Source organism: Oncorhynchus clarkii, chromosome 3, assembly GCF_045791955.1.
Source record: "Oncorhynchus clarkii lewisi isolate Uvic-CL-2024 chromosome 3, UVic_Ocla_1.0, whole genome shotgun sequence".
Lineage (NCBI taxonomy): Eukaryota > Metazoa > Chordata > Actinopteri > Salmoniformes > Salmonidae > Oncorhynchus > Oncorhynchus clarkii.
The window spans coordinates 42,563,109-43,116,660 of NC_092149.1; the positions used below are offsets into that span (position 1 = coordinate 42,563,109).

Consider the following 553,552-nt stretch of genomic DNA (forward strand, 5'->3'; position numbering starts at 1 on the left):
GCAGGGAAGATTGGAAACAACAGCAGACAGCCACAAGCCCGGGACAATCCGCGGTCCCAGCCTCAATGGCTAACTGCGTTGCGGGCCCCGTTCAAGCCTCAAGAAAACCCTACTGGTTTGATAGGCAGCTAGCTAGCAGCAGGGTTAACTAGCAGCTGGGCTAGCTAGCTGCTACGCCAAACAGCTCCTCAGACCCGGCCTTGGTTGGCAGGATCACTGGACAGATACAGTAGTAGCGGTCCCAGCAGCTGATGCCAACTATGTCATAGAATCCAAACAACAAACCGGGCTATCCCTTGTTTCGCATTCAACAGGAAGTGACATGTTTTGGACTTAAGAATGGTAATGTGAATTTGGTTGATTCTGCCAAAAAGTTACATATTGCAGCTTTAATATTATTTTTAATCTTGAATAAATGATTTATCCAAAAAATATTTAGTCCTTATTTTAGAGCACACTATAAGAAGTATGACACCAAGATGTTGTCTGCATCATGTATGGTTCACAGTTCATAGGGTCTTACAGGAGGCATGTATACAGTTGGTCTAAAAAGAGCCTAATGGCCACTTCCATCATGATTTTCTAGAAAACTGTTTCTGATACAAATGTAAAAAGCATGTCAAACATCCTTCCTCACTATTAAGTATCTATGTGAGATACCAAAAATATTTTGCATCCCCGCTCAAATGGAATCCCCCTATACTTTCCCTGGCACTGATGTAACAAATCCGTATTTGGCTCCCACAGTTTATTTGAACCCTGCTGTTTCTGTATGTATTGTACTATTGCACAACTGTTGTAGTAGCAACTTATCCTGGTGTACCATTTACAGTAACCTTGTGAGAATGCAAAAATGAAATGCAAAGCTGCCTAAATTACATCATGAACAGGTCCTAAACTAAGAAATAATGTCAAACACGCCAGTGCAGCTCCTTAGACCCAGATGTATCTCTTAGTAGTATTTGTTGTCTCTCAGTGTGATTATTGTGGCATCAGTAGCGTCTGAAACACTAGACACCTGTCCACTCATCTGAGATCACACTGGTCTCCTACACAAGTATATATTCGGTAGCCATTCATGCAAGTACAGTACATGACTTGAAATACGTTTTCTCTCCTGTCTTCTCTAATATGTAGTGATTATGTAGACACAATACATTGAGAAACAAACATTCTGAGCCAGAGCTACATGTCGTGTTGTAAATTGATAAAAGTAATCTTTGGGCTTAAAGGGTTGAATATCTGAGACATAGGGCCACATTCATGCGTTGATAGACAAGGAAGATACATTGTTTTTCTTCCAAATAACGCAGATATGAAAAAATAAATACTCCAGGAGTAACTTTGATATTCACTCTTCACATCAAAATAACAAAAATGTTTATCTTTTAAAAAATGCTTGGTTTATGAGGTCAAACTTCTGCCATTGACAATCATTCATTTTATGTTAAAGAAGTAACTCGATGGGCACAGACGTCAATTCAACGTCTATTCCAAGTTAGTTCAACATAATTTAATTGAACCAGTGGGAAGATAGGAGATTATCTCTTCAAGTTAATCCAAAAAGTTGATCCTTTCAAAAATATATGTTTTGATAGTAAAATACTCACATTTGGATAGATCAAGTTGATCAATTGAGCTATTTCAGACAAAATATGACTATATTTCAGACAGATTTTCCATCACATCAATGATTTTTATAGAATTTTATAGTTTTCTTAACACAATATTTTCCTGCCATAACATTTTCATAATCAGAGGCCTATTTGAAGTATTTCTGAAGGGTAATACATTGTTTTCCATCACTTGGATCTATGCCTGGGTATGATACGGTTGCCTAGTCGGGGGCATCCTCAATGTGAGAATCAGAGATTACGCTCAATACAAAATGTCTGAGTGAATGGAGACGCATAGAGAGAAACTGCTGAATCGTGACTCACTTTGTAGATCCTGTAGGGAGGTGGGGGGCACACCTAACAACCTGTACCACGGTAGAGGCATTATAATACTCACATGCACCCGCTAAACTTCTTTGAGCTTTTCTCTTAGTTTAATATAATTTTGCATTTGATGTTCAGAGTGGCAGAGATTGTGACCAAAATAAATGTTCTCTGGGAAATACTTTTTCCAAGTAAACACATTAATGCACCCTACCTAAACCTGAAATAAATAAATAAATGTGGATTTAAATATCACTTTTACCACCTGGTATAGATACTTCCTGTTATCAGAAGATATTATATGACTGTCAGCATTGTAAGAAGGCCCTGGTTTCACTGAATGCCAGTGTATGGATGGACACACTATTGAAATTGAAAAAAATACAGCATAAGACCAATGAAGTGAATACCATAAGTAGACTATGCTATAAAACACATGCTAAGGTTGATTTAAATTATTTTTTAAATAGTCACCCACAAAAAGACTTGTCAGTCAGTGATTTCAGTCTAAATTTGATTCATTTGAGTTCAGTTCTTGGCATTGTTTTATCTTTATATTGGCAGTTGAGGGAGAGGTGCGGCCAAATCAAAAATTATTTGTCAACATCACACACATTTTGACATTTACGCAATGAACCACACGTTTTCTACTTTTCCCCAATCTCTTCATCATCTCCACCTTTCTTTACCTCATGTAGGCACTCTGCTAGCTGTCAGTCAACCCCAGAGACGAGACCCAACACAGGATACACAACCTCAGATCTTATCAGCTATTCATTTAACCTTTCTTTTATGAAATTCCCTGGTATAGGTATAGACAGGGGTTAGAGACGGGGGCCAGTAACCGAACGGTTACTGTTTCAAATCCCAGGGCTGATGGGGAAACCTGGCAGGAGTGAGATGGCAACCAAAGGGTTGCTGGTATCAGAATCTCAGGTGCCACCTACCTCCATTGTGCCCTTCAGCAAGGCACTTAAAGCCTGGTCCAGCTTTAAAATTTTTTGTTTTATTAGGTTAAGGTAGTTTTGAGTATGATCAATGAGTATACTTGACACTTTCATATGCACGTCAATAATATGTTTTGATGTCTCGTAAATGGAAAGTTGTGTTGTGTTATTTTTTACCCCATCTGGCTTTCAAATTTGAAAATTTTTTTTTGAGCTGCAGAATACCGCAATGGCTTGTGGTTATTGTCAAAAAGACAATCTTCTCACAGGACTATATAAAACATGGTACCTTGATGCCCTAGATTTATGTGTTTTGCAGAGAAAACACTGGCCATGTTGTGATCATCATTATACACCTCAAATTGATTTCTAGATGTAATCTTTATCTAATTGATCAGATCATCTGCATTGATAGATCATGGTCTTAGATAAACTGGAAGAACACACATCGTTGAAGTGTTCAACTTAATACCAGGCACTTCTGCATTGAAAATGGCATTTGACTGGTTGTGACCAAAACTGTAACTTTGCACTACCTCTTCTGAAGAAAGTGGGGGTGGGATTTGCGACACAGTCATTCTCTTCAAAAGTGTTTACAAACAGTTCTCCAAGTCACTTTACTTTCAAACACCAGAGTTAACAGACTGTCTTGGATAGCAGGTGAAACGCTGAAGTCTTTTTGCATATTTGTCATTATAGATATGCAATCCTTTATATTCAAAGCTAAATGGTCTATTCATTCAGTATTGATTAACTATAGTTGTAGAAGTTAATATATGTATTGTTAATATATGTGTTAGCTCAGTATTTATTTATTTGTGTCCCTTTTGGACAAATCCGTTTTTTGAATGTAATTAGCTGTCACAGTTTAAACTCCAGCACACTAGATTATTGTGTTCTCCATGAAGTATTCAATGGATCTCAACCAACTTTTTGGGTTATTCATCAGGGTTCATCCACAACTTTTTTTCTCAAACTGATTTTTTTCTCAACAGGAGAAATGTCTACCAACATCTCTGTGGACCCGGTGGATTTAAACACCTCTGACACCAACCAGATGTGTGATGTCTTTGTCTACCAGAGAGCTGCCCTGATCATCTTCCCAATCTTCTACTCTCTGGTGTTCCTCATCAGTGTCTGTGGCAACTGCCTTGTCCTGTATGTGACCTGTCAGAAGAAGCAGAAGTTCAACTCCACGTCTCTTTACCTGGTCAACCTGGCTGTGTCTGATGCATTGTTCACATTGGCACTGCCAGGGAGAGTCACTTACTACATCAGACAGTTTGACTGGCCCTTTGGGGATTTGCTCTGCAGGCTGGCTACTATGTTGTTCTTTTCAAACACATACTCAGGTAAGGTGTGTGTGTGTGTTGTATGGGGAAAACTGTGTAAGAGCTGCAGCATTCCGCAGTAGGTTGTTGTTATAGTAAAAACGAACTTTTTCTCACAGGTTTATATAAAACATTTACATTTATGCCCTAGTTTTTGCATGTGTGTGTATGTGTGTCAGTCTGTCAATTTTTTTCTCTGTCTGCTTGCCTGTCTGCTGGTTAGTGTCTTCTGTTTATTCATCCACCCATTCAATATCCCGTCTCCCTCTCTTCCACCAGGAATTGCCTTCATGACATGTATCAGTCTAGATCGGTACCTGGCCATGGTCCACCCCCACCGGCTACAGTACCTGCGGAGTGTCAAAGTGGTGCGAGGGGTCTGCTGCCTCGTCTGGCTACTGGTGTGTCTGGAAACTGCCCCCCTGCTCTTCCGTACCATGCTCCATGACCACAGAGGCCGACGAACCTGCATGGAGTACTTCACCTTTGAGGGTACTCGCTCCACCCCTTATCTTCTCTTCCTGGCCTGTACGGTTTCCTTCTGTCTCCCCCTACTGGTCATCATTGTGTGTTACACTCGGATCAATCTCAAACTGAGTCGCACAGCCAAACAGAACCCACTGACTGGCCGCTTGGGTCGTAGCCGCAGAGCCAACAATATCATCCTCCTCATCCTCCTCACCTTCGTCCTGTGCTTCAGCCCCTACCACCTCAACATCATGCAGTTCATGCTGAGGAAGATGCTGGGCCAGCCCAAGTGTGACGAGATGCGGGCATTCAAGGCTTCCCTACAGGTAGGACCTGCTAAAGTGAATGTCTGTATGTCAGTTGTTGGTCTGTTCGTTGGTCTGTTTGTTTGTCTGTCTGTCGGTTGGGGAGACTGTTGGTGTGTCTGTCTTTCTATAAAACATGGTAGATTTACATTTATGCCCGAGATGCATCCTGCTGTGTGTGTGTGTGTGTGTGTGTGTGTTTGTGTGTCTGTCTGGCTGTCAGTCAGTATATCTGACTGTTTAGGGAACTGTGAGTTTTCTTTTTTTTGTGATACATTGAAATCCTCAACAACATTTTTTTAATTAAAAGGGCATTGTGTCCCTGCAGGTGACTGTCTCCATGATGAACCTTAACTGTTGTCTGGACCCTGTCATCTACTTCTTTGCCATTAAGACGTACAAGCAGAGGGTGATGAGTCTGTTCAAGGGCTACCTTTCTACCCCTGCTCCTTTCTCCAAAACCGCCACCGACAACAGCAGCAGCAACACCTAAACATCAACATCAGTAGGAAGAGATTGTGGTAGTTCTTTATTAAACCAGAAAGAAGTTGAGGAAGCTATTGAAGGGGATTGCACCTAGTTGATTTCTGCATCTAGGGTTTGATTTGAGGTGTTTGCGATAGTGAGCAAAGAATTATCAGGCTGTAACCATTGTTTGGGTGCTAGACCGTCTAAAGCTTTGTTCACACTGCAGGCCTTAACACTCAAATCCATTTAGTTTTTCAAATCCATTTTGGAATACTGACTGTACAAACAGCAAGTTACAAGTGACCAAATCGGATTTGTGTGTGTTCAGACTGTAGTCAATTGCTTACATTGTTACTCAAGTTGTCATTGTAATTGCGGGTGTGTGTCCAGTTGTTGTGTACTGGTATTAAGTTAAGGTGACTGACAACAATGCCTGCCATGGAAGTCTCCCAGTTGCTTTGAATGTTCAAAATCATAGCGTAAGAACACTTTTAAAGCCTCAAAGGATAAGGTGATCCGACTTTCAGAACTAGTCATTTTTGGCTAGCCAAAGCAGTCAACAAGCTTGCTAGGTAGCTGTTTAGCTTGCTAGCACAAATCACTAATGTGTTTGTAAACAATTAACAAGCTAGATAGCTACCACATGTTGTTGTCAAACTGTCAACTGAGAAGCCTGCAAACCACACGATACGCCAAATAACAGTAAAAAAATACTAGAAGGCAAATAAATCAGAGTTGACTGTTCAGACGCAAGTCTCATCATTTACAAATATGGTCCAAATTGGGTCTTGAAATATCCAATTCGATGTGCTTTTTGTCTGTTCAGACTGCAGAAAAAATAATATATTAAAATCAGATATGCATTTTTTTTGTCACTTCAAACCAGTGTGAACAAGGCTTAATAAGATGCAATTAATATAGAGCAGCCTGATTTTGAGCTCAGCTTGAACTATCAAAACTGCAAACTGAGCCTAAAGGCAAAGGTCACTTATCGCTTATATTTAAGGCAGGAGAGCATATTGACATGGGGTCCATATCAAATTTACCAATTCATTAATTTCAAATCACTCCATATGTGTTTCTTTATTTACGTAATGCCTATACAGTTGTTGTAAATGGTTTACACTGTACATATCCCATTATATGTTTTATATTGCTATGCCCTGTCTAAGCTGGGAGGGGGGCTACTTACTAAGCAATATGGAATTGCTTTAAGCAGGTCATACCATGGAACATTTTGTTAGTTATTTTTTTTATATAAAAATGATTTGATGAAGAAGAAAGCATTAGCCTTACTGCTATAAGCCCATACAAACACATTGATTCACTACATGGAACAACAGATAGTCCCCCACCAAAGAAATATAAAGGAAGTTTGTTCTTAAGTGTCTGTCCTATACCTTTAACATATAAGAAACATCTGGAAACATTTGTACATGTATTTAACCCTATATTTTTGGCACTAAACATACTCCATATATACTGCACTTCCATGCATGTTTTCGACTGGTACAGGACCTTCAGACAAGTCTTGTGAGGCCTGTGGAAATCCTACAAAAACAACCCATATGTATGTGTTTGTGAGAGTCTCACCTTTACACAGATGGGTCAAACTGTTCGAAAGCTACAGACGGAGGTTGGCAGATTGGCTGTATCAACTTCTGATGCTTGTGGGGGTCGTAGAGCAAAACAGAGAACACCATAGTGTTCATGAGAGACCCATCTTTCCATAGAGAGATTATAGTTTGTAGCCCAAACCATTCAGATGCTACAGACAATTTTGTGAGATGTGTCATGGTCTGACAAACACCGCTCTAGCTCTGTCACCTTTGACCGCAGATGCGGAAGTGTAACATAGGCGGATGCGGTGGATTGAGATGCATCTAAAGCAAAAACAGATCTCTAGCTTAAACTGACAGAATTTTATGGGGAGTTTGTATTTATGCTAATTAGATTCCCACGTTACGTGGTTTAATATGACTCAAATGTGTATATATAATTCAGTTATTTTTGTACAAAGAAATGTTACAATATTTTGTTGAAAACTGAATGAGTAAATATTTAATGCAAATGACGTAAGGTGACAAGTTCTTGATTTACAACATGTATAATTGTAATCTGTAAATGTCTGGCTAGAGATATAGGCTGGAGTTGGGGACATTTTCTGTATCATTTTACTGTACTGAATAATATAATCTGCAGCTGAATAAACATATTAGTCATCTCTCTGATGTATAACATTTGTTGCGGGTGGCCATTAACAGAAGGTACGATAATGAATGGGTTCATTTTCATTGTGTGGAGAAAAAATAAATGTGTGGACCTAGCCATGTAGAAACAATCTGAATGTATCAAAGCGTATAATTGAATTTCATCCGATTATATTTGGACACTCGGTATATTTCCATTCCATATTTAGTTACACAACACAGCCAGATCACGGGAAAAACACCAGAGCATTAAAGTCAAACATAATGTTTTCAAAATTAACAGATTTGAGATGTAAAAGTAAATACACCTTAATAGAGAATTACTCAAGTAAAGGTAAAAGTCACCCAGTAAAATACTACTTGAGTAAAAGTCTAAAAGTATTTTGACAATGTAATTGCTCAAATATTTTTTTTATTTTTATTTCACCTTTATTTAACCAGGTAGGTTGCAACTGCAACCTGGCCAAGATAAAGCAAAGCAGTTCGACACATACAACAACACAGAGTTACACATGGAATAAACATACATACAATCAATAATACAGTAGAAAAATCTATATACAGCATGTGCAAATGAGGTAGGATAAGAGAGGTAAGGCAATAAATAGGCTATGGTAGCAAGTTAATTACAATATAGCAATTAAACACGGGAATGGTAGGATGCGCAGAAGATCAATGTGTAAGTTGAGATACTGGGGTGCAAAGGAGCAAGATAAATAAATAAATACAGTATGGGGATAATGTAGATTGGATGGGCTATTTACAGATGAGCTATGTACAGGTGCAGTGATCTGTGAGCTGCTCTGACAGCTGGTGCTTAAAGCTAGTGAGGGAGGTAAGAGTCTCCAGCTTCGGTGTTTTTTTCAGTTCGTTCCAGTAATTGGCAGCAGAGAACTGGAAGGATAGGCAGGCAAAGGAAGAATTGGCTATGGGGGTGACCAGTGAGATATACCTGCTGGAGCGCTTACTTCGGGTGGGTGCTGCTATGGTGACCAGTGAGCTGAGATTAGGCGGGGCTTTACCTAGCAGAGACTTGTAGATGACCTGGAGCCAGTGGGTTTGGCAACGAGTATGAAGCGAGGGCCAGCCAACGAGAGCATACAGGTTGCAGTGGTGGGTAGTATATGGAGCATTGGTGACAAAAACGGATGGCACTGTGATAGACTGCATCCAATTTGTTGAGTAGAGTGTTGGAGGCTATTTTGTAAATGACATCGCCGAAGTGAAAGATCGGTAGGATGGTCAGTTTTACAAGGGTATGTTTGGCAGCATGAGTGAAGGATGCTATTTTGCTAAATAGGAAGCTGATTCTAGATTTAATTTTGGATTGGAGATGTTTAAAGTGAATCTGGAAGGAGAGTTTACAGTCCAACAAGGCACTTAGGTATTTTTTGTTGTCCACATATTCTAAGTCAGAACGGTCCAGAGTAGTGATGCTGGACGGGCAGATAGGTGCGGGCAGCGATTGGTTGAAAAGCATGCATTTAGTTTTACTTGCATTTAAGAGCAGTTGGAGGCCACGGAAGGAGTGTTGTATAGCATTGAAGCTTGTCTGGAGGTTAGTTAACGCCGTGTCCAACGAAGGGCCAGAGGTATAGAGAATGGTGTCGTCTGCTTAGAGGTGGATCAAAGAATCACCAGCAGCGAGAGCGACATCATTGATGTACAGTGCCTTGCGAAAGTATTCGGCCCCCTTGAACTTTGCGACCTTTTGCCACATTTCAGGCTTCAAACATAAAGATATAAAACTGTATTTTTTTGTGAAAAATCAACAACAAGTGGGACACAATCATGAAGTGGAACAACATTTATTGGATATTTCAAACTTTTTTAACAAATCAAAAACTGAAAAATTGGGCGTGCAAAATTATTCAGCCCCTTTACTTTCAGTGCAGTAAACTCTCTCCAGAAGTTCAGTGAGGATCTCTGAATGATCCAATGTTGACCTAAATGACTAATGATGATAAATACAATCCACCTGTGTGTAATCAAGTCGCCGTATAAATGCACCTGCACTGTGATAGTCTCAGAGGTCCGTTAAAAGCGCAGAGAGCATCATGAAGAACAAGGAACACACCAGGCAGGTCCGAGATACTGTTGTGAAGAAGTTTAAAGCCGGATTTGGATACAAAAAGATTTCCCAAGCTTTAAACATCCCAAGGAGCACTGTGCAAGCGATAATATTGAAATGGAAGGAGTATCAGACCACTGCAAATCTACCAAGACCTGGCCGTCCCTCTAAACTTTCAGCTCATACAAGGAGAAGACTGATCAGAGATGCAGCCAAGAGGCCATTGATCACTCTAGATGAACTGCAGAGATCTACAGCTGAGGTGGGAGACTCTGTCCATAGGACAACAATCAGTCGTATATTGCACAAATCTGGCCTTTATGGAAGAGTGGCAAGAAGACAGCCATTTCTTAAAGATATCCATAAAAAGTGTTGTTTAAAGTTTGCCACAAGCCACCTGGGAGACACACCAAACATGTGGAAGAAGGTGCTCTGGTCAGATGAAACCAAAATTGAACTTTTTGGTAACAATGCAAAACGTTATGTTTGGCGTAAAAGCAACACAGCTCATCACCCTGAACACACCATCCCCACTGTCAAACATGGTGGTGGCAGCATCATGGTTTGGGCCTGCTTTTCTTCAGCAGGGACAGGGAAGATGGTTAAAATTGATGGGAAGATGGATGGAGCCAAATACAGGACCATTCTGGAAGAAAACCTGATGGAGTCTGCAAAAGACCTGAGACTGGGACGGAGATTTGTCTTCCAACAAGACAATGATCCAAAACATAAAGCAAAATCTACAATGGAATGGTTCAAAAATAAACATATCCAGGTGTTAGAATGGCCAAGTCAAAAGTCCAGACCTGAATCCAATCGAGAATCTGTGGAAAGAACTGAAAACTGCTGTTCACAAATGCTCTCCATCCAACCTCACTGAGCTCGAGCTGTTTTGCAAGGAGGAATGGGAAAAATTTCAGTCTCTTGATGTGCAAAACTGATAGAGACATACCCCAAGCGACATACAGCTGTAATCGCAGCAAAAGGTGGCGCTACAAAGTATTAACTTAAGGGGGCTAAATAATTTTGCACGCCCAATTTTTCAGTTTTTGATTTGTTAAAAAAGTTTGAAATATCCAATAAATTTCGTTCCACTTCATGATTGTGTCCCACTTGTTGTTGATTCTTCACAAAAAAATACAGTTTTATATCTTTATGTTTGAAGCCTGAAATGTGGCAAAAGGTCGCAAAGTTCAAGGGGGCCGAATACTTTTGCAAGGCACTGTATACAGAGAAGAGAATTGAACCCTGTGGCACCCCTATAGAGACTGCCAGAGGTCCGGACAACAGGCCCTCAGATTTGACATACTGAACTATATCGGAGAAGTAGTTGGTGAACCAAGAGAGGCAATCATTTGAGAAACCAAGTCGAAAGCCTTAGCCAGATCGATGAATACGGCTACACAGTAATGTCTCTTATCGATGGCGGTTATGATATCGTTTAGGACTTTGAGCGTGGCTGAGGTGCACCCATGACCAGCTCTGAAACCAGATTACATAGCGAAGAAGGTACGGTGAGATTCGAAATGGTCGGTAATCTGTTTGTTAACTTGGCTTTCAAAGACCTTAGAAAGGCAGGGTAGTATAGATATACTGTAGGTCTGTAGCAGTTTGGGTCTAGAGTGTCTCCCCCTTTGAAGAGGGGGATGACCGCGGCAGCTTTCTAATCTATGGGAATCTCAGACGATACGAAAGAGAGGTTGAACAGGCTAGTAATAGAGGTTGCAATCATTTCGGCAGATAATTTTAGAAACAGAGGGTCCAGTTTGTCTAGATTTGGGTGAAGGAGAAGTGGGGGAGGTTAAGGCGAGTTACTGTGGGGAGCGCAGGGCAGTTGCCCGGGGTAGGGGTAGCCAGGTGGAGAGCATGGCCAGCTGTAGAAAAATTCTTATTGAAATTCTCAATTATTGTGGATTTATTGGTAGTGACAGTGTTTCCTAGCCTCAGTGCAGTGAGCAGCTGGTAGGAGGTGCTCTTATTATCCATGGACTTTACAGTGTCCCAGAACTTTTTTGAGTTTGTACTACAAGATGCACATTTTTGTTTGAAAAAGCTAGCCTTAGCTTTCCTAACTGCCTGTGTATATTGGTTCCTAACTTCCCTGGGAAGTAGCATACCACGGGGGTTATTCGATTCTAATGCAGAATGCCACATGATGTTTTTGTGTTGGTCAAGGGCAGACAGGTCTGGAATGAACCAAGGGCTATATCTACTTCTAGTTCTAATTTTTTTTGAATGGAGCATCCTTATTTAAGATGGTGAGGAAGGCACTTTTAAAGAATAGCCAGACATCCTCTACTGACGGGATGAGGTCAATGTCATTCCAGGATACCCTGGCCAGGTCAATTAGAAACGCCTGTTCGCAGAAGTGTTTTAGGGAGCGTTTGACAGTGATAAGGGGTGGTCGTTTGACCGCAGACCCATTACGGACGCAGGCAATGAGGCAGTGATCACTGAGATCTTGGTTGAAAACAGCAGAGGTGTATTTGGAGGGTGAGTTAGTTAGGATGATATCTAGGAGGGTGCCCGTGTTCACAGATTTGGGGTTGTACCTGGTAGGTTCAGTGATAATTTGTGTGAGATTGGGGGCATCAAGTTTAGATTGTAGGATGGCCAGGGTGTTGAGCATGTCCCAGTTTAGGTCACCTAGCAGCACGAGCTCAGAAGATAGATGGGGGGGCAATCAATTCACATATGGTGTCCAGGGCACAGCTGGGGGCAGAAGGTGGTCTACGGTGAGAGTCTTGTTTCTGGAAAGGTTCATTTTTAGAAGTAGAAGCTCGAATTGTTTTGGTACAGACCTGGATAGTAAGACAGAACTCTGCAGGCTATCTCTACAGTAGATTGCGACACCGCCCTCTTTGGCAGTTCTTGGCGGAAAATGTTATAGTTAGGGATGGAAATTTCAGGGTTTTTGGTGGTTTTCCTAAGCCAGGATTCAGACACGGCAAAGACATCCGGGTTGGCAGAATGTGCGAAAGCAATGAATAAAGCAAACTTATGGAGTAGGCTTGCATGAAACCAAGGCTTTTACGGTTACAGAAGTCAACAAATGAGAGCACCTGAGGAGTAGGAGTGGATCTAGGCACTGCAGGTCCTGGATTAACCTCTACATCACCAGATAAACAGAGGAGAAGTAGGATAAGGGTACGTCTAAATGCTAGAAGAACTGGCCGTCTAGCACATTCAGAACAGAGAGTAAAAGGAGCAGGTTTCTGGGCATGATAGCATAGATTCAATGTACGGACAAAGGTATGGTAGGAAGAGTACACTGGAGGTAAACCTAGGCATTGAGTAATGATGAGAGAGATTTAGTCTCTAAAGATGTTTAAACCAGGTGATGTCATCGCATATGTGGGAGGTGGAACAACATGGTTGGTTAAGGCATATTGAGCAGGGCTAGAGGCTCTACAGTGAAATAAGACAGTAATCACTAACCAGAACAGTAATGGACAAGGCATATTGATATTAGGGAGAGGCATGCGTAGCCAAGTGATCGTATGGGTCCAGTGAGTGGTTGGGCTGGCTGTGGACATGGCGATTCAGACAGTTAGCAGTCCGGGGCTAGCAAGCTAGCAGTTAGCAGGCCGAGGCTAGCAAGCTAGCATAAGGGCCTTAGAGGGATGTCGCTTTGGGGGAAAGTCTGCTTTTGCCTCCTCGTGCGGCGACGTCGAGGAGTATCAAAAATATCAAAAGTAATAGTATAAATCATCTCAAAGTCCTTATATTTAGCAACCAGACGGCATCATTTTCTTGTTTTTTTAATTTATGGATAGCCAGTGCCATACTCCAACACTCAGACATAATTTACAAACGAAGCATGTGTTTAGTGAGTCTGCCAGATCAGGGGCAGTAGGGATGACCAAGGATGTTCTCTTTATTAGTGTGTGAATTAGGACATTTTCCTGTTCTGCTTAGCATTCATAAGTATTTTGGGTGTCAGAGAAAATATATGGAGTAAAAAGTAAACAATTTTCTTTAGGAATGTAGTGAAGTAAAAGTTAAAGTAATCAAAAATGTAAATAGGAAAGTAAAGACACACCAAAAAACAACTTACAGTAAGAAGTACTTTCAAGTATTTTACACCACTGCATATGGCATCATGACTTATGTTCAGTGAGCATTTCAGAATGTTAAGCGCTAACGAATCAATTTCCTGCAACACTTCAGTTTTTATTATGTATTATGTAACAAAGAACAGAGTTATGTAACAAAGAACAGAGTGAATCGTATAAGATATACACATTGAAACCCTTTGATAATACTGATCTTAATCATAGTTTTTCTTAGAAGGTCATACTTTCCAGAGAAATGCTTACCATACTGCTAAACACATTTATATGCAGGCAACCTGTAAACACACAAAGACATGAAAAGGAGATATAAATATGATACTGAATGAAATGCATCTCCTTTTCTCCCTCACCGCACATACACCAACAACATGCACACACGTATGCACCAGCGGCAGCCCACCCATTGAGGCGTTAGGGACACCATCCCACTTGTGATAAAAATAAATAAAGAAACGTTTGATTGGTCAACCAAAAATGTTTTAAAATATTTGCAGTGAAAAAGTATACAGTGTATATATATATATATATATATATATATACTATATACACTACCATTCAAAAGTTTGGGGTAACTTAGAAATGTCCTTGTTAATGAAAGAAAAGCAAATGTTTTGTCTATCATCAAATTGATCTGAAATACATTGTAGACATTGTTAATGTTGTAAATGACTATTGTTGCTGGAAACTGCTAATTTTTTTAATGGAATATCTACATAGGCGTAGAGAGGCACATTATCAGCAACCATCACTCCTGTGTTCCGATGGCACGTTGTGTTAGCTAATCCAAGTTTATCATTTTAAAAGGCTAAATGATCATTGGAAACCCCTTTTGTAATTATGTTAACACAGCTGAAAACTGTTGTGCTGATTAAAGAAACAATACAACTGGCATCCTTTAGACGAGTATCTGGAGCATCAGCATTTGTGGGTTCGATTACAGGCTCAAACTTGTCGGTCCATTCTTGTTCTGAGAAGGCTATTCCATATGAGAAATTGCCAAGAAACTGAAGTTCTGTTACAACGCTGTGTGCTACTCCCTTCACAGAACAGCGCAAACTGGCTCTAACCAGAATAGAAAGAGGAGTGGGAGCTATAGGAGGATGGGCTCATTGTAATGGCTGGCATGGAATATTTGGAATGGAGTCAAACATGTGGTTTACATACTCTGTTTGATGTGTTTGATACCGTTCCATTCACTCCATTCCAGGCATTATATTGAGCCTGTCCTCCTATAGCTTCTCTCACCAGCCTCATCTGGCACGCACGCACCCACCCCCACACACAAACACAGTCTTGGACAGCTAACCTTGTCGGGACACACAATTCAGTCCCATTCAAAATCCTAACCCAAAAACCTAACCCTAAACCTAACCCAAGCTCCTAAACCTAAACTAACCCAAGCTTCTAATCCTAACCCTTAATGTAATTCCAAAACGAATTCTAACCATAACCCTAAACCCCTAGAAACAGCATTTGACCTCATGGGGACTAACAAAATGTCCACAGTTGGTCAACTCTTTGTTTGTTTTCTCTTCTTGTGGAGACTTCTGGTCCTCACAAGAATAGTTAAAAACATCCACATACAGTGCACACACACACACACACACACACACACATACACACACACACACACACACACACAGACACACAGACACACGGAGCGTGTGTATGTGGGTGGTATGCAGATACACATATCTCGCTCTACATCCTCACCCACCTGCCATACTTCCCCTCACACACACACATTCCTGCTTACCTTGAGGTGGTGTTACATTTCTCTATCTCCAGGAAGTGGTCTGTTTATAGTGCACTGTAACTATCATATAGCTCCATCTCTATATTTAGATGTAGAACATTGCCAGAGTGTGCAGAAACAGTGTTCCATTACTTTTCAGAGAAAATCAGGGTAAGGCACACAGGCAGCAGTACTGCAAATGCAGGCTGATATTTATTGTTGTGCCCTGGAGGCAGCACTGAGCGATTTCTGCTAGATGGGACAGCTGCAAAGTCAAAATTGCCTATATTGTAAAAACAAATTAAAACAAAAATGTGCTTTTAGGTATTAATTTACAGTTAGGGTTAGGCATTATGGATAGCAGTGTGTTTAAGGTTGGGGTTAAGGTCAGGGTTAGGCTTTACAGATTTTATGACTTTGTGACTGCACCAGGTCGTGAGAGCCTCCAGAACAAGATTCATGATGACGCTAACCCGCAATGCAAACTGTGCCATAAAGGCACTGTGTGGTTATTGTGGAAGACATTGGTTACGTTCCAAATGGCACCCATTTCTCCATATTGTGTACTACTTTTGCTTTTGACCAGGGGGCTATGGACAAAAGCTATATACAAAAGCATTACACTTTTAGGGAATAGTTTGCAATTTAGGATATATTCATTATTAAGGTTGTTACTGTGCGGGGAGATGGCTCGATGCCTCAGCTGGCTGTATAGGCTCCCATGCCTCAGCGGGCTCGATAGGCTCCCATGCCTCAACTGGGTGAACAGGTTCCCGTGCCTCGACTGAGGCAACCGGGGAGGTCTCAGCCGGGTTGTTAGACTCTCACGCCTTAGCCGGTTCTTCAGGTTTCTGTGCCTCAGCGGAGGCGACCGGCCCGCTCCTGATCCCCGGGATCGTCCCTGTGGTTGGCATCCAGCCTTGTGCCAGGGAGTGGGTACTGTCACGTAAGCTCTATCTTAAAATACTTTAAGAGGTCAACATTGCCAGATTCCTTCACTCAATACAAACACCTAAAAAATACAGTTCAAAGGATGATTGACAAAGAGAAAGAGTCCTCTATAAGAGCAAGATCCAGCACAATAAAAATGAACCCAGAGAGCTCTGGAATACTCTCTAGAACGTATCTACTCGCAACAAGCTGTCAATACAAAAGCTATTGTATACAATAATCATGTGCCTATGAACCAGAGTTATACTGTTAGCATGAGGCAGTGTGCCCTAGTAGGAAGTCCACTGTGTGCAGCTCACCCTGCGCTATCAGCTCAAACATAAATAACATTGTCATGTCTACTTCTGAAAAGGTTCCCAGTAAAAGCAATAAATAATACAATACTTAAATAATACATTTGATGATACAGTGGTAGCAATGCATGGTTATAAATCTACAGAAAAGACAGAAATGCCAATGGAGGTGGTGTTGCGGTCTATATTCAGAGCCACATTAATGTAAAGCTTAGAGAGGGTCTCATGTTAAATACTGTTGAAGTAATATGGATACAGGTTTACCTGCCTCACCTAAATCAAATGAAATCAAATCAAATCAAATTTTATTTGTCACATACACATGGTTAGCAGATGTTAATGCGAGTGTAGCGAAATGCTTGTGCTTCTAGTTCCGACAATGCAGTAATATCCAACAAGTAATCTAACTAACAATTCCAAAACTACTGTCTTGTACACAGTGTAAGGGGATAAAGAATATGTACATAATGATATATGAATGAGTGATGGTACAGAGCAGCATAGGCAAGATACAGTAGATGGTATCGAGTACAGTATATACATATGAGATGAGTATGTAAACAAAGTGGCATAGTTAAAGTGGCTAGTGATACATGTATTACATAAGGATACAGTCGATGATATAGAGTACAGTATATACGTATGCATATGAGATGAATAATGTAGGGTAAGTAACATTATATAAGGTAGCATTGTTTAAAGTGGCTAGTGATATATTTACATCATTTACCATCAATTCCCATTATTAAAGTGGCTGGAGTTGAGTCAGTGTCAGTGTGTTGGCAGCAGCCACTCAATGTTAGTGGTGGCTGTTTAACAGTCTGATGGCCTTGAGATAGAAGCTGTTTTTCAGTCTCTCGGTCCCAGCTTTGATGCACCTGTACTGACCTCGCCTTCTGGATGATAGCGGGGTGAACAGGCAGTGGCTCGGGTGGTTGATGTCCTTGATGATCTTTATGGCCTTCCTGTGACATCGGGTGGTGTAGGTGTCCTGGAGGGCAGGTAGTTTGCCCCCGGTGATGCGTTGTACAGACCTCACTACCCTCTGGAGAGCCTTACGGTTGAGGGCGGAGCAGTTGCCGTACAGCCCGCCAGGATGCTCTCGATTATGCATCTGTAGAAGTTAGTGAGTGCTTTTGGTGACAAGCCGAATTTCTTCAGCCTCCTGAGGTTGAAGAGGCGCTGCTGCGCCTTCTTCACAATGCTGTCTGTGTGAGTGGACCAATTCAGTTTGTCTGTGATGTGTATGCCGAGGAACTTAAAACTTGCTACCCTCTCCACTACTGTTCCATCGATGTGGATAGGGGGGTGTTCCCTCTGCTGTTTCCTAAAGTCCACAATCATCTCCTTAGTTTTGTTGACGTTGAGTGTGAGGTTATTTTCCTGACACCACACTCCGAGGGCCCTCACCTCCTCCCTGTAGGCCGTCTCGTCGTTGTTGGTAATCAAACCTACCACTGTTCGTCCGCAAACTTGATGATTGAGTTGGAGGCGTGCGTGGCCACGCAGTCGTGGGTGAACAGGGAGTACAGGAGAGGGCTCAGAACGCACCCTTGTGGGGCCCCAGTGTTGAGGATCAGCGGGGAGGAGATGTTGTTGCCTACCCTCACCACCTGGGGGCGGCCCGTCAGGAAGTCCAGTACCCAGTTGCACAGGGCGGGGTCGAGACCCAGGGTCTCGAGCTTGATGACGAGCTTGGAGGGTACTATGGTGTTGAATGCCGAGCTGTAGTCAATGAACAGCATTCTCACATAGGTATTCCTCTTGTCCAGATGGGTTAGGGCAGTGTGCAGTGTGGTTGAGATTGCATTGTCTGTGGACCTATTTGGGCGGTAAGCAAATTGGAGTGGGTCTAGGGTGTCAGTTAGGGTGGAGGTGATATGGTCCTTGACTAGTCTCTCAAAGCACTTCATGATGACGGAAGTGAGTGCTACGGGGCGGTAGTCGTTTAGCTCAGTTACCTTAGCTTTCTTGGGAACAGGAACAATGGTGGCCCTCTTGAAGCATGTGGGAACAGCAGACTGGTATAGGGATTGATTGAATATGTCCGTAAACACACCGGCCAGCTGGTCTGCGCATGCTCTGAGGGCGCGGCTGGGGATGCCGTCTGGGCCTGCAGCCTTGCGAGGGTTAACACGTTTAAATGTCTTACTCACCTCGGCTGCAGTGAAGGAGAGACCGCATGTTTTCGTTGCAGGCCGTGTCAGTGGCACTGTATTGTCCTCAAAGCGGGCAAAAAAGTTATTTAGTCTGCCTGGGAGCAGGACATCCTGGTCCGTGACTGGGCTGGATTTCTTCCTGTAGTCCGTGATTGACTGTAGACCCTGCCACATGCCTCTTGTGTCTGAGCCGTTGAATTGAGATTCTACTTTGTCTCTGTACTGACGCTTAGCTTGTTTGATAGCCTTGCGGAGGGAATAGCTGCACTGTTTGTATTCGGTCATGTTACCAGACACCTTGCCCTGATTAAAAGCAGTGGTTCGCGCTTTAAGTTTCACGCGAATGCTGCCATCAATCCACGGTTTCTGGTTAGGGAATGTTTTAATCGTTGCTATGGGAACGACATCTTCAACGCACGTTCTAATGAACTCGCACACCGAATCAGCGTATTCGTCAATGTTGTTGTCTGACGCAATACGAAACATGTCCCAGTCCACGTGATGGAAGCAGTCTTGGAGTGTGGAGTCAGCTTGGTCGGACCAGCGTTGGACAGACCTCAGCGTGGGGGCCTCTTGTTTTAGTTTCTGTCTGTAGGCAGGGATCAACAAAATGGAGTCGTGGTCAGCTTTTCCGAAAGGGGGGCGGGGCAGGGCCTTATATGCGTCGCGGAAGTTAGAGTAACAATGATCCAAGGTCTTTCCACCCCTGGTTGCGCAATCGATATGCTGATAAAATTTAGGGAGTCTTGTTTTCAGATTAGCCTTGTTAAAATCCCCAGCTACAATGAATGCAGCCTCCGGATAAATGGTTTCCAGTTTGCAAAGAGTCAAATAAAGTTAATTCAGAGCCATCGATGTGTCTGCTTGGGGGGGGATATATACGGCTGTGATTATAATCGAACAGAATTCTCTTGGTAGATAATGCGGTCTACATTTGATTGTGAGGAATTCTAAATCAGGTGAACAGAAGGATTTGAGTTCCTGTATGTTTCTTTCATCACACCATGTCACATTAGTCATAAGGCATACGCCCCCGCCCCTCTTCTTACCAGAAAGATGTTTGTTTCTGTCTGCGCGATGCGTGGAGAAACCCGTTGGCTGCACCGCCTCGGATAGCGTCTCTCCAGTGAGCCACGTTTCCGTGAAGCAAAGAACGTTACAGTCTCTGATGTCCCTCTGGAATGCTACCCTTGCTCGGATTTCATCAACCTTGTTGTCAAGAGACTGGACATTGGCAAGAAGAATGCTAGGGAGTGGTGCACGATGTGCCCGTCTCCGGAGTCTGACCAGAAGACCGCCTCGTTTCCCTCTTTTTCGGAGTCGTTTTTTTGGGTCGCTGCATGGGATCCACTCCGTTGTCCTAAAGACCATTATTGTGGGTAGCTGCTATAGACCACCAAGTGCTAAAAGTCAGTGTCTGGATAATGTGTGTGAAATGCTTGATAATGTATGTGATCAACAGAGAGGTATATTTTCTGGGGGACCTAAATATTGACTGGCTGTACACAATTTCTGGAACCTGAAAATGTCCCAGTTCTTCCATGGCCTGCATACTCACCAGACATGTCACCCATTGAGCATGTTTGGGATGCTGTGGATCAATGTGTACAACAGTGTGTTCCGGTTCCCGCAAATATCCAGCAACTTCGCACAGTCTTGTGGGACAACATTCCACTGGCCATAATCAACAGCCTGCTCAACTCAACTTGGTTTTCTGATCCACGCCCCTACTTTTTATTTTAATAAGGTAACTGTGATCAAAATATGCATATCTGTATTCCCAGTCCTGTGAAATCCATAGGTTAGGGCCTAATTCCTTTATTTTGATTGACTGATTTCCTTTTATGAACTGTAGCTCTGTCAAATCTTTCAAATTATTTTTGTTCAGTGTTTTATTCAGCCAAGGGATTTTCCGAAGGAAAGTATACATTTTCCCACGTTTCAACTTCAGATGTTACAAAGTTGCTTTAGGATCTTGACAAATAGAAAGCCACATGAATGGATAACATCGCAGCTAGACTCCTGAGGGATGCTGCTGATGATCTTATGTAACACACATCATTACATTTCAGTCATTTAGCAGATACAGAGTAATTTACAGGAGCAATTAGGGCTAGGTGCTTTTCACCTAGTCGGCTCAGGTGTATGACCCAGCGACCTTTCGGTTACTTGCCCAATGCTCTTAACTGCTAGGCTACCTGTCACGTTCTGACCTTAGTTCTTTTGTTATGTCTTTGTTTTAGTATGGTCAGGGCGTGAGTTGAGTGGGTTGTCTATGTTCGTTTTTCTATGATTTGGGATTGCTGTGTTCGGCCTGGTATGGTTCTCAATCAGAGGCAGCTGTCAATCGTTGTTCCTGATTGAGAATCATACTTAGGTAGCCTGGTTTCACTTTTGAGTTGTGGGTGTTTGTTTTCCGTGTCAGTGTTTGGTCCACACGGTACTGTTTCGGTTTAGTTATTTCACGTTGTCGTTTATTGTTTTTGTTTCAGTGTTCACGTTTCTTATTAAAAATCAAGATAAACACTTACCACTCTGCGCTTTGGTCCTTTCCTTCATACGACGACCGTTACAGAAACACCCACCAAGGACCAAGCAGCGTGGTGACGAGAGACAGCGATACTTGGAGAACTGAACTTGGGAGGAGATTCTGGATGGCAAAGGACCCTGGGCACAGGCTGGAGAATATCGCCGCCCCAAGGCTGAGCTGGAGGCAGCGAAAGCGGAGAGGCGGCGGTATGAGGAGGCAGCACGGCAGCGGGGCTTGAAGCCCGAGAGGCAGCCCCCAAAAATTATTGGGGGGGGCCACACGGGGAGTGTGGCGAAGTCAGGTAGGAGACCTGCGCCAACTCCCCGTGCTTACCGTGGAGAGAGAGGGACCGGGCAGGCACCATGTTATGCCGCGAGGGGCACAGTGTCCCCGGTGCGTGTGCATATTTCAGTGCGGTACATTGCAGCGCCTCGTATCGGCCGGGCTAGAGTGGGCATCGAGCCAGGTGCCATGAAGTCGGCTCAGCGCATCTGGTCTCCAGTGCGTCTCCTCGGGCCGGTGTACATGGCACCAGCCCTACGCATGGTGTCCCCGGCACCACAGCACAGCCCACTGCGGGCTATTCCACCTCGCCGCACTGGCCTGGCTACGGGGAGCATTCAGCCAGGTAGGGTTGGACAGGCTCGGTGCTCGAGACCTCCTGTGCGCCTTCACGGTCTGGTCTATCCGGTGCCACATCCACGCACCAGCCCTCCGGTGGCAGCCCTCCGCACCATGCTGTCTCTCTGTCTCCTTCCTACAGGTGCTCCTGCCTGTCCAGCCTCCCGTCTGTCCTGAGCTGCCAGAGTCTCCCGTCTGTCCTGAGCTGCCAGAGTCTCCCGTCTGTCCTGAGCTGCCAGAGTCTCCCGTCTGTCCTGAGCTGCCAGAGTTACCCGTCTGTCCTGAGCTGCCAGAGTCTCCCGTCTATCCTGAGCTGCCAGAGTCTCCCGTCTGTCCTGAGCTGCCAGATTCTTCCGTCTGTCCTGAGCTGTCAGAGCCGCCAGTCTGTCCTGAGCTGCCAGAGCCGTCAGTCTGCCAGGAGCTGCCAGAGCCATCAGTCAGCCAGGAGCTGCAAGAGCCGCCAGTCAGCGTGGAGCTGCCAGAGCCGTCAGTCAGCCAGGAGCTGCCAGAGCCATCAGTCAGCCAGGAGCTGCCAGAGCCGTCAGTCAGCCAGGAGCTGTCAGAATCGCCCTTCACTCCGGAGCTGCCGGAGTCTCCCGCCTGTCCGGTGCTGCCGGAATCTCCCGTCCATTCGGGACCCGTGGCTAGGGTCCCCAGTCCGAGGTCAGCGGCGAGGGTCGCCACTCTAAAGAGGCCACGGAGGCGGGCTAAGAGGCGGACAAGGACTATGGTGGAGTGGGGTCCACGTCCCGCGCCAGAGCCGCCACGGCGGACAGACACCCACCCAGACCCTCCCCTATAGGTTCAGGTTTTGCGCTCGAACTACAGACCAGTGTCAATCTTGAGTTTCTTGTCAAAGGTTTCAAAAAGAGCACTCCATGAACAGATCCTGAAGTATATGCATGACCATACCATTTTATATGACTTTGATTCTGGTTTGAGATAATCCCACTCTACTGACAGTTGTTTACTGTACTTGACAGATTTTATCAAGAAAGAAATTGACAAGGACAACTTCTGTGGAATGGTCATGCTTGACCTAGAAAAAGCATTTGATGCTGTGATCCATTATATTTTGTTCTACAAACTGAAAATAATTGGTCATACCTAAATAATAGGGTCCAAAGATGAATGTGGGCACGACACTGTCTGATGCTAAGGAGATATACTGTGGTGTCCCCCAAGGGAGCATTTTGGGGCCTTTACTTTTTTGCTTGGACATGGACTGCCTGTTCATTCCCTCTGTTCCTGTATGTGGCTGAGTTTGCCCACTTGGTTTCACAGAATAAGAAGGAGCCCATTGAAAATACCCTAAGCAGCGAACTGACTAAAGTGAGTAAGTAGTTATCCAACAACAAACTGTCTTTGCATTTAGGCAAGACAGACTGCATCCAATTGACATTGACACTTTTGTCATTAAGCAGGTGCTCTAATCCAGAGCAATTAAGGTTAAGTGCCTTGCTCAAGGGCACATTGACAGATATTTCAACAAATAAGCCCTGAGATTTTAACCAGCAACCTATCGGTTACTAGTCCATTGCTCTTAATCACTGCCTGTTTGGTTCCAAACACAATGTGAGAAACTTCCAACTTCTCAGTCTAGTTTAATCATGTAATGGTGAAGGAACAATGCTCTGTTATTTCCAGTACTTGGGATGTGAACTGGACCAACCCATGACAGGTAAACTCATGGCTCTGAAGGTAACTGGGAAGCTTCACTCCAGGACAAAGTTCATGGCAAGGGTAGCCAAGTTTCTGGATACAGAGACTATGAGGACCCTCTCAACATCTCTGATAGTGTCACTATGACTACAGTTCAGTGGCATAGCAATACATCTGAAGGACAAACTTCAAACGGCCCAAAACAAACTAATGATAACTATACTCAAGCTCAATCCAAAGACGCACATTGGTCCTAATAATTTCAGGGAAATTAACTGGCTTTCAGTTGATCTCCAGGTGGTACAGATCAAACTGTTGATGGTTTTTAAAGTTATACATTACTTTGTCCCCAGTTACCTGTCTGGTTATTTTCATTTCATTAGAGTAGGGGTCTCCAACCTTTTCTAGTATGAGAGCAACTTTAAAAAAAAATGAAACATGTTGTGAGCTCTTCTCTTCTCTTCTCCTCTTCCCTGCAACTCTTTCCCACAACTCTTCCCCAGGTAGTTAGTGCACAAGAGAAAGTAATGCACTGTGTTTCCTGACAATATACTGTACCTGGTAAATTAATGGTTAATAAATCTGTCCCCCCCACACAAATTATGTTTTATATTTCCCCAAATTATGTTTTCTCAGTTACATTTTTCCTAGTTGTGGATTTGTTTTAGTTTTTCACTCTTAAAATTACAATTATTAATATCGAAACAACTAAATTGGATGTTCTGAGTCCATGTCAATGCTTAAATCACATCCGAATACCATTTTCTCCACTGGAAGAAAATTAAGCAATGTAGATTTGTTGGTGCAATTTCCCTTTATTTGATCATCTGGCCATTTAATTGTGCATCTAGCGAGTGAAGAATGCACAATCTAATGTGCGGTCGAGCTATGATTCTGCACTGCTGCTGCTAATTTCATGGCAAATTTTGCAAATAACAAATAATAGATAGAAATTATATACTTACTCATGATATACTTCTGCCAGCTAAGCCTACTTTGCAGTTAACATTTAATTGAGAAGGTTTTGGGGAAAGTATCTGTCAACCCATAAGACGGTTATCATATCACCTGGCTACGCACAGTGTGATAGACATGGGCAACATTGCTGGAAATGAATCGGCATAAATTGTGTTAGGTTTGACAAGCCAATAGTGGCTAACCAGGAGTGGGATAATGTCAATGTTGCGTTGATTAGGTATTAGCTGGGAGCATGCAGTGTCTGATACTTGTGACCGTTTGTGATGGAACATATGAAAATTGCTTTCACAATTGCTTGGCGAGTTTCTCATACATAACATTGCTGCAGAGGAATGAAATGGTGTACAAACCATATATAATCCATAAACCTTAAGAAATCATTTATGGGCAAAATGCTTTAAAACTGCACAGGCTTAAAGAAAGTATAATTGTTTCAATGAACGCTACTTGGTAATCTATTTAATTCCTTTTAAGGTTTCCTCCCCATTGATGATGTATCTGAGATGTATTTTCTTTTTCTGTTATAATCTTGTGTATATTTTGTTTTCATATAAACCTTTTTGTGTCATCCTCTATAGTTTTAATGGCATTGTACTGCATCCACATGTGTGGTTGTACTGTGTTTAAAGGTCAACTGCCCCTTAGAACAAACTTCTCTGGTTTTAAATGGCCTATGTGACTTTGATATGAGTCAGGAACATGAATACAAATGTCAAAATTGACTACAAAGTGTAAATAGGAGAATTTTGGCAGAATCACGACTTACTGGATGGAGGGTTGGGTTTGGATTACTTACATTCCCACTTCTGCTTTATCTTTATCTTGGCCAGATCGCAGTTGTAAATGAGAACTTGTTCTCAACCGGCCTACCTGGTTAAATAAAGCTGAAATAAAAATGTAATAAAATATTTTTTTTGCCTGTAATCGAACCCACAAATGTTGATGCTCCAGATACTCAAGTAGTCCAAAGAAGGCCAGTTTTATTGTTTCTTTAATTAGGACAACAGTTTTCAGCTGTGCTAACGTAATTGCAAAAGGGGTTTCTAATGATCAATTAGCCTTTTCAAATGATAAACTTTGATTAGCTAACACAACGTGCTATTGGAAGACAGGAGTGATGGTTGCTTATAACGGGCTTCTGTACGCCTATGTAGATATTCCATAAAACATTTGCAGTTTCCAGCTACAATAGTCATTTACAACATTAACCATGTCTATAATGTATTTCTGATGAAATTGATGTTATTTTAATGGGGGAAAAATGAGCTTTTCTTTCATAAACAAGGACATTTCTAAGTGACCCCAAACTTTTGAATGGTAGTGTATGTCATACCATCTAACGCATAACACAATAGTCACCACTATAGTTATAACCATACTAAAACATTCTCATATCAATTAGTCAATATACACCAAGACTGGGTGAAATAACCGTCCATTCGTTCCGTTCTATGCCCATGTGATGCTAGTCTCCATGCATGTCTCCTTCATTTTTATCCATGGGTATTAACGCAAGACACAGACTATTAGCCTTGTAGGTAATGAATTTTACCGTATCATCCAGCAATCCATATGTATTGATGCGATTTAACATTGCAATTCTGACGACATGGTAAAACAAAAACCCCTTCATGGTTGACTCAAGCTATCATCTAGTGTTCTCTAATAACCTCCCTCTCGGAGGACACTTAAAGATAAGGCTTCTGGAGAGAAAAACCCTCCCGAGATCCAATCAATTCTAGCAATGCCCACAACCCTCACAGTTTGAGAGTAGCTCCCTCTCACTGTGTCCGAATCATAATTAAAACCTTTTATAATTGTCCTATCCAAATTTAGAATAACAGTCTTTATCAAATGAAATGTTATTTGTCACATACACATGGTTAGCAGATGTTAAAGTGAGTGTAGCAAAATGCTTGTGCTTCTAGTTTTGACAGTGCAGTAATATCTAACAAGTAATCTAACAATTAACCAACAACTACCTATAACCCACAAATCTAAAGGGGTGAATGAGAATATGTACAATTAAGTATTGTATATGAACGAATGAAGGCCGAACGGCATAGGCAAGGTGCAATAGATGGTATAAAATACGATATATACCTTTTGATATGAGTAATGTAAGATATGTAAAAAATATTAAAGTGACATTATTTAGCGTGGCATTGTATAAAGTGACTAGTGATCCATTCATTAATATGGCCTGTGATTGGTTCTCATTGTAGGCAGCAGCATCTCTGAGTCTAGTGCAGTCTGATGGCCTTGAGATGGAAGTTATTTTTCAGTCCCAGCTTTGATGCCCCTGTACTGACCTCGCCGTCTGGATGGTAGCGGTGTGAACAGGCAGTGGCTCGGGTGGTTGATATCCTTGATGATCTTTTTGGCCTTCCTATGACATCGGGTGCTGTAGGGGTCATGGAGAGCAGGTAGTTTGCCCCCGGTGATGCATTGTGCAGGCATTGTGCACCACCCTCTGGAGAGCCTTGCGGTTGAGGATGGTGCAGTTGCCGTACCAGGCTGTGATACATCCCAACAGGATGCTCTTGACTGTGCATCTGTAAAAGTTTGTCAGGGTTTTGGGTGACAGGCTAAATTTCTTCAGTCTCCTGAGGTTGAAGAGGCGCTGTTGCGCCTTCTTCACCAAACTGTCTGTTTTGTCTGTGACGTGTACACCAAGGAACTTAAAACTTTTCACCTTCTCCACTGCTGTCCCTTCGATGTGGATAGGGGGGTCCTCCCTCTGCTGTTTCCTGAAGTCCACGATCATCTCCTTAGTTTTGTTTACGTTGAGTGAGAGGTTGTTTTCCAGACACCACGCTCCGAGTGCCTTCACCTCTTCCCTTTAGGCTGTCTCGTCGTTGTTGGTAATCAAGCTCACTACTGTTGTGTCATCTGCAAACTTGATGATTGAGTTGGAGGCGTGCATGGCCATGCAGTCGTGGGTGAACAGGGAATATAGGAGGAGGCTGAGCATGCACCATTGTGGGGCCCAAGTCTTGAGGATCAGCGAAGTGGAAATGTTGTTTCCTACTTTCACCACCTGGGCACGGCCCGTCAGAAAGTCCAGGACCCAATTGCACAGGGCGGGGTTGAGACCCAGGGTCTCCAGCTTCATGATGAGCTTGGAGGGTACTATGGTGTTGAATGCTTAGCTGTAGTCAATGAACAGCATTCCGCAGTTTTGGGTCGACTACTGGAATTAGATCCATTGTCCTGGGTGGTGGTTCGAACGGAGGCTCCGCTTCGGAAAAGTCGTATACCTAGTCGTAATGTTAGTAAGTTGACGTTGCTCTTATATCCAATAGTTCTTCCCTGCTGTATTCCTTTTGTCCAGATGGGATAAGGCAGTGTGCAGTGTGATGGTGATTGCGTCGTCTGTGGACTTGTTGGGCCGGTATGCAAAATTAAGTGCGTCTTGGGTGGCCGGTAAGGCGGAGGTGATATGATCCTTGACTAGTCTCTCAAAGCAGTCCATGGTGACAGAAGTGAGTGCTATAGTCATTTAGTTCAGTTATATTTTCCTTTTTGGGTACAGGAACAATGGTAGCCATCTTGAAGCATGACTGAAGCATGACTGGGAGAAGGATCAATTTAATATTTCCGTAAACAAACCAGCCAGCAGGTCTGCACATGCTCTGAGCACGTGGCTTGGGATTCCGTCTGGGCCAGCAGCCTTGCGAGGGTTGACACGTTTAAATGTTTTACTCACGTCTGCCACGGAGACAGAGAAGGCGCAGTCCTTGTTAGCGGGCCGCGATGGTGGCACTGTATTATCCTCAAAGCGGGCAAAGTAAGTGTTTAGCTTGTCTGGAAGTGTGACGTTGGTATCCGTGACGTGGCTGGTTTTCTTTTTGTAGTCCGTGATGTCCTATAGACCCTGCCACATACGTCTCGTGTCTGAGCCGATGAATTGCAACTCCCCCTTGTCCATGTACTAGGATCTCACTTGTTTGATTGCCTTGCAGAGGGAATAACTAAACTGTTTATATGCAGCCATATTCCCAGACCTCTTTCCATGGTTAAATGCGGTGGATCGCGCATTCAGTTTTGCGCGAATGCCGCCATCCATCCACGGTATCTGGTCAATAGTCACAGTGGGCACAACATCTACAATGCATTTCTTTATAAACGCACGCACAGAGTCAGCATATAGGTCGACGTTGTTCTCTGAGGCTGACCGGAACATATTCCAGTCCGCGTGATCAAAACAATCTTGAAGCGTGGCTTCTGATTTGTCGGACCAGCATTGAATGGTTCTTGTCACTGGTACGTCCGCTTTGACTTTCTGCCTATTAGATGGTAGGAGCAAGATGGCGTCGTGGTCCTATTTGCAAAAGGGAAGTCGGGGGAGGGCTTTGTGTGCATCGTGGAAGTTAGAGTAGCAGTGTTCGATGGTAATGCCCATGCGCATAGCGCAATCAATATGCTGGTAGAATTTAGGTGGCCTTGTTCTCAAATTTGCTTTGTTAAAATCCACAGCTCCAATAAATGCAGCCTCAGGATATATGGTTTCCAGTTTGCAGTTTGATGGCCATCTTGGTGTCTGCTTGAGAGGGAATGTACACAGCTGTGACTATAACTGAAGAATTCTCTTGGTAGGTAAAATGGCTCTCATTTGATTGTAAGGAATTCTAGGTCAGGGGTGAGCAGAAGGACTTGAGTTCCTGTATGTTGTTATGATTACACCATGAGTCATTAATCATGAAGCATACACCCCCGCCCTTCCTATTCCCAGAGAGGTGTTTATCTCTGTCGGCTCAATACATGGAGAAGCCAGGTGGCTGAACCGATTCCGACAGCATATCCCGAGAGAGCCATGTTTCCATGAAACAGAGAATGTTACAATCTCTGATGTCTCTCTGGAAGACTAGTTGTTTACTCGGGAGCAGTGGGCGATGTGTACGTCTACAGAGCCTGACCAGGTGGCCACTTCGTCTGCCCCTTCTGCAGCGCTGCAGTTTTGGATCGACTACTGGAATTAGATCCATTGTCCTGGGTGGTGGTTCGAACAGAGGATCCGCTTCGGAAAAGTCGTATTCCTAGTCGTAATGTTAGTAAGTTGACATTGCTCTTATATCCAATAGTTCTTCCCTGCTGTATGTAATAAGACTTAAGATTTCCTGGAAGAACAATGTAAGGAATAATACATAAAATAATACAGCATAATTTCCTTGAAAAGTCTTATTGAAACACATTCGCCGGTATTTAATTACCTTCAAATAACCTATACCTTCTGTCCTGAGAACATTAATTATACCTCCCAAGAAAACCACCTAAAATGTATGTTCCCAGAACAGGCAACATATTCACTTCCTTTCCCGGAAAAAAAAAAATCAGTTTTACCTCAGGAACCTGAGGGCGTCGTTCCCGGAACCAATGGCAAACCAAAAACATACATTCTCACAGCTAGATAGGATAGCCAGCTGAAGATATCACCAAGCTATGCTAGCTAGCTGCTGTCAGCTTGGCTAAATGCAAAGTTAGCGAAGGCTTTAGCCTACATATAGAGCTGAATTAGCTGACCATCTTCAGATGGAGAGTCAGTCAGGAGGGTAGAAGTGTATTTGGAAAGTATTCAGACCCTTTTTCCACATATTGTTATGTTACAGCCTTCATCAATCTACACACAATAACCCATAATGACAAAGCGATAACATGCGATGTTTAGAAATATATCCAAATGTAACAAATATAAAAAGAGAAATAATCAGTCCCAATTTTTCAGTTTTTGATTTGTTAAAAAAGTTTGAAATATCCAATAAATGTCGTTCCACTTCATGATTGTGTCCCACTTGTTGTTGATTCTTCACAAAAAAATACAGTTTTATATCTTTATGTTTGAAGCCTGAAATGTGGCAAAAGGTCGCAAAGTTCAAGGGGGCCGAATACTTTCGCAAGGCACTGTATTGGCCAGAGCGTCCAGTATGCGCTCTGACTTTACTAACGGACAATCTGACTAGGATGAGTAATGTTCAGTGAGTTGTTCTCTCTCTCTTAGATGTCTGGAAGTAGCTGGCAAGTTAGTACAGAACGGTTGGATAACCCCTTAAAGAGATGGGTGGGGATAAGGCTTAAGAGGATGTGAACAATGCTGAATGGGTGTTGACAAAGAAGGCCTATTCAATAGTAGTACCAAAACATTGAAAGACGGTTTCTCAAAAGTGAGTTTACAAGTTGATCAACTTTCAAAGCATAATTATTTTCCCATTGTTTCCTCAAATTCCATCTATGATATGCCATTTTGTAGCTCTGAGTCTCTACTTTTATCCAATGTAAAAAAACATAAATTAAAATGTTGCTACATGAGCCCGAATCCAGGTGGAGTCACATATGTCTGTCTTCACTTGTAGCCTGTGAGAAGGACCTGATCACATGACGGAGAACCATGTGAGTGAGAGGTGCTTCGGAGCACACAGCATGCAGGGAGAAGGGAATTCTAAATATTATAATCACCCCAAGGGCACAATGGCCACTGGCCACAACAGGCATGGATCGTTTAGGGGGTATTACGGTCACACAAAGGGAAATTTGAGGCATTATCAAGTGCTTGTCAAATTGTGAATGAGAGAATAGTGAAGTGTGTACAGCCTGTGCAAAATATTACATGTTTCTAATTTTCACAGAAAGTGGTTTCATTTCAAGTGTAATGTTAGCTAGCTAACGTTAGCTGGCTCTGATTATGTGCTAGCTAACATCGCTAGTTAAGATTATGTGTGTTATCTTATTCTTCATATCTCAGACACATTTGCCTGACTAGTTATAGCCATAGAACCTGGTCATGAGTTGTGATTTTGGTCCATTGTTTAGCTATCTACATGTCTTAACAGAAGACTCCACTCTAATTTTGACAAAGTATTTTCATTTCAAGTTAAAGTGTACTGTTATCTAGCTAACGTTAGCTGGCTGGCTCGCTAACTCAAGTTAAGTCATGCGTTGGGATTCATTGTTTACCTAGCTAGCTATCTAGCTACATTTCTTGACAAAAGACTCTCATCTTAGTGTGCCAGAGCGCAGAATAACTGATTAATTTTTTAACACTCAACACCCATTGAATATGTCCGGTGTCAGAGTGTGCTATTCTGTTCTTCTGAAATAGACTACATTTTCTTCATATCAAGTTTATTTTGACCTGTCTAAAATAAATAATGGATTTATTGTGAAGGTGTAGGCTATATTATATGAATTTATTCGACTTTTTAAAATAATTTTACTTTTATGTTAGTGTATATTGTTGTGTATTGTTAGATACACTATATGACCAAAAGTATGTGGACACCTGCTTGTCGAACGTCTCATTCCAAAATCATGGGCATTAATATGGAGTTGGTATCCCTTTTGCTGCTCTAACAGCCCCCACTCTTCTGGGAAGGCTTTCCACTAGATGTTGGAACATTGCTGCGGGGACTTGCTTCTATTCAGCCACAAGAGCAGTAGTGGGGTAAGGCACTGATGTTGGGCAATTAGGCCTGGCTCGCAGTTGGAATTCCAATTCATCCCAAAGGTGTTGGATGGAGTTGAGGTCAGGGCTCTGTGCAGGCCAGTCAAGTTCTTCCACACCTTCTCAACAAAATACTTCTGTGTGGACCTCGTTTTGTGTACTGGGGCATTGTATAGCTTTTCAAATGTAATTAATTTGTTTTAAAAAAATGGGGAAAAACATAATTCCACTTTGACATTAGGGGGTATTGTGTCTAGGCCAGAGTCACATTTATTTTCTTTTCTTTTTTTATTTTATTTTATTTTTCATCCATTTTAAATTCAGGCTGTCACACAACAAAATGTGGAAAAAGTAAAGGGGTGTGAATACTTCCTGAAGGCACTGTACATGTCGCTTACTTGGAAACCGGGTCCCCATAATTTCCCACTCTCCCTTGCCAAAAAGCTTGAAGCCACAGGGCTCTTCTCGCAGGATCTATTTCTGTAAATGGGAGCATTGCGACCCGTAAGTTGCAATGTTTGACCTGGTTTCATGTACCTTGAACAACACAGTAGCTTTCAAGGGGTATAATGTATTATGTGGTTATGTTGTAGTACTACTGTCTACCAGCAGAGGGAGACATTGACTGAACAGATTAAGATGTAGACAGTCTATATTGGAATCCCAAATGTGGTCCTGAGGGAATATGTGACATTATTTTATCACGTTGTCATCATGGCTGACCAAGGGTTTGTTAATGAGAACCATTATAATGAATATTTGGTTTTAGACATGTCATTTAAGCATGGCTTCCCCATAAAATAGGTTTTAAAGTCAATCACCAGTTATACCTAAGATTATCTAGGTATAACTTTATTTATTAAATGATTTAATGTCAATCACCAGTTATACCTAAGATGATCTATTATATTGACAAGATGATAGAGTGACCGCCCTAAAAAGGGAAATACATGTCTTCAAAGCAGGCAGGAGGAGGCGAGATCAGGTGGAAACATTCTAGCCAAGGAGGGCAGCTACGCGTGTGAATAACAGGCATAAAGTTCAAAGAAATTCTCCACTTATATCAGTACATTTGTAACAACCTAACCATTACAAAACTTATGTTCCATCAAATAAGCCGTACATAGGAAATTAGCAATACCATTTTTTTATGACCAAATTCGACACTCTCAATCACCTCCATACAAAAATTCCTCACTTTGTGGTCTATTTTTGTGGACAGATTTTGGGCAGAGTAAACACTTGTTTCACCTCTACCTTTCTGTTACAGTTTTTTACAATCCCTTTGGCACTAATTTCAGAACCTTGTGGTCATTGTTCAAAACTCGAAGACACAAAACTCAAAACGGTCATCACTTGTAACACAGGCTGTCCAATGTTCAAAACATTGCATTGTGCATTCATATCTTTAAAGTAACATTGCACTTGCAGAATCATTGGTTCAAATAACTAATTTATCATGAAATATCAAAGGAACATTCATTTAGATCACCCAAACACAAGAGGTTCACTGTGTAGTTGTTTGTTCATTCATTAAATAATGTAGTACAAAATATGTGATACATGTTTCATTATGGTACTACACGTAAATACATCACTGTAAAAGGACCAGTAAAGAGAATACTACAGACACAGTGGAATCATTGAACAAAATGTGACATTTATTGATGAAATACAATAAAATCACTGATTCAAAGGTTTCTTTGAATCAAAGCCTAAAAATAATTAGCTACAAAAAAAGAAAAAAACTACAGTAAAACATAAACTGCAGTGTTCCTCACTTGGCTTACTGTAAAAAGCAAAACAAAGGATTGATTGCTGTACTTCTATATTTCCATCAACCCTGTCTTGTGGATTTGGCCAAAGGTTCTCATCCACATCACAAAGGATGTTTTCATTAGCCAAACATCTTAGGAAGAATCTTCAGGCATGGCGAATCCAGGCCTGACACTAGTCTGCCGCAATGTCATTGCATGCGTCCTCCATGGCCTGGAGAAGGGTGGCTTGTTCGTGAGAGCGCCTACAATATACCTTCCACCTCCATGTGGAGAAAAATCCCTCAATCGGGTTTTAGGAAAGGAGAGTATGGTGGTAAGTACAGGGTGGTAAATTGTGGATGGGCCTGAAACCATGCTTTGCACCATTGGAGCATGGTGGAACCTGACATTATCCCACACAATGACATAGGTCATGCCATCAGCTCTACATACCTTATTTAGCCCATCAAAGAAGGTTACATTAGAACAGCGAATCATGTGGCTGCCTGCAACTCAATATATAGAGTGTATAGAGTAGAGAGCTTTAGTTGTTGTTCGACCAAACATTAGAACGGGCAAGATGCATAATCTAAGATACTTTGACTGTGGTATGATTGTTGATGCCACACATGGTGATTCCAGCATTTCAGAAACAGCTGCCTTCCTGTGATTTTTACGCACTACAGTCTCTAGAGTTTACAGAGAGCGGTGCGATAAACAAAACACATTCAGTGAGCAGCAGTTCTGTGGGCAAAAACACCTTGTTAATGAGAGAGGTCAGAGGACAATGTCCAGACTCATTCAAGCTAACGGAAAGGCCACACATGCTCAAATAACAGCTGTTTTAAACAGTGGTGTGCAGAAGGGCATCTCTTAACGTACAACACTGAATAATTCAGGCTGTTGTAGAGGCAAAAGGGGGTCCTACCCAGTACCAGATAGGTGTACCTAATAAAGTGGCCGGTGAGTGTACAGTAATGTAAAATCTGAAAACATGGTCTGGAAAAGTGGGACCATAGAAACAGTATCTGATAAAGAATGATGATGAAATATTACATCCATAGATAATGTAGTCCAATTAGTTGGTTCCACGGTAATTGGTGTCAATGGATCTCATTATCCTGAAACTTTCATGATCGAAACATGGAATATTGTTTGTCAGTTTCCATAAAACTATGCATTAAGAGTAATGCAACAGTTACTTATCATTTTGAAGAGTTGTATCAATTGATAGTTAGATCATTGTAATGAAATGAATAGACAGTCATCTCAGATGTAATGTGTGAATTGCATTTTGAAATGGTAATACTTTGATGTTAAGTTGTCATTTTAAACAGGTGATTTTAGTTCAATGAACAAATGATCTTAGTTTTATTTGTATTGTATCCAAGAGTTTTGAAAAATTTGCATTTTGATCATTGGTTATGAGTTTTGTGTCTAGAGTTTTGAAAAATGACACCAAGGTTCTGAAATTAGTGCCAAAGTGATTGTAAAAAACTGTAATACATAAAATGGTGGATATTTGACTGGTTAATAGAAAAAGGAAAATGCAACATGTGTTTGACAGTTTGACGTCGTAATATGTTACTTAACGGTGTTGACTTTGAAGAAGTCAGCAAGAACAACCACAAAAGAGACGTTTCCTGTGCAAGTGTTGCAACCTTATCTTTGCCGCCTGTGCCTTCACCAAACTCTGTCAAAACTGTTTTCATGCCTGCCAAAAACATAAATATGAAGACATGCCAAATTCATACTACATACCGAGTTGCCTACTTTCATTCCAATAGATGTTAAAGGCAGAAAATCAATTATTTGTTTTACTGTGGGTAGTTTTAAAGTTTATAATAAGGTGCTCACTGGTTAAAGGCATTAAAACAATGGGATACAACATTTGTTTACTGTACTCAACGTACTTTTGCTAATTCAGAAAAGGAATGCATTCTTGCCAGAATGATATGTTAGGCTCTAACTTAGTCAACACTGATAAAACAACCACACTGCAGGCTAACTCAGAATGTTTGCAAGGTATTTTAAGGACAGGTGTGGTTTCTCATCAATATCCAATGTGTGTGACAGGAACTGCTTGCAGGAGGTGTTGGTTTTATATGAGCAGTCATCTCAATTCAATTCTGGTCTACAAATTATAATCACACACTTGACTTACTTGTTTTTCACAGTGGTTCACCTGCAAACAGTTTTTTTTAATACGTACAAGCAGCTGCAACAGATTTCAACAGATACTGCACAAGAGGATATCCTCCACGAACACAGTCCTTCATAACTTCCTATCCACAGGTTCTGCAGATCACTGATCACGTACTTATCGCTAAAGGTCAGCCGAGGTGATCAGCCGTGACTGAGCAGCATTCAGTTCTCTTCCTGTCAGGCCTAGAAGAGATTGCTATGGCCACCAAATATGAAAATAGATACATTTTGATCAACTAACGTTCAAATCAGTTTGACCAACTCCTTACTAAAAGCCCTACAATTGTCTTGTAATTGATATTTTCTAACTGAGCCTTCCTTCAGACTCAGCCAATGTGTATAAATAGCCATTTGTCTCTTGCCTGGTGTGTGTGTGTGTGTGTGTGTGTGTGTGTGTGTGTGTGTGTGTGTGTGTGTGTGTGTGTGTGTGTGTGTGTGTGTGTGTGTGTGTGTGTGTGTATGTGTGTGTGTGTGTGTGTGTGTGTGTGTGTGTGTGTGTGTGTGTGTGTGTGTGTGTGTGTGTGTGTGTGTGAGTGCTTGGGTGTGATTGCTGGGTGTCTGTCAGCGCGGGGAGTGACCTGTGCATCTTAGCACCAGTGAGTCAGACACTCAAGGCCAGGGCAAGAGGAAGTTACCCACTTCCCCTGCAACAAAGACACTGCCCCCCACTATTCACAAGGTCAATTAAAGTTGGTTAGCCTGTGTGTGAAAAGGAGAAATTGACAAAAAGAGAAAATAGTGTTGAGAACATTTGGTTTTGTAATTGTGAGATTATTGTTCTTTCATACTGTAAGCTCCACTCTCATACACATTTCTTTATATGTGTAACTGAATGAACAAATAAACAAATGAATGAACAGTGTTTAAGATTTAGGGTCAGGGATGATCCTATTGGATTTGACCACACCTGACCTTTCTGCCAAATAATATATGCAACAGTCTTTTCTATTGGCATGCACGTTGAGAATGTCCAGACCTGGTTTCTAAAAGTATTTGTTTTCTTCCAAATACCTTGAGCGTTTAACTGAACCTGTCTGAGGTGCAGAGTGCATATTTTGTATTTATTTTATTGACCTTTATTTAACTAGGCAAGTCAATTAAGAACAAATTATTTTTTACAATGACGGCGTACCGAAAGGCAAAAGGCCTCCTACTGGGACTGGATAAAAAATAATAGCAATAATATAGGACAAAACGCACATCACAACAAGAGAGACAACAAAACACTACATAAAGAGAGACCTAAGACAACAATACAACATGGCAGCAACACATAACACAGCATGGTAGCAACATAACATGACAACAACATGGTAGCAACACAACATGGTAGCAGCACAAAACATGGTACAAACATTATTGGGCACAGACAACAGCAAAAAAGGGGAAGAAAGTAGAAACAACAATACTTCACACAAAGCAGCCACAACTGTCAGTAAGAGTGTCCATGATTGAGTCTTTGAATGAAGAGATTGAGATAAAACTGTCCAGTTTGAGTGTTTGTTGCAGCTCGTTCCAGACGCTAGCTGTAGCGAACTGAAAAGACGAGTAAACCAGGGATGTGTGTGGTTTGGGGACATTTGAAAGAATGTGATTGTCAGAACGGGTATTCTCAGATAGGGGGGAGTGAGGCCTAAGAAGGTTTTATAAATAATCAGCAACCAGTGGGTCTTGCGACCGTTATACAGAGATTACCAGTTTACAGAGTAGTATAGAATGCAGTGATGTGTCCTATAAGGAGTATTGGTGGAAAATCTGATGGCCGAATGGTAAAGAACATCTAGCCACTCGAGAGCACCGTTACCTGCCGATCTATAAATTATTGATAAGAGCTTGGGGCCTAGGGTCGAGCCTAGGGGTACACCCTTGGTTACAGGCAGTGGCTGAGACAGCAGATGTTCTGACTTTATACACTGCACTCTTTGAGAGAGGTAGTTAGCAAACCAGGCCAAAGATCTCTCAGACACCAATACTCCTTAGCCAGCCCACAAGAATGGAATGGTCAATCGTATCAAAAGGTTTGGCCAAGTCACTAAAAATAGCAGCACAACATTGCTTAGAACAAGGGCAATGGTGACATCATTGAGGACGTTTAAGGTTGCAGTGACACATTCATAACCTGAGGGGAAACCAGGTTAAAAGGCAAGATAGGGGCAGCAACCTTAAAGAAGGAAGAGTCTTAACCATCTGACCCAGATGTTTTTTGGGGGTCAAGTTTAAGGAGCTCCTTTAGCACCTCGGACTCAGTGACCGCCTGAAGGGAGAAACTTTGTTGCGGGGCAGGGGGAAAAGAGGGAGGAGCACCGTTGCTAGTCACATTAGAAGGGGCGGGAGATGAGGAAATGTTGGACGGGCAAGGAGGCATTGCTGAGTCATATAGGAATCCTGACTTAATGAAGTGGTGATTAAAGAGCTCAGCCATGTGCTTCTTGCCAGTAACAACCACATCATCAACATCAGGGGACATGGGCAGCTGTGAGGAGGAGGGTTTATTCTCCAGGTCTTTAACAATTTTCCAGAACTTCTTGGGGTTAGACCCACAGAGAGAGAACTGCTCCTTAAAGTAATTTACTTTGGCCTTTCGGATAGCCTGAGTGCACTTATTTCTCATTTACCTGAAAGAGAGCCAGTCAGCCCGAGTATGCATGCGTGTGCCGTTCCTTTCGCCAAATGCACTTCTTGAGGTGGAGTAACTCTGCAAGATCATGGTCGAACCAGGCGCTGAACCTGTTTTGAATTCTTATTTTCTTAATGGGGGCGTGTTGGTTAACAACTCCACTGAAAATTTCAAAAAAGAAGGTCCAAGCGTCTTCAACAGTGGTGATCAAGCTGATTTTATCCCAATTTACAGAGGCCAGGTCATGAAGGAACGTTTGCTCATTTAAGTTTTTAGCAAGTGTCTATGACAAAGTGTTTTAAGTATTTGAAAGAGTATAAAAAGTATATGAAGTATTTGAAAGAAAAATCAAATACAGATATTAGTATTTGAAAAGAAAACAAATACTATTTGAACCCAAGTCTGATGTTTATATTGTTTTCCGATAACAGTGATGACACTACATTCATTGTTGCATGATGATGACTGATGATGTAACAGGAAATATGTCGGTAGGTGTTTCGCACAACAAATTGTTATCGCTAAGTGATCCACACAGGACCATGTGCCAGAGCATTAGTGGTTATAAATGTTATAGATAATGACGGTGGAAATGAAAACACTGATCTTAAGTATTTTTTTGTATGTTGAAGACAATGTTCACAAGTTGTTTAATGGTGTGAAATCGGCATGAGTCATCCAAAGGTGCGAAAACCTTTGAAGAGATCCTGGTAATGGAAAACACCAGTCACACTTTTATGTTGATTAACTTTTAGAATTGAATGATCACAATAGATCGCATACTGTAGATATCGCTTTGTCGTTGGTCTTAAAGAGTTGGTATATTTGGTCTTGATATTTTCCTTTTGTATTTTATATGCTTTTATTGATAGGACAGAGGACAAGAAAGACAGGAGGAGAGTGGGTCAAACAGGCCATGGGCGGGCACAACTCTACACGGACGCTGCATTAGCATTTACATTAGACCACCCAGGCCACATTGTCTTGCTATTCTATAGCATTAAGCTACTCGACTTGGTGAAAATTGACCTGATAAGCTGTGTATTTGACTTGAAGACATGAATGATATAAGCACGGTGTAATTCAGTGGCCATATAGTGGAAAGTACCGAGAATGGGCATCCCCTTGAAAGCCACAGATGACTTCAGCGAAATTTGAAGAGCAAAACAATCTTACCATTTTTCCCTTCAAAAGAAACGTTGATATTTGAAGTGTAAGTGAAGCCTTTACAAGTGGCTTCTTCTCTGGTCGTCACTCACAGATCAAAACATCAGGTGGTGGAGAAAAACTGAAATAGGGCAAAGTGGAACCGTGTCAGCTCTAGACTCTTTGGTGAGGCCAGATGGTATCCACGAATGCAGAATGTTCTGAAGATATCAGATATTAGGTCTATTTGACAAAAAGTGTAAAATTAATTGTACTGCATTAGAAAGGTGACAGCTAGAGTGGTGTTTGTTTGACCTTGAGTTTGTTAGACTGAAAATCAGCCTTCTCACAAAATCGTCTGTACCATCTGAACGATAAGATGAGACTCTCACAAACACGATGGTGTTCTCTGTTTTGGTCTACGACCCCCACAAGTGTCTTGGGACTCGTCTGAATTCGGTACAGCTGATCAGCCAACTTCTGTCTGTAGCATCCAAACAATTTACTACTAATACCATGACTGTTAATTGCTCACTTGAAAATATGCAGTTTAAGGAACAAAATTCATGAAATATGCTGTCTAGTGTAGTCAAACAATATTCATGTATTGGCAATATCAGAGACTTACTTGGACTATTTTTTGAGGATGCTGAGATCTCTATACATGGATAGAATTTGTTCAGGGGGGACAGAAATAGATTTGGGGGTGGAGTTGCAGTTTACATCCAGAATCATATTCCAGCAAAACAACGTCAGGACTTAATGTTGAACGGATTAGAGGCGCTGTGGGTACAGGTGGATTGACCACATTTGAAACCTATACTAGTTGGTTGCTGATATAGGCCACCTAGTGCTGATGTGAAATATCTTGATGTAATTTGCGAAATGTTGGATAAGGTATCAGATGAAAATAGGGAAATATAATTTTTGGGAGATATTAATATCGATGTATTTTGAGTACGAGCTGTCAAAATCGAAAGAAAGTTATTTCTGTTGCCAATGTATGTAACCTAACCCAAGTTATGACATTACTTACCAGAACGTTCACTAATAGGTCTGGTATTACATCATCAACTTGTATCGATCACATTTTTACTAACATGGCTGAACATTGTTCTAAAGCTGTATCAGTGGCACTAGGTTACAGTGAAAATAACTTGGTTGCACTCACTAGGAAAACTAAAATACCAAAGGCTGGCCCTAAAATAATCTACCGCAGGATTCATTTGTGGATGAGATTAAGAATGTGCAATGGTTAGAAGTGTGTAGTAAGGATGATCCTGAAAAGTTTGTTTATGAAATTATTTTTGAGTATAGCTGATAAGCATGCCCCTTCAAGAAAATGCACTGTGAGGTCAAATGGTGCCCTGTGGATTGATGATGATCTAAGACATTTAATGATTCAACATTATGATGCCAAACAAGTAGCAGATAAATCTGGTACTTTGTTTGATAAGCAAAGTTATTGTAAATTAAGAAATCTTGTGACCAAGCTAAACAAAGGAAAGAAGGAGGGATTCTATCAGCACAATATTGATGAAGTAAAGGGTGATGGGAAAAGCTGATGAGAACGTTGAACACTATGATGGGTAGGAATTCAAACATGTCCCCCTCTTTTGTAGAATCAGAGGGTATATTTATTACAAAACCACATGACATCGCAAACTACTTTAAAACTTCTTATGGCATATGACAACAGCCAGTGAAAGCGCAGGGCTCCAAATTCAAAACAACAGAAATCTCATAATTAAAATTCCTCAAACATACATGTATCTTATACCGTTGTAAAGGTTAATCCCACCACAGTGTCCAATTTCAAATAGGCTTTACAGCAAAAGCACCACAAACGATTATGTTAGGTCACCACCAAGCCACAGAAAAACACAGCCATTTTTCCAGCCAAAGAGAGGAGTCACAAAAAGCACAAATAGAGATAAAATGAATCACTAACCTTTGATGATCTTCATCAGATGACACTCATAGGACTTCATGTTACACAATACACGTATGTTTTGTTTGATAAAGTTAATATCTATATAAAAAAATCAGAGTTTACATCGGCGTTTTACGTTCACTAGTTCCAAAAACATCCGGTGATTTTGCATAGCCACATCGATTCAACAGAAATACTCATCATAAATGTAGATGATAATACAAGTTATACACATGGAATTATAGATATATCTCTACAACCGCTGTGTCAGATTTAAAAAAAAACTTTACGGAAAAAGAAAACCATGCAAAAATCTGAGACGGCGCTCAGAAAATAAATAAAATTATCCGCCATGTTGGAGTCAACAGAAACCAGAAATCACATTATAAATATTCCCTTACCTTTGATGATCTTCATCAGAATGCACTCCCAGAAATCCTAGTTCCACAATAAATGATTGATTTGTTCGATAATGTCCATTATTTATGTCCAAGTAGCTACTTTTGTTAGGGCTTTAGGTACACATATCCAAACTCTTGTGCAGGTCCAGCATAACTTCAAACAAAAACTTCAAAAAGTTATATTACAGGTCAAAGAAACATTTCTAACTAAGTATAGAATCAATCTTTCGCATGTTTTTATCACAAATCTTCAATAACGTTCCAACCGGAGAATTCCTTTGTGTCTAGAGAAGCCATGGAACGCAGGTCGATATCATGTGAAATGCGCGTGACCAGGAAATGGCTCTCTGCCAGTAACCTGACTCATTCAGTTCTTATTCAGCCCCACAACATAGTAGAAGCCTCATTCAAGTTTCTAAAGATGGTTGACATCTAGTGGAAGCCCTAGGAGGTGCAACGTCATCCATATCCCACTGTGATTTCAATAGGGCCTGGGTTGAAAATCGACCAACCTCAGATTTCTCACTTCCTCTTTGGATTTCTTCTCAGGTTTTTGCCTGCCATATGAGTTCTGTTATACTCACAGACATCATTCAAACAGTTTTAGGAACTTCAGAGTGTTTTCTATCCTATACTAATAGTAATATGCATATATTAGCAAATGGGACTGAGAAGCAGGCCGTTGACTCTGGGCACCTCTGGGCACCTTTCATCCAAGCTACTCAATACTGCCCCTGCAGCCATAAGAAGTTAATTAATATTTTACAGGCAAAGTGGACAAGTTGAGGAATGCTATGATTCCAACTGTTGGCTCCATGTCACATACCCTTATAAAATATTGTATGATGAATAGAGGCAATGCAGGTTTAAATGTCATCAAGTAGAAAGGGAAGAGGTACAAAGGATGCTGTTGTCTCTTTTAAATGACAAGTCGCCTGGTACAAATAATCTTGACACCAAATTGCTTAGAGTAACAGCTAACCAAATATCTACCCCAATCTCTAATATTTTTAATAAGTGCTTGATGGATTGTGCCCAGAAGTCTGTATAGAGCCAAAGGTTATTCCACTACATAAGGATAAAACATCTGCATTATTGGTCCTAATAGTCATCCTTTAAACTTGCTGCCTGTGTTAAGTAAATTATTGAAAAAAATGATATCTGTACAAATCAATGATTATTTCTCATGTAATGGTCTGATAAAGGGTTTCTAGCATGCATACAAAGACCATTCAACGAGTACGGCCTTAGCACAAATGACAGATGATTGGTTAAAGAGTATGGATGATAGCAAGTTAGTTGGTGCAGTGTTGCTGGATTTCAGTGCTGCTTTTGATGTAACTGATCATGAACTGTTACTAGGAAAACTCAAACATTATTGTTTTAAGGAAGCACTCTTTAATGGTAGCTTTTCAAATAGTAAAGACATACACTGTGGTGTTCCTCAAGGAAGCTGCCTAGGCCCACTGCTCTACTCTATCTTTACTAATGATTTACCTTCAGTAATGAACAAAGCAAGAGTGGTCATGTTCGCTGATGACTCTACAATGCATAGTGCAGCATCAAAATGTAATGAGCTAACGGATGTACTGAGCAGTGAACTAAGAATGGTGTCTGAGTGGGTTGACATGAACAAATTGGTGTTGAACATTTCTAAAACTAAATGTATTGTATTTGGTTCAAGATATATGCTTGCTGATGATCCCCAATTGAATATGTCGATGAACAGAATACATGAAGAGCATGTGAAAAAAAAAACTAATGTTGGACGCAGCTTTATCATGGTCAGAACACATAGTTAATATTATTATTAAGATGGGTAAGGGAATTGCTGTTACAAGAAAATGTTCAGAGCATGTAACATCTAGCACTCTGAAATAGGTGGTTCAATCCCTGGTCCTATCACACTTAGAGTACTGCCCGGTTATATGAGCATCGGCAGCAAAGAAAGATAGAAAAAAGCTCAAAACAGGGCTGCCAGATTATCTCTTCATTGCTCTCACCGAATGAATATTATTAAAATGTATCAGAATCTCTCATGGCTTCACGATAAAAACAAATGACTATCTAGTCTTCTGATTTTCTTTAGGAATGTTATATTTTTCAAAAAACAAACATTATTTTTCAGTCCAATTAGTACATACTTGCAACACGCATAACCACCAAACCAGACAGGCAAATTCGGGGCAGCTAAAACAACTCAAGACAAGGACAAATCACCTTAAATCTACAGTTTTATATAGAGCTATAGTTGAATGGAACTTTTTACCAATCCATACTTCTCAGGCAAAAAGTAAATCCACGTTCAAGTAAAAAATAAAATAACGTCTAATGTGATAGAACATGACTGGACACCAAATAGAAAGTAGCAACTGAATGTTAAATGTGTTTCCTGTCAGGTATTTTAATTATCTGTATTGTCTACTTCTTGAATGTTTGTGAAGTCTTGATCATGGTTGTTTGTAATGTCTTGTTAATTGGTTTTGAACCGCAGGAATAGCTAGCGTTATGGCATTAGCTAATGGGGATCCTAATAAAAATTACAAAATTACAAAATTACCCCTCTGTGGAAAGGTGAGACTCACAAGCGACGATTTTGCTCTAGACCTCACGAGCCTTATCTGAAGGTCCCTCAGTACCAGTTGAAACAATTTATGGAAGTAAATATGGAGACTGTTTAGTACAAAAAAAATATGTGTTTAATAGATGTAAAAAATTTAAATGTTTCCTGATCTCAAGGGGTCAAACAGCAAAATTATCCTTGATATGACCTTCTTAAAACAATTCCATATACATTTGAAGTCGGAAGTTCAGAAACACCTTAGCCAAATATTTTTAAACAAAGTTTTTCACAAATCCTGACATTTAATCCTTGTAAAAATTCCCTGTCTCAGGCCAGTTAGGATCACCACTTTATTTTAAGAATGTGAAATGTCAGAATAATAGTAGAGAGAAGGATTTATTTCAGCTTTTCTTTCTTTCATCACATTCCCAGTGGGTCAGAAGTTTACATACACTCAATTAGTATATGGTAGCATTGCCTTTAAATTGTTTAACTTGGGTCAAACTATGGCCTTCCACAAGCTTCCCACAATAACTTGGATGAATTTTGTCCCGTTCCTCCTGACAGAGGTGTAACTGAGTCAGATTTGTAGGCCTCCTTGCTCGCACACGCCTTTTCTGTTTTGCCCACGCATTTTCTATAGGATTGAGGTCAGGGCTTTTTTAATGGCCACTCCAATACCTTGACTTTGTTGTCCTTAAGCCATTTTGCCACAACTTTGGAAGTACGCTTGGGGTCATTGTTCACTTGGAAGACCCATCTGCGACCAAGCTTTAACTTCCTTTAACTGATGTCTTGAGATGTTGCTTCAATATATCCACATAATTTTCCTCCTCGTGATGCTATCTATTTTGTAAAGTGCACCAGTCCCTCCTGCAGCAAAGCACCCCCACAACATGATGCTGCCACTCCCGTGCTTCACGGTTGGGATGGTGTTCTTCGGCTTGCAAGCCTCCCCCTTTTTCCTCCAAACATAACGATGGTCATTATAGCCAAACAGGTCTATTTTTGTTTCATCAGACCAGAGGACATTTCTCCAAAAAGTACAATCTTCACCCCCATGTGCAGTTGCAAACCGTAGTCTGGCTTTTTGATGGCGGTTTTGGAGCAGTGGCTTCTTCCTTGCTGAGCGGCCTTTCAGGTTACGTCAATATAGGTCTCACTTTACTATGGATATAGATACTTTTGTACCTGTTTCCTCCAGCATCTTCACAAGGTCCTTGCTGTCTTTCTGGGAATGAGTTGCACCTTTCGCACCAAAGTACGTGAACGTAGTACCTTCAGGCATTTGGAAATTGCTCCCAAGGATGAACAAAACTTGTGGAGGTCTGGAATTTCTTTTGATATTCCCATGTTGTCAAGCAAAGAGGCACTGAGTTTGAAGGTAGGCCTTGAAATACATCCACAGTTACACCTCTAATTGACTCAAATTATGTCAATTAGCCTATCAGAAGCTTCTAAAGCCATGACATAATTTTCTGGAATTTTCCAAGCTTTAAAGGCACAGTCAACTTAGTGTATGTCAACTTCTGACCCAGTGGAATTGTGATACATTGAATTAGAAGTAAACAATTGTAAACAATTGTTGGAAAATTACTTGTGTCATACACAAAGTAGATGTCCTAACCGACTTGCCAAAACTATAGTTTGTTAACAAGAAATTTGTGAAGTGATTGAAAAACAAGTTTTAATGACTCCAACTTAAGTGTATGTAAACTTTCGACTTCAACTGCATTTTTAGCAGTAATGCCAAATAAAACATTTCAGGAAATAATTATTTGATATAAAGTGCATTTGGAAAGTATTCAGCTCCCTTCCCTTTTTCAACATTTTGTTACATTTTAATAATAATAATAATGTACCCCTCTCAAACTCATTGACAGCTACGAATAAAAAATGACAATGTTGTCCACATTCAGAGGCTAAACAGTATTTGTTTCAAATGACATTATTGTCTACAGAAGAACAAGCATATAAATCACATCAAATGTATTTATATAGCCCTTTGTACATCAGCTTATATCTCAAAGTGCTGTACAGAAAACCAGCCTAAAACCCCAAACAGCAAGCAATGCAGGTGTAGAAGCACGGTGGCTAGGAAAAACTCCCTAGAAAGGCCAAAACCTAGGAAGAACCTAGAGAGGAACCAGGCTATGTGGGGTGGCCAGTCCTCTTCTGGCTGTGCCGGGTGGAGATTATAACAGAACATGGCCAAGATGTTCAAATGTTCATAAATGACCATCATGGTCAAATAATAATAATCATAGGCAGAACAGTTGAAACTGGAGCAGCAGCACGGCCAGGTGGACTGGGGACAGCAAAGAGTCATCATGTCAGGTAGTCCTGGGGCATGGTCCTAGGGCTCAGGTCCTCCGAGAGAGAGAAAGAAAGAGAGAAAGAGAGAATTAGAGAGAGCATACTTAAATTCACACAGGACACCGGATAGGACAGGAGAAGTACTCCAGATATAAAAAACTGACCCTAGCCCCCCGACACATAAACTACTGCAGCATAAATACTGGAGGCTGAGACAGGAGGTGTCAGGAGGGGGGGCGCCAACCCAGACAGGAAGATCACATCAGTGACTCAACCCACTCAAGTGACGCACCCCTCCTAGGGACGGTATGAAAGAGCACTAGTAAGCCAGTGACTCAGCCCCTGTAATAGGGTTAATAGGCAGAGAATCCCAGTGGAAAGAGGGAACCGGCCAGGCAGAGACACCAAGGGCGGTTCGTTGCTCCAGAGCCTTTCCGTTCACCTTCACACTCCTGGGCAAGACTACACTCAATCATATGGCCCACTGAAGAGATGAGTCTTCAGTAAAGACGTAAAGGTTGAGACCGAGTTTGCGTCTCTCACATGGGTAGGCAGACCATTCCATAAGAATGGAGCTCTATAGGAGAAAGCCCTGCCTCCAGCTCTTTGCTTCGAAATTCTAGGGATAATTAGGAGGCCTGCGTCTTGTGACCGTAGCGTACGTGCAGGTATGTACGGCAGGACCAAATCAGAGAGATAGGTAGGAGCAAGCCCATGTAATGCTTTGTAGGTTAGCAGTAAAACCTTGAAATCAGCCCTTGCCTTGACAGGAAGCCAGTGTAGGGAGGCTAGCACTGGAGTAATATGATAAAAAATGTTTGGTTCTAGTCAGGATTCTAGCAGCCGTATTTAGCACTAACTGAAGTTTATTTAGTGCTTTATCCGGGTAGCCAGAAAGTAGAGCATTGCAGTAGTCTAACCTAGAAGTGACAAAAGCCAGGATAAATTTTTCTGCATCCTTTTTGGACAGAAAGTTTAGGATTTTTGCAATGTTACGTAGATGGAAAAAAGCTGTCCTTGAAACAGTCTTGATATGTTCTTCAAAAGAGAGATCAGGGTCCAGAGTAACGCCGAGGTCATTCACAGTTTTATTTGAGACTACTGTACAACCATTAAGATTGATTGTCAGATTCAACAGAAGATCTCTTTGTTTCTTGGGACCTAGAACAAGCATCTCTGTTTTGTCCGAGTTTAAAAGTATAAAGTTTGCAGCCATCCACTTCCTTATGTCTGACACACATGCTACTAGTGAGGGCAATTTTGGGGCTTCACCATGTTTCATTGAAATGTACAGTGTATATAGAGCTTTCGGAAAGTATTCACACCGCTTGACTTTTTCCACATTTTGATACGTAACAGCATTATTCTAAATTTGAAATAAATTATTTTTTCCCCCTCAGCAATCTACACACAATACCCCATAATGGCAAAGAAAAAGAGATTAAAAACAGCTAAAACTTTTCGGATTATTTACTCAGTACTTTGTTGAATCTCCTTTGGCAGCGATTACCGCCTGAAGTCTTCTTGGGTTTGACACTACAAGCTTGGCACACCTGTATTTGGTGAGTTTCTCCCATTCTTCTCTGCAAATCCTTTCAATCTCGGTCAGGTTGGATGGGGAGAGTCGCTACACAGTTATTTTCAGGTCTATCCAGAGATGTTCGATCTCTGGCTGGGCCACTCACTGCATTGTCTTGGCTGTGCCCGTAGGGTTGTTGTCCTATTAGAAAGTGAACCATCACCCCAGTCTGAGGTCCTGAGCGCTCTGGAGAAGGTTTTCATTAAAGATCTCTCTGTACTTTGCTCCGTTCATCTTTCCCTCGATCCTGATCAGTCTCCCAGTCCCTGCTGCTGAAAAACATCCCCACAGCATGATGCTGCCACCACCATGCTTCACCATAGGGATGGTGCCAGGTTTCCTCAAGAAGTGAGGCTTGGCATTCAGGCAAAGGAGTTCATTCTTGTTTCATCAGATCAGAGAATCTTGTTTCTCATGGTCTGAGAGTCCTTTAGGTGCCTTTTGGCAATCTCCAAGCAGGTTGTCGTGTTCCTTTTTACTGAGGAGTGGCTTTCTTCTGGCCACTCTACCATTAAGGCCTGATTGGTGGAGTGCTGCAGAGGTGCTTGTCCTTCTGGAAGGTTCCCCCATCTCCACAGAATAACTCTGGAGCTCTGTCAGAGTGACCACCGGGTTCTTGGTCACCTCTCTGACCATGGCCAATCTCCCCCGATTGCTCAGTTTGCCGGGCGGCCAGCTATAGGAAAAGTCTTGGTTGTTCCCAACGTCTTCCATTAAAGAATGATGGAGGCCACTGTGTTCTTGGGGACCTTCAATGCTTCAGAAATGTTTTGGTACCCCTCCTCAGATCTGTGCCTTGACATAATCCTGTCTCGGAGCTCTATGGACAATTCCTTCGACCTCATGGCTTGGTTTTTGCTCTGACATGCACTTTAAACTGTGGAACCTTATATATACAGGTGTGTTCCTTTCCAAATCATGTCCAATCAATTTATTTTACCACAGGTGGACTCCAATAAAATTGTAGAAACATCTCAATGATGAACAATGGAAACAGGATGCACCTGAGCTCAATTTTGGGTCTCATAGTGAAAGGTCTGAATACTTAAGTAAATCATTTATCTCTGATTTTATTTTTAATACGTTTGCAAAACTTTCATGGGGTACTTTTGTGTAGATTGATGCACAAGTCCTACCACCAAACATTATTACTATGCACTACAACTATTTGAAATGACATAAAACAACATGGCTGTCAATGGCAGCCTAAAGTGGTTGGTTTTCAAAATGCTACAGCTCTTTAACAGTTTAAGCTACTGCTACTACACCAACTGTAAAAAAGTCTTACAGATTTTCTGAATATTGCGTCGGGCCATACACAGCCTTTTTTCTGTTTATTTGTTTATTTGGATCCCCAAATCCCCTTTTACAGAAGCAGCAGCTACTCTTCCCAAGGTCCACAAAAAAACACAAAACATGACAAGTAAGAAAACACTGATACACTGATAGACTTAGACAGTCACACAAATTTAAAATGCAACCAAATACAATGAATACAACAACAACAAAAATACACCAGCCGCAAGCTGCCAGTTGGGGAACACTGATACACTGTCAAGTTAGTTCAGACAGTATGACCGGGAGAGGTAGGTGAGGCTAAATGTAAAATTCAAGCCATTATGTGGCAGAAGAGGTAGGACAGCGAGCCTAACATGCTGACCACACCGCTCGCATTGCAAACTACATTTACACATACATCTTATTCAATCATTGCACCCACAGTGCTTCCGACGTCAACAAGCGTCTGCGTGGCCAGGTGCTAAAATAGAACTTGATTCTATTAGTGACACTTGATGCGCTGCAAGTGCCGCCTCTCCCATCTCCTTGGTTTTTTAGGACCATACACCCACGTGCCATCTCCTCATTGGTTTTTAGGAGCATATACCCATGTTGGTAATTGAAAGATGAACTGAGGTCCACACTCCAGTCCAGCTGGTAGCGGTAATGCACCTTAACGTTGGTTGCCAACCACCATATAAAAGTCCAAAGAAGAAGAAGCCTGAAGGAGGAAAGATTACTAGAAATGATTTACTAGAAACAGTTGACCCTTTTATCTGTAGATTAGTTGTCGGAGAAGAGGACCTTGTGCATTTCAGTTAAAACAACAACCCAATGTTTATATCCCAGGACAAATTATACATGTTTAATGCTTTTCGACCTGTCCCTTAATATAGTTGGTTCAGAGTATGTTTTGATATTTGAGCCTGCGTGTCCTTATCACGTCTGGTGTGGTTGGATAAAATCAACATGCGAGGGATGGCGCATGCAAACATCTGGTCAGTATGTAAGGGCCGGCATTTATATGCCCTCCAAAGATAGGTTGGTGGACCAAGATTCAAAAGTTGGATTAGGAGGGAAGAGGTGGGATTTGCTCGGTTGCGCCTATGACATTGTACATTGAACTAATCATTACATCTGGTTTTCAAGCATGTGAATGGTTTGTGTACGGAGTGCATTATTGATGAAACAGTGAAGCATGTGTTGATGTATTGTTGTAAGTAGCAGTATGTGGAAGACAGGGAACGATTGATGTGTAGTGTTATGGAATATGGACGGGGTTGGTTTGTTAGAAGTTAGTAGGGTTCTTTTTTAATTGTCTTAGTAGTACACGATTAGAAAGGAGGGTTTAGTGGTTCTTAATGTTTGTTTCTTTATCCATTTAGTATGGAAACTCTGATTGACTACACACTCCAGTACAGTAGGTGGCAGCATTCACCTCTGTCTGTTTGTTGCTGCCATAATACCATAGAAGAAGAAGACCAGAAGTGGTTTTGCCATAGAAATAAGAATAAATAGAACACGCTTGGAAGCTCTAACCATGGCAATTAACTGGCCAACTCATGAGTCATAGGTACACTTCCAATGGCTGCCTGGTATTTTGATGCAATCATTTACATGGTGTTTTGGAATGTTCTATAAACTGATGCTGGATTGCCTTGGTAATGTGGAATGTTCATTCAAATGATGCTAACTGATGTGGTTCATGCAATGGAATCTGTAAGGAATAATCACCAAGGGAATATGTGTTCTTTAAGCGATAATGCAAGAGAAGCCAGTGTTTGGAGGATATATTTCCACGGGTATTGTTAGCCCTGAGACAAAGTCAAGGGCCGGCAAACCATGCCAATATATCCTCCAAACACTGGCTTCTCTTGCATTATCACGTGAAAGTGCCGAAATTGTCATGTTAAAGTGCCAAAAAGTATGGCCATGTCTCAAGTGTCTCAACGGAATCAACATGTAGTTGAAGAATCTGATGACGTACTGTATGGTGTAGAAATTGTGGTGGAAATCCCTTTGCCGAATTCCTGGAGTGCCCTGAGTTTGAAGTTGCAAGGATCCGTGATGTGGAGCTGAGGAAGCAAAACAGTGGATGACCCTCAACAGGTTCAGAAAAGCACTCAATAGTTCAGGGAGACTGTTACATTGATTGAAACAAAAGTGGATTTTGTGGAGTTTATTGCGCAGGTGATTAATTGTCCTAACCAAATAAACAAAAAGTCTAAGAAATTGGACAGAGTTGTAGGTGCGGCTGAAAGGTTTTTGGGTCTGCAGGAATTAGCCCTTTCCTGCAGTCAATGACCCTCTTTGGCCTCATGGGTTGGAATGATATTAATATTTTTCATCATTTCATTATTAATAAAGATACTTTTTCTTAAACTGAGAAAAGTCTGGTGTTTCTAAGTAAATTAGTTTTGTTATATTTCAGTATTCTGTGATGTACAGTACCAGTCAAAAGTTTGGGCACACCTACTCATTCAAGGGCTTTTCAATATATTTGCCATTTTCAACATTGTAGAATAATAGTGAAGACATCGGAACTATGGAATTACACATATTTATTTATTTACATTTTTACTTCACCTTTATTTAACAAGTTCTCATTGACAACGGTGACCTGGCCAAGATAAAGCAAAGCAGTGCGACCAAAACAACAACACAGAGTTACACATAAACAAACGTACAGTCAATAACACAATAGAAAAATCTATGCACAGTGTGTGCAAATGTACAAGAGTAGGGAGGTCGGCAATATATAAGCCATAGAGGCGAAATAATTACAGTTTAGCATTAATACAGGAGTGATAGATGTGCAGATGAGGATGTGCAAGTAGAGATACTGGGGTGCAAAAGAGCAAGAGGGTAAGCAATAATATGGGGATGAGGTAGTTGGGTGTGCTATTTACAGATTGGCTGTGTATAGGTACAGTGATCTGTAAGCTGCTCTGACAGCTGATGCTTAACGTTAGCGAGGAAGCTATAAGACTCAAGCTTCAGTGATTTTTGCAATTCGTTCCAGTCATTTAGCAGCAGCGAACTGGAAGGAAAGGCGGCCAAAGGAAGTGTTGGGGGATGACCAGTGCAACATACCTGCTGGATCGCGTGCTACGGGTGGTTGTTGCTATGGTGACCAGTGAGCTGAGATAGGGCGGTGCTTTACCTAGCAAAGACTTGACCTGGATGACCTGGAGCCAGTGGGTTTGGCGACGGATATGTAGTGATGGCCAGCCAACGAGAGCATACAGGTCACAGTGGTGGGTAGTATATGGGGCTTTGGTGACAAAATGAATGGCACTGTGAGTGACTACATCCAGTTTGCTGAGTAGAGTGTTGGGGCTATTTTGTAAATGACATTGCCAAAGTCAAGAACGGTAGGATAGTCAGTTTTGTGAGGGTATGTTTGGCACCTAGGTATTTGTAGTTGTCCACATATTCTAGGTCAGAACTGTCCAGAGTAGTGATGTTAGTCAGGCAGGAGGGTTTGTGCAGCAATCAGTTGAAGAGCATGCACATAGTTTTGCTAGCATTTAAAAGCAGTTGGAGGCCACGGAAGGAGTGTTGTATGGCGTTGAAGCTTGTTTGGTGGTTTGTTAGCACAGTGTCCAAAGAAGGGTTAGATGTATACAGAATGGTGTCATCTGCGTAGAGGTGGATCCGAGAATCACCAACACCAAGAGCAACATTATTGATATATACAGAGAAAAGAGTCAGCCCGAGAATTGAACTCTGTGTCACCCCCATAGAGACTGCCAGAGGTCCAGACAACAGACCCTCCGATTTGACACACTGAACTCTATCTGAGAAGTAGATAGTGAACCAGGCAAGGCAGTCATTAGAGAAGCCAAGGCTGTTGAGTCTGCCGATAAGAATGTGGTGATTGACAGAGTCGGCAGTCTTGGCCAGGTCAATGAAGACTGCTGCACAGTACTGTCTTTTATCGATGGCAGTTATGATATCGTTTAGGACCTTGAGCATGGCTGAGGTGCACCAATGACCAGGTCAGAAACCAGATTGCATAGTGGAGAAGGTACGGTGGGATTCAAAATGGTCAGTGATCTGTTTGTTAACTTGGCTTTCGAAGATTTTAGAAAGGCAGGGCAGGATTGATATAGGTTTATAACAGTTTGGGTCTTAGAGTGTCACCCCCTTTGAAGAGGGCGATGACCGCGGCAGTTTTCCAATCTTTGGGGATTTCAGACGAAACGAAAGAGAGGTTGAATAGGCTAGCAAATAGGAGTTGCAACAATTTCGGCGGACAATTTTAGAAAGAGATGGTCCAGATTGTCTAGCCTAGCTAATTTGTAGGGATCCAGATTTTGCAGCTCTTTCAGAACATCAGCTGTCTGGATTTGGGTGAAGGAGAAGCTGGGGGATCTTGGGCAAGTTGCTGCAGGGGGTGCTGAGATGTTGGCCGGGGTAGGGGTAGACAGGTGGAAAGCATGGCCAGCCGTAGAAAAATACTTATTGAAATTATCGATTATTGTAGATTTATTGGTGGTGACCGTGTTTCCTATCCTCAGTACAGTGGGAGGAGGTGCTCTTATTCTCCATGGACTTTACAGTGTCCCCAAACTTTTTGGAATTAGTGCTACAGGAAGCAAATTTCTGTTTGAAAAAGCTAGCCTTAGCTTTCCTAACTGACTGAGTATATTGGTTCCTGACTTCCCTGAAAAGTTGCATATCGCAGGGGCTATTTGATGCTAATGCAGAATGCCACAGGAATCATGTAGTAACCAAAAACGTGTTAAACATGTATATCCAAATATATTTTATGTTTGAGATTCTTCAAATTAGCCACCCTTTACCTTGATGACACTCTTGGCATTCTTTCAACCAGCTTCATGAGATAGTCAACTGGAATGCATTTCAATTAACAGGTGTCCAAAATACATTTGTGGAATTTCTTTCCTTCTTAATGTGTTTGAGCCAATCAGTTGTGTTGCGACAAGTTAGGGGTGGTATACAGAAGATAGCCCTATTTGGTAAAATACCAAGTCCATATTATGGTAAGAACAGCAAATAAGCAAAGAGAAACAATAGTCCTTTGTTACTTTCAAGAACTTCTTCAATTGCAGTTGCAAAAACCATCAAGCAGTATGATGAAACTGGCTCTCATGAGGCAGGAAAGGAAGACCCAGAGTTACCTCTGCTGAAGAGGATAAGTTCATTGGAGTTACCAGCCTCAGAATTTGCAGCCCAAATAAATGCTTCACAGAGTTCAACTAAAGACACATCTCAGCATCAACTGTTCAGAGGAGCCTGCGTGAATAAGGCCTTCATGGTCAAGTTGCTGCAAATAAACCACTACTAAAAGAAACCAATAATAAGAAGAGACTTGCTTGGGCCAAGAAACATCAGCAATGGACATGAGTCCAAATTTGAGATTTTTGGTTCCAACCGCCATGTCTTTGTGAGTAGGTGAACAGATGATCTCTACATGTGTGGTGCTTTGCTGGTGACACTGTCTGTGATGTTGTTGTTTTTTATTCAAGGCACACTAAACCAGCATGGCTAGCACAGCATTATGCAGCGATACAACATCCCTTCTTGTTTGCTCTTATTGAGAATATAATTTGTTTTTCAACAGGACAATGACCCAACACACCTCCAGGCTGTGTAAGGGCTATTTGACCAAGAAGGAGAGTGTTGGAGTGTTGCATCAGATGACCTGGCATACACAATCACCCGACCTCAACCCAATTTGAGATGTTTTGGGATGAGTTGGACCGCAGAGTGAAGGAATAGCATCCACCAAGTGCTTAGCGTATGTGGTAACTGTCTGCAAGAGTCTGCAAAGCTGTCATCAAGGCAAAGGTTGGGTACTTTAAAAATCTAAAATATATTTAGATTTTTTGAACACTTTTTTTGGTTACTACATGATTCCATGTGTTTTTTCATAGTTTTGATGTCTTCACTATTATTCTACAATGTAAAAACAGTAAAAAATTAAGAAAAACCCTTGAATGAGTAGGTGTGTCCAAACGTTTGACTGGTACTATATATAAAGTGTAATTTTGGGATGCAAACTCAAAATGTATCACTTTCAACTCAATATCTGACATGGTCCAGGTGTCATCTTTTTTTATGCCCATAACAAGTTGTGTGAGGTGTATACTTTAGTTTCAAAGTAGATTTGTTAAAGACTATCAAGAATTTCTCTGTGTGATTCTGATTTAGTCCACAGCAGTAAAATAGAGGTTTTCATTGGTGCAGTGAAATGTGCTGTTTTAGCAGGCAAACCATTGCAGGAAATACTGAATTAAGATGTTCCCCCTGCCCAGGCCCCTGAACCTGTGTAGGGATTTTATTTGAACTTTGACCAAAGGAGTGGGATGGTTTTTTGATTTATCTGTTGTTTTTTGTACAAAAAATGACATTCCGCAATGGACATTTATTTTTAATACTGTTTACTACCCTACAGTTGGTGGTGGAAGGGACATTAGATGTGTGTGAACTCCATTATACCAGAGAAGAAGAAGAAGTAACATTAATTATTGGAGTGGTTGATACACGTTGTTTAACATGAATGATTGAAGGAGGAAAGACTATTGGTTTAGCTTTTGTTTGATTAAGTTTTTCTACCGACTCATTCAACATTTGGGTATGTGAGATATGCAGTGAGACCGTATGAACAAAAGTCATTTCAGTGTTGTAGTTGTAAAATGTTTTGGACATGTGGTAAGTGTCTGCAGAAGAAACAAATATTTTGATGTTGAAAAGTCTGAGGAAGCACGGTGCTTTAATTGTAATGGGAGTCATGCTTCCGAGTTCCAGGAGTGTCCTGTTAGGATAAAAGAGGTTGCAGTAGCTAGGATCTGGGCTTTCCAACAGGTCTCCTATGTGGAGGCAGTGCAAATAGTGGAAGGAGCAAGTGGAAATGCACCACAGCCTGCAGTGGATGTCGTTCATTAGAGGGATTTTAACATACTAACAGTGTATGTTAGAAGGTAGACTTTGTTAAGTGATACATTGCACTAGACAAACGAATATATATATATTTTTTTAAACTACAAATCATTGTGAAGCCAGCTAAGTATGTTTTTAGATGCTTTTTTGCCTTTCCACGCTAAACACAAAATCAAGATGTTTTCTGTCTTTTTGTGACTGATACTAACTTCAGAACGAATGTGACAGTAGATATGTTTCTATTATCTTGTCCTGTGATTTTTTTTGGTCTGCATTTAGAATTTGGTATTGAAAACAGATGTGATATTTGCCTGCTAGCATGCATGCGTTGCCATTTAACTATCTTGTGTCGATTAAAACAGCCGGACATTGTAACGTCACACCTAAAAAATATAAAAATTGTGCAAAAGCCTACAGTGTCGAATTAAAAAGTTGTGGTTGAAGTGTTTCCATTACCCATTTAGACAAATTGCGCTTTAATAAAATGTCGACATCCTGTATGCCCTCCCACGTATCTGTTTAATGTCTTAAGTAGCCAGCGAAAGCCAGCACGGATAGAATGCAATAATTTACTAGTATTTGCCTTATTCTAATAATTCTCATGTGCCAACGTATCGCCATGGATCTAGCACAAATGTGCATACACTACCGGCTGCTTAGGCGATAGTGAAACGTGCACCCTTGTAGATCAGAAATAATTGGATGGTGAAATATGCCAGCCAACAAGCAAGCCGAAGCAATTCAGGAATTCTTGAAAGTCAGGACAATCCTTGTCCTATAGTTGAACAAATTAGATTTTGCAAGCAGTAAGCATTTAGAATTAAATATAGAGCTTATAGTTACATCATTTTTTATTTATTTTAAATTTATTTAACCTTTATTTAACTAGGTAAGTCAGTTAGGAACAAATTCTTATTTAAAATGATGACCTACAGTCCTCATGAGGGGACATGGGGACATGGGCTGGGATTAAAAATAAAAATATAGGACAAAACACACATCACGACAAGAGAGACACATTTTTTGTTTACAAATATTGTAGTAAACAAGCTTATATTTTGGCTTCTGATGGGGTACGACAGTTGAACTAAGTTCATAAGGCATTTATAAATCAAATTCTTTAAGAATCAACATAGAGTGGTTCTTCGTTTAAACGTTTTGAGCTTATGCCTCGACCGTTTATAGTAGATGGTGACAGATTCTGGTAAATTGCGTCATTCTGGCAATTCTGCATTCTGTGGCACCCCGCAAACGAAGAACCACTTGTATCATTGATTTATATGTCAAAAAATTAAGGTAGCAACTGCTGATTGATACTAAGGTAAGAGGGACAACGCTGATCCGAGAGCAGTGCTTCCTTTCTTCCTTTCTTGGTAATTATGTAAGGGAGAAGGAGAGGCAAGAAGGATCGGAGGACCAATATGCGGCGTGGTAAGTGTCCATGGTTCTTTTAATGAGAAATACTACACATGAACACGACTGAAATAAAAAAACAATAAATGTGGAACAAACAAAACCCAAAACAGTACCGTGTGGTGAAAAAGACAGACACGGAAACAAACACCCACAAACAAACAGTGAAACCCAGGCTACCTAAGAATGATTCTCAATCAGAGACAACTAATGACACCTGCCTCTGATTGAGAACCACACTAGGCCGAAACATAGAAATCCCCAAATCATAGAAAAACAAACATAGACTGCCCACCCCAACTCACGCCCTGACCATACTAAATAATGACAAAAACAAAGGAAATAAAGGTCAGAACGTGACAAATTCGAGTTCCACAGTTGACAATTTAGTAGATTTTCTTAAATGTCTTCTTAGAGAATACCTATGGGAGAATGCTACATTTCTATACATCCTTCAAGAAAGAAAACTAGTTAGCGGATCGCGGTGCCATCTGCTGTCCATTAAATGGTAGGGAATGAAGTTCTCAAATGGTTTCTATCTGTATTATGGAGTATTGACAGAGAAATTAATATGGGAAAAATTCACTTAACATGCATTGCTGGCTCAAAAGCTAATATAGACGTCTATGAACGAGTGGTTACATTTCTCCACCCTCATCCCTAAGCTTTTTAGCTAAAACACTATTATTTCAATTAAGGCTTCTAGTTTTAAATCCCAAACCATGTCATTACAATTCTACTCATCACTGGGTTTCCCAAACTCGTTCTTCGAGACCCCAAGGGTTGCAAATTAAGGTTTTTGCCCAAGCACGACTCAGCTGATTCAAATGATCAACTAAGCATCAAGCTTTGAATCAGCTGTGTTGTATTAGGGCAAAAACCAAAATGTGCATGGTTGCATGGCTGCAAAGGCGAGGGACGCAAATGCCCCATGTGTGTGCGTGAATGTGCGTGCGGGCTTACACAAATGTTTCTATGTGTGTAGGTAGATGTTCGTGAAAGAGAACTCATACCAGACCACAAAACTTTACTTTGAAAGAAAAAAGTAGGAACATATGAAAATGTCAATGATTAATGTCAAGATATAAGGCCATGAGTTTGAAACCACATCCTCTCATGGGTACACATACTGTACACATGGCACAGCACGTTGCCCAGATAACTTTTTCCTAACAGACTTTTACTTTTACTTTACTATGAACAAAATAAACACCTAATGATGTTAGGGGGGGTGGAGCTGATAGCAAAATGTATCAATTATTGTTTGGTTATCTTTGCTACCTAAGTTGACATTCATTATTTATAAAATTATTATCAACAAATGAGCAATATGTTTATAACTATAAAAGAGATGGCTACCACAAGTAGTAAGTAACAAAACTACATCTGAGATTTAGTTCCATGTTTATATTCTTTACAGTATTCAAAATAAAAATATTTAAAGTGTAGATATATGTGACAGCTTGGTTTTTGTGGGCATCAGCAGGTGCCAATTTCACCTAACCAAAAAACAGAGACAGTAGGGGAGAGAGAGCGTGAGCGAGTGAGAGAGAGACACAGAGAGAGGGATAAAGAAAGAGCAGAGAGATCCACAAACTCAAGAGCATAAACAGTAACACAGGATATTTTGATGTCACTATGGTTACGAAAGCCAGCCCGCCACTCAATCTTAGTTCTCTATTTGTCACTATGTGTCACTCTGCTCTAAAAGCCTGGGGCAACGTGGTCTTTGCTGAACTCTGAGAGAACAATCATAGTCTCATGCCAAGGAGGAACTATCCTGCTTAACTCTCATACTTTGGAAGAATACAGAAATACAGTTGATTTTGGTAAGTCCACGTTTGTGGTTTGGTTTAATCAATTGTTGATTTTGTATGCATTCTCATTTATTCAACTTGATATTGACTTCAACTTGACAGCTAGAAGTGGGAAAGTATTGGGAAGCGAAATTCAAAATCAAACAATTGCTGCAAAACAAAAGTTGCAGTATTGAGAACTGTAAACTATGGTGGACAATATGTTCTTCTCATGTTCAATGTACAATCAATGAATCATTAGGTTCACATTATCAAACAACTTACGCAGCTCATACCAAAATAACGCTGTTGAATGACTGAGACCTGGCTGTTAAACCAGGCCAATTTATAACTTAATAATATAGACTTAGAAATGTACAACACCATTCCAAAGTCAACAACAGCCAATCAGCAGGTGGCTAACTTATTATGAAGCTGTATGATGACATGATTCACAATATAGCTCAAAAATCTAGAGGTTAAGATGCTTAAATTACTCATTCTAACGCCTGACTCTAATGCTGTGGCCACCGCACAATTATATATAGAACAACAAATTATAGGACCTCTACAGGGGCCACACTGTTTTTAACATGTTTTTACTTTAGACAAAAAGCTGTAGCATTTGTACAAAGGAAAAAATGAAAAAGTCTATTTAAAAAAAGACAAAAGACTTTTGACCTTGTGTGAAAGTTGTAACTGCAGTTCACAAAGAAATACCCAGAGCCCTTGGGTTTGGCTTTGTGTTAATGGGTCAGGAAACATATTTATTTTCCAGCCTGAGTCTGCTCTGTCAGATAGCAGTCTCATGTCTGGGCTGTGACCAGGGTCACGCATTTTGACTTTCCTAAAAAAGCATATGGTCTGGCTGGGTGCCTAGGGATGTAGACTTCCTAGTGTATGACTGACCTATAGGGATGTAGACTTCCTAGTGTGCAAGTGTCTTACAACACCAATATTTTTCTGTGACGTGACCACCGCAGCTGTGTGCTGTGAAAACCCCTTGTATTGTTTGTAGACTTCAATCATGTTGACTCTGGCTGTACCCAAGTCAACTGCATGTGCTTTGTATAGATATTAATGGTAGATGGGTGAAATAAATATGCTAGCCTGCAATGGGAGTGAATGCATGTGTCAAATTTCTTCAAAGTAAGGTGTTACAAAACAATCATTGAAATGGGTCATTTAGCATGTTAAAAATATTGAACACATGCAAATGGATGAATGCATTTAGTGAAACTGGTCCAAATGTGCCTCTACACTGGAGTCTTCCCACTGTACATATGTTACAGCTAGGTGGCAATAGAGTTGATATTTTCATGTGATTACTTGTTATATTTCACATGTGACAATACTGATTCCTATGCCTTATGAGCAGACGCAATGACCTGATATATTTTGGGAAATAAGAATAGGTCAATTGGTTTTAAGTGTTAAGCAGAATATCAAAATACCATTTTAATCCAAATTATAGTAACACTTCTTAAAAACTATCAGAAATATGCATTAATACATGATTTATAAACTGCCAACAAATATATTTGTAAACATTTATAAATATGTATATACAATCCTTCCATTCTATGAGCAACATTTACAATAATGTATAAAGCATTACATAAACATTTATTAAAGCCACTTTGATGTAAAGTCCCCAGTACCGGTTCCGATCGACATTAATATAAATTTCTTATAAATCGATCTGTGGACATGTAGATCAAAATGGCTTGCATCGAGCGGTAGCCTTGATTCTCACGGACATAGGAGTATGTCTCGTTTGCCTGTGTGAAGCAGGATGTGAAATCTGACACCACTTGAAGCTGGCATGTCCCTCCTACCATTTCATTCTCTCTTCCGGCTATCCATCATTTCCTAGCTGAACCCTACATCACAGCCGTAGGAGAGTTGCTGTAGCATATTCAGAGCTCGATTTATAGGCAGTAATTAAAAATAATTCATCGATTTTAAACAAAAATCACTTTCTGTTTGTCATAGACGGACAACATTAATATGAGATGAAAGATGAGTTCCTAACGAGTTCAAGAAGCCAAGTTGGAGATCTGTGAGACGTCCACAGCGATGGGGGCAGACGTTTTAATTAAGAGAGACCTTTAGAAAATATGCACATTTTCTTTAATACTAAGTATAAGAATATACATTTATAAGGAAAGTGAAATCTTATAGTTAGTCGTTTTATAAATTAATTATTCCATATTTAGAAAAAATATAAGTCGTTTCAAGCCTTATTCATACATCATTTAAAATACTTCATATTTTCATTATATTTGTACTGTTTATTTGAATTTGTGTCCTCAACAGTGAATATACCTCACCAATTTATAAAAAATTTTACCAGAAAGGTGAGATTTAAACCTTTCTCTGAGTATGCAGGATTACTAGTTATTGTTTATGGCCCTCTCATGATAAATAATTACTTTTGGGGATTACGTAGATTACATTTCTGATTACATTTAGTTACATTTAAGAGGTTTTTAAAGCTTATTCAATAAAGTTACTATCAAGTGTTACCGATATGACTTATGTAGAAAGCAGCTATCTCCTTCAGACCTTTGAGGTCAGTATCCAAACACATTGAGAAAGAATAGTTTTACTTCCTTACTGAAAGCAGAATTTCCCATTATAGATACCCATCTGATCCGTTCATGCAAAATCATACTTAGAGTAACAAGTTCCATAGCTGTGACTTCAAATCATGCTCTAGATAGGGGACAGGCCACAAGAAGTGCCAAGCAGTAGGATGTCATTTTCACATTACTACAAGCCAAATCCTTCTCACTAGCTAAGTTTCCAACCAATTGGTGACACATTTTTATGCAAATATTCAAAAATCTGTATTAAGAAAATATGCAAATGTTCCCACCAGTGGTGTTTCCACCAAACAGACTTGACATAGTGCACACAAAATGTATGTTTTCATTTACTGAATAAAAAACAAACAGTTTTGTCACAAAAACTGTTGTAAAAAAGCAAATGTGCCTAATCTGGTCTTGGCATGTGCGCTCTAGACAACAGCTTGAAGATACAGTGTGGGTAAACTGTGTGGTTAGGCTAGTCTACATGATTATGGATAAGAGCCAGAATCATTTTATTTGTCAAACGGCAGTCAAGCATCGATCATCATTTCACCAGAAGAAGACCCTCTATTTATTGGATATATATTTAAGGAGCGTCAAGATCACTGTGCACCAATGGAGGCTGCTGAGGGGACGGCTCATAATAATGCCTGGAACGGCACGAATGGAATATCATCGAACACATGGAAGCCATGTGTTTGATGTTGTTGATACCTTTCTACCAATTCCGCTCGAGCCATTACCATTTGCCTGTCCTCCCCAATTAAGGTGCCACCAAAGTCCTATGCTATGCACTTTCACCACCCTGTGAAGTTCATCATAACTTATTTCATCTGTAGCCTAATTAACTGTGTGTTCCTCCGTATCATCGTGTGACTCCAAGTTAACTTCGAAATTATGGTTATTATATCAATAATTGCATTCTTTCTGGCATAATTCATTTTACTGACACAAAAAGATCCCACCATGTCAAACGAACAAATTATCTGCCTGCATTTATATAATTGTACCGAAACAAACTTCCTGTTTTCATCTCAGCTTTTGTGATTTTTACTCATATAAAAACTGTGGATGGATACATGCTTATTATAGACATGAATTTATACAGGATATAATTATGTGTACCTATACATCTATATCCATCAGAGGAGGATGGTGGGAGAAGCTATAGGAAGACAGGCTCATTGTAATGGCTGGAATTAAATAAATTGAACGGTATCAACCAAATCAATCATATGTAAATCACATGTTTAACTATGTTCCATTCATTTTGTTCCAGCCATTACAATGAGCCTGTCCTTCTATAGCTCCTCCCACAAGCCTCCTCTGATATTCATTCAGTCAATAGTCATGTGTAAATCTAAATGAAAACAATGTTTCTTCTTTTTACTTCTATAGCTAGCTTCACAATAGCCACTAGCCCAATGATGGAGGTGATGAGGACCTCCAGCCATGCAAACCCAACCCCTACCCCCACCCTCAATGACTCAAACACCTGCACAACACTGTATGACCACCTGGAGTACGCCCGAGTCCTCATGCCCCTCTTCTACAGCATCGTCTTCTCCGTGGGGTTGCTGGGCAACGCCCTGGCGCTGCATGTCATCCGGCCCAACCTAAAGAAGATGAACTCCACCACGCTCTACTCCGCCAACCTGGTCATCTCTGACATCCTGTTCACACTGTCACTACCATTACGGATAATCTACTACGCCCTGGGCTTCCACTGGCCTCTGGGGGAGTCCCTGTGTAAGATCACAGGGCTGATCTTCTACATCAACACGTATGCCGGGGTCAACTTTATGACCTGCCTCAGTGTGGACCGATTCATTGCTGTGGTCTTGCCGCTCCGGTTCGCACGCTTCCGGAAGGTCTCCAATGTCCGGTTCATCTGCGTTGGGGTGTGGTTGCTGGTCTTAATGCAAACTTTGCCTCTCCTCTCCATGCCCATGACTAATGTGGAGTCTGATGGCTTCATCACTTGTATGGAGTATCCTAACTTTGAACAGGTGCCCAACATCGCCTACATGCTGATCGGCGCCGTGTTCCTAGGCTATGGAGTCCCCGTGGTGACTATCTTATTGTGCTACTCCATACTGTGCTGTAAACTCCGCCTCTCTGCAAAGACCAATCACTTAACGGACAAGTCGGGGCGCAGCCGCAAAGCCGTTGGGGTGATCTGCTGCGTCTCCCTGGTGTTTGTGGTGTGTTTCAGCCCCTACCACATCAACCTCCTCCAATACATGATCCGAAAGCTGATCTATGAAACGAACTGTGCTGAACTCACTGCCTTCCAGATCTCCTTACACTTCACTGTTTGTCTGATGAACCTTAACTCCTGCCTGGATCCATTTATCTACTTCTTTGCCTGTAAGGGTTACAAGAGGAAGGTGCTGAAGATCCTGAAGAGGCAGGTGAGCGTGTCCTTCTCCAGCGCAGTACGGACATCGCCCGAGGGTTCATCCAGAGATGTCGTAGATGGTAAGAAGATCCACCTCAACAGCACTAGATACGAACAGTGTGTCCAACAGAATGGCCAAAGGTGAGTGACAACCAATCAACAGACCGGTGAGTCAAAGACCAACCAACAGATTGGAGAGCCATCAACCAGAAAACAGACCAGCCAACAGACCGGTGAGCCCACGACCAGCCAACAAACCTTTGAGCCAACGACCAGCTGACAGACTGGTTAGTCAATGACCAGGAAACAGACTGGTATGCAAACAACCAGTAAACTATTTGAATAACATACTATATGTTATGATTTTGAAAAACACATGATATGTTATGATTTCTAGCTAGGTGTCTAATGTTAGCTAGGTGGCTAATGTTAGCTACTGTAGGCTAAGGGTTAAGGTTAGGGGTTAAGGTTAGGGTTACATTTAGGAGTTAGGTTAAAGGGTTCAGGTTAGGGGAAGGGTTAGCTACCATGCTAAGTAGTTTCAAAGTAGCTAAAAAGTAGTAAGTAGTTGAAAGTTGCTAATTAGCTAAAATGCTTATCCGTTGTCCATGATGAGATTTGAACTCGCAACCTTTTGATTGTTAGACATTTACGTCAGTAAATTGCAAGAGGATGTCTGGGGAAATAGACTGAACTATAACTGTATAACTGATTAACAGTTTAAAGAGGTATCTCACGCCCTCTGGAAATAGAGCCACTTAGGACAGCCAAGGTAACAAACTGTTTCTGCCTCTTGCCAATACAGTAGTGCTGAGTGATTCACCGTAAAAAAAAATATCCCTTGTTATTAAACAACTAATTTACCAACATCCTTTCAATTATTTGAATTCCATATAGTTCTGCTTTTTTTGTGAGCTCAACGTGCTGTTTCTCTAGAGAGAAATTAAATCATTAATGAGAGAAACGTAGTCAATGGGCGCATTTGAGCGGATCACTTTTGTCAAGTCGATGACCATCGTTGCGCCTACGTGTCGACTGCATATACTTTACAAACTACCATGACTTCAGTCTGCAGCCATCACCTGCATTGTGGGAGGATCTATTGTCATTGACTCACACAAACGTGACCAAAGACATGATTGAAATAGAAACAAATTTTGATACGATTCATGTATACAGTTGAGTAATTCAAATGAATTTGATATTTGAGGCTGTTTCTCACTGATTGCAGTTTATAATTGTTGAAATAAACATGGCTCCAATCCACAGAACACACACTCACAAAGAAAAACTTTTATTAACAATGGCAGCAATGCCATGTTGATCTGAGCCTTGCTGTTGGAAAACCACATGGTTGTCACAGATGCACCTCCTCCGACCACTCCTCAACTTTCGTCAACAGTCGGTTGCTTTCGCTTTACCCCTTAAACACACCTAATAACTATGTGGGACACCAGGCAAATATTCAACCTAGTTCAGCACAGAACTGTGGTAATTAACTACAATTACCATAATCCATTGCGCATGTTCTTCCCAGTCCCGGACAGAGGAGGATACACATAGACCAGAAGGATAGAGACAGTTCGTGAGGTAGCTCTACCCAATTGATAGTTGTAGTAGTTGGTAATAAGCAGTCTTGAAAGTATGCCTTATCTACTTTCAACAACTAATACAATTATTTTGTCAGCCAGCTAGTTACTCACCTAGCTAAAAAGGATGACTTGTTCAATGGGATGCACAGAGATAACTTTAGATGGATGTCTGGCTGACAGGCTGGCTGGCTGCTACTGCCTGAGCAGAGATGAGATGATGACTTTAAGGAATGAAAAATAATAAAGTCATTAAATAAAAACGAAGTAATATACACAACTGAAATATTTTATTAAAATAAAGTTATGGTTAATAATGATGGCAGTAATGGGCTACCAAATTACCATCATGGTAGTTATCTATATTATTAACAATTTTTTTCTGTGTTGTTACAGCATTCAACCCACTGTCAGTGTCAGGAAAAAAAGGCAGGCGATGGCATCAAAAACATTTTAATGTCATTATTTATAAATGCATTTAATGTTTAATAAAAGTGATTGGTTAAAAAAATTATCTCAAATAACACTTATCGCTCTGCACTACAATACAGTGACACATTTTTTGCCTCTTGCAAATATAGTGACAACTTGATCAAAAGCAGAAACACAATGAGCATATAAGGACAAAATTAGACAGCATGGACACAGGCATGAAAATATGTCCCAAAATGGACAGCTGAATATTACTTCATAGTTTCAGAGACTCTGACTATAGAATAGAAAGCTTTGGAACATCACAATGCTGAGGAATGAAAAATAAGACAATGTTGATTATACTTTTTGTGTATACACTTCCTGCATTATTCTTCAATTTACCTTTTGATTGTTGATAAATGTAAAATATGTCAACACCATGTACTAAATGTAACTATGTCCCTCAATTAATTTTATCAGAGTCAATGACATCCATATTTTTTTTACCAAGTGGATCACATTTTTTTATTCCTTTGTTCACAATAAGGGTCCCCCTCTGTTTTTGATTAATGTGATGACTGTGTGTTGATATCAAACCATTTAATTTTGAATAAAAAATAAATGGAAATAAATAATATCTTGTCTGCTTTTGAGGTGTTCAAGATCATGTGGTATTCCTCAGAAAGATACAATGAATGTCCATCCATATCAGTAATGTTGATCAGACTCCACTGTAGGCCAACACTGCTTGCCAGACACAACCGCAGTAACTTATCTGAGCCTCAAGAGGGCAGTGTTATATAGAAAGAGAAAGATAATACAGTAGAACATTTACAGTTGAAGTCGGAATTTTACATACACCTTAGACTCAGTGTTTCACAATTCCTGACATTTAATCAAAGTTAAAATTCCCTGTCTTAGGTTAGTTAGGATCACCATTTTATTTTAAAAATGTGAAACGTCAGAATAATAGTAGAGAGAATGATTTATTTCAGCTTTTATTTCTTTCATCACATTCCCAGTGGGTCAGAAGTTTGCATACATTCAATTAGTATTTGGTAGCATTGCCTTTAAATTGTTTAACTTAGGGCTAACGTTTTGGGTAGCCTTCCACAAGCTTCCCACAATAAGTTGGGTGAATTATGGCCCATTCCTCCTGACAGAGATGGTGTAACTGAGTCAGGTTTGTAGGCCTCCTTGCTTCTTCAGTTCTGCCCACACATTTTCTATAGGATTGAGGTAAGGGCTTTATGATTGCCACTCCAATACCTTGACTTTGTTGTCCTTAAGCCATTTTGCCACAACTTTGGCAGTATGCTTGGGGTCATTGTCTTTTTGGAAGACCCATTTGCGACGAAGCTTTAACTTATTTAACTGACAGTTATTTAACTGTCTTGAGATGTTGCTTCAATACATCCGCATAATTTTCCTTCTCTATTTTGTGAAGTGCACCAGTCCCTCCTGCAGCAAAGCAACGACACAAAATGATGCTGCCACCCCTGTGCTTCACAGTTGCAAACCTTAGTCTGGCTTTTTTATGGATGGTCTTGGAGCAGTGGCTTCTTCCTTGCTGAGCGGCTTTTCATGTTATGTATAGGACTTGTTTTACTGTGGATATAGATACTTTTGTACCTGTTTCCTCCAGCATCTTCACAAGGTCCTTTGCTGTTGTTGTGGGATTGATTTGCACCAAAGTATGTTCATCTCTAGGAGTCAGAACATGTCTTCTTCCTGAGCGGTATGACGGCTGTGTGGTCCCATGGTGTTTATACTTGAGCGCTATTGTTTGTACAGATGGACGTGGTACCTTCAGGCGTTTGGAAATTGCTCCCAAAGATGAACCAGACTATTGGAGGTCTACAATTAGTTTTCTGAGGTCTTGGCTGGTTTCTTTTGATTTTCCCATAATGTCAAACAAAGAGGCACTTGGTTTGAAGGTAGGCCTTGAAATACATCCACAGGTACACCTCCAATTGACTCATATTATGTAAATTAGCCTATCAGAAGGTTCTAAAGCCATGACATCATTTTCTGGAATTTTCCAAGCTATTTAAAGGCACAGTCAACTTAGTGTATATAAACTTCTGACCCAGTGGAATTGTGATACAGTGAATTTTAAGTGAAATAATCTGTCTGTCAACAACTGTTGGAAACATTTCTTGTGTCATGCACAAAGTAGATGTCCTAACCGACTTTCCAAAACTGTAGTTTGTTAACAAGAAATTTGTGAAGTGATTGAAAAACAGTTTTAATGACTCCAACCTAAGTGTATGTAAACTTCCGACTTCAATTGTACTTGTGAAGTAGATTGGTTGCTTTATAACATGAATGTGTCCTTTATTCACTGGATGCTTGTTTGTAAAGTAGTTTGTAAAATAGCAGGGGCACATGCCTAAAAAAGTTGAGGGTATGTTTTATTAGTTTGGGACAACCAAACCTAACCCAGCCCACATAGGCCTACATATGCCTGTCCACCAATACATTTACACTAGGTAAATTAGCCTATATAGTTGTTTTCTCAGGGTGCTGTATGGAATGATATTAATGCCACCACAAATTGAATCTGGATTTAATAATTTTGAATTTGTATGACTGAATTGAATTCTCTAATACACATAGCGCTGGACTCCATAGGAGTATGCTCATAGCAGGTATATATTATATATTATATTATAGACCAGAACAATTTCTGGTGAACATTTAACAGCCTGACTCCAAGCTAAACAAAGCAGTGACGGAAACACAGACATGATGCCAACCACATGATGGCTGTCACAGGAAGAGACACAGACTGTTGTCAACAACATATCGGTAAGAACACAACACACCATCTGGTATAGACAGACTGAAGAAAAGAGTGATTTGCAACTTTATTTCTGAAGATTTACCTCAGAAGCAAAGCATCTCTAACAAATTAATGAATACTATTTAAGTGACTAATTTATATAGTTTATATGACTGTATTCACTATTTCTAGACATTCTAATCCACACTCAATGCATAAGGGGTATCATATTGGCCCTACTCTGGATTGAGACGACACCCTTGACATTATCAATATCAGTACCTCACTCTAACCAGATTACAAGCTAACCGACTAATCATAACAAATTATGCAACAAATTTAACCTTTGAAGGCAGCAGCCACATGGTGCATTGTAGTCTTCTATTGAGTAGAGGAAATTATCAGATAGTGTGGGAAATTCTTATAGATGTTTATCCCCATTGTGTCTCAAATCCTCAGTGATGAACGTGGTGATCTGTGATGATAATGGAAAAGAAAAGTCCGCAAGGAGAGAAGAATGATTTTCTGTTTACATAAAATAAAGTTAGCTTTCATGACCCTCAAGGGTTCTGATTTACAGTGTACACTTTGTAATCCGCGTAAGCTTGATCTGAAAAATATGAAATGTGCCTTCTTTTCACACACACACGCACACACAATTCCATGCTATGCATTCATGCCCCAGTCCATCATTGACCTTGAGGCATCTCACTCACAGTTTGCATCCATTAAAAAGCTGTGGCTGTGTAAAAATCATCTCCCACCGTCAGTGTGAAATGTCTATTACCACCCAATCTTATTTCCTGTTTATATGGCAACTACCTCAACATACTGTTTTTAATTACTTCTCTCCGGCAGCAGATGTTTCTGGCAGCAACCTGCTGTGGATTACTCCCACAAGAGCTAATGCGCTATGACGGACCCCACTTTTCCAATCAATAACTTGCCCTAAAACTGCCATCTTCACTGCCAAATACAATACCCAATTCTAATCACACATACGTTTCTTTAAGGGAGTTTAATTGCAGATTGTAGCTGTAGACCTTTCTGGTGTTCTCTGATAAAGAAATAAGAGACCTGCACACGTAGCAATAATATGCGGGTATCATCTCTTTAAACTTTTTGTTATTTAAAGTTTGGGTGGTGTGTATCGCTTTCTTGTGTCTCTTCCATAGTTAACTACGATATCAACAATGAAAACGATACAACACAGGAAGTGAGGGCCGCTTTACACTATCTCACTGTGGTCAACCAAGAAAACGGTCCTTCTGAAATAACACTGTGTATTCACTTCGTATTGTGTGTATTGATCTCGACGCTCAGAGAGAGAGAATGAAAGAGTAACATGGCTACAAGTCACATTGCATCGCAAGTCCCTTGAAGTGTTTGTGAGGTCTCTGGTAGAATGCTGAGATTGAGAGCAAGGACATGATAAAAATAAATGAGACAAGTAGGTGCCCTTTTACTGAGCTGCCAGTGCTAAGTCGATCTAGATAATCTCTTCTGAAGAAATGCACTACCATAGATTTCTTTTTTTGGGGGAGGGGGGTGTATGTTTTAAATAGATAAAGAGAACAAACTCAGCAAAAAAAGAAACGTCCCTTTTTTAGGACCATGCCTGTCAAAGATAATTTGCAAAAATCCAAATAACTTCACAGATCTTCATTGTAAAGGGTTTAAATACTTGTTCAATGAACCATAAACAATTCATGAACATGCACCTGTGGAACGGTCGTTAAGACACTAACAGTTTACAGACGGTAGGCAATTAAAGTCACAGTTATGAAAACTTAGGACACTAAAGAGGCCTTTCTACTGACTCTGAAAAACACACAAAAAAACATCAACTGCCGAGTTACACCAGGAACGCACAATCCTTCCATCAGTGCTCAGACTGTCCGGATTAGACTGAGAGAGGCTGGACTGAGGGCTTGTAGGCTTGTTGTAGTAAGGCAGGTCCTCACCAGACATCACCAGGCAGCAATGTCACCTATGGGCACAAACCCACCGTCACTGGACCAGACAGAACTAGCAAAAAGTGCTCTTCACTGACGATTTCTGGTTTTGTCTCACGCGGGATGGTTGGATTCGCGTTTATCATCAAAGGAATGAACGTTACACTAAGGCATGTACTCTGGAGCGGAATCGATTTGGAGGTGGAGGGTCCGTCATGGTCTGGGGCGGTGTGTCACAGCATCATCGGACTGAGCTTGTTGTCATTGCAGGAAATCTCAACGCTGTGCGTTACAGGGAAGACAACCTCCTCCCTCATGTGGTACCCTTCCTGCAGGCTCATCCTGACATGACCCTCCAGCATGACAATGCCACCAGCCATACTGCTTGTTCTGTGCGTGATTTCCTGCAAGACAGAAATGTCAGTGTTCTGCCATGGCCAGCGAAGAGCCCGGATCTCAATACCTTTGAGCACGTCTGGAACCTGTTGAATCGGAGGGTGAGGGCTAGGACCATTCCCCCCAGAAATGTCAGAGAACTTGCAGGTCCCTTGGTGGAAGTGTGGGGTAACATCTCACAGCAAGAACTGGCAAATCTGGTGCAGTCCATGAGGAGGAAATGCACTGCAGTACTTAATGCATCTGTTGGCCACACCAAATACTGACTGTTACTTTTGATTTTGACCCTCCCTTTGTTCAGGGACACATTATTCAATTTCTGTTAGTCACATGTCTGTGGAACTTGTTCAGTTATGTCTCAGTTGTTGAATCTTGTTATGTTCATACAAATATCTACACATGTTAAGTTTGCTGAAAATATACGCAGTTGACAGTGAGTGGACATTTATTTTTTTGCTGAATTTATTGGTTGATCAAACAAATCTTATTTGAAGAAGCATCTATTTTGTCTGAGTTGTCTCAGGTTAGAACACACTGAGCTAGATCTTGATACACACAGTGCATTCGGAAAGTATTCAGATCCCTTCACTTTTTCCACATTTTGTTACATAATGCCTTATTCTGAAGTTTATTAAATTAATATTTTCACTTAACAATCTACACATAATACCCCATAATGACAAAATAACTCAGACCCTTTACTATGAGACTCAAAATTGAGTTCAGGTGCATCCTGTTTCCATTGATCATCCTTGAGATGATTCGACAACTTGATTGGAGTCCACCTGTGGGAAATTCAATTGATTGGACGTCATTTGCAAAGGCACACACCTGTCTATTTAAGGTCCCACAGTTCACAGTGCATGTCAGAGCAATGACCAAGCCCTGATGTCGAAGGAATTGTCCATAGTGCTTCGAGACAAGATTGTGATGAGGCACAGATCTGAGGAAGGATACCAAAAAATGTCTGCAGCATTGAAGGTCCCCATGAACGGAGTAGCCTCCTTCATTCTTAAATGGAAGAAGTTTGTAATCACCAAGACTCGTCCTATAGCTGGCCGCCCGGTAAACTGAGCAATCGGGGGAGAAGGGCCTTGGCCAGGGAGGTGACCAAGAACCCAATGGTCACTCTGACAGAGCTCCAGAGTTCCACTGTGGAGATGGGAGAAAGTTCCAGAAGGGTAACCATCTCTACAGCAGTCCACCAATCGGGCCTTTCTGGTAGATTGGCCAGACGGAAGCTCTCCTCAATAAAAGGCACATGACAGCCACTTGGAGTTTACCAAAACTGTGGGAGTGTTTTTCAGCGGCAGGGACTGGGGGGGACTAGACATTAGAGAAATATGAACGGAGCAAAGTACAGAGAAATCCTTGATGAAAACCTGCTCAAGAGCGCTCAGGACCTCAGACTGGGGCTAAGGTTCACCTTCTAACAGGACAATGACCTAAGAATACAGCCAAGACATTAGTGGCTTTGGGAAAAGTCTCTGAATGTCCTTGAGTGGCCCAGCCAGAGCCCAGACTTTAACCCAATCAAACATCTCTGGGTAGACCTGAAAATAGCTGTAAAGGGATGCTCCCCATCCAACCTGACAGAGCTTGAAAGGATCTCCAGAGAAGAATGGGAGAAACTCCACAAATACAGGTGTGCCAAGCTTGTAGTGTCATACTCGAGGACTCGAGGCTGTAATGACTGCCAAAGGAGCTTCAACAAAGTAAAGGGTCTGAATACTTATGAAACTGTGATATTTCAGTTTTGTGTTTTTAATAAATTTGCTAAACAAAATAACCTGTTTTTGCTATGTCATTATGGGGTATTGTGTGTAGATTGATGAGGGGGGAAAACATATTTTATCAGTTTTCGAATAAGGCTGTAACATAACAAAATGTGGAAAAAGTGAAGGGGTCTGAATCTGTTATAATTATAGTCATAATAATCAGACTTTTGGACCTGTATAACAGTTATACTAATCTTTTCACACTCCACACCACCTCAATTTACAGATCTATCCAACAGGTTTACAGTGAATAGTCACCAAAGGTTTTCCAGTCAAGATAATCAAAAGACTGTTTCTCTTGTAAGCTTCTCACTAGCCATGATTGGCTGAGATAATGAGTGTGCTGGACATGCCGAGAGAGGAGTTCGGATTGGTCTGCCATATTGAAGGCTTCTGTCTATTTGAGCTCATCACTCTGTGTTGGTAATCTTCAAACTAAGGGCAACCATGGCATGGCATTCCTGACAGGGAGACGCATCCATCATGCATGATTATGTATACAGGTAAGATGGTGTAGCGTTAGCTAGCTACATTTTCAGATAACACGTTTCTAATTTTGACAGAAAGTGGATTCATTTCAAGCTAAAATGTACTGTTAGCTAGCTAGCTAATGTTAGCTGGCTGGCTCCCTAGCTGATGTTATTATTTGTTTCCCAGAGCTGTTTGCTTTTCTAGTAAGTGCCTAATGATAGCTAGCTAACATTGAACCTGGTTGGTTAGCTCCCAGCATGTTCATGCAGTGTAGTAACGACATGATTTGGCACTATGTTCATTGTTGTTTAACTAGCTAACTTTAGCTGTCTGGCTCGTTAGCTAACGTTACGTGACGTATGTGATCTTAAATGCTGTTTACCTTGCTAGGTTCATTGTTTACCCAGCTAGCCAGCTATATGTCTTAAGCTAAAGTGTACTGTTAACTAGCTAACAAACGTTAGCTTGCTTGCTCCCTAGCGAACGTTATTATTAGTTTCCCAGAGCTGTTTGCTTTTCTAGTTAGAACCTAATGTTAAGTATTGTTGTGTAATGGTATAAAGGGGTGCTTTGCTGGTGACACTGTCAGTGATTTATTTAGAATTCATGGCACACTTAGCCAGCATGGCTACAACAGCATTCTGCAGCACTACACCATCCCATCTGGTTTGCGTCTATTTGGACGATCATTTGTTTTTCAACAGGACAATGACCCAGCACACCTCCAGGCTGTGAAGGGGTATTTGACCAAGAAGGAGAGTGATGGAGTGCTGCACCAGATGACCTGGCATCTTCAATCACCCGACCTCAACCCAATTGAGATGGTTTTGGATGAGTTGGACCGCAGAGTGAAGGAAAAGCAGCCAACAAGCGCTCAGCATATGTGGGAACTCCTTCAAGAATGTTGGAAAAGCATTCCAGGTGAAACTGGTTCAGAGAATGCCAAGAATGTGCAAAGCTGTCATCAAGGGAAAGGGTGGCTTCTTTGAAGAATCTCAAATATAAAGTATATTTTCATTTGTTTAACAATTATTTGATTACTAACTGATTCCATATGTGTTATTTCATAGTTTTTTTCTACTATGTAGAAAATAGTACAAAATTAAGAAAAACCCTTGAGTTGGTGTGTACAAACTTTTCCCTGGTACTTTATATGTGAGAAACACAGGAATTGCATAAGAATCAAGATTGTTTAGTATATTTTTTCTTATAAGAAATAGGCCATAATCATATAAGATTAACATAACATTTGTTTAACTTCTTGGTGACTGGGGGGCAGTATTGAGTAGCTTGAATGAATAAGGTGCCCAGAGTAAACTGCCTGCTACTGGGATTCCTGGGATGCATTCTGATGAAGATCATCAAAGGTAAGTGAACATTTATAATGCTATTTCTGACTAATGATATCTCTTTGGCTGTTTTGGTTTCTGAGCGCCGTACTCAGATTATTGCATGGTGTGCTTTTTCCGTAAAGTGTTTTTGAAATCTGACACAGCGGTTGGCGTTAAGGAGAAGTTTGTCTAAAGTTCCATATGTAATAGTTGTATCTTTTATCAATTTTTATGAGTATTTCTGTAAATTGATGTGGTTCTCTGCAAAATCACCACATGTTTTGGAACTACTGAACATAACACGCCAATGTAAAATTAGATTTTTTGATATAAATATGCATTTTATCGAACAAAACATACATGTATTGTGTAACATGAAGTCCTATGAGTGTCATCTGATGAAGATCATCAAAGGTTAGTGATTAATTTTATCTATATTTCTGCTTTTTCTGACTCCTCTCTTTGGCTGTAGAAATGGCTGTGTTTTTCTGTGACTTGGTGGTGACCTAACATAATCGTTTGTGGTGCTTTCGCTGTAAAGCCTTTTTGAAATCAGATATGGTGGCTGGATTAACGAGAATTGTATCTTTAAAATGGTGTAAAATACTTGTATGCTTGAGGAATTTTAATTATGAGATTTTTGTTGTTTTGAATTTAGCGCCCTGCACTTTCACTGGCTGTTGGCGGGGTGGGACGCTACCGTCCCGAATATCCCAGAGAGGTTAAGTAATTTACATGTGTGTGTGTGCTCACTCTTGGCTTCATGCTTTAATGTTAAAGTTAAACTGATTCTAATTCACACTCTCACTGTACAGGGGCACTGTTTTACCATAAACATCTGGCCATAGTCAGTACTAATTGAATTACCCCTGAGACTACTATACAACAAATGCACACATCACATGAGACAGGGAGATGATGCTGTCAATCTGGTTCTCCTAACAATCTCCATTTTAGATCTAACATTTGCAGAACTACTGTATTTGATCACTACAAAAGTACAGTAAAAGTATGTGTGTATTATTGCTTCTTTGGGCTTGACAGGAAATTCATCATGAATCGCCTGTCATCTCTGAACGGTGTATCTCAAAAAGGAAACAGTGGTGGAAGTCAGTAAAAGGTTAGCGGGTCTGTGTTCTTAGGTTTTCGGTTGTGGTTTTGTATCATGGCTACAGTATATGGTTTAAAGCATATTTTGTTACCACGAAAAGTCATTTTCGTGTCCTCAAAGTATCTATTTACAAATGCAAATCAACGTGATCCATGTCATGTGATAATAACCATGAATGTTTATTTCCTAGTCTATAAATACCTATGCTTTACCCACAGTTGTTTATTTTATTATTGTATGGATGCAACTGGCGATTTATCATGACAGAAGGGATATCAAGACACCTATCAAGGAGAGTCGCTATCATACAGGAAATACAAGTGTTCTCTTCCTCCAAGCTGCTGTTTCATAGCATGGCCAGATAGTGGCAGTGTAAGTGTACCACAGAAAACTACGCTAGAGCCACCTGTCCAGCAGAAGGAATATTTAAGGAATTTCAATAGAAGTGGTTTGTTTGGATGACAATGGAAGACTCTTTTTAAAGTCAAAATAATCTACTGTACACAATACTTCAATAAAAAAATGTTTTTATTTCAACACACATGCTCAATTCGTGTGAGGAGTAGTGAGAGCATGGAATTCAAGAAGCTTTGAGCACGAAGTAGGCACAATTAGTTGAACATACTGTATGTCTGTTTGTGATGTCATGGTCAGGTTATAAACTGATTGCAAAATAATGTTTTTCCACACATCTTTCAATAACCAGACAAATTTTTAAAATTAATTTTAGATACAATATAGTTGAAGTTAACCAAGATAATACATATTTTTCAGGCATCTTGATGTAGTCAAGGAAAATACATTTGGTTGTACAGTAATTTGGTTTTCTGATGTAACTTCAAACAGAAAACCAGCATTAAATCAGAAATGACATCATTATGACATCTATTGTGGAAAATTACATGATTAGTTATGCTATCTCGTCTTTTACTGTTTAAAGATTTGTCTCTTGTTATATGTTTTTTTTTAACCTGATACAAACTTGTCTTTGTGGGACATGGTCAAAAGACTGGGATTATAGCTAAGGTCCTCTTGGGTGCGACCGCAGCATGTGACATCCCGTGGGTTTACCATCTACAGAAATTCACGTATGGAAACTTGGAGTAACGCATTATAGTGTTTTGCTGTTGTGAATGCAGTCAACCTTGTGCTATCTTAAATCTGCACAGACAACTAATTACCTTTTACACACTAATTGCTGACTGCCACGTATACAAAAAGGATGTGCTTCTCTATAAAAGCTTTGTATAGTTGAAAAGCTCACTGTTCGTTGAGCTTTTCAACTATACACTGTTGAGTGGATAGTTGATTCTCAATTTTTGCTAATCTTATAATAACGTGTTGTTTGAAAGAATCTGCATTCACTCTTCCCTTTGATTAGATATTCCACAACAAATTGGTGACAGAGGTGGGATGCAAACTCTGCTTGCTGATTGCTCCCGGGAGACCGAGGTTAAACTGCAAGCAGGGGCTCCGTTAGATGTGGCTCAGGGTAACACACACTAAAATGGAGCAGAGAGGAACCCGCCTCTGACCTGCCGGGAGTGTCAGTGAGTGGATACATATTTTCTGGACAGATAAGATAAATTCAGGTTGAGAAAATAGAAAATCCTGTTCTAAGAACAGTTTGAGCACATTATGTCTTTGTTGTAGCAAAGACACCCCTAGTTAGAAACGTTGTTGTAGCTATTTCTGAATAGAAGTTCTAGGAGAAATTTTAGGGCAACCATCCTGATGAAGCAGGGTGACCCTGTAGGAGCAGGGGACATCTCCGATTGGGATATTTTTCTTGAAGCAGAAGTAACCTGGTTAGAGACAGGGGTTGTGTTTCTCTATTGAAGCAGATAAGCAGCCATGGTATGATATGACACAGTTACGAGTTATGTGATTCCAGAGCACAATCCTGAGATAGAAAAAAATGTATATTCCTTCAGGTAAAAAAATATGAATACAAATGTTAAAAAAATATTTTAAAAATTACATTGTAAAAGAAAATGTATTAATCAGTGTACTATGATTGGGAAACCAGCTATAAATGTATACCCTACATGGATATGTGCATAGGAGTAACTAGCATGTGGGTAAGATTACATAGAGTAAAACATATTTTGATGGAGACGAAATTACTCTTTCACATGATAAGAAAGCAAGACGTTCCTAACCAAATACTGTTGTTTGTATGTTTGTGTCTGAGTGTGTGCGTGTATATACGGAGAATGATAAAAAAATAAGGAAAAAAAGGGATGATGATGATAATGACTGTCTAACTTTGATTGTTACAACTGTGGAAAATAGGTACATTTAGCTAGAAATTGTCCAAAACCAAGTAAACCGGACCTCCACCGAAAAAAACCCCTTTACAACCCACATATGGACTGATGCGAGGCAGAGACAGTTGACACCCTTGGACAGCATTTAAAGATTTTTTTTAAACCCCCGTGAGGAGCCGATGGTTTGTCTCTTTGTCAATGGTGAGTCAATAGCTTTTCTAGTAGATACTGGTGGTGATATATCTGTCATAAATTCACATCCATGTCCAAACCTCACATGTCAAATGAATCAGCAATGTCAGCAATGTGGAGTGACTATGTTAGCTAGCTACCTAACGTTAGTTGGCTACTAATATGTCGAACTTGTCAGTGTATTAACTATGCTATCCAACGTTTACTGACTTGATTATTCACATCATTCTTAGCTTAGCTAAATGGTATAGTCATTGTGCGTTCTCAAAGGACATTGTTAAATGGGGTGATTTGTAAATTCGCTCTGGCTATTTGTTCAGATTACAGAGCACTCTCGTCTGAATGTACCAGAGTGCAGATTAACTGATACATTTACGAATGGTCAATACCCATTGAATATGGCCGATGTCAGTAATCATCAGGGAAAGAACGTAAATAAAATGTTGGATAACATGAAAAAAGACTAACCAGCTCTACTAGGGTGAGTGAATGGTCAAAGTGAGGATGTGTTCCCTTATTTGTGTCTGGAAGTAGCAAGCAAGCTAGCCTTGGTGAGGTCAGAGAGCTTGGATCAACCCTGCTCCTTGGCCAGAGCAGGCAGTGTGCATTCTGAACAGTCTGACTTTCCAAAACACTCAAATTTGTAAAATGTCTAACTAGTCATTTGTTATGCTAACAAGCTAGCAAGAGGCTGCATAGCAACAGCAAAAAAAAATATATATATCCCTGTCTCCCGCGTGTGCTGTACAATGTGACGGTCGACAGTACAGTACTGGGCTATTTAGCTAAAGAATTCCTGTGTCATGCGGGCAGCACAAGCGGGAGACAGGGAGGAAGGTGTAGGCTGTCCTTGTAAATAAGAATTTGTTCTTAACTGACTTGCCTAGTTAACTTCTTGGTGACAGGGGGCAGTATTTTCATGTCCGGATGAAATGCATGCCCAAATTCCACTGCCTGCTACTCATCCCCAGAAGATAAGATATGCATAGTATTAGAATATATGGATAGAAAACACTCTGAAGTTTCTAAAACTGTTTGAATCATGTCTGTGAGTATAACATAACTTATTTAGCAGGCGAAACCCAGAGGACAAACCATTCAGATATTTTTTTTGAGGTCACTCTCTTTTCAATGCGTTATCATTGGGAATCCGCTTCCACTGTATGTCAACAGTCTTTAGAAATTGGTGGAGGTTTTTCCTTTGTGTAATGAAGAAGAAACACTGTTCAGAAGAGTGAAGAGTGAAGCTCTAGCAAATTAAACCTACCCTTGTTGTGAATCCAGCCAACATGTCAGATTTCAAAAAGGCTTGTGGTGAAAGCATAAGAAGCTATTATCTGATGATAGCACAGCAGTAAACAAAGAGAGAATAGCATATTTCAACCCTGCAGGCACCACACAAAACGCAGAAATAAAATATAAATCATGCCTTACCTTTGACGAGCTTCTTTTGTTGGCACTCCAATATGTCCCATAAACATCACAAATGGTCCTTTTGTTCGATTCATTCCATCGATATATATCCAAAATATCAATTTATTTGGCGCGTTTGATCCAGAAAAAACAGCTTCCAATTTGCACAACGTCACTACAAAATATCTCAGAAGTTACCTGTAAACTTTGCCAAAACATTTCAAACTACTTTTGTAATACAACTTTGGGTATTTTTAAACGTTAATAATCGATCAAATTGAAGACGGGTCTATCTGTTTTCAATACAGGATGATCACAAACTAACGCTACTTTTCAAGTCTTGCGCAACTCTCAAACAGTACACATAACGTTACGCTGTTCCAAGCTCCCGGATACGGGATTGCTCGACGCAAGAAGGTAATACAACCTCTGTGTCAGATTTCAAAAAGGCTTTACGGTGAAAGCACACCTTGCGAATATGTTGGGTTAGCACCTAGCCACAGAAAAACATACAGCCATTTTCCAAAGAAGGAGAGGTGTCAGAAAAGTCAGAAATAGCGTTATTCACTTATCTTTGATGATCTTGATTGGAATTCCCTCCCAGGAATCCCAGTTTCACAATAAATGTTAGTTTTGTTCAATAATGTCCATAATTTATATCCAAATACCTCCTTTTTGTTTGCGCGTTTAGCCCAGTAATCCAAATGCTCAATGCGCGATTGCTTAGTTCCGACGAAAAGTTAAAAAGGTTATATTACAGTTTGTAGAAACATGTCAAACGATGTATAGAATCAATCTTTAGGATGTTTTATCATAAATCTTCAATAATGTTTCAACCGGACAATTCCTTTGTCTTCAGAAATGAAAAGGAACGCAGCTACCTCTCAAGGCCGTGCGCATGATTTATCTCATGGCATTCTGCCAGACACCTGACTCAAACAGCTCTCATTCGCTCCCCCTTCACAGTAGTAGCCTGAAACAAGGTTCTAAAGACTGTTGACATCTAGTGGAAGCCGTAGGAAGTGCAATATGACCCCATAGACACTCTATATTGGATTGGCAAAGCCTTGAAAACCTACAAACCTCAGATGTCCCACTTCCTGGTTGGATTTTTCTCAGGTTTTTGCCTGCCATATGAGTTCTGTTATACTCACAGCAATCATTCAAACAGTTTTAGAAACTTCAGAGTGTTTTCTATCGAAAAATAATAATAATATGCATATATTAGCATCTGGGACAGAGTAGGAGGCTCACTCTGAGCACGCTATTCATCCAAAAGTGAAAATGCTGCCCCCTATCCCAAAAAGGTTAACTGAAGTTTATTTAGTGCTTTATCCAGTAGCCGGAGTAGAGCATTGCAGTAATCTAATCTAGAAGTGCCTCATTTTTTGGACAGAAAGCTTCTGGTTACGAAGATGGAAAAAAGCTGTCCTTGAAATTTTCTTGATATGTTCGTCAAAAGAGAGATCAGGGTCCAGAGTAATGCCAACGTCCTTCACAGATTTATTTGAGATGACTGTACAACCATCAAGATTAATTGTGAGATCCAACAGAAGATCTCTTTGTTTCTTGGGACCTAGAACTAGCATCTCTCTTTTGTCCGAGTTTTTTATATTTTCTGGTTCAAGGTTTGCTTTTTCAAGAGAGGCTTTATCACTGCCACTTTTGATGAGTTTGGAACACATCCGGTGGATGGGGAGCTGGATATTATATTCAACATAGGAGGGCCAAGCACAGGAAGCAGCCCCTTCAGTACTTTAGTTGGAGTAGGGTCCAGTATGCACCTTGAAGGTTTAGAGGCCAAGACTTTTTGTATCAATGTGTCAAGAGATATAGTATTAAACAACTTGAGTGTCTCCCTTGATCCTAGGTCCTGGCAGTGTTGTGCAGACTCAGGACAACTGAGCTTTGGAGAAATACGCAGATTTAAAGAGAAGTCCGTCATTTGCTTTCAGATGATCATGATATTTTCATCAAATAAATTAATTAATTTATCACTGCTGAAGTGAAAGCCATCCTCTCTTGGGGAATGCTACTTTTTAGTTAGCTTTGCGACAATATAAAAAAAGGGATTATTCTTATTCTCCTCAATTAAGTTGGAAAAATATGATGATCGCAGCAGTGAGGGCTCATCGATACTGCACGGTACTGTCTTTCCAAGCTAGTCGGAAGACTTCCAGTTTGGTGTAGCGCCATTTCTGTTCCAATGTTCTGGAAGCTTGCTTCAGGGCTCGGGTATTTTTTGTATACCAGGGAGATAGTTTCTTCTGACAAATATTTTTGTTTTTAGGAGTGTGACTGCATCTAGGGTATTACACAATGTTAGATGTAGTTCCTCAGTTAGGTGGTTAACTGATTTTTGTACTCTGACGTCCTTGGATAGGTGGAGGGAGTCTGGAAGGGCATCTAGGAATCTTTAGGTTGTCCGAGAATTTTATGATATTTGGTTTAGGTCTGGGCAGATTATTTTTTGCGAATGCAAATGTAATAAAATGGTGGTCCTATAGTCCAGGATTATGAGGAAAAACATTAAGATGCACAATATTTAAACCAAGGGACAAAACTAGGTCCAGAGTACGACTGTGGCAGTGAGTAGGTCCGGAGACATGTTGGATAAAACCCACTGAGTCGATGATGGCTTTTGGAGTGGCTCTGTGGAGTTTTCCATGTGAATATTAAAGTCACCAAAAATGTGAATATTACCTGCAATGACTAGAAGGTCCGATAGAAATTCAAGGAACTCAGTGAGGAACGCTGTATACGGCCCAGGAGGCCTATAAACAGCAGCTATAAAAAGTGATTGAGTAGGCTGTATAGATTTCATTACTAGAAGCTCAAAAGAGGAAAACGCAGTCTTTTTTTTGGGAAATTGAAATTTGCTATCGTAAATGTTAGCAACACCTCTGCCTTTGCAGGATGCTCGGGCGATATGGTCACTAGTGTAACCAGGAGGAGAGGCCTCATTTAACACAGTAAATTCATCAGGCTTCAGCCATGTTCCAGTCAGGCCAATCACATCAAGATTATGATCAGTGATTAGATCATTGATCATAACTGCCTTGGAAGTGAGGGATCTAACATTAAGTAGCCCTATTTTGAAATGTGAGATATCATAATCTCTTTCAATAATGACAGGAATGGAGGAGGTCTTTATCCTAGTGAGATTGCTAAGGCGAGCAAAGCCATGTTTAGTTTTTCCTAACCTAGATCGAGGCACAGACACGGTCTCAATGGAATAGCTGAGCTGACTACACTGACAATGCTAGTGGCAGACTCCACTAAGCTGGCAGTCTTGATACAACATTTTGAACAGAGATGTAATGGTTCATTGGATCAGTCTAAGGCTTTGAACATACAATGCTTCCATCTAGTGGCCAAAATCTAAATTGTGCCTGGGCTGGAATAATACAATATGGCATTTCTCTTGCATTTCAAAGATGATTATCTTTAACCAGATCTAATGTGTTATATTCTCCAACATTCATTTCACATTTCCACAATCGTCAAAGTATTTTTTTTCAAATGGTATCAAGAATATGCATATCCTTACTTCAGGTCCTGAGCTACAGGCAGTTAGATTTGGATATGTCATTTTAGGCAAAATCCTTTAGGCTAATCCTTAAGAGGTTTTAATGGAAATGCTTGTAAGTAATAGTATTTTCTTTGTGGGATCTTCTGCACAGACAACTAATTACCTTTTACACACTATCTGCTGACTGCCACATATACAAAAAGTGCTTCTCTATAAAAGCTTTCAACTGGCACTATTCATCTTGCTTTTCAACTATACACTGTTGAGTGGATAGTTGATTCTCAATTTTTGCAAATCATATAATAAAGAGTTGAATGAAAGAATCTGCAGTCTCTCTTCCCTATGATTGGATATTCCACAACACACCCCATGCCTAATTTGGCCCACTGGGAAATAGAACCAAAAATAGACCATGACAAAATACAAGGTAACATACAGTGATTAAAGCGTAAAATAGCGTTTTGTACAATAGACATTGGAATCTGGAATTAGACTAGCAGGTGTCCACATACTTTTGGTCTTGTAGTGTATACTGCACTGCTTTCAGGGATGAGGGAATGGCTTTCCATTTGGGTTTGCTATACCCTCCCCAAATCCTAGCTTGAATTTTGCAGTAAACATGAATCTTTCCATATTGATGTAAGCTCCGCAAGAAAAGAAATGTCCCTTTTCCATGACCCTGTCTTTCAAAGATACAGTGCCTTGCGAAAGTATTCGGCCCCCTTGAACTTTGCGACCTTTTGCCACATTTCAGGCTTCAAACATAAAGATATAAAACTGTATTTTTTTGTGAAGAATCAACAACAAGTGGGACACAATCATGAAGTGGAACGACATTTATTGGATATTTCAAACTTTTTTAACAAATCAAAAACTGAAAAATTGGGCGTGCAAAATTATTCAGCCCCTTTACTTTCAGTGCAGCAAACTCTCTCCAGAAGTTCAGTGAGGATCTCTGAATGATCCAATGTTGACCTAAATGACTAATGATGATAAATACAATCCACCTGTGTGGATCAAGTCTCCGTATAAATGCACCTGCACTGTGATAGTCTCAGAGGTCCGTTAAAAGCGCAGAGAGCATCATGAAGAACAAGGAACACACCAGGCAGGTCCGAGATACTGTTGTGAAGAAGTTTAAAGCCGGATTTGGAAACAAAAAGATTTCCCCAGCTTTAAACATCCCAAGGAGCACTGTGCAAGCGATAATATTGAAATGGAAGGAGTATCAGACCACTGCAAATCTACCAAGACCTGGCCGTCCCTCTAAACTTTCAGCTCATACAAGGAGAAGACTGATCAGAGATGCAGCCAAGAGGCCCATGATCACTCTGGATGAACTGCAGGGATCTACAGCTGAGGTGGGAGACTCTGTCCATAGGACAACAATCAGTCGTATATTGCACAAATCTGGCCTTTATGGAAGAGTGGCAAGAAGAAAGCCATTTCTTAAAGATATCCATAAAAAGTGTTGTTTAAAGTTTGCCACAAGCCACCCGGGAGACACACCAAACATGTGGAAGAAGGTGCTCTGGTCAGATGAAACCAAAATTGAACTTTTTGGCAACAATGCAAAACGTTATGTTTGGCGTAAAAGCAACACAGCTGATAACACCATCCCAACTGTCAAACATGGTGGTGGCAGCATCATGGTTTGGGCCTGCTTTTCTTCAGCAGGGACAGGGAAGATGATTAAAATTGATGGGAAGATGGATGGAGCCAAATACAGGACCATTCTGGAAGAAAACCTGATGGAGTCTGCAAAAGACCTGAGACTGGGACGGAGATTTGTCTTCCAACAAGACAATGATCCAAAACATAAAGCAAAATCTACCATGGAATGGTTCAAAAATAAACATATCCAGGTGTTAGACTGGCCAAGTCAAAGTCCAGACCTGAATCCAATCGAGAATCTGTGGAAAGAACTGAAAACTGCTGTTCACAAATGCTCTCCATCCAACCTCACTGAGCTCGAGCTGTTTTGCAAGGAGGAATGGGAAAAAATTTCAGTCTCTCGATGTGCAAAACTGATAGAGACATACCCCAAGCGACTTACAGCTGTAATCGCAGCAAAAGGTGGCGCTACAAAGTATTAACTTAAGGGGGCTGAATAATTTTGCACGCCCAATTTTCCAGTTTTTGATTTGTTAAAAAAGTTTTAAATATCCAATAAATGTCGTTCCACTTCATGATTGTGTCCCACTTGTTGTCGATTCTTCACCAAAAAATACAGTTTTATATCTTTATGTTTGAAGCCTGAAATGTGGCAAAAGGTCGCAAAGTTCAAGGGGGCCGAATACTTTCGCAAGGCACTGTAATTCATAAAAATCCAAATAACTTCACAGATCTTCATTGTAAAGGGTTTAAACACTGTTTCCCATGCTTGTTCAATGACCCATAAACAATTAATGAACAGACATTAAAACACTAACAGCTTACAGACGTTAGGCAATTAAGGTCAGGACACTAAAGCGGCCTTTCTACTGACTCTGAAAAACACCAAAGGAAAGATGCCCAGGGTCTCTGCTCATCTGCGTGAATGTGCCTTAGGCATGCTGCAAGGAGGCATGAGGACTGCAGATGTGGCCATGGCAATAAATTGCAATGTCCGTACTGTGAGACGCCTAAGACAGCGCTACAGGGAGACAGGACGGACAGCTGATCGTCCTCGCAGTGGCAGACCATGTGTAACAACACCTGCACAGGATCGGTACATCCGAACATCACACCTGCGGGACAGGTACAGGATGACAACAACAACTGCCCGAGTTACACCAATCCCTCCATCAGTGCTCAGACTGTCCGCAATAGACTGAGAGAGGCTGGACTGAGGGCTTGTAGACTTGATGTAGTAAGGCAGGTCCTCACCAGACGTCACCAGACAGCAACAACGTCGCCTGGACTGGCAGACAGGACTGGCAAAAAGTGCTCTTCACTGACGATTTGCGATTTTGTCTCACGAGTTGTGATGGTCGGATTCGCGTTTATCATCAAAGGAATGAACGTTACACCGAGGCCTGTACTATGGAGCGGGATCGATTTGGAGGTGGAGGGTCTGTCATGGTCTGGGGCGGTGTGTCACTGCATAATCAGACTGAGCTTGTTGTCATTGCAGGAAATCGCCACGCTGTGCATTACATGGAAGACAACCTCCAACTTTTTCTTTTAAATTTGACCCCCCTTTCTTCAGGGACACATTATTCCATTTCTGTTAGTCACATGTATGTGGAACTTGTTCAGTTCATGTCTCAGTTGTTGAATCTTGTTATGTTCATACAAATATTTACACAAATAAAATAAACGCAGTTGACAGTGAGAGGACGTTTCTTTTTTTGCTGAGTTTAGTACCACATTTTTTTTGTGATAATAAGCAAGTCATCTACTGACACTGAGAGTCAGTGGCCAATGGCTTACAAGTAGTATTAACATTGTTGTGATAAAATCAATGGTTGAAACGACCTCAGTCGGTAACTTTAGTGTTAACAGCTCATGTCAAGAATCTAATGTTAGCCATAGTTGGTTGACTTTATGAGTCAATATTATGACTGCTGAATCAACATTTAAACCAAATAAGGATGTAGGATTTTAATTTGATCACTCTTTTGTTGCTGAGAATTTTCCTGCACCACAACAAATGCTAAATTGTAGTGTATTCAAGGTTTAAAAAGGCTTCTAAAGTTTGTGATTTCCACTTTAAAACGTCAGTCTTGATTTGCCCAAAAATATATCAACCACTACAAACAAATGTCCATTCATTATAATCCACATAGTCATTCACATTTCCTATTGCTGCAGGAGTCTTTTCCTGCTGTAGCAAACTGGCTCAAATTATGATCCTACATCTGTATATTACACAAATAATTACTGTTACTGTTAGGTTTATAGACACTAGGATAGGTTTATAGGCCAGACTGACACAGCCTTTGGTGGTATTCTAGGCTGATTACATTGCAGATGTTGCATTCCATCCACCAATGGTTGTGTGCCATATCATCTACTGTGCCATTGTGAGATTGATAAAGTAAGAAAATAGCTGCATTCAATCTGTCTCTGTCATAATAGATTCACTTTTCACCATCAAACTGTCGGACTGACAGACTTGGTTTTAAATAGTAGTTTTATAACACTTTAAGTGACATGTAATGTAACAGGTTTTTAGCGTAGGGCCCAGGTTGTGCTGCACGTGTAAAATTGAGGCCTTTATCTATGGTTGATTGAACTTGCCCGGCGCAATGGAACCAATGGAGTCACGGTGAGAAAAAGCTGGTTGAATGTGGCCTGTGTCATCCAGAGGTTACAGCCGCTGACCACAGCACACGTATGCCAGAGTCGGCATGGGTTCAAATCCAGCCCACTGCCCTTCCACTCACCGTCCCCCAATTTCCCCCGTCTGTCTAACACTTACTATTTGACTAAATAATATTTGAACCTAGGTTGAGATCAGTATCTTATTTGAGATCAGATATGGCAGAAGTACTGAATAGATGATTTCGTTTTGAAATCCAAGACTAAAGGTGATAAAGATTTACTATAAGAGAAAGGTCAGATGAAGTACCAGAGGGTCTTCCATATATCCCACCTGTTCCACATCAAAGATAAACTTCCCACTGCCTCTCCACTCCAAACTGCCAAAAGAGATTTAAAACAATTACACTTCCTTTTTGAGTTTCATGTGATGAATTATGCAGAAGCTTATCTCTCTGTAACTCTGAATCTTGACAACAAGTGCTTTTGTTTTGTCTTTCATTTCGAGCTGATCTAACAGCACGACAGCCAGCTGCTCAGCTCAGGGAGTAGAAAAACAGTGCATTAAAATAAGCTCAGTGAAAAGACAATTTTTTCCCCGTTGCTCGTGTGGAAAACAAATCAGGCGCCGAGCGCAATGGCCATCTGTTTTCTTATTTGATATGTGTGAATACATGTTGTAATGACTTTGTTTGCGAATCGCGCAGTGCGGCGGAACACACAAGAGCACTCGAAGTGCTGGAGTGTTCAAAGCTAATCATATAATTGGACACAATTGTCGATGACAAATGGAGACGCGCTGAGCCAGCCAGCTGGGGAAGTGAATATGTAACCATTGTAAAATAATATCATTCTGCACATTTGAAAACAGCTTAATAGAGTTTGCTCACTATTCAGTGATGATCAGAAGCGCCGTCGCAGTATGTGTTTTCCAAATATTTCTTTGTTGGATTATCCAATTAGGGCAGATTCAGTGTTTGCCTCAAGATTTTAAGTCATTACTCATTTATTGTCACACTCTGACCATGATTTGCGTTGTTTGTTTCTATGTTTTGTTTGGTCAGGGTGTGATGTGACTGGGCATTCTATGTTGTATGTCTAGTTTGTCTATTTCTATGTGTTTGGCCTGATATGGTTCGATAGCGGTCACGTTAGTTTTGTTATTTTGTTTTTGTTTAGTGTACTTCGTGTTTTTTCATCATTCATAAAAAATAAGTATTCACATCACGCTGCGCTTTGGTCTCCTCACTACGACGATTGTGACATTTATGTAGAATTTGACTTTACTACTGAGAGAGCTGTAGCTTTCTTTCCATTAGTTAGTCAATATAGTTAAATGCTACTGCGAATCAGTTAGTCTTCAACATACTGTATGTGGGAATGACTAACAAGAAGATAAATAATAGGGCACTAGTGTGATGGCCATTGTTGCAGACACCAAGTTACATAAACGTTTAGAAAGTACACTCTACATTTGTGTTGGATAGGGAGGTTCTCCCTTACAGTATAAAGCGTTGTGCCCATCTGGATAAGCTCATAGAAATCAAGTAAATTTGTATTAATTATTACACAAACGTCAATTAGGAGCAGTTTAATGCACAGAGCCTCTCTGCTGGTTCAGTTTACAATAGCATGTTGAAGGATACTTTTGGGCTACCATAGGAAATGAGAGACACAAGTGTGGATATAGTGGTGTACTGTACACACATAACGCTGTGCCCCAAACTGAGTAGATGTTAAGGAGCTTGGCAATACGAATGGTAATGGGTTCCTTTTGTCTCAGACTACACCATGGCTGTATAGTACATAAGGTATTTTTCTTTATCTTTTGTTGTTGCATATAGTTGTTGACACATCAACCAGGATCAAGGGGAAGGGCAATTTGTGACTTGTTTTGGTAATCAGTGGCTGTATTGGAGGGGGAGGGGTTTCACCTCTTCTAGGCAATCAGCAATTAGTACAGAGGTGTGCTCTCCACCTCTGCTAGGCAATTAGAAATTAGTGTTAGTTCTTCAGTTTCCCCTGGTTTCTCAGCGACAGCTGTGTCAGTGTCAGGCTCCACAACACTCTCTCACTTGAGTATCTTACCTAGTTATTTACAGGTCATCTCATTTAGCTCTTTTGTAGTAGCTTTGTCAATTGTGTGTGTTTTTTTTATACCTATTCACACCTCTCCCTGTAGGTTTTACAGATGCTCAACATCCTTTGGAACATACCTTCTAATTTAGTGTATGCTGCACGCACAACCCATGTAATTCCTGGTCTCTGGCAGCGTTTGGAACCATCAATCTGCGGTCAAGAATGAGGAGTTAATCTCAGCCTATGCTGCCTTTCAGTCTCTTGACTTTTTGGCCCTGATGGAGACATTGATAACCCCAGCGAACACTGATACTCCAGATTCTCTTTCTTCATCTGACTATGTTTTCTCTCATAGTCCGAGAGCATTTGGTCGTCTCGATGGTGGCACAGGTCTACTCATTAACCTTCATTAACAGCAGAGCAAAAATAGAGGAAAACTAAACTACTGGAGATCCTATCCTCTTTTCACTCCCTCCTCTCTAACTTCCATTACTCTGTATCCGCTGCTAAAGCCCTTTTCTACCACTCTAAATTTCAAGCTTCTGCCTCTAACCCTAGGAAACAATTTTCCACCTTCTCCTCCCTGGTTAGGGTAATGGTAATGGGTTCCTTAATTTGCAAATAAATTCATTAAAAATCCTACAATGTGATTTTCTGGATTTTTCTTCCTCATTTTGTCTGTCATAGTTGAAGTGTACCTATGATGAAAATTACAGGCCTCTCTCATATTTTTAAGTGGGAGAACTTTCACAATTGGTGGCTGACTAAATACTTTTTTGCCCCACTGTATATGATGGTGAAGAAGAGGATGGCTGACGTTTTACATGCCCGTAACCAATTGTGCTATTTTGTTAGTTTTTTTTGCGTTGTTTCTAACTTGTTTTTTTTAAATGATTTTGTACATAATGTTGCTGCTACCGTCTCTTATGACTGAAAATAACTTCTGGATATCAGAACTGGGATTACTCACCACAAACTGGAAGAAGCTTTTTCCTTTAACCCGGAGATCCCGATCAAATTCGACAACATCAGGTGAAATTCAAAATGCAAAATCGTAATATTAAACATTCATGAAAATACAAGTTTCATACATGACTCTTCAGCTTAGAATCTTGGTAATCGAACTGCGTTGTCATATTTCAAAAAGGCTGTACGGCAAAAGCATAGCATTTGATTGTCTGAGGACAGTGATTCACAATTAGCATATTTTCCAAACAAAATAACAAATAACGATAAAATAAATCATTTACTTTTGAAGTATTCCTCTGTTTGCAATCCCAAGGGTCCAAGCTACACAATGAATGATCATTTTGTTTCGATAAGGTCCTTTTTATCCCAAGAACTCTGTTTAGTTGGCACCATTGAATTCAATAATACAGTCCTTTAACATGCATACAAAGGATTCCAAAAAGTTACCAGCAAAGTTCGTCCAAAAGAGTCAAACAATGTTTTTTATTAATCCTCAGGTTGTCTAATATCTAAATAAACGATAATATTTCGTTTTTGCCCTGGTGCTCAACTTGGAAAGACTACAAATACTTCATAATTTTAAAAAGCCATGCCTAAAACCTTGTATAAAGACAGTTGACATCTACTGGAAGCCATAGGAACTGCAATCTGGGAGGTGGAAATTCGATCTTTCAATGGCATTGCATTGGAATTCATTCAGAGCTCCCCCAAAACATTTCTGGATAAATTTTCCTCAGGTTTTCACCTGCTTTCACCTCATTTGGATTACTGGGCTAATTTCGCGGGAAAAAATGAGGTATTTGGACATAAATGATGGACATTATTCGAACAAATCAAACATTTATTGTGGAATGGGATTCCTGGGAGTGCATTCTGATGAAGATCATCAAAGGTAAGTGAATATTTATAATGCTATTTCTGACTTCTGTTGACTACACAACATGGCGGATATCTGTTTGGGTTGTTTTGGTCTCGGAGCGCTGTACTCAGATTATAGCATGGTGGGCTTTTTCGGTAAAGCTTTTTTTAAATCTGACACAGCGGTTGCATTAAGGAAAAGTGTATCTATAATTCTGTGCATAATAGATGTATCTTTTATCAATGTTTATTATGAGTATTTCTGTAAATTAATGTGGCTCTCTGCAAAATCACCGGATGTTTTGGAACTACTGAACGTAACTCGCCAATGTATACTGAGATTTCTTAATATAAATATGAACTTTATGTGAACTCTGTGTTTTTCTGTGACTTGGCTCTGACCTAACATAATCGTTTGGTGTGCTTTCTCCGTAAAGCCTTTTTGAAATCGGACACTGTGGCTGGATTTACAACTATTTTATCTTTAAAATGGTGTGAAATACTTGTATGTTTGTGGAATTTTAATTATGGGATTTCTGTTGTTTTGAATTTGGCACCCTGCACTTTCACTGTCTGTTGGCGAGGTGGGAGGCTACTTTCCCACATATCCCAGAGAGGTTTTCTTAACTCTTCTTGAACTGCACTGTTGTTAATGGCTTTTATGTAAGTACAAAATAAACTTGTAAATACAAACTTGTTGTATTTGGCACGTGGCAAATAAATAAAGTTTGATTTGATTTAATCCTCCACCCATTCCTCTTCCTCCTCCCTCTCTGGGGATCGACTTTGTCAACCACTTTGATGAAAAGGTTGATGACATCCGCTACTCATTCACTCAGCCTATTGAGCACTGGTCTCACTCACACAGAACAACTCTACGCCTTGACCTCTTTTTCCCTTCTCTGGCCACCCTCTCTTCTCCAGACCATCTCTTGAGACCTTCTCCAATTCCTTCCTTCCCTCATCAACTCATCCCTGACCACTGGCTGCATCCTTTCCTCAAGAGACCAACATTCGGCTCATCTGATGTCAAAAACTATAGACCTGCATCTCTTCTTTCTTTTTTTCCCAAAACACTTGAGCATGCTGTCTCTGATCAACTTTTTTGATGATATTCTGCTATTCTCTGTGTCACAGAGGCTATGCTAAAACCTTACACCCCAAGCCAAGCACTCCGTTCTGCCACCTTAAGTCTCTAGGCCCTCCCACCCCTACAGGAGGGCAGCTCCCGCTCAACCCAAGTCCAAGCTCTTCTCTGTCCTGGCACCCCAATGGTGGAACCACCTTCCCCCAGAAACTAGGACAGCAGTCCCTGCCCATCTTCCCAAAACATCTCCCTGCCCATCTTCCTTCAAACAGTATCTTCAATAACCCTCCTCCTCACCTGGACACTTTCTATGTGATATGTGGTTGTCCCTCCTAGATATCTTCAGATAAATTCACTAACTGAAATTCACTCTGGTTATGAGAGTCTGCTAAATAACTAAAATGTCAAAGTAAATCTGTAATTCAATAGCAATGTTAAGGCCGTGTCTTTACTCACAAACTGCTGTCTGTATGTGCATACATGCACACATACACGTAAACAGAAATACGCGCACATGTGCACGCACCCATACGCACGTATACACACATTCTGATTACTGTCCTGAAAACTGGAAACATCTACCTGTAAAGAGAATCTACATGTTGGTAGCGATAGGTTTTTACACCATGTGGGAAAAATAGCTAAAGTGAGATAGAGGCTTAACACTTATACAGAAGGTATAGTTCTCATTTGTGATTTCTGTTCATTCAGCCTGTCAAAGCTCACTCAGTACAAACTCGTTGATGTAAGTTACAGTACAAAGGCATTTACCTTCAGTCACTTACACACCAAGATCTTATCTGTTCCTTTGGTAAATTAAACCAAAACACTCATTGTCTTTCATTTCCATTAAAAAAGGATAATCTGTCGTAAGGAGTTCTCCGCGCTAGAAAACTGACTCCAATTGACCTAGCCGTTAGCAATCGGAGACAGAGAGAAATATGGAGAGAGAGGAAATGTATGGCTTTGATTACAGCTGTGTGTCTATTTTAGCGGAGTGTGGTGAAGAAAGCTGATTCACACACACACATACACAGTGAATCGCGGCACCATTAGTGCATATAAATAATGTAAGGGGTCTTCTTTTTTCCGTCTCTACTCAGCTAAGTGCCTGGAAACCTTGGAGCTTCGCTCTTGTCAGGCCCTCTGTAGATTAGAACAAGATTTATTTTAAGTCGCTATAAAGCGGAATGTTCCTGACAGTGTTCAGAGGGGATTGGGTGTTCTGGTGCATATGGGAGTGTTTTTAATTGTATCATGTGAAGTGGGATAGAGGGGATTGGGGTTGGTGATGGGGAGTTACAACGGGACTTTGTCAGGTTGTGTTAATATTAAATCGCGTCTCACTTCTCTTTTCTCATGATCTGTGGTATTGCGCCGGCGAAATGAGAGGGCTACATTACAAGATGGCTAAAGAGACATGGGTAGAGATGTTGTAATTCCTAAACACGGCCTCAACCGGGATGTTGTTCTGAGAGAGGAAGACATGAGTAGGAATGTTGTAAAACAGCATTGTGCAAATGACTGGGCAGAGAGAGCTGAGTGCAGAGAACGACTGTGACACAACACTCTGCCTGTTACCCTGCTGAGGCAATGGTATACCAATTAAATCCAATTTGATATTCATCTTCATGTTTGTGTCAGAGTTTGTTAGCGATGAAATCTCTTACCACTAACACTTTCAATTGAACACATTTGCACTCATGAGAGTTTGGGGCCCGGCGTGTTAGCAGCATGCCTTTCAGTACAACAGCACAAGGTGATGGTTGCATGCAGGAATGCATGTATATACGTTTGTGCAAATCTATGCATTGATGTAGGATTTTACACCTATATGAACATGTGTATGTATAAATGTGTGTGTGTGTGTGGGGGTGGGGGGGGGGGGGGGTGTATGCCGGTCCGAAGCGTCCCTCTGTGTGCACGTCACGTCCTGTCGCACAGATATCTTCACTGAGTGCGAGTGAGAGAGCGAGAGAGAGAGGGAAGGAGAGAGAGGGAAGGAGAGAGAGCGAGAGAGAGAGAGACACCGCACAGGGTTGTTAACAAGAACAAAGAGGATGCATGTACATTTTATAAAGATTGTGTGATCAGGAAAATGACACGCACACCTTGTCATAGAAATGAAATGTCTTAAAATGAACTATCTTGTCTGTTCATGAAACAAATCAATAGTGCAAAACAAAAAATGTGAAATGGAACTCAATCAAACTGATCACAGTCTGTGAACACAGGTCTGTGTAGCTGTGTTTTTATTCTGCTTCATTGCAACTGTAACACAAGCAGAGATCACACTCCACAACAACAATAACTAAGTCTCATTTTCATTTTGTTACGATTTCCTCTCACCAAATGCCAACACTTCGCCACAATAACATACAGTGGGGCAAAAAAGTATTGTGCAAGTTCTCCCACTTAAAAAGATGAGAGGCCTGTAATTTTCATCAAAATTAGAAAAGAAAATCCAGAAAATCACATTGTAGCATTTTTTATGAATTTATTTGCAAATTATGATGGAAAATAAGTATTTGGTCAATAACAAAAGTTTATCTCAATACTTTGTTATATACCCTTTGTTTGCAATGACAGAGGTCAAACGTTTTCTGTAAGTCTTCACAAGGTTTTCACACACTGTTGCTGGTATTTTGGCCCATTCCTCCATGCAGATCTCCTCTAGAGAATTGATGTTTTGGGGCTGTTGCTGGGCAACACGGACTTTCTACTCCCTCCAAAGATTTTCTATGGGGTTGAGATCTGGAGACTGGCTAGGCCACTCCAAGATCTTGAAATGCTTCTTACGAAGCCACTCCTTCGTTGCCCGGGCGGTGTGTTTGGGATCATTGTCATGCTGAAAGACCCAGCCACGTTTCATCTTCAATGCCCTTGCTGATGGTAGGCTTTGTAATTTGGTCCCAGCTCTCTGCAGGTCATTCACTAGGTCCCCCCGTGTGGTTCTGGGATTTTTGCTCACCGTTCTTGTGATCATTTTGACCCCACGAGGTGAGATCTTGCGTGGAGCCCCAGATCGAGGGAGATTATCAGTGGTCTTGTATGTCTTCCATTTCCTAATAATTGCTCCCACAGTTGATTTCTTCAAACCAAGCTGTTTACCTATTTCAGATTCAGTCTTCCCAGCCTGGTGCAGGTCTACAATTTTGTTTCTGGTGTCCTTTGACAGCTCTTTGGTCTTGGCCATAGTGGAGTTTGGAGTGTGACTGTTTGAGGTTGTGGACAGGTGTCTTTTATACTGATAACAAGTTCAAACAGGTGTCATTAATACAGGTAACGAGTGGAGGACAGAGGAGCCTCTTAAAGAAGAAGTTACAGGTCTGTGAGAGCCAGAAATCTTGCTTGTTTGCCTACAACGTAAAACTTTTCCCTGGAAATTTATAGCATTATACTAGGACCAGAATTGTCATCTTAAATTGTGTTTAGGAGTATTTTTTTTACTCTCTCCATGGTTAAAGTAGGAAGAAATAGATGTCATTGTTGTAATCATCATATACTATCATCATGTATGTAAAAAAAAATATAGAATTACTTTGACATAATTTTGACATATAATTATGGTAGATTACACTAATTTCCCTTTGGTAGGCAGAACACATCACAAACTAAAGTTTTCACCACAAATGAATTACAGGAAAACATTTTTTTTTGATACCTCAGATTGGTGATGTTGCTATTAAAGTTGATTGCTTAAAACAGATCAATATCTTTGGATTAGTACAGGTGTTTTTGCCATATTTGACCGTCCGTAGTGAGACTTCGAACGTGGCTGTTATTTTCAGATTACATTGGCTCAAAAAAAATTGGGCGCTCCTCCCATAAAAGTCTCTGGCCTTACATGAATTCATGGTGTTGATGGTTAAGATATCATTCAAATAAAAGCCATGTGAGGTGGTGATTCATTGAAATTATCCAGTGAAAAAAGTGTTTCCTTTTCCGTGTTGGCCATCGACCGAAAACAATTTCTCACAGAGATATAAATTGATAAATGGTTATGAGATTATTGGCTACGAGGCTACGATAAATGGCTACAAGGCTACGAGGTTATTGTCTATCAACAGATACAGGTAGTACGCCCAAGTTCATTGAGGTTTGTCTGTTAGAAGAGCGCAAATAGTACATTACTCCATGGTTACTGTCCCAGTTCCATTGATTTCCATACAATATTGATGTGAGTGATTAATTTGCGCTCGCTATTGATTCTTTTTTTTCAAATTGTATTTAACCTTTATTTAACTAGGCAAGTCAGTCAACAACTCATTCTTATCATGGGTACAGGGGCTGAGATAAAAAATAAATCAAATATGAATATAGGACAAAACACACATCACAACAAGAGAAACAACACAACATAAAGAGAGACCTAAGACAACAACATAGCAAGGGCAAGAAGGTAGAGACAAAGGGCAAGAATGTAGAGACAACAATGTATCACACAAAGCAGCCACAACTGTAAGTGTCCATGATTGAGTCTTTGAATGAAGATTGAGATAAAACTGTCCAGTTTGAGTGTTTGTTGGAGCTCGTTCTAGTCGCTAGCTGCAGCGAACTGAAAAGAGGAGCGACCCAGGGCTGTGTGTGCTTTGGGGACCTTGAACAGAATGTGACTAGCAGAACGGGTGTTGTATGTGGATGATGAGGGCTGCAGTAGATATCTTAGATAGGGGAGAGTGTGGCCTAAGAGGGTTTTATAAATAAGTATCAACCAGTGGGTCTTGTGACGGGTATACAGAGATGACCAGTTTACATAGTATAGACTGCAGTGATGTGTCCTATAAGGAGCATTGGTGGAAAATCTGATGGACGAATGGTAAAGAAAATCTAGCCACTCGAGAGCAACGTTACCTGCCGATCTATAAACTACGTCTACTGATTACAGTAGAACAAGCTAATGAATTTCAGTCTTGAGTGACCACTTTGTAAATATTGGTGCTTGTGCAGTTTACAAGGTACGAATTTAGCAAAATACAAGTAAGCTGAACAGAATAGTCTTCAAAATATCACAACTTATTTCAGCATATTGATTGTGAATTTGGCCATAAATCAAAAAGCAAGAAGCAGTATCATTTTCAATGTTTGTTTAAGGAATATAAATAGTACTTTTATGAGTGCCATAGGGAATAAACTGAGCACAGATTAGTGACTGTTATTTTTTCACCATTACTACAGCGAAAAGAGCTTGTTTCTAGCAGTTCAAAAGATTTGACCCATGTTACCAGTGCAATTCTGTTTTTGCGGATTGTCGGTGCACATTTCACATATAAACCACGCTGTGGGCCAGGGATGCTGCATGCTTTACAGTAAAGAAAATAGCACTGTAAAATATATTACAGCAGCTCTGTTGAAAAGCAAAATTACAGTTTTAAACCCTCTTGAGTCAATTCCCGTGGAAATCTAATTAGCATACAAAAAACCCCCCATCAAAATCTGTCTGTTTAAACTAGAGATATTTTTGCATGGGCTCTGTCTCAATCCACCGCATTGTTCTTCTCACAAAAACATCTACAGCGTCCAAACGGTTTTACCCCTCAGAGGTGTCACAGGATTCATCTGAAGTTCATCTGCCAACTTCTGTTTGTAGTTTACGAAACGGTTCAGCCTACAAAACTAACATTACTCACAAACACATAAATGTTGGTTGTTTTACTCTAGGATGCCCACAAGCCTCACAAGACTCGTCGAAAGGCAGTTTAAATCTGTAAAACAGATTTGTGGTATTTTACGATACATTCTACATTGTTTTACTGTTGAAATACGGAAAAGTCTTACAGTGGGGTTTAAGGGTTTAGCAGCATGTAATAGACTAAATAGAGAGATGTGTCTGTGTATTTGTATGCGGGGCTGAAAGATCTATGCTGCTCAGGGTTTGTTTCTTCGTTGAGAGAGCTGTAAAGGCAAACGGAACAGATGGCGGCTGGCGCGCTCTGTCCTGCATCCTCTCACAACTGCCACACTTCCTCTGTGTCCATTAATCTTCTCCGCACTTCTTCTGCAGCAGCACAACTTTATTAAACCAATTCAGGAGAGAGCGAACAACAAGCATCCCAATGCAACTGTCAGAAGTTAAAGACAGAGTCATCCGTCCATGATAGACTAGACTCCTGTTTTCACAATGTATCTGTAGAACAATAGAGATCATTTTTTATTTGAATCCAGCCATATGAAAGGGGTATCTGTCATAGGGACACAATAAGTGAAGGTTGATGTTTATTGGGATGAGTCTTGTCCTTGAGGCAGAACTGAGCAATTAGGCCACTTGCAAAGTCAAAATTGGCTACATTGTATGAAAACAAAAATGGTCTTAATTTAAAGTGACGGATAGGCATTAGGGTTAGAAGTGTGGTTAAGGTTAGGTTAGGGTTAAAAATGTTCTGACTTTGTAGCTGTGCCAGCTTGTGACCACTCTGCAGAGCTGCCTCCAGAACAAGATCCATGTTGAAGGCTTCATAGCCATAGACAAAGTAGTGGATTTTTAAGAACCCTAACCATAACCCTTATCCTAACACACTCAAAAATCTGCTGGTGGAATATCCAACTTCTTGAGAAAAGTCACATATCTGATTTTGATTCCCAGATGTGACTTCTGGGTCCTTCTGTCCTGTTCAGTTACAAATTAAATGTTTAGAAATGAAGCTTATGTAATACCTTCTTGGCTAAAACAAGCTTTGGACATAAAGCTGTCAAAGATAATAGGAGTGAAAAAGAACAATCATTTTCACAGAGAAAGTCACAACACAATAACATTAGATTAGACCCACATGGAGTGGTCTGACTACGATGGCCAAAGCTACATTGCACCTTGGGCTGCTGCAAACCCATCACCACACAAGGCTCAAAATCAGTTGTCACAGACATCCTTGTCAGAGGAAGAAACACATTACTGTGTGTGAATTTACAAAACGGCTCGCTTGCCATGACAAATATTTCAGGATCGCAACTCTATTTGTCCCTCTGCTGTGTGTCTGTAGCAGTCAATGGCTTAATTGAAAAATCTATTCCAATTTAAATGATTGGAATAAAGGACTCCAGGAGCCACAGATAAAAAGGCTTTCTACTCCTAGATCTGCTTTAATTGGAAAGCTATTTCTTCAGGGTATTATAATGGTTCTGAGGGAAGATTGCAAAATAAAGTTGATGAGCTGGGGAAGGTTAATAGCCTGTGTGTGTGTGTGTGTGTGTGTGTGTGTTTGTGTGTGTGTGTGTGTGTGTGTGTGTGTGTGTGTGTGTGTGTGTGTGTGTGTGTGTGTGTGTGTGTGTGTGTGTGTGTGTGTGTGTGTGTGTGTGTGTGTCTGTGTGTGTGTGTGTTTTCTACAATGTAATCGTCCTTATGACAGAAGAATTAAGAATCCTTATGACAAAGGAAGAATTCTATTTGTTTGTCTTCCCTGTTATAATAAAGGTTACATGTTAATCTTCTGGGTTCACCGACCTACTCAGTCCTGTGGACACCAGACTAACCAATCTGTCCCTCTGGAAAAGAGGCGGGGGCTCCTTGTTCTATACAGTTTGGGAACAAATCAACAACTCTACCACTAAATTCCACCTTTAATCTATGACACCAATGTTGTAGATAAAGCTACATTATACTCAGTTCAATTTTATATAGTGAGCAGTGTTAGGGATCGTTAACTTTTAAAAGTAACTAGTTAGGTTACAACGTTACTGCCATTAAAAGTAACTTGTAACATTACAAATTACAAGTACTTACTGTAGTCGTTACATTACTTTTGTGTTACTCTGAAAATGCCATGCACATGTTGGTCATTGTTATGCCCAGTAGACTATGAGTAGTACTCGCTGGATTTTCAAAGTGGAGCATTCCTCTAAGCACCTAAAGAGACGTCAATGCACCACACTGTCAGCAGCACTGATGTCATCGGACATCATGGGATAACTCAATACCGAGATCTTTGTCAGATGTCCTAATAGTTGTTTCAGTTGTTTTAGTAAATTGAACTGTGAATTTTGCAATCAAAAATATCTTATTTTTTATCACATTATTTGGCCTTTGTAGTTCAGCAGCCTATATTGAAATGTAACTGCCCCACAAAAAATGTGAGAAGAAGGAGAAGTGTATACACATTATGATAATAATTAATAAATGAGTTTATGTCCAAGTATTCTAACGAAATTCCTTATTAAACTATCAAAACGAAATTCTATCTTGATAATTTACTTTTTATTTATTTTTTATTTTACCTTTATTTAACTAGGTAAGTCAGTTAAGAACAAATTCTTATTTTCAATGATGGCCCAGGAACTGCCTTGTTCAGGGGCAGAACGACAGATTTGTACCTTGTCAGCTCGGGGATTTGATCTTGCAACTTTTCGAGTACTAGTCCTACGCTCTAACCACTAGGCTACCTGCCAATAAACCCAACGAATCAAAAGAACATTGTCCATAAATAAAAAACTAAGTACACATATTAAAGCCACTAAATACAGGCTATTAAGTCACGACAAGTTTTGGAGCAGAAGCACCGTCATCAACGGCAATCGGCTGGCGTGGATCTTTCTCCACCAGTCTTGTGGAGCTGCGCATGGCCTGAAGGTGTTTTTTTATATTTAAAGTTGAGTTCTTCTCAGTTGACAGGCGCTTATCCCCGAGGAAAGTTTACATTTTATTATTATGTTTATCTCCTTTTCTTCTATTAATTCAAAATTATGTGAATACTTCCACGGTGTAAAGGCTGTTGTCTCTGCCATCTTGCTAGCTAGCTAGCTTCCCGCCACAACGTTCTTGAAGAAATAGGAATAGCGTGAATTTAGGGAAAGAGTTTAAAAAAATAATTATTGGCCACCCATTAAATTTAAATTATATTTTAATGTAATGATTTGCTTATTTGTAAAGGTAACTAAGTAACTGATTACTTAAATTGAAAAGCTAACACGTTAAGTTACTCATTACCACAAAAAAGTAATTTGAGTACTTTGACGGGTTACTTTGTAACGCATTAAGTTACTTACTGAAAGAAAACAGGCAAACATTTGTAAATTTGCAGTAAGCTCATATTTTCACATGCAAATTAGTTTTGTGGTAAACTTTTGGGGCAAATTTGTGGCGACTTGTGAAATTTTGGCAAATAATTCTGAGAAACTCGTGGTGAACATTGTACTGTTTTCCTCAAATGTGCTGCACAATCATTAGGAAATGCTAATTAGATAAGGTTTTTGGAATGGAATGTCTTATCTACAAGAACCAAAGCACATATAACTTTAAATAAATGTTTGTAATTCCTAATATGGCAATTCATATAATATATCCAAAATGAATTGTTGTTGTTGTGTTACCGCCTGAATTTAATATGGATTAAATGTAGATTTTTCTGTCATTGGCCAGCACACAATACCACATTATGTCAAAGTGGAATTATGTTTTTAGAAATATTTACAAGTGAATAAAAATGGCCCTCAGTCGAGCAGTGAATTTCAAACCCATATTCAACCTCAAAGACCAGGGAGATTTTACAATGCCTCGCAAAGAAGGGCACATATTGGTAGATTGAAATACAAAAGTAGACATTGAATATCCCTTTGAGCATGGTGATGTTATTAATTACTCTTTGGATGCTGTATCAATACACCATGTCACTACAAAGATACAGGCATCCTGCCTAACTCAGTTGCTGGAGAGGAAGGAAACAGCTCAGGGATTTCACCATGAGGACAAAGTTGACTTTAAAACAGTTCCAGAGTTAAATGACTGTGACAGGAGAAAACTGAGGCTGGATCAACAACATTGTAATTACTCCATAATACTAAAAGTAGGAAGACTGTACAGAATACGAATATTCCAAAACATGCATCCTCTTTGCAACAAGGCACTAAAGTAATACTGCAAAAAATGGGGCAAATAAATATACTTTTTGTCCTGAATACAATGTTTTACTGTATGTTTAGGGCAAATCCAATACAACACATTATTGAGTACCACTCTCCGTATTTTCAAGCATAATGGTGACTGCATCTTGTTACGGGTATGCTTGTAATTGTTAAGGACCAGGATATTTTTCAGGATAAAAAATAAATGGAATGGCGCTAAGAACAGGCAAAATTCTAGAGGAAAACCTGGTTCAGTCTGCTTTCCACCAGACACTGGGAGATGAGAGACCTTTCACACAAGGCCAAATCTACACTGGAGTTGCTTACCAAGAAGACAGTGAATGTTCCTGAGTTACAGGTTTGAATTAAATCTACTCGAAAATCTATAGCAAGACCTGACAATTGGACAGAGCTTGAAGACATTTTGAAAAGAAAAATTGGCAAATGTTGTACAATCCAGGTGTGGAAAGCTCTTAAAGCCACACAGCTGTAATCGCTGCCAAAGGTGCTTCTACAAAGTATTGACTCAGGGGTGTGAATACTTATTCATGTAAATTCGATATTTCTGTATTTATTTTTCAATAAATTTGCAAAAATTTCTAAAAACACATTTTCACTGTCATTATGGGGTATTGTGTGTGTGTAGATGGGTGAGATTTTTTATTTATTTAATACATTTTGAATTCAGGATGCAATACAGAAAAATGTGGAATGAAGGCACTGTACATATCAAGGCAAGAAGTCTTGACCTGTCCATGCATATTTCTCTGTCCTCAGTTTGATTGAAGCGCTCAATCTGTCTTTTTGCCTGGTAACTGATTGCAATTTAAAGCAATGAAATACATAATTGTTACAAATAGTTAATATATTGCCTACATTTAAGAGAATACCAGCATTCACTTACTTTATCAAGCTTGAAGATGATACACTAATTTATCTAACAAAAAAGTGTTAACAAACATCTTTCCATAAACATCTTTCCAGGCTGTTGACGCATCCTGTTCTCAATGCAGCCTCTTCCAACACCACGGGTAGGGAAAAAGCATATCCATCTGCAAAAAGTGATTGTACTGTTGCTACCTTAGCTGTTGTGCTTAATAACATGCTACTGAACGGTGACACTATGGATATTGGAGACAGCAATGTGATCACCAAAAAATTTGTTTAAAATCATTAGTTGGCCAGCTAGCTATTACCTTAATTGTGCAAAAAATATGATAGCTAACGTTAGCTAGCTAGCTAAGCGCTAGCCACTAGCTAGCCAGTCAGTGTCACTGACAGGTTGAAACTAATAACGCAACAAAATGTATTTCACTCTATCCCATAAAGCTTGACATTGCTAACCAGGCATCAATTAGCTAACACAATGTATAATATATTAGGAAGTTGTCAAAGGTTTGCTGTAAATTCATCACTTGTGGCAAACTTTTCTGGCACACTATTTAGTTGTATCAAATTTGTCACAAACCTGCGGGAAGTTCACAGCAACAAATACATTTTTGTGAGGGTTCAGATGTGATCCTGAGGAAAGTCCACCTCAATATATACAGTACAGTATGCCTGTCTCAAACACGTCAATGTCATGGGATTACAGGAATTTTATAAGAATCAGATCATCTCCATCATCCATACACTGAGTGTACAAAACATTAGGAACACCTTCCTAATATTGAGTTGCACCCCCTTTTGCCCTCAAAAGAGCCTCAATTTGTAAGGGCATGGACTCTATAAGGTGTCGAAAGCATTCCACAGGGATGCTGGCTCATGTTGGCTCCAGTGCTTCCCACAGTCATGTCAAGTTGGCTGGATGTCCTTTGGGTGGTGGAGTGTTTTTGATACAGACAGGAAATTATTTAGCATTAAAAACCAAGCAGCTTTGCTGTTCTTGACACACTCCAAACTGCTGTGCCTGGCACCTGCTACCATACCCCGTTTAAAGGCACTTCAATCTTTTGTCTTGCCCATTCACCCTCTGAATAGACTACCACAGTATGAGACATAATACCCATGAAACTTAGAGGCCAAACAAGGCAATGGTTCCAATCATTTTTCCACCATTCATTTTTCCCATATGGGATTTTAGAAACACTTAATAAGGGCTGTGTTTCGTGAAGGCTTATTCTGGCATGACATTTTGATAACCGTGTAAATCTCCCTAGGACAAGTTTACTTTTATCAATATATTCACCTGTAAAAAATTGTCAACATTTCTTTAACTTGACAATTCTGTGATCTGTCTTTTGCTAGTTTTCAATTGACACAATACCTGTTTGCAAATGTGTCAGCTGGAGATGACGTGCAGGAGCATGGAGGGATTTGTAGTCTTGCATGATGTCTACGTTGATGCTAATTCGAGTTTTCGGATCTGAGAGTAAATAGAGCCGAATATATTGATAAAAGTCACTTAGTCCGAGAGAGATTTACATGGTTATCAAAACATCACGCCAATGTAGGCCTACACAAAACAAAGACATTATTTTAAATGTTTCTAAAAATCTCCATCGGAAAAATTTATGGTGGAAAATCTATTTGAACCATTTCTCTGTTTGACTGCTAGGTTTTATGGGTATTATGACACCTCCACTGTGGGGCTCTATCGCACATTGAAGTGGTTTCAACAGGTGACATCAATAAGGGATCATAGCTTTCACCTAGATTCACCTGGTGTCATGAAATGAGCAGGTGTTCCTAATGTTTTGTACACTCAGTGTTGAAAGTCTTCAGGATATGTTTAATGTTTGTATGATGCACTTTCTTTTGATGCACACATATATTGTAATACTGTATGATACAGACAGAAGAGTATCGAGAGTGTGACAGAATGGCAGTGGGACTGGGGGTACACAGGTGCATACACAACATCACCAAAAGTATGTGGACACCTGCTCGTCGAACATCTCATTCCAGAATTATGGGCATTAATATGGAGTTGGTCCCCCCTTTGCTGCTATAACAACCTTCACTCTTCAGGGAAGGCATTCCACTTCATGTTGGAACATTGCTGCGGGGACTTTCTTCCATTCAGCCACAAGAGCATTAGTGAGGTCGGGCACTGATGTTGGGCTATTAGGTCTGACTCGCAGTCAGCGTTCCAATTCGTCTGTTGTACTGCCAGATGGTAAAGCATGATTCATCACTCCAGAGAACTAATTTCCACTGCTCCAGAGTCCCATGGCGGCAAGCTTTACACCACTCCAGCCAATGCTTGGCATTGCACATGGTGATCTTAGGCTTGTGTGTGGCTGCTCGGCCATAGAAACAAATTTCATGACGCTCCTGTCGAACAGTTATTGTGCTGACAGAATTAGTTTTTTTCAGCCCTCGGCGGCCCTGTTCTGTGAGCTTGTGTGGCTTACCACTTACCACTTAGCACTTACAGTTGACCGGGCAGCTCTAGCAGGTCAGAAATTTGATGAACTGACTCGTTTGAAAGGTGGCATCCTATGACGGTGCCACGTTGAAAGTCATTGAGCTCTTCAGTAAGGCTATTCTACTGCCAATGTTTGTCTATAGAGATTGCATGGCTGTGTGCTCGATTTTATACATATGATCATAGCTTTCATCTCGATTCACCTGGTCAGTCCATGTCATGGAAAGAGAAGGTGTTTCTAATCGTTTGTACACTCAGTGTACAGTGCCTTTGGAAAGTATTCAGACCTCTTGACTTTTTCCACATTTTGTTACGTTACAGCCTTATTCTCCATTTTCTCATCAGGCAAAACACAGTAACTACAGTGTAGTATCTGTTTTTATCTTGTGACAAAGTGTCCTGGTTCAATTATGTTCCGGCTGAAATTTGCAGTAACTATAAAATCCAAGTAAAACCAAGGCATATAGCAGTAATTGAAGTTAATGCACTTTAGCCTTGTTCTACCGTGTTCTGACTGCAGTTAACTGCTCTGCCATACAAAGGCAAAGAGTATTAACTACCCAAGCATTGAAACTGAGAAAAATGGCTTTAAAGGGGATTTTCTGTCCAGCCAAATATGTTGTAGGTGGATAAGTAATAATGCACTGATGTATTATCTTATTATGAAGTATGTTTTTTTGCAAGTCAAATAAATGACCATACAAAGTCAAACAAAAAAAAACACAAAACATTTGGATAAACACATTTAGATTGTAGATACTGCGCATTTTAAGTGTAAACATTCTATGCAATGAAAACCTTTGTCTTTACCTTATGGTGAACAAATGCTTGAGGGTTACTACAATACAACATTCAAAACATGAAAACATAACTAAATAAAACCATTAAATACAGTTGTAATGTTTCTATCAAATAGAAAAACAACAAGAAAGTTGGATAAACACATTTAAATTGTAAATACTGCACTTTGCCTTTGCATTACCCATATACAGTGGTTGTCTACAAACGCAGAGTGCAGTATCTTCATTTTAGTGGTCCTTACCTTATGATGCACATCGTCGAACAGAATTCAATGGTCATGGTTGATATGGATAGAAAGAGAGAAAGTGAGCGGGAAAGAAATAGAACGAGAGAGAATGATAAACCCCTAAAATGCATTTCTCCGGAGAAAGAACCCAGCACATGGCTCCATTTCCGCTGGTGAAGCGGCGAGTTAAAAGGTGGCCCCAGTGCAATGAAACTCAATTTCACGCCACATTATCCCTCCCTGTTCTCTTTCCTGGCCTTCATTTTCATTAAGACCAGATACAATCATAAATTAATAATTACTGTTGAATGTCTAAGCGCAGACTGTCGTCCCGTAGTCTTCGTCTCCTTGGCCCTTCATGTTCATGCTTGCAAAATGTTAATTTAGGTAATGTGGCCTGGCCTTTGTCAGATCATTCTCTTTTGTAGTTTCCCTAATACATAATGGTCTATTTGATTAGATGACATTAGGGAGTGTTTTCTGGTCCGATCAAGCTGTACCACCTTCATTCTTCTTCGGAGACTTACACAAGTCAACACAAATATTCAGTTACTCTCTGGTATGATGATCCGCAGCAGGCTAAATTTCACATGGGATGATACAGTATCTGTTGTCCTGGTTCAAGTGACGTAAGATAACCACATTAGAACTAGGCTCAGATTCAATTCGATCACGCTTTGTTGGCAATGCATGTTTTAAATGCAATGTTTCTGGATTCGAGGAGACCACATTCACGGTAAGGGCTACATAGGTCGGCTCATTCGGAAATTACCTTAAAATGGAAAATTGTTCAAATCCGTGATCAAATGAAATCCTGGCCTAGTTGAAGACCACTTTTTCAGGATGACATCAACACATCTGAAATTATTATTTTGGTTGGTACCTATCTGAAGCTACAACAAATAAACAGATTATAACCAGACAAACAATTTAAAAATTCTGGTTGTTAAAATTACATCTACAAAACATCCTTTTACAATCAGTACACATATTGACCATGACCTCACAAAATACATCTGTCTGACATCATTGCCATCAATCTTTCCCACAAGGTTCTGATTATATTTAGGATATTGGTTGAATTCTGATGTTTGAGGTGGGTTCAAACAAGCATGTGCCAGAACTGCACTTTAACCCGCCAAATCGTAGGCATTGTCTCGGGGTCACCAAAATATAGAAGCATTGGAAAACAAGTAAGACACTACTATCATCTGTTCTCAACAACTCCTAGAGCTGGTTTGTCTAATGACATGTACATAGACCATTAGAATACGTCAGGTGTCGTCGCAAAAACCACATTTAATTTATATCTATCGTTTTCCTTGTCGCAGAGACATACAATATTTGACCCTGTTGCTGTGTCCATTGTCATGGTTACCTGACCGTGATAGCAACAAGACAGTGCAGAAGTAAAAAAATAATAATAATATCTGGTAGAATGCTAGGCTTTATTTCGTCACACACAACTGTAAGCTATGTTCTGTAAATCGCTTGCAATTACCTTTACCTGTCTTGTAATGAGTTTATTTCCCTGTAATAATTAATACAAGTCAAAACGTTAATATAAAATACAGAGTAGCTTTAAGTTACCTGTGGCTCATTATTTTAATTACAGAGCCTAAATATGTTTTACATTGATTGGTTTATCGGTGTTGAAAGGCATTCTATTTGAACCGTCATGCTGCTGATGCCATGCAGACTGTCACATTGTGTTCATACTTTTGCTAATAATGACCAAGTTTGAAGTCCGACGACAACAGACAGTTTATGATGTGGCTGAGATGAGTGTCTACAGACAAGTACTGTAAACCAACCTTTTGTTAAAAGCATTATACGACAACTAATGCTCAGCTGCCATACATTAACATGGGCTTTGAACTAGTTCCACCAAATATTCATCCTCAAACCCTGTGAGTTTTCAATATCTACAGGCAAGCGCAAAACAACATCAAATTGAGCAATGTTAACTTAGGCAAAAGAACAGACAGACAGTGACAGGGTCATGCAGAATAATTGTCTCTGGACGATGTCTGTATGGACATGTCTCTATGGCAAGCCAAGCAAATACACCACACAGCTCGTATTGTAACACAGCCGCTGCATTGAATATGCAGCCAGGGTGCATAATGAACCTACTTGATGCAACTACAGCAGGACAGTACAACAGAACAAATACACGTTTGATATTTAAAGTCTTTGTGCCTTATGGTCATATTTGTACGGAATTGAATTCATTACAAAATGTGCACTGATATGAAACATCTAGCTTCGGGGGCACTTTGCTCAGTTGCCAGTGCAGAACAAGGCGTCAAATCGAGAAATAAACAGCATTTCTGACTAATAGATGAGAACAATCTCACTAAGTCAGCGAAAATGAGTGGGGTGTATGGCTACATCTTAAATGACACACTATTTACCATAAGGTGCACTACTTAGTGCCCTATATATGGAATAAACTGCAATTTGAGACACACTCATTCCTTTACTGTAGGCATTTCAAAGGCTGGATATATATGACAAGTGTTGGTAAGGGAAAGAATGAATGGGATCATTGGATGGACACAGTGCATGTAATCTCATTGCATAACTTGTTATAACTTCGATTGAAGTTCTCAAGTGACAGCAGACACCTTAATGTTCACTAAAAGGCTGAACTCGACAATAAGACTTTTCGGCGACAGGATTGCTTGACTCTTTGTGTGTCGCATTGCTCCCTCTGAAACTTAAACTTTTTTTAAAAAGAAGAGAAAAGCTTGCAATGTTTCAGACCTTGAATTTTTTACAATACCGTGTTGAATTATGCAGCGATCAGTCAACTATTAATCTCTGTGGCTGTGTTACAGCCATGCTTTAAAAAAAATGGGACCAGGCCAAGCAATGCTGTGTCAACACATTCCTCTAAGAATTGCTTACAAGAGAAATGTGTCTCTCAATGTCGATTCAATTTTTCTCCTTACAAGTTTAGAGTGGTGTACCTGTTACCGATCAACGGTCACAGTTAATGATTCTAATCAAATAAAAAATGGAAAGTTACAGTAATTAACAAAGGCAACTTAGCATGATACTACCAGGGGTGTGTACTCATTAGTGCACACCGTAGCAAAAGTTTTGCAACAAAAACAAGAGTTTTTTTATGTACAATCCCTCTCCGTTTCTGTTTGCTTCCATTTAGTTCCTAGTACACCCCAGTCACACTATAATATAATTTGCTACCTGACAATGATTGGTCCATGTTATGTTGTCATGTATCCCTGGATGTTTTTGGAGTTCTGTTCTTCTGCTTGGAGGTACCTCCCATTACTCAAAGGAAACAGCATGAGCTGTGGGCCTACTCAGTGTAGATACGCATCTGGTGGGGTTGTGTGCAACCCCCAATCAGAGTGTGGCAATGTGTACCTATCAGGTACTGTATAAAGAGCCATAGTGTGGGCTGCTGTCACGTCCTGACCTTAGTTCCTTTTTATGTCTCATGGATAGGTGCCTTTTGGCAAACTCCAAGCAGGCCTTCATGTGCCTTTTTACTGAGGAGTGGCTTCCGTCTGGTCAATATACCATAAATGCCTGATTGGTGGAGTGCTGCAGAGACGGTTGTCCTTCTGGTAGGTTCTCCCATCTCAACAGAGAAACTCTTGAGCTCTGTTAGAGTGACCATCGGGTTCTTGGTCACCTCCCTGACTAAGGCCCTTCTCCCCCGATTGCTCTTGAGGTATTTTCTGAACAGCTTCTCACTTCTTTGTTTCTCAAGTTGTCATTTCGACCACATGTTACACACTAATTTGTCGCAAAAATGACAGTTGGAACTCAAAAACAGAAAATATGTAATTCGTGTTGCTAAGCTAACAGTTAGAGTGTTTTTTACGGTTTGCACGCGCCTTCATCCAAAGGGAATAAAAAAAATATACAAAAATATATTGTCTGAAAGAGTTATATGGATTTAATATTTGTCAAATTATTGAGCATGTCCTCAAAAGTCAAATAAGCATCAGAAATGTTATTTATATACAATATGAAAATGCATATCAAGATCCTGATATGGGCCTCAGCCAAAAAATATGCTACTCATTCATGTATTTGTATGTACATATTCTTATTCAATCCTATACACTTGTGTGTATAAGGTAGTTGTTATGATATTGTTAGATTACTTGTTAGATATTACTTCATGGTTGGAACTAGAAGCACAAGCATTTCGCTACTCTCGCATTAACATCTGCTAACCATGTATATGTGACAAATTCAATTAAATTTGGATTTGATTTAGGCCTACTGTCAGTATTTGTCAACATATACAGAAAATAAAATGTCCACATAGGCCAATCTCAGAATATTTAATGAGCCCATATCTGGCCATACCATTTATGATATCCCGAGGGAATTCAAAAATGATGTGTGCATTAAATATTTGTCAAATTATTGAGCACATGCTGAAAACTCAGTAATCATACTTGTCAGGATCCGTATATGGACCTCAGCCAAGAGATGCATATCTGGACTCAATATAGTTCTATCTTGAATGTACTGAGAAAACACAGATATGCTACGTATGCAGTCAGTATTTGTCAAAAAATAGTATGTCATATCTCAATATATCAAATGAGTCCATGTCCAGCCATAGGAAATGTCCATGTGTGATATTCGGAGTAATCCCATATCATGTCTAAAAAGCACATCTGGAATCAGAATTTGTCAGGATATGTTGCGTATTCACAAAACTCCAAATATGTTTTTGGAAATGGTCTGCATTCTCTAGATGATCAAAAACGTGCCACGTAAAGATATCCCGTGATATGGACCCTTTCGCCCAGTGTGTGGCCAAACACATGGGCAACCTGCAGTTTAGAGTCTGGGAGAAGATTAATGAGATTGGGACCTACACGCCCTTGATTCCGGACCCCAACACTTCCCAACACCATCTCATCCTGTCTGAGGATCTGACCAGTGTGAGACAGTGACGAAGACAGTAATGATGAGATTGATAAAACAGTGTCAGAAAGTTTTGATACCATTAAAATGGTCCTGGGCCCTGAGGGCTTTGACCGGGACACACAGCCGGGACATTGAGGTTGGGGACAATACTCAATGGTCATTGGGTGTGATGACAGAGTCTGTCCAGAGGACGGGAGACGTAGAGAGTGGGTACTGGCAATTACGATTCATTGGTGAATACGATACACATTCCACAGTAGAGTCAGCCACTCAGCTTACAGTGTGACAGAAACCCCAAAGGATCAGAGCGCAGCTGGGCTGGGACTAGCCAACTAAACTCAATTCCACAATTTGCGATGGAGTTGAGCGGCGACTGGTGTGGGCGGACTTGAGCACAGACGTCACATAAAATGTACTTTTTTATCAAAAACGACTGATTTCAGCACCCAAAGAATAGCCTGCAATTACAATTATGGGCATACCCAAAGAATAGCAGCAAATTACAATTGCGGGTTATTCTTTGGGTGCTGAAATCAGTAGTTGTTTATAAAATGTTGTCGGATCTCAACGTAAATCTTGGAGTTTAATCAGCTACACTGGGACAGAAGTATGCTGTCATTGTATGACGCTGATTATGAAATACATCGACACACGTTCATACACAAGTCTGAGAGAGTCTTTCCTTTTTTCTTAATGGGTGTAAACTCCACCCACTTGAGGATATTACCAGTGAAGACCTCTGTAGACAAAGAAGATTATGTAAAAATGAATTAATATGATTCTGAAGACAATGAAGAATATTAGAGACAGCGACAGTGACTGTTCAATATTCGATCATGAAGCTGAGTATAATAGATTCCCTGAAGAACGAGATGATGAAACCTACTGATATACCATTGAAGAGGATTGATTATACAGGTATATCAATGTAGAATCATATCGTTCTGCCAGTGGAACTACACAGTTAAAGTTAATATTGTTTCTTTCTATTTTTGTAAAGACTTACTCTAAGGGCTCTATGTACTCTAATGCCGGATGTGGAAAGTGTTTTGGTGGCTTTTAGGAAGAAACTGCAATGATGGCAGTTATATAATAAAGAGTAACACATTTTACAACCCCACTGTAACATTAAGCTGTATGCATCCCAGTTGTAAGGAATATGGTGGGTATTATGTTCAGCTTCATGATTCCATGTATAATTTGCTGAAAGGGAAGTACAAAGGCAGGTGTTCATTTTACGGCTGAAATTTTGAATTAGTGTAATGCACTTTAACACATTAAATAATTGATTTACATTTTAAAGTAGGCTGGTCTGATCCTCATTTACACATATTCTATTATATTCTATTCTATTATAGGGTAACACTATGATTATAAAACACACAAGTGCCTAAATTGGAACTCAGTGGATGTACAGTAACATGCTATACATGACATCAGAGCTCCGGTTTTCCGCTTCACAGTGCTGTATGGGTTTTGACTGACAGCCATTATAAACTTCAGCACAGCGCGTCAAGAAGCCCCCATCCTTCCCTCTAATTGGGCTACTTTTCCACTTTTGTACTTTTGATGTTGTCTGAGTGAGGAAAAGGCTGTAAATGGAGAGAAGTCAATGTGTTCTGAAAGATGAGACGCTGAGGATTATAATAAATACATATTTGGGACGGGGCCATAGTGTCTCCTGACCCCTCCTGTCTCAGCCTCCAGTATTTATGCTGCAGTAGTTTATGTGTCGGGGGGCTAGGGTCAGTCTGTTATATCTGGAGTACTTCTCCTGTCTTATCCGGTGTCCTGTGTGAATTTAAGTATGCCCTCTCTAATTCTCTCTTTCTTTCTCTCTCTCGGAGGACCAGAGCCCTAGGACCATGCCTCAGGACTACCTGGCATGATGGCTCCTTGCTGTCCCCAGTCCACCTGGCCTTGCTGCTGCTCCAGTTTCAACTGTTCTGCCTCCGGCTATGAAACCCTGACCTGTTCACCGGACGTGCTACCTGTCCCAGACCTGCTGTTTTCAACTCTCTAGAGAGATACTCTCAATGATCGGCTATGAAAAGCCAACTGACATTTACTCCTGAGGTGCTGACTCGACAACTACTGTGATTATTATTATTTGACCATGCTGGTCATTTATGAACATTTGAACATCTTGGCCATGTTCTGTTATAATCTCCACCCGGCACAGCCAAAAGAGGACTGGCCACCCCTCATAGCCTGGTTCCTCTCTAGATTTCTTCCTAGCTTTTGGCCTTTCTCACCTGCATTGCTTGCTGTTTGGTATTTGTACAGCACTTTGATATATCAGCTGATGTAAGAAGGGCTATATAAATACATGTGATTTGAAACAAGCAAACCACACATCCGTGTCCAAATTTGCATTTCATATTTCCATGTTTGAAATCTCATGCTATTTACAATATCAACGTTTATCGCTGTGTTCGATCCACAGTTACAAGGATGACATGCGTTGTACCCTGAGTTGTCCTGAAGAGAATGATCCTTCGTTTCTCATATTGTGAAGAAAATATGCTGCTCCACACGCACTTGAATGCACTGAATGACTCCATTCTATGCGGACCAAAATAACAATCTGTTTGTCTGAAGTGCCTTTTGAAAGCCTAACACTGTAGTATCTTATTTTACAACTTAGCTAGCCATGTTGGCAATAAAATAAGCTTTCAAATGATGCCCACCTGACCCAGATTGCGATTAATAATGGAACATTTTTGGATTGCGTAAACAAAACCAGTAATTGTGTGATGAGGGGGACGCAGGCTGTGTTCCAAACAAAAATCTGTGCTTGCTTTAGTTGCTCAATGGAAAAGCTAGATGAGCTCAAAAAAGCAAGCGCCTTATAGTTGAAGACTCTTTCCTTGACAGTTTCTTGTCTTTGTACCTGGAGTGTATATCTTAGACCCACTTTTACAAAACTTTAAATATAATGGTCATCAATGAATACAAAATTTACTGGAAAGTGTTTTGTTCACAGAACATCAACACGTTGTTTTCATCAGAAGACAAGTTGCAAATGTTTCTGGCAATCAGTAAATACTATTGCACAAAATTGTAAATGGATTATCAGTAGTCAATCATGTAAAATATAAGGAACGTTCTAGGGCTCTATTCAATCCGCACCCGGGACAGGCACATTTCAATTATTTATTTCCAACATTGTGGACATGCAGAGATGCAGAGAATAGAATTTGGTTACTTCTACTTCTAACGAAATTTGGGTTACTCCTAAGTCATCATCTCCAACATTGTAACCTTCCATTGCAGAGCTTTGCTTTGGTGTGGGTTTTGGCCTATGTGTTCATATCATTTGCGTTCCTCCACTGTATTTACCTTTCCTTATTTCTATTGGCAATTATGTTACTGCTTGCCGATGAAAAGGCTATACAAACCTATGAGCAGACTAGTCTTTTAATTGAATACATTGAATTGGATTGTGATGATACTGATTAAAGAATCTGGCACACTTTGCTTATTTTCTATTTTGGTTTTGATTAGGGATTCTATTTGATTTGTTGTATATTAAATTGTTTGGTGAAATATGCTTAAAAGTAGAGAAATTTCCCATAATTCTGCACCTTTTGAAAGGTACATCATTTTGTAGCTAGTCGAACCCGGGTCCAGTGATTGTCAAGCTGATACCTTAACCATTGCGCCGAGAGTTCCAGACCTGTGTGAAGTTGCTAGGTGTTGGGTTAAGGTTGCTACATTACGACCTTCCTTTGGGAGAGAGTGTCCCCAAACTTCTCTATACCATGTCCCTCATGGTTACACACCTCTCCAATGGCCTCACGGGCACCATTTCACTTGTGACACCAATGTAGAAAATTTAGGTGGACGGTAGCCCCGACTGGATCTTAAACCCGGGTTCAGTGACTGCCAATACAATACCTTAACCATTATGCCAAGAGGTCCGCTAGGTGTTGGGTTAAGGTCACTACAATATTAATAGTCCATGCAGAGAAATATTGTGACGCTATCAACAAATCTACTTCTTCTGCCTTGGTGCAGGTTCTGCCTGTATTTTGGTTTCGTACAAATGAAAAGTAAAATGGTGTGGTATCTACTGTGCAGGTTAAATTGAATCAGGCCCAGCCTTTGGGCAACAAAATTAATTAAATTAACTCACATTGGTTATCATCAACATTTGAAGTTTATTTAAAGTTGAAGTACAATGAAGTGTGCTATGCGTAGCTATATGTAAGTTATTAGCGACAGGTCAACAATAAACATCGCAACAAACTTTCAAAGTAAAATAAAGTGTGAACATGGGACAGACACTCTTTTCCCAACATTTTTTCAAACACATAGCTTGTTCCTGTTACAGTACATGACAGAAATCAGCTCTTGTCTCTGGAATTAACTTTTGCATACTGCATAACAGTTGACTCACCTGATGTGCAAAACTATTCAACCTTCAGCTTGAATACAAATGAAGCACATCTCTCCATAAAGTAAAATGTCTTATTTTTGCTGCATCATGATTGCATTAAAATACTGTACATCACTGATTTTGTGAGGGAACTTTGCTTGAGTTTTCATACCAATATTCTACAACGGAGAGGGTCGGTTAATTGTTTCCGATAGTCATTCTAGCTGGTCCATTGTCTGTACACAAGTAGGATCTTAATTTGATCGCCCTGTTGTTGCAGGAAATGTCCTGCACGGCATGAAATAGTTTAAAACTTAAAAATGTTGGACTTGATTTGCACAAACAAAAAATGGATCAACCCCATACAAAAATGTCAATTCATTATAATCCACATAATAATTCACATTTCCTTTATCAGCAGGATTATTGTCCTGCTGTGGGAAACTGGTCAAATTAAGATCCTATATCTATCTGTATGTGACATCTGAATAAATTGTCTTGAAAGAGGAGATTCGTTACCAAGTGATAATATGTGATTACCAACAGTCCATGTGACATGTTAGTAGCCACACATTAGGAACAAAGGTGTCTGGGAAACTATCTTTAAAAAAGTGTTCAAATAAAAAACAGTATTACCTGTTGCAAAGGGTTACTATTGACAGCAAAAGTTGTTATTGGAAAGCAAAATGTTTAAGGTGTACATTTTCGAAATCAGTTGGGCTAAAGTGAATCAACCCTACGTATTTGTTCAGCACAATATAGGATTTAAATATCATAATTCCAGGACAAACATTTACATGCCTGCATGCTTTCTCACCAAAATGGCAGGTATTTTAAAGAATGATGGCTCAGAAATTAAACAAAAACAAACTATAAATTCATATAAATGTCAGTATTGTCTTCCTAATAGATCTACTGCATACCCAAAACCACCTCTTAACTTTACACATATACCATATTGATAGAGTGAGTTATCCTATCATTATCATCAGTTCTGGTATATACAACAATAATAAAAAGGAAACTCGATTGTATTTTCTTATATTTAGAAAACATTCAAATCAAATCTCAGTCGCCTCCTTTGATCAACATATGGATAAATTAGAATTGTTTTCACAGGTTCTTTCCAAGCTTTATATTTTTGGAATTAAACTTGAAATACAAAACAAAACCTCTGAGTCTGACCATGTTCAAAGCTTTCTCGCTGGTGGAAATACAGTATAAAAAATGTTCAGTGCTGAGAATTTATCTGAGATATTACCAACAGTGTACCCCTTGGTAATTATTTACTGTGCTAAAAATGTGTTTATACTTAGAAAACAACCCACCTCAATGCATCAAAACCTGCTTTAGCTACTATATTATGTTGATATCTGTAAGAAAAAGTGTTCTAATTCTACATTCAGACACAACCCTTCTTCAGCGTTTGGCCAAACACCATTGAACTGCTACAGTAAACGCAGCGAGACTTGTTTCTGCTACTAAATCTGCCTGGATAAGGGCTCGTGAGTATCTTCATGGGATTGTTTTCCCCTTCAGCTCTCCTCATCATCTTCTTATCAGTACATCACTGTGGTTTTCAAGAACAGTCTTCCATCTGAAAAAAAATACAAAGGAGACAAGGATTAGCAATAGCGTACTGGCCATGCTGACTCAACTTGGAAATATGGTGTTTAGCTCTATCCTTATAGTCCACAAAAACACACACTGGTTGCTAGCTTGTGTGAGGTTTCCCCACAATAAGCTAACTCCATAGTTTCTGAAACAAAGACCTAGGAGCAAGAGTACTAGGCCTGGGAAGGATGTCAGATTCTCTTGGACATTTCGAAAGCGTAACCAAAAAATGTTTTGTGGATACGGAGGTGATGTCACCACATCCCATTTTCAAATCTGTCCCAGCTGATGCTGGGAACTTCTACAGACATTTAAGCTGGAGCATTGGTACATTATGGGAGGCAACCTGTCTGTCTAAAGAGACTACTAACTTAATAATAATGATACATTCATTGTTTGACAAAATCTGGAAAAACATCAGAAAATACGATCTGAAATCTTCCAACACACATGGGACTACTTGTAAGAATATTTTAAGATAATACACAACGCAGAGGACTAGCGGTCAATAGAGAATTAACGATCAATTGAAGTAGTGTTTTTTCAGTTCAACATCTGGTTAGAATATGTGTAGGGGTTTCAGTCCTGGACTCATACCTACATGTGGCAAGATCTCATTGGTCTGAATTGTTTACACATTGAGCCTGAAACAGGATACTTGTTATTTGGCCATTGGCCTAATTTTACTGCAAGAAACTCTAATTGGTCAACCACAGGCTAGGGTTGTTGGTTATAAAATTACATCATTTCACTTTGTTCTGTGGAGAATCATTGAGGACAGAGAAGAATGAACATCGACCATCTACTTCCCAGCATAACAACTATTATTGATTATTTTTGAATAAACCTATTTTTCTCCCCCTGATTTGCTTTGGGGTCTGTGTTATTGAGGAATAACATCAACTGCTAACATACTCTTATCCAATACTCTTCCAATGTCCCTATTTTCTGGACAATTTAAGTTACTCGAGCATATCAACACTCACAATTGTAGATTTAACAACAGACATGAATTGTTGCTTAAATGATTTGCATGATCTGTTGGAACAAACTGCAGAATCGAGCAGTAACAGTTGAAGAGACTCCTTATGCCAGTGTTTCTCTGTCTCATGAATTAAAATAGGGAAGTAAAACCAGGCCAATACAACCATCTACATATTTAATCATTGACAAAGGCAAATTGTATGAGGAACCGCGATATTCAACACTGCCTGCCTGCACGATTGCACGTCACATGTGCTTAAGACATCTCAACTGACATGCTTGTTTGAACATAATATTGCACTTATGATGTAAAGCGCTTTACGAATGTCACTTCCTGTACAGAAGGAGTGTTCATTTAAAAAGGCAGAGTCATTCTTCTCCAATGCTATCTCCAGACACCTGCAACCTAACGAGCTTTGTCCATTTTCAAGGAACACTCATATCTTAGTGGTATGCCCAAACGAGCAGCGCTGCCTCCGATGCAGGGCTGGTAAAAGCATCTGTTAAGCACAGCTCAGGAGCATGGCGTTTTATTACCCTGGTATTACTGTGCTTTAAGCAGCCCTTTCCCCTCTCTTGCAGTGGACCTAAATAATTCAATTTAATAGGGAAAAGCACACCAAAAGACTAAGCGGCGACAGCTTGAGGAGAGTGATATGTTGCTGCTTGACACAATGTCAGACCCGAGACAGAGAGACATCGGGGTAGAAACGGTACGTTTGTTAGCGGCTTTCAAGAGATTGACAGAGTTCTCGTGACATACTGTGCCCATAGCTGGTTACTATCACAAACACTTCATTCACATTTATTGATATTCTGTAATCTCACTATTAAACCATTTAACATTGGCCTCTTAAGTTAAGGCCAATGGCTCACTGGCAATATTTTAAGCCATATATGAATCATAAAAGCCTCTGTTTCTATCCAAAAAATACAATACAATACAATGACAACCTTCCCCTATTAGCATTTTTGATTAGTACACATTCTCGCCTATGGTAGGACAGCAACCATCACTGCACCATGTACCTAACCACCCAGGCTTCTGTCGTCAATGCATCAGTGTGCTGTATGTTTATAAAAAGCTGGATGGAAAAATAGCAAAGGCTTGTTGGGAATGTGGGAGGGGGAGACAAACACATGGGCTAATTATCCGGCACTGCCGTGGGTCTCTGAGGCATTGCACTCTGGCTGCCTCTATTCAAGCAATATTGCAGAGTTATGTGTAAAAGTAACTACAGTGTGAATGCAAAGGGCTGAAAATAAAAGGGATAGAGGAAGGTGGTGGTGGTTGGAAGGGGTGGATGGGGATGAAATCATTCACCTCCATGAGATGCCATGTATATCACCTTTCTCTGTCAGTCTCTCTCTGCCTGTCTGTATGTCTGCCTGCCTGCCTGCCTGTCTGTCTGATCGGCTTTACCTTCACGGCTGTTCATAGGGACGATAGTAAGGGGAGGCGAAAGTGTGGCTGATGATCACCTTTGATAAGTTGTGAAGTAACATATCAGGTATTTTAGTGTTCAAACCATCACAATGCTCAACATTTGAATGTTCAGGAAAGGATTAAGAAATACATTTTTGACACAAGGTTCTCTCTGAAATTGTTGAGACACCATTTTTAATTTGGGCAAATAAATTGGTGGAACTTCTTCTATGTTTGTTCTGTTTTGATTAACTTCCACTGCCTCCAGTTTGCAATATTACTTCAAATCTTGATTTACATTTTTGAGTGAGAAAAATCTGTGACATCTTGACACATTGTTTTATGAAAGAAAGCCTCATATTTATTTTTTTTGTATTCAAATCAAGATGAAAAGTTAATTAAAAGAGGATAAATATTTTATGAGATGCCAAATAAAACAGATATGTTTTTTGCTTCTCTCAGCATAAAATTCTGTTGAAAAATTAATGAATACATGTAAATTATGCTAAATATGCCCATGCAAATATTTTATGAAGACAATTAAGGGATCCATTAATTACGGTATTTTTTGCTTCACTGACATTCATTCATTTAATTTGAATTTTACTTTAACTGTTTGGATGTTTAATCTCGCAACAAATAACTTTATGTCTCTTTATGGGTCATGTAAACTTGCCGAACACATCGAAGGGCAAGCAGGCGGGAACCAGAGAGGAGATACTGGGGAAGATATTTACGTGCACTCCGTCACCATGGCGTTAGAGCCAGGAGAGAGCTACAGTCCCAGTAGCATGGCTGCCTGCTAGCTGCTACAAAAGCCAGAGCTCCCTCTTGGAACCGATTAAAAAACACTGCAAAAGCAATTAATGAACACAGATTGTGTTAATATCTCAGAATTAGAGAAGTGTGACAAAAGACAAATATAAATAATTAGTTCTCTAAAATTATGCTCTTGTAATTTTTGGTCTCTCTTTCTCACCCTAGCCTGAGTTGTGAGATGAAAACACAACATACATTTCTTTTGGATTTATCCGTGTGATATGGTTGGGTGTTTTATCCGTGTCTTCTTTGCTTGTGTAATTTATCAACATAATTGTTTTGCCTTTGAGAGTAATTACTGTATACTAGGCTGGGAGCAGAGGAGAACAGAGGAGACATGGGAGGCAGACAAATGGCGATCCAACTTCACAAAAGCACACATTGTTCCGTGTTAACTCAACCTCCTCTTGATTCTATTCTTCAAGGCCATTATCACTGACATTATGAGCCCTAGAAATTACACACTTCATAGCTACACCATAGCATATTATATATTATTATATTATATTATCATTATCATATAATTATAGATTATTCAACTGTGAGAAGGGCATCTGCTATATGTCCAAATTGTGTCTGAACAGGAGAGAAAATACGTATCTTTAGTGTCTATGACAATATACCATGGTAATGGTTGCTACGTTGCAATGAATAAGCTATGTTTCTGATCACATACAAATAAAATGGTAATGCAATATAAAAAGGAAGTGAGAAAAGTTAAGCCTCCAGTTAATACAGTATAACAATTAAATTATAAAGTGCTGTTTAATGTAAATCAAAAATGTTCCAATTTCAAATTAAGGATACTTGATATACTAATTTAGTATGAAATGGGGGACTATAACTGTTCTCTATCCAGAAGTTTAAACAATTGTGAAATGTTGACATATGGTTTACCTTTATTGGACAGCAACCCTTTTCACATCTCTCCACTGACTGAATGACATTTAATTATGAAAGAATCCACCCTCCTTATGGTACAAAACTATGATGAATATCTTTCAAATTTCACAGCGTTTTACTGTGTAATCTTTGTATTTTCCAGGGGAAATTGAGACTTCTCTCAGAGATAAAGCGGTGATGATAGGGAGGAGTTGGAAAGGAAGGGAGGGGGAGATGCTGTTGGGGATTATTAGAGGAAGACGTTATGATACTAATGAAGAAGAGAGAGGTGACGTGTTCTTGGGTGAACAGACTTCCTCACGTGGAGGAAGGAGGGGGTGGTGATCATTTCTGAAGACTCACTACCGTCTGGGGCTGCATCTCAAATGGTACCCAATTCCCTACATAGTGCACTACTTTTGACGAGGGCCCTATGCGCCATGGTCAAAAGTAGTGCACTACATAGGGAATACAGTGCCATTTGTGATGCAGCCCCAGACGTTGGATAGTCTTCAGAAGTTATCACCACCCCCTCCTTCCTCCATGAAACCCCACAAGGCAAACAAACAAGCCATTCAAATGCACATATTGTTACAGGACTTTTACATAAAATAAAGTGGATCTTAAGAGGTAAACAAACAAGTCAAATACACTATGCACGTACAGTACCCACATGGGTGCATGTACACAGACACGCATACCTACCTGTCACTGAAATTGACTTATGCGTGCTGATAGTTTCAATGTAGTATTATATATCCTCTGATTGCACTTTAAACCTAGTTTACTGTAACATTCATTCAGATCCAGGCAGAGAAGCCTGTTCATAAAATTGATACTGTTAGTTAAGAAATTAAGAATTCAAATTGGCTTCTTCTATAGGAACAGGTCCTGTCTTTCGTTAATTAGTAAAAAATAAACAAATAAAGATTCTTTCAAAAGTCATTCCGCTAATTGACTATGGCGATATCGTCTATATCAGGTAGTCCCAAACTGGGGTACGGGTACCCCCAGGGGTAAGTGCAATTCCGTCGGGGGTACGTCATATAAAAATGTGATACACATGTAAAAAAATATATATATACATATATACATACACACACTACCATTCAAAGGTTTGGGGTCACTTAAAATTGTCCTTGTTTTTAAAAGAAAAACATTGCTTTGTCCATTAAAATAACATAAAATGATCAGAAATACAGTGTAGACATTGTTAATGTTGTAAATGACTATTGTAGCTGGAAACGACAGATTTTTTATGAAATATCTACATAGTTGTACAGAGTCCCATTATCAGCAACCATCACTCCGGTGTTCCAATGGCACGTTGTGTTAGCTAATCCAAGTTTAAAAGGCTAATTGATCATCAGAAAACCCTTTGCAAATTATGTTAGCACAGCTGAAAACTGTTGTGCTGATTTTTTGAATGGTAGTGTATATAGATTTTTTAGTTAAAAAATTCTTCACATTTTCAAACAGTACATTTATATTTTCCAACGGGGCTATACATTTGGGTGACTAGCCTCGTTTCACTGCCTAAAAAAAAATTCAACCATCTAGTGTTCAGCGAAATAACAACACAATGTCAAATACAGGTAGCCGAGTCAAATAATTAACATCCAATCACATTAACCATTACTCTCTCACGGTAAACCTTCACTCTTGCGTGGACATTTAGAAATGAAACATGACAATTTGAAAAATAAGCCACAGGGGTTTTTAGAGCGAGAATAAAGACGACTTTTGAGTAGTAAGACATGAATAAAAGCAAAAGGTTCCATTAATAAGAAATGGCTAGAAGCATCTTATATGGTGAGCTACCGAGTGGCTAGGACAGGCAAGCCCCATACTATTGTGGAGGATTTAATTATTGGGTACACTGCAGCATCCACCGAGAGGCCCTTGCTGCCAAGGGAATGCCTGACAGATTGAAAGACATTTTGGACACGACATGTTAAAGCAAGGCCCCTGAACTCGTGTGTATTTTCTGCATTATAAATTGATATGGGCAGTGACCATGTAACGGTTTTACAACATACCAACATACATGCTGGTTATCAATGGGCAAAGTATAGTTTTTTTAATTGAGAGACGAGCGAACATTTTTCTTTACTCTACTTGCCATAATTTGTACTTGTCTGACCGCTTGCATGATGATGAGTTTCTCACATGACTGGTCTATCTGGGTGATGTTTTTTCTCGCCTGAATGATCTGAATCAAGGATTACAGGGACTCTCCGCAACTATATTCAATGTGCGGGACAAAATTGAGGATATGATTAAGAAGTTGGAGCTCTTTTCTGTCTGCATTAACAAGGACAACACACAGGTCTTTCCATCCTTGTATGATTTTTTGTGTGCAAATGAACTCAAGCTTACGGACAATGTCAAATGTGATATAGCGAAGCACCTGAGTGAGCTGGGTGCGCAATTACGCAGGTACTTTCCCAAAACAGACAACACAAACAACTGGATTCGTTATCCCTTTCATGCCCTGTCTACTTACCGATATCTGAACAAGAGAGCGTCATCGAAATTGCAACAAGCAGTTCTGTGAAAATGTAATTTAATCAGAAGCCACTGCCCGATTTCTGGATAAGGCTGCGTTCTGAGTTTCTTGCCTTGGCAAATCACGCTGTTAAGACTGATGCCCTTTGCAACCAAGTACAGTGGGGCAAAAAAGTATTTAGTCAGCCACCAATTGTGCAAGTTCTCCCACTTAAAAAGATGAGAGAGGGCTGTAATTTTCATCATAGGTACACTTCAACTATGACAGACAGAGAAAAAAAATCCAGAAAATCTCATTGTAGGATTTTTAATGAATTTATTTGCAAATTATAGTGGAAAATAAGTATTTGGTCACCTACAAACAAGCAAGATTTCTGGCTCTCACAGACCTGTAACTTCTTATTTAAGAGGCTCCTCTGTCCTCCACTCGTTACCTGTATTAATGGCACCTGTTTGAACTTGTTATCAGTATAAAAGACACCTGTCCACAACCTCAAACAGTCACACTCCAAACTCCACTATGGCCAAGACCAAAGAGCTGTCGAAAAACACCAGAAACAAAATTGTAGACCTGCACCAGGCTGGGAAGACTGAATCTGCAATAGGTAAGCAGCTTGGTTTGAAGAAATCAACTGTGGGAGCAATTATTAGGAAATGGAAGACATACAAGACCACTGAAAGTCTCCCTCGATCTGGGGCTCCACGCAAGATCTCACCCCATGGAGTCAAAATGATCACAAGAACGGTGAGCAAAAATCCCAGAACCACACGGGGGGACCTAGTGAATGACCTGCAGAGATCTGGGACCAAAGTAACAAAGCCTACCATCTGTAACACACTACGCCGCCAGGGACTCAAATCCTGCAGTGCCAGACGTGTCCCCCTGCTTAAGCCAGTACATGTCCAGGACAGTCTGAAGTTTGCTAGAGAGCATTTGGATGATCCAGAAGAAGATTGGGAGAATGTCATATGGTCAGATGAAACCAAAATATAACTTTTTGGTAAAAACTCAACTCGTTGTGTTTGGAGGACAAAGAATGCTGAGTTGCATCCAAAGAACACCATACCTGTGAAGCATGGGGGGTGGAAACATCATGCTTTGGGGCTGTTTTTCTGCAAATAGACCAGGACGACTGATCCGTGTAAAGGAAAGAATGAATGGGGCCATGTGTCGTGAGATTTTGAGTGAAAACCTCCTTCCATCAGCAAGGGCATTGAAGATGAAACGTGGCTGTGTTTTTCAGCATGACAATGATCCCAAACACACCGTCCGGGCAACGAAGGAGTGGCTTCGTAAGAAGCATTTCAAGGTCCTGGAGTGGCCTAGCCAGTCTCCAGATGTCAACCCCATAGAAAATCTTTGGAGGGAGTTGAAAGTCCGTGTTGCCCAGCAATAGCTCCAAAACATCACTGCTCTGGAGGAGATCTGCATGGAGGAATGGGCCAAAATACCAGCAACAGAGTGCGAAAACCTTGTGAAGACTTACAGAAAACGTTTGACCTCTGTCATTGCCAACAAAGGGTATATAACAAAGTATTGAGATAAACTTTTGTTATTGACCAAATACTTATTTTCCACCATAATTTGCAAATAAATTCATAAAAAATCCTACAATGTGATTTTCTGGATTTCTTTTCTCTCATTTTGTCTGTCATAGTTGAAGTGTTCCTATGATGCAAATTACAGGCCTCTCTCATCTTTTTTAAGTGGGAGAACTTGCACAATTGGTGGCTGACTAAATACTTTTTTGCCCCACTGTACCTATGTGAGAGTGGATTCTTGGCCCTCACTAGCATGAAAACTAAATACAGGCACAGACTGTGTGTGGAAAATGATTTAAGACTGAGATTCTCTCCAATACAACTCAACATTGCAGAGTTATGTGCATCATTTCAAGCACACCCTTCTCATTAACCTGTGGTGAGTTATTCACAATAACAAATAAGGTTTTATATGTAAGATGGCTAAATTAAGAGCAACATTTTTGATTATTATTATTATTATTTGTTCCCTGGAGCTATAGGAACTCTTTGTCACGTCCCACGAGCCGGGTTGTGACAGAAACTCCCACTAATTCTTATGTTTAAAAAAATGTATCATATAGTGTGTGAGTGTGGCAGGTACAATGAAGGCAAAAAACAATAATTGAGAGTGCGCTGACCCTGGTGCTAGAGGGGGTACGCAGCTGGAGGTTGAATGTTTGAAGGGGTACGGGACTATAAAACGTTTGGGAACCACTGGTCTATATGAATGCAGCTGCCACTGTATTGAAGGCATTGGACACAGTTTATCATAGCACATTGAGCTTTATTACGGGTGATAGGTTCATTACACATTTTGTATCAGAAAGTAGGCTTGCCCTCCTTGAAGTCTCGTAGATATATGTATTTTTTGTCTTTGCTTTTCATGTATTGTGTAAATTGGGTGTATGTAGATATGTATTTATTATTATTTAGGTATTCATGCAGGGCTCATCTGCGAAAGAGACCGTGGGGTCAGCACGACTCCCTGCTTAAACAAAGGTAAAGACACACACACACACACACACACACACACACACACACACACACACACACACACACACACACACACACACACACACACACACACACACACACACACACACACACGTATCATTACCAGTATTAAAAGGTGCAGTCATATACAATCTAAAACCATATCTCTCCTTTAACATCACTTATGACTTGTTATTTTTCTCCGGGTTACACAAAAACCTTGCTGCTTGTTAAAATCTAAACAGTCAATCCAAACTGTTCATGCCATATGTGAGTGCCATACTTCACTCCCTGTAATAAAATACTGCTATTATGTCTGTTGAAGGCCAATGCAATCTTGACCCAGTGCTGTGCCCCAGTTGGCAAGCTGTTAGTTACACTAATGCTCAAATAGAGAAGGTGTGAGGGGGGGGGGGGGGGGGGTACAGACAGACTAATAGATTGACAGAAAGAAGAAGAATGATAAATAGAGAGATGAAGTGAGATAATGGCGAGAGAGGGTGAAAGTGAGAGAGAGAGTGAAAGAGAGGGAGTGAAACAGGGAGAGAGAGTGAGCAAGAGAGAGATTTATCTTCTCCTCAGGTTCATGTACCTTGTATTGTCCTCTCAGCATCTGTTCTTCCAGCACTGCGGTCACTCTCCATCTCTGGGGTCAGTGAGTCTGGGAGAGCAGAGAGATAGAACAGAACTGCTGTTAAACATCCTTCAAATGGAGCAGCCACACTAAAAGTTTTAATTGAAAAACTCAATTGGCTATAAGTGAAAAACAACTGATACAATAAGACGTTAGATGATTCCACAGTCAGATGCCCTACATTAACTTATTTTGTTTGTTTTATTCTAGACACTATTTTTACTTTATTGTTGCTGTCTGTTTATTTTATCTCCTCCATTCTTTTTTGTTTCACTGTAAAGTGTGTTGCGATTTTAAATGCACTTTAAATAAAGATTGATACATTTTTAAGTAGAGTGTAACATAAACATTTAATTAAAAACACAACTAACCATTGAGTGAGCGCAGGCCTTCTGAGGGTGAGGGCTGTTTAAGGAACTGCTCAGCCTGCTCCCTCCTCTTGGACTCGTACTCCAGAGCCTCCTGAAGTTTCCTCTTTGCCTTCTTCTCCTTCTTCAAGCGCTTCTGGATTATTGCTGCGGGGAAAAGAAAGAAAAGGACAACTATATCAACTTACTTTTATTTAAACCTTTTCTATCCAAGCAAGTCAATTAGGAATAAATTGATATTTACAAAGACTTGGCAAGTGGCCATTGTGGTAAAAGACAAGCGAAACTTGACCAAACTACAGGGCAGAAACATGTGGCAAACAACAGAGTTGAAACTGAGTTTGAGGTAACATTCAAGCCAAAATTTTAACATGGAAAGTTCACTCAAAATCATTAATTGATGTCAAAGGGAGATTGAGGACACTTAGGCTGGCTCGTGCTGGAAATTAGACTTGCCTGAATTCTTAGCAAACTATATTGAATTCAAAGCAGCAAACTGCTAGAGGGACTTAGAAAATAGTTTTATGTAATTGGCTCATTAAATAATAGAGTATTTTATTAAACCTGTGCAGCGCTTTAAATAACACAAGTGTGTTAACTTAAGTGTTATTTGTGTCACTTTTGTTTAGAATGATGATGAATCATTCATTTTGATAATTCAATATGTATCCATAATTAGCTGATCTCTCGCGGTGGTGGGGGACAATACTAAGTGGTTCATTGGAAGCGGTTGCACAGAAACACACTGTAGTTTTCTTATGTATGTTTGACCGTTTTCATTATTTAGATGTGTGTGTTAAAGTGTTTTAATGAGCTTTGAAGCATGCATACCTCTGTCAAACCAGACACACACACAGACACACACGCACTCTCTCTCAGTCCGTACCTCTGTTCTTCTGTTCGATAGCGAGCTGTTTCTCCAGGGTCTCCCGGAGCTCTCTTTCCCTGAACAGCTCCATCTTTAGCTCCGTCTTCTCCAGCTGCACCTGCTTCTCTTGGGCCCGTGCATTGTCAATCGCAACCTTCAGCAGGCCCTGCACACATACACACACACACACACCAGTTAGTACAAACACACACACACACACACACACACACACACACACACACACACACACACACACACACACACACATACACACACAAAGACATGTATGAGTACAAATACACGCATGCAAACATGGACACACACAACCACACACACAATTTGAAATAGTGAAACCCTAAAAAAAGTTATCCTTTTAAAATAAAACTATACTAAATATATTCACGTCACCAAAAAACTGATTAAAACACACTGTTTAGCAATGGTTTACATTAGCCTCAACAACACCCTCTAAGGTAGCAAAGCTGTTTTCTGTCCTCCTCTGGGTACATTGACAATTCAAAACCTAGGAGGTACATGGTTCTCACCCCCTCAATAAACTTACACAGTAATTATGATGACTTCTGGATGACTTTTTCCAACCTATCAGAGCTCTTGCTGTATGAACTAACATGTTGTCCACCCAATCAAAGGATCAGAGAATTAATCTATTACTGAAAGCATAAGGTACAGCTAGCTAGCACTGCAGTGCACCTCGGGTGTTGTGAGTAGTTGACTCAATGAGAAAGGCAATAGGTTAAACAGTTTTGAACAAATACATATCTTCAAAAATTAAGGAGAAGCGAGAGAGAGAGAGAGAGAGAGCTAGTTTAATCTTCGTTAAATGTTTTGCCTCTTCTTAGTTTAACTTTCACTTACTTAGCTAATGCAGCAAATTTAGCCTAACGTTAGTCAACAACCTGACTCAAAACAGAGAAGAATGCTATTCATGTTAGCTAGCTGGCTAAGGCTATCCAACTCTGCAACTCTTCCAAGTCAAGACAAGCCTGCCAGTGTAACTGTTAAACAGCTTGTTGTACACTGTACTGCGTAATTGTACACATGGATTGTGGGTTTACTAACGCATTAGTTCTAGTTGTTGACTATAACGTTGATATGGTGACAACGATGGTGGCTGTTAGCGGTTATGGTATTAAGGTTTGGCTAGGAGATGTTTTTGTCCCTGGTCACAGACAGCTATTGTGTTGTGCACTAAAGTCCTCAAGCGAAGGAAAAAAAGTGAGAGCAGGAAAGCACGTAGATGCGATAATAAATAATAGAACGAGTCCAGAGATGATGCTGAATGTGGCTGCTATTAAAGTGAACTGTGTGTGGGGCTAACCAGGGGTGTATTCATTCTGCCGATTCTATTGCAAAACGTTTCTTAAACAGAAGCAAACGTAACGGGGAAGGACCTGCCTGGATTTGTCAAATAGAAACTCAAATTTTCGTTGCAAAACGGATCTGTTTAGACTAATGATTACATTATTGAATGTGTCAGTTTGATTACTCCTATGTGTCTCTCGACCTGTGTTATAAACTTTAACTTGTAGGCTAGGTTGTAGCTATCTCATGATGGGTATAGGGAAAATGTGAGTATCTAGTAGCCTAAACCTATCAATGTTACATTGAGCTGTGTGAATGGGATATGAATGACAGTCATACAATATGCTGTAATAGAAATAAGGCCATGCTCATAAAAAAAACAATTGTTCTCCCTAATCTTAAACAGCACCGACTGCCACTGATACACTACACACCTCACTATACACATCAATATCCACATCAATACACAATCATAGAAAACAATCACGTTTTTCAGTAAAAAGGTCCTCAATCAGCCTTTTGAATTGCCCTAAAGGCACCAATTCATCCAACTTTAGAGAGCCTTGGAGACCATTCCACAAGCAAGGTGCAAAAAAAAAGAAAACCAGGGATCTCCAGAGTTAGCCACCCCTAAGACCATGTGTGGTATTTAAAACGTCTATAAGTTAACAATGAAGTATGGTAAGGTGGCAGTTTATGCAGGAGGGCTTTATTAACAAAAAGAGTGCAATGCATCAATCTGACTTTGCTGAAAGCTACTTTATTGAGGAAAAATGTACTTACTATGACTGTGATATGTGGTTTTGCCACCAAGCTATCTTAAGATGAATCCACTAACTGTAAGTCACTCCGGATAAGAGCGTCCTCTAAATGACTGAAATGCCAAATGTAAACCTAAATCTACGAGACTTCAGAGAGGGCCAGCCTACTTTCGGATAGAGAATGCAGGGATTGCCCATACCTACCGCCCGTAATAAAGCATAGTGTGTTTTGAGTAGAGTAGAGAGTAGAGTATTACTTTATTAATCCCAATTTGAGAAATTGTTTTATCACAGCATACATCATCAATGACTTACAGGAACAGGACACGCAACAATGACCAACATGATAAGCAACAACAAATACATTGTTATACATTGTTAAATAGGAAGACCTCATAAAAAACGTTGATCAATTACACTCGTTAAAAAGCCTCATGGCTGTGGGTAAAAATGACGGTCTAAACCTCTCTGTGGAACTTCTGGGCAGTATGAACCTGCTACTGAAGCTGCTCCTGTGTTGCATTAGAGTGCTGTGGAGTGGGTGGGTGTCATTGTCCATGTGTGTTTTTCCTTGCAGACTTTTATGAGAAAGTCCTGCATTGATTCCAGGCTGCAGCCAATTGTAGCACTGGCTTTCTTGATAATTTAGTCAAGCTTGTTTAAGTTCTCCCTAGTTGAATTCCCTTTCCAGCACACAATAGCATAGGTCACTACACTCACCAGGACACTGCTATAGAACATGCAAAGCCTTTGTAACATACATAAAAATATCTAAGCTTTCTTTAAAAGTAGTCTGGATTTGTATTTTTTGTAAACACTGTGAGAGTTCTTCTTCCAGTTAAGTTTGTTGTCTACTATTATCAGTGGAGCGAGGTTGGACAATGGCATTTACTTGTTTTTGTTAACCTGAGATTATGCTTTACTAATAATAGCCTACTTGTTACTAAGATGTCTAACCTTTACATGTGAGCTAGCTTATGTGTACACTTGATTCTTTGAAGTGAAGTGTTTAAACTTGTTTTAATTGTTCACTTAAAACTACTATTCAGGATTGACTAGTGTCAATGTTGATTAATCACAGCTCACAATCCTGCAATAAAGAGGGGAAGGGAATCTTTCTAATTTGTCTGTGTTGTATTCTCAAATGAATATTACGTACCTGTTTGTTCAGTTTTATAATGGACGTTTATGTGCTCAATTGTACCATCTTAATTTTGCAGCGGATAGTACTTTAAACATGAATATGCTTTTAGGCCCAAGAAAACGATACATCTACAGACACACAAAGCACACAAAATAATAGGAGAATCGCATATTCATGTACAAACATTTGTTTGTGCTGAAACGTTTATTTTTCCACTGAGATTTAAGATTCTGGATAAGTTTAAGCTCTATTTGATTGTCACTTTTTTCAGGATATCAGCCATGTGAACCCATTTTGCAAATGATAATGGTATGCAAAGCCAATAAAAATAGGCCTACCACAGTATGATGGCATTAGCCTTATGGGCATTTGCAATGCACCCCTGGACATTGTGCATCTGAAGGATAAAATAGCTTAACTAACACATTGTTTACATATTGTCGCCTTTATGTTTCAATTTAAAAACGATACCAGTAGTCAATGTATATGAGGCTAATCATTTACTCAATGTTGTACATGCCGTGTGCTGACATTAAACTGTTTGGAGCAAATACAACCCTTGTAATCTAGGCGGTGAAATGTCTGGAAGCAGGAGATGATGGGATGCTTAGTTTAAAACATACACAAAACTATTACTACTACTACCAAGTTAAATGCCAGATACTTTCTCCCATAAGGTCTGAGTGGCACTTGGAGGTGACACTGTGATAATGAAGATGGCTTGCCTAAGACTACCACAACAATTGCACTGTCTATGCTAAGAAGGTGTCGTACGTCAAGGTGTCGTACGTCAACTGTAAGCCCTCTATAGCAGAGTCATGAGAGAATTTCTTTAAATGGCTCAGTTCATTGTTGTGTGTGAAGTCATGATAAACTATGATAAATTGCATCTAATGGCTTCAATATATAGGCAGTACCATTCTTACTGTATATACCAGGGGTATTCAACTCTTACTCTCTTACTCTGCTGGTTTTCTGTTCTACCTGATAATTACCTCCACACACCTGGTGTCCCAGGTATAAATCAGTCCTTATTAGAGGGGAACAATGAAAAAATCCAGTGGAACAGGCTTCGAGGTCCAGAGTTGAGTTTGAGAGATATTTACAATAAAGCCATAGTCTATAACCGGTATGACCGGTATGAATGTCGACTCAATGATTTGTCTTCTGCTATTTAATGAAAGGCATGACCTAATCTTATAAAATAAACCAATTTGAATTCATAATTTCTTAAACTCATCAACATGCTTTTTGAAAAATTACTTTTGTCAATTCAGATACCCAGATATTTATAAGCAGGGACACGGTCAATGAGGACACCATCCAATGCACATATGCATAAATTATTAGTTACATTTTTATGTGATTTTGGAGAGTAACATATACTGTACCTGCTTTTACCTGCGTTAAGTTCCCATTTCAGTTCAACAAAGGCTTTGCCTTTGAAGGCAGATTGAAACTTCGAAAGAGCCTGGTCAACCGTGGGGGCAAAAGCATAAAGATATATGTTCTCATTTCAAATCAAATCCAATTGGTCACATACATGTATTTAGCAGATGTTATTACGGGTGTAGCGAAATGCTTGTAAACCAAATTATTGCCTAGGGGCTAGAAGCACAGCTGCCCTACCTATCGGCGCCATTTTCAATGTTTTGCAGATAGAGCAACATTGTTAGACAGTAAAACGTACAGGACCTAAACTCGATCCCTGTGGAACACCATTTGTAGTATCAAGGAAATCTGAATCAACACCATCAGAAAAAACACATTGTGTCCTGTCTGTCAAGTAATTTCCAAATCAATTACACCTGATGCTGATTGCAGAATCAGGAATCAATAATGAGTGGTCAACAGTATCGAAAGCCTTCGATAAGTCAATAGCAGCAGCACAGTAGTTCATCCTATCCATACCCCTTACCACATAATTTAACACCAAAGTTTTGTTTGTTTGTTTTACCTTTATTTAACTAGGCAGGTCAGTTAAGAACAAATTCTTATTTTCAATGGCGGCCTAGGAACAGTGGGTTAACTGCCTGTTCAGGGGCAGAACGACAGATTTGTACCTTGTCAGCTCGGGGGTTTGAACTTGCAACCTTTCGATTACTAGTCCAACGCTCTAACCACTAGGCCACCCTGCCAAAGTTGCAGCAGAGATGCTGCTACGACCCGGCCTGAAACCAGACGGGTGAACATTTAGAATACATTTCATAGCTAGGAAGGATCTAAGTTGACTGTTGATTAGTGATTCTACAATTTTTGCTAGGCAATACAATTTTGATATAGGGGATCATTATTTTGGTCGGAGGGGTCACCACCTTTCTGGAGAGGGGCCTTCTAATCCCTGGGGATAGCACCCGAAATAGGAGGCTGGGAGAGGGAAGAGCAGTCATCAGTCAACTGCTCTTCCCTCTCCCAGAGTCAATTAAACCACCATTGCTTTCAAATAAAAAGCCTGCCAATACTGATTAAAACCATCACTTATCTCATTCTTCTCAGTAATGATGACAGAGTCTGACTTGCTTAGGCAGGTCAGGAGAGGAATTTCCACACTTCCGTGCATTAACTGTTTTACAAAATGTTGACGGATCCCCAGCAGAGTCTGTGATAAAACGTAGAATGTAGATTGATTTAGCTTTCTTAATTGAGGAAAATCTACTGTATTTGTCAATTGCCTGAAATGCTGCCAATCAGCTATCAAGGCAGTTTTTCTAACTTTGGTCCAGGCCTGATTTCTAATCATAATGAGATCTGAAAGTTCTATAGAGAACCATGGATTTGTTCTATTTTACCTCTGAGGCATTTAAAGGGCTCGTGTATGGCTGCCAGAGATATAAAAATAGATGAGAAAAGTTCTAGAGATAATTCAGGGTCAGGCATGCAGCTTATAGAGGAAACATGAGAACAATATTTATCATGAAAAATGGCTGGGGAAAATTTGAAAATGTATCTTCATAATTATACGAGGATCAATTTTGTTTCTGTTTTGTATCTCTAATACCTGCAATAGACCGGGTTCGTTGTTTAGCAACAAAACTGACCGGTGCGCAACTATGGAGCAAAATAGACTGTTCGACTTGTAAACAGCATGTAAACTATATTTTGTCTCCAAATGTTCATTGAAAACATAATAACATTTTCACAATAGCATATGTTGTTTCTCAACTACATCTTTAGAGTTGTTGGTTAGCTAGCTAGTGAATTTTAGCCATATTAGCACAGACATGTCATCAGTCAAAACACCTGAAAACAAGACATGGTATCAATAACAACATACAACAAACTGAAATGAGCAACCTACGATTCCCCACATGGCAGCTTCTTGTCTAGCTAGCTGACTGTTCAGAATCATAACAACGCATGCCTTCCGGCAACATCGATGCGCGCGCATCATTTTTGTTGTCAGCCAACCTGCCTATATAACAGTGATCACTGAAGTCGTTAGCAAAGACTACACTTAATAATTACTTGTGGGGGCTATTTGTAAAAAATAAGGTCAATCAGCAAGGACTTTCTTAGCAAGGAGTTTCTTACATTCACCTGTGTAGGTTTGGAGATTAGTTGAGTCAGGTGAATGTCAAGAGAAATATTATTCAAAAGATCAGAGGCCAGAGTTAACCAATCCAGGTTAAAATCTATTAAAATCACTAATTCAGATGGGGGAGGGTAAATCCCTGCTACAAACAAATACACTACATGACCAAATGTTGAACATCTCATACCAAAATCATGGGCAATAATATGGAGTTGGTTCCCCCCCTTTGCTGCTATAACAGCCTCCACTCTTCTAGGAAGGCTTTAAACTAGATGTTGGAACATTGCTGCGGGGACTTGCTTCCAATAGGCCACAAGAGCATTAGTGAGGTCAGGTACTCACGTTGTGCCTGGGGGATTTGTCATGCTGTAACAGGATGGCTTTCCCCAAGTTGTTGCCACAAAGTTGGAAACACAGAATTGTCTAGAATGTCATTGAATGCTCTAACGTTAAGATTTCCCTTCACTGGAACTAAGGGGCCTAGCACGAACCATGAAAAACAGCACCAGACCATTATTCGTCCTCCACCAAACAGTTGGCACTATGCATTGGGACAGATAGCGTCTCCTGGCATACGCCAAACTCAGATTTGTCTATTGGACTGCCAGATGGTGAAGTGTGATTAATCACTCCAGAGAACAGGTCCGATGGCGGCGAGATTTAAACCACTCCAGCCAACGCTTGGCATTGCGCATGATGATCTTAGGCTTGTGTGCGGCTGCTCGGCAATGGAAGCCCATTTCAACAAGCTCCCGATGAACAGTTATTGTGCTGATGTTGCTTCCAGAGGCAGTTTGGAATTCAGAAGTGAGTGTTGCAACCGAGGACAGACAAGTTTTATGCGCTACGTGCTTCAGCACTTGGTCCCGTTCTGTGAGCTTGTGTGGTCTACCACTTCGCGGCTGAGCCATTGTTGCTCCTAGACGTTTCCACTTCATAATAACAGCACTTACAGTTGCCCGGGGAAACGCTAGCATGACAGACATTTGACGAACTGTCTTGCTGGAAAGGATGCATCCTATGACCGTGCCACGTTGAAAGTCACTGAGATCTTCAGTGAGGCCATTCTACTGCCAATGTTTGTCTATGGAGATTGCGTGGATTTGTGCTTGATTTAATACACCTGTCAGCAACGGGTGTAGCTGAAAGGGTGTCCACATACAGTGCAATTGGGAAAGTACTCAGACCCTTCCCATTTTCCACATTTTACTACGTTACAGCCTTACTCGAAAATGTATTTATTTTAGAATTATCTCATCAATCTGCACACAATACCCCAGAATGACAAAGTGAATACTGATTTTTAGACATTTTTGCAAATGCATTAATCATAAAAAAAATAAAAACCTTTTTTAAATTGAGATCGAAATTGAGCTCAGGTGCAAATTGATCATCCTTGAGAGGTTTCTACAAATTGATTGGAGTCCACCTGTGGTAAATTCAATTGATTGGACATGAGTTGGAAAGGCACGCACCTGTCTATATAAGGTCCCACAGTTGACAGTGCATGTCAGAGCAAAAACCATGAGGTCGAAGAATTGTCCGTAGAGCTCCGAGACAGGATTGTGTCGAGGCACAGATCTGGGGAAGGGTACCAAAAAAATTCTGCAGCATTGAAGGTCCCTAAGAACATAAGACTCTTCCTAAAGCTGGCCACCTGGCCTAACTGAGCAATCAGGGGAGAAGGTCTTTGGTCAGGGAGGTGACCAAGAACCCGATGGTCACTCTGACAGAGCTCCAGACTTCCTCTGTGGAGATGGGAGAACCTTCAAGAAGGACAACCATCTCGGCAGCACTACACCAATGAGACCTTTATGGTAGAGTGGCCAGACGGAAGCCACTCCTCAGTAAAATGCACATGACAGCCCTCTTGGAGTTTGCCTAAAGGCACTTAAAGGACTCTCAGACCATGAGAAACAAGGTTCTCTACTCTGATGAAACCAAGATTGAACTCTTTGGCCTGAATGCCAATTGTCACGCCTGGAGGAAAAATTCCCCCCCCCTATGGTGAAGCATTGTGGTGGCAACATCATGCTGTGGGGACGTTTTTCAGAGGCAGGAACTGGGAGACTAGTTAGGATCGAGGGAAAGCCCCTCAGACTGGGGCGGAGGTTCACTTTCCAACATGATAACGACCCTAAGCACACACAGTCAAGACAACACAGGAGTGGCTTTGGGACAAGTCTCTGAATGTCCTTGAGAGGCCCAGCCAGAGCCCGGACTTGAACCTGATTGAACATCTCTGGAGAGATCTGAAAACTGACAGAGTTTGAGAGGATCTGCAGAGAAGAATGGAAGAAGCTCCACAAATACAGGTGGGCCAAGCTTGTAGCATCATACCCAAGAAGACTTAAGGCTGTAATCGATGCCAAAGGTACTTCAACAAAGTACTGAGTAAGGTACATTTGTCAATGTGATATAAATGTGCTATTTCTTTTTTGAATTTGCTAAAAATTCAAAAAGTATTTTTACTTTGTCATTATGTGGTATTGTGTGTAGATTGAAGAGGGGAAAACATATTTAATTCATTTTTGAATAATGCTGTAACATAACAACATTTGTAAAAAGTGAAGGATTCTGAATACTTTCCAAACGCACCGTATAGTGTACATATTTTGGCCTAAGGCCACATCTATAACCAAACACTCATACATTTTGGCGATAGTGACACTTAGAGTCGATAATGCCACAAGAGTCGATTTCACATACTGTATAGCGTCACCCATCAACCCTTTTTCAGTCTATCACATCTGAATATGTTGTAATCAGCAATTTCAATGTCCTTATACATAATCAAAACCTTTAGACAGGTCTCCGTGAGAACCAGAATATCAGGGCTCGTATAATGCACCCAGACATCAAGCAGGTGCAACTTTGAAATCAAACTTTGCATGTTTACGTGCAACAGCCCAAGTCCTCTATGTGATTTAAAAACCGACGGTTTCGCCATATTTGTGGAAAATTAGAGTAACTGACCAAAACTGTGGGCAGGAGGGAGTTGATATCTCAGACACCTGTGCATGGGTGACAGTGGCCCTTAGCCGGTCCGCAGACTGTAGACAGACACAAATCTCTCACCATCGTGCTGCCCACAATGATGGTGGTTGTGATGGAATTCAATGGAGAAGGAAGCGGGGGGATGGGACTGCCTCGGGCAGGGATGGTGGGAGCAGTGGATGGCATTGGGAGGCACTGCAGGCCGGTGGTAGGGACAGCGGTTGTTGCCACTGGCCGGCTGCCGGCTGAAAATTCCCAGGATCAGAGCTGACTCCCGGGTATGCCTCCATCGGGGCAAAACTGTTTGATAGCTGGATCGGATATTCCAGGATAGATAAAGGACGGCCAGACAGCCTCCCTTCCTCCTATGCCTGGGGAGGCTGGTGACTCTTGCTTCTGCCGCAGCTGAGCTACACAACAGGACAACCTCGCTTGATGGTGATGCATTTAGGGCAGATGAACCACCGTCGCATCAGTTTCACCCTTTCTCTCTTCTCTTGAGTGGAAATCATCTCGCACTTATCGCATTTTGGCCCAGCCATGTGTAAAAACACCAGTACGCTAGCACTGATAGCCTGCTAGCTAGTAGCCAAGTAAGATCCAAGCTCGGGTCAGGTTGGAGTGGTCCCAGCCAGAGGGGCTAATCGTGACACGAGCTTGTAAGACAGTATGGATAAAGAAACGGCAATCCAAATGTTGACCCAAACGATACAAATAAATAAAATGACCATAGACTAGGCTAAAAACAGACGAAAACAAGCTAAGAATTCACAAGCCAAACAAATCACAAACACCGGTAACACACCAACTGGCCGTGACATCAATTTGAGGATGTGCGGCAAGTGTGGTTGGACCGGACCATAAGGCGAAGTAGTAAACAGGATAGCTGTTTGTTCACCCGAACCCACAATTACTAATAACCCATCCGCAACCGCCTATGTATGATGAAGTGAAAATCTGAGGCACACAGCCGACCCTAACCCTCTAAAATAGAAAATGCGCTTTAGGCTACAGTCTGAGAAAGTGGAACGATTTTTTGACAGAGGATGCAGGATTTTTTTTGCCTGATATATTTAGATATATTTCTTCTTATAATTTCCAACATTTTGGTAGGCAATTTTTGGGTCAAATTGTTTACAATTAGATACATGCAGCTTCTCTTCTGTCATTATATATTGCTGTCAAAACTAAATAAAACCTTGCTCACCAGAATAATATAATAAATCGATGGAATGAATGCTTCAATTTAGTTGAAATCTGTAAAGTTCTCTGTGATCTCTACTTGTTTTGTGGAGCAAAGGCTTTTAGGGACCAGGGAGAAAATGCAATTAACTCTAAAAAAACAGGAAATATTTTCAGTGCAAAATTTCCAAATGACATCAGCTTGACCAGTTGAAAGGAAATAGAAAGCTTTGAAAATGACCCAACATGTTTCTGATAAGATTTCAAATCATTCCCATGGTGAACACCTAGGCCTGCTACCCTAGGAAACCACACACTATTGAGAGACTTTGATATTACCGGCCACAATTGATATGGTGAAAACAATGTGTGGGGAGGCAGAGGCACAAAAACTCACATCAATACCTTTGTCAGATAAACAAAGAATGTATGCTATTGCTAGCAATAAAGATGAAACTCTGACTGAACAACTCAAAAACTCCCTATTTATGCTCTCCAAATGGACGTTAGCTGTGAGGGCCGAGATACCCATGCATTGACTTTTGTTCGCTATATATGTCATGGGATGCTATTCACAAGGACATATTGTTCTGTCTCACAATTCCTGAGCATGAAATGACACAGTGTGCTGCGTGGCTTTATTGACAAAAAACAGATTCCATGAGATTGAATGGTGGGCTTTTGCTCCATCTATGGCGGAATGGCGGGCAGGCTTCTGCACTCTAGTTATGAATGTGTTTCCCTCTGCCATATGGACACATTGTATCCGAGAGCAACTGGTGGCAAAAGAGCTGAGATATACTGCAGCAGGTAACTTTGATTATAAACTGCATCATACCACATCCACTGCGCACACTCCTGTTTGCAAATGTGTGGAGATATGGGATCAGAGGAAGACAATGTTCTATCTCACACTGAGGCTTGGTGGTTATCTAGGGGGAGTGTTGGAAAGATTTATTCGCATTGAGAGAGTAACTGTTGTCATTCACAATGGAAGTAAAAAAAGACCTAGTTTATTTTCTGTGTAATGAAAAGGAAATGTGTCTCCTTGCCTATGTAACAGACATATTTGGGAAACTGAATGAACTGAACTCAAGCATGCAGGAGAAATACAAAAACATACTATAGATGAGTGACCAAAGCAGTGAATTCAGAGGAAATAATTCTTATTGGAGAGAGTCTTTCAAAAGCAAACCATAAGTGTCACGAGTGACGATTGCTCACCTCCAACGCTTGGAAGAGCACATTGGAACCTACTTCCCAATCCGTTTGACCTTGATCCTGGTTCAGTTGACAAGCCGGTCAGTGAAATCGAACAGCCGATCGAGCTATCATGTGACTGAATGATGCAGACAATATCTTCACTGGTTTTGGTTCCTGACTCAAAGGGAATACATCGCCATCTCCCTCTGAGCATAAATGCCGCATTCAAAACAATTGGGAACTCAGAACTGGGAACACGGAAATCTCAGACTTCAGTGCTTACAAGACAACTGCGAACTATGAAAAAAAGGAGCTCTGACTGGGATTCTTATGTTTATTTTTTTCATCCAACTCAGAAGCATTGGAATACCGTGGGAAGCATTGAAGTCAACATGGGCCAGCATCCCTGTGCTTTTGACACCTTGTAGACCATGCCTCGAATAATTAAGGCTGTTCTGAGGGCAAAAGGGGGCAATATTAGGAATGTATATTTGGAAAGCACTCAATATTAGGAATGCAATTCCTAGTTTTTTACACACAGTGTATAGTTTTCTTCTAAAGTGTGTTAGATACTACTGCACTGTTGGAGCTAGAAACACAAGCATTTCGCTACACCTGCAATAACATCTGCTAAATATATGTATGTGACCAATACAATTTGATTTGAAGGAGTGACAGATTTATCTGACACCTCTTGATCATAGTGGTGAAATACAGGTGTACAGGGGAGAATGGGGGAGGATCATGTTGAGGCCTTTTCTATCATCTTCCAATCTATACTCCTTTTGCCTCTTTGGCCCTCCTATAAGGATTTATCCAACCTCTGACACTAAACTGAAGAAGATTATGATAGGAAAGATACACAGTAAAATATCAATACAGCTAGGCTCCCAAGACAGACAGGTTCCCTCACACATGAACAATGTTCCAGCATACATGTCTAATGTCCAGTTGGTAGTTGGAAATGGACTCACAGGAAATCCGCCCAGAGCCTTATCCTTTTGTGCCCTGGTTTAACGTTCCCACCGGATACAAAATTGGTAGCTAGCTAGATAGAGAGCTCTGAGGATATTTTCAATGAGTGTATTTTGCACGTGAGCAGTTTGCATGCACCATGATTGCTAAAGTTAGCATTCCACCACTGACTGGCTATGGCTATAATTAGTCTAGCTATCTGCGTATGCATGTCAGCGCCTCTGACATGTTTCCGAGGTGATTCTTTTTCAAGAGCACTATTCCTGCCCACATTTTAAGCCCCACCTACTCAAACTCGTGATTTGTTGGGAGAGATGAAGAGAAAACTCCCCATCTTTCTCAGACCTATTGCTGTTGCTCTAGGTCTGGGTTTTCCGAGACTAATTATCTCTGAATGATCACCACTGATAAACAAGCATCTTTACTCCTACTGTACAAGGACAACTCATTATTATAGTCTCCATTCTGTGCAGCGTCCGTTTTTTACAATAATTACTCTCCAAATGCAGTGGGCTATAGCTTACTAATTGTTGGTTCCCGTGACCCCAATTTAGACTAAGTTGCTTTATCTCAATTTTCTGCTCAGTTTCATTTTGTTGATTTGTATATTACTATTAAACGCCAAGATCGTTATCAGAGATGACTTACTCGAGTATTGGAGCTGTGTGTGTGTGTGTCTGTGTGTGTGGTTTTCTAATTAACGCGTAGATCAAAGGGATAACCTTGGAGGACACTGTGCTCTGATGTCCACGTATTGGAGTATTGGAGCAGCGAGCAGGGCAGTGCTGTATCCACATCATTACACTCTGATATAGAACGCCAAGGCATTTATCTCTCTGACTGCTAGTGCTGAGCGATTCAACGAAATGTCGGTTTTTAAACCACTAATTGACCGACGTTGTTTTTTTCCGTGAGCTCGATGCGCAGTTTCTCTAGAGATCAGATCTGTGCGACATAGTAGAAAGTTGTAGTTTCCAAAATGCCAATATTCTACATACAGTACCAGTCAAAAGTTTGGACACACCAACTCATTCAAGGGTTTTTCTTTATTTTTACTATTTTCTACGTAGCAGAATAATAGTGAAGACATGAAAACTATGAAAAAACACATATGGAATAATGTAGTGACAAATTTTTTTTTAAACAAATCAAAATATATTTTGAAGTAGCCACCCGTTGCCTTGATGACAGCTTTGCACACTCTTGGCATTCTCTCGAACAGCTTTACCTGGAATGCTTTTCAAACAGTTTTGAAGGGGTTCCCACATATGCTGGGCACTTGTTGGCTGCTTTTCTTTCACTCTGCGGTCCAACTCATCCCAAACCATATCAATTGGGTTGAGGTCGGGTGATTGTGGAGGCCAGGTCATCTTATGCAGCACTCCATCACTCTTCTTATTGGTCAAATAGCCCTTACACAGCCTGGAGGTGTGTTGGGTCATTGTCCTGTTGAAAAACAAATTATAGTCCCACTAAGCGCAAACCAAATGTGATGACGTATCGCTGTAGAATGCTGCGGTAGCCATGCTGCTTAACTGTGCCTTGAAAAAAATCACAGACAGCGTCACCAGCAAAGCACCCCCACACCATCACATCTCCTCCTCCATGCTTCACGGTGGGAACCACACATCATCCGTTCACCTACTCTGATTCTCACAAACCAAAAATCGCACATTTGACCTCATCAGACCAAATGACAGATATCCACCGGTCTAATGTCCATTACTCGTGTTTATTGGCCCAAGCAAGTCCATTCTTCTTATTGGTGTCCTTTAGTAGTGGTTTCTTAGCAGAAATTTGACCATGAAGGCCTGATTCACGCAGTCTCTTCTGAACAGTTGATGTTGAGATGTGTCTGTTACTTGAACTTACGTGAAGCATTTATTTGGCTGCAATTTCTGAGGCTGGTAACTCTAATGAACTTACCCTATGCAGCAGAGGTAACTCTGGGTCTTTCTTTCCTGTGGCAGTTCTTATGAGAGCGAGTTTCATCGTAGCGCTTGATGGTTTTTGCGACTGCACTTGAAGAAACGTTCAAAGTTCTGGACATTTTCCACATTGACTGACTGTCATTTCTTAAAGAAATTATGGACTGTCTTTTCTCTTTGCTTATTTGAGCTGTTCTTGCCATAATATGGACTTGATCTTTTACCAAATAGGGCTATCTTCTGTATAACACCCCTGCCTTGTCACAACACAACTGATTGGCTCAAACGCATTAAGAAGGAAAGAAATTCCACAAATGAACTTTTAACAAGGCACACCTGCTAATTGAAATGCATTCCAGTTGACTACCTCATGAAGCTGGTTGTGCCCTTGTAATTCCATATGTTTTATTTTATAGTTTTGATATCTTCACTATTTTTCTACAATGTAGAAAATAGTATGAAATAAAGAAAACACTTGAATGAGTAGGTTTGTCCAGCCTTTTGACTGGTACTGTAGTTTAGCGCAGAAAACCTGATAATTAACTACAATGACCATAATCCATAACACGCCAGCCTACTTGTCCGGTCTGTGTGGAATAGCCACGGACACAGAGAGTAAAGAACACGCGATCGAGAGGGATAGAAAGCAGTTGCTTCGCGAAGTAGCTTTACCTTAAAATACATGATCTAAGTGATTGATAGTTTGTAGTCAGCAGTCATAAAAATATGCCTTATTTATTTTTGAACTACTTAAATAGGGATTTTGTCAGATAGCTGCAGCTCTATAGAGATGAGATGATGACTTGGAATTAAATAATGAAGTCATCATAATAAATATAAGAATGGAATCCGAAATAGAAAAAAAAGTATTTTTATTATTTTTTAAATAATTGAACTGAAACAGAACCATCCTCAAAAAGCACTATTGGCTCACCACTATTGACTGCAGGGTCCCTATTCATAAAGTGTCACAGAGCATGGCTATACTAACTGATGTTTTCTTTACTCTATTGCGTATTAGCTAGGATATTTTCTATTGATTCTCTGTAGACTATTGCTGAGGCCTACCTGTATAGTATAGCTAAGGCCTGCCTGTAGAGTATTGGTAAGTTGAACCTGCATAGTATTGCTAAGACCTACCTCTATTGAGCATTTGTAAGACATACTTGTATTGTGAGGAGTATATTACTAAGGTGAATGTGAGGCCACTGTACCTGTGTGTTGTTAGTGAGAACAGTCTATATTGGTCTGACCTACATGCACTGTATATACCCTGTCAATGAATAAGGCCTATAGCATACCTGTATGTTAGTGAGAAGAGTCTCTCTTAGTCAGACCAACTCTACCTGTATGTTAGTGAGAGTCTCTAATGGTCAGACCTAAGTGTATGTTAGTGAGGAGCACCTCCATTGGTCAGGCCCACTGTACCTGTATGTTAGTGAGAAGAGTCTCTATTGATGACAGGCCGTCTGGGAACAGGAATGGCGAAGGGAAGCCAGGTGGTAGACCCTGTCCAGTCAATGACAGCCTCTCGTAGCTGTCTCTCGCAGTCGGGGTGCACATTGGATTGTCGTCTAGAATTAGACCCAAAACAAGAATACAGAACAAGTCAGGACAAGTAGCCTGCTGTGTATTTAAACAGAAGATTGACTCTTATTCGTTCACAACAGTGTTTATATAGGTAGTAAACTCTAAGATTCAGGCAATCAGAGCTCTCAGGTCCACTCTGATAGACAATCCAGTCCAGGCGTGAATCTCAAAAGTATTTCTTTAAATATGCGCCTCCTTCTTAAATCGCAGGAGAAGATCCAAGGTTGACTGCCCTACACTGTCTCTCTCAGGCTCTAAGCCAACATCCATCCAGGACATAAATTCAGCTTTTCCCAGTGAATGGATGTAATCATGTGCATCCCAAATAAGAAGAAGCACGGCTACAGAGCTCAATTACCTCAGGTGGTTCAGCTTCCTTTGTGTACGCACGCACGGGTGCCTGTCACACCTATAGGATGGCATCATGTACACATTATCGAGAGAGAAAGTAATATATATATCAATAGAGAGAGAGAGAGAGATAGAGAGAGAGAGAGAGAGAGAGAGAGAGAGACCAGCCATGTTTCTGACATTATCTCTATACTCTGTCAGGAAGAGGTGCCACATTATGTTTATGTCTGGAAAGCCTTTAGTCAACCACTAACAATACAAACACACCACACAAAAAACACACACGCGTACATGCACACACACACACACCTCAAAATTATATATTATGTGCCATCAATTCCTTGTTAACTCAATTTTTATCAAATCCACTTTGATTCTTTTAACACTGCACTCTGGCTGTGTTCTGTGCAGGTTCTCTCTCTTCCCTCTCATCCACTATTCATACATGTTTATGTGTCAGAGTGATCCTGCACAAACACAGGCAAGCTCTCTCTCTCTCCTCCTCCTCTCTCTTTCCCTCCTCACAGTCTCTCCTATCTCTCTCGCCCTTTTCTCTCTCCCTCCTCAGTCTCTCTCTCCTGTCGCTCTCTCTCTCTCTCTCTCTCCTCCTCCTCCTCTCTCTTTCCCTCCTCACAGTCTCTCCTATCTCTCTCGCGCTTTCTCTCTCCATCCTCAGTCTCTCTCCCTCCACCCTCCCTCTCCCTCCTCAGTCTCTCTCCTCTCTCTTTCTCCCTCTCTCCATCTCTTTCTCTCTCTCCATCCTCACAGTCTCTCTCCCTCCACACTCCCTCTCCCTCCTCACAGTCCCTCTCCCTCCTCACAGTCGCTCTCCTCTCTCTCGCTCTCCCTCCTCCCTCTCTCCCTCCACATAGAGAAAGAGATAGAGACTTTCTCCTCCTAACAATATTCAGCCAAGTGGTAGGAACAGCTGGTCGGCCATTAATTAGTTTAAAGTATTTATTTCACCCATCCTCAGAGCAGATAGAGCCAAAACATTGGAGATTATTTTGAACATCTGCAAATGCCCTGGAAATATGGACTCACTGGCAGGCAGTGGATCCACAGTTTTTTTTTTTTTTGGAGACGGAAAAAGTGAAGTATGCAATGTTGGTCCGTGGGGGATGTCAACAACATTTCTCTTCTTTTTTTTACTCCTCTCTTTTTGTATCTTTTCATTCCTGTTGATTAATTTGAATGCATGGATGTAGACTTTGGGATGACAACTGACTGAAGCAGACTTGAGGAGAGAGTTCCCGAGTTTAAAATAGTTTTTATGACTAAATACACCATTAAATAACCATTTTACTGCATATTGCAGATTTACTAAGTTAAAATGTCTGGGAAAAATAAAGTGAAGGGGGAACCAGGAAGTTTAGCAAACAACTCCCTCTCAGCCAATGATGGCGGCAACGACTACCACCAGCGAAGACAACTTGACCATCTCCTCCCTGGTGGCCGAATTGGAGAAGAACCGTGCTGCCCTCTTAGCTGAGATGGAAACCTCGCTAACAATGTCCCTCTCGCCCATACAATCATCGCTGGACGTGATTCGTCTGACAGTGGAATCATATGGCCTTCGTCTGACTGACATAAAGAAGGCTCTTTCTGACCACAGTGACAGGCTGACACCCTCGAAGCCACGGTGGTTGTGCGCCATCATAAAAGACAAAATGGACGACCTCGAAAATCGCTCTCAATAACTTGTGAGTGGTAGGACTCTGAGGACTGTGAGGGAGCTGAGGGCTGTGAGGGAGCGCTTTGCAAGAGATTTCATATCAAAGTTCATTTTGGAAATATTGGGCGATGATACGTTCGTAACTCCGCCAGAGCTGGTCAGAGTGCACCACTCATTGAGAGATGGCAAAGCAAAGGGTGGCAAAGGGTGAGTGACCACATCCAATGCTAATGATATTCCTTCACTACCAGGAGAAGGAACAGGTGCTGGAGTTAGCAAGGAACTTTTCTATCAGGGGAATAAAATGTTCCTATTCCAGGACCTGAGCACTCAACTCACCAAGAAACGTGCCACTTTCAATGAAATGAAAGTTGTAACAGGGGGGCATCAAGTTTACACTCCGCCTTTCTACACTCCGCCATCTGGCAGAGCTGCATTTTTACTACCAGGACATGAAGCGCAAGTTCAACACAGCAGCAGAGGCTGAGTCCTTTTACAACCAGCATCGGTTCAGCTGAGTTATATGTGAACTATCCCACTATGCGCACCCCGAAGTGAAATATCAGACAATATGTGCAGTACACTGGATCATTTTGTACAAACCCTTATTACTTTTTTTTTACCCCCTTTTTCTCCCCAATATCATGATATCCAATTGCGATCTTGTCTCATCTCGGCAACTCCGAAACAGACTCGGGAGAGGAGAAGGTGGAGTCATGCGTCCTCCGAAACATGACCCGCCTAACCAGGCTCCTTAACACCCGCCCGCTTGACCTGGAAGCTGCACCAATGTGTCGGGGGACACACAGTTCAACTGGCAACCGGGGTTAGCTCGCAGGCACCCGGCCCGCCTCAAGGAGTTGCTAAGGTCGCGATGAGCCAAATAAAGCCCCACTGGCCAAACCCTCCCCTAACCCGGGTGATGCTGGTCCAATTGTGCACCGCTCTATGGGACCCCTGGTCACGGCCGGATCGAACCCGGGTCTGTAGTGACGTCTCAAGCACTGCGATGCAGTGCCTTAGACCGCTGTGCCACTCGTGATGCCTTCCTACTGACTTTTTAAATAGACAACTGGCTGGACACATGAAACTCTAGTTATGTTGTGGTTAAACAGGTGACACTTGTTTACTTATTTTCTACGGTAGTATAACTGTGTTCCTCACGCATATAGAGTTGGAATTTTAACGTCACGTGAGCCTTACAGTGGGATCATATCGACTCATTAAAGACCATATCGGCAATGTACATAACTTTTCATTCCTGTTTCATTTGGCACCAACTTGATGGATTGCCAAGGACTGAGAAAAGATGTCATCTCTTTTCTCATCATTTCTGTCTGATCATTCCACTCACTCAAGAAAGGATCGCTTGCGTGAATTCACAGCTAAAGTTAAGTGTAGCCAACATTTATGTTACAACCATTAATATGTTTACTTATACTATGGGAACATTTTCCTTTACCTGTTTTGGTGTCGCTTGGTTGGCTAATGTATGTAACTATCCTAACCGTTTAACCATTCACCTTTGAGTTCTACTGCGTCTTCAGTTTTTTCTTTTGGGGGAAGTGTAAATAACCTGTGACTCTATTCTCTGCACTGACACATGAGCTAAATAGTATGGCCCAAACACAAACATAAGCAGGTCGCTTTCCCGCATGGTGTTCTGATTTGATTTTCATTCACAGCCACTGGCAGGCCAATGCCCAGGAACCTATCCCCGCCTCTTCTTCGTTGAAGAGTCTGAAAGCAGATATTATATTTTTTCAACACATGTACATAATACTTACCAGCATAGACTTTCTAGGGCATGGCTTGTGCACATTTTTAAAAATCTAAATTTAACATTAGTGTAACGGCTTTCCTCTTCCTCTTCTAAGGAGGAGTAGCAAGGATCGGACCAATACGCAGCGTGGTAAGTGTCCATGATACTTTAATAATAACTGAACACGACTCGATACAAAAATAACAAAGTGAATGGAAACGAAAACCGAAACAGTCCTGAATGGTGACACAAACAACAAAACAGGAAACAATCACCCACACCACACAGATGGGAAAAGGCTACCTAAGTATGATTCTCAATCAGAGACAACTAACGACACCTGCCTCTGATTGAGAACCATACCAGGCCAAACACAAAACACAACATAGAAAAACGAACATAGACAACCCACCCCAACTCACGCCCTGACCAACCTAAAACAAAGACATAACAAAAAAACTAAGGCCAGAACGTGACAATTAGAATGAGAGGTGCAGCAATACTTGTAAGGAAAAAGATACAGTTCACATCAACATAGGTCCCCTATTATACCAATGGCCGCTACGTAATAGTGACTGGCACAGTTTGGCGAATCTCAGTTGTTCTTGTAAGTGTGTACTCCTCAAAATGGGATTAAATCAAAGTCATGAAGAAACTCTTCTCCTCACTCTCCAATCTAAACACACAGTATTTTATATTTGGGGGTGACATAAACTGTGTCCCCAGGGTCAGATGGCTACCCAAATAATTTTTAAAGAATTTTTCTGAACAACTAACCCCTCTGCTATTAGATATTTTTGAAGACTCACTCCAGCAAGGTACACTACCTCAGACTCTTACTCAGGCTTCCATCTCTTTAACATTGAAGAAAAACAAAGATCCAACCAACTGCTTTTCATTTCAACCGATCTCTCTCCTTAACATGGATGTAAAAAGTCTGGCAAAGATGCTTGTTTGTAGATTAGATATGGTCCTACACACTGTGATATCAGAGGACCAAACTGGGTTTATAAGGACCGTTATACCTTCTGAAAGACTTCTTAGGATCATTCACTCTCCAGCTTCTCCAAACAAATCTGAAGTGGTAGATTCTCTTGATGCGAGAATGCCTTTGATAGAGTAGAATGGTAATTTTTGTTCTTTACAATTAAAATGGCTTTGGGGATACATTTACATCCTGGATATGGCTACTCCACACCTCTCCCCATTTCACCCCTCCTCTTTGCTCTTGCTATTGAACCTTTGTCAATTGCATTAAAGAACAGTCTGCTTTTTTCAGGTATTAGGAGAGGGGATTAGGACCACCAGTGTCACTTTACGCCGATGATTTCCTCCTCTTTGTTTCGGACCCTATACTTTGTATCTTATCTATTTTAAAAGATTTTGGAACTTTAAACTGAATTTAGGGAAAAGTTAATGTTTTTTTTTTTTTTGAATTTTACCCCTTTTTCTCCCCAATTTCGTGGTATCCAATTGTTGTAGTAGCTACTATCCTGTCTCATCGCTACAACTCCCGCACGGACTCGGGAGAGACGAAGGTTGAAAGTCATGCGTCCTCCGATACACAACCCAACCAGCCGCACTGCTTCTTAACACAGCGCGCATCCAACCCGGAAGCCAGCCGCACCAATGTGTCGGAGGATACACCGTGCACCTGGCAACCTTGGTTAGCGTGCACTGCGCCCGGCCCGCCACAGGAGTCGCTGGTGCGCGATGAGACAAGGACATTCCTACCGACCAAGCCCTCACTAACCCGGTCACGGAACAGAGCCTGGGCGCTGCAGTACAGCGCCCTTAACCACTGTGCCACCCGGGAGGCCGAAAAGTTAATGCTTAACTATTAATCAATTGGCTATGGGTATAACACAATCTCTGCTGCCCTTCGACTTATCTAAAGCAGGGTTTATGTTCCAGGGAATATAATACCACCTGATCCCTTCATTCACTGTTAGAGCAGGACTTCTCTACTCTTACAGCAAAACTGAAATATTAACCAACTTATTTATATTTTTTGGTTGTTTTTTTGTGTACTTTTTACCCCTTTTTCTCCCTAATTGGTAGTTACAGGTCTTGTCACATCGATGCAAATCCCATGCGGACTTGGGAAAGGTCGAGAGCCAAATCCTCCAAATCACGACTCAGCCAAGCCGCACTCCTTCTTGACACACTGCTCGCTTAACCCGGGAGCCATCCTCACCAATGTGTCGAAACACCATACAACCGAAGCCAGTGGGCATGCACCCGGCAGCCACAAGTAGTCACTAGAGAGCGCATTGGGACAAGGACATCCCAGCCGGCCAAACCCTACCCTAACTTGGACAACACTGGGTCAATTGTGCACCACCTCATGGGGATCTCGGTCACGACCGGCTGCAACACAGCCCAGTATCGAACCCGGATCTGTAGTGCCGCCTCTAGCCTTAGACCGTTGTGCCACATGGGAGGCCCACACCTGCCAAACTTGACTCAGGGTTAATATCCTGGAATAGGAAAGGTCTGACATTTTTGAAAGATTTGAACGTTAATGGTAACTTTGCCAGTTTTAATGAGCTATATACCACTTTCAACCTGCAGCAATTGTATTTATTTAGACATTTTTAAGTCACTTTGTTCAATCCCACTCTTCTACATTACCAAGACTTCTGCTGGCTTATGGTATTGACTGTTTTGCCTGATGTGGCCAAAGGGACACGTATAATTTCTTAATGACTTTTCTTATTGCCAGGAAATAGTCCAGCTTTGCGCAAAATTAAGACTGTTTGGGAAGCAGAACTCGGGGTTTCATTTTCTAATCAGCGGTGGACAAAAGCACTGGAGAAAGTAAATTCTTCCTCCTCCTGTGCAAGGCCTGATTTAATGTAATGTCCACCATAGGATACATTTTACCAAGACCAAACTAGCCAAGATTATCCCAGAAGTGGTAGACTCTCGCGATAGATGCTCGCAATCATCATCTAACTTGACCCATATGTTAGGGTCATGACCCATGTTGGCGGAATCCTGGAAATTGTTCTTTGGTACAATCTCTGAGGTATTGGAGATGACTATAGTTCCATCTCCTCAGATCTCTATACTTGGGATTGCTGAGGAAGTTGTGAATCTCACATATAAACAGACTGGTGTCATCTCCTTTGGCTCCTTGATTGCTCGTAGTAAAATACTCCTGCTTTGGAAAGCCCACTCACTCCCATCAGCCATGTCTTGGATACGGGATGTGATGCTTAGAAAAAAAATATATATTTATTAGCGGTGTCTGTAGAGAATGTTTTTACACATTTGCAACCAGGATATCATTGATCTTCTGTTCTCCTTCCTCTCCTATTATGGAATCCTTTTAATTTTTATTCCACATATGCACGTGTTATTATCCTACTGGTATTGTATTTCAACTGCTAAGTACGTGTAATATGGAGTCTGCAAACTGTAAAATATTTGTAATAAGGTGTTTCTAAAAGTCATGCACAATTTAGGAACATTGTATTACTATTTATATTATTTTATATTATATTATTATTTTATTATTATTATAATAATATTTTATTTTACTATTTTGATTTATATTATCTGTTACTCTGTCATTTTAAGGGTGAGGGTGAGTTGGAGGCATTGGGATGGGAGGGGGGGGGGGGGGCAGGGAGGTTTGGGGGATCAATAGGGAATGTTCTGAAAGTGTAATATATCATTTCTTCAATAAAATATTGATAAAAAAAATAATGGATGGATGAATTGAAATTTGTTTTGTAAATTAACTTCATAAAACAATTATGAATCGCCTACTTTTAAGAAGTCACTTCTGTGGTAATTTGTTGTTGTTTGTGTTTTTACTGGTTTACTGTGGAATAAGTGAGCATATGAAAAAATGATATCCTATATAACAAGACCTACACCAAATGTTTTTTTTTCTTCTTTTTACTTCTTTACTGAACCGTTATACTGAAATGTTACAAAAAACTACAATATCATTTAAAATACTTGGCAGAGCACATCATTGGAATAGCAACCAATGCCTTAAAGCGGCACCAACAATAACATAACCACCGAACTCCAATGACCTGTGATGTTGTTCATATACATGTACAACATCTACCATTTGCATTTATTACATTACACGTTAACATAGCCTCCCCCTCTGCCAAACGCAGCAAATATCCCGTCCAATAAAATCAACATAACTGCAGCCGAAGCTAGTAGACCTCAGGGAGAGAAGGCCTGTTGTTGTAGCTTTGTAATTGATTTGTACTGTGGGCACTTTGTCCCTTATTTAGTGTTGGCATTCATCATAAATCATTGCTTTAACAAACTCCGGCTTTGCACTCAGCAGGCCTACCCTCCTGCAATACGAAGGCAGATCACAGAGAATATTTGATCGCTTTGTTGCAGAGGAAACAACCTGTCACACAGCAAGGGAAAAGGTAACAGCTTTGTGTTTTGTTCGAAATAGACTCACAACTACAGAGCTGAACAGCGACGCTTGTCAGAGTAAATTTCATTTTCACCAAGATAGGTGTGTAGGCAAATACAGGAAGGTGGAAGAAAATGAACGGCTGATTCAGTTTATATTCAGTCATCTTTTTCTTGTTTTGCTTGAGCTGTCTTTTACTGGTAGCAAATACACTGATAATTCAATCAATATAAAGTAATCACTATTTGTTCACTATATTTATCAGAACTCCAGATCTTTTTTTTCTTAGTCAGGCTTTCACCAGACCTTTTCCTCCCTTCTCCTCATTTTCTCCCATCCCCATACCTCTCCCCTTCTCTCCTCTACTCTGGCTCTCCTAGCCTGCTGGCATGTGTTTGCATGTTTATTCCTCACCATCACTCCGGCATCATTGACTTCAACTCAATTACGGCGAGAGACGCTGGAGTGATGGAGCCGATTGGAATGGAGTGCCGAATTTCCAGGTGATACTTCTCCGCTAGTGAGCGCTGCCAGCAGCAGCTGTGACAGTCTCTTGTGCTGTATGTAGGCTACTCTACATAGGGCCTCTGCTGTGAAATACTTATGGAACAAACCCCCCTCTCTCAGGTCAACCATGTCACAAATAACATTGTTTCAGCTGGATAATAACATTTTGGGACAAAGTAAATACAATGCATTCCGAATAAAATGCCATCATTTAAACCCCCCCCCCCCCTCTTCTCCTTGCATCCAGCCCTCAATAGTAGCAGTGGGAGTGCTTGACAGTGGGATAGCAATGATGAATCACCTATCCAGTTTATTTTCTTACTCCTCCATGTGTTGTGGTGCCTCTAAAACAGGGGGCCAAGGAATTGACTTGGCAAACTACAGATGCAAAAAAAATATATAACTTTGAGGAATCTGGGCTTATCTCCAATTTACATGTTATTAGATTTGTGTTGTGCGAGGAGTGGCACTCTGACCAAGCGATGTCAAGGAGGGAGAAAAATATATGCCGTATGTTTACCAGAGATTTAAAAAAATCCACTTGAAAACCTTTGAAATGTTTGATGGTCGCGGGGAAGGGAAAGCTAGAGGGGAGTGCAACAGACATGCGTTGGCAATCTGTGGTAAATCTAGAGGAAACTTTGGGAAATGTAGTCACAATCTTTGGATAAATAATAGCTATAATTGACCTTGGGAGTTTGAAAATGTGCCATATGCTTTCTGGTTCCTGTGTTTGAATCCGGAGCTCCCTCGGGAGCTTTCGGCTGAATCCTCACACGGAGGGAGGGAGGGAGGGAGGAGGAGGGGGGGAGGGAGAGAGAGAGAGAGAGAGAGAGAGAGAGAGAGAGAGAGAGAGAGAGAGAGTAGATAAAATGATAGATTTGGGGAAGGTAGACAGATACGAGTATGAAAGAGGAGAGAGGGCGAGAGAAAGAGAGATAAAATATAGAGAAAGAGACACTGAGCGAAAGAGAGAGAGAGCAAATCAAGGGAGAGAGAAACAGTCTCTCTCTGCAGCCTGTGCATTTGGCTGGGGCCAGAGCAGTCAGTGTGATATATTGACAGGTTAAGCCTGTGTCCTTGCAAACGGTGTGTTCCTCCCAGCAGGATAATGGAGCGCTAAAACCTGGAGGTTGTCAGCGGCACATACACAAAGCAGGGCGGTGTGCTTTCAGCCAGGCACAATTACATTTTATTTGACCTGCCAGCAGTGGCTGAGGAGGGAGGAAGTTGTCCTCCTTCAAATGGAGTGGCTGTGACCTCTTTGCCCGCTAATAGAAGACAACGCTACTGCAGACTGTAGCGGTAGTGATTAGATTGTTTTTTTCCTTCACCTTGTCAAAGAAAACCTAGCTCCGAAACAAATGTACATGAACCTTGCTTCAATCGATAAAGTGGATTTCATCTTTAGATATGTTATGTTTTTGTAGAATATCGAAGGAAATAAAGATTCATTAGAATATGCACAAACATAGTCTTTCACCATGTAGTCTTTCACCACTCCAAACACATGTGCACACAAACACAAATGAAGCCATGCAAGGACCAAGCATGCACACATGCAGATACAAAGTCAAACGTACACACACATTTAAAGGCCCAGAGCAGTCAATAATGTGATTTCCCTGTGTTTTATATATATTTCCACACTATGAGGTTGGAATAATACTGTCAAATTGTGAAAATTATGATAATGACCTCTTAGTCTAAGAGCTGTTTGGAAATCCGTTTTTAAATGTCAGCCTGTTGTGGTGGGATGGAGTTTTGGCCTGCCTGGTAACAGTTAATAGACCAATAAGAAAGAGAGTTCTAAATTGCTAGTTTTTAATTTTCCCCACCCTACTCAGAACACTTCCAGAGAGAAATTGCTCTTTGCTAAGAAACTATTTTGGATTACTTTTGACAATTTCAATTGAAAACAATCGCAGTAAGGTACTTAATTGTTACCCAGAAATGATTTGATATTAGAATACAAACGGCTGCATTGGACCTTTGAACTAATTTCCTTTTCAAGACAGAGAAGAGGAGTAGGAGGAGGCAGAGGATGAGGAAAACGAGAGTGTGCACCATCCCTGCTGGGGGACAAAGTCAAGAGCCCCAGATGCTTTGGCACAGGTTACACAGGTAACATTTGGCTACCACCCTCTTATCACAGCGGGAAAATCAAGCTCTGTGTTCTCCCTTCTTTCTCTCTCCTCCCCCTCCTTTCTACCTCTATCCCTAATGTTCCTTTAACTTAGAGATGAAATCGCTTGCTGCACAAACCCATGTATGTGGAGAGAGCGAGAGAGATAGAAAGAGCACGAGAGAGAGATAATCCGTGTGGCCAGTGGGCCTTGTTTCCTAAATGCTCTCCTCCAAACATTACTCTCCACAGGCATTTAATTCTCTCTCTCTCTCCCTCTCTCTCTCCCCCCATTTCCATGATCAGGAGTCCAATAGGGCGGCGCACAATTGGCCCAGCATCGTCCAGGTTGGGGTAGGCCGTCATTGTAAATAAGAATTTGTTCTTAACTGACTTGACTAGTTAAATAAAGGTTAAATAAATAAAACAAATAAATAAATCCCCATTCGCTCTCTCTCGATATCGCTTTACCTATCTTTATCCCCTTCTCCCTCTCCCCCCTCTTTTGATTTGACTTAATAGATTGAAACGTATTCTCAAGGCCACGGGTAGAGTCACACAGATGGAAAGTCTGCATGGAGGAAATATTCATAAATCCTTAAGCGTCTGAGGGGCTGTCAGGGGAGACAAGGGAGCAGCATTCATTCTGCTCAGAACAGATATGATACACTGATCCTGAGATCTCTCTTCAGAAACACACACATCCACCGCCTAACCGGAATTAATAATGACCTATATGATATTGTCTATATGCATGTTAATATAATGACATACAGTACCAGTCAAAAGTTTGGACACACCTACCCATTCAAGGGTTTTTCCTTTATTTCTACTATTTTTTACATTGTAGAATAATAGTGAAGACATCAAAACTATGAAATAACACAAGTAACCAAGTAAGTGTTAAACAAATCAAAATATATTTTACATTTGAAATTCTTCAAAGTAGCCACCCTTTGCCTTGATGAAATATTTGCACACTCTTGGCACAACCAGCTTCATTAGGTGCGCCATGTTAAAATTAACAGGTGCGCCTTGTTAAAAGTTCAGTTGTGGAATTTCTTTCCTTCTTAATGTGTTTGAGCTGATCAGTTGTGTTGTGACAAGGCAGGGGTGTTATACAGAAGATAGCCCTATTTGGTAAAAGACCAAGTCCATATTATGGCAAGAACAGCTCAAATAAGCAAAGAGAAACGACAGTCCATCATTACTATAAGAAACGAAGGTCAGTCAATGTGGAACATTTCCAGAACTTTGAACGTTTCTTCAAGTGCAGTCGCAAACCATCAAGCGCTATGATGAAACTGGCTCTCATGAGGACCACCACAGAAAAGGAAGACCCAGAGTTACCTCTGCTGCAGATGACAAGTTCATTAGAGTTAGCAGCCTCAGATTGCAGCCCAAATAAGTAACAGACACATCTCAACATCAGCTGTTCAGAGGAGACTGCGTGAATCAGGTCTTCATGGTCGAATTGCTGCAAAGAAATCACTAGTAAAGGACACCAAAAATAATAGACTTGCTTGGGCCAAGAAACACGAGCAATGTCCTTTGGTCTGATGAGTCCAAATTGTAGATTTTTGGTTCCAACTGCCGTGTCTTTGTGTGACGCAGAGTAGGTGAAAGGATGATCTCCGCATGTGTGGTTCCCACTGTGAAGCATGGAGGAGGAGGTGTGATGGTGCTTTGCTGGTGACACTGTATGTGATTTATTTAGAATTGAAGGCACACTTTAACCAGCATGGCTACCACAGCATTCTGCAGCAATATGAAATTCCATCTGGCTTGCGCTTAGGGGGACTATCATTTGTTTACCAACAGGACAATGGCCCAACACACCTCCAGGCTGTGTAAGGTCCCCAAGAACACAGTGGCCTCCATCATTCTTAAATGGAATGATGCCAGGCCAAACTGAGCAATCGGGGGATAGGGGCCTTGGTCAGGGAGGTGACCAAGAACCCGACATTCTGTCAGAGCTCCAGAGCTCCTTTGTGGTGGTGGGTGAACCTTCCAGAAGGACAACCATCTCTACAGCACTCCACTAATCAGGCCATCATGGTAGAGTGGCCAGATGAAAGTCACTCCACAGTAAAAGGCACATGAAAGCCAGCTTGGAGTTTGCCAAAAGACACCTAAAGACTCAGACCTTGAGAAACAAGATTCTCTGGTCTGATGAAACCAAGATTTAACTTTCTGGCCTGAATGCCAAGCGTCACGTCTGAAGGAAACCTGGCACCATCCCTACAGTGAAGCATGGTGGTGGAAGCATCATGCTGTGGGTATGTTTTTTCAGCGGCAGGGACTGAGAGACTAGTCAGGATCGAGGAAAAGATGAACGAAGCAAAGTACAGGGGGATCCTTGATGAAAACTTGCTCCAGAGCAGTCAGGACCTCAGACTGGGGCGAAGGTTCAGTGACCTTAAGCACACAGATTGGCCATGTAGTGCATCTTTCCAATTCCGTGCACTTTATTGTCATATTATTTCATAGTTACATAGACAAATGTAATTCATATTTAACTATGGTTTTCCTTGTGTGTCAATCGGCCGGAAGTTGGAAGACAAACAAATTTGAAATGGTTCTGGGTAAAGTGGGCAAGGCTACATAAGGTGAAAAGCACCATTTCTTCTGGCAGTATAAAAACACTAAGTATTCAAACATTTGCCTCCAATAAATTTAGATGACAGTTTGAGCTATGTAAGACACTACCTACTAAAGTCAGCGCCTTGCCCTAAATGTCCTGATATATCCTGTTCACAGACCTGTTCTGGCGGCAGTCGTACTTTACCTACAGTATGACTGATGGAATGCAGCATAGGCACTATCACTTAGATAATTCAACAGCTGATCAAACATGAGATGATGTCAGGGGAAGCTGAAATACAGTACAGAACACCAAATCCTGAAGAACATAAAAGCGGAACGAAACAAAAGTTAGTTTTTTTCCTAAGTGTATTTGAGTGGTTATGAGTAGTAGTGCAGTGGTATGTTGCCTAATACCAAATGGTATGAAGTAAGGTGGTTTCAATAGGACTCAAATGCTCTAACTAGTGTTTAATAAAAGGTACGGTTGTTTTTATATGCCTCATACTACTTTTCTTTGTTTCTTGAGGTTGGTACAGAAATGCAACTGTAACAGTATAACTTTAGTCCGTCCCTCTCCTCGCCCCAACCTGGGCTCAAACCAGGGACCCTCTGCACACATCAACAGTCACCCTCAAAGCATCATTACCCATCGCTCCACAAAAGCCACAGCCCTTGCAGAGCAAGGGGAACCACAACTTCAAGGTCTCAAAGCGTGTGAGGTCACCGATTGAAATGCTATTAGCGCGCACCACCGCTAACTAGCTAGCCATTTCACATCCGTTACACAACCTCGACAATTTCGACCTAAACACTTTACAGACATGGATGGGTTTTCAATTCACATAGAGTATCATTACAGCTCAGCTATCTCCCCTGTAAGTGACTTCTCTTCATCTCCCTATTTTCCTTACTTTAGCCCAATCCACTGAGTTGCTCTGCATTAGTCTTCTTTTTATAACCTAGTGACCTTGGTGTTGTGCGGGGGGAGGGGGGGGGGGGGGGGGGGGGGGGGCTTCAAAGATGCTCACTACCTATCTACCTATCATTAGCCATCACAAGCCCCGGAATGTGACTTGGCAGACAATAATGCTTTGTGATCAAATAACTTGTCAGTGCATATGCCCAAGCAAAATCATTATTTGATAGAGGATCAATCAAATTTCCCCCGGCCCCCTGTGTGAGGGAAGAAAGACAGGGAGTGCTGATTGTGCAGAGAGGGGACTATCGCTTCAGGTCAGGGGGTGTGGGGTAGATGGGAGTGGGGAGGGCAGTTCATTTGGATATTTGTTCCACCCCCCCTACCTTTCTCATGAATGTTCCATTACGTGACACCCTCTTCCATCCGCTAATCACATTTCATAGAAGAAAAAGAGGAGCAGGGTGATGCTTTTAAGGAACGTTAAAAAAAAGAGGCAGAGAGTTTCTTTTTAATCTTTAAAATGCCTCAAAAGTGACAGAATACGCTCTGGCTGCCAAGATGCGCGCCAACGTGAGGCTCAGATGGGGAGATAAATATGCTGTGGTCAGCTCCTAGTGTATCTAGGAGAGCGGCGGAGGCAAATTTAATAATGCATTATCATTCACTGGCCAAGGTGAAATCTGCCTGTCCATCAGGAACACACAGTAGCAGGCCTCTGTTTCATGTTACCTTTTGCTGGGGGAATGAACAAGTGCCTTATTGAGGTGTGAGAGGGATGCACTGTAAGGCACAAGGAGTAAGGCATTGTTGCTTTAATATGCTTGCTATTCTACTCCAGACTGTCAGAAAAGATAGAGAAAAAAGCACTTTGAGACAACTGCCGATGTAAAAAATGGCTTTATATATACATTGGATTGAATATGAGTAATTGAATATCAAAGCACTCATCGTTTTGGATTAGGCTGAAGCACATTAGCCATACAGTGGTTAGAGTTATTTTCAGAATGATAAAAAAAGTATAACCAGGCACTTGGTCCCCCCTCACACTTTACATATCAGAGCATCTGCTATTATGCATATTACAATATAGCCAGCCCATATTGTACCTGCGTGCCCTTGGACAGAAGCAGAAAACAATTAGTAGGATTATGTCCAATTCTGGAAATTTGCGATTCAAAATAACAACACATACCGCTTCTACAGCTGTTACAGTCAGATAAGGTTGACCCTGAATATAAATTACTGTATTTTTCCTCACCTTTTCTAAATAGCCATTATGTGAGGTTGTTTGTCTCATTTCATGTTTACATGTAAATAGTAATTAGACGATGCTACATTACCAACATGCCAAGCACCACATACTCAGCCAAGGTAAACACCAGCATTTGTGTCCCAAATGGCACCATAATCCCTTTATAGTACACTACTTTTGATCAGGACCCATAGGACTATTCTCTAAAGTAGTGCATTATAGAGAAAAGGGTGCCATTTGGAATACATTCTAGCTTTCAGCAGCCTTAGTAGTTGTTAGCGACTTCACTAACAGTTCATCATGTTTACAGACTAGCCACGAAACAAATGCTATTTGTGTGCTTTTCCTTGGTAAAGCCTATAAAACATGGAAACAGCCTCTTGGAGGCAGGAGTTATTCAGAACAGTGCCTCTTATCACACTGCAGTCTGGTAGCTAGCTGACTTGAGGACATTGCGAGTCAAACCTTCACATTTTCACTCTACGGATATTACAGTGTTATACATGGCTTTTATAACCTTTCACTGGGAAACTAAATCATTCATAATAAAGAGAGAGACAGAGAGAATAGGGGGTGGAGGGACACTTCTTGACGACTAATTCTCTCTCTTTCTTCTCCCTCTCTTTTCTACTGGTGTTTTTGAAAGGCGTATTCCAGTCACCTTGACTTTGCCGTGCGGCCGTCTCTTACAGAGTCTGTTGCTTATCCCGCCTGACCCTGGCCTGTCAATTAGATGTTTAAAAATTAATCTCTTTAACTGGAAATACCACGCCACGGCTTTCTTCCGTCTGCAAATTAAGTGTTATTAATTCGAGCAGCGGCGGCGGCAAAGCCCAATAAGCCCAATATGTTATCAAAACAGATTTCCACACGTTTAACACGTCCCGCCCTTAAGTCCTTTTATAACTGTGAAACCAGGACCCGCTAATGGATTTGTATTCATTTTCCGAGCCCCCTTTTAGGCTTGTAGCAATTGCAGAGAGAGTCGGAGCTCTTCTCTCTCTAACCCTCTAACTCTCTAAGCTGGGCCTTTTAAGAGTTTACTAAACATTTGGCTTCCCTATTTCCGCTTAGTTCTTTTGTCTTCCTTTGAGATCGACTCAGTATATTCAGTCTGGATTAGCGCCAGCTAATGTCGTTAGTCGGCAGAACACAACACAGAAGAGAACAGCATTGGATACTCCCTGGAGTATTGCAATGCCATGCAATGACACCAATATGTCTGCCCGACTGTCTTACTGGACACAAACACTATACTGTAGCTCTGATTTAGCACAGCAAACTACTTGGCTAATGCTTGTTTCAAAGATGCCAATTATGTGTGATTTAGGTTATGTTTAAATGTTAAATTACAGTAATTGGTGTGTGTGTGTGTTTGTGTGTGTATGTGTGTGTATGTGCGTATGTGAGTGTGCATGCAAGCATGCATGTATGTATTCCTGTTTGTGTTTTAGTTTTATGAACTTCTCTGCCTGGATCTGAATGAAGATTCAACAAAGTTGTGTTACAGTAAATTAGGGTTAAAGGGGTAATGAGAGGCGAGATATAATGCTGCATTAAAACTATCAATTTCAGTGACAAGTAGGCTACAGTTTCTTTTATTACTTTTTGGTACCATGTAGAAAATGTGTGGAAAATATGATTGTTTCTACAAAATTATACTTATTCCCCCATTTTATCAAATGAAATCAGGATGCACTTTACATGTCTCTGTGTGATCAGATACACCAGGATGATCCATTTATCCAAGGTGGGACATTATCAGTCCATCTCACAGTGTGTCAACAAGGATACATAACATTTACACAGGAAGTGAGAATATATCCCATTACAGTCAAACCTTTCCCTTTTTAGAATATGGTTAACAGAATCATTTTACAGATTGGTTGCTTTCCAAGTCTCCTTGTGTCATACGAGACCTGTCAGTCATTCTAGCCGCTAGAGTTGTGTGACGTCATGACAAGACTATATTTCCAGACCCGGGTGGAAATTGTATTTGTTCTCTTTCAGATGCGTCAAGGGTTAGATTGGTGTTTGGCGTGACAGATGGGCAGGTTTACTACTTTTGAGAGTATTCCATTGGTTCCATTGCACCACATTTCCAGATCCAACAAAACATAACCACTGTAAGTGAATAGAAACATCTAGTGCATTTTCACACAACATTTTTACTGGTGAAATTAAATGTCTGGTGCCCTAGATTTCGTTGTTCTATGTTTGGCTAATCAATATATCTGTTTGTGCTTTTCATCTCCCATATGGTTTCTACAGCAACACCGGAGTGTTGCGCATATTGCTTGTGTTTAAAAAGGCTTCTCCCCCAGTAAATCAAATCATGTTCAATGTTTGATATCTAAAATGAGTATACAACCAAAGGCTTCCGTGTCTTTTATTCTGCCTTGTTTGTCAACTACCTGCTGTTTCACGAGACGCGGGCTTGTCGAAAGTGATCACCACAGACTTCCCTTTGTGAAGCGATTCAATTAGCTTGATGTGAGAAACATAGCTGGCCTTTGTACTTTTGCCGTTTCAATTTTATTATGGAACATCATCATATCATCAAGTCCTATTTGCAACCGATCGTTACTTGCCAACAATAATTGTGTTAAAAAAGTTGAAAAGACACCCGAAAGCTATACCATCTGGTTGTGAGCTAGAATGAGGATGGACTAGACTTGAAGTAATAAAGAGATTTCAACTACAACAAATGGTCTTTGTCCTTTGTCATCAAAGAGGATGTGGAAAAGAGGGGAGAGATAGTTTCTGTCAGTGCAGTATCTGTGTAGTTTGACTGTCTTCGATAGCAGACACTTACTGATGAGAGATCTTCACGGCGACAAATGATCGGTTGCATTACCGCGTCAGTAACGGTGTACTTTGTCTTCGATAGCTGATACGAGCAGATATTATTAACCCTCATATATGGAGGCAGAGGCAGGACACGGCATCCTACAGCCCCCTCCTCTGTTCTCTCTGTGTGAGTATAATGCACAAGATTAATTAAATTCTCGACCAAGACCATAAAGATCAAACAAGTGGAGAAATATCGTTAAACCATTGGAATGTTATCTCATTTGTCTAAACAAACTGATCCGATGAACAATCCTAATTAAAAAGCTTGCCATAAACAAAGTAGCAAATCGCAGACCCCCTCCTCTCCATCCTTTCCTCCCTCCCTCCAATTCCCTCGCTCTTTAACAATGGAACACATTTATATTACTCATCTAATGCATCATGTATCATATCATTACAGTTCAATATATCTATCATTCATTTTATTTCCTTCACTTAAAGCTTTTATTGGGATTACTTTGGTTATTAGTTGGGTTCTAATGTATTGGTTACCAGCGCTGGGTCTGCCGACCGACTACAATCTCTCTTATCTCACCGCATAAAGCTGTGTGTGTTATTCAAATTGCCTCATTTATTATGATAGCTTCCTCATGTAAATTGTGCTGACTGCTCGCCCTTGCACACTCCTCATTAGACTAATGAAAACCTTCAAACGAAAAAGCTAAACAACCTGCCAAATAAAGGTCCGGGGTTATTATGAAAATTACAACTGTGGGAGCCGCGAGAAGCTCTCTTCATTAATTCATGCTCAGCAAATTGGTAACTAATTTAGTTGCACTCCTCTGCATTAATGGGTTATTTTATAAAAATGTTTTTCTGCAGAACCGAGACCTCTGGTACAACCGCGCTGGAGAGCCCGGAATCCTAATCAACACTGGTGACATATTAGGAATTTACAATCTCAATAATAATGTGGTCGTGTTTGTTTGTGTGTGTGTTACATAAATGGATTGTCTGGTTTTCACCCCCCCCCCCCTTCTCTCTCTCTCTATCACATATCATAGGACATCACAGGTCTGAATTGTCAACAAAACTGTAATGTGTGTATGGTAGAACAGCATGGTGTTAATAGGCTGAGGTTTAGGTGTTATGTCTCTGTTTATGCAAAGACTGGTTGAGGTGAGCACTGAGCAGAGTAGTACAGAGAATGCAGATGGGGGTAGAAGAAGATCATGCTTGTTTATATTCAATGGTTATTACACTATGTCCCCCGATGGTTGCAGCTCTGCACACTGTAACACACACATGTAGACACACACATGCACTCAATCACGCATGCACGTACACACACACACACACACACACACACACACACACAGTTGTGGAGTTTGACCTATGAATTCAGAGCATGATCACACTAATTATTACTATTTACTACTTCATATTGTGAGTGGAAGGACGAGAGCTGATCTCCACTTTGGGCTAATTGTTAGCCGCTAACCAAAAGGGAACACACAGCCCAATGATTTCCACTGTGGTTTTGTTATCATTATCCACCTCCACCCCACCCCACCCAACACCACACAAACCCAACCCCAGCACAACTCTAAACCATCATAGAAAATATATTATTTGCATCATTTTATGTTTAACTCACAGCATTATACATTTGTATCTGCTCCTTGTTTGAGTAAAATTGTTTTATAAATGTTTCTAAATCTTGCTCAATAGAGGGGAATGGTAGTGGAATTCATCTACAGTATAGAGACATATCTAAGCATTTAGTAGACTACTTATCATAAATAAAGGTACATTTTCACCTAGTATTTACTAAGATTACTTACCTATCTGGTATTTGCTACAAGTAAACCATAAGTGAACAAGTAGTAATCCTTTTTTTAAAATCAGTTAAAATAATTTACAATTTTATTGACATATCTAAACATAAACGTTTTTCAATATTCAATACATGGTTGCATTGAGGTTGTCATAACCAAACTAAACGACGTATGGAACATACATACACGTATGGAATGTAAATACGATACATTGCAAGGTATAGCAAAAGCTCAGGTTGCCCTGCCCGGCGGTGATATAATCTTCGGCACAATCATTCGCAAGGAGATTCCTGCAAAAATATTATTTGAAGAAAGTATTCACACCCCTTGACTTTTTCCACATGTTGTTGTGTTACACCCTGAATTAAAAAATATGATTAAATTCAGATTTTGTTTGTCACTGGCCTACAGACAATATCACATAATGTCAAAGTGGAATTATGTTTTTCAACAAATTATTAAAAATTAAAAGCTGAAATGTTTTTGCCCGAGAGGAAAGAAACAGCTCAGGGATTTCACAATGAAGCCAATGGAGACTTTAAAACAGTTACAGCGTTTAATGGCTGTGATAGGGGAAAACCGAAGATGCATCAACAACATTGTAGTTACTCCGCAATACTAACCTAATTGACAGAGGTAATACTTGCAAAGAATGTGACCAAGCTATTAACTTTTTGTCCTGAATAGAAAGTGTTATGTTTGGGGCAAATACAATACAACACATTACTGAGTACCATTCTCCATATTTATAGTGGTGGCTGTATCATGTTATGGGTATGCTTGTAATAATTAAGGACTGGAGAGTTAATTAGGATTTTTTTTAAAATCAGAATGGAGCTTAGCACAGGAAACATCTGAGAGGACAACCTGGCTCAAACTGCTTTCCCCCAGACACTTGGAGATTAATTCACCTTTCAACAGGACAATAACCTAAAACACAAGGCCAAATCTATACTGGAGTTGCTTACCAAGAAGACAGTGAATGTTCCTAAGTGGCAAATCTGCATGCACATCTATGGCAAGACTTTAAAATGGTTGTCTAGCAATGATCAACAACTAATTTGACAAAGCTTGAAAAATGTTGAAAAGAGTAATGGGAAAATATTGTACAGTCCAGGTGTGCAAAGCTCTTATAGACTTACCCAGAAATACTCACAGCTGAAATCGCTGCCATAGGTGATTCTAACACTTATTAACGCATGGGTGTGAATAATTATGTAAATGAGATATTTCTGTATTTCATTTTAAATACAGTACATTTGCTAAAATGTCTAAAAACATGTTTTTAATTTGTCATTATGGGGTATTGCATGTAGACAGGTGATATATATTTAATCCATTTTGAATACAAGCTGTAACACAGCAAAATGTGGAATAAGTCAAGGGGTATGAATACTTTCTGAAGGCACTGTATATGTATGAAAATAGGACACATATCTTACCTTTGTCAACGTGAATATAGGTTTTTCAATAGGACACGTCTTACCTTTGTGAATGTGCATCCTCTTTGCTTCGTGACTCATGTCGTGGGCCAGGTCTCCTTCTTTAGGCCCAGGCAGAATGCTAGGGGAGAGGCCCAGCAGAGCTTGGTTCATTTGGTTCATAGAAAGACCATTCTGATGTATGGCTGGAGAGGAGAGAGAGTAGTACAGGTGAGCTAGAAGATGTCTTTGTCTCGAATTGACCTGTATATGCCCTGTTTTTGGAAATGAACTTCTAACTATCAAATTTTGAACACGTGGATGATTCAGAATACGTGTTTTTCAATTCTGGTACTAAGGAACCCCTAATGTACAAGGATTTGTTCCATCCCAGCACTATTATACCTGATTAAACTGATCAAGTGTACTAATCATCTAGCACTTGATTTGTTGAATCAGGTGTGTTACTGCTGTTGGGCTGAAAGAAAAACCTACACAGCCAGTGAGTAACTAGGACTAGGATTGAAGAGCACTACAAATCCCAAATCAATCAATTTATCGGTTCAGTACAACAAAAACAACAATATCAAAATTGGGTTAGTTGGTTAGCGGGGTGGGTTTGTTTACTTGCGGAACTGAACACGCAGTTAGCCAGTCTGACTCGTTGCATGGGGAGGGAATAGGGGGACGTACGTATCCTGTCTGAGGAGCTCTCTGTGTGGGCCGGTGAGCTGGAGACACTGCTGCTGCGGTGGGACGACGGGTGGCTGCCGGGCCTCCTGCCGTCCTCTAAGGAAGGGGTGGGGGAGGGACTGTCTGGGACACGCTCCTGTCAATGACAGAGGGACATCAGTGACAAGGTCATCAGTGACAACTAAGGCCCATGAAAGTAGATGCTATGTAATCAATGTACATTTCCATAGTGCTTTCCACTCTGTCATCGCAGTCAAAAGTTCAGGATAAGTAACTTTAAATGTGCAGAGCTGTATGTTAGTTATACACAGTGTGTGTCCATTCTGCCAGTTTATCTCAATGACTGTGGCGACTATTCTTCAGGGCATGCTCTGTTTGTTGCTGTATCATGGCAGCCATGTTGTAATGTGTTTACTATACAGTTTAGTAAATTAAGTCCATTCTAGTGGTTTACCTTGATTACTGAGGTGACCATTCTGCAGGGCAGGCTCTGCTGCTGTGCCACATCGGCCATGTTGGAATATAACAGTGTTTCCCAATCCTGGTCCTGGGGACCCAAATGGGTACATATTTTATTTTTGCCCTAACAGTAACAAAGTTATGGGTCCTAAGGATAAGGATTGGGAAACACTGTCATATAATATAATACTTTCTAGTTTAGTATTATGTTTATTATACACAGCTTACCTTGATAACTGAGGTGACCATTCTGCAGGGCAGGCTCTGTTGCTGTGCGACGGCGGCCATGTTGGCGATGGTGCTGAGGTGGTTCATCTGGCTCATTGCCATGGTGACAGAAGCAGGGGGCAAGCTGCACGGGATCAGGGGGTGGGGCATCATCATGAAGGGCAGTTCCAAACCTACAACAGGTGAGAAAGGTGATTGGTTAACGGAAACCATGGTTGATTGGTTCATCTGGATTGGAGGAAATTGATAGTTTAATTGGTTAATTTGACATAAAGGTAACCATTAAGGGCTGGTTTCAGTAATAACCTTCTACAATGTTAAGATTTTTGTTAGACCATAAGAAAAACTTTATCTAAATGTAACTGTAAAACCCTATTCACATGTGACTAGTATTACTAGAGAACGTTATGTAATTATTAGCCCAGAATGTCCCTTATTCCAGAGTTGTTGTTTTTCTTCAAAGCTGATACCTGTAAATCGCATTTTTTTCAATAAATAGACAGTTATGACGGAAGCCTGGAGGTTTTTTTCTAGGTGTGAAGATATTTAAACAAGTCCCGGTGATAACAGGGCAACACTGATAACTCCAGCTTGGTTCCCAAGTTTAGAAACCATACCAAACCATCTTTGGTATATTGTCGGCATACCATTTGAATTTAGGAAGCATGGTCATAATCACTATTTTATGTTGGGATATTTTATTAGAAGACATCCTACAGTAAATGCCCCCCAGCCTTCAGATGTGATGCGTTTTTAGGCTATGGATGACAAAGTGAATTGATACTTTTCCTATACTTTCCTAATGTTTAGCTCAGTTGTATGCTGCTGCTTTGGGTTGCATTAAATAGGAGCAATATTTTTTACTGATGCAAGTTGGCGATGTTCAATTAATTCACACAAACTTATAAACAAAAGCATTTACTGTGAAAGTTGACACATGTAGGCCCTTCATATATAGGCTATGAACAACTATTTATCGAATCAGTTATTGCTTTCTTGCTGAAAATGCGAGCAACACCTTTCAAACTCAGACATTTCTCTCAAAACACAGGGATGTCAATTAGCACAGGACTAGTATTATCAGCAGTAGCTTATTCTGTCTGGAATTGTTACTCTCCTGCCATGTAAAAATAACTGACATGGCAGATTCGGACGGGGCTAAAATGACAGATGTGGTGTTTTGTGCTCGTGCACATAATTACATTACCCGACCTCCCCCAGTAAGACTAATCCTGTTCGAATAGGGCTTAAAACTGCAAATAGCGCATTGTAAATTTGATTGAATTAAGATTTACTGAAATATTCTTTCTCTCATACCGAGGTGGGTGGCCATGCTGGTATAACCTACAGATCACTGATACTGACATGCCATGCAATGACAAAATAACAGCATAAAATTATTATTATCAAACAACACTACACTACTTTACTCTAATAAATTTAGCTGGATGAGTTAAACCCGGTCCTTCGCTACAGTATATTTTGAGGTGTAAATGTTTAACAACAGATGTTAATAATAGATACCATAATTGTAATGAAAATGGTAATGATGATAACAGTAGTTGAAAGCCAAACGTTTACACAGCCATAAAAGGCACATCAATTATTCTGTGGCTGAAAAAAAGGTCCACGTTATGGAAATAGGGCTGACTACTTACACATAAGGCATAATCTCAGTCTGCATCCTAAATGGTACCCTTTTCTTTATACAAATAGGGTGCCATTTGGGACAAACAAAATAAGGCAATCATTGGAAGCCATTACCCAAATGACTTGTTAAAACACGCTAATAGCAAAACAAGTATCTTCAGAACTACTGTGTGACAAATGTCTACAGGCTACTGTATAGTGTATAGGGCTAGTGTGGACTTAGGATACTAGGATACTCTTACAACAACAGGGAACTTTCAATTCATTTCGGCTCTGTTCTGTGATCTGCATTGGCCACTGTACCCCATTACAAGATCAGATATCTAACAAATGTTTCAAATTACTACATTTTGGCTCTGCAATTAGTGATCTAATTGGTCAAAGTGGAGAGATTACTTGGCCAGAAATGTAAGGAGTGCTCTGCTGTGCCTTTAGGTGGGACAGTATAATGAAAATGGTCTAACTTTCAAAGAACATGAACACAGCTAGGTGTGTGTTCTGGAAACCACACATTTGTCTGCATCATTTCCAATCCCCCATATCTCTCTCTCTATATATATACAGTACCAGTCAAAAGTTTGGACACACAAACTCATTCCAGGGTTTTTCTTTGGTTTTACTACTTTCTACATTGTAGAATAACAGTGAAGACATCAAAACTATGAAATAACACACATGTAATCATGTAGTATCCAAACATGTGTTAAACAAATCTAAATATATACACTGCTCAAAAAAATAAAGGGAACACTTAAACAACACAATGTAACTCCAAGTCAATCACACTTCTGTGAAATCAAACTGTCCACTTAGGAAGCAACACTGATTGACAATATATTTCACATGCTGTTGTGCAAAATGGAATAGACAACAGGTGGAAATTATAGGCAATTAGCAAGACACCCCCATTAAAGGAGTATTTCTGCAGGTGGTGACCACAGACCACTTCTCAGTTCCTATGCTTCCTGGCTGATGTTTTGGTCACTTTTGAATGCTGGCGGTGCTTTCACTCTAGTGGTAGCATGAGACGGAGTCTACAACCCACACAAGTGGCTCAGGTAGTGCAGCTCATCCAGGATGGCACATCAATGCGAGCTGTGGCAAGAAGGTTTCCTGTGTCTGTCAGCGTAGTGTCCAGAGCATGGAGGCGCTACCAGGAGATAGGCCAGTACATCAGCAGACGTGGAGGAGGCCGTAGGAGGGCAACAACCCAGCAGCAGGACCGCTACCTCCGCCTTTGTGCAAGGAGGAGCAGGAGGAACACTGCCAGAGCCTTGCAAAATGACCTCCAGCAGGCCACAAATGTGCATGTGTCTGCTCAAACAGTCAGAAACAGACTCCATGAGGGTGGTATGAGGGCCCGACGTCCACAGGTGGGGGTTGTGCTTACAGCCCAACACCGTGCAGGACGTTTGGCATTTGCCAGAGAACACCAAGATTGGCAAATTCGCCACTGGCATTTCTTTGGGGGGCCGCACAGCCCTCCATGTGCTCGCCAGAGGTAGCCTGACTGCCATTAGGTACCGAGATGAGATCCTCAGACCCCTTGTGAGACCATATGCTGGTGCGGTTGGCCCTGGGTTCCTCCTAATGCAAGACAATGCTAGACCTCATGTGGCTGGAGTGTCAGCAGTTCCTGCAAGAGGAAGGCATTGATGCTATGGACTGGCCCGCCCTTTCCCCAGACCTGAATCCAATTGAGCACATCTGGGACATCATGTCTCGCTCCATCCACCAACGCCACGTTGCACCACAGACTGTCCAGGAGTTGGCGCATGCTTTAGTCCAGGTCTGGGAGGAGATCCCTCAGGAGACCATCCGCCACCTCATCAGTAGCATGCCCAGGCGTTGTAGGGAGGCCATACATGCACGTGGAGGCCACACACACAACTGAGCCTCATTTTGACTTGTTTTAAGGACATTACATCAAAGTTGGATCAGCCTGTAGTGTGGTTTTCCACTTTAATTTTGAGTGTGACTCCAAATCCAGACCTCCATGGGTTGATACATTTGATTTCCATTGATAATTTTTGTATGATTTTGTTGTCAGCACATTCAACTATGTAAAGAAAAAGTATTTAATAAGAATATTTCATTCATTCAGATCTAGGATGTGTTATTTTAGTGTTCCCTTAATTTTTTTGAGCAGTGTATTATATTTGAGATTCTTCAGCTAGGGGTCATGATAAGGGCTGTACCAAAATGTTTGATGTATTAGAATAATTGATTAGGCTTATGTTGTATTAATAGAAGGGGAGGGGTTATAAGACCCCTCCCTCCTTACATTTATAGGGTCCTAGACTACAGATTAAGAATATGCAGTATATATTCATTATAGAGGTTTAGTATTGCTCCACAGTTGTTTTCTAGTTTTCTCTCTCTTTCTCTTATAAAGAGACCCCTCTGAGAAATGTGTGACTGAGACAGAACTCTGCAGGGGTGTGTAGGACATAAGACTTGTCAAACATTCCACAATAAATCAACTTTGGGGAGTGGACATTTACTGCTAAATTTTTAGATAACACTAAAAGCCATTGTTTATAAATCTTTGTAGGCACGGTAAAAAGGTAATGACGTAGGAAGTGGCATCAACAGGGCTGGACTTCGGGTTTAACAAAACAACTTGAGACCCTTTGTTTGATGCAGAACTTACTCAGAAACATGCATTATGTTCCTGTTGTGAACTTCTGTCTGCAATTGCATTAATACAGGTTTTTGAATTATTTAATTAAAGAAATTGTTATAACGCTAATTTCACCAATGAGCCAATGATTGACAAGGACGAAAGGAACGAACCCTAACAACAGCTTTGCACAAAATAGAATATAGTAAAAATTGTTGTGACGTGACTATCATTAATGTGATGACGGTTATTTTATCAAATCAATTACAGTGGCTTGCGAAAGTATTCACCCCCCTTGGCATAGTTTTGATGTCTCCGCTATTATTCTGCAATGTAGAAAATAGTACAAATAAAGAAAAACCTTTGAATGAGTAGGTGTGTCCAAACTTTTGACTGGTACTGCTTATATATTTGTATATATTTTCCTTTACTATTTTCCCCTAACCCTACCACCCCTCCCTAATTGGAGAAAAATAATGGACCACAATAATTATGCTTCTACTGCCAGCTTATACATACTTTATACATTTTACGAACACAGTATATTTTACATTAGTTATCTTTTATTTGTTTTTAGTCCCATGATTCAGCTACCCTCAACCCCTCCATCTATCTCTGAAGACCCTTCCACCACTTCTTTGGGGGACATTGAACTTGGCGGGATGAAAAGTGACTGGGAACATTTTGGTCTTGCTCTTTTGCCACTCAGATGTTTCCCCCCGAAGTAGTTTAAAGCCAAAATCTAAAAACCAGTTTGGCTCTATAGAAAAGAAGAGAAAAAACACAGCTAGACCCACCACACAAAGCTAATCCACAAAACAACTGCTTTTGCGAGAAAACATCAGTTGCCAACAAGGGGTAAGGCGATCTACACCGCAAAGAAAACCTCAAAAGACAAGGGCTGTGGAATGAAAGACACAGAGGTAGTCCTTCTCTCCGTTGTTCCCTCCCATTCCTCCTGAATCATGTTGATTTCCATAAGAAAGATGGCATGCAGAATCCAAGTGGCAAGCATTCCCAAACATGAAGAAGGCGAGGGAGAAAAAAGCCAAGGCGTGCACCTTCGGTCCCACCAACTTTGCCGTTGGATCTTCATTTCTGAATCAATTAACTCTCAGCATCCTGGGCTCAATTAAAACAGTGCCACAGAGGGCCTGATGTCAGGGGTACTTACAGTGAGACATTATGGAGAGGCCCACTGTATGTATGTGTGTATCTACATTTCCAATGCACTCAAGGGCGAAGGGGGAGCACTATTCTGCCTTTGAGGGATACACACGGCGAAGTGCACAAGCACACATGCAGCGCAGGCATGTGCAAGAACACAGACCGAAACACACACACACACACTGCGTCTGACTTACATCGTCAAGAAATCAACATACAAATAAGAGGAGAGAGATTTAAAAAAATGTATAATAATCATTGCCTGAGACTGATATGACTTTGCTTTTGTCATTCAAATACTGTTTTATCAATCATAGTCCTGAGTGATGTCTCTTGTGTTAACCACTGTATTGTACTTCTATGGTATGTCTCAGTCTGAAAGGTACGCACGCACACACACACACACACACACACACACACACACACACACACACACACACACACACACACACACACACACACACACACACACACACACACACACGTGATCTCTCTCAACCATTTTCAAATTATGTTTCCTCCATAAAGGACCATTCAGTTGACTGTAGGGGAACCTGCTGTAGGCCAAGATGAGTTCATACAGTCCTTTTATGGGGGATTGAAAGGCACTGGGCACACAGAGATTGGTTTGGATTGGTTGGATTCAATGTAAAAGATGAGGTGTTGTTGGAACATATCTGAGTGTTTTATTTGTTTATTTGAGTGGGTGTTTTTTTTCAGACATATTGTTGCTGGCTTTGTTTTGGAAGGGATTCAATTACTTTTCCCAGGTACTTACAGTACATGATGAATTTATACTGAATGGGTTAGAATTAGATTGACCAACTATTGTCATTTTAAATAATATGGACATTGGTATATGTGCGTGTGTGACTGCATTATTTGTGAACAATCTGAAAAGGACCTAACTTGATCAACATTACAGTAAGTGAGGTTTTAATTTAACCACATCGCTAGATGCATTCGTTTGTCAGTTACTGTTATTCGCCTATACAGTGGTTCAACTTCAGCGAGTTTAATTCCCATGTGTTGCTTTCCTAGTGAAAGGCATAAACAACAGCATTTTGAGTAATTTACCTGGAGTAAGCCCTAGGGACTTCTAAAGGTAAACTCCTACTTAGCTACCATCATTAAAACAAAATGAATTAATACGCAGGCAAACAGCTCAAGCTATGGGTAATACAGTACTTTGGAAGTGCACGCATGAATAAGCAACAATCCAAATCATGGAGGATAAATGGAATGAATTCAAACACCCTTCGGAAAGATCACATGATTAAAAAGGTGTTGTCTGACAGAAACATATGGAGTAGGTCTGGAAAACGACAAGCAGGTTCAAGTATTAATACAAAATCAGTTGATGAAGGGTTTAACATGATTAAAAAGAGGGCAATAATTGCTACCTCTTTCATGGACTAAAATTACTGAGTCATTAACTTAAAGTGGTACAATATCCTCTATTGTTAATCCTTCTGGTGTTCTAGCGGTGTGTGTGTGTGTGTGTGTGTGTGTGTGTGTGTGTGTGTGTGTGTGTGTGTGTGTGTGTGTGTGTGTGTGTGTGTTAGAGGTCGACCGATTATGATTTTTCAACCCCAAAACCGATTATTGGAGGACCAAAAAAGCCGATACCGATTAATCGGGCAATTTATTTATAATAATGACAATTACAACAATACTGAATGAACACTTACTTTAACTTAATATAATACATCAATACAATCAATTTAGCCTCAAGTAAATAATGAAACATGTTCAATTTGGTTTAAAAAAATGCAAAAACAAAGTGTTGGAGAGGAAAGTAAAAGTGCAATATGTGCTATGTAAGAAAGCTAACGTTTCAGTTCCTTGAGAACATATGAAAGCTGGTGGTTCCTTTTAACATGAGTCTTCAATATTCCCAGGTAAGAAGTTTTAGGTTGTAGTTATTATAGGAATTATAGGACTATTTCCCTCTATACCATTTGAATTTCATTAACCTTTGACTATTGGATGTTCTTATAGGCACTTTAGTATTGCCAGTGTAACAGTATAGCTTCCGTCCCTCTCCTCGCTCCTCCCTGGGCTCGAACCAGCAACACAACGACAACAGCCACCATCAATGCAGCGTTACCCATGTAGAGCAAGGGGAACAACTACCAGAAGGCTCTGAGCGAGTGACGTTTGAAAAGCTATTAGTGCGCGCTAACTAGCTAGCCATTTCACTTCGGTTACACCAGCCTCATCTCGGGAGTTGATATGCTTGAAGTCATAAACAGCGCAATGCTTGACGCACAGCCAAGAGCTGCTGGAAAAATGCCCGAAAGTGCTGTTTGAATGAATGTTTACGCGCCTGCTTCTGCCTACCACCGCTCAGTAGATACTTGTATGCTTGTATGTTCAGTCAGATTATATGCAACGCAGGATACGCTAGATAATATCTAGTAATATCATCAACCATGTGTAGTTAACTAGTGATTATGATTATGGTTTTTTATAACTTAAATTTAATGCTAGCTAGCAACTTACCTTGGCTTACTGCATTCGCGTAACAGGCAGTCTCCTTGTGGAGTGCAACGAGAGAGAGGCGGGTCGTTATTGCGTTGGACTAGTTAACTGCAAGATTGGATCCCCCGAGCTGACAAGGTGAAAATCTGTCGTTCTGCCCCTGAACAAGGCAGTTAACCCACCGTTCCTAGAACGCCATTGAAAATAAGAATATGTTCTTAAAGGACTTGCCTAGTTAAATAAAGATTAAATAAAGGTGTAAAAAAATTAAAAATTCATGTAAAAAAATTGGGCAAATCGGCGCCCCAAAATACCGATTTCCGATTGTTATGAACTTGAAATCGGCCCTAATTAATCGGCCATTCCGAGTAATCGGTCGACCTCTAGTGTGTGTGCGAGCGTGCCTGTGTGTGTGTGTTAACAGTACTCCTGATGGAGACAGCTATTCTACCCACCTTTTCCTACAATAAGGAATCCTCCAGGGTGGGAATAATGGAAAATGAATCCAAAGGTGTCCGACTGAAAACCTAGCCTTCCGAATACCACACAGATCTCTGTCTCGCTGCCAATCGTCAGGTTTAGCTCTGGAGTAGCTAGATTTCCATTGACAAAAATTCAACCAGCTCCTACTTGGCACATTATTATCTCTTCAACTGAATGATTTGTTGTTTGAGGAGCAAAACAGAAACAAAAGAGAGAGAGATGACATTTTCAGCCACAGCTCAGGTTCAGATCTCTTTTTTTCTCTAACTCCCACTGTCCAGGAAAAGTGTCATGACAAACAATAAAACAAACAATAGTTGATCGGAGGTCGGCGCCAGGGCCTTGAGTAAAAGCTCCAGTATTTAAGCGACCACCGGTGCAAGCCAGGGCAGAGTGGTCTCCGCAGATGCTAGAGCTAATGAAGCTGTCTGTCTGTTATTTACCTTCTTTTAACTGGAAAAGGGGGATGAGATGTACAGTAAGAGATAGCAAGGACTGGAGAGGATCTGTCCAGGCCTCTCTCTCTCTCTCTGTCTCACTCGCTGATTAAGTAGGACCGTGAGGACGACGGGGGAATGCAAAATTGGTTGACAACACAACCAAAGCTGAATAATCCTTATGTTTGCTAATATATGGCTTGTGTCAAGCCTATCTGTCAAACTAAAACACATTTGAATGTGGTCAGAGCCTTTGATTTGGATTGGGAAAGACACAGGGTTGATTTGTACTGTGTTGCTAAAAGCCTCCTTTTGCTTTCATGGTACAGAGATGTGTTTTTCTTCTGATATGTCAAAAAACTATAAATGGCAGTTTTAATCAAATAGAATACTCTAGAATTACTTCTTGTACATTCACATACTCCAAAACAATCTTGGCTTTTTTACTAAATGCCCTTGTAAAATGCCCCTGAGTTGCTGCTGCATTGCTCAGACAAAGGTGAGAGCATGGTCTATAGGTGTGGAACTTTTTTGTGGTCGTGTTGGGGGATTTGTTGGGTTTTGCACCCAAATCCCATAAATAAACGATTGGCTGGTGAAAAGAAAATGGTTGCGTCCCAAACAGCACCCCATTTCCTGTATAGCGGGTACCATATGGGACACAAGCCAATGGCTCTGAGCTGTGGGCCATTTTAGTGGTCTCACAGTACCACTAATCAACCAGATATCTTTATTGTAAGTACACATTTCTCCAGAAGGCAACAGTACAGCCTTATGAGGTGGGTGGGCCATTAAACTCCATCAGATAGAAGCGCAAGCTACAGGAAATATACAACAAAAAACCCAGAAACTTAAAGTCGTATTGTGGCAGTTCATGGGCTGTTTTCATCTACACATGTACAGGCACACAAACATAGACATACAAACACATACCCAGAAACGCACACACATCCCCTACACACACACACATATGAGCACACGCATTCCCACACACACAAACACAGACATAAAGACACATATACGCAGACACCACAGGGGGTTGGTGGCACCTTAATTGGGGAGAACAGGCTCATGGTAATGACTGGAGAGGAGTAACTGGAATAGTATCAAATACACCAAACACAGTGTTTCCAGGTGTTTGATGCCATTCCATGAGCTAGCTCCCTTCCGGCCATTATAATGAACCTTCAGCAGCCTCCTGTGACAGACACGCACACACTTCCCCTGCACGCACACACAATCACACACACCCATCCACACAGAGACTACACACAACACACATGACCACAATATAGACGACCTTCCTATAGCAGCAGCATGAAAGAGATACACATACTTTCCAATGATTCAGGTGGGAAGGAACACTTGCAAACTTATGTCATGTAATGTACTGTAAATGAATGTTAGAGAAAGTAATGATAACAAAACATCTTTGGTTTGATGAGGTAGCATAATGACTTGCCTCCCCCTGAACCGCTATGCGCACATTTACTCTAGTGTTGCACGGTATACTTAAACTTTGGTATTTTTTCAATACTAGAACATTAAAAACTATTCGGTGCTAGAATTGTTGTTACATTCGGTACATCTGTCAAATGTGTCTCACGGATCAAGCCTGTATATCAGCGCAGCCGACCCCTTATTATAGCGCGCTGCGTGCCTGCTCCACTTTCTCATTGCTAGCCTGCACTGAGAGTCTGGGCCGCATTATGTTCGCTCCCCACTCATGCTGCACAGAAGTTAACATACTTGAACAATGCGACACATCATGAAGAAATGTTGAAACTGTTCATTACTGTTCGCAAAACAATGTCCAAACAGGCTAGAACACTTTACAATGCAAGAAGATACTGGTACCTTCCAGCTTTGTAGGCAAACTTTCCTTGTTAGCTTTCCTAAATCTAACATAAATTCACTACCCAAGTACTTTGTTTGTAATACCATAATGGAAAATATGCTGATTTCAAAGCTGATTGCCATCAAAAAAATATTGCAGAGGAGTCAGGCGCAGGACAGCAGAGATGAGTCAATAAAAGTAACTTTACTCAAAGTCATCAAAATACAAGAGAATTACCAAGCCCACAATACGGACCACAATACGACAAACAATCACTCACAACCAAACATGGGGAAACAGAGGGTTTAATAATAAACAGGTAATTGGGGAATTGAAACCAAAGACAAAACAAATGGACAATGAAAAGTGGATCGGCGATGGCTAGAAGGCCGGTGACGTCGACCGCCGAACACTGCCCGAACAAGGAGAGGGACCGACTTCGGCGGAAGTCGTGACAATAGCAGTTTTCCGGGGAAATCGCTTTCAGAAGTGTGTTTTAAATAAAGTGTCAACTCCTTCCATCTGGGATATCTTCCATCCAGGATATTCTGGTGATTGACTGAATCAATTCACATCACTACTAAGAAAATAGAATGAATGGTTACAAGAGGTTGAAAAGATCATTCTGTTTAGATAATTCTGCCATGGAGTCACAACGTAGTATCTATGTAGCTGTGATCTGATGATCATTACATATGTCATAAATAAAAACATGATGATATGTCTTTCATGATGTCTCAACCTTCTCACAAAATAATTCCAAAATTCCACATTTTCCAAATGAACAATGTGCTTGAAAATAACAATCCACACTAAATGTTGACCCGAAACGAACCAATTACCGCATTTATGTAATGCGCTAAACAACTTGTGGGAGGGACAGAGATGTTACAGACCAGGGTCGTTTTCATTTGGCACCAAATTATAGAAAACAGACGGATGGCGGGAGGGACAACCGGAACTTGTCCACTAAGAAGCATTTATTCATATTTTCTGTTGAAAAAAGGTTGCTACGGTGTGACCCAAAATATACAACCCAGATTAACCTAATAATCCACATGGCTAGGGATGCCCAGGATGTCCAAGCCTCCAGGAGACATTGATATTAAGCCATGACCATACTGTTCACATTTCTAGTGTGGGTCTGGGCCCATCTAACTTGACATTTGTCACAGGTCACTCACAATAAACTGATAAACACACACATAAACACACGCACAATCACACACACACACACACACACACACACACACACACACACACACACACACACACACACACACACACACACACACACACACACACACACACACACACACACACACACACACACACACACACACACACACACACACACACACACACACACACACACACACAGAGGGAGAGAGAGAACCCATTACTAGCAGCTATTACTACTGACGGTGTAATATATCCCCTGCCGAATCAATAGAGTTCTTGTGTCAGTGACACGCCAAGCAGATAGAGGAATTATTTCCATGTGATACGCAGTAAAAGGCCTCCCCCCTCTTAAAAAGATTGCTTTCAGTCAACGGGCGAGTCGTTGTCATTTGATTCACGCCGCTCTCCGCCGTCATATGGGTGCCGTTTGGGGATCGGTTTACATGTGCTGGTCATCAGACCATCTGTTTTAATTACAAAATTAGCATTACTCGCTCTGGCCTGTTCTCTTCATCTATAACCATTGGTCCTTGAGAGAAAATCAGTAAGATCGCTCAAAACTCAAAAAATGTAAATGAAAAGCATAGTCAAACTCTCATTTGCAATGACGGTCTACCCCGGCCAAACCCTAACCTGGGCGACGCAGGGCCAATTGTGCGCCTCCATATGGGACTCCCAATCCCAGCCGGTTGTGATACAGCCTGGAATTGAACCAGGGTCTGTACTGACACCTCCAGCACTGAGATGCGGTGCCTTAGACCCCTGCGCCACTCGGAAGCCAAATTATGTGATTATCGCAAACGCAAATAGGTGAAACAGGGAAGGAAGACCCAGAGTTACCTCTGCTGCAGTTCTTTATAGTTACCAACCTTCTTATTTTTTGGGGGATCCGGCGCCGACAGAGATGGCCGCCTCGCTTCGCGTTCTCAGGAAACAACGCAGTATTTTGTTTTTTGTGTATTATTTCTGACACTGTTACCCCAGGAAATCTTAATTTTAATTACATACAGCCGGGAGGAACTATTAGATATAAGAGCAACATCAACTTACCAACATTACGACCAGGAATACGACTTTCCCGAAGCGGATCCTCTGTTTGGTCTGTTTGGTCCACCACCCAGGACAATGGATCGGATCCCATCCGGCGACCCAAAACAACAGTGCCGCAGGAAGGGCAGAAGAAGCGGTCTTCTGGTCAGGCTCCGTAGACGGGCACATCGCGTACCGCTACCGAGTTTACTACTCGCCAACGTCCAGTCTCTTGACAACAAGGTAGACGAAATCCGAGCAAAGGTTGCCTTCCAGAGAGACATCAGAGATTGTAACGTTCTTTGTTTCACGGAAACGTGGCTCACTCGAGACACACTGTCGGAGTCGGTACAGCCACCTGGTTTCTTCATGCATCGCGCTGACAGAAACAAACATCTCTCTGGTAAGAAGAAGGACAGGGGGGTATGCCTTATGTTTAACGAGAAGTGGTGTGATCATAACAACATACAGGAACTCAAGTCCTTTTACACCTGACCTAGAATTCCTTACAATCAAATGTCGACCGCATTATCTACCAAGAGAATTCTCTTCGATTATAATCACAGCAGTATATATCCCCCCCAAGCAGACACATCGATGGCCCTGAATGAACTTCATTGGACTCTATATAAACTAGAAACCACATATCCTGAGGCTTTATTCATTGTAGCTGGGGATTTTAACAAGGCTAATCTGAAAACAAGATTCCCTAAATTTTATCAGCATACCGAATGCGCTACCCGGACGGAAAAAATCCTGGACCACTGTTACTCTAACTTCCGCGAAGCATACAAAGCCCTGCCCCGCCCTCCTTTTGGAAAATCTGACCACGACTCCATTTTGTTGCTCCCAGCCTATAGACAGAGACTAAAACAGGAAACGCTCGTGCTCAGGTCTGTTCAACGCTGGTCTGACCAATCTGATTCCATGCTTCAAGATTGCTTCAATCACGTGGACTGGGATATGTTCCACATAGCTTTGGATAATAACATTGATGAATATGCTGATTCCGTGAGCGAGTTTATTAGCAAGTGCATCGGTGATGTTGTACCCACAGCAACTATTAAAACCTTCCCCAACCAGAAACCGTGGATTGATGGCAGCATTCGTGCCAAACTGAAAGCGAGAACCACTGCTTTTAATCAGGGCAAGGCGACCGGAAACATGACCGAATACAAACAGTGCAGCTATTCCCTCCGCAAGGCAATCAAACAAGCTAAGCATCAGTATAGAGACAAAGTAGAGTCGCAATTCAATGGCTCAGACACGAGAGGTATGTGGCAGGGTCTACAGTCAATCACGGACTACAGAAAGAAAACCAGTCCCGTCGTGGACCACAATGTCCTGCTCCCAGAGAAATGAAACAACTTCATTGCTCGCTTTGAGGACACTACAGTGCCAAAGACACGGCCCGCTACCAAAACCTGCGGGCTCTCCTTCACCGCAGCCAACGTGAGTAAAGCATTTAAACGTGTTAACCCTCGCAGGGCTACCGGCCTAGACGGCATCCCTAGCCGCGTCCAAAGAGCATGCGCAGACCAGCTGGCTGGTGTTTACGGACATATTCAATCAATCCTTATCCCAGGCTGCTGTTCCCACATGCTTCAAGAGGGCCACCATTGTTCCAGTTCCCAAGAAAGCTAAATGTAACTGAGCTAAATGACTATCGCCCCGTAGCACTCACCTCCGTCATCATGAAGTGCTTTGAGAGACTAGTCAAGGAACATATCACCTCCACCCTACCTGACACCCTAGACCCACTCCAATTTGCTTACCGCCCCAATAGGTCCACAGACAACGCAATCACACTGCACACTGCCCTAACTCATCTGGACAAGAGGAATAACTATGTAAGAATGCTGTTCATCGACTACAGCTCATCATTTAACACCATAGTACCCTCCAAACTCATCACCTGGGTCCTGGACTTCCTGAAGGGCCGCCCCCAGGTGGTGGGGGTAGGAAACAACATCTCCACCCCGCTGATCCTCAACACTGGGGCCCCATGTGACAGATCATGTGACACTTAGATTACACATAGGTGGACTTTATTTAACTAATTATGTGACTTCTGAAGGTAATTGGTTGCACCAGATCTTATTTAGTGGATTCATAGCATAATTTTTAAAAATTTTATAAACAAGTCATTTTTTTAAAATTTCACTTCAACAATTTGGACTATTTTGTGTATATGTCCATTACATGAAATCCTAATAAAAATCTATTTAAATTACTGGTTGTAATGCAACAAAATAGGAAAAATGCCAAGGGGGGTGAATACTTTTGCAAGTCACTGTAAGTATGTTTAATTATTACGTGATTAAATTAATCATTAACTCATTAGCAATATTGGGGCACCATGGACAAAGTTTGTTTAATGAGTTACCATTACCCGAATTAACTCAATAATACATCCAAATATATCATTATCATACCAGTCATCCATTAATCTTTTTTTTAACCTCATATCAGTCTCATTCTGAATGTCGTTGACTTCAACTCTGCATGAACCCTAGTCTAAATGATGATTCAGTGATACAAAAAATTGGCTTAATTATTTAATTAATTAATTTTATTATTTTAATATTATTTAATTTATTTAACTAACTAAATAATCACACATAAATACATAAACACGCACACTGTCACGTTCTGACCTCTATTTCCGTTGTTTTGTATTTATTTAGTATGGTCAGGGCGTGAGTTGGGTGGGCAGTCTATGTTTGTTTTTCTAGGTTTTGGGGCATTTCTATGTTTTCGGCCTAGTATGGTTCTCAATCAGAGGCAGGTGTCATTAGTTGTCTCTGATTGAGAATCATACTTAGGTAGCCTGGGTTGCACTGTTTGTTTGTGGGTGATTGGCTATGTTGATGGCTTGTTTCAGCACAGTCCATATGATTAGCTTCACGGTTGTTATTTTGTTTACTGGTTTTGTATAGTGTTCAGTGTTCACTACTTTCTTTATTAAAGATTGACCATGGACACTTACCACGCCGCGTATTGGTCCTCAGATCCATCTCGCCTCTCCTCTTCAGATGAAGAGGAGGACGGCCGTGACAGAATCACCCACCAACCAAGGACCAAGCGGCGTGGTAGAAAACAGCGACGACAGCAGCAGCAGCAGCAGCAGCAGCAACAACAGCGGCCGGTATCACAGGACTCCTGGACATGGGAGGAGATACTGAACGGAGAGGGACCCTGGGCACAGGCTGGGGAATATCGCTGCCCCAAAGCAGAGCTGGAGGCAGCGAAAGCTGAGCGGCGGCGATATGAGGAGGCAGCACGGCAGTGCGACAGGTACGAGAGACAGCCCCAAACATTTTTTTGGGGGGGGCACACGAGGGGTGGAGCTAAGCCAGGTAGCAGACCTGCGCTCACTCCTCGTGCTTATTTAAGCAGCGCGATACTGGGCAGGCACCGTGTTATGCGGTTAAGCGCACGGTGTCGCCAGTACGTGTCCATAGCCCGGTGCGCTATAGGACAGCCCCCCGAGAGTGTCATGCGAGTGCGGGCATCGAGCCAGGGCGTATGGTGCCTGCTCAGCGGGTCTGGTCGCCGGTACGCAGTTTTGGTCCAGGGTATCCTGCGCCGGCTCTGCGTGCTGTGTCTCCGGGGCGCTGGGAGGGTGCAGTGCGTCCTCTGCCTGCGCTCCGCTCGTGCCGGGCGAATGTGGGAATGGAGCCTAAGGGAGAGGTGCGTGTAGTAAGCACTAGATCTCCCGTGCTTACCCACAGCCCGGTTCAACCTGTGCCTGCACTCTGGAGGGTCCGGGCTAGAGTGGTTATCCAGCCTGGGGAAGTGGTGCCAAGGTTGCGCACCAGAGCTCCAGTGCTCCCCCACAGCCCGGTCCTTCAGGTGCCTCCTCCTAACCCCAAGCCTCCTGAAGGTCTCCCCAGCCTGGTGGTTCCTGTGGCAGCCCCACGCACCAGGCTGTCTCTCTGTCTCCTCCCTGCAGGTGGTCCTGTCTGTCCGGCGCCGCTGCCGGAGTCTCCCGCCTGTCCGGCGCCGCTGCCGGAGTCTCCCGCCTGTCCGGCGCCGCTGCCGGAGTCTCCCGCCTGTCCGGCGCCGCTGCCGGAGTCTCCCGCCTGTCCGGCGCCTCTGCCGGAGTCTCCCGCCTGTCCGGCGCCTCTGCCGGAGTCTCCCGCCTGTCCGGCGCCGCTGCCGGAGTCTCCCGCCTGTCCGGCGCCGCTGCCGGAGTCTCCCGCCTGTCCGGCGCCTCTGCCGGAGTCTCCCGCCTGTCCGGCGCCTCTGCCGGAGTCTCCCGCCTGTCCGGCGCCTCTGCCGGAGTCTCCCGCCTGTCCGGCGCCTCTGCCGGAGTCTCCCGCCTGTCCGGCGCCTCTGCCGGAGTCTCCCGCCTGTCCGGCGCCTCTGCCGGAGTCTCCCGCCTGTCCGGCGCCTCTGTAACTGTAACTCTACGAATGTATACAGTGCCTTGCGAAAGTATTCGGCCCCCTTGAACTGTGCGACCTTTTGCCACATTTCAGGCTTCAAACATAAAGATATAAAACTGTATTTTTTTGTGAAGAATCAACAACAAGTGGGACACAATCATGAAGTGGAACGACATTTATTGGATATTTCAAACTTTTTTAACAAATCAAAAACTGAAAAATTGGGCGTGCAAAATTATTCAGCCCCCTTAAGTTAATACTTTGTAGCGCCACCTTTTGCTGCGATTACAGCTGTAAGTCGCTTGGGGTATGTCTCTATCAGAATTTTTTTCCCATTCCTCCTTTCAAAACAGCTTGAGCTCAGTGAGGTTGGATGGAGAGCATTTGTGAACAGCAGTTTTCAGTTCTTTCCACAGATTCTCGATTGGATTCAGGTCTGGACTTTGACTTGGCCATTCTAACACCTGGATATGTTTATTTTTGAACCATTCCATTGTAGATTTTGCTTTATGTTTTGGATCATTGTCTTGTTGGAAGACAAATCTCCGTCCCAGTCTCAGGTCTTTTGCAGACTCCATCAGGTCCATCAGGCCTGTCCGGCGCCGCTGCCGGAGCCTCCCGCCTGTCCGGCGCCGCTGCCGGAGCCTCCCGCCTGTCCGGCGCCGCTGCCGGAGCCTCCCGCCTGTCCGGCGCCGCTGCCGGAGCCCCTCTGCCCAGAGCTGCTGCCGCACCTCTGTCCCGAGCAGCTGTCCCTCTGTCCCGAGCAGCTGCCCCACCTCTGTCCCGAGCTGTCCCTCTGTCCCGAGCAGCTGCCCCACCTCTGTCCCGAGCTGCCCCTCTGTCCCAAGCAGCCCCTCTGTCCAGTGGGGTCATTGAGTAGGGTGGCCATGGTGAGAAAGCCACGGAGGCGGACAATAAGGCGGACTAAGACAATGATGAAGTGGAGTCCGCGTCCCGCGCCAGAGCCGCCACCGCGGACAGACGCCCACCCAGACCCTCCCCTATAGGTCAAGGTTTTGCGGCCGGAGTCCGCACCTTTGGGGGGGGGGGGGGGGGGGGTACTGTCACGTTCTGACCTCTATTTCCGTTGTTTTGTATTTATTTAGTATGGTCAGGGCGTGAGTTGGGTGGGCAGTCTATGTTTGTTTTTCTATGTTTTGGGGCATTTCTATGTTTTCGGCCTAGTATGGTTCTCAATCAGAGGCAGGTGTCATTAGTTGTCTCTGATTGAGAATCATACTTAGGTAGCCTGGGTTGCACTGTTTGTTTGTGGGTGATTGGCTATGTTGATGGCTTGTTTCAGCACAGTCCATATGATTAGCTTCACGGTTGTTATTTTGTTTACTGGTTTTGTATAGTGTTCAGTGTTCACTACTTTCTTTATTAAAGATTGACCATGGACACTTACCACGCCGCGTATTGGTCCTCAGATCCATCTCGCCTCTCCTTTTCAGATGAAGAGGAGGACGGCCGTGACACACACATGGTATATATTTAATTGATTACTAACATAATGCAATGAAAAGTCCCTAGTGGACTAACTCGATATGACGGCTTGTTACACAATCAAAGGGGTGGGGAAAGAAAGAGCGAAAGAAGAGAGACAAAGGAATTCAACTATCATACATACAGTTGAATACAGTGCCTTGCAAAAGTATTTGGCCCCCTTGAGCTTTGTGACCTTTTGCCACATTTCAGGCTTCCAACATAAAGATATAAAACTGTATTTTTTTGTGAAGAATCAACAACAAGTGGGACACAATCATGAAGTGGAACAACATTTAACAACTTTTTTAACAAATCAAAAACTGAAAAATTGGGCGTGCAAAATTATTCAGCCCCTTTACTTTCAGTGCAGCAAACTCTCTCCAGAAGTTCAGTGAGGATCTCTGAATGATCCAATGTTGACCTAAATGACTAATGATGATAAATACAATCCACCTGTGTGTAATCAAGTCTCCGTATAAATGCACCTGCACTGTGATAGTCTCAGAGGTCCGTTAAAAGCGCAGAGAGCATCATGAAGAACAAGGAACACACCAGGCAGGTCCGAGATACTGTTGTGAAGAAGTTTAAAGCCAGATTTGGATACAAAAAGATTTCCCAAGCTTAAAACATCCCAAGGAGCACTGTGCAAGCAATAATATTGAAATGGAAGGAGTATCAGACCACTGCAAATCTACCAAGACCTGGCCGTCCCTCTAAACTTTCAGCTCATACAAGGAGAAGACTGATCAGAGATGCAGCCAAGAGGCCCATGATCACTCTGGATGAACTGCAGAGATCTACAGCTGAGGTGGGAGACTCTGTCCATAGGACAACAATCAGTCGTATATTGCACAAATCTGGCCTTTATGGAAGAGTGGCAAGAAGAAAGCCATTTCTTAAAGATATCCATAAAAAGTGTTGTTTAAAGTTTGCCACAAGCCACCTGGGAGACACACCAAACATGTGGAAGAAGGTGCTCTGGTCACATGAAACCAAAATTGAACTTTTTGGCAACAATGCAAAACGTTATGTTTGGCGTAAAAGCAACACAGCTGAACACACCATCCCCACTGTCAAACATGGTGGTGGCAGCATCATGGTTTGGGCCTGCTTTTCTTCAGCAGGGACAGGGAAGATGGTTAAAATTGATGGGAAGATGGATGGAGCCAAATACAGGACCATTCTGGAAGAAAACCTGATGGAGTCTGCAAAAGACCTGAGACTGGGACGGAGATTTGTCTTCCAACAAGACAATGATCCAAAACATAAAGCAAAATCTACAATGGAATGGTTCAAAAATAAACATATCCAGGTGTTAGAATGGCCAAGTCAAAGTCCAGACCTGAATCCAATCGAGAATCTGTGGAAAGAACTGAAAACTGCTGTTCACAAATGCTCTCCATCCAACCTCACTGAGCTCGAGCTGTTTTGAAAGGAGGAATGGGAAAAAAATTCTGATAGAGACATACCCCAAGCGACTTACAGCTGTAATCGCAGCAAAAGGTGGCGCTACAAAGTATTAACTTAAGGGGGCTGAATAATTTTGCACGCCCAATTTTTCAGTTTTTGATTTGTTAAAAAAGTTTGAAATATCCAATAAATGTCGTTCCACTTCATGATTGTGTCCCACTTGTTGTTGATTCTTCACAAAAAAATACAGTTTTATATCTTTATGTTTGAAGCCTGAAATGTGGCAAAAGGTCGCACAGTTCAAGGGGGCCGAATACTTTCGCAAGGCACTGTATACATTCGTAGAGTTACAGTTATTTAGTTATACCGTCCTTAATGATATCACAAAACAATACACTTTTGACAGGATTTATTATTTTGATCCCCACCAACCATTTTCCACATTCTTTATGTTGGAAATATTGTTTCATTATCCACTTTTGGATGTTGGAGTTTTGGTGTCAGATTCTCTCTCTACACAAATTATTTTTGACTTCTCCATACTGCAGATCCAGAGAGAGAAAGTTTACGACCGGTCGTTAAAGTCATAGAATCGGCCCCACTCCCCCCTTCCTCTCTGGTGGGAGAGAGGGGGGGGGGGGGAGTGGCTTTCTTTGATCCTCACCCAGGAGGGAAAGTCATGACAAAATATAGAAAAACCCTGGAATGACTAGGTGTGTCCAAACTTTTGACTGGTACTGTATATACTATTTTTACACGACACAAGTACTTAGTCTCCTCCATCTTTGTTTGTGTTTGTTGTGAAATGACTCTATCAACATCATTAACATTCAAACGCGTTCACAGCCAAATGCATGCATATTTCAATACCACTTTCACGCCCTGATCTGTTTCACCTGTCCTTGTGATTGTCTCCATCCCTTCCAGGTGTCGCTTATTTTCCCTGGTGTATTCATCCCTGTGTTTCTTGTGTCTCTGTGACAGTTCGTCTTGTATGTTCAAGTCAACCAGCGTGTTTTCCCCGTGCTCCTGCTTTTCTATTCTGTTTTACTAGTCCTCCTGTTTTGACCTTTGCCTGTTTTTCTGGACTCCATTCCCACCTGCCTGACCATTCTGCCTGCCCTGACCTCGAGCCTGCCTGCTATTCTGTACCTCTGGAACTGAACTGGTTTTGACCTTTTGCCTGTCCATGACCATTCTCTTGCATACCCCTTTTGGATTGTTAATAAACATCTTGGACTCTAACCATCTGCCTCCTGTGTCTGTATCTGGGTCTCGCCGTGTGCCCTTATAACCACTTTATTTCACATCACTCAAAAAACCTGCGAAAGCCCGTCATCAGTGAAAGGTTGGAATGTCATCTATTACACAGTATCACATTGAACCCAAGTGACACTGTCTTTTCAAATTGTCTTGATCTCTTCACTCCCTAAAGGTCAGCCCCTATCCCTGCTAAATGCAACCTGACAGTGGATGCTACAAAGGGGACAGCCCCGACGCATGCATCACCCGCTGCATCAAAGCCCTTCATATTAATCACTCCAATTAATGAAGAAGGAAGCCCTAATGTTGATGAGGGCTGACAAGTCGACTGGTCAGTTGTTTTTATTTAACCGTGCCCCTGTCGTGGTGAGGTAACCGCAAGAGACAGTTGTACAAATATTTGCATGACATGTGGTTTGTGTAGCGTGCCACACTTTTTTACTCTGTCTTCCTCTCTCCCTCTAATTCTGTGATGATCCTCTCTACCTCTCCCTTTCTCTCTTCTTTTGTCTCTCTCTCTCCCTCTTGATCTCTCTCTCACAGCTCTAATAAGACCGCCACACCACCACTGCCACTCAAAGATAATAGAACTTGATATTGATCATTACAGGAATAATGTTTAATCAATTCTCCTTGATATTCTAATCAATATCTGCATTTGTGTGCCTCCACACAATTCCCCCATAATGCATATTCAAATTTTAAAGCGGATGCTTAACAGCCGAATGCAAGCGAAATTAGAACAAGGACATTTTACTTCATTAACATACATTTAAGATTATCGAGTTTATCTTTTGAAATAACAAATGTGTGTGACGCTCTCTGCTTTATCTGTCACCTGACTCCCCTGGGCCTGAGTCACTAGTAGAGAGGTTGGGAGGACCAAAGTCCAGGAGGAAGAGAGGGAGAGAGAAGAAAGGGAGAGGGAGAGAGAGAGAGAGAGAGAGAGAGAGAGAGAGAGAGAGAGAGAGAAGTCCTCTGTACAGTTTTGTTCAGTCTATATAGTCTGTCTGTCTGTCTGAAGGAGGGCAGGCAGTCAGACAGTCAATGCCCTAGGCCACCAGTTCAGTGCTAAGTTAATGTCCTAGACCTAGGCCACCAGCACTAACCAAGCTAGAGTCCTAAGGCTACCCAATGCTAACCAGGCTAACATCCTAGGCAACCAGTGCTAATCAGGCTAACATCCTAGACCACCAGTGCTAATTAAATTCAGTTTGATAAAACTTTATTTATCTCCTCAGGCACAATTAAGAAAGTCATTTTACAAGTATTAACCAAGCTAACATCCTAGGCCACCAGTGCTAAGGAGGCTAACATGGCTAACAAAGCCAGGCACTAGCTAGTGGCTAGATGTGTCCTTCCACCCTGAGAGCTTTATTATTAGAAAGGACATCAACTGACTAATTAAATTGCAGCAGTGAAGCTTGTTTGACAGCTGGTGCAGAGCTTGTGACCAAAAAATATCCCTTTCAAAGAGTAGGAGGCACTGCACACTGCATGAAGATGGACTTATTTTATTTACAGTATTTATTAGTCTACATTTATTTATCCAGGTTTGCTTTTGATATCATATCTAGGATTATTTTCCAGGATTATTACGTGTGATTTAATGCATAGTAATTTCTACATCCTGTAATGTATTTATTGTAATAACAATGGTTTAATTGTTGTTCCTCTACTAAACCATAACATACAGACACAGTCACAGACATAAAAAGAAAGACATTCTACAGAATACAACAATTAACATATATTCTAACCCAGTTTGCAATACAATCAATGCCATATGGCATCTTAGTGTTTACCCCATATATAGAGAAACCTAGTTAAACATTGATCTCAGATAATAAGGGCTAACTGTGTTGATGTACCGTCTGGAGGAACAATGTGTCCTGGTTCAGTTCTCTGCTGCTATGGGGGAAAAAACACACACACACACCAAAACTTAACATGGGGCATTTGGAGCTTGCCAAAATGAATACACCCTGAATAATTGATGAAGACCTTTTAAAAGAATTGTTATCTGTCTGCTGACGACCGCAAACATGAAACCCACTGATGAGGAGAAAATATGGTTTTAACAAGTCAATAATGGCAAGAGCAACCGGAGCAAGCTTAATCAATGAGGCCGCTGCGTTTGCAAACAAGGACCTGAGTTATAATGCCGATAACTGATTCTCTCCCCCTGTCCTTTCCTCCATCTCTCTCTCTCTTTATCTGTGTCTTTCTCTCTCTTTTATCCCTCTCTTTGTTCTTCTCTTCACGTGATGTCATTGTTTATTGATTCCTTCCTCCGGGGGGGGGGGGGGGGGGGTGATGGGAAGTTTCCCGAGTTTGTTTATCGCTGTGACTTCTGCTCCCCTTCTCCCTTCTCCCTCCTCCCTCTCTCCTTCCCCATTTTAAATTTTGCAAGCTGCCACAAGCAGCTTAACCAAAAAGGATTAAGTCCCATAGCCAACTGAGAACACAGATAATGCTCAGTAATTGGTAAAAAATGAAGATGAATGGGACAGCCAGATAAGGGCCAATTAGTTGCTCGCTGTGTACAGCTGTGGTCTTCTCCTCACGGAGCCCTCTCAGGGGCCCCAGCCAGCTCGGCAACACACACACACACACACACACACACACACACACACACACACACACACACACACATACACACACACACATATATATAAGAATGAAGAAGTGGATAGTGGATAGTTTCTTATTATTATTAGATACATTCACAAAATATAGATTACTATGTATAGCTTTGTAATACTATAAATGACCAACCGCCTAGTTTTGGAGTATTTAGAAGGTCTATTGTCCTGCTTATGTGAGGAGCTGGCTACTGTACCGGGAGACTTCCAGCAATTGGGCTAAACTAACAATATGCTAACTTCAATCATCTCCAAACTGCACGCCGAGACATTCAAATGTTTTCCATGAGTTCGTCTGACTAAGTAGATAAACAACCTAATTTTGAAATCTCGTGGTATCCCTTTAAGATGTACATGACAGCATTGTCTGGTTGATGACGGATGGAATTCCCACACCTAATTACAGACCAAATGTAAGGTCCATTACTGTCACCGCGGTGAGGTGGAGTCAGGTGCATGGCCAGAGAATGGGGGCTAGAGATGAAGAGAAAGAGGTGGAGCTCTACAACATAGAGAGCATAAACAGCGATACATGATACGATCTTACTAATTACGGTTCCCAGAGAAGGGGGGGGGGGGGGGGGGGGGCTTGAAAAGAGAAAACAGTAAAGAGAGGGGTGTTTTCTTCTCTTCTCTGTTCTACTGGCTCATGGTCTTAAACACTTATTTTCTTTTCTCACTCCTGAAAAAAAAATTGGCAGGTTTTTGGTAGTGGGCAGCAGCTGACAATGTTTTCTGTCCCGGTAATGAAGGTTGTGGTTGGGGTCAGGGCATTGGGATTGAATGGCTGGCTGGCTGTTTATCACACTGCAAGGCCTAGTGCCACATGCGCTCTAACCTGGTTTTGTGATCTGTAATTGTGGCATTTCCTGACAGCCACAGGAACAATCCACATTGTACACATTGTGAGGGCCTCTGAGCCCCCTTTGAAAGCAACATGGATGCTCACTCACACACACACACACACACACACACACACACACACACACACACACACACACACACACAAACACACACACCACCTCCTTCACAAGACTGTCAGGGAGAATCAAAGAGAGCGAGAGACAAACGTTTTGTCTAGTCAGAGAACAAGTTCTCTCTCACACACACACACACACTCTCCTACCTCCCTTCCTCCCCTTTGACAGGATGTGTGGTCACTTGGCTGGGTTGAGTTGAGCTAGCTGCATGTTTTTCCTGATAAATAATAACGTTGATGCAAACAGGAAGGTCTATTTGTGATTCAGTGTTTCCCCTAAGCTTTTTTTTCAGCAGCTTTGGCAAGGTTATTGTGGGTTGGAGACAGAGTGGACAAGGCCAATGGTGCCGTCTCGAACTCAACATTTTAACGGCCCTTCTCTTAGCCACAGAGACAAAATGTTGCAATGTAATTTCCTCCAATTCTACACATTTCGACATTGGGTGGAGAGAACATTTTACAGTTTTAAAGCTAGTTTCCTGCAATTCTACACATTTTGCCATGGCTCATGCCATGACATTTTTATGAATTTTAGATACTCCTTGACAATCTAGTTTTTAGTTTGGTGATTGTTAGTGTTCAAAGATGATCTTATTAAACAATACATAGCTCCAATAGCTCCAGTACATACTTTATATCTGGCTTTAGTCATTTAAGTGTACACTGAAAATATTTTAACAACCCTGAAAATTAGTGGCGACAACGAATATCAATATAGGGGAAACAATGTGATTAATATTTCATATGTGGGAGAGAAACATTAGCGTGTTCCATTGACACCAACACAATGGCGGCAGACACACAGCAATCCAACTCCACCAGCAGAATAGGGTGTCCTTCACAGTCTCTACCTCTGTCTTTCTCTGCCTCTGTCCCTTTCTCTGTTTCTGCATCTGTCTCTGCCTTTGTCCCTGCCTTTATTTCTGTCCCTGCCTCTAACATTACCTCTGTATTTGTCTTTAATTTCTCTGTCTCTGCTTTTGTGTCTGCCTTGTTTCTATACCTCTGTCTATGCCTGCATTTACCTCTCTGTCTCTGCCTCTGTCTCTTCCTTTATCTAGAACAAGTAGTAGTAGTATTATACAATTCTTACACTATCATCCTCACCTTCAACCTTTCTGAATTACTATTTTATTTTGTATTCACACTCTCTCTCTCTTTCTCTTTAAAACAGAGCATTTATTCACTTCCTCATCAGAACTGCCCTGCATTGAGTCCAGACCAACAGAGCCCAACAAGGCAGTGGCCAAATCAAGTTCCCCTCTTGCACAGTCATACAGCTATATCTGTCAAGTGATTTAGAGGCCTGGATTCCACAGGCATAATGGACTATAGACCAGGACATATTAGGCATGCAGGAATCCAAGCTAGACATGGGACTAAGTACTGCAGGGAAGTATAGGCATTAGCCTAAGCAATATCCTAAGCAAGGCCCTGAGTGCTGAGAGTGAAGCAGATTATATTGCAAACATGAGCAAAACATTTATGCTCTTCATGGTATGTGTCAAAGGATCTGTTTTTGTTTTTGTTTTAACGCAATAAATGTTCCCTAGCAATGAAAGAGATCCCTTTGCAACTATGGCCATTTCATTTAACCAGATAAGTAATTGAGAAGAAATTAAACTTTACAATAGCTGACCCTCCCTGGTCTATTTTAACGAACCTTTAGGTGCAACTAGCAATTGAAACATTGACATAACGTTGCTTTTTCTATTTTAAATGTGGAAGAAGTGTTGGCTTTCCCTTTTTAAACATTGCTTAAATGTTGCTCTCTTTACATTGTCCATCTGATAAGACTATACTATACTAATTTTGTTCCCAGACACTTCTTCCCAAAAGAGAAAGAGTCTGGTGTGGCCTTCTTTAGCCAATACAGAAAGACCGGGAGAAACTCCCGGCGCATAGGCATTGGCACCAACCAATCATCTCCCACATCTTCCCTATAACCCTCCCCCGTGCGTGTGCCTTACATGTCTTGTGCACCTCTTTTTAAGGAGCCACTCCTCGCAGTTGTGTGATTCGCTAAAACTAAATAATGACACATACTTTTACCCAGTAAATGTTCCTTTCTATCTCTGTTCCTTTCTTCCATCTGAAGAGACTATACTGTATCTCCTGTGGATTATCTAGATGACTTCTGCTGGCCACCCCTGTCACATGAGAGTGGCTGATATAAACAAGAGATTGCTGCGACACCCAGTAATCAATATAAGGATGGCTTCAGTACCAAACATAATTTGTCTCAGCAAGCCATTCCTTTGACCAAACGAAGCTTTCATTCAAATCATAAATCTGAGGCCAATTTAAATCCAGGGAGAGTGAGTGAGAGGGGAGAGAAGGAGAGAGAATTTGAGACAGGCGAGATAGAAAGAGAGAAGGGGGAGAGAGAAAGAGAGATGGGGCCTCTGTCTGCCTGCCTAGCCCCTAATGATTTATTTTCTACATTTCTGCGAGAGAGATTTGTCCATACGCAGTGACAGGTCACCTTCAAACACCAGTGGCAGACTGTTCATCACCATGCACACGAGCAACTCATCGCTGCAAGTAAATATTAAAGGAAAATAATCCAATTGATTGTGGATGGGGCTGAGAGGCGTCCCCGCCATATATTTCATTCAGAGAGCTAATGTCGTGACCGACGCACCCGCGCACACAAACACACACCCATCCACACACATGCACGCGCACACACACACACACGCCTATCAAGAGAAATAAACACAGATATGCATACAGACGCACGCGCACACACACACACACACACACACACACACACACACAGACAAACACACTCTAACACACACACACACACGCAATGGCACTCACACACCGCTGCTCCCTTCAACAGAATTATGATTCTTCAGGGAGTGCTTTCTTATGTGTTGCTGGCTGGCTGGCCGTGTGCTCAAGGTTACAATTTAAATTGTAAAAAGATAAAACAGTTTCTTATTAGCTCCATTGCCGTAGCCTTGCTGTTCTTATTCCCATTTATCTTGATTTCGGTGACCTCGTAGCCTCGTTTTCTCATTGGTCGTAGACCCGTTTTCATTTTTTGGGGATTGATGACCTCAGAGCTCATGAATTGTGCTTTGTTCAATCTGCTTAGTGACAGCATCCTGTTTTTACCCAAATATACAGCGTCAAGTACTTCTGTCGAGACACTTAATAAGAGTAAGTGAATCGAAAACACTATTTAGTGTATCAAAGCTTTAGGGATTACATGGAGCCTATAATTTGTAATGGGCTCATAATAATTCAACACTATATTATCATTTTCCACAATACGCTAAGTGGCTCGGTGGCGATATGAGCAAAATCCGTCTGCATTTGTGGGCTAATAATTAATTGAAATGGCACATATTGAAAAAGCAATGCTCTTGCTGTGATTAAATAAAATAAATTAGAGACTGAGTTTATGGCTAATAGCTTTGGGACAGTGTTCATGGATTAAACTTTGTATTAACAATGTCTGTGTTGTTTTTAGATTGGATACGAAGGCGGGGGATTTTACAGCGCAGTATAGAAAAATACTTTACAGATAGAATGTACCATTGCATTACAAAGACGTGGACAAATGCAAATAATGATACAATTGTTTTATAGACATCCAACTTAATATACTAGCCAAGTTAGAACTGCAGTGAACATATAAGGATATTTTGTAGATGTTTCAACTGAACCTGTATTCTCTGAACTGTCTACACTCTGCTCCACACTGGCAAGAATAGGTATGTTTGGAATCCAGTACCTTAGCTTGAGAGTATCTTTGAGCTGTTATTAATTCTATGTTTTATTTTTTATTTAACCTTTAACTAGGCAAGTCAGTTAAGAGCAAATTCTTATTTACAATGATGGCCTACACTGGCCAAAACCGGACGATGCTGGGCCAATTGTGCGCCGCCCTATGGGACTCCCAATCATGGCCGGTTGTGATACATCCTGGATACAAGCTTGTAGTGGCTTGTAGTGGAATTCAGCTATACAAATGTACAGCTTTGGTTCAACACAAGCTGTATGTAGATGAGATCTGCAAACTCTGATACTCGCCTTGCTTATTTATGTGTCTGTACCGTTGTGTGCGTCTGCATATGTATTCATACCTGCATTGCTATCTGCATGCATGTCTTTGTGTGAGTGTGAAGACCAGTATGCACCTGTACGCTTGCGTGTGTGTGTGTGTGTGTGTGTGAAGGGCACAATGACTGACTCACCCACACTGGAGCTGACGTCTCCGTTCTCACCGTCTGCCCCATGCTGGTTGGCGTTGCCGTGGTAGCCGCTCATAACCTCCAGCTTGATCTTCTTCACCTTCATGGCTTCGGCAATGGCCGCGTTGGCAGCTGCCGCCGCTGCCGCTGTCAGCCCTTAACACACCACACCGGAGAGGACAGTTAGATACACACTTAGAATGCAACTCTTAGTTGGTCTAGAGCAGTGGTTGGATGTTTTTTTGAAGGATTTATTTAAATGTTTATATTAAACATCTTATGAATGGTTTTATGAATCATTAATACATAATGAATAACTAAAATGTGTATAGTGAATGGTACACCACTCAAAGGACATCCAGGCAACTTGACACAACTATAGGAAGCATTGGAGTCAACATGGGCAAGCATCACTGTGGAACGACTTCGACACCTTGTAGAGTCCATACCCTGGCAAATTGAGGCTGTTCTGAAAGCAAAAGGGGGTGCAACTCAATATTAGGAAGTTATTCCTAATATGTTGTACACTCAGTGGACAAGCTAGTGTGTCTTAGGGCCAAAAAAAGAAGAGAGCAATTCATGAATACATACAGTGTATCACATACTGAATATCAAGAACATTGAATAAAACATTGATTGATTGATACATTTTATTTAGGGTAAAATAAATGGAAAAAGTGTCATTCAGCTATACAAATGTACAGCTTTGGTTCAATGTAGATGAGATCTTCAAACTCTGATACTCACCTTGCTTAAGTATGTGTCTGTGTGCTTGTGCTTGTGTGTGTGTGCTTGTGTGTGTGTGTCTGTCTTTGCTGGTGTGCATCTGCATATGTATTCATACCTGTATTGGTATCTGCATGCATGTCTTTGTGTGAGTGTGGACCTGTGTACAAATTCACGTGCACATGCGCTGTTCTGAGGGCAAAAGGGGGTGCAACTCAATATTAGGAAGGTGTTGCTAATGTTTTGTACTATCAGTGTATATGGCTTTTCTGAAGGCCAAAAAAAGAAGGGAGCCACCTGTTGGTCGGTGGGCTCCGAAATAGGTTAGTATAGGTACAACTGTCCCAGAGTCCCGATAAAATGACTGATAATGACTAGCAGGAGACAAGGATACAATTCACACTTTACTCCACACCCAAGGAAGGCACACATGCACAACTTTACAGAGGAGGGAATTAGTGGTCGTGGTTTCTACAAGAGAGAGAAATACAGAGAATGTAGAATTGTGGTAATAACAGGCTAGTGACTGTATAATGACAATAGAGAATGTACATGATAGCAATAGCATACCAGATAACTATGCAGTCACAATGTGCTATGGCAATAGGCAATGTTACATCAAGGCATCATACAGCAACTTGTATCATAGGCTAATAAACGAGCATAGCACCCAAAGGGAACAATTTATACAAAGCAATGAGCTAGCACGCTAGCTAGTCCATGGGCTGGCGGGTGTTATACACTGCACAGCATGTAGGAGCACAACTGACATTCTAACATTAGCAAATATGGCAAACATAGCACACAGTAATATGTACAACAGCAGCTGGCACGCTAGGCTACAGAGCACAGTTAAATATGCAGTATACAATTAGCGGCTGGGCATAGCTTTAGCATGCTAGGTGACTACGTTCATGTGTGAACAGTAGGCCTCTCGAACAGGGGTATTCAAACGAGGATCTGCATTTTTTTCAGCTTCCAGGAATTGTGTACAGGTCCTTGCGACATCAGGCCATGCATTATCATGCTGAAACATGGCCAGCGGATGAATGGCACGACAGTGGGCCTGAGGATCTCATCACGGTATCTCTGTGCATTCAACCATAGATAAATGTAATTTTGTTCGCTGTCTGTAAATTATGCCTGCCCATATCATAATCCCACCACCACCATGTTCACAATGTTGACATCAGCAAACCGCTCGCCCACACAATGCCATACACGCTGTCTGCCATCTGCCCGGTACAGTTGAAACCGGGATACATATGTGAAGAGCACACTTCTCCAGCGTGGCGGTGGCCATCGAAAGTGAGCATTTACCCACTGAAGCCATTACGACGCCAAACTTTATTCTCGCTGAGACGGTTTCTGACAGTTTGTGCAGAAATTATTCTGTTGTACAAACCCACAGTGTCATCAGCTGTGGGTATGTACAACCCACCGATGAAGAAGTTGGACGTACTGCCAAATTCTCTAAAACGACTTTGGAGGCAGCTTATGGTAGAGAAACAAACATTCAATTCTCTGGCTACAACTCAGGTGGACATTACAGCAGTCAGCATACCAATTGCACACTCCCTGAAACTTCAGACATCGATGGTATTGTGTTGTGAGTCAAACCTGCACATTTTAGAGTGGCCTTTTACTGTCCCAGCACAAGGTGCACCTGTTCAATCAGCTTGTTGATATGCCACACCTGTCAAGTGGATGGATTATCTTGGAAAATGAGAAATTCTCACTAACAGAGAGGTAAACAAATTAGTCCAGAAATAACAGAAATAATAATTTTGTGAGTTTCAACAAAAAAAATCAGGGATGTTTAATTTCTGTTCATGAAACACTTTACATGTTGCGTTTATATTTTTGTTCAGTGTATATTGTGGGGAGGTCATTAGAATGAACATCTATCTACCAAATCTATTCATTTTATAATGTTGATTATTTGTCATTGCCATTATCATTCACCAAATCAGTATCACAGATTATTGTGGAATAGACACAAATTGCTTATTGGAAATTTGTGACATGCACACGAAATAGTACATTTTTTCTTGTGCAGTACACAATTTTGTATACAGTGCATTTCAATCACAGATAAAGACAGTACGTTACTTAATACATAAACAATAAGTGGGAGGTTGGTCAGGGAGGATGGGTGGGTGGATGTGAACGTCTAGCAACCCAAAGGTTGTGTGAAACTCATTATGGATAACTTTTTCACTAATTAGCTGCCTTGCAACTCTTTACTACTTTTGAGCTACTTTGCAACTACTTAGCATGTCAGCTAACCCTTTCCCTGACCCTAACCCTTTAACCTAACTCCTAAACCTAACCCTTTATCTACTTAGCTAGCATGTTAACTAACTCTAACCTTAACCCCTAAACCTAACCACTAACCTTAACCCTTAGCCTAGCTAATGTTAGCCACCAAGCTAGACTATGCGTTATGAAGAAAGAAAATTGTGAAATACACACAAAATGCCTTGGGGTTGAAAATTGTGTAATACACACAAATAGTGGACTTTTTGTGTGCCTGTGTGCCTAATTTGTGTCTATTTCACAATAAGCTGTAAAAGTGTGTTGCATTCACCAGATCCAAAACATGTTTTGTAAACATATGATGGGGTCCCTCAGTCGCCGGATTGCCTGGCCAGAGGTCCAAGGGCAAGAAAAGGTTGAAGACCCCTGCTCTACAATATGACCATCGGGGCAGCCATCTTGGGTTGTGCATCAACAAAATGACAGCCATCTTAAGGCATATAGTGACTAATAGGGAAAGTCTCTACTGCTGGCCTGAACACTTAAAGTGATGCTCACTTCTAACAAGTCAAAACGGGTCCTTGTTTTTTGTGTATTATGTCAAAAATACAGTTGAAGTCAGAAGTTTACATACACTTAGGTTGGAGTCATAAAAACTGGTTTTTCAACCACTCCTCAAATTTCTTGTTAACAAACTATAGTTTTGGCAAGTCGGTTAGGTCTACTTTGTCTACTTTGTGCATGACACAAGTACTTTTTCCAACGATTGTTTACAGACAGATTATTTCACTTATAATTCACTGTATCACAATTCCAGTGGATCAGAAGTTTACATACACTAAGTTGACTGTGCCTTTAAACAGCTTGGAAAAGTCCAGAAAATGATGTCATGGCTTTAGAAGCTTCTGATAGGCTAATTGACATAATTTGAGTCAATTGGTGGTGTACCTGCGTATGTATTTCAAGGCCTACCTTTAAACTCAGTGCCTCTTTGCGTAACATCTTGGGAAAATCAAGTCTGGTTCATTCTCGGGAGCAATTTCCAAACGCCTTAAGGTACCACATTAATCTGTACAAACAATAGTACGCAAGTATAAACACCATGGGATCACGCAACTGTCATACCGCTCAGGAAGGAGATGTGTTCTGTCTCCTGGAGATGAATGTACTTTGGTGCGAAAAATGCAAATCAATCCCAGAGCAACAGCAAAGGACCTTGTGAAGATGCTGTAAAAAACAGGTACAAAAGTATCTATATCCACAGTAAAACGAGTCCTATATTGACATAACCTGAAAGGCCGCTCAGCAAGGAAGAAGACACTGCTCCAAAACCGCCATAAAAAAGCCAAACTATGGTTTGCAACTGCACATGGGGACAAAGATCATACTTTTTGGAGAAATGTCCTCTGGTCTAATGAAACAAAAACAGAACTGTTTGGTCATAATGACCATCGTTATGTTAGGAGGAAACAGGGGGATGCTTGCAAGCGGAAGAACACCATCCCAACCGTGAAGCATGGGGGTGGCAACATCATGTGGGGGTGCATTGCTGCCGGAAAGACTGGTGCACTTCACAAAATAGATGGCATCATGAGGTGGGAAATTATGTGTACAGTGGGGCAAAAAAGTATTTAGTCAGCCACCAATTGTGCAAGTTCTCCCACTTAAAAAGATGAGAAAGGCCTGTAATTTTCATCATAGGTACACTTCAACTATGACAGTCAAAATGAGAAAAGAAAATCCAGAAAATCACATTGTAGGACTTTTAATTTATTTATTTGCAAATTATGGTGGAAAATAAGTATTTGGTCACCTACAAACAAGCAAGATTAGCTGGGAAGACTGAATCTGCAATAGGTAAGCAGCTTGGTTTGAAGAAATCAACTGTGGGAGCAATTATTAGGAAATGGAAGACATATAAGACCACTGATAATCTCCCTCGATCTGGGGCTCCACGCAAGATCTCACCCGTGGGGTCAAAATGATCACAAGAACGGTGAGCAAAAATCCCAGAACCACACGGGGGGACCTAGTGAATGACCTGCAGAGAGCTGGGACCAAAGTAACAAAGCCTACCATCAGTAACACACTACGCCGCCAGGGACTCAAATCCTGCAGTGCCAGACGTGTCCCCCTGTTTAAACCAGTACATGTCCAGGCCCATCGGAAGTTTGCCAGAGAGCATTTGGATGATCCAGAAGAAGATTGGGAGAATGTCATATGGTCAGATGAAACCAAAATATAACTTTTTGGTAAAAACTCAACTCGTCGTGTTTGGAGGACAAAGAATGCTGAGGTGCATTAAAAATTCTACAATGTGATTTTCTCGATTTTTTGTCTCATTTTGTCTGTCATAGTTGAAGTGTACCTATGATGAAAATTACAGGCCTCTCTCATCATTTTAAGTGGGAGAACTTGCACAATTGGTGACTGACTAAATACTTTTTTGCCCCACTGTATATATTGAAGCAACATCCCAAGACATCAGTCAGGAAGTTAAAGCTTAGTCTCAAATGGGTCTTCCAAATGGACAATGACCCCAAGCATACTTCCAAAGTTGTGGCAAAATGGCTTAAGGACAACAAAGTCAAGGTATTGGATCAGCCATCACAAAGCACTGACCTCAATCCAAAAGAAAACGTGTGGGCAGAACTGAAAAAGCATGTGCGAGCAAGGAGGTCTACAAACCTGACTCAGTTACACCAGCTCTGTCAGGACGAATGGGCCAAAATTCACCCAACTTATTGTGGGAAGCTTGTGGAAGGCTACGCGAAACGTTTGACCCAAGTTAAACAATTTAAAGGCAATGCTACCAAATACTAATTGAGTGTATGTAAACTTCTGACCCACTGGGAATGTGATGAAAGAAATAAAAGCTTAAATAAATCCTTCTCTCTACTATTATTCTTACATTTCACATTCTTAAAATAAAGTGGTGATCCTAACGGACTTAAAACAAGGATTTACAAGGATTAAATGTCAGGAATTGCGAATAACTGAGTTTAAATGTATTTGGCTAAGGTGTATGTAAACTTACGACTTCAACTGTATATAATTTGCAATTTATATTAAATGCTACGAATCCAATTCGTACAGCATGTTATGAATTTGTTGTGCTTAAGATCCCAGACTGCATCTTTAAAAGTACACATAACAGCATATCAGACAGTACACCTTGACCAATAAATTATATTTACTGGAGGAGAGAAGGGTCCACTGGTGAGTGGTCCAGCTGTGTGAAGTGCAGGGCAGAGGTTTATGAGAGATCTCCTCACTTTACCACTGCTTGCTGGATACTGAGCAAGATCTTATCCACATGTCTACTGGACAGATGCCCTGAGGAGATGCAGATGGGCAGGGCCAAAAGTGGTGATGGGCGGTCAAGTGTCCCAATCAGAGGTCACTGGGAGTGTTCCAGAAAGACCCTAGCAATAGTGACCAGGTCCAGAAGTGGGAATGACCAGTGGATGGTAGCCTCTGCTGGGGCTGGAGAGTCGTAAAGCTTGTCTCGTACCAGGGCCAGAGAGAGGGATTTAGACAGGATTTTATACAGCCGCCACAAAATGTATGAGGCATATTTTCACCTCAAATTCTCACACTCGTGGATGTGTGTCCTCTGTAGTTGCCCCGTAAAGTCCAATGGCGTTTGTAAGGCACCAAGACTGTGGAAATCCTGCCTCATTATGTCACCACCCCTTCAGTGGCATGTGTGGAGTGGGCAGTGGGGGAAGAGGTGCCTTGGATTTAAGTCTGTCCATAGTGTCTTTGATTTAAGTCTGTGCAGCAGGAGTCAGAGCGGTCTGTGCCTGTGCCGCTGTAGGTGTCCAGGTTGTTGGAGGAGGCCGTCACACGGAATTTCGCCAGGCATCCCTGGTTGGAAAGGGGAGAGAGCGCTTCTCAGGTGGAGGCTCTCCTACAGGGGCTGGATAGGCATAGAGGTCCGGGCAGTGGACCCAGGACTGATGCTGGGTCAGCTGATGAGCCGAGGATAGGGACAGGCACCGGACCCGTGGCTGGAGCTAGGTTGGGCGACGGCATTAGTCTGTCTTTATGGGCCGATGAGGGCCGTGGACCCAGCTCTGGACCCAGCTCTTCAGCCGATGGTGTTGGGCCTGTGTCAGGACTGGAGCTGAGTTGGCTAGTGGGTCCAGGATAGGGCCGGACTGGTCCTCTAGGACGGCAGTGCACATCAGGACCACTACAACATAGAAAATAGTACAACTAAAGAAAAACCATGGAATGAGTAGGTGTGTCCACCTTTTTGACAGATACTGTATATAAATAAAGATATCCCCTGATGTTGACTCTTTTCGCCCAGTGTCTGGTGACATCTCGGCTCGCTGGAGCTCTGTTGGTCACAGGGCAGAATGCAATACTGGCAAAGGCTTGTCTGGTTCAGGTGATGCTTGTAGTGGCACCGGCTGGGGTGCAGGATGGTGCTTGGCTGGCTGTTGGGACGACTTGGGCCTGGGCAGCCATTGTGGAGCAGGCTCGGGCACTTGCTGGTCTGGCTGCACTTATGTCATTGGGTTGGCTGACTGAAGCACATTAGACGGAACTGGGTGCGGCTCGTTGGAAGGACTGGCGGCAGGAGACGTGGAGGCAGGATTAGTTCCAGCACTGACCTGGTAGTGTGAAGGGATGTCCGTCGTGGCATCGGTTTTGGTGGCAGGCTAATAACAATGTAGCATGTAACATATGCTATGAGTAATAGCACTGCTATGTAACAATAATAGCTGTAATGTACACAATGTAATGACTAGGGATTAGCATGTAGTGGCTAATAGCACTGGACTAGTGAGCATGACATAGGACACAATATATACATAAACACACTATGTACATTAGCAGTGAGCTAGAATAGTATACAATATACACATTAGCAGTACCTTGTAGTAGCTTAACACAGTAAGCTATACAGTAAGAACAGTGTGTGCTAAAAGGCCAAAGCATTAGGAAATAGCATAAAATAGTAAGCATAGGCAATAAATGTAGGCTAGCACACTAGGCTAGGGTACAGGCTAGTATGCCTCAGGCTATAGGCCGTTATAACAAACTATACAGGGTATCAGAAGTTAGCGGCTTGAGGTAGCATGCTATGGGCTAACAATGCTAATAAGTAAACAGACAGCCATCTTCGTAGAGGTTAGGACTGTATGAGGAAGTGACCGGGTGTGATGACATCACCGATCGGCCATGCTGGATGCGTAACAGTGACCACCCGGTAGCCATCTTGGGTTACACTTTCAAACAATGGAAGGACTACTCTTCATGGCCTAGAAAATGTACTGTGCCCAGAACTATGCCAAGAGGCTAAATAAACAGGATATTCAGTTTGGCTAGTACCTATGTATGAATTACTTGCATATAAAGACTGGATAAGGCATGTATAAGCATACAGTTACATAGTTGTAAGGGCTTATAACATACGGAACAATTCATATATACAAACTGAACCCTAACCTGTTATGAGTCCATAGTGACACAGTAACACAGTTAGGAGGTCCAGGTGGAGGATTGTCCAGGAAGAAAAGTACAGCTGATTAGTTGGTGTGTAGCCAGGGGTATACAGAGGCTGTGCTCAACACAGGCTCCAAAATGTAACTGAAGAGTTTGGAGATTGTGTGGGAGGATCTCCTGCCTCTTGCTAGGCCAATGATTGGCTGACAGGTCAGGGGAGAGTTGCCCCTAGCAATGGAGTTTTCCAGAAGCAGGGGTGTGAAACTTGGGGGATGAGTGTCTATAAACAATGGAAAACCCATTCCCCAGTACCTCCGCTCTCTGCAGAGTGAAGAGGTTTCCCAGAGTTTGTGAGTTAGAAAGGGCTGAGAGAAAATGTCCAAGAGCACTGTAAGGGTTTTCTACACAAGTTGTACAGTTAAAAACAGTATTTAAGAGGACAAGAAACCCAGAGGATGACATATAAAAAGGGTTAAAACACTCATTTCCAATGTGGTCCTAAATACTGTGGTCTAAATACCTTGCAATTGTTGACTGGCTCTTGTATTGTGGCTATGCTGGACCATGTATCAAATCAAATCAAATTGTAGTAGTCAAATGCGCCGAATACAAACAGGTGTAGACCATACAGTGAAATGCTGAATACAATAGGTGTAGACCATACAGTGACATGCTGAATACAACAGGTGTAGACCATACAGTGAAATGCTGAATACAACAGGTGTAGACCATACAGTGAAATGCTGAATACAACAGGTGTAGACCATACAGTGAAATGCTGAATACAACAGGGGTAGACCATACAGTGAAATGCTGAATACAACAGGTGTAGACCACACAGTGAAATGCTGAATACAACAGGTGTAGACCATACAGTGAAATGCTTACTTATGAGCCCCTAACCAACAATGCAGTTAAAAAAAATACTAATAAGAATAAGAAATAAAAAGTAACAAGTAATTAAAGAGCAGCAGTAAAATAACAATAGCGAGACTATATACAGGGGGGGTACCGGTACAGAGTCAATGTGCGGGGGCACCGGTTAGTCGAGGTAGTTGAGGTAATATGTACATGTAGGTAGAGTTATTAAAGTGAATTTGCATAGACGATAACAACAGATAGTAGCAGCGGTGTAAAAGAGGGGAGGCAATGCAAATAGTCTGGGTAGCCATTTGATTAGATATTCAGGAGTCTTATGGCTTGGGGGTAAAAGCTGTTTAGAGGCCTCTTGGATCTAGACTTGGCACTCCGGTACCACTTGCCATGTGGTAGCAGAGAGAACAGTCTATGACTAGGGTGGCTGGAGTCTTTGACCATTTTTAGGGCCTTCTTCTGACACCACCTGGTATAGAGGTCCTGGATGGCAGAAAGCTTGGCCCCAGTGATGTGCTGGGCCGTACGCACTACCCTCTGTAGCACCTTACTGTCAGATGCTGAGCAGTTGCCATACCAGGCAGTGATGCAACCAGGATGCTCTTGATGGTGCAGCTGTAGAAACTTTTGACGATCTGAGGACCCATGCCAAATCTTTTCAGTCTCTTGAGGGGGACTAGGTTTTGTCATGCCCTCTTCACGACTGTCTTGGTGTGCTTGGAACATGTTAGTTTGTTGGTTTTTGTGAACACCAAGTAACTTGAAGCTCTCAACCTGTAAAGATTTGTGTTCAAGTACCCAGGGACAGTACGTTGTATGATGTTGTGCAACTGTTAAGTTTCAGCTGTGCTACTTGTTCTACTGGAAACATTCCAGGTTTTTTTAACCTTTATTTAACTAGACAAGTCAGTTAAGAACAAATTCTTATTTACAATGCTGAACCCGGACGATGCTGGGCCAATTGTGCGGCAATTGTACGCCACCCTATGCTGCGCACAATTCAGCTGCCCTGAACTCACTAGCTAAAATGTATTCAATTGTGATTTTATGTCATTTTATGTCATCATATGTCACACATAACACCCCATAACGTCAAAGTGGAATTATGTTTTTTTGACATTTTTACAAATTAATTTAAAATGAAAAGCTGAAATGTCTTGAGTCAATAAATATTTAACCCCTAATAAATATTTAGCCTAAACAAGTTCAGGAGTATACGTGTGTCACAAGTCGCATAGTAAGTTGTGTGGACTTTGTGTGAACATGATTTTGAATGACGACCTCATCTCTGTACCCCACACATACAATTATCTGTAAGATCCCTCAGTCAAGCTATGAATTTCAAACACAGATTCAACCACAAAGACCAGGGAGGTTTTCCAATGCCTCACAAAGAAGGGCACCTATTGATAGATGGGTAAAAAAAAAGGCAGACACTAAATATCCCTTTGACCATGGTGAAGTTATTAATCACACTTTGGATGGTGTATCAATTCACCCAGTCACTACAAAGATACAGGAGTCCTTCCTAACTCAGTTGCCGGAGAGGAAGTAGACTGCTCAGAGATTTCACCATGAGGTCAATAGTGACTTTAAAACAGTTAAAGTTGAATGGCTGTAATAGGAGAAAACGGAGGATGGATTGTAGTGGAAAAATGAGAGAAGGTGATACTCGCAACTGGTAGTCAATGAGGTCACTGAGGCCCAGCGTGATGACTCAATCATGATTTATGACATTGTTTGGGTGGGATTAAACACACCTTTATCTGTGGTTTTCTACAAGGAGGTATGTTCCCACAGAACCCTCAGAGGGAAAGGGGAGATATCTAGTCAGTTGTATAACTGTATGCCTTCAACTGAAATGTGTCTTCCGCATTTAACCCAACCCCTTTGAATCAGAGAGGTGCAGGAGGCTGCCTTTAACCAACATCTATGACTTCGGCGCCCGGGGAACAGTGGGTTAACGACCTGGCTCAGAGGCAGAACAACAGATTTTTACCTTGTCAGCTCAGGGATTCAATACAGCAACCTTTCGGTTACTGGCCCAACGCTCTAACCACTAGGCTACCTGCCGCCCAGAGCATGGACAACTTCATGTGAAGACAGATTAAACTTGTTCATGTTTTAGAATTCATAATAAGCTATAAATGTTCATATGTTTTATTGTACTGTAAGTGCTATGGATTTATTGTTACAGGGAAACTCTGTTATTTTGTTTGTTGGATGGTGGATAGATCAAAGAGGAGTGACACCGGGGTGCCCTCCTATCATTAAAATTGAGTTGATTAGATTACAATCTGGGTGTGTTACCCTGTCTATTGTTTTTACTAGCAAAGTGCAAATACTGTAAATGCTAATTCAGGTTGGGCGTGAGTTTCTGATTTAATTTAGTTAAAAGGACAGTGAATTTGTTTATATTTAGATAAGTTGTTATTAAGCGCTTCTCTCAACTTTTTCTCTTTGCGAATATTCTGAACTGAAAACATGTGTATCCACATGAAGTCTTAGCCTATTGGTGATCATTTACCAGTCAATCATTTAGTCATTTACTCTGAGTAGTCTGTAATGTGTCATGTATTTCATGTACACTTTAATAGTTTGAGTGTTAACTCTTCCTTGATTCGTTGAATTGAGTATGCATTCCTTGTTTTACAGAGTAATTATTTGATTGACTATACGTTTATAATTTAGTAGGTCTATTTGAACACTATACACATAGCATGTGTTTAGCTTCTAACTGTGCAACTCTGAGCTAAGGTGAACACAATCATTTAATGCTAGGACATTGATTGCAAGATATTAGCTCCTTGTCCCTTAGCCTCTTATTAATTGCATAACGGTAAACCTAGACACGTGCAACTTATAGAATTCCGAGTGGTTTCGCAAGGCTCCCTACTTTGGCTATAGCCACTGGATACGATTATGGGGCTATGGCATTCACATGATAATGGTGTCAGATGGATAAATGTAGCTTATTATTATATTCAACATCATTTCTACATAATGCTTGTATAATTTCCACCAAACTACAGGATCAACAACATTGTAGTTACTCCAAAATACTAACTTAATTGACAGAGTGAAGAGAAGGAAGCCTGTACAGAATAAAAATATTCCAAAACATGCATCCTGTTTGCAAAACGGCACTAAAGTAATACTGCAAAGAATGTGGCAAAGCAATTAACTTTTTTTCCTGAATACACAATGTTCTGTTCGGGGGGGGGGGGACAAATCCAATGCAACACATTACGGAATATAACTCTCTATTTCAAGCATAGTGGTTGCTACTGTCATGGTTCCACCTGTCACCAGAGGGCAGCAGAGACCATCCTAGAGAGAATTATGACACTCAGGTGTGTTCTATTACTCATAATGAGTTCCCCTTTAAAATAGTTGTGTTTTCTGTTTATCTTTGCAGAAGCTTGAATTGGTTACTGAGTGAGTGAGTGAGTGAGTGAGTGAGTGAGTGAGTGAGTGAGTGAGTGAGTGAGTGAGTGAGTGAGTGAGTGAGTCTTAGTGTGTGTTGTTTTTTCAAGTGTACTGTGATCCTGTGGCTACCGTTTCTTAGTAAAGTATTACGTTTATCCTTAACCACTGTTTCCTCATCTGGTCTGTTCTCTGCACCTGGGTCCAACCTCACCACGTCACAGCTGCATCATGTTAGGGGTATGCTTGTAATTGTTAAGGACGGGAGTTTTCAGAATAAAAAATAAATAGAATGGAGCTAAGAACAGGCAAAATCCTAGAGGAAACCTGGTTCAGTCTGCTTTCCACCAGACACTGGGAGATGAATTCACCTTTCATCAGGACAATAACCTAAAACACACTTAGACTCACCCAAAAAGACTCACAGCTGGAATTGCTGCCAAAGGTGATTTTAATGTATTGTCTCAGGGGGTTGAATACATATCTAATCAAAATATTAGTGTTTTATTTTTTTCCACTTCGACAGAGTATTTTGTAGATCGTTGACACGCAAAATGTGGAGAAGGTCAAGGGGTGTGAATAGTTTCTGAAGGCACTGTATCTGAGTATGTTGTTCTCTACCACCTGCGTCATTTTCTTCATGAAGAGGCGTAATCAAAGTGGCACTCTATTAATGTTGTCACCAGCAATTTCTTGATCCTGGTGTCAAACTACTTAATTTTGCACTATAAAAACTTGAGCTTGTTGTCACTTTTGGTGAGGACTCTTGCTGCAGTAGCTTGACCTGAGAGCGAGTGATCCAGAGTCACTACCAGGTAAGTGACACTTTCGACACAATGCGATCTCCTGCACAAGTTTGTTAATTCTGTTTTGATCCAAATATTACGGCTTTGGTTTTGTGTATATAACCAGGATCCCTTCCTGATACTAGAAGACAAATATCACAAACCCAGAATAACAGCACCATATCCTATGAGAGTAGCTTTTTCCTGCTGCTAATAATGGTATGTTAGAATGTAACTCCACGCAGCCCATCTCCACTGGCTGGTAAATAACATATTTTGACATTAAATAGCTTTGCAGCAGTTTATCATGCAAAATATATGTTGTGTTATACGTGTGATTGTTTTGAATGTAAGTACAATCAAATACAATTTTATTTGTCACATTTTTCATAAACTAACAGTGTAGACAAAGAGTGAAATGCCTACTTATGGGTCCTTTTCCAACAATACAGAAACAGGTGTTTATATAGAAATAGTGACTAGGAATAAATACACAGTAAATAACATGGCCATATACAAGGAGTACCAGTACTGAGTTTATGTGCAGGGGTTTGAGGTAGCTATGTACATATAGATAGGGGTAAAATGACTAGGCAACAGGATAGATAATAGACTGATTTGTAGCAGCAGCGTGTGTGTGTGGCATCAGTATGCATGTGCACATGTTATGCGTGTGTGTGTTGGGGTGTGGGTAGAGTCCAGTATGTGCAGACAAATCATATTTGATTTTATGTGTTGGTCACACACACATATTTGCAGATGTTAAAGTTGGTGTAGTGAAATGCTTGTGTTTCTAGCTCCAACATTGCAGTAGTATCTAACAAGTAATGTAAGACTTAGTTATGAAAAGGGTCAACGCAGGTAGTCCGGGTAGCCATTTGATTAGCAATCTTATGGCTTGGGGGTTTGCTGTGGAGCAGCAGAGCAGGGGGTCGAAGCTGTTCCTGTTGGTTCCAGACTTGGTGCAATGGTACCGCTTGCTGTGGAGCAGCAGAGCAGGGGGTCGAAGCTGTTCCTGTTGGTTCCAAACTTGGTGCACTGGTACCGCTTGCTGTGGAGCAGCAGAGAGAAGTCTATGGCTTTTGTGGCTGAAGTCTTTGATAATTTTTTAGGACCTTCCTCTGACACCGTCTGATATGGAGGTCCTGGATGGCAGGGAGCTCGGCTCCAGTGATGTATTGGGCCGTACTCGCCGCCGTCTCATGCCCACTTCACAACAGTGTGTGTGGACCATGTTAATTCCTTAGTGATGGGGACACTGAGGAACTTGAATCTCTCGACTTGCTCCACTACAGCCCCATTGATGTGTATGGGTGCATGCTCACCCTTCCGTTTCCTGTAGTCCACTATCAGCTCCTTTGTCTTGCTGACACCGAGGGACAGGTTGTTGTCCTGGCACCACGCTGCCAGCTCTCTGACCTCCCTATCTCTGTCTCATCGTCGGTGATCAGGTCTACCACCGCTGTGTAGTCAGCAAACTTGATGGTTTTGGAGTCATGTGTGGCCACGCAGTCGTGGGTGAACAGGGAGTATAGAAAGGGACTAAGCACACACCCCTGAGGGGCCCCCGTGTTGATGGTCAGTATGACGGAGGTGATGTTGCCTACCCTCACCGCCTGGGGGGCAGCCCGTCAGGAAGTCCAGTATCCAGTTGCAGAGGGAGATGTTCAGTCCCAGGGTCCTGAGCTTGGTGATGAGTTTGGAGAGGATTATAGTGTTGAATGCTGGGCTGTAGTCAAATAGCAGCATTCTTACATAGGTCTTCCTTTTGTCCAGGTGGGTGAGGGCAGTGTAGAGTGCAATCGAGATTGCATCATCTGCAGATCTGTTTGGACGGTATGCGAATCGGAGTGGGTGTGTCGCCACCCCCACAAACACTGTATTGAACATATGGAGCCAGGATAACACATATGTAATGACATGACATGATGCCATTATTTGTGTGTGTGTGTGTGTGTGTGTGTGTGTGTGTGTGTGTGTGTGTGTGTGTGTGTGTGTGTGTGTGTGTGTGTGTGTGTGTGTGTGTGTGTGTGTAAAGGACGACTAATACAGAAAAACGTACAGACATTTTGAGCCTCTGGCAATTTCAATGATAGCATCTAATGTATTCACCAGATTTAACCCCACTGTCACAGAAACTGAATAATGACCGACATTGCTATTCAAATTCTTTATGGGCTACACAGTCGCTCATAACAGTCTTCCTCTGGCTTTCATTGGCTTGCAAGGACAGTCGTGGGGCAAAACAGGCAAATTCTAGAAGAACTTAAGCTTCAATGTAATTTTCATTTTACTGCTGAATGACTCTGAACAAGGGCAGTGTGGAGTGCAATCGAGATTGCGTCATCTGCAGAAGTGGTTTTCAGGTGAGTGAAATGCAATTAGTGAAAATGTTTATTAATCATATAATTAAACCAGGGATTTCTGATCAATGCCATCTGTTTTTAAGAGAAATACTTTAATAAGAGAATTAAGATTTTTGCAAGTGTTCTACAGAAAGAACAGGCACTTCAACGAAAGTCAGGTTGACACAAATACATAAGAGCATAATTGTCCAAAATACCCAGTTTTCTCCCAATCAAAATAAAATACATGAGAAGTTCATTCCAACTTGGCTACAGTTGACAGCATGACCTGAGTACAGTATTATGCACCAAATGACGCATATACTGTACCACTGAATAACATTTCCTTGAAGATTAGTCTAGGACCATGGGAGGAAAAGGGTGCAAGCAAACAGTTGTATAAAGGAAACAGTTGGAAACACACTAGACCCTCTCCAATTCGCCTACTGCCCCGTCCCAACAGATCCAGAGAAGACACAATAGCCATTGCACTGCACACCACCCTCACCAACTTGGACAAAAGGAATGCATATGTGAGGATACTATTCATTGACTATAGCTCGGCCTTCAATACCATAGTGCCATAGGCTCACCACAAAGAATTGAATTCCTTCCGATGCAACTGGGTCCTGGACTTTCTGATGGGCCGTCCCCATGTGGTGAAGGTAGGTAACATTACCACCTCCACACTGATCCTCAACACGGGGTCCCCAGAAGGGTGCATCCTCAGTCCCCTCCTGTACTCCCTGTAAACCCACAACTGCGTGTCCTCACAAAGTTCCAACTCCAAGCTCGCTGACGACACAACAGTAGTAGACCTGTTTACCAACAGCGACGAGACGGTCTACAGAGAGGAGGTAGGCACTCGGACGGCGTGGTGGCAGGTAAAAAATATCTCCCTCAACATCAGCAAAACAAAGTAGCTGATTATGGACTTCAGGAGGAACCAGGCTGGGCATACCCCCATTCAGATAGGTCCCCGAGGGCCCTCACCACCTTCTACAGGAGCACCATTGAGAGCATACCGTTGGGCTGCATCACTGCCTGATACTGCAACTCTACCGCCACAGACCGCAAGGCTCTACAGAGGGTGGTACAATCAGCCGAACACATCATTGGGTGCACACTGTTTACCCTCCAGGACACCTACAACACCAGGTGTCGCAGGAAGGCCAAGAAGATCATCCAGGTCCTCAGCCACCCGAGCCACGGCCTGTTGTCGACGCTTCCATCACTCAGACGCGGGCAGTATAGGAGCGTCATGGCAAAAACTGTATGACTGTCCAATCGCTTCAACCCCCCTAGGGAGCACAAGATATCGGTAAGCATTTAGGAATCGGCTGATATTAGCTAAAAATGCCTAATGTCTAGTTTAACTCCGATGTGCAAAACCGATGTCAAAGCTGCCATGCATACCTATATAACATACTGTAGGTAGACAACATAATAACACCACGAAAAATACAGTGCTACACAGAACAAAAGCAGAAAAATACTAAGTGTACACTTCCAACAACTAAACAAGTTCGAGTCCAGCAGTCCTTTGAAAGAGTAAGAACATTTTATCGAGACAACTCAAAGGCAAAATCCAAGCCAAGCTACTTGCTTAACGCCAAGCTACTTGCTATGGGCGTCACTACTATTAGCTTCATGACTGACATTTGGACCAGCAATGTCAGCCCCATGAGCATGCTGAGTCTGACAGCACAGTGGGTCTACGAGGATTTCGTACTGAGGAAAGACGTATTGCATGCTCAAGAATGTGCTCGTTCTCATACCGCTGCTGCCATTTCAATGGCATTTGAGAACATGTTTGAAACTTAGAAACATGAACACACTCCTAGCTCCATTCGAACAACTGACTGGAGAAATAAGCTCATCAACTGTCTCTGCAGCAGAAGTGATACCCTCTGTCATGACATTGAAACTCCTGCTGAACAAAACTGCCGACACAGATCATGGGGTTAAAACTTGAAAGAGTACTCTACAAGAGGCTGTGAACAAGTGATCCGGTGGAATTCTCTCTTTACTGTGTCGCCACCATGCTCGATGCTAGGTACAAGAACCCCTACTTCGATGCAGACAAGAAATAGGGTTTATGTGAAATGTTGGACACAGCTGGACAAGATAGAAACGGACACAGTGCGCACCAAAGAAGAGAGGCCACGGACAGACAGAGCTGAAACTTCAGTGCTTGACATGTATCATGAAATCCTGGTTGAGACTGAACAAATGAACAATGAAACAGCACAGCAAGTAAGTGAATTTAATAGGTTATGATCATGTTTTATTGGTAATGGGGACATACAGTGCCTTGCGAAAGTATTCGGCCCCCTTGAACTTTGCGACCTTTTGCCACATTTCAGGCTTCAAACATAAAGATATAAAACTGTATTTTTTTGTGAAGAATCAACAACAAGTGGGACACAATCATGAAGTGGAACGACATTTATTGGATATTTCAAACTTTTTTAACAAATCAAAAACTGAAAAATTGGGCGTGCAAAATTATTCAGCCCCTTTACTTTCAGTGCAGCAAACTCTCTCCAGAAGTTCAGTGAGGATCTCTGAATGATCCAATGTTGACCTAAATGACTAATGATGATAAATACAATCCACCTGTGTGTAATCAAGTCTCCGTATAAATGCACCTGCACTGTGATAGTCTCAGAGGTCCGTTAAAAAGCGCAGAGAGCATCATGAAGAACAAGGAACACACCAGGCAGGTCCGAGATACTGTTGTGAAGAAGTTTAAAGCCGGATTTGGATACAAAAAGATTTCCCAAGCTTTAAACATCCCAAGGAGCACTGTGCAAGCGATAATATTGAAATGGAAGGAGTATCAGACCACTGCAAATCTACCAAGACCTGGCCGTCCCTCTAAACTTTCAGCTCATACAAGGAGAAGACTGATCAGAGATGCAGCCAAGAGGCCAATGATCACTCTGGATGAACTGCAGAGATCTACAGCTGAGGTGGGAGACTCTGTCCATAGGACAACAATCAGTCGTATATTGCACAAATCTGGCCTTTATGGAAGAGTGACAAGAAGTAAGCCATTTCTTAAAGATATCCATAAAAAGTGTCGTTTAAAGTTTGCCACAAGCCACCTGGGAGACACACCTAACATGTGGAAGAAGGTGCTCTGGTCAGATGAAACCAAAATTGAACTTTTTGGCAACAATGCAAAACGTTATGTTTGGCGTAAAAGCAACACAGCTCATCACCCTGAACACACCATCCCCACTGTCAAACATGGTGGTGGCAGCATCATGGTTTGGGCCTGCTTTTCTTCAGCAGGGACAGGGAAGATGGTTAAAATTGATGGGAAGATGGATGGAGCCAAATACAGGACCATTCTGGAAGGAAACCTGATGGAGTCTGCAACAGACCTGAGACTGGGACGGAGATTTGTCTTCCAACAAGACAATGATCCAAAACATAAAGCAAAATCTACAATGGAATGGTTCAAAAATAAACATATCCAGGTGTTAGAATGGCCAAGTCAAAGTCCAGACCTGAATCCAATCGAGAATCTGTGGAAAGAACTGAAAACTGCTGTTCACAAATGCTCTCCATCCAACCTCACTGAGCTCGAGCTGTTTTGCAAGGAGGAATGGGAAAAAATGTCAGTCTCTCGATGTGCAAAACTGATAGAGACATACCCCAAGCGACTTACAGCTGTAATCGCAGCAAAAGGTGGCGCTACAAAGTATTAACTTAAGGGGGCTGAATAATTTTGCACGCCCAATTTTTCAGTTTTTGATTTGATAAAATTTTTTAAAATATCCAATAAATGTCGTTCCACTTCATGATTGTGTCCCACTTGTTGTTGATTCTTCACAAAAAAATACCGTTTTATATCTTTATGTTTGAAGCCTGAAATGTGGCAAAAGGTCGTAAAGTTCAAGGGGGCCGAATACTTTCGCAAGGCACTGTATGTAAATGCCAACAAAGTAACTTTTTGGTGTATGTGTTTGTGTGTTTGTGTGTGTGTGTTTAAACTATTTAACTGTACTAGAATGCTTAAAAGGCTGCTAAAATTTTAAATATCGGGTGTCGGCATCAGGTTTTTTTTTTGGCAAGGAAAATATTGGATATTGGTATCGGGCAAAAATGTAGTATCGGTGCATCCCTCATTGTTACAGTTGTCAATATGTTTATTATTATTTTTGTTTTTTCCTGCCCTTTTTGATCGGCACTGTTGGAGCTTAAGAATTTCACTGTGCCCTGTGCATGTGACTAATAAACTCTAATCTAATCCCCAATGCACACACACAAGCACACACTCCTCTCTCCAGCAGCTGATATGCAGATGGTGAGACCAACTGAGCCACTGACAGGGAGGTGCATATCATTTAAAGCCTCGTTTGCATCTTAAAATACATTGGGACCATATTGACGAACAGTATACATCATGTCACCAAGGCCCGCTCGTTTGCAATGGCACCTCTCTGCTGTTCCATATGCATGAGAACGACACATACACAAATGCACATACACACACACACACGCACACACGAGGCTTGGTAATGAATGTGGCCTCTGCCCAGCCTGAAGGTCAGCTTTCATTTCTGTCTAATGGCCAAGAGTCAACTGTTTTCCAAATGAGATGTATGCAGAGTAGACTGCAGAGTAAATATTGAAATCACCTCCGGGGTTGTTACTAAGATTAATTCCGCCACAAATCAGGTGCGGCATAAAGGACTTTTAGAGTACAGAAGATGGCATTCACTGATTCATTGTGATGTATGCATGTACAATTTTTATTTCACCTACTGTGTAGGTTTGATGTACACTGAGTTTACAAAACATTAGGAACACCTGCTTTTTACATGACATGTGAAAGCTATGAGCCCATATTGATGTCAGTGTAGTTGAAGGGGTTAAAGAATGATTTTTAAGCCTTGATACAATTAAGACATGGATTGTGTATGTGTGCCATTCAGAGAGTGAATGGGTAAGACAAAATATTTAAGTGTCTTTGAATGGGGTATGGTAGTAGGTGCCAGGTGCACTGGTTTGAGAGGGTCAAGAAGTGCAACGCTGTTGGGTTTTTCACACTCAACAGATTTCCATGTGCATCATGAATGGTCCACCACTTAAAGGACATCCAGCAAACTTGACATAACTGTTGGAAGCATTTGCGTCGACATGGGCCGGCATTCCTGTGGAACGCTTTCGACACCTTGTAGAGTCCATGACCCGATAAATTGAGTCTGTTCTGAGGGCAAAAGGGGGTGCAACTCAATTAGGAAGGTGTTCCTAATGTTTTGTACACTTAGTGCATATTGTGATTACAAATTATTGACCAAATGTGCTCAAATCATCAGAGACATTGATCTAATCTAGAAGCCATTGTGATGTTCAGAGATATTATTGAAAGGTATCTCTGCCAAGAAAGGACGTTTAGCAGAAAAAGAAAAAGAAACACCCAATAAAAAACTAACAGATTCATCCAGATCTACTTATCTATGATAAAGGGACTCGGTGAGACTGACCCCCACCTTCCGAACCCCATCTTTATATAATATAAGTGTAAATTGAAACCTTTGTTCATATAATTATTTCATTTCAGCCAATCTAGTGTCAAAAGCTCATAACACGCACCCACCTTACACTCAATCTAACAAGGAGGCGTCAAGATCTCCAAACAGTGCAACAAGTCTATTAAAACGACTAGACGTGTAAATGTCAAAAGGCCCATCCCACACCCTCCGCCTAATCTGCATTCAGTACTATGCAAACAAAATACCGACATCATGGATTCTTTTAAATTCACCCTAAAAGATTCAGACAGACAGGTTTTTTCGTCTGGTCATCTCATATACACACACAGAGAATCCTCCTTGGCCACAAACAAACACCAACACAACAGGGTCATGTTCATAACAGAAAACATTTTAAAACATTTTGCAACGGGAAACAAAAATGAGTGTTTCTCATTGGAAAAGTCCAAGCAGTCCATTTTCTTTCATTTGGTGCCTAATGGACATGACCCAGTGTTGCATGGTATGGACACAGCCACACCACACAAGTTGGAAAGCAAACACCCTTCCCAACGCCCCAATTTCGACAAATGGAAAACTGCATGGCAGAGGAGGAGAGTCAGAGTCAGAAAACAGCAAATAATGGAGACGAGGTCTGATGGTTGCCCTCGGAGCAGCTGTCATATTAAATAATAATGAAGCTTCTATTAATATGCAAAGGAAGTGGCAGCCTCGACTGGCTTAACGCTGTCATGCCTCTGCATATTGTCAGGATCTTCATCATTAATTAACACGCAAAGCTACCCCATACCTGCGACCAATGTCAGAACATTTCTCTCTTACGACAAACACCCACCCTGATGCCACAGCCCTTCTCAACACCAACCGATGGGAGCAATTCAATTAAAATTAGATTAACTCCACATCGGTACACAAAAGAAAGACAGACTTTTACGTCTCTTTTTCCCTTCTCTCTTGATAGAGAGGCAGTGATAAAGAATGACCTGTGTTTTATCTGTTGTGTTGCTTTCTCTTTATATCTCTCTCTCTCTTTATGGTCTATCCCTCCCTCTCTCTCTCTTTGCTTGCGCCTTCTCTCTATCTCTCTCTCTCTGTAATGCTACTGTATGGTCCCCCCGGTCTCTCGCTCTCTACTCTTACGTGGAGTGCTGAAACAGTAACTAAAACTGTTTCTGAGATGCAGAGGTTAAGCTAAGTAGCAGAGAGGAGAGACAGTCCATGTCAATGAGCATGGATTTGGGGAAGCTTCCTTTTATGCATGGGCTGGCTGTGACGACGGTAGTGGCAGTGACAAACTGGGGTTTTGGAGTTCTGCGAGTCCTCGGGTACACCGCATCCGCGGCACTTGAACTCAGCGCTATTCACATGACAAATTGTGTATCAATTACAGATACGCACAAACCTTGTGACCAGCGGCGAACTGGAAGCTGGAATGGGAAGTTGTGTGTGTGTGCAGAGCTAGGATATAGTGGTGAAGATGGGTGCCTAGGTAGTGGCCAGAGTGTGAGTCTCTGAATGCAGGCTGTTCAGAAAGCCTCTCTACAGTAAAGGAGATGTCATCTATGTGTGCTGTCAGTCCACGGCATCCCATTTAGTGGGCCAATCTGCCTGTAATGCATCAGCAACTGGAAAGACTCCAGAGCAACCCCAATCCCTGGGGCGCACCCACATGCACATGAACACACACACACACACACACGCACACACACACACACGCAGATTCATGCACACACACACGCAGATTCATGCACACACACACACACACACACACACACACACGCACACACGCAAGAACATGTCTCAGTCTGAAAGGTACGCACGCACACACACACACACACACACACACACACACACACACACACACACACACACACAAGAACATGAACACACACAAGAACATGTCTCAGTCTGAAAGGTACGCACGCACACACACACACACACACACACACACACACACACACACACACACACACACACACACACACACACACACACACACACACACACACACACACACGCACACACGCAGATTCATGCACTCACACACACACAAAAGCACACACATAGATGCATGCACACACACACACAAGCACATCCAAGCACACACATAAACTTGCACAAAAGCACACAAATGCATACATACACACACGTGCACACACACGAGCAAAGGATGTTTCCTTAAATTGAAACCATGGTAAATTAAGACACCCTTCCCTGAATTGAACTGGTGTCAAGGGCAAAACATACACATGTCAACAATGTCTCTCACATAAATAGGCTTTCTCAAAATATAAGTCATTGACTCATTGTGTGGAAAGCACACTTTCATAATGCACTGTATCTCAACTTTGGCACTACAAAACTAAAAAAAAAGTCCACATTTTCAAAGAACCTTCATTGGTTGAACAATATCTGTGACTCTCTCTCAGTGAAGTTTCCATGCAGGTGGCCATCGGAGAAGATTGGGTTATTGGGTGATTTGCCGGATTTGGTGCAATGCATCATGGGGGACAGATTTTTGTTAAATGGAGTCACCTGCTCTGCAGAGACAGGGTACAGGACTGAGTAGTATTCCATTGCTAGTAAGCAAACTACTATGTATGGTCACTTTGCATCATTTTGAAGAATCATTTGTCATAACTTTGTTACTAACTTTGTACCATAATCAAACCACAGAAGCCAGTTAGGGAGAAAGTTCAGCCACCTTGGCTTTTGCGGCCACACATAGAAAGGAAGTTACGAGGGGACCAAAAAAACTAAATTACTTTATCTTGCTTTCCTGAATAACTTGACTAAATGTCAAGGTCATCGACTCCATCAGGGCTTAAAGGGGAGGGATATCAAAAGGCTTTTCTGTTGCTTTATGTTCCACTAAATAAAACCATGGCTTTCTCATCTTTGTCCTGCTTTGCTGTACCGAATGGCCTTTTGAGTCATTCCAAACAAGACACAGATACTATGTGACCTCACCACACTCCCAGAGTTCAAAGCTGGGCATTGATCTGTGAGCCTCCATTGTTAAGAATGTGGCCAATCTGTGTCTGCTATTGAATTTAAAACATTTCTCAGGTGAATATTATTATTATATAATAATAAATAACTCACTCCCACGCTGTTTTTTCTCGATGAGAAAATGCGAGTGTAAGGTAGGAAGATTTTCAGAAATACTTAAGCATAGCAAAATCTTGGAGGCAAACTTGTAAGATTACAAAGAAAACAAAACAAATTATATGCAGTTTAGTTGTTTCTTGCAAGATGGCTAAATACAGCAAAACTAAGAGTTAAGAGAAACCTAAAGACAGAAAAATATTATTAAATATGGAAAAATCTAAATAAATGAGGGGGAAAAACGAAATATGCAAATCAGAGCATTTACACCCAGCGACATCAAAGACGTCACAATGCAACGAGCCACAAATAGAACAAAAGCATTAGCTGCATTAAGACTCGCCCGGGGGCACGTTAGGTCACAAACGGTTGTTGTTGATTCTTGTGGTGATAAAGCTTGCTTTAGCATCAACCATGCCTATGTACATACACCAGTGGAGTGGATTTAATCGCACTAATTAGAATGCTCTCAAGGCGAAACGCAGCATCTACTAAAATAATCTGAGAGAAAAGGACGTCACTCCAATTTATTCTCCCTTTCTGTCTCTTTCCTTCTTTTTCTCTCTCTCTCCGTTTCCGGGGGATGAGTTAAAAAAAATATATTTTGTGAACTAGTTCAAACGAGCAGCTTGTTGTCTGGTGGTTGTCTGATGGTTGTCTGGTGGTTGTGTGTGCATGCGTCACTTCGCTCTGCTTGCAGTTTAGAGGACAAGGAGAGGGAAGCATGGCGTGCTTTGGGGGTGCTGATGGTATGGAGGATTGTTTCAGTGTGTGTGTGTGTGTGTGTGTGTGTTTGTGTCCGTACATGTGTGTGTATGGTTAGCGTGTGCATGTAGGTGCACAAATATGTGTGTGTATGTATACATTGACTATGTGCAAATACTGTATGTGTGTGTTTTTGCGTGCGTGCATGTGTGTGTTTGTGTTTGTGTGTGCCTCATGTGTGTGTATGTTAGTGTGCACTTGCGTGTATGCATGCGTCTTTGTTTGTGTGTAACTACAATACATACCTGAGGATGGGAAGGTTCCAGGGGACATGAGGCCAGGGACAGAGTGAGGCATGATGTGTGGGTTCTCTGATGATGTCACACTCTGGGTCCTCTTGGGAGGTCTGCCTGGTCTGGAGCTGGGAGAGACAGAAGAAAGAGGACGTGAACTTTTGATGCTCTCTCTATAGAGACATCTTCCCTTACCTAAAAACAATCCTCAATACCTCCCCCCCCCCCCCCCCCCACATCACCGTAATAAGTCAAACAGAATGGAGGGAAAAATGTAATAGGGTAAGGTAAGCAGATGTCGGCCAGGGAGCAGAGCGAGAGAAGGGGGGGATGAGTGAAGGAGAGAGGGGAGGGGGAAGGGGAAAAGAGGGAGAGAAAGAGAGATGTTACAGAGTAAGACACATATGAGGAAGAGGTAGAAGGATAGAAATATTGAAATACATGTTGAAATAAAGACAGACAAAGAGAGGGAGGAGAGAGTGAGAGGGGGAAAAAGAGATGGGGGAGAGGAAGGTGTTAACATTTTGGACCACTGCAGAATGCAATTCCATTCCAGAGAGCCAACAAAACACGGTACTGTAAATAAATTCCCTTTTCAAGGACAGTTGCTTTCCGCCGCTCCAACATAATAGACTTCCCGTAACTAATTAGATTACACGCTGAATTTATTTCCTTTATTGAAGATCAACCACTTTTTGATGCATAATTCATCGGCCGTACCTCGTTACCTGCTCCCGCGTATTAATATCCCAGCACACTATTTGAATTGCCTCACTTGCATATGATAAAACCTAGCCGAGGCCGGCAGCGCTCTAGCAGCCCTCTCGGCCTGGAAATTACATGTTAACTTGCTATAATTATTGCAGTCAGGCCCCACTATTGATTTATAGGACTTTGAAAAAACCCAAATATGTGTAGTTCTGGTAATGAATGATATGTTAAGGTTCTTCAGGAAATTAAAAACCACTGGGTGCCTTAGGAAATGTTCCGCTTGTTTGATTTAATGTGACGCCGTAGCTGGGAGGTGGAGGAGAGACGAGGTGATTCGGTGATTCAGACTTGTTGGATCTTTTTGATGGGCCCCCGTTTATTACTGCAAATGAGAAGGAGCCCAGATTTGGACTTGATAAATGACTCCTCTGGCTTACTTTCAGAGCTGAGCTGATGTACCCTGTGTATGTATTCCCCCATATCTTAATCAGTTACTTATTAATAAGCTTTGTATCGCAATCGATATAAACTTTAGCTGGCGTAGTTATAGTTTGAAAAAGCCTATGGGATTTATTGTCAATATGATCACATATTCAAGACACAGGGATTTTATTAGGCACATTCCATTATGGGACATAGACTGAAGAGGTATCTTTGGTGGAGAAAATTAATAGCCAAGTCATGATACTGGTTGCATGCATTATCAGTGATAATAGTCCATTTTAAGCAACACTATTTCACTTCTATAGAAGACCACAGTTAGCAGGTATACTATAGTTCTTTATCACATCATCCTCAATATTTTGCATGGAATCATCTCAGATCTTCCAAAAGTGAATCTTCTAAACTATCAACAGCCTTATTGAAATATAAAATAGTTTATTTGTCACGACTTCCGCCAAAGTCTGTTCCTCTTCTTGTTCGGGCGGTGTTCGGCGGTCGATGTAAACGGTCTTCTAGCCATCGCCAATCCACCTTTCATTTTCCATTTGTTTTGTCCTGTTTTCCCACACACCTGGTTTCAATTCCCTCATTAATTGTCGTTTATTTAACCCTCTGTTCCCCCCATGTCTGTGTGTGAAATTGTTTGTTGTTGTAACGGCTGTTGGAAGGAGTGGAGGACCATGGTGCAGCGTGATACATGTTCATCTTTATTATTTGAACTGAACACTAATTAACAAAAAAACTACGAAGAGAACGAACAAAACCAAAACAGTTCGGTCTGGTGCAGAAAGACACAAAACAGAAAACAACTACCCACACAACACAGGTGGTAAAAGGCTACCTAAGAATGATTCTCAATCAGAGACAACGATAGAGAGCTTGCCTCTGTTTGAGAACCACACCCGGCCAAACACACAGAAATAGAAAATATAGAACCCACAACATAGAATGCCCATCCCAACTCACGCCCTGACCAAACCAAAATAGAGACATAAAAGGATCTCTAAGGTCAGGGCGTGACAGTTGTAAGTGCTTGTGTACTATGACTGGTGCGCAACGGGTTATTTTGTACCCACATTTTGTTCTGGATGCTGTTGGTTTTGCTAATAAAACTGCTCCGGTTATTACCCAGTTCTGCTCTCCTGCACCTGACTTCCCTGCCGCCAGCAACGCACCCCTTACATTATTGAAATTTAAGAAGAGGTTTCATGCTCAAACAACAGGAGTAGAAGTTGAACTCAATTGACATTTCCCACAATGATAAACGGTTCAACACAGTGGTGTGTCAGTTCAGCCAGTCTCAGAAGTTTAATCTATTCAGTCCTTTTTCTTTGTGATGTGTATTTACCTATATGCAGCCTAAGTACTCTCTCCCTCACACATTATCTGACTCACACACAAATGAGAGAGAGAGATAAGATAGCGAGAGAAAGAAGAGCGAAAAAATTGTGAACAAAAGGGAGGTAAAAAGATAGCAAGATAGAGAGATAGAAAGAAGAAAGAAAAAGAGAGAGAGAACAAATAAGTGTCCGTTCAACCTGGGGACATCTGGAAATGTAATTCCCATTTCTACAGAGCCACCACCTCTTTGATCTTATGAGAGGGAGAGATCTCAGACAGTTTTACTGTCATCACTTTCACTTATTCTCCGTCTGAATTATTTACTAAAGACCTCAATAGAGGGCATATGATGGGTGAATGGCTTTTTTCAAACAAAACTAAAAGCAGAAAAACTCCAGTGGACAATACATGTCACATCGACTTGGAGCTGATGGCCAGAGGGGACCAGACGATGTGTGTGCCGGTAGAAAGGAACAGTTTAGTAGAAGTCATGTTTAGATAGGCTAGAAGAAGATATGTCTGTGTATTTAGAGGGGTAGCATTTCAACTTTGTATGCAGTGGACTACAAAGCACTGGTGGTGAAAGCTGTACCATAACAGAATAGGGGGTGTCATCTGAAACAGATGTCATTGGGCCACTGCATGTTGTGGTCATGAAGTACAGTATGTCTGGGACATAATTAATAACCATGCATTGTAATACCCATGCACCCCAATAATGTATATTAGCATGGGCTAGATTTTTTGCTATTGCCTTTGAAGGTTGTTGTTGGGGTGTGACAACATGAAGACAGCAGTGTCGATGCAAATGAAGCTGGCCGTCATAAAGCTCAGAAATGAAAATCAATCAGGAACATTGCAAAAACCCTGGGCATGCCCAAGTTAACAGTTCGGTTCATCATTAACAAGAAGAAAAAAAACGGCGAACTCAATTATGTCAAAAGACCAGGTAGACTGAGGAAGACCAGGTAGACTGAGGAGAATACTCTCTATGGTGAAACCCCCCTGACAACAGTCCAACAGATCAAAAACACTCTCCTGGATGCAGGTGTAGATGTGTCAAAGTCTACCATACATAGAAGACTACACCAGCAGGACTATAGAGGATACACTACAAGATGCAAACCACTGATACGCCTGAAGAACAGAAAGGCCAGATTACAGTTTGCTAAAAAGCACCTAAAAGAGCCCCAAGAGTTCTGGAAAAAAAGTATTGTGGACAGATGAGACCAAGATGGAAAGAGGAAAGTGTGGAGAGAAAAAAAGACATGCCCATGATCCAAAGCATACCACCTCATCCGTGAAACATGGTGGAGGGGGTGTTATGGCTTGGGCCTGTTGCTGCCAGTGGAACAGGCTCAGTTGTCTGCATCGATGATCTGACTGCAGACAGAAGTAGAACAATGAATTCTGAAGTCTACAGAAGTATTTTATCTCCTCAGATAAAACCAAATGCCTCCAAACTCATTGGACGGCACTTCATCATGCAACAAGACAATAAACCTAAACATACTGCTGAAGCAACGAAGGGGTTAGTGATGGCCCAATAGTGGAAAATCCTTGACTGGCCGAGTCAATCACTGGATCTGAATCCAATTGAATATGCATTTTACATGCTGAAGAGGATACTGAAGGCAATAAGTCCCTGAAACAAGCAGGAACTGAAGATGGCTGCAGTACAGGCCTGGCAGAGCATCACCAGGGAAGATACCCAGCATCTGGTGACTTCAAGCAGTCATTGCATGCAAAGGATATGCGACCAAATATTAACAATGATTACTTTATTCTACATTATGTTAAACTGTCCAATGATTTTTGATGCCTGAAAATGGGGGGGACCATGTACAAAAGTTTCTATAATTTCTAAACGCTTCATCCGATATGTATGAAAATACCCTCAAATCTGACAGTCTGCACTTCACCCTCATTATCATTGTATCCTTTCAAAGTGCTAGAGTACAGAACCAAAATAACAAAAAAATTGTCACTGTCCAATGAATTATGGTGCTCACTGTATACACGGACGTTACAAAACACCTGCTTTTTCCGTGACATACAGTAGACTGACCAGGTGAATCTAAGTGACAGCTCTGATCCCTTATTGATGTCACTTGTTAAATCCACTTCAATCAGTGTAGATGAAGGGGAGGAGAAAGGTTAAAGAAGGATTGTTAAGCCTTGTGACAATTGAGACATGGATTGAATGGGTGAATGGGCAAGAACAAATATTTAAGTGCCTTTGAACAGGGTATGGTAGCAGGTGCCAGGCGCACCGGTTTGTGTCAACGCTGCTGGGTTTTTCACACTCAACAGTTTCCTGTGTGTATCAAGAATGGTCTACCACCAAAAGGACATACAATGTTTGGTATACTCAGTGTCTATACCAGAAGCAATGTATGGTTGAATATATTTGATATATTCAATTCATTTCAGTTTAATGTTAAATTATGTTAGCCATTGGGTGCATGACCCATACTTTTCATCATATCATACAGGTCCTGAGAGGATTGCATTAGGGAGACACTGAGGGCATTTTAACTTATTAACACTCATCAGGGATCATTACGAACCATTATGAACTCTCTAGCATTTCATATAGTCCTTCCCATATGGTTGAGCCTGACAAAGATCCCAGTGGGCCAAACCGTCTTATGTGTGTGTCACTATAATTCACTGGGAAGTATTAGAGTTGCGGACATCACTTTTGTCCTATATTTCTTTCTCTCTATGCAGCACCTGACTACTGAATGTCCATACTTTTCATTTTTCTACTGGGCCCATGCAGGACCATGCTGTACAGTGGATTGACAATGGAACTCAAACTGTCCCAGAACAAAAGAGCCAGGCTATTTGTCAAGCTGCAGATGCTGACTCCCTAAATAGCTTGGCACATAAAATCCTCAGAAGTAGGGTATTATTGCAGAGAGAGATGGTTTAAATTTAAGACTCAATGTGATTGGGATAGCGTATTTGGTTGATCGAGAAAGTGCGGTATCTAGACCTACAGACAAAAGTATCATGCTTAAAAATGTAATACGCAAATCATCTCAACATAACTTACCAAACCAAGATATTGTACTGCACAATCCTTTTTAGAGACTTTGAGATATGAATTAATGTTATGTATATTAGGGTACATTGACTTTTATTTGGGTTTTGGGGGTTTGAAAGTGCTACTATTAGCGGTTAATGGCTAGGTAAGCAAAACCAAAGTCTGGATTTGTACATAGACCACTTTCATTGTGTAAGTCATTTGGTAATGTGGGTGAAGTGTCCCTTTAATTTGGGTGAACCAGCCCACAGACTATCCACTCCTCCTTTTGTGTTTCCACCACAGGATAATCCGTGGGGTTTCATAACTCTGGAAACCAAATAGGACCCCACCAACCTAGGGGGCGTGGGCCAGCAAAATATGTTACGAATCGAGGAATTCTTCCTTGCTCTCCTTTAGCTGTTTTGCTACCATGGTGAAAACAAAATAGTGGCTGAACTTTCCCTGAACCATCACACTTCCTTTAATGGACTGGGTCTGTGTTGACTGAACAGTAAATGTCGGGGACCCTGATACTATCTAAAACACTATGCTGCCCAGGCAATCAGATTACACAAGGCCCAACAATACACTCAACCGTGCGGGTCCAATTTCAATGCAACAACGCAATAAAAGCCCAATAATTAAATTCATGTTCTCACCCCCTTTTACAGGAAGCAGACATGAGGTGATACTGTATAATACCAATACATCAGATATCACATCAGTCTTTTAGATCGCATGGCGCAACAGTGCACCTCCACCCTATCAGACTTTCCAGTCGACAACAAATACGAATGAAAGGGATCTTGTTTCGGCGAATACCGTGATTATGATTGTTACGCAGATTGATGGTAAATGTAGTGATTATGATCTATTAGAAATCTATTCAAACTTCAGAATTCTGATTTCTTATCTCCAAGTAGGCAAGCTTTTCCTTTCAAATCCTCTAAAAGGGACATCTTCAGATGAAGTTATTAATGTAGGCCTAGTCTGGGTCAATGTGTATGCATTATGGCAGATTTACTCAAGTCAGGTTTACCCAAGTATTATTTTGTGTTGCCTCAAGTCGAGCCATTGACCTTTTTATCTCTGTCTTCTGTTTGACATCTCTGAAAGGTAAGGAGTAACGGAATCATTCTGTGTGTAAACAAAGCTTTCCCTCTCCAGGCCTCTGCCAATCAAGCCTTATAAAATATTAACCCAATGTCATTGCCCTTTTCAAAATCTCTCACCTAGAATTCCCTAATTGTTCCTTTTCTTTATCTCGAGAGAGCAGCGAGTAAATAAATTAACAAAATAGCTTTTATCGCCCCCGCATAACCTTTTAACTGAGGGATTATCTAGAGTTTATTTTTCATTTCTTTTGGAGATAGCCAAGTGAGGCCCATTAATTGGTTTGCTGAGGTGGTGACCACTACCAGCAATGGAACAAGGTCTTTTTGATAGAACAAAAGCACAGCTCCTTACCTTCTCGACAGTCAAAGACAAACAGTCAGGGGGAAAAATGTTGGGAAGCCATTTAGAAACACCAGGGCTGAATGTGCTGAATTTATATATTCTATTCGGTTCAATCGAGTTGCTCTAATACGCAATTCCCTGAAGAGGTTATCTTTGTGTTTGTTTGAAGGACAGGGATAACAAGGCTGGGTTGTAAACAACGCGCAATTTACCATCCCTGCAGATAAGATAGGATTGTTGGTAGAGGGGAAACAACTCAAATTAACTGTTTAACTTTAGTAATGGGAAGGAATTGACAATTAGCTATACTGTCATGTATTTTTCTGTTGTTGTTTGGGATGTAAAACCTGTTTTGGAGAATATAATATAACATTTTATTAGAAAATGTAGGGAGAGTGAAAGAAATTATATATAAAACAATTATTTGATGAAACATTTTATTTGGCCTTACTGCTATTAGCCTTTACCAGATGCCCTTATCCAGACTTACAGGAGCAATTAGGGTTAAGTGCCTTGCTCAAAGGCACATCAAGAGATTTTTCACTTACTGTAGTTGGCTCGGGGCTTTGATCCAGCCACCTTTCAGTTACTGGTCCAACACTCTTAACTGCTAGGCTACCTTGCCGCCCATATAAACGCATTGAATAACAGATTCACTACATGGAACAACAGATAGTCCCCTCAAAACGATCTGAAGTAAGTTTGTTCTGATAGATATAAGAAAGACCAGGAAACATGTATTTAACCCCTTATTTTTGGCACTAAACAGTCTCCAAATACACTGCCAATCATTTTCTCAGGCCTGTGGGCGTCCTAGAGCAAAACAACCAACATGTATGTATTCACGAGAGTCTCACCTTTTCACAGCGGGGTCATATTAGTGTGTAGCCCAAAACTGTTCGGATACTACAGAGAGAAGTTGGCAGATCGGCTGATATCTCTAGCTTAAACTGACAGATTTTTATGGGGATTTTTTTTATTATGCTCATTAGATTTACGCAGGGGCATGGACATTTACGAAAGTATTCTTTCTAACAAAATATTTACATATAGTTCAGGATGTTGTGTATCCCTGGAAATGATCAGGATTTATGTAAACATTATGGGGTGGCAAGTAGCCTAGTGGTTAGAGCGTTGGGCCAGTAACTGAAAGGATGCTGGATCAAATCCCTGAGCTGACAAGGTAAATATCTGTTATTCTGCCCCTAAACAAGGCAGTTAACCCACTGTTTCCAAGTAGGCAGTCATTGTAAATAAGCATTTATTTTTAACTGACTTGCCTAGTTAAATAAAGGTTCAATTTAATACAATTTCAGTTTTGAAAACAAAGTGGAACAGGGTGTGTTATTACCACTACTTTTTTAAAACAATGTCTATATTTATTTCCCAAACACAATTCAACACAATCACAAATTGTTGTCTTTTAATCACCTTAAGCATCTGTTATTACAGTCTTAACACCTAACAAACACTTTGTACTTTTTCATTTAAAAAAAATATTTAACATAGGCCAGCCCTTGTTGGTCCCAGCAATGATGCCTTGCATTAAACCTGGGAAGAAAACACTCCAATTTGCCATTGGCTCAACAAACCCCATGGCCATTGGCTCAACTTACAGATATATATATATATATATACATACAGTACTTGTCAAAAGTTTGGACAAACCTACTCATTCAAGGGAATTTATTTATTTTTACTATTTTCTACATTGTAGAATAATAGTGAAGACATCAAAACCATGAAATAACACATATGGAATCACGTAGTCACCAAAAAATGTTAAGCACATTTTATATTCTTCAAAGTAGCCACCCTTTCCCTTGATGACAGCTTTGCACACTCTTGGCATTCTCTCAACCAGCTTCACCTGGTATGCTTTTCCAACAGTCTTGAAGGAGTTCCCACATATGCTGAGCACTTGTTGGCTGCTTTTTCTTCACACTGTGGTCCAACTCATCTCAAATAATCTCAATTGGGTTGGGGTTGGGTGATTGTGGAGTCCAGGTCATCTGATGCAGCACACCCGCACTCTCATTCCTGGTCAAATAGCCCTTACATAGCCTGGAGGTCTGTTTGGTCATTATCCTGTTGAAAAACAAATGATAGTCCCATTAAGCGCAAACCAGTTGGGATGGCATGTTGCTGCAGAATGCTGTGGTAGCCATGCTGGTTAAGTGTGCCTGGAATTCTAAATAAATCACAGACAGTGTCACCAGCAAAGCACCCCCACACCATCACACCTCCTACTCCATGATTAACGGTGGGATCCACACATGCGGAGATCATCTGTTCACCTATTCTGCGTCTCACAAAAACACGGAGGAGGGAACCAAAAATCTACAATTTGGACTCATCAGACCAAAGGACAGATTTCCACCGGTCTAATCTCCATTTCTGGTGTTTCTTGGTCCAAACAAGCCTCTTTCTTATTGGTGTCCTTTAGTAGTGGTTTCTTTGCAGCAATTCGACCATGAAGGCCTGATTCACGCAGTCTCCTCTGAACAGTTGATGTTGAGAAGTATCTGTACTTGAACTCTGTGAAGCATTTATTTGGGCTGCAATCTGAGGTGCAGTTCATTCTAATGAACTCCTCTGCAGCAGAGGTAACTCTGGGTCTTCCTTTACTGTGGCGGTCCACATGAGAGCCAGTTTCATCATAGCGCTTGATGGTTTTTGCGACTGCACTTGAAGAAACTTTCAAAGTTTTGACATTTTCCTGATGGACTGACCTTCATGTCTAAAAGTAATGATGGACTGTCATTTCTCTTTGCTTATTTGAGCTGTTCTTGCCATAATATGGACTTGGTCTTTTACCAAATAGGGCTATCTTCGGTATACCACTACCTACCTTGTCACAACACAACTGATTTGCTCAAACGTATTAAGAAGGAAATACATTTCACAAATTCACTTTTAACAAGGCACACCTGTTAATTGAAATGCATTACAGGTGACTGACTACCTCATGAAGCTGGTTGAGAGAATGCCAACAGCGTGCAAAGCTGTCATCAAGGCAAAGGGTGGCTACTTTGAAGAACCTCAAATATAAAATATATCTTGATTTGTTTAACACTTTTTGGTTTCCATATGATTCCATATGTGTTATTTCAAAGTTTTGATGTATTTACTATTGTTCTACAATGTAGAAAATATAATATAGAAGATATTTCTTAATTTGTTATTTCTTTATTTAATTTGGACTGTATTAGCCCACATCACTTACATGCTAGGTTTAGGATTTCATATTGAAGCTTATAGAGACCCCAACTGATGTATAGAACAATCTTAAAATGATCTACTTTGGTTTCGATACAAGCATCATGAAACCTCTAATACTATAACTTAATTTGACTTGGTGAAAATGTTTTATTTAATTTTTTTACCTCTCTTGTCTAGGGAAGTATTTTGACGTTCGGATGAAAAGCGTGCCTAAAGTAAACTGCCTCTTACTCAGGCCCAGAAGCTACGGTATGCATATAATTGGTAGATTTGGATAGAAAACACTCTAAAGTATGTCTGTGAGTATAACAGAACTGATATGGCAGGCGAAACCCCGAGGACAAACCCCCCCCCCCCGCTTGTTTCCAAGCGCGTGGATGAGAGCGCGTTCTTTGGTATTTTTTTTCCGGTAAAGACAATAATGATTCTCCGTCTTAAATTGTATTGTTTATTTACGTATTAGGGTACCTAAGGTTGAATTATAAACGTTGTTTGACTTGTTTGGAAAAGTTTATTAGTAACATTTGGGATTCATTGTGTATGCATTTTGATGGAGGGAAACTGGGTGGATTATTGAGTGAAGCGCGCCAGCTAAACTGAGTTTTTATGGATATAAAGGAGGACATTATCGAACAAAATGACCATTTGTGATGTAACTGGGACCTTTTGGAGTGCCAACAGAAGAAGATCATCAAAGGTAAGGTATTTTTTATATTGCTATTTCTGACTTTCGTGTCGCACCTGCCTGGTTGAAATATATTTTACATGTGTTTGTAGGCGGGGCGCTGTCCTCAGATAATCGCATGGTGTGCTTTCGCCGTAAAGCCTTTTTGAAATCTGACAAAGCGGCTGGATTAACAAGAAGCTAAGCTTTATTTTGATGTATTACACTTGTGATTTTATGAAAGTTAAATATTGATAATTCTGTAGTTTGAATTTCGCGCTCTGCAATTGCACCGGATGTTGGCCAGGTGAGACGCTACTGTCCCACCTGCCCATAAGAATGAACTAACTTGCTTACCACTTTTTCCATGTGGTTTCTTCCATCCATGAAATGATGACCTCTTCCTGAATATTTTGTGAAATTATACATTTTGTGTATGGTTTCAAAGAAACAAGGATGGCTCAACTTACCCCATTGACTCAGCTTACCCCACTCTCCCATATGTTCCTAAAAAGGACATTTACTTTTCACACACCTCAGGCCTACAAATAGGTACGCTGAAGAAATCTCACAAATTGTAACATGAGAACATATGTATTTATTTATATTTATCCATCCATCTTTTTTTCTCATCCATCCATCCATCCTTTCCCTCATCTCTTATCTCTATCATTTATTTGCATTTAGCCTCTGTTGCTTTATCTCCATCAGCTTTTCCTCACACCTGTCAAATAGTCCCTCGCACAGGTAGCCACATTTCCCTTATCAGATTCAGATACAGTAGCTGCATTATTATTGTGTCCCTGTGTGTGTGTGTGTTTATGTGTGTGTGTGTGTGTGTGTCAGTCTCTCTGTGTGTGTGTGTGCTTGCGTGCGTCTGTCTGTCTGTCTATGTGTGTGTATCAAAACCCCATTCTTTCCAATTAGCAGTCGGAACAGCTGCATCTGTTGGTAAACGGCGAGACTTTTGTCTTGGAACAATATATCACAGATCAAATTAATTGGAATCAAATAAGGGTATAGAGTTAGCAGCAACAATCCCAAGGCTACTGCCTGTCTTTAGATCCTGCTTTAGTGCCCAGATCTACCCTCTTAGGAAAAAAAGGGTTCGTAAAGGGTTCCTCAGCTGTCCCCATAGGAGGCAGAACCCTTTTGGTTTCCATGTAGAACCCTCTGTGGAAAGGGTTCTACAAAGGTTTCTCCTATGGGGACAACAAAATAACGCTTTTAGGCCCTGGTGAAAAGTAGTGCACTATATTGGGAATAGAGTGCTATTTGGGATGGATCCATGGTGTTCAGATTAGAAAAATGGGGGGTTCTGAGAGTGTTCTTCATTCCTACTTCCCTTTATCTGTGGTAACCGACTGATTAGCAACACAGTGGGTAGGGCTATCAGATAGCACAGTGGCACAGAGGAAAGCCTGCCCAGGTAATGTGGTTCCTTCCTTTGCCTGTAGTTAACTATACTGTACTCTGTCATGAAATGAACCAGACCCATGCTGGCACGGTGCTGTATGCTCAACATGGTCTCATTCAAATTAGTGTTGTTATATGTCGTCTATTGTATATGTCACCAAAGATGACATATTACATATGACATGTCTAGTTTGCTAGCTACTGACAACTTCCTTAAGAACTTAAAATCTATTTAAACTCCTTCACACTTGTTTGAAATACTTATTGATTGGGGGACTTCTTATTGTGGAATGTGCTGTATTTATTGTGTTTGATTTTGATGCTGTCTTCTGAAATTGCTTGTGAAAGAGACCCTGGTCTCAATTTTGACTCCCTGCTTAAATAAAGATCAAATAATATGGAGAAGGAAAAAAAGGATAATTGTAAAGTTTCGATTGTTAAACATGAGTTCTACGGTCTGTGATAATGAGTAAGCAGACTACTTCCTACATCCTGGGAATTGATGAGCTAACTCATAATTGGTTGACTTTTCCATGCCTAATGGATGATGGATGCCTAATGGATGCCTAATGGATGATTCCCTTAATTAAAAAGATACTGTACCAAATGTTATAAATCAGATATGGCTAAAAGTAAAATGCTGTTAATCAAATGTACGAGTCAACAGTTTCAGGAAAGCCTAAATGAGATTGCGAGACATGATATATATATATTTTTTACTCCTACCCAATATTTATTAATTGCAAATCCCTTTGGTTCGACAAAACAGAGCAAGTCTTATCTTCAAACTGTGAGGAAATGTAATCCAACCACGCACTGACTGATCTCTCTTTTTCATGAACTGCGATACATATGAAACAAGTCTTCAAAACAAGGCTTTAAAAAACTTACCCAGTCAGGGTGCCTTTGAGGATATTTAATTAAAATATAATCCTGCATTCATTACTGCTCATATAAATTAAGCTGTCATTCATAAGATTTATGGAATCTCGTTTGCATATTGCATACAATTCATCAATTACTCAAGTATGAAAGGATCGCATTTCCCTTGGAGATTCCTGCTAGCCTGCCAACATTTGAAATGAGAGAAAGAGCAGGACTGTCAGGCATTCAGCACAAACTTTCCCCACAATGCCTGCCGCACTGATTAATCTCATTTCGGAGGCATCCCTTACAAAATTGTACACAGTCCAGCTGCACTTTTCAATTATTTATCCTGTCCTCATAACTAACTGAATGAAATGCAGACCGAGGCTAAAATGTTACGTGGTTCTGGGGGGCTACTTAAGTCAAAGTCTTTAAGTATATAACATGGGATGTTCATACATTAGAGAGAAGGGTTTTTACAGATAACCTAATGGAAGGGAAATGTAGCTGTTTTATTGTGAACGCTGTCAGGCAAATGCTCAGCATGCTGTAATAGCATATTTTCTGTCATATCTGGAATAGGATACATCCACCAGGCATGCTGACAGAGGGTGAAGAGAGAGAGAGAGAGGGAGAGAGAGAGGGGTGGGGGAAGGAGGGAGGGAGAGACAGAGGGAGGGATAGAGAAAAAGAGCTGAATAGAGGAGGGAGAGAGTAAAAGAGAGAGAGCGGAGAGAGAAGACAGTGGGAGGGAGATCGAAAGAGATGGAGGGAGACAGTAAAATAAAGAGGGGGAGAGAGACAGGAAAGAGGGAGGGGGAAAAAAAGAGGGAAGAGAGGCTTACCGCTAAACACATAAAAAAAACTCCCTTTTTTGGACGAGGCAGCTATGGGAAACGCAGTATGGAGTAAGTGCTTAAAGCGAGCGGAGCGTGAAATGCGTCTAAGATGAAAAGGTCAGGCAAAAACAAACAGAGGACCAGTCGGCGAGGAAGACGAATGGGAATTAATTGACTCATTAATATGGACGGCTAATAAAGCAGTGTCCAAATCCTAAAACAAAAATCATTGTCAACCATTTCGCTTTAATGGCCCCTTATTTTCAGCTTGAGGAGATTTGGCCTTAAGGTGCATATCAATCTTCAAGAGGGGTGTACTTCCTGTTCCCTTTCTACCTCTCGCTCTTCCCTTTTCACCTAAACATGTTAGGGGTAACCTCAGTTTTGTGTGTGCATGTCTTTCCCTAGCAGACAAAGAAAGAGTTGATCTGTATATAAGGATTCCTTGAGAATTAATCTGGGTTTCTGGCAGCGGAACAGAATGACATTAAGGAGTGAAAGTCATCCTGAAGGGTAGCTAATTGGTTCCCTGTAGAAAAATAAAAAAGCAGCTTGATTTATACCAAAATCAAGCCACATTCAGAAGTTCAGATTAATCCTAAACATCATTGTTTTCAGAATATTATTGTCCTTGAGCGTTGACTTCAGATCTAGTCAATAGCTAAGGCGTTTTAATTAGATTTTAAATAGACCAGCATGGTTACAATTATGAAACCCGTTTGATTAGAACAATGTAGCTGTGAGAGATTAAAGCGTACGAATGGGATGAGAAATTACTTCAAAATCAATAGCTGATAAGCAATTACTCAACATCAGAAATGATAATTCCATCTAACACACTTACTGTATAACAACACACAGACAGCAACTAAATAATTAGTTAATCTCTCTAAAACACACGCACACACTCTCTTTCTGTTTTTCTCTCTATCACACACACACACACACACGCATGCACGCACACACGATCGTTTGAACTTGGTAATTGTACAACCAGATTGTCGGATGTGATTAATTTCAGGTATAAATGGACACAACACAGAGAGAGGATGATGTAACCATGGGCAGGCAGGAGAATAACTAACAGCAGACAGAGAAGGAGAGAGAGAGAGGGGGGAGAAAGAGTGAGAGAGATAGAGGAAGAGAGAGAGAGAGAGGTTAGGTTATTTCCCTGACATCTGGAATCAAGGACACATAACCCCAATCTTTAAGAATGGAGACAAATTAGACCCCAAGAATTACAGAGGCATTTGTGTGAACAGTAACCTGGGGAAGGTTTTCTGTAGTATTATAAATGTAAGAGTTCTAAACTTCCTTAATAAGCACAATGTCTTGAGTAAAAGCCAAATTGGATTTATACCAAAACATCGCACAACTGATCATATTTACACCCTGATAGATAAACATGTCCACCAAAATAATACCAACATATATGCTTGCTTTATCGACTTCCAAAAAGCATTTGATTCTATTTGGCATACAGGACTGTTCTACAAAGTTATTGAAAGTGGTGTAGGGGGTAAAACACATGACATAATTAAATCAATGTTTACTGGCAATACGAGCAGCATTAAAATTGGTAAGAAAATAACTGAATTCTTTAACCAGGGGCGGGGCCTTCGCCATGGTTGCAATCTGAGCCCTGCACTCTTCAATATTTACATTAACGAATTGGCCACTATTCTAAAAAAATCCTCAGCCCCTGGTGTTAGTCTCCACAATTCAGAAGTTAAATGCCTACTCTTCACAGATGACCTATGCCTGCTGTCGACCACAATACATGGCCTACAGCAGAGCCTGGACCTGCTAGAGCAGTACTGCCAGACCTGGGCCCTGGCAGTAAACCCCAAAAAAACTAAAATAATGATTTTCCAGCGAAGATCCATATTTCAGGGAATTAGACCAAAGTTCTCAATTGGTACAAAATATATAGAGTACTGCACACAGTACAATTACTTAGGTTTAAAAATTAAGCTTAACTGGACACCTTAATGAGGCAGTGAATGAGCTGAGAGAGAAAGCACACAGGGCATTCTACACCATTAAAAAGCTAATTCAAATTGAAATACCTATTAAAATTTGCCTAAAACTAATTGATTATGTTATATAACCAATTGCACTTTATGGCAGCGAGGTGTGGAGTCCACTTGCAAAACAAGATTTCATCAAATGGGACAAACACCCCATTGAAACCCTGCATGCAGAGTTCTGTAAGATTCTCCGACATGTCCAGAGGAAAACTACAAAAAAAAGAGCAATTCAGTTTTGGAAACATCTAAAATACAGTGACCCCCTCTCATATTAGTACCAATCCCTTCAATGCCGAGAGCAGAGCAAAGACAAAAATGTCCCCTCATCCAGCTGGTTCTGGGGCTGAGTCCACAAACCTGTAATACTAACACACTGAAGCCTCAGGACTAGAACATCCAATCAATCAGGATAAACCAAATTACAACACAGTCAAAACAAAACTATGTTGCTTATTGGGAAACACAAACACAAGCACAAAGCTAAATGCAGTGCTATCTGGCCCTAAATCGACAGTACACCGTGGCTAAATATTTGACCATGGTTACTGATCAAAACCTTAGAAAAACCTTGACAAAGTACAGGCTCAGTGAGCACAGCCTTGCCATTGAGAAGGGTAGACACGGGAAAACCTGGCTCCCTGTAGAGGAAAGGCTGTGCAACCACTGCACAACAGCAGAACCTGAGACAGAGCTGCATTTCCTGACAAAATGTAAAAAATATAAAACAATTAGAGTGTAATTTTCCCAAATTTGAAACACTTATTCAAGGTTTCAAATACCTCTCTGATGAGGATAGGCTACCCGTCCTGTTAGGGGAGGACGCAGAGAGCTGTGGGTTGGCAGCACACTACATTGCTGTCTGCCATAAGATGAGGGACAGTGTCTGACACACCAATCAACCTGCACATGTCCTCTACTGTATACTTATTGTTATTGTTGAATGTATGGTTATTTTGACACTTGGTTATTGTTGTTACTGTTGTCCCGTTGACAATTTGATTCTCATTATTTATTTTTATATTGTAAATATCCAAAATAAGCTTTGGCAATATGTACATTGTTACGCCATGCCAATAAAGCAAATTTAATTGAATTGAATTGAGAGAGAGCGAGGAAAGGATAGTGAGAGACAGGGGACTGAGTGAGAGGGGGGAGAGAGAGAGCAAGAGAGAGAGGAAAGGAGAGAGACAGGGAAGAGTGAGGGAGAGGGAGGAAGAGACCACTCTGAGACAAACACACTCCATGTGGAAGCTAAACAGGAAGGCTGTAATGATTAACATTAATTGCACTTCAGATAGCAATCCTGTGTGAAACATTCAACCAAATGTTTGGTTTATTGTCAATTTTTTAAAGATTTTTCCTGTTAATAATTAATGAAATGCATAAAGGAATCCAAAAATTGCAGGAGAAGAAGAGAAATGTTTACATAATCTGAGAACACAGAGGGTTTTGCTCTCTCTCTCTCTCTGTGTGTCTCTCTCTCTGTGTCTCTCTCTCTCTCTCTTTTTTCAAGACAGAAAGAGAGTAACTATAATTGTAGGTAGGCCTAACTGTAATTGTAGCTGACGGATTCTAAAGACCTAGCCAAACAAATGTAGAATAACATTCTACTCACAAACTTAGGGTATAGTTTACGTAAAATAACCTGCTATGCCTACTACCCTGTGGCAAATCCGCTAAAACCTAAATGTTAAATACATATTTTAACTATTTGCTTTTAATATCATCACCACTTGAAGAGAATAATCAGAATTAAACATACTCCATATTTATCTCTATCATCAGAGTTATACAGCAGGTAACTGCATGATTTTCATGATCAGTAAACATCAACTGATCCTGTATTTTCAGATATTTGAGGGTAGCCTATCCATTTGGCATGTAGCTAGCTAGCTAGCTAAGAAAACAACATGTGGCCTTGATCGTGGCGAGCGCCTCAAACAGGTGCTGGGGTATTTTGACCTGTTGTTTGTTGCATCAAACAGGCTGAATTCCCTAGACAGGATTCCCAGCAGGTCGGTTTTGCATTCGGCCTTGTCGGCATTCATTTTAGTAAAGATTTGCCACACAAACAACATCTTTTGAATGAATAAAAGCAGGTAAGCCTACCGGTTGCTTAAAGGTTGGAAACAATGTTGTTGCCTTGTAAACTGCATTTCAAAGTCGGGTGTACCGTTTCAGCATAAACAATGCGTGAGCATTGAATTCATGGTGACTTTGTGTAGGCTAAGTAAACGTGGTAGGCTACAATAACACACACACACACACACACACACACACACACACACACACACACACACACACACACACACACACACACACACACACACACACACACTGAACGTTAATTATTTATCATGCAGATAGCAGAGCAAAGAAAGCCATATGAAGACAGATTTAGACATTGCATATCATTCAACAGTTCCATTTTACATCACGCTGTTCATAGAAATAATTTATTATAGTTTACCAGTTTCTCGCAATTATTTATCCCAGGAAAAGGGAATTGGTTTCGGCGGGAAATTTGTGCAGATCTCTGTATCCTGGGTTCCCGCCATTAAACCATAATGCCCCACGCTCGCACCGCTCAAGTTCACTCCGATGCAGGGCCCTTATCAAGTTGGCCAGCTTTGCTTTATATGCTGCTCACAACAATAACATCCCAGCTAACAAAGCAGGAAAGCAGGCACATATGCACACACATGAAAGTAACCACAAACACACACAGATATGCACACGTGCACGAGCACACACACCCACACACACCCACACCCACACACACACACACACACACACACACACACATACACACACACACACACACACACATACACACTACTTCCCAGGGAGAGGCAGATAGAGAGGTTCAGAAGGAACCCACAGCCGGCACAGCATTCCCAGACAAACATTTGTACTCCTGTTAGGAATCAAAGCTCCTTGCTACTCTGCACGACTCGGAAGCATCACATTCAGTCTGTGCGTACATCTCTGTGATCATTCCGTAACATTCTCAGGCTGACTGAGCTCACAGGGAAATACCAGCAAGGGCGAATAAAGAAAACAACAGGAACTGAAAAAGGCGTATTCCCACCCTGACAGGGGCCAAATTGAACGTGACACAAACACTGCACCAGTTAACTCACTCCACAATGACTGATTGACATCAGACTGAAGAACACAGAGTAAGGCTGGCTAAAGATACCGGTAACACGTAAAGTTTAAGACATTTCCCAAATGACAATTATCTTAGACACGTTTTATCAGGTCTTCTATCTAACTGGGGGGAAAATCACCTGCTTTATTTATTGAGAAGCTGTACTTCAATAGTGAGAAATGTCTCAGTCTCTGTAGCAAAAACATTGTGCTATCCAGGAGCCCGAGTACATGACATCAATAAGCTGCTCCTAAACATTATAAACCTGCATCAGGACATCAATAAGCTGCTCCCAAACATTATAAACCTGCATCAGGACATCAATAATCTGCTCCCAAACATTATAAACCTGCATCAGGACATCAATAAGCTGCTCCCAAACATTATAAACCTGCATCAGGACATCAATAATCTGCTCCCAAACAGTATAAACCTGCATCAGGACATCAATAAGCTGCTCCCAAACATTATAAACCTGCATCAGGACATCAATAAGCTGCTCCCAAACATTATAAACCTGCATCAGGACATCAATAAGCTGCTCCCAAACATTATAAACCTGCATCAGGACATCAATAAGCTGCTCCCAAACATTTTAAACCTGCATCAGGACATCAATAACCTGCTCCCAGACATTATACACCAATATCAGGGCATCAATAAGCTGCTCCCAAACATTATAAACCTGCATCAGGACATCAATAAGCTGCTCCCAAACATTATAAACCTGCATCAGGACATCAATAAGCTGCTCCCAAACATTATAAACCTGCATCAGGACATCAATAAGCTGCTCCCAAACATTATAAACCTGCATCAGGACATCAATAATCTGCTCCCAAACATTATAAACCTGCATCACGAAATTGAGTCTATATTAGTTAATGTGGGATTCAATGACATTATGAAGGGCAACTCAGAACAGCTGAAGGTAAATAACTGATTGGCTCTCTGCTTGACACCAACAAATGCCTCATAATATCTGGCCCTCTACCCACCCTAAATCGTGGTATTGAACATTTCAGCAGACTTTTATCCCTCCATAACTGGCTATGAGACTATTGCAACTCTGTGGGTTTAAAACGTATTGACGATTTTGATACCTTCTGGCAACAACATTTGTTTTGTAAGGAGGATGGGATCCACCCAAATAATCTGGGTTCCTGGATCCTTTCACAGCATTATAAGGTTGCATTGAGACAAATACTTATCAATGACCCAAGCACAGCTCAGTTAATCTCTACCATTGTGTTGCTTGAGTTGTCAGAATGCTTCAGCAAATGTACATTATCCCAGGGGCGTTAGAAGACAATGTAAGTAACCTAATTTATGTCTCTCTGCTGATTCTACTGCTATTGTATCCAGTAACCATGTGCCTATGAACCAGAGTTATGCTGTTAACACTGAGGCAGTGTGCCCTAGTAGGAAGTCCACTGTGTGCAGCTAACCCTGTGCTATCAGCTCCAATATAAATAACATGAGCAAGTCTACTTCTGATAAGCTTCCCAGTAAAGCAATGTAAACAATCAAGCATTCAAGAAAAGTGCTAAAAATAGCCCACGTTAACATTTGTAGCTTAAGAAACAAGGTTCTTGATAATAATTTCTTATAAAGAGATGACATTCATATTCTGACAATCTCTGTAACTCACTTAGATAATACCCTCAAATCAAATCAAAGGTTATGTGTCATGTGCACTGTCTACATCTTACAGTGAAATGCTTACTTACAGGCTCTAACCAATAGTGCAATGTGAGGGTGGTTGCAATACATGGTTATACAGTGCCTTGCAAAAGTATTCGGCCCCCTTGAACTTTGCAACCTTTTGCCACATTTCAGGCTTCAAACATAAAGATATAAAACTGTATTTTTTTGTGAAGAATCAACAACAAGTGGGACACAATCATGAAGTGGAACGACATTTATTGGATATTTCAAACTTTTTTAACAAATCAAAAACTGAAAAATTGTGCGTGCAAAATTATTCAGCCCTTTACTTTCAGTGCAGCAAACTCTCTCCAGAAGTTCAGTGAGGATCTCTGAATAATCCAATGTTGACCTAAATGACTAATGATGATAAAAACAATCCACCTGTGTGTAATCAAGTCTCCGTATAAATGTATTGTAATATTGAAATGGAAGAGGGTGCTCTGGTCAGATAAAACCAAAATTGAACTTTTTGGCAACAATGCAAAACGTTATGTTTGGCGTAAAAGCAACACAGCTGAACACACCATCCCCACTGTCAAACATGGTGGTGGCAGCATCATGGTTTGGGCCTGCTTTTCTTCAGCAGGGACAGGGAAGATGGTTAAAATTGATGGGAAGATGGATGGAGCCAAATACAGGACCATTCTGGAAGAAAACCTGATGGAGTCTGCAAAAGACCTGAGACTGGGACGGAGATTTGTCTTCCAACAAGACAATGATCCAAAACATAAAGCAAAATCTACAATGGAATGGTTCAAAAATAAACATATCCAGGTGTTAGAATGGCCAAGTCAAAGTCCAGACCTGAATCCAATCGAGAATCTGTGGAAAGAACTGAAAACTGCTGTTCACAAATGCTCTCCATCCAACCTCACTGAGCTCGAACTGTTTTGCAAGGAGGAATGGGAAAAATTTCAGTCTCTCGATGTGCAAAACTGATAGAGACATACCCCAAGCGACTTACAGCTGTAATCGCAGCAAAAGGTGGCGCTACAAAGTATTAACTTAAGGGGGCTGAATAATTTTGCACGCCCAATTTTTCAGTTTTTGATTTGTTAAAAAAGTTTGAAATATCCAATAAATGTCGTTCCACTTCATGATTGTGTCCCACTTGTTGTTGATTCTTCACAAAAAAATACAGTTTTATATCTTTATGTTTGAAGCCTGAAATGTGGCAACAGGTCGCAAAGTTCAAGGGGGCCGAATACTTTCGCAAGGCACTGTAACATCTACATAAAATGTCAAAGGTGGAGGTGTTGCCATTTACTGTATATTCAGAAGCACATTCCTGTAAAGCTTAGAGAGGATCTCATGTTAAATATTGTTGAAGTTATATGGTTACATGTTCACCTGCCTCAACCATTCTGGTGGGAATCTGCTATAGACCACGAAGTGCTAACAGTCAGTATCTGGATAATATGTGTGCAATGCTTGATAACGTATTTGATGTCAAGAAAAAGCTTAAAACTGTAACTAGTGCCTGCAACCTGGTTCAGGTTGTCAACCTACCAAGGTAGTTACAAACAGCACAATAATAAAATCATCACGTGTATAGGATGTAGTGATCACAATATAGTAGCCATATCTAGGAAAACCAAAGTTCCAAAAGCTGGGCATAATATAGTGCAAAAGAGATCATACAATACGTTTTGTAGTGATTCCTATGTTGTTGATGCAAATAATATTTGTTGGTCTGTGGTGTTTAATGAGGAGCAACCAGACGCTGCACTTGACACATTTATGAAATTGCTTATTCCAGTTACTAATAAGCATGCCCCCATTAAGAAAATGTCTGTAAAAATGGTTAAATCCCTGTGGATTGATGAGGAATTTAAACATTTTATGGTTGACACGGATGAGGCAAAATAAATGGTAAAATAAGTCTGGTTGTACAATCGATTGGCAAACACACTGCAAATTGAGAAATCATGTGAATAAACTGAATAAAAATATGAAACTATATTATGAAACAAAGATAAATTACCTAGAGAATGATAGTAAAAAGATTTTGGAGCTAAATGTAAATTACATTTTAGGCAAAATGGCAAACTCAGCTCCTTCATTCATTGAATCAGATGGCTCATTCATCACAAAACCCACTTATATTGCCAATTACTTTAATGATTTTTTCAAAATTAGCTAACTTAGGCATGACATGCCAGCAACCACATTCAGGACATTCCACAAATGCGGCACTTACACAAATGACTGATGATTGGCTGAAATAAATTGATGATAAAAAGATAGTGGGAGCTGTTCTGTTAGACTTCAGTGCGGCTGTTGACATTATCGATCATAGTCTGCTGATGGATAAATGTGATATGGCTTTACACTTCCTGCTATATTGTGGACAAATAATTAGCTGTCTAACAGTAGACAGAGGGTGTTCTTTAATGGAAGCCTCTCCAACATAATCCAGGCAGAACCAGGAATTCCCCAGGGTAGCTGTCTCGGCCCCTTATTTAAAAAAAAATCTTTACTAATGACATGCCACTGTCTTTAACCCTTGTGTAGTCTTAACATTTTGTATACTCCCAATGTCCTATGGGTAAAAAATGACCTGCCGTCACTAAACCTCTGAAATAAAGCAGCTTAATTGAATTTTAAACCCCAAATCGATTTTGTATGAAGAAACAACCTGTCATTCATCACAAACTTTGAGAATATCTGTGTTTTCCCTCTTCACAATGCAGAAAGACAGCATTTAATCTGTGGACACCACTCATTTTTATTACAACACACCTGCCATAATTGTTTCCTTTACTAAAGTAGAAGTTTATTATTATTATTATTATTATTATTATTACTAAAGGTACTGCATAAGTGTAAACATAATTTATTTTGCAAGAGATGGCACTTGTATAGCCAAAGAAAGAAGCAGAAATGTGCAGAAAGTAGTTTTGAACGCATTTTATTGAAGGGAAACAATAACAGTCTTGAACTTTTTGGCAACATGGTGATATATTCTGTTATATACTGTACAACGAGGAATTCAACTAAACTCAGCAAAAAAAGAAACGTCCTCTCACTGTCAACTGCGTTTATTTTCAGCAAACTTAACATGTGTAAATATTTGTATGAACATAACAAGATTCAACAACTGAGACATAAACTGAACAAGTTCCACAGACATGTGACTAACAGAAACTGAATAATGTGTCCCTGAACAAAGGGGGGGGGGTCAACATCAAAAGTAACAGTCAGTATCTGGTGTGGCCACCAGCTGCATTAAGTACTGCAGTGCATCTCCTCCTCATGGACTGCACCAGATTTTCCAGTTCTTGCAGTTAGATGTTACCCCACTCTTCCACCAAGGCACCTGCAAGTTCCAGGACATTTCTGGGGGGGATGGCCCTAGACCTCACCCTCCGATCCAACAGGTCCCAGATGTGCTTAATGGGATTGAGATCCAGGCTCTTCGCTGGCAATGGCCGAACACTGACATTCCTGTCTTGCAGGAAATCACGCACAGAACGAGCAGTATGGCTGGTGGCATTGTCATGCTGGAAGGTCATGTCAGGATGAGCCTACGGGAAGTGTACCACATGAGGGAAGAGGATGTCTTCCCTGTAACGCACAGTGTTGAGATTGCAATTACAACAAGCTCAGTCCGATGATGCTGTGACACACCGCCCCAGACCATGACGGACCCTCCACCTCCAAATCGATCCTGCTCCAGAGTACAGGCCTTGGTGTAACGCTCTTTCATTCAACGATAAACGCGAATCCGACCATCACCTCTGGTGAGACAAAACATTGACTTGTCAGTGAAGAGCACTTTTTGCCAGTCCTGTCTGGTCCAACGACGGTGGGTTTGTGCACATAGGCAACGTTGTTGCCGGTGATGTCTGGTGAGGACCTGCCTTACAACAGGCCTACAAGCCCTCAGTCCAGCCTCTCTCAGCCTATTGTGGACAGTCTGAGCACTGATGGAGGGATTGTGCGTTCCTGGTGTAACTCTGGCAGTTGTTGTTGCCATCCTGTACCTGTCCCGCAGGTGTGATGTTCAGATGTACCGATCCTGCGCAGGTGTTGTTACACATGGTCTGCCACTGCGAGGACGATCAGCTGTCTGTCCTGTCTCCCTGTAGCGCTGTCTTAGGCGTCTCACAGTACGGACATTGCAATTTATTGCCCTGGCCACATCTGCAGTCCTCATGGCTCCTTGCAGCATGCCTAAGGCACATTCACGTAGATGAGCAGGGGCCCTGGACATCTTTTTTGGTGTTTTTCAGAGTCAGTAGATAGGCCTCTTACCGTCCGTAAGCTGTTAGTGTCTTAACGACCGTTCCACAGGTGCATGTTCATTAATTGTTTATGGTTCATTGAACAAGCATGGGAAACAGTGTTTAAACCCTTTACAATGAAGATCTGTGAAGTTATTTGGAATTTTACGAATTATCTTTGAAAGACAGGGTCCTGAAAAAGGGACATTTCTTTTTTTGAAAATTTAGAAAATACAAGTCTTCTCCCATCAACAACAATAAATAATAATAAAATAAGATAATAGATACAAAACAAAAACGTGAAGAACATGAATCAATCAACTCTAATTAGCACATGTAGGACAGTATTCAAGTGTGTGTGCATGGACTTGGCAAATGTATTTGCCAAGTCCATTATGCTCAGGAGGACCACATTTTTGATCCACTTTGGGAGGTAAGAAACTAGAGTGGTGGTGGGGGTGAAGGCAAACTTCGATGAGAAGGCCTCTCTCCCCCTTGTTGTGAGGAGTGCAGGGGGGAGCTCAGGCTTGTTCTTTCTAACTGTGCCAACCATGGTGATTTTCCTCTTCAGGAGCTGCTGGATGAGTTCAATCAGTAGCAAACACAATCTCAATTTCTCATTGCGTATGTGTGTAAATGATTGTATTACTGCCGGGTCAAAAATGACCCGAAGACAATCTTTGTACCCTGGTAGTGTCCAGCTTTCATGGAAATATGAACAAAGGCAATGTTTAACTTTTTCTAATGTTGGGGTCACTCTAGGAAAAGTCATCGAATATATAACTACCTAAATGTTGATGAACGCCAGGAAGAGTAGCTGCTGCACAGGCGGAAGCTAACAGGGATCCTTAATAAATAAAAATACTTCCCACTTAAAACGCTTCATAAGAGAGATGAAAAGAAAAAGTACATTTAAGTCTGTCAGGAGAGTAAATAGGTCTACTCAGCAGAAAAGAGGAGAGAAAAACTATAGGTGTCTTCGATTATTCTCTCTCTCTCTCTGTCTCTCTGTCTCTCTCTCTCTCTCGATAATGTAATTCTTAATGTATAACCTGGCAAGACATACATTTTGAAGGCATGGCCAGATAGTTTTTCTAGTTCTCTCTCCATCTTTCTCTCTCTCCCTTCCTTCCCTCTCTCTGTCTATCTCTGCCTCTCTCTCTCTCCCCTGCTTCTCCCTCCCCCTCTCCCTCTAAGATGAATTGTTTGCTACATCTCCACCACTAAAAGCCTTCAACCTCTTCAAAGCTGGGTTTGTAATAAGGCCTAGTTGCTGGGAAGAGAGGTGACAGCATGATGAATCTCACAACAGATAGCTCCAATCTGGGACCATTTTTCCGATGGATATCTCGCCTGTAACATCAGAGAATAGGAAGATGATATTGGTCTACACGGTGTATTACAGATGGGGTACCTTTCTCTCCGATGGATATCTCATCCGTAATATCAGAGAATAGGAGGATGATGTTAGTCTACACGGTGTATTACAGACGGGGTACCTTTCTCTCCGATGGATATCTCGCCCGTAACATCAGAGAATAGGAGGATGATGTTAGTCTACACGGTGTATTACAGACGGGGTACCTTTCTCTCCGATGGATATCTCGCCGGTAACATCAGAGAATAGGATGATGATGTTAGTCTACACAGTGTATTACAGGCGGGGTACCTTTCTCTCCACGCTGCACTCCCAGTGAACCTGGGCTATATTTCATTCTGCGGAGTCGGATGAGTCTCGCCCGTAACATCAGAAAATAGGAGGATGATGTTAGTCTACACGGTGTATTACAGACGGGGTACCTTTCTCTCCGATGGATATTTCGCCGGTAACATCAGAGAATAGGATGATGATGTTAGTCTACACGGTGTATTACAGACGGGGTACCTTTCTCTCCGCGCTGCACTCCCAGTGAACCTGGGCTATATTTCATTCTGCGGAGTCGGAGGAGTCTCGTACGGCTATGCTTCACTCACAAACTGCATGGAGACCAATCATAGCATGGTTCTCTGTACTGTTTGGAATTAGCGTAGCACGTGACTCTGCCAACCGCCGCCGAAATGACTTGTTCGACACAGGGATGAACAGCAAGGAATGGTGAGGAGCGTTACTTAGGTAGATGTTACAGGCCATTATTAGTGTAGCGAGACATAAAGAGAGTTCATAGAGAGCTCATCAGGGAGTTCAAGCTATTAAGAGCAGTGGTAGGGTTAACATATATTAAATATTTCAAATGAGAGTGTACCTCTGATCCCAGACCAGTTGAAGCGACAAGAAGTGTCTTTATCACACCATACATATTTAGATACAGTTCAAACACTTGTTGAGGCCTCAATACATCTGAAAACATGTGCTGGCATTACATTTGGAAATAAAATTACAGTAACATTTAAAGTTGCATGGGACTCCTCAGTTAATGTACAAAAGACACACGTCTGAGACTGGCCAGAATAAACAGAGAGAGAGACAGAAATGCAAAGAGAAAGAAAGAAAAGTGCAATGTAATGTCAATATTATTTCCCATTTTGTTTTGTTTTGTCTTTCATAGCACGTCATGTGTCTTCTCAGTCATGTTGACACTGGTCTACTACCATTGCTTTAATGTATTGTTGTTCTCATTAATATTGTTGTTAATGGTAATCCCATGTCCACTACTACTATTATTATTGCTGTTGGTCCCACCATTTATATATATATAAATATATATACAGTATATATTTTATACATATATAAATATATTTTTTAATTTTTCTATATGTATACTTTGAAAATGTAAGTAATAATGAACTTACCATGTCAATAAAGTCAATTGAATTGAATTGAAAGACACAGACAGACAGACACAGACAGGGGCTGAGAAAGAGGGAGAGAGGGGGGAGACACATAGAGAGAGTGAAAAATGAAAAAGAGACCAGGAAAGAACGACCACAGACGTTCCTATAACGCCCTAATATTCTCCCTCTCCAGGGGGTCGGGGACCCGGGGCCCCTCTGTTCTTCTCTGCTGACAGCCGCAATAGGGACGGTCAATTGTGAGAGCCCAGAGGTTCGTTAAATGCTATTAATGAAACACAGTATCCCTTGTGCGGGAGACTTGTCAGTATTTCATTATAGACTGATAAACATATAATATTTAAGTGTCAAATGCCGTGCGAGTGGAGTGACATGACGGCGGGAGGGAGGGAGGGAGGCGAAGATAATTTAGGGATTGCAGGACCGAATTCATTCCCATGCTCCAGACTGACAGAATGTATTATTTCAGAGAGAGACAGAGAGAGAGAGATGGTAAAGACAGAGAAGGACAGAAAAGATAGATAGAGAAAGAAAACACAAAATAAACTGAGAAAGATACTGTAGAGGGACAGAGAAAGATACAAAAAAAATAGAAACCAAGTAGGACAGAAAAAGAGAGAAAAAAATTGACAGGGTGGGCACGTATTTGAGTGTCTGTTAGGGGGATAAGCTCGGCAAACATTGAAGTGTATTCTTCTCTTTAACAGAGTAAAGAGGGGAATATGTCAGACAAGCTAACAGCCATTGTTAGGACAGTCTGGCCTACCTCTATTGTTCACTATCAATACCAGAATGGGCCAAATAAAAGAAATGTTAATACTTTGGTTCACATCACTGGACAACCGAGCCCAGCATTGGGACTCTGAGCAGGCTTCTCAAACTCCTTTTGATCATAGTGTAACAATAAAATAGAGGATAATGCTACATTATGTATATGGGAACAAGCTGCTAGTAAAATAATAATAATAATCATTTGGATACATCAACTTCAGAAACAACTAATGGAGAGATGGACTGTATGAGATGTACAAGTTTCACTTTTTTAAGAGAAGTCTAAAGGCACTGTATTCCCAATGGGCATTTGTTAACTGATACTGCCAGTTAGAAGTGTGCTGTTAGCTTTTATAGCTTTTAGCTCCGGCGTAAATGCCTGTACAGTACTCTTTGGAGTTGAAGAACTACACTCTTACAAAAAACGGCTACCTAGAACCATAGAGGGTTCTTCGGGTGTGGGAGCACCCTTTGAGTTCCGGGTAGAACCTTTTCATCAAAGGTTATTTGAGAGTTATTTGTTGGATGAAAGGGTTCTATCCAAAACACAAAAAAAAGGATTATCCTATGAGACAACCAAAGAACCATTCATTAACTTCTTTTTCTAAGTGCGTGGTGTTTAAGAGCTCAAGGAGCTATGTTACTGTACAGTTAGCTGCTAAACTAGCCACATCTCTTTCCCCATGAGCAAGTAATCAGTGGTAACCATGACTGTTAATCAGATAATCTTGTCTTTTTCACCCCCTCTCTCTTCAAAATACCAGGAGTTGGGAAAGGTAATTAAAAACGTGTCAGGTGAAAGTCCAATGAGCATCTTCGCCACCGCATGTTCATCTCGTGTTCCATCGCTTTGTTCTTCTTATTAACCTCCTCTCCTGCTCGCCATGCCTTAAAATGAAATCTTTAGCCCCTTACATGTGAAATTAAATATGCCCTCATTTGAATGCTTTTAATTATTCTTTATTCACCTTTCTGCTTAAATAAAGGTTAAATAAAATTTGGAAAAAGGAGAAGAGGAAGAGCTTCCATCTTGCACTTCCACTTCCACTTTTGTCAGACGCTTTACTTCATTTATCTCTGAAGAGTGCTGATGGTCCTTCCCTTATCCTCTCCTTCTCCTTCTCTTCGTTTACTCCTCCACACACACTGCCCAGGTCTGTCATGATTCACTCCTCCTCCTCCCTCACTCCCCTTTCTTTCTTTTCTCTTTCTTTCTCTCTTGTTCTGCAGCCAGTGCCTGTTTAATTCTCACCTTGCTCTGCCCTTGTCATCAAGCCGCTGAAGCATAAAGCCAGGGAGCAAAGGGAGTGTTTACTCATTTCAACACTACATTACCTAGCTATTAATCACAGCCTGCACTGTAGCACCGCGCAACAGAAACCTCTGGACAAGAGACACATCTCTGCAGCTGCCATTATCTGCCCCCAAACTGCCCTTGATACTAATTTGGTCGCTTGAAAATAACTGTCATGGGTGATAGTCACTGACACGTCTGTGAAGCACCTGTATGTATGCATCAACTGCTTTGGAGTCATTCTAGCAGTGTTTAGAAATGCATACATGTCTAGCCAGTAAAGCCAATAGGGTTGTTTAAAATAAAATCTTACTGTCCTAATTATCTTAAAAAAAACACAACAAGGAAGTGGTATGTTATGTAATCAAATAATATAATCAATGTGAACATGAGCTGGCTGACATTAAAATGCAAGACAATTACGGCACAGGATAGGCAGGAGTCAGTAGGTCTAATTAATCACAATGAATTTCATGCAAATTATATTTGAATGCATAGAAAAAAATAGAAAGTGCTTTCTGAGGTGGCAAAGCCATTCTCAGTCTTCTCCAGGTTGAGCAGGTCACAGAGTGGAATTTATTCATTAATTTAATAATTATTTTCTATAAAAACTGCATCAGGCTGCAGGTTGCACAAATATTTCTGCACATTTGACATTCAACGTCATCTTTACATTTTCTTCTTTCCAGTGAACATTGATATGGAATTGCTTACTCTTTTTACTTGCATTATATCCTAAACACTCCTCTTTTTAGACAAAAACTAACATTTTCTGGAAAATAATTTCCAGCATTTCCAGTAACAACAGAAAATACAATTCATTGCACATTTAAGTTCTCGTGAAATTGAATGAATACAACAACAGTCAGCACTCACAGGTCTGCTAAAGGGCTTGTAATGAGAGCTCTTTAAATATAGGAAGGAGACGTGTGAGAAGACGGATAGCTACGGGGCTAGGAGCTGGCCAGGCAGACTACAGCAGCAGCATAATGCCTCTCCTGCCTTCTCTCTCTGTTGTTTCTAATGAGGCTATGGACACAACAGGAACATTATCATTACTGATTGAACCCACTCCTCTCTCATCTCAGTTTTTATATCTCTCTTTCTTTGTTACTCTCTCTTTTGCCTTGGCTCCCTGTCCTTTTGCAATTAACATTTTGCGTGGACGGCCAAAGGCGGCAAGCAGTGTGTGCGTGCGTGCATACGTATTGATGTGTGTGAGAGTGTGTGTGGGAGATAGACACAAACCAGAATCATCTGATTTTCAAATAAATGAGCAATGTAAATAGTTTAGAGAGACAGTTTAATCTCTGAACAATGAACCCTTATGAGAGAGAGAGAGAGAGAGAGAGAGAGAGAGAGAGAGAGAGAGAGAGAGAGAGAGAGAGAGAGAGAGAGAGAGAGAGACAGAGTGTAGAGGAAAAAGGTGTAGAGGAAAAAAGGGACTGGTGGTGTGCTGTGGGGATGGGAGCAAAAGCTATGGGGGGTGGAGAGGGGATGAGCAAACACAATGTATCCCTTCTCTAATGCAACCTGTTAGAACCCTAGTTAAATAAAGGTTAAATCAAATAAATAACAAATCACCCCATTCAATCAGCATTTATATACATGCCAGTCCACTACTACTCATTTGCATTCATTTCTCCTATTGTATAGTTGGAAATGGCCGACTGTCTCACCAGCACAATTTGTGAGCCTATCAGCAGCCAGAAGAGCCCACACCTGATGCCAATTTAGCCCACTTGGCTCTATTCATTGCTTTCCACCCGATCTGACAACTCCTCTCCACTCTGGCTCCTCTTCCTTCCAGGAGATTTTTCAATTTGATCTGCTTGTGGTGACAAAATTGTTTTGCTGGTTGTAGAGTTTTTTCCCCCCTCTTCCTCTTTATTTCACTCCCACTCTTTTCCTCTCACTCCTTCGCTCTTTCTCTCTCTCTATATCTATGAGACTGGGTGTCGATTTGGGTGCCATGGGAAAAGGAGAGGCAAATGATTCTCAGTGGCTTCTGATTTCCTCTATTTGTTCAGAATTAGGGCCCACTTATCTGCTGAAAGAAAAAGCAACTTGTGGAGTGAAAGTGACAGGCAGAAACTAACAGGGCTATTGTGCCCCAAGGATATGCACTTAAACAAGAGGGGCCCTCTTGAAAACACACACACACAGGGAACACAAACACTCACACACTGACACAGACATAAACTCACTCACTCACTCACTCACTCACTCACTCACTCACTCACTCACACACACACACACACACACCTCACTCTGTCTCAGTTAATTACCACTGTTAATCCACAGCGCATTTGAGAGTAAATATTTAAATAATTTGTTTCAATATAAAGAGTGAAAAGGGGCCGTGGAGTGCTGAAGACCTGAGCTCATTTCCACCATAAAAGGGCTGGGGCGCTAAAGTCTAGTTTTTGTGCTGACAGCGGCTAAAGTCATTAGACTTTGGCAACAAACTCTTTAGAAGAAAAGCAGAAAGGCAGCCCACAGTTTATACGTCCTTCTCACTGGTGGGAACACAACACACACACACAAACACACTTCAACATTCTCCATTAACTCTCTACCAACTTCCTACCCAAAACAGAACACCACCTCTACCCTCCCTGTCCACTCACTACAAAAGAGACAATCACTTTCCTTGACAGACAGACAATAATTTCTCATCCTAGCCAAACAAACAGACTAACTAAGCAGTCTTGGGAGTAGAAATTAGCAGATGAAATAATAAGAGAGTGGTGGGGAGGAGGGTGGGAGTTTGACAGTGGGGGATGGAGAGATAAGGAGGGGGGAAGAGGAGGATTGTGACAGAGAGATCCCAGAGTCTAGCTGCTCATTAATCACTGCAGCGTCTTTGACCTTTCATTTGCCAAGGGCGCAACACAAGGAGGAGGAGGGAGAGAAAAGGAGAGAGAAGAAGGAGGAGGGTGGCTGCCACTGTTTACCGCGGCCACTCAGGAATAAAAAAAATAAAAGAAAGACAAACGGATGACGTGTGAATAGATATGCTCGAGTCCAAGAGAAAAAGATGCCGCAACCCATTCTTAATGAAGAGTGAAATTAATCAGCTTCACGGCTTGTTGGATAAATCAGGCGTTCCGTATCCCTCCCCCCTTCCCCTCCAGCCCCTAGGTGGTATCAGCTGCTCTGTGCTCTGCTTGCCGGGCCTTGATAGAGACTGATAGGCCCGGTGACCATTTACACATGTTATTAAAAGAATTACAAAGATGTTGGCTCATGCTCTCAGCTCCCATGCTCCATCCCCTCCCCTTCACACGTAACGAGGGCTGTGAGGGGGTTTGGGAACTGGATGCTGGAAATGGCAGTAGGGTGCGACATGAGCGTCAGGCAGTATTTTTAGCTTTGGGATGCTTGGCTCTGCGTTACCGGATGGGGAAGGAGCCGAGCTGTGCAGAGCGCTGTAGAGGCAGCAACGGCAGTGAGAAAAAGCTTGACAAGCTAAAGCCATTACATGGGGAGTGTGAGAGAGAGATATACAGCTGTAAAAGTAGTAATGTACAGTTCAGCTGTGTGTGGAGGTTTGTGTTGAGCAGTTAGAGACGATAAGGAGAGTTAGAGACGACCATACTGTAGGAGAAACTGGTTGTTGTGCTTTATCCTAGTAAAAGGGAATTTCTTTACTTTCTCTTTCAATCTCTTTACGTTTATTAAAACATTTCAGTTGAAAAACATTTGTATTGTATCTAATACTGATTTGCTTGAGAGACTGAGTTAATCCCTGAGAGTGCAAAACAATAAGATGCCTAAAAGAGAAATTGAGAGTTATTTTAAGAGAACACATTACAAATGAACTCTCTACTGTGGAAATAATGGTTTCTGGGTGTGAAAATAATAGAAAAATAGAGTTGAACTTTTAGGATAGTTTACTGTCAAATACAGTGTGTAGATTGAAACATACAGTACCAGTCAAAAGTTTGGACACACCTACTCATTCAAGTGTTTTTCTTTATTTGGACTATTTTCTACATTGTAGAATAATAGTGAAGACAGCAGAATAATGAAATAACACATATGGAACTCAAAAGCATTATACAAATTAAAATATATTTTATATTTTTCATTCTTCAAAGTAGCCACCCTTTGCATTGATGACAGCATTGCACAGTTTTGGCATTCTCTCAACCAGCTTCACCTGGAATGCTTTTCCAACACATATGCTGAGCACGTTTTGGCTGCCAGGTCATCTGTTGCAGCACTCCATCACTCTCCTTCTTGGTGAAATAGCCCTTACACAGCCTGGATGTGTGTTGGGTCTTTGTCCTGTTGAAAAACAAATGATAGTCCCACTAAGCACAAACCAGATGGGATGGTGTATCGCTGCAGAATGCTGTGGTAGCCATGCTGGTATTTTGTCACAGACAGTGTCACCAGCAATGCACCCCCGCACAATCACACCTCCTTCTCCATGCTTCACGGTGGGAACCACACTGGTGGAGATCATCCGTTCACCTACTCTGCATCTCACAAAGACACAGCGGTTGGAACCAAAAATCTCACATATGGACTCATCAGACCAAAGGACAGATTTCCACCCGTCTAATGTCCATTGCTGGTGTTTTTTGGCCCAAGAAAGTAACTTCTTCTTATTGGTGTCCTTTAGTAGTGGATTCTTTGCAGCAATTCAACCATGAAGTCGTGATTCACGCCGTCTCTTCTGAAAAGTTGATGTTGAGATGTGTCTGTTATTTGAACTCTGTGAAGCATTTATTTGGGCTGCAATTTCTGAGGCTGGTAACTCTAATAAACTCCTCTTCTGCAGCAGAGGAAACTCTGGATGTTCCTTTTCTGTGGCGGTCCTCATGAGAGCCAGTTTCATCATAGCACTTGATGGTTTTGCGACTGCACTTGAAGAACCTTTCAAAGTTCTTGACATTTTCCAGATTGATTGACCTTCATGTAATGATGGACTGTCGTTTCTCTTTGATTTTTTGAGCTGTTCTTGCCATAATATGGATCTGGTCTTTTACCAAATAGGGCTATCTACATGTATACCACCTGTACCTTGTCACGACACAACTGATTGGCTAAAATGCATTAAAAAGGAAAGAAATTCTACAAATTATCTTTTAAAAAGACACACCTGTTAATTGAAATGCATTCCAGGTGTCTACCTCATGAAGCTGGTTGAGAGAATGTCAAGAGTGTGCAATGCTGTCATCAAAGCAAAGGGTGACTACTTTGAAGCATCTCAAATATAAATATATATTTTGATTTCTTTAACACTTTTTTGGTAACTACATGATTCTATGTGTTCTTTCATAGTTTTGATGTCTTCACTATTATTCTACAATATAGAAAATAGTAAAAATGAAGAAAAAACCCTTGAATAAGTAGATGTGTTCATTTTTGACTGGGACTGTACATTTAAGTTATTTTCAACTCTAATTTTCAACTCTAAAAGTTAATCTAATCAGTCCACCTCTGGAAGAGCCTGCTCTAACTTAATTGTCTATTTCTATTGTCTCAGCAAGATTTTAATTGAAACCAATGGGGATCTAACAACAACTGTGGCCATGTTGACGTCTGTTGATGTCTGGGGAATAGCTACAAATACGTGACAAAAATGTGTGCATTATTAATGTGATTTCTTAATTATTACTGTAAAATCTCCAGTGGTGGAAAAAGTACCCATTTGTCATACTTGAGTAAAAGTAAAGATACCTTAATAGAAAATTAGTGAGTAAAAGTAACCCAATAAATTACTACTTGAGTAAAAGTCTAAAGGTATTTGGTTTTAAATATACTTTAGTATCAAAAGTAAAAGTATAAATAATTTAAAATCCATTGCATTAAGCACACCAGACGGCGTGATTTTCTTGTTTTTTATTGATTTATGGATAGCCAGGGGCACACTCAAACACAGACATAATTTACAAACAAAACATTTATGTTTAGTGAGTCCGCCAGATCAGAGGCAGATAGGTTGACCAAGGATGTTCTCTTGATAAATGTGTGTGAATTTAACCATTTTCCTGTTCTGCTAAGCATTCAAAATGTAACAAGTACTTTTGGGTGTCAGGGAAAATGTATGGAGTAAAAACATAACATTATTTTCTTTAGGAATGGAGTGCGGAAAAAGTAAACGTTTTCAAAAACATAAAAGGCAAAGTAATTTTCAGATACCCCAGAAAACTACTTAAATAGTACTTCACAGTATTTTTACATAAGTACTTTACACCACTGAATATCTTCCCTGATCAAGAGATATTCCTTCAATTGCAAACCGAGAGAAAAAAATATACAACAAATTAGGATTTAGTCTTAAATACGTCAAGGAAATGAGACAGAGACAAGATGTTTCCTCTGGCATAAAGAGACGAGACATCTCGGACTTTGAGCAATTATTTAGATATAAAACATGACTGTCACGCCCTGACCTTAGTTATCTTTGTTTTCTTTATTATTTTGGTTAGGTCAGAGTGTGACAAGGGTGGTTGGTTTAGTTTTTGTATTGTCTAGGTGTTTTAGTCCTGTCTAGGTTTTTTTTGTAATTCTATGGGGTTAGTATGTCTAGGTATATGTAAGTCTATGGTGGCCTAAATTGGTTCCCAATCAGAGGCAGCTTTTTATCGTTGTCTCTGATTGGGGATCCTATTTAGGTTGACATTTTCCATTTTGGTTTTATGGGTTGTTATTCTATGTTAAATTGCCTGTTCGCACTAGTCATATTGCTTCACGGTTCGTTTTGTTATTTTGTATAGTTTTGTTCAGTGTTACATTCGTTTAATAAATAGAATGTACGCTTATCACGCTGCACCTTGGTCTCCTCGTTATAACGAATGTGACAATGACCAGGACCAGGACCAGGAGTGAGATTTCCATCTCTTCCTGTTTGACTCTTTGTAGTACCCATCACTCTGGCCACTCATGCCCTGTCTACAGCTTTAGTGGATTCTGGCACCAGGGAACTTTATGGACCCTTGCCTCCTCTCCATATTACTACCTACCCGCTCTCCTCTCCTTTTTCGGTTCAAGGTCTCGACTGTCGGCCTCTAGGTTCCGGAGCCATCACACACATCACCCCACCACTCACCCTGACCGTGGAGCCCAATCACCAGAAAAACATCCCCTTCATCACCATAGCACCAGTTCACAAGATCATCCTCGGCCAACCTTGGCTTCAGCGCCATAACCCTACCATCTCATGGTCGAGGATGAGAATCACCGACTGGTCACATGAATGCCGGCAGACGTGCTTCCCTGTCCCATGTGGTTCCACATCGGTTGAGAGCCCTCCAGCCCTACATCCTAGAGGAATATCAGGATCTAAGGGAGGTATTCACCAAGACCCGCGCTACCTGTCTCCCTCCTCATCGCCCCTGGGACTGCCCCATTGACCTGTACTCTGGTGCTACACCTCCCCGCAGATGCATCTACCCTCTGTCGGTGGCTGAGACACAGAACATGGAGGACTACATTCAAGTGGCCCTCCAACAGGGTTTCATCCGCAGGTCCACGTCCCCTGCGTCGGCTGGTTTCTACTTTGTGGCCAAGAAGGAGGGAGGGTTAGGCCCTTGTATCGATTACCCTCTCCCGCTGGTGCCATCAGCTATCGAGCGGCTCCGCGGGGTCCGGTTCTTCACCAAACTGGACCTGCGGAGTGCCTACAATCTCATTTTTATCCAAGGAGGGGGATGAGTCGAAGATGGCATTCAGCACGATGTCTGGTCACTACGAGTACTTGGTTATGCCCTTTGGCTTAGTCAATGCTCCGTCAGTGTTCCAGGCATTCGTCAACGTGGTCTTCGGGGACATGCTTGGACGTCAGGGGATTGTGTACATCTGACATCATGATCTTCTCGACCACCTGGAGGATCACACCACTCACGTTCGAACAGTCCTGGAATGACTCTTGGCTAACCACCTGTTCATCAAGGCAGAGAAGTGCCAATTCCACCAGCGGTCTGTCTCCTTCTTGGGCTACCAAATCAGCCCGCAGGGAGTGAGGATGGAGGACAAGAAGGTAGATGCGGTAAGGTCATGGCCAGTCCCAACCACCATCAAGGGGTTACAACGGTGTTTGGGGTTTGCCAACTTTTACCGGTGCTTCATCAGCAACTTCATTGCAGCCGCCGCCCCTCTCACCTCCCTCAAGGATGGGCCTCGTAGGTTGTTTCGTCTCCAGCAGCCGACGAGGCCTTTCGTCTCAAGGGGCACTTCACCTCCGCCCCCTTGCTAAAACACCCAGATCCCACACTACCTGTGGTTGAGGTAGATGCATCGGAGGTGGGTGTGGGGGCAGTTTTGTCACCAAAAACAGGGGGACCCATGAATTTAATCCTTGTGCTTTCTTTTCCAAGAAATTGTCCCCCGCTGAATTCCGACGTCGACGATCGGGAGCTCTTGGTGGTGAAGTTGGAGGAGTGGAAACACTGGCTGGAGGGGGCCAAGGAACCAGTCGTCATCCTCACCGACCATCGGAACCTAGATTACATATGGACAGCGAGGAGACTGAACCCGTACCAAGACAGGTGGGCGCTTTCTTCACCAGGTTCTAAGAACATCAAGGCTGATGCCCTGTCCTGTATCTACGATTTGGGAGAGGGTCCTGTCCAGAGGGCACCCATAATCCCATCCTCCCGAGACGTGGGTGCAGTGGTTTGGTATGTAGATGTGGACATTCACCAAGCTCTAGAGGGGGAACTCGCACCCCGGAATTGTCCTCCCTCGCGCATCTACGTTCCCACAGGGATGAGATCGGCTGCTAACCTGGGCACAGGCCATTCTGGTGGTAGTGGATACATTTTTCAAGTCATGTCGATTCTTCCCCCTGCTCTCCACTCTTCCGGAATTATGGCCTTCCGGAGGACACAGTCTTCGACCATGGCCCCCAATTCACATCCCGAGTATGGAGGGCCTTCTTGGAGAAAGCTCGGGTCACGGTTAGCCTCACATCAGGTTATCGGCCTCAGTCTAATGGGCAGGTGGAGAGGATGAATCAGGAGCTAGGGAGGTTCCTGAGGAGTCGCTGTCAGGACCTGCAGGTTGAGTGGGCACGTTTCCTTCCTTGGCCAGAATACACCCAGAGCTCTCCACATCACTACTCCACTGGGCTTCCAGTGTGTTTTGGGTTTCCAGCCGGCCCTGGCTGACCTCCAATTGACTAAAATTATGTCAATTAGCATATCATACATAATTTTCTGGAATTTTTCTAAACTGTTTAAAGGCACAGTCAACTTAGTGTATGTAAACTTCTGACCCACTGGAATTGTGATACAGTGAATTATAAGTGAAATAATCTGTCTGTAAACAATTGTTAGAATTGCTAAAACTATAGTTTGTTAACAAGAAATTTGTGGAGTGGTTGAAAAAGAGTTTTAATGACTCTAACCTAAGTGTATGTAAACTTCCAACTTCAACTGTATATTGTCATCAGTTATGACATCACTTAAGCAGCCTCAACAGGCTGAAGGGTTCATATTGATGGGTTCAAAAGCATAGGGTTAAGCTACCTTCGTATAACGGAAGTGTTGAGACTGTAAAAGGTATCATTGATTCAAAGGGAGGCGATTACATTGTCTCTGACACAGGCGTGAACGATAGCATGAACCCCCCCCCCCCTATCAAATTCTGCACGCCAGCAGCAATAGCCATTGATATTGATCACAACCATGGCAAATACTACTAGACAGCTCACTGAGAAGAAAACGCTGCACTTGGTATAACTTCATCTCTTAATACAAAATTACTACCAATGTTTCACTTACATGAGAGTTTGTGATGTCACATTATAAAGGCCCTTAAATGGTGTCATAGAAAAACAATTACATCTACGCTGTTTTGTGTCTTGTTCAAATCTGTTTTACTGTTTCTCTTTTGTGTTAAACAAGCACAATATCCAATTCAAATTGTATGCATGTTTATTCTTGCTTCACAATATAACATTTTTTAAATGATAAAGGCCCTTAGATATTTTTTAAATAAATTAAGTTGCTGTCCTGAATCTTTCAAGATTCCAGCCCTTTGCTTATAGATCCATATCTAATTGGAGGCTGACTGAGTATTTTGTCATACGATCTAGAACATCCCAGTGAGATTTTGCAATTGTAGTGCTCAATGCAGGGATGTGGCCTAGTAGAGAGAAACATGCTCTGTTTAGAACACACTACAGATTTTAGTCTTGGATAAGTCCCGTGATTTGTCCTCTCTGGGATGATGACAGTCACTCCTACCAGCGCTTTAAATGTCAAACCTATTTATTGTGTGTGTGAGAGTGAGAGAGATGGAGGGAGGGAGAGATGGAGGGAGGGAGAGACAGAGTAATAGATGGAGCGTTAGGGACAGAGAGAGAAAGGGATAGAGAGATCGAGGGAGGGAGAGACAGAAATTGAGCGTTAGGGACATAGAGAGGAGAGGAGTAAATAACAGAAAGAAAAGGAAATAGATAGATGGAGAGAGAAAGAGGGAGAGAGAAAACGAGAGAAAGAAAAATATTAAAAGCCTCTCTTCTCTCTCTGTTACTGAATAAGGCTACCAGGGCTCGTAGCTGTAAAAGTGGAAAGCACAACCAACTCAAGCCTGACATCTGTATCAAAACAAAAATAATCTGCTGTCAGCAGAATGTTCAGTGACTTCTATCACCCCGGTGCTGATAAAGAGTGTTGCGGCTGCTATGAGAGGGGCTCAGTTCATAGGAATGCATGTTAATTGCCACCAGGAAATATGTGTGTTGAGCCTTACAATTTTTGGCATTGCTCCGGTAACTTGGTGAAGGACATGCCAGAAGGGTTCCGGGAAAACAAAGATTAATGAACGGTGTTGAATTGTGGTAATGCCATGTCAACAAGAGCCATACATTTCATTTCCTGGGTCACATGGGGCTCCTGTGTTAATGTCATGCTTAAAATTTCAGAGCATAACTCACCCGAGCGAGGCCTGGAAATAGAAGATTCCCATTTTTATTGTTTTGTTTTTGTACTCTTGATGTGATTATGGGGAGTTGGGGAGATGGGACACACACTAGCAAAATAATATTAGTTAGGCTATATACAACTAAAGATGTGGAGGAGAGTATTGAGAAATGTGATGCAAACAACATTGAGCTCTGATGATAAAAAACAGAGTGAGGAGCTTGTCAATGTAATCCAGCCTGTCTGTAAAAACCCTGTGCTCTAAACAGGAGCAAACCTTTCCGTTTAAATAATTGATATTTTCTGATTAAACTTGGCAGTTCGCATATAATTAATTCTTTATAGTGTGCCTTGAGCAACTCAACAGCCCTGGCTCTACGTGACAGCTTTACGGTGTGTCGGCGGCTTTTAGCCCAAAATGTTTCAAAAGTGTAACCTATGCAAATCAATGTACTTCCTTAAAAGAGTTTAATAAATTAATGTGCAATAGGCCTCTCTCTCTCTCTCTCTCTACTCTCTCTCTCGACGAGCTAGAAAAAGCTGATGAGACAGGTTTAGTTTAATCTCAGGCAATAGAAGTCATTAACCATTCTCAGAGGTATTAAAATATAGCTTGGCCTTTTCTTCTCTCACTTATCATTAGCATCACTTTAATCTCCCCGTGTTTCAAACTGCTATTTTAATAATTACTTACTGTCTTTTGACAACTGGAGAACACGGCACAGCCTCGCTCAGGCAATATCCCGATTTTAGCTGACAAAATGTAGGACATCTATCTACATTTTCCATTCTTTCTTTTTTTCATCATATTCTTTTAACTTCCATCACTTCTGCTTGCCCCCTAAATGTCCGGCTATTAATATCAAAGACATCACAGGATAGAGGGAGAAGAGAAAGAGAGAGAGGGAGAACGCTAAAATGTGAGATTTGTCCATAAGGATAGTAAAGGGAAAAATAAAGACCTGGTCTCATTAGAATAATGATTCAACATGGTCTCATTAGAATAATGTCAAAATAGTGGCATTTAAACATTGTAGTTATATGTTGCCTATGCTGAAATATTAACTATGTTTCAGGAGATATCTGGAATATTTGCATCTACGTTGTCCAAGTGGATCACGAATTCCATGTCTTGTGTGTTGAGGGCACCCATTTATTTTATCCTTGATTCAATGAGAATTTACCACAGAAATTGCATATCTCCAAAGCAGAATAAAAAATAAACTATTATGCCCAGTCTCCCAATGACTTTGACAGATATAGGGCACGTTCTGTATAACTTTTTGTTTCTGTGTTGTTGTACTTGTGTTGAGGGAGCAGTAACAATAGTAGTGAATCTGGAGCATGACTAATTCAAACATAATCCATAAAGAATATATACAGTACATACAGTATAAGAGTTATTATGATGAATTCTCAGCAGACTTTTTATATCACATATGTATAAGTAGACTTAAAGGGAGGGATACTTCAGGATTTTGGCAATGAAGCCCTTTTGTCTAATTCCCCAGAGTGGATACCATTTTTATTTTTATTGAAGGAAGTTGCTAACTGGCGTTATCACAATTGCAAACTAGCATCAGTGCAATGACTGGAAGTCTGTGGTAACTGCTAGCATGCTAGTAGATACCATAGTCGTCCAGACATTGTTTTAACGCTAGTTAGCATTGGCTCATGAAACTACCTCTAACTTCCTTCAAACTGGATGCAGAGAAATACATTTTTTATCCATGATTCATCTGAATCTGGGGAAGTAGATAATGGGGTTCAGTAGTAACCAACCGGTTGATCTTCAAGGCATTCCTTAGTCAATCACCAAACATTTCTGCAATATAGCCAAGAATAAAGGCTTATGCTTCTGTTTTCTATTATTCTTGTTGCGCTGTTGGCGGTAGGTGCACTTGATTCGGAAGCCCTGCGCAGTGTTCAAATGTTAAACCATTTAGTTTGTCTGAAAAAACAAACTCCACCTACCCGGCGGTCCGGAAGGCCTGTGGCTAAATCGAGTATGCCTACTGTGCTGGCCAATCGGATAGCTCAAATCACCGTGCCTACAGATTCCACGACCCCGGCCACAGCAAAGTTTGATACTAGCCTATGTGAGATTTCACACAGAGCTGCTGTTTTTACAAGTGAGTTCATGTAACAGTTTTCATTTAGCACTGTCAATGTTTTTATTCAACACTATTAATAATACATAATACACACTTGTCTCTACTTCCACTCACGCTGAAATGAATGAGTAGCCAAGTCTATCGATAGGCCTGCATTTTTATTACTATTAGCAGCCCTTCGTGTCTATTTTAACATTTCACCTTGGTCATAGGTACAACATGGAATTTGTGCTTGAGGCAGATGTGGATGTGGTGCGACTAGAGCTTCACCATCAGGTGAATGACGGTACGCCCTTTCTCTGGTCAGTCTCACCGGAGGAAAGGAAGGAGAGAGCAGGGACCGCAAGAGGCTGACCCACTGCAGCTATTTTCCTCCCTCTGCTGAGACTAATGCTTCCAACTTCCGACTTCAGTGTGTTCAACACAAATGGGTTCTGGGAAAAAAATCAGACTGGGAAAAATATTTTTTAACTCTGGCATCTTTCTAGAGCCCTGACTTTCTAACCTGTACATTACTGAAGTCATGATTTGACCTAGTTTTTGTCCCCGAGTTCTCAGTTGTCTTGAAAGCACGATGACCACCAGATGCAGGTACCATCAGTCCAGTAAAATAAAAAGCAAATGATTTGCTAATTATTTCAATGTATACACAGCTGTGCCTCGCAAGTGCTACACCACTGATTCGGGGCCTAAAATTATCACCCGCCACCCCCCAAATGTGGTAAAATATCTATTTCACCAGACACATTGTCGGTTGGTCAGGAGATTGAAGTCAAGTATGTACACATTTATTGAAAAATAAATTATGCAGTGTTTGTGTATTTTTGTTTCATAGCTGATAGCTATGATTGAAGTGAAGATACATTTTTAGAAGCACTGCACACAGGCATAAAAGCCTCACTAAAGTGAGCCTTTGTCCTTGTGTTTCTTGGCTATTTACAAGCTAGGTTGTTTTTCAACGTTTGAGCGTATGCTTCAGTAAAGACACATCGCCTGCTAGTCAGATTCTCCTATATCACAGGCAGGCACATTGTAACTGATGACACCTTCGGCATGAGCACCCTCATTGCCACAGTAACCTCCTGCCCTTAAAGGGGCAGCTGAACATTTGTCTCATCTGTGATATTATATTTGCAATATACCACATCCATTCTTACTAGTAATACATTTATTGTTTTAGAAACATTGCAAAGCATGCTCGTCCGTTTCTGTTTTTTTTTCAATTATGGAAACAACAAAAAATATTTTGTCTGGAAAAAATATCTGAGTGGCTGCCACAGTGGCTGGTAGACCAAAAAGTTAGTTTCAGGCCCTGAACGTATTTATTTTATTATCAACGCTTGAGTTTTGAAACATAATATGGTCAAAATATTTAATTGCCTTTGAACGGGGTATGATAGTAGGTGGCAGGTGATACCGGTTTGCGTCAAGAACTGCAATGCTGCTGGGTTTTCACACTCAACAGTTTCCCTTGTGTATCAAGAATGGGCCACCACCAAAAGGACATCAACCCAATTTGACACAACTGTGGGAAGCACTGGAGTCAACATGGAATGCTTTCGACACCTTGTAGAGTCCATGCCTGATGAATTGAGGCTGTTCTGAGGGCAAAAGGGGGGGGGGGTGCAACTCAATATTAGGAAGGTGCTCCTAATGTTTGGTATACTCAGTGTATATATATATCAGTATACTTTAATACTTACAGGACTTTGACGTCCTTATAAACCCTTTTCGACCTCATAAACCAGGTCGTTTACAACATCAAGGGTCACAACAATTTGCACATAAAAATCCACAAGCCCATAAAAGTGCATATAATATATTTACAATTTACTTTAAACATATACAGTAAGTATGTACTGTATTTGTGGATTTTTACATTCCAAATCCATGTGTTGTGTTTTTCATGTTAGAACTAAGTAGACATAATTATGGCTAATTTGTTCAGGCATTGATCCTGTAGTGTATAACATTGTTCATATGAGGAAAAAGAAAACCAGACAGATTCATATGTTGTACTATTGGATTATATTTTCAGAGGAACCAACAATCACTGTATCTCCTTACATGAAGCCACGTGCTTATAAAGAGGCATAATGAATCCATGTGTCATGAAGTACATTTCAATTCACCAATTATATAGTAATCCCACAAAGGCTAGTGTATCTCTTCCTTAAAAACATGAAATTGAACTAATCTGCTTTCCCTTCAGTGACTCTGTACTTTGCTGCCTCTCTCAAACTGCTCCAAGATTAAAGGCATTATCAAAGAAGTGGAAACCTCGAGTCCTTTAGATTAGTGTTCAATTACTTAATCCTATAATAGAATTTGAGTTTTTGCCAAAACAACAAGTACCTCAAACGCACATTTATTTCCTCTCTCAAAAGCAACAAGCCACTAAGTATAAATATTACAGGCTGTTTTAACTCTTCGGAGAGCCTTCGGGGCTGTAACCATTTAATAGGTTTGAATGGGGGGTGGTATTGTGGTTCTGATGGTATGTTCATTTAATGAAACATATGGATAGCATAATGCATTAGTAAGCCATATAAGGAAGTGTAGGGTCTGAGTCCTGTTAAAGAAGGTAAACAGTGTGACTGACTGTATCTCCAAGAAAATGGCTCCTCTCTTTAAGAGATAACAACTGTTGTTTTTACTTGTGGGTTATAAGGTGTATGAGAACTTAAAACCGACTCTTTCTTTCTTTCTTTCTCCCTCTCTCTCTTTATTCCACCCCTCATTATCCTGCTTCCAATCTTGTCCTCCAACCGGTTGGAAGCCGTTTATGAACGTTTCAACAATAAAAATCCCGTCCTTACATCAAAAAGAAGCCCCAATTCATTTCATGTTCAAAGGCTAGCTTAAAGTGATACTTCAAAGACAGAGCCCAATCAAAGACACGCAGCTGTTAAAACAATATTTTGTCAGTTAATTGTCTTCAAACCAGATTCTGTACAAAATCTCCCAAAATTAAAGGGGAAACAGAATCAAATAAGTAGCATTCAATCATTCTGAGTAGGATGCTTCGGTGTCTCGCTGAAAGAAATGCTCTGCCAAAGATTTACAACTATTTACACCCTGGAGAAGCAGAGTACAATAAGCCTGTATCCTGCTGCAGGAAAAACGAGCTCCCTCTTAAATATGCCAAGGGCTCGAGGCAAAGTAAAGTATGTCCCGAGTCCAAATTGAAGCATTTTTGATAAATGAAGCACCTAGTTATGAAGGCTACATTGCTATAGTTGATGTTTGTACCCTTGCTTTTTCCCTCTCGCAAGGGTCTGTATCTCCACCGTAAACGCCCGTATAATGCATTATCACTCTTTCTTATGTGGCCCGCTGCGCTCTGTCATTAGATTTCCTACACAAGGGCAAAGTTGCGGCTGTATTAATAAGTCGGCTATCGCTACTTGAATTGCATTGGAATTTTAATGCTGCGAGGCCGGTGGGGTGGGGGTTGTGGGAAAGGGAGGAGGGGATTTGCAAAGGGAGAGAAAAGAAAGAAGAAGAGAGCTTTGCCAGTCCACTGACTTGACTTAATTTTTTCTAATACGCGTTAGCACCTTGCCTTTAATCCGACTCTAATGTACATTGTTAAGGGTCACAGTTGAGATAGAGAAAGGGGGTGTCAATCAAAGTGTGGTCAAATTATAGCCAGACTTCATTAGAGTTTAGAATGGAGCGGTGAGGTCTAGCACGAGTCAATCAAATCATTTAAAGACTGTTACAGTTATTATGTCCCGCATGTTATGGAACCTGCTCTTACCTTTTATATTATTATTACCTTGACATAAGTGAAGTTAAGGGAATAGGAATGGGGATGTGAACTGAATGGCATCCATTAGTTTAGGTTTAATTCCATTCTGAGAGTTCTGTAAATTTACTTTTTAAGATATTTTGTTTGATCGTACAAAAAAGTGCTCAGAGCTTGCATTGCGTTGCTGATTCCCTGAATTGCAGACAGAAACCACGCAAGCTAGACCATGGCAATAGGTTTCTGAGAAACTTCAGTGTTGGTGTGTGTAGGGAGAGTAGGAGAGAAGTGACCAAAATCTCACCAAACAGGGTAATAAGACAATAGTGACTGAGGCTGACATTTTATGAGGGAAAACATATGAAATATAATCCCACTACATGACCCATGGATAACCTTGATCCTTGTGGATGGTTTTGGGGATGGATAACCTTGATCCTTGTGGATGGTTTTGGGGATGTTAGATTCTGAGAAGTAAAGAGTACTAACCTGTATTTCAGGGCATCCACAGAAGAACCCACATGTGAAAGATAAGGGAAAATATCATTATCATTAGCTTTAGCTGCAAAAGCTTTAATTACATGCTATTTATATTTCAAGTCTACCAGTATACATGAGTCACAGAGTCATTTTGAGTCTACAAGTCACAGACATATTTTCTATGCAACTAAGAAGTGAAGCACAATAAATCATCTGAGCTGCAGGCACACAGGTAATAATTGTGCCCTTCTACAGTAAGTATTTCAGATTGCATTACACCATGCATTACTTCTCAGATGAGTGGTGTTACGGAATACGGTGTGTCTGTTTCATTGGGCTTGCGCAAATCGCTTGGGTAACAGAGTAAGTGAATTACATGTACTCTGAAATAAAATAATAAAGTTGTAAAACACTTTCATTCTCACTTTTTTTAAACACCAGTGTCATTGTGCAACCTTGATGAACAGTGGTTCTTAGTTTACGAATCTGCAGCATACAATACACATTTGGGAATAAAGATGTAATATAATAATATAATTTCCCCTTTCTGCCAAAAGCCAAGGATATATGATGTCAAATGTTAAAAGCTGTTGAGGGTGTGCGTGTAAACCTGTCTGTCTGTGTGGGTGTGTGTATATGTGTGTTGTGTTATTGCGTGCGTGTCAAACTGTCAGTGAGTGTGTTTTTGATTTTACTATCCTTGTGGGGACCAGAAGTCCTCACAAGGATAGTAAAACAAGGAAAATTGTGGGGTCCCTACAAGGACATTTTTAATTTTAGGCTTAGGGTTAGGGTTACAATTACGGTTAGTGTTAGAATAAGGGTTAGGGGTTAGTTTAGGGGTTACGGTTAAGTTTAAGGTTAGGGAAAATCTGAATTTGAATGGGAATCAATCGTTTGGTCACCACATGGACAATAAAACAAATGTGACTGTGTGTGTCCCTGCTCCATCTGGGTGACTGCAGCACTTGGAGGCTAGTCACACAACAGGGAGACGAAAGCCTGCTGAAGGATAACAAATGACTTCATGACAAAACAGCCATTGAAATTATTTCAGTATGTGGCATTAAAAACAACTGAACAAATAGAGATAAGAAGGTTAGTAGGATTTGAAATGAGATTTCTCCTCACTCTCTCTCCCTCTCCTCTCCCTTCCTCTCTACCCTCAGCTTAAAAGCTCAACAAAACGAATGGAGCTTATTACTGAAGATTACCTTACACTGGACAGATTCACCACGTGGGGCCCAGAGTAAACAATGCCTTTCTCTCAGCAGTACAAACTATGTTCCATTTATAACAGTGAGCGATCATATCATATCCGCCTTAGATAAAGGAAAATATATGCTTGTCAGGAGTTTACAAATACAAATCATTTAAGGAGCCAGTTTCTATGTGTGTTACCATTGCAAACATAGATAAAGTAATTTGATTATGTTATATTACCGCATATATTACTGCTACATAAATAGCGGTGGGCTGTGGATCAGGCAGTATGTGTGCATGTGTCTGTGTGTGCGTGTGTGTTTCCATGACTAAAGGGGACATTTGATTTTTCTATCTCAAAGTAATTGGAGAGGTATAAGGGGAAAGGGTCATGACCGAAGCCAATAAAAACAATACTCTCATTGACGTGGATACGTAACTTGTAGAAATAGGAGTGTCGAAGTGCAAAAATGTCATTAGTTGTATATTTAAAAGCTTCAATAGATTTTCTGTAATTGTTTGTTAAACTAATCCAATCATATTTCCCTGTCCCTGTCTTGGTCTAGAGATGGAGAAATGGATTGAAAGATTGAGAGATGGAGAGAAGAAATGGAGAGATGGAGAGAAGAAATGGAGAGATGGATGTAATAATTGAGATATGTGACCGAAAGGCCTGATTCGGTCTTATGTAGCAACATTTGAAATGGTGTTTTTTTACTTTGGATAAGAGGAGATACTCAGAACTAGAAAATGCTATATCATACACTACAGTTGAGGAACAATGGGTAAGTAACATTGCTTTGAAAGTTTATAAAATTGTAAACTCACTTTTGAGAAAATGGCTCTTGAAAATGTTGGTACACCTACTGGATAGCTCTTCTTTGTTAACACCCATTCAGCATCATTCACACCCTCTTAAGCTTTATCCCTACCCATCTCTTTAAAGATTCACATGTGAGCCCATGTACTAAACAAGCAAAGATTTCAAGACGAAAGGCTGGTTTATACTATGCGTTCGTTAATAAAGCGTTGTCAGATTGTCTGTTTGTAAATTCAGAGCGTTTCGCTCTCGGAGCGCACACTGGACACTCTGGCGGAGGAGTAGGGATGATCCGAGCGTTCTGACCTCACAGCGGCAGTTAAGCACCCAAGCTAACAGGCTAAGGTTGGCTAGCTTGCTAGCTACTTCCAGACAAAAATGAGAGAACACCTCACTCTGATTATTTTACTCACCCTTGCATAGTTGATCAGGCTGTTTTCATTTCATTCAAAGTGTTGGTGACTGTAACTGTGATGCTGGCAACAATTTAATTAAGATTTTTTTTGCCAACGTTTACTGGCACAGGCAATATTTGACAGTTATTCTGTACTATTGCAGACAGACGAGAGTGTTCTGAAATCGGAGTAGATGGCCAGAGTGAATTTACAAACGCACCCCAATAAAAGCAGTCAAGCATGCTAGCTAACTGGCTAACGTCGGCCAGCTACTTCCCGATACAAATGAGTGAACAGCTCACTCTGACCATTTTACTCGCCCTAGCAGAGCTGGTTAGACTGTTTTCATGTTATCCAGAGCATTGGTGACTGCAACTGTGCTGCTGGCAACAATTGAATTACGCTTTTTTGCAAATGTTTATTGACACCGGCCACGTTCAACAGTTATTCTATGCTATGGCACACTCAAACATGAGTGCTCTGAAATTGGAGTAGAGCCAGAGCAAATTTACCAGCTATGTCTATCGACAGTTGTTGCAGTGACATCATGAACATTCTATTGAAATGGTTAGTTGCATAGTGGAGTCTTTTGTTTAGACGTGTAGCTGGCTAGCTAAACAATGAGCCTTATTCCCAGCTCATAACGTTACTACCCTGCTTGAATCTGCAGGTAGCTAACCAACCAGGTTCAATGTTAGCTAGCTAGGCTATAAATAGCAATGCAAATGGCTCTGAGATATGAATAATATTACTACACAGATCATACACGTAACGTTAGCTAGGGAGCCAGACAGCTAACGTTAGCTAGCTAGCTAACAGTACACTTTAACTTGTAATGAAAACAACTTTCTGACGAAATTAGAAATGTGTAATATCTGAAATGTAGCTAGCTAAACTTTTTGACCCATATACATGGATGGACGCTTCTCCCTCTCTGCCATGGTTGTCCTTAGTTTGAAGATGTAATCTGGAGACAGGTGTTTTATACAACAGCCTTCTGTTTGTTCTCTTCTCGACTCTGTCTGCATATTTGCAATAAAACGGCAGCATTTTCTTAATCTCCTAAACTATCATACTCTAATTCCACTGATTTCAAAACTCGGTCATCCAGAAAGTGGAGAGCAACACTTATGAAGTTACACTACGTGTTATCTTTTGAAAAAGCTGTGTTAGAAAAAATTGCCTACACATACTGACCAGCAAATGTTACAGACAGAAGTGTGCTACATGGCAGACCAATCTGAACTCATCTCTCAGCATGTCCAGCCCGCCCATTATCTCAGCCAATGATGGCTAGCGGGAAGGTTGCTGCCTTTCTCCGTGGCTAAATCAACTAGGCTCGTAATTTAACTATTTTATTTGTATGTACAGATGGCATACAAGTTATTTATTAGGGCACATGATAGCTCACATGTTCCAGAAGGCATTTCTGCAAAAAAAAACACATTTTGATTTAAAAAAAAGTTGATTTAAAAAAAATCCAACTGTGAAGTTGGATGGGAATTATTGGAGTCAACATGTGCCAGCATCCCTGTAGAACACTTTCGACATCTTGTAGAGTCCATGCACAATGTATTAAGGATGTTCTGAGGGCAAAAGGGGGTGCAACTCAATTGTACATTCATTGTATATCCTCTTTATTCCATCTCTCTCTCTTTCGCTCTCCTGTCAGTGTAGTAGCAGTGGCTATCCAGAGTCGTTGGCGGGATCAGGTGTAGCTAGCTAGTTTACAGTATGATTTATCTTCAGATGCAGACAACAACAGCGTAGAGCGTTGAGCTACCGCCCAACACAGCCACTCCAGATGTTAAGGAGAACAAAAGTCAATTCCAAGTAAATTCCCACTGTATTTGTGTTGTGATTTGATTTAAAAGCCTGTGGGGAGGCACCATTTGTTAGCACAAGAGTCAGCAAGAGGTAGGTGGTGGTAGCGTCTGGGTGTGTGTGTGTGTGTGTGTGTGTGTGTGTGTGTGGGCGAGGGGGCGGTAGGGGTGCTCATGTGCCAGAAGCGTTTATTGGTTCACAGTGATTTATTGAGTGAGCTTCATTTCACTGAATGTTCTCAGATATTTATTTCCCTAAAGGCCCACACAACAATATGAACAGGTCTGCGTCCACATATGTCATCATGGGCCATTTTACACTGTCAGGAGATTTCGCTCCAACTAAGAAGGGAAAGACAAGATAGAAAGAGACTGAGGGTGTAAGAGACACACAAAGAGAGAGCGAGAGTGACAGAGAGAGAGAGAGAAAGAGAGAGATAGGGATTGAAAGAGGGAGAGAGAGAGAGAGAGAGAGGGAGAGAGAGAGAGATAGAGGGGAGGATAGAATGATAGAGTGAGAGAGAGACAAAGTAATAGAGAGAAAGTGAGAGAGAGAGAGAGAGAGAGAGAAAGGATAGAATGATAGTGAGAGAGAGACAAAGTAATAGAGCGAAAGTGTGAGAGAGAGAGAGAGAGAGAGAGAGAGAGAGAGAGAGAGATAGAGAGAGAGGGGGAGGATAGAATGATAGAGTGGGGGAGGATAGAATGATAGAGTGTGAGAGACAAAGTAATAGAGAGAAAGTGAAAGAGAGAGAGAGAGAGAGAATAATAGAGAGAAAGTGTGAGATAGAGAGAGGGGGAGGATAGAATGATAGAGTGAGAGGGAGACAAAGTAAGAGAGAAAGTGAAAGAGAGAGAGAGGGAGGATAGAATGATAGAGTGATAGGGAGACAAAGTAATAGAGAGAAAGTGAAAGAGAGAGAGAGAGAGAGAGAGAGAGAGAAAGAAAGAAAGGAAGTGAAAGAGAGAGAGAGGATGATAGAATGATAGAGTGAGAGAGTAAGAGAGAAAGTGAAAGAGAGAGAGAGAAAGTAATAGAGAAAGTGAGAGAGAGAGAGAAAGTAATAGAGAAAGTGAGAGAGAGAGAGAGAGAGAGGGAGGATAGAATGATAGAGAGAGATACAAAGTAAGAGAGAGAGAGATAGAGGGAGGATAGAATGATAGAGAGAGCGAGACAAAGTAAGAGAGAAAGTGAGAGAGAGAGAGAGAGAGAGAGAGAGAGGAAGGATAGAATGATAGAGAGAGATACAAAGTAAGAGAGAGAGAGATAGAGGGAGGATAGAATGATAGAGAGAGCGAGACAAAGTAAGAGAGAAAGTGAGAGAGAGAGAGAGAGAGAGAGAGAGAGGAAGGATAGAATGATAGAGTGAGAGAGAGAAAGTAATAGAGAGAGAGAGAAAGTAATAGAGCGAAAGTGTGTGTGTGAGAGAGAGAGAGAGAGAGAGAGAGAAAGTGAAAGAGAGAGAGAAAGTGAAAGAGAGAGAGAGGGAGGGAGAGAGAGAGGGGAGGATAGAATGATAGAGTGGGGGAGGATAGAATGATAGAGTGAGAGAGAGACAAAGTAATAGAGAGAAAGTGAGAGACAGAGAGAGAGAGGGAGGATAGAATGATAGAGTGAGAGGGAGACGAAGTAATAGAGAGAAAGTGAAAGAGAGAGGGAGAGAGAGAGAGAGAAAGTGAAAGAGAGAGAGAGAGAGAGAGAGAGAGAGAGAGAGAGGGAGGATAGAATGATAGTGAGAGAGGGACAAAGTAATAGAGAGAAAGTGAAAGAGAGAGAGTGAGAGAAAGTAATAGAGAGAGAGAGCGAGAGAGAGAGAGAGAGAGAGGGGGGAAGGATGGAATGATAGAGTGAGAGAGAGACAAAGTAAGAGAGAAAGTGAAAGAGAGAGAGAGAGAGAGAGAAAGTGAAAGATAGAGAGAGAGAGAGAGGGGGAGGATAGAATGATAGTGAAAGAGAGACAAAGTAAGAGAGAAAGTGAAAGAGAGAGAGAGAGAGAGAGAGAGAGAGAGAGAGAGAGAGAGAGAGAGAGAAAGTAATAGAGAGAGAGAGAAAGTGAAAGAGAGAGAGAGAGAGGGAGAGAGAGGAGGATAGAATGATATTGAGAGAGGGACAAAGTAAGAGAGAAAGTGAAAGAGAGAGAGAAAGTAATAGAGAGAGAGAGAGAGCGAGAGAGAGAGAGAGAGAGAGAGAGGGGGGAAGGATAGAATGATAGAGTGAGAGAGAGACAAAGTAAGAGAGAAAGTGAAAGAGAGAGAGAGAGAGAGAAAGTGAAAGATAGAGAGAGAGGGGGAGGATAGAATGATAGAGTGAAAGAGAGACAAAGTAAGAGAGAAAGTGAAAGAGAGAGAGAGAGAGAGAGAGAGAGAAAGTGAAAGATAGAGAGAGAGAGAGAGAGAGAGATAAAGTAATAGAGAGAGAGAGAGAGAGAGGGGGGGGGGGTAGAATGATAGAGTGAGAGAGACAAAGTAATAGAGAGAAAGTGAAAGAGAGAGAGAGAAAATAATAGAGAGAAAGTGTGAGATAGAGAGAGGGGGAGGATAGAATGATAGAGTGAGAGGGAGACAAAGTAATAGAGAGAAAGTGAAAGAGAGAGAGACGGAGGATAGAATGATAGAGTGATAGGGAGACAAAGTAATAGAGAGAAAGTGAAAGAGAGAGAGAGAGAGAGAGAGAGAGAGAGAGAAAGAAAGGAAGTGAAAGAGAGAGAGAGGATGATAGAATGAAAGAGTGAGAGAGTAAGAGAGAAAGTGAAAGAGAGAGAGAGAAAGTAATAGAGAAAGTGAGAGAGAGAGAGAAAGTAATAGAGAAAGTGAGAGAGAGAGAGAGAGAGAGGGAGGATAGAATGATAGAGAGAGAGAGACAAAGTAAGAGAGAGAGAGATAGAGGGAGGATAGAATGATAGAGAGAGCGAGACAAAGTAAGAGAGAAAGTGAGAGAGAGAGAGAGAGAGAGAGAGAGAGAGAGGAAGGATAGAATGATAGAGTGAGAGAGAGACAAAGTAATAGAGAGAGAGAGAAAGTAATAGAGCGAAAGTGTGTGTGTGTGAGAGAGAGAGAGAGACAAAGTAATAGAGATAAAGTGAGAGAGAGAGAGAGAGAGGGAGGATAGAATGATAGAGTGAGAAGGAGACAAAGTAATAGAGAGAAAGTGAAAGAGAGAGGGAGAGCGAGAGGGAGGATAGAATGATAGAGAGAGCGAGACAAAGTAAGAGAGAAAGTGAGAGAGAGAGAGAGAGAGAGAGAGAGAGAGAGAGAGAGAGGAAGGATAGAATGATAGAGTGAGAGAGAGACAAAGTAATAGAGAGAGAGAGAAAGTAATAGAGCGAAAGTGTGTGTGTGAGAGAGAGAGAGAGAGAGAGAGAGAAAGTGAAAGAGAGAGAGAAAGTGAAAGAGAGAGAGAGGGAGGGAGAGAGAGAGGGGAGGATAGAATGATAGAGTGGGGGAGGATAGAATGATAGAGTGAGAGAGAGACAAAGTAATAGAGAGAAAGTGAGAGAGAGAGAGAGGGAGGATAGAATGATAGAGTGAGAGGGAGACGAAGTAATAGAGAGAAAGTGAAAGAGAGAGGGAGAGAGAGAGAGAGAAAGTGAAAGAGAGAGAGAGAGAGAGAAAGAGAGAGAGAGGAGGATAGAATGATAGTGAGAGAGGGACAAAGTAATAGAGAGAAAGTGAAAGAGAGAGAGAGAGAGAAAGTAATAGAGAGAGAGAGCGAGAGAGAGAGAGAGAGAGAGGGGGGAAGGATGGGGAATGATAGAGTGAGAGAGAGACAAAGTAAGAGAGAAAGTGAAAGAGAGAGAGAGAGAGAAAGTGAAAGTGAAAGATAGAGAGAGAGGGGGGGAGGATAGAATGATAGAGTGAAAGAGAGACAAAGTAAGAGAGAAAGTGAAAGAGAGAGAGAGAGAGAGAGAGAGAGAGAGAGAGAAAGTGAAAGATAGAGAGAGAGAGAGGGGGAGGATAGAATGATAGTGAAAGAGAGACAAAGTAAGAGAGAAAGTGAAAGAGAGAGAGAGAGAGAGAGAGAGAGAGAGAGAGAGAAAGTAATAGAGAGAGAGAGAAAGTGAAAGAGAGAGAGAGAGAGGGAGAGAGAGGAGGATAGAATGATAGTGAGAGAGGGACAAAGTAATAGAGAGAAAGTGAAAGAGAGAGAAAAAGTAATAGAGAGAGAGAGAGAGCGAGAGAGAGAGAGAGAGAGAGGGGGAAGGATAGAATGATAGAGTGAGAGAGAGACAAAGTAAGAGAGAAAGTGAAAGAGAGAGAGAGAGAGAGAGAGAAAGTGAAATATATATAGAGAGAGAGAGAAAGTAATAGAGAGAAAGAGAGAGAGAGAGAGATAAAGTAATAGAGAGAGAGAGAGAGAGAGAGAGAGGGGGGGGGGATAGAATGATAGAGTGAGAGAGACAAAGTAAGAGAGAAAATGAAAGAGAGAGAGAGAGAAAGTAAGCGAGAGAGAGAGAGAGAGAGAGAGAGAGAGAGAGAGAGAGAGAGAGAGAGAGAGAGAGAGAGAAAGAGAGCTACCATGATCAGGACACCTTTTCATTTGTGTAACCAATAGAAATGGCATCTTTGAATATGGCTGAATAGTTTTTACTGTTCATCCTTCCTTCACTCTCTCCCGCCTGCCAAAAATGTACTTACATTACATACATAATTCAAGCAGAGCCAACATCAGCTCTCTCAGTTAAGGCAGTCTTACATCAAAGAACTCTTTAGCTTGAAGATGGTCACAGTAATTTTGATATGTAACAAATCTTGACTACTCATTCACACAAAGCCCAGTTTGAGCTTCTCAAACAAACATCCCCACCCGTTAAATAAAGGTCACTTGGAAACCAAAATTATCAAATGATTGTGCTTCTCGCAAACGTCCCGATAACCTTTATTCTTAATCTAATTCTTTAGACATAATTATTTTAGACCTAACTGCATATTGGTCCATCATATTCTTTGCTGAGAATTGATATTGAAGTTTATTTTACAGTACTGTTTCCACTGGTATATACCTGGTATTCGAAAGGAACTTGTGTGGAGGCAATGGGTACCTTCTGGCACGTACTTCAAAGAATTCAATACAATTGCTAACTGTCTGCTACCAAATTGTGTCGTGTGGTTCTTGTTTCAATCCCATAGAGACAAACCAGTATTTCACAAGTTATTACTGTACAATTGAATTAGCAGTCAATACCTTGTAATTCATGTCATATTAAGGGAAAGGGGGATACCTAGTCAGTTGTACAACTGAATGCTTTCAACTGAAATGTGTCTTCCGCATTTAACTCAGCCCCTCTGGATCAGAGAGGGGAGGGGGCTGCCATAATCAACATCCACGTCTTCAGCGCCCAGGGAACAGTGGGTTAATTGCCTTGCTCAGAGGTAGAATGACAAATTCTTACCTCGTCAGCTCGGAGATTCAATCCAGCAACCTTTCGGTTACTGGCCCAACGCTCTAACCACTAGGCTACCTGCCAGGTGTTACCGCTATTCTCAGAAACGTAATATTCAGTGTGTTTCCAACCACCTTTATTAAAAGTTAAAATATCATGATGTAGTGCATTCTTATTCTGTAAGGGTGCTGAGTGGCTGAGCCAGCCAGATGGTAGAAGTCTGATTCTCCAGGCTGTTTTCACTGCTGTGACATCGGACACACTCATTGACGTGCTGCCTCTCCTCTATCGATTCTTCTTCTTTCCTTTCCACTCCGCTCTTCTCCTCTCCTCTCATACCCTTACTTACACCCATCCAATAATTTCAGACAAAACTACGGGAAATAGGTACCTACTGTCGCATAGCCACACTATGAGGTGAGCTCCTAAGCCCTGACCTAACGTCAGTTGGATGTGTATTCTTGAGTAGGTGGCTAGGATTAGGGTTGAAGTAAGCTGGTCTCATACCTGTGCTTCAAGGAACCATCTAATCTTACAGTTGTGAATGAAGGGTCATATTTCAAGCAACTTACCCTTTTCACACTATCCTGCTGACCTGAACTGTACTGTACTGGCTCTAATATTTTACTATTACATTTTCCTTTCCAGCACGGTTCTAGGAACTATTGTGAATGCGTAACCTGGCTAGCACAGTTTGTCTTGGCTCAGCTCAGTAGTGTTAAAAAGGGTATTAGAGTCACAGTGTACAGTAAAGCAATGGGGCTGAACAAAGGCATAGGTACGATAACTACAGTATATCAATCAAACTAATGAATACAATTCCCAATGACTTAGTCAGTGAAAAAACTCTACCATAACCACAAAACAATCCTCATGCCATTAGAATGACTGTTCTGTACAACTATACCCATTGATTGCTTGGCTAGCATAATTGTCACGGCCGTCGTCAGAATGAGACCAAGGTGCAGCGTGGTGAGTGTACATTTTCCTTCTTTTTGTTAAAATGTCGCCAACAAAACAAGAAATAACAAAAACGACCGTGAAGCTTACAAGGGCTGTAGTACCCATAACAAAGACAACTTCCCATTATGACAAAAGGGGAAAAGGCTGCCTAAGTATGATTCCCAATCAGAGACAACGATAGACAGCTGTCCCTGATTGAGAACCATACCCTGCCAAAACATAGAAACAAAAAACATAGAAAACAGAACATAGAATGCCCACCCAAATCACACCCTGACCAAACCAAATAGAGAAATAAAAAGGCTGTCTAAGGTCAGGGCGTGACAGAACCCCCCCCCCCCCCCCCCCCCAAAGGTGCGCACTCCGGACGCAAAACCTGAACCTATAGGGGAGGGTCCGGGTGGGCATCTATCCACGGTGGCGACTCTGGCTCTACCTCACCCCACTTTGGTGGCGCCTCTGGTGCGGGGACCCTCGTTGCCGACCCCGGACTGGGGACCATCTCCGCGGGCCCTGGACTGGCCACCTTCGCTGCGGGCCCCAGATTGGGGACCCTCGTTGCGGGCCCCAGACTGGGAACCCTCGTTGCGGGCCCCAGACTGGGAACCCTCGTTGCGGGCCCCAGACTGGGAACCCTCGTTGCGGGCCCCAGACTGGGAAACCTCGCTGCGGTCCCCGGACTGGGAACCCTCGCTGCGGTCCCCGGACTTGGGACCCTCGCTGCAGGCCCCGGACTGGGGACCCTCGCTGCGGGCCCCGGACTGGGAACCCTCGCTGCGGGCCCCGGACTGGGAACCCTTGTTGCTGGCCCCGGACTGGGGACCGTCGCTGGAGGTTCCGGACTGGAGACCGTCGCTGGAGGTTCCGGACTGGAGACCGTCGCTGGAGGCTCCGGATTGTAGACTGGAGACCGTCGCTGGAGGCTTCGTGCCATAGATCATCACTGGAGGCTTTGTGCCATGGATTATCACTGGAGGCTTCTTGCCATTGATCATCACTGGAGGCTTCGTGCCATGGATCATAACTGGAGGCTTCGTGCCATGGATCATCACTGTAGTGAGGAGACATATGGGCAGCCTGGTGCGTGGAGCTGCCACAGGGCTCACCAGGCTGTGGAGACATACAGGAGGCCTGGTTCTGGGAGCAGGCACAGGACTCACCAGGCTGGGCGGAGGCACCGGATACACTGGGCCGTTCAGGAGCACTGGAGGTCTCGAGCATAGAGCCTGCACAACCCGTCCTGGCTGGATGGTTATCTTCGCCCTGCAAAGGCGATGGCACAGGACGCACTGGGCTGTGCAGACGCATCGGAGACAAATTGCACAGAGCCGGCGCCGGATATCCTGGGCCGAAGAGACGCACTGGAGACCAGGCGAGCTGAGCCGGCACCATCCGTACTGGCTGGATGCTGACCCTAGCCCGGCAGATGCGGGGAGCTGGGATGTAGTGCACCAGGCTGTGAACGCGTACTGGAGACACCATGCACTCCACCGCATAACACGGTGTCTGACCAGTACCACGCTTCTCCCCACGGTAAGCACGAGCAGTTGGCTCAGGTCTCCAACCTGACTCAGCCAATCTCCCTGTGTGCCCCCCCACATTTTTTTTGGGGGGGGGGGCTGCCTCTCGTGCCTGCTTCATTGCCGTGACTCCTGGTAATTGTTGTCGTTCCTCCCTTGCTACTTCCGCCTGTTTCCATGCAGGGTCTTGTCCCCTGCCATAACCTGCTCCCATGTCCAAGATGTCCTCCACTCTCTCTTCTCCCGGGCCAAGGATCCATACTCCTCCTGGCCACGCTGCTTGGTCCTTTTGTGGTGGGAAGTTCTGTCACGGCCGTCATCAGAATGAGACCAAGGTGCAGCGTGGTGAGTGTACATTTTCCTTTATTTGTTAAAATGTCGCCAACAAAACAAGAAATAACAAAAACGACCGTGAAGCTTACAAGGGCTGTAGTACCCATAACAAAGACAACTTCCCATTATGACAAAAGGGGAAAAGGCTGCCTAAGTATGATTCCCAATCAGAGACAACGATAGACAGCTGTCCCTGATTGAGAACCATACCCTGCCAAAACATAGAAACAAAAAACATAGAAAACAGAACATAGAATGCCCACCCAAATCACACCCTGACCAAACCAAATAGAGAAATAAAAAGGCTGTCTAAGGTCAGGGCGTGACAATAATCACTTTGTCGAAATGTGCAAAAGTCAATATGCAAAACCTCCCCGCTGCTGAGACCAAAAAATTACTAAATTGACCCTCATCATAATTTTTTACAGGGCGGATGAAAAAAATCACCACCATCACGGCCTAAGATGAGAAAAAAAATCCCTCTCTTTTGTAAAATGAATCTACATTCATGTACATCTATATGAGCCAGTTAAGCAAATCCACCCCTAATTTGAATTGGACCAGCTAAGACCCTGCTCTTTGCATATCAGCCAAGTCCTGGCATTAAAACCCACTCATGCACTTTTTTTATCTGACCCCTAGGTGCTTTTTTGGGTCATATCATCATTACCATAATGTAAGCTCAGAGCCAGGGCGTGGTCTCAGAATATCTCAGCTATCCTCCCTGGTTAAATAAAGGTTAAATAAAATTATCCTTATAGTGTGCTCTAAAATATGGAGTATGTCAAGATTCTGAAATACATTTTGTTTCTATTCATTTATTCAAGATAAAAATATATTAATTAATATCTCAAAATGACCCTTTTTAATTTTTATACATATTGTTTGGAACAATATACTCTACAGGTACATCACATTTCCATTGTGGGCTCTCAACAACTTTTTAAGTTTTATGAGCACCACCAACACAGTTCCCAGAATGGGAAAATGGATTCAAGCGTAGGGCTGTTGCGGTGTTGCGGTGATCGCCACACCAGCAGTGACGAGTCATTATCACATTCAAATTCCACATGTCACAGTAACCTCCTTCTATGCACTCTTGGACATGCGTTGTTAGTACACAACTCGCTAATGACCGTCAGGTAGCTAATGGTCTGGTACTCAGTGCTCTATTGTCCCTCTAACCACTCTGACAATGCAAATGCAATCGAAAATCACATTAAACACTTATCATCAAAAAAGTATTATGCTATTATTATTATGAATTTGTATTTTATTTTGAATAGCCTAGTAATATGGCAATTTTAAAATATTTAGAATTAATAGCCTGACGTAGGGGCTATTAACAGTTTAATGAAATATGTTTCATTATGACAACATGTTACTATCGATGTTAAAGAACAGATTTCACTTGGTTTCCCAAACAAAGCACTGGGTAGCTGCAGGAACAGGGTTGACGAGCCCATGGCATAGAGAGTTTGGGCGGAACATCACCTGTCGCACAGAGAGAGGCTGCAAGCTCCTCCAACAATGGTTGATGCATGGAGTGAAATTATCAAATTAAATCAAAGTTTATTGGTCATGTACACAGATTTGCAGGTGCAGTGAAATACTTGTGTTTCTAGACCAAACAGTGCAGTAATACATACCAGTAATAAAAAATTTAAAAAATACACACATAGTCCTGAAAAAAAATGTAATGAAGGAATACATATAAATAACTATTCTTATAAACCCAGATATGTAATCTCATGTAAAAGGAGAGTTTTGATGGTTACCACTAAAAGAGGAGGATGTCAGCTGCTATTGTATTTATTTCTCAGCTGCGCTACAAAACCAGTTGTTTTTCATGATTGAAAAACGAACGGCAGGAAAGTGGCCTCCACTCGTTTTTCGAGTGCCTACAGGATGACGTCTTTTTCCCCCTGCCCCTGTTCCTGCCATTTGATAATTGGTCATTCTAAATCTAAACTCATTTTACATATTAGTAAAGACAAGATTAAATTGAAAATAGTCTGATGGGTGAAAATATGACAACTTGATGAGAGAACAACGTGTGTAGCCTTAGGCAAGGAACAAAGCACAAGGTTTTTTTGGTGACTTCTTCAAATCATGATAGCATAGCCTGATCATAGCATAGTCGCATCATGCAGCCCATATATGTTCTGATTACTAAGACATTCTAACGTTTGATTCATTCACAACTAAAGTTGTCAAATAACTCCAATACTAGTGTATATGATCACATTCATGCTCAACATAGCCACTTCATATGCGCACTCGCTCTGGAACGGAAAATGTATCCTCTCTGTTTTTTGAAAAATATCCTTTCTATTTTATTAAAGTTCAATTATATTCCTCTCAGTATAAAATCATATTATATAAAACAATGGCACGGGACTTATAAGCATATCTTGTCTGCTAAATGAACTAGCCTACAGCCTATGGCATGGCGCATAACATACGTAGGCCGACTCATATTCTGTTCAACTGAAATACATTTTCTGTAGACCTACCTAAAATAAAAAATGTATTTATTGTGTTGGCGTATATTAAATGGATTTCTTAGACTTTTTAAAATGCAGATGTTCCAAAGGTACGCATCAGCTTCTTGTATGTGCGGAGGCCTGGAGATGATAAACATGTTTATGTTAATTACCAGTCAATTACCGTGAGACCGGCAGTCATTTGTATGACAATAACCGGCAGACAAAATGTTATGACCGCCACAGCCCTATTCAAATGGAATTCCCTCTGCTGGTAATTTGCTGAATAAACAATCCTAAAGGTGGGCTGTGATTTGTTAGCACCATTCTATTTATAAACTGGGTGATAGCTCCAAAAGTACAAGAGAGCCCACTATGGAAATTTTACGTGTTTGAAGAGTATATGTGATGTGCTCTATCAAAATGAGTAGGTTGTGCTAGCTAATTAGCATAAAAAAGTAACATATAAACAGTGTTTACAGTGCTGTACAGCAGCTCTTTTCTGTATTATTTGACAGTCTCTCTCTGGTCAGTGGTGAAATCTCACATAGGCTAGTATCAAACTTTACTATGATTTTATGGAAGCTGTAGGCACATTGATTTGCGCTATATGATGAACCAGCGCAGTAGGCACTCTTAATTTATCCACAGATCTCCTGGTCTGCAGGGTAGGAGGAGTTTGTCCCTTCAGACAAATTAAATGGTTCAAAATGGGAACACTTTGCCTATCCGGGACGCAGAGTTTCTGAATCAAGTGCACCTACCGCTAACAGTGGAAGACAATAAAAAAAATGGGCTTTTCTAAAGAATCAACTAAGAATGCCTTGTAGATTGATTGGTGACCACTGCACTAGAACAGCATGTTTTCTAACCAACCTGATTTTTTTGAATGTCGAAATCAAAGTGTAAGTAAACTTTTAAAGCCTCAGGCGATAAAATGTGTCCTTGGCTAGCTAACAGTCAACTGACAATCTATTGGGTGTCCAATCAAGAGCACATCTTTCAACTAATGGGTAAAGTACAATATGTTAATTGTGTAGATAATTCTCTAAAACAACCAATAGTCCAAACCTCATGTCTATTATAATCCATTCAAAAGTTATTGTAGGATGGCCAGAATTAGGGTACATAAGATATACCTGTTATTTTTCAAAGATTTCTCATAGAAACAAGTGTACAGTACACAAGAGGTTGGTGACACCTTAATTGGGGATGATGGGATTGTGGTAATCCTGGAGAGGAATTAATGGGATGGCATCAAATATATAAAATATAACACATTGTTTCCAGGTGTTTGAATCCATTCCATTTCCGCCGTTCCGGGTATTATTATGGCACATTCTCCCCTCAGCAGCCTCCAGTGGTACATTATCTCTGTGAAATGTCAATGGAGCACTGAGCATATACCAAACTTGTTAATTTTCATAGCCTTTTACATTTAATTCAGCTCATGTCATGCATTTTTTTTTTGCGACCCACAGAACCCACCTTCAAGACAACAACCGCAAAATCTAAAATCCTCCAAAGTTATGAGAAACCTGCACCGTTATGTCAACAGAGCTCGGTGCTTATTATTTTATGTATTAGGTTACAAAATCCAGCTTTTTGGATATAATGTTGATGATATGTTAGAGAAAACATCCACTGAATGATTCAGAACATGACTAATCATATTGGTCTTTGTAAAATGTATTTTATAACATAAGTGAAATTTCACAACCAATGTGCATTTTCACCCACTCTGGACAGAGCAGGTGGATACCCTACAAGCTAGTTAACTAGCTGTTTAGCTTCCTAGGTAACCAACAAACTAGTTTTTAGACTTATTAACCAGCTAGCTAGCCTAGCCTGTTAATTGAGCCAAGGAGTTTTCTTTAATCCCTTTTTACTCTGCCTGATCCATTCAGTAGTTTTTTACTCTGCCTGATCCATTCAGTAGTTTTTTACTTTGCCTGATCCATTCAGTAGTTTTGTACTCTGCCTGATCCATTCAGTAGTTTTGTACTCTGCCTGATCCATTCTGTAGTTGTTTTACTCTGCCTGATCCATTCAGTAGTTTTTTACTCTGCCTGATCCATTCAGTCGTTTTTTACTCTGCCTGATCCATTCAGTAGTTTTTTACTCTGCCTGATCCATTCAGTAGTTTTGTACTCTGCCTGATCCATTCAGTAGTTTTGTACTCTGCCTGATCCATTCAGTAGTTTTTTACTCTGCCTGATCCATTCAGTCGTTTTTTATTCTGCCTGATCCATTCAGTCAGTTTACTGGGACACATACCTGAATAATATCCATGTTACTGTAATGGATGTCATCTTTTTAATGTAATGCTCCTTATCCACATTGAACAGAGAAGGAGTGTTATGGAGTATTATGGACTATTACTGCTTTGGAGATATTCTGGAGATCGTCTTTGAGAGTGTTAGAGAAGGGAAAGAGAGATATGAAAGAGAAGTTAGAGTGCTGTGTGCATGATGATACTGAAAGAGATTCCTGGGAGTGTGGGAGTGTGTATGTGTGTGTGTGTGCAAACAATACACACGTTAACATAATACATCTTCAAATGAATTATATAGTTAGCAGATAAAAAATAAAATTGATTAAAACACTACAAGCCTGCTCTGAGTTCACCAGGAACAATATCAGCAACACAATCATTGTTCAAGCTTGAGTTAGTTTTAGATGGCTGTTAATCAAGAGCACAGTGTGATTGCTATTACTTCATTACTCTGTAGTGATGATACCATCTCTGCCACAACTATGAAACTACGTGACGTATTACTCTGCTGTGTTCCTTTGTAAACCCAGGTATTCCAAAGTACACACACATTGCTGTCCTTTAATCATCTCTGTGTCTGAACCCCCGGGATTATGCAGGATGACATAACATTGGGGACCGTGTCCCAAATGGTACCCTATTCTATATAGGGAATAGGGTGTCATTTTAGATACAAGCCAGTTTCAAGTGAAAGCCAGAGTTAGTAGGAATGCCTGGCTATGCCAACCACAAATAACAGCAAGCTGAGATACACACACACACACACACACACACACACACACACACACACACACACACACACACACACACACACACACACACACACACACACACACACACACACACACACACACTTCAAAGCTGCTGGCACAGAGTATCTTTCCATCTCACAACCAATACTTCTTACAACCACCCAGTAAACAAAGAAGTTTGATACAGTATTAAGGGAGAGAGAGTAAAGTTACAGTATAGTAATCTCTTTGGCTGGATATGATATACATCTGTAAAACATTGGCCTTGAGAGGATTTGATTGGGGCCTGAGGATTCTTTCCATGCTGCAGTGTAATGCTCTCCCTGAGAGAGCAGGGGCAGGTAGTTAATAGGGGTCAGGGATCAGAGGCAGGCTGGGCTGGCCTGTCAATTGGCAGGGGTGCATCAATTAGACAGTGGCAGAGGGTAGGATAAGACCAGGTGGATGAAGAGCATGAGTGGATGGAGGGAGAGAGAGAAGGGAGGTGGCGAGAGAAGAGGTGTAAAGGAGAGGACATGAGAGGAGGGGAGATGAGAGGATCGGAAAGCAGAGCAGGCCGTGGATGGAAAGAGAGGAGATGGGTTAGGTGAGAGTGAAACACAGTACAATAAGATGAAATGTACTGTTTAATACTGAAAAAACATACTACCGTAATCAGAATGAATTAATGAAATGAATTGAGGGTAGGGGTTTATATTTCACAGTATTTTACTGTAACTAGAAGGGATTGATGCAAGCAGGTGTTTGGTGATTTATATCACTTGCACTTCTAGAAGCTTAACTGGCAGCAACTACAGGGCAAAACAGACCAAAAGGATATGGCAAAATGCTCAACCATTTAAGACTTGCTGCCACTCCAATTTGTCCCCTATACATGTTAAATTGAGGGGGCACTATAACCACATAGGAGTTAAATTGGTACAGCATTCTCACTCACGGTACAACAATAGCCTCTTACAAGACATGCTTCAAAATATGTTAATGAGTCAGAAACAACAATACTATGCACCCACTAGTGGTCAAAACGTTTTTGGCAGTCCAAAGATACGGTATGATACTGTATTCTGTGGGGTAGAATTACAGTACCATTCGAAATACAACAGATATTTCCCCCACCCACAACATTTTCATACAATGCACCAACATTTACAGTACGCTGCATTAAAATGTTTCTGAGTATTTTTAATAAAACATGGTTTAGATATTGTAGTAATCAACAACTGTATATGGTTGTAATCCACTATTTATTTTGGGCTGAGTCCTCCAAGGATTTCCATTGGGAATTGTTTATGCCTGTTGCCACCAGCAGGAGATGAGGGACCACAGCGGTTTGCGTATCCACACCTATGACAACTCTACCGTTTCTCCTACTCTCTTTTCCTTTGCTCTGTTCAAAAGTTTGGCATCACTTAGAAATGTCCTTGTTTTTTAAAGAAAATAACATTTTTTATGTCCGTTAAAATAACATCAAATTGATAAAAAATACAGCATTGACATTGCTAATGTTGTAAATGACTATTGTAGCTGGAAACGGATGATTTTTAATGGAATATCTACATACAGTGCCTTGCGAAAGTATTCGGCCCCCTTGAACTTTGCGACCTTTTGCCACATTTCAGGCTTCAAACATAAAGATATAAAACTGTATTTTTTTGTGAAGAATCAACAACAAGTGGGACACAATCATGAAGTGGAACGACATTTATTGGATATTTCAAACTTTTTTAACAAATCAAAAACTGAAAAATTGGGCGTGCAAAATTATTCAGCCCCCTTAAGTTAATACTTTGTAGCGCCACCTTTTGCTGCGATTACAGCTGTAAGTCGCTTGGGGTATGTCTCTATCAGTTTTGCACATCGAGAGACTGAATTTTTTTCCCATTCCTCCTTGCAAAACAGCTCGAGCTCAGTGAGGTTGGATGGAGAGCATTTGTGAACAGCAGTTTTCAGTTCTTTCCACAGATTCTCGATTGGATTCAGGTCTGGACTTTGACTTGGCCATTCTAACACCTGGATATGTTTATTTTTGAACCATTCCATTGTAGATTTTGCTTTATGTTTTGGATCATTGTCTTGTTGGAAGACAAATCTCCGTCCCAGTCTCAGGTCTTTTGCAGACTCCATCAGGTTTTCTTCCAGAATGGTCCTGTATTTGGCTCCATCCATCCTCCGATCAATTTTAACCATCTTCCCTGTCCCTGCTGAAGAAAAGCAGGCCCAAACCATGATGCTGCCACCACCATGTTTGACAGTGGGGATGGTGTGTTCAGCTGTGTTGCTTTTACGCCAAACATAACGTTTTGCATTGTTGCCAAAAAGTTCAATTTTGGTTTCATCTGACCAGAGCACCTTCTTCCACATGTTTGGTGTGTCTCCCAGGTGGCTTGTGGCAAACTTTAAACAGCACTTTTTATGGATATCTTTAAGAAATGGCTTTCTTCTTGCCACTCTTCCATAAAGGCCAGATTTGTGCAATATATGACTGATTGTTGTCCTATGGACAGAGTCTCCCACCTCAGCTGTAGATCTCTGCAGTTCATCCAGAGTGATCATGGGCCTCTTGGCTGCATCTCTGATCAGTCTTCTCCTTGTATGAGCTGAAAGTTTAGAGGGACGGCCAGGTCTTGGTAGATTTGCAGTGGTCTGATACTCCTTCCATTTCAATATTATTGCTTGCACAGTGCTCCTTGGGATGTTTAAAGCTTGGGAAATATTTTTGTATCCAAATCCGGCGTTCAACTTCTTCACAACAGTATCTCGGACCTGCCTGGTGTGTTCCTTGTTCTTCATGATGCTCTCTGCGCTTTTAACGGACCTCTGAGACTATCACAGTGCAGGTGCATTTATACGGAGACTTGATTACACACAGGTGCATTGTATTTATCATCATTAGTCATTTAGGTCAACATTGGATCATTCAGAGATCCTCACTGAACTTCTGGAGAGAGTTTGCTGCACTGAAAGTAAAGGGGCTGAATAATTTTGCACGCCCAATTTTTCAGTTTTTGAATTGTTAAAAAAGTTTGAAATATCCAATAAATGTCGTTCCACTTCATGATTGTGTCCCACTTGTTGTTGATTCTTCACAAAAAAATACAGTTTTATATCTTTATGTTTGAAACCTGAAATGTGGCAAAAGGTCGCAAAGTTCAAGGGGGCCGAATACTTTCGCAAGGCACTGTAGGTGTACAGAGTCCCATTATCAGCAACCATCACTCCTGTGTTCCAATTGCACGTTGTGTTAGCTAATCCAAGTTTATCATTTTAAAGGCTAATTGATCATTAAAAAACCCTTTTGCAATTATGTTAGCACAGCTGGAAACTGTTGTTATGATTAAAGGTCAACAAAACGGGCCTTCTTTAGACTTTTGAGTATCTGGAGCATCAGCATTTGTGGGTTCGATTACAGGCTCAAAATGGCCAGAAACAAATAACTTTCTTCTGCAACTCGTCAGTCTATTCTTGTTCTGAGAAATGAGGGCTATTCCATGTAAGAAATTGCCAAGAAATGGAAGATCTCGTACAAAGCTGTGTAATACTCCCTTCACAGAACAATGCAAACTGTCTCTAACCAGAATAGAAAGAGGAGTGGGAGGCCCCGGTGCACAACTGAGCGAGACGACAAGTACATTAGAGTGTCTAGTTTGAGAAACAGACGCCTAACAAGTCCTCAACTGGCAGCTTCGTTAAATAGTACCCGCAAAACACCAGTCTCAACGTCAACAGTGAAGAGGCAACTCCGGGATGCTGGCCTTCTAGGCAGAGTTGCAAAGAAAAAGCCATATCTCAGGCTGGCCAATAAAAATAAAAGATTAACATGGGTAAAAGAACACAGATACTGGACAGAGGAACTCTGCCTAGAAGGCCAGCATCCCGGAGTCACCTCTTCACTGTTAAAGTTGAGACTGGTGTTTTGCTGTGAAGTGCTAGGGCAAAAACCAAAATGTGTACCGGGGGGGCCCCAGGACCAAGATTGGGAAACCTGAGAGTTATGTACAGAGAGTGTATAGATCATATAATTAGAATTACTAGAAGGGGAATAGGCCCTTAGATCATGGCTAGGATCGGCTCTACCTTGGGGGTGAGGGGGAACTTTTTCAGGCTCAATAGTTCAAATAAGATCCAATCCCATTGGAAAATTTAGGGGGGATCTCCATCTCAGAATGAACATATAAGGATAACAGGCGTTGTGTCGGAGATACATTGCCTGTGAAAAGAGGCTACTTGCTGTTCACCCAAACCAACACTGTTTCAGATGAGAATTCCATTCTACACATTCTAATTCTAAGCAACAATGGCTGTGGTACAGTATGTGTTATTTGTAACATTAGTGTAGTAAGCCAGTATCGTTATCTTCAGACGTAACTCAAATTTTGATATCTGTCTGTCATTATGACATTGGAGAATTATTTATGACACATTGAACTTAATTCATTTGAACAATTCTAGGTGGCAAAGCTAAAAGGGGAGAAGATGGGGGGAAAATATGGATTGGATCCTGAAAAAGTGGCCACGATAACTGGTGAGTAGGTTTATGTTCATTGATTGCAAATGAGCATTTGACAGTATTGTCATGATATTTTAAAAATAATATGACTAATGACAGGATACTTCAATAATCTCCAAACTGCTGACTGAGACATAGAAATGGTATTCATGAGTTCATCTGACTCTGGGTAAGTAGAAAATTGACCAATAATTTCCAAAAATATCTCAGTATCACTTTACTTTTTAAGTATACCCCATAACAGGGTTGGGACTACTTTCAGGCTAAGGAACCATCTGACTGGCTATAGTTAACTATCCCTTAATCCAGTTAGACTATTCCAAGGAACACACATAATAAACTAAACCAAACATCTGTATATCAAGAAGAAGAATGTTTTTGATTTGTAACCCTAAAGAAATTACCAAATTGAGTCTCCCAGTTGAAAAACATCTCCACAGCATGATGCTGCCACTACTACGCTACACCGTGGGATGGTGCCAGGTTTCCTCCAGACGTGACGCTTGGCATTCAGGCCAAAGAGTTCAATCTTGGTTTCATCAGACCAGAAAATCTTGTTTCTCATGGTCTGAGGTCTTTAGGTCTCTTTTGACAAACTCCAAGCAGGCATTCATGTGCCTTTTACTGAGGAATGGCTTCTGTCTGGACCCCCTACCATAAAGGCCTGATTGGTGGAGTGCTGCAGAGATGATTGTACTTCTGGAAGGTTCTCCCATCTCCACAGAGGAACTTTGGAGCTCTGTCAGAGTGACCATCGGGTTCTTTGTTACCTCCCTGACTAAGGCCCTTATCCCCCGATTGCTCAGTTTGGCCGGGTGGCCAGCTCTAGGAAGAATCTTGGTGGTTCCAAAACTTATTCCATTTAAGAAAAATGGAATGCCACTGTGTTCTTGGGAACCTTCAATTCATCTGAATTATTTTTGGTACCCTTCCCCACATCTGTGCCTCGACACAATCTTGTCTCTGAACTTTACGGACAATTCCTTTGACCTCATGGCTTGGTTTTCTGTTCTGACATGCACTGTCAACTGTGGGACCTTATATGTGACTCACCACCTGAATTTGGTCTTATGCTGCAACATTTAAAAGTAGAGAATCAGAGCTAGAACATGGTATACCATACACAGCATTTTGAGGAACAATAGGAAAGTAATTCTGCTTTTAAAGTTGAAACTTGTAAACTCACTTTTGAGAAAAGAGCCTTTGAATGTTTTGGTACCTACTGGAGAGCTCTCCTTTGTCTACACCAATTCAGCATTGTTGACATCCTTTTAAGCCTGCCCCACCCATCTCATTAAGGATTCACATTTGAGGTCATGTGCTAAATGGTAAGTAGTGTAGAAAAGATTAAGACTAAAAGTGGTGGGAACACTCCAACACTCAGACATAATTTACAAACGAAGCATTTGTGTTTAGTGAGTCTGCCAGATCAGATGAAGTAGGTATGTTCTCTTGATAAGTGTATGAATTAGACAATTTTACTGTAAAAATATAACGAGTACTTTTGGGTGTCAGGGAAAATGTATTGAGTAAAAAGTACATTAATTTTATTTCGGAATGTGAAGTAAAAGTAGCCAAAAATATAAATAGTAAAGTAATGTACCCCCCAAAAAAAATACTTAAGTAGTACTTTAAAGTATTTTTACTTAAGTACTCTGATCACTGCCCAAATGCCTTCACATCAGTGCATGAGCATACTTTATATACTGTTACACATGCACTTATCACATAGTATTCCATACATAAATTAAGGCCATGCAACCTGAGTTGAAACCTGAGTGAGATGCACATGTACAGTACATAAACGGATGCATGTGCCATATATTAATGTGGATGCGCCATATCTTTATGTGGTGGACACTTGATACGGTCACATGATATTGGTGAAGTATGTAACAAAATCCTGTTACAACCACACATATCAATATTAATTTGATATATCAATATTTTGCTAAGTCTTGCTAAGTGGATGGGTGTCTACAGAAGGTGTAAACAGTACATCCAAATGATTACTTGCATAATAGCAAATAAAATAATATACAGTATGTACAAGAACAATATCAACAATGATATCAGTGATAGACAAGGTATATGCATACAATCAGGGGAAAAGTGGCAGAGCAGCAGGACAAAAACAATAGTAGCAACAACGTGTGTTAGGAGAGTATCATTTGAATAGAAGCACTGCAGATAGTGCTGATGACTGGTCCGTCTGAACCACGCATGAACAAGGGAATCTATATTCGGAGAGCCTGTTTCTGTCCTGCTCTTGACTTTGGTGCAGGGTATGTGACATCCATAGCCTCTTCGTCTCAAAAACTCCCTGATCTTCTCAAAAATATAATTTTGTCTAGCTGTTTCCAGTCCAGGTGGTGCTTGTACAGGCACACCATCTATGGGAGGAAGGATGTCAGCATTGAGCAGCAGCTGAAGCCTGGTCCCGACAGTCCGAACGCTCGTTGGTGACAACACCAGGCTCCAGAGCATCGAAGCTGTAAAACAGGGAATAACAACAACAAAAAATCAGAAGACATTACAACCCTGCACAACATCAATTCACCTCCCAAATTTAGATAAGAAGAATAACCTCATGCAATGAAATGAAAATGATTTTCACCTGAAGTGCTGGTACTGCGTGATCTGTGGCAGCAGCCTGAAGTACTAAGTCAGGTGTTGTAGCCAGCCATAGCTTTCCGCCAGCACCGTACCATCCTCCAGTCCAACCAGCTGTGGGATGTTGACCCCTGTCACAGTGCTGTCCTTCACAACACCAGCAATCTCAGACAAAGCGTTCACTATGGTCTTTCTGAAGCACTGCTCGATGAGGCCGAAGCATCAGTAAGAGGCAAACTGTCCGGACTGTGGTGGAGCTTGTGCATGGTCAGCCAGGCACAATACCAGAGCATAAACTTGTTCTGGCCACTGCAGTTATCACAATTCAGATCCACACGTGTTTCCCCAACTCCGTAGTTAAAGAAAAAATGGTGCATGTAGTTGGTGACTGCACTACTGCCTTTGCTTGCTTGGGCCAGCTCTCTTTTTGATGGGAGCATTAGACCATTCTCCTTGTATGACTGGTGCAGGGGAGTCAGGCGTGTTTTACTGATTTTTAAAGACAAATTCCAGATACAAATATGTTAGCATTATTATACAATAGATGCAAAATGGTATTCTGAGATAACATCACTACATACACGTAATGTTAGCTAGCTAGCCAGCTATCTAACATCAGCTGGCTAGCTAACAGAAAGCTTTAACTAGCAATACAAATTGATTATCATAGCTAGCTAAAGTTAACAAAATAGGTTCAATGTTAACTAGCAATGCGAAATGGCATTCTGAGAAAACATCACTAACGTTACACACAATTCATACATGTAAATTAATGTTAGCTAGCAAGCCAGCCATCTAACGTTAGCTAGCTAACAGCAAGCTTTAACTTGGGGGTCTTTTTTTTAGACATGTCACGTTAACGTTAGCTAGCTAAAACATTTACTATAATCCCAAACCAATTGTCATAGCTAAAGTTAACCAAATAAGTTAGGTTCAATGTTAACGTTAGCTAGCAACCCAGCCATTGAACTCCAGATGGCTAGCAAACAGCAAGCCTTAACTTGCAATGAAAACAGCTTTCTGACAAAATTAGAATCGTATAATATCTCAAACTGTAGCTAGACTTTTACCCATATACGTGGATGAAAGCTTCACGGTAGACTGCAACCCCTTTCATTAAATAAGACGTCCTGTGTCATTTCCATTTAGTTTGCACAGCTTGTTTTGTTCCACTGATTTCAAAACTCGGTCAACTTCTTCCATGACAACAACACTGTTGATTGTCGTTTCTTCCCCAGTCAGAAGACTCCAGAATGTCTTCTTCAATGAAAATGTTTTTACCTAAATCAGGGATTTCCTCATCGTCTGATTCATTTTTCAGAGTCAGAGAGAGTCAGCATGGCACGATCGTCCTCCAGAAAGTAGTCCATCACAACTTTTTCCCACTGACCTTTGTCGATAGCGCCTGATAAATTCAGGGCAGCAATGTTATTGAGAGCAGTAGCAACATATTTGCTGTTCTCCATGGCTAACATTATATTTTTAGAAAAAACTGCAGTAGAAAGGATTATCTACGCATAACGAGCATCTCATTTTATAGACACAAGATGCTACATCGCAGACCCAATCTGAAACTCATCTCTTGGTATGTCCAGCCCAGTCATTATCGCAGACAATCATGTCTAGCGGGAAGGTTCCTGACTTTTTCTTTGGCTAAACCAACTAGGCTCTTAATTTAAAAACGTTATTCGTATTTACAGATGGCATAAACATTTGTTATTAAGGCAAATGAAAGCTCAAATGTCCGAGAAGGCATTTCTACCCCAAAAAATGCATTTTGATTAAAAAAATATATATATGTTCAAACGGCTCACCTGTGAAGCCGTGACTTGCGACGTATGCCTAGATTCCTGAATCGGGTCACATATAGACGTGTGTGCCTTTCCAAATCATGTCCAATCAATGGAATTTACCACAGGTGGAATCCAATCAAGTTGCAGAAACATCTCAAGGATGATCAATGGAAACAGGATGCACCTGAGCTCAATTTCAAGTCCCATAACAAAAGGTCTGAATACTTATGTGAATAAGTTATTTAGCTAAAAATTCTAAAAACCTGTTTTTGCTTTCTCGTTATGGGGTATTGTGTGTAGATTGATGAGGAACAATTTTAGAATAAGGCTGTAATGTAAAAAAGTCAATGGGTCTGAATACTTTCCGAATGCACTGCAGTATAACCAGATGATATTACAGTTTCAATAAATTAATCTTAAATGGCACTTGTTTTTTATTGACTGAATATGTATGAAGCAATTTAGTAATTAGGATTTGTTTTCTGTTATGGTTATGATAAACTGGGCATTGCTGACATATTGATAAATGCCCACATATAATTTTTCCAGTGCAGACATTGTTCTAAAAATATTTATATATTTTTTCTCATTCGGGTACTCAAAATAAATCATGCTTGTACTCGAACAGTCAAAAAAGGTCAAATGCCCATCCCTAAAACATTTATTCAGTGGGCTTATGACCTACTTCATACATTTTTAAAACATCTTAATAAGAATGATAAACTATGAAGTTAATGGAGTCTATATTCATTCAATTATCAATTAAAGATACAATATCAAATCAAACTTCAATTCAAACTTTATTTGAAGCACATTTAAAATAGAAACACACTTAAAACAATCAAATTAAAAAACAAGCATGGCAATAAAAGATATCAAATGTTATCAAAGAACATAAAACACAAAAGACTAATTGATTAGGCCAAGCTAAAAAGGCTAGTTGATAAAAATGGTGGATAAATGAAGATGTCTTACTCAGGCCTTTTAACATTGAAAAAATGGTCACAGTTCTGGTCTACGGTACTTAAAACCAGTTTGGGATAGGGGGCGGTATTTTCACGTCCGGATGAAAAGCGTGCCCAAAGTAAACTGCCTGCTACTCAGGCCCAGAAGCTAGGATATGCATATAATATGCATATAATATATATATATATATATATATATATATATATATATATATATATGTATATATAAAATAGTCTTAGTAGATTTGGATAAAAAACACTCTAACGTTTCTAAAACTGTTAAAATTATGTCTGTGACTATAACAGAACTTATTTAGCAGGTGAAACCCAGAGGACAAACCAACCAGGAATTTATTTTTTTGAATTGACTGTGTTTTCAATTAGCTTTCTATGGGAATCTAGATTTCTGAGGCATCTGGTTGCAGTTCCTAGGGCTTCCACTAGATATCAACAGTCTTCAGAAATTGGTTGATGTTTTTCTTTTGAGTAATGAATAAGTATGGCTGTTCAGACTGTGTGTCGAGTCTATTGTACTGTTGTGTTTGGGGAGCGCGACCTAGCGCTCGCTCCACTTTTATTTTATCCGGTATTGAACACAGTTTATCCCATCTTAAATTTGATTGATTATTTACGTTTTAAAATACCTACATTTGGATTAGGAAAGTTGTTTGAAATGTTTGGACCAAGATTACAGGTCATTTATTAGATAAATGGTAGTCATGTTGCGCGAGTTGGAACCAGTGATTTTCTGAATCAAATGCGCAAAATAAATGGACATTTTGGGGATGTAACGACATCCCCATGTGTGATGTTTATGGGACATATTGAAGTGCCAACAGAAGAAGATCTTCAAAGGTAAGGCATGAATTATATCATTATTTCTGGCGGGTTGAAATATGATTGTCATGTGTTTGTTTGATGGGGTGCTGGCCTCAGATAATAGCATGGTTCGCTTTCGCCGTAAAGCCTTTTTGAAATCTGACACAGTGGCTGGATTAATTAACTTCTTACGGATAGGCGGGACAGTTGCGTCTCACTTGGGAAAAAAACTGGGAAAATGCAGCGCGGCAAATTCAAAAAACTTATATAAAATCAAACTTTTATTAAATCACACATGTAAGATACTCAATTAAAGCTACAACCCTGCAGGCGCTACACAAAACACAGAAATAAAATATAAAACATGCATTACCTTTGACGAGCTTATTTTGATGGCACTCCAATATGTCCCATAAAGATCACAATTGGTCCTTTTGTTCGATTAATTCCATCCATATATATCCAAATGTCCATTTATTTGACGAGTTTGATCCAGAAAAAAACAGCTTGCAAAAAACGCAACGTCACTACAAAATATTTCAAAAGTTGTCTATAAACTTTGCCAAAATATTCCAAACTACTTTTGTAATACAACTTTAGGTACTTTTAAACGTTAACAATCGATCAAATTGTAGACGGGTCTTTCTGTGTTCAATACAGGAATGAAAACAAACCAGCGATACTTTTCACATCTTGCGCAACTCTCAACAGTGTACCCAGTTCCTAGTTGGCCTACTTCTTCATTGCACAAAGGAATAACCTCAACCAAATTCAAAAGACTGGTGACATCCAGTGGAAGCGGTAGGAACTGAAAACCAGTTCCTAAGAAATATCGTTTTCCAACGAGGACTCACTGAACAGACAGAGACCTAAAAAAAAAAAAATTCTGAATGGTTAGTCCTCTGGGTTTTGCCTGGTACATAAGTTCTGTTATAATCACAGACATGATTCAAACAGTTTTAGAAACTTCAGTGTTTTCTATCCAAATCTATGAATGATATGCATATCTTATATTCTTGGCATGAGTAGCAGGAAGTTGAAATTGGGCACGCTATTTATCAGAAAGTGAAAATTCTGCCCCCTAGCCCCAAGAGGTTCCAACAATGCAGTTTTAAGAAAAATACAAAAACAATTAGAAATAAAAGTAACAAATAATTAAAGAGCAGCAGTAAAATAACAATAGCGAGGCTATATAAAGGGGGTACCAGTGCAGAGTCAATGTGTGGGGGCACCAGATAGTTTAGGTAATTTGTACATGTAGGTAGAGTTATTAAAGTGACTATGCATAGATAATAACAGAGTAGTAGCAGTGTAAAATAGGAGGGGGGGGGGGTCGCAAATGCAAAGAGTCTGGGTAGCCATTTGATTAGATTTTCAGGAGTCTTATGGCTTGGGGGTAGAAGCTGTTTAGAATCTAGAGTTGGCGCTCTGGTACCGCTTGCCGTGCGGTAGCATAGAGCACAGTCTATGACTAGGGTGACTGAACTCTTTGACAATTTTTAGGGCCTTCCTCTGACTCCGCCTAGAATAGAGGTCCTGGATGGCAGGAAGCTTTCCCCCAGTAATGCACTGGGCCGTACACACTACGCTCTGTAGTGCCTTGCGGTCGGAGGCTGAGCAGTTGCCATGTGATGCAACCCGTCAGGATGATCTCTAAAATATGTGAAGTCACGCCCGTTTTGTGTAAAGCCACGCCCCTTTTCTGAAGAATTGTATTATGGGCCCTAAAAGCACGGAAATAGTGTCCACTGCTTGTAAACTTTGTATTTTGGCGAATTTAGTACGATATCTGGGAACTTGGCTTACTAACTATGACCAATAAGCATACTTCATACTCAATTTACATCACAAATAGTGCAGTTAGTATGAGTATTCGAACACCGCTATGGACTGCCTGTAACATAATGCTACAGCTGACAGTTTTCTCAAGGTTTTTGATAAATAAAGACTGCTAATACACCACACTGATTCTTCAAATGCAGCTGCAAATCGGTTTTGGACTGAAAGAGTGGCATAAGCTGTCAGACACCCCAGAGAGAATAAAGGACCGGGACATCAAAAAGTAGGGGCACCGTCACCAGAGATGTGTTAGTTTATAAATGTAAACCAATCCATACATTTTAAATGCTGTACTTTTGTTCAACTTTTGTTGATTTGTTCCAAGGCATCTAATTAATGTGTGTGATTCTTTAGCTTTTTTTGTTTGAGGTTCCAGTGTTCAATATCGTTTGTTTATTGGGCATAAGAGCTTACTGTCTCCTGTAATTTCACAGTCAGTCAAAAGAACTCTGCTGAAGACAAGCAGAGGTTTGCAGGGCCAACTGAAGACATGATGTCTGATGTAGAGACAGACCAAGAAGACCCCGATGCATTTTTAATAACCTCCCCAACCTGGCAGAGAATGGCCCAGTACATCACTGGGGCTGAGCTCCCTGCCATCCAGGACCTCTATACCAGGGGTGTCAGAGGAAGGCCCCAGAAATTGTCCAACTTCAGATACCCAAGCCATAGACTTATTTCTGCTGCTGCACAGCTAGCGGTACCAGTGCACCAAGTTTGGAACCACCAGGACCCTGAACAGCTTCTACCCATGAAGACATAAGACTACTAAACACGACTGCTAAATAGCTAATCAAATGGCTACCCAAACAACCTGCATTGACACTTTTTTGAGAAATGGATTTTGTATATGTGCCATTCAAGATGTGTGAATGGGCAAGACAAAATATTGAAATGCATTTGAACGGGGTATGGTAGTAGGTGCCAGGTGCACTGGTTTTGAGTGTCAGGAACTGCAAGGCTGCTGTGTTTTTCACGCTGAAGTTTCCCGTTTGTATCAATAATGGTCGACCACCAAAAGGACATCCATCTAACTAGACACAACTGTGGGAAGCATTAGTCAACATGGGTCAGCATCCCTGTGGAATGCTTTCGATACCTGGTAGTCCATGCCTCGACGAATAGAGGTTTTTGTGAGGGTGTAACTTAAATGCACTGGACAGAAATATAAACGTAACATGCCACAATTTCAAAGATTTTACTGAGTTACAGTTCATATAAGGAAATCAGTCAATTGAAATTAAATACCTTTAAAAAAAGAAAGTAGGGCTGTGGATCAGAACCAGTCAGTATCTGGTATGATCATTATTTTCCTCATGCACAATGACACATCTTCACTTAGTTGATTGTGGCCTGTGGAATGTTGTTCCTCTCCTCTTCAATAGATGTGCGAAGTTGCTGGATATTGGTGGTAATTGGAACACATATGTCGATTCAGAGCATCCCAAAAATGCTCAATGGGTGACATATCTGGTGAGTATGCAGGCCAAGGAAGAACTGGGATATTTTCAGCTTCCTGGAATTGTGTACAGATCCTTGCGACATGAGGCCATGCATTATCATGCTGAAACATGAGGTGATGGCGGCGGATGAATAGCCTCAGGATCTCGTCACGGTATTTCTGTGCATTCAAATTGCCATCAATAAATGCAATTGTTGTCCATAGCTTATGCCTGCCCTTACCATAACCCCACTGCCACCATGGGGCACACATCAGCAAACTGCTCATCAGCCATACACGCTGTCTGGCATCTGCCCGGTACAGTTGAAACCGGGATTCATCCGTAAAGGTCACACTTCTCCAGTTGCCATCGAAGGTGAACATTTGCCCACTGAAGTCAGTTTACTATGGTGAACCTCAGGTCAAGACCCTGGTGAGGACAACGAGCACACAGATGAGTATCCCCGAGACATTTTCTGACAGTTTGTGAAGAAATGATTTTGCTTGTGCAAAGTCAGTTTTATCTGCTGTCTGGGTAGCTGGTCTCAGACAATCCCGCAGGTGAAGATGCCGGATGTGGAGGTCCTGGGCTGGCATGGTTACACATGATCTTCAATCGTGAGGCCGGTTGGACGTACTGACAAATTCTCTAAAATGACATTGGAGGCGGCTTATGGTAGAGAAATGAACATTAAATTATCTGGCAACGGGTCTGGTTGACATTCCTGCCGTCAGCATGCCATTTGCACACTCCCTCAACTTGAGACTGTGGGATTGTGTTGTGTGACAAAACTGCACAATTTTAGTGGCCTCATATTGTCCCCAGCACAAGGTGCACCTGTGTAAAGATCATGCTGTTAAATTAGCTTCTTGACATGCCACACCTCTCAGGTGGATGGATTATCTTGGCAAACGAATAATGCTCACAAAATGTGTGCTCACAATTTGATAAAAATAAGCTTTATGTGAGAATGAAACATTTCTGGAACTTTTAATTCAGCTCATTAAAGATGGGACCAACACGTTGCAGTCATATTTTTGTTCAGTGTAGATATAATATTTAAACCAATGAGAGAGAAACACCTATCTATTGATGGGAAGATTACCCTGATTAATTCTCTAGTGATATCGCAGTTTACATATTTATTAATGGCTCTACCAACTCCAGAAGAAACATATTTTACAAAATATGCGTGAAAAACATTTAACTTTACTTGGAATGGCAAACCAGAAGTTAAACGACCACATTTATATAATGCAAAGGACTTGAGGGTTAAAACTATTAATGTATTAAACTTGTATTAAACTCTCTTAGTCTCCATTGTCCAAAATTGTAATCTAGTAAACTACTCTTTGCCTTTTGTAGATTCAAATCGTACATTTTCGGTAGATTGACAATGGATCTCTGTTTAACGTATCCTCCTTTTTAAATTAAGTCATACAGAGTTGGCTACAAGTTCATCCTCAAGAAAAGGCATATCTAATATTACAGCAAATAATATGGCTCGACTCCAAAGTACTGATGGAGAGAACCAAAATATTTGAAAAGGTATAATATTTATGAAGGACATTGTAAACAGGGATGGTAAAATTGTCACAAGCAACTAACAATAGTGTCTGGAGGTGTATGCTCAATACAAAACTAGAACCAACTCATACTGGCTCAAAATTCATGCCACAAAATTGGAAGAGACAATTACTTAAAGAAGAAATGAAAGAATTAGTATGCCTAACACCCATTAAAAAAAATGATAAATGGCTTAAAGTGATTAGCATAAATTGAAAAATGTATCAGTTTCACTTAAAGTCAAAAGGGGTGACAGCAATGCCGCATAAAATTCAAGATAGTTGGAAGCAGGTATTTGATGTCCCAACACCTTGGCATCGGGTCTATATATATATATATAGAGATAATAAATAACAACAATGGACACATCAATCCGTTCATTTCAATTTAAGCTATTATATAAAATACTTGCTACAAAAAGAATGCCCAATATATGGGGGAATTGAACAGTCAACCTTGTGCAGACTCGAGGAAACAGAATCAAAAGAGCATATTTTCTGGTACTGTCCATCGGTGGCTCGCTTTTGAAGTCCGGTCTGGGAATGGTTATGTCATAATATCAGGGTTCAGATGGATCTGCAAACTGTATTGTAAGGATATCTGGAAAAACCATGATCAGTCAATGGGAAATAGCATTATACTCTTGGGTAAAGTGTTTACTTTTAGGGCAATATTGGTTTAAACTTTACAAATAAGGAGATTCAGGACCCTCGTAAGACATCACAATAAAATGGAGGGATGTATTGCAAAAGGAAATTACAAAATGGCATTATACTGGGAAAGATGGGTTAATCTGTGGACATCGGAGGGTTGGAGTTATGATCACAATGAATGGCGGATTGGCCGCTGTGTGTGAAAAATCCAGCACTTGCAGAAAGAGGAAATTAATAATGTATGTATTAACGACATGTACCATAAATGTGAGCAAAAATAGCTTTAAGTAGAAGTACAAATAAATAAAATATGGGGGATTATAAATGATGTAAACAATTAAAGTGATAGAACCCACAATCTTATCTGTAAAATTAAATTAATATATTCTCAAGGACTTTTTGTTTTTAAGTGCACGTGTGTGGTATGTGAGCATGTGCTTCATCCATGTGTGTGCGTGGGAGGGAGTTATTCAAAAGGAGAGATATTTGATTACATTGTGTTCACCTATCCAAGTGATCCAAATGATTTAAACATCGAGCACTGGAGCAGACAGGCTCTCCGGAGCTTACATTTGCAATCTTATGCAGTTTAAGTGTATATTGGATAAAGGACAATGTGGCCTATTGAACACATTCACCCTTGAGGCCAAACTTCTACAGTAATGAACAGAAATACAGTGTCCTTTATCATGCTGTATAGGTGGATGAAAAATAATATAAAATTGTATTTGTCACATGCGCCAAATACAACAGATAGGCCTTACTTTGAAATGCTTACTTACAAGCCCTAAACAAACAATGCAGTTCAAGAAATAGAGTTAAGAAAATATTTCCTAAAAAAAATAACACAAGAAAATGACATAACAATAATGAGGCTATATAGAGGGGCTACCGGTACCGAGTCAATGTGCGGGGCTACAGGTTAGTCGAGAGAATTTGTAAAGTGACACTGCATAGGTAATAAACAGTGTGTAGCAGCAGTGTAAAAACAAAGTGGGGGGAGGGTTAATGGAAATTGTCCAGGTGGGCATTTGATTAATTGTTCAGCAGTCATATTGCTTGCGGGTACAAGCTGTTGAGGAGCCTTTTGGACCTAGACTTGGCGTTCCGGTACCGCTGGCCGTGTGGTAGCAGAGAGAACAGTCTATGACTTGGGTGACTGGAGTCTTTGACAATTTTTTTGGTCCTTTCTCTAACACTGCCTAGTATATAGGTCTTGGATGTCAGGAAGCGTAGCCCCAGTTATGTACTGGGCCGTCAACGCTACCCTCTATAACTCCTTACGGTCAGAGGACGAGCAGTTGCCATACTAGGCAGTGATGCAACCGGTCAGGATGCTCACGGTGGTGCAGCTGTAGGACTCTTTGACGATCTGGGGGCCTATGCCAAATCTTTTCAGTCTCCTAAGGGGGAAAAGGTGTTGTAATGCCCTCTTCACAACTATCTTGGTGTGTTTGGAAATGCTTCACAAACACACACACACAGTCACAAGTTCGTAGGTATGCATAAACACACACGCATGGCACTCTTGGCATGCTCTCAATCAGTTATGTTGTGTTGTGACAAGGTAGGGGTGGTATACAGAAGATATCCCTATTTGGTAAAAGACCAGGGCAAGAACAGCTAAAATAAGCAACAGTTCAGCATTACATTAAGACATGAACTTTGACAAACTTTGAAGGTTTCTTCAAGTGCATTTGCAAAAACCATCAAGAGCTATGATGAAACTATCTCTCATGAGGACCGCCACAGGAAAGAGTTACCTCTACTGTATAGGTTAAGTTCATTAGAGTTAAACTGCACCTCAGATTGCAGCCCAAATAAATGCTTCACTGAGTTCAGACACATCTCAATATCAATTGTTCAGAGGAGAGTGTGTGAATCAGGCCTTTATGTTCAAATTGCTGCAAAGAAACCACTACTAAAGGACACCAATAAGAAGAAGAGACTTGCTTGGGGTCCAAATTTGAGGTTTTGGTTGCAACCGCCATGTCTAGGTGAATGGATGATCTCAGCATGTGTGGTTCCCACTGTGAAGCATGGAGGTGTGATGGTGCGTTGCTGGTGACACTGTCTGTGATTTATTTAGAATTCAAGGCACACTTAACCAGCATGGCTACCACAGCATTCTGAAGTGATACGACATCCCATCTGGTTTGCACTTAGTGGGACTATCATTCGCTTTTCAACAGGACAATGACCCAACACACTTCCAGGCTGTGTAAGGGCTATTTGACTAAGAAAGAGAGTGATGGAGTGCTGCGTCAGATGACCTGGCCTCCACAATCACCCAACCTCAACCCAATTGAGAAGATTTGTGATGAGTTGGACTGCAGAGGGATTACTACATGATTCCATGTGTTATTTCATAGTTTTGATATCTTCACTATTATTCTACAATGTAGAAAATAGTAAAAAATTAAGAAAAACCTTTGAATGAGTAGGTGTGTCCAAACTTTTGACTGGTACTGTACTTATCACATGTTAAGAACTCTGTGGGTAGTGCTAAAACTAATAACGTCATATCTGAATTCTTCCATCTTAATGCACCTTCTCCATTAAAGGCAAATTCTATTTGAGCAAACACTGTCCATCTGACACGGACAAAACAAAAGCCGAGATGCTCCATTATTACAAAAATCCTTACTCCCACAAATGTTCTTGCTCGGAAATGTTCAGTTTCTAGGAACTGCACACACACACGCAAGCACAAACACAGACGCACACACAGACGCACACACACACACGGTTAATTGCTGCTTGGCTGTGAAGTCAGGGTTAAGTCCTCTAGAAACTGGCCCCAGATGGAGAAAATCAGCTCTAATCAAAACAGACAAATGCATTCACTTCTCCAATAAGACAATGAAGTATTTTTTCCCCCCAATGACTAAAGGTTTTATGCATATCAAAAATAAAAGATCTCACAGGAGAGTGAAGGAAAAGAAAGTGAAGATGATAAAAGTGGAGAGAGGTTAGAAAGAGGAGAAATTGTCAATATGATCATCATTGAAAACAGTCAACATACTAATAATAGGAAAAAATAGTACCAATTCGTACTACGAAATGATGTTCTATATGTGCAGAAGAAACATGGCAGCCAGCATATGTGTAAGTTTACTTGAAAAGCACTATTGATAAAATCAACTATGTCAACCAGTATCTAAATTGGAAGACATTTTGAAAAGGCACCACATCATTATGTTGTACATTTTGGGATAGGGCAGATAGGTCTAGAAGCACGGCTGCCCTCCCTTAAGGCACCATTTTACTAAGCCACACCAGCTGGAGCATGTGCAGACCAGCTGGCTGGTGGGTTTACGGACATATTCATTCTCTTCCTATCCCGGTGTGCTGTCTCCACATGCTTCAAGATGGCCACCATTGTTCCTTTACCTATGAAAGCAAAGGTAACTGAACTAAATTACTATCGCCCTGTAGCACTCACTTCTCTCATCATGAAGTAGACTTCAGGAAACAGCAGAAGGAGCACCCTATCCCTATCCACATCGACAGGACCACAGTGAAGAAGGTGGAAAGCTTCAAGTTCATCGGCGTACACATCACTGACAAACTGAAATGGTCCACCCACAAAGACAGTGTGGTGAAGGCGTACCTAAAGCCCTCACAAACTTTTACTGAGGCACAATTGAGAGCATCCCGTCGGGCTGTATCACTGCCTGGTACGGCAACTGGACCGCACTCAACCACAGGGCTCTCCAGAGGGTGGTGTGTCTGCCCAACACATCACCAGAGGCAAACTACCTGCCCTCCAGGACACCTACAGCACCCGATGTCACAGGAAGGCCAAAAAGATCATCAAGGATAACAACCACCCAAGCCACTGTCTGTTCACCCCGCTATCATCCAGAAGGCGAGGTCAGTACAGGTGCATCAAAGCTGGGACCGAGAGATTGAAAAACAGCTTCTATCTCAAGGCCATCAGACTGTTAAATAGCCATCACTAGCACATTAAAGACTGCTGCCTATATACATAGACTTGAAATCACTGGCCACTTGAATAAATGGAACACTAGTCTCTTTAATAATGTTTACATATTTTGCATTACTCATCTAATTTTACATACTGTATTCTATTATAATCTACTGTATCTTAGTCTATGCCGCGCTGATATTGCTCGTCAATATATTTATAAATTCTTAATTCCATTCCTTTACTTAGATTTGTGTGTATTGTTGTGAAATTGTTAGATATTACTTGTTAGATATTACTGCACTGTTGGAGCTAGAAACACAAGCATTTCACTACACCCGCAATAACATCTGCTAAAAACTTGTATGTGACCAACAACTTGATTTAATCTGATGCAGTCACGGTCTTTCTCTAAGATATTTAGTCAATCTCTGCCGAATCTGCATCATTCTTGGTTCTACTAAAAAAAAAATATAAAGTTCTCCTTTATTTTATAATCCTATTTGTCCACTTTAGAATGGGAGATAGATAGTGATAGATAAAGATTTGAGGATGTATGAGAGGAGAAGAGAAAAGAGGAGAAGAAAGGTTTCAAGGGACTGAGTGAGCACTCAACTAGCTTTAAACTTCAGAAACGCTATCATCTTCAAAGGTGGAGAGAGTGTGTCAATTTAAAATCCAAAATGTATCTGGCATCTTTATGCTCCTTAAAATACAATACATCTCGGGCTGATTAAAGCACATCAAAGCCGGGCTCATTCAGTCCTTAGAGCGACGAGGGGAGATTTTAATTGCAAAGTGTTAAAGCTCACAATTAAAGGCTTTGTGAGGGCTCTGAGCTAGCCTAGCCCAAACACCACTGTTGAGGACGGCATACAAATTAGTCTCAACACTGGTGCGAGTGCAGATGGAGAGAGAGGGGTGGAGCTAAAAGTGTGCCTCGACATAAATTGTAATGTTCGGTCAGATTCGTCTTGGAGACTCTAGGTACGAGACAATCAGTAGATTGAGCTTTATCATCTTCTATTTCTCTCTCTGATAAATGTAGTTCTAAAAGCGGGGGTGGGGGTCACACATGGGTATACGCGCACACACACAGTAAGGTGCAAGTATGTCAGAAAAGGCTGTGCCCGCCATAAGAGGCTGAAAATGACATTGTACAGTTATTAGACTGGAAATAGCCTGCCAATGCAAACAGCAGACTGGGCAGGCCTATTTTTAGAGTCCAGAATTCAAAGATGTCATTGATAACAGCACTTTCATGTACCTTTTCACAAGATTATTTGCCTTAAAATACAGTAAAGAGTTGTATTTGAACAGAAACACACAAAAAATTCACATCTCATAATATAAAATAAACTAAACAAGCCATCTTTGAACAAATCCACAACCCCACTCAACTCTCATCCATCATTAATTATTTTCTAATAAACACGGAGCCATATACTGAAAATATAGTGCCATGGCAACCACATTAATTAAAAGCCTTGATAGATGCGACGGCAGCACGGCGACTTCCATCTAGAAAGGAACCTATCAGGAATTACATTTCCATCAGATGCCGAAAGGACCAGTTGAGGGGGTTTCTCAGTTGTCCCCCTCTAGGGGTTTAATGAAAACACACTTTCATGGAGAAAGTCATCAGAGTCGAGAAGGGGGAGGGGAGACTCCAGCAGCCTTTTGCCATGTGTGGGGAACGAACGTGTGTCTGACCGCTCATTTCAGATTTTAATAAAGTTGCACCCAGGTGTCCTTGTTGCCTTACGTCGCCTGGGGGTTAGGGAGGACTATTTGCTAAACAACAAGAGAAGAGGAGGCAAATGTGGTTCTGACTGGAGGGATGGAGAAAGGACGCCTTTTTGTTGTGTTGCAAACGCATGCACACTCACTCACACACACATACTGTCCACTTGGTGTTAAGTTCAATGTGATTTCAGGACTGCTGTCTGTGCTTAAGCTAAGCTGTGCTCAAGCTCTGTTGGGAAACCTATTGTAGACCATTGTGTCACTCTGTGGCCTGTAAGATTGAGCACTACTTGAGCAACGAACAGAAACACTTGCATGAATTTCAAAGAGCAAATGCCTCAGCTTTGGGTTGACCTCTGGTGTGTGTGTGTGTGTGTGTGTGTCCGTTTGTGGCTTACATGTACAGTATGAAGTACAGCACAGGCTGTTTAATGGTGTTTGGTGCAACTGTTTGGACTAGTTAGACATGTAAATAACGGTATAAATGTTACAAATACACAGAGGCTTGTCGTGCAATTCTACTGAACGTCTTAACTTCAGATCAACATGTTAAACTCGTACAAACTCGTGTGACACACACACACATCTGTGCATGCACACGTGTTTGATACATTCTTAAAGCAAGAGCATTCAATACTCCACAGAGCTAGGACCCCACATTACTGAACACAACAATACATTACCATCTGGACTCACACAGAGTATCTAGAGATGTGTATACAAATATAGACCTCATTTATACAATATATTTAGGGTTTAAACACTTAACCTGACTAGCTATTATCTGCCATACGCTATCACTGGCTTCGTCCCATATGGCATCCTGTTCCCTATACAGTGCACTACGTTTGACCAGTGCTTGATGTGCCATGTGACCTTCTTTAATCTACATTAAAAGGAGCAGCAGCAGAGCAGATACCGAGTCAAACAGTGTCATTTTTAATAACATAATTTTATAGGACCTGGGTCAACAGAGCCAAAAGAACAGACTGAAGCTTCCTGGTGTAAATTATACGCATGTAATAGTCTCCAAACTTCCTCTGTCGAGCCTAGCCTGTGACAAGCACTCCTAAGAGACCATCTGACTCCCAAATTGCACCCTATTATAGTGCACTACTTTTGACCAAGGCCCATAGGGCTCTGGGAGAAAGTGGTGCGCTACGTACATAGGGTGCCATTTGGGACAGATACAGAGTAGAGAACAGTCGAGCAATCGGGAGGAGAAAAAAAAACTTTGTGTTATCAAGATCATACAGGGACATTTCTTTAATTAGTGGGAATATTTATTCTTTAGCAAATTGGCAATTTAGTCCCAAAACGAAACTTAAGAATGTGAAATGTCATAATAATAGTGGAGAGTGATTTAATTTCAGCTTTTTATTCTTTCATCACATTCCCAGTGAGTCAGAAGTTTACATACACTCAATTAGTATTTGGTAGCATTGGCTTTAAATTGTTTAACTTGGGTCAAACGTTTTGGGTAGCCTCCCACAAGCTTCCCACAATAACTTGGGTAAAATTTGGTCCATTCCTCCTGGCTGAGCTGGTTTAACCAAGTCAGGTTTGTAGGCTTCCTTGCTCGCACACGCTTTTTCAGTTCTGCCCACACATTTTCTATGGGATTGAGGTCAGGGCTTTGTGATGGCTACTCCAATACCTTGACTTTGTTGTCCTTAAGTCATTTTGCCACAACTTTGGAAGTATGCTTGAGGTCATTGTCCATTTGGAAGACCCATTTGCGACCAAGCTTTAACTTCCTGACCGATGTCTTGAGATGTTGCCTACCTCATGAGTGCACCAGTCCCTCCTGCAGCAAAGCACCTCCACAACATGATGCTGCCACCCCAGTTTTTCATGGTTGGGAGGGTGTTTTTCAGCTTGCAAGCATCCCTCTTTTCCCTCCAAACATAACGATGGTCATTATGGCCAAACAGTTCTATTTTTGTTTCATCAGACCAGAGGACATTTCTCCAAAAAGTACAATCTTTGTCCCCATGTGCAGTTGCAAACCGTAGTCTGGCTTTTTAATGGCGGTTTTAGAGCAGTGGCTTCTTCCTTGCTATGTCGATATAGGACTCGTTTTACTGTGGATATTGATACTTTTGTACCTGTTTCTTCCAGCATCTTCACAAGGTCCTGTGCTGTTGTTCTGGGATTGATTTGCACTTTTTGCACCAAAGTACGTTCATCTCTAGGAGACAGAACGCATCTCCTTCCAGAGCGGTATGACAGCTGCGTGGTCCCATGGTGTATATACTTGCATACTATTTTTTTGTACAGATGAACGTGATACCTTCAGGTGTTTGGAAATTGCTCCCAAGGATGAACCAGACTTGTGGAGGTCTCCAATGTTTTTCTGATGTCTTTGATGATTTATTTTTATTTTCCCATGATGTCAAGCAAAGAGGCACAGAGTTTGAAGGTAGGCCTTGAAATGCATCCACAGGTACACCTCCAACTGACTCAAATGCTGTCAATTAGCCTATCAGCAGCTCCTTGGAAAATTCCTGAAAATGATGTCATGGCTTTAATCAAATCAAATCAAATACACTTGATTTCATTTGATTAAAGCCATGACATCATTTTCTGGAATTTTCGAAAGTGTTTAAAGGCAGTCAACTTAGTGTATGTAAACTTCCGACCCACTGGAATTGTGATACAGTGAATTATAAGGGAAATTATCAGTCTGTAAACAATTGATGGAAAAATTATTTGTCATGCACAAAGTAGATGTCCTAACCGAGTTCCCAAAACTATAGTTTGTTAACAAGAAATTTATGGAGTGGTTGAAAAACCTAAGTGTATGTAAACTTCCGACTTCAACTGTATAAAGAGTTTTAAAAATACTTAGCTATTAAATAAAATAATTTATTCAGGTTAAATTTAGGATTAATGAATTTCATTCAACCATTTTGATAAAAAGCAAAGTAATATTAATTCAATCCCTAGAACTTCTGTACAAAACTATTTCTCTTTTGAGAAAGGAAATTGCATCTGATATTACAGTAAAATAAACCATACGGCTAACAAGAAGGAACAATTAAAGTATAGTCCAGCTATATTGTATGCTAAAAAAATAAAACATATTAATATTTTATACAAATACAATTGCTCAGGGAAATAGATTTTGTTTAGTAAAAAGAAAAACCCCAAAAAATGTCAAAATTATTGCAACCCCTAATGATTCCTATAAATAAAAGCAAACAAAATGTAATCTGCATTAACATGAAACTTTTTTAAGATAATCTTAAGGAACTGTATTGTACCTTTTCATGGCTTCCTGTTTCAGTGGGGTATAAACATTTGGTAACACGCATGTAAAATCTATTTACATGGTGAAAGGAAAAGAAATCACAAATGGTTGACTTTCATAAATTAGCCAATGGATACAAAAAAAAAAGAAAAAAAATATATACTGTAACACTTACCACTATTAGGGCAACAATTAAGAAGTTTAAAGTAAAGGAAACTTGCATGGCAGAGAACCCAAGTGTATCTTATCCCCACACACAGTGAGAAAGATGGTTAGGGAAGCAAAGAAAAGTCCAATGGCCACAGTTGGAGACTTACTGTACAGAACTTGGTCACATCTTGGGGTCTCCATATCTACAATTAGACGCCACTTCCATACCGATAGGCTATTTGGAAGGGTTCCCATAACAAAAATCTTTATTGAGAGCAAACCACAAATGCAAAAAAAATGAATTTGCCAAACAGCATTGGCACTTGGATTGGAACTGGGTGCTATGGTCAAGATGAGATGAAAATAGAGCTTTTTGGCCACGCACACCAGTGGGGTATTTGGTCACAAAAGAAGGATGCAGGTGAAAAAAATGACCTCATACCAAATATAAAATATGTTGGCGGATCTTTGACCCGGCAGCCCTCACTAGAAGAGGAGCCCACGAGCTCTGGGCGCCTATGCAACTGTCATCTCACACCTACAGTGCCTTCAGAAAGTATTCACACCCCTTGACTTTTTACACACTTAGTTGTGTTACACCCTGAATTCAAAATTGAGATTTTTTGTCACTGGCCTACAAACAAGATCACATAATGTCAAAGTGGATTTTTTTTTTTTTTCCCCAAATGAATTCAAAACGAAAAGCTTAAATGTCTTGAGTAAATAAGTACTCAACCCCTTTGTTGTGGCAAGCCTAAATACGTTCAGGAGTAAAAATGTGCTTAACATGTCATGTCTAATATTAGTGTTTAACATGATTATTGAATAACTAACTAATATATGTACCCCACACATACAATTATCTGTAAGTCCCTCAGTCGAGCAATGAATTTCAAACACAGATTTAACCACAAAGACCAGGGAGGTTTTCCAATGCCTCACAAAGAAAGGCACCAATTGGTAAAAAAACTGACATTGAATATCCCTTTGAGCATGTTGAAGTTATTCATTACACTTTGTATGGTGTATCAATACACCTAGTCACTACAGAGATACTGGTGTCAGTTGCCGGACTGGAAGAAAACTGCTCGGGGATTTCACCATTAGGCCAATGGTGACTTTAAAACAGTTACAGAGTGTATTAATGGCTGTGATAGGTGAAAACTAAGGATGGAAAAACATTGTAGCTCCTCCACAATACTAATCGAATCGACAGAGTGAAAAGAAAGAAGCATGCACAGAATAAAAATATTTGCAATTAGGCTCAAAAGTAAAGCTGCAAAGAAAATTGTAAAGAAATTAACTTTATGTCCTGAATACAAAGAGTTGTGTTGTGTTAGATTTACCCCAAACATATCAGTGAATGCCACTCTTGATTTTGTCAAGCATGGTGGTGGCTACATCATGTTATGGGTATGCTTGTCATTGGCAAGGACTAGAGAGCTTTTTCAATTATAAAAATAAACGGAATAGAGCTAAGCACAGGCAAAATCCTAGAGGAAAACCTGGTTCAGTCTGCTTTCCAACATACACCGGGAGACAAATTCACCTTTCAGAAGGACATTAACCTAAAAACAGGAACTGGAGTTGCTTACCAAGACGACATTGAATGTTCATGAGTGGCCTATTTAGAGATTTGACTTAAAATTGGCTTGAAAAGTTATGGCAAGACTTAAAAACAGCTGTGTATCAATGACCAACAACCAACTTGACAGAGCTTGAAGAATTTAAAAAATAATAATTGGCAGATATTGTACAATCCAGGTGTACAAAGCTGTTAGAGAAAGACTCACATTTGTAATCGCTGCCAAAGGTGATTTTAACGTGTAATGACTCAAGGGGTTGAATACTTACATTATCTAATCAAGATACACCACATGACCAAACGTGTGTGGATACCTACTCATCGAACATCGCATTCCAAAATCACGGTCTTTAATATGGAAAGACTTTCACTGGATGTTGAAATATTGCTGAGGGGACTTGCTACAAGCATTAGTGAGGTCGGGCACTGAAGTTGGGCGATTAGGCCTGGCTTGCAGACAGTCACTGTTCATTTTCATCCCAAAGGTGTTTGATGGGGTTGAGGTCAGGGCTCTGTGCAAGCCAAGTTCTTCCACACTGAACTCAACAAAACATTTATGTATGGACCCCGCTTTGTGCACAGGGTATTGTCAGCATTCTCTTGGCATCCGCCAAACCCCGATTAATCTGTAAAACTACCAGATGATGAAGCGTGATTCATCACTACAGAGAACATGTTTCCACTGCTCCAGAGTACAATGAAGGTGAACTTTACACAATTACAGTTGACGCTTGGCCTTGTGCATGGTAATCTTAGGCTTGTGTGCGGCTGTTCGGCCATGGAAACCCATTTCCTGAAGCTCCCGACTAACAGTTATTGTGCCGATGTTGCTACCAGAGGCAGTTTGGAACTCAGTAGCGAGTGTTGCAACCGAGGACAGACGATTTTTAAGCGCTTCAGCACTCGGCGGTCTCGTTCTGTGAGCAATGTGTGGCCTACGACTTCAAGGCTGAGCCGTTGTTGTTCATAGACATTTCCACTTCACAATAATAGCACTTACAGTTGACTGGTGCAGCTCTAGCAGGTCAGAAATCTGATGAACTGACTTGTTGGAAAGGTGGCATCCTATGACGGTGCCACGTTGAAAGTCACCGTGCTCTTCAGTACGGGCCATTCTACTGCCAATGCTTGTCTTTAGAGATTACCATGTCTGTATGCTCGATTTCATACACCTGTCAGCAACGGGTGTCGATGAAATAGCCTAATCCACTAATCTGACGGGGTGTCCACATGCTTTTGGCCATGTAGTGTATATTAGTGTTTTATTTTAAATTAATTTTGTACGAGTGTTGTAATTCTTCATCCAATTTGACATAAGAGTATTTTGTGTAGCTCATTGACAATCGTTTTTGAATTACATTCATTTCAATCCCACTTTGTAACACAACAAAATGTGGAACATGTACAGTGGGGCAAAAAAGTATTTAGTCAGCCACCAATTGTGCAAGTTCTCTCACTTAAAAAGATCAGAGAGGCCTGTAATTTATAATTTACATCATATGTACACTTCAACTATGACAGACAAATTGAGAAAAAAAATCCAGAGGATTTGTAATGAATTATTTGCAAATTATGGTGGAAAATAAGTATTGGTCACCTACAAACAAGCAAGATTTCTGGCTCTCACAGACCTGTAACTTCTTCTTTAAGAGGCTCCTCTGTCCTACACTCGTTACCTGTATTAAAGGCACCTGTTTGAACTTGTTATCAGTATAAAAGACACCTGTCCACAACCTCAAACAGTCACACTCCAAACTCCACTATGGCCAAGACCAAAGAGCTGTCAAAGGACACCAGAAACAAAATTGTAGACCTGCACCAGGCTGGGAAGACTGAATCTGCAATAGGTAAGCAGCTTGGTTTGAACAAATCAACTGTGGGAGCAATTATTAGGAAATGGAAGACATACAAGACCACTGATAATCTCCCTCGATCTGGGGCTCCACGCAAGATCTCACCCCGTGGGGTCAAAATGATCACAAGAACGGTGAGCAAAAATCCCAGAACCACACGGGGGGACCTAGTGAATGACCTGCAGAGCTGGGACCAAAGTAACAAAGCCTAGCCTCAGTAACACACTATGCCGCCAGGGACTCAAATCCTGCAGTGCCAGACATGTCCCCCTGCTTAAGCCAGTACATGTCCAGGCCTGTCTGGAGAGCATTTGGATGATCCAGAAAAAGATTGGGAGAATGTCATATGGTCAGATGAAACCAAAATATAACTTTTTGGTAAAAACTCAACTTGTTGTGTTTGGAGGACAAAGAATGCTGAGTTGCATCCAAAGAACACCATACCTACTGTGAAGCATGGGGGTGGAAACATCATGCTTTGGGGCTGTTGTTCTGCAAGGGGACCAGGACGACTGATCCGTGTAAAGGAAAGAATGAATGGGGCCATGTATCGTGAGATTTTGAGTGAAAACCTCCTTCCATCAGCAAGGGAATTGAAGATGAAACGTGGCTGGGTCTTTCAGCATGACAATGATCCCAAACATACCGCCCGGGCAACGAAGGAGTGGCTTCGTAAGAAGCATTTCAAGGTCCTGGAGTGGCCTAGCCAGTCTCCAGATCTCAACCCCATAGAAAATCTTTGGAGGGAGTTGAAAGTCTGTGTTGCCCAGCAACAGCCCCAAAACATCACTGCTCTAGAGGTGATCTGCATGGAGGAATGGGACAAAATACCAGCAACAGTGTGTGAAAACCTTGTGAAGACTTACAGAAAACATTTGACCTCTGTCATTGCCAACAAAGGGTATATAACAAAGTATTGAGATAAACTTTTGTTATTGACCAAATACTTATTTTCCACCATAATTTGCAAATAAATTCATAAAAAATCCTACAATGTGATTTTCTGGATTTTTTTTCTCATTTTGTCTGTCATAGTTGAAGTGTACCCATGATGAAAATTACAGGCCTCTCTCATATTTTTAAGTGGGAGAACTTGCACAATTGGTGGCTGACTAAATAATTTTTTGCCCCACTGTAAATGGGTGTGAACACTTTCTGAAGGCACTGTATATCCCCAAAAAAACGATACACATTTTTTTACAGTAACCCATTTTCATTTCCACATGTAGCAAGTGAAGTGTTTGAATAACACAATTTACATGGGTAGCAGGTGAGTTAGACAGATAATATAGTTGTCATGCATCTAATTAGCCTATTTCTCAGCGGTGCCTGCGGCAGCCCACCTAGGCCTCCTCACCTAATTAGCTATCAAGTTAAAAAAGTGAGGTGAATCAGGTCGAACTCAGATGGAGAAGCTTTATCTGATCAAGCTCGAGCCAAATTTTTCGAAGATAACCACGTCAGCTAAGCTACCACCTCGTCCTGGACTGACGAATCACCATCGTAGGTGGAAGCTAGTAGGACTACTTATGTAGCAGCTGGCACCTGCAGCCTTCATGTCCCGACAGAGACCTCACTGCCCGGGCCCGGCAATGACAGTGGCCTTGCTCCTCCACTTCTTCCTCCAATCGAGAACAGTGACAGTTCTTCTAGTGAGTGTGACGGCCCTCCTCCTCCTCTTCCTCTCCCATAAAACCAAGCTGATGACTGCCAAAGACCCAGCAGCGCTCGTGAGAGCGACTCCACTTCTGTGAACACTGGTAATCCTACGAGTGATGAGCTGGATAGCCCCGACAGCGTGGTCCGAGTTCCAATGTGTAATATAAATAGGCTACCAGCTAAATACTGTATATAGCTATAGATAGGCTAGTAGGCTAGACTGCATTGTCTGCATGATGATTGCATTATTTGGCATTAATAGACTGGTTTTATGCAGCACAAACTTTCTATCCAAGCTGCAAGAGAGGTCGAGGACAGCTAAGGTAGGCTATAGGCCTACAGGACAGTTGTATATCCCCCCCAAAAAATCTATTGGTTACTGATTAGTATTTTTTATTTAACATTTATTTTACTAGGTCAAGTCAGTTAAGAACAAAATGTTATTTACAAAGACGGCCCAGGAACAGTGGGTTAACTGCCTTGTTCAGGGGTAGAACAACAGATGTTTACCTTGTCAGCTCGGGGATTCGATATAGCAACCTTTAGGTTACTGTCCCAACACTCTAACCACTAGGCTACCTGCCGCCCCAGTATGCTGTTACATTGTAAAATTAATTTATAATCTGCAAATGTTTGAATTTCCCAATATAATTACTGAACAAGTAAATACATTATTGCAGTAAGCCAGTATTCTAAATCGCAGCATTGCGACACCGTAGGCCTATAGCTTTGTCTAACATAAACGTTAGGCTTAACATGAGAAAATGACAACCAAATAAAAATAAACATTTACCCATTATAGCAATGCTATAGGCTACCGCAAGCACTAGCTCCACATAATCTGATAGCCTATCGATAGGCAGTGGCATAGATGTCGCAATTTCAAAACCGTGGACAACAATCGGTAGTCTATACTTGATGAGTGGCTGATGCATTCTATTATTTTTTCAGGGAGGGGAGAGGGCCCAAACTCCGACTTTGAAGGGGGGTCCGGAGAAACTGACCTACGCCAGTCATCTTTGATATTATGGGGCTGTTTTGCTTCCACTGCTCGAGGCCCTTGTTAAGGTCAACAGCATCATGAACTCTACCAAGTACCAGAACATTTAAGCCCAAACCTGGTTGCCCCTGCCAGGAGGCTGAAACTTGGCCGCATGTGGATCTTCCAAATTCCACAAAGAAATGGCTCATTGACCACAAAATCAACATTTTTCAATCTTTAAATCAGTCTCTGGACTTAAACCTCAGTTAAAACCTGTGATTTGAACTGAAGAGGGCAGTCTATAGGCGCAGACTGAGGAAAAATATTCTGTATGGAGGAATGGTCTAAGATCCCTCCCAATGTGTTCTCCAATCTCATAAAACATTTTAGAAAAAGGCTAAGTGCCGTTATCCTCTCAAGGGGAGGGTGCATAATGTACTGAAATAATTTTTACACCTATCTTTTTGAGATTGTATTTATTTTGTATTACTTGTTAAACAAAATGTTTTTCTCTGAGCAGTTGTAGGAGTAGAAAATCATAATTTTACTGAGCATACACTATAGCTCAGTATTGTATTACTTATTTTATACCGTCTTTTTTGCAATTATTCTGGATGTGACTGTACCGACCTATATCTGACCTACCTTTTTTCTATCTTTCTTTCTCCCTCTCAGACCAATGTGCAGCATTGAGTCTACCTGCATACCCCTCTCATTTCCCTCTCTCCATTTCTTCCCCTCTTTTCCTCCTGTGCACCTTTTCTTCCCACTGGATAGCAGGTGCTGAGTGCCTGTGTTTTCTTCCTCTCTTCTTCTCCCCTAGCCCCTTAAGGGTTGTCAACCTCAACCCCCCCCCCCCCCCCCCATTTAAAAAAAGGCAAACAGAGGGAAAACTGTTGCAGTCCAAATATATTAAAGTCCTTGGCCAAGCACAACACCAGTCTTCTGCATGTGAATAAGGGCCACTAATACGGTGTCTGTACTAGACAGGATATATATGTATATGATAATATGATGAGAGGTTTTCTGTCCATTCCAAATTCATTTTGTCAGCAATAGAAACAAATATATTAGGCAGGCAAAAGGAAAAATAATACAGTACCATCATTAGAGAGTTTTTTTCTGGTCTTTTTCTGGCCCTAACAATCATTAATGTAGTTCAAGGAGAATGTTGTTTTTATAATGGGAATTGTGTTAAGATATATTTTATGGACAACACCACTTTCCCCCTCGTTTTCACTATGTGTGTCATCAGGAAAATTGCATCAAAAAACATCAGCTCGCAGGCTTTGTTTGGTCCTGGCAAGGTTAAGCACGGCTCATTCCAAATGTCCCGAGGGGGGAATGGAGGAGAAAAACTAGTCCATGCAGATACATAAGCCTCAAAGACCAAAAGACAAATCAGGAGGAAAACAAAAGATGCTGACTAATGGAAAACAATGGTGAGAGAAGGGGATATGTGTGGGTATCATAAGAGCAAAGACGAAAGATCCAAAGAAAGAAAGATCCCTCTCAATCAAACAAGGGTTGCCAGGGTTGGTGGAATTAGTCAAAAACAACACGTTTTTTCCATGTAGATAGAAAGCAGGTATTGTTTTAATTAATATGCAGTTGAGATTATTTAATAACGTCGCCAAAGTATTCGGCCTATTTCTCAGGACCAGATGCTAGAATATGCGTATAATTGACAGCTTAGGATAGAAAACACTCTAAAGTTTCCAAAACTGTCAAAATATTATCTGTGAGTATAACAGAACTGATTTTTGCAGGCGGAACCCTGAGGAAAATCCAATCAGGAAGTGCCTCTTATTTTGAAACCCTTCTGTTCCTTTGCATGCCTATCCTCCATTTAAAGGGATATCAACCAGATTCCTTTTTCTCTGGCTTCCCTAAGGTGTCAACAGTCTTTAGATATAGTTTCAGGCTTTTATTTTGAAAAATGAGCGTGAAAGATCACATTGTTTAAGTGGATAGGTGGGGGCTCTCTGAGTGAGATTTTGCACTAAAGAGTAAAGCCGCCATTGTTCCTGCCGCTGTTATTGAAAAACCTACACACTCGGTTGATATATTATCGAATATATATTTTAAAAACTACCTGAGGAATGATTATAAAAAACGTTTGACATGTTTCAGTGGACATTATGAAGACTATTTGGAATTCCGTCTGTGTTGTCGTGACCGCTCTTTCCTGTGGATTTCTGAACATAACGCGACAAACAAACGGCGGTATTTTGGGTATAAAAATAATCTTTATGGAACAAAATGAACATTTGTTGTGTAACTGGGAGTCTCGTGAGTGAAAACATCCGAAGATCATCAAAGGTAAAGGGTTAATTTGATTGCTTTTCTGATTTTCGTGACCAAGCTTCCTGATGCTACGTGTACATAATGCTATGCTAGGCTATCGATAAACTTACATAAACGCTTGGATTGCTTTCGCTGTAAAGCATAATTACAAAATCTGAGACGACAGGTGGATTAACAAAAGGCTAAGCTGTGTTTTGCAATATTGCACTTGTGAATTCATGAATATGAATATTTTTCTGTAATATTATTTGACTGTGCTATTCAGCGAGAGGGATGGGTAGCGTCAAGAAGTTAAGTACAAAGTAATTAAGTATAAAAGAAGTTTGTGTTTGATTTGAATTTGTATTAGATTTTGGGTGCTGTTATGAGACCTTGGGGTAACTATGCTAACTATGCTGGAAAGTAAACATTTTTGAGGGGGAACAGATAGTTACTGTGGAGTTGACTACAACTATACAAATCCCCCCCAAAACACTAATTGTTTTGACTATTTCAGTACAGATCTCGGAAAGTGACTGCTTTTTAAAATCTATTTGAATATAGATATGAGAAAGCAACAACTTTTCAAAAAGATTTGAATACAGATCTCAGGAAGTGACTACTTCTACTTTTCAGAAACTTTTTTTGCTCCCTTCAACTGCCTTCAACTAATGGCAAGGCTGTATCTGGAACTGCAAGTTGAAGTTAGAAATAGTTTTTCCCTTATCTCCTATACTATTCCAATCTATCGAACAGTCATATTTGAACATTCTGTAAATAGACATTCTCCTGAATATCTAGAGTAAAAAAAATCTTAATTAAGTTAATCTGCGAAGCATTTATTTGGTGGTGTTGCAGACTCCTGTCAGAACAGGTGCATATATACTGAGATCATGTGACAGATCATGTGACACTTAGATTGCACACAGGTGAACTTGATTTAATTAATTATTAGACTTCTGAAGGTAATTGATTGCACCAGATCTTATTTATGGGCTTCATAGCAAAAGGGAAGAATACTTATGCACACACCCTTTTCTGTTTTATACTTTTTTTTTTTAATCTACAAGTTCTTTTTTAAATTTCACTTCACCAAATTGGGCTATTTTGTGTATGTCCATTACATGACATCCAAATAAAAAAAAATAATTGCAGGTTGAATTGGAACAAAATAGGAAAAATTCCAAGGGGGGTGAACACTTTTGTTAAGGCACTGTACGTCTGGGTCTTCCTTTCCTGTGGCGGTCCTCATGAGAGCCAGTTTCATCATAGCGCTTGATGGTTTTTGCTACTGCACTTGAAGAAACTTTCAAAGTTCTTTGAATTTTCCAGATTGATTACTGTCATGTCTTAAAGTAATGATGGAGTGTTGTTTCTCTTAGATTTTTTTGAGCTGTTCTTGCCATAATATGGCCTTGGTCTTTTACCAAATAGGGCTATCTTCTTTATACCACTTTGTCACAACGCAAATGATTGGCTCAAACGCATTAAGAAGGAAAGAAATTCAACAAATAAATGTTTCACAAGGTAAACCTGTTAATTGAAATGCATTCCAGACGACTACAGTGGTTCCTCCTTTAACAGTTGTGTCATACTGCGGCACACCTTGCGGGCTGCTGCAGCATTCTTTGGCACGTTATCAATTTTTTTCTGCTAATGCAATTTCTGATATTGCTAATTTGACCACCAGAGGACATCTTTGATAAGCAATTGATAGTATTCCGTATTGGCATTACCAGAGAATGTAAAACCTTTATTGCAATAACATAGTATTTGGGATTGAGTTTAAGAAATTTGGCTTAATTAATTTTATTAATATTATGATGTTTTTGTTCAAAGAAAAAAACAAAAACGAAACCCTCCGGGTTTCCGTTAGGATGGAATGGAAAATATGGCGCTGTACAACATGACGGTCGGGGTTAGGCTACAGCATAAGAGGATTGGAGGATTCTAAATAGTTTGCACTCATTAGACAACTTTGTTCCAATATTTCTGTAAATCTGTGATATTTATTCCCTTAGTAATTCGTTATGGATCCATAAATAAATCAACATCTGCATTTTGAAAGAGTATTTGTATCATTATTTTATTAACAAAATGTGTTTATTTGTTTATTAGGCTACTGTGCAGTCTACAATACATAGTGTTGTAAACATGGGAAAGTGCCTAATTCCTTACATAAGGGAGAGCAGGCCATGTCTGTACTACAGAATTCGGGGCACGCGGGAGACTGGAATATAATTCTAAATTAATTAACAATAATACTAACAATAATCACTTTGTTTAAAAAGTAACAATATTTTGTAGATTCTGTTTTCATTTAACCTAGAGTGAGCGAGAAAAAGGCAATTCTTGAACATGGGGTGAGACATTCTCACTCATTTGTAAATAAAGCCAGTTTGTTATTTCAAATGATTTATTTCTGGAGAAACATAAATTGATTATTTAGCAGACATCACTTGCTTATATTCATGAATATGATGAGCGATCGGCAAAGGCAATCTGCTGGAATCACAGCACGACTTATAGAAAGGCTCGGTAAGAAATGTTATATATATTATTTTTAATTATCAGAACAGTAACCATGTGTGTTCGCTTGTTTTTTACTGTTCTGTAGTTTCGACCCAACGATTCGTCTGACAAACAAAGAACTTTGCGTGCTGCAGGTCCAGGCATGGATCAAAGCTGGTGAGACATTCAATAATGTCATCTTCACAGACGAATCAACCGTGGCCCTTGAGCAATTTCCTCAAAATTGCTACAGAAAAAAGGAAGAAGATCAAGCAAGCCGAGTCTCATGCCTTCGCTCAAATTTCTCGCCAGGGACCAGGCCCATGTTTGATTTTTGATGGTAAGTTGGGCTATTTACAAAGCAAAAGGTATGTAGTAAAATAAAGGTTAAATAAATAAAATACTTACAACACCTTCGGTAGGCCTACAGTATATCTAAAAAAAATAAAAATCTCTACACGTAGGTCTCCTGATTTAAACCCATTCAAACTTGTTTGGCATCAACTGAAAACATTCATTCATAACTCTGAGAAGCTGTCAAGCAAAGATGAACTGGTCAAGGCCATCAAGCTGTTTTGGCTAGAGAAATGGACAATTCAACAATGCAACAAATACATTGATCATCTCAGCAAGGTTTTACCTGTGGTCGTGGAGCTGGGTGGAAGTGCGACTAAAATGTAGTTCATATAAACACCTGCATTTGAACGTCTTTTTTCCTCGTTATTTTATATTATTAACGAAAGCATAAAAATGTTGATGAAGAAATACTGTACTGCTATTTTGAGTTAGAAATGTAGCACTATATAGTACTTAAGAACCAGCTCTCAGAGCATCTCACAGATCACTGCACCTGTTCATAGCCCATCTGTATACAGCCCATCTATCTACCTCATTCCCATACTGTATTTATTTATTTTGCTCCTTTTGCACCACAGTATCTCTACTTGCACATCCATCTTTTGCACATCTACCATTCCAGTGTTTAATTACCATATTGTAATTACTTCGCCACCATGACCTATTTATTGCCTTAACTCCCTTATTTGACCTTTTTTGCACTCACTATATATATATATATATATATATATATATATATATATATATATATATATATATATATATATATACATACTTGTTTTCTTTTTTTCTACTGTATTATCAACTGTATGTTTTGTTCATTCCATGTGAAACTCTGTGTTGCTGTATGTGTTGAACTGCTATGCTTTATCTTGGCCAGGTCGCAGTTGCAAATGAGAACTTGTTCTCAACTAGCTTACCTGGTTAAATAAAGGTGAAAAAAAACATTTGGAAATTCAAAGCCATTTGCAAACATTGGAAACAGCAAGTTGGATGCTTAGCAAAAGCAGCTTTTAACCACTTTGAGCATCCTAGGGCAATTGTTCTGGTTTTAAACACACATTAAACCATTGTTAAAGGGATAGTTTATTCAGAATACAAACTAACATAACTTTGCACCTACCTTGGCTATAGCTGATTCAAGAAGGCAGTTTTTTTCTCCTTTCAACACTTATAGCCATGTTTTGTTACTGTTAGTATGCTCAGTTACACTTAACATTAAACTGTTATTATGCCCGTGTAATAAAAATGTAATTACTTTGAGCAACATTTTATTAGCATGTTGTTACATAATACGTTGGTAATTGCATTTTACTTGCATAGCAATGAGCTGAGAGTTTTTGTAAGTACTGTACACAAGAGGAATAGTGACTTTAAATAACAATGCTGCTATTGTAGTAATCAAAGTTACTGCACATGTATAAGAACTAGATGTCAAGTGTTACTGTATTACCTTATGTCTGACTCATGAGCATATATTCGTAAGTCATTTTGAAGCTGCAAAAGTGGTCTACTCTAATGTTGAGGTGATTCCATGTCCCTTGTGTATTTAATTCTAGGTTATAGGCCAAATTAAAGTTCCAAAATGGGATTTTCCTGTGTTCTGTGTTTTATGGTGATAATATTTATCAAAGTGCAGCTGCCTCTACTATTAAACCCTTGAATGCCATTTTTCATAGAGCCCTTTCATCACAGTAGACAGTTGTATTACTCATCACTGTATTCTTTACCAAAAGGTTGGCTGGATCTCATTGAAGTCACATCATTACGCTCTTTTTGTTTACAAAGCCCTGCACCACAAGCTTCCGACTTACCTAACTTCACTTCAACCGCTAGTTAAGATTAAAAATTACAAGTTATCAAACCCGTTCACAGGGTTGGTTAACTCTGGAGACTCCTTTAGTGTTTACAGAGTTAGGTAAGTCAGCCGTTAGTTCTCACTCCACATGTTTGAATGATGTCAAAAATACTTTTCGAATAGATGTGTTAGTGTCCCTAGGGCAGTTCAGGCAGCGGAAAGAGGATTTTTATTATGAAGAATTTGGTTTTTAGTTGACTGTGTTTTGTGTATAATTATGTTTGTCTGTGTAATATGTGTTGTGGATCCCTGTGGAAGAAAAAGTGTTTCACAGGCATGCTGTCCCATGTTGACTTCAATGCTTTCCACAATTGTGTCAAGTTGGCTAGATGTCTTTTCGCTGGTGGACCATTCTTGATACACACGGGAAACTGTTGAGCATGAAAACCCCAGCAGCATTGCAGTTCTTAACACACTCAAACCGGTGCACCTTGCGCCTGGAACCTACTACCATACCTCAATCTTTTGTCTTGCCCGTTCACCCTCTGAATGGCACACTTACATAATCCATGTCTCAATTGTCTCAAGGCTTAAAAATCCTTCTTTGACCTGTATCCTCCAGTACATCTACGCTGATTGAAGCGGCTTTAACAGGTGACATCAATAAGGAATCATAGCTTTCACCTGGTCAGTCAAACTCATTGAAAGAGCAGGTGTTCCTAATGATTTGTACTCTCAGTGTATATGTATATGGTGACATCACCAGGTGGTAAATTAGTTAATAGACTAATAAGAGAGTTCCAAAATTAGGAATTAGAATACTATAATTGACATGAACCTTCTTATGATGGAATAAAGCCCAGCCATCTTAGTCACGGAGTTGGTCAACAAAGGTTTTTTATTTGTATTTATTACAGAAACACTTGAAGTTGGCGCTCTGCATTTTCCCTGGCTTTTGGCCAGGCGTCCCACATATCACAGAGAGGTTAACTTGTTATGGCTGCAATCCCGTTAACGGGATAATTGTCATCAACAACCGCTGAATTGCATATATTAAATATTTATATTCATGAAATCACAAGCTTAGCCTTTTGTTAATCCACCTGTCGTGTCAGATTTGGAAAATATGCTTTACAGTGAAAGCAATCCAAGCATTTGTGTAAGTTTATCGATCGCTCGACAAAACATTATGTACACTAAGCATCAAGTAACTTGGTCACGAAAATCAGAAAAGCAATCAAATTAATCGTTTACCTTTGATGATCTACGGATGTTTTCACTCACGAGACTCCCAGTTACACAATAAACGTTCATTTTGTTCCATAAAGATTATTTTTATATCCAAAATACCTCCATTTGTTTGGCGCGTTATGTTCAGAAATCCACAGGAAAGAGCAGTCACGACAACGCAGACAAATTCCAAATAGTTTCCGTAATGTCCACAGAAACATGTCAAACGTTTTTTATAATCAATCCTCAGGTTGTTTTTAAAATATATAATTGATAATATATCAACCACAACTGTATTTTTCAGTAGGAGAGGGAAAGGCAATGGCTGCCCAAACTCTGTTGCTCGAGCAAAACTCATGCCTGACGCGATGTTATCTTTCTGGCTCATTTTTCAAAACAAAAGCCTGAAACTATGTCTTAAGACTGTTGACACCTTGAGGAAGCGAAAGGAAAATGAATCTGGTTGATATCCCTTTAAATGGAGCAAAGGCAGGCTATGGAACATGGAGTTTTTAAAATAGAAGCCACGTCCTGGTTTGATTTTCCTCAGGGTTTCATCTGCAATATTAGTTATGTTGTACTCACAGACAATATTTTGACAGTATCCAATACTACTAATAATATGCATATATTAGCAACTGAGACTGAGGAGTAAGTGCCACACATTTTTGGTGCCCTTCCCTATTAGCGTGCTGAATTATATTTTATTTATTTAACCTTATTTAACTAGGCAAGTCAGTTAAGAACAAATTCTTATTTACAAGCAAAACCCGTATGAAAAAACCCGTAGTGCCTTAGACCACTGTGCCACCTGAGAGCTCTGAAAGTTTGTTGTTAATTAATAATGTGTTTACTGTGAAATAGCAATGTATCTGGTCAAAACATTTTTTTTTTCAAAAAGTTTACTAAATGTGGGTAACAGGCTAAGTAGCGGCAGTTTGAGCCAGTAAAGTGTTCTTTGCTATTCTTGGGTAGCGGAATGACTTTTGCTTCCCTCCAGGCCTGAGGGCACAGATTGAAGAGGCTTAGATTGAACAGACGGCAAATGGGAGTGGCAATATAGTCCACTATCATCCTCAGTCATCTTCCATCCAAGATGTCAGACCCAGGTCGCTTGTTATTGTTGATATACAGCAATATTTTTTTCACCTATTCCACACTCACTTTATGGAATTCAAAATTACAATTATTGTATTTCATACAGTCATTTGATCAGTTATGTATGGATGTTTAGGTTCAGAGTTTGTTGTTGTCATGCCTAAATTTGCTAATCTTGCAAAAACATTTTTTTTAAGTAGTTGGCAATATCAGTGGGTTTTGTGATGAAAGAGCCATCTGATTCAATGAATGATGGAGCTGAGTTTATCTTTTGCCCAAAATGTAATTTAAGATTCACAAAAAAAAAGCTTTGAACTATTATCCTTTATATCATTTATCTTTATTGTTCTTCTTGTTTTTGTTTAGTTTAGTCAGATCATTTGTCAATTTACAATGTCTGCCAATCGTCTGTGCAGCCAGCATAATTTGCCATTCCTTTTGCCTAATCCCTCACAAACATAAAATTTTTAAATTCCTCGTCAATCCACAGGGATTTAAGTTTTTCCAGTCATTAAATAATTTTTACATTTCTTTGGATGGTAGATCAGCATTAATATTGCAGATAGATTATAGCTTCCATCAATGCAATTGTCTTCATCACTTCCAATGAGTGATATATTATTTTGCAAATATACAGTCACAGTCAAAAGTTAGTTTTTTCTTTATTTGTACAACTTTCTACACTGTAGAATAATAGTGAATGGATCAAAACTATGAAATAACACATGGAATCATGTAGTAACCAAGTGTTAAACAAATGAAAATATATTTTAGATTCTTCAAAGTAGCGACCCATTCTCTCATCCAGCTTCAACTCCTATGCTTATCCAAAAGTCTTAAAGGAGTTCCCACATATGCTGAGCACTTGTTGGCTGTTTTTCTTTCACTGCAGTCCAACTCATCCCACACAATCTCAATTGGGTTGAGGTTGAGTGATTGTGGAGGCCAGGTCATCTGATGCAGCACTCCATCACTCTCCTTCTTGGTCAAATAGACCTTACATAACCTGGAGGTGTGTTGGGTCATTGTCCTGATGAACAACAAATGATACTACCACTAAGCACAAACCAGATGGGATGGTGTATCCTTACAGAATCCTGTGGCAGCCATGCTGGTTAAGTGTCCCTTGAATTCTAAATAAATCACTGACAGTGTCACCAGCAAAGCAACCCCACAACATCACACCTCCTCCTCCATCCTTCACGGTGGAAACAACACATGCAGAGATCATCCGTTCACCTACTCTGCATCTCACAAAGACACGGCGGTTAGAACCAAAAATCTAAAATGTGGGGCAAAAAGATAAACTCAGCTCCATCATTCACTGAATCAGATGGCTCTTCCATCACAAAACCCACTGATATTGCCAACTACTTAAAAAAGGACAGATCTCCACTGGTCTAATGACCATTGCTCATGTTTCTTGCCCCAAGCAAGTCTCTTCTTATTATTGGTGTCCTTTAGTAGTAGTTTCTTTGCAGCAATTCGACCATGAAGGCCTGATTCTCCTCTGAACAGTTGTTGTTGAGATGTGTATGTTACTAGAACTCTGTGAAGCATTTATTTGGGCCGCAATCTGAGGTGCAGTTAACTCCAATAAACTTATCCTCTGCAGCAGAGGTAACTATACTTATTTCATCAATAAAGTTTCAAATCTATTTATCATAATATATATGTTTGTAAATGTACCATAAAAAGTATCATAGTGATTGAATGTCCATATACCTGTACCATGATATTTGCATTGCTACTAAGTAACCCTCCAATTGTTCTCCACTATTCCACCATCTAAAGCCCCTCCTCATCCCTAGTTGTGTTGTCATCCCAGTTACCGAAAGACCACCCCCATTCCCCCAGATTCCTAGGCCCCCCGGGAGGCCAGGACCCATCCTTCGAAAAGTACACACAGTGCCACCCACAGAACAGAAGCAGATCAACCGCTAAAAGCATTTCCATTGCTCTCAGCTCAATTTGCTTATGTATAGCTATTAAAAAATCTTGTGTATTTTACTTTCCACCATTAACAATTAATATGCGTAATAAGGTTGACAGTTCATGCAAAGGATTGTTGCCTATAACCAGGATTGCCATTGCATTTCATTTTTGTAAAAATTCTTATTTTAAAAAACAATTATTGTGATTCATCCTGTATTGTCCCTAACATCCTTCCCCCCAGCAACAGATGTGGGACCCACACACGCACACGCACATTCCTGCACGCACACACACACACACTCAACCCGTTTCCCCCACAAACAACCATAAGCTCAGATGCTCAACGGTTGTTACATCCCAGAGCCCAACTCAAGAAAGGACTTGATTTACGAATGCATATACAGTTATAGTTGTTTGAGAAACCATGAAAGATTGAGCAAAATTGGCAAAAATGGGGAGATTTGATTAACCAATATCAAGTCCTAGGTGATGGAGATCAGATACACCCCCTTCCCCTGAAACACACACGGGTCCCCCGTTGGGACCATATTCCCAAGCATCTCAGTGCAGTCAGACCTTTGATTATTTTGTGCCACCAGGGTCACAATAATAAGGCCCCTCTCTGATTGTCCGAGTGTGACCCTCTCCCCATGGGTTACTGCAGTCAGTGTTGCCAGCACTGCCACTCCCTAGGTAGGGGTACCCCCGTAATCTCCACAGGCTAGGTACAAGGTCGTCAAGGTTCTCATTAGCAGCTTTGAGAATTTCCTTGTATATTATGCTCTCCCATCAGGGGGCCCTGGGCCCAGGCTCAGAATCTTGAGGGGGCTGTGCTGCTTAAGTTGTTCTCTTTCCACATTCCTCTTTCTGTTTTGGCTGCATATAGGAAACTTACAGAAAGCCCATATAACAGATAAGGACTTCTCTTTAATGTATGGGTCGCTCGGGTGGGTGTCTAGGGTATAGGGTTGTGAACCATTCCATTATGATAGGACAATAAATAAATAAATTAGATATAACTTATCATTTATTTTAAAATGTATATCCCTCATCTGCACAAAATTGAAAGCTCTCTCTAGCAAACCCCTGTTCACATTGGTTCTGGGATATGCATCCGTTTCCTTTCTCACTCACTTAATACCATACTTTACCAAACACAAAAACACACCACATCTTCCATCACAATACATCCACACATAGCCACATACTGTGCCTTCTATGTCTTCTGTTTGCCATGTTTTTATCTCCACCATGTTGATTGAGTACTGAATTGTGTTCCAAATCTTTATATTTGAAGATGTATTATTTTACTAGTTATCCTTTCTTCTAATGCCATTTATAAAACACTATGAATGGAGAGTTAAATCATCATTATACAACATTCCCTATCTTGAATGGTATAGTGTAGTTGTAGCATATTCAACAATTGTTTAATTGTATTGCTTTTCTATCTTTTTATTATTATTATTACAATCCCTACCATGGCTAGTATTTGGTGTTCCATTATTCAACTCCTCTATGAGAACTTTGTCATTTTTAGAATAGCCATGGAGTAGTCTTTGTGTCTCAGAACATTCGGTTGTCAATATACAGTTTATCGACTATGAGAGCTACACACTTCCCTTTAATAATCTATTCTCCTTGAAGATTGGATACAGATCTTTGTGCCGTTCTGCAATCTCCCACGGGAACGGATCATTCATTCCTATTTTTGTATTTTCTTTTACCCAGGCTTTTAACCATTACTTTATCCTTAAAGAAAGCAAATGTTTGGGCGTTCATAGCTCTGTCCTCTTTGTCCGAAACAGTGAACAGGTTCAAGTTGGATTTTATCAACAGCATCGAGTGGGATTTGAAGTGTTCCTTCACTACTCTTTCAGAAACTTCTCCTTTTTCCTGAATACCAGTAAGTACTAGATGTTCTATCAAAGATCTAGTCTGTATGTCAAGTTACACTTCTCTCAGAAAAATGTTCTCCTTTTTAAGTTCATTAATGTCAATCTTATTGACTGTCTCTTTTAGCTTGTTTGTTTCTTTCTCCATTATCACAGCTTTTTCGTCACTCATTTCGAGGCTCGCCTTCAACTCAATTATATCTTTACTAATTTATCGAATTCAACAGATCGCTTTCCACCCTTATCAGTCCTGGTGGTGAAAAGCATAAATCGTCTGTATCCATCAAGGAGTCATGTTTTTTTTTGGACATTAATTCTCCTTATTTACTGTCTGTTGTGTTAGTGTTGCTTGTATTCATAATATTTGTCGATACATTTCTCAAGACGTATGATTTCTTTTGTGTTGTTATCCAGATTGAATGTTATTATCCACGAGTATAAGAAGTGCAACTAAATAGTCAAACTTACAGATATTGAATATTACGTTGTTATCTTGAGGCAAGGAACCTTGGAATCTGGCCTCAGTAGTAATCACCTTTTTTTCTCCAGTAATTTTCTTAATGAGTGCATGCATATTAGTAACTGCAATAAGCAATTAAATAAATGTGGCAAGTGCAGCATCTGATTGCTCCTCATTCCACACCACAGACCAGCAAATATTTTTTACATCTTCAACATAGGAATCACTACAACACCTCTTGTATGGTCTCTTATTAGGCCCAGCCTTTAGAATCTTGATTTTCTTAGATATGGCTACTATATTATGATTACTACCTCCGATGGAGATGGATACTGCTTTAGAGCAGATTTCTGTAACATTAGTAAAGAACTGGTTACAGTTTGAAACTTTTTCTTGAGTGGACAGCTTGATGAAAGCCAATCAATATTTAGGGCACCCAGAAAATATACCTCTGTTGATATCACATACATGATCAAGCATTTCACACATATAATCCAGATACTGACTGTTAGCACTTGGTCTATAGGAACTTCCCACAATAATAGGCTTTAGGTGAGGCAGGTGAATCTGTAGCCATATTACTTCAACAGCATTTGACATGAGATCCTCTCTAAGCTTTACAGGAATATGACTCCACCCTCATTGGCATTTCTGTCTCTTCTGTAGATGTTGTAACCATGTATTGCTACCACTGTATCATTGAAAGTATTATCTAAGTGAGTTTCAGAGATAGTCAGTATATGAATGTTATCTGTTACTAGCAACTTAACCTTGTTTCATAATAAATGCGTGCTATGTTTAGCGCTTTTCTGGGATGCTTGATTGTTATTATTTGCTTTACTGGGAGGCTTATCAGAAGTAGACATGACAGTGATATTTAATGTTTGAGCTGATAGTGCAGGGTGAACTGCACACAGTGGGCTTCCTACTAGGGTAAACAGCCTAAGGGCTAACAGTATAACTCATTTAGCCAGTGCCGTGATAAGATATTGTGTCAAAAATAAATTTGAAGAAGGTATTGCATGTTTGTTAGCTAGCTAGCCAGTTTTAGAGGAATGGATACATCACTTTTTCAAATTAACAGATTTTATAAAACGAGCTGTTTGGATGTTGATTGGTTGATAGCAGGGAGTTATAAAACCACAGTCTCTGCATTCCACGTGTAATGCTTGTTAACCTTTTGCGTGTAGGGGGCAGTATTTTCGTTTTTGGCTAAAAAACGTACCCATTTGAAACTGTCTATTTCTCAGCCCCAGAAACTAGAATATGCATATAATTAGATTAGGATAGAAAACACTCTACAGTTTCCAAAATTGTAAAAATATTGTCTGTGAGTATAACAGAACTGATATTGCAGGCGAAAGCCTGAGGAAAATCCAATCAGGAAGTGCCTCTTATTTTGAAACCTCTGTGTACCTATGCATGCCTATCCTCCAATTAAAGGGATATCAACCAGATTCCTTTTTCCATGGCTTCCCTAAGGTGTCAACAGTCTTTAGACATAGTTTCAGGCTTTTATTTTGAAAAAATGAGCGTGAAGGATCACATTGCGTAAGTGGATAGGTGGGGGCTCTCAGAGTGAGTTTTGCGCAACTGAGTAAAGCGGCCATTGTTTCTCCCGCTGTTATTGAAAAAGCTACACACTCGGTTGATATATTATCTAATATATATTTTAAAAACAACTTGAAGATTGATTATAAAAAATGTGGACATTATGGATATTATGGATATTATTTGGAATATACGTCTGCGTTGTCGTGACAGCTCTTTCCTGTGGATTTCCTGTGGATTTCTGAACATAACACGACCAACAAACGTCGGTATTTTGGGTATAAAAATAATCTTTATGGAACAAAAGGAACATGTGTTGTATATGGGAGTCTCCTGGGTGAAAACATCCGAAGATCATCAAAGGTAAACGATTTTTTGGATTGCTTTTCTGATTTTCGTGACCTAGCTACTTAATGCTTAGTGTACATAATGTTATGCTATGCTATCGATAATCTTACACAAACGCTTGGATTATATTTCCGTATAAGTTACCACCAGCTAAAGCTATGATGTTGAAATGCCTATTTACTCTGTTCCATCTCACTGCACAATCAGCCCAGCCAGGAAATTTTTAAACTTGATCTCCAATATAAAAAGCATCTAGACATTATCTCCCATTTCTTTTAGACTAGCATTTAATTTTTAACAGCGGAGATTTGTATAAAGATTGCCGTCTGTCTCTCTGACATTTGCAACATTGTTTCAATATTGAAATTCGATCTCCAGCAGTCCATAGTAATGAACATGTCGGGAGTAGGGACGAGACAGACAGGGAGGCAGGCAGCTTTTCTCAGCCAGCTAAAATCATGAATCAGCTGAAGTAATTTTTATGAATATAAATGTATACAAAGAAATGTCAATAGAAAACAGGTAAAACGAAACGAAATGCAGCTAGTTTGCGGTCTTTCCAGCTTCCCTTTGAAGGGATTTGTACTAGCTGTGTTGTTGGTTAGCTCCTCTGAACAACAGTATCCTCACGAGAGATCACATTTTCAATGCCAGGTGAAATCGCGCATCATTAGCTCATTGTTATGGATGTATCCAAATAAATGGCATTAGAAAACAGCTTAAACAAATGCAGCTACTGTTATTCTGTCTCCACTGTTTGACGTGACTGTAAATTAGCCGTAGTTGGCTAGCTACCAAGCAAGGGATAAGAACGTTGCCAGCCAGTATAGCAAGGGAATATTTAGAACGAACGACTGGGTCGCGTCCACATATACAGAACAAAAAGACTGAACTACAGGGTCGCATCTCTGGCAACCGAACCAATAAAACGAACAACCAGCCGGCTTGGGTAGCAACCCTAGATTTGTGCCGGGATTATATTTTTCATAAGGATGAAATAGTTTGAATAAATTAATCAAAATAACATTTTTAATGAAAATATTATTATTGTATAATAGTGATAAGAAAATATTATTATTGTATAATAGTGATAACGCCCACAAAGCCGGTGTATGGAGGATATATTGGCACGGTTACCAACACCCATGCCAATATATCCTCCAAACACCGGCTTTGAGGGCATAATAACTTAAATAACTCCCTCCTAAGGCCTGTTTTCCGGCCCGAGGTGTAGAACAGCCCTTATTCTGGAGTTATCACACAATAATCACCGGATTATCATACCTTGTTGCTTAAATATGCCAACATTCCATTCAAACAATGCAGTCAATCCACAGCCATACACTGGCTGAAATCAGTTTATGATTGACTTAGACGAGTAGCAACAAGTACTGATATTGTATCATATAATCACTCACAGCTTTCCAAAAAAACATGTGTAGCCTGTTACCATATATTTTACAAGCTATTTATATCAAAATTTTTATACAGACCTGTATAAACTATTTCTAATTATATGACAATATTTTAGGCTGGCAGAACTTCTATTACACAATTTCTGATACATGCCTTGTTTTTAAAATCAGGATTATTCCTCTCCTGCATTTATTCATTAGACTGGTTAGGATTTCTCAACTGACCAATATGGCTGCCATTTTCACCGCATTGTGGAACTTTGGGGGTTCATAACATAGCTTCTCTAGTAATTTAATAGGATCTCTATGGTTCCAAACCTCTCTGCAAATAATGCACAGTTATGAATACAAGTACCTTTCCCTGAAAAAGGGAACGAGGTATGACATTCCATGGGGAGTCAACGACCAATCCTATTCACCTGATGCAAAGTTATATTCATAACTGTACGTTCCCTTTCGTGGCTTCTGTAACCCCTTTTTGGAGAAAGTGGAACCTTTGTGTGCTTGGGCTACAGTGGTCACTCACTATAACATACTATGGGGACAAACAATCATGCCCCATGCTGCCTCAGAGAGTACCAAACTAGGAGGCCCACAGCAGTCCAAGCACACACAGGTTCCACTTTCTCCAAAAAGGTGTTACAAAAGCCACCCTTTCCCTAATACTTACCTGAGAAGCCTGAACTGTCAGCCTGAACTGTCAGAGCACCATATAGGGAACCAGAAGCCACTGCAGCCCAAGTCCCTAGACCCCACAGTTCCAAGAACAAACTTACCTTGCAAGCCTGACATGTCAGAACTCGTACCAAGAACTGCAAGTTTAAAACAACAGAACACCTGTTGTGACTTGGTAAAGCGCACACACGTACTGCATAGCATTGACCAGAGTCGATGAACCACGGCAGCCTGAGGCTCAAACCCACAGGACACCTGCAGTAACCTGTAAACGGTGTAGTCGCACACTGCCACGGCAGCCCAAGGCTCAGACCTACAAGGAACTGTGGTAACCCAGACAAAATGCTGACTAACATCGGCCACGTTGGCCCAAGTCCATAGACCCTACCGGTTCCAAAAAAGCTCACTCCGAGACCTGTCGAGCCTGAAATGCCAGAAATCACACAAGGAATCACAGTAAAAAAAAAAACAGGGCCTCTTCTGTGACTTGATAATGCATATTCGCGTGCCACCTCATCGACGAACAACGGCAGCCCAATGCTCAATCCCACAGGGGAAATGTGGTAACCCGGATAAATGCACAACCTGCACGCTGCCTAAAACCAGACCCAGCCAAAAGAACACTATGAGCCACACTGGGAGAAGGTCCATCCAAGCGATCAAGCTTCACAAAGGTATGCGGGAAACCTCAACTAATGAATCGTCATGCCCCTGAATACTGCCCAAGAACCGGCCACACACCTAGTGGAGTGAGCAGGCACACCGCTAGGCAACCGTTGTCCTTTGCCGTCATATGCCAGGGTGAAAGCCTCCACAATCCAATGAGAAAGATTCTGCTTAGAAGCACACTACCCTAAGCTGGATGAGCAAAACAGTCAAAAAACAGGTCACAAACGCGGATATCCTTGGTCCTATCCATATACGTGTGTAAAGTGTGCACCCGACACAGGCCACGCAACCTCCGTTGTTCACTGAAAGCAAACAGAGGTGAGAATGGGAACAGCTCGAAATGAGACAGATGTCGTGGAAAAAGCAAGGCCCTGCTCCAGAATATCTTTCAAGAATATCAAAATGTCCACCAAAGAGCTCTGAAAAGAGAAACTCCTTATACCTGACACCAACCCCTAAACGCAAGCCACTTACAGTGCATTCGGGAATTATTCAGACTCCTTTACTTTTTAAACATTTACAGCCTTATTCTAAAATGTATGTAATTGTTTCCCCCCTCATTAATCTACACACAATACCCCATAGTGACCAGGTTTTAGGACATTTTTGAAGATTTGTAAAAAAACAATAAGGCCGAGGTCCTGAGTGCTCGGGAGCAGGTTTTGATCAAGGATCTCTCTGTATTTTGCTCCATTCATCTTTCCCTCAATCCTGACTGGTCTCCCAGTCCCTGCTGCCAGAAAATATCCCCACAGCATGATGCTGCCACAACCATGCTTCCCCGTAGGGATGGTGCCAGGTTTCCTCCAGATGTGACGCCTGGCATTCAGGCCAAAGAGTTCATTCTTGGTGTCATCAGACCACAGAATCTTGTTTCTCATGGTCTGAGAGTCCTTTAGGTGCCTTTCGTCAAACTCCAAGCAGGCTGTCATGTGCTTTTTTACTGAAGAGTGGCTTCCATCTGGCCACGCTACCATAAAGGCCTGACTGGTGGAGTGCTGCACAGATGGTTGTCCTTCTGGAAGGTTCTCCCATCTCCACAGAGGAACTCTGGAGCTCTGTCAGAGTGACCATTGGGTTCTTGGTCACCTCCCATATCCCCTGATTGCTCAGTTTGGACGGGCGACCAGCTCGAGCAAGAGTCTTGGTGGTCCCAAACCTCTTCCATTTAAGAATGATAGACTATGTTCTTGGGGACCTTCAATGCTGCATACATGTTTTTGTACCTTTCTGTGCCTCGACACAATCCTATCTCGGAGCTCCACGGACAATTCCTTTGACCTCATGGCTTGATTTTTGCTCTGACATGCACAACTGTGGAACCTTATATAGACAGGTGTGTGCCTTTCCAAATAATGTTCAATCGTTTGAGTTTACCACAGATGGACTCCAACCAAGTTGTAGAAACAAAACATCTCAAGGATGATTCATGGAAACAGGATGCACCTGAGCTCAATTTCAAGTCTCATAGCAAAGAGTCTGAGTACTTAAGTAAATGAGGTATATGTTTTCATATTTAATACATTTGCAAAAATGTCTAAAAACCTGTTTTCGCTTTGTCATTATGGGGTATTGTGTGTAGATTGATGAATAATAATTGAATGTATTTTAGAATAAGGCTGTAGCGGAACAAAATGTGTAAAAAGGGTAGGGGTCTGAATACTTTCTGACAACCCTCTCGTAGATGGCGCACGCATTCGTGGGTGAAGCCCTAGCCGTTAAATTCACCCTTTTAGACCAAGGCCAATACTCTGATCACCTCGCACCTCACCGGTGCCACCACAATAGAAAAGGTGCGGGCGATAGGTCATTTGGGGATGGTGTATAGCACATTAAAATATGCAGTCGTGGAATGCACCGGCTGCAATAGCCGTCGCAGTGTGAGCATTGCAACCTTGCAACCTTGAGGTGCTTACTTAAAACAAGTCCAGGATGGGACACAACATTTCATCATTCTTGCGAACTAAGAAGTACCGGTTGTAACCACCGCTCTGTACATCGGGCACGGGGACCAACGAACAGCCAGATTATGAACGAGAGACAGGCACTAGGACCTCGGGATCCATTGATGTAATGACGCCACGAAAAGAAGGAGGACGCACAGCAAACTGCAGACCATACCGTCTCATCACGTCTTCATCACCCATGGTGAAACTGCGCATTTCTGTCACATTGCCAGTCTCCCATACAGTATCTCTTGAAGGGGCCAAGCACCACCCTGAGGAATGGGATAATGTTTTTCTTGTCCTTCTTGTTTTCATATCCAGAACTCTTGACAGCTGTATGTCTGACCGTGGGGAAGGAACTGTGTGTTCTGATACCCGGCCCACACCGGATTCAGGGACCTCAGCAACCAGTAACTTGCTCCCATTGACCAAGACACTTGGGAGCACTGTTGCCACAGTAAATGCTTGGGAAGCAGGACCCCGAGCCAAACAACCTTGTTGGTGAAACTGGATCATCCAAATACATCCGCCTGTCACTCTCAGGAATCAAGAGAACTGGCTCTGTTTATTCGGAAGCACTGTGCTAGGATTAAATCAAATCAAATTTTATTTGTCACATACACATGGTTAGCAGATGTTAATGCGAGTGTAGCGAAATGCTTGTGCTTCTAGTTCCGACAATGCAGTAATAACCAACAAGTAATCTAGCTAACAATTCCAAAACTACTACCTTATAGACACAAGTGTAAGGGGATAAAGAATATGTACATAAAGATATATGAATGAGTGATACAGAGCGGCATAGGCAAGATACAGTAGATGGTAGAGTGCAGTATATACATATGAGATGAGTATGTAAACAAAGTGGCATAGTTAAAGTGGCTAGTGATACATGTATTACATACAGATGCAGTAGATGATATAGAGTACAGTATACACATATACATATGAGATGAATAATGTAGGGTATGTAAACATTATATTAGGTAGCATTGTTTAAAGTGGCTAGTGATATATTTTACATCATTTCCCATCAATTCCCATTATTAAAGTGGCTGGAGTTGAGTCAGTGTGTTGCCAGCAGCCACTCAATGTTAGTGGTGGCTGTTTAACAGTCTGATGGCCTTGAGATAGAAGCTGTTGTTCAGTCTCTCGGTCCAAGATTTGATGCACCTGTACTGACCTCGCCTTCTGGATGATAGCGGGGTGAACAGGCAGTGGCTCGGGTGGTTGTTGTCCTTGATGAACTTTATGGCCTTCCTGTGACATCGGGTGGTGTAGGTGTCCTGGAGGGCAGGTAGTTTGCCCCCGGTGATGCGTTGTGCAGACCTCACTACCCTCTGGAGAGCCTTACGGTTGTGGGCGGAGCAGTTGCCGTACCAGGCGGTGATACAGCCCGACAGGATGCTCTCGATTGTGCATCTGTAGAAGTTTGTGAGTTCTTTTGCTGACAAGCCGAATTTCTTCAGCCTCTTGAGGTTGAAGAGGCGCTGCTGCGTATTCCAGGTGACTACCTCATGAAGCTGGTTGAGAGAATGCCAAGAGTGTGAAGCCTGAAATGTGGCAAAAGGTCGCAAAGTTCAAGGGGGCCGAATACTTTCGCGAGGCACTGTATGTGCATTAAAGTAGTCAAACATTTATTATTTCGTCCCATATTCCTAGCAAGCAATGATTACAATCAAGCTTGTGACTGTACTAACTTGTTTTATACATTTGTTGTTTGTTTTGGTTGTGCTTCAGATTATTTTGCGCCCAATAAAAATGTATGGTAAATAATGTATTGTGTCATTTCGAAGTCACTTATATTGTAAATAAGAATAGAATACGTTTCTGGCCTCACGAGTGGTGCAGCGTTCTAAATCCAGAGGTGTCACTACAGACCCAGGGTCGATCCCGGACTGTATCAAAACCGGACGTGATCGGGAGTCCTATAGGGGGGCACACAATTAGCCCAGAGTCGTCCGGGTTAGGGGAGGGTTTGGCCAGGGGTGCTTTTACTTGGCTCATCGCGCTCTAGTGACTCCGTGTGGCAGGCGGGGCGTCTGCAGGCTGACCTCGATCATCAGTTGAATGGTGTTTCCATTGGTGCTGCTGGCTTCCGGGCTAAGCGGGCGGGTGTTAAGAAGCGCGGTTTAGCGGGTCATGTTTTGGAGGACCCATGACTCGACTTTCACCTCCCGAGCCCAATGGGGAGTTGCAGCGATGAGACTAGATCGAAATTGGGGAGAAAAATTGGGTAAAAAAAAATAAGAATTGGTTTCTAAACACTTGCTACCATCATTATGGATAGTCCTGAATTAATCGTGAATAATAATGAGTGAGAAAGTTACAGATGCACAAATATCATACCCCAAGACCTACTAACCTCTCAGCATTACAATAATAGGGAAGGTTAGCATTGTTTGGGGGGGTATGATATTTATGCCTCTTCAAAAAACAATAATACTACAATAAACAGTATTTGGGGTAGCAGATTTCAAACAGACATTGGCTCTAATGAGTGTTAGATATGGATTGAGTGTTAGATATGGATTTTGATTTCTTCGGTACCGGGCTATAAGGTGTGTGCATTGATCATTTTGGTGAAGTATGGAATGGGAGAGTTCTGATAGTGTTCATTTTGTGACTGTTAGGAGTGGTTCGACCTGAAACCTGTCTGGTTGGGGGGAGCCAGTCTGCAAACTGGGAGACTGGTGTGTATGTGCTCACCATCTGTGCATGTGTGTATATGTGTGCATGTGTGTGCACTTGCATGCGCGTTTGTGTCTGTGTGCTTGCATGTGCGTCTCTGTGTGCTTGCATGTGTGTGTGTGTGTGTGTATGTGTGTGTGTGCATGTGTTTCTATGTGCTCACCATCTGTGCATGTGTGTATATGTGTGCATGTGTGTGCACTTGCATGCGCGTTTGTGTCTGTGTGCTTAGATGTGCGTATCTGTGTGTGTGTGTGTGTGTGTGTGTGTGTGTGTGTGTGTGCGTGCGTGCGTGCGTGTGTGTGTGCGTGCGTGCGTATGTGTTTCTTTCTACATCCCCTCTGTAGTCTCCTCTCCCAGACAGCTCCCCCATGCAGCTCTTCACGCATCAGAGTCCCAGACTTCTATTGAGTGCTTCAATACAGACAATAAATAAATATTGGGTTCCACAACTCTTTATCATCTCCTCACGACTTCAGAGAATTGAGACATAGAGGAGAGAAGGAGTGCTTTGGGATTGTGTGTGTAAGAGCTAGCAGCAGTGCCAATTCTGAACATTAGCTTAGTAGTTTAGCAGATTAGCATCAAAGTGTGTCATAGATGACAGCAGAGCAAGTATCATATCATTTTTATGAGCAATTTTCTTCACTTAAGAATGAATTCCCGACAAAATAATTGGGCTAAAGGAACAACACCTTGTGACTTAACTTTCTAGCACATTTCCATTATGCATTGAGAGTTGAATTATGTTCAAAATACAATTTAATGAAGTTTAACATTGCACTGCTGAACTGCAATATTTGATCATTTTTCTCAAAGATCAAATCCAGATAACAGATCAATTTAGATTAGGCTTCTGAATGGTGAGTGTAACGCTTATCAAACCAATGATCTAATACCATTCTTCAAGCTGAATAACATAATATTAGTTCCAATGTTTCAATGTGATTTTTTTTGATCCACTCCTATAAAGAAAAAACCTGAAACAAAGTAAAATCCTTCTACCCTGAAAAATGTAGATTTTGATGTTTGTTTGTTCAAATGTGGCATTTGAAAAATTGGTGCAGTTAGAAAAGCTGGGTGATTTCTAAATCTGTGGTTCAAGTGGACTATATGGCAAAAGGGACTTTCAGAATAGGGGCGGGGGGGCGGTCTCTGTGTAATGGCAATGACCTTATCCATACTGCTTTACTAACAGTACTTGCACCTAATGGTAACTATCCTTCTAATGACTGTAGGCTATTTGTCTTGGGATCCTGGAGACCTGGAGCTATGGGTGTGTCCAGTTTTTTATTTTACCTTTATTTAACTAGACAAGTCAGTTAAGAACAAATTCTTATTTTCAATGACGGCCTAGGAACAGTGGGTTAACTGCCTTGTTCGGGGGCAGAACGACAGATTTTTACCTTGTCAGCTCAGGGATTTGATTTTGCAACCTTTCGGTTACTAGTACAAAGTTCTAACCACTAGGCTACGAGCTGCCCTCCAAATTCACTAAAACACCGCTATATTGCAGCTCATTATAAACCCAGACTAAACCTACAGTGACCCACTAGATTGAGTACCCATAAACTGTAGGCTAACAGTAGGTTACAGTGGGCAAGTTAGACTACAGAATATCCGCATTACAGGAGGAGTGAAGCAACGATTTTACACAAACGTGACAGTGGGAGGAGACGCAACTTAAGGACCACTCCCGCAAAGCAGCCTACCATGCCTTCGGAAAGAGTTCAGACCCCTTGATGTTCTCTACCTTTTGTTAGTTTACAGCCTTATTCTAAAATTGATTAAATCGTTTTTTCCCTCCCTACACACAATACCCCATAATGACAAAGCAAAAAACGTTTTTTAGAAATGTTAGCTAATTTATTAAAAACAAAAAACTGAAATATCACAATTAAATAAGTATTTAGACCCTTTACTCAGTACTTTGTTGAAACACCTTTGGCTGCGATTACAGCCTTGAGTCTTCTTGGGTGTGACGCTACAAGCTTGGCACACCTGTATTTGGAGAGTTTCTCCCATTCTTCTCTGCAGATCCTCTCAAGCACTGCAAGTTGGATGGGGAGCGATGCTGCAATCTATTTTCAGGTCTCTCCAGAGATTTTCGATCGTGCTCCGGCTGGGCCACTCAAGGACATTCAGAGACTTTTTCCGAAGCCACTCCTGAGTTGTCTTGGCTGTGTGCTTAGGGTTGTTATCCTGTTGGAAGGTGAAACCGAACCCCGGTCCTGAGGTCCTGAGCGCTCTGGAACAAGTTTTCATTAAGGATCTCACTGTACTTTGCTCTGTTCCTCTTTTCCACGATTCTGACTAGTCTCGCAGTCCTTGCTGCTGAAAATCATCCACACAGCATGATGCTGCCACCACAATGATTCACTGCAGGGGTGGTGCCAGGTTTCTTCAAGATGTGACACTTGGCATTCAGGTCAAAACGTTCAATCTTGGTTTCATCAGACCAGATAATCTTGTTTCTCATGGTCTGAGAGTATTTAGATGCCTTTTGGCAAACTTCAAGCAGGTCGTCATGTGCCTTTTACTTGTTTTATTTTATTTAACCTTTACTAAACCAGGAAAAGCCCAAAGCTGATTGGTGCTGCAGAGATGGTTGTCCTCCTGGAAGTTTCTCCCATCTCCACAGAGGAACTCTAGAGCTCTGTCAGAGTTACCATCGGGTTGTTGGTCACCTCCCTGACCAAGGCCCTTCTCCCCTGATTGCTCAGTTTGGCGGAGCAGCAAGCTCTAGGAAGAGTATTTGTTGTTCAAAACTTCTTCCATTTAAGAATGATGGAGGCCACTGTGTTCTTGGGGACCTTCAATGCTGCAGATATTTTGTGGTAACCTTCCCCAGATCTGTGCCTCAACACAATCCTGTCTTGATGCTCAACGGACAACTCCTTTGACCTCATGGTTTGGTTTTTGCTCTGACATGCACTGTCAACTGTGGGACCTTATAAAGACAGGTGTATGCCTTTTCAAATCATGTCAAATCAATTGAATTTACCACAGGTGGACTCCAATCACATTGCGTAAATATCTCAAGGATAATCAATGGAAACAGGATGCACCTGAGCACAATTTCGAGTCTCATAGCAAAGGTCTGAGACAGCTATTTTAAGGTCCATATAAGTTTGGACACTCAACTACTCATTCATGGGTTTTTCTTTATTTTGACTATTTTCTACATTGTAGAATAACAGTGAAGACATCAACTATGAAATAACACATATGGAATCATGTAGTAACCAAACATGTGTTAAACAAAGCAAACTATATTTTATATTTGAGATTCTTCAAATATATACCCTTTGCCTTGACATTTTTGCACACTCTTGGATTTCTGTAAACCAGCTTCCCCTGGAATGATTTTCCAACAGTCTTGAAGGAGTTCCCACATATGCTGATCACTTGTTGGCTGCTTTTCCATCACTCTGCGGTTCAATTTATCCCAAACCATCTCAATTGGGTTAAGGTCGGGTGATTGTGGAGGCCAGGTCATCTGATGCAGCACTCCATCACTCTCCTTCTTGGTCAAATAGCCATTACATAGCCTGTAAGTGCATTGGGTCATTGTCCTGTTGAAAAACAAATGATAGTACCACTAAGCGCAAACCAGATGGGATGGCGTATCGCTAGAAAATTCTGTGGTAGCCATGCTGGTTAAGTGTGCCTTGAACTCTAAATGAATCATTGACAGTGTCAGCAAAGCACCCCCACACCTCCTCCTCCATGCTTAACTTCTTGACGCTACCCATCCCTTAAGCAAGATAATTGTCATCAACAACCGCTGAATAGCATAGCGCCAAAGTCAAATAATATTACTAAAAAATATTAATATTCATGAAATCACAAGTGCAATATTGCAAAACACAGCTTAGCCTTTTGTTAAATCCACCTGTCGTCTCAGATTTTGAAATTATGTTTACAGCGAAAGCAATCCAAGCGTTTGTGTAAGTTTATCGACAGCATAACAAAACATTATGTACACTAAGCATCAAGTAGCTAGGTCACGGAAATCAGAAAAGCAATCAAATAAATAGTTTACCTTTGATGATCTTCGGATGTTTTCACTCACGAGACTCCCAGTTACACAACAAATGTTCCTTTTGTTCCATAAAGATTATTTTTATATCCAAATACCTCCGTTTGTTTGTCGCGTTATGTTCAGAAATCCACAGGAAAGAGTGGTCACGACAACGCAGACGAAAATTCCAAATAATATCCATAATGTCCTCAGAAACATGTCAAACGTTTTTTCTAATCAATCCTCAGGTTGTTTTTAAAATATATAATCGATAATATATCAACCGCAAATGTCTTTCAGAGTAGGAGAGGGAAAAACAATAGCTGTCCAAATTCTGTTGCGTGAGCAAAACTCATGTGACCACTTGACGCGATGTTATCGTTCTGGCTCATTTTTCAAAATAAAAGCCTGAAACTATGTCTGAAGACTGTTGACACCTTGAGGAAGCGATAGGAAAAGGAATCTGGTTGATATCCCTTTAAAAGGAGCAATGGGAGGCTATGGAACATGGAGTTTTCAAACTAGAGCCACTTCCTGGTTTGATTTTTCTCAGGGTTTCGCCTGTAATATCAGTTAAGTTATACTCACAGACAATATTTTGACAGTTTTGGAAACTTTAGAGTGTTTCCTATCCTAATCTGTCAATTATATGCATATTCTAGCATCTGGTCCTGAGAAATAGGCCGTTTTCTTTGGGAACGTTATTTTTAAACATTTTTAAACATAAAAATAGTGCCACCTAGCTTCAAAGAGGTTAACGAAGGGTTCCACACATGCGGAGATCATCCATTCACCTACTCTGCGGCTCACAAGGACGTGGCGGTTGGAACCAAAAATCTCAAATTTGTAATCATCAGACCTAACGACAGATTTCCACTGGTCTAATGTCCATTGCTCGTGTTTCTTGACCAAAGCAAGTCTCTTCTTATTATTGGTGTCCTTTAGTAGTGGTTTCTTTGCAGAAATTCGACCATGAAGGCCAGTTGATGTTGAGATTTGTCTGTTACTTGACCTCTGTGAAGCATTTGTTTGGGCCGCAATATCTGAGGCTGGTAACTCAAATGAACTTATCCTCTGCAGAGGAGGTAACTCCGGGTCTTCCTTTTCTGTGGCTGTCATCATGAGAGCCAGTCTCATCAAAGCTCTTGGTGGTTTATGCGACTGCACTTGTGTTTTCTATCCTAATCCTAATATGCATATTCTAGATTCTGGGCCTGAGAAATAGGCTGTTTTAATTGGGTACGTTTTTCATCCAAACATCAAAATACTGCCCCCTACACTCAACGAGGTTAACACTTTTGTGGTTACTACATGATTCCATATGTGTTATTTCATAGTTTTGATGTATTCACTATTATTCTACAATATAGTAAATAGTAAAAATAAAGAAAACTCTTGAATGAGTACGTGTGTCCAAACTTTTGACTGGAACTGTATATATATATATATATTTTGGAAACTTGAAAACAGTTTTCTATTATGCAAGTTAAACTAATTAAAACGAGAGAATCAGAAAATTGAGAACTTGAGAAATTGAAACTAATATTCTATTATTCAATTTGAACAAATGTATTAGATCATTAGACTGTGTTACATGGACCCTGGATGAAGGACAATTGTAAAATAGGTTTAGAAAGAAAGAGCCCATATATAATACCACTAATCTAAACAAGGGAGAGAGATTTGATACCGCTGTTCTGTCCTTAGAATAGGAGGGACATTTTTAATAGGACATTAGCCTACATTAGCACAGTTTCAGCTGCTACGCTTATTTTAGATGGGAAATTGCTTGGAAAATGAAAAATCTTTGTGCTGCCTCATTTATAGCCTAATTTCCAAGGCCTTCAATACTGTTGACCATCACATTTTTACTCAAAGGCTGACCAAGCTAGGAATGGATCAGGCTTCATGCAAGTGTTTTAAAAAATATATGTCAGACAGAAGTCAATGTGATATTTCTGATGGTGTTAAGTCTAGTTTCCTGGATATTACAAAAGGTGTACCGCAGGGGTCTGTACTGGGACCGGTTCTCTTTACTATTTATACATATAATAGTGGTGTATCTATTAACTTCTAATATTAATCTGTATGCAGACAACACTGTTATGTATGTCATTGCCCCAACTGTTGACCGGGCTATGATAGAGCAGCAATTTGACCTTGTTACCTTACAGAAAGCCCTGTTTGGTTTGGTTTAAAACAATATTGGCACGACTAAATACAGTGGGGGAAAAAGTATTTAGTCGGCCACCAATTGTGCAAGTTCTCCCACTTAAAAATATGAGAGAGGCCTGTAATTTTCATCATAGGTACACTTCAACTATGACAGACAAAATGAGAAAAAAAATTTCAGAAAATCATATTGTAGGATTTTTAATGAATTTATTTGCAAATTATGGTAGAAAATAAGTATTTAAAATAAATACTTTGTTATATACCCTTTGTTGGCAATGACAAAGGTCAAACATTTTCTGTAAGTCTTAACAAGGTTTTCACACATTGTTGCTGGTATTTTCGCCCATTCCTCCATGCAGATCTCCTCTAGAGCAATGATGTTTTGGGGTTGTTGCTGGGCAACACGGACTTTCAACTCCCTCCAAAGATGTTCTATGGGGTTGAAATCTGGAGACTGGCTAGGCCACTCCAGGACCTTGAAATGCTTCTTACGAAGCCACTCCTTTGTTGCCCGGGCGGTGTGTTTGGGATCATTGTCATGCTGAAAGACCCAGCCACATTTCAGCTTCAATGCCCTTGCTGATGGAAGGAGGTTTTCACTCAAAATCTCACAATACATGGCCCCATTCATTCTTTCCTTTACACGGATCAGTCGTCCTGGTCCCTTTGCAGAAAAACAGCCCCAAAGCATGATGTTTCCACCCCCATGCTTCACAGTAGGTACGGTGTTCTTTGGATGCAACTCAGCATTCTTTGTCCTCCAAACACAAGTTTTTACAAAAAGTTATATTTTGGTTTCATCTGACCATATGACATTCTCCCAATCTTCTTCTGGATCATCCAAATGCTCTCTAGCAAACATCAGACGGGCCTGGACATGTACTGGCTTAAGCAGGGGGACACGTCTGGCACTGCAGGATTTGAGTCCCTGGCGGCGTAGTGTGTTACTGATGGTAGGCTTTGTTACTTTGGTCCCAGCTCTCTGCAGGTCATTCACTAGGTCCCCCCGTGTGGTTCTGGGATTTTTGCTCACCGTTCTTGTGATCATTTTGACCCCCCGGGGTGAGATCTTGTGTGGAGCCCCAGATCGAGGGAGATTATCAGTGGTCTTGTATGTCTTCCATTTCCTAATAATTGCTCCCACAGTTGATTTGTTCAAACCAAGCTGCTTACCTATTGCAGATTCAGTCTTCCCAGCCTGGTGCAGGTCTACAATTTTGTTTCTGGTGTCCTTTGACAGCTCTTTGGTCTTGGCCATAGTGGAGTTTGGAGTGTGACTGTTTGAGGTTGTGGACAGGTGTCTTTTATACTGATAACAATTAACAATTAACAGGTGCCATTAATACAGGTAACGAGTGGAGGACAGAGGAGCCTCTTAAAGAAGAAGTTACAGGTCTGTGAGAGCCAGAAATCTTGCTTGTTTGTTATTGACCAAATACTTATTTTCCAACATAATTTGCAAATAAATTAATTAAAAATCCTACAATTTTTTTTCTAATTTTGTGTGTCATAGTTGAAGTGTACCTATGATGAAAATTACAGGCCTCTCTCATATTTTTAAGTGGGAGAACTTGCACAATGGGTGAATGACTAAATACTTTTTTGCCCCACTGTACATGCTGTTCTCTTGTTCTCGCAATAATGTTTCAGATGGATTACATATTTATTCATGGAGGGTTCTCCCATTGATTGGGTTCCCACCTACAAATATCTGGGCACTTGAATTGACAAAGATTTCATGTTTAAAAACATACAAATGAGCTTGTTAAAAAGCTAAGATTTAAATTAGAAATAGATCTTGCCTCTCCCTAAATAGCATGAAGCAGATTGTACAGTTAGTTACCTTTCCTGCCAGTTCTTGATTATGGTGACACCATTTACCAGATTGCAGCAGCCACTACTCTTAAACCTTTGGATGTCATCTACCATAGCAGCATTTGTTTTATCACAGGTGACAGTTTTAATACTCTCCAACGCATTCTGTATCAAAAGGTTGGCTTGTCCTCATTAAATTCCTGAAGATCAATTCATTACTCCCTTTTTGTTTAAAATCCCTACCACACACGCATACAACTTAACTAACTCTGTTGTTAAATATATAAAAAAACATGAGATACCAAACCCGCTCACAGGGTTGGTTAACTCGAGCTTCCTTGGGTCTCCACCGAATTAGGTAAATGTGCTTTTAGTTTTAATGCACCTCATTGATGGAACCAAATACAAAATACTCTGCAATTGGACGCTCTGATGCTGCTTGGGCAATTTAAAATATTAACTGGGGAAACTGTTTTCTCAGGAATGTGGCTGTTTTTTTTATTGTTTGTTGTGCTGTATTTTAGTTTGATTTGTCTATGAATTGTGTGTGCAGGACTACCTTGTGAAAGAGACCCTGGTCTCAATGATGAATCCTTGTATCAAACAAAGTTAAAATAAAATAAAATGACTGATTAATAAATTACCCTACAAAGCTATCTAGCAACAATATCATATTTAGAGTTAGCAATCTAGATAGGACAAGTGTTTTGAGTTCCCTCTTCCTATTGGCCTATAGGATATACGCACAAAGATGTCGGCAAATCCTCTGAAGAACCAAAAATACATCTGATCATTCTGGATCGTATTTTGACAGGTTGCACATCAAAAATATCAATCATGCATTTCCTGGATATGTTTGATGAAATAGCTTACTTTCTGAATCATAGGCTACCTTCTCAATGGTCTTACTTGGCATTGGGGAAAACAATTCTAGAGCCATCCACTAATGCAAAGTAACTGTACAGTAAACTTTTTTTTAATCAATGTATTTGCTGTTATCTAGCAAAATACTTACATTTATCGCGATGTGACTTTTTGTCTAACGCCCATCTCTAGCACCTCCGCCAAATTATATTTATCAATTTTTTTTGTTGATGTGTCTTTATAGCATTTTTTTTCACAATATAGATTTTTTCCCGTAATGCCCCCAGCTCTACCCCCCCCCCCCCCACACACACACTCATATCCACCCCCCACACCTCCCCCCTACACACACACACACACACACACACACACACACATAATCACCCCTCGACATTAAAGTCTTTCACAGAAATCGAAATTGAATAAATCACCCCTGAAGCCTGACAGAGTTTATCGCCTGGGGTCGCCACCATCCCGCAGCGCGGCAGACTCACAGACAGACAAAGCCTGGTCCCGATAAGATGTGAAATTACATACAGTTAGCACTTTGAGACAAAAGGAATGGAGAGTGTCACACTGCAGCTTGGTACGGGCTGTAAACGTGACTGGCTGACCATGGTAACAGTTAAAAGGCACACACAGAAACCCACACACACAAACACAGGTTTAGACATACACACAAGTACGTACGTAGGTTTAGACACATTCACACACACATACAGGTTTAGATGGAGACACACAAGCACACACGCGCACACACACACCTTTTGGGTCCTGGTCAAAGGTAGTGCACTATAAAGGGAATAGGGTGCCATTTGGGACGTGACAATCGCCTTTCATCGCAGAAACATTCAAGAGCTTTCATTAGACAACAAGGGGTTGACATGACATCCCTTCTTACCCAGACTGCACTATTATTAATCACTAGCTAGCGATAGATAGTGCTGGTCCCATGTGGACTCATCATCTCTGTCACAGATCAAACGCTATCTGTATCTTCCGCGTGCGTTTCCTTTACAAACACACACCTCACACCAGTCATCACTTGAGGTGAGAGAGACTTATGGTTGCCAGTGTATTGGGACTCGGGAATCAGTTGACCTTATGAATAAGGTACATAAGCATTATGCAGTGAGTTGGTATGCTTGTGAGGATTAATTTGACATCCATAGGCCCATAGGACTGGCAGTGACTATCAGTGCAAGGTAGAAGTATCCTAGCACAAATACAAAGATTGAACTAGACACCAAACTGAGGGCTTTGAAATAGCATGATGGGATTATCAGAACCTTCGTTAAATAGTGTCAAAGTACAGTAGGACATTAAAGTGTTCTATTTAATTCCATTAGTAGGACTCTCAAGTCCAATAACATATTTGCTTGATAGTTAAATGGGTAACACTTTACAATAAGGTTCCATTTGTAAAGGGTTTATAAAGGGTTTGTAATTACATTACTAACAGTTATTTAATCATTTGTAAATGCATTTTGACAAACTGGTCAAAATCAGTGGTGTAAAGTACTTCAGTAAAAATACTTTAAAGTGCTACTTAAGTAGTTTTTGGGGGTATCTGTACTTCACTATTTATATTTTTGACAACTTTTACTCTACTACAATAAATAATGTACATTTTATTTCTTACATTTTCACTGACACCCAAAAGTACTCGTTACATTTTGGATGCTTAGCAGGACCGGAAAATTGTCTAATTCACACATTTATCAAGAGAACAGCCCTGGTCATCCTTATTGCCTATGATCTGGCGTACTCATTAAACACAAATGCTTTGTTTGTAAATTATGTCTGACCGTTGGAGTGTGCCCCTGGCTATCCGTAAATTTCATAAACAAAAAAAATCGTGCTATCTGGGTTGCTTAATATAAGGAATTTGAAATCATTTATACTTTAACTTTTCATACTTAATGATATTTTAGTGATTACATTTACTTTTGATATATTAGTATATTTAAAAAAAATACTTTGACATTTAGTCAAGTAGAATTTTACTGGTGACTTTCACTTTTACTTTTTACTTTTCTTTTAAGGTATCTTTACTTTTACTCAAGTATAACAATTGGGTACTTTTCCCACCATTTATAAATGCACTTACAAATGCATATAATATTGAACCCTTATGTATCATGCAACCTTATTATCAATGGTTGCACAGTTATACAATAGTTATGTTCTCAATTTTGGGTGTTATGCACTGCTGCTCTGTCCCAGGAACAGTAATGGTAGGGTTTTATGACCAATGGTCAACTCCCCTGATGTGTCTTGCCCCATTTTTGAAAACTTGATAATGAATTGGTACACTTATTTATTCCAGGAATGAAGGCCTCATTTGAAGATCTCAAGCCATATTATTCGGGTGGTTCGCTGGTTTGGGAGAAATTCCCCCGACTTCGTGAGATCTTCCCATCTGTGAAACACGATTGAAATAGTGACGACCTGGAACGTGCCCAGAATTTTGTGTTGACACTGACATTATGTGACAGTGCAACGTGAAGAATCAGGATGGACTTAGCTATGAGAAGTGTGCAAAGGCCAGACAGAAGAGACAGGCCTTGTGGAATCTGGGAGAAAGAGTGCGCGCTTGTTTGAAATGGAAAAGTGTTGTGGTAGCTAATGATGAAGAAGAGCATCAAGATGAAGCAGCTGCTTTACAAGTGGGATGCACTGTTGAGCGCTACATCCCAAGGGGTTCGTGCTGATTGTACGGAGATTGTGATAGCCGGTTAAATGCCGTCCCTTGACAAAGCAAGAACAAGATGTATGTCAGGAGAAGTGTAGTATTATCATAAGGAGACTTATATTTGGAATAAGGAGGAGGAAAAAAGAGAGGCTGAGGAGGTCTAAGAGAGAGAAGGAGGAAGAGGGTTTTATTTTATTTTTTATTTAACTAGGCAAGTCAGTTAAGAACAAATTCTTAATTTACAATGACGGCCTACAAAAGGCAAAAGGCGGGGGCTGGGATTAAAAAGAAAGAAATATATAGTAAATACGTGGTACAAACATTATTGGGCACAGACAACAGAACAAAAGGCAAGAAGGTAGAGACAACAATACATCACGCAAAGCAGCCACAACTGTCAGTAACATGCTGACCAGACCGGACTCGTCGCGTGTGCGAGCGTTGCAAAATAAATGTAGAAATCCATGTTATTCAATTATTGCACCCACACTGCTCGAGCGCGCCAACGAGCGTCTGCATTGCCAAGGGTTAAAATTAAAACTCCTTTCTATATCTGACGCAGATCGCGCTGCAAGTCCTGCCTCTCCCATCTCCTCATTGGTTTATAGAAGCAGGTACCCACGTGCCATCTCCTCATTGGTTATACCCACATGGGTGATCGAAAGACGAACGGTTTTGCCGGTCGTCGTGGTAATACTATGAAAGTTTAGATGCCAATCGCCATACAAGTTCAAAGATGAAAAATCCTGGAAGGAGGAGAGATGACTGGAAACGATTCGGTTGACCGTTTTATGTGTGGATTAATTGTCGGAGTAGAGGACCTTGTGCATTTCAGGTAAAATAACAACTCAATGTTTATATCCCAGGACAATTTAGCTAGCAACAGCAAGCTAGCTAAAAAGGACAGATTAGCTAGCATGTGCAAGCTAGCTAGCTAAATTGCCATACATGTTTAATGCTTTTCGACCTGTCCCCAAATTAATATAGTTGGTTCCAGTCCTTAGCTGCAGTAAACTGAAAATACGAGAGACCCAGGGATGTGTGTGCTTTCGGGACCTTTAACAGAATGTGAGTGTCAGAACGGGTGTTCTATTTTGAGGATGAGGTCTGCAGTAGATATCTCAGATATGGGGTAGTGAGGCCTAAGAGGGTTTTATAAACAGGCATCAACAAGTGGGTCTTGCAACGGGCATACAGAGATGACCAGTTTACAGAGGAGAGTAGAGTGCAGTGATGTGTCCTATAAGGAGCATTGGTGGCAAATATGATAGCCGAATGGTAAAGAACATCTAGCCTTTTGAGAGCACCCTTACCTGCCGATCTATAAAATATGTCTCCGTAATCTAGCATAGGTAGGATGGTCATCTGCATCAGGGTTAGTTTGGCAGCTGGGGTAAAAAAGGAGCGATTACAATAGAGGAAACTAAGTCTATATGTAACTTTAGCCTGCTGCTTTGATATGTGCTGAGAAGGACAGTGTACTGTCTAGCCATACTCCCAACTACTTGTGTGAGGTGACTACCTCAAGCTCTAAACCCTTAGAGGTAGTAATCACACCTGCGGGGAGAGGGGCATTCTTCTTACCAAACCACATGACCTTTGTTTTTGGAGGTGTTCAGAACAAAGTTAAGTGTAGAGAAAGCCTGCTGGAGACTAAGAAAGCTTTGTTGTAAACCATTTAACACAAAATCCAGGGAGGGGCCAGCTGAGTATAAGACTGTATCATCTGCATATACATGGATGAGAGAGCTTCCTACTGCCTGAACTATGTTGTTGATGGAAATTGAGAAGAGTGTGGGGGTACTAGGATCAAGCCTTTGGGCACACCCTTGGTGACAGACAGTGGCTGAGAGAGCAAATTTTCTCAATTTATACACTGCACTCTTTGAGAGAGGTAGTTAGAAAACCAGGCCAAAGACCCCTCAGAGACACCAATACTCCTTAGCCTGCCCACAGTAATGTAATGGTCTACCGTATCAAAAGCTTTGGCCAAGTCAATAAAATAGCAGCACAACATTGTTTAGAATCAAGGGAAATGGTGACATCATTGAGGACCTTTAAGATTACAGTGACACATTCATAACCAGAGTGGAAACCAGATTGCTTACCAGAGAGAATACTTTGGGCATGTGGCAACAGTGTGTAGGAGTGTCACGTTCTGACCTTTGTGTTAGTTTCGTCAGGGCATGAGTTGGGGTGGGTAGTCTGTTCTTTTTTCTATGTTGTATTTCTGTGTTTGGCCTGGTATGGTTCTCAATCAGAGGCAGCTGTTGTCTCTGATTGAGAATCATACTTAGGTAGCCGGTTTTCCTCATTTTAGTTGTGGGTGATTATTTTCTGTTTAGTGTTTTCTGCACCATACAGGACAGATTTAGTTTTTTTAGTTTAGTCACGTTGTTATTTTGTATTTCAGTGTTCAGTGAATAAAACATCATGAACACGTAGCACGCTGCACTTTGGTCCACACCTTCTTCATACGACAACCGTTACAAGGAGGGAGGTTCCTAGGTGTGAGAAGTGTGCAGAAGGGCATGAGACAAAGGAATGTGTAGCATTGGGGAAAGTTGTGGGATGTTTTAATTGTAGGGGTGCCCATGGGGCTGGGGATCAGAAATGTCCTGTGCGAGAGAGGCATGTTGAGGTTTCCAGGTTTAGAGTAGTTGTCATATGCTGAGGCAGTGAAGAAAGAAGAGGAAGATGGGTCAAGCAATTGTTATCAACTGTACTGCAGGGATGAAACGTAAATCGCAGAAAATAGAGGTTGTGGTGTCAGCTGCAGAGAGGTATTTGGGTGTGCGAGACTTGACTTCAGAAGAGTTACAGGTTGTGTTAAGTGGTGGTGTCCCATCCTTTCAGGCTGTTGGCCTGAAGTAGTACTAAATATATTTAAATAGTGGAGTATTTTTTTGTGAGTGTACTGTTAGATGGCAGGGTATTTGTTTTTTTTGTGTTTTTTGGAAGCAACATATAAGGGAGTTTACAATCCAGTCTAGTAGGTGGTGGTGGTAACACAACATTTATTGGATGCCAACCGCTATTAAACCTCATTGAAGAAGAAGAAAAGAAGAGACTTCACAACAGAAATGTTGATCACAAGATAAAGGAGAGCGGGTAAGTCCTCTATGCAATTTGTTTCACTTTTGGATACAGAAATTCTGCGGAATGATTTAGCACACTGCTCAGCTAACGTTAGCTAAGTAGCTAGCTAGCTAACATTTGCTAACATTTGCTAGCACCTTCGATGTCCTACTTAGCTAGCTAGGAAACATTAGCTATCTAGCATTAAGGTAAAACCTAAAACATATTTTTGAATATAGAAATTCTGCTAGATGATTTAGCATAATATAATCATTGATATGATATAGTTAGCTTGTTAAGTAGATCATGTTTACTGGCTAGTTAGCGTCGCAACGTTAGCTAGCTAACATCGACATGACATAATTTCCATGCAATTTTTTTGCTAGCTTTTTTGGATAAGCACGCTAGATAATTAGTCATTTAACCTTTGAACTCAGGTAAAGTTACTGTCTCTAGCTAGGTAGCTGGTAAATTAGCTAGCTTGCATCCTTTGTCAGCACACTAGTGGTTTCAATTTTAAGATAAACTTACTAGCTCGGTAGCTAGCTATTTCATCCGTCCACACACAAATCTAGGGTAGCTACCCAAGCCGTCGTTCATTCTATCGGTTCGGTTGCCAGAGATTCAACCCAGTTGTTCAGTCTTTTTGTTCTGTATTTGTGGACGTGACCCAGTCGTTCATTCTAAATGTTCCATTGCCATACTGGCTGGCAACGTTCTATTCCCTTGCTTGGTAGCTAGCCAACTACGGCTAACTTACAGTCACGGCAAAAAGTGCGGCCACCGCGACCGGGAGGTCCGTGGGGCGACGCACAATTTGCCTAGCGTCGTCCGGGTTAGGGAGGGTTTGGCCGGTAGGGATACCCTTGTCTCATTGCGCACCAGCGACTCCTGTGGCAGGCCGGGCGCAGTGCACGCTAACCAAGGTTGCCAGGTGCACGGTGTTTCCTCCAAAACATTGGTGTGGCTGGCTTCCGGGTTGGATGCGCGCTGTGTTAAGAAGCAGAGCGGCTTGGTTGGGTGGTGTATCGGAGGACGCATGACTTTCGACCTTTGTCTCTCCCGAGCCCATACGGGAGTTGCAGCTATGAGACAAGATAGTAGCTACTAACAATTGGATACCACGAAATTGGGGAAGAAAAGGGGGTAAAAAAAACAAACATTTTAAAGTGTGGCCAGAATAACAGCAAAGTAGCTGCATTTGCATTTGTTTAAGCTGTTTTCTAGTGACATTTATTTGGATGCATCCATAACAATGAGCTAATTAGGTGCGATTTCACCTGGCCTAGAACATGTGCTCACTCGTCAGGACAATGTTGTTCAGACGAGCTAGCCAACAACACAGCTACAGTAACACAATCACTTCAAACTGAAGCTGGAAAGACTGCAAATTAGCTGCACTTTGTTTCGTTTAACCTTATTTTAATTTAAAAAATTCATATATGCATAAAAATGATGCCAGCTGATTCATGATTTAGACTGGCTGAGAAACGCTCCCTGCCTGTCTGTCTTGTCCAGACTCTCGACACATTCATTACAATGGGACAGCAGGAGATTGAATTTGAATATTGAAACAATGTTGGAAATGTCGGAAAAAGACAAATCTCTGTTGACAAATTTTAATACAAATCTCTGCTGTTGACAACTAAATGTTAGTCGAAAAGAAATATGAGATAATGTTTAGATGCTTTTTCTAGTGGAGATCAAGTTTATAAGTTACCTGGCTGGGCTGATGAGACAGTGGATTGCGCAGTCAGATGGAAGAGAGTAAATAGTCAATTTAACAGTGGTATCACCGGCTAAAATGTGGTTTTAACCATTCAGCATTGAGGATTAGACCCACCCGTTGTATAAATTGTCATAAATTCCTCTTCTCTCCCACAGATTCCCGTAAGGTCTCAGACTCCAGGATGGGAAATGATTAACAAGAAAGAAACAGATGAAGACACAGAAGGAGGCCATGAGACGCTGTTGTATTTTAAATAGTTAATCTGTTGTCAATTTCTATTCTGACTTGTAATGTTAAAAAAGGGGAGAAAAAGACAACCCCTGTTTATCTGAATTAGCTAGGCTACTCACTGAATGAGTGATACAGATTTGAGTAACTGCAATTCAAATTGTTTTCCCAATGTATCAAATTACATGTTTTTACTACGTTTGAGGAGATTATATGCTGTTATAAATGTCTTCAACTCATTAATAAATGGCCATAATTTTTCCACTTTCTTATAAGGTATATCTTTTTTTTAGTTATACATATTGGTAAGCCTAACTAATTAATAAATGGTCAGTAGGTTTCCACTTTCTTAAAAATGATAATTTCAGCAGTTATTCATGTTGGTAACTCATATGTTAATGGTCAGTGGATTGCCACTTTATAATAAGATTACATTTTTGATAAATTAGTTATAAATATTCATAGTTCTGTCACTTTAACTGCTTTTAGCAGTTATACATGTAGGTAAATCATTTATAGATCATTTGAGAGTTCACTTAAACCTTAGAGATACTTATAGACAGTATTGGGTACTCATCACTACATACATAAGAGAAGATTCAACACTTTGTTAAACATGTTCAGTCAATGAATGGTGGGTATGAAGACCAAACCATTCAATGTTGCGAGAGGATGCCTCCATTGTTGCACCAACCGAAGGTATTACGGTTACAATTTCACACCAGAGCGTTCACCATACTTGGACTATCACAGAGAAGTGGTAAGGTAAATATAAATATTTGCTCACTATTTAGCAAACACTACCAGTTGTTGCACTATTTTGAACAATATGATATAACTGTTTATAATGCATTTAAAAATGATAAAATAATAGTTAATAACATAACACCTTTATAAACCCTTTCCTTATTGTAAAGTGTTACCGTTAAAAGGTATATGTAGTATGTCATTCTGACCATTGTTTAACAATATAGAGCTCTTCTCTGAGAGGAAGCTTTTCTTTTATTATTTTTTTACTGTCCGAACAGCAGTGTTCATATCGCAGCGACAAGACATGGTCCATCCTACAGTGGTTCTTCCATTAAAAATGTTGAGTTTATGCCGCAACCATTTGTGGTAGATGGTGGCAGATTGTGGTAAATTGCGTCATTGTGGCAACTCCGACATGCCATAGAATTCTGCGGCACCACACAAGGAAGAACCACTTATAGCTGTCCAATATGGATTATTTTTCTCCCCTCCTCAGCAGACCTGGGTTCAAATACTATCTGAAATCTTGGAAATAATATTAGCATTCACCTTAGCTATCCTTGAGTGCCAAGTTAAATCCCGCCCTGCTAAAGTATTTTATATTATGTCAAAAAGTATTTGAACCCAGGTCTGGTACTCCATAGTTAGGAGATTTCCAGGAAGAAGTCTACACCATGGTTTAGTCATTGTGTTTGACCCTGACCTTTCCTTCCAGCAATACTGAGGGGTTGTGTGTGTGTGTGTGTGTGTGTGTGTGTGTGTGTGTGTGTGTGTGTGTGTGTGTGTGTGTGTGTGTGTGTGTCCTGCTGAGATAACAGTGTCAAGGGGTAAAGAGGTGCCATGCTTGGTGTCAATGTCAGCCATTGATGTTAAAAAAAAATCTCAAAGTTTGCCAAACACTTTCCAGACAGATTATCTATGCTCTGCTATGTGTTCTCCCTGCCTGACCTTCTCCTCAGTCTGATGGAGAAAAGACGGTTTCTGGGTACTGTAGACGGTCTTTTTTTCCCTGAAGATCTCTGTCTTATATTCTTATTGGTGGCGTTCCAGGTCGTCTTTATCACAGATGCCTTAAGCATCTCTGAAGATTGCTGTATCAAATGAATGTGGTTCCTAAGACATGAAACACCTATCCTGGCATTGTGAGATCTGATAATCTGTGCAGTGTGACTGCAAATTAGAATACCTGGAATGTAACCATAACTGGAAAGTGAATTGGCTCTGAAACTACAAAGCCAAACATTTAATTGTCAACTTTAATTCAAGAAATAAAAGGCCAAAGGAGAATTACTGTATCTGAGGGACAATTTTTTTCTTCTGCGTGTAGCTTGGTTTGGTGTGGTTTGTATAGTAATGCGTTTTCAGAGCCCCTCTAGAGCAAAGCGTCAATTGTAACAATATTAGCCTTTCTGGCATGTAACAGCGAGAATAGCGTGCGCACACACACACACACACACACACACACACACACACACACACACACTAGAAAAACAGACAGAAATCTCTTCAACTAAAGTACAATGCTACTTTTATTTAACAATATTTACATTTCAATTACCAACCTGTTTATGAGTATGACCATTTTGATTTTGTACATTACCAGATTTAAACAAAACACTCCCTCTGGAACAGACAGTACCAATGGATGTCTGATCCTAGTAATCAGATCAGTGTGTCTGGGATCATCTCACAGTCCTACTGTGACATTTCAAAGGTCATGCGTGAGAGGTCATTGATAGACACAAAAAGCAATTTTGGCTTTAATGCAGAACTTTCCATCTCCTGTCCAGGATATGGAGAAACATGATTTTTATCCTTTAAAAGAAAACCTATGAAACAGATCACTGAACACAGCAGTGAACACACACAAACACATACACACCGTAGCTCAATGACACCCACTCCCCCCCACCTTATCAATCCCTTTTTGCTGTTTAATAGCAAACTTGGGAGAGGACTGCACCGGCGCGACACTTAACACCCACTAGTCTGAGAAAAATGTTTTTGATATGCTTGTGTCATTTAATTATCCCCATTCTACCGGGGCCAGCGCAGGACAATTTTGCAGGATATTAACTTCCAACTAAAACTCTGGCTTGTATAATTTGTGAGGCCAGTCAAGCAGGAGTCGCAGGAGAGCCTTGAAGGAGGGATTCTTCCCACTCACAGTAGTAGTAATACAGGCTTCAATGGGTCGAGTGAGAGAAAGAGAGAAGGGGGGAGTGAGGGGGAGATAGAGAGAGAGAAAGAGAGCACCCCAGGACAGCAACACAATTTGACCCGACCGAATCATGAGAAAACAAAAAGATAATTACTTGACCCATTGGAAAGAATTAACAAAAAACAGAGCAAACTATACTTAACAAAAATATGAATGCAACATGCAGCCATTTCAATGATTTTACTGAGTTACAGTTCATATAAGGAAATCAGTCAACTAAAATAAATTAATTAGGCCCTATGGATTTCACATGACTGGGCAGGGGCGCAGCATGGTTACACTGGGTCGTCTGCGGTTGTGAGGCCAGTTGGACGTACTGACAAAATCTCTAAAATGTTATTGGAGGTGGCTTATGGTAGAGAAATTAACATAAAATTATCTGGCAACAATTATCTGGTGGACATTCCTGCAGTCAGCATGCCAATTGTACGCTCCCTCAATTTGAGACATCTGTGGCATTGTGTTGTGTGAAAAAAGTGCCAATTTTAGAGTGCCCTTTTATTGTCCCCAGCACAAGGTGCACCTGTATAATGAGCATGCTGTTTAATAAGCTTCTTGATATGCTACATGGATGGAGTATCGTGGCAAAGGAGAAATGCTCACAGGGGTGTAAACAAATTTGTACACAACATTTGAGAGAAATAAGCTTTTTGGGCATATAGAACATTTCTGGGATCTTTTATTTCAGCTCATGAAACATGGGACCAACACTTTACATGTTGCGTTCATATTTTTGTTCAGTATAGAAAGCTATTTGGCCTTAAACAGAGAATACACAGTGGCAGAATACCTGACCACCGTGACTGACCCAAGTTTAAGAAAAGCTTTGACTATGTACAGACTCAGTGAGCATAGCCTTGCTATTGAGAGAGGCTGTCATCGGCAGACATGGCTCTCAAGAGAAGACAAGGTATATCCACACTGCCAACACAATGAGTTAGAAACTGAGATGCACTTCCTAATCTCCTGCCAAATGTATGACCATATTAGAGACACATATTTCCCACAGATTACACAGACCCCCAAATAATTTGAAAACAAATCCAATTTTGATAAACTCCCATATCTGTTGGGTGAAATACTACAGTGTGCCATCACAGCAGCAAGATCAAGATTTGTGACCTGTTGCCACAAGAAAAAGGCAACCAGTGAAGAACAAACACCATTTTAAAAACAACCCATATTTATGCTTATTTATTTTCTCTTTTGGACTTTAAATATTTGCACATCGTTACAACACTGTATATAGCCATAATATGATATTTGAAATGTCTCTATTGCTTTGGAACTTTTGCTTTGGAACTTTTATATTGTTTATTATCCATTGCACTTGCTTTGGCAATGTAAACATATGTTTCCCATGCCAATAAAGCCCTTTGAATTGAATTGAGAGAGAGATAGAGGGTGGTGGGGTAGAGAGAGGGAGAAGAATGAGGGAGAGAGATGGAGAGGGTGAAAGAGAGACAAGCTGCACATGGGTTGCAGATCACATAGGCAACATACAGACAACAACTATCACAACGATAGAAAATGGAGTGTATAGGTGATTTGGCTTTAATAACTGACATGTACAATATGACGGTAGTGCATTGGTGGTTGATAATTTGGTGATTGTTGAAGTGAGCGCTTGAGAAATGGCTAACTAGGGTTAATGTATGTGGACAGACCATTTCAGCCAAGAGGTGGTGTATTATCATAACCCAGTTCATTTCCAGAGGCAACATGCCTCGCTGTGTGTTTTCTGCTCTACTGTGGAATTACCAGAAAAGAAGCTACTAACCATTTTTGTTGAAAACACACAGAAGGCACAGGTATGTACCAACTTCAACAGCCTATTATTTTTTTTATTTAACCTGTATTTAACCAGGAAAAGACCCTTGAGGTTAGAAACCTCTTTTGGAGGGGGACCTGGCAAGAGGTCAGCAGAAAAAAGTCTGCGTGTAAATACAGCACTCAGTACAGTACATACAGTCACACACACACTCACCATCCCCTTTTTCCTCTACTAATACCAGTATGTCAAATTAAATGTATAGTCATTTGACCAATTTAAATTAAAGAACACATTTTATATTTTGCAATAACCAACTGGCAGTAAAATAAAAAAAACAATCGTACCCATTGAGATTGAGACTACATTGTCTTTAAAGCCCATTGTGTCTGTTATGTGCACCATTTACCTTCTAGCTTCTATTCAACCAGGTGTACAGTAGCAAGAATCCTTGTTTCTGATTGGCCAAGGACGTGTAGGTTGATGCAGTGCTATAGATTTCCCACGACAGAGTTGAGTGTCACTTTTTAGGAGGAGGGTAACAATAGCTAGGGCGCCATGGTTACAGTACTGTAGTGGCGGCACAGGAGTTTTTAAAAGAGCATTCTGCAGTTAAAACAACAGCAAAGGTCACCCTATCATTTTTTAAATAAAAAGTTGAGAGATGGGGCTGGAGAAATGTAAACTCAAACTTCATAGACATAGCTATAGATGCAAGGTCTGATCCATGAGCTGAAAATTATGGTTTTAACCGTGTATTGAGGCTATACAGTGTTTGTTTACAATTCTATAAAGCTTATATTTGGGTTCTGACCATGTTCATTACAGCTACACGTGTCCCTTGTGGGGTCGGGAGGAGGCTTTGGGTGGTAGCTAGCTGTCTGGAAAACATCACTGATTGGCTGCAGACGTTAACGCCTCGATCACATATGTGTGCAACAAAAGTTAAACATTCCCCTTCTGCTTCCAATTCTGTCAAGATGTCTAAGCACACAATTTCATAAATCCCACGTATGCACCACAAAAAACGCACTGCAACTGCCTCTGCAAAGCAATGCTGCAAGGCAAATGCAGCGTTCTATTGGAAATGAACGTACTACTACCAAATCGCAATAACGCTGTTGATGTGATCGAGGCATAACCCTGCAGATATTAAAACATATCGATTGACGCATACTGTGAATTTGGAGCATTGTAACCCATTGGACGAGTTTTACTTGTTGCTCTATGTTGCAATCAAGTGCTGTGTTTTTGTGTGAATTACTGGACATGTGTGTATTCAACTTTAATTTAAAAAGAATTACACCTTTCATCCAAATTAGGATTTGATTTGCTGATAAACAGTTAAGTGATTTTAAATTGATGTATGAGCAAAATATTGCTCTACATTTTCTATTCCACGACTGTGAACAAACACATTTTTAAGGCTTAGTGATAACACCATTGCGAAGGAGAAACTAGATAGGAAATTACATTGTTTACCCCCTCTCCTCTCCTCTTCTTCTGTTGTTAGCTTCAGACAGGCTCCAATGCCTCCAACAGTATCTATTAAAGCCCCTGATTGTTATCTAATCTTTACCTGGCGCTCGCTTGGAAAAGGCCTGAAGCTAATGACACTTGAGACCAGCACCACTTTCTATGGTTTTTCAAAGCATCTGCTCACTCAATGCCTCCTGACGAAAACAAGAAAAGAGCCTCTAAAGCTATTTAAAGCAAAGACTCAAATCCGCCCAGACAGCAGATTTAAGACCGTTTTTTTCACGTCAATTTGGGTGTAATGAATTATAACTAATGACGTGCATAAATATTGTTTTGGTTTGTGGAGATGATGATTCTCTATGGAAGCAGCTGGCGGGACACTCAGCTGTAGTATTTGGTAGGAAGACTCACCAAGGTTCCGTAGAGATACACATCAATTAGATCAGAGATGCTAAATACAGATTGGAAATTAGCTGAATGGTAGAGATTGAACCCTGCGGTGAGTGAAACTCAGTGGAGGCTCCTCAGAGGAGGAAGGGGAGGACCATCCTACTCAGTGAATTTCATAAAAATAAAAATAGTGAAACATATTTAAAAAGGTTTTTAGATAAGACTATAAATACATTTACATCACCAAATAACTTAAAACACACTGTTTTGCAATGAATGTCTACAATAGCCTCAACAGCATTCTCTGGGGTAGCACCATGGTTTAGCAGCTATTTTCCATCCTCCTCTGGGTACACTGACTTCTATACAAAACCTAAGAGGTTCATGGTTCTCACCCCTTTCCATAGAGTTACACAGTAATTATGATGACTTGCGGAGGACATCTTCTAACCTATCAGAGCTCATGCAGCATGAACTGACATGTTGTCCACCCAATCAAAGGATCATAAAATGAATCTAATACTGAAAACATAAGCTAGAGCTAGCTAACGCTGCAGTGCATAAAATGTGGTGAGTAGTTGACTCAAAGCGAGGGAAAGACAATAATTGAACAGTTTTGAACAAATCAATTTCTTTAAAAAATTAAGGAGAAGCAGCAGAGCTGGATTTAGTTATATTGATTTTTTCACTTACTTAGCTAGCTAATGCAGCTAGCTAATTTAACTTACCCAAACACCCAGCTCAAATAGAGAGGAATGCTATGTATGTTAGCTAGCTGGCTAAGGCTATCCAACACTGGAACTCTTCCAAGTCAAGGCAAGCTTTTGGTTTTATTCATTTATTGACTTCGGGGCCCACCAGTGTAACTGCTATACTGCTTGCTCTACACTGTACTGCGTGATTGTAGTGGGTTTACTAATGCATTAGTTATAGTAAGCTATGTTGACTATGACGTCAGCTAATATGGTGACAACGATGTAGGCTGTGTGTAGCGGTTAGCGGTTACTGCGGGTGATCAGGGGTATTCATTCTGACGATTCTGTTGAAAAATGTTTCTTAAACGGAAACAAATGGAACGAAAGGGGATAGACCTACCTGAATTTGTCAAATAGAAACTCTAGTTTTGGTTGCAAAATGGAACGGAACTGTTTTATCTAATGATTATAGGTCAGCTATATGCAGGCAAGAGTGCGAAAGATGGTATTGAATCTGTCACTGTCTTTCACCTTGATTACTCCAATTTGTGTCTCGATATACACTTACATTCGTAAGCTACGTTGTAGCAACCTCATAATGGGTACAGGGAAAATTTGAGTATCATGAGGTAGCCTAAACCTATCAATGTTACATTGAGCTGGGTGAATGGAATATGAATGACAGTCATTCAATATACTCTAATAGATATGAGGCCATGCTCATTAAAAAAAAATGTGCAATGAGCACATTTCACAAATATTTATTTATATATTTGTTCCCTTTATTTAACTATGCAAGTCAGTTACGAACAAATTCTTATTTACAATGACGGCCTACCACAAGACCGTCATTGATATTAAATAATAATAAATACAATACTACATAAAGAGAGACCTAAGACAACAACATAACATAGCAGCAACACATGACAACACAGTATGGCAGCATGACACAACATGACAACAACATGGTAGCAACACTAAACATTAGTGGGCACAGACAACAGCACAAAGGGCAAGAAGGTAGAGACCACAATACATCATGCAAAACAGCCACAACTGTCAGTAAGAGTGTCCATGATTGAGTCTTTGAATGAAGAGATTGAGATAAAACTGTCCAGTTTGAGTGTTTTTTGCAGCTCGTTCCAGTCGCTAGCTGAAGCAAACTTAAAAAGACGAGCGACCCAGGGATGTATGTGCTTTGGGGACCTTTAACAGAATGTGACTGGCAGAACGGGTGTTGTATGTGAAGGATGATGGCTGCAGTAGATATATCAGATATAGGGTAGTTAGGCCTAAGAGGGTTTTATAAATAAGCATCAACCAGTGGGTCTTGCAACGGGTACCCAAACCTGTAAATGCTGTAAATGACTAACTAGAATTAATTATAATAATTATATTGCTGACAATCAGTGTCCAGTAAGATACAGATCTATAATACATGACAATATTTCACATTTAACTTGCACACAATGAAAATACCACCTTCCCAACATGCACAAGCTGAGGTTACTATTACCACAATAACAAAGACATACATTTTCATAATCAAAATGGCATTACTTCACAGAATTCCAACCAGTGCAAAAGGTATTTTCATCCGATGATATTCTCTTGCCATATTATATTCCCCATTAATAAAGAGGAGGAGACCCTTAGGATGCATCCCAAATGGCACCCAATCCCTTTATAGTGAACTACTTTAGTCAAAAGTAGTGCATTAGTCTATACAGGGAGCCATGTGAGTCCCAAAGGGCTCTGGTCAAAAGTAGTACAGAGTATAGGGAATAGGGTGCCCTTTGGGATGCATCCTTACTATCCAGCGCTGGGCTAAAAGAGAAACATCGATACTGCAAGAATAACATTGGAGTGTTTATTCAGAAGAAGATTCATCCCTGATAGCCCCTCCTCGAAAATGAAAAGTAGAGTGGGAGGAGAAGAGAGGGGAAGATAAATAAAAAACAAGAGGAAATTTGCAGGAATCCCATCTGAGATTCCATCCCTGATGGCTTCCTCTTCCTGTCAAGTCAGACGAGAAATTAAGCCAGAGAAAATTAACTCCTGATACGGCCATGGCGAATTAGACAGCGCGAGAGAGGGTGAATTGAATTGGAGAGAGAGAGAATTGGAGGGAGGGGAAGAAAAAAAATAAAGACAACCAACGATACACACTTTTTAAGGATTCCAGCCTTGTCATTTTCCATTTTCTGCTCTTTGGACATGCTTGTATTCAGATTCCACTACATCTATTGCTCAAATCAATCCTAATTAGACAATCTGGACTTATTTGCATAATTTAATCATAAATACTCAGTGATACCTAGTTCCAAATGCATTTGTAAAATTATCTTTTCATCCTTGGGGCAAAAGTATTAATATGATTAGGCAATACATTTTTTTTTTAAGAGGGAGGAAATAGGGGAAAACCAGCAAGTGTGCACTCTTTTTAAACTCCCCAGCTTTGGGCTATATGAAAAATTAATTAATTTAGCAGGAATATCAATTTCTCTACATGACCATATTAGACGGAGCACGGGTTAGGTCCCCGGCATTCGTTCTCCAATCAGGAAATCTCATCTGCTCTCCTCTAACTTCTGTCACTAGCGTTTAGCATCTGTAACAATCGCCAGTGACTTCTGCCATGGTTCCCTAAATGTACCAGTAACGTGATGGAGACTGGTGACTAAAGACAAGCCAGAGATAACTGAGCTTGGAGCAGAGCTCGGGAAAAAAATAGTCGAGCCAAAATGTGTCGGACAGGTGTGGATAAGACAGGGCAATATCACTGTTAATGAAACTAGTTAAATCCAGTTTGATAATTATATTTGATGGATGGAATTAATAAAAATATATTTCAAGTGATTTCAACTTAAAATAGAAAAACTTACATTACTTCAAAGTATTTAAGGAAAATTCACAATGGAAAAACCTTATATTAAAACAGGTATGTTGCAGTATGTTGTATAATGTTTTTGTAGTACTTAATAATTTGTTAAAAGGATCTGGCATCCTGGACACAACGGTACTTGTGCTACTATCCAGTGAAAGCATGCAAATAGGCTGAGAGTCTGGACAGCTTCTTCATCCAACAGGAAAATGAACAATGCAAGCCTCTTTGCCATGAAAATAAGCCTAAATCCAGCAATAATATTAGCCAAATATCAAACAAACAAAACATTCCCTTTAAAAAGGTAGAATGTCAAATTTGTATGAATAAGCATTCCAAATGTTCACATATGAATTTGTATTTTTTAAGAGATGAAGAGCAAACAGATATAACTTTTCTGTATTTGTGAACAATTGATCAGGATAATTATTTCAATATCACTAAGGATATAAATATCAGTGCTAGATATCTACACTTATGAAAGACAAGTTCATAAAACAACTGTGGTTTTCAAGCAGACTCCAATTTGTTTGCATAAAAAAAACACCAAGCCGCCATCTGCCAGATGAGCCGTTGATTTGAGCATGCAGCTAATTAAATTCAACAGTGCTGACAATACATAGAAAAGGAAATTATAACTATTTATTTTCTATCCTTAAGAACAACACAGTGCGAGAGTGGGATTTCAATGGGACTTTCACTTTCAAGAAAGTGCTTGAGTGAATTTGTGTTCTTAACAAACCTTTTAACATCTTTCACTCTCTATCTCTCTCTTCCTCTTTCTCTAGTCAGGCATCTGTCACTCTGCTGTTTTGAAAGTTATTATCGCCTCGACTCCCTCGTGGATGTGGTTGCCGGGGTGACGGGTTTCTTAGCACCCACTCAGACTGGGGAGTGATTTTAATCGGATCCAGAAATCTCCACTGAGTACCTGTAAACACAACTGTGCCTCGTCGAAAACAAATATATTATAAGAGAAAGCTCAGCCAAGAGAGGGAGAAAGGAGAATGAGTGAGTGAGTGAGAGAGAGAGCGAGTGAGAGCGAGCGAGCGAGCGAAGGAAGAGGTTAGAGGCATTAGACAAGCTGACACCCTTAGTGCCAAGCTCATACTGAGCACTAAACAAAACAATTACATTAATTTGCAAATATGTTTGTTTAGGTGTAAACACGCCAAAATAAGAGAGTGCGAGTAATAGCAAGAAATAGAGAGAGAGAGGTGACATCTGGGGAGAAAATAAAATACACTATCCTGTCAATACCACGCTACCATATCATTGAACCTTAACCTCACCACCATTCATCTAACATCACAGACATAACAGAACAGGAAACATTTGACTCAAAAAAAAAAGCCTTTTCTCGTGGGCTTGGTGTCTTAATACTGTACAGTAAGGGGAAGGAGATCTGGAATATTAGCTGACCTAGGATCTGTGTCTGTGTGAAGGAGGAGCAAAAGGGGCAGTGGTAATCTGGGGTCACGTGGGGATATTATAACTGATCTAGGATCTGTGTCTGTGTGAAGGATCGGAGTGGTAGTGTTAGACGGGGATGATAGAAGGCATATTACTACTGACCTAGGATGTGTGTCTGTGTGAATGAGGGGAAGGGGCAGTGGTAATCTGGGGTCACAGTGGACAGTGGTTTCCTTAAAAATATGGAGTAGCCAGCTAAATAGTAAAAGTAGCCAGTTCTGGGCTGGTCCGGGGGGGGCATGCCACCTGAAAAAAATCAGCTCTATTTTAGAGGCCTCAGATACATTCCAATGCCTTGACTCCATCCAGAATACACCACTAAATAATTGAATACTTTAATGACTTTACCTTCCAGATTGATAAAAATTAGTAGTGGTATCGAGTAGAAAGACATTACAATAAAAAATTACTGAACGTAATTTGTATGAATGTATGAAATGCATGAATTCAGTACGTTGTTAGTCGTTTTGGATATTGTCTAGGCCTAGGCCTATATTATCAGGACTATTTCTAAGTAAGATTACCTTTTTTAACATTAAACCGGTCTTCTCTTGAGATTAGTCATATTTACAGTTTTACTGCAATATATGAATTGCCACAATGATTTTGTTCTTCAAATAATGTATTTTATTGGCTCTGCTGCTGTGGACACTTAAAGGAAAACAATGTGTCATTTTGTAATTTGGGTGAACTACCCTTTAACAGTTTGGACTTTGAGTGGGATTGTTGTCACAGAGCTGGTAGGGTTTCAGACCTGTCAATCAATCACTGTGGGTGGGACTTTGAGGGAAGGCGGTAGATTAGTAATCTAGTTGAAAAACTAGTCTATATAATTTATCATGGCAAAAACAAAATCTAGTCTTTCAATTTAGATTATTGTGGCAAAAACCTAAGAAAAAAAGTTTGTGTTCTATCAAGTGTTTAGAAACTGTTTAGAAACAATACAGAATTGAATGGAAAATGGATTTAAGGATGCACAGAGAGGCGGGACAGACAACAGATTAAAATTAGCTTAGTTAATTAATGAAGTGTGAAAATGAGTCTGTTATCGGCTATTTAGCCGATGGCTGGAGCTTATGGAAAACACTGAGTGAGAATATTATAATTGACCTATGATCTGTGTCTGTGTGAAGGAGAAAAAGGTGCCGTGGTAACCTGGGGTGATGGTGGGGATATTACAACTGAATCTGTGTCTGTGATCAGGAGTGGTAGTGCTGGACAGGGGTGAGAGAAGGGATATTACTACTGACCTAGGATCTGTGTCTGTGTGAAGGGGAATGAGGGGCAGTGGTAATCTGGGATGACAGTAAGAGTATAACTGACCTAGGATTTGTTTATGTGTGAAGGAACAGGGGAGACAATAGGAACGTATCATTACTGATCCAGGATCTGTGAAAGAGAAGGGGCAATGGTAATCTGGGGTGAGAGTAGGGATAGAACTGACTCAGGATTTGAATCTGGCAAGAGTCCCTTGAAAGTACATGAAGGAAAGGCAAATAAATCATTGCACTCTGCACAGAAATAGATACAGTAGCCTATATGCAGCTCGTCGAGACGTTGGCATTGGGGACGGAAGGCATCCGACCTATAGGATATCACACAGCAATGAAAGCAAGCACACCAATAATGTATCAACATGATCATATTACTTGAGTAAACATAGAAAAAGTGAACTGTCAAATAAAGTGCCACCAACAACACACCAAGTTACATACCCAAAACATATTCTAACGTACTCAAAAAGTTGTAATCTAAAGTGAGCATAATACATATAGTGGCAACATTTACACCCAAGGCCACATCTTGGTCAGACATCAGACGTGCCGTGTCGCTATTTACACAGTGGCTGAATTGAGTCTGTTGTTTTAACCCCTTAACACTTGTGGAAATTGGATTATATGGGATAGGGACAAACGTAAATGATTCTAACGGAAGAACTATAAAAAGCATATGCATGACAATGGTTGTAACTGAAAGAGAACACTTTGTAGATTATGGGGAAATTATCAGACTAAAAATGAGGACACAACAGTTCCCCTAATGCGACTGAATCCAAACATTACGCTGTTGATTTTATGTGCATTTTACATTTGCTGTACTTTCCACAGCATTTGTCAATAACTAAATCTGAAAATATTCTAGATACAATCAGTAACATAATAAATAGGTGTAGGTGCAAGATAAGAAAAAACAATGATTACAGTGAGTGAGAGGTCGAACTTATCGCCGAGTGGCCACACACCTCTCCAAACTGCGCACAGTTCCTAAGTAATTTGCTCTCCTAGCTTTGCCATTAAGGAACTGAGGCAAGCACACTTGTAGTTTTTTTTGTTTTGAACACAGCCCTGCGTGCCCACACGATTCCAGTTGTTGTTTACACAATCCAAAAACGTTCCATTATAAATCACAATCTGGGTCAGGTGGGCATCATTTGAAAATGTACTCTATTGCCAACATGAGCTATAAAATATGATTTAACAGTGTTTGGCTTTCAAAAGGCACTTCAGACAAACAGATTGTCATTTTGGGACACATAGAATATAGTCATGAGTGAATTCAAATGCATGTTCCGCAGCTAATTTTCTTCATAATATTACAAACATAGCTTCATTCTGTTCAGGACAACCCAGGGTATAACGCATCCTTGTAACTGTGGATCGAACAGAAATGTTGATACCGTTAATGGCATAAGTTTTAATATATGGTAATGGGAAGTGCACATTTGGACATGTGTGGTTTGCCGTATTTACAACCTTTGCAATGAAGGTCTACAGTAGCCTCAGCAGCAGTCTGACATGTTGTGAACCCAATCAAAGGATCAGAGAATGAATCTAGTACTGAAAGCATACTTTTTTATTCTACATTTATTTAACTAGGCAAGTCAGTTAAGAACAAATTCTTATTTACACCGATGGCTTAGGAACAGTGGGTTAATTGCCCTTGAACAACAGATTTTTACCTTGTCAGCTCGGGGATTCGATCTGGCAACCTTTTGGTAACTATCCCAACACTCTAACCACTAGGCTACCTGCCACACCCATAAGCTATAGCTAGCTAGCACTGCATCAAATGTGGTGAGTAGTTGACACAGAGAAAGAAAGACAATAGTTGAACAATTCTGAACAAATTAATCTCTTCCAAAATAAGGAGAGGCAAAAGAGAGAGAGAGGTAGCTACAATATATTTCGCAGTATATCATTTTTCACTTTCACTTACTTAGCTAGTGTCAAATGCAAATAGCTCGTCTAGCCTACTCAAACACCCAGCTCAAACATAGAGAGATGCTATATTAGCTAGCTGGCTATGGCTATCCAACACTTGAACTCTTCCAAGTCAAGGTAATCTTTTGGTTTTGTTATTTTATTGCCACCGGTGCCTGCCAGTGTAACTACTAAACTGATTGCTACTGACTATACTGTACGGCATGATTGTAGCGGGTTTACTAACGCGTTAGTTCTAGTAGCTATGCTGACTATGACGTGACAACGTTGTAGAATGTGTGTAGAGGTTAGCAGTCATGATATGAAGGTTTGGCTTGGAAAGGTTTTTTCGCCTGGTAACTGACAGCTGATGTGTTATGCACTAAAGTCCACAAGCAAAGGGATAAGGTGAGAGGAGGAGAGCGCGTAGATAGTTGCGAGAAGGAATTATAAATACAACAAGCTGTTTATATGTATCTGGTATGAAAGTGAACTGTGTTTGCTCGTGATCAGGTGTGTATTCCTTCTGCTGATTCTGTTGAAAAACGTTTCTTAAACAGAAGCAAACGGAACGGAACAGGGATAAACATTTGCAACTGTTGGACTAATGATTACAACCTAGACCAGCTAAATGCAGGCAAGAGTGTGCAAGGAGATATTAAATGTGTCAATGTCTGTCACCGTGATTACTCAAAATTCTCTCGACCTGTGCACCTACATTGTAAACTTTCATTCATAGGCTAGATTGTATCAACTTCATGATCAGTACAGGGAAAATTACAGTATCATGTAGTAGCCTAAACCTATTGATGTTACATTGAGCTGGGTAAATGGAATATGAATGACAGTCATCCAATATGCTGTAATAAAAATAAGGCCATGCTCATAAAAAAATAATCATCCTACCTCATCTTAAACGTCACGGACCACCACTGGTAAAGGACTATTTTGAACACCATTGTCACCGAAAATTACCACTGTATGAAAGAGTATAACGACATTGTGAAAAGGACTTTGGATAAAAAACAAAACTATGTCAGGCCACTGCACTAATGTTGAATAAACTGTATCATTGTCCTACATGGGCCTACTTTTTTGGTGGACTAAAAAGCTACAATGGACTACATTGCTCTAAATTACAACCCTGACTGAGCTCCAAACAACAGAAATAGGTCAACCAAGTTATGTTAATACAAGTTACTTTCTTCTTTAGAAGTTAGCACCTGACTAGGCCTATATCCAGTGGACAGATGCCTCTGTTTCAAACCTATGATGTAATTCTCCAAATGGGAGAGGGTGTGTGTGTGTGTGTGTGTGTGTGTGTGTGTGTGTGTGTGTGTGTGTGTGTGTGTGTGTCTGGCCATCCGTCCTTCCGTTCCCCACCTCCCCATTAACAACCCAAGGAGTTCAACCACACACTCAGAGAATAGAGGGCGGAGAGGTGAAACTCTCATTGGGGATAGGAACCAAAGTGGTCTAGAACTGCTCCAGAACGCTATCTGAAGGGGAGGTCACAGTTTCTGTTAGGTTTGTGTAAATGCTGCATGATAAGAAAGGGTAAGGTTAATTGATTGTGTGTGAATGTGAATAGGGTGTAGGATAAAACTAGTGTTAAGGCCAGATGTAGAGATAAGTGTGGAAATACAGTAGTTTATGAATCCATTGGTATCAACATGTAGACACAGCATATTCGAATAGAGCATTGAAAAGAAGTTCAAAACACTGATGAAAGCTGATAACATAATTTGATAAAAGCAATGCATTTTCAATCCTAATAAATACCTAACGATCTTCAGTATACAGGGCCCATACACATGGTCAAATGTCAAAATGCTATGTTTGCATATTCTGCTATATACATTGCAAACATTGATGTGTCTTCCTCAGAATTCATTGTAAGCAAATTCATATGTACTTTCAAAAAGTAAATAACCCTTCAGTGCATTATTTTCAGAATATTGATTCAGTAGCAGCAAACAACAAAATACTTTTTCTTGATTATACTGCAAATAACTGAATATTTAAATTCAGAAATGTAACCTTATGTGAACCCACCAATAAATTCCTATTTGTTTGTGACAATAAAATGTGTGTGAGTCCATCCGCATATTTGTGTTTATGCAAGCAAGTGTGTCTTACAGCAATAATAATAAAATAATTATCTTACACACTCAACATCATCCTCAAATACACCAGTAACATTGAGCCTAACAATGGCGCATAACGTAACATATAACAATGGCGCCCAGATAGTGTTGTTTTTACATTTTACATTTATATTTTACATTTTAGTCATCTAGCAGATGCTCTTATCCAGAGTGACCTACAGCTTAGCGCATTCATGTTAACCGCCATAAAATATGTATCTCTGCTCATGTTAGACTTTCCATCATATTTGCATTTCCAGCTCATTTCGCAATGGCAGATCAATATTAAATCAATCAACAGATTAGATGGCATATTTGGCATGATTCAACCCATCCTATCAGATTGAGCAATACATCACAGCATATGAGCAACAGTACACTAAAAATGGCTTTAAATCAAAAATGGATCTCTACCTAAATCTGTCGCCCATAAAATCCTCCTACACATTGGCATGGCTGGCAAAAGAAAGTGTATTTTGTAATGATCCTATGCAAAGTATTTATTAATCTGAAGATGAACAGTATATTAATCAATTTAAATCAAATTATTTTAATTCTCTATGGTCTAATGTTTTAAAATGTTGTTTACTTAATTTAAAGTTCAAAGAATTTTAAATGATTGCCCCTATGGCTAGGACAGCTGATATAGGATAACCTACTTTTATTTCAAAGTCATTTAAAAATAAAGTAGGGTTAATGGTGAGCTTAATTTAGAGTGGAAATGTGGTAATGCTCACACACAGAGTTGCGGACCTGACTGTAGTATACTTGACTATATACTATAGTAATTACTGTTTTTGTGGACTGTAGTATACTGTAGTATTTACTGTAGTATTTTTGCAGACTGTAGTATTTAATATACTGTTTTTCAAGACATTACTGTAGTAATGTAGTGTTTTGGATTTGTTATATTTTACAAAACAATGGGGGCTTTGTCCTTAAAAAGAAAACTACTGGACAAAATACTTAAAGAGCAAATTTTCCATAACCTGTAGGTCATGTAGATAAGTAGGGTTGAGGTCTTAACAGATACTTCAGACCATCTGCTCTTTTCTATAACCTGTAGGGAACATAATATACTTGGCATGTAGGAGTCTCAGTTATGGGTGGCACAAATTTGGATACGGGGAGGGTAATGGGCAGGGTCTATGCAAATTAAAATACTGTAGTATACTATGTAATTACTGTAGTGTTTTTGAAGGCATTACAGTAGCATTGACTGTAGTGTTTTTGAAGACATTACTGTAGTATTGACTGTAGTATTTTTGCAGTCTGTTGTATACTTGAGCAATAAGGCCCGAGTGGGTGTGGTATATGGCAAATATACAATGGCTAAGGACTGTTCATTAGCACGAGGCAACAGGAAGTGCCTGGACACAGCCCTTAGCCCTGGTATATTGGCAATATACCACAAACCCCAGAGGTGCCTTATTGCTATTAGAAACTGGCTACCAACGTAATTAGAGCAGTAAAAATACATTTGTCACACCCGTGGTATACGGTCTGATATACCATGACGTATGTCAGCCAATCAGCATTCAGGGCTGGAACCACCCAGTTTATAATGTAGTATTCTATAGTAAACTCGTATTTTTTCATGTGTGAGCTTTCCCTCCAGGCAATGGTTTTCAACTTGCTGTGGGTTTTGGACACTTTAATTTCAGGCCATGAAAAAGTCCTCAAGTAGCCTAATTTAGTAACACTTTCAAATGACTAAAATGTGACTGTTGCGTTTTAACATTCGTTTGGGTTGAGCACTGACACGACTCTTTGCAATAAGAATAAATTCAATTGCCATCAACCTGCCACAACTTTTTCGAGCGGTGCGCCCTCGCCATGTCCATCTGTGTTTCCCTGTTTAGCCTACTAAAAACTCCATAACAGCATATGCCTATAGTCAGATTTGCCACAATAGAGTATTACAAAAATGACCTAAAGTTCAGTCATTACAGCTAAATGACATCTGAAACATATGACTTCCACAAAATGGAAAATGTCTCCCCCTTCCTGTGTTACAGCTTTTCTACCTTGACCCCTAAGCTTCTGCTTGCGTAAAACCTATACATCAAATTAGCATCTCTCATGTCTCCACTCACCTGGCATTGGTGCAGTCATTGTACAAAGTCTCGAAGTCTTTTCTGGAGATGAGTTTGCAGCGATTGACTCCTGGCTGGATGGCCCCTAGACCTCGCAGGATGCGGACCTGCTCCACATTGCACACCACCGGTGTGATCTCCAGTCTCTTCAGCTTGGTGTACACGGTGTGCAGTCCTCCGACCAGGTGCTTCAGAAACAGATCGAACGCCTGGGGCAGGCAGATGAGTTCGCAGCCGTCCACGGTGAATGACGCCACCTTCGCCCCCCGCAGTTCTACCATTTTACACTCGTTGTTCTGCGGGGTGTTTTCAACAGGCGACGGGGTCGAGTAGACTGGCTTGCTGGGCAGAGTCCCGGTCGGGGTCGAGATGCCGGGGCTACTGTTGGCGAGGAGCTCCGAGCGGAACAGGTTCTGGCCGGATGGGCCCACGGAGGGCGACGGGGAAGAAGTTGTTGACGGCGGGGACGTGGTCGCGGAAGGAGTGGAGATCGAAGGCGTCTGGACCAGAGGGATTGGCTGGATCAAAGCAGCCGGTACGGCCATGGTCACCTAGGGGAAGAAGAGTAAGTTCAAAGTATAAAAACCACTCCTGCGGAAAAAAGTGCGGCAGTCGAGGAACTCCAAATGAAAGATTCCACGGGAGTTTAGCTCCTCTGATGAGTTGGGGAGTAGAAAGAGATGCTGAAAATAGGTGGTGAGTGAGGGTTTGGGCTGAGCGCGGTGGGACAATGATCAAAGATAGAAGGCGGAATGACAGGAGGAGAATGAGCAGATAAGTGCGGCTCCGCATATGCTCTGTTGATGAGTTGTGGTTGTCACAAGGTACAGAGAGGGAGGAGCTAGGGGACAGTGGAAACCCTTGAAGAAAAGACAGACAGAATTTAAATATGATTATCATTTTATTGAACCTTTATTTAGTTAGGAAATTATTACAAGTCATTGTATCATTATTATATAACACGTCATTATTTTATATGGTTTTCTTTAATCTAAAACATGTTTTTGAGATGTTGCATCTCATACGTAATCGCATGCGACATTGAGTGCAAATACAGTGAAGGAAGGGAGACCGGGAATGATTGTAACACTTTTTAAGTGACCGTTAAGTAAACATATTAACTGATAAAAGTAGCCCTACTTTCACGCAATTATCGCCTGTCTTCTTTAAATGCACTTTTGAAAACTGAAATCAATCAAACATATTATACCTTTTTAGATTGGTTTATATTTACAAATCACAGTTCAGTGCAATTATGTCAATTAAATTCTGCATCAGCTATGAGCATCTGGGAGACCGGCATCCCTCCAGAATGGTCAAGCGCCATGCAACAGCTTTTTTGCCCATCGTCCTCATTCACCCGGCGCCCGCGATAGGCGGCTTTGTCAAGCATCAGCCGTGCTTCTACGGTTCATGTGTGGATTTCCTAACAAAGCCCACCCGCCCTCTCCCGACCAGTGACACTACAGCTGCCAGTCAGAAGAAATACGATTTTTTTCACTATCAAGCCAGGGCATGCCTACTCCCTGTCACCACTTATTTTTTATGTATTTATAGATTTGTATTATTTAAGATACATTGGATGCCATTTGAAAAAGATTTGTGGAAAAGTACTGTAAATGATTATGTGTGTGCAGTATATATCAGATAATGAGGGCCAGTCCTGGTCACCTGGATCCACTGGTGATGACCAATCCAAATCCAGTCAAATCGAATTTTATTGTCATGTATTTGCAGGCTTCTCACACAGTGCTATGGTGACAAAAGTGACATAGTAAATCAAATAAGTAACATAGAATAGCAGTCAAATAACTGACATTGCATTTACATAACACTAAGAAAACGACTAAATCAAGTATGAGGCATGCAGATAAAAAATACAAATAAAAACTTTCGGAATAATAGTATGGACATTGTTTGCCCATGTACATTGTGAGTGGAATAAGGTACACACCATACAACATAGTTATATGAAAATATATACATTAGTAGTGCAGTGAGGTGACATAAGAAGGGGGTGGCTTTGAGACAGGCGGTCCGAGACTTGAAGTTGACCCTCACTGCATCAGATCCCTCTTCCTTGTGCGCCGTCGCCTCCCGCCTTCACAATCGGAGGTCCCTTTCGGGTAACGGGTGACATGAATCTTGTCCCCCTCATCTGTGGCATCCCAGGTTGCAGGGTTCTTCTGAATGGCTACTATACACAAATAAAGAACATTGAGTTACATTTGAATCTACTCAAAAGTAGAGAAAACAAGTGTAACTCATTTAATAATATCAAAACTTACTGTGACGAATGGTCTTCAGAAATAAGTCCCTGAAACAGCCCTTATTCCCTGCCCCAGTGCAGGTTGTGGCGATGTAAAAACGTCTCGACAGAATGGAAGGTAGCAATCGCCCCACTGTCGAAGTCAGGTCTTGGCACCCATTATTTTATATACAGTGTTCTGTCATTGAATGTGGCCCAAACTTGGCACTGTTGTAGTGTCTCACTTCTGGCCCTGTTTGAAACAATAATATTACATTGAAATGAAGTAAATACTGTGCAAGAAAGAACAGATAGGCAAAGTCTCATCTGGTCTAAGTGAATGTGACGTTACATACCTCCATGACTATCACATCCACATGGAGTGGTTAATACAATGCCTGGGCTAGCCATTGCCTCCACGATTTACGATGGAGTTGAGAGGCAACTAGTGTGGGCGGATTTCAGCACCAAAAGAATAGCCCACACTTACACATGACAAAACCACAACAAATGTAAGGTATTTATAGAAACAACAAAAAAAAGCTTGCAGTCCCCAAATTTAAAATTAGACAAATTCCTTGCTATTGTCTTTAAGTGATAATGCCAGAGAAGCCGGTGTTTGGAGGATATATTGGCACGGGTGTTGGCAAATTGTGCCAATATATCCTCCAAACACCGGCTTCTCTGGTATTATCACTTTTATATAGTGGGTTACCAACATATTCAAATAATGATTGACATATTTTCATAAAAAATGTTATTTTGTTGAATTTATTCATACTATTTCATCCTTCCACAAGATATAGTCCCAACACAAATCTAGGGTTGTTACCCAAGCCGGCTGGTCCTTCGTTCTATCGGTTTGGTTGCCAGAGATGCGACCCAGTCATTCAGTCTTATTGTTCTGTATCCATGGACGCGACCCAGTCATTCAGTCTTATTGTTCTGTATCCATGGACGTGACCCAGTCATTCAGTCTTATTGTTCTGTATCCATGGACGCGATCCAGTCATTCAGTCTTATTGTTCTGTATCCATGGACGCGAGCGACCCAGTCATTCATTCTAAATGTTCCATTGCCATACTGGCTACCCTTGCTTGGTAGCTAGCCAACTACGGCTAGCTACCAAACAGTCAAACAGAGCAGCCAGAATAACAACAATAGCAGCATTTGCATTTGTTTAAGCTGTTTTCTAGTGACATTTATTTGGATGCATCCATAACAATGAGCTAATGAGGCGAGATTTCGCCTGGTATAGAACATGTGCTCTCTCGTCAGGGCAGTTGTTCAGAGGAGCTAGCCAAACACACGTCTAACACAATCTTTTCAAACGGAAGCTGGAAAGACTTAGTTTTGTTTGACCTTTTTTCAATTGACATTTCTTTGTATATATACAGTGCCTTGCGAAAGTATTCGGCCCCCTTGAACTTTGCGACCTTTTGCCACATTTCAGGCTTCAAACATAAAGATATAAAACTGTATTTTTTTGTGAAGAATCAACAACAAGTGGGACACAATCATGAAGTGGAACGACATTTATTGGATATTTCAAACTTTTTTAACAAATCAAAAACTGAAAAATTGGGCGTGCAAAATTATTCAGCCCCTTTACTTTCAGTGCAGCAAACTCTCTCCAGAAGTTCAGTGAGGATCTCTGAATGATCCAATGTTGACCTAAATGACTAATGATGATAAATACAATCCACCTGTGTGTAATCAAGTCTCCGTATAAATGCACCTGCACTGTGATAGTCTCAGAGGTCCGTTAAAAGCGCAGAGAGCATCATGAAGAACAAGGAACACACCAGGCAGGTCCGAGATACTGTTGTGAAGAAGTTGAAAGCCGGATTTGGATACAAAAATATTTCCCAAGCTTTAAACATCCCAAGGAGCACTGTGCAAGCAATAATATTGAAATGGAAGGAGTATCAGACCACTGCAAATCTACCAAGACCTGGCCGTCCCTCTAAACTTTCAGCTCATACAAGGAGAAGACTGATCAGAGATGCAGCCAAGAGGCCCATGATCACTCTGGATGAACTGCCGAGATCTACAGCTGAGGTGAGAGACTCTGTCCATAGGACAACAATCAGTCGTATATTGCACAAATCTGGCCTTTATGGAAGAGTGGCAAGAAGAAAGCCATTTCTTAAAGATATCCATAAAAAGTGTTGTTTAAAGTTTGCCACAAGCCACCTGGGAGACACACCAAACATGTGGAAGAAGGTGCTCTGGTCAGATGAAACCAAAATTGAACTTTTTGGCAACAATGCAAAACGTTATGTTTGGCGTAAAAGCAACACAGCTGAACACACCATCCCCACTGTCAAACATGGTGGTGGCAGCATCATGGTTTGAGCCTGCTTTTCTTCAGCAGGGACAGGGAAGATGGTTAAAATTGATGGGAAGATGGATGGAGCCAAATACAGGACCATTCTGGAAGAAAACCTGATGGAGTCTGCAAAAGACCTGAGACTGGGACGGAGATTTGTCTTCCAACAAGACAACGATCCAAAACATAAAGCAAAATCTACAATGGAATGGTTCATAAATAAACATATCCAGGTGTTACAATGGCCAAGTCAAAGTCCAGTCCTGAATCCAATCGAGAATCTGTGGAAAGAACTGAAAACTGCTGTTCACAAATGCTCTCCATCCAACCTCACTGAGCTCGAGCTGTTTTGCAAGGAGGAATGGGAAAAAATGTCAGTCTCTCGATGTGCAAAACTTATAGAGACATACCCCAAGCAACTTACAGCTGTAATCGCAGCAAAAGGTGGCGCTACAAAGTATTAACTTAAGGGGGCTGAATAATTTTGCACGCCCAATTTTTCAGTTTTTGATTTGTTAAAAAAGTTTGAAATATCCAATAAATGTCGTTCCACTTCATGATTGTGTCCCACTTGTTGTTGATTCTTCACAAAAAAATACAGTTTTATATCTTTATGTTTGAAGCCTGAAATGTGGCAAAAGGTCGCAAAGTTCAAGGGGGCCAAATACTTTCGCAAGGCACTGTACATAAAAATGCCTGACTGCCTGAGAAACGCTCCCTGCCTGTCTGTCAGACTCCCGACACGTTCATTACTATGGGACGGCAGGAGATCGAATTTGAATATTGAAACAATGTTGCAAATGTCGGAGAGACAGGCAGCAAGGTTTATACAAATCTCAGCTAAATGTTAGTCTAAAAGAAATGTGGGATAATGTCTAGATGCTTTTTATAGTGGAGATCAAGTATATAAAGTGCCGGGCTATGTTGATGAGAAAGTGGATTGCGCAGTCAGATGGAAATGAGTAAATAGGCATTTTAACGTTATAGATTTAGCTGGTGGTAACTTGTAGAATAGACACCGGCTGGAATGTGGTTTTAACCAATCAGCATTCAGGATTAGACCCACCCGCCGTATAATTAATATTAACTCATGGCTAGATGGCTTTCCTTGGGCTTGTAGGTGTTTTCTGATTGGAGGCTAAATGCCAGAGATGCAAAAGCAGCCTGACAAGGGCGTATAGCGGTCCTATGAGTGGGGGCTACTCGGCAGAGATCATGTCTTGAATGGCAAAGTCTTTTCACCTGCTGGTGGTAGGAATTTATAGCTTTGGGTGTAGGGAAAGTGGAAAATAGCAAGCAGGAGAACATTGTTTGTGTACTGGGTAGGTACTTATTGGATCTGAAGACGGTTGTCATAAATGAGTACTCTGTGACAGGTGAAGTGTGAAATTGACTGATAAAAATGATTACTTCCCATACATTCACTTCCCTAAACTTAACACCTCTTAAAGAGGAGCTTTTGGAAGTTAGTAATGCATGATGGGAATCAGGTGTCACATATGTCAACATAAGTCTATTGTGACGAATGGGATAAGACTAAGATAAAAGTTGTGTGACACACTTAACTGTAGGATGGAGATGCAGAGCTGTATCTTTAAAAGTTAGACAATATATAATAACACATCTCTAGTGTTAATTATTTACACACACTGTATGTATTTATAATTCAATCATCAGAAGTATGTTGGTATTAATGTACAGCCAACTTGATTTCCAAGCTTTCTTTCCATTACTTTACAAAATAGCCAAGCAACATATTGTCTAATGAATGTATCCCACCAACAGGAAACCAAAAACCATTCTTGTACTGTATTGGTATTTGTTTTGATGTAATTACATTTTGTAACAATAAAATAAGTTCATAAGCAAACTGCATTGATTGTCATCTATACATGCAATGCACAATCATCAATAAGTAACACATTACGGTAAAATTGAATAACTTTAATTTATAACCCATTAGTAGACCGTTAAAATGTATTGTGCATGTGTAAATGGTTTATTAAATGTTTTATTTATTTAACCTTTATTTAACTAGGCAAGTCAGTTAAGAACAAATTCTTATTTACAATGCTGGCCTAGGAAGGGGCAGAACATACTCTGAGTTAACACCAAATGCATTCTAGTTGTGTGTCAGATCAGCTTTAAGATAAGCAGTATGCCTTTTAAAAATTATAATTTAGGGAAAGAGGGGGCTTGTAGTGTAAAATCAATAGCTGCTTAAAATTCATAGCCAGGCAACCTATTTGCCCTTCATGTCACTAACCTTTTGCTTAAATATGCACCATATTAAGATTTCATTATATACAATAAATGTCACAATACTGTTTTTTGTTGCTCTTGTTGATGTTAAATTTAACCTATTTAACTAGGCAAGTCAGTTAAGAACAAATTCTTATTTACAATGATGGCCTACACCGGCCAAACCCGGACAATGCTGGGCCAATTGTGTACCGCCCTATGGGACTCCCAATCACAGCCGGTTGTGAAACAGCCTGGATTCAAACCAGAGTGTCTGTAGTGGCGCCTCTAGCACTGAGATGCAGTGCCTTGGACCGCTGCGCCACTCGGGCGTATGCCCACTATTACATTTTTGTGCATGGGTTAACTGCAAATCATTGCGTTTGTTTAAAAAAATCACTCTAATTAGCTTTCTTGAATAGGAGAATAAAAGAGAAGGGGGTGGAGATGAAGAAATTATGTAACTGCCTTGGCAAGCTGTATGGGCATTTCCTTATAAATCAGACCCTTTATCAAAACACAGTGCCCTTAGAAGAAGAAGAAAAACACCATGTTTTGTGTGATACCCACTGTTATTCTCAATCCAATGCAGCTGTCCAGTATGTACTGTGGTGTTAGTGCCTGTAGCTCTATCATACCTCATGAGCCTTCACATGAGATTTTACCAATTGTAGACAACATGGTTTCTCTGTATATTTTCTTTATGTCAAGCCTTGAAAAGTAGTACAAGAGCTTGAAATGTATCAGTGCACGTGTCACGCCACGATCTGTTTCACCGGTCTTTGTGATTGTCTCCACCCACCTCCAGGTGTCACCTGTTTTCCCCATTAGTCCCTGGTATTTACTCTGATGTTCCCTGTTTGTCTGTTGCTAGTTTGTCTTGTCAAGTCAACCAATGAAGATTGATATGTTTTTTTGTTAGAATTAAAGTAGAATTACAGTAACTGACTGTGGAAAACATGTGTTAATGTTGTCATTTCTCCCTACTTACAACTAGCAGGTAGAACAGTGTTGCAATGATCAACCCTGACAACCGTCATGGCATGTACTTGGTTGCCAGTCTTGCCAAGAAAATTAGCAAACAAATGAGTACTGTCCAACTGTAATCACCTCAAAAGACTTCTGCATGATCAATGACACCATATAATGTTTGATGTAGTAATGTATTCACCCCATAAAGCTTTGATAAAACAATGTTGAAAAGCAATTTCAATTAAATTAATTTAAATGTCAATTCTCATGGTTAGGATTTTTCTATAATTGGCTATTTAATTAAAATAATTTTCATAGTCATTAATATAGCCAGCAACTTGTAGTGCTCTGACGTGTTTTAATTACATTGTATTAACAAAATTGATATGCTTTAGAAAGCATGGTGAATAAGAAATAATTAGACCAATCATATATCATCCCCTTATGGACATTAAGTGTATCACAATATAATTGATGAACTAAAAACACCAGGGAGATGAATAAGTTTAATTGTGCCGAGTTGGTGTACGCTGCGCCGAACAAAGAATCATGCCCACCATATATTACATTTCAGCCGCAATTTATTATCCGCAACATCACTTAGCACTTGGTGGTCAACCACTTTCCCCTATGATGACATGACACTTGAAAGCAGCAGTGATGGGCTACATTCATCCCAAATGGCACCCTATTCCATATATAGTGCACTACTTTTCACCAGAGCCCTATAGACCCTGGTCAAAACTAGTGCACTATATAGAGAAAAGGGTGCCATTTGAGACAGACACAGTGATATTGTGTAGTCTTTTAAAATGTCCCTTCAACCAACATTCATTAATCACCCAACCACTCTTCTACACAAGGCTAATGAGGAAGAAGGATCTTTATTATTTGTTTCTCCAAGGTTACGCTGGCTTGACCCTATCTTTCCTGCTATGCCACCACCACCATCCAATGCAATCATGCCAGTTGAGCCGAAAGAAAGAAAGATGTCAGAGTGAAAAGAGGAACTTGCCAATGCCTGGGGTTGGGTTTCAGTGGCTTTTTTCCCTTACTTTTTCTTCTTCGTATTCAACAGATTTGCTACGATAAAGTTTTATGATAGATTTCCAGCAGGTAGCACTTGAAGATAAAGGTAGATTAAATGATACGGCATTACCACACGAAGCGGTGCAACTTCTGACACAAACAAAGAGAGTATGAAGCACGAGGCTGATCTCGCCAGCATTTGTCGTCACACAGCTATCACGTTGTATGAAGGGGAGGGAAGTCCTATGTACATGCACAGGTGCTTATTAGTATGCTAATGAGTTCAGCCTCGTTTCAAAATTTCTCTGCAATATCTTTGGCTTCACTGTGTCTCAGTTCAAGTGACAGTTTTTGCAATACCTTCTCCATATAGTCCACACTGATGAGCAGTGCAAAAGGAAAGGAGATAAGGGAGACCATTGAAAATAATAGGTAAAGACCTGGGGGCCTTCAGGGAAGCGGATGCCTCTAATACAGAATTGTGTGAAGTCCATCTGCTCCTGTGGTGTCATTGCTCACCTGCAGCAAGAGGAGTGTTAATGCCTATCCCTCTCATCACATTCATCATCATCATCCATGACACCATACAATCAATTGCATTCAAAATATCAAATTACAGGAGAGGTGGTGGTTGTGCATAATGAAAAACAGAGAGAGTGAGTTTGTGAAAGATTGTAAACATACCTCTTAAACACAACTACAAATCTACATCCATACAGCCTTTTGAGTTTAGCCAGCAGAATGCTCCTACACACACATGCAAATGCGCGCACACACACACACACACACACACACACGCACACACACAAGCCAAGAGAGAACTCGTTTAATTGTCAGAGAAGTCGACCCCACAGATTAAGAAAAGAAAAGACCTACAATTAGACGAGTCATAATGGCTCGAGCCTCTGTTTCAATGTCTTACTGTTTTGTAATATTTCAGTCTTCTGTAATGCATATAAAGTGTACTATTGGGATGCAAATACAAAATGCAAAACATTTCAACTCTATATCTGACATGGTACATGTGTCTTCTTTTTTTTAAGCCCATAACCGTGTGTGAGGTTCATACTTTTTTCTCAAAGTAGATAAAGTAGATAAATAATAATAAATACTCTGTGACCATGATTTAGCCCACTGCAGTAAAAGGTTATTAATGTGAAATACTATGAGAACATTAATTTAAATCACCAAAACACATCATATTTCTTCTTAATTTAGTTGTTTTAACAACCAGTTAATACAATAGCAAAACATTGAAGATACAGTGGGGCAAAAAAATATTATTTTCCACCATAATTTGCAAATAAATTCATAAAAAATTCTACAATGTGATTTTCTGGATTTTCTTTTCTCATTTTGTCTGTCATAGTTGAAGTGTACTTATGATGAAAATTAAAGGCCTCTCTCATCGTTTTAAGTGGGAGAACTTGCACAATTGGTGGCTGACTAAATACTTTTTTGCCCCACTGTACATGTTTCAAAATTGCCCTTTGAATGAAATATGATACGGCACTGAAAATTACAGTACAATACACTTTTTTCACGTTAGGCAATACACTTGCACTATTCATAAAAAAATTCAAAGGTATTATATGATAATTGAAGACATATTTTGCAATCATTGATGAAAAAACAAAATGTATTTGTCACGCACTGACCTTAGAGATTATTTTATGTCTCTATTTTGGTTTGGTCAGGGCGTGAGTTGGGGTGGGCATTCTATGTTGTGGGATCTATGTTTTCTATTTCTGTGTGTTTGGCCGGGTGTGGTTCTCAATCAGAGGCAGCTGTCTATTGTTGTCTCTGATTGAGAACCATACTTAGGTAGCCTTTTCCCACCTGTGTGGTGTGGGTAGTTGTTTTCTGTTTTTGTGTCTGCACCAGACAGAACTGTTTCGGTTTTGTTTGTTCTCTTTGTTGTTCAGTTCTATTATTAAATCATGAACACTTTCCAAGCTGCACTTTGGTCCACTTCTTCAAACAGCTGTTACAGGATTGTTCAGACATAATCACAACATACCGTAGGTGTACTGTAATCGAATAAAACAAATTAAATGAATGAAATAACCTACGTTTAACAGGTACTAGTTTGCATCAAACGTCTTGAGCATTTGGCCATACCCACTGGGCACAGTTTGTCTAGTTGTGATTAAAATTGTATTTAAACTAACATGAATTTAACGTGAAAAAAACTAAACATTTCACCATGTCATTGGATTTAGTTGGATGAAAGAAATACAAAATTCCCTCATGTTGATGACTTTTTTCAAATCCACGTTGATCACCTGGAAAGAGAAACATGCAGCCTATTAGAGTTGTGTGCACAAAACCTGTTGTTGTGCACTGTCCAGTAGCCTATATAACTCTTTATGTTCTTGTATGTAACTATCAGGAAGTACAACTACAATGTGATCAAGTTAAACAAGTAAAACGCTAAAGTAGATAAAAATAAATGTAAATTATAATATTTTATTCCTCATTGATGAAGAGGGTAATCTGCACATTTCTTGGTTGGCAAACAGTGGGTGAGGTCAAGAGCACAGTTAATAGCTCAGTAGAAGCCTGTAGACAGTAGTAGACAGTAGAAGCCTGAAACAAGGTTCTAAAGACTGTTGACATCTAGTGGAAGCCTTAGGAAGTGCAATATGACCCCATAGACACTGTATATTGGATAGGCAATGACTTGAAAAAGTACAAACCTCAGATTTCCCACTTCCTGGTTGGATTTTTTTCTCAGGTTTTTGCCTGCCATATGAGTTCTGTTATACTCAAAGACATCATTCAAACAGTTTTAGAAACCAGAGTGTTTTCTATCCAATAATAGGCATAATATTAATATGCATATTCTAGCTTTTGGGCCTGAGTAGCAGGCAGTTTACTCTGGGCACCTTATTCATCCAAGCTACTCAATACTGCTCCCGTTCCCAAAGAGGTTAATAGCTGTTTGAGTCAGGGGTCTGGGAGAATGCCATGAGCTAAGTCAGGCGAGCGGCCGTGAGAGTTAGCTGCGTTCCTTTTCATTTCTAAAGACAAAGGAATTGTCCAGTTGAAACATTATTGAAGATTTATGATAAAATATCCTAAAGATTGATTCTATACATCGTTTGACATGTTTCTACAAACTGTAATATAACTTTTTTGACTTTCTGTCTGAACTAAGTGATCGAACATTTAGCATTTGGATTACTGGGCTAAACGCGCTAACAAAAAGGAGGTATTTGGACATAAATGATGGACTTTATCGAACAAAACAAACATTTATTATGGAACTGGGATTCCTGGGATTGCATTCCGATGAAATCATCGAAGGTAAGTGAATATTTATAACGCTATTAGTTTTGTGACACCTCTCCTCGGTTGGAAAATGGCTGTATGTTTTTCTGTGACTTGGCGATGACCAAACATAATCGCAAGGTGTGCTTTCGCCGTAAAGCCTTTTTAAAATCTGACACAGCGGTTGCATTAAGGAGAAGTGTATCTTTAATTGTGTGTTTAACTTTTTATGGCTGCAGGGGCAGTATTGAGTAGCTTGGATGAAAAGGTGCCCTTTGTAAACGGCCAGCTCCTCAGTCTGAAGTTTCTAAAACTGTTTGAATTATGTCTGAGTATAACAGAACTCAATATTGCAGGCAAAAACTGAGAAATTCCATTTCCTGTTTGTATTTTTTCTGGGGGTGGCAGATTTTCAACCAAGCTCTCATTGAAATTACAGCGAGATATGGATGGGTTTTCACTTCCTACGCCTTCCACTAGATGGCAACAGTCAATAGAACTTTGTCTGATGACTCTAATGTGAAGGGGGGTCGAATGAGACAGGAAATAGTCTCCACTGCCACGAGTTGACCATGCTTTCACTATGTGCGTTCACAGGGGAAGGACCTGCGTTCCACCGGTCATCTGAAGTCATTCTAATTCTCCGGTTGGAACGTTATTCAAGATATACAGTGGGGAGCAGAAGTATTTGATACACTGACGATTTTGCAGGTTTTCCTACTTACAAAGAATGTAGAGGTCTGTACATTTGTATCATAGGTACACTTCAAATATGAGAGACGGAATCTAAAACAAAAATCCAGAAAATCACATTGTTTGATTTTTTAAGTAATTAATTAGCATTTTATTGCATTTATTGCTGACGCCCAATTTTTCAGTTTTTGATTTGTTAAAAAAGTTTGAAATATCCAATAAATGTCGTTCCACTTCATGATTGTGTCCCACTTGTTGTTGATTCTTCACAAAAAAATACAGTTTTATATCTTTATGTTTGAAGCCTGAAATGTGGCAAAAGGTCGCAAAGTTCATGTGGGCCGAATACTTTCGCAAGGCACTGTATATAGACTTGGAATCACTGGCCACTTTAATAAAGTAACATTAGTCACTTTAATAATGTTTACATATTTTGCATTACTCATCTCATATGTACTGTATTCTATCCTATTCAACTGTATCTTAGTCGAATTACTGTTTGATATAATGCACTGTTAGTTAGAAACACAAGCATTTCGCTACACCTGCAATAACCGCTAATATACTAAACACGTGTATGTGACAAATAAAATATGATCTGATTTTGATTGGAATGACAGATCTATGACTCTCATTTCAATGTGAATTTGGTCAAGTAGCCAAATAAGTTACATATTGCAGCTTTAAGCATGGTAAGTACATTTATTGATATCTGTGCTAGATAAATACATGTATATTTATAATCTGAAGACGTTTAGATTATAATTAATGTGTAACGGCTTTCATATAGTGAAGGAGAGTCGGACCAAACTGCAGCGTGTCGATTGCGATCCATGTTTATTTAAACAAACGTAAACATGACTAAACACGAACAATACAAAACAATAAACGAAACGAAAAACGAAAACAGCCTATACTTGTGTCAACTAACATCAAACAAGGACATCAAGACACTCAGGACAATCACCCACGACAAACTCAAAGAATATGGCTGCCTAAATATGGTTCCCAATCAGAGACAACGATAAACACCTGCCTCTGATTGAGAACCACTCCAGACAGCCATAGACTTTGCTAGATAACCTCACTAGCTACAATCCCAATACATACACACCAACACCCCAAGACAAAACACACCACAATACAAAAACCCCATGCCACACCCTGGCCTGACCCAATACATGAAGAAAAACACAAAATACTTAGACCAGGGCGTGACAGAACCCCCCCCCCCCCCCTAAGGTGCGGACTCCCTGTTACGGATACAGTTATCCTGTGTGTGTATCCTGTGTGTGTGTGTTTCTTTTCTCTCATTCTCCCCTCACAGGTGAAAATCATCACTCCCCAATCAGTCAACAATCAACCCATCAATCAGAAGACACACCGCCTCCTGTTTCCTACCCTATCACAGTTCCTTCCCCATGGTTTAAAAACCCCATCATTTGTTTGTTCAAGAGCTCAATCTCTTTGTAATGCCATGTTGGTAGATCTCTGTTTATAGATTTCAGTAGCTCAATCTCTTTGTAATGCCATGTTGGTAGATCTCTGTTCTTTATAGATTTCAGTAGCTCAATCTCTTTGTAAATGCCATGTATGTAGATCTCTCTCTTTGCGTCTTAACCTCTTCTTTTGTTTGAGCACCTCCAAATCACTTTGTCATCTCCTGTGAGTATTGTTTTGGTTATGGTGTTTGTTTGTTGCTGGTGGGAAAAGGGGGAAACCAAGACAAGTCGCCCATGGGCATACACTACCCGTAGGTGAACTTTGTTAAATACACTAGTTAGAACTGGGCGGACCACCCACTGTATTTTTGGTTAGTTAGTTAGCTGTTGTTAAAGTAGGCTAGTCTAGCTTAGGGGTGTTTTTGCATATTTGTTTCTTTCCTTGGGTCCAGCTCAGCCCCTTTTCCTGCTCCCCCCCATTACCGTGTGTTTATAAATAAACCCTGAGTTTGACGGTATTATTTCGGTTGTCGTGGTTATTTCGTTCACACTTACTTTGTCACAATTATAATTTACATGAGTTATGTTACGGGTCTCACTACCATCCCCCCCCTAGACTGTCGGGCCAAAAGGGATTCGTAACATAAGTGGAGCCTCGTCCGGGATATGTCTTTACTGACACCCATGCCGCTCATGTAGATTGTTGATAGTGGTATAGTTCAGTGTTGAACGTTATAGCTGAAGTAGCATTAGTGTTTGCTATTTTCGTTGGCTCTTGTGAAGTAGTGTGAGTCGTCCTCACCAGCTGTGTCCTCAAACACGTTTGACATTAGTAGGCAGATTGCCTTAGTACCTTTGTTCAGAGAGTCGGAGGTTGACTCCTATTTTTGTGTATTTGAGCGTATAGCCGTAGCATTGAAGTGGCCTGAAGAGGTATGGTGCCTATTACTTCAGTGTAAATTAACTGGTAAAGCCCAAGAGGTTTTGTCAGCGCTACCTCTAGAGGACAGTTTGAATTATGAAGTAGTCAAAGCTACTGTTCTTCGTGCCTATGAGCTTGTGCCTGAAGCATACCGACAGAGATTTAGGTCTCATAGAAAGTCTTCTAGTAAGATTTATGTGGAATTTGCTAGAGACAAGGGAAATCTGTTTGATAAATGGCATGCTGCTAGTAAGGTAACTGATTTCAACTCTCTCCGGGAGTTAATCTTGTTGGAAGAGTTTAAAAATTGCTTACCCGAACGCATTGTAGTTTACCTAAACGAACAGAAAGTATCCTCCCTGGCAGAAGCGTCTGTGTTGGCAGACGAGTTTGTGTTGACGCACAAGAGTGTGTTTTCGGCTCAAACTGAGAGTAGAACCACTGAGTTTCCTACCTTTAGCCCTAGTCGACCAGCAGTAGTATATCAAGCACGGCAGAAGAATGAGCGTTCCTGTTTCTATTGTCATAAAGTGGGACATATGATTAATGATTGCTTCCTGCTTAAACGCAAACAAGGGATGCCTCTTCGTGCCAAGCCACCAACAGGTGTTGGTCTAATTCGTATGGTTGTGAGGTCTGCAACAAAACAGGTGCCTAAGGGTAACTGTAGTTTGAAAGTCTCAGTCCCCGACCGCAGTTATGAACCATTCATTTCCGCGTCCGGTTAAAATCCTTAGAGATACTGGTGCGGCGCAGTCGTTTATATTGTCTGATGTGTTGCCCTTATCTGACGATACATACTGTGGTTCCAGTGTGTTAGTGCAGGGTATTGAAATGGGTTTTGTCCCAGTGCCATTGCACTTTGTGAAAGTACACTCTGAGTTAATCAGTGGAATATTCAGAGTGGGGGTACGTCCTATGTTGCCAGTGAAAGGTGTGACCTTTATAATGGGTAACGATATTGCCGGAGGAAAGGTAGTACCCGTATTGGATAAAAGTGACCACTCTCTCTCAAATGAGTTGGCACAGAGTTATCCACATGTGTTCCCTGCTTGTGCTGTCACTCGTGCTCAGGCACTACAAGAGGGTGACGTGATAGATTTGTCGAACACTGTTCTGTTCAAAGAGGATGATCAAGAGGATGGATTGTGTGATACCTCTGAGAAGCTGATCACCTCTGACAAACAGCCCAGGAAAGAATTAAAGAACGTTGAACTTATTGCTGATGCAATACAGTTAGTTACCAGTCACTCGTGAGCAGCTGATTGCTAACCAAAAGGTTGACAACAAACTTGCTAAATGTTTTTCTAGTGTTGTCTCATTGGAAGAGGTGAAGAAGAATGTGGCTTACTTCATTGATGGTAATCTCCTCATGCGTAAATGGAAATCCCATGTTGACGCGGGTGGAGATTGGAATGCTGTTTACCAAATAGTGATTCCTACAGCCTTTCGACAAAATGTGTTATCCCTTGCTCATGATCACCAGTGGTCTGGTCATTTAGGAATTACAAAGACGTATGATCGGTTCCTTCGACATTTCTTTTGGCCGGGTTTAAAACAAGATGTGGCTCAGTTCTGTCGGACATGCCACACATGTCAGATAACAGGAAAACCAAATCAGGTTATTCCTCCTGCTCCTCTTTGTCCTATACCTGTCATAGGTGAACCATTCGAGCATGTGGTGGTTGATTGTGTTGGACCGTTACCGAAGACAAAATCGGGTAACCAGTTTTTGTTAACGATAATGTGTATGGCTACAAGATACCCCGAGGCTATTCCTCTGAGAAGGATTACAGCTCCGATAGTGAGTAAAGCCTTAATAAAATTCTTCACGACATTCGGGTTACCTAAGGTGGTACAAAGCGATCAAGGTACCAATTTCCTATCCAAGCTCTTCAAGCAGGTGTTAAAATGCTTATCAATTTCGCATCGTGTGTCAAGCGCCTATCACCCAGAGTCTCAGGGTGCGCTTGAAAGATGGCATCAGACACTGAAGTCTATGCTACGTAAATATTGTTTGGAATCTGAGAAAGATTGGGATGAGGGAGTTCCTCTAGTTTTGTTTGCTGCTCGTGAAACTGTGCAGGAGTCCCTAGGTTTCAGCCCGGCTGAACTAGTGTTTGGTCACACAGTAAGAGGACCAATGAAAGTCCTTAAAGAACAGTTCTTGTCCCAAGAGTTGTGTACCAGAGATGAGAATGTGTTGGACTATGTTAGTCGCTTTCGTGAGCGCCTACACCAAGCTTGTGCTCTCGCAAAGGAAGCTCTGTCTTCCTCACAGAGGAGCATGAAAAGACACTATGATAAAGAGGCTGTTTCTCGTCCACTACAGCCAGTTGACCAAGTACTGGTGTTATTACCTGTTCCAGGATCTTCACTGTCAGCTCGTTTCTCTGGTCCTTATTTAATTGAAAAGAAAATAAGTGAAACTGACTATGTGCTTCAAACTCCTGATAGAAAACGCCAATCTCGTGTGTGTCACATTAACATGTTGAAAGCATACCACACCCGACCCATCACACAGTTAGATAGTTCAAAAACAGAGGAAGGTACTGCTGTCTCCTCTCCTACTACTGCGATGATAGTGGACTGTCAAATTGATGATGTTGATGGCTTGGAGTTGCGCAATACTCAACAGCAGTGTGTTAGATTGCCCAACTCAGAAATGCTGCTGTCTATCCAGTCAGGTCTGGTTCATTTAACGGATGGACAGGCTAATGATATTGTGAGGCTACTACACAGTTTTCCATGTCTCTTTAATGACGTTCCTACTCGCACAAATGTGTTGGAACATGACATTAATGTTGGAAATGCTACACCTATCAAGCAACACCCATATCGTATCAACGCTTCCAAGAGGAAGATAATGAGGGATGAGGTGAGATATTTGTTGGAGAATGACCTGGCTAAGCCAAGTTCAAGCCCTTGGAGTTCTCCTTGCATTCTGGTTCCTAAACCTGATGGTACGTCCAGGTTATGTACGGATTATCGAAAGGTAAATTCTGTCACAATGCCAGATTCGTTCCCGTTACCCAGACTGGATGACTGTATCGATACTATTGGTGCTGCTAAGTATGTAACCAAGTTGGACCTCTTAAAAGGTTACTGGCAGGTTCCGTTAACTTCACGTGCTTCAGAGATTTCTGCCTTTGTGACCCCAGACAACTTCCTACAGTACTCAGTCATGGCTTTTGGGCTGCGAAATGCACCAGCCACTTTCCAACGACTGGTTAACTCCGTATTAGCTGGCGTTCCTAATTGTAGTGCATACCTTGATGACCTAGTGATTTATTCGTCTGAGTGGTCAGATCATGTTGACTCGCTAAGGGTAGTATGTGAACGGTTGGCAGCTGCTTCTCTAACCCTGAACTTGGCAAAGTGTGAGTTTGGGAAGGCTACTGTTACCTATCTCGGTAAAGAGGTTGGCCATGGACAGGTGCGCCCTGTTGATGCCAAGGTCTTGGCTATAACTGCATTCCCTGCACCTACCACTAGACGAGAGCTACGCCGCTTTTTAGGGATGGTTGGCTACTACCGTAGCTTCTGTAAAAAATTCTCTGCTGTAGTTGCTCCATTGACCGATTTGCTTAGTCCGGCTAGACCATTTGTGTGGTCCCCTGAATGTAAGAGCGCTTTTGAATCTGCGAAAGCACTCTTATGTAGTACCCCTGTACTTGCTGCTCCGGATTTTGAACAACCGTTCAAGCTTGAGGTAGATGCTAGTGCCAGAGGTGCTGGTGCTGTTCTACTGCAGCAGGACCAGAGTGGAGTGGATCATCCCGTTTGTTATTTTTCTCGTAAATGTAATAAATGTCAAACAAACTATGCGACAATAGAACAAGAAGCTCTTGCTTTGTTGTTGGCTCTGCAATACTTTGAAGTATACATTGGTTCCAGTGCCCTACCAGTGATTGTGTATACTGACCATAACCCCTTAGTTTTTCTCCACCGAATGTACAACCAAAACCAGCGCCTTATGCGTTGGGCGCTGATTGTACAAAATTATAATTTGGAGATCCGCCACAAAAAGGGTTCAGATAATGTGTTGGCAGATGCTTTGTCTCGTGTGTAATGATTTTTGTATGTTTTGGTTGACTTTATTGTTGTGAGTATTCCTGGTAATACTGTGGTCGCAACCACTAGGGTTGCTCTTTTAAGGGTGGGAGTGTTACGGATACAGTTATCCTGTGTGTGTATCCTGTGTGTGTGTGTGTTTCTTTTCTCTCATTCTCCCCTCACAGGTGAAAATCATCACTCCCCAATCAGTCAACAATCAACCCATCAATCAGAAGACACACCGCCTCCTGTTTCCTACCCTATCACAGTTCCTTCCCCATGGTTTAAAAACCCCATCATTTGTTTGTTCAAGAGCTCAATCTCTTTGTAATGCCATGTTGGTAGATCTCTGTTTATAGATTTCAGTAGCTCAATCTCTTTGTAATGCCATGTTGGTAGATCTCTGTTCTTTATAGATTTCAGTAGCTCAATCTCTTTGTAAATGCCATGTATGTAGATCTCTCTCTTTGCGTCTTAACCTCTTCTTTTGTTTGAGCACCTCCAAATCACTTTGTCATCTCCTGTGAGTATTGTTTTGGTTATGGTGTTTGTTTGTTGCTGGTGGGAAAAGGGGGAAACCAAGACAAGTCGCCCATGGGCATACACTACCCGTAGGTGAACTTTGTTAAATACACTAGTTAGAACTGGGCGGACCACCCACTGTATTTTTGGTTAGTTAGTTAGCTGTTGTTAAAGTAGGCTAGTCTAGCTTAGGGGTGTTTTTGCATATTTGTTTCTTTCCTTGGGTCCAGCTCAGCCCCTTTTCCTGCTCCCCCCCATTACCGTGTGTTTATAAATAAACCCTGAGTTTGACGGTATTATTTCGGTTGTCGTGGTTATTTCGTTCACACTTACTTTGTCACAGTTATAATTTACATGAGTTATGTTACGGGTCTCACTACCATCCCCCCTAGACTGTCGGGCCAAAAGGGATTCGTAACACTCCCGAACGCACCTCAAAACAATAGGGAGGGTCCGGGTGGGCGTCTGCTAATGGTGGCGGCTCCGGCGCTTGACATGGACCCCACTCAATCAATGTCTTAGTCCCCTCTCCTCGCGTCCCTGGATAGTCCACCCTCGCCGCCGACCATGGCCTAGTAGTCCTCACCCAGAAACCCACTGGACTGAGGAGCAGATCGGGACTGATGGACAGCTTGGGACTGAGGCAGCTCAGGACTGAGGGGAAGCTCGGGAGTGAGAGAAAGCTCGGGAGTGAGAGAAAGCTCGGGAGTGAGAGAAAGCTCGGGAGTGAGAGAAAGCTCGGGAGTGAGAGAAAGCTCAGGCAGGTAGGTAGATCTACCAGATCCTGGCTGGCTGGTGGTTTTGGCAGATCCTGGCCGACTGGCAGATCCTGGCGGATCTGGAAGAGTCTGGTTGACTGGCAGATCTGGAAGAGTCTGATTGACTGGCAGATCTGGAAGAGTCTGGTTGACTGGCAGATCTGGAAGAGTCTGGTTGACTGGCAGATCTGGAAGAGTCTGGTTGACTGGCGGATCTGGAATAGTCTGGCTGACTGGCGGATCTGGAAGAGTCTGGCTGACTGGCGGATCTGGAAGAGTCTGGCTGACTGGCGGATCTGGAAGAGTCTGGCTGACTGGCGGATCTGGAAGAGTCTGGCTGACTGGCGGATCTGGAAGAGTCTGGCTGACTGGCGGATCTGGAAGAGTCTGGCTGACTGGCGGATCTGGAAGAGTCTGGCTGACTGGCGGATCTGGAAGAGTCTGGCTGACTGGCGGATCCTGGCAGACTGAAAGATCTGGCTGCTCCATACTGACTGGCGGCTCTGGCTGCTCCATGCTGACTGGCGGCTCTGGCTGCTCCATGTAGGCTGACAGCTCTGGCGGCTTCTTACAGACTGGCAGCTCTGGCGGCTCCGTGCAGACTGGCAGCTCCTTGCAGACTGGCAGCTCCGTGCAGACTGGCAGCTCCGTGCAGACTGGCAGCTCCGTGCAGACTGGCAGCTCCTTGCAGACTGGCAGCTCGGGCTGCTTCATGCAGACTGACAGCTCGGGCTGCTCCATGCAGACTGACAGCTCGGGCTGCTCCATGCAGACTGACAGCTCAGGCTGCTCCATGCAGACTGACAGCTCAGGCTGCTCCATGCAGACTGACAGCTCTGGCTGCTCCATGCAGACTGACAGCTCTGGCTGCTCCATGCAGACTGACAGCTCTGGCTGCTCCATGCAGGCTGGCAGCTCTGGCTTCTCCATGCAGGCTGGCAGCTCTGGCTTCTCCATGCAGGCTGGCAGCTCTGGCTGCGCTGAACAGGCGAGAGACTCCGGCAGCGCAGGAGAGGAGAAAGGCTCTGGCTGCGCTAAACAGGCGGGAAACTCCGGCAGCGCAGGAGACGAGAAAGGCTCTGGCTGCGCTAAACAGGCGGGAGACTCCGGCAGCGCAGGAGAGGAGAAAGGCTCTGGCTGCGCTAAACAAGCGGGAGACTCCGGCAGCGCAGGAGACGAGAAAGGCTCTGGCTGCGCTAAACAGGCGGGAGACTCCAGCAGCGCAGGAGAGGAGAAAAGCTCTGGCTGCGCTAAACAGGCGGGAGGCTCCGGCAGCGCTGTAGAGGAGAAAGGCTCTGGCTGCGCTAAACAGGCGAGGCGCACTGAAGGCCTGGTGCGTGGTGCTGGAACTGGTGGTACTGGATCGAGGACACGCACAGGAAGCCTGGTGCGGGGAGCTGCTTCCGGAGGACTGGAGTGTGGAGGTGGCACAGGATGGGCTAGACCGTGAAGGCGTACTGGAGATCTTGAGATCAGTGTTGGCACAGGACGTGCAAGGCTAGGGATGTGCACAGGAGGCCTGGTGCGTGAGGCTGGCACCGACTTCACCAGCCGACTAACACGCACCTCAGGACGAGTATGGAGCGCTAACCCAGGTGCCATCAAATCCCCAACACGTTCCGTCGGGCGAATTCCATGCAAAAAGCACCAACACAGCAACTCCCTCATTTCTCTCTCCTCCAATTTCCCCATTAACTCCTTCACAGTCTCTGTTTCGCTCACCTCCAACACCGGCTCTGGTTCTGGTCTCCTCCTTGGCTCCTCACGATAAACAGGGAGAGTTGGCTCAGGTCTGACTCTGCCACACTCTCCCTGAGCCCCCCCCCCCCAAGACATTTTTGGGGCAGATTCTCAGGCTTCCATCCGCTACGCCGTGCTGCCTCCTCATATCTGCGCCTCTCAGCTTTCGCCGCCTCCAGTTCTTCCTTGGGGCGGCGATATTCTCCAGGCTGAGCCCAGGGTCCTTTACCGTCCAGTTCTTCCTCCCATGTCCATTTCTCCAGGTGGTGCAGCCTCTCCCACTGCAGCTGCTGCTGCTCCTGCTGCTGCTGCCTCTGTTGCCTCTCCTGTGGCTCCTGCCTGTTAACACGCTGCTTGGTCCGTTGGTGGTGGGTGATTCTGTAACGGCTTTCATATAGTGAAGGAGAGTCGGACCAAACTGCAGCGTGTCGATTGCGATCCATGTTTATTTAAACAAACGTAAACGCGACTAAACACGAACACTACAAAACAATAAACGAAACGAAAACCGAAAACAGCCTATACTTGTGTCAACTAACATCAAACAAGGACATCAAGACACTCAGGACAATCACCCACGACAAACTCAAAGAATATGGCTGCCTAAATATGGTTCCCAATCAGAGACAACGATAAACACCTGCCTCTGATTGAGAACCACTCCAGACAGCCATAGACTTTGCTAGATAACCCCACTAGCTACAATCCCAATACATACACACCAACACCCCAAGACAAAACACACTACAATACAAAAACCACATGCCACACCCTGGCCTGACCCAATACATGAAGAAAAACACACAATACTTAGACCAGGGCGTGACATAATGTCTGTGAAATGTTAATTGATCATTGTATCACGTCTTCTTCCTATTGGCTGATGCATTATGGGTAGTGTTATTTAAACACTGTCATTTTCTTGTTTGAGAGGAAGGAGTGTTGAAAGATGGCGGAAGCGGACGCTGATGTGAAGAGTGAATATAATGGCGGGGGAATCAAGGAGAATTGTAATATTGTCCAATAGAAAAGAAAAGAAAACAGAGCAAAGTAGCAGACGGTGATGAGAATGTCCCTTCTTATTTTGTAGGAGTACATTTTGTTAATGAGGAGCAGCTGATTTGGAAGGCTGTGAGGATCACAAGAGGTGGGCTTGTTTTGATTTTTTTTGTGTTGCGTCCCACCCGATTTGAGAAGTTTGATTTGTCCTGTGTGTCTCTTCGGAACAGGGCACCCAACAATCTTTTGTTGTCGATGTTGCAGAGAGGAAAAATATTCCTGGAGTGATTGATTCTTGACAGATAAATTGTGGGTACTTAAGAAAAAGTGAAGAGTCTATCTGTTCTTTTGTTTTTTTTAAATGGAATCTCTCCCTACTCAAGTGCAGTTGGGATATATAAACTACAGAGTCAGAGCTTTTGTTCCAAGACCAATGCAGTGTGATCACTGTAAATCTTTTAGACATGTTTCAAGTGTTTGCAGAAGGGAGTAGCTGAGATGTTCAAGTTGTGGAAAAGATCCTATCACGTGATGAAAACGTGACATGTTGCAATTGTGTTGGGAACCATGAAGCCACATCTTAGGAATGCCAAACAAGGGTGAAAGAGAATGAGGTGGCCAAAGTCAGGGCTTTCCAGAGCATTTAATATGCAGTGGCTGTTTGAGGTTTTGAATGGTGCTTGAAGAGTGCATGGTGGTGTATAGGCCTTCACTGATGGCTGCAGGTGTTGCCATTCAACAGCAGGACCCAGATATCTTGAAGGTGGAATTTGTGGCCTTTATAGCTATGGTGATTAATGGCGCTGCCAATGGGGAGAGGAAGTCCAGGAAAATAGATATCATTGTGCATGCGTCGGAATGGTTCCTGGGACTGGAAGACTTCTCAGCGGAGGAGTTGCATGGAGTATTGTCACAAGCCGTATCACTCTCTCAGGTCATAGAGCCTGAGAAGGGAGATTTGACCGAAGGAAGAAGTGGAGGTTTGAGAGTTTTGGTTTATCAATGTGTTTTTTTATTGTTCTATTTTGGGAGGATTAAGTGTGTTTTCCCTATCATGTATGGGTTTTATTTCTCTCTTGTTTTTTTCAATCCCATCCAGTTGGTGGCAGTAATACACCTTTTTGGGTTGTAGTCTGCCATAAATCCCAAGAAGAATAATGTTTGAGGACAGCGAACAGGTCGGCATGCTGCTGCGTTTTCATGATCGAGCCTGGGTTTTGAGAGTGCTATTTGATTCAGCTAAGTTTGAGGCTGACATTGTTTCAAATGCTGTTTTTTTATTTTGTAAGTTCTCAAAATCTGTTGCAGACAAACCAGTTTAAAATCTATAAGTTTACCAAACGCATAAGTAATTATCAAGTAGAGAACAGTCGTAAAAGTTAAATATATTTTAACAAATTAGAAATCAGTCATATCAAAAGTGATGTTAGCTTTGCAATGTGAAAAGCAAATACTTCAGATGAGCATGTATTTCTAGATGAAATACTGTTTGGTGACAAAAAAACTGTGTTGTACTTAGTCAAGTGAAAATGTGCTTAGAGTTTTGAAACACTGCCTTTTTTATGATCCGTTTTGAATTTAGTACTAAGTGTTGTGAAAATGTGCCACAGCGATTGACAAAAACGGTAACATATCTCAGACCTGGGTTCAAATACTACTTGAAATAATTTAAAATACCAATCATTTATTGAGCTTGCCTTATGCAATGGAACCAAAATAATAGTAGCAAAACTGCAAACCCCGCCCGTCTTGCAGTCCAGGGGGCAGGCTATAGCAAACGCTAAAGAGTATTTGAAATACTTAAAATAGTATTTGAACCCAGGTTTAATGTAGCCAGGCTTACAAAGAGAGAGAGGTTTGTGGATATCTATATTGTAGTGGGCAAGGAGGTAAGACCAAGAATCAGAACATTAATAATGTCATGCACCTTAAATATAGCTAGGCTCACGTAGAGACAGTCATTTGTGGATATTTAAATTGTAGTGGCGTGAAGGGAAATCTGTTTAAACAGCAGTAATTACCGGCCATTGTCAGTCTCGCGGTGTTGTGCTCATTCTGCCACAGCCGCAGTGATTAAAATGAATCCCCATCGATTTCTCCATGACTGCACTGGCAGGAGTGATCCCGTGACCTTTCTCCATTGATTGAACATAACAATCACAATTCAATTGTAATGCAAAGAGAACATTTGTTAGAATGCATGATCCATTTCCCGGGCCTTGTGAAGGGTAATCAATGGAGTGACTCTTTGGAGTATTCCCACTACGATATAGCAAAGAGAGTCTGAGGAGCAGAATGGCGAAAGAGATTTCTACTTTGCATCCTTGCCATACCTTTCGTTCTGGCTGGCAACATGACATTCTTGGTCCGCAGCTCAAAATGACTGTATATATCACAGCAGCCACTACTAGCCAGTAAGCACAACTATTCAACAATGACAGAAACTTTTCTTCTAAAACATATTACACTTAAATGAAAAAGCATGTGCAAAAATTATAGGGTTTATTTTCTCGTATGTAGGCAACACATTTTAGCTTCAAGACAAAAGCACAGACTTGCTAACACAGCATGTACTTGTCAAGTATCTTTAGCCTATGAAAAATGTAGGATTAACCCTCTCATACGAATATAAAAGTACAGTAGGCCTACCTTACAACATTACAACAAACCAGACTTCATTTTGATCAAAATCATGTAAATAGTTACATGAGGTAAAAGCAAGTTGCATCTGAAAATGTGGGTATAAGTGTGACAAGCTGTGTTATATGGAAGCTCATACCCGCCACCCCAAAAATGAAATGCACAATTTGTCTGTGCTTCAGTCTGATCAACTGTAGCCTATTGATAACAGCCACAGCTGCAGGTAGCCTAGAGAAGCCTATGCACTCTCATCCCATCTGGGCCTGGCCAGGGGCAACAAAACATCATGTTTTGTAGACTAAGCTATGTGTTTATCACCTAAAATTGGCAAATGTATTTGTTTTCTGAGAAAATATGATCAAATTCTGTATATAGTGACATATAGTGTCTTTTTAATTACAGATGCAAAGGCCTACACGATGCCCTGATAGTTTTATTGTCCAATCGCAGTTGTTGTCTCGTTATCTGTGTAAAGGGTTTTAATGTTTTCATCCTCCCTATTACCTGATTAGAAAAATAATCTGGTCCCATCATAGGTCATATACATAATAGTTTTTTTTACAGCTGATTTATTACTGTCATACGCTAAAACTAGGGCCTGGTAAGGTTATCCTGCCCCCCCCCACCATGATGGGAACTGTGGTGCCACCTCTGAAATCACCACACAATATTACAAATGAAATAAACATATCCTATTTGTATAATCTACATTTGACATGTTTTTGGTGGTTGGGATAGGCTTCCATAGTTGTATGTGGCTCAGTGCAGGCATTAGTTGCTGTAACAAATTAAGAATGTTACAGGCTGTTACTGCAATTTCAAGAAAAACATCTATAAAACAAGTCTAGAATATTAGGAAAATGTCTATACATTTCAGCTATTATTATTTATACTTTACGAGTGTTGGCTCAACGAGAGAATTCTGTTTACACTGCCCTGCTTCAAGGGAGGAAACTGTCTGGTGAGTGTCATGCACTACCTCCAGAAGTAGTGGTGGAGACGTAGCAGGTACACAAGTTTACATTTGAGTAATACACTATACGTATATACAAAAGTATGTGGGCACCCCTTCAAATGAGTGGATTCAACTATTTCAGCCACACCCGTTTCTGACAGGTGTATAAAATCGAGCACACTGCCATGCAATCTCCATTCACAAACATTGGCAGTAGAATGGCCTTACTGAAAAGCTCAGTGACTTTCAACGTGGCACCGTCATAGGATGCCACCTTTCCAACAAGTCAATTCATCAAATTTCTGCCCTGCTAGAGCTTCCCTGGACAACTGTAAGTGCTGTTTTCTTGAAGTGGAAACATCAAGGAGCCACAACGGCTCAGCTGTAAAGTGGTAGGCCACACAAGCTCACAGAACGGGACCGCCGAGTGCTGAAAAATTCTAAATCAATTAAAACCAGTCTGTCCCCCGGTTGCAAGATTCACTACCAAGTTCCAAACTGCTTCTGGAAGCAACGTCACCATAATAACTGTTTGTCGGGAGCTTCATGAAATGGGTGACCATGGCAGAACAGTTCCACACAACCCTAAGATCACCATGTGCAATACCAAGCGTGGGCTGGAATGGTGTAAAGCTCGCCGCCATTGAACTCTGGAGCAGTGGAAACAAGTTCTCGGGAGTGATGAATCACGCTTCACCACCTGGCAGTCCGATGGATGAATCTGGATTTGGCGGATGCCAGGAGAACACTACCTGCCCCAATGTACAGTGCCAACTGTGAAGTTTTGTGAAGGAGGAATAACGGTCTTGGGCTGTTTTTCATGGTTCGGGCTAGGCCCCTTAGATCCAGTGGGGGGAAATAACCCCACAGCATACAAATACCGTAGTGCCAAGTCTAGGTCTAAAAGGCTTCTTAACAGCTTCTAATCCCAAGTCAAAAGACTGCTGAACAGCTAATTAAATGGCTACCTGGACTATTTACTTTTACCCCTTTTTCTCCCCAATATCGTGGTATCCAATTGGTAGTTACAGTCTTGTCTCATCGCTACAACTCCCATACGGACTCGGGAGAGGCAAAGGTTGAGAGCCATGCTTCCTGCAAAACACAACCCAACCAAGCCGCACTGCTTCTTAACACAATGCCCGCTTAACCTGGAAGTCAGCCACACCAATGTGTTGGAGAAAACACTGTACACCTGGCAACCATGTCCATCGTGCATGCATCCAGCCCACCACAGGAGTCGCTAGAGCGCAATCGGACAAGGACATCCCTGCCGGCCAAACCCTCCCCTAAACCGGACGACACTGGGCCAATTGTATGCCGCCCCATACGTCTCCCGGTGACGGCCGGCTATGACAGAGCCTGGACTCGAACCAGGATCTCTAGTACAGCTAGCAACCGCGATGCAGTGCCTTAGACCAGGGTTGAAATATGCTACTCTGTCTTTGTTTACTGTTGTGCTATCATCAGATAATAGCTTCTTATGCTTCGCCGAAAAACCTTTTGTGAATCCAGCCAACATGTCAGATTTCAAACGAGTGTAGCTTTAATTTGGTATCGTACATGTGTGATTTAATGAAAGTTTGAATTTTAGAGTATTTTATTTGAATTTGGCGCCCTGCATTTACCCTGGCAATTGGCCAGGTGGGACATTTGCGTTCCGCCTATCCCAGAGAGGTTTTAAAACCTCTTAAGCATCGGACCCTTTTTAAAAAAATGTTTTGCTTAAAATACCCAAATCTAACTGCCTGTTGCTCAGGACTTGAAGCAAGGATATGAATATTCTTGATACCATTTGAAAGGAAACACTTTGAAGTTTGTGGAAATGTGAAATTAATGTTGGAGAATGTAATATATTAGATCTGGTAAATGTATGGTGTGGTTGTGGTCAGTGGTTGTGGTCAGTAAATGTGGTCACTCGTCATAATTTTTTGTCTACGCTGCCACGTGTGTGCTGTCACGTGCCCTGCCACATGTCCTGTGTGTCTGTGAGTATCAATAGCAATTGCTCCATTTGGGCGGTTCAGTGGTGAGACGGAGAGCTGTTAGCTGAAGTTAACTAACTTTTTGTCACTCTAAACTCCAACTAAAAGCTGTAACGTTTTATTGGTATTTGGTATATTTGGTAACTTTTTAATGGTATTTGGTATATTTCTGTTCTGATGTTTTTAATTTCAAAAGCAGAGAAGTAGCGGAAGATTTCATATGCTTTTTTGTGTGTGGGGGGTCAAAACAGCAGTAAAAAAAACTGTTGGAAATAAATGTGTTAATGCAGTAACTAAAACAGCTGTATCGTTAGAGCCGTAGAATACATTTTTGTTCCACAAACAGATTTGAATAGCAGAGAGAAGATGATGTCATACCCTCTAACTGTTTTTCTAACTTGTTGGGGAAGTGGTTAACATGTCAGTTGTTTATAAAAAGTTACAGAAATTGTTGTTGATGCGGTTACTAAAACAGCTGTAGCTCAAAGTAGCTAAGTTGCATTGTTGCATTTACAGTGAATGGAATGTTGGAAATTATGATGTCACAATGGGGCCTTTTAGAATCTTTAGGAAATGCCATGAAAGTGAATGAAGATAAACAAAAAATTACAAAAAGTTTAGTAGTTTAAAAAGCATAAAATATATCAAAGGTTGTGTACAAACACAATATTCCAGAGCAATCTGTACATCCGAAAGTGTGAATGATGTGGTAGGAGGAATAACATTCCAAATAATAACAAGAAGAAGTATGACGGAAATTTAAAATGGGACATTTGCTTTGCTAGAACCATTATTAATAGTAACTATAATAAGTCAGAAGTATTACGAAGATTGTTGAACAATCCTGCTGTGCAAAGCTCTTATCCAGAAAGACTCACAGCTGTAATCGGTGCCAAAGGTGATTCTAACATGTATTGACTTAGGGGGTGAAGTTCTTATCTAATGAGTGAGTTATTTATTTTTATTATTTTTTTTACAAATGTTTGAATTTTTCTTCCATTTTGACACTACAGAGTATTTTGTGTAGATTGTCGAGAGAAAATGACAAATAAATCCAATTGAATTCCACTTTGTAACATACTTTCTGAAGGCACTCTTTATATCTGATAGACCAAACTTTCCTAAGTGAAAACCACCACTTGCACTGCATACTCCAAGTAATGCATGACTAAAGCCATAAAACTGTAATATACCACACATACATAACATCTCATTCCCTCTTTAAAAGCTTCTCTTGATCATGTCTTTCAAAAACTTTTTTATGATAAAGTGTGTATGCGAACGATGTCCTTAAGGGATTTATTTTTAGAATCGGGAGATTATAGTTTACACGGATATTAAAACGATTAGACCAGTCAGCTCTCTGAAGGCAGTTTATCTAATGGGGAAAATGTGCTATGCTAATTGAGAAATTCTGATGGATAAATGATGCTTAAACTAGGCTACTTCCTCTCTCTCTCTTTCCCCCATGCTCTCTCTCTCTCCTTTCTTTCTCTCCTTCTCTCTGTCTTTGCTGGAGGATTTTAGATTTCAGTTTGATAACATCAGAACCAGCCATAAGCTGTGAGAGACGTCAGGGTGAGTGAAACCAGTGTAGGCCAAGCTAAAAGGTAATTGTCTCGAAAAAACTTTGCAGATGACAGATTCAATTCCATTCAGTTAATGTTGAATACATCCTGTACAAACATGGTAGCCCGCTATCTCACTGCGCTGGAAAAACAAAAGGAAATGTTAATTGCTTTAATCATCCCCAGCTTTGACGTTGTTGTCAGCGGTTTAACAGAAAACTCCTTGATGAGGAAATTGAACCACATTTGGTAAACCGATCCGCAATTGAAATACAGGCCTATCCCAAGAAGCGTAGTGGAGCTCCCAGTCACAACTTGTTTTGTGACTGGGAGTTCCAGGGAACAATGCTAGGCCTACAGCATTTACTTTTATTAAGAGGAAACAACCAAGGAAAACAACCAAGCTATTACGTAGCCTTTCACTTGCTCTAATCAGCTAGATGTGTGTATCTCTTCTTTTTCTAACACAAACAGCATCATTAACAGATAGGACAGTAGAAATATGCATTTTATCATTACGGGGGATTCAGAATTACTGTCAGGTAGAGGAAAATTGATAAGAAAACTATCTGAGCCATTTAAACTGGAACAACCATTTCAGTAATTGGTGCAATAAATCTAACTGATTGGATCAGTTTAGAAAAATGTATCACTAAGAACTTCAAACGTGTTGCTAAGGCTCTGCACTTTCTGGGGGACTGAGTTTTGAAATCCGTGGTATGCCCGGTGGAAGCAGTGTAGGATATCTAAGGAGATGGAGAAAATTCAGCCATTCGATTGCAAATGCGGAGGGAGTCGAAAAGACAACACAGAAAATTGGTGTGTTGTATAATACACCTGTCTCCGGATTACATCTTCAAACTAAGGGCAACCATGGCATCCGTGACAGAGAGGGAGAATCGTTCATCCATGTATAAGGTTAATAGAGTCTAGCTAGCTACATTTTCAGATATTTTACATTTCTAATTTAGTCATAAAGTAGTTTTCATTTCAAGTTAAAGCGTACTGTTAGCTAGCTAGCTAACGTTAGCTGGCTGGCTGGCTTGCTCGCTAGCTAACGCTACATGTATGATCTGTGTAGTAAAATTATTAAATATTTCAGAGCCATATGCATTGCTTGTTATAGCCTAATGTTAGCTAGCTAGCTAAGATTTAACCTATTAGTTGGTTAGCTTTATCTACCTGTAGATTCATAAAGGGTAGTAACATTATGAGTTGGGAGTGGTTCATTGTTTAGCTAGCTAGCTAACGGTGACTAACCCCATTCCGTACAAATTTGCACAACTGCAGCATTCAAATAAGGCTGCAATGATAACTAATGGGACTGTAGCGACTGTGTTGCATCAAAATTCAGGGTGTGAACTAAGTTTCGATTCAGTGTTGATTAACATGGTAATAGACTAAAAGTATTTGAGAAAATATGAAAAAACTGACCCCTCCGATGCGGTACGTTACATCATGACCTGTCACTACGTAATGTAAGGCACATATTTGCAACTCATTTTATGCCGTACAGCCTCTTTCCACCAGGGGTAGCGCTTCTCTCGCATATTAAAAACAAGAAAGGGACAGGATAAAGGGTAAGGGGATTACCTATTCAATTGTACAACTGAATGCATTCATTTTTTTGTGTCTTTACAGCAAGCCATCATGACTCTCAAAAGCCGCGACAGCTGCTGTTTACTTCTGAAGATAACTTTAGCGCTGCCCTAAAAACCCAATTCAAATAGGTATTTAATGACACATTATATAAACTCTTTATAGTGTTTTATTTCGATTTTAGAGGTGATAAGTTGGACAGATCGGGTGAAAAAAGTAGTTTCCCCACATGACATATCTCCCCCTTTCACTATCACGCAGTAGGTTTCGCTTCCCCACCCGCCATTTTTAAAAAGAACCGACAGAGCTCATTTTCTTCTTCAATCATGCAGAGAAGGGTATCATGAAGGTCTTGTTGTTGATTTTGCTAGAAAGGGGAGAAATTGTGATTTACAATGGTATTGATATTACAGTTGATCTGGAAGTAATGCATTTTTTGGGTGCTACAATAAGGTCAATTGTATGGACCGGCACGAAGTACAAAAGTGCGTTAGTTAAAACCTCTCTGGGATAGGCGGGACGGAAATGTCCCACCTGGCCAATTGCCAAGGAAAATGCAGAGCGCCAAATTCAAATAAAATTATATGAAATTCAAACTTTCATTAAATCACACATGTAAGATACCAAATTAAAGCTACACTCGTTGTGAATCCAGCTAACATGTCAGATTTCAAAAAGGCTTTTCGGCGAAAGCATAAGAAGCTATTATCTGATGATAGCACAACAGTAAACGAAGAAAGAATAGCATATTTCAACCCTGCAGGCACCACACAAAACGCAGAAATAAAACATAAATCATGCCTTACCTTTGACGAGCTTTTTCTGTTGGCACTCCAATATGTCCCATAAACATCACAAATGGTCCTTTTGTTCGATTAATTCCGTCGATATATATCCAAAATATCCATTCATTTGGCGCGTTTGATCCAGAAAAAAGTTTGCACAAAGTCACTACAAAATATCTCAAAAGTTACCTGTAAACTTTGCCAAAACATTTCAAATTACTTTTGTAATACAACTTTAGGTATTTTTAAATGTTAATAATCGATCAAATTGAAGACGGGTCTATCTGTTTTCAATAGAGGACAAGAGGAAACTAACGCTACTTTTTTAGTCTTGCGCAACTCTCAAACAGTACACATAACGTTACCCTGATCCAAGATGGCCATACTTCTTCATTTCACAAAGGAATAACCTCAACCTATTTCCAAAAACTGGTGACATCCAGTGGAAGCAGTAGGAACTGCAAACAAGTGCCTTAGTGCCTCTAGTTCCCCAATGAAAACTCATTGAATTGACAGTGACCTAAAAAAAAAATCTGAATGGTTAGTCCTCGGGTTTTGCTTGCTGCATAAGTTCTGTTATACTCACAGACATGATTCAAACAGTTTTAGAAACTTCAGAGTGTTTTCTAATAATATGCATATCTTATATTCTTGGCATGAGCGGCAGGAAGTTGAAATTGGGCACGCTATTTATCCAAAAGTGAAAATGCTGCCCCCTATCCCAAAGAGGTTAACATTACATGTCAAAACGAAAGACTCCACTTTGCAAGTAACCATTTTACTGAACCGTTTACACCTTATGTATCATGTGCATTCTAAGAGAAACTTAGACTACAATTAGGGTGTGGAAATGTTAGGATTATTTTGCTCGTACTGTGGTAATGTAGGCTACTCCCAACCTATCAGGTTGTACCGCACCCGAGTGGCACAGCAGTCTAAGCTGTGTACTGTGCAAACTGCGTTGCCACAGATGCTGGTTCAATATCTGTGCCAGCCGCGACTGGGAGACCCATGAGGCAACGGTATGCTTTTGGTTTCTCTCCCTCTAAAAACAGAAATAAATAATTCTAAATAATAAACTGGCTTTATTTACTAATTAGTAACAATGACTCACCCCATGTTCAAGAATGGCCTTTTTCTCGCTCACTTTAGGTTATTTGAACACAAAATAATCTCCAAAATATTGTTATTTAAACAAGCCATAGAAAATTGGTTGCAATTTCAGTTAAATCCACCAGAAAAGTCAGAACAAATAATACAACAAATATTGTGGTTAAACTCTTGTACTAATTGATAAAATTCCCCTTACATATTAATTTAGAATCCTCCAATCCGCTAAATGTAATTACTGGCGGAGAGGCATGTCATTGAAAAAAATATTTTTAGATATACTGTAGGCGACATGAGTCTCACTAGTGTTGAGTAATGTTCTGTTAAAAGTGGTGTAAGTCTTCTTCATTTTTAATGTGTCTGCAGCATTTGTGTATTGGAGTCACTTTTAATTCTTAATTGATCTACTATTATAGGCCACTGTAATCAATGGGGACTCAGGGCGGTACCATTCTGCTCATCTGATGAAGGTGCTCATGGATGAGATTCAAACTTTGAAGACCGAGATTGAGTTATTGAAGGCAGACCAGCAGAAAGAGAAACATTATCTTAGGGCAGAGATACGGGCGACAGCAAATGCATTGATCCAGAGCCAGGCGGTACTGGCGGAGAGTCAGGCAGAGAATGACGCATTGGAGAGGGCGAGGAATGAGATGGAGTCGCAATCCATGCCAGGCACACCTGTGAGCTCTGGAACTCCACCGCCGACAAGCAGAGTCAACATACAGTGCCTGGGAGGTTCGTCAGGTTGTCGGTTCACCCTGACATTTCCATTCCTCTTCTGAAAACAGAACTTGACCAACTGCTCAGCACGGGCCGTCCAGACCGTTATGCTGTTCTGCTATTCCAAGGATGTGTAACCGAAGAGAGAGACCCCGAGTGGACACAGAATACCAACTGGGATGGATCCCGAGGCAAATGTGGCTTACCAGTGAACCTCTGGGTGCTAATCATTAATACTGTGTCTCAGAGGTGTCTGTCCATGACTGATAAAACCCGAAAAAGGATGCACCCCTTTTTTAAAATTTTCGCGTAAAATGACATACCCAAATCTACAGTGGGGAGAAAATGTATTTGATACACTGCCGATTTTGCAGGTTTTCCTACTTACTAAGGATGTAGAGGTCTGTAATTTTTTATCATAGGTACACTTCAACTGTGTTAGACGGAATCTAAAACAAAAATCCAGAAAATCACATTATATGATTTTAAAGTAATTAATTAGCATTTTATTGCATGACATAAGTATTTGATCACCTACCGACCAGTAATAATTCCCGGCTCTCACAGACCTGTTAGTTTTTCTTTAAGAAGCCCTCCTGTTCTCCACTCATTACCTGTATTAACTGCACCTGTTTGAACTCATTACCTGTATAAACGACACCTGTCCACACACTCTATCAAACAGACTCCAACCTCTCCACAATGGCCAAGACCAGAGAGCTGTGTAAGGACATCAGGAATAAAATGGTAGACCTGCACAAGGCTGGGATGGGCTACAGGACAAAAGGAAAGCAGCTTGGTGAGAAGGCAACAACTGTTGGCGCAGTTATTAGAAAATGGAAGAAGTTCAAGATGACGGTCAATCACCCTCGGTCTGGGACTCCATGCAAGATCTCACCTCGTGGGGCATCAATGATCATGAGGAAGGTGAGGGATCAGCCCAGAACTACACGGCAGGACTTGGTCAATGACCTGAAGAGAGCTGGGACCACAGTCTCAAAGAAAACCATTAGTAACACACTACGCCGCCATGGATTAAAATCCTGCAGCGCACGCAAGGTCCCCCTGCTCAAGCCAGCGCATGTCCAGGCCCGTCCGAAGTTTGCCAATGACCATCTGGATGATCCAGAGGAGGATTGGGAGAAGGTCATGTGGTCTGATGCGACAGAAATCGAGCTTTTTGGTCTAAACTCCACTCGCCGTGTTTGGAGGAAGAGGAAGGATGAGTACAACCCCAAGAACACCATCCCAACCGTGAAGCATGGAGGTGGAAACATAATTCTTTGGGGATGCTTTTCTGCAAAGGGGACAGGATGACTGCACCGTATTGAGGGGAGGATGGATGGGGCCATGTATCGCTAGATCTTGGCCAACAACCTCCTTCCCTCAGTAAGAGCATTGAAGATGGGTCGTGGCTGGATCTTCCAGCATGACAATAGCCCGAAACACACAGCCAGGGCAACTAAGGAGTGACTCCGTAAGAAGCATCTCAAGGTCCTGGAGTGGCCTAGCCAGTCTCCAGACCTGAACCCAATAGAACATATTTGGAAGGAGCTGAAAGTCCGTATTGCCCAGTGACAGCCCCGAAACCTGAAGGATCTGGAGAAGGTCTGTATGGAGGAGTGGGCCAAAATGCAAGAGAAAGGCCATAATGTATTATTTCAGCCCATGTGCAATATTTTGGCCACTAGATGGCAGCAGTGGATGTGCAACGTTTTAGACTGATTCAATGAACCATAGGAAAAATGCCAAGGGGGGTGAATACTTTCATAAGGCACTGTAACGTGATTTGACGTCATTTTATCTGTGGCCAATGACCTTAAGCCTTCTTGGATGGGCACTTCTAATGTAACTCTATGGCAGCACCCAACGGCCTTGAATTTTTGAGCCCTACACTTAGATTTGGCGGTGACGTAGTGTCGCCATGAGTGACGGAACACTGAGCCAATCACAGAGCACCTGGAGAATATTACCCAATCAGGGCGCAGCTAGAGAACATTACCAACCCCTACTTGCCATATTTTCCGCTGGCTGCCCCACCACCACAGAAAGCACTGAGCTAGGCGGAAACACCTGCAATTTTGAGCTGCCCTACTCAAGAACACAAAAAAAGACCAAGTTTAAATGCGGCTTTATTAACTGAATGATTATTATTTATTTATTTTACATTATTTGCAAACTGATATGTGACAGGAATTAATGTCAAAATATTATGCTAAAAAGGTGGGGCTCAAAACAGGTGGGGCTCTGCCCTGAATGACGGGTCGCCAATGGATATAGGGCTGGGAGATATGTGCAACACCAATCAATCCCCAAGGGACTGGAGTTGCCCATCCCTGGTTTACGGGAAACTTTGCCCTGGAAATGTGTGTCACTGTTGTTCCACTCTGTAAATTACATAAAGACTACAAGAGCAGTGTCATATGTGACCCACCAGCTGGATTCAGTCCTATGTAGAAAAATTATGCATTTTGTTTTTTACATTGGATGAAAGAAGAGACTCTTAGCTAGAAAATGGTTTATCATATACGGCAGTTGAGGAACAATGAGAACATTATTCTGCTTTGAAAATTGATAAACTTGTAACCCCACTTTTGAGAAAATGGCCTGTGAATTTTTTGGTACACCTACTGGAGAGCTCTGCTTTGTCTACACCCATTCTACACCCATTCAACAAAAAGTAGTAGTAAAATAAAATTTGATTTAGTCCTTGGCCTATATCCTAATCTGACTTTGGTGCAGGCCATGTTGTTCTTCACATTACCGTCTCTGGTAAACACACAATATATTAATTAAAATAAATGTTTATTTGTCACATGCAGAGGATACAGAAGGTGTAAATGGTACAGTGAAATTGTTTAGTCTTTTGTTTAGTCATAGCTAGCGAAACAATTAACCATAATCCCGACTCTAATGTCGTACTCAAAACAACTGTAAACTCAAAGAAAAAAATAGTATTTTGAACGGTCATCCAACTCGGAATTCCAACTCAGGAACTCGGGCCTTTTTCTCGAGCGCAGATCCTAACAGACCACAGATCATAAACGTAACATTAGCTACCGAGCCAGCTAGCTAGTAGTATGCTTTATCTTGCAATGAAAATGTATTTTTGATCAAATTAGAAATGTATAATATCTGAAAATGTAGCTAGACTCTTACCTGTATACATGGATGAACGCTTCTCCCTCTTTCATGGATGCCATGGTTTCCCTTAGTTTGAAGATGTAATCCGGAGACGGATGTTTTGTACAACAGCCTCCTTTCCATGTTCTCTTTATGGACTCTCACCGCATTTGCAATCATCTCTCTGCTTCCACCGGCATTTCACATTACTTTTGAGTTGTAAATATATTATAACTCTTGAATGAATGTCATGCTGAATGTAAACATGTGCTTAACAAGTCACATAATACGTTGCATGGACTACCTCTGTGCGCAATAATAGTGTTTAACCTGATTTTGAATGACTACCTCATCTCTGTTCCCCAAACATACAATTATATGTAAGGTCTCTCAGTCGAGCTGTGACTTTCAACCACAGATTCAACCATACAGACCAGGGAGGTTTTCCAATGCCTCCCAAAAAAGAGCACCTATTGGTAGATAATAAATCAATAAAAAACAAAAATACATTTAATATCCCTTTCAGCATGGTGAAGTTATACATTACACATTGGATGGTGTATCAATACACCCAGTCACTACAAAGATAGAGGCGTCCTTCCTAACTCGGTTGCTGGGGAGGAAGGAAACCGCTCAGGAATTTCACCATGAGGCCAATGGTGACTTTAAATCAGTTACATAGTTTAATGGCTGTGATAGAAGAAAACTGAGGATAGATCAACAACATTGTAGTTACTCCATAATACTAGCCTAATTGACAGGGTACATTTTTTATATTACATGCGTCCTGTTCAGGGTTGATAAGGTTATTTTCTAAATTTAATCTGTTACAGTTACTAGTTACCTGTCCAAAATTGCAATCAGTAACGGAACTTTTGGTTAACCCAAACTCAGTGATGTAATCTGATTACATTCAGTTACTTTTAGATTACTTTCCCCTTAAGAGGAATTAGAAGACAAAAATGTATGTTACCAATTGAACGACATCTATTGCAGTATAAATCAATGTTAAAGTTTACATAGATGGCCATATATAGATGTTAAAAATTACTTTATGGGTTAGTTATGTAAGCTTCTTCTAACCCATCGCTTTCTACTACATATACGATTAAATCATATCTTTACATTAAAAAACAAAATCTAAGTCTCTGAATGTCCTTGAGTGGCCAATTTGTTGAAAATAAAATACAGAAATATCTAATTTACACAAACCCCTAGTTAAACCCCTTTTCACACCTGGAGTATAAAATATTTGCCCAAATTGCTCAAAAATCTTCAAATTCTTTAAACTCTGCCCAATTGATCATTGCTAGAAAATCATGTTCAAGTCGTGCAATAGATTTTCAAGCGGATTTAGTCAAAACTGTAACTTGGCCACTCAGGAACATTCACCGACTTCTTGGTAAGCAACTCCAGTGTAGATTTGGCCTTGTGTTTTATGTTATTGTCCTGCTGAAACAGCTATTCATCTCCCAGTGTCTGGTGAAAGCAGACTAAATCAGGTTTTCCTCTAGGATTTTGCCTGTGCTAAGCTCATTCCGTTTATTTTTTAACCTGAAAAACTTTAATGATTACAAGCACACCCATAACAGGATGCAGCCACTACTATGCTTGAAATATGGAGAGTGGTACTCAGTAATGTGTTGTATTGGATATGCCCCAAACATAACACTTTTTATTCAGGACAAAAAGTTCATTGCTTTGCCACATTTTGTGCAGTATTACTTCAGTGCAGTATTACTTCAGATTGCAAAAAAACGGTAACTGTAATCCGTTACATTACCAGCAAAAAATATTTTAATCAGATTACAGATACTTTTGAAAACTAGGTGATTACTTTGAGGATTACTTTTAAATTCAGAAAGGATCTTTGCGAAAAAAAATCTTTGACACTCTGTTTTCTCAATGACATTCAAATCACCATTGAAAACAAGGCCCAAGAGTCTGACCATAAGTCAGAGACCACTATGATGACATACCAAATTTGTTTGATGGATCGTGGGAAAATAGTATTTTTTTCACCCAACTTTTAACCTAAATCCAATGCCATTGTGAAATGTATTGTTGGCTTCACGTTGAATTCACATTGACAACTCAACCAAATGTAAATCAAAACTACATGTTGAATTGACATCTGTGCCCAGTGGGTAGGCAGCAAGATAAAACTGAGAAAAAATATGGCAGAAAGGCAGAACAGACCAAGAATCATGTTACATTCATAAGAACTCTGATGCAGCTGATATGCTATACACACAGAGAGACAAACACTTTTTTAAACTTCTGAAATACTGTATACAGTTATACTTGATTGCCACTTTCTTTTCTGGGGCGATGTCATCAATTACTGCGTCTACTGATGCAGACTTTCCCTTCGCCTCTTTCTTCTGTCCTGCCCCTCAACATTTTTCTATAACAAAGATAATTTGAAACACCAGTTGATAAAAAAGGTGAAATAATACAAAACTATTATAATAATATCAATAAAAAAATTGGCAAAACTGTCAGTGAAAATGGCTGTTGATATGAGCACCATGTGGTGACAAAAGTACTACTAATAACATACCCTCAGGTAGTTGCAGAGTGCTGTGGCTGACATCTTCTCTGGCCCAACAGTACACCTCTTAATCTCCTCAGAACTGATGCTGTATGTACTTTTTTTTACCCGTAATCCCCAGGACCCTTATACCTTGAATGCCTTCAAAATCCACGCTAACTGGGCTGCTTTTCTGACAACATGTAGCCTACAGTATTGATGTTTACTATTTGTAAGGGATTAACACAGACCATCAACATTATCCGGAAATAATGGACAACATACGTTTGAGGTATTCAAGGCCCTGCAACAGGCTAACATCCTGCCCAGGGGCTGTACTTGAACATCAAGCTGCCTCACGTTACAGAAACAAGAGATGAGGCTGCCTTTTCATCTTGATCATTTATTGGGTAGGGCCATCTACATACCTGCACTCCTGTGCATCCTCTGCCAGCTGAATCATCTCCTGCTCCTCAGGGCTTATGTTCTCTGCAATTAAACACCAAAAAATATTGGTTTCTTATTATTCCTGGTCTTGTTGATGTTTGAACACGTTGTTCCAGACCAGCAGTAACACATTGAAATCAAGGGCTTGATAATTGGTTGATGCTATGCTTGTCAGGCATGTTAGTGGCAGTGATTAGATATAATTAAAATGCACACACACACACACACCTTACAAACTCAGTCTCCAAACCTCTCTGTGACAGTCCTGGCATGTGTAAATATATTTATATATACAGTTGAAGTTGGAAGTTTACATGCACTTAGGTTGGAGTCATTAAAACTCGTTTTTCACCCACTCCACAAATGTCTTGTTAAAAAACTATAGCTTTGGCAAGTCGGCTAGGACATCTACTTCGTGCATTTTGGACATCTACTAAATGTATTTGGCTAAGATGTATGTAAACTTTCGACTTCAACTGTAAACAGTTGAAGTTGGAAATGTACATACACCTTAAACTCAGTTTTTCACAATTCCTGACATTTAATCCTAGTAAACATTCCCTGTCTTAGGTCAGTTAGATCACCACTTTATTTTAAGAATGTGAAATGTCAGAATAATAGCAGAGAGAATTATTTATTTCAGCTTTTATTTCTTTCATCACATTCCCAGTGGGTCAGAAGTTTACATACACTCAATTAGATTTGGTAGCATTGCCTTTAAATTGCTTAACTTGAGTCAAACAATTTGGGTTGCCTTCCACAAGCTTCCCACAATAAGTTGTGTGAATTTTGGTCCATTCCTCCAGAAAGAGCTGGTGCAACTGAGTCAGATTTGTAGGCCTCCTTGCTCGCACACGCTTTTTCAGTTCTGCCCACACATTTTCTATAGAATTGAGGTCAGGGCTTTGTGATGGCCACTCCAATACCTTGACTTTGTTGTCCTTAAGCCATTTTGCCACAACTTTGGAAGTATGCTTGGGGTCATTGTCCATTTGGAAGGCCCATTTGTGACCAAGCTTTAACTTCCTGACTGATGCCTTTCCCTCCATCATGATGCCATCTTTTTTGTGAAATGCACTAGCCCCTCTTGCAGCAAAACACACCTACACCATGATGCTGCCACCCCCGTGCTTCATGGTTGGGATGGTGTCCTTCGGCTTGCAATCCTCCTCCTTTTTCCTTCAAACATATCGATCGATGGTCATTATGGCCAAACAGATCTATTTTTGTTTCATCAGACCAGAGGACATTTCTACAAATGTATGATCTTTGTCCCCATGTGCAGTAGCAAACCGTAGTCTGGATTTTTTTATGGTGGTTTTGGAGCAGTGGCTTCTTCCTTGCTGATCAGCCTTTCAGGTTATGCCGATATAGGACTCTCTTTACTGTGGATATAGATACTTTTGTACCTGTTTCCTCCAGCATCTTCACAAGGTCCATTATTCTGGGATTGATTTGCACTTTTTGCAGCAAAGTACGTTCATCTCTAGGAGACAGAACATGTCTCCTTCCTGAGAGTTATGATGGCTGCGTAATCCCAAGACGTTTATACTTGCATACTATTGTCTGTACAGATGAACGTGGTACCTTCAGCCATTTGGAAATTGCTCCCAAGGATGAACCAGACTTGTGGAGGTCTACAATATTTTTTCTGAGGTCTTGGCTGATTTCTTTAGATTTTCCCATGATGTCAAGCAAAGAGGCACTGAGTTTGAAGGTAGGCCTTGAAATACATCCACAGGTACACCTCCAACTGACTCAAATTATGCCAATTTGTCTATCAGAAGCTTCTAAAGCCATGACATAATTTCTGGAATTTTCCAAGCTGTTTAAAGGCGCAGTCAACTTAGTGTAGCTGTATGTAAACTTCTGACCCACTGGAATTGTGATACAGTGAATTATAAGTGATATAATCTGTCTGTAAATAATTGTTGGAAAAATTACTTGTGTCATGCACGAAATAGATGTCCTAACCGACTTGCCAAAACTAGAGTTTGTTAACAAGACATTTTTGGAGTGGTTGAAAAATGAGTTTTACGTGTATGTAAACTTCTGACTTCAACCGTATATCTATCTAACTATATCTACACACACTGTATATAGTTAAAACATTCATGATGAGTGGGTAAGAGCTACCATATATTTCAGCAATAAAATGTAAGAATTCAAAACGCAAAACAGTCTTCTAGGTTCGCTAGTCGCTACCTTGAAGCTAATGTTAGCTAGCTAACATAGCTAGTTATAGCTAATCTACTGAGTAGCTTTAGCCTTGGCTTACCATTCATTATCTTACCATTCATTTTTACAATTATGTTTTTCTGTTAATATTGTCAAGCCTGCTCCCGCTCCCCCTCTATAGCGCCAGAATGTCCATCATTACACACACCTGTTACCATCATTACGCGCATCAGCGCTCCATTGGATTCACCTGGTGTCCTTAACTTTGTTGATTGCCCCGTCTATTTATGTCTGTTCCTCAGTTTGTTCCCCATGTCAGCAATATTGTCGTTATGTTTTCCCTGTCCAGACGCTGTCCCTGTTTGTTTCTTGTCGGTTGTTTTATTAAATGTTCACTCCGTGTACTTGTTTCTCATCTCCCAGCATTTGTCCTCATAAATATTTATTAAATAGGATATGCTCTGTCTTGACCATGTACCATGTGACAAATGAGCCAATTGGAAGCTGGGGGTGATTAGGTGGCCATGATGGTATGAGGGCCAGATGGATAATTTAGCTAGGACACCAGGGTTAGCATCCCTTTTAGTGGACACCTGTTTAACACCCTACACAGGGCAATGTCCCCAATCACTGCCCTGGGGCATTGTGATATTTAATGTGTCTCCTACTGGCCCTCGAACACCACTTTCAACATCACTTCCAGCAGAATCTGGTCTCTCATCCGGGGACCAACCCTGCTTAGCTTCAGATGCAAGGCAGCTGTGGGATACAGGGTGGTGTGCTGCTGGCTGTAAGACAATGGGCCTCAGGATCTCGTCACGGTATCTCTGTGCTTTCAAATTGCAATTGTGTTCATTGTCCATAGCGTATGCCTGCCCACACCATAACCCCACCACCACCATGGGGCACTCTGTTCACAATGTTGACATCAACAAACCACTTGCCCACACAACGCCATACACGTGGTCTGCAGCGGTGAAGTCATTTGAACGTATTACCAAATTCTCAAAAATTCTCAAAAATCAACATTGGAGGCTTATGGTAGAGAAATGAACATTCAATTATCTTGCAACAGCTCTGCTGGACATTCCTGTAGTCAGTATGCCAATTGCATGCTCCCTGAAAACTTGAGACATCTGTGGCATTGTGTTGTGTAACAAACAGAACATTTTAGAGTGGCCTTTTATTGTCCCCAGCACAAGGTGCTGTGTAATGATCATGCTGTTTAATTGTAACGGTTTTCTTTAGGTGAAGGAGAGTCAGACCAAAATTCAGCGTTGTGATGATTCATGTTTGTTTAATAAAGGAAAAACTATACATTAATAAACGACAAAATAATGAAATGTGAAAACCTAAACAGTCCTATCTGGTGCAAACACAGAGACAGGAACAATCACCCACAAAACCCAACACCAAACAGGCTACCTAAATATGGTTCCCAATCAGAGACAATGACTAACACCTGCCTCTGATTGAGAACCATATCAGGCCAAACATAGAAATAGACAAACCAGACACACAACATAGAATGCCCACCCAGCTCACGTCCTGACCAACACTAAAACAAGGAAAACACACACAAACGATGGTCAGAACGTGACATTAATACGTTTCTTGATATGCTACACCTGTCAGGTGCATGGATTATCTTGGCAGAGGAGAAATGCTCACTAGCACCGATGTAAACAAATTTGTGCACAACATTTGAGAGAAATAAGCTTTTTGTGCGTATGGATTTTTTTGGGGATCTTTTATTTCAGCTCATGGACCAACACTTCACATGTTGCGTTTATATTTTTGTTCAGTTTAGTTAGTATGCTTGCTAACCTGACTGCTACTTCGAAAGTAATAATGTTTGCAAAAATAGCAGCCAAGTTTAAACTTAGCGACTGTCTTAAATACTAGTCCAAACAACATGTAGGCCTGTTAAAAGACCACAACATTTATTTGTCTCTCAGCCTGTATCTTTGGTGCTAACGTTAGCATTGTTAGCTAGCTAAGTAGCTAAACCTGCTGCATCTGAAATAAAGTATTTTCAACGTTAACAGAGAAGTACAGACTTAGCAATTGTCCAAGCAAGCAACCAATCAACCACCCAACAACACTGGAGGCCTATTGGAACTGACAAGTAATTAAATACGAAAATATAGGCTATTTGGAAAGGGCACAATGGCCGCCGGAGCAGTAACTTTGGTTGGTGATGGAGGGAGTGGTTTTGGCAAATGGAATCATGGGAGTTTGAGCCTTAAACAACAGAAAAAAAGTTGGAGTAAGCTGACTATCAATATCATTCTATAGGTTTTTGAGAGTCTATTTAAAATATTTACAGATTGTCTAATACCAAGACAACCAGAGAAATATTGCAGAGAATTCCAATATGATCAGAAAACTACAGATGGGATATATAGATAGCTGAAAATGTCCATAATATATTGTATTAGTCATCTCAGGGATCCTACTTGTAAACATCACAGAAAAGCAATTTGCGGTTTTGCTCATCACTAGACAATGTTCTGAACCGGTTCGATCCTCCCCAAAATACTGGATTATATCGTTTCTTTCTGTTGCTTTTTTAACCTGTAAAAGCACTTTTATTTAATTTTTTACATTTAGCTCAATAAATTACGTCACTAATCAGTGAGGATAGAGCAGGCCAGAATATTAACTACAAAAACAAGCTTGTGCAGAGCGGAACCAGAAATAAAATCCTGGCTTACCATTTTGTAGTTAAATATATGAAACATGATGCCTATAGTATCCTTAACTAGCATTGAAAAAGTTTATCCATTCTTCTCTAGCTAATAAAAAATCTCTCTCCTATCTTCTGAATCAAGCGTGTAATGTCAGTAAAGTCACCTATGCTTTGGAGGGGGAGGGGCAGGTGGCCTAAACACGCACACACACAAACACAGGCAAAGATTTTCAGCTTCTGAGTGACAGAGTAAGGGCTTTGCATAGGCACTTGTTGCGTTTTGTTGTGGGACTAGGACAAAATGCCTAGAAAGTAAATAACTTTATTAACAAGTTCCCAAGCTTGTAGAATAACGGTTCTGCTCCACAACAGTATGGATCACTTTCGTTCCAGGTTCCGTTTCTGTTCCTTATAAAATGTTATTTTACGGTTTTCGGTTCTGTTCCCTGAACCAGTTCCAACCCTTGATTTGACGAGAGTGAGAGAGGTTTGAGGAGGAGGATTGATTTATGCCTAGGAGGAGCTGCTTCTACAAACAAATATTGGCCACCGCTCCAGGAGTGAATCAACTGCTGCGTTACTTTCTAATCGGGTTGTAATGACACTGTGTATTGTCATTGTCATAAATAACCTTTGATTGTACTTTCACCTGCCTCTGTGGTTGTGTTTACCGTGGGATATTATAACTTTTTTTGTGACTTATAAAGTACACACTGTAAATGACTCTGACTTACTCTAAAGACAAGCAGCAGTTATTTTCTTGAAGTCAGGCCATCATTTACAGTAGGTCTGTGTGTTCTCAGCCCACAAACACACACTCAACAGCACATCCAACGAGCGATTATTCATGTCATTCTTCAAAGGTCCTTGAGAGGGATTTTGATGCACCAGTTACTCACACACCAGAATTAATTCAAGCTTGGTTAAGATTGTGCCATCTGGGCCCTTGTACTCCACGATTAATGTGATGCAGAGTTGAATCATATGTGTTGTTTGAAGTTCAATAAACAAGGATTTTCTGAGTAAAATGGCAAATACAAATACTATAGATTAACTCATTTAGGAGATCTCATTTGTGTATTTGGTAATAAAGCCCAGTCGTAATTGCTTATTGTAATCATCAGGCACATACACAAATATGGGGATTTTATGATTAACGTAATGTGGCGAAGAGAAACAAATCTTACAACTGTAAGATGTTTCCGGACATATGTTAATAAGATGATTTATTTGGTGTGAGTTTATACTTACTATTGGTAGAACAAGTTTCGCATCTCCAAATGAGAAAAAAAACAATTTCGCCTGTACAGATTAAGAAACAAAGGAATTGTCCTCCCTTGAAAAATGTTCTATTGAATATTAATTGTACTGCTATGCCCTTGATACTAAACTTTCAATTTAACTTGTTAATCTTAAATTGTATTTCTATGCTCTCGCCCCCCTCTCTGCACTGTTTGTTGTACTCCACATTCTGTCAGGTTGAAGGTGGTCATCATATCTACTGTATCTACACTCAAGAGTACACCAACCTGTTGACAAAAATGGTTCGCTCCTACAGACAGTGAGTCACGTGGCCGTGGCTTGCCAAATAAAGCAGGCAGACAGGCTTCAAAGCATTCGATCACTGTTCGATTGAACGTTAGAATGGCCAAAACGAGTGACATAAGCAACTTTGAGCATGGTATGATCATCGCTGCCAGGCGCGCCGGTTCCAGTATCTCAGAAATGGCCAGCCTCCTGGGCTTTTCACGCATGACAGTGTCTAGGGTTTTCCGAGAATGGTGCGACAAACAAAAAACATCCAGTCCTTACAGTCCTGTGGGCAAAAACAGCTCATTGATGAGAAGTCGAAGGAGAAATGCAAGAATCGGGCAACTTACAGACGGGCCACAAACAGGCAAATAATAGCGCAGCACAATAGTGGTGTGCAGATGGGCATCTTGGAACGCACAACTCCCCAGTCCTTGTTACGGATGGACTATTGTAGCAGACGACCACATCGTGCTCCACTACTATCAGCCAAAAACAAGAAGAAGTGGCCCCAGTGGGCACGCAATCACCAACACTGGACATTTGAGGAGTGGAAAAACTTTGCCTGGTCCGATGAATCACGTTTCCTGTTGCATCATGCTGATGGCAATGTCAGGTTCTGGCGTAGGCAGCATGAGTTTCCTGTTGACAACAGTACTGGGTGGTGGCAGTAGTGTGTTGGTGTGGGGAATGTTTTCCTGGCAAACATTAGGTCCCTTGAAACTAATTGAGCATTGTTTCCATGCCCCAAAAAATGCAGGTCCTCTGGAGGCAAAGGGGGGTCCGACCCGGTACTAGATGCGTGCACCTAATAAACTAGCCACTGAGTGTATAAGAAGGCCTACTGTAGCACAAAACTAACCACTGAGTGTATAAGAAGGCCTAGTGTAGCACGACTCACAGTAGCATCACAACACACTGACCTCTACAATGATTGGAGATTAACATTGAGTTCTCATGTAAAACAATGTACAGTATATGCCTAACTGCACCACTCAAAACATATCAAACACATATAAAACTCACAATATTGTAGCAAGAATAAAATTGTAACTTTTGTTACGATATCTGAGTGTCACATTCGTCGAAATGATTGGACCAAGGCGCAGCGTGCGTAGAGTTCCACATTTTTTAATTAATAGAAACTCAAACAAGCACAAACGAAAGGTGAAGCTACTAGTGTGCATACAGACAACTATCTGTAGACAAGATCCCACAAAGCACAATGAGGAAATGGCTACCTAAATATTATCCCCAATCAGAGGCAACGATAAACAGCTGTTTTTGATTGGGAACCATACCAGGCCAACATAAACCATTAACTTCTTGCGACTAGGGGGCGATATTTAAATTTTTGAATGAAAAACGTTCCTGTTTTAAACAAGATATTTTGTCACGAAAAGATGCTCGACTATGCATATAATTGACAGCTTTGGATAGAAAACACTCTGACGTTTCCAAAACTGCAAAGATATTGTCTGTGAGTGCAACAGAACTGATGTTACAGGCGAAACCCAGATTTAAAAATCCAATCAGGAAGTGCCGCATTTTTTGAAACCGCCTCATGCCAATGACTCCTTATATGGCTGTGAATAAGCTACGAATGAGCTTACGTTTTCTACGTATTCCCCAAGGTGTCTACAGCATTGTGACGTCTTTTTACGCATTTCCGTTGAAGAATAGCCGTAAGGGACCATATTTAGCAAGTGTCTCCCGCAGAAAATCTTGCGTAAAATACTGAGGTAGCCATTTTTCCAATTGCTTCTTATGAGAAACCAATTGCCTCGACGGATATATTATCGAATATATATGTTAAAAACACCTTGAGGATTGATCCTAAACAACGTTTGCCGTGTTTGTCGATATTATGGAGCTAATTTGGAAAAAAAGTTTGGCGTTGTAGTGGTAGCATTTTCCGGTCGATTTCTCAGCTAAGCATGATGAACAAACGGGAGCTCTTTCGCCTACAAAAATAATATTTTTGGAAAAAAGGAACATTTGCTATCTAACTGGGAGTCTCGTGAGTGAAAACATCCAAAGCTCATCAAAGGTAAACGATTTAACTTGATTGCTTTTCTGATTTCCGTGACCAAGTTACCTGCTGCTAGCTGGACAAAATGCTATGCTAGGCTATCGATAAACTTACACAAATGCATGTCTAGCTGTTACGGTTTTCTTGCGGTGAAGGAGAGTCGGACCAAAATGCAGCGTGGTAATTTTCATACATGTTTAATAATGATGAAAAAACGAACAATACAAAAACAACAAACGTAACGTGAAAACCTATACAGCCTATCTGGTGCAAACAGAGACAGGAACAATCACCCACGAAACACTCAAAGAATATGGCTGCCTAAATATGGTTCCCAATCAGAGACAACAATAATCACCTGCCTCTGATTGAGAACCAATTCAGACAGCCATAGACTTTGCTTGAGAACCCCACTAAACCACAATCCCAATACCTACGAAAACCCCAAGACAAAACACACCACACACCTGACCAAAATAATAAAGAAAACACAAAATATAAAGACCAGGGCGTGACACTAGCTTTGGCTGTAAAGCATATTTTGAAAATCTGAGATGACAGGGTGATTAACAAAAGGCTAAGCTGTGTCTCAATATATTTCACTTGTGATTTTCATGAATAGGAATATTTTCTAGGAATATTTATGTCCGTTGCATTATGCTAATTGGTGTCAGTCGATGATTACGCCCACGGACCCGGGATGGGGAGTTACTAGAGGTTAACTTTATGACAAAAACATATGCACAATCTTTTGTCTCTACATGAACTAACATATACCTCTCAATTGTACATGTTTTTATAGACTCGTTATAACGTTATAATTACTTACATTGGCTTCCACCATAATGTTTTGTCAGCCATGTTTGCTGAAGAAAGTCACCAGGGACGGGTGGCTCGCTTCAAATTCGTCATTGGAAACACTCTATATGATTGGTCATATAAAATCCTTGGGACCCAAATGCACAATGAGTGCTCTAACTCCCCCTTGTGATGGTCTGGAGCAATAAAGCCTTGACGCTGTGTACCTCTAAGTCCCGCGGTGTAAGCTCGCAACTTTTAAAGGAGGAACCACTGTATGTGGCGCTTTAAAACTGACAGGTGTTATATGCTGTACTCTGCTGCCAGATCCGCATGATAATTTAACAGCATTAATGAATGGCTTGGAGGAGTTATCTCATTAATTTGCCCCTTCAGATAGTGTGGGTAGTTCAGCATTGTCATGGTTCTATGATACGTTAGGCCCATGGGGTACTCTTACAAGTTCTCCTCCTAGTGGCGATTGTGCTGTGCCTTATGTTTTGTGCCTGTACTATTTTGATAACATGTATTAGGGCTCTATTGCTGAAATGGGTTTGGGTTGCTCTAGGCCCTGACAAATCCCTAAGGATTCCTCTCTTAACAAAGTATGATGGAACAGAGGATGAGTACCCTAATTTGAGTTTCTAAACTATTTATCTTATGGTGAAGGTGATGATCACGATGAGTTGCATTAGTATTTTTGTAAAAGCAAGCAGTAAATTAACTAGAGACAGATATTTGCCGCCATGTAAATCTTGATGTCTGTTGCATGAGATCATGATGCATGAGTACCTTTTGTATAATTTCAACATATCTATTCTTTGTCACAAGGACTCAGAAAGACTATAAGGAGTTGTAACCGAATCCTGTTTATTTGGGCTTTCACTCTACACCATTGGGTGATTGTTAACGTTCCATTACTGCAGTAATTGCTAATCAAGTGTAATTGTTTTGAAGAAATCTAAAAGTCTCTCCTTTGATTAGAATAATTCCATGACAGAAATAACACATGAAAAAAACATAATACTGCAAATTTTCCTAAGAGCTCGTTCCACGGTAGCCCTATCCGTCGGTGCCATTTTGCATCCATTTGCATCCCACGTGATGTCCTGACTGCTTTTTGTCTGACAAGTTGCACAAATACAAATCCTGGAAACAATAAATACAGTGAACACAGAAAATACTGTAATACTCACAATATTGTAGCAGAGTTTATGATGTAATTTCCCCATAAGAACATCTGTTACATTAGGTGGTGATTATTTAAGGGACAATCTACAAAAGAATATAAAACTTTCTCACTGTCACACCCTGACTAGTAGAGAGCTGTTTATTCTCTGTTTGTTGGGGCGTGATAGTGACTAGGGGGGGTCATCTAGGTGATTAAGTAGGATAGATTGGGGTAGGTTTAGAAAATGGGAAAGATAGGCAGGACATAGATGTAAGGGCATAATGGTAAAAACTAGTGTAAAGGAAGAGTAAGAACGGTTAAAAAATACAAAGAAGTGGAACAGAGAGGACAATAAGAGGGAATTTCCACCTCCCTATTGTTCCTCTGTGCTAAATGTTCCCCCTCCAGCCCCCCCACCGACCTGGCATCCTCAGGCAGCACCTCCCCAACCACAACCACCTCCACCTCAACTCTAACAGTTGAGGTTTGACAGAGTGGAATTCCCAATGGAGCAACTGACTGGTCTTGTCTTGCCTCCAAGGGCTTCAACAAATCTGTTTTCCTATTCTGCAGCCTCTACTCCAGTCTTGTCATATTCACCAATGGACCCGTCACCAGCAGTGACTAGATCAAAGGTGAGATTAGAAGAAAAAAAAGATCACGAGGACATCAACTCTTTCTTACAAGCGCCATTGGTGGAATATCCACATCGCCAGCAGCCCAGGCCAGCTGCTGGCGATGTCGGATATGCTGAGTGGCGCCCTGGGATATATCTACAAAAAACCTGGCGACATGATGAGTTGAATGACATTGCAAAAGACCTTCCCGACCCAACAAAGGATGCAGCTGATTTTGTTATGAATATGGTCCGACTGGTGAGACAATACAAACCCTCCGCGGCAGAGGTCGCTCACATTTTTGGGGAAAAGCTGCAGCTCAGATGGGGGTTATTACCAGAACCAGCTTATCGACCTCTACGAGAGGTGAAAGACACTACACCTAAAATTGACTGGGCTGACATTCACTCTTATACCCAAAACTCTGATGAATGCTTGGATGATTATAGGCGCAGACTTGAGAACTGTTTCCGCCAACACAGAGGTATGGGAAGAGGAGATGAATACAATCACCAATTGAAAAATGATTTGGTAAACGGGTTATGAGAGATGCTACAGCAGATGGTTAGAACAACTTGTATTGGCTATGGAACCACTCCCCTACAAACTGTGGTTGAACATTGTAAACATGCTGAGTGGCAGCATTGTGCTGACTGAGTAGAAACAGAAATAAAATTAGAGAAGGGGGCTGAAGCTACAAGCTGCCCAACTGGATTTCTACCAAGGAAGGGGTGAGCATCAACAAAGTAGCTGTGGGTTCAAACAACATGGTGCTGGTTTTCAGAATGATGTTCGAGTCCGCGGAAGAGGTCGAGGTAGAGGAGCCCCAAGGGGTGCTCCTGAAAGAAGAGTAAGAGGGAGCCCACTATATTCCTGCTATGTGTGTGGGGAAGGACATTATACAGTATTAACAACTGCACCAAAACACCTGGAGGAGCATTGAGGGGATGTTGGCAAATGGGATTGCCTCATTCCACCAATTTGTACAACCCAGACCATACCTGACGCGAGGATGAGACAGATGATGTAATCAAACAGCAACAGTTAAAAAACTTTTCCACAAATCTAAATTAACCTGTTATATGCATTGTTGTCAATTTATTTAAATACATGTTTTATTTCACCTTTATTTAACCTGGTAGGCAAGTTGAGAACAAGTTCTCATTTACAACTGTGACCTGACCAAGAACAAAGTAAAGCAGTTTGACACATACAACAACACAGAGTTACACATGTAATAAACAAACATACAGTCAATAATACAGTAGAAAAAAGTATATATGCAGTGTGTGCAAATGAGGTAAGATAAGGGAGGTGAGGCAATAAATATGCCATGGTGGCAAAGTAATTACAATATACCAATTAAACACGGGAGTGATTGATGTGCAGAAGTTGAATGTGCAAGTAGAGATACCTTGGGTGCAAAGGAGCAAGATAAATCAATAAATACAGTATTGGGATGAGGTAGTAGGATGGGCAATTTACAGATGGGCTATGTACAGGTGCAATGATCTGTGAGCTGCTCTGACAGCTGGTGCTTAAAGCTTATGAGGGAGATATGAGTCTCGAGCTTCAGTGATTTTTGCAGTTCGTTCCAGTCATTGGCAGCAGAGAACTGGAAGGAAAGGCGGCCAAAGGAGGAATTGGCTTTGGGGATGACTAGTGAGATATACCTGCTGGAGCGCGTACTACGGGTGGGTGCTGCTATGGTGACCAGTGAGTTGAGATAAGGTGGGGCTTTACCCCAAAAGAGACTTGTAGATGACCTGGAGCCAGTGGGTTTGACGACGGGTTTGAAGCGAGGGCCAGCCAACGAGAGCGTACAGGTCGCAGTGGTGGGTAGTATATGGGGCTTTGGTGACAAAATGGATGGCACTGTGATAGACTGCATCCAATTTGTTGAGTAGAGTGTTGGAGGATATTTTGTAAATGACATCGCCGAAGTTGAGGAGCGGTAGGATGGTCAGTTTTACGAGGGTATGTTTGGCAGCATGAGTGAAGGATGCTTTGTTGCGAAATAAGAGGCCGGTTCTAGATTTAATTTTGGATTGGCGATGCTTAATGTGTATCTGCAAGGAGCGTTTACAGTCTAGCCAGACATAGAAGGCCAACATCCCGGATTCACCTCTTCCCTGTTGACTTTGAGAAGGGTGTTTTGCGGGTACTATTTAATGAAACTGCCAGTTGAGGACTTGTGAGTCGTCTGTTTCTCAAACTAGACACTGTAATGTACTTGTCCTCTTGCTCAGTTATGCACCGGTGCCTCCCACTCCTCTTTCTATTCTGGTTAGAGCCAGTTTGCACTGTACTGTGAAGGGAGTATTACACAGCGTTGTACGAGATCTTTAGTTTCTTGGCAATTTCTCGCATGGAATAGCCTTCATGTCTCAGAACAAGAATAGACTGACGAGTTTCAGAAGAAAGTTATTTGTTTCTAGTCATTTTGAGCCTGTAATCGAACCCACAAATGCTGATGCTCCAGATACGCAACTAGTCTAAAGAAGGCCAGTTTAATTGCTTCTTTAATTCTGACAGTTTTCAGCTGTGCTAACATAATTCCAAAATGGTTTTATGATGATCAATTTGCCTTTTAAAATTATACATTTGGATTAGCTAACACAAAGTGCCATTGCAACACCGTGGTGATGGTTGCTGATAATGGGCCTCTGTACACCCATGTAGAAAATCAGCCGTTTCCAGCTACAATAGTAATTTACAACATTAACAATGTCTACACTGTATTTCTGATCAATTTGATGTTATTTTATTTGACAAACAACTTGCTTTTCTTTTCATTTCTAAGTGAGTAAGTAAGTCTACTGCATCTTAGTCTATGCCACTCTGATACTGCTCGTCCAAATATTGATGTATTCTTAATTCCATTCCTTTGTGTGTATTGTTAGATATTACTTGTTAGATATTACTGCACTGTTGGAGCAAGAAACACAAGCATTTCGCTATACCCTCAATAACATTTGCTAAATATGTGACAAATAAAATTAGATTTGATTTGAAACAGGTGAGGTGACAACATATCAGCACTACAATGCCAGTTCTTCTATCTCTCTCTTCCCCTCTCTCTTTCCACTCAGTTGGTAGTAGAAATACAAAGTGTATTTCGTGGAGTGGAAATTAGGAACATGGGAGGTTGCCAAATCACAGAAGTCACAGCCAAATGCAGAGTCATGGAAGAGGAATGAAAAGATGGAGTGAGCAATAAGGGCTTAACTAAAGTGGGCAGACCAAACAGGAAGACTAAGGAGAAAGAAAATGTTGGCCGTCGCTGTCCCCGAACCCTGAGACTGTGGTAGATATGCCTGTTGTTGTGTCCTATTGGGTTGTTTTTTGTTGTGTTTTGGAGAGACATGGTTTTGTGCTCTGGTATGGTGTGTTGTGGTGTGGTGTGGTTTATCGTACGTTTGAATACTGGTTAACTTATATGTAATTGTTCTGTGTGGTCAGTTACCTCTAAAAGTCTAAACTATTTGATTTAGAATTTTAGGACCCCTTTAGGTATTGAAAAATATATTTTTTATTTGGTCTTTAGTACAATATCCCATAGAAGCTCATTGAATAACACATTCATAAATTCCAAAAAGACAGTCAAAAAATAAATCCTAAGGAATAAGGTTTGAAGTGTTTCCTATATGTAGGAAACCCTTGATAAATATTTAAACCCTTATTTTTGTTGGTACAAAACTGACTCCATACTTCCATTTGTTTGTATGGGTTACCTTCAGACGAGTCCCGTGACCCTTGTGGGGCTCGTAGAAGAAAATGGAGAACATCATAGTGTTCATGGGAGTCTCCTCTTTCCACAGTGGGATCAGTTTCTAGCCTTAATCGGTCAGACGCTACAGACAGAAGTTGGCACATCAGCATTACTGACTTCAGACTAGTCCTGTGACACTTGTGGAGATCCTAGAGCAAAACGGACCGATTTTCAGGTCAGATGCCGCATTCAAAACAACTGGGAATTCTGAAAAAAATTGCTCCGACTCGAAAAAAAACTATTTGAAAGGTCATCCAATTCGGAATTCTAACTCGGGAATTCGGGCCTCTTTCTAGAACTCTAACTTTCCGACCTGAAGATCACTGACGTCATTGTTTGACCTTGTATTAATTTGACCTCATGTTCCCAGGTGTTTTGAACTCGGCATGACTAACACCGCAGTAGCTCGGCCACCTTCCACCACAGATGGATTACTTAAACTGACGGTTTTTGATGGGAATGTTTTGTATTATTATTATTATATAACAAAAAAATATTTTAAAACATGCAATCTACCTGCTGTGAAGCCGCTCAACAAATACACTACATTCAGTCATCTAACAGACTCCCATCCAGAGCGACCCACAAGAGTAACTTGGGTCAAGCGCCCAGCCCAAGGACACGTCGACAGTCAAAACGGGGAACTGAACCAGCGACCTATCGGCCACCGGCCCAAGCTCCCAACAGCCAGACCCTCAACCATCCATGATCCCCCCACAGTACCCTAAGAGTTGCCCCTCATCCATCTGAGACCTCCACCCACAACCCCCTCCCTACTTGACAACTATTTTGGGTTTAAGTAAAACTTTTGTATAGGTGAAGCTTTTAAAGAGAGGTTTTATGCTTTTATATTTAAATCATCTCTACCCACACAGTTCATATTCATTACATAGATAGGTATACTTTATCTTGTCTGGTTTAGCATCCCGGATAAAGTGAAGTATTTTTTGCTCATATGATTTGAAAAATGAATCATCAGGAGTAGGCAGTGCCATAAGGAAGTGAGTAAACTGAAATATGACTAAGGAGTTAAGCAGTGTAATTTTTCATGAATAGACAGTTGCAGGATATTCCTGTCTATTTTTACTAGTTTTCTATTGAAATTAATTGTGGAGAGCTTATTTATATATTTTGTGATTAATACCAAGTATATTGTTTTATTTTTTCTTTATTTAACTAGGCAAGTCAGTTAAGAACACATTCTTATTTTCAATGACAGCCTAGGAACAGTGGCAGAATTATACCTTGTGAGCTCGGGGATTTGATCTTACAACCTTTTGGTTACCTGTCCAATGCTCTTACCACTAGGACATTGCAGGGATCTAGCTTGCAGACTTAATATAAAACTTGAGTCATCGGCATATATGGGCACAATTGTTTTTAAGCCTTGGATTTCTAATCCTCTAATGTTGTTATTTGATCTGATTTTAATAGCTAGCATTTCGATGGCCATAACGTATAGATATGGTGACAGCGGACACCCATGTTTAGCTCCTCTTGAGAGTTCAAAACTCTATGAAAAGTAGCTATTTACTATTTTACACCTTGGGTTGCTATGCATTAGTTTTACCCATTGAATACAAATCCAGGCATGTACAGTATCAGTTAAAAGTTTGGACACTCATTCAAGGGTCTTTATTTCTACTATTTTCTATATTGTAGAATAATAGTGAAGACATCAAAACTATGAAATAATGCATATGGAATCATGTAGTAGCCCAAAAAGTGTTAAACAAATCAAAATATATTTTGTATTTGAGATTCTTCAAAGTAGCCAACATTTACCTTGATGACCGCTTTGCACACTCTTGGCACACTCAACACATCTCTGTCTCTCTCTCTCTTTCTCTCTCCCTCAGCTCACACTCCTTTTTAAATAAAAAGAAGAATAATTCAAATGATTTTAAAGCCAATGCTGCTGATTATGAGGATTCTCAAAGACTGACCAAATTATTTCACTTCTCATGTCATTAAACCGAGCGTGGGCCTGAAACAAACGGCCTGAATCGCCATTCACTGATTTCACCCTCGGAATAATAAACATCTGTTGTATCATTATGTGTAGAAAGTAAAGGATCCATATGTTTGATCGGCACTCTGTGTCGTTGTATTCAGGGAACTAGGAAAGGCGCATTTTGCACTGATGGTTGGTTTGCATTTGCGGTGTTACAAATGTATGAGTATGTTCATTTCATAAGGTTAATTTAATAATGAGTTGGTCGAAATGCTTCAAAAGGCTGCATTGGTCTGCTAAGGTGAACTTAAATGTGTGGTGCATAATGTAAGCATAAGGCCAACTGTCTAGCAATGAGCTTTTCCTGAACAAAATGGAGAGAACCTACACTCTTAGAAGAAAAGGTTTCCAATAGGGTTCTTCGGCTATCCCCATAGGATAAACCTTTTTGGTTCCACTGTAGAACCCTCAGAGGAAAAGGTTCTACATGAAACTCAAAAAGGTTCTACCTGGAACCATAAAGGTTTCTTCAAAGGGTTCTCCTATATGGACTGCTGGAGAACCCTTTTAGGTTCTAGATAGCACATTTTTTTGCTAAGAGTGTAGGGCATCAAAGCTAATACATTATCAGAGTGAATGACTAAAATGTCACACCCTGATCTGTTTCACCTGTCTTTGTGCTTGTCTCCACCCCCTCCAGGTGCTGCCCATCTTCCCCATTATCCCGTGTGTATTTATACCAGTGTTCTCTGTTTGCCTGTTGGCAGTTTGTTTTGTTTTGTGAAACCTACCAACGTTTGATCCCCTGCTCCTGTCTTTTCTTGGTCCGGTTTTCTATTCCTTCCCGGTTTTGACCGTTCTGCCTGCCCAAACCCTAAGCCTGCCTGCCATTCTATACCTTGCCCAACCTCACTGGATTATTGACCCCTGCCTGCGCTGACCCTGAGACTGCCTGCAGTTCTGGACGTTTTGCAACCTGTCTGGATTACTGACCTCTGTCTGCCTTTGACCTGTCGTTTGCCTGCCCCTGTACTATAAATAAACGTTTGTTTCTTCGATACTGTCTGCATCTCGGCCATACCTGAAACCTGATAGTATAAACTGACCAAGCGGACTCGGACCAGCTCAGTAATGCCATCTCCTCCCAAGGAGCCACCATTGGAAGGCACAAGGAGTTGCTTTGTAGTCTCATGGAAGGGTTCCAGACCTTGGCCGAACGCCTTGACCGAGGGTTCAACACATTGCTGGAGCAATTCGGGGGTTGTCTGTTAGGCAGCCTACCACAATGGTGATCTCTCAGCCACCCCAGTGTCTCAAGAACCTTGCTTACGTCCTCCGGAGCGCTATGCTGTAGATTCCGGAACCTGCCGGGCTTTTCTCTCCCAGTGCTCCCTCCTTTTCGAGCTGCAGCCATCTTTGTTCTCCTTGGACCGCTCGATGATAGCGTACATCATAACGCTGATGTTCGGGAGGGCACTCACCTGGGCCATGGCGGTGTGGTAGCAACAATATGCCATCTGCCTCAGTGTGGAGGAGTTCGTCGAAGAAGTTCGGAAGAGGTTTGATTCTCAGTTGTCCGGGAGAGAGGCTGCACGCAAGCTTCTCCAGCTACGTCAAGACTCTCGTAGTGTGGCAGACTACGCAGTTGATTTTACGCATGAGAGAGCTTGAAACCCGGAAGCACTGTTTGACACGTTCCTACACAGAGTATCAACTGTGTAAAGTAAGGACGAGCTTGCAGCCTGGGAACTACCGACGGATCTCGACTCGCTCATTACCTGGACCATTCTGATCGATGGGTGACTACGGGAACAAAGGAAGGAGATTCGATTTTACTCACCCGTCCAAGGATTCCACCTCGCCTCCGAGGTATCCTGGAGCCCCCGACGGCTCCGTCACCGAGAGAACCCGAAGCTACACAAGTTTCCCTGAGAGCCTCTGAAGACTGACGATTCACCTCTTCCCGAGCCCATGCAACTAGTCAGAGCAAGACTGTCCCCAGCTGGACGACTATACAGACTTCACACTAAGAGCTGCTTGAATTGTGGGACTACTGGTCATTTTGTCTCCACCTGTTCACTAAAAGACCAGGCTCACCTGTAGGAGCGAGTACTATTGTGGGCCATACGGAATACATTTCCGCTCCCCTTACTCGCATCCCTTTTCATGCCATGTTGCTTTGGGAGAACCAGTCGAAATCTTTGGGTACTCATCAACTCGGGGGCCGATGAGAGCTTTAAGGACGCTTCCGAGCTGGATATCCCCAATCAGCCCCTATCCATTCCAATGGATGTTAGAGCACTGGACGGGCGCTCTACAGGCCGAGTCACCCTCAATACCACCCCGATCAACCTACGGGTGTCAGGGAACCACAGCGAGGTGATCCAGTTCCTGATCATTAAGTCTCCTCAGGTTCCCGTGGCATTGGGATTCTCCTGACTCCAGAGACACAATACCCTCATTGACTGGTCTGCCGGTGCCATCATGGGCTGGAGCCCGTTATGTAACGCCAAATGCCTGAGGTCAGCATAGCCTCCCCCTGCACGTCTTCCTGGGGGCTCAGAAGTTGCCCGGACCTCTCCGCAATTCCGGTGGGGTACCAGGTTCTCCGGGAGGTGTTCAGTAAGGCCCGACCACTTCACTGCCACCGCACCAACCATATGACTGCTGGATTGACCTTCTCCCAGGCACCACTCTGCCCCGGGGATGACTGTACTCTGTCAGGTCCAGAGACAAAGGCTATGGAGACCTACATTGAGGACTCCCTAACTGCTGGGTTAATCCTTCCTTCTGCATCCCCTGCCGGCCCAGATTTCTTCTTTGTGGAGAAGGACAAAAGCCCCTGCATCAACTACCGGGGTCTCAATGACATCACGGTGAAGAACCGCTACCCGCTACCTCTCATCTCCTCGGCCTTTGAGCCGCTCCAGGGGGCCACCGTGTTCTCCAATCTGGACCTATTGAACGCCTACCATCTGGTGCAGATACGGGAAGGGGACGAGTGGAAGACTGCTTTCAACACGGCCGCAGTATCTGGTCATGCCATTTGGTCTTCCAGGCTCTGATTAATGATGTTCTCCGCAACATGTTGAACCGGTTCATCTTTGTCTACCTCGATGACATCCACATCCTCTCCTGCTCCCAAGAACACGTGCTCCACGTCCGACAGGTTCTCCAACACCTCCTGGAGAACCAGCTTTTTGTAAAAACAGAGAAGTGTGAATTCCATCGCTCCACCATCCCCTTTCTGGGTTACATCACCTCTGCAGGGAGTGTACAGATGGACCCCGGGAAGGTGAGAGCAGTGGATTGGCCCAATCCTATATCCAATGACCTTAGAGATGGGAAAAAGGGACGATAAACCGGGAGGAGAGTTTGCAGGATTCCACCTGGAGGGGCAGGTCCCAGGTGGACAGCCATACCTTCTGCCTGAGACAATACCGGGAAGCTGCTGTTCGTCTTCTTTTGCTCCGTACCTCAGGTATACATCCCACCTCCCATGTGTCCAGATTTACACCCATGTCTCACAGCCCTTTGACTCCTGTTTTCTAGTCCTTCCTGGTTTTGACCGTTCTGCCTGCCCTGACCCTGAGCCTGCCTGCCGTTCTGGACCTTTTTCACCCTCTCTGGATTACTGACATCTGCCTGCCTTTGACCTGTCGTTTGCATGCCCCTGTACTTCGACACTGTGCATCTGGGTCATACCTTAAACCTGATTTAAAATGCATATAGAATGTGACATATGGGAGAATTAAATCAGCAAGGCTACAGTTTAGGCATTTACATTAGAGTTTTCACAAAGAACATGAATAAAAGCGTATCTCTGATGCCAAATGTACCATAAAGTGTTATTATAAAAAAGTTAAATGTGGACTATCACATTATGACTGTACATTCTGCCCTAATTAAACTGTTCTGATAGATTTACAAAAATATTACACAAACTAGGCCTAGTAGTGCAAGTAGCTACAGTACAGTAGCAAATTCAATAGTATCATAATATAATAGTAATAATATCTATTCACCACTGCATGATGCAAATAGGCTCAATGCTTGCGGCTACAAAGTCTCCCACTGGGTTGTAATAAAAGAGAACAATTTCCCACTCTCCTCTCCCTTCTGAATCACACGACTCTGCAGCCATGTGATCTTCACTAGACAAAATGAGACACAGCAGCTACTACAAAAATGTGAGGCGGGCACCAAGAGAGAAAAGAAGAGAAGTGTTCCCGTGCTCCTTGAATAGATAGTGCTTTTCCTTCACTTTCCTTTATTCTTCCAAAAAGAATGCATCAGAGGCCAAATATTAATTCTTGCCGTGGTACGGCGGGCGGAAGATTCACGCAAGTGGCATACTAGCATGATGTGCTTTTGAATGATTAAGGGAAGGAACACAAAGGGTTTCTCGTGGCGTTTGAACTTTCATGAAGAGTTCTGATCACACTCAGCTTATTCCCTCGCTCTGCAGAAGACTTGATTTGAAAAGTCAAAAGTAATGAAAGGCCCATAACAGGTAAAGAGAGTGGGATTATAGCTTCAAACACAGCAAGGGTGTCACCACACATATTACCTGACCCTACACACCCTACTTCGACACAGGCAATAGTGCTGACACAACATTGGCAATTCAGTACAGCATTTCTCAACCATTCCTGTACCAGTAAACCATTCCTGTACCATTCCTGTACCAGTAAATGGCGAGACATGGTCCTGCTTCTTTTTTTTACTAGCTCATGTTCAAAATAAATAAAATATGTAAAAACACCACTGGAGATACAACTCATCAGCAGATGAAAACGTACCCAGTTGTCATACTTGAGTAAAAGTAAAAATACCTTAACAGAAAAGGTCTCAAGTAAAAGTAATAGGCACTTAGAAAAATATTACATGAGTAAAAGTTTAAAAGTATTGGATTTTAAATATACTTAAGTATAAAAAGTACATGTAATTGCTAAAATGTGACCCGATTCAGAAAACTAGGCGTAAGTCGCAAGTCACGACTTCACAGGAGAGCCGTTTGAACATAAAAAATATGTTTTTATCAAAATAGATTTGTTGGCAGAAATGCCTTCTCGAACAAGTAACTTTCATGTGCCTTAATATCAAGCTATAAAATTGTTAAATTACAAGATATTTGGTTTAGCCACAGAAAAAGTGAGCAAACTTCCCGCTAGCCATGATTGGCTGAGATAATGAGTGGGCTGGACATGTCAAGAGATGAGTTTGGATTGGTCTGCTGGACAGTATGTCTAGGTAATCGTGTTGAACGCGGCTTTAAAAAAAATGTATTGCGTAGTTAAACTGCATAAACCAAGTTAAAGTTAAGTCAAGTTAACCTGTTGCGACGACCAAACCCGGATCCGGGATTCTATTTATAGACCTAAGCTCATTACCATAACGCAACGTTAACTATTCATGAAAATCGCAAATGAAATGAAATAAATATGCTAGCTCTCAAGCTTAGCCTTTTGTTAACAACACTGTCATCTCAGATTTTCAAAATATGCTTTTCAACCATAGGAAAACAATCATTTGTGTAACAGTAGCTAGCTAGCGTAGCATTTAGCGTTAGCATTAGCGTTAGCATTTAGCAGGCAACTATCACAAAAACAAGTAAAGCCTTCAAATAAAATAACTTACCTTTGAAGAACTTCTGATGTTTTCAATGAGGAGACTCTCAGTTAGATAGCAGATGCTCCGTTTTTCCAAAAATATTCTTTGTGTATTAGAAATAGCTCCGTTTTGTACATCACATTTGGCTACAAAAAAAAAAAAAAAAAAAAAAACGAAAATTCAGCCCTCAAAACGCGAACTTTTTTCCAAATTAACTCCATAATATCAACTGAAACATGGCAAACGTGGTTTAGAATCAATCCTCAAGGTGTTTTTCCACATATCTCTTCAATGATATATCCTTCGTGGAAGCCTGGTTTCTCCTTGCTCTCAAATGGAAAAATAATTGCACCTGGCTTTACGCTCCAATTTCGACGCAGGGACACCAGGCGGACACTTGGAAAATGTAGTCTCTTATGGTCAATCTTCCAATGATATGCCTACAAATACGTCACAATGCTGCTAACACTTTGGGGGAACGACAGAAAGTGTAGGCTCATTCCTTGCGCAATCACAGCCATATAAGGAGACAATGGAAAACAGAGCTTCAGAAATTCTGCTCATTTCCTGGTTGATGCATCATCTTGGTTTCGCCTGTAGAATGAGTTCTGGGGCACTTACAGACAATATCTTTGCAGATTCTGAAACTTCAGAGTGTTTTCTTTCAAAAACTGTCAAGAATATGCATAGTCGAGCATCTTTTCGTGACAAAATATCGCGCTTAAAACGGGAACGTTTTTTATCCAAAAATGAAATAGCGCCCCTAGAGATCAAAGAGGTTAAAGTGCTTCATAAGGCTAGGCCCCTATTTTCTCCACTTAGTGTCTGACTGACGTGCCAAAGTAAACTGCCTGTTGCTCAGGTCCTGAAGCCAAGATATGCATATAATTGGTACCATTGGAAAGGAAACACTCTGAAGTTTGCAGAAAGATTAAAATAATGTATGCGACTATAAGACAACATATATGGTAGGAGAAATTCCAAAGAAAAACCAACCCAAATTTTTTTTGAGAGCCCATGCTCTTCTATTAGAACGTAAAGGGAAATAATTAAATCCAGCTCCCATTATGCAATCCCTATGGCTTCCACTGGATGTCAGTAGTCTTTGTTCAAGGGTTCAGGCTTGTTTCTTCCAAACGAGGAAGAATTATAAGCATTGGTACTGAGATAGACTTGGAAACCAGCCTGTGCACGAGCGACGAAGAGGACGCACACCTGCTAATATCATTTTCCTATTGAACATACTTCTTTCCGTATGAAATGTTATAGTTGAATTACATTTTAGGGTACCTGAGGATTAAAAATAAACTTTTTTTGACTTGTTTTAACTTCTTGGTGACAGGAGGGCAGTATTGAGTAGCTAGGATGAATAAGGTGCCCAGAGTAAACTGCCTGCTACTCTGTCCCAGATGCTAATATATGCATATTATTAGTATTATTGGATATAAAACACTCTGAAGTTTCTAAAACTGTTTGAATGATGTCTGTGAGTGTAACAGAACTCATATGGCAGGCAAAAACCTGAGACAAATCCAACCAGGAAGTGGAAAATCTGAGGGTTGTAGTTTTTCAAAGCTTGGCCTACAGAATACACAGTGGGATATGGATAAAGTTGCACTTCCTACTTCAACCGTCTTTAGAAACTGTTTTGAGGATTCTACTATAATGGAGGAGCTCATGAGACCTCTGAGTCAGTGGTCTGGCAGAGTGTCTCAGGCTCGTGACGCGGAATTCTCCGGTTGGAACATTATTGATGTTTTATGTTAAAAACATCCTAAAGATGTTTGACATTACATGTTTCTAAAGGACTGTAACAGAACTTTTCAAGTTTTTGTCTGGACAAAGTGCCTGCGCCTCATGAAGATGGATTACTGGGCTGAACAAGCTAACAACAAGTGGCTATTTGGACAGAAATTGACTTTATGGAACATTATGGGACAAATCAGTCATTTATTGTCGAACTGGGATTCCTGGGAGCGCCTTCTGATGAACATCATCAAAGGTAAGTGAATATTTATGGTGTTATTTCTAACTTCTGTTGACTCCAAAATGGGGGATATTTCTCTGTCTGGATTGGGCTCTGAGCGCCGTTCTCAGATTATGTTTTTTCCGTAATAAAAAAAAAAAATCTGACACAGTGGTTGCAGAAGTCTACCTTATAACAGTTGTGTCTTTTATCAATGTTTATTATGAGTATTTCTGCAAAATCACTGGATGTTTTGGAATCAAAACATTACTGCACGTAACGCGCCAATGTAAACTGAGATTTTTGGATATAAATATGCACATTATCGAACAAAACATACATGTATTGTGTAACATGATGTCCTATGAGTGTCATCTGATGAAGATCATCCAAGGTTAGTGATTCTTTTGATCTATATTTCTGCTTTTTGTGACTCCTATCTTTGGCTGGAAAAATGGCTGTGTGTTTTTTTGACTTGGCTATGACCTAACATGTTGTGCTTTTGCTGTAAAGCATTTTTTGAAATCGGACACGATGGGTAGATTAACAAATTGTTTATCTTTCATTTGCTCTATTGGATTTGTGTGAAAGTTACATATTTCTAAAAAACATTTTTCATTTTGCGTGCCGCCTTTTCAGCAGGTTCCACTAGCGCTAGAAAGGTTAACGTTATGTGTATACTATCCAACAGGACCGAGTTTTGAAATCAGTGGAATTCGAGTATGATAGCTAATGAGATGGAGAAAGCACCAGTCTGGATTACATCTTCAAACTAAGGGCAACCATGCATGGCATCAGACAGGAGACGTACTAGTTGGTAAATTTGCTCTGGCTATCTACTCCGATTTTAGACCACGGGTAAGATAGTCTAGCTAGCTACATATTCAGATATTACGCATTACTAAGTATTTTCATTTCAAGTTCAAGTGTACTGTTAGCTAGTTAGCTAATGTTTGCTGGCTGGCTCGCTAACTAACGCTACATCATGCGTTGGGTTTCATTGTTTACCTGGCTAGCTATTTAGCTAGTACTATTTAGCTAGTACTTTACACCACTCTAACCTCTTTGTTTGCCTCCCTTCTGTGTCTGTCTCTGCATCTTCTCTGTTGTCACTCTGTGCTTCTACTTGTTGTCTGTTTATTGAATACTACTATTGAGTAAATAAGTTGTTGTCTAACACGTCCAAGCAGGAATGCATGATACAATATATTTTGTTGTGCAACCGAATCCAGTCATTTGTCATGAATTTTTGCTTGACAAATAGACTACAGTTGCTATATTTTACTGTTACAATAGGACTCCAGAAATGCTATATCTTTCTTTTCAATAGTGATGAATGACACATCTTTATGTACACTAACTTATCATATGCTACTTAATTTGTGGTTCAACACCTGAGGAAGTGGAAATTCAAAACACATGAACTAGATATAGTACCCACTGCTAGTAGCCGTATATTCATCCAACAGTACATTCAATGTTACAGGCTACTCCCAATAAGAGCTAATAAGCCTAATCCCTCACTATGGCCGGTGCGCCTTCCGCACGTGCGCCGATCCATATCAAATATCTTTGTTGTAAAATAGTTGCTATTGAGCTGAATATTAATTTATTACATGTATTTTATATATATGGGTTATTTTTGGGCTCGGGAAATATTTCAGTACCTCTGACTTTTTAAATGTTAAAAGATTTTGTATATAAATTGAAATGTCCAGTATAATGAATTGAAATCAATATAGCATTAATTTAAACTTTATTATTAAAACATTTTATTTTTTAACTGACACTAAGAATTGTGTCATGTCCCCCAAGCATTTCACTTAAGTTTTACTTGGGAAAATTATATTAAAATGTGCACATAATTAATAACTTTTGCCATTAATGCAAACATATGTGTTCTTTTGTTGAGAAAGTGTTTTTAATCAAATAAATGCATGATTAAACTCCGCCAATAACAATGGTCAGTAACAGGAAGTGACACAATTCAACAATTTTCAACTGCATGGTACAGAAACAGGCAAGTAATCACATTCTTCTATATCTGTATTTTTGTTGTTTTTTAAAGACAGGTGGGGATTGTCGAGCTGACCAACTCAACCTTGTTACATGAAATATAGATGGAACTAGCACTTGTATGTTCAAGTCAACCAACATGTTTTTCCTGTGCTCCTGCTTTTTTAATTATCTTTTTGCTAGTCCTCCCGGTTTTGACCCTTGCATGTTTCTGGACTCTGTACACACCTGCTTGACAATTCTGCCTGGCTTGACCTCGAGCCTGCCTGACACTCTGTACCACCTGGACTCTGAACTGGTTTTGACCTTTTGCCTGTCCACAACCATTTTTTTTAATTGTCACGGATTTCTTCCGTCGAAGGAGAGGAGGACCAAAATGCAGCGTGGTTAGAGTTCATGGTTTTTAACATGAGAAACTCAACATGAACACAATTACAAAAAAAACAAACAAACGTGGCAAAAACCAAAACAGACCTATCTGGTGCAGAGAACACAAAGACAGGAAACAATCACCCACAAAGTACCCACAGAATATGGATGCATAACGATAGACAGCTGCCTCTAATTGAGAACCAATCTAGGCAACCATAGACATACAAAATACCTAGAAAGGTGACAGCCCCATAAACATACAAAACCCCTAGACAAGACGAAAAACACATACATCACCCATGTCACACCCTGACCTAACCAAAATAACAAGGACAACAAAGAATACTAAGGTCAGGGTGTGACATGCATACCCTTTTGGATTACAATAAATATCAAAGACTCAAACCATCTGCTTCCCGTGTCTGCATCTGGGTTTCGCCTTGTGCCCTTGTAGGTAGCCTAGTGGTAGGAGAGTTCGGCAAGGCTCTTAACTTCAGTTGTTCCTTTGTAGTCAGTCTAGATCCTAAATTACTCAAGGATTATAGTGTACACATGTATATATTCTAGGAATCTTTGACTTAACGTTATCCATTGAAACATCTAGGGAATGATGGTACCACATCAGCAGCAGAAAGACAAAGGCAGTGTTGAGCACATCAAAATGCTGACCCATAAAAAAGGGAACAATACCTTGAGAGAAAGCGTAAGAGATGGAAAAGAAATGTTGAGGCAGGAAAAAGGAAACATCAGTGATTTAAGTGAGAGAGAACAGTGTCAGAAGAGTAAACAGTGGAGAACAGCATACAAAGAAGCAAGTAGAGGAAAGGAGCACTGAGGAACATGACCACCCTTCCAGAGTTCAGATCATGTTCAGGAGCAGTCCCCACAGACAGGATCTTCAAGGTCAGGAAAATGTGCATTTAAGGTTTAGAAAATTGATAGGTTGTGTGTAGAAAACGTGTATTTTACAGTGCAAGTGAAATGGTTTTTCAAAAGTGATACTCCACAGCATTTTTATTCATTTTTGGACTTATAAACTAATGATATTTTCCCATCAAATCTTATTGACTATATTTTAATAATGCACAATGAGCTTGGTTCATGTTAATGTTTCACCTGTCTTTGTGCTTGTCTCCACCCACCAGTGTATTTCTACCTGTGTTCTCTGTTTGTCTGTTGCCAGTTCATTTTGTTCGTCAAGCCTACCTGTGTTTTTCCCCTTGCTCCTGTCTTTCTCTAGTTCATGTTTTCTAGTTATCCCGGTTTTGACCATTCTGCCTGCCCTGAGCATGCCTGCCATTCTGTACCTTGTCACACCACCCTGGATTATTGACCTCTGCCTGCCCCGAGACTGCCCGAGACTGCCTGCCGTTCTGTACCTAATGGACTCTGATCTGGATTACTGACCTCTGCCTGCCCTTGACCTGTTGTTTTGCCTGCCCTGTGTTCTAGGAATACACTTTTGTTACTTCAACACTGTCTGCGTCTGGGTCATCTCCTGAAACGTGATATTTTATACGTCAAAATGGATGAAGATCCTGCAGAGTTTTAGTCAAAGGTTGTGTGATTGCTTTACTAAATAACTAATTTGTTGATTGATTGTAGGCAACGTGAGGAATGGAAAAGACAATCCCGTAAACAAAGAGACAGGCTTCATAATGAAATTAAACAGCTACAGAAATCCTTGAACAAGCAAATGAGGCTAAAAGACAAATACAAAAAAGAGACTCCAATGATTAAAGAAATACTCCCCGGTCGAAAGTGAATGAGCTGACAGCGAAATGCCCTGTAAACTCCAGAATCAGGAAAACCTTGTTGTACCATGAAGCACTCATTGCAGACATCAAAAGCAAATATCTCAAGACCAGAAAAGAAGAGACAAATCATTTCAAAAGTGAAGATTGTCAGAAAATATAAATTACAGAGATTTGCAGAGCATACCCTAGGCTTTTCAAACAAACGCTGGAGACATCTGGGGAGCTAATGCCTAAACACCTATGAAAGGAAGCATACTAACCGGCACACCGATGCATTCAAGAGAAAGGTGAAGTCATTATTGTTGAGAGATGATGTGAGCCGGATCACAGTTGGGAGGAAACAAACTATCACAGTGCAGAAAGTCAAGATGCAGAAAAGATTTCTGGAGGACACCATGAAAAACCTGCACAGAAGATTTTTATCAGAGAACCCTGAGAATCTCTCTTATGCATTGCTTTGTCACCTGAGACCTTTTTTGGTTGTTCACCCTTCCATGTCTGACCGAGACACATGCTTATGTAAGCTCCATGAGAATCTGAACATTGTGGCTGAGAAGCTGAGTCTCCTGAAGATAATTGAGACCTCAAATCTGGAGAGCTTGACCGAAATGGTATCCTGCGAATCCTCTAGCAAGAACTGCATGTGCGGGGAGTTTGCTTTTTGCAAACAAAAGTGTGTGTATCTTGAAAGGATTTTGATAGTAAACTAAACTAGTTTATATGGACACCGATGGTGACAATGTGCTCTTTCTATGTTTATAGGCACCCTTTCCGTTTTTTACGATCCATGATCTTGGCTATCTAACTGATGACAGAGTCGGAGCAGGTCTCTTTGCTAATGCCGCATTTGACTGTGAATGTGAGTTTATGTGACCTCAGCTCAGCCTATCAGGAAACCTCATTATAGATTAGTTTAAAAGAGAAATTGTGCAAAACAAAAATCTTAACAGGCCAATACATATATAAAAAATGTCAGTGTGTCTATTTTGACCAGCCTAACTAACAAAAAATGTTTCCAGCCCATCTGGCATTTGCCAGAATATCCAGGTGGCCAATCCACCGCTGCCTCCCTCTCTCCTTTTGTCCCTGCTCCGGGGTTCCTCCACAAAGATAGGTAGGAATCACTTCAAGGAGTGACATTGACAAAGGAAGTGCTGACTAGCATGGTTGTTTGTCTTTTGATGTACAAGATCAAATCGATGTACACGACTCTCTGAGAGAGATCCACCGGACGTTTAGCATTAACCTAAAGGGGCCTTGCTGCATCACCCCACCAATAATTAGCCTCTATATCTGACTATCTTAAAATCATCCAGATTTAGTCATTACTGGAGAGTGTTGACTGAGGAGTAGATGGAAATGCTTTGCTAACACTTTTATGTTTTAAGTGAAAGGGAATGGATAAGGTTGTCTTAATGGTATGTAATGATACAGTAAGCCTGACAAAGACACATTCTTTAAGTTTACATTTATTGTTCATGAGCTGTTAATCTCTTGCGTGTGGCCTTGTGTCTTATGGTGCTATGAGTTGTCATAGGGCCAACATATCGCGTTTACAGTGAATGCGGTTTCGATGGGCTTAACCTGCCTTAAAGCGGAAATCAGCAGTTGAAACAATACCAAAGTACGCTCCCAGCCCGTTTCTGTAAAAATCTGAGTGATGGGGCTGAAGAAATATAACCACTCTCAAATTCATCGACAGAGCTATAGATGACCATCCATGGTAACAAAATTAATCATTGCTAATTACATGTACTCTGTTTACAAACATTGGAGTAAATCAGGCTTATATTTTGTGTTCTGATGGGGTATCACAAGCTCATGAGGTATTCATCAGTTACATGTCTATTCTTCGAGAATCAATGGGTACATATAATTAATTCACAATTCCAAAAATGGATGTAGCAACTGCAGATTTTCTCTTTAATATCAAGTTATGCTAAAATTATTACCTTGCTCAAAAGGTGACATTCCAAGAAGGTATCATTAATTTATTTGGCAATATATTTAGCACTCACCTGTGTCTTCAGCCATCACTGTTTATGCATCACTGGAGTATATTACTATATAATACATTACAACTGTATTAATTTGTGTTTGTGTGTGACGGGGGCAACTTTGAGATCCAAGCAGCAAAAGAGAGGCTGTGCTTTTCTAGTACATTGTAATTCATAGTGCTTGCCTGTAACTCCATGCTAATGAGAGAGAGAGAGAGAGAGAGAGAGAGAGAGAGGACTGCTACCCGTGCTTTGAACACTTTACAACAAGCTTTGTTTTTTAATTGGCTGAAATTAATCTTAGGGATGTAGATGCCTGATTTGCATTCATTAAAACTCAACCAAAAGAAGTCATGCTTAATTCCAATCACATTTGCTTAATTATGCATGGCTAGAAATTCCCAAATGAGCTGCATATTTTTGTTAGTCACTTTTCTTTGTTTCCTATAGCAAATATAATGTAATGAAGCTGTCTTTTTGTGTTTTACTGGATGTTGAAGAGCCTAAGCGGCACACCTTGAGCCTGGGATGAAAACAATATTACTACTAAAGTAATTATAGGAATCTGCATTTTTCATTGTTAATTGTGGATGTCAGCATCATTAATTTTAATTTACGGCAGGCAATAAAATTAAGAATACTTGGTGCTGATGTTTTAAATCATGCCTGTGAAGGGGACGCATAATGCAACTTAAATCTCAAGTAGATATTGATTTGGGTGGATGCTCTTTCCCTTTGAATATTAAACATGTAGAGTGTTGAGAATCTGCTTTAAGACTTCACTTGTATGAGTAGGGACCAGACCTTAAACTCCAGGACCAGATACCACCAGTGTAACACAATTAAAGGGGCATTATACCGTTTTTGAAAAAAAACGTGGCAGCTCGCCACTGTTTTCTAAACAGTAAACAGCTGAGGGATGGGGTTGGAAAAACGTAACAACTCAAATTCATAAACAGAGCTATGGTATCGTTAATTTGAAAGTCAAATTGATGTACCAATTGATGTACCAATCGCAGAATGTGTCAGTCCTCAAAAGAGACACAAACATTTATTTTGTATTGCTCTGCATAATGACACTGTGATATTAGTGTCTGATACCAACAGCATAATAAAATGCTCTGCAAATAAATCTACAAACACTTCCACATACACAATGACAAGAGTGTAATGTTGAAGCAAACAGTGTGTGGTTGTTTCTTCTACACACCTGATCTGAGAGGGGTTGAAATAGGCTGACGATCACCAGTTGGCTATTATGTGTCCACCATTCTATCTCGATCTATATCTTCCTGCACAACATAAGAATGAATGCCACTCTAGAATATTGGGATTCGTTTACCTTTGGTAATTGCAAAAATGTTGATGAAAAATATTGCTCATACAAACCATTTATATAATTACGTAGAGCTGGGACTATAAACCGAAAATTATCGACACTGACCGTACCGACCACTTTTCTGATATAGTTTATTACGATAATAGTAGCGTATATCCATATATACTAAAGAAATGTAATATGTTTACTAATATGAGTGTTTGTTAATAGGACAATCAAACTGGTAGTAGTAGTTTAAAGGGTAATTTAGCAAAACTGTCTTGTACATTAATGTTATAAATGTATCGTTCTATTTATAGATATCGTATCAATTTATCACTATATGGATTTTTGTCCATATCGTCCAGCTCTACAATTAGTGCTCCTTTCGGTTTCAAATCAAATAACATTTTATTTGTCACATGCGCCAAATACAACAGGTTTACAGGCCTTACAGTGAAATGCTTACTTGCGATCCCCTAACCAAGAGTGTAGTTTCAAAAAATATGGATAAGAATAAGAGATAAAAGTATCAAGTAATTTAAGAGCAGCAGTAAAACAATAACAATATCAACAGGAGGGTGCCGGTCCAGAGTCAATGTGCGGGGGCACCGGTTAGTTGAAGTAGTATGTACATGGTAGAGTTAATTAAAGTGACTATGCATAGATGACAACAGAGAGTGGCAGTAGTGTGGAGAGGGGAGGGGGGTGGTGGCAATGCAAATAGTCTGAGTAACCATTTGACTAGATGTTCAGGAGTCTTATGGCTTGGGGGTAGAAGCTGTTTAGAATCCGCTCTGGTACCGCTTGCCGTGTGACTAGGGTGGCTGGAGTCTTTGACCATTTTTAAGGCCTTCCTCTGACGCCGCCTGGTATAGAGGTCCTGGATGGCAGGAAGCTTGGCCCCAGTCATGTACTGGGCCGTTCGCACTACCCTCTGTAGTGCCTTGCGGTTGGAGGCCGAACAATGCCATACCAGTCAGGGAGGCAACCAGTCATGCTCTCGATGGTGCAGCTGTAGAACCTTTAGAGGAGCTGAGGACCCATGCCAAATATTTTCAGTCTCCTGAGGGAGAATAGGTTTTGTCGTGCCCTCTTCACGACTGTCATGGTTTGCTTGGACTAGAGGTCGACCGATTATGATTTTTCAATACCGATTATTGGAGGACCAAAAAAGACCGATACCGATTAATCGGACGATTTTTATTTATTAATTTGTAATAATGACAATTACAACAACACTGAATAAACACTTATTTTAACTTAATATAATACATCAATAAAAATGCATTTAGCCTCAAAAGAATAATGAAACATGTTCAATTTGGTTTAAATAATGCAAAAACAAAGTGTTGGAGAAGTAATGGTGCAATATGTGCCGTGTAAAAAAGCTAACGTTTGAGTTCCTTGCACAGAACATGAGAACATATGAAAGTTGGTGGTTCCTTTTAACATGAGACTTCAATATTCCAAGGTAAGAGGTTTTAGGTTGTAGTTAATATAGTATTTATAGGACTATTTCTCTCTATACCATTTGTTTTTCATATACCTTTGACTATTGGATGTTCTTATAGGCACTATGGTATTGCCAGTGTAACAGTATAGCTTCCGTCCCTCTCCTCGCCCCTACTTGGGCTCGAACCAGGAACACATCGACAACAGACACACTCGAAGTAGCGTTACCCATCGCTCCACAAAAGCTGCGGTCCTTGCAGAGCAAGGGGAATAACCACTCCAAGTCTCAGAGCGAGTGACGTTTGAAACGCTATTAGCGCGCACCCCGCTAACTAGCAAGCCATTTCACCTCGGTTACACCAGCCATTAGGCTGATAGGCTTGAAGTCATAAACAGTGCTGTGCTTGCGAAGAGCTGCTGGCAAAACTCGAAAGTGCTGTTTGAATGAATGCTTACGAGCCTGCTGCTGCCTACCATCGCTCAGCCAGACTGCTCTATCAAATCATAGACTTAATTATAACATAACACATACGAGCCTTTGGTCATTAATATGGTCGAATCCGGAAACTATAATTTCGAAAACAAAGAGTTTATTATTTCAGTGAAATACGGAACCGTTCTGTATTTTATCTAACGGGTGGCATCCTTAAGTCTAAATATTCTTGTTACATTGCAGAACCTTCAATGTTATGTCATAATTACGTACATTTCTGGCAAATTAGTTCGCAATGAGCCAGGCTGCCCAAACTGTTGCATATACCATGACACTGCGTGCAATGAACGCAAGAGAAGTGACACAATTTCACCTGGTTAATATTGCCTGCTAACCTGGATTTATTTTAGCTAAATATGCAGGTTTAAAAATATATACTTCTGTGTATTGATTTTAAGAAAGGCATTGGTGTTCATGGTACAGTCGTCCAACTATTATGCTTTTTTCCGCAAATCATCGTTAATTAAATCATCCCCCAGCATTAAATCAATGTTAAATCATCCCCCAGCATTGCATCGATTATATGCAACGCAAGACACGCTAGATAAACTAGTAATATCATATACCATGTGTAGTTATAACTATTGATTATGATTGATTTATTGTTTTTTATAAGATAAGTTTAATGCCAGCTAGCAACTTACCTTGGCTTCTACTTCATTCGCGTAACAGGCCGTCTCCTTGTGGACTAGTTAACTGTAAGGTTGCAAGATTTTTCCCCGAGCTGACAAGGTGAAAATCTGTCGTTCTGCCCCTGAACAAGGCAGTTAACCCACCTTTCCTAGGCCGTCATTGAAAAAAAGATTGTGTTCTTAACTGACTTCCCTAGTTAAATAAAGCTTAAAATATATAATAATAATCAGCGCCAAAAAATACCGATTTCCGATTGTTATGAAAACTTGAAATCGGCCCCAATTAATCGGCCATTCCGATTAATCGGCCGACCTCTAGCTTGGGCCATGTTAGTTTGTTGGTGATGTGGATACCAAGGAACTTGAAGCTCTCAACCTGCTCCACTGCAGCCCCGTAGATGACAATGGGGAAGTGCTCGGTCCTCTTTTTCCTGTAATCCACACAGCCAGGTCTCTGACCCCCTCCCTATAGGCTGTCTCTTTGTTGTCGGTGATCAGGCTGTTGTTTCATCTGCAAATTTAATGATGGTGTTGGAATCGTGCCTGGACGTGCAGTCATGAGTGAACAGGGAGTACAGGAGGGGACTGAGCATGCACCACTGAGGGGCCCCCGTGTTGAGGATCAGCGAGAGGGGATGTGTTGTTACCTACCCTTACCACCTGGGGGCTGCCCATCAGAAAGTTCAGGACCTAATTGCACAAGCCTCCAGCTTGATGATGAGCTTTGAGGTTAATATGGTGTTGAATGCTGAGCTGTAGTCAATAAACAGCATTCTTACATAGGTATTCCTATTGTCCAGATGGGATAGGACAGTGTGATGGCAAATGCATCATCTATGAACCTGTTGAGATGGTATGAAAAACAGAAGAGGGTCTAGGGTGTCAGGTAAGGTAGAGGTGATATGATCCTTGACTAGTCTCTCAAAGCACTTCATGATGACAGAAGTGAGTGCAACGGGGCGATAGTCAATTAGTTTAGTTATCTTTGCCTTCTTCGGTACAGGAACAACGGTGGCCGTCTTGAAGCATGTGGGGACAACAGATGGATAGGGAGCGATTGAATATGTCCGTAAACACACCAGCCAGCTGGTCTGCGCATGCTCTGAGGACCAAGCTAGGGGTGTAAGGATTAACATGTTAAGCCTTGCGAAGGATAACACGTTTAAATGCTTTGCTCACGTCGGCCACAGAGAAGGAAAGGGAGGGGAAACAGTCCTTGTTAGCGGGCCGTGACGATGGCACTGTGGTGGTTCGCGCTTTCAGTTTTGCCCAAATGCCGCCATCCGTCCACGGTTTCTGGTTAGGGAAGGTTTTAACTTCTATGGGAAATTTGGGACGGTAGCATCCCACCCCGCCAACAGCCAGTGAAAGTGCAAGGCGCCAAATTCAAAACAACAAAAATCTCATAATTAAAATTCCTCAAGCATACAAGTACAGTATTTTACACCATTTTAAAGATACAATTCTCGTTAATCCAGCCACAGTGTCTGATTTCAAAAAGGCTTTACAGTGAAAGCAACACAAACGATTATGTTAGGTCACCACCAAGTCACAGAAAAACACAGCAATTTTTCCAGCCAAAGAGAGGAGTCACAAAAAGCAGAAATGGAGATAAAATGAATCCCTAACCTTTGATGATCTTCATCAGATGACACTCATACGACTTCAAGTTACACAATACAAGTATGTTTTGTTCGATAAAGTGCATATTTATATCCAAAAACTTCATTTTGCATTGGCATGTTATGTTCAGTAGTTACAAAACTTGCGGTGATTTTGCAGAGAGCCACATCAATTTACAGAAATTCTCATAATAAACATTGATAAAAGATAGAACTATTCTACATGGAACTTTAGATAAACTTCTCCGGAAAAAGCACACCATGTAGTAATCTGAGTACGGTGCTCAGAGACCAAAACAGTCATTATTGTGGAGTCAACGTTAGTCAGAAATAGCATTATAAATATTCACTTTCCTTTGATGATATTCATCAGAATGCACTCCCAGGAATCCCAGTTCCACAATAAATGTTTGATTTGTTCGATGAAGTTCATAATTTATGTCCAAATATCTCATTTTATTAGGCCGTTTGGTAAACAACAAACAAAGTATAGAATCAATCTTTAGGATGTTTTTATCATAAATCTTCAATAAGGTTCCAACAGGAGAATTCCTTTGTCTGTAGAAAAGCAATGAAACGCGAGCTAACTTTCACATGACCGCGAGTCACGAGCGCGTGGCAATCTGCCAGACACCTGGCTCAATCCCCTCTCATTCGACCCCACTTCACAGTAGAAGCATCAAACAAGGTTCTAAAGACTGTTGACATCTAGAGGAATCCGTAGGAAGTGCAATATGACCCCACATATACTGTGTATTGGAATGGCAATGAGTTGAAAAACTACAAACCTCAATTTTCCCACTTCCTGGTTGGATTTTTCTCAGGCTTTCGCCTGCCATGTGAGCTCTGTTATACTCACAGACATCATTCAAACAGTTTTAGAAACTCCATCCAAATATACTAACTACATGCATATTCTAGTTTACTTTGGGCACCTTATTCATCCAAGCTACTCAATACTGCCCCCCCAGTCACCAATAAGTTAATAGTCACAGTGGGTACAATATCTCAAATGCACTTTCTTATAAACTCACTCACCGAGTCAGCGTATAGGTCGATGTTGCTCTCTGGGGCTGACCGGAACATATCCCAGTCCGCGTGATCAAAACCATTTGAAGCTTGGATTCTGAATGGTCAGACCAGCGTTGAATGGTTATAGTCACTGGTTCATCCTGTTTGAGTTACTGCCTGTAAGATGGCTTCGTGGTCGAATTTTGCGAAGAGAGAGCGGGGGAGGGCTTTGTATGTATCACAGAATTTAGAGTAGCAGTGATCAAGTGTATTACCCCCGTGAGTACTACAGTCAATATGCTGATAGATTTTAGGTAGCTCTGTTCTCAAATTTCCTGTGTTAAAATCTGCAGCTACAACAAATACAGCCTCAGGATATATGGATTCCAGTTTACATAGACTCCAGTGAAGTTCCTTGAGGGCCGCCGAGGTGTCTGATTGAGGGGGAATGTACAGAGCTGTGACGATAACAGACGAGATCTCTCTTGGGAGGTAATATGGCCGGAATTTGATTGTAAGGAATTCTAGGTCGGGTGAGTAGAAGGACTTGAGTTCCTGTATGTTGTTATGTTTACAACATGGGTCATTAATCATAAAGCATACACCCCTGCCCATCCTCTTCCCAGGGAGGTGTTTATCTCTGTTGGCGCAATGCATGGAGAAACTCGGTGGCTGAACCGATTCCGACAAATCAAATCAAATCAAATCAAATTTTATTTGTCACATACACATGGTTAGCAGATGTTAATGCGAGTGTAGCGAAATGCTTGTGCTTCTAGTTCCGACAATGCAGTAATAACCAACAAGTAATCTAACTAACAATTCCAAAACTACTGTCTTGTACACAGTGTGAGGGGATAAAGAATATGTACATAAGGATATACGAATGAGTGATGGTACAGAGCAGCATAGGCAGATACAGTAGATGGTATCGAGTACAGTATATACATATGAGATGAGTATGTAAACAAAGTGGCATAGTTAAAGTGGCTAGTGATACATGTATTACATTAAGGATACAGTCGATGATATAGAGTACAGTATATACGTATGCATATGAGATGAATAATGTAGGGTAAGTAACATTATATAAGGTAGCATTGTTTAAAGTGGCTAGTGATATATTTACATCATTTCCCATCAATTCCCATTATTAAAGTGGCTGGAGTTGAGTCAGTGTCAGTGTGTTGGCAGCAGCCACTCAATGTTAGTGGTGGCTGTTTAACAGTCTGATAGCCTTGAGATAGAAGCTGTTTTTCAGTCTCTCGGTCCCAGCTTTGATGCACCTGTACTGACCTCGCCTTCTGGATGATAGCGGGGTGAACAGGCAGTGGCTCGGGTGGTTGATGTCCTTGATGATCTTTATGGCCTTCCTGTGACATCGGGTGGTGTAGGTGTCCTGGAGGGCAGGTAGTTTGCCCCCGGTGATGCGTTGTGCAGACCTCACTACCCTCTGGAGAGCCTTACGGTTGAGGGCGGAGCAGTTGCCGTACCAGGCGGTGATACAGCCCGCCAGGATGCTCTCGATTGTGCATCTGTAGAAGTTTGTGAGTGCTTTTGGTGACAAGCCGAATTTCTTCAGCCTCCTGAGGTTGAAGAGGCGCTGCTGCGCCTTCTTCACAATGCTGTCTGTGTGAGTGGACCAATTCAGTTTGTCTGTGATGTGTATGCCGAGGAACTTAAAACTTGCTACCCTCTCCACTACTGTTCCATCGATGTGGATAGGGGGGTGTTCCCTCTGCTGTTTCCTGAAGTCCACAATCATCTCCTTAGTTTTGTTGACGTTGAGTGTGAGGTTATTTTCCTGACACCACACTCCGAGGGCCCTCACCTCCTCCCTGTAGGCCGTCTCGTCGTTGTTGGTAATCAAGCCTACCACTGTTGTGTCGTCCGCAAACTTGATGATTGAGTTGGAGGCGTGCGTGGCCACGCAGTCGTGGGTGAACAGGGAGTACAGGAGAGGGCTCAGAACGCACCCTTGTGGGGCCCCAGTGTTGAGGATCAGCGGGGAGGAGATGTTGTTGCCTACCCTCACCACCTGGGGGCGGCCCGTCAGGAAGTCCAGTACCCAGTTGCACAGGGCGGGGTCGAGACCCAGGGTCTCGAGCTTGATGACGAGCTTGGAGGGTACTATGGTGTTGAATGCCGAGCTGTAGTCAATGAACAGCATTCTCACATAGGTATTCCTCTTGTCCAGATGGGTTAGGGCAGTGTGCAGTGTGGTTGAGATTGCATCGTCTGTGGCCCTATTTGGGCGGTAAGCAAATTGGAGTGGGTCTAGGGTGTCAGGTAGGGTGGAGGTGATATGGTCCTTGACTAGTCTCTCAAAGCACTTCATGATGACGGAAGTGAGTGCTACGGGGCGGTAGTCGTTTAGCTCAGTTACCTTAGCTTTCTTGGGAACAGGAACAATGGTGGCCCTCTTGAAGCATGTGGGAACAGCAGACTGGTATAGGGATTGATTGAATATGTCCGTAAACACACCGGCCAGCTGGTCTGCGAATGCTCTGAGGGCGCGGCTGGGGATGCCGTCTGGGCCTGCAGCCTTGCGAGGGTTAACACGTTTAAATGTCTTACTCACCTCGGCTGCAGTGAAGGAGAGACCGCAAGTTTTCGTTGCAGGCCGTGTCAGTGGCACTGTATTGTCCTCAAAGCGGGCAAAAAAGTTATTTAGTCTGCCTGGGAGCAGGACATCCTGGTCCGTGACTGGGCTGGATTTCTTCCTGTAGTCCGCGATTGACTGTAGACCCTGCCACATGCCTCTTGTGTCTGAGCCGTTGAATTGAGATTCTACTTTGTCTCTGTACTGACGCTTAGCTTGTTTGATAGCCTTGCGGAGGGAATAGCTGCACTGTTTGTATTCGGTCATGTTACCAGACACCTTGCCCTGACAACTTATCCTGATAGAGCCATTTTTCCATGAAACAGAGGATGCTACAATCTCTGATGTGTCTCTGGAAGGCAATCCTTGCTTGAGTTTCGTCTACCTTGTTGTCAAGAGACTGGACATTGGCGAGTAGTATACTCGGGAGTGGTGGGTGATGTGCACGTCTATGGAGCCTGACCAGGAGGCCACTCTGTTTGCCCCTTCTGCGGTGCGGCTGTTTTGGGTCGGCTTCTGGGATTAGATCCATTGTCCTGGGTGGTGGTCCAAACAGAGGATCTGTTTTGGGAAAGTCGTATTCCTGGTCGAAATGTTGGTAAGCTGACGTCGCTCTTATATCCAATAGTTCCTCCTGACTGCATGTAATAAGATTTAAGATTTCATGGGGTAACAATGTAATAAAAACATTTTAAATACTGCATAATTTCCTAAGGACTTGAAGCGAGGCGACCATCTCTGTCTGCACCATCTTGCGCGACATCATGCATTCATCTAGAAAAGCACATCCCTCTTGAATTTCTTTGTCCATTGATATTGATGCACCTGGTATTTCGTCACTCAAACCTGATATTTCATCCATTGGTTGTGAGGGGGTTTCAAGAAGCTCATGTCTGTTGTTAGCAGATGCTAATGTGTGTGTTCTGTCGTCTTCCTGGCCAGGTGAGTAAGGGAGTGGTAAGCTTGAAGGCAGATGGGATTGTCTTCAGTGTCAATTTCCTCTGACTCCATGCTTTCTTTGAGGCGGATGGTAATTTCCCCTCTGCTAATTTCCTCCAATTCCAGGCTTTCGTCATCGGATGAGGAAACATGGATGATTCTGCTGTACTTGGTTGTGAAATTCCTCTCTGGGGAGATAGAGGCAGCTGCCTTGAGTGTTTGATCTACCGCATAGTTTGTTTTTGCTGGAAAGATAGTCTTAACATTTTGTTCGACCAATGAAGTAGAGGGTCTAGCTCTTCCTCAATAAAGTCTCATGGTGAATTAAAAATCATCTACATGCCCTAGTTTGATTTTTGAATTTGGATAGAAAAGTGCCTTACTGACCTCCAACAGCTCTGCCATAGTAACCGTCTTTGGTGCCTTTAATAATTGTCTTGTCCCTCCACCTTTTTTCTATCTGACTTGGCAGAATGAGTCTATTCCAACCTTTTCCAGCCATCCAATTTGGAAAGTACGTTCTGTATTCTTAGCCTTGGAGTTTCCACAAAGTTTTGCTAATTCTCCTGATCCTTCTTTCTCTGTTTACATTTTTCCATAAGCCTCTGCAGTTTTGGATACACTGGTTCCCTGGAGAGCGGCCACTTCTCTTTTGTAGTCAATCTAAAAACAAAGTAGGAAAATAGTTACAGCTTTGAGCAAGTATCTTGATTTGATGGATGGTTATAGTGAATGGATACATTGAGATTGAATATATAGATGGCTCAATTTTACTCAAGAATCGCTAATTGAAACAATAACAAAGTAGCCAATCCCGCTCCACTGTTTTGGTAAATAGCTGAAGAATGGACAAAAAGGAGGTATTTGGACATAAATATTAACTTTATCGAACAAAACTAACATTTATTGTGGAACTGGGATTCCCGGGAGTGCATTCTGATGAAGATCATCAAAGGTAAGTGAATATTTATAACGCTATTTCTGACTTTTGTTGACTCCACAACTTCGCGGGTATCTGTAAGGCTTGTTTTTTTGGTGGCTGAGCGTTGTTCTTAGATTGTCACATGGTGTGCTTTTGCCGTAAAGCTTTTTTGAAATATTACACAGCGGTTTCATTAAAACCTGTTATGTCAAGGCGTTCCCCTAGGGGAACCAAATTCACTTGCATTTGCAATTTGATTCAACAGTGCAAAAACATCACCAAATGGACATGATGAAATGAACACAACGAGCGATGGAGAGGAACCACTATCACTGCCCGGCCATCCTGTGTTCGATAGGTCACTTGGTGCCCGAGCAAGACCTTAATTGGTGCTGAAAATCCACTTTTTTCCATGACTTGCTTCGGGGTCCTTGAATGAGCTATCGGACAGAAACGTTGGGGTCCGTCTATATGGGCCGACACTGGGACATTTCGAAAATGTCGGCATTTTCGTGATGCAAAAATGTATTGAAGTTATTGCAAATGTACGAGGCTGTTTCTCGGTCCGAGAACCTTCTAGAGCCACGTAACTCACCACGCACTATCGACCTGAGGTCTAGAACAGGTTTCTAAAGTTTCAGAACTCTAGGTCTGACGGTTCTTTAAAACCTCTTTATCCTACCCCCTCCTTTTTCGAACATTCTGTTAAAAATCGCGCAACATTTCAGCGTCCTGCTACTCATGCCAGGAATATAGTATATGCATATGATTAGTATGTGTGGATAGAAAACACTCTGAAGTTTCTAAAACTGGTTAAATCACGGCTGTGACTGTAACAGAGCGTGTGTTTCATCGAAAAGCGCAAGAAAAACTGGTCACTGAAAGCTGAAAAAATTATCCATGCGCCCCTTTCATGTATTATTTAAAGGAAACCAAATTTAATATGGACACGGATGCAATTCCTACAGCTTCCACACGATGTCGCCAAAAACGTCATTTTCATTGACAAAAATCCTTTGAGACATTACCAATAGATCCGTCATTCCATCCAGCCTACAACAATCGATTTTGGAAGATTGAAAAATGGACATTGTTTTCTTGAGTAGCTGCTATTGAATACAGATCGCCCAGTGATCAATTTGATCGCTTATTAACGTTTACAAATACCTAAAGTTGGGTTACAAAAGTAGGTTGAAGTGTTTTGTCAAAGAATATAGGCAACTTATATAATTTTTAAAAATGACGTTGCGTGTTGGAAGAGAGCTTTTTTCCTGAAGCAGACAGGCTATACAAATGGATATTTTGGGCATTCATGGACGGATTTAATCGGGAAAAAGACCAATTTGTGATGTTTATGGGACATATTGGAGTGCCAACAAAGAATATCATCAAAGGTAATGAATGTTTTATATTTTATTTCTGCGTTTTTGTGTAGCGCCGGCTACGCTAATTATTTTGTTTACGTCGCCTTCAGGCATTTTGGGGTGTTGCATGCTATCAGATAATAGCTTCTCATGCTTTCGCCGAAAAGCATTTTAAAAATCTGACTTGTTGGCTAGATTCACAACGAGTGTAGCTTTAATTCAATACCCTGCATGTGTATTTTAATGAACGTTTGAGTTTTAACGAGTACATTTAGCATTTAGCGTAGCGCATTTGCATTTCCATGTGCCTACTTGAGACGTCTGCGTCTCAAGTAGGATCAAGAAGTTAATAGTTCAAACAAAGTTAACTATTGCACGCACTGTCTGTCTCTACCTGCTGCTCTCTACCTAATGTGTCCCTCCTTCCAAGCTGTGTGTGTGTGATTTAGTTTTTCTTTTGAATTTTATGGGAGACATGACTGATTTACAGTTCATGAGGGTTGCCTAATCACACATATGAAGTTTTGGAAAGATCTGACTTTTTTAACCCTTCGAAACAGCCCCTCTGACACCAATTATGGCACTTTCGGTTGGCACAGGAAGCTAACAGGAAAGACATATCCTGATTGGGGTATGCCTTTACAGAATCCTGAGTTTTAAGTCTTTACGTTAAGAACTGACTGATTTACACAGGGTTGAATGCACTATTTCTATCAAACTGCAGGTTGGGTATGGATAAACACTTTTAGGGTGATTTTAACCACTTCCTGTTGCTTCAGGAAGCTTAGAATTGACACAGGTAGACCTCATAGTGGCCTGATGGACTGTCATCGAAGACAGGTTCATAAGTCTTTCATAACCCACATAGGTTTCAGGTTGACTTTAGTGGAGCAGGCAATGTATTCCTATGGGGAGAGAAGTCATTGTAATCTGTGACATCAAAAACCCTAATATACTGTTAAAGGTTAATGCCACACGGTCAAGGTTAGGCTTGCACAGATCGGGAGGACCTCAGGAACGTACCCGAGGTCAAATTGTGCTTCTCACCCTAACGGTTCTCTCACTGTCACCCAAAAGCAAATGACATTTAGGGCCAGGCTTAATTTGGGCCTACTTTTTCACGGTCGCTGCACTCAGAGCGAGCTACGGTCAAACGGGGCATCTCGTTGAACTCGGCACGGCCTTGAGAATATGGAAATGCCATTGAAGGCTCTGTGTGTCTTTAAGCACCTTACTTTGTCACTCCATCCTTGCTGTGCGTGTGTGTGTGTGTGAGAGAGAGAGCTTTTCTTTGACATCTGTTGGGAGAAATGACTGACTTACAGTTCATGAGGGTTGCCTAATCACACATATAAAGTTTTGAAAAGATCTGACCTTTTTAACCCTTCGAAACAGCACCTATGACACCATTTTAAGGCACTTCCGGTTTACACAGGAAGCTGAAAGTGAACACATAACCTCCTTGGGGTAGGCAATTAAATAATTTTGAGTTTTAAGTCTTTACGTTAAGAACTGACTTATTTACGGAGGGTTTAGTGAGTGTGTGTTATTTCAGAAAATCACAGAAGATCACAGAAATCTCGCAGAGCTCCGAAGCACACTTTAAAAAGATTTGTATGAACACGCTGAAACTGGATCTGTAACTGTTTAAAAAACAAACACCGTAGGTTCCTTTACTTTAATGTGAAGCGGAAAAATTATTGCTATATTTTCATTTTGGACCTTTAATCCTAGAAAAATGGCCATAACTCAAAAACCTTTGAGGCCGAGACGCCATCTTGTTCGGGGCCAACTGCCCATTATGCCAAACCTATGCTCACCAAGTTTTGTCTTTTAACCTCTTTGATCTCTAGGGGCGCTATTTCATTTTTGGATAAAAAACGTTCCCGTTTTAAGCGCAATATTTTGTCACGAAAAGATGCTCGACTATGCATATTCTTGACAGTTGAAAGAAAACACTCTGAAGTTTCAGAATCTGCAAAGATATTGTCTGTAAGTGCCCCAGAACTCATTCTACAGGCGAAACCAAGATGATGCGTCAACCAGGAAATGAGCAGAATTTCTGAAGCTCTGTTTTCCATTGTCTCCTTATATGGCTGTGATTGCGCAAGGAATGAGCCTACACTTTCTGTCGTTCCCCCAACGTGTTAGCAGCATTGTGACGTATTTGTAGGCATATCATTGGAAGATTGACCATAAGAGACTACATTTTCCAAGTGTCCGCCTGGTGTCCCTGCGTCGAAATTGGAGCGTAAAGCCAGGTGCAATTATTTTTCCATTTGAGAGCAAGGAGAAACCAGGCTTCCACGAAGGATATATCATTGAAGAGATATGTGGAAAAACACCTTGAGGATTGATTCTAAACCACGTTTGCCATGTTTCAGTCGATATTATGGAGTTAAGGTTAAGTATTTTCCGTTTAGGAGATAAGGCCACGTCGTGATTCGTGATGTTTTGTACATTTGCAATATGATTCCATTCGCCCTCTTGTGGGATTTACCGGGACAGCGGAAAAATGACCAAAATTTGAATATTTTATAAAACGGAAACCGAGTTCGTTTGATGACTTCCTGGAAGATCCGGCCCTGCCGCACGGCCCAACCCCCGTCCGCGAATTTTAGAAACATTTTCAGACATCTAGTAAGGGACCGTATATTTGCAATATGGACTTTCTCACTAACCATATGGCAAGCGTCAAAATGTTCCCTTAGGAGCATTGAGAGGTAATATGGTAATTTATGTACTAGAGCTTTGTAAATGATCAGAAGGCAATGTTGCGTTCATCATGTTGTCAAAGATGGCCAGCCCACTTTCTCTTACAGATGTGTGCAAAATCGGTCACCCATAAAAAAGCTAATTGCTATGATAAACAGCATCCAAAAGTTTTAAAGAAACTTTATTTTGACAGGGAGTCATGCTGAGACCAAGGTCCCTTTTGTGGATGAGCCATGTAATTACATAAATATACATATCAACACAATACAAAACAGAGATACAAAAACACAATCGTAGAAGACAACAACAAAATAATCAGTCAATCAGACATCTGTATTGCCCTAGAGGCACCAAATCATCACATTTTAGAGAGTTTGGGAGATTATTCCACAAGTAAGGTGCAAGAAAACTACAAGCGGATTTACCTAACTAGAGTCCAAAGGAATTTCCATAGTTAGCCATCCCTGACACTGGATATGGTATTTCGTACAGTATGTCTAAAGGTTAACAATGATGTTAGGTACACTAGGGGTTTATGTAAAAGAGCTTTATAAATGGAAAGAGAGCAATGTATGGACCTACAATACGTGACATCAAAGAGGACCAGCCTACTTTCTGGTAGAGAATGAAGTGGTGTGTACTAAACCTGTCAGCCGTAATAAAACATAGAGCAGTATGATAACTGTATCTAATGGCTTTAGTGAAGTGGCAGCTGCATTCAAATAGATGATGTCGCCATTGTCTATGATCGATAGGAACGTTAACTGAATTACCTGCTTCTACTATGAATTGAGATGCATGACCTATTTCTATAGAAGATATCATTTTATTCTCACTTTCTTAACTATCACGTCGTTATGCTTTTCTTGTCACCATAGTCTAGGGCTGAGAAGAAATTTGATTAAATAACAGTTTGTGTTATGAAATTAGGTCACATGCAAAATAATTTGTATTGTAATTTGTATAACTATTTTGTATTACAGTAGTTTATGTAGAGTAATCGAGTTTACTCCCCAGTCTCAAGTCTTAAGTTTAGCTCAATTTTATGGGTGTGTGATTTAACAAGTCACCAGGGAGTGACAATTAAACAAAACATGTTGGCTACATGCTGTTGCACACTTAGGCCTGCATATGCATTTATGGAAATCATTTCAAAGTATGTCCTCAGAAAACTGGGAACATTCACAGAACATTAGCTACATTTCCCATTAAGGTATAGTGTTAGGGTTTAATCTAAAATTAGGATGATAACATACCAAAAATATGAATTAAAAGTTTTTCACAACAAAATATTTTTATTTAAAGAAATGTTTAAATTAAATATACAGTGCCTTGCGAAAGTATTCGGCCCCCTTGAACTTTGCGACCTTTTGCCACATTTCAGGCTTCAAACATAAAGATATAAAACTGTATTTTTTTGTGAAGAATCAACAACAAGTGGGACACAATCATGAAGTGGAACGACATTTATTGGATATTTCAAACTTTTTTAACAAATCGAAAACTGAAAAATTGGGCGTGCAAAATTATTCAGCCCCTTTACTTTCAGTGCAGCAAACTCTCTCCAGAAGTTCAGTGAGGATCTCTGAATGATCCAATGTTGACCTAAATGACTAATGATGATAAATACAATCCACCTGTGTGTAATCAAGTCTCCGTATAAATGCACCTGCACTGTGATAGTCTCAGAGGTCCGTCAAAAGCGCAGAGAGCATCATGAAGAACAAGGAACACACCAGGCAGGTCCGAGATACTGTTGTGAAGAAGTTTAAAGCCGGATTTGGATACAAAAAGATTTCCCAAGCTTTAAACATCCCAAGGAGCACTGTGCAAGCGATAATATTGAAATGGAAGGAGTATCAGACCACTGCAAATCTACCAAGACCTGGCCGTCCCTCTAAACTTTCAGCTCATACAAGGAGAAGACTGATCAGAGATGCAGCCAAGAGGCCCATGATCACTCTGGATGAACTGCAGAGATCTATAGCTGAGGTGGGAGACTCTGTCCATAGGACAACAATCAGTTGTATATTGCACAAATCTGGCCTTTATGGAAGAGTGGTAAGAAGAAAGCCATTTCTTAAAGATATCCATAAAAAGTGCCGTTTAAAATTTGCCACAAGCCACCTGGGAGCTCTGGTCAGATGAAACCAAAATTGAACTTTTTGGCAACAATGCAAAACGTTATGTTTGGCGTAAAAGCAACACAGCTCATCACCCTGAACACAACATCCCCACTGTCAAACATGGTGGTGGCAGCATCATGGTTTGGGCCTGCTTTTCTTCAGCAGGGACAGGGAAGATGGTTAAAATTGATGGGAAGATGGATGGAGCCAAATACAGGACCATTCTGGAAGAAAACCTGATGGAGTCTGCAAAAGACCTGAGACTGGGACGGAGATTTGTCTTCCAACAAGACAATGATCCAAAACATAAAGCAAAATCTACAATGGAATTGTTCAAAAATAAACATATCCAGGTGTTAGAATGGCCAAGTCAAAGTCCAGACCTGAATCCAATCGAGAATCTGTGGAAAGAACTGAAAACTGCTGTTCACAAATGCTCTCCATCCAACCTCACTGAGCTCGAGCTGTTTTGAAAGGAGGAATGGGAAAAAATGTCAGTCTCTCGATGTGCAAAACTGATAGAGACATACCCCAAGCGACTTACAGCTGTAATCGCAGCAAAAGGTGGAGCTACAAAGTATTAACTTAAGGGGGCTGAATAATTTTGCACGCCCAATTTTTCAGTTTTTGATTTGTTAAAAAAGTTTGAAATATCCAATAAATGTCGTTCCACTTCATGATTGTGTCCCACTTGTTGTTGATTCTTCACAAAAAATACATTTTTATATATTTATGTTTGAAGCCTGAAATGTGGCAAAAGGTCGCAAAGTTCAAGGGGGCCGAATACTTTCGCAAGGCACTGTAACTGCCTTAATGTTGCTGGAGCCCAGCAGCTAATCGAGGTCCTTAATAAATACAACAATACAAATACCACCATACCCTGTTCAAAGGCACTTAAACCTCTTAGAGCTACCCCACTACTTTTTTCAGTTTCCGGCTGAAGACATACCCAAATCTAACTACCTGTAGCTCTGGCCCAGAAGCAAGGATATGCATATTCTTGGTACCATTTGGAAGAAAATATTCTGAAGTTTGTGTAAATGTGAATTGAATGTAGGAGTTTATAACACAATAGATCTGGTTTAGATAATACACTGAAAAAAAACATACTTTTTTTATTTTTATTGTTGTATCATCATCTTTAAAATGAACAAGATAAAACAAACATTCAGATAGGATGATGGGGACAATTTCAGAGAAGAATATAAGAGGGCACCAGTACTTGTGCAAAGTTTCAGAATGATAACTTCCAAAATGAGTGTGCTACATGACATTTATCATGAAGCCACCCAGGTGTCCCACACAAGTTGCCCAAATGTACCCAAGTGGCCAAATTGGTCAAGGTATACATTTCGAAACAAATAACTATATACAAAATACCAAAATGGTATTGTAACACACCCCCCCCCAAAAAAAAAATGGAGAAAAAAATAGAGAAAAAAAATATGAAGAAAAAAATATATACATTTAAAAAATAACATGGGTAACTATTTACACACTTTCAATATTTGGAAGACCCTCAGTCCTCTATCAAATCAAATTTATTTATATAGCCCTTCGTACATCAGCTAATATCTCAAAGTGCTGTACAGAAACCCGGCCTAAAACCCCAAACAGCAAGCAATGCAGGTGTTGTAACGGTCTTCTGTATGTGAAGGAGAGTCGGACCAAAATGCAGCGTGTGGTTTACGATCCATGTTTATTAATAATACGAAACACGAATCTCCAATACAATACTACAAAACAAAACGTAACGAACGTAACGAAAACCTAAACAGCCTATCTGGTGAAAAACACATAGACAGGCTGTTTAGGTTTTCATTACGTTCGTTACGTTTTGTTTTGTAGTATTGTATTGGAGATTCGTGTTTCGTATTATTAATAAACATGGATCGTAAACCACACGCTGCATTTTGGTCCGACTCTCCTTCACATACAGAAGACCGTTACAGAATCACCCACCACAAAAGGACCAAGCAGCGTGTCAACAGGCAGGAGCAGCGCGAGGAGACGCGCAATAAGGATTTCTGGACATGGGAGGAAATCCTCGACGGGAGAGGACCCTGGGCTAAACCAGGGGAGTGTAGCCGCCCAAAGGTGCAGCAGGAGAAGAGGCAACAGGAGTAGCCCAAAGAGGAGGTATGGACATGGGAGGACGAATTAGAAGGAAGAGGACCCTGGGCTCAGCCAGGAGAATATCGCCGCCCCAAAGAAGAACTGGAGGCGGCGAAAGCTGAGAGGCGCAGATATGAGGAGGCAGCACGACGTAGCGGATGGAAGCCTGAGAGGCAGCCCCAAAAATTTCTTGGGGGGGGGCTAACAGGGAGTATGGCTACGTCAGGTAGGAGACCTGAGCAGACTCCCTGTGCTTACCGGGGGGCTAGAGAGACCGGACAGGCACCGTGTTATGCAGTGGTGCGCACGGTGTCTCCAGTGCGGGTGCATAGCCCGGTGCGGTATATTCCAGCTCCGCGTGTCTGCCGGGCTAGATTGAGCGTCGAGCCTAATGCCATGAAGCCGGCTCTACGCAGCTGGTCCCCAGTGCGTCTCCTTGGGCCGGCTCACATGGCACCAGCCTTGCGCTCGGTGTCTCCGGTTCGCCTGCATAGCCCAGTGCGGGCTATTCCACCTCGCCGCACTGGCAGGGCGACCGTGAGCATTCAACCAGGTAAGGTTGGGCAGGCTCGGTGCTCAAGAGCTCCAGTGCGCCTGCACGGTCCGGTTTTTCCAGTACCACCTCCACACCCCAGCCCTCCGGTAGCAGCTCCCCGCACCAGGCTTCCTGTGCGTGTCCTCGGCCCAGTACCACCAGTGCCAGCACCACGCATCAGGCCTACAGTGCGCCTCGCCTGTCCAGCGCTGCCAGAGCCTTCCTCCTTTCCAGCGCTGTCGGAGTCTCCCGCCTGTTTAGCGCTGTTAGAGCCTTCCATCTCTACAGCGCTGCCGGAGTCTCCCGCCTGTTCAGAACTGCCAGTCTGCATAGAGCTGCCAGTCTGCATAGAGCTGCCAGTCTGCATGGAGCTGCCAGTCTGCATGGAGCTGCCAGTCTGCAAGGAGCTGCCAGTCTGCAAGGAGCTGCCAGTCTGCATGGAGCTGCCAGTCTGCATGGAGCTGCCAGTCTGCATAGAGCTGCCAGTCTGCATGGAGCTGCCAGTCTGCAAGGAGCCGCCAGAGCTGCCTGTCTGCAGGATGCCGCCAAAGCTGCCAGTCTGCAAGGAGCCGCCAGAGCTGCCAGTCTGCAAGGAGCCGCCAGAGCTGCCAGTTAGCATGGAGCAGCCAGGGCCGCCAGTCAGCATGGAGCAGCCAGGGCCGCCAGTCAGCATGGAGCAGCCAGGGCCGCCAGTCAGCATGGAGCAGCCAGGGCCGCCAGTCAGCATGGAGCAGCCAGTCAGCATGGAGCAGCCAGTCAGCATGGAGCAGCCAGAGCAGCCAGTCAGCATGGAGCAGCCAGAGCAGTCAGTCAGCATGGAGCAGCCAGAGCTGCCAGTCAGCATGGAGCAGCCAGTCAGCATGGAGCAGCCAGAGCTGCCAGTCAGCATGGAGCAGCCAGTCAGCATGGAGCAGACAGAGCTGCCAGTCGACCAGACTCTTCCAGATCTGCCAGTCGTCCAGACTCTTCCAGATCTGCCAGTCGTCCAGACTCTTCCAGATCTGCCAGTCGTCCAGACTCTTCCAGATCTGCCAGTCGTCCAGACTCTTCCAGATCTGCCAGTCGTCCAGACTCTTCCAGATCTGCCAGTCGTCCAGACTCTTCCAGATCTGCCAGTCGACCAGACTCTTCCAGATCTGCCAGTCGACCAGACTCTTCCAGATCTGCCAGTCGACCAGACTCTTCCAGATCTGCCAGTCGACCAGACTCTTCCAGATCTGCCAGTCGTCCAGACTCTTCCAGATCTGCCAGTCGTCCAGACTCTCTCAGATCTGCCAGTCGTCCAGATTCTCCCAGATCTGCCAGTCGACCAGATTCTCCCAGATCCGCCAGTCGACCAGATTCTCCCAGATCCGCCAGTCGACCAGATTCTCCCAGATCCGCCAGTCGACCAGATTCTCCCAGATCCGCCAGTCGACCAGATTCTCCCAGATCTGCTAGTCGACCAGGATCTGCTGAAACCGCCAGCCAGCCAGGTTCTGGTAGTTTCTACTACCTGCCTGGGCTTCCTCTCAGTGCTGAGCTTCCTCTCAGTGCTGAGCTACCTATCTGTCCCGAGTTACCTCTGTCCCGAGCTGTCCCTCTGTCCCATGTTATCATTGTGGTGGGTAACCTATTTAGGGACGTTTAGGAGGGGGATTAAAACTGTCATGGAGTGGGGTCCACGTCCAGCGCCAGAGCCGCCACCGCGGACAGATGCCCACCCAGACCCTCCCCTATAGGTTCAGGTTTTGCGGCCGGAGTCCGCACCTTGGGGGGGGGGTACTGTCACGCCCTGACCATAGTTTACTTTGTATTTTCTATGTTTTGATTGGTCAGGGTGTGATCTGAGTGGGTATTCTATGTTTCATGTCTTGTTTGTCTATTTCTATGTTCAGCCTGATATGGTTCTCAGTCAGAGGCAGGTGTTCGTCATTGTCTCTGATTGGGAACCATATTTAGGTAGCCTGGGTTTCACTGTGTGTTGGTGGGTGATTGTTCCTGTTTTTGTGTTTGCACCAGATAGGCTGTTTTAGGTTTTCGTTACGTTCATCACGTTCTTTATTTTGTAGTGTTTGCATTGATTCGTGTTTTACGTTTGTTCATTAAAACATGGATCGCAATCTACACGCTGCATTTTGGTCCGACTCTCCTTCGCATCAAGAAAACCGTTACAGGTGTAGAAGCACGGTGGCTAGGAAAAACTCCCTAGAAAGGCCATAACCTAGGAAGAAACCTAGAGAGGAACCAGGCTATGAGGGGTGGCCAGTCCTCTTCTGGCTGTGCCGGGTGGAGATTATAACAGAACAAGGCCGAGATTTTCAAACGTTCATAGATGACCAGCAGAGTCAAATAATAATAATCACAGTAGTTGTAGAGGATGCAACAGGACAGCACCTCAAGAGTAAATATGAACAGTTTAGGGTTCCATAGCCGCAGGCAGAACAGTTGAAACTGGAACAGCAGCAAGGCCAGGTGGACTGGGGACAGCAAGGAGTCATCATGCCAGATAGTCCTGAAGCATTGTCCTAGGGCTCAGGTCCTCCGAGAGAGAGAAAGAGAGAATTAGAGAGAGCATACTTAAATTCACACAGGACACCGGATAAGACAGAAGAAGTACTCCAGATATAACAAACTGACCCTAGCCCCCCGACACGTAAACTACTGCAGCATAAATACTGGAGGCTGAGACAGGAGGGGTCAGGAGACACTGTGGCCCCATCCAATGAGACCCCCGGACAGGGCCAAACAGGAAGGATATAATATTGTGCTGCTGAGGTATAATAAAGAGATATATATAGAGAATACAGGGAACATGAGGTTGAATATATTATTATAGACCTGCTGCATCTACTGTCTCTTTTATATTACGACATTTCAGCTAGATCTACTGTCTCTAATATATTATGACAGACCAGCTGTATCTACTGTCTCCATTTCACTTTGGCCATTGTTGTGGGCCTGCCGTCCCCTCAACAGCCTCAAATAGGCTATTTAATTTCACACATAATATTTTATATTATTAATTTCAAACAACGGCATTAGCATGAGAAGAATTTACCAGTCCAAAATGGTGACATTGTTCCTCTTCTGCAGGCATGTTACAGATTATATACAGTGGCTACAACGGTGTCCTCTCCGTTAAAAAAATATGCCTCCACTTGGAAATCGCTAAATCAATCATCCTACAACAATCTCTGTCTCACTTTTCCGAACAATTTCTTCTAAAATTGTGTGTACATCTGTATATCTAGACTTAGATTTAGCTTTCCCTGACTTTGTCGCCATACTGATTGATATATAAACAGTTGAATCTGCGCGTTTACCAAAACAACACTATGCGTAAAATGCGTAGCTCCTTCCGGAATAAAGCTTCAATAGCAAATGACTCTCTTTACGCTGGAGTTTACGACATGCGTTGGTCTTCCAACACACAACCATTGCATATTGCCGCTTACCTCAGCTCATTGGCCATCTACCCAGCTAGATTTCAAGACGATCAGTGGTCATTGGGTTAAAATACAGTCAATCAACGAAACAGTGGTCATATCATTGTAGCACAGTGATGTCTATACTTGTTGTCTTCAAATCGGTTTCTTTCAGTCAATACGTCCCGCGAAATGGCCCATCAGGTTTGGTTGTGTTACAAACAAACCAGTTGATTGCAATGAAACCAAACATGACTGGAAAAGTCATGTTCTGTGTGGGTTATTTACCTGGAATGTGTCTTAAAACCTTTTTTAAATGTGACAACGCAGTTGGTTTAGCAAGATTCTAGGCTTTCGATACATGTGAGACACTTGTATTTTCATGAATGTTTAATATGACTATTTATGTAGCGATCACCGTATGTTGTGGAATTTCAGCCCGCTACCGGGTTCCGTGCTCAGAGAGGTTAAAACTTCTTACGGCTGAAATCCCGTTAACGGGATCGATATGACAACAGCCAGTGAAAGTGCAGGGCACCAAATTCAAACAACAGAAATCTCATAATTAAGTTGAGTGGAACCAGCCAGTCACGTACCACATAGATCTTCCTCTCCTGGGGCTTGATGTTCATATACCCCAGGTACTCCACCTCCTCGAACCCCAGCTTGCATTTCTTGGGGTTTGCCTGAGCACGCCCAGCACTGCCTTCCCAACCTTGGCTATGGATGATGATATCATCCAAATAGGCTGCTTCGTACTGTTGGTGGGGTCGGAGGACTCAAAAATGTCAAATGTCAAAAATGCCATCTTTTCCCGGGAGGAGGGTGCCAATGGTACCTGCCACTATCCCTTGATCAGGGCGAGGGTACTTGATCAGGGTCTTTCCCAAACGACCGATGAGATCGTCCACCCTTGGCATGGGGTTGGCCTTGAACAAGTTGATGGCATTCACTCCCCGAAAGTCATTACAGAAGCGCAGGCTACCGTCCGGTTTGGGCACCAACGTGATGGGGTTGCACCATGCGCTGTGGGACTCCCCATAATTAGTATAGCCTCCACCTCCTGCTTCATGGCCTCAGGATTTCTGGTGGCATAATCAACTATTACCAGGTTGTACCGGTGTCGTCGTGCCATTTTTTACCAGGGGCCCCACTATGTCCATGGCAATGCGTTCAAATAGCTCCCCAATGATCGGTAGGGGGATGAGCGGGTTTCGGAAGTGTACTTTTGGGGCAGTGAGATGACACTCCAGGCAGCTGCGGCAATAGTCTTGCATTCCCGGGTCTTCTCCATTCCCAGGTGTGCCCCCAACAGATGGGTGTGGGCCAGCTGGAGAACGGTTCCCACGTATCATCAGGGCAGCAACAGCACCTTTCGAAGTTTTCCCTGTTGGTGCGACACCTTATACAAAAGGTTATTCTTGATCTGGAAATGGGGGTATCGCCAGCAGCTGACCATCCAGCGCTATCACTTGGGCCGCGGCGGCTTTCAAGTTCGGATCCTCCACTTGGCAGTTCCGAAGTGTCCCCTCAGTTGGTCCATGGCAGGTGTCTCGGCTGGTCCCTCGAAATCGATGAGGGAGAGAATGAGCTCCTCCTCCGGTTGTTCACTAGGGGCTGTGCAGGCGATGGGCCATCCTCGCTCTCGTCTCCCGCCGGCTCATAACCTTCTGCCCAGCTCGTGCCTCCATAATGCCGCAAACAACAGACAATCTCACCTAACGAGGAGGGGTACCGGCAACTCGGGTATGGCATCCACCATTTTCCAGTAGCTCCCTTGTGGCGTCACGATGTTGGACTGCACTGTCAGATACTGCTTGGTTTCACTGTGAACAGAGAAATGCATCTCCACTGCTCCCAGGAGGTCCTCCAAGGTCTGGGGCGCACATAGACTCGCCGCCATCTTTATGTCATGGGGTAGCACCCGTAAGAAGCAATCCATGACCACTTTGTCAATGCTGGAGAGGGTGGATACGTTGGTTAGGAGCTATGCCCTGGCGCTGCGCAGTAGGTCGCTCATCTGGGCTCGGGGGGAGGAGTCGGCCACGAACATCAGGTCGTGGACCAGTTGGGCCCAACAGGCCAAGCTGTACCCATAGCGGCTGAGTATCTCCAGTTTTGAGACCATTGTAGTTATCCGTCTGTTCAGCATTGAGGTCATAATATGCATTTGGGGCATTTCTGGAGAGGAATGGGGCCAGCAGACTCACCCAATTTCCCTATGGTCACCCTTCCCCTGTCGTCGTCCTCTGTAAGCTTTATTAAAAACTGGTTTGGATGCGATTCGGTAGGCGCTCCTCATCGTAGAATCCTGATTTCCTCAACCAGCCCGGAAATGTTGTAGGCACTGTTCCTCCAGTGTTCGTTCCTGAACTGCCTGTTGCTCTTGTTGGGCCCGGACGAACTGAGCTATACACTCGTCCATGCCGATGCAGTGTTAACCCTCATCTGACCACGTTGTCAAATGCTCGCGTTCTATACCACTTGTGGCAGACTAGGCTATTTCATCAAAACATTTACACTGATCAGACACGGACCCAAGTGTGATAACTCAGTTTCAAGGGTGTTTATTAAAACAATAAAGAAAAAGAAAAGAATAGGTCTAATCCAGGAGACCTCCTCCAGGTTACCGTCTTCTTGGCTCTGGGGTATTGCTGTCTCCTTTGAGGAAAAACCAGAGCCTCCTTGGTTCTAGCAGACCACGAGGACGACTATATGGGAGCAACCTCTTTCCCCAAAGAACCCCCGTGTGCGGCCCTTCTGGCAGCTTTATGGGACTTGTGCGGTTGGTGAACAATCAGCCAATTGATTACTCACCAGCCTCAATCAGCCCATTGATTACTCACCAGCCTCAATCAGCCCAAATTAGTTCTGGCCGGAGGGCCCGTCGAGACCTAGCACGTCCAGCAGAGGGAGCCATCGCCATGTGTCTGTCACCAGGCCTCGACCGATCTCCCCCTCGACCGGTCTCCCCCTTGTGGCTAGTCCGCGGTACACCAACATTGATTGAAGTGGATTTAACAAGTGATCATAGCTTTAACCTGGATTCACCTAGTCAAACCCGTAAGGTTTATATTTTAACCTTTAACATCATTGGTGTGTCTCATTCATTCACTCAAGGACAGACAAAAGATTGATAGCTCTGATTTAATAACTATGCCTGGGAATGAACCTTGTGACTTGCCACTTCCTGCCTAGGTGAACAAATCAAGTGAGATGATTATGTTGAGTGACTAGGTAGTTCAGTTTGATTAATCAATCCTCAAAGCGCCAGCGCTAATAGTTTGGCGCTTCTCTTTTTTAAGATATTCGCAGATCAGTGGATTTTCCGGACTAATCCTGCTCTAGCCCTATGGGATGCTCCCCCTTGTCTGTGTACACGGTATTCATCGTGCACTGACAGGTGGAGTCCTTCACATGATAAATAAACTTCAGTATATGGGAGGCTGGCAGTTCAGGGGCAGGTAAGCAGTTATTTTGGATACATTTCACAGTGGAGAATGTGAGAAGCAGCATAGAGCCAGAGGGACAGATGTATGGTGTCCTTGTTGGTTCGCGGGAAAGATGGACCCCTCTCAGTTTCCCCACAGCATAATCATTCTGAACCTCAGCCATGCCTTCAACAACTCAATCAGGCAGCACCTCTACCTATAAAGTGGCTGGGTTGATTTGATTGCAATTTTTATTGGATTGCTGGACCATCCATCAAGCCAATGGGGGAAGACTATACAGACGTGACCACTCGTCATTCGCTAGTAGCCTTGGAAACATTGTTTAGATTGGGCTACATGGGCGGTCATGGGAGGTAAATCAGGAGTCTCGAGTTTTTCTCTCTTAATGTGCGAGCATGGGTTTAAATCATGTTGAAAATGTATGTCGCCATGCCAAAGTATTTTTACCCATCGCTTGGAGTCACATCAACCTGTGACAATGTCAGCACTTTTATCATTCTCTTCAAAAAGGCTATTTCTCCTCTTCAGGCCCTATAAGATTAAAATGGCAGATTTTTGTTTTGTCATGGCTTTTGAATACTTATCAAGCACCCTCCTATGCAGGTTCAATTTTTTTGTATGTCAATATTGTGTCAACTTTCTTTTACAAGAGAAGATCTTATCTGATCAAAAGCCAAATTACAGATTGTATCCCAAATGAATCCAACAAGTACCTTGTCAAAGTACGTATCTCATTCACTAATAGCCTACCTACAGAAATAACTTGTTACAGTAGCTAAATTGAAGCACCATATTTCCTTTTCTGCATGAGTGGCTATAAATAGGAATACGTCTGAGGCCACATTTATTTAGACCATGTGATAACGCCTAGGCTATTTTGGTTCACACGATGACAAGGTTGTTTGTATACCTTGACCCATTACCACTCTCGCCTACGGGTTTCAGGATCAATTTAATTCAGCATAAATATACCTTGACTGGTAAAACAAATTAGAAATAATAAAAACCATTTAAAAACACATGTGCACGCACGCACGCACACACACACACACCATATTGAGATGTCCCTCCTAGCAATGTTTCAAAACTGCACACATTAATGATCCAGCAAGGATTTAGAGAAAATTACCATTTTAGCCCAGGATACGTCTAAACCAGTAAACTAGGTAACAAGCCGGCCGTTAGGACTAGGAATGATTCGAATCAACAAGGGTGAACAGATATGGATACTCGGCGCATTAATGTTAATAGGAATAGATTATGGAGGGATTTCACAGAGTGACCTTCAGCACACTAATTGAAATAGTATTCAGAGTCAGCAGTGGAGTAATCAACTTAAACACAGAATCATAAATCATCATGAACAGCCCAGTCACAAGCAAGCCATTAGCCTTGTGTTTTCTCCCCGGGCCACCTTGCGGGAAATATCTGCCACACCGATACGCAGGTTAATAGGAACAGAAATGGCATTTAGAGTCTATTTGGATCAAACTGACTGTGGATGCTGGAGAAGTAGAACTTCTCTAATTTGCAGGTAATGGGAATTGATGAAGTTAGGGTTGTTGGAGATACTTCAGGTGACACTGCACCCATATCAGTGCAGAGAGAAGTATGTGGAGACAGTGTATGTATGACTGAAGGCTTACATTACAGACCTGGGCTCAAGTAGTATGTTAGTACTTTCAAATGCTTTAGCTGAACTTGATTGAGGTTGTGTCGTAGAAAAAATGCAATAGAACAAAACGTCCAATCTGGTACTCCAGGCAGGCTCAATGAAACACTCAACATATTTTGAAAGAAAGCAAATACTATTTTAACCCAGGGATATTACAATTACAGGCCTGTATGCATAAGCTATGGGCCAACATACTTCATACATCATATGGATTTTATCATAGCTTTCATGTTACAAAGAGCCATAATAGTTATTTTATGGTGGCCTTTCTGTGATATTCCAAACAGAGGATAGGTAATTGTGTTGGATTAAAGTGAACTCTGTTCAATGGTGTTAATTATGGCTTGCGATAAGGCAACAAATTGCAGAGGGCCAGACGAACTCAAAGCAACACTCGCTCACTCCGTGTATAAGCAACCAATGTGTGCAGTTGAGGCTAAAGTATGTGAATTAGCCTAGTTTAGGTTTCAAATCAACCTTTTGAAAGTTATGTGGAATGTTCTTTTGTGAATTATAGTATCCACAAGTGGTTTTCTGTCATCGAATGTCAGTGGGTTGTGGTTTTCAAGTGTGGGTGATGTAACATGTCATGGCTCTGTTTTTATTCTATTAAAGGAACAAGTCACATATATACAACAATATCACATTAAAAAATAGTAATACACTGCAGGGGCTTATTTTGGTCTCATTACCTGTAACGTCTGCTTCCAGCTCACACTCTCAAACACGTAGATCCCCTGAACGCAGCTCACTCTCCAGCCCACTTTCCAGCTCACACTCTCAAACACCTAGATCCCCTGAACACTGCTCACTCTCCAGCCCACTTTCCAGCTCACACTCTCAAACACAGATCCCCTGAACGCTGCTCACTTTCCAGATCCCAATCAACTGAATTCTGATCACCAGTTCACACACCTGTATGTCATTATCACACACTATTTAGTTCAGTTCTTTGCACCCCATCATTGTGAGGTATTGTTTGTTTTGTGACACACTTCTATTCAAAGCGCTGGGTTTCCTGTTATCAACCTATTGCCTGATCTCCCGGATGATGTTACTAGCCTTTCCCTGCCTGTACTGTTGCCTTTTTGGACCTTCTGTCTGCCCCTGGACCCAGCTTACATGCCTCCTCCTGTGGTCCTTCTGTGGTCCTACAACTGGTGTGCCCTGCGCTTGAAACCAGCTGTCTGTCTCCCTTCTGTTCATTACCATTACCACCCTTCTTTAACCTACTGGCAGCTCACTCAAAAAGTACTGATACAGGCTGCTCTGACAAAGTTCACAACATCTTTATTAATATCAACAAGTACACTTGTCAGGAAATAGCTTTTTGATTGCGAGCAAAGTGCACAAATTAGATACTAAACAGTTGGCTGGAGTCAAAGAAGCATCTTTCACACAACAATACCCTGCAAACTTGTCAAAAAAATCTGATAAGGAGGCCGATCTCAAAGGCTTACAACGCATTAATCAAATAGCAGGTATAATTAAAAGCACTTTGAACAAAATAGTGTTTTCCCCCCTTCTAAATGTTGCTCAGGTAAGGCATTAATTTCTGATCAGTCAGGCCTGGAAGAAAAATAATTAAACTGCCACAGCAGTCTGATGAGTGATGTCAGCATTTTATGGCTGACCTTCCCTTTACAAAAAATTTTAAAAGAGCCCTTTTGTTGCACGTTATTAATTGAGTTCATGAAAGGATGCACCTGATTAATTTTTGTTCATAATACTTTATATTCCAGTCTGCCGTTTTTCTTCTTTGGTGTTGTTTTTAAAAGTTGATTTAAGTCATTGCTGGAGATATTAATTTGTCCAATGGAGAGCTCTGGTCCAGCTGGACAGGAAACAGCTAGTCCATCACACGTCCCTTTGATATTTTCAGTAGAAATTGTGCACCGATGTTGCATTTTAAAAGCCTGTTATACTAAATGAAGTGGGTCGCCTGGTTAATGTCTAGAAGCGGATGTCGAGTAACATTTCCCTTGAAAACCATTACTGCTGGTTGTTGGGGACTCGTCAGAGGCTAAGGAGAGGACGGAGGAGTCGATGAGAGCACAGGGTTTCTCTTTATCAGTAGGTTTGCCGGTTCCTTAATTGGGAAGATGTGCTAAGATGGCTCATTTGCCTTAAAAGATGTAGGCCTATGGTTGGCTTTTTGAGATTTGCCAAGAGGGCAACTTTATCGATGGAAAATGATTGCCAAAATATTGTTGTTTTACCCTTAAAGCAGCAATCTGCAGTTGAAACAATAACAAAGCATTTCCCCACCCATGTTTCGGTAAAAAGCTGAGAAATCTAACAACTCAGTCCATGCAAGGACTGACCATCCATGATATCAAAATGATAGTTTTAACTGTGTTTTGAAGCTATATAATTTGTATACATTCACTTTATTTACAAACATTGGAATAAAACAAGTTTATATTTTGGGTTCTGATGGGGTACGACAGTTGAACTAAGCTCATGAGGCATGAAGTTATTTTCTTCTAACATAAATTCATTATATGTGGCCATTGATAAGTCCAGAAATGTATGTAGCAACTGCAAATTGCTCTTTAAATCTCCATCATGTCATCATCATCACTCATACTCACTTTCAGAGTGTTTTTAGAAAGTATTTACACCCATTTATTTTTTCCACATTCTGTTCTGTTACAATGGATTAAATTGAGATATTTTGTAATTGGCCAACACACAATACCACATCATGTCAGTGGAATTCTGTTTTTAGAAATGTTTACAAATGTATTACAACATTTTAAGTATTCAACCCCTTTGTTATGGCAAGCCTAAATAAAAGTGTGTTTAACATGATTTTTTAATGACTTCCTCATCTCTGTACCCCACACATACAATCATCTGTAGGTCCCTCAGTCAAGCAGTGAATTTCAAACATTGATTAAACTACAAAGATTAGGGACGTTTTCCAATGTCTTGGCCACCTATTGGGAGATGGGTTAAAAAAGCCGACTTTGAGCATGGTGAAGTTATTAATTACACTTTGGATGGTGTATCAATACATCCAGTCACTACAAAGACACACGTGTCCTTCACTAACTCTTTTTCCAGGGAGGAAGGAAACCATTCATTGATTTCACCATGAGGCCAATGGTGATTTTAAAACAGTTAAATAGTTTTTATTAATGGGTGTGACAGGAGAAAACTGAGGATGGATTAACAACATTGTAATAAAGGTATGCTTGTAAGGACGGGAGTTTTTCAAGGGAAAAAATTATGGAATGGAGCTAAGGACAGGCAAATGAAAACATGGTTCAGCCAAATCACACTGGAGTTGCTAACCAAAAAGATAGTGAATGTTCCTGAGTGGCCGAGTTACAGTTTTGACTTAAATTTATTTGAAGATCTGTGGCAAGACCTGAAAATAGTTGTATAACAATAATCAACAACCAATTTGACAGAGCTTGAAGAAAATAAAAGAATAATAGGCAAATGTTACACAATCCAGGTGTGGAAAGCTCTTAGAGACTTACCCAGAAAGACCCAGAACGTTGTAATCACTGCCAAAGATGCTTCTACATGGTATTGACTCAGGGTTATGAATACTTATGTAAATTAGATATTTACATTGCATTCGGAAAGAATTCAGACCCTTTGACTTTTTCCACATTTTGTTACGTTACAGCTTTATTCTAAAATTGATTAAATTAGATTTTTTTCCTCATCAATCTACACACAATATCCCATAATGACAAATCCAAAACAGCTTTTTAGAAAAAAGATAAAAATGATATCACATTTGTAATGCACCACCTGCATTCGGTCTTATGTAGCAAAATTTGAAATTGTTTTTTACAATGTATAAAAGTAGAGACTCAGAGATATTTTTGAGGAACAATGGGAAAGTAATTCTGCTTTGAAAGTTGATAAATTTGTAAACTCACTTTTGAGAAAATGGCCTTTGAATGTTTTGGTATCTAGTGAAGAGATCTTCCTTGTCTAAACCCATTCAGCATAGTTTACACCCTCTTAAGCTTTAGCCCGATCCATCCCGTTTCACTCTCGGAGCGTTCAGTTTACCTCTGGATAACATGAAAACAGCCTAACCAGCTCCGCTGGCAACAATTTCATTACCCTTTTTTGCCAACGTTTACTGACATTGGCCATATTCAATCAGTGTTGTACACTTTAGCTTAACACATGTAGCTAGGTAAACAATGTGTAAGATCACACACATCACGGAACGTTAGCTAACAAGCCAGCCAGCTAACGTTAGCTAGTTAAACAACAATGAACATAGTGCCAAATCATGTTGTTACTACCCTGCATAAATCTGCTGGGAGATAACCAACCAGGTTCAAAGTTAGCTAGCTAACATTAGGCTCTAATTAGAAAAGCAAACGGCTCTGGGTTACAAATAATAACGTCAGCTAAGGAGCCAGCCAGCTAACGTTAGCTAGCTAACAGTACACTTTAGTTTAAGGCATGTAGCTAGTTAGCTAGGTAAACAATAAACCTAGCTAGGTAAACAATGTGCAAGATCACACACGTCACGTAACATTAGCTAATAAGCCAGCCAGCTAACATTAGCTAGTTAAACAACAATTACCATAGTGCCGAATCACGTCCTTACTACCCTGCATGAATCTGCTGGGAACTAACCAACCAGGTTCAGTGTTAGCTAGCTAACATTAGGCTCTAACTAGCAAAGCAACCGGTTATGGGATATGAGTAATAACATCATACACGTAATGTTAGCTACGGAGCCAGCCAGCTGACGTTAGCTAGCTAGCTAACAGTACACTTTAGCTTGAAATTATACCACTTTCTGTCAAAATTAGAAACGCGTCATATCTGTAGCTAGCTAACAATAGACTATCTTACCCTTCTGTATACATCATCATGCATGATGGACACGTCTCCCTGTCACGGATGCCATACCACAGTTGCCCTTAGTTTGAAGATGTAATCCGGAGACAGGTGTTTTCTCCATCTCTTAAGCTATCATCCACTGATTTCAAAACTCGATCCTCCAGAAAGTGAGGAGCATCACTTATGCAGCTCCACAACATGATATTTTTTTTTAAAGCTGCATTCGACAGCATTACCAACACAGACTGACCAGCTCAAATAGACAGAAGCGCTCTATATGGCAGACCAATCCAAACTCCTCTCTCGGCATGTCCAGCCCACTCATTATCTCAGCCAATAGATATTCGTATTTAGCCAATTTTATTCGTATTTACAAATGCATACACATTTGTTATTAAGGCACATGAAAGATCACATGTTCAGAAGGCATTTCTGCCAAAAAACGCATTTAGATGTATTTTTTTCAAACGTTAAAATGGATCTACTGTGAAGTCAGGACTTGCAACGTATGCCTAGTTTCCTGAATCGGGTCACATTTACAGAAGTATTCAGACCCTTTACACAGTACTTTGTTTAAACGCCTTTGTCAGCAATTACAGTCTGAAGTCTTATTGGGTATGACGCTACAAGTTTTGCACACCTGTATTTGGGGAGTTTCTCCCATTCCTCTCTGCAGATCATCTCATGCTCTGTCAAGTTGCATGGGGAGAGTTGCTGCAAAGCTACTTTCAGGTCTCTCCAGAGATGTTTGATCGGGTTCAAGTCAGGGCTCTTGCTGGGCCACTCAAGAACACTCAGACACTTTTCCCGACGCCACTCCTGCATTGTCTTGGCCATGTGCTTAGGGTCGATGTCCTGTCTGAGGTCCTGAGCACTCTGGAGCAGGTTTTCATCAAGGATCTCTCGGTACTTTGCTCCATTAATCTTTTCCTCGATTCTGACTAGTCTCCCAGTCCATGCCACTGAAAAACATCCCCATAGCATGATGCTGCTACTACCATGCTTCACCGTAGGGATTGTGCCAGGTTTCCTCCAGACGTGACGCTTGGCATTCAGGCCAAATAGTTCAGTCTTGGTTTCGTCAGATCAGAAAATCTTGTTTCTCATGGTCTGAGAATCTTTAGGTGCCTTTTGGCAAACTCCAAACGGGCTGTCATGTGTTTTTTACTGAGGAGTGTCTTCCGTCTGAGTACTCTACCATAAAAGCCTGATTGGTGGAGTGCTGCAGAGATGGTTAGCCTTCTGGAAGGTTCTCCCATCTCCACAGCAGAGGTCTGAGGTCTGCCAGAGTGACCATCGGGTTCTTGGTCAGCCCCAATGACCAAGGCCCTTCTCCTCCGATTGTTCAGTTTGGACGGGCGGCCAGCTCTAGGAAGAGTCTTGGTGGTTCCAAACTTCTTCCATTCTTCCATTTAAGAATGATGGAGGCCACTGTGTTCTTGGAGACCTTCAATGCTGCAGACATTTTTTGGTACCCATCCCCAGATCTGTGACTTGACATAATCCTGTCTCGGAGCTCTACGGGCAATTCCTTTGACCTCATGGCTTGGTTTTTGCTGTGACATTGTCAACTGTGGGATCTTATAGAGACAGGTTTGTGCCTTTCCAAATCATGTCCTATAAATTGAATTTGTCCTATAAATTGGACTCCAATTAAGTTGTAGAATCATCTCAAAGATGATCAATGGAAACAGGATGCACCTGAGCTCAATTTCAAGTCTCATAGCAAAGGGTCTAAATAAGGTATTTCTGTTTTTATTTTTAATACATTTGCATTCATGTCTAAAATCATGTTTTCACTTTATCATTATGGGGTATTGAAGGTAGACGGGTGAGAAAAAAATTGATATTTAGCCCATTTTGAATTCCGGCTGTAACACAACAAAATGTGGAATAAGTCAAGGGGTATGAATACATTTTGAAGGCACTGAACATCTACAAAGTTGCAATTTACTTTGTACTGCCTACAGTTTCCTGTGCTTGTCACAACAGTTAATGTAGTTCCATTGTATTCCACACTCTTACTTACAGTTGTGAAGTAGGATCTCCAACAATGCATTTGAACGTTATTTATTTATTATTATGGAATATGTCATGCCTTTGCCGCTACAATAGCCTGCTTTTGTATGACAAGTCACAATAGTAATTAATAATAGTCCAAACTGATAATGCCAACAGCATTGCCTGCTAATGAAAAAAAAGACTCACAGTCATCTGTGAAATGCAAGACGTCATTGAGTCCAGTACAAATGCAGCCGATAATGAACACATTGACAATTCTCCAGTATTGTCCTTGACAGTAGAAAATGACGTGAATAGCTCAGCTTGTCTTTGTTGTGATACAATATTATAGATCTATAATTATATTGGGCAGATTTTTCCCCCTATCACATGTGATGTGCTCTGCACATTGAAGAGATGAATTAGCCATAAATAACAGGTCTCATAATTCTGACACTAATTGGAGTATCATGGATGGAGAGAGAGAGAGAGAGAGAGATTCAGGCAAACGGCAAAAGAAGCACAATTGAAATTGATAAAAAACAAAACAAAAAATATCACAGATGACAGCTGGTTTGATGCAAATTGTAAAATTATAAGTAAAAAACTTAGAACACTATCCAACCAAAAGCAAAGAGACCCAAATAATGGTGAATTACGCCTTCATTACTGTGAGAATTACCTCTTACTTCTACCCCCTCCTTTTTCGAACATTCTGTTAAAAATCGCGCAACTTTTCAGCGTCCTGCTACTCATGCCAGGAATATAGTATATGCATATGATTAGTATGTGTGGATAGAAAACACTCTGAAGTTTCTAAAACTGGTTAAATCACGGCTGTGACTATAACAGATCGTGTGTTTCATTGAAAAACGCAAGAAAAACTGCTCTCTGAAAGCTAAAAATAATTTCCATAAGTCACTTCCACGAGTTGTTAAAAGAAGACAAAATTTAATATCGACCTGCATGCAATTCATACAAATTCCACACGATGTCGCCATTGTCGTCATTTTCAATTGAATTAATTGTTGGAAAATCCATCTATCTGGCATCCGTTTCTTCCAGTCTTCACCCGGATGTTGTTACTGAGGACTATGGCAGCCAAGGATTTGCAAGCGAGGAGCTATTGAATAAACATCGCCCTGTAATCATTTTGATAGATTATAAACGTTTACTAATACCTAAAGTTGGATTACAAAAGGATTTCGAAGTGTTTTGTGAAAGTTTATCGTCGACTTTTTTAATTTTAAAAAATTACGCAGCGTTTAAAAACGATGTTTTTTTCTGAATGACACAGCTTCCATACAAAGCTATTTTGGGTATATATGGACCGATTTAAACGAAAAAAAGACCCAATAGTGATGTTTATGGGGCATATAGGAGTGCCAAGAAAGAAGCTCGTCAAAGGTAATGAATGTTTTATATTTTATTTCTGCGTTTTGGGTAGCGCCGGCTACCGCAAAATCTGTTGTTTACGTGTCGTGCTGGTATTTTGGGGGGTGCATGCTATCAGATAATAGCTTCTCATGCTTTCGCCGAAAAGCATTTTAAAAATCTGACTTGCTGGCTAGGTTCACAACGAGTGTAGCTTTAATTCAATACCCTGCTTGTGAATTTTGATCAAGGTTTGAGTTGTAACGAGTACATTTAGCATTTAGCGTAGCGCATTTGCATTTCCAGGTGCCTACTTGAGACGTCTGCGTCTCAAGTATGGTCAAGAAGTTAAAACTCTATAAACGTACACTCAGAACCAAAAAAGCACAGTACAACAGCAAGCAGCTGACACTAATTGAGGAGTCCAAAAACACAAACACCTTCTGGCAAAATTGGAAAAAACTACAAAATGGTAACATATCGACAACCCATTTTAAAACACTCTACAACACCATTCAAATTGACACAAACGCAGAACAACGTCAAATTCATGAGAAGTTGAATGGATTAGAAAATGCTATAAAGGACAATCAAAATCCATTGGACTCCCCAATTACTGACCAGGAGCTCTATAAGAAACTTCAGGCTCTGAAATTTAAAAAAGCATGCGGACCTGATGGCATCCTAAATGAGATGCTCATACTCACTAGTGCAACATTTTAATTGGCTATATTTATCCTGAGTGTAGGTTATTTCCCTGACATCTGGAATCAAGGACTCATAACCCCAATTTTTTTTAAACGGAGACAAATTTGACAATTACAGAGGCATTTGTGTGAACAGTAACCTGGGGAAGGTTTTCTGTAGTATTATGCATGTAAGAGTTCTAAACTTCCTTAATAAGCACAATGTCTTGAGTAAAAGCCAAATTGGATTTATACCAAAACATCGCACAACTGATCATATTTACACCCTACACACCCTGATACACACCCACCAAAATATACGCTTGCTTTATCAACTTCCAAAAAGCATTTGATTCTATTTGGCATACAGGACTGTTCTACAAAGTTATTGAAAGTGGTGTAGGGGGCAAAACATATGACATAATTAAATCAATGTATACTGGCAATACGTGCAGCATTAAAATTGGCAAGAAAATAACAGAATTCTTTAACCAGACGTGGGGCCTTTGTCAGGTTTGCAATCTGAGCCCTGCACTCTTCAATATTTACATCAACGAATTGGCCACTATTCGAGAAAAATCCTCATCCCCTAGTGTTAGTCTCCACAATTCAGAAGTTAAATCCCTACTCTTCGCAGATGACCTATGCCTGCTGTCACCCACAGCACATGGACTACAGCAGAGCCTGGACCTGCTAGAGCAGTACTGCCAGACCTGGGCCCTGGCAGTAAACCCCAAAAAGAGTAAAATAATGATTTTCCAGAGAAGATCCAGATCTCAGGGAATTAGACCAAAGTTCTCAATTGGTACAAAATATATAGAGTACTGCACACACTACCATTACTTAGGTTTAAAAATAAGCTCAACTGGACACCTTAATGAGGCAGTGAATGAACTGCAAGAGAAAGCATGCAGGGCATTCTACGCCATTAAAAAGCTAATTCAAATTGAAATACCTATACAAATTGGCAAAAACTAATTGAATATGTCATTGAACCAATTGCACTTTATGGCAGGGAGGTGTGGGGTCCACTTGCAAAACAAGATTTCATCAAATGGGACAAACACCCCATTGAAACCCTGCATGCAGAGTTCTGTAAGATTATCCTTCATGTCCTGAGGAAAACTACAAACAATGCATTCAGGGCAGAATTAGGCCAATATCCACTAATAATAAAAACTTTAAAAAAAGAGCAATTAAGTTTTGGAAACATCTAAAATACAATGACCCCCTCTCATATCACTAACAAGCCCTGCAATGCCAAGAGCTGAGCAAAGAAAAGAGTCCCCTCATCCAGCTGGTCCTGGGGCTGAGTTCACAAACCTGTTCTACTAACACACTGAAGCCTCAGGACCAGAACATCCAATCAATCAGGATGAACCAAATTACAACACAGTCAAAACAAAACTATATTGCTTATTGGGAAACACAAGCACAAACACAAAGCAAAATGCAGTGCTATCTGGCCCTAAATCGACAGTACACTGTGGCTAAATATTTGACCATGGTTACTGATCAAAACCTTAGAAAAACATTGACAAAGTACAGGCTCAGTGAGCACAGCCTTGCCATTGAGAAGGGTAGACACAGGAAAACCTGGCTCCCTGTAGAGGAAAGGCTGTGCAACCACTGCACAACAGCCGAACCTGAGACAGAGCTGCATTTCCTGACAAAATGTAAAAAATATAAAACAATTTGAGTGTCATTTCCCCAAATTTGAAACCCTTATTCAAGGTTTCAAAGACCTCTCTGATGAGAGTAGGCTACCTGTCTTGTTGGGGGAGGACGCAGAGAGCTGTGTGTTGGCAGCGCACAACATTGCTGTCTGCCATAAGTTGAGGGACAGTGTCTGACAGACCAATCAACCTGCACATGTACTCTACTGTATGCTTAATAGGGATAATCTCCTATCACTGTTACATGTTTGGGGTTTCACAGATAAAGTTGGAACGTTTTGAACCTTTACACTAATGGGAATTGCCCTAAATGCCATGTTTCTAACAGAATAAATAAAAGATGCACATGCATAAACATGGTAGCATTTGGAGATAATGGGGAAATGATCAGAACAAAGAACACAACATTTCACATGGCAGAAGACTGAAATCCAAACATTACACTGTTCAATGTCATGTGCATTTTACATGAACTGTACTTCCCACAGCATTTGTCCATAACCAAATCTGCTAATACTCTGGATCCATTCAGCAACATAACAAGAATAATTCTGGTATATTTGGGGTAAGTGCAACATAAGACAAAAACATTACAAGGATTTGATTGAGAGGTCTAACTGTCTCCAAATGGCCACACACCTCTCCAAAGTTTGCACATTTCCTGTAAGTAATTCCAATGTACTTTTATGGCTCACTTTTATGGAACATCCCCACCATCACACAATTACTGTTGTTCCCAATACACCATGTTGAACCTGTATACAGGATGGAGTGTGAAGGGTTAAAAGGGGGAAAGTTTCCATACGGATTGCTTAACTGGTCCAGATGTGCGTGGAGAGGTTACAAGTCAAATGCAACCTATGTATACTTTGTATTTTATTTTATTTTATTAATTTAACCTTTATTTTAATGGAGTCGTGCTGAGACCAAGGTCTCTTTTTTAAATGAGCCTTGTAATTGACAAGATACACACAATTGTATGCATAGCTAAAATACATAGTTAAAATACATACACAATATAAAAGCAAAACACAAACACAATAATAAATTGTGAATCATAAAAACACATTCTTCTTTAAAAAGGTCCTCACACAGCCTTCTGAATTGCCTCAGAGGCACCAACTCATCCAATATCAGCGTTTTGTGGAGATCATTCCATAAGTATGGTGCAAAATAACTAAAAGCAGACTTTCCTAACTCAGTCAAGGTCGAAGGGACTTTATTGCATTGTGACAATATATTTTGTTTATATTTAAAATTGCAATTGATTAATCTCAAATAATATGCATAACTGCATATAATATGCATAACTGCAAAATTATATGCATAATATCAATGCAATTCCTATCTGTCATATCATATTCCAATTTTCTCAGAAGTATAGCAATCCTCATATTTTAGGAAGTGTTTAACAGAGCCAACATATAGTATTTTCCTAGCCTGGGGCTCCAAATGACCAGAAATGAGAAATTATGTTTAATCACAACCATCTTTCATCAAGGAGCCTAAAACCCAAACTTTAACTGCCTGTAACCCCAAATGATATGCATATAGAGGTAACCCCACTCTGTCCTCGTGCTCCTAGACCTTAGTGCTGCTTTTGATACCATCGATCACCACATTCTTTTGGAGAGATTTGAAACCCAAATTGGTCTACATGGACAAGTTCTGGCCTGGTTTAGATCTTATCTGTCGGAAAGATATCAGTTTGTCTCTGTGAATGGTTTGTCCTCTGACAAATCGACTGTAAATTTCGGTGTTCCTCAAGGTTCCGTTTTAGGACCACTATTGTTTTCACTATATATTTTACCTCTTGGGGATGTTATTAGAAAACATAATGTTAACTTTCACTGCTATGCGGATGACACACAGCTGTACATTTCAATGAAACATGGTGAAGCCCCAAAATTGCCCTTGCTAGAAGAATGTGTTTCAGACATAAGGAAGTGGATGGCTGCAAACGTTCTACTTTTAAACTCGGACAAAACAGAGATGCTTGTTCTAGGTCCCAAGAAACAAAGATATCTTCTGTTGAATCTGACAATTAATCTTAATGGTTGTACAGTCGTCTCAAATAAAACTGTGAAGGACCTCGGCGTTACTCTGGACCCTGATCTCTCTTTTGAAGAACATATCAAGACCATTTCAAGGACAGCTTTTTTCCATCTACGTAACATTGCAAAAATCAGAAACTTTCTGTACAAAAATGATGCAGAAAAATTAATCCATGCTTTTGTCACTTCTAGGTTAGACTACTGCAATGCTCTACTTTCCGGCTACCCAGATAAAGCACTAAATCAACTTCAGTTAGTGCTAAATACGGCTGCTAGAATCCTGACTAGAACCAAAAAATTTGATCATATTACTCCAGTGCTAGCCTCTCTACACTGGCTTCCTGTCAAAGCAAGGGCTGATTTCAAGGTTTTACTGCTAACCTACAAAGCATTACATGGGCTTGCTCCTACCTATCTCTCTGATTTGGTCCTGCCGTACATACCTACACGTACGCTACGGTCACAAGACGCAGGCCTCCTAATTGTCCCTAGAATTTCTAAGCAAACAGCTGGAGGCAGGGCTTTCTCCTATAGAGCTCCATTTTTATGTAACGGTCTGCCTACCCATGTCAGAGACGCAAACTCGGTCTCAACCTTTAAGTCTCTACTGAAGACTCATCTCTTCAGTGGGTCATATGATTGAGTCTGGCCTGTAGTCTGGCCAGGAGTGGGAGGGTGAACAGAAAGGCTCTGGAGCAACGAACCGCCCTTGCTGTCTCTGCCTGGCCGGTTCCCCTCTTTCCACTGGGATTCTCTGCCTCTAACCCTATTACAGGGGCTGAGTCACTGGCTTACAGGGGCTCTCTCATGCCGTCCCTGGAGGGGGTGCGTCACCTGAGTGGGTTGAGTCACTGATGTGGTCATCCCCCCCCCCCTTGGGTTGTGCAGTGGCGGAGGTCTTTGTGGGCTATAATCAGCCTTGTCTCAGGATGGTAAGTTGGTGGTTGAAGATATCCCTCTAGTGGTGTGGGGGCTGTGCTTTGGCAAAGTGGGTGGGGTTATATCCTTCCTGTTTGGCCCTGTCCGGGGGTGTCATCGGATGGGGCCACAGTGTCTCCTGACCCCTCCTGTCTCAGCCTCCAGTATTTATGCTGCAGTAGTTTATGTGTCGGGGGGCTGGGGTCAGTTTGTTATATCTGGAGTACTTCTCCTGTCCTATTCGGTGTCCTGTGTGAATCTAAGTGTGCGTTCTCTAATTCTCTCCTTCTCTCTTTCTCTCTCTCGGAGGACCTGAGCCCTAGGATCATGCCCCAGGACTACCTGACATGATGACTCCTTGCTGTCACCAGTCCACCTGGCCGTGCTGCTGCTCCAGTTTCTTTTAACTGTTCTGCCTTATTATTATTCGACCATGCTGGTCATTTATGAACATTTGAACATCTTGGCCATGTTCTGTTATAATCTCCACCCGGCACAGCCAGAAGAGGACTGGCCATCCCACATATGCTCTCTCTAATTCTCTCTTTCTTTCTCTCTCTCGGAGGACCTGAGCCCTAGGACCATGCCCCAGGAATACCTGACATGATGACTCCTTGCTGTCCCCAGTCCACCTGACTGTGCTGCTACTCCAGTTTCAACTGTTCTGCCTTATTATTATTCGACCATGCTGGTCATTTATGAACATTTGAACATCTGGACCATGTTCTGTTATAATCTCCACCCGGCACAGCCAGAAGAGGACTGGCCACCCCACATAGCCTGGTTCCTCTCTAGGTTTCTTCCTAGGTTTTGGCCTTTCTAGGGAGTTTTTACTAGCCACCGTGCTTCTACACCTGCATTGCTTGCTGTTTGGGGTTTTAGGCTGGGTTTCTGTACAGCACTTTGAGATATCAGCTGATGTACGAAGGGCTATATAAATAAATTTGATTTGATTTGATTTGACCTCCTTTCATAAAGCCTTGAGAAGACGTGAGATAGGCAGAAACGAACCCACACAGATCATTGGGCTCATCGTTTAGATGATTTCAGCACTTTTTTTTATTTTCTTACAGTCCAAGGATGATCAAGTTAGTTAGTCAGTAATGGACCGTGAAAAAATCTACAATGTTATCAAATGACAAACAAGTCATATGGCCTAGCTGGAGAACTCTAACATGGGCATTCACTTTCTGCAGTTTTACAATATGATAGTATGATGTGAATAATTAGGAACACAATATGCTCTTGCTGTAATACAAATGTTGTGTATGTGCTCAGCTTTTGTTGATAATATAACAAAGAACATTAAGTGTTTAAACGACAAGCACGTACAACCTACTGAGACACCATGACAACTCATACATCTCATCTATTGGGAAACAATTTACATTCATTTTATTTTAGAAAGGATACTTTTACATCTATTAGCACATTGGAAAGAAGAGATGCAATGCTTCAGTATATTATACATTTTAATATCCAAATAATACCTACCCTCATTTATGTGAAATCACAAAAATAACCTCTGATCTTTCTCCAATCTGCTATGGACTCGTGAACAAGTTTAGTATTTGCACCTCATTTTGAGGAAAACTTAATTGTCGAGCAAGCATAAAAGGAGACAGGGACAAAGAGAGAGAGAAAGTGAGAGAGAGCGAGAGAGAGAGACGGACGGACTGTCAAAGGAGCAGATGCCATTCATCTGTTAACCTGTGCAAGGTAGGCCCACTGAAGTCCTCCTCCTTTGGTGGAGAGCATATGCCCACAACAGCTGTGCCCCCGTGACTAGGCAGTGATTGTGTGCTTGCTAACTGCATTCCTGGGAGCTCGGCCAACACCGAGTTGGAGTGAGCTGTCCTGGTCTTGATGTACTGTAAGCATCTTCCATTATTCAGCAGATTTACTGGTCTTCGTCCCACACAATTCGGTAGGTTTGTACTGCCTTGAGGTGCGAATATCAAATCAAATTTTATTGGTCACATACACATGGTTAGCAGATGTTAATGCAAGTGTAGTGAAATGCTTGTTCTTCTAGTTCCGACAGTGCAGTAATATTAACAAGAAATCTAACAAATTCACAACGACTACCTTAAACACACAAATATAAAAGGGACGAAAAAGAATATGTACATATAAATAAATCGATAAGCGATGGCCTTGTGGCAAAGGCAAGATGCAGTAGATGGAATAGAATATAGTATATACATATTAGATGAGTAATGTAGGATATGTAGACAGTATTAAAGTGGTGTTATATAAAGTCACTAGTGATACCTTTAATTAAATCCATTTTTTACATGTATTAAAGGGGCCAGAGATTTGAATCTGTATGTTGGCAAGAGCCACTCTATGTTAGTGATGGCTGTTTATCAGTCTGATGGCCTTGAGATAGAAGCTGTTTTTCATTCTCTCGGTCCCAGCATTGATGCACCTGTACTGACCTCGCCTTCTGTGTGACAGTGGGGTGAACAGGCAGTGGCTTCAGTGGTTGTTGTCCTTGATGATCTTTTTGGCCTTCCTGTGACATCGGGTGCTGTACGTGTCCTGGAGAGCAGGTAGTTTGCCCCCGGTGATGCGTTATGCATACCACACTACCCTCTGGAGAGCCTTGCAGTTGTGGGCACAGCAGTTGACGTACCAGGCGGTGATACAGCCCGACAGGATGCTCTTGATTGTGCATATGTAAAATGTTGATTGTTTTAGGTGACAAGCCAAATTTCTTCAGTTTCCTGAGGTTGAAGAGGAGCTGTTGAGCCTTTTTCACCACGCCGTCTGTGTGGGTGGACCATTACAGTTTGTTCGTGATGTGTACGCACAGGAACTTAAAACTTTCCACCTTCTCAGCTATAGTCCTGTCGATGTGGATGGGGGAATGCTCCCTCCCTCCATGACCATCTCCTTTGTTTTGATGATGTTGAGTGAGAGGTCTTTTTCCTGACACCACACTCCGAGGGCCCTCACTTCCTCCCTATAGGCTGTCTCGTTGTTGTTGGTAATCAAGCCTACCACTGTAGTGTCGTCTGCAAACTTGATGATTGAGTTGGAAGTGTGCATGGCCATGTAGTCATGGCTGAACAGGGAGTACAGAAGAGGGCTGAGAACGCACCTTTGTGGGGCCCCATTGTTGAGGATCAGTGGGATGGAGATGTTGTTTCCAACCTTCACCACCTGGGGGCGGCCAGTCAAAGTCCAGGACCCAGTTGCACAGGGTGTGGTTGACACCCAGGGTCTCGAGCTTAATGATGCGTTTGGAAGGTACTATGGTATTAAATGCCGAGCTGTAATCTGTGAACAGCATTCTGACATAGGTATTCCACTTGTCCAGAAGGGATAGGGCAGTGTGCAGTGTGATGGCGATTGCATCGTCCGTGGACTTAGTGGGGCGGTAAGCAAATTGGAGTGGGATAGGGATTGATTGAATATGTCTGTAAACACCAGCTGGTCTGGATGCAGCTTGGGATGCGGTCTGGGCCGGCAGCCTTGCGAGGATAAACACATTTAAATATTTTACTCACGTTGGCTGCAGTGAAGGAGAGCCCACAGGCTTTGGTAGCGGGCTGTGTCAGTGGCACTGTATTGTCCTCAAAGCGAGGAAAGAGGTTGTCACACATGTAAGATACCAAATTAAAGCTACACATGTTGTGAATCCAGCCAACATGTCAAATTTCAAAAAGGCTTTTCGGCAAAAGCAAACAATTCTATTATCTGAGGATAGCACCTCCGTAAACAGAAGAGAGAAACATATTTCAACCCTGCAGGCGCGACACAAAACGCAGAAATAAAAATATCATTCATGCCTTACCTTTGACAAGCTTCTTCTGTTGGCACCCCAATATGTCCCATAAACATCACAAATGGTCCTTTTGTTCGATTAATTCCATCCATATATATCCAAAATGTCCATTTATTTGGCGCATTTTGATCCAGAAAAACACTGGTTCTAACTTGCGCAACGTGACTACAAAATATCTCAAAAGTTACCTTTAAACTTTGCCAAAACATTTCAAACTACTTTTAAAATACAACTTTAGGTATTTTTTTACGTAAATAATCGATACAATTGAAGACGGGATGATCTGTGTTCAATACAGGAAGAAAAAAAACTGACGCTAGCTTTCTGGTCACGAGCCTCTACAGTACACATGAAGTGACCCACGTTTTGAACAGGGCTACTTCTTCATTACACAAAGGAAAAACCTCAATTCATTGAAAAGAGAGTGACCTCAAAAAAACTAATCTGAATGGTTTGTCCTCTGGGTTTCGCCTGCTAAATAAGTTCTGTTATACTCACAGACATGGTTCAAACAGTTTTAGAAACTTCAGAGTGTTTTCTATCAACAAATACTAATACTATGCATATCTTATCTCCTGGGGATGAGTAGCAGGCAGTTGAATTTGGGCATGAATTTCATCCGGACGTGAAAATACTGCCCCCTGTCACCAAGAAGTTGATGCCCAGACCTCATTCCAATTCAGAATCTGTGGTATGATTTAAAGATTGCTGTACACCAGCGGAACACATCCAACTTGTAGGAGCTGGAGCTGTTTTGCCTTGAAGATTGGGCAAAAATCCCAGGGCTAGATGTGCAATGCTTATAGAAACATACCCCCAAGAGACTTGCAGTTGTAATTCTTGCAAAAGGTGGCTCTACAAAGTATTGACTTTGGGGGGGGTGAATACATGCCTTTTTTTGTCTTACTTCTTGTTTGTTTTGCAATAACAAATATTTGTGATACAAACAAGAAGTAAGACAAAAAAAGCGTGTATTACTATCCCCCCCCCCCCCCCCAAAGTCAAAGTGGTAGGCATGTTGTGTAAATCAAATTATACAAACCCCCCAAAAATCTATTTTAATTCCAGGTTGTAAGACAACAAAATTGGAAAAATGCCAAGGGGGGTGATTAATTTTGCAAGCCACTGTATGGATACATTTCACGCAATTATGGATGGATTTTTCCCCAGACAAAAGCTTAAAGATAGCAGCTCAAATATATGGGCAAGGGAAATGGATTTCAGTGCCTTCACAGGGACAGATAAATTATTTTTAATAAGAATGACACTCCACCCTTTCTACCCGATCTGTCAGCGCTGAACACATGATAATCCAAAATCCGCTGCTCACCGATACAACGCAGTTACACCTTCAGACACCACCAAAAACATCAGTTGTGCTGGTGTCGGCTATCACCGGTTAATGCTTGATCTTATTGAATCTAGGCCTAAATTGCCTGCAAAACTGCTAATCAGCTACAGAGTCACTTTTTTATTGCCTTGGCCAAGGCCTGATTTCTCATCATAACAATATCGGAAAGTTCTATAGAGAACCAAGTATTTGTTCTATGTTTTACTCTAAGGTGTTTAAATGGAGCGTGTTTATCTCCCTGGCAGACAAATATAGATGAGAACAACTCTAGAACTTATTCAGGGTCAAGCATGCATAATGTGTAATGTTTCTCTTCATAATTATACATAATCATCTGTTTTGTATCTCTAATGCGTTCAATAGGACAGGGATCACTGAGATCCTTAGCAAAGACACCACTGGACAAGTACTTGTGGGGCTATTTGTCAGAATTAGGTCTGTCAGTGAGGAATTTGCTTGACTATTTTATATTAATCCGTGCGGGTTTTGCAATCAGTTGAGTCAGGTTATAGTCAAGACCAATATATACATATATATTTTTTGTATTTTACCCCCTTTTTCTCCAAATGTTTTTGTGATATCCATTTGTGATCCAATTACGATCTTGTCTTATCACTGCAACTCCCCAATGGGAGAGAGAGAGGCGGCAAAGGTCAAGTCATGCGTCCTTCAAAACATGACCTGTCAAACCTCGCTTCTTAACACCCGCCCCCGCTTAACCTGGAAGCCAGCTGCAACAATAGTGCATTCAACTGACGATTGAGGTCAGCCTGCAGGTGCCAGGCCCACCACAAGATGTCGCTAGAGCGCGATGAGCCAAACTCTCCCCTAACCTGGGCGATGCTGGGCCAATTGTGCGCTGCCCTATTGGGCTTCCGGTCACGGCCAGTTATGACACAGCCCGGGATCGAACCCGGGTCTGTAGTGATGCCTCAAGCACTGGAATGCAGTGCCTTAGACCGCTGCACCACTCGGGAGACCCCAAGACAATTATTCTTTAAAAACCCTGCAACAGATAAATGTGTATTTTGGCTCATCACCAAAAGCTAACTTTTTGGGGATATTTTTACTGATAATACCCCTGAGAATATGGTTATCTTGAGCAGTACTACGAGAATGCTGGAATGGGAATGGGAAGAATTACCTGTCAGGAGTTGGGCTGTGTTTGAGTCTTTTTTAAATAAAAGCCTCTTCGATGTTGGCTAAGATGACTTTTGCCCCTTTCCTATTTGGATGCAAGCCATCCCTCTTCTTGAACTGGGGCCTCTCCCAAAAGCAGTGAAAATGTTAAATCTACTCCAAATCCATCAGGAATAGGTTGATGCCCATAAATGTGAACCTGTTTGTCTGTTTCCTTTAATTTATCTATGAGCACTCTGAAATCAGCTTTTAATTGCTCCAATTTATGAAGATGTATGCTGTTTGTAAAAACATTTGGGTGCTTCTCCATCACAGCAGGCCTGGTGAGCTACGTCCCAAACAAGGGCAACGGGGAAGTAATGGGTCCTTATTTCTGCAACCACCATATGCCTAACTATGGAACTCCATAACAACCACAAGTGACCCATGGCGAGAGAGTCGCTGAGAGCCTGTGTGACGTGCTATTGTGGTTGATCCAGGGGATGGCTGGCTCAGAAATCCAGGACCAGATCCAGAGGAGCTTGAGCTGGGTGCTCAGGTGGAGTGGGAAGGACGGGGGCAGCGTTGAAGCGCCTTGTCGGAGGGCCACAGTGAAGTCAGGGGGGCTCAAAGCTGTAAAACATTTAGAGAGCCACAGGTCTGGACGAGAGAGAGGAATGTTCTTCCTCTGCTACCTCTATTTCAATAATACCTTAGTCCTCCGGTTACTGTCGGTGGGATGTGTTAATACAGGAAAGTGGTGCAATGCAGTATCCTCAGTGGCTACTGCAGAGGAGCCCAATCTCATAGAGCACCTTGGATTATCCCCTCAGTCATTTATAATTGTCGCGTCAAAACAGCACGCAATCCTGAAGTCTCCTTGGCCAGAGCATGACATTCTTTTAGGACCCGGTTCTCCTTTAATAGTTCAATAATCTGGTATTTTCAAGCAACAAGTTGTCTACACTTTTCACAAGTGTATGTCAGTAAATTGTTCCTCTGAACATATTATAGGTCTCACATTTCATAGCATTTCACGTCCATCTCTGGATCAACTCCAAATCAGAGGAATCCGATATGCTTATACTTGGGTCAGAAACAGCGGCTACAAGAGCCAACCGTGACTTGAGATCAGGTTTGTCAGTGACAGCCAGGTAAACTAACAAGTCGGAACTAGCCGGGGCTAGCCTGCTAAAGCTTGCTCCAGGAGATGTCAAAATCCAGCCAACATAGTTTGTTAAGAACAGCAGTAACACCATTGTCCTAAACAAAAACACTTAAAACAAATGTTTTAAAGGTATAAAATGTGTGTGTCTTAAAATGATAAAATATACGTGTTTTAAAAAGTATAAAACACAGAAGCGCTATATCGCCACTAACATTTTCTGCGTCCTACTTCCTGGATTGAATTTGGCCATTGGGTGAGGTGAAGTACTTACAGAAATATGACTTGACACACGTTACCAACTGTGGAAAGATGAAGATGAAACATCTGTCGGTGCTGTCGTAAGCAATCTGGCCGTGAATGAACAAAAGTGTCAGGAAAATGGCCGCTTGATAGTCTTTCGTTTGCCCCCATTCAGCTTGATGTTAGTCTGAGTCGTCAGAGGGATACACAGCTGGGTGATTTATCAATATTTGGAGTGACCTTGCAGCAACGCTGCACTGGCGTGTGTGTGTGTGTACTGTATGTGTGTGTGTCCACACGCAGGCAGCCACAGAGTGCCCCCGGATTAATAAGATCTAAAAGGGCGCATACGTTTGATTGTTTGTTTCCCTATCCTTGTTTCCCTAACCCCCCCCACCCCCCCACCCCACCCCCACCCCCACCCACACCCACACACACAAAAGACACAGACACGCCATTGGGTTGACAAGGTCAATTTTCTTCTAAGATAAAATAAGTGGATAATTCTGACAACACAATAACAGAAAAACAACACAGCAAGACCAAATGTTATCTTTGACAAAAGTATCTCTTGTAACAACCTTTCCACCTCTGCAGAATCTTCCAGGAGCAGTAGACATCAGACATGTACTTTCTTTGAGATGGCATGTCAACCTGTTTCTGCTGCGGCTAGTGAAGACGAGCTCTGTTGTGATTAGGCAGATGTTATATAGCAGTCTGGCACGGTTGTTACTCCCGTAAACCCATCTGTGGAATTACTTTTATGCAAATGTACAAGGAATCTGCATAAATAAAGTTATAATTAATACCTTTCCACAAACCTCCAGTCTCTTTAATTCTAAAGAGTTTGTAATTGTTTGCACGCAGGTAAAAAAGTACAATTCTGAACATGAGGTTGTTATGTTTACGAGCGATGATTATGAGTATGGAGAAGAGGTATGTTCATGTTTGTTCAGAAAATGCCTTCTTAGCTATAATTCTTCAGAGCATAATGTAAAAGGCTTTATGCAAAGACAAGATTTTCATATATTATGTGCATATGCTAAATCAACTATGTTCGCATCAAGTTAAATGATTGAGTCACCATTCCTCAATTATTTATTTAATTTAATTTCAAAACTATTTACATACACTGCATTATTAGCATTTATTGAACTAAAAAACTCTTTATATCAAGCTAAACATGTAACTTGATGTGAAAAAAATTGCCCTTGCTAGAAGAATGTGTTTCAGACATAAGGAAGTGGATGGCTGCAAACTTTCTACTTTTAAACTCGGACAAAACAGAGATGCTTGTTCTAGGTCCCAAGAAACAAAGAGATCTTCTGTTGAATCTGACAATTAATCTTAAAGGTTGTACAGTCGTCTCAAATAAAACTGTGAAGGACCTCGGCGTTACTCTGGACCCTGATCTCTCTTTTGAAGAACATATCAAGACCATTTCAAGGACAGCTTTTTTCCATCTACGTAACATTGCAAAAATCACAAACTTTCTGTCCAAAAATGATGCAGAAAAATTAATCCATGCTTTTGTCACTTCCAGGTTAGACTACTGCAATGCTCTACTTTCCGGCTACCCGGATAAAGCACTAAATAAACTTCAGTTAGTGCTAAATACGGCTGCTAGAATCCTGACTAGAACCAAAAAATTTGATCATATTACTCCAGTGCTAGCCTCTCTAAACTGGCTTCCTGTCAAAGCAAGGGCTGATTTCAAGGTTTTACTGCTAACCTACAAAGCATTACATGGGCTTGCTCCTACCTATCTCTCTGATTTGGTCCTGCCGTACATACCTACACGTACGCTACGGTCACAAGACGCAGGCCTCCTAATTGTCCCTAGAATTTTTAAGCAAACAGCTGGAGGCAGGGCTTTCTCCTATAGAGCTCCATTTTTATGGAACGGTCTGCCTACCCATGTCAGAGACGCAAACTCGGTCTTAACCTTTAAGTCTCTACTGAAGACTCATCTCTTCAGTGGGTCATATGATTGAGTGTAGTCTGGCCCAGGAGTGGGAGGGTGAACGGAAAGGCTCTGGAGCAACGAACCGCCCTTGCTGTCTCTGCCTGGCCGGTTCCCCTCTTTCCACTGGGATTCTCTGCCTCTAACCCTATTACAGGGGCTGAGTCACTGGCTTTACTGGGGCTCTCTCATGCCGTCCCTGGAGGGGGTGCGTCACCTGAGTGGGTTGAGTCACTGATGTGGTCATCCTGTCTGGGTTGGCGCCCCCCCCCTTGGGTTGTGCCGTGGCGGAGGTCTTTGTGGGCTATACTCAGCCTTGTCTCAGGATGGTAAGTTGGTGGTTGAAGATATCCCTCTAGTGGTGTGGGGGCTGTGCTTTGGCAAAGTGGGTGGGGTTATATCCTTCCTGTTTGGCCCTGTCCGGGGGTGTCCTCGGATGGGGCCACAGTGTCTCCTGACCCCTCCTGTCTCAGCCTCCAGTATTTATGCTGCAGTAGTTTATGTGTCGGGGGAATAGGGTCAGTTTGTTATATCTGGAGTACTTCTCCTGTCCTATTCGGTGTCCTGTGTGAATCTAAGTGTGCGTTCTCTAATTCTCTCCTTCTCTCTTTCTCTCTCTCGGAGGACCTGAGCCCTTCGACCATGCTGGTCATTTATGAACATTTGAACTTCTTGGCCATGTTCTGTTATAATCTCCACCCGGCACAGCCAGAAGAGGACTGGCCATCCCACATATGCTCTCTCTAATTCTCTCTTTCTTTCTCTCTCTCGGAGGACCTGAGCCCTAGGACCATGCCCCAGGAATACCTGACATGATGACTCCTTGCTGTCCCCAGTCCACCTGACTGTGCTGCTGCTCCAGTTTCAACTATTCTGCCTTATTATTATTCGACCATGCTGGTCATTTATGAACATTTGAACATCTTGACCATGTTTTGTTATAATCTCCACCCGGCACAGCCAGAAGAGGACTGGCCACCCCACATAGCCTGGTTCCTCTCTAGGTTTCTTCCTAGGTTTTGGCCTTTCTAGGGAGTTTTTCCTAGCCACCGTGCTTCTACACCTGCATTGCTTGCTGTTTGGGGTTTTAGGCTGGGTTTCTGTACAGCACTTTGAGATATCAGCTGATGTACGAAGGGCTATATAAATAAATTTGATTTGATTTGATGTGAGTTTAATTTACAACCCATTGTTGGTTGGGTTACAAGGGGAATGAAATAAAAGAAAAAAAACTCTTTATCATGGTAACATTTATACAATATAAACTTGAAGTGAGTGTAATTTTACAACCCATTGTTGGTTGGGTTACAAGGGAAATGAAATAAAAGCTGCTGTTATCTGCTGGTTGATTATGAACTAGTGAAGAGTAAAGTTTCTTTGAGAACATTATGCAACTTTATAGATCCCTTTGTTGTGTGGGTGCCAATGGAGGCTCATTAATTTCCCCAGGTTACTTTACGAGGAGAGTAGAACATGTGGCCACAGATGCCTTTGGAGGACTCCGGTGATTGGCAGGCTCTGCTTTTCAAGAGATGCTGAGCTCTTTAATCGTGAAGGTGCCCCCTTTGTTTAGCCTGATTCCACTTCACAGCCTCAGACAAGAAGATTGTAGTGTGTTGTATTAGCTAATATTATCTGGAAATCTGAAGCATATCTTTGTTTGTTTACAAATCGTGACCGTCCTCATAAAACCACAAACTGTTTATTTTCTGGGTACTTGCCCCATATATATTTTTTTACAAAATAATTTGATAACAGAGATTAACAGGGAAACAGACGCATCCTAAAATGCAATTTTATTTGGTATTACTTTCTTCCCGGGTAAATTCAGCATGGCAGTCAATTTTAAGAAATGGAACCAGATTAGTTGAAAAACATGGTATTACCTAAGAAACTATAACAATGGATACATTATGGTACTTACCTGAAATTATTCAACACAATTGGTAACTACTGGGTACTAAATGTTACAGCGATGCTTGTGTCAATGGATTTTCAAGAAATTGAAGTGCAATTGCTAGGCAATTATGTAATTACTCATTTTACTACTTGGTAAGTAGAAGGCTGTACATAAAGTGTTACCAACTCATCATTTGGAAAAGAGACTTAAGACTCTATGTCTTCCCTGTCAAAAATAAAGTTTCAATAAAATAATACTGTCATTAACGGGGTTCTTCAATAATTATGCATATTAATTCGATGTCTAGCTGTTTAGTTACGTGGGGAAATGATGACGCAACATCAGCTGATTCAGGAAAACATTTTCTGAATGACAGTCAAGTGATAAAGAGCTGGTGTGATGATGCATGAGATTGAACAGCCAAAGTGCAGAAATGAATGTTGATCTGGAGAATTTACAGAAATGTCTTTATCTATGTTGTTACGGTGGTCAAGATAATTAGCCTATGTCGTGGACAACATTATTACTCCTTAGGTAAGATTATGGTCCGTATACGCTTTGAGCGTTTGTTTTCCGAGTTAAAATGAAGCCATCGGAATGGTGAAAACATCTTGTTCATTTGTTTTTCTGACTCCATTCTATAAATCTATGAATATATTATCTATTAATTAATCAATAAACAGCTGCCCATACTGTGCCACAGAGCCAAGATGAGGTAAGATTTTTACATTTCTGCATCATTTAGTGTGTATTGATTTATTGATGAACTGATGTTACTGTAAATTGTTAGCTGCCTGATACAGTATTTCCTACAGTGCCTTGCGAAAGTATTCGGCCCCCTTGAACTTTGCGACCTTTTGCCACATTTCAGGCTTCAAACATAAAGATATAAAATTGTATTTTTTTGTGAAGAATCAACAGCAAGTGGGACACAATCATGAAGTGGAACATTTATTGGATATTTCAAACTTTTTTAACAATTCAAAAACTGAAAAATTGGGCGTGCAAAATTATTCAGCCCCTTTACTTTCAGTGCAGCAAACTCTCTCCAGAAGTTCAGTGAGGATCTCTGAATGATCCAATGTTGACCTAAATGACTAATGATGATAAATACAATCCACCTGTGTGTAATCAAGTCTCCGTATAAATGCACCTGCACTGTGATAGTCTCAGAGGTCCGTTAAAAGTGCAGAGAGCATCATGAAGAACAAGGAACACACCAGGCAGGTCCGAGATACTGTTGTGAAGAAGTTTAAAGCCGGATTTGGATACAAAAAGATTTCCCAAGCTTTAAACATCCCAAGGAGCACTGTGCAAGCGATACTATTGAAATGGAAGGAGTATCAGACCACTGCAAATCTACCAAGACCTGGCCGTCCCTCTAAACTTTCAGCTCATACAAGGAGAAGACTGATCAGAGATGCAGCCAAGAGGCCCATGATCACTCTGGATGAACTGCAGAGATCTACAGCTGAGGTGGGAGACTCTGTCCATAGGACAACAATCAGTCGTATATTGCACAAATCTGGCCTTTATGGAAGAGTGGCAAGAAGAAAGCCATTTCTTAAAGATATCCATAAAAAGTGTCGTTTAAGGTTTGCCACAAGCCACCTGGGAGACACACCAAACATGTGGAAGAAGGTGCTCTGGTCAGATGAAACCAAAATTGAACTTTTTGGCAACAATGCAAAATGTTATGTTTGGCGTAAAAGCAACACAGCTCATCTCCCTGAACACACCATCCCACTGTCAAACATGGTGGTGGCAGCATCATGGTTTGGGCCTGCTTTTCTTCAGCAGGGACAGGGAAGATGGTTAAAATTGATGGGAAGATGGATGGAGCCAAATACAGGACCATTCTGGAAGAAAACCTGATGGAGTCTGCAAAAGACCTGAGACTGGGACGGAGATTTGTCTTCCAACAAGACAATGATCCAAAACATAAAGCAAAATCTACAATGGAATGGTTCAAAAATAAACATATCCAGGTGTTAGAATGGCCAAGTCAAAGTCCAGACCTGAATCCAATCGAGAATCTGTGGAAAGAACTGAAAACTGCTGTTCACAAATGCTCTCCATCCAACCTCACTGAGCTCGAGCTGTTTTGCAAGGAGGAATGGGAAAAAATGTCAGTCTCTCGATGTGCAAAACTGATAGAGACATACCCCAAGCGACTTACAGCTGTAATCGCAGCAAAAGGTGGCGCTACAAAGTATTAACTTAAGGGGGCTGAATAATTTTGCACGCCCAATTTTTCAGTTTTTGATTTGTTAAAAAAGTTTGAAATATCCAATAAATGTCGTTCCACTTCATGATTGTGTCCCACTTGTTGTTTATTCTTCACAAAAAAATACAGTTTTATATCTTTATGTTTGAAGCCTGAAATGTGGCAAAAGGTCGCAAAGTTGAAGGGGGCCGAATACTTTCGCAAGGCACTGTAGCTACCTAACTAACCATTGGTAATCTTAATCAATGATGCTATACACCTGAAACAATAGTATTTATTGCTAGACTAGAGATATGCCTCTAGCAATAGTTAGTAGGTGGTTGCACATCAAACTAGCTGGAATGAAGCAAGGTTGTGAATAGTAGACATGTAAATATATCCTTTCACGGTTTACAGCAGGTCTTCAGCTACCCAGAACTGTTTGATCAGCCTGAAAGAGTGCCAAGCGTGTGTCCAGCGTACTCCTTTGCAAAACCATGTGTGTATAGCAATGGAATGAAACATCCAACCAATACCTCAAGTCGTGCTGTAGGTCCACCACACACCCTGAGGGTTGTGGAATCCTGTCCAGATGCAACCCCTAGCGCCTACCTCTAGACACTTGTGGAGAGCTGAGAGAATTGGACAGGTGTAAGCAATACCACCAAAATACCACCAAGCCTTTCAGAGGGTAATGTGGAGCTCTCACTATGTCACCACCCATCAATCCCTATCAGATTTCCACAAGTGCCTAGACTCTTAGCCATATGGGCTAGGGGTTGCTTCTTGTCAGGCCATGAGGATTATGGTACCGCAGTCAGTCAGGAACTTTTGGCCCACATCATGATGTCACAATGTGATCTGATTATAATAGACCAATAACTGTTCATCTGGGTAAGGGGTGTGCTATAGACCATCCTATCAGCCAATAAGGGCTGTGTATGTAAATATCTTCATATTTGTTTCCTAACAATCACAAGGTCAGACTGAGCATTTCAAGGGCCAAAGAAGGCTCGGGGACATAAATTATCCAAAATATATTTTGTAGTTATTTTCATTAAATAAACACACACAGCAATATATTAGACATACAGTGATGACTTTAAAATAAAATGACAAAGAGTGCATGAAGGCTTTAATAGCTGTCAAATTCCTCTGCAATTCCTCTGCATTTCCTTGACTCATTGCATCCTCTTTTCTCGTCTCCTTCTCAAAACCCATTGAATGAGAAGGTCTGTCACGACTTCCGCCGAAGTCGGCTCCTCTCCTTGCTCGGGCGGCGTTCGGCGATCGACGTCACCGGCTTTCTAGCCATCACCGCTCCATTTTTCATATATCCATTTGTCTTGTCTTGTTCCATTCACACCTGGTTTCATTTCCACAATCAATCTACTTTTATTTAACCCTCTGTTTCCCATCATGTTTTGTGTGTAATTGTTTCATGTTATTCTGGTGTTATATTACGCGCTTTACTTTTGTTATGTTCTGTGTTTTGAGTGTGTTTGATTTATGTAGTGCTCTCGTTTTTGGAACTAAAATAAAAGTTCCCCTGTTTACATCACTCTACTCTCCTGCACCTAACTTCGCCTCTAATACACCCATTGACAAGGTCAGAGGTTCAATTCCATTATTGGTTATTATTATTATTGTGAACGATTTTGTTTGACTGAAACCATTGTATTCTATGAACTATTAAAACCTATAGAAATGCTGTTGTTTATCTTTTTCATTCTTCATTAATGTTAAGGATTGCAATAAATGATATAGAAGTTTACTAAAGCACAAAAATACCTGGCAACTAGGCATGACAAAGAAATGTGGTGTCCATGTTTCTTGTGACATAGTGAATTACATGTAGATGTTTTGTTGTTGCTAGGTGGAGTTATGGTCTCATTGTGCCTACCTAAACTTTTATTCCAGTAACTACACATGTGAATCTGCAAGAAAATGTTATTTAAATCTATATCAAACCATTTTGAAATGCTGACCCCGATGTCACACATCGGCCCCATTATTCATAGAAAGTTTGCAGAGTGTATATTTTACTGTAGATTGTCCCTCGATTAAAACCCAATTATTTATCTGAAGGTTTCTCAACAGTGGGTGGTACTGGAAGACAGAACCTAAATCATCTTTAATGGAGCGGATGTTTTGGTTTATGAGGGGCATTTACAAAAGCTAATAGAACCATGCAGAGGAAGGGGCAGCCATTATTAAACATAGGCTAACAGTGAGTCACATTGGCTATGTATCAAACATCACTGCATCATATTTCCCATCATAGTTCTCTAATTGGTTGTTACGAGATTGTAGTTGTTTGAAATAGGCTGTGATCATTTACAGTAATATGGTCATTTTTTTAGCTTTAATGAAATTGACAGCACTGTCAACATTGACAGTGATATATTCAGTATGTTCCCTTGCGAGAATTAAACCCTGGTATTTGCTTAAATAAAATCAAATAAAATATTATGTGTCACATGCGCCGAATACAACACGTGTAGACCTTACAGTGAAATGTTTACTTACAAGCCCAACAATGCAGTTTTAGGCTGTGCATAGATAATAACAGAGAGTAGTAGCAGCAGCGTAATGGGGTGGGGGTGGGGGGGGGGGCAATGCAAATATTCTGGTAGCCATTTGATTAGCTGTTCAGGAGTCTTATGGCTTGGGGGTAGAAGCTGTTTAGCCTCTTGGACCTGGACTTGGCTCTCCGGTACCGCTTGCCGTGCGGTAGCAGAGAGAACAGACTGTGACTAGGGTGGCAGGAGTCTTTGACAATTTTTAGGGCCTTCCTCTGACACAACCTGGTATAGAGGTCCTGGATGGCAGGAAGCTTTGCCCCGGTGATGTACTGGGCCATACGCACTACCCCTCCTTGACGTCGGATGCCGAGCAGTTACAATCAGGTAGTGATGCAACCCATCAGGATGCTCTCTATGGTGCAGCTGTAAAACCTTTTAAAGATCTGAGGACCCATACCAAATATGTTTTGTTTGCTGAGGGGGAATAGGTTTCGTCGAGCCCTCTTGACAACTGTCTTGATGTACTTGAACCATGTTAGTTTGTTGGTGATGTGGAAGCCAAGGAACTTGAAGCTCTCAACCTGTCTCATCATTGTCGGTGATCAGGCCTACCAATGTTTTGTCATCAGCAAACGTAATGATGGTGTTGGAGTCATGCCTGGCCGTGCATTTATGAGTGAACAAGGAGTACAGGAGGGGACTGAGCATGCACCCGAGGGGCCCCTGTGTTGAGGATCAGCATGGCGGATGTGTTGTTACCTACCCTATCCACCTGGGGGCGGCTCATCAGGAAGTCCAGGATCCAGTTGCAGTGGGAGGTGTTTAGTCCCAGGGTCCTTAGACTTAGTGATGAGCTTTGAGGGCACTCATATGTTGAACGCTGAGCTGTAGTCAATAAATAGCATTCTCACATACAGTAGGTGTTCCTTTTGTCCAGGTGGGAAAGGGCAGTGTGGAGTGCAATAGAGATTGCATCATCTGTGGATCTGTTGGTGCGGTATGCAAAATTGAGTGTGTCTAGGCTTTCTGGGATAACGATGTTGATGTGAGCCATGACCAGCCTTTCAAAGCATTTCATGGCTACAGACGTGAGTGCTACGGGTCGGTAGTCATTTAGGCAGGTTGCCTTTGTGTTCTTGGGCACAGGGACTATGGTCGTCTATTTGAAACATGTTGGTATTACAGACTCAGACAGGGAGAGGTTGAACATGTCAGTGAAGACACTTAACAGTTGGTCAGCGCATGCTCAGAGTACACGTCCCAGTAATCTGTTTGGCCCAGCATTGACCTGTTTAAAGGTCTTACTCACATCAGCTGCAGAGAGCGTGATCACACAGTCATCCGGAATAGCTGATGCTCTCATGCATGTTTCAGTGTTACTTGCCTTGAAGCGAGAATAGAAGTTATTTAGCTCGTCTTGTAGGCTCATGTCAGTGAGCAGCTCTCGGTTGTGCTTCCCTTTGTAGTCTTTGATAGTTTGCAAGCCCTGCCACATCCAACCAGCGTCGGAGCCGGTGTAGGACGATTTGATCTTAGTCCTGTATTGATGCTTTGCCTGTTTGATGGTTCGTCGAAGGGCTTAGTGGGATGTCTTATAAGCTTCCGGGTTAGTGTCCCGCTCCTTGAAAGCGGCAGCTCTACCCTTTAGCTCAGTGCGAATGTTGCTATAATCCATGGCTTCTTGTTGGGGTATGTACGTACAGTGGCTTCAGAAAGTATTCACACCCCTTGGCATTTTTCCAATTTTGTTGCCTTACAACCTGGAATTAAAAAATATTTTTGGGGGGTTTGTATCATTTGATTTACACAACATGCCTACCACTTTGAAGATGCTAAAAACATTTTTTATTGTGAAACAAACAAGAAATAATACTTGGGCATGCATAACTATTCACCCCCCATTCTTCAAGACAAATCTGCTCCAGCTCCTTCAAGTTGGATGGGTTCAGCTGGTGTACATCAATCTATAAATCATACAACAGATTCTCAATTGGATCGAGGTCTGGGCATTGACTAGGCTATTTCAAGACATTGAAATGTTTCCCCTTAACTTCTTGCTCCTACTTGAGACGCAGATGTCTCAAGTAGACACCTGGAAATGCAAATGCGCTACGCTAAATGCTAAATGTACTCGTTAAAACTCAAACCTTCATCAAAATTCACATGCAGGGTATTGAATTAAAGCTACACTCGTACCTAGCCAACAAGTCAGATTTTTAAAATGCTTTTCGGCGAAAGCATGAGAAGCTATTATCTGATAGCATGCAACACCTCAAAATGCCTGAATGCGATGTAAACAAAGATATAGCTTAGCCGGCGCTACACAAAACGCAGAAATAAAATATAAAACATTCATTACCTTTGACGAGCTTCTTTCTTGGCACTCCTATATGCCCCATAAACATCACTATTGGGTCTTTTTTTCGTTTAAATCGGTCCATATATACCCAAAATAGCTTTCTATGGAAGCTGTGTCATTCAGAAAAAAACATCGTTTTTAAACGCTGCGTCATTTTTTAAAATTAAAAAAGTCGACGATAAACTTTCACAAAACACTTCGAAATACTTTTGTAATCCAACTTTAGGTATTAGTAAACGTTTATAATCTATCAAAATGATTACAGGGCGATGTATATTCAATAGCTCCTTGTTTTCAAATCAATGGCTGCCAATGTGCACATTCAAAACATTCTGGTGGAGACCGGAAGAAATGGAATCCAGTTAGTTGGATTTACAAAGAAAAAAGTCCCTTGAAAATGACGACATCGTGTGGAATCTGTAGGAATTGCATGCAGGTCGATAATTAATTTTGTGCCCTTTTAACAACCCATGAAAGTGACGCATGGAAATAATTTTTAGCTTTCAGAGAGCAGTTTTTCTTGCGCTTTTCAATGAAACACACGATCTGTTACAGTCACAGCCGTGATTTAACCAGTTTTAGAAACTTCAGAGTGTTTTCTATCTACACATACTAATCATATGCATATACTATATTCCTGGCATGAGTAGCAGGACGCTGAAAAGTTGCGCGATTTTTAACAGAATGTTCGAAAAAGGAGGGGGTAGACTTAAGAGGTTTTAAACTGCTCGAGTGTTGCTTTAGCAGTATGCTTAGGGTCATTGTCCTGCTGGACCTTGTTGAACCTCCGTCCCAGTTTCAAATCTCTGGAAGACAAACAAGTTTCCCTCAAGAATTTCCCTGTATTTAGCACCATCCATCATTCCTTCAATTCTGACCAGTTTCCCAGTCCCTGCCAAATAAAAACATACCCACAGCATGATGCTGCTACCACCATGCTTCACTGTTTTCTTTGATGGCCAAAATCTCAATTTTAGTCTCAGCTGACCAGAGGGCCTTCTTCCATATGTTTGAGGAGACTTCCACATGCCTTTTGGTGAACACCAACATGGCTAGCAAACACCAAACATGTTTGCTTATTTTTCTTATTTTTCTTCTTCTGGCCACTCTTCTGTAAAGCCCAGCTCTGGGGAGTGTACGGCTTAAAGTTGTCTTATAGACAGATACTCCAATCTCCTCTGTGGGGCTTTGCAGCTTCTTCAGGGTTACCTTTGGTCTCTTTGTTGCCAATTTGATTAACTTCTCCACAACTTTGTCCCTGACCTGTTTGGAGAGCTCCTTGGTCTTCATAGTGCCGCTTGCTTGGTGGTGCCCCTTGCTTAGTGGTGTTGCAGAATCTGAGGCCTTTCTGAAAATCTGTGTATATACTGAGATCATGTGACACTTAGATTGCACACAGGTGGACTTTATTTAACTAATTATGTGACTTCTGAAGGTAATTGGTTGCACCAGATCTTATGTAGGGGCTTCATAACAAAGGTGGTGAATACATATGCATGCACCACTTTTCCATTTGTATTTATTATTTTTTTTTGAAACAAGTAATTTTTTAAATTTTGCTTCACCAATTTGGACTATTTTGTGTATATCTATTACATTAAATCCAAATTAAAATCCATTAAAATGACAGGTTGTAATGCAACAAAATACGAAAAATGCCATGGGGGAATACTTTTACAAGGCACTGTGGGGACAATGTCCTCGATGCACTTATTGGTAAAGAAAGTAACTGATGTGTTGTGCTCCTCAATGCCATCGGTCGAATTCCGGAACATATTCCAGTCTGTGATAGCAAAACAGTGCTGCAGTTTAGCATCTGCTTCATCTCACCACTTTTTATAGACCGAGTCACTGGTGCTTCCTGCTTTAATTTTTGTTTGTAAGCAGGAATCATGAGGATAGAGTTATGGCCAGATTTGCCAAATGGAGGACGAGGGAGAGCTTTGTACACGCGTCATTGTGTCCTCTGGATGAACCTCTGGATGAACGTTTTCCTCTGGATGAGCGTTCATTGAGTGCAGTTTTAGTGCCAGCGTCGGTTTGTGGTGGTATGTAGACAGCTACGAAAAATACAGATAAATTCTCTAGGTAGATAGTGTGGTCTACAGCTCATCATGAGATACTCTACATCAAGTGAGAAAAACTTTGAGACTTCCTAAGATATCGTGCACCAGCTATTGTTTACAAATATATATAGGCCCCGCCCCGTGTCTTACCAGAGGCTGCTGTTCTGTCCTGCTGATAGAGTGTATAACCCGTCAGCTGTATGTCCTTAACCTCTTTGCGCACGGAACCCGCCAGCGGGCTGAAATTCCACAACATACGGTGATCGCTACATAAAATAGTCATATTAAACATTCATGGAAATACAAGTGTCTCACCTGTATCGAAAGCCTAGAATCTTGCTAATCCAAATGCGTTGTCAGATTTAAAAAAGGATTTACTGCGAAAGAATACTATGCGATTATCTGAGCACAGAGCCCCATAAAAAATAAAAATAAATTAACCAGCACAGGCGTAGCATAATCACAAACTGCATTAAAATAAATTGTTTACCTTTGACGATCTTCGTCTGTTTGCAATTCCAATGCTCATTGTTACACAATGAATGATCTTTTGTTTGATAAAATCTGTTTTTATAGCCTAACACGAAACATTTTGTGAACCGCTTGTGTCGTGAATTCCGTCACATTCCATTTTCGACGACACATTCCAGGTAAACAACCCACACAGAACGTGACTTTTCCAGTCATGTTTGGTTTCACTGCAATCAACTGGTTTGTGTCATGCGTAGGTGTAATAGGTGGCAGGGAAGTCAGGCGCAGGAGAGTCAAATGGAGTGTAAAATGGAGTCTTTTAATAAAGTCCACGGAGTATGCTCCATAACACTAAATGTACATAAACATGGGTACGAGGACCCCGACGCACACCTATACAACAATCACACTACACTGACAAATAAAACAATCTCTGACAAAGACATGAGGGGAAACAGAGGGTTAAATACACAACAGGTAATGAATGGGATTGAAAACAGGTGTATGGGAAGACAAGACAAAACCAATGGAAAATGAAAAAAAAAGATCAATGATGGCTAGAAGACCGGTGACGTCGAACGCCGAGCACCGCCCGAACAAGGAGAGGCAACGACTTTGGCAGAAGTCGTGACAGTTTGTTTGTAACACAATCAAACTGATGGGCCATTTCGCGGGACATATTGACTGAAAGAAACCGATTTGAAGACATCAAGTCATGACATCATTGTGCACCAATGATTTGCCCGCTGTTTTGTTTTTTAACCCAATGACCACTGATCGTCTTGAAATCTAGCTGGGTAGATAGCCAATGAGCTGAGCCAAACGGCAATACGCCATGTTTATGTGTTGCAAGACCAACCCATGTAGTAAGCTTCAGTGTAAAGTGAGTCATTCGCTATTGAAGTTTCATACCGGAAGGAGCTACGCATATTACGCACTGCATTGTTTGGTGAACGCGCAGATTCAGCTGTTTATATATCAATCATTATGGCAACTAAGTCAGGGAAAGCTAAATCTAAGTCTAGATATACAGATGTACACACAATTTTTAAATAAATTGATTGGGAAGGTGAGACAGAGATTGTTGTAGGACGCTTCATTTAGCGATTGTCGAGGAATATTTTTTGAACGGGAGAGGACATCATTTTGGACTGGTAAGTTCTTATCATGCTAATGCCCTTGTTTGAAATTAATAATGTAAAATATTATTTGTGTTTTTTAAAATTTTTTAGAAGCAATATATAAACATGTAATGTCATGAAATGTGAGATGCGTGTGTCTGCCGCCCCACCCCAACCCACATGAAATAGCCTATTTGAGGCTGTTGAGGGCAGGACCACATCAATGGCCAAAGTGAAATGGAGACAGTAGATACAGCTGGTCTGTTGTAATATAATAAAGACAGTAGATCTAGCTGGTCTGTCATAATATAATAGAGACAGTAGATCTAGCTGAAATGTCATAATATAAAAGAGACAGTAGATCTAGCAGGTAATAATAATATAATAATATATTCAACCTAATATATTCAACCTTCAACCTTCAACTCTCTATATATATATCTGTTTATTATACATGTTGATACAGGGCTCATATGTGAAACTATTCTACCTGAACATTTTCTTTCACAGTGACACTGACTCCGAATAGGAGTCTTATCCGGTGTCCTATGTGAATTTAAGTATGCTCTCTCTAATTCTCTCTTTCTCTCTCTCGGAGGACCTGAGCCCTAGGACCATGCGTCAGGACTACCTGGCATGATGACTCCTTGCTGTCCCCAGTCCACCTGGCCTTGCCGCTGTTCCAGTTTAAACTGTTCTGCCTTCGGCTATGGAACCTTAAACTGTTCATTTTTACTCTTGAGGTGCTGTCCTGTTGCACCCTCTACAACCACTGTGATCTCCATCCGGCACAGCCAGAAGAGGACTGGCCACCCCTCATGGCCTGGTTCCTCTCTAGGTTTCTTCCTAGGTTTTGGCCTTTCTAGGGAGTTTTTCCTAGCCACCGTGCTTCTACACCTGCATTGCTTGGTTTGGGGTTTTAGGCTGGGGCTATATAAATAAATTTGATTTGATAGAGGACTGAGGGTCTTCCAAATATTGAAAGTGTGTAAATAGTTACCCATGTTATTTTGTAAATGTGTATATATATATATATATATATATATATATATATATATATATATATATATGTTTTCATATACTTTTTGAACAATAAATATTCTTTTTTTTCTTTTTTTTCTTCTTTTTTTTCTCAATTTTTTTGTGGGGGTGTGTTAGGATACCATTTTGGTATTTTGTATATAGTTATTTGTTTCAAAATATATACCTTCACCAATTTGGCCACGTGGGTACATTTGGGCTACTTGTGTGGGACACCTTGGTGACTTGATGATAAATGTCATGTAGCACACTCATTTTGGAAGTTATCATTCTGAAACTTTGCACAAGTACTGTTGCCCTCTTATATTTTTCACTGAAATTGTCCCCATCATCCTATCTGAATGTTTGTTTTATCTTGTTCATTTTAAAGATGATTATTGCAAAAATAAAAATAAAAACCATATGGTTTTTTCATTGTTTTATCTAAACCAGATCTATTGTGTGTTATTCTCCTCCATTCAATTCACATTTACACAAACTTCAGAGTGTTTTCTTTCAAATGGAACCAAGAATATGCATATCCTTGGTTCTGTGCCTGAGCTACAGGCTGTTAGATTTGGGTATGTCTTCAGGTGGAAATTGCACATAGTAGGGGGGGGGGGGCTGCAAGAGGTTTAACCTTTTTGGGAGAGGGGGCAGCATTTTCACTTTTGGATAAATAGCGTGCCCAGAGTGAACTGCCTCCTACTCTGTCCCAGATGCTAATATATGAATATTATTAATAGTATTGGATAGAAAACACTATGAAGTTTCTAAAACTGTTTGAATGATGTCTGTGAGTATAACACAACACATATGGCAGGGTCAAAATCTTGAGAAAATTCAACCAGGAAGTGGGACATCTGAGGTTTGTAGTTTTTCAAAGCTTTGCCTACCGAGTACACATTGAGATATGGATGAGGTTGCACTTCCTAGGGCTTCCACTAGATGTCAACTGTCTTCTGAAACTTGAATGAGGATTCTACTATAAAGGAGGGGCTCATGAGACCAGTTTGAGTCAGTGGTCTGGCATAGTACCTTGGTCTCATGACGCGCTACCAACAGAGTAACCTCGCGTTCCAGTGCTTTTTCTGAAGACAAAGGAATTCTCCGGTTGGAACTTTATGATGTTTTATGTTAAAAACATCCTAACGATTGATTCCATACATCGTTTGACATGTTTCTAAAGGACTGTTTCCTCACTCCCACCTATCTACTGCAGCCCTCATCCTCCACATACAACACCCGTTCTGCCAGTCACATTCTGTTAAAGGTCCCCATAGCACACACATCCCTGAGTCGCTCCTCTTTTCAGTTCGCTGCAGCTAGCGACTGGAACGAGCTGCAACAAACACTCAAACTGGACAGTTTTATCTCAATCTCTTCATTCAAAGTCTCAATCATGGACACTCTTACTGGCAGTTGTGGCTGTTTTGTGTAATGTATTGTTGTCTCTACCTTCTTGCCCAATAATGGTTGTACCATGTTTTGTGATGCTACCATGTTGTGTTTCTACCATGCTGTTATGTTGTGTTGCTACCATGCTGTGTTTTCATGTATTGCTGCCTTGCTATGTTGTTGTCTTAGGTCTCTTTTCATGTAGTGTTGTGTTGTCTCTCTTGTTGTGATGTTTGATTTTTCCTATATTGTATTTATTTTTTATTTTTAATCCCAGTCCCCCATCCCCGCAGGAGGCCTTTTGCTTTTTGGTAGGCCGTCATTGTAATTAAGAATTTGTTCTTAACTGACTCGCCTAGTTAAATAAATAAAATATAGTATCATAAATTAAATAAATTAGGCTGGCCCATTTTGAAGTCCTGTAGATTGATGCATTGCACTGTTTTTGTCTATACAGCCCTCTTGCACACACTTCTGCCAAACCTTAACTCATTGTTAACCTTCAGACGTATAAATTACCAGATACCTTCAATCTCTACCGAGTTAGGTAAATCTGCTTTTAGTTTTTTTGATCTCGATACTCCTTCACTGTGATTCGGGCATGTGCACATTCCACATGAGGGGATCGTCAAATAGTGGCAGGGAGTAATGGCACCCCTCTGGAGGTCGCAGTGACAAAGCAACAAGCTGAAGGTCATACTATAGATAACAAAAGCTAGCAAGAGATATTGAAGATAGGCTATAGTCAGACAACTATAATGAGCAAATGAGGGAAAAAAGTGGAAAATACTTGATGGTGTGAGGATTAGGGGGTCTTGGAATTGTTATTTGAGTTGTTTTCTTAAGACCGTGTGTGATTGCCATGAGGGGATGGGGGGGTGGGATGATTGCCACAGCTAACTAGTGTGTTGGATGTTGGAGACAATTAATGATGTCATGGTAATATCAAATACAGTTCCTGAGAAAATAAATTGGAATGCCAAAGATAATGCAGTGATTTAAAAACAACCCTAGTTGTGTTGCTATGAATAAAGTAAAAGTGTAAGAATCCCAAACAGAGTGAAGAATGTTGCAAACCAAAATCAAACACTTACTATGTAGTGTAAAGTAAAAAAAAACTTTTACATCCCCAATTTCATGGTATCCAATTGGTAGTTACAGTCTTGTCTCATCGCTGAAACTCCTGTACTGACTCGGGAGAGGCGGAGGTCGTGAGCCATGCGTCCTCTCGAAACACAACCCAACCAAGCCGCACTGCTTCTTGACACAATGCCCGCTTAACCAGGAAGCCAGCCATACCAATGTGTTGGAGGAAACACCGTACACTTGGCGACCGTGTCAGCGTGCTTGCGCCCGGCCCGCCACAGGAGTCGTTAGAGCGAGATGGGACAAGGACATCCCTGCTGGCCAAACCCTCCCCTAATCCGGACGACGATGGGTCAATTGTGCGCCTGCTGCGACAGAGCCTGGACTGGAACCAGGATATCTAGTGGCACAGCTAGCAACTGCAATGCAGTGCCTTAGACCTCTGTGCCACTCGGGAGGTCCAAACATTTTTTTAATGAGGCCATCTGGGATTGGTACTTATATTGAAACTGTAGTGAACATCGCTATATGAGCCACGCTACAATTCCCACCAAATGGGTTAACCCTATTGCTGCGATGCATCCCTGCCCCGCAGTTAGCTACAACATACCCATTTATTCTTAAAGAATATAACTTAAAAATGCCTGTCGTACCGATCAGAACCCAACATATTAGATTTTCTAAGCCTTTAAATCACAATAGATACTAAGCTAAAATATGGAATTGTTTTAAGATGGTCATAAAATGTATAATTTAGCCATTTGATTTGGAATTTTAGGACCCCGGTATGTATAAAACCTAAAAAATATATACTGAACAAAAAATATAAACGCAACATGCAACAATTTCAAAGACTTTTACAGTTATTATAATGAATTTAGTCCATTTAAAAACATTCTTTAGGCCCTATTCTATTGATATCACATAACTGGGCAGGGGCACCCAATGTGAAGCCAGGCTTGTCAATCAGAATGAGTTTTTCCCCACAAAAAGGGCTTTATTACAGACATAAATACTCCTCAGCACCCGACCCCCCTCCCCTCAGACGATCAGGTGTAGAAGCTGTATGTGGAGGTCCTGGGGTGTTTTGGTTAGAAGTGGTCTGCTGTTGTGAGGACAGTTGGACATACTACCAAATAATCTAAAATGACATTGGAGGTGGCTTATGGTAGAGAAATTAAGAATAAATTATCTGGCAACAGCTCTGGTGGACACTGCTGCAGTTATCATGACAATTGCACGCTCCCCTAACTTGAGACATCTGTGGCATTGTGTTGTATGACAAAACTGCACATTTTAGTTTAGGCTTTTAATGTACCCAGCACAAGGTGCACCTGTGTAATGATCATGCTGTTTAATCAGCTTCTTGATATGCCACACCTGTCAGGTGGATGGATTGCGTGGTTTTCGGGTCTGTGGGAACCATTTTCAATGGTCACTAAAAAAATCTAATTTCAACCTGAGACTCATTGGCCCTGGCTCATTTTCATGTAAAATGACACATTTTCATTGAATGCACACTGTGCAACCAAAGTATGTGTGTAGGTGAAAATGACGGAAAAAAAAATCCAGCTTCTTCAGCCATCACGAGGAGGATTCAGGAGGAGGATGTTAAAAAATGTTAATGATGCTCTCTGCGCTTTTGACAAACCTCTGAGACTATCACAGTGCAGGTGCATTTATACGGAGACTTGATTACACACAGGTGGATTATGGATGATGGATTATATTTATCATCATTAGTCATTTAGGTCAACATTGGATCATTCAGAGATCCTCACTGAACTTCTGGAGAGAGTTTGCTGCACTGAAAGTAAAGGGGCTGAATAATTTTGCACGCCCAATTTTTCAGTTTTTGATTTGTTAAAAAAGTTTGAAATATCCAATAAATGTCGTTCCACTTCATGATTGTGTCCCACTTGTTGTTTATTCTTCACAAAAAAATACAGTTTTATATCTTTATGGTTGAAGCCTGAAATGTGGCAAAAGGTCGCAAAGTTCAAGGGGGCCGAATACTTTCGCAAGGCACTGTAGTTGAGAATTTCATGGTGCCATGCATGCCTTAAATCTGCATTTCAAACAATAACAAAGGGGATATGTCGTCTTTGTTTTGGTAATCAGCTGAGGGATGGGATTTGAGAAATGTGAACAATCACAAATTCATATTCAGGGCTATGGATGCAAGGACTGACCACACATGATTTAAAACTTTAGCTTTAAATATGTTATAAAGCCATACAGTCTTTGTTTGCAATTACATTGTTTACAAACAGTAGAGTTAACCCTCTAGAGTCGATTGACACACCTGTGCTTCACACAGTGATGTCATTTAGAATTTTGAATAGCTCCTCGTGTGTTTATGCTAGAGACTTACTGTGTCTTGTAATGGCTGCAGCTCAGTCCCCTCTTTCCACCGATATAAAGTTTGCTGCTATTCCATACCATGGGATTTGTGGAAGCTGTCTTTTTCTGCACATGAGAGGAATTGGACAAGAACATCATCATAAAATTGTCTGTTAACCATTTCAACATGTAGCGTCAGCTCCATGCTTTCTAGTCTAATAGTCTGTAGAATTGTAGCCATTCCAACGTGGGGACTCCGTCCCGGCGTTCTCTGACTTAATGTACGTTTTGTAGGAAGTGGGTTTTATACTCTGTGGAAGAATGGGTGGTTCTATAACGCCCCCTTGTGATGTCTGGGCTCACGGGGGTGTGGCCACTGACTAGTTAAACTTTGTATTAAAATCCATACTCTCATTAGGTCACCAAATGAAACAACTTTGACAGGATTGTTCTAAATACCCACGGACCATTCCCACATTCTCAAAAATAGAAATATTGTTTAATTATTCAAACTTTTGATTGTCCAAGTGTCTCTCAGTGTTCCACAGTTTACATTCTAATCTCGAGCACAGAGGCAACGTATTTTATGACTGCCATAAAACAGCCAACTTCCCGGAGAGTTATGACACTGTGTACCTGATAGCTACTCATTAAAGGACAATTCCACCCCAAAACGACTTTTAAAATACAGGCCTCCCAAGTAGCACAGCAGTCTAAGGCACTGCTTCACAGTCCTAGAGGTGTCACTACAGATCCGGGTTTGATCCCGGGCTGTGTCACAGCCGGCCACAACCAGAAGACCCATGAGGTGGTGCACAATTGGCCCAGCATCGTCCGAGATAAGGGAGGGATGTCCTCGTCCAAACACAATCTAGCAACTCCTTGTGGTGGCCGGGCGCATGCACGCTGACTTCAGTCGCCAGCTGTATGGTGTTTCCTCCGACACACTGGTGCGGCTGGCTTCCGGGTTAAGCAAGCAGTGTGTCTTGGCGGGGTCGTGTTTTAGAGAATGCATGGCTCTCAAACTTCGCCTCTCATAAGTCTGCACGGGAGTTGCAGCAATGGGACAAGACTGTAACTATGAAATTGAGGAGAAAAAGTGTAAAAAGTACCACAAAATATACAGTTGAAGTCGGAAGTTTACATACACCTTAGCCAAACACATTTAAACTCAGTTATTCACAATTCCTGACAAAAATTCTAAGCAAAAATTCCGTCTTAGGTCAATTAGGATCACCACTTCATTTGAAGAATGTGAAATGTCTGAATAGTAGTGGAGAGAATTATTTATTTCAGCTTTTATTTCTTTCATCACATTCCCAGTGGGTCAGAAGTTTACAAACACTCAATTCGTATTTGGTAGCATTGCCTTTAAATTGTTTAACTAGGGTCAAACATTTTGGGTAACCTTCCACATGCTTCAAACAACTAGTTGGGTAAATTTTGGCCCATTCCTCCTGACAGAGCTGGTGTAACTGAGTCAGGTTTGTAGGCCTACTTGCTCGCACATGCTTTTTCAGTTCTACCCACAAATGTTCTATGGGATTGAGGTCAGGGCTTTGTGGCCCCTCCACTACCTTGACTTTGTTGTCCTTAAGCCATTTTGACACGGAAGTATGCTTGGGCTCATTGTCCATTTGGAAGACCCATTTGCGACCAAGCTTTAACTGATGTCTTGAGATGTTGCTTCAATATATCCACATAATTTTCCTCCTCATGAAGCCATCTATTTTGTGAAGTGCACCAGTCCCTCCTGCAGCAAAGCACCCCCACAACATGATGCTGCCACCCCTGTGCTTCACAGTTGGGATGGTGTTATTCAGCTTGCAAGCTTCCCCCTTTTTCCTCCAAACACAACGATGGTCATTATGGCCAAACACTTCTATCTCTGTTTGATCAGACCAGAGGACATTGTGCAGTTGCAAACCGTAGCCTGGCTTTTTTTGGCGGTTTTGGAACAGTGGCTTCTTCCTTGCTGAGCGGCCTTCTCAGTATATATGTCGATATAGGACTTGTTTATTGTGAATATAGATTATTTTGTACCTGCTTCCTCCAGCATCTCCACATGGAGATGATGTTCTGGGATTGATTTGCACTTTTCTCACCAAAGTACTTTCATCTCTATGAGACAGAACAAGTCTCCTTGTCATGCCCTGGCCATAGAGAGGTTTTTAGTCTCTATTTTGGTTAGGCCAGGGTGGGCATTCTAGGTTCATTTTCTATGTTTTGGATTTCTGTGTTGTTTGACTGGGTTTGGTTCTCAGAGGCAGCTGTCTATCGTTGTCTCTAATTGAGAACCATACTTAGGTAGCCTTTTCCCGCCTGTGTGGTGTGGGTAGTTTATTTCTGTTTAGTGTGTGAAGCACCTGACGGAGCTGTTTCGGTTGTCTCTTTGTTGTTTTGCATTCTAGTGTTCAGTTTCGAATAAACATGACGAACACGTACCATGCTGCGCTTCGGTCCTCACCTTCTTCCACCAACGGCCGTTACACTCCTTCCTGAGCGGTGTGGCGGCTGCATGGTCCCATTTATACTTGCATACTATTGTTTGTACAGATGAACGTGGTACCTTCAGGCGTTTGGATATTGCTCTCAAGGATGAGGTCTTGGCTGATTTCTTTTGATTTTCCCATGATGTCAAGCAAATAGGCACTGAGTTTGAAGGTAGGCCTTGAAATACATCCACAGGTACACCTCCAATTGACTCAGATGATGTCAATTAGCCTATCAGAAGCTTCTAAAGCCATGACATAATTTTTGGGAATTTTACAAGCTGTTTAAAGGCACAGTCAACTTAGTGGTGACAGGGGGGCAGTATTGAGTAGCTTGGATGAATAAGGTGCCCAGAGTAAACTGCCTGCTACTCTGTCCCAGATGATAATATATGCAGATTATTAGTATTTGTTGATAGAAAACACACTGAAGTTTCTAAAACTGTTTGAATGATGTCTGTGAGTATAACATAACTCATATGGCAGGCAAACACCTGAGACAAATCCAACCAGAAAGTGGGATATCTGAGGTTTGTAGTTTCATTTAAGTGATTGCCTGTCCAATATGCTGTGTCTATGGGGCCAGATTGCACTCCCCAAGGCTTTCAGCAGATGTAAACAGTCTTCAGAAAGTTGTTTGTGGCTTCTTTTGTGGAAGGGTGTCAAATAAGAGCTGTTTCAACAAGTGGACTAGGCTGAGGCCAATCAGTTGTTTACTGCTCGGTCACGCGGGCGCGCCGTTCCTTCTTTTTCCTCTGTAATAAATGCGCTGTTGTCTGGTTGGAATATTATTATAGATTTATTATAGAAAGACCCTAAGGATTGATTGTAAACATCGTTTGACATGTTTCTACAATCTGTAATGGAACTCTTTTGACTTCTCGTCTGGATTTTGCGCTCGCGCATTGTGCCTTTGGAATAGTGACCTAAACGCGCAAACAAAACTGAGGTTTTTGGACATAAATATGGACGTAATAGAACAAAACAAACATTTCTTGTGGAAGTGGGAGTCCTGGGAGTGCATTCCGACGAAGATCAGCGTAGGTAAGTGAAGATTTATAATGCTACGTATGACTTTTGTTGACTCCACAATTTGCTCCACAATTTGCTTTTGTGGCTGAACCTATTCTCAGATTATTGAATATCGTGCTTTTGCCGTAAATATTTTTTAAAATCTGACACAGCGGTTGCATTAAGAACAAGTTTATCTTTAATTATATGTAAAACATGTATATCTCATCAAAGTTTATGATGAGTTTTTCTGTTATTTTATGTCGCTCTCTGCAATTTCTCTGAATGTTTTGGAGGCATTTCTGAACATGGCGCCAATGTAAACTGAGGTTTTTGGATATGAATATGAACTTGATCGAACAAAACATACATGTATTGTGTAACATTGAGTCCTGGGAGTGTCATCTGATGAAGATCAGTGATTCATTTTATCTATGTTTCTGCTTTTTGTGACACCTCTCTTTGGTTGGAAAATGGCTGAATGCTTTCTGTGACTAACATAATGATATGTTCTGCTTTCGCCGAAAAGCCTTTTTGAAATCGGACACTGTGGATGGATTAACGAGAAGTGTATCTTTAAAATGGTGTAAAATACTTGTATGGTTGAGGAATTTTAATTATGAAATTTCTGTTGTTTTGAATTTTGCGCCCTGCAATTTCACTGGCTATTGGCGAGGTGTAACGCTAGCGTCCCGAACGATCCCAGAGAGATTAACTTCTGACCCACTGGAATTGTGATACAGTGAAATAATCTGTCTGTAAGCAGTTGTTGGAAAAATTACTTCTGTCAAGCACAAAGTAGATGTCCTAACCGACTTGCCAAAACTGTAGTTTGTTATCATGAAATTTGTGGAGTGGTTGAAAACGAGTTTTATTGACTCCAACCTTATTATATGTAAACTCCTGACTTCAATTGTATATATTTTTTTAAATATTCAAAATACAGACATGATCCAGTTATGATGCATTTTGCTACATGTGAAGCAAAACGCATCGTACATGTCACGTTCTGACCCTAGTTATTGTGTTAATTGTTTGTTTTAGTTGGTCAGGACGTGAGTTGGGTGGGCATTCTATGTTTTGTGTGTTTAGGTTGTTTTTCTGTGTTCGGCCTAGTATGGTTCTCAATCAGAGTCAGGTGTCGTTAGTTGTCTCTGATTGAGAATCATAATTAGGTAGCTTGGGTTTCACTGTTGTTTTGTGGGTGATTGTTTCCGTGTCTGTGTTTGTTTCGCCACACAGGACTGTTTCGTTTTTCACATTTATTGTTTTGTATTTTTGTAGTGTTCTCGGTTATCGTCTATATTAAAGATGTTTAACACTAACCACGCTGCGCTTTGGTCCTCCTCTCCTTCAGCGGAAGAAAACCATTAAAGAATCACCCACCACAAAAGGACCAAGCGGCGTGGTAAGCAGCAGGAGAGGAAGCAGCAGCAGCAGCAGGAGAGGCAGCAGCAGCAGTGGGAGAGGCAGCACTATTTGGAGAAATGGACTTGAAAGGAGATCCTAGACGGGAAAGTACCCTGGGCAGCGCCAGGGGAATATCGCTGCCCCAAAGCAGAGCTGGAGGCAGCGAAAGCAGAGAGGCGGCATTATGAGGAGCTAGCACGGCAGAGCGGCTGGAAGCCCGAGAGGCAGCCCCAAAAATGTCTTGGGGGGCGGCACAGGGAGAGTGTGGCAGAGTCAGGAGTCAGACCTGAGCCAACTCCCCCTGTTTCCCCTAAGGAGCCATGGATGGAATCAGAGCAGTCGGCGAAGTTGAGATGTGCGTCTGAGAATGTTGAGGAGTTATTGGACAGAGTAGAGAGAGCTGTTGGTTTGGCGTAGTATGCACGGAATTCGCCCTGAGGAGCGTGTTAGCTGTCCAATGCCACCTGTGTCAGTTCCTCGTACTCAGCCTGAAACTTGTGTTAGAGTTCCGGAAGATTTGATGCCGGCTATACACACCAGGTCTCCAGTACACCTTCACAAAACGGTGTGTCCTGTTCCTTGCACTCACCCTGAGGTGCGTGTCCCCAGCCCGGTACCACCAGTGCCTGCACCCCGCACCAGGCTGTCTCTACGTCCCATCAATACAGGTGCTCCCGCCTGTCCGGCGCTACCATAGTTTCCGCCCCTCAGTCCAGAGGCACCAGAGCCCCTCAGTCCAGAGGTGCCAGAGCTAATGTGTCCAGCGCTGCCAGAGCCTTCCTCCTCTCCAGCGCTGCCGGAGTCTCCCGCCTGTCCAGCGCTGCCAGAGCTTCTGCCCCTCAGTCCAGAGGCACCAGAGCCCCTCAGTCCAGAGGCGCCAGAGCTCCTCTGTCCAGCGCTGCCAGAGCCTTCCTCCTCTCCAGCGCCGCCGGAGTCTCCAGTCTGCCCAGCGCCGCCTGAGCTGGCCGTCTGCCCAGCGCCGCCTGAGCTGGCCGTCTGCCCAGCGCCGCCTGAGCTGCCCATCTGCCCAGCGCCGCCTGAGCTGCCCGTCTGCCCAGCGCCATCAGAGTCTCCCGTCTGTCCAGAGCGGCTAGAGTCTCCCGTCTGTCCAGAGCGGCTAGAGTCTCCCGTCTGTCCAGAGCGGCTAGAGTCTCCCGCCTGTCCAGAGCCGCTAGAGTCTCCCGCCTGTCCAGAGCCGCTAGAGTCTCCCGCCTGTCCAGCGCTGCCAGAGCTTCTGCCCCTCAGTCCAGAGGCACCAGAGCCCCTCAGTCCAGAGGCGCCAGAGCTCCTCCAGAGGCGCCAGAGCTCCGTCAATCAGCGTGCCGCCGCCAGAGCCTCCAGTCAGCCAGGAACCGCCAGATCCGCCAGTCAGCCAGGATCCGACAGAGCCGCCTGTCAACCAGGATCCGCCAGAGCTGCCGTTCAGCCAGGATCCGACAGAGCCGTCGGTCAGCCAGGATCCGACAGAGCCGTCGGTCAGCCAGGATCCGCCAGAGCCGCCGGTCAGCCAGGATCCGCCAGAGCCGCCGGTCAGCCAGGATCCGCCAGAGCCGCCGGTCAGCCAGGATCCGCCAGAGCCGCCAGTCAGCCAGGATCCGCCAGAGCCATCAGTCAGCCAGGAGCTGCCAGAGCCATCAACCAGCCTGAGTTACCTCTCATTCCTGAGCTACCCCTCATTCCTGAGTTACCCCTCAGTCCTGAGCTACAACCTCAGTCCTGAGCTACCCCTTAAGTCCAGAGGTGTCTCTCAGTCCGGTGGGCCTGTTGTTTAGGGTTCCCAGGTCAGGGTCAGCGGCATGGGTCACCGTTCCTAGGAGACCACAGAGGCGGACAAAGACTATGGTGGAGTGGAGTCCACGTCCAGCGCCAGAGCCGCCACCGCGGACAGATGCCAACCCAGACCCCCCCCCCCCCCCCCCCCCTATAGGTTCAGGTTTTGCGGCCGGAGCCCGCACCTTGGGGGGGGGGGGGGCTACTGTCACGTTCTGACCCTAGTTATTGTGTTAATTGTTTGCTTTAGTTGGTCAGGACGTGAGTTGGGTGGGCATTCTATGTTTTGTGTGTCTAGGTTGTTTTTCTGTGTTCGGCCTAGTATGGTTCTCAATCAGAGGCAGGTGTCATTAGTTGTCCCTGATCGAGAATCATACTTAGGTAGCCTGGGTTTCACTGTTGTTTTGTGGGTTATTGGAACCAAAAATATTTTTTTCTATAGGGATAGCCAAAGAACCTTTTATGGTTCTAGGTACCATCACATAGGCGAGTAGGATGCAAGGAGTCTATCATCTTACTGATAGAGCACACCTGCGTTAGTTATTCCCCGCAGCTGTGCTTTGGCGTCTGTGTCTGCCTGAATAGCTGCCTGATTATTTCAAATCGGAGGGAATATTTATCCAAGGCCAATAATATAATATGATTCCATATGACTCTCCGGGGCTGAGACAGCTGTTCTCCAGCTTTCAGCGAGAGGAACAGATTTCTGATCTCAATTAATAGGCCCCATGATTGTGGTTTGACAAATTATACAGATACAGTACAGGCGCAGCTTGTCTTAAACATGGTGGTGGAAAATGTCACTGTTCTTGCAATGTTGAAACAATTAAGATATAAGCAATTGGTAATGTTTGTAGTGATGGATATTGATATGTGCAATTTCAGAATTAGAGTAAGCAAACTAAGTGAGTTTGAAGACTATAATTTCAATAGAACATATAATTTTGATAACACTTTTTACTGTATTATCTAATACTTACCTGGTGTTAATACACTATTAAGTGCGAAACTATGTGGCAACAATTTATACTTGCTTTTACTTACTATGCAAATATTAGGTCATTAGCCACTGTTCATTTTAAATCATTTTTAAGTAGTTACCGGAAACCATTGTTTCTTATCCAGTGTTTTGTGGGAGGGAAATGTACATTTGCTCAAATCAAACAGATTACACACAGAACAATTTGAAGACCTTCATAAACAAACCGATAAAACTTTATTAACAAGACTTTTGCAGCCGAATTAGACAGCAAGAATTACGGAGAACGAACATCTCTTTGTTTGGCTCAATTTTGCTTAGATCATGCCTCAAATGTTTTCTTTTGTTGTTCATTCCACTGCCTAACAAAGTCTCAACTGTCAGATGTATTCTTTCAGTTAAGGCTTTTTTCTTCATTTCTCCCTATCTCGCACAAGGAGCCATCTGTGTGTCCAAGGGCACACCTGCAAGGTGCAGACCCCAGAGAGACTTACCTCAGTGGGCCCTCCTGTTTCATTCAATAGGCAATTATTCCCTCCCAGAAAGCACTGTCAACTTCAAACAGCACACATTCTTCAGGCAGATTTAAAAAGAGTAGGCAGAGTCAAAGTATATTTTATTATTTTGGCCCCCGGAGGATGAATTGGACTCGTCTTTCTGGTGAAATCCAAGACAGTTTAAATGGCGGTGGAGGTATTTTTGGAGTTCAGGGTATAGGGGTATCTGGGCTACTCTTTATGAAAGGCCAAAAGAGAAGATCAGATTAGAAGGTGAACAGCAAGGGCCTTTTAGGACAAGTGCTATTGGGCCTGTCCCCAATGACACCTTACTCCATGGATTTTTTAAAGTCAGTTAGGAACAAATTCGTATTTACAATGACGGCCTACCCCGGCCAAACCCTAACCCGGAATACTTCTTGGCTCAAAAAGTATGTCCCCTATGTTTCCACCTGTAGAGGTTAAATGAAATGGCTGTAATAACTGTTTTGGTCTCACTGATGTGCTATGGCTGAGACTGGTATCAGCAGATAAGCTTCAGTCTGGTACAATTTTGCAAAAAGTTGTGATTCAAGGGACATGAAGTTTATGGGAATTCGATGGGGTGCATTCATGGGGGGGGGGGGGGGGGGGGGGGGTGTTAGCCTCACACCATTGATGCCTAGAGATAGGCATCAACAAACATGATGTCAAAGGGAAGATATTGCATTCAATGGGGGGAAGATTAGTGTCACAATATTGAAGCATAAAGATAGGCATCACGGACATGACACCTAAGTGAATATATTGCATTCAATAGGGAAAGATTAGTATCACAATATTGATGCCTAGAGATAGGCATTAGAGATATAACTTATAAGTGAATACATTGCATTCAATTTTAATCAGACTCAACAGGCTTAGCTTCTCCAATGACTGCCTCGCCTGGTTCACCAACTACTTCTCAGAGAGTTCAGTGTGTCAAATCGGAGGGCCTGATGTCCGGACCTCTGGCAGTCTCTATAGGGGTGCCAAAGGGCTCAATTCTCGGACCGACTCATTTCCCTGTATACATCAATGATGTCGTTCTCGCTGCTGGTGATTCTCTGATCCACCCCTACGCAGATGACACCATTCTGCACACATCTGGCCCTTCTTTGGACACTGTGCTAACAAACCTCCAAACAAGCTTCAACGCCATACAACACTCCTTCCATGGCATCCAACTGCTTTTAAATGCAAGTAAAACTAAGTGCATGCTCTTCAACCGATTGCTGCCCGCACCCTCTAATAAAATGCAAATTAAATACTTAGAAATCATACAATGTGATTTTCTGGATTTTTGTTTTAGATTCTGTCTCTCACAGTTGAAGTGTACCTGTGATAACAAATTACAGACCTCTACATGCTTTGTAAGTACGAAAACCTGCAAAATTGGCAGTGTATCAAATACTTGTTCTCCCCACTGTATATCAATCCAGTATTAATGCTAATTTGTAATTATTTTCGCCTCTATGGCCTATTTATTGCCTAACTCCCTAATCTTCTACATTTGGACACACTGTACATACTGTTGGAGTCATTAAAACTTGTTTTTCAAGCACTCCACAAATGTATTATTAACAAACTATAGATTTGGCAAGTCAGTAAGGACATTTACTTTGTGCATGACACAAGTCATTTAAAGGATGATTATTTCACTTATAATTCACTGTGTCACAAATCCAGTGAGTCAGAAGTAAAAAAAATAATTTAAAAAAAACGAATTTGACTGTGCCTTTAAACAGGTTGGAAAAATCCCAAAAATGATGTCATGGCTTTAGAAGCTTCCGATAGGTTAATTGACATCATTTGAGTCAATTGGAAGTGTACCTGTGGATGTATTTCAAGGCCTACCTTCAAACTCAGTGCCTCTTTGCTTGACATCATGGGAAAATCTAACGAAATCAGCCAAGACCTCAGAAAAAACATTGCAGACCTCCACAAGTCTGGTTCATCCTTGGGAGCAATTTCCAAATGCCTGAAGGTATCACGTTCATCTGTACAAACAATAGTATGCAAGTATAAACACCATGGGACCATGCAGCCGTCATACCGCTCAGGAAGGAGACGTGTTCTTTCTCATAGAGATGAATGTTCTTTGGTGAGAAAAGTGCAAATCAATCCAAGAACAACAGCAAAGGACCATGTGGAGATGCTGGAGGAAGCAGGTACAAAAGGATTTATATCCACAGTAAAAAATAGTCCTAAATCGACAACCTGGAAGGCCGCTCAGAAAGGAAGAGGCCACTGCACATGGGGACAAAGATTTTGGAGAAATGTCCTCTGGTCTGATGAAACAAAAATAGAACTGTTTAGCCATAATGACATTTGTTATCTTTGGAGGAAAAAGGGGAGGCTTGCAAGCCAAAGAACACCATCCCAACCGTGAAGCACGGGAGTGGCAGCATCATGATGTGGGGATGCTTTGCTGCAGGAAGGACTGGTGCACTTCACAAAATCAATGGCATCATGAGGAGGAAAATTAAGTGGAAATATTGAAGCAACATCTCAAGACATCAGCCAAGTTAAAGCTTGGTCGCAAATGGGTCTTCCAAGTGTACAATGACCCATTGTATACTTCCAAAGTTGTGGCAAAATGGCTTAAGGACAACAAAGTCAAAGTATTGGAGTGGCCGTCATAAAGCTCTGACCTCAATCCCATAGAACATCGGTGGGCAGAACTGACAAAGCGTGTGTGAGCAAGGTGGCCTACAAACCTGACTCAGTTACACCAGCTCTGTCAGGAGGAATGGGCCCAAATTCACCCAACTTATTGTGGGAAGCTTGTGGAAGGCTACTCGAAACGTTGAACCCAAGTTAAACAATTTTAAGGCAATGTTTAAATAAATCACTCTCTCTACTATTATTCTGACATTTCACATTCTTAAAATAAAGTGGTGATGCTAACTGACCTAAAACAGAAACATTTTACTAGGATTAAATGTCAGGAATTGTGAAAAACTGAGTTGAAATGTATTTTGCTAAGGTGTATGTAAACTTCAGACTTCAACTGTAGATCTTTCTATTTTCCTTTTCTTTTGTGTTATTGGCTGTATGTTTGTTTATTTCTAACTCTGTATGGTTGTTTTTGTCACACTGCTATGCTTTATCTTGGCCAGGTTGCTGTTGTAAATGAGAACTTTTTCTCAACTGGCCTACCTGGTAAAAAAAAAAGTAAAAAAACAAAATGTCTGTCAGTTCTCTCTCTATTCTCTAATCCCCCTCTCCCTCCCTCTTCTCTCTCTCTCACTTCCTCTTTCTCTTTGCCTCCCTCTGTCTGTCTCTCTCTCTAGGCCCATTCTCAATCTCTCTCCCTGCCTCTCGTGTGCCAGGTAGCCTAGCATTTAAGAGCATTGGGCCAGTAACTGAAATGTTGCTGGTTCGAATCCCAAAGCAGACAAAAATCTGCAGTTCTGCCCTTGAGAAAGTAATTTAACCTCCGACCACAGCTGCTCCCCAGGCGCCAATGGCGTAGGTGTCGATTAAGGCAGCCCCCTGCACCTCTCTGATTCAGAAAGATTGGGTTACATACGAAAGACACATTTTGGTTTAATGCATTCATTTGTGCAACTGACTAGGTATCCCCTTTCCTTTGCTTACCTTCCTCTCTGTCTTTCTCTTCCTCCACTTTATCCCCACCTCCTCTTCTCTCTCCTTCCTCCTTTATTTGACGCCTCCACCCTCTCCCCTCGCTCTCCCTCCTCTCTCTTGTTCTCTCTCTCTCATATATCTCTGTTTCTCCCTCCTTCTCTCTCCTCTCTCCCTCCCACTCTCCCTCCTTTCTCCCGCCTCTCTCTTTCCCCTTCCTCCTTCACCCTCATCCTCTCTCCCCCTCCATTCTCTCTCTCACTCCTTTCCCTCTCTCTCTCACTCCTTTCCCACCACTCATATGTCTCTCTGTCCCTCTCCTCTCTCTCCTCCTCTCTCCCAACTCCTCCTTTCTCCCACCTCCACAGACTGGATGTTGACACTGACTCATTGCTTTCAATGAGAAAATATGTGTCAAAAGCTGCAATGGGTAAATTGGCATTCAAGGCAAAAAGGTTAGTGAAAAGCTGCAATGGGTAAATTTGTGACAGACAGACAGACAGACAGACAGACAGAGCCCCTCTAGTACTGCAAGACCATTGTGTCCAATGCAGGTTGATTTCAAATTTCATGATGGTCCACCGGTCCCAAACATGTCAAATTTGGGACAATTCAACTTTTTTAGTCCTAGCTTCAAGTCCGGGATGTGGACATGAAGCTAAAGTTAGGGTGAAGTTTACGGTTGAGGTTAGTTAGAGTATGGTTTGAGCCAGGATGTGGACATGAAGCTAGAGTTAGGGTTGAGCTGGGCGTGGACATGAAGCTAGGGTTATGGTTAGGGCCTCAACCCTAGACATAACCCTAATCCTAATCCAATTAGCTATACCCAATTGGAAAGACTACATTATGACACTGTCCTAACCATGTCATATTATGTCATAACAGCTGGCATAACTTGTCATAACCTATCATAACACGGTCATGTCCCATATATACAACCGTTGTGACATATATTGCTATATTTATGGTTACAACATCTACATAATATTGTCAAAACCCATGTTTTTTTCTGCAAAGATGTTTCCTTTCGTTTGAAAGTTAAGTCCTTTGTCGTTGTTGTAATGAAATCTCTACAGTTATGTAAAGAAAATACAATTTTATGACACTGTCATGAAGCATTGTGACCATCCTGTGTCACTTTACTTGGACTAAGGGTGTGTTCGTAAATTCATTCTGGAGTGCCAGAGTGCGCTCAGAGTGCACTCTGGTCGTTTGTAACTACAGAGCGTTTTCAGATTGTCTGTTCATAAATTCAGGGCGTTTCGCACTCAGAACATTCAAAGCGCGCACTGGACGCTCTGGCCTGACCTTACAACAGCAATCAAGCACCCACGCTAACTGGCTCAAGTTGGCTAGCTTGCTAGCTACTTCCAGACAATGAGAGAACAGCCCACTCTGACTATTTTACTCGCCCTAGCAGAGCTGGTTAGGCTGTTTTTGTTATCCAGAGTGTTGGTGACTGTAACTGTGCTGCTGGCAACAATTTAATAACGTTTTTTTGCCAATGTTTACTGACACTGGTCATATTTAACACTAGTTATTCTGCGCTCTTGCACACTCAGACAAGAGTGCTTTGAGGAGATAGCCAGAGTGTATTCACAAACGCACCCTAAGAAGATATACTTTATGACACTGTCAACAGGCATTATGACCATTATAATCATATAAGCCAGATAGGCATATCACGTACATGCCCTTATGTCAGTCATCAGTCAAAAAAATGGGGTATTGTCCTGCTCCTGAAATCTGCTCCTGCATTTGGTTAGGTGCATGTCTGACGTCAATGTGTACATAATTACAATGATAATTGAATATAGTCAATTTCAGATATGTTATTTAATATAAATATACTGTTGCATGTCTGACATCAATGTGTGCATAATTACAATGATAATTGAATATAGTCAATTTCAGATATGTTATTTAACATAAACATACTGTTGACAAGTAGGCTATAGTGTAATGAAATGCTTTGCCTTGTGTAGTAGGTTTTGACACTTATGTAGGTGTCATAACCAGCCATAAAATAAAGCAATATATGTCACAACAGGTCTAAATATATGTGTCATGACAGTTTTATGACAATATTATGACAGGTTATGACCGTGTCATAACGTGTTATGACGCTAGGTATCAATTAAAGTTATGTAACAATGTGTCCCTTCCCCCACTACATGGCAAAAAGATAGGCCTCACTTTAAGCCTGACCTAGAGTGAAGGTGCTTTTGAGTGACATTGGTAGAACGGTTAATAAGGCTAAAAACACCATTCACGTATGGGATTGTTCAGCCGACGCTCCCGATGAACGCAAGCCTACATCTGACCATGTGAAATTAACTTTTCACAGTGACAACTTGATCCCACACAGAACAAGGACTTTCTTCCATAGAAAAAGCATTACCTATAGCCCCAAACGTGAAGTTCCCATGGACTGCGATTGAGCTAGCTAACAGCCCTTGCACAAAACCCATCGTGACTTTACAGAGTTGACCATCCCCGCAGAGATGCCAGCAGAACAGCTCACCTCAGCTCCCTAAAAAAGTCTTGACACCATAGCAGTACAGTCCTCCCCAGACCCTGACCATAGCGTCAACATCACAGCATGACAGACAAATGAAGAACCCCGAGCCCAGGGGATCCCACCCCGTCTGAGCACCCCCCTGTCAGCCACCCAGATAGCCCTCCTGACAACACACTCAAACAGGAAATATATATACAAGAAAATACACTTTTTCACAAACACATCTAAACTCTGGTGTCCAAACACCCAGGGTGCCCTGTGCTCCAAAACCAAATGTTTACCCTGACCACCACTCCACCCTGGACTTGAACAGCCTTTACGATCAGGTCCACCTATACAAGGCAGCAGTGCTCACCTTCGCCCGGACCAGCAAGACACTCTCCCAGACCTGCGGGACCCCATCCCCCAACTGGTTGACCCTCCTTTGGCAGCAATAACCTCAACCAAATATTTTCTGTATTTGCAGATCAGATCTGCACAACAGTCAGGAGGAATTATGGACCATTCCTCTTCACAAAACTGTTTCAGTTTAGCACTATTCTTGGGATGTCTGGTGTGGATGTCTGGTGTGACAAGAGTGAACTTCTCTCTTGAGGTCATGCCACAGAATCTCAATTGGTTTGAGGGTCAGGACTCTGACTGGGCCACTCCAGAAGGCATATTTTCTTCTGTTGAAGGCATTCTGTTGATTTACTTTGGTGTTTTGGGTCGTTGTCTTGTTGCATCACCCAACTTCTATTGAGCTTCAATTGGCGGACAGATAGCCTAACATTCTCCTTCAAAATGTCTTGATAAACTTGGAAATTCATGTTTCCATTGCTGATAGCAAGCTGTCCAGGCCCTGAGGCAGCAAAGTAGCCCCAAACCATGATGATCCCTCCACCATACTTTACAGTTGGGATGAGGTTTTTATGTTGGTATGCTGTGTCTTTTTTTTCTCCACACATAGTGTTGTGTGTTCCTTCCAAACAACTCAACTGTAGTTTCATCTGTCCACAAAATATTTTGCTAGTAGTGCTGTGGAACATCCAGGTGCACTTTTGCAAACTTCAGAGGTGCAGCAATGCTTTTTTGGGACAGCAGTGGCTTCTTCCATGGTGCCCTCCCATAAACACCATTCTTGTTTAGTGTTTTACGTATCGTAGACTCATCAACAGAGATGTTAGCATGATCCAGAGATTTTTTGTCAGCCTTTACCTGACACTCTAGGATTCTTCTTAATTAACCTCATTGTATCACGTTTCAGGTAAGACCCAAATGCAGACTGTGTTGAAGTAACAATGTTTATTACAGCAACAGGGGCAGGCAAACAACAGGTCAAGGCAGGCAGTGGTTGATAATCCAGAGTAGAGGCAAAGGTACAGGATGGCAGGCAGAGTGGTCAGGCCGGTGGGCTCAGGGTCAGGATAAGCAAGGTTCAAAATCAGGAGCGCAAGAAAAAGAGAGTGGGAAAAAGTAGAGTAGAGACTAAATGCTGTTTGACTTGAACAAACAAGATGAACAGACAACAGGGGATCATGGGGAAGATGGGTTACAAATGGTGGGGGGTGGAGACAAGCACAAGGACAGGTGAAACAGATCAGGGTGTGACACATTGAGCATTGTGTGCTGTGCTCTTGCAGTCATCTATGCAGGACAGCCACTCCTAGGGAGAGTAGCAACAGTGCTGAACTTTCTCCATTTATAGACAATTTTTATTACCGTGGACTGATGGACATTAAGGCTTTTAGAGATGTCCTCCTGTGTGCTACCTATACCCCCCCACCAGAATCCCCATACTTTAGTGAAGATCTCTTCTCAATCCTGGAGGCGAAATCAATTATTTCCAGGCCCGGTCTGTGGCGACCTAAATGCCAGAACCGGACAAGAACCTGACAGCCTCAGCACACAAGGGGACAAACACCTTCCTGGAGGTGACAGCATTCCCTCTCCCATATGCCCCCCTAGGCACAACTGCGCAAACATAACCAACAAAAATGGGTCACAACTCCTATAGCTCTGTTGCATGCTGGGTATGTACATAGTCAGTGGTAAGCTTCGAGAGGACTCCTATGGTAGGTACACCTATAGCTCATCTCTTGGCAGTTGTACTGTAGACTACTTTATCACTGACCTCAACCCAGAGTCTCTCAGAGGGTTCAAAGTCAGCTCACTGACACCCCTATCAGATCACAGCAAAATTACAGTCTACTTGAACAGAGCAATACTCAATCATGAGGCATCAAAGCCAAAGGAACTGAATAATATTAATACATGCTATAGATGGAAGGAATGTAGTGTGGAAGACAAAAACATTTTTATTAGGCAACAACAAATTCAATCCCTTTTAGACAACTTCCTGGACAAAACTGTAACGATGTACGCTGAGAGTCAGGATGGAAGTTCAGGGAGTGAATACATCTAATAAATAAACGAACAAAACAACAAACACAAACAGGGCACTGACAAGAAACAGAAACAATGACAACTGGGGAAGAACCCAAAGGAGTGACATATAAAGGGCACGTAATCAAGGAGATGAAGGAGTCCAGGTGAGTATCATTATGCGGAAATGCACATAACGCTGGTGACAGGTGTGCGCCATAAACGAGCAGCCTGGTGACCTAGAGGGCAGAGAGGGAGCACATGTGACAAAAATGTTCCACTGTAGTAGTGAAGGTGTAAACTTGGCAGTATAACATCTAAACAGTTTATTTGACCTCTCAGCTTCCTTATCAAATCAAAAAATGTCAAACAGAAAAACTTAAGAAAGAAATTGTGAAACCTTTCCAACCAAAAACATAGAGACCAGAAATCCTGAGTTTACACCTTCACTATGGTGAATCATTAAAACAATACAGAAATATTACGGAAAAAGAAGGAACATCACGTCAGAAATCAGCTCAATATAATTGAAGAATCCATAGACTAACCGCTTCTGAGAAAATTGGAAAACACTAAACAAACAAAAAAACGAAGAGTTATCTATCCAAAATGGAGATGTATGGGTAAACCACTTCTCCAATCTTTTTGGCCCTATAACAAAGAACAAACAGCAAAAACATATACATGATCAAATACAAATCTTAGAATCAACTATTATCAACTATCAACTATTAAAGACAACCAGAACCCACTGGTTCATTGAATGAACTACAGGACAAAATACAAACCCTCCAACCCAAAAAGGCCTGTGGTGTTGATGGTATCCTCAATGATATTATAAAATATAAAGACAACAAATTCCAATTGGCTATACTTAAACTCTGTAACATCATCCTGAGCTCTGACATCTTCCCCAATCCACAAAAGTGGAGACAAATTTGACCCCAATAACTACAGTGGGATATGCGTCAACAGCAACCTTTGGAAAATCCTCTGCATTACCATTAACAGCAGACAATGTACTGAAAAAAATTCAAAATGTCTTTTTATCAAATTACCATACGACAGACCACGTATTCACCCTGCACACCCTAATTGACAAACAAATCAAAACAAAGACAACGTCTTCTCATTCTTTGTTGATTTCAAAAAAGCCTTTGACTCAATTTGGCATGAGGTTCTGCTATACAAATTGATGGGAAGTGGTGTTGAGGGTAAAACATACAACATTACAAATCCATGTTATAAAATCCATGTACACAATGAACAAGTGTGTGGTTAACATTGGCAAAAAACACACACATTTCTTTCCACAGGGCCGTGGGGTGAGATAGGGGTGCAGCTTCAGCCCCACCCTCTTCAACACATATTGCCCAATAATGTTTGTACCATGTTTTGTGCTGCTACCATGTTGTTTTGCTACCATGTTGTTTTCATGTTGTGTTGCTACCATGATGTGTTGTCATGTGTTGCTGCCTTGCTATTATGTTGTCTTAGGTCTCTCTTTATGTAGTGATGTGTTGTCTCTTGTCGTGATGTGTGTTTTGTCCTATATCTTTGTTATTTATTCATATTTTTTAATCCCAGCCCCCATTCCAGCAGGAGGTCTTTTGCCTTTTGGTAGGCCATCATTGTGAATAAGAATATGTTCTTAACTGACTTGCCTAGTTAAATAAAGGTGAAATAAATACAAATAAATTGTCACGGGTAACTTGGTGCAAGAGGGAAGAATCAAGCGCAGAGAGCATATAGTTCCACAGGAAGACGTGCACTTTTAATATCATACAGAAAATAATGCCCAACAAAACAGGGCGTGGAAAATGTGGACCAACCCAACACAACAGGGTGCCAGGTCCAGAGCACGAACACCAAAAAAACATACACACGTAACATATGAGTAATCCCGCACGAAACAAGGGCGGGTAAACGTACTATAAATAAGGAAGCCAATCAAGCACACAAATAGACAGGTGCAACTAATACGACAAAACAAACAGACAACGAAAAAGGGATCGGTGGCGGCTAGTAGGCCGGTGACGATGACCGCAGAGCACCGCCCGAACAGGCAGGGGAGTCAACTTCGGTGGAAGTCGTGACAGTACCCCTTCCCCCGACGCGCAGCTCCCGCAGCACGCCGCCACCGGCCTCGAGGGCGAGGCGCCGGGCGATCCAGGTGGAGGCGGTGGAAGTCTCTCAGGAGGGAAGGATCCAAAATGTCCCCCACCGTTACCCAGCATCTCTCTTCCGGATCGTACCCCTCCCACTCCACGAGGTACTGTAGGCCCCTCACCAGGCATCTGTGTACGCCGGGGACCCCTCGATGTCCAGAGGGGACGGAGGGACCTCAGGCACCTCACCTTCCTGAAGGGGACCAGCCACCAACGGCCTGAGGAGAGACACTGAAATGAGGGGTTAATACGATAATACCTAGGAAGTCGTAACCTGTAGCACACCTCGTTTATTCTCACACACTGCGGCCCCATCTTCCGGCAGGGCAGGCGGAGGGGCAGGTTTCGGGTTGAGAGCCAGACCCGGCCCCCCGGTGCGAACACGGGGGCCTCACTGCGGTGCTGGTCAGCGCTCCCCTTCTGCCGTCCCCCCGCCAGTCTCAGCGACTCCTGGATGGCTTTCCAGGTGTCCTTTGAGCGCTGTACCCATTCCTCACTGCAGGAGCCTCGGTCTGGATCTGGTTCCATGGGGCCAGGACCGGCTGGTAACCCAACACACACTGAGACGGGGACATGTTCGTTGAGGAGTGGCGGAGGGAGTTCTGAGCGAGCTCAGCCCAAGGAACATACCTCGCCCACTCACCTGGCCAGTCCCGGCAATATGACCGCAGAAACCTGCCCACATCCTGGTTTACGCGCTCCACCTGCCCATTACTCTCGGGGTGAAAACCCGAGGTCAAGCTGACCGAAACCCCCAGTCTGTCCTTAAACGCCCTCCAAACTCTGGACGTGAATTCGGGGCCCCGATCAGAAACGATGTCCTCAGGCACCCCATAGTGCCGGAAGACATGGGTAAACAGGGCCTCCGCAGTCTGCAGGGCCGTAGGGAGACCGGGAAACGGGATGAACCGGCAGGACTTAGAAAACCGATCCACAACGACCAGGATCGTAGTACTTCCCTGGGACAGGGGAAGGTCGGTAAGAAAGTCCACAGATAAGTGTGTCCACGGCCGTTGTGCAACGGGGAGGGGCTGTAACTTCCCTCTAGGCAAGTGTCGAGGAGCCTTGCTCTGAGCGCACACTGAGCAGGAGTAGACATAAAATCTCACGTCCGTATCTCCCCCTAAGACTCCGCACTGTCCTCTCGATGCCAGGATGACCCGAGGAGGGTAGAGTATGAGTCCAACGGATTAGTTTATCACGGACCCCCTCGGGCACGTACTGAGCCCCTGCTGGACACTGAGGGGGGGCCGGCTCTAACAATGATGCCCTCTCTATCTCCGCGTCCACCTCCCATACTACCGGTGCCACGAGACACGAAGGTGGAATGATGGTGTTACGTTCCCCAGTTTATGTGTTGTAGTTTGTGTATTTGCATGTGTTTATTTCAGGAAATGGCTTCCTGAAATCCCTCAAGCAGCTGATTGGTCGACTCCAGGGCTAATTGGAGAGCTGACCCCGCCCCCTCGTCAAGACACAGCTGTCTCCAATTATACATTCATTCTGAAGCTATATAAAAGCCAGTGTTCTGTTCAGGAGAGAGAGATTTTTGGAGGTAGGGATTACTGAGAGAGATTTTGGAGGTAGGGATTGCTGAGAGAGATTTTGCTAGACAGATTTTGCTGAGGGCATTGCTGAGAGTAGGTATGTTCTGTGAGTTTGTTGCTCAGAGCTCACAGCTCATGATGAGGGGCGAACTTCATCAACATTAGATATGATGGTTATTTGATGTCCTCTGTTTCTCAGTTTGTTTGTAAAATTGTTTAATATTCTGTTTCATTTGTTCCCAGGGGAGAAGGGGAAGGCACCTTGGGAGTGCTTAGGCAAGAGGCCTGCGGGCATACATATACCCGTAGTATATTCACTGTCTAGGCACACTAGGTAAGACCTGGGTGGACCACTCCCTGTATTTTGGTTAGGGCACCAGGTGGTGTTAAATTAGGTAAGTAGTGGGTAGGCAGGTAAGATAGGAGAGGGGGGGCTTTGAGATTTACTTTCTTTGCTTTGGTTCCGTCCAGCCCTTTTCCCCATATTACCGTGTACAGGAATAAAGTCCTTGTAAAACGGTACCACATTCTGCCTGTTGTCATCCTTACTCGCACCTACAGTCCATACCTTTTTTACTTCACAGAGAGTTTAGTTGTAGCAGGGTGTTGCGTTCCCTCTTCATAGAGGCGTGCGTAACAATGGGGGTCGGCTCAACGGACCGCTCCTCGGTATCATAGAGGCGGGACAGCGTGTCGGCTTTGCTGTTTTGGGAGCCTGGCCAGTACGAGATGGTGAAACAAAACTGGGTAAAAAACATGGCCCATCTAGCCTCCTCGCTGCCCGGATATACTCGAGATTACGATGGTCAGTCCAGATGAGAAAAGGGTGTTTAGCCCCTTCAAGCCAATATCTCCATACGTTCAGAGCCTTGACTACAGCCAACAACTCCCGGTCCCCCACGTCATAGTTTCGCTCCGCCGGACCGAGCTTCCTCAAAAAGAAGGCACAAGGTCGAGGCACAAGGTCGAAGCTTTGGAGGCACGCCCGAGCGCTAGGACAGCACGGCCCCGACCCCGGGCTCGGACACTTCCACCTCCACTATGAATGCTAAAGAGGGGTCCGGTCTTGGTGAATCGAAGGATTGGAAGACGGCTGGAGCATTCTTCAACCCATATGGCATGACGCGGTACTCATAATGGCCAGATGTAGTACTAAATGCGGTTTTCACTCATCTCCTCCCCGGATACGCACCAGATTATACGCACTCCTCAGGTCCAGTTTTGTGAAGAAACGCCCCGTGAAATGATTCCACCGCCGTAGCGATGAGAGGTAGTGGTTACTAAGCCCCACTGTGATAGAATTTAGACCTCGATAATCAATGCCCTCCCTCCTTCTTCACAAAAAAGAAGCTTGAGGAGACGGGTGATGCGGAGTGCCGAATGTACCCCTGTCCCAGCGATTCAGCAACATTTGTCTCCTTAGCTACTGTCTCCTCCTGGGACAATGGGTACACGTAGCTCCTAGGAAGTGCAGCATTCTCCAGGAGGTCTATCGCGCAGTCCCCTCGACGATGGGGTGGTAATTGGGTCGCCTTCTTTTTACTGAAGGCGATAACCAAATCGGCATATTCAGAGGGAATGTGCACGGTGGAAACCTGGTCTGGACTCTCCACCGTAGTTGCACCAACGGAAACTCCTATACACCTGCCTGAACACTCCTCTGACCACACTCTAAGAGCCCCCTGTCGCCAGGAAATCATCGGGTTGTGCTGAGCTAGCCAGGGAATTCCCAACACCACTGGAAACGCAGGTGAATCGATAAGGAACAGACTAATCCGCTCCTTATGACCCCCCTCCGTTACCATGTCCAGTGGCACCATGGCCTCCCTGACCACTCCTGACCCTAATGGGCGGCTATCTAAGGATTGCACGGGGAAAGATAGGTCTAATGACACCAGGGGAATCCATAGCCTTAACGCGAGCCCACAATCCATAAAGTTCCCAGCTGCGCCTGAATCAACTAGCGCCTTATGCTGTAGAGAGGGAGAAAACCCAGGAAAAGAGGTTAACACAAATCAAATCAAATCAAATCAAATCAAATTTTATTTGTCACATACACATGGTTAGCAGATGTTAATGCGAGTGTAGCGAAATGCTTGTGCTTCTAGTTCCGACAATGCAGTAATAACCAACAAGTAATCTAACTAACAATTCCAAAACTACTGTCTTGTACACAGTGTAAGGGGATAAAGAATATGTACATAAGGATATATGAATGAGTGATGGTACAGAGCAGCATAGGCAAGATACAGTAGATGGTATCGAGTACAGTATATACATATGAGATGAGTATGTAAACAAAGTGGCATAGTTAAAGTGGCTAGTGATACATGTATTACATAAGAATACAGTCGATGGTATAGAGTACAGTATATACGTATGCATATGAGATGAATAATGTAGGGTAAGTAACATTATATAAGGTAGCATTGTTTAAAGTGGCTAGTGATATATTTACATCATTTCCCATCAATTCCCATTATTAAAGTGGCTGGAGTTGAGTCAGTGTCAGTGTGTTGGCAGCAGCCACTCAATGTTAGTGGTGGCTGTTTAACAGTCTGATGGCCTTGAGATAGAAGCTGTTTTTCAGTCTCTCGGTCCCAGCTTTGATGCACCTGTACTGACCTCGCCTTCTGGATGATAGCGGGGTGAACAGGCAGTGGCTCGGGTGGTTGATGTCCTTGATGATCTTTATGGCCTTCCTGTGACATCGGGTGGTGTAGGTGTCCTGGAGGGCAGGTAGTTTGCCCCCGGTGATGCGTTGTGCAGACCTCACTACCCTCTGGAGAGCCTTACGGTTGAGGGCGGAGCAGTTGCCGTACCAGGCGGTGATACAGCCCGCCAGGATGCTCTCGATTGTGCATCTGTAGAAGTTTGTGAGTGCTTTTGGTGACAGGCCGAATTTCTTCAGCCTCCTGAGGTTGAAGAGGCGCTGCTGCGCCTTCTTCACACTGCTGTCTGTGTGAGTGGACCAATTCAGTTTGTCTGGGATGTGTATGCCGAGGAACTTAAAACTTGCTACCCTCTCCACTACTGTTCCATCGATGTGGATAGGGGGGTGTTCCCTCTGCTGTTTCCTGAAGTCCACAATCATCTCCTTAGTTTTGTTGACGTTGAGTGTGAGGTTATTTTCCTGACACCACACTCCGAGGGCCCTCACCTCCTCCCTGTAGGCCGTCTCGTCGTTGTTGGTAATCAAGCCTACCACTGTTGTGTCGTCCGCAAACTTGATGATTGAGTTGGAGGCGTGCGTGGCCACGCAGTCGTGGGTGAACAGGGAGTACAGGAGAGGGCTCAGAACGCACCCTTGTGGGGCCCCAGTGTTGAGGATCAGCGGGGAGGAGATGTTGTTGCCTACCCTCACCACCTGGAGGCGGCCCGTCAGGAAGTCCAGTACCCAGTTGCACAGGGCGGGGTTGAGACCCAGGGTCTCGAGCTTGATGACGAGCTTGGAGGGTACTATGGTGTTGAATGCCGAGCTGTAGTCAATGAACAGCATTCTCACATGGGTATTCCTCTTGTCCAGATGGGTTAGGGCAGTGTGCAGTGTGGTTGAGATTGCATCGGAAGCTCTGGGTGAGTCTGGTGCTGGTGCTGATTTACCTGGGGTGACCGAGTAGTGATCCGCCTGCCTTCCCGACTCCCAGATAAGCTCCTCCATCACCGGTCGGCCGTGTGTCCTCGCCGACCACAACTGGTGCAGGAGGAGACTCCTCATCCGGTTCCCTTCGATGCAGCCTCCCCTAACTCCATGGGGATAGGAGCTGGAGGGCCGGGGGGTGGAAACTGCAGGGCCTGTTCCGGACGCCAGCAGGTTGTCAAGACGAATGGACACTTTTGTGTATTATCTACTTCAATTGCTTTGGCAATGTAAACAAATGTTTCCCATGCCAACAAAGCCCCTTGAATTGATTTAAATTTAATTGAATAGATGAGATAGATAAACTCAGAATTTTTTTTGTTGCCCTTTTTCAGGACACTGTCTTTCAAAGATATTTCGTAAAAATCCCAATAACTTCACAGATCTTCATTGTAAAGGGTTTCCCATGCTTGTTCAATGAAACATAAACAATTAATGAGTTATTAATAATGAGTTATGAGGACTGCAGATGTGGCCAGGGTAATACATTGCAATGTCCGTACCATGAGACACCTAAGACAGCGCTACAGGGAGACAGGACGTACAGCTGATCGTCCTCGCAGTGGCAGACCACATGTGACAACACCTGCACAGGATCGGTACATCTGAACACCACACCTGTGGGATTCGGTACAGGATGGCAACTGTCCGAGTTACACCAGGAACAAACAATCCCTCCATCAGTGCTCAGACTGTCTACAATAGGCTGAGAGAGTGTAACGGTTTTCCGTATGAGAAGGAGAGTCGGACCAAAATGCAGCGTGTAGATTGCGATCCATGTTTTAATAACCAAACGTAAAACACGAATCAATACAAACACTACAAAGTAATGAACGTAACGAAAACCTAAACAGCCCTATCTGGTGAAAACACATAGACAGGAACAATCACCCACAAACACACAGTGAAACCCAGGCTACCTAAATATGGTTCCCAATCAGAGACAATGACAAACACCTGCCTCTGATTGAGAACCATATCAGGCCGAACATAGAACTGGACAAACTAGACATGTAACATAGAATGCCCACTCAGATCACACCCTGACCAACCAAAACATAGAAATATACAAAGTAAACTATGGTCAGGGTGTGACAGTACCCTCCCCCCCACCCAAGGTGCGGACTCCGGCCGCAAAACCTGAACATATAGGGGAGGGTCTGGGTGGGCATCTGTCCGCGGTGGCGGCTCTGGCGCTGGACGTGGACCCCACTCCATAATAGTCTTAGTCCACCTCCTTAGCGTCCCTAGATAGGTTACCCTCCTTAATGACAGCTCGGGACAGAGGGGCAGCTCGGGACAGAAGGGCAGCTCGGGACAGAAGGGCAGCTCGGGACAGAGGTAGCTCGGGACTGATGGGTAGCTCAGCACTGAGAGGAAGCTCAGCACTGAGAGGAAGCCCAGGCAGGTAGTTGGATCTAGCAGATCCTGGCTGACTGGAAAATCTGGAAGAGTCTGGTCGACTGGCAGATCTGGAAGAGTCTGGCCGACTGGCAGATCTGGAAGAGTCTGGTCGACTGGCAGATCTGGAAGAGTCTGGTCGACTGGCAGATCTGGAAGAGTCTGGTCGACTGGCAGATCTGGAAGAGTCTGGTCGACTGGCAGATCTGGAAGAGTCTGGTCGACTGGCAGATCTGGAAGAGTCTGGTCGACTGGCAGATCTGGAAGAGTCTGGTCGACTGGCAGATCTGGAAGAGTCTGGCCGACTGGCAGATCTGGAAGAGTCTGGCCGACTGGCAGATCTGGAAGAGTCTGGCCGACTGGCAGATCTGGAAGAGTCTGGCCGACTGGCAGATCTGGAAGAGTCTGGCCGACTGGCAGATCTGGAAGAGTCTGGTCGACTGGCAGATCTGGAAGAGTCCGGTCGACTGGCAGCTCTGGCTGCTCCATGCTGACTGGCTGCTCCATGCTGACTGGCTGCTCCATGCTGACTGGCAGCTCTGGCTGCTCCATGCTGACTGGCTGCTCCATGCTGACTGGCAGCTCTGGCTGCTCCATGCTGACTGGCTGCTCTGGCTGCTTCATGCTGACTGGCTGCTCCATGCTGACTGGCAGCTCTGGCTGCTCCATGCTGACTGGCGGCCCTGGCTGCTCCATGCTGACTGGCGGCCCTGGCTGCTCCATGCTGACTGGCGGCCCTGGCTGCTCCATGCTGACTGGCGGCTCTGGCTGCTCCATGCTAACTGGCAGCTCTGGCGGCTCCTTGCAGACTGGCAGCTCTGGCGGCTCCTTGCAAACTGGCAGCTTTGGCGGCATCCTGCAGACAGGCAGCTCTGGCGGCTCCTTGCAGACTGGCAGCTCCTTGCAGACTGGCAGCTCTATGCCGACTGGCAGCTCCTTGCAGACTGGCACCTCCTTGCAGACTGGCAGCTCTATGCTGACTGGCAGCTCTATGCAGACTGGCAGCTCCTTGCAGACTGGCAGTTCTGAACAGGCGGGAGACTCCGGCAGCGCTGTAGAGGCGGAAAGCTCTGACAGCGCTAAACAGGCGGGAGACTCCGACAGCGCTGGAGAGGAGGAGGGCTCCGACAGCGCTGGACAGGCGAGGCGCACTGTAGGCCTGATGCGTGGTGCTGGCACTGGTGGTACTGGGCCAAGGACACGCACAGGAAGCCTGGTGCGGGGAGCTGCTACCGGAGGGCTGGGGTGTGGAGGTGGTACTGAAAAAACCGGACCGTGCAGGCGCACTGGAGCTCTTGAGCACCGAGCCTGCCCAACCTTGCCTGGTTGAATGCTCACGGTCGCCCTGCCAGTGCGGTGAGGTGGAATAGCCCGCACTGGGCTATGCAGGCGAACCGGAGACACCGAGCGCAAGGCTGGTACCATGTAAGCCGGCCCCAGGAGACGCACTGGGGACCAGCTGCGTAGAGCCGGCTTCATGGCATTAGGCTCGACGCTCAATCTAGCCCGGCCGACACGCGGAGCTGGAATATACCGCACCAGGCTATGCACCCGCACTGGAGACACCGTGCGCACCACTGCATAACACGGTGCCTGTCCGGTCTCTCTAGCCCCCCGGTAATGCACAGGGAGTCTGCCCAGGTCTCCTACCTGGCGTAGCCATACTCCCTGTTAGCCCCCCCCCAAGAAATTTTTGGGGCTGCCTCTCAGGCTTCCATCCGCTACGTCGTGCTGCCTCCTCATATCTGCGCCTCTCAGCTTTCGCCGCCTCCAGTTCTTCCTTGGGGCGGCGATATTCTCCAGGCTGAGCCCAGGGTCCTTTACCGTCCAGTTCCTCCTCCCATGTCCATTTCTCCAGGTGGTGCAGCCTCTCCCACTGCAGCTGCTCCTGCTGCTGCTGCCTCTGTTCCTTCTCCTGCTGCACCTTGGTGCGGCTACACTCCCCTGGTTTAGCCCAGGGTCCTCTCTTGTCGAGGATTTCCTCCCATGTCCAGAAATCCTTACTATGTATCTCCTCTTTTCGCTGCTGTTGCTGCCTGTTGACACGCTGCTTGGTCCGTTGGTGGTGGGTGATTCTGTAACGGTTTTCCGTATGAGAAGGAGAGTCGGACCAAAATGCAGCGTGTAGATTGCGATCCATGTTTTAATAACCAAACGTAAAACACGAATCAATACAAACACTACAAAGTAATGAACGTAACGAAAACCTAAACAGCCCTATCTGGTGAAAACACATAGACAGGAACAATCACCCACAAACACACAGTGAAACCCAGGCTACCTAAATATGGTTCCCAATCAGAGACAATGACAAACACCTGCCTCTGATTGAGAACCATATCAGGCCGAACATAGAACTGGACAAACTAGACATGTAACATGGAATGCCCACTCAGATCACACCCTGACCAACCAAAACATAGAAATATACAAAGTAAACTATGGTCAGGGTGTGACAGAGAGGCTGAACTGAGGGCTTGTAGGCCTCTTGTAAGGCAGGTCCTCACCAGACATCACCGGCAACAACGTTGCCTATGAGCACAAACCCACCGTCGCTGGACCAGACAGGACTGGCAAAAAGTGCTCTTCACTGACGAGTCGCGGTTTTGTCTCACCAGGGGTGATGGTCAGAAAAGCGTTTATCGTCGAAGGAATGAGCATTACACCGAGGCCTTACTCTGGAGCAGGATTGAGTTGGAGGTGGAGGGTCCGTCATGATCTGGGGCAGTGTGTCACAGCATCATCGGACTGAGCTTGTTGTTATTGCAGGCATTCTCAATGCTTTGCGCTACAGGGAAGATTTCCTCCTCCCTCATGTGGTACCCTTCCTGCAGGCTCATCCTGACATGACCCTCCAGCATGACAATGCCACCAGCCATACTGCTCGTTCTGTGCATGATTTCCTGCAAAACAGGAATATCAGTGTTCTGCCATGGCCAGCGAAGAGCCCGGATCCCAGTCCCATTGAGCACGTCTGGGACCTCTTGGATCGGAGGGTGAGGGCTAGGGCCATTCTCCCCAGAAATGTCTGAGAACTTGCAGGTGCCTTGGTGGTTGAGTTTGGTAACATCTCATAGCAAGAACTGGCAAATCTGGTGCAGTCCATGAGGAGGAGATGCATTGCAGTACTTAATGCATCTGGTGGCCACACCAGATACTGGCTGTTACTATTTATTTTGACCCCCCCTTTGTTCAGGGACACATTTTTCTATTTCTGTTAGTCACATGTCTGTGGAACTTGTTCAGTTTATGTCTCAGTTGTTGTTATGTTCATACAAATATTTACACATGTTAAGTTTTCTGAACATAAACGCAGTTGACAGTGAGAGGACGTTTATTTTTTTGCTGAGTTTAGATAGATAGAGAGAGAGAGGGGCGAGAGAGAGGAGAGCGAGAGGATGCAGAAAGAGAGAGATAGAAGGAAGAGGGGGGAGTGCGGGGAGGGGGTGAAAGCCTCCTTGACAGGAGGGAAGCTCCCGCTCAGCTCAGCCCAGTCCAAGCTCTTCTCTGTCCTGGCACCCCAATGGTGGAATCAGCTTCCCCCTGAAGCTAGAACAGCAGAGTCCCTGCCCATCTTCTGAAAACATCTGAAACCCTACCTCTTCACAGTATCTTAAATAATCCTCCTCCTCACCTCGACCTCCCCCCAAAAATGTTTTATACAAATAAAAAACAGCACTTGCACTTGACCCCCCCATGCCTGTGATATGTGGTTGTCCCACCTAGCTCTCTTTTAATTTAATTTTAACCTTTATTTAACTAGGCAAGTCAGTTAAGAACAAATTCGTATTTACACTGACGGCCTACCCCAGCCAAACCTTAATCCAGACGATGATGGGCCAATTGTGCGTCGCCCTATGGTACTTCCAATCACGGCCGGTGGTGATACTTCCTGGAATCAAACCAGGGTCTGTAGTGACACCTCTTGCACTGAGATGCCGTGTCTTAGACCACTGCACCACTCTAAATGAATGCACTAATTGTAAGTCCCTCTGGATAAGAGCATCTGCTAAATGACTAAAATGTAAAAGTAAATGAAAGAAGAGGGTGGAAGAGAGAAGAGAAGGAGGGTAGATAAAGAGGAGGGAGAGAAAGACAGAGAGTTCACAGTGGCAGAATACCTGACCACTGTGACTGACCCAAACTTAAGGAAAGCTTTGACTATGTACAGACTCAGTGAGCATAGCCTTGCTATTGAGAAAGGCCCCCGTAGGCAGACCTGGCTCTCAAGAGAAGACAGGCTATGTGCACACTGCCCACAAAATGAGGTGGAAACTGAGCTGCACTTCCTAACCTCCTGCCAAGTGTATGACCATATTAAAGACACATATTTCCCTCAGATTACACAGATCCACAAAGAATTTGAAAACAAACCAGATTTTGATAAACTCCCAAATCTACTGGGTGAAATACCACAATGTGCCATCACAGCAGCAAGATTTGTGACCTGTTGCCACAAGAAAAGGGCAACCAGTGAAGAACAAACACCATTGTAAATACAACCCATAGTTATGTTTATTTATTTTCCCTGTTGTATTTTAACCATTTGCACATCGTTACAACACTGTATATATACATAATATGACATTTTTAATGTCTTTATTCTTTTGGAACTTCTGCGAGTGTAGTACTTACTGTTCATTTTTATCGTTTATTTCCCTTTTGAATATTATCTACTTAACTTGCTTTGGCAATGTTAACACATGTTTCTCATGACAATAAAGCCCCTTGAATTGAAAGAGGCAGAAGGAGGCAAAGAGAGAGAGAGATGAGGGGGAGAGAGGAGGGAGAGAGAGGAGGGAGGGAGAGAGATGGAGGGGGAGAGAGATGGAGGGGAGAGAGTTTAAGGGGGAGAGAGATAGAGAGGAGAGAGATGGAGGGGGAGAGATGAGGGGGAGAGAGAGGAGAGAGGTGGAGGGGGAGAGAGAGAGATGGAGAGATAGAGGAGGGAGAGGAGGAGAGAGAGGAGGGAGGGAGGGAGAGGAGGAGAGAGAGGAGGGAGGAAAAGAGAGTAGAGGAGGGAGGGAGAGAGAGGAGGGAGGGAGAGAGAGAGATGGAGGGGGAGAGATGGGGGGAGAGAGATGGAGGGGAGAGAGTTTAAGGGGGAGAGAGATAGAGAGATGGAGAGTCTCTGTATATATATATATACAGTGCCTTGCGAAAGTATTCGGCCCCCTTGAACTTTGCGACCTTTTGCCACATTTCAGGCTTCAAACATAAAGATATAAAACTGTATTTTTTTGTGAAGAATCAACAACAAGTGGGACACAATCATGAAGTGGAACGACATTTATTGGATATTTCAAACTTTTTTAACAAATCAAAAACTGAAGAATTGGGCGTGCAAAATTATTCAGCCCCCTTAAGTTAATATTTTGTAGCGCCACCTTTTGCTGCGATTACAGCTGTAAGTCGCTTGGGGTATGTCTCTATCAGTTTTGCACATCGAGAGACTGAAATATTTTCCCATTCCTCCTTGCAAAACAGCTCGAGCTCAGTGAGGTTGGATGGAGAGCATTTGTGAACAGCAGTTTTCAGTTCTTTCCACAGATTCTCGATTGGATTCAGGTCTGGACTTTGACTTGGCCATTCTAACACCTGGATATGTTTATTTTTGAACCATTCCATTGTAGATTTTGCTTTATGTTTTGGATCATTGTCTTGTTGGAAGACAAATCTCCGTCCCAGTCTCAGGTCTTTTGCAGACTCCATCAGGTTTTCTTCCAGAATGGTCCTGTATTTGGCTCCATCCATCTTCCCATCAATTTTAACCATCTTCCCTGTCCCTGCTGAAGAAAAGCAGGCCCAAACCATGATGCTGCCACCACCATGTTTGACAGTGGGGATGGTGTGTTCAGCTGTGTTGCTTTTACGCCAAACATAACGTTTTGCATTGTTGCCAAAAAGTTCAATTTTGGTTTCATCTGACCAGAGCACCTTCTTCCACATGTTTGGTGTGTCTCCCAGGTGGCTTGTGGCAAACTTTAAACGACACTTTTTATGGATATCTTTAAGAAATGGCTTTCTTCTTGCCACTCTTCCAGATTTGTGCAATATACGACTGATTGTTGTCCTGTGGACAGAGTCTCCCACCTCAGCTGTAGATCTCTGCAGTTAATCCAGAGTGATCATGGGCCTCTTGGCTGCATCTCTGATCAGTCTTCTCCTTGTATGAGCTGAAAGTTTAGAGGGACGGCCAGGTCTTGGTAGATTTGCAGTGGTCTGATACTCCTTCCATTTCAATATTATCGCTTGCACAGTGCTCCTTGGGATGTTTAAAGCTTGGGAAATCTTTTTGTATCCAAATCCGGCTTTAAACTTCTTCACAACAGTATCTCGGACCTGCCTGGTGTGTTCCTTGTTCTTCATGATGCTCTCTGCGCTTTTGACGGACCTCTGAGACTATCACAGTGCAGGTGCATTTATACGGAGACTTGATTACACACAGGTGGATTGTATTTATCATCATTAGTCTTTTAGGTCAACATTGGATCATTCAGAGATCCTCACTGAACTTCTGGAGAGAGTTTGCTGCACTGAAAGTAAAGGGGCTGAATGATTTTGCACGCCCAATTTTTCAGTTTTTGATTTGTTAAAAAAGTTTGAAATATACAATAAATGTCGTTCCACTTCATGATTGTGTCCCACTTGTTGTTGATTCTTCACAAAAAAATACAGTTTTATATCTTTATGTTTGAAGCCTGAAATGTGGCAAAAGGTCGCAAAGTTCAAGGGGGCCGAATACTTTCGCAAGGCACTGTATATAGAGAGAGAGAGAGAGATGGAGGGGGAGAGAGAGAGATGGAGGGGGAGAGATGGAGGGGGAGAGAGAGAGATGGAGGGGGAGAGAGGAGAGGGAGAGAGAGGAGAGAGGTGGAGGGGGAGAGAGAGAGATGGAGGGGGAGAGAGAGAGGAGAGCGATGGAGGGGGAGAGGGTGGAGCAGGTGAAATAAAGGGGAGGGAGACAGAAGAGAGGAGGGGGATAAAGGGAATAGAGAGCAAGAAAGTGAAAACAGACAGACATGAATGCAATTGACTTATGTGTCAAGTACTTGACGCATATCGTTAAGACAACCTCATTGCAAGCAATGTATTCACTTTGACATCATGTCTGTGATACCTATCTCTGCATCATTATTGTGGCTCTAATCTTTCCCCCATTGAATGCAATGTATTTACTTAGTCTCATGTCCGTGATGCCTATCTCTAGGCATCAATTGTGTGAGGCTAATCTCATGACAGAAGTGTCATGTTCCTTGATGTGTATCTTTATGCAAGAACATACCAGATTGACATTTAAGAATTGTATGGCTGGATATCAAACATAATGCACCATAGAGAGAAAGGTATGCTAAAATGATCAGAGCGTGGAATGAATATAGGGCAAGAAGACTGTGTCAGTCGGCACATTAGCAACATTAGAAACAGAGTTATTTTCAATGAGATCGGTTGTCTCCAGAAACCTTTATATTGATGAATGCTTTTGTAGTTATTGTAATTAAATTATTACATTTAAATAACATTTTTTTTTTTACTTCTCTCTGGAGAACGGCTTTACAAACATTAGCTAGAGTAAAGCTGTGTGTTAGTGGTGTGGAAGTAATTACTAAAGCCAAATGAAATGGTGTTAGATTACATACTTACTAAAGAACTTCTCAGCCAATTCTCAGTGAAAATAGGAAGAATAGAATAGACTAAAGGCTGATCAATC

General features: G+C 41.5%; 3 protein-coding genes across 6 annotated transcripts; 2 read left to right on the top strand and 1 right to left on the bottom strand.

The window, feature by feature from the left end:
• The first annotated feature begins 3,887 nt into the window (after positions 1-3,887).
• Positions 3,888-7,615, top strand: LOC139405980 (G-protein coupled receptor 183). The gene is made up of 3 exons (XM_071148439.1): positions 3,888-4,239; positions 4,498-5,012; positions 5,320-7,615. The coding sequence occupies exons 1-3, from the start codon at positions 3,888-3,890 to the stop codon at positions 5,482-5,484; spliced, it is 1,032 nt and encodes a 343-aa protein (XP_071004540.1). The 3' UTR covers positions 5,485-7,615.
• Positions 7,616-59,996: 52,381 nt separating this feature from the next.
• On the top strand, positions 59,997-67,726 carry LOC139405981 (G-protein coupled receptor 183-like). Its single transcript, XM_071148440.1, has 2 exons — positions 59,997-60,129; positions 64,089-67,726. The coding sequence occupies exon 2, from the start codon at positions 64,115-64,117 to the stop codon at positions 65,234-65,236; it is 1,122 nt and encodes a 373-aa protein (XP_071004541.1). The 5' UTR covers positions 59,997-60,129; positions 64,089-64,114; the 3' UTR covers positions 65,237-67,726.
• A 49,133-nt stretch (positions 67,727-116,859) lies between these two features.
• On the bottom strand, positions 116,860-380,031 carry LOC139395675 (dachshund homolog 1-like). 4 transcript variants are annotated; one of them, XM_071143011.1, is made up of 12 exons: positions 379,222-380,031; positions 224,146-224,261; positions 198,647-198,799; positions 169,368-169,540; positions 169,135-169,227; positions 168,681-168,816; positions 168,053-168,193; positions 146,195-146,340; positions 129,740-129,887; positions 128,857-129,000; positions 128,444-128,512; positions 116,863-118,698 (listed from the first exon to the last, which is right to left on the bottom strand). In XM_071143011.1, the coding sequence occupies exons 1-12, from the start codon at positions 379,764-379,766 to the stop codon at positions 118,661-118,663; spliced, it is 1,902 nt and encodes a 633-aa protein (XP_070999112.1). In that variant the 5' UTR covers positions 379,767-380,031; the 3' UTR covers positions 116,863-118,660. The 4 variants fall into 4 exon arrangements, with proteins under 4 accessions (XP_070999129.1, XP_070999120.1, XP_070999112.1 ...); XM_071143003.1 differs by having other exon boundaries at positions 116,864-118,698; positions 168,615-168,816; positions 379,222-379,989; XM_071143028.1 differs by lacking the exon at positions 169,135-169,227 and having other exon boundaries at positions 116,860-118,698; positions 379,222-379,992.
• Positions 380,032-553,552: the final 173,521 nt, after the last annotated feature.

Coding starts and splice junctions, on each gene's coding strand:
- LOC139395675 (XM_071143003.1), bottom strand. CDS start 379,766: ATGGCCGTACCGGCTGCTTTGATCCAGCCAATCCCTCTGGTCCAGACG. Junction 146,341..168,052: donor GAGGATGCACATTCACAAAG/GTAAGACGTGTC, acceptor GTCTAATTCTAG/ACGACAATCCAATGTGCACC. Junction 129,001..129,739: donor TATCGAACAGAAGAACAGAG/GTACGGACTGAG, acceptor TTTTCCCCGCAG/CAATAATCCAGAAGCGCTTG.
- LOC139405980 (XM_071148439.1), top strand. CDS start 3,888: ATGTCTACCAACATCTCTGTGGACCCGGTGGATTTAAACACCTCTGAC. Junction 4,240..4,497: donor CTTTTCAAACACATACTCAG/GTAAGGTGTGTG, acceptor CTCTTCCACCAG/GAATTGCCTTCATGACATGT. Junction 5,013..5,319: donor CATTCAAGGCTTCCCTACAG/GTAGGACCTGCT, acceptor GTGTCCCTGCAG/GTGACTGTCTCCATGATGAA.
- LOC139405981 (XM_071148440.1), top strand. CDS start 64,115: ATGATGGAGGTGATGAGGACCTCCAGCCATGCAAACCCAACCCCTACC.